General features: G+C 42.8%; 1 protein-coding gene and 2 pseudogenes across 2 annotated transcripts; 2 read left to right on the top strand and 1 right to left on the bottom strand.

Moving 5' to 3' along the window:
• Window positions 1–60,300: 60,300 nt before the first annotated feature.
• On the bottom strand, window positions 60,301–456,913 carry CAMK1D (calcium/calmodulin dependent protein kinase ID). Of its 2 annotated transcripts, none has more exons than XM_054593597.1 (11): window positions 456,486–456,913; window positions 302,426–302,557; window positions 212,991–213,065; window positions 119,445–119,583; window positions 113,226–113,352; window positions 95,798–95,873; window positions 77,018–77,130; window positions 75,545–75,623; window positions 69,099–69,186; window positions 68,041–68,162; window positions 60,301–65,806 (listed from the first exon to the last, which is right to left on the bottom strand). In XM_054593597.1, exons 1-11 carry the CDS (start codon window positions 456,575–456,577, stop codon window positions 65,782–65,784), a joined length of 1,068 nt encoding a protein of 355 aa, XP_054449572.1. In that variant the 5' UTR covers window positions 456,578–456,913; the 3' UTR covers window positions 60,301–65,781. The 2 variants fall into 2 exon arrangements, with proteins under 2 accessions (XP_054449572.1, XP_054449565.1); XM_054593590.1 differs by having other exon boundaries at window positions 68,045–68,162.
• Window positions 456,914–480,881: 23,968 nt separating this feature from the next.
• Window positions 480,882–481,986, top strand: LOC129086862 (putative protein FAM10A4; annotated as a pseudogene).
• A 23,609-nt stretch (window positions 481,987–505,595) lies between these two features.
• On the top strand, window positions 505,596–506,089 carry LOC129084790 (60S ribosomal protein L23a-like; annotated as a pseudogene).
• The last annotated feature ends 12,972 nt before the right edge of the window (window positions 506,090–519,061 follow it).

The following is a 519,061-nucleotide window of genomic DNA, read 5'->3' as shown; positions in this document are numbered from 1 at the left end:
CCCACCTCAGAGACTGCTACAAATACTGAACACTGAATAAGAGTACTGAAATTATTCAGTGTTCTTAGCGTGGTGCCTGACAATCCACAAGCACTCAATAGATATTACTTGTGATAATTTGTATCATAAATGCTCCCCAGAAAGGTCCAATGCATGTCGGAAATAAAAATATTTGGTGGAATTCTGTAACTTTATCAATCTTTGAACTTTAGCCTCTTCTCCAATTGCCTCTTTCTCATTTTCTTTATTCCTGAGCCACCTCCTTTTCTTTCATAATCAGGAAACATTTGTCCCTCCAAATTTACTGAGAAAATATAGTCCATCAGAAATGTGTTCCCTCAACTTCCTAGCATGTCACTCACAATTCTGCCCTTTCTCCCACCTCAAAGGGAGGCTGTCTCTACCGCCCACATCCAGGGTCAGTCCCTCTCTCTGTTATCTTCAGTTCACATTGCTTCTCTCCAAACCTGGCTCCATCAATATCCCCTTCTGCTATCGTAAATCTTTTCCTTGTTGGGGACTCCTGCCATTTTCTCTCAGCTATGCTCAGATCTGCCCATCCCTGGACCAACCAACCAACAACACAACAAACATAATTTGGAAAGTTATGTGGTGGTGACAGAGACGGCTCCTGGTTCCCCTCCCCCTCCCCTTTCCCCTCCCCGAGACACACCAGAAGGAACAGCCACACAGGGAGCAATCTTCTCTGAGACACATTCAGAAACTAGGTGAGTGCCTCTTGTTTGTGTGGGGAACAAGAAAATACCCACATCGAAATGAAGAGGAAAGACTGAGATGCACTCTGGTCATAAGCCCCACCCCTGCAAAGTGCCAACAATCAGGAGAGAACCCTCGAAGCCCAGTTTCTCCCTGAGAAGGAAAGGGTTTGGACCCTACACCTAGCACCCCAATTTTTAAAACTTTCACCCAAAGAATGGGCCCCCAAACCCCTAGCCCTGAAAACCAATGGGGTTTCATCCATGAGACTACACGACTAGAGCAAACCACCCAGAAGCAGTGCACAATACTTCAGCTATCACTCCAGGATCAGTGTGCAAAGGGAGTGGGCAAAACACACCCATTTCCGTCTTTTCCTGAACGAGGGCTATTTGACAAACTTTAAAAGCTGCTGCCTGAGAGCCAGGCCAGGCTTCAAACTTGGCACACTTCTAGGGCTTGCCAAAGTCTTTCCCCAAACCCCGGAAACCAGTGGATACATCCTCTGCCCTATCCCTCTAGAATGCTCCAAGCCACCTGTATCTCCCTGGAGGGAACTTGTATACACATCTGTGACTCAGATAGGTCTCCAGATCACATGACTCTGGTACCCAATGGGGCTTCCGTTCAGGAGTCCTGCAGGCCCACACCAAACAAAGAAATCCTCCTTGGCTATTCCTCCAGGATGCAGTATACAGGGGTCAGACAGAAATGCCCATCTCCCAGTCTTTCCCCCAAAGAGGTCTATTTGCACGGTCTAAGAGCGGCTGCCTTCTAATTCAGCATGCACCTGGAGGCTGGCTGCATCCTTCCCAAAGGCGGGGAAAACCGACGTAACCCTCCTCGGCCCTCCCCCTCTAGCCCACTCTGAGTCTCACCAGTTTCTCCCGGAAAGGAGACCATACACGTGTCTGGTGCCCTAGCTTTCGTGGCTGCCACCTGAAGGACAGGCCTCCCAACTGCCTGACTCCGTAGTTAATGAGGCTTGCGCTCACGAGTCCCACGGGACTGCAGCAAACTAAGAAACAGTTCTTAACAGGCTCAGGAGCACCATTTGCAACTTTTTACTGAGGCCCAGTGCAGAGGAAGCAGGCGAAAATTCTCACCTGCCAGTTCTTCCCTAGAGACACCTAACTACTACTGGGTTGGCCAAAAAGTCCGTTTAGTTTTTTCCATAAAATAAAAGATACATTTTTCAGTTTCACCAATAACTTTATTTGGATATTTTGAGTATGTCGGCTCTCTTCTGTGCGGTATAATGTTGATTGTTCTCAATTAATGTCTCAATTTGATTGCTATCCACTTCAACTGGTCTACCAGACTGTGGAGCATTGTCCAGTGAGAAATCTCCAGCACAAAACTTTGCAAACCAATTTTTACACGTTTGATCAGTCATAGCACCTTCTCCATATACTACACAAAGCTTTTCTTAGTGTTGTGTTTTTAACTTTCTTGAAATAATAAAGTATAGTATGTCAAAAATGTTCTTTATTTTCTTCCATCTTCAATATTAAAATGGATATGCAAGCCCTGGCTGGTGTAGCTTTGTGGATTGAATGCTGGCCTACACACTGAAAGGTCACTGGTTCAGTTCTCAGTCAGGACACATGCCTGAGTTGCAGGCCAAATCCCTGGTTGAGTGTGTGCGAGAGGCAACCGATTGATTGTTTCTCTCACAACATCGATACTTCTTTCTCCTTCCCTTCCCTTCCCTCTAAAAGTAAAAAATAAAATGGCTACACAAAAATTCACCAATTTTGATAAGTTTTTAAAAAAATGCACATTGATATGACAGCTGTCACAATACAATCTAACAAAACTGTTTTGAATGAAGTTAAAAACAACTAAGCACTACTGGAGCCATCTTATAGAAAAAAAACAAGCAAACTTTTTAGCCAGCCCAGCAACATTTGTATATATATATGTACCCTACATACTTTCCCAGCTGGTGCCTGAAAGTGCAGCTTCCAACAGGCCTGCCTGTAGCTGCTGACCAAGATCCTCCCCTTTGGGACACTGACAGGTCTTGGCACACTCAACTATTGGGAGCCGTTGGGAACAATCGCAAAAGTCAAAGACACAACCAGGAGCATAAGCCATGATGATAGATGATGACATTTATCTTCTATACAACACCACTCTGTCAGATTGGAAGAAGTAGCTATTTTATTTAATGCATGGAAACCAGCATGGAGAGTCAAGGAAAATGAAGAAACAAAAATATGTTCTACACAAAGAACAAGATGAAACTACAGAAACAGATCTTAATGAAACAGATATGAGTTACCTGAGAGTTCAAAATAATGAACATAAAAATGGAGAGCATGTGTGAACAAAGTGAGAATTTCAATAGAGATAGAAAATATAAAAAAGTACCAAACAGATTACAGGGCTGAAGAATAAAGTAACTGAACTAAAACAAAATTCAATACAGCGGTTCAACATAAGACTAGCTCAACCACAGGAAAAAATACCAGTGAATTCAATAAGGTAGTAGAATTCATCCAACCAAAGAAAAAGACAAAAGATTGGAGACAGCTTAAGGGACATGTGGGACACCATCAAAGTGACCAAAATACTCATTTAAAGGAGTTCAGAAGGGGAAGAGAGAGAAAGCTAATTCAAAGATAATGCCTGAAATCTCTCTAACCTGGGGGAAGGTTAGATTCCCAAAAAAGCGATGATTGTAAAGAGACTCACAGTGAGACAAATTACAATAAAATTGTCAAAATTAAAGACAAGAAGAGAATCTTAAAAGCAGCAAGAGAAAGACAACTTGTTACATACAGGGAACTCCCATAGTATTATCAGCAGATTATTAGATTTTTTTTTAAATAGAAACTTTGCAGGCTAGAAGAGACTGGGATGATATATTTGGTGTGCTGAAAGAACAAAACTAGCAATCAAAAATACTCTACCCAGCAAAGATGTCCTTCAGTATTGAAGGAAAACATGATATTAAAATATAGAAAATCATAAAGATGTCACACACACACACACATAAAACCCAGAATAAATAAATTCAGTAAAGTTGCAGGATACAAAATCAACATACAAAAGTCAGTACACTTAAGTTGTCCTTCAGCACTAAATAAGAAAGAAAGAATTTCCCAGACAAGCAAAAATAAATGTATTTCAGCACCACTACACCAACCTTACAAGAAATGTTAAAGAGACTTCTTTAAGTTGTAAAAAAAAGAGAGTTGCCAATAAATAAAAGGAAAACATATCAAAGTAGAAATCTCACTGATGTAAATATATAGATAAAATTAGAATAATCTAATGTTGTAATGATGGTGGGTTAATCAGTTTTAAAGGTAGTATGAAGGTTAAAAGACCAAAGTAGTGAAAATAACTAACAATAATAATTTGTTAATGGATACAATAGATAAAAAGATCTACATTGTGACATCAAAAATATAAAATGCAGGGCGGGGAAAGTAAAAATGTAGAGCTTTAGAGTATATACAAACTTAACTTGTTAACAGCTTAAAATACACTGTTAGAGCTCTAAGGTATTTTATGTAAACCTCATGGTAATCACAAAGCAAAATCCTATAGTGGATACAAAAAAGACAAAAAGAAATAAATCTAAGCATACCACTACAGAAAAAAATCATCAAACCAAAAAAGAGAGCAAGACAAAAAGAAAGAAACAGAGGAATTACAAAACAGCCAAAAAACAATGAACAAAATGGCAATCAGTCCATCCCTATCAACACTGACTTTAATTATAAATGGACTAAATTCTCCAATCAAAAGACAGAGAGTGGCTGAATGGATTAAAAAACAAGATTCATTTATATTCTGCCGATAAGAAACTCACTTCAGCTTCAAGGATACACACAGAATAGAACTGGAAGGATAGAAAAGATGTTCTATTATGTGGAAACCAAGAGAGAGCATGGCAGCAATATTTGTATCAGACACAATAGATTTTAAGACAAAAATTGTACTAGGAGTCAAAGCATGTAATTATATAATGAGAAAGGGCTCAATCTAACAATAGGATATAACATTTGTAAATATATATGTACCCTACATAGGAAGGCGTAATTCTATAAAACAAATAATAATAGACCTAAAGGGAGAAATAGCAATACAATAATAGTAGCAGACTTTAATATCCCACTTTCATCAATGAATATATCTTCAGAGAGGATATCAGTAAGGAAACTTTGGACTTAAATAATACATGAGACCAGACAGACTTAAAATGCATTTATGAAACATTCCATCCACAGCAGGAGAATATACATTCTTCTCAAATGCAAATGGAACATTCTCCAGGAAGCATCATGTGCTAGGCCACAAAACAAGTCTTAATACATTTAAGAAGACAAATTACATCAAGAATCTTTCTGACCACAATGTTATGAAACTAGAAATCAATTACAAGAAGAAAATTGGAAAATTCACAACTGTGTAGAGATCAACATGTTATTTAACAACCAATGGGTCAAACAAGATTAAGACAAAGTAAAAAAAAATATCTTGAGACAAATGAAAATGGAAACATACCAAAACTAAGGGGATACAGCAAAAGCAGTTCTAAGAGGGAAGTTCATAGTGATTAAATACCTACATTAAGAAACAAGAAAGATTTCAAGCAACCTAACTTTACATTTTAAGGAACTAGGAAAAGAAGAACAAAGTCAAAATTCAGCATAAAAAAAAAGGAAGAAAAGATTAAAACTTAGAGAGTAAGAATACACTAGAAAATATCAGTGAAACTAAGAACTAGTTTTTTTAAAAGATAAACAAAATAGATCTTTAGCTAGATGGGGGGGGTGGGGAATGAATCAGAAATGAAAGAGGAGACATTACAACTGATTCCACAGAAATACAAACGATCATAAGAATCTACTATGAGCAATCATATGCCAGCAAATTGGACAACCTAGAAGAAATAAGTTCCTAGATAAACAAACTGTAAAGACTGATGTATGAAGAAATAGAGAATCTGAAGAGACCAATTATACAAGGAGACTGAATCAAAAAACCTCCCAACACCCAAAATTTCAGGACTAGATGGCTTCTCTGGTAAATGTCTACCAAACATTTAATTAAGAATCAATCCTTTTCATTCTCAAAATCTTTCAGAAAATAAAAGAGGGAATGCTTTAAACTCATTTTATGAGGCCAGCATTATTCTGATAAAACCAGAAAACCATAAGAAAAGTATAAGCCACAATCCTTGATAAAAAACATGCAAAAATTCTCAACAAAATATTAAAACTGATTATATTAAAACCAAATATTATATTTAAAAAACTTAATTCAACAACATATTAAGAGGATTATACACCATGATCAAGATGGATTTATTCTGAAGATGCAAAGATGGTTCAACATCCACAAATCAATCAACATGATACACTACATTAACAAAATGAAGGGCACAAATCATATAATTATCTCAATAGATGCAGAAAAGCATTTAATAAAATTCAAAATCCACTCATGATAAAAACTCCAAACAAAGTGGACATAGAGGGAAGTACTTCAACATAATAAAGGCCACTAGTGACAAGCCCCAGCTAATGTCATACTTAATGATACAAAACCAAAAGCCTTTCCTTTAAGATGAGGAAAGAGACAAAGATACCCACTCTCACCGCTTTTATTCAGCAGAGTACTTGAAGTCCTAGACAGAGCAATTAGGCCATAAGAAGAAACCAGAGATATGCAGATTGGTAAGAAAGATGTAAAACTTTATTTGGTGATGACATAATATTATATCCAGAAAACACTGAAGACTCTCCTCAATAATGTTAGAACAAACAAATTCAGAAAAGTTGCAGGATACAAAATCAATACACAAAAATCAGTTGTTTGTACTAATAATAATGAATTATCAGAGATAGAAATTAAGAAAAAAATCCTACTTACAATTGTACTAAATGCATAAAATACCTAGGAATATTTTCCTAGATGAAAGCTATATGCTGAAAACTTTAAGACATTGATGAAAACAATAAAATACATAGATAAATGGAAGGATATTTTGTGTTCATGGATTGGAAGAATATTGTTTAAATGTCCATACTACACAAAACAATCTATAGATTTAATGCAAGCCCCATCAAAATTCCAATAGCATTTTTCACAGAAATAGAACAATCCTAAAATTGTGTGGAACTACAAAAGACCCTAAATATCCAAAATAATTTTGAGCAAGAAGAACAAATTTGGAGGCATCGTGTGCCCTGATTTCAAACTATGTTACAAAGCAGTAATCAAAACAGTATGATATACTGACATAAAAGTAGACACACAGATCAGTGGAACAGAATAAAAAGCTGAGAGATAAACCCACATGTTTAAGGTCAAATAACTTATGAGAAAGGAGCCAAGAATATACAATGGAGAAAGTATAGTCTCTTCAATAAACAGTGGGAAAACTGGACAGCCACATGCGGAAGGAAGGAAGGAAGGAAGGAAGGAAGGAAGGAAGGAAGGAAGGAAGGAAGGAAGGAAGGAAGGAAGGAAGGAAGGAAGGAAGGAAGGAAGGAAGGAAGGAAGGAAGGGGGGAAGGAGGGAAGGAGGGAAGGAGGGAAGGAGGGAAGGAAGGAATAGAATTTAACCACTATCTTATACCATATTGAAAATGGGTTAAAGACTTGAATGTAAGATCTGAAATCACCAAACCCCTAGAAAAAATATATAAGGGGAAGCTCCTTAACACTGGTCTTGGCAATTACTTTTTGAATTTGACACTAACAACAGAAATAAACAAGTGGTACTAAGTCAAATATAAGCTTCTGTACAACCATGGAAACCATCAACAAAATGAAAAGGCTACTTATGGAATGGGAGAAAAATATTTGCAAACCATATATCTGATTAGGGGTCATTATCCAAAATACATAGAGAACTAATATAACTCAATAACAAAACAAAAACAAAAAAAAAAACCCCAAGCAATTCAATTACAAATGGGGAGAGTATCTGAATAGACATTTTTCAAAGAAAACATACAGATGGCCAACAGGTATATGAAAAGATGCTCAATATCACTAATTGTCATGAAATACAAATTGAATGGCTATTCTCAAAAAGAAGGAATAAAAAGTGATTATAAGAATATGAAGAAGTGGGAAATTATGCACTGTTGGTAGGAATATAGATTGGTGCAATCACAATGGAAAATAGTATGGAGGTTCCTCAAAATGTTAAAAATCAAAATACCATATGATCCAGCAATTCCACTTCTGAGTATTATTCAAAGGAAATGAAACTACTATCTCAAAAAGATAAATGCACACCCATGTTCATTGCCCATTATTTACAATAGCCAAGACATGGGAACAACCTAAGTGTCCATCCACAGATGAATGGATAAAGATGAACAGAGCCCTGGCCAGTGTGGCTCAGTTGGAGCATCATCCCATACAAAGTTGCTGGTTTGATTCCCAGTCAGGGCACATGCTTAGGTTGTGGATTTGCTTCCCCATTTGGGGTGTGGGAGGCAACAGGTAGATATTTCTCTCTCACATTAATGTTTCTCTCTCTCTCCCCCTTCCCTTCTCTCTTGAATGAGAATAAAATAAACCTTAAAAAAAGATGAATGGATATATACATATGTATATGTGTATGTATTTGTATCTACAGATATATAAATAAATATAAAAATGAAATGTCATTCAGCAATAAAAATAAAGTAACTCCTGCCACTTGTATTAACTCTGAGGCCATTATGCTAAGTGAGATAATGCAGATATAGAAAGACAGAAACTGTATATTATTTATATGTGGCATCTAAAAAAGTCAAACTTGCAGAGTCTAGAATGGTGGTTATCAGGGACTGGAGAGTGGAGAAACGGGGAAATGTTGATCGAAGCTCACAAACTTCCAGTTATAAGATGAATGAGTTCTGGGGATCTGATGTACAGTATGGTGATGATAGTAAATAACATATTATGTATGTGAAAGTTGTTATGAGAGTAAATCTTAAATGTTCTTACCACAAAAAAGTAATGGTATTTATGTGAGCTGATGGAAATGTTAGCCACACTATGGTGATAATCACTTTGCAATATATAAGTGTATGAAATCAACACATCGTACATCTTAAACTTACACAATGTTATATGTCAATTATATCTCAATAAAGCTGGAAAAAATAAAAAATAAATTATGGAGTGTCACCATCCTTCAAAGTGGAGGTGGCCTTCCTCTGCAGGTCAGAGATGAATGTGGAAGATACTGCCACTGAAATGTAATCCTGACTTCACTGTGGGATGAAGGCCTGACGTACAAAAATCAATGTAGCTGTGGTCACCTTCCAGAGACCAAGTGGGTCTTTAAATAACAGAAAATATGACCAAGGAGGCCATTCAAATGATTGATCAAAATTGACAGACCTCCTACCATACATTAATATACATTTATATATACACACACAAATTTATATACATTATATTTATATACATAATTATAAATTTATTGATATAAATTTATTATTTATATGTATAAATTATATTTATAAATAATATACATTTATTTGTAAATACACACACACACACACACACACACACACACACACACACACACACGAGGTCTGTCCAGAAAATGTCCGGACATTGTTATTATAATGAGAACAGTTTACGCAACATCGATGTAACCTGGCAGCCAAGGAGAGTGGACTGGAATGAGCGTGCATGAACAATGATGACTTCACTATACTAGTAGTCAGTGGTGGAGGTAGATGCCCTCGAGTGAGCATGTGTACTGTGGGGTTGTTGCATGTAAAATAACTGAGCCAACAGAGCAAAGAATCTGCATCACATTTTGCAGTGAGCTTGAACATTCCTCTGTGGAAACTATTTGGATGATTCAGAAGGCCACAGCTATGGGCAACTGGTGATTGGCAGCTTCATCACCACAGTGTGCCTGCTTATGCATCCTGTCTCATGCATAGTTTTTTGGTGAAACATCAAATCATCTATGTGACTCAGCGCTCCTACAGCCCAAATTTTGTATCTTGAGACTTCTGGATTTTCCCAAAACTAAAATCACCTTTGAAAGAGAAAGATTTCAGACTGTGGAATCTATGAGATTCAGGAAAATACAACAGGGCAGCTGATGGTGCCTGGGAGAACTGTGTGAGGTCCCAAGGTGCCTACTTTGAAGGGGACTAATGCATCATTGTCCTATGTACAATGTTTCTTGTATCTTCTTTGGTAATGTCTCTGCTTTTCATATTACTTAGCTGGATACCTTCTGGACAGAACACACACACACACACACACACACACACACACACACACACACAAATGGCCTGGCTTGAGCCTCTGTTGGTGGGAAAGTCATAGCCTCTCAACCTGAGACAGTTCATAGAGATCAAGAACCCTTGAAGAAAGACTTTGTGGTAACATTACATAATACTATTCAACTTCCTTGTTGTCTACCAAGAACCTGAAGGTGTTCACCACTTTAAATATGCACCAGAGAAAGGGAAATTCTAAAATCTTTCTGGGGCTGGGTAATGATGCTGGGCTGTCCCTGAGCCAACAGTCAGAGGGGATGCTAATGGGGTGCGACAGTAAATGATGTTTCGACCAAGACGGCGTCACAGTAAGCCTCATGGTCTGTGAGCCCGTCTGCATTACTTCCCCGGCTCCTGAACATGTGGTTGGAATAGACATTCTTGGCATTTGCAGATGCCCACATCGGACCCCTGAACCATGGCATTAAGGCTCTCATGGCAGAAAGGTCAAGAGAAAACCCTGAAGTCTCCTCTTTAGTAATGTTGAAGTATATAAATAGTAAACAAAATAGAATCCATGAGAACAGTATCTCACCAAATAAGGGATATTAATGAGAGACAGAAATTACAAAAAGGAACCAAATGAGAATTCTGGAGTTGAAAAGTACAATAATTGAAATGGAAAAAAAAAATTCACTAGAGGAGGGCAACACCGGATTTGAATAGGCAGAATATATAATCAGTGAACTTATAGATAGGTCAATTGAGGTTAGCCAGTCTGAGAAACAGAAATAATAAAGAATGAACAAAAATGAGCAGAGCATAAGAGGCTGGCAGGACTCCTCACACTAACTACCATATGTTAATGGGGGTCCTAGAAGGAGAAGAGAAAAAGGGGCAGAAAGTAGATGAATGGTTCCCAAGTGCTGAGGGTGAACAGGAGCCTGGGGTGATAAAAATGTTCTGGAATTAGATAGTGGTGATGTTTGCACATCTGTGAACATACTGAAGACCATTTAATTCTGTGCCTTACAATGGTTTAATAGAGTTTTTGTTAGGCAAATTTCATATAAACAGAAAGAAATCATCATCTGTTTCTCCTGGTTTTCCTCCCTCATTACTTCTCCTGATCCTAAGCCACAGTGGATGTAATTCACTTGGCACCAAACGTCCTAGCTTATACCACTCCCCTGTCTTTTGCTTTTGTTTCTCTTTGTCCCTCTACCTCAGAAAATCTTATTCAAGTTTTAAAATCTGCTCAAAGTCTCTGATGATTCCCATTCCCCACAGCAACTCTTGTAATTCTTTAAAATTTTATAGTCTGGAAACTAGGTAGCTATTGGAAAGCCTTGGGTTATCCAGGCTAATCTCAACAGAAAGTTTTGTGAAGAAGCATTTTTTAAAGTTTGGTAAAAATAAAATATTATAAAATTTACTATCTTAGTGATTTTTTAAGTGTATATTTTAATAGTGTAATGTATGTTCACATTGTGCAACAACTAAGTATCAGTTATACCCTGATTTGTGAAGCCTTCCCTAATTGGAATCAATTACCCCTTCTTCCGTGATCCTACAGTATTTTGGGCACCCTCCCATTCTAGTGCTGACCACATTTCTTTCTGGTTAGTTCTTGCGTCTGTCCCCATCCCTAATTTGTGAGCTCTCTGAGGGAAGGGTTTGAGGCTAATCCATCTCTATCTCTCTAGCCAGCACGATGTGATACTAACTACATGCTTGCTGAGGAAGGAATGAAGGGGTAAAGAAGGCAGTAGTATCTCGAAGGACTTGGAGACATACAAGGGGAGAGGCAAAGAATCACACACATTTCCTCCTTTTTCCTCTACATCCTGACCGAACATCTTGCCTCATCCTTCGCCAAGATCAGGGGCCAGGGGTATCACTCGGTGGGTTCCAGGGTCCTGTCAGCTCCTGGCCTCAGGGGAAATCCTACCTCCAGAACAGTGCCTTCCATGGCTAATGCCTAAGCAGCTGAATTGCCCTTATCCAAAGCTACCTGCTTTGTTTATAAAGATTCAAGTTCTTTTCAGCTTCCAACTTTCCTGGACTATAGGACCATAACATTGAAAAATACCATCTGCTTGCCATCTTTACAATGAACAAAGAAAATACGTGACAAAATCAGTTTTTTGGTTATCTGGACACTATTTCTCACGGGAGGCCATTGAAAAGCCCTTTGCTTTCCCCCTCCCCCCGCCCCCCGCAGCCAGCCCTGGTGTCAGTAGGACTTGCTGGCTTGGCAGTAGAGGCTGTGAACATAGTGAAGGGGTAAAACTCTAATAAGTTTGTCAGCTGCTTTCTTCAACTTTTGCTAAAGGCTCAGGGAAGAGGCTCAAAAAGGAACTGAGTGAAACTTTTTGATTATCTGTGTTTTTGCAATTAATCCTGTTCCCCATTAAAGAATCACAGGAGATGAGTCCCCGCTTGCCAGATGGCTGGCATGGGCTGGATGGCCTGGCATTTCGTTTCTTCCTGCCCAATAAAATGAGAAAATTCAAACCAGACACTGAAACGTCCTTTTCTTTTATTAAAAACAGTTCTTAATTGTGTAGCTGGGTTCTCTGAAAGTGAACTTCACTATGTCTGCACCTTTGAATGGTAGAAACAGGGACAAAACTGCCATTCTAAATATGCTAGACAGTTATATAACGTGGCTCTAACATAGTGGGTGTTACCCTGGCTGCTGATGAGAAAGAAGTGGGGGCTGTAAATAAGGTGCCCCCTCCCACCTGGATGGGGCTTCTGTGTCAGCATTAAACACAAAACGAAACCCCTTCCATGATGCTAACCAGCAGCCACATCTAGGAAATTTCTGATCTGAGGGTAAAACAGGTCATTTAACGTTAGAATAAACATTTGTTCTGGGAGAAACTACTTTGGGAAACCCCCTCGATAAAAAGATATAAATCAAGGTATTAGCAGTAGCTCTGAACATCGGTAAACTGATCCAAACGCAAACACTAGGCTGATATACTAGCTCTCTATTACTGTGACAAATGACCACAAACTTAGTAATAGCCGGGTGATTACTAATAACTAAGTAAAACTGTGAGATAATAGACACATCTTTATCACTGTCTCTGCCATTTCCATGCCTGGGTACTTTTAGGAAGGACAGACAACGAGCAACCCTGGAGGTAGCTGAAAATCACAGAAGCGCTGATACGTTACCTATTGTCTCCTTGTCCAACACTCAACAAAGTCTACGACAGTCAATTAAAAGCATGTAGAAATCCAGGGTGCAAGGGACTCTAAGGATTCTGCAGGCCAACTGTGACCCATGCTCAGATCCCTCCTTTAGCTCTTAGTTGCTGCAGCAGAATGCCACAGGCTGGGTGGCTTCAACAAGAAACATTCACTTTTCACAGATCTGGAATCTGGGAAGTCCAAGAACACGGAGTCAGCAAATCTGGTGTCTGTGAGAGCCCTCTCCTTGTTACAGATGGCTGTTTGCTCACTGTGTCCTCCCGGGCAGGAGAACAGAGAGAGGAAGCAACTCTCCGTGTCTCTGCTAAGGGCACTACCCTCACAACCTAATCACCTCCTAAAGCCCTCACTGTCAAAACCATCACAGTGGGGACTGGAGTTTCAACCTCTGAATTCTGGGGGATGCAAACATTCAGTCTATAGCGCTCTCTCTCAGATGGTTCAAGGGTCCACGGGAAACTTTCAACCATGGAGAGAACGGTTCCTCAGTGGAAGGCCGTCATTGTGAGAGGCCAACACTTGGGGCTGTTTTACTCTTGCTCCTTGGACCCGTTTTCTCTGTGATGTAGAGATCATTTAGCTGCTCTGTATTGGTTTCCTATCAGTAAATTTAAAGTCAATCAATCCAATTATCAATCATTTTTATATCTATATTTGCTTTCCAACGTAGCCCCTGAAAACAAACAGAATTGATTTTCCTATCTTCCTAAAAATCAAATGGGCTGATTTTTTTTTTTTAAACAGTTGCTCAAGTGCCTGGATCTTTTGCAAAGAGCAGCTTTACCTCCACCCCACTTGTTATTTGCAGGCAATGTCTAAAACTCATTTTCTTTGTTAAGTTAGATTTTGCTTTGGATTCCTCAAGGCTGTCTGTTTACTTGGAGTTAATAACTCAGACCCAAGTGTTTAGTTTGGAAGAGCGAGGCTGTTGCAGATCTCTGGGTTACCCAGTCCAAGCCAAGTGGAAACTTTTCTAAGCATCTGCTGGAGGCAGGGGCCAGCCTAGCCCTTCCACTGCTCACCGCCCAGGTAGCCTCTGTCGATGCCCCAGAGGGCAAGCCTTGCAGATCCACCCAGTCTGCCTGCTTGCCAAGGACCACACACCCTGGGGACTTCAGGGATGAAAGAAATACAACAATTTGAGAGACATTTTTAAACATTTCCATGATTTTTTCTTGTTTTGGTTATGAGCATCAGTGACGTTGAGTAGAATATTTGTCCTGCCACCAGTACAGAATTTTTGTCTCACTATCATTTACTCCAGCAGATGGCATGAGGCCTTCCCCCTGCATCTGCACACCTTAATAGTGGCACATGCGTGGCATGTAGCAGGTCACTTTGCAGGCAGAAGGCACTGAGGGTGGGGAAGCTACCACTGGCTTTCAGCTCAGGAAGAGAAGGAAAGAATGGGGAGACTGTCCCGCAGTCTAACTCCCATCCTATAGAAACTATTTCTGCTTTAACAATATATGCCAGTCATGGTTACACGTTTTCAATCCATGCCTTCTGTCACTTGTTCATTTTACTTTTGCACTGGGATTCTCAAGGAGTAGATTCTCATCCTTTAGTTTTTGGAGAATGGTGATGGTAAGGATGAGCATTACTCTGTAACCCACAAAGCAGAATGCACAAAAAGTTAACTAGATAGCATTTCACAAAGAACTTCTTCCATATCTGAGGATATAAGAATGTTTACCATTTTGCCCTGGTTGGTGTGGCTCAATGGGTTGAGTGCTGGCCTGCCGACCAGAGGGTTGTTGGTTCGATTCCCAGTAGGGCCCACGCCTGGGCTGTGGGCTGGGTCTCTGGTTGGAGGAGTGCAAGAGGCAACTGCACATCCATGGCTCTCTACCTCTCTTTCTCTCTCCCTCACCCTCTCTCTAAACATAAATAAAATCTTAAAATAAAAGAATGTGTACCATTTTGGTATCAGACACAATGTGCCAACAAGCCAACAGGTTGGACACATCAAGCACTTCCCATTTTCTGGTCCTCAAACATCTGCAAGATTTTGGCTGGGGAGGATCACCAACACCTCTTTCCTGGCAACTCAGGCTGTAACGTTTTAAGCCCTCCCTTTTCCCTTCCAAAACACTGCAATAATTTGATAGAGACAGATGTTTCCAGAACTTTATCACACTAACTGTTTAGTGAGGAAGAGACAACTTTTTTCATCAGACTTAAAAACAGGTATAAACAGTATTTCAAAAGAAAAATTCTAATATCTCCCTGTATATGTCATGATTTCTCTCAACTGATAAACTCTGACCTCCTTGCTCTAGAATAATGGAAATTTTGCTAGGTTTTCCCTTGGCTTTTATGTGTCCCTATTGGCTAATTCACGGGCATGAATTAATACTCTTCGGAACAGTATGAGAACCATAGTTCAGATTAGCCAAAGTCTGCTCCATTTCAACCCCTCTCTATAATTTTTCTGCTAATTCACTGTCTACTTTCTTAACTGGACCCACTGTGTCCCTTTCTATCTCTCAATAGGGCTGGCAGATAGCCCTTGCTGAGAACAGAGACCCCTGTGGTATTTTCAACTTTCTCCTTCCGAGCAGAGCTAGTGCTTAGCTTCTCATTCTAGTCTCAGAGAAGTTTGGTACGTGCTTTATTCCCAGAACTCTCCAGTGTGTTGGGATGGAACATAAAAATAGCCTTCTCCCCTGCAGAGGACAATATCCTGATTAGAAACCTTAAAATACTTTCTCAATTTCTTTTTCCATGGAAGAGGCTGGATTTTCAACCAGGCAGTTGGCAAAGAGCCACACGATTTTTCAGTTTGCTGGCCCTGACATCGCATGAGAACAACTCAGAAAAGCTTACAAAAATCTTTCGCTTCAGGAGCTTAGCGGGGAGCTGGAGTGGATCCATCCATCTCTGGGCCGTGATCCTGCTTACAACCCCGGGGCATATACCACGGTGCACAGTGAAGGAAGCAGAGGGCGTCCGTGCCTGAGGCTCTTGGAAATCCGCCGTGTTGTTTGCCTTTATGTTCCCTGTTAATTATTCCCTGTACAGTCTTTAAAAACCAGTTCCTTAGACCTTATTCGTCTTGCATAACTGAAAAGTTATATTCATTGAACAGCAAATCTCCCTTTTCCCCTCACCTCTGCCCCTGACAACTACCATTCTACTCTCTGCTTCTGTGACTTTGACTGTGTGTTAAGAGGGTAGATCTCCTGTTAAATGTTTTCATCACAACAAAACAAAACAATATTCATTCCTTGTCTTGAGCTGAGAGCTTGGTGATCTGGAATAGGGCTACTCCAGCCCAGATTTGGAGCGCCAATGATCTCTCGGGCAGGGGCAGCTCCTTCACCTCATCAACAAAATATTTATTGCTTGCCTACCATGTACGTGCCAGGTACTATGCTATTTCTGGCTGGCCAAGACAGGCAGGTTCCAACCAAGCATTCTAATTCTCTCTCCAACAGAGGAAACAAAACCCCATAAACTAATAAGTATAAGGAGATGATTTGAGTGAAATCAAGCGTGTTGAGTGAGGTAATGCTGCAGTGGGGATAGAAATCAAAAGACCTATTTCAGACAGGATGGTTAGAAAGAGCGACCTTTAACATGGGACCTGAAACACGAGGAGTTAGAAGTGGTCTGTAAATATATATGAGCCCTTAGGAAAGGGAAGTATTTTTTGGAATGTGGCTGTTGGCTGTCAGTGTCTACTGGGGACAACCACTGATCTAGTGTCCCCTTCCTTCCCCCACCCTCCTGCTCCCGGTAGGCATCTAGGCAGACTGAACTATACCTTCCAGAGAGACAGGAGGAATGGCACCCCCTGCAATTGCAAGGAGCAGCACTCACAGGACACTTTATACTGCTATGGACATCTTCTTATGTCTTCAGCCTTGATCTTGCCCCTGAGCCCCAGACTGTCATATCCAGTAGCAGACATGACATCTCCGTATGGTTGCCTAAGACACATCTCAAAGTTATCAGGTCTAAAACAGAACTCCCGGTTTTCTGCCCAAGATTCCCTTACCTCAGCAAATGGCACCAACACCTACCCAGTTACACAAGCCAAAAACAAAAACATCCAGAGTCATTCTTGATTCTTTTCTTTTTCATCCACTCCTGCGATACAGCAGCGAGACCAGCTGACTCTATCACCAAAGCACGTCCAGAGCCCACTCCCTTTTCTCCTCTGCAAGGCCGCCCCTGCAGTCCAAGCTCCCAGTGCCCGTAGGCTGCCACAGCCTCTTACAAGCTCCTTGGCTTCTATAATCGTCTCCCCTACAACTAATTTTTAACAGCATAACCAGAGTGATTGTTGCAACGTAAAACCAGATCTTCTTAATCCCTTTGTAAACTTCCAAGGACTTTCCCTTCCTTGCATAATCCCCCAAAAGCCACTGATTCATGCACCCCCAACCTAAGCCTATCTCAGACCATTCTCCTTGCTCCTGTCTCTCAACTGTACTCACTATTCTCCGGTCATACTGGGCTTTTTATCCCTTGACTGTCGAAAGTCCTTCCAGCCTCAGGCCCTTTGTACATATTAATCCTTCTGCCTAGAGCCTTCATCTCTTAGATATTTGCAGTCTCCTCTGTTAAAACTTGGTTCAGTTACCCACTCAAGAGGTCTCTCCCTGAGCATACTGCCTCATGTATTCTCTGGGTAACTACATTACTTTGTTTAATCTCATTCATAGCATATATTTCTATCTGCGATTATCTTTTTTTTTTCTCTTTTGGTCTGTGGTATCCTCCACCCCCATTACAAAATGAGCTCCATGGTGACCTGTCTGTTTTGTTTACTGCTACACTGTCCATCCTTCCTACTTAGGATGGTGCTTGACACATGTAGGTATTCATTATGTATTTATTTGGTGAATGCATAAATCAACAAAATCTAGTATAAAATACATTTATGACAGTCTTAAAATATATATTAAGAAAACATTCTTATCCCCACTTTATAGATGAGGAACTCAAGGCTGAGAGACCTAGAAAGATTAAGTAACTTGATCGAAATCACATAGTTACTTAGTAAGGAAGCTGGGATTCAGACCTAGTGGTCTGGCTCCAGTTGTATATATTTCTTTTAACAGCAAGAATGCTTTATTTTTCTTTAAAAATTTTAATCATCTTTATTTAGTCATAAATTACATATGATAATATGTACCCATTTTAAATATATAGTTCAGTAAGTTTTGACCAATATATATATAAGGTCTCTCTGGAAAAAGTCCAGCTATTGTTAATATAATGAGAACAGTTTGCATGACATCAATGTAACCTGGCAGCCAAGGAAAGTGGACCGGAATGAGCATGGAACAATGATGACTTCACTGTGCTAGTCAGGGAGACAGTAGATGCTGTTTAGCGAGCATGTGTACTATGTGGCTGTCGCATTCAAAATGACTGAGTAGAGCAACTAATCTGTATCAAATTTTGCATTAAGCTTGAACATTCCTCCACAGAAACTATTCAGATAATTCAGAAAGCAGCAACTATGGGCAACTATTGATTGGCAGCTTCATCATGACAACTTGCCTGCTCATGCATCACGTCTTGTGCAGAGTGTGTTGATGAAACATCAAATCACCCAGGTGACTCAGCCCCACCACAGCCCACATTTGGTGCCCTGTGACATCTGGCTTTTCCCAAAACTTAAATCACATGTGAAAGGGAAGAGATTTCAGACTGTTGATGAGATTCAGCAAAATATGACGGGGCAGCTGATGGTGACTGGGAGAACTGTGTGAGGTCCCAAGGTGCCTACTTTGAAGAAGACTGAGGCATCATTGTCCTGTGTGCAATGTTTCTTGTATCTTCTACAATAAATGCTCCCTTTTCATAGTGCATGGCTGGATACTTTCTGGACAGAACCTGTATACTCATGGAACAATATAAAACAAGATATGGAATTAATCCTATCACCCCCTCCAAGTTTCCCTGTGCCCCTTTTTAGTCAATTCCCATTGTCCTGGCATCAGGCAAACACTGATCTTCTTTCCATTGGTGTCTGTATTTTTTTTTTTTTTTGATGTCTGACCTACTCTTCGCTGCTGAGGTATATGACCTCTCCAAACTTCAGGCTTCTATCTATAGTATATAGATGATGATGATGTAGTATCTTCCTCATAGGAGTGTGCATTAGAATAGCTGATACATACAGGGTCTGACACAAATAACACCCTTTTTTATTACAAAAATCTTTTATTACAAAATCATAAGCATGTAATTCTATAATATAACAATATCACACTCAAGCACACCATATGACACTTTAGGTGAAATGTTCAAATTAAAACTATATATTATTATACCCATATAATTACCCTACCAACCACACTAAAGCAGGCGTTACTTCTGCCGGACCCTGTATAAAGTGCTTAAAATCATGTTAGTTATTGCATTTGTCTGCTTGGGCTGACATCAGATAACACAGAATGGGTGACTAATACAACAGAAATTTATTCTCACAGTTCAGGAAACTGCAAGTCCCCTATCAAGGTGCCAAAGGATTCATTTTCTGGTGTAGACGGTTGCCTTCTCACTTTGTCCTCGCGTGGCCTTTCCTCTGAGCATGTATGGAGAGAGAGAGCACTCTTGGGTCCTTTCCTCTTCATGTAAGAACACCAATCCCACTGGAACAAGTTCCAGCAGGACCCCAGTTGGAGGGGTCCTTATGTGCTCATTGGACCCTCAGCGCTTCCCAAAGGCCCTGTGTGGAAGGATGATTGCGTTGAGAGTCAGAGATTCAATCCATGAATTTGGGGAAGCACAATTCATAACATTCCCTCCTTTAGGACCCCCAAATTCACGTCCTTCTCACAGGCAAAACACATTCATTCCACCCTAACAGCCCCCAAAGTCTTAAGTCATTCAGCATCAATCCAAGTCCAAAGTCTCATCTAAATATCTAAATCAGGTGAGGAAATTTGAGATGAAGTTTCATCCTGAGGCAAAATTCCTCTCTAGCTATGAGCCTGTAAAACCAGGCAGGTTATGTCCTTCCCAAATACAATGGTGGGACAGGCCTAAGATAGACATTTCCATTCCAAAAGGGAGAAACTGTAAAGAAGGCAGGGATGACAGGTCCCAAGCAGGTCCGGGATCTAGCAAGACAAGTTCCATTAGACCTCATGGCTCAAGAATGATCCTCTATTACTGGGTGCTCTGCTTTCCAGGCCTATTGGGGTGCAGCATCACCCCTAGGCCACCCTGTGGCCCCAGGCGTCAGCCCCTCGTCCCCAGCTCCGTGTGGCGGCCTTGCCCCTGCGGGGCTGGCCAGGGGCAGCCTGGCGTGCCAGAACCGAGGAGGGGGCCTGCCCTCTGACGCCTGTCAGACTGCGGAGGAAACAGCCTTGCACGCTGGGCCTGTGGGGGGAATGGCAGCCCCAACAGTCTCTGGATCACTTTTGGGGTCATTTCTTCTCTTTTCTTGAGAGATAAAAGATGTTCAAAGCTGAAGAGCTCTCTTGTCCTATTCTGTTCCCTTTGGTCCAAATTGGCAGTGTCTCTGCTGGTATAGCCCCACCTCTGTTCCTGGGTTCTGCTTGTCTTCAGCTGAGATGGCTGACCAAATCCATGGTTCACATCCATGATCACTTTATCAAATGGCTTTCCACCCATATTCTTGGTGCTCTCATCATAGCATGCGGCCTCTCTCTCTCTCTCTGAATAGGCTGGGAATTTTCCACATCTTGAAGTCCTGAGTCCTTATTGCTGAACAGTTCTTTCAATTTATCTTTCTTCTCTCATATTTTCTGATAAGGAATAAGAAAAGACTAAGGCACTTCTTCAACACTTTGCTTAAGAATCTCCTCACCTATTTTGGTTATACCTCAGTCAATCTGACAATAAGAAAACCACCATGAGTTAAATATCCAATTTCATTACTCTCAAGTTCTACCATCCACAAAACACTAGAACACAATTCAGTCAAATTCTTTGCCACCTTATCACAGGAATCACCTTTCCTCCAGTTTTTAATGCCATGTTCTTAACTTCCGTCTGAGGCCTCACCAGAATCACCTTTGATGTTCATTTTTCTATCAATGTCTCTTCAAAGTCATCCAGTTTCTACCAGTTACCCAGTTCCAAAGCTACTTTCACATTTTTAGGTATTTGTTATAGCAACACCCAACTTCTCAGTACAAAAATCCATATTGGTCTGCTTGGGTTATCAAGACAAATTATCACAGACTGGGTGCTTAACAGTAGAAATTCATTTTCTCATAGTTCTGGACATTACAAGTCCAAGATCAAGGTGCACAAAGATCTCATCTCCAAATACCGTCGCAATGGGGATTAGAGCTTCAACATATGAGTTTGGGGGGAGGAGGAAGTTCAGTCCATGGCAGCTATTATTATCATAAAGTTATACAACTACAGAATTTCAGAGCCAAGAACTGCCCCTCAGAGTTTTTGTATTCTATTACTCTAGTCTTCCTCCCTTTTTACTAAAGCCATTGGAGTATTACCAAGGATAATGGGAAGATGTATGATCTTTTCTTGCAGAAGCGGTGACTTTCCTACTATCTTTGCATGGTGTCTGTCTCACCTCAGTCCCAGAGCGGAGGCAGACTAGAGTAGTAGAAGGGGCGAAACTATGGGGTCAGACACACCCTGGAACAAGAGCTATGAAATGGAGATAACAGTACCTGCCCATAGCTCTGTATCAACAGCCCATGAGGTCATGTAGGTAATGACTCTCCTACATGTCTGCTTTTTAAAAAAAATTTTTTTATTTATTGATGAGAGAGAGAAACATCATTTTGTTGTTCCACTTATTTATGCATTCACTGGTGGTTTCTTGTATGTTCACTGACTGGGGATCAAACCCACAACCTTGGTGCATCAGGACAACACTCCAACCAACTGAGCTAGCTGGCCAGGGCTTTCATGCCTGCTTTTTAGTAGGTGCCCAGCCCATGGTTTTAATGTATTCAATAATACATTTTAAAAATCATTCAACACAATCAAGTGGGATTTTTTCCAGAGATGCAAGGATACTACAACATCTGCAAATTCATTAATGTAATATACCACATTAACAAATGAAGGATAAAAATCATATGATCATCTCAAAAGATACAGAAAAAGCATGTGACAAAATGTAACATTTATTCACAATAAAAACTCCCAACAATGTGGGTATAGAGGGAATGTACCTTAATATAATAAAGGCCATTTTTGACAAGCCCAGAACTAACATTACTCTCAATGATGAAAAGCTGAAAGCTTTCCCTTTAAGATCAGAAAAGAGACAAGGCTGCCTGTGCTCATCACCAGGATGGAAGTCTAGGCATCGAGCAGGAAAATATAAAAGGCATCCAAACAGGAAATGATGAAGTAAAACAATGTGCTGTTTAGAAATTACATGTTCTTATATATAGAAAACCCTGAAGGCTCTACGAACACTGTTAGAACTCTTAATGAATTCAATAAAGTTGTTCAAGATATAAGATCAACATTAAAAATCAGTTTTATTTCTATACATGAACACAGGCTATCTGAAAAAGAAATTAAAAAAAAACCCATTCCTAATGGCATTACAAATTGTAACATATTTAGGAATAAATTTAACCAAGGAGGTGAAAGACCTGTATACTGACACTGTAAGACATTGAAATCATAAGAAATTGAAGAAAATGCAAATAAATGGTAAGATATCTCATGTTTATGTAATGGAAGAATCAGTATTGTTAAAATAGGCACACTACCCAAAGTGATCTATGGTTTCAGTACGATCTCTATCAAAATTTCAGTGGCATTTTTCATGGTAATAAAAATAACCATGAAATTTGTATGCAACTACAAAAAACCCTAAATCAGAAAAGCAATCTTAAGAAAGAAGAACATGATTTCTTAGCACCAACTTTACAGGTCAGAAGGTACTTAAAGTGCTGAAATAAAAGAACCTACAACCTAGAATAATTTACCCAGCAAGAGTATCATTCAGGACTAAAGGAGACAGTTTCCTAGACAAGTAAACACTAAAGGAGTTTATCATCATTAAACCAGTTTTACAAGAAATGTTAAAGGGTCTTCTTTAAGCAGAAAGGTAAGGCCATAACCAGAAATAAGAAAAGAGAAAGGAAAACTATCTCACAGGTAAAGCCAACTATTTAATAAACACAGCAAGTCAAACATTTAAAAAAACCACAGTAAGGTCAAAAGAAAAAAGTATCAATCTCAACTCAAACTACAATAAGTAGTTAGAGATACACAATACAAGAATATCTAAAACATGACAACAATAACATAAAGCCTGCAGCAGGGAGAAAAAATGTAGTCTATATAGAATATATTTGACCTTAAAAATTTCACTTAAAATAGACTGCTATGGGTATACAATAATATACATAAATTTCATGGTAATAAAAAACTAAAAACCTACAAAATATATACAAAGAATAAAGAGGAAATAACCCAAACAAAACACTAAGGAAAACCAGCAAACTGCAAAGGAAGAGATCAAGAGAAAAAGAAACAGGAGAACTATAAAAACAGCCAAAAAACAATTAAGAAAATGACAATAAGTACATTCTTATCAATAATTACTTTAAATACAAATCATTAAATGCTTCAATAAAAATACACAAGGTGGCTGAATGGATTATAAAACATGACCCATCTATATGATGCTTACCAGAGATTCACTTCAAATTGAAAGACACATACAGACTGAAAGTAAAGTAATAAAAAAAGATATTCCATGTAAATAGAAATGAAAAGAAAGCTGGGGTAGCAATACTATATCAGACAAATAGACTTTAAAACAAAAAAAGAAAAAGAAAAAAAGACAAAGAAGGACACAACTATAAAGGGGTCAATCTAAGAAGAGGACATAAAAGTTGTAAATATCTATGTACCCAATACAGGAGCCCCTTAATATATAAAGAAATTATTAATTGACATAAAGGAATAAATCCACAATAATACAATAATAATAGGGGATTTTAATATTCCACTTGCATCAATGCATAAATCATCCAGGCAGAAAATTAGCAAGGAAAATAATAGCCTTAAAGGTCATATTGGACCAGATTGACATAGGACATTTTTAGAACATTGCATCCCAAAACTGCGGAGTCTACATTTTTTTCCAAGTGCACATGGAACATTCTCCCCGATAGATCACATATTAGGCCACAAAACAAGCTTCAATAAATGCAATACTATGGAAATCACATAAAGCATCTTTTCTGATCACGATGGCATGAAACTAGAAATCAACTACAGGAAGAAAACTGAGAGAAACACAACTATGTGAACACTAAACAACATGATGTCAACCAAGCAATGGATCAAGGAGGAAATCGAAGAGGAAATTAAAACTGTTTTGAAACAAATACAAATGAAAACACAACTTTTCAAAATTTATGGATGCAGCAAAATAGTTGTAAGAGGGAAGTTCTTAGCTATACTGGACTACCTTAGTAAACAAAAATCCCAAATAAATATTCTAACACTACATCTAGAGAAACTAGAAAAAGAAAAACAAAACTCAAAGTAAACATAAGGAAGGAAACAGTTCAGATAACAGCAGAAAAAACAAAATAGAAATTTTAAAAACATAGAAAAGACCAGTGGAACCAAGAGCTGGTTCTTCAAAAAAACAAATGTGCCAAACCTTTAGCCAAACTCATCAAGAAAAAAGAGGGTCCAAATAAATAAAATAAAATGAAAGAGAAGTTACAACTGACAACACAGAAATATAAGGTAGTTTAGTGTTCATTAAATACTATAAACAATTATATGCCAACAAATTTAACAATCTAGAAGAAATGGATACATTTCTAGACATATATAGTATTCCAAGACTGAACCAGGAAGAAATACAAAATCTAAATAGACAAATTACTAGCAATGAAATTGAAGCAGTAATAAAAAAAAAACAAGTCCTAACACCTGGCTGTTGTGGCTCAAGGGATTGAGTGCAGGCCTGCGAACCAAAACGTCACTTTCATTCCCTGTCAGGGCGTGCCTGTGTTGCTGGCCAGGTCCCCAGTTGGGGATGTGTGAGAGACAACCTATGAATGTATCTATTGCACATTGATGTTTCTCTCCTTCCCTTCCCTTCTCTCTAAAAATAAGTAAAATCTAAAAAATAAAAAAAAAATCAATAAAAAGTTAAAAAGAAACCCTCCCCAACAAATAAAAGCATAGAACCAGACAGTTTCACAGGTGAATCCTACCAAACACTTAATAAAGTATTAACATCTATCCTTCTTACACTATTTCAAAAAATTGATGAGGAAGGAATGTTTCCAAGCTCATTCTATGAAACCAGTATTATCCTGATATCAAAAGCAGACACATTACAAAAAAAGAAAATTTTGCATCTTGATGAACATAGATGCAAAAATTCTCAACAAAATATTAGCAAACTCAATTTAACAATATATTAAAAGGATTATACACCATGATAAGTGGGATTCATCCCAGGGATGCAAGGATGATTCAACATCTGTAAACCAATCAACATGATACAGCACATTAACAAAATAAAGGATAAAACCATTTGGCATTTCAATTGATGCACAAAAAGCATTTGATAAAATTCAACATTCTTTTACGATAAAAATTCTCAACAAAATTGTATGAAAGGAACATATCTCAACCTAACAAAGGCCTCATGTGACAAATCAATGGCTAATAACATACTCAAAGGGGAAAAGTTGAAATCTTTCTTTCTAAGATCAGGAACAAGACAAGGATGCCCACTATCACTTCTGTTTGACACGAAACCTGAAGTCATAGACACAGTAATTGGAAAAAATAAATAAATAAAAGGCATCCAAATTGAAAAGGAATAGTAAAACTCTCCTATTTGCAGATAAAATGATACTACATGTAGAAAATCCTAAGGACCCTACCAAAAACTATTAGAATTAAAAAGTGAATTCAGTAAAATTTCATGATACAGAATTGATATACAGAAACCTGTTACATTTCTATATACCAATTACAGTCAGAAGGAGAACTTTAAAAAGCAATCTCATTTTCAATTGCACTAAAAAACATTAAAAGTATCTAGGAATAATTTAATCAAAGATATAAAAGACCTGTATTCTGAAAACTATAGGACACTGAAAAAAGAAATTGAACAAGATACAAATAAATGGAAGGATATATCTTGTTCATATATTGGAAGGATGAATATTGTTAAAATGTCTTTATTACCTAAAGCAATACATAGATTCAATGCAATCTCAATTAAAATACTAATGCTATTCTTCTCAGAATTAGAACTAATTCTAAAATGTATATGGACCACAAAAATTCTGAAGAGTGAAAGAAATTTTGGGAAGAACAGAGTGGGAGGTATTATACTGCCTGATATCAACCTATATTATAAGCTATAATAATCAAAACAGTATAGTATAAAAACAGATATATAGAACATTGGAATAGAATGGAAAAAAATTCTCACTTATGTGGTCTATTAATCTACAACAAATGAGGCAAGGATATACAATGGGGTAAAGACAGTGTCTTCAATAAGTGTATTGGCAAAATTGGGCAGATACATGCAAAAAATGTAATTGGACAACTTTCTTACATCATATACAAAAATAAACCAAAACTGGATTATTGACTTAAATGTAAGACCCAAAACCATAAAACTCCTAAAAGAAAACATAGGTACTGAATTATTTGACATCATTCTTAGCAATACAGTATACTTTTGGATATGTATCCACAGGCAAGGGAAACAAAAGAAAAAAATAAACACATGAACTACGTCAAACTAAAAAGTTTTTACATAGCAAAGGAAAACATCAGGAAATTAAAAAGACAACCTACCGAATGAAAGAAGATATTTGCCAATGATACATCCTATAAGGGGTTAATATCCAGAATATATAAGGAACTCATATGACTTAACACTAAAAAGAAAAAAATAACAATGTAATTAAAAAATGGGCAGAGAACCTGAATAGACATTTCTTCAAAGAGGACATACAGATGGCCAACAGACATACGAAAAGATGCTCAACATCACTAATCATCAGAGAAATGCAAATTAAAACCATCTGTTTTAATAGCTATCATCAATAAATCAACAAATAACAAGTGCTGGTGGGGATGTGGAGAAAAGAGAACTCTCATGAACTGTTGGAAGGATTGTAAATTAGTGTAGCCACTATGGAAAACAGTATGGAGTTTCCTAAAAAAAATTAAAATAGAGCTGCCATATGTTCTAGTAATTCCAGTTCTGGGTATTTATCCAAAGAAAACAAAATCAAGAATTTGAAAAGATATATGCACCTCTATGGTCACTGCAGCATTACTAGTAATAGCCAAAATAGGAAAGCAACCTAGATGCCCACCTCTATCTATCTACACACACACACACACGGAATATTATTCAGCAATAAAAAGGGATGAAACCTTGCCATTTGTGACAAAATAAAGGGACCTAGAGGGTATTATGCTAAGTAAAATAAATTAAAGAAAGACAGATATCACAAATACCATGATTTCACTTACATGTGGAATCAAAGAAGAAACTTAACAAATGAATACACAAAACAAAATGGAAACAGACACACAGATATAGAGAACAAGCTAATGGTTGCCAAAAGGGAGGGGGATGGGAGAATAGAAATAAAGTTGTTTTTTTAAGAAAAAAATGTTAATGTATGAAAAAATAAAGGTAATTGAAATTTAAAAATAAAATAACTTGAGTTGAATGAATGGTGCTGTATAGGCACCAGCAGACAAAGCAAGCATAGAGAAATAAAACTTTAGGGCTATTGATTTGGGGGGGTTTCACCTCTGGAGGAAGCACAGAGCCAAAAGTTAGTGCTCAGAGGCTTCCTGTGCCTCAGCCAGTTTTCACTTCCTAGTGCTCAAGCAGTATCTTGGCCCTGGAAGTTTAGAAAGAAAAAAGGAAAAACAAAGCTGGTAGCATCACACTTCCTGATCTCAAACTATAGTGTAGAGCTATAGTAATCAAAATGGTTTGGTATTGGCATAAAGACACATAGAGATCAACAGAACAGAGATCTGAGACATAAACCTACACATACACAGTCAATTAATTTACAACAAAGGAGCCAAATATTGTATATACAATGGTCAAAGGATAGTCTCTTTGATAAGTGGTTTTGAGAAAACTGAACAGCCAAATGCAAAAAAATGAAACTGGACCACTATCTTACACCATACTTAAAAACCAACTCAAAATAAAATCAAAGATTTCAACATAAAACCTGAAATCACAAAACTCCTAGAAAAAAAAATAGGGAGAATGCTCTTGACATCAGTCTTGGCAATGATTTTTTTTTTTTTTTTTTTTTGGTTTGACACCAAAAGCAAAGGCAACAAAAGCAAATGTAAACCAGAGGGATTACATCAAACTAAAATGCTGAAATACAGCAAAGGGGACCATCAACAAAATAAAAAAGCAATCTACTGAATGGGAAAAATATTTGCAAATTATATATTTGATAATGGTTTAATATCCAAACTATATAAAGAACTCAAAGAACTCAATAGATTACACCATGGAAAACAGTATGGAGGCTCCTCAAAAAAAACATAAAAATAGAACTACCATATGATTCAGCAATTCCACTTCTGGGTATTTATCCAAAGGAAACTAAATCGCTATCTCGAAAAGATACCTGTGCCCTCATGTTCACTGCAGCACTAATTACAATAGCCAAGACATGGAAATTACCTTAGTGTCCACTGATTGACAGATAACCAAAGTGTGCCCCCCCCAAACCAGAATATTATTCAACCATAAAAAGTAGGAAATCCTGCCATTTTGTAACAATATGAGTGGACCTTGAGGGCATTATACTAAGTAAATCAAGAGAAAGAGAAATACAGTTAAGCACCACATAACGTTTCAGTCAATAATGGACCTCATATAAAATGGCAGTCCCATAAGATTATAATGGAGCTGAAAAATTCTGATGGTCTAGAGATGTCAAAGCCAAATTTAGCATGGTAGTGCAATGCATTACAATTATCTACAGTGGTATGCTGTACAGATTTGTAGCCCAGGAGCAGTAGGCTATGCCATATAGCCCAGGACTGTAGTAGGGTATACTATCTAGGTTTGTGTAAGAGCACTCTATGATGTTTGCACAATGACAAAACTGTCTAATAACACATTTCTCAGAAGATATCCCTCTCATTAACTGATGCATAACTGTACTGTAAGATCTCACTTATATGTGGATTCTAAAAACAATCCTGAACTTACAGATACCCAGGACAGATTGGTGGTAACCAGAGGCAGGTGATGGATGGGCAAAAATGGGTGAAGGTGGATAAAGGTACAAACTTTCAATTGTAAGATAAATAAATCCTGGGAATGAACTGCAACGTGACTGCAGTTAACAATATTGTATTGGTATACATATTTGCAAGCAGCTAAGAGAGTAGATCTTAAAAGTTCTCACCACAATATAAAAAATTTGTACCTATGTGTAGTTTGAATGTTAACTTACTGTGGTAATCATTCACGATATATAATATATCAAATAATTATGTTATACACCTAAAACTAACACAATGTTATATGTCAATTGTATCTCAATTTTAAAAAGGTTTAGAAAGCCCTTTTTTACCACTAAACTAGAAGCTAGATTTTAATTATTGAATCAAAAAAGTAAGTGCTTTATGAATAGGCAACCTCAGGGTATTCAGAGAACAAAATGGTGCACTTCCCAAAGAAAAATACTTCTCCAGATATCAGAGAGCTCCTGGGAGACATTTAGTCCTTTATAATGTAGAACTAAATTAAATGTTGAATATCTTAATTTACAGAGGTTGGCCAATTAGTTCTTTCCTGAAAAGGGTATTGTGAGATGGAGAAGTTGAAGGCTAGAGTAAGTGCAGCATATCATTAAAAAGATATTCAGCACCATTGAAGAGTTGCGCTTTGATTGGCATGCAACTGTCGTGTGCACACAGAACCACGCCCAATGGCCCGTGACCCACATGGAGAAGCCTCACCATGTGAGGCGCTGGGCCCACTTACTCTGCACCAGTCTCTAGGTTAAGTGCTTTTTCTATGTTATCTCACTGAATCCATTCAACCATCTTGGAGCAAGGATTTTACACATACAATAAGGAATCCTGTCTTACAGATGAACAAAATAGGGCCAGAAAGGCTAACTTCTTCCCCCTCACACAGCCACTAAGTGATGGAGGTAAGGTTGTGAGTGTGGAGCTATCTGACTCCCTGGGATCCCCTTTGCCACCAAGCTAACTGCAGAGGAGGAACATTACGGAGAGCTTGTATTTCGGGAGCCCTCACCAGATAAGGTAGGCAAGGCTCACTCTGCGTGGGTGGGGATGCGCACTTGTTGTAGAGATGAAACACTGGGAACTGGGCAGGAACTGGAAAATGCCATTGAGGGCCTCCCCTGGGAGGATTTCCCTTCTAACTACTTTCCTCTTGGACGGTGAGGAAAGTCACATTTAGCATATAACTACGGTTCCCCACGGGGAAATTCCATTCAATTACCCACACCCTTTAATAAAGGGCACCAGGGAGCAGGTGGAAACTCAAAGAAATTAAGGAAGTGAAAAGAAACACAATTTCATGTGTGAGAAACAGATATTTGCCTTATTAACAGAAACAAACTAAATATACAGGGGTGGGTAAATGTAGGTTAATAATAATAAATAATGCAACTAATAAATGACAAAACAAGAATAAATTCAGTGTTTCACCTACTCACAACTGTAAATTTGCTTTTGCCCACACTTGTATATAGCAGAAAAGATGTCTCAGTCAGGACATCTTGTTTACAAACTCTAGAAAACTCAACTCAAACTATGGTAAACAAAAACTGAGAACTTTAATTTTAAAGTAATATGTTCACATGATCCCAAAAAGTAGCAAAGCATGTACACTGAAAAGTCCTACCTGAGTCTCCTAGCCATTCTTGTTTCCTCTGCAGAACCAAACAAAATGATCGATTTCTTGAACACACACACAAACACACACACATGCATGCACGCACACGCACAAGCTATAAAGTCAGGAGAACTAGATACTAGTTTCAGTTTCCACCAGAACATGTCCTGGAATCACGGACAAGTCACTTCATTGTGAGCCTTAGTTTCCTGATTTTGAAATGAATGGGTTGGATCTTCTCCAGTTTGAGGAGTGTTTGATCTGACATAAATTTTCACGTGAGAGGTAGGATTAAATTCCCCAAATCTACAGGCATTAGTATGAGAATGAGAAAGGGTGGTGTACTTTTATAAAATATTCCAAAACACCTACCATATAACTATAGGCCTGCAGAATTAGTCCTTCCATCGCAGGCTAGGAAAGCGGTGCATGCATGACTAGCCTAAAAGCCTTGTATTTGGTCTCCAACGTTTGCTCCCAGCCCATCGTATGTTGGATCCAGATCAGACTTGTGAGAGCTACTTGTGAGCCTGTTTTCTCAGCGGAGTGATTTCATGTTGGTAGTTTAAAATTCATCATAGTAGGAATAATTATGCCGCAGAAGTCAGCAAATGACACAAATGAGGGCTTATCTTTTTCCCCACAGAGAGCTGGTTTACCAGAACACAATGTCTCCCAATACATTCTTTATTGTCATGGTTAAAGCTATGAGTCAACTTGACTGGGACACATGTGACCAGAAAGCTGGTTAAACATTATATCCTGTTGTGTCTGTGAGGGTGCTTCTGGAAGAGACCAGCAGTTGAATTGGTAGACTCAGTGATGCAGGTGGCCCTTCCCAGGACAGGGGGGCATCACCCAACCCACTGAGGGCCTGAAGAGATCACAAAGGTGGAAGGAGGCCGAATGCTGAGCCAGGACATGGATATTCTCCTGCCCCTGAGCACTCCTGGTTCTCAGGCCTTCCAGCTTGAGTTGGCATCCACACAATTAGCTCTCTGGCCTTTAAACGACACCACCGGCTTTCTTGGGTCTCCAGCCTGCAGATGGCAGACTGTGGAACTTCCCTGACTCCATAATTGAATGGGCCAACACCTTATAATAAATCTCTTTACCGAGATCTATAGGTATAGCTATAGCTCTCTATCTAGCTAGTTATCTAGCTATCTAGCTCTAGCTCTACATCCATCCATCCATCCATCCACCTTATTGGTTCTGTTTCTCTGGAGAACCCTGGGTAACACATTCATAAAAACTACAATGTTCATACTTAGTCATCCTCATGTCCTGGAGAAATCAATACTGCTAAGTTTTTTGGTTTGTTTGGTTTTTTTTTTTTTGGCTATAAATGTTTTTGTTTTTATTTTTTCATGTCAATGCCTACTCTATTTTATTTTTATATTTTATTTATTTATTTTTATTGTTCAAATACATTAGTCTCCATTTTCCTGCCACTACTTTCACCTGCCCCACCCACCCCCACATCCCCCCCCTCAGTCTTTCCCCATTTGGCTTTGTCCGTGGGTCCTTTACACATGTTCCTTGATTGGACTCTTCCCCTTCTTTTCCCCATTACCACCCCCCTTCCCTTACTCCACTTTCAGTTTCTTTTTTCTTTCAATGTTGCTGGTTATACTTTCCTTGCTTGTCTGTTTTGTTAATTACGTTCCACTAATAGGTGAGATCATATGGTATTTGTCTTTCACCCCCTGGCTTATTTCACTTCTCATAATGCTCTCCAGTTCCATCCATGCTGTCGCAAAGGGTAGTAGCCCTTTCTTTCTTTCTGCTGCGCAGTATTCCATTTTGTAAATGTACCATAGTTTTTTGACCCACTCATTTACTGATGGGCACTTAGGTTGCTTCCAGCACTTGGCTATTGTAAATTGTGCTGCTATAAACATTGGGGTACACAGGTTCTTTTGAATTGGTGTTTTGGGATTCTTAGGGTATAATCCCAGCAGTGGAATCGCTGGGTCAAAAGGCAGTTCCATTTTTAGCTTTTTGAGGAAATTCCAAACTGTTTTCCAGGTGCCCGCACCAGTCTGCATTCCCACCAACAGTGTAATCGGGTTCCCTTTTCTCCACAACCTCGCAAGCACCCATTGTTTGTTGATTTGTTTATGATGGCCATTCTGACCGATGTGATGTGGTATCTCATTGTGGTTTTAATTTGCATCTCTCTGATGGTTAGTGATGCGGAGCATCCTTTCATATGTCCTCCTTGGGGAAGTGTCTGTTCAGGCCCTTTGTCCATTTTTTAATTGGATTGTTTGTCTTCCTGGAGTGGAGTCGTGTGAGTTCTTTATATATTTTGGAGCTCAAACCCCTATCCAGGGTATCACTGGCAAATATATCTTCCCGTATGGTTGGTTCCCTTTTCATTTTGCTGATGTTTTCGTTAGCCATGCAGAAGCTTCTTACTTTGATGAAGTCCCATTTGTTTATTCTTTCCTTCATGTCCCTTGTTCTAGGGGACATATCTGAAAATATTCACATATCCCCTAGGGATATGTGAGAGTTTCCTGCCTATGTTTTCTAGAACTTTTATGGTGTCGCAACTTATATTTAAGTCTTTTATCCATCTTGAGTTTATTTTTTGTGTATGGTGTAAGATAGTGGTCAAATTTCAATTTTTTGCATGTAGCTGTCCAGCTCTCCCAGCACCATTTGTTGAAGAGGCTATTATTACTCCATTTTATGCTTCTGCCTCCTTTGTCAAATATTAATTGACCATAGAGGCAATACTGTTAAGTTTTAAAAAGCAAGAATTTGCCTATTTGTAAGTGTCTTCCTACTAAACATAGTTTATTTAAATAAAATCCAGAAGAAAAAAGCAAAGGGGGAAAAAAAAAAGAAAAGAATACCAAATGTTTAGGACTGTGGCCTAAATCTGAGTCAATCCCGATTTCTCTAAAATTCTGGCCACAAATTGCTTTCTCTGGGGATCACTTCTCTATAAACTAAACAAGATTCAGACCCAAATTTCTGCCTCAGATTTGCCAGAGCTTCACCAGCCTCAAGTTCCACTGGATCAGCTTTGTGTCTCCCTCTAACTGCAAAATTTGGACTGAGAATGATAGCTTTCTTCCACCACAAGCTTATCTCATGCTTTGTTCCTTTGGGTGAAGATTTCCATCTAGGCCTGCCAGCTGCTCTGAGCGCTGGCCAAGTTCAGCAGACATCAAGGTCTTAGGGTTCTTCTGTGTGTCCTTGGCTCCAAGCTGGCCATGAAATAGCTCTACTCGGGCACTCAGCCATTCCCGTCATGCACCTGGGCTTGCTGACTCAGCTGTCTTCCTTGCTCTAAGCCTTGTGCCCCCCTTGCACCTGGCTGCCCTGGTTGGAGCCAGGACATCCTGTGTGCCAGCCCTTGAGATGACCTTGCAGATCATTTCGGGCCCTGCTTCCCTTAGACTGCTCAAGTGGGGAAGCCTTGGTTCCCAATTCAGTTACTAGAGCTAGTGGCAATTTGGGGGCAGGGGGTAAGAATCAGTGTCAGGAAATGCTGATGGAAACTTTTCAGTTAAAGGCTGAATCAGGGAGGGGGGAAAAAAAAGCTATGCCAGGTACCCTCATGCTAACAAGAGCCAGCCCTAGTTTGGCATCACAGGTTGGGATCAGCACTCCCCTGCATGGGCAGCTAGGCTGCCTGGGTCCATGCGCCCACAGGGCAGGTGCCCAAACTGAAGTCCAAATGCAAAAAAGAAGTGCTAGTCTCCCCTTCTTGCTGGCACCCCAATCTTTGCCACGTGGCCTCTGAGGAAGGAAGGCCTCCCTTTTCACCCCTACAGACAGGCCACTACCATAACGGTATTCCTCCCAAGTTAATCACAATGTCCATTCTTTCTCTTTTCATTTCTCTTTTGATGGCGACAAGCTACAGATGAAAGGCTGGAGTGGTCTTTTGCATCCAAGGCCCAACTGTTGGAAGCTTTCCTTGGCACTCTCTGTCCAAGGTGTGGCACACAATTAGAGCCTCTAATTTAGACCTTAGCTGAACTTCTGAGAGAAGCCCTACCTCAGCATTCCTTATACACAGTGACCTCAGGCCAGCAATGAGCTAAATTACAGAGTATGGATGACGCCTCCTCACCTTTTCTCTCCTGGTGTCTAATGTCCTTCCACTGTGCTGTCACCATGTCAGTGCATGCCCAGGTCTTTTCTGCCTCAGTGTCCTATTGTCCTGTTCTTTGACATAGGTCCATCTTAGAATGTCCACATCCCATTCCCCAGTGCTCTGGGACCTGGTGGGTTTAGCTCTCTTAGGGAGCTCTTTTCATTTTAACAGAGATCTATGCACCAGTTTAACAGAAAGAATAGTTCTGAAGGTAAGGATTTTCAATATAGTAGCAGGTTAAGAGGTAGATATATTTGCAGAGAAGTTGGACTTTAAATGCCTTCTCAATGAGGCCACATAGGCAGTAACTACATGTTGGGACAAACCCATTCATCATTTACTAAGAACACCAGTCAACTGAGAATGAAGAGAAAGCTCCTTCCATCCCCTTGCAGTTCCTTACTCCTGCGAAGTCTCGCTGCAAAGGGCGAAGGCCAGATGCTTTACTCCTGCTGGGGGGTTTCTCAGTGATGACAAGTACCTGATGTACAAGGCACCCAGAGCCCACCAAAAAAAAAAAAAAAATGAACAGATTAGATTCTTGAGGTAAAGAAACATTTGGAATTAGAATGATAGTTGCCCTGGCCTTCCCCGAAATCACTGTGACAACTTATTACAATGTTTGGGGTGATGAGTGGAGGGGGAACACAGAGAAGACCATGCAATGTGGCTGGGGATCAGGTGGGGTGATCATATAAATTATTGTCTGAGCTGGAGGACACCTCTGAGAGTGAAAAGGTCACTCACTCGACATATGCTAGGGCAAGAGTTAACTGGGACTTTCCAGGACCAACACACACACAGGTCATGCTACAGCCTATGCATTGCAACTATAATGCAGTAGGGACCCACCTGTGACAGGGCGCATCCCCCTCCCCACCCTGCTTCAGCAACTCCAGGGCCCTCTTCAGCAACTGGAGGGGGCCTGGTGACTGAGAAGAGCGCATGAAGTTCAAAATCACATGCTTGGGTGTTGTCGTAATGTCAAGGCCATGCATGTAAATTTGAGGGTTCTTATTATGCAAAGGAGAGCCAAAGTCTCTTCTTTTTAAAAAATTATATTTTATTGATTATGCTATTACAGTTGTTTCCATTTTCCCCCCTTTGCTCCTCTCCACCCAGCACCCCCCACTCCCTCAGGCCATCTCCACACCTTTGTTCGTGGCCATGGGCCATGCATCTAAGTTCTTTGGCTACTCCATTTCCTATACTCTATTTTACATCCCCATGGCTATTCTGTAACTACCTATTTGTACTTAATCCCCTCACCTCTTCACCCAATCCCCCACACCCCCTCCCATCTGGCATCCCTAATTTGGTGAAGGAGATAGACATGCAAGTCCAGGAAGCACAAACAGTTACTAACAAGTTGGCCCTAAAGAGGCCCACTCCAAGACATGTCATAATTAAAATGCTAAATGTTAAAGATAGAGAATCTTAAAAACAGGAGAAAAGCAGTTATTTATCTACAGGGGAGTTCCCATAAGAATGTCCGCTGATTTCTCAAAAGAAACTTTGCAGGCAGAAGGGACTGGCAAGAAATATTCAAAGTCATGAAAAGCGGGGACCTAGAGCCAAGATTGCTCAACCCAGCAAAGATGTCATTTAGAACCGAAGGGCATATAAAGAGATTCTCAGATAAGAAAAAACGGAAGAAGTTCACCGCCACTAAACCATTATTATATGAAATGTTAAAGGGACTAATTTAAGAAAAAGATCATCAAAACTATGACAAATAAAATGACAATACATACATATCTATCAACAATTGAATCTAAGAAACAAACTAAGGAAACAAGAAGAACAGAGACAGAATCACGGATAAGAAAAATCTCTTCTTAGTGGGGATTATAACGGGAAGAAGAGCCATGAGAGGTGCTGGGCCCAGGCTCTTAGGAGTGAAGCGACTGTAAAGAGGCAGATATGTCGTTTTCAGAATGGTAGAAGGATAAATAAGAACAGAGTCACAGAAGCCAAAAATTGAGATGATTTTTAGTGGACACACTAGTCAAATAAGATATAGAGTTGGCATGGAAAGAACAAATGGGAAATGTCAAAATGTCAAGGCAAAAAAGCTACATACTGGGAGAACAGGTGTTCAGTGGAGGCAGTTGGGAGAACAGGTGTTCGACGGAGGTTCCCCTCTTCTAAACATGCCTGTTATTCCCCAAAGATGCCTTCACACATGACTAATTGCTTTATGAAGTAATTCCCTTAAAGATTTTTTCTACCACTCTATACTTTTTATAACGTGGCTTTATTCTATTCAGGAATATATCTATAATTTGAATACCTCTAAGTCATTTAGAGAGATCTTCAATGGAAATAAAAATTACATATTTTCTCCTCATAAAACTCCCAGAATTGGAAAATTCTATGAAAATCCATCAATTGGCACCCATTTTTCTAAGAATTCTCAGGGAAAATTATGCTCTGTGAATTGCTCTCACCTTCTTGGGAGTCCCAGGGCAGCTCAGTGATGCTCTTGGCAGATGGTGTCAGCTCTGTGGCTCATATCAACCCAGAGCCCCCTCCTTTGTCACTCAAGGAGTGGTGTGGGGCAGGATCGGGCCTCTGCTTCCTTTACTTACTCTCCACCGTGCGGCCCTCCTCTGCGTGTCCCTGCATGGACCTCAGCCCCGTCCATCATGGTAGGCGGTGCGTCAGCATAATCACACTTGGCATTGTGCTATGTGCATGAACCCACTTTGGTAGATGGGAAGTCTGGGTCTTGAGGGTGCTCTTGACAGAGGCTCAGCCACAGCCCTTGTAAGATAGAGGCAGGCTCAGGGGGGCCCAGACAGGAACAGAGAAAGACTGGAGCAGCGATCAGGGCGGGAGGAGAGAAGGGTTAAAGAGGGACCCCAAGGAAGAAATGGTTTCCCAGGACCCGTCCAAGAGGACACTGTGCATAGGGAAAGTGGCCTGAAAGGGATGCTGATGGGGTGCCTGGCAAAGTCCTCTGATGTCCTCGTGTGCCCCCACGACCAGCTCATCCTCTCCCTGATAGAGATTCAGCAACCGGCTCTGATTCCAGAAGACTTCAAAACACAACTTTCTGCCCTTCTGCCTGTTCATTTTGTGGGATGAGGGACACCTGAAGCAGCCAGACAGGCACACAGGAGAGATGATTTAGAAATGGGAACCACTCCAGGGTGCTCCCAAGTTCTTCAGTAAACCAGCAGCCAATTCCTCATCTGTCCACTTCTCCCTTCCCGGTGGCAACAATATTAGGGTATTAGATGTGGTTCTGGGGATGAGAGAGCCTGTTCGGAAGAGAGCAGGGGGGACACTGTGACAGATGTGGCAACTGAAATAGGAATCAGACCAACTGGTGTGCTTTTTATTCCTAGGAGGCTGCATTATCTCACAGGATTCTGGTTTCTGTCTTCTACCCCAGATGGTCTTTTAGGGCACACAAGCATTTCTGTGAGGCTTCTAGGGCAAGGCAATTTACATCTGAGCAGCCAGAGTTGAGATACAGGGATGGGTCACTATGGTGGGTCACAATTAACTTATTGTCCCTACCTACCAGCTTATGTAGTTGAATTTGCAAAATGTAGAGTGTGTTCTCTTTATGATCTACACCAGTGGGTCTCAGTGTTGGTGGTACCTTCAAGCTTCCTGGGTGATTGTAATGTTGGTAGAGAACCAACCAATGGTCTATGCCTTCTCTTGTAAGTAGGCTGTCCCCACCATTTTGTCTCTCTTCTCTTCCCCCAAGGAGCTTCATATTCCTAAGCCAAATTCAAATATTAGGAATATGAAAACAAAAGTCCTGATTGCTCATTACGCAACCAAATGACTAAGGTTATAAAACACAATGGGTGGAACCTGCCTCGAGAAGATTCTTAGGCTTTCATTGGTTTGTACTTTGTAGAACCTCAGGGAGTCTTAAAGAAGTTGAGTAAGCTACTTCTGAAAGCCTGAAAGCCCAAAAGCATAGTAGAACCTGAGGACAGAAGAGCAGGTACAGAAAGAGGAGAAGAAAACCTACAGGGGAAGCGGGATCAGAGACAGAGGCTCCAGGAGGATGTCACTTCCTTGATGATCTCTGAACACTGTCACCAGGTGGTCTGGCAGAGAACCTGTGGGAAAGACTGTTACTTGACTCCCAACAGACTCTTCTCTCTTTCTTCCTTTGATTACTAGAACTCCTCAAGTTTTAGCTCCTCCGCTAAAGACTACAATTCCCAGCCTTCCTTGCAACTGGGTGGATACATGTCTAAGTTCTGTCCAATAGGATGAGTGCAAGTGATGTACGCAGTTCTGGTTGGGCACTTACAAGGGAGCTGCTTGTCCATCACTTTGTCTCTTCTCTTCTCATTGGCTTGGGGTAGCGGGGTTGATCTCTTCCTGACCATGCAGATAGAGAGAATGTTAGTGAGATGATGGAGCAACAGGATTGGTGCCCTTATAAAAAGAGTCCCTAGAGAGCTCTCTTGTCCCTTCTGCCATGTGATGATACAGCAACAAGACCACTGTCTATGAAGTGGGCCCTCACCAGACACTGGAACTGTTAATGCCTTGATCTTGGATTTCCAGCCTCCAGAACAATGAGAAATAAATGTCTGTTGTCTATAAGCCATCTAGCCTATAGTTTGTTATGGCATCTTGAACAGAGTAAGATGTATGTCTTGATAATATGATAACCTTTTGCTTCCTTTTTCCCCTTTTCCATTAGCATTCAGTGAAACCTCAGAAAATGTAGAAAGGATTTGGAGACTTGCCATCTTCCAGGTCACTGTGCTGGGTTGCAGGAAGTTTCCAGAATCCAAGACAATAAAATACACTGACTAGACAGAGTGGATCCAGGACATTTAAATGTATCAGAAGCAGGAGAGTAGAACACAGGACCCCATGCACAACCCAAGTAGAATTTTCCGTCTCCTCATGGTCTCTTTGAGCCTCAGAAAAATGACATGAATATCTATACTCCATCTTAAAAATTACAGCTCAGGCTGAAGAGAAATGAAGTCATTCCAAGGAAGGTTAAAGAATGTCAAACAAAATTCATGCACACATCACAGTAAGTAGAAAGTCAGTACCAATCTGCCCATGTTAACCACAAACAAGGTATTTATGTTAATGGCATAGCAACTGGGATAACAAAGTTTCAGAGAAGAGATTAAAAAAGGTAAATTTGTAGCATAAGATGTTTGTATTAGAGTATCTAGAATGTATAAAGAAATCTGAAAAACCAGTAACAAAAAGACAGTAAACAAAATAGGTAAAAGAACAAGAACTTTAAGAGGAAAATATTCAAATGGGCCAAATAACATAAAGGCAGGTGCTTGCCCCACAAGTAATCAGAAAAATGCAACTCAAAACCATAATGATATATAAATATAAAACCATTATTTTGGTAAAAGTTTAAAAGTCTCACAATAGCAAGAGATGGCAAGGATATTAAGTAATGGAAATTCTCAATGTTACTGGGGTTCTATGTGGATTGGTACAAACACTGGAACATTATTTGACATTATTAACTAAATCTGAATATGTGTATACCCTATGACCTAACAATTTCTCTCCTAGGGGGTATCCTATCTTTTAGAAATGTGACTGCGTAGCTACCAGTACACATGTAAGAAAATCGCATAGGTAAAAACTGGACACAAACCAAATACCCATTTCTTGTAGAGTGGATAAATTATTACATATTTAGTGGCAGATGTTTAACAGCAGGGTGGGTGGAGCCCTGATTTGTAGCATTTGCCAATTTCCACTATGTAAACTCTCCCACTATGGCCAGTTTCTGGTTCCCAACATATCAACCAGCTTGCAAAATTCCGGAACATTTAACAATCAGCTTTTCTGAGCCTGTACAAGCTGGTCCCAGCACATCGCATCACTGATCTGATTGATGCACGGGAATACTACACAGCAATAAAAATGAATGAACCATAGCTACACATACCAACACGGACACATCTCCCAAATATAATGTTGACCAAAATAAACAAATCCCAAAAGAATACATAGGGTATGATTCCATTTATATAAAGTTCGAAACTGGCCAAGTCAAGTCAGAATGTTTACGGATGCATACTTAGGTGGTGAAAGTGTAACCAGCCGGGGACAAATCACCACAAAAGTGAGGATATGGGCAACTCTACTGGGAGGGAGAATGTAGGTGGGAAAGAAGACGTGATGAACTTCTGGGGTGCTGGCCATGTCTGTTTCCTGACCTTAGTGGAGTTATGTGGGTATTCTCTTTGCCATTATTTGCTGAGTTATACATATAGGCTGTGCGCATCTTTGTGTGCGTAGGTTATCACCAGTGCTGGGCGGGGCCCGGCCGGCCCTGGCTCGTGGCAGCCTGCGAGGGCCGGCTGTGCTGTCTCTTCCCAGCTCCACGGTCAGTGACGGGCTGGCAGCTTGAGATCAGCCCAGGTGGGAATGTTTACACCACAGTGATTGCCCAACACCACGAATCAGGACTTTTTCTTTTTCTGGAGAGCTGGTTTAACAACACACCATTGGTTGACTATAATAATACATTTTCAAAAATAGGATCTCCAAATTGGCTTATTTAGGCAGATGTTTTTTGCAAGGCTGAATACACTCAACAATTTCAAAGCAAACTGCATTCATAAAAAGAAAAACTGACATGACGAGGTCCCTGCAATAAAAGATGGCTTGAGAGTTAGGTGAAGAAAATGGGCTGGGAGAACTATAAAATGTTCGGGGCTCTTAATTATTTGGTGTATAATAAAAATTATTACACTGATGGTAAAATGAAGGGCCCTAGGCAAGGACTCATTATCTTTCCTTACAGAAAATGTTCCTGGTGACTATTTTGCAAGATGGTAAATGATATAGTTCATTTAACTTCACTGTCTCAGTAAATTTATACCAAAAGTGGCCCAAATTTTTATACTATACCAATTCTCTGGCAATATTCCCAGCTTTCCTTAGTAATTAACAGTCATAACTTATAAAGCACTAAAAAAATAGAAAGAAAAAAGAACAACAGTGCTATCTGTACCTGCACATTCACATGAGTTTATATTCTTAGAATTTTATAACTCTGATATAGGGTTAGGTGATATCACTTTCATTTTAGCTTTCCTGATAGTGAATGATTAAAAAATCATATTTTACATTTAAATAAGCCCAGACCTATTATGATGTGGAATAAGAAAAATTTCAGTAGTTTTTAAGGTAAATCATAAGTCTGCAGGGAGAGGTTGGATTTGTGAGTGACTTCTTTAGACAATGATCTCAGATTCCATTGTAGGGTGAGGGTACATAAGCCATATTTCAATGGAAGGTTTCCACTCTTGGCAAAGGAACCCAATGGGGAAAATTTAATTACAAAGTGCTATCATTTCAGCCTTGGCCAGTGTGGCTCAGTTGATTGAAGTGTCTTCCTGTAAACTGAAAGGCCGGGGTTTCGGTTCCCAGTCAGGGCACATGCCTAGGTTGCAGGTTTGGTCTTTGGTTGGGTGCCTATGAGAAGTTAACCAATGAATGTTTCTCTCTTGCATCGATGTTTCTCTCCCTCTCTCCCACCTTTCCCCTTTCTCTAGAAATCAATAAGTATGTCCTTGAGTGAGGATAAAAATAAAGTATTATCATTCAGTTAAAATATGAATTTGAAAATAATGGATTTGGTTAGATGTTAACATTCTCGTCTATAAACTTATAATGTAGCAATTAGCTTGACTGAAAAATATTGCTTTTATTTGGGGGAGGGAGGTGTGTGAAGGGGGAGAGGTCCCTTACTTCCTGACTGCTTTCGACTCATTTGTTTTCACTTAAGATCTATGTACTGGGACACCAAAGATTTTTGTCATTGTCCCACTGGTCCTCGAGAAAAGTGGTTTAGCTTGAGTTGAGTGGAATGGTGGTGGCTGGAGGTGTCGGGATGGCAGGGACTTCCCACATGGGGAAGCTCTGTGGTTACAGATAACTGGGACACCGGAATAGGTTCAGAGTCCACAGGTGGGATCTACATTACAGATGAGTCAGTCCCTCAGGCGGTGGGTGTCTCTCTTCCAAGCGCTCACCCACCACTTCCCTGTCCCATTCCACCAGCCTGGCAATCCCACACCATCCCTCTCGCTGCTACTGTGTAGCTGTATGCTTCCCAGCTGCAAGCTGGGTTTGACATTACTGGACACGATTTGATTCTGATTCATTGTAATGTAAGGTAAAACAAACAAGAGCACTCACTCATCGCTGCATTTATTACCTGTGTCACCAATGGCAGTCCCACCCTGGGATATCATGGGGGTACTGCTGTCACAACATGTTTTCCAGGAGCCAGAGGAGAAAGGACCGAGTTCCACCCCCAAGCGATGTCAGAACTAAAACTAAGCCATCCTAAGAGGAACCACCGCCTGTAATGAACAAACCTCTTTTTCTAGAAATCTCCTTTTTATGTGTCCATGAAAGTACTTCTAAATATAAGACTAGAATTGGTTAGTGGCATGCAACTGTAGGTTGGCCGACAATCTATTAAATTATTTCCAACACAATTATGGTACACCAAAGTGTGAGGATATGTTGAAATCAAACCACAGGCATCGTTGCTCCAGACTTCTGATATTCCAAGCAATAAAACAGAATTATTTCAGAACTATTTTTCAATTAAAGGTGGTTTGTGGGGTAAAAATGTCCGAATTATTGGTGGAGCTCATCAAAAACCAGAATATGCATTTCAATCCAATGCTGCATCCCAAAATTCTCAATCAGATTCTTGAAGTATGACATAGGTAATTTCGTTTTAAAAACTTGATTCTGATGTGCACTCCCTCCCTGCTGGAGAGAGGTATGTTAAAAATGCTGATTCACAAGACCTGGGACAACAGAATAATGGAGCCTTGTTTGCCATCCTTCTAGTAACTCCATTCAGCAAAGCCTCATGCAAGACCCTATAAAAGTACAAAGAATCCTGCCTTCAAGAAGCTTATGCTCTGGTGTAACAATTGAGGACTCAAACATGAGACATGTGAATAGAAAATTCACAACATAGAGCAGAATAGGGCAACTGCTATAGAGCTACTCCTTTAGGGGCATAATTAGACATGCATTCCCAGGGCCAGAGAATTTTTTTTTTTTTTAATCCTCACCTGAGGACATGTTTATTGATTTTGTAGAGAGAGGGAGGGAGGGAGAGAGAAACATCGATTCATGGCCTCACGTGCACGTTCTGACCAGGGATTGAACCCGCAACTTTTAGTGTGCGGGAGGGCGCTCCAACCGACTGAGCCGCCAGCCAGGGCCGGGAGAGCTTTCAGGTATCATGTTGGTGAGGTTACCAGGGCACAGAGCATCAAGAGTGTTGTAGGTGAGTCAGTCAGGCGTCAGAGGTGAGTGTCTTCATCCACAGGGTTCTACTTTCATAGCCAGCGGGGTGCACAGGGCGGGAGGAAGGCTGCCCCCTCAGAGGACGGCTCTGGCCCTCCAGCCCTGTTCCCAAGTGGCACACGGAAAACCTTCATCTCTCCTACAGGCAGAAGCCCTAGCTGGATGATAGCGGACTGGGAAAGGAGCTGCTTGCTGTCTTGCTAGAACCGCTGAACAACTATATGGTTCATTTAGAGGCCTTTTGGGAGTTGTCCACTATTTCTGACCTCACAGCCCTCCTAACTAATTTAGATTCTCCCTTCATTAGGCACTATGTGCTCACATTTTGGATGAGCAAGAAACACATTTCCTCTTTGGATGGAATAGATGCGTGTTTGCTTAAAATACTTTCCCTGGGAAAACTACCCACAGCCCAGTCTACTGTAATACTGATGAGTCCTTGTGAGTGGGGAGGGGAGTGACCAGCCTTCTGGCCCCGTGGGTAGGCGTGTGATAAACACAAAAGCAAACCTAGTACTCAAGTTCCTTGGCCAGCTTAAGCCACGAAAATCATCCTTCCCTCTTTCTTGGAGTGCTAAGGGGAGACTCTCTCTCTTCCATTGGGATCATAAACTATTAGGACTACGTGAGGCTGGAGCCACCAGGGGCCTCTTTCTTTCTTTAAAATGTCCTGGATGGAGAGAGAAGAGCTGAGAAATATGGAGTGAGAACCCTGAATACATCTAAATAGAGCCCCAATACATGGGCTTTTCAGTTACGTAAACCCATTACATTAAATGTAAATTAAAGCCCAGAAAACATCTGGAACTGTCTCTGATTAAACTGACTTTTTTTTGTTGTTGCTGAATTAGTTCAAATTTGGATTTTGTCATCTGTAACAGAGTTCTGATTAATATACCTATTACAGTCACTAGATTTATCAAATAAAAATACAGATGCCCAGCTGAACTTGAATAATGTCTTAGTATAATTATATCCCAAATATGGCACAGTGCATACTTATACTAACAAAATTCACTGTTTTCTGAAATTCAGATTTAACTGGGCCTTCTGTATTTTATCTGTCAACCCTTCTGGGACATACAATGTGTCAAAAGTGCTTTTAAATCCTTGCTCCAATGGGAAGAGATGAGTGACCTGATGATTTGGTGGACGCTCACAGTGGAACAGTCGAGAACTCAAACATGAGACACATGAACAGAAAATTCATAACACAAAGCAGAATAGGGCAAGTCCTATAGATCTTAAAGATCCTAGAGATGTTAAAGAATATGGAGAACAGATGAGGAATGTTTCTACCAAAGCATCCTAATAAGAATCTTTCTTCTCTAAGTCATCCCTGCTTTGTACAAATCAGAAGAAAGTGGTAAGGAGCTCAAAGGCCAGGCTATTTCATCCTCATCAGATCTAGAAATACTTCGGCTGGGCCCTGAGTCCCACCTTCCTCCCACAGAAGGGTCGTCTGAGGAGGCTTGAAGGCTTCCCACGCACAGGTCACAGCCCAGACCCATTGCATCGCAACCAGCAAAGACTCACTCGGGTGAGATCGAAGTACAGTGACAGCTGAGAGCCGTTGAGTTAGAAGGCCCTGAAGATGATTGAGCCAAACTGCGGGAGTTCAAATAAGAAGTGAGGAAGGTAATCCCCAAGCACTCAACCACCCTCTGAGCGGCTACCAGGAGAGTTGTCACCCCCGGATGGGAGTTAGCCCTCCTCAGGCGACTGCTGGGGCACCGTGGTGCTGGGTCTTCATTTCAGGCTTGCCCGTGCATGGCCATGTGGCAGGCGGGTGTCTGGGCCTCAGGGAGGGGGACACGGAGGCCTATTCTTGCTCATAGTCCAGAATAAACAAAGCATCTGGCAGAGAGAATGAGTGATTCATGCCTGCAATCGCCTGAGCCAAGATAAATCCCATTAGTGGGCTGAGGGGGTGAGGAGGGGTCAGGGAGGCAGAGAGGGGGAAGGTGCACCAGATGAGTTGCTGTGATAACCAAAAGTGGCCTTTATTGCCTACTCACTCTGCACTCTGTGCAGACAGCCCACCCCTTAGGTCTAGAGCAGCCAGACTACACCCCTGCTGGTTTCAGGTCCCATCATGGCTTTCTACTCCCGGATCTCATTCCCAGAGCAGCAGATCTTCCTCAGAGCCTCAAAATCACCAACAAGGCAACCTGGGACTCCTCACCCCCACCCCCACCCAGTCCGCCTCACTGATGCTTCCTGCCAACACATCTCTGACCCAGGACGGCCCTCTACCTGAGGGACAAAACCGTGTCTGTTGACTAGTTTTAGGCTCACAGCGAAACTGAGAGGAAGGTATAGAGATTTCCTGTATACCATGCTGTCCCCACACACGCACAGCCTCTCCCACCATCAACACCCACCCCGCGCAGCGTGGGTCACCTCTCACAACTCAGGAACCTCCATTGACACATCATCACCCAAAGTCCATAGTTTACATGAGCATTCACCCTTGGTGGTGTACATTCTGTGGGTCTTCCCAAATGCATAGTAACATGTACCTACTCATACAGAGTAGTTTCACTGCTGTCAAAATCCAGTGCCACACTCTTTATTCCTCCCTCCCTGCTAACCCCTAGCAACCACTGTCTAAGCATGTGTGTTCTTGATTATGTCCTCAAAGCTCCTGGTGCTTTCCTAGGCATCCTGAATGCATCAGATACACACCGTCAGCCAACCGAGAGAAAACATCTGGAACTGTCTCTGATTAAACTGACTTGGAACACCGCCCCTTCCAGCTGTTATGAATATCACTAGTTAAAACTGAAGGCTAGGTAATCATTTCATAATATCCGCAAGTCAAACCTTTACGCTGTAAACCTGAAACTCATACGGTGCTCTCAGTCATATCTTGATAAAACTGGAAAAAAAACCCCCCGAAGACGGGGTGTACATCTGTCCTAGTGGCGGGATGACACCGAGCAGACACTAAGGTGGGGTCCAGGGCAGGCTGGCGGACTCATTCCCCCAGGGGCGCCAGGTGGGCTCTGGCCATTTCCCACGCCTGCCGTTAATTGCTAGGCTGGGATGCTCAGCGCTGAACCAACACCTTTTCAAGTTTAAAAGCTGCTCTGCTTGGACCCAAGAGGAAAGACAAGCAAAGGGGATAAGGCGGTCCAGGGAGGGTTTTGAACTCTCTTCCAGCTGGGCTTCAAGTTAAGTGTGGCAAAGCCCTACCTGCTGGACACCCTGCCTCTCACAGCCCTCACCGACCTTAATGAAGACACAGAGGGGCAGGTGCCATCATGCTGCGGGCTCCAGGACAAGGCTGTCCCTACCAGCCCTCTGTAATACGGGAAGCACAGCCAGGGCCCCGGCTGTCCCTGAGAAGGCCCCAAGTCTAGCAGACTAAGGAATGGCAGGAGGGAGGGCAGGGCTTGGACAAAGAGAAAGTCAACCACCGCAGCTGAGCCGGCTGTGCCCAAACGTGCTGCTGGGGAGACGTGTCCCCGCAATGAGCGGCATTAAGGGATCACGTGTATTTATCCAGGCGGAGAGGCCAACCAGCTGAGAGCCACTGCAGCTGTTCCATTTACTGACCCATTCATTTCGTGATTCATTAATTCACCCAACAAATAGCTGTATAGTGCTGACCAGTGTACGGGAATAAGAGGGGCAAACCGTCATGGACTTGCCCCTCTTATCGTTCATACTCACCCTCTACTATTTCCACTTGTAACAAAAATGCCAGGAGTGGGTGAGGGGAAGGGAGAGGGTGCTGTGGCTCATCCTAAGTGGGGAAATCAATCCTGTAGCCTCCTAACATGATTCACAAGCAAGTCTGCTCAAAGAGAGGAGCTGTGGGTGGATATTTTTAAGAACAACACAAACGAATTCACAACCACTTTAGGAAACTTTTCAAAAACCATTTCCTCTGGGAAGACCAGGATTGAAGACCTTTAGTTTGCGGGTGAGGGATAGGGAGCCTGGTTAGGCTGTAACCGAGTCTAACAACTTTTCTCTCCTGTCTTTTTGAGGACAACATCAGTTGCCAGACGTCGCAGTGTGTGGCTAGGCGTCACCTTGGAGTGACAGAAGGTAGCCTCCCTCAGAAAGGGCAGCGTCAGGGCAGAGCCACAGTGGTCCTGACAGAAAGAAATGGCTGTCCCTGTGGCCGCAGGGTCTTACCTTCTGGGTGCAGGGCACGGAGCCATCCCAACCAGCACTCCAAAGCTGCTTATTCCTGCGGGAGCTTTAACACTAGTGGCCAGGGTCACGGAGAGTCACCAAGAGCTCCAGTGGAAGGGTTTGTGCTAACAGCCTAGCAGACGGGCACGACGCTACGTCATCTGCCTTGAGCCCGCATCTTCACCACTCCGCAGCTGCGTCTTCCGTAAAAAGCGTCTTGGCTGCCTTGGGAGGTGCCCCCGCCCCGGGCAGCAGGGCCCTGCAGCACTGCTCCTCCTGAGCTTGCCTGCTTCTGCCCACTGCTCGGAGGGGATGGGAGTTCAATGGGAAATTTAACCCCAAGGTACCATCCAATTTGCTTGGAAGCAATAGCGAGGAGTTGTTAGTTGGTTGGGCGGCCAAACTGCTAAGAGTTACTACCCGTAGCTTCTGAGCTCTGTATGGAACTTACCGATGCCGGCCTCTACTGGACTCCCCTCCTGTTGGCTCCTGCCAGTAAATTGAAATAAGCTCAAGAATGACTGGGCTCCCCTGATGAAGATGTACCGTAAATGCTAGGGCCTTATTATTCAGCATATGATCTTGGACCAGCAGCACCTGTGTCTCTGGGGAGCTTGTTAGACCCGCAGAATCTAAAATCCCATCCCAGACCTATTGAATCATAACCTGCAGTTTAACAAGATGCCCAGGTGTTTCACATGACTGTTTAAGTGTGAGAAGCACTGCACCAGCTGACATCTTTGCATCTCAATTATGTCTCATATGGCTCCCATTCTGTGCAAGCATTCTATCTGAACTCCCCCCTTTTCACTCTTCATTTTACTTTTTGCTTCACAAGGTCACAATTGTTAATTGGCACACACAGAACTAGAAAAGGACTTACTATGCCTGCTTTACTCTAAGTCCTTGGGTTAGTATAAGCCAGTCACAATGTAATAGGTTTGGGTTTTCGAGACAATCTTTAGAGGTCTGGATATTTATTCCTAACTGCTTTCCTTGTCTTCTAGTTCATGGTCAAGGACTGCAGACTGATTGCAAGGGTTTCCTAGTCCCTAAGCGTTCTAAGCTTTGCCTGTAGAGTGATGAAGTATGTCTTCTACATGCATTTACTATAGCACTCAATAGACGGAGATGCAGTAATAAAGCAAAAAGTTATAAAATATAAATTCATTTTTACAGCTTTATCGAGGGGTAATTGATATATAAAGAACTGTATATTTTTTTAAATAAGGATTTTTTTTATTGTTTATGCCGTTACAGTTGTTTCTGCTTTTTCTCCCCTTCCCTACCTCCACCCAGGCCCACCCTGACCCCTCCCTAAGTCAATCCCCAGATTGTTGTTCATGTCCACAGGTCATGCATAAATAGAGCTGCACATTTTTAATGTGTACAATATGATGAGTTTGAACATATGCAAACACATGTGATACTATCACCAGAATCACGTGGTACATACATCAACACTTCCCAAATTTCCTTGTGTCCCTTTGGTTTTTTGTTTTGTTTTTTTATGTTTTTTAAGAACACAACATGAAATCTACCCTCTTAACAAATTTTGAAGTTTGATTTTATTGTTAAGCATAAGATTTTATTGTTAATACTGTATAGGCACTATGTTCTACAGCAGATCTCTAGAAATTATTCATCAAGCATAACTGAAACTTTATATTCATTGAATAACAACTCCCTATTTCTCCCCCACACATGCCCCGATAACCACCATCATATTATCTGCATCTCTGAGTTTTGATATTAGATACCTCATGTAAGTGGAATCATGTAGTATTTGACTGGCTTATTTTGCTTAGCATAGTGTCCTCTTGGTTCATCCATGTTGTCAGAAATGTCAAAATTTCCTTCTTTTTTTTTTAAAGCTGAATAATATTTTATTGAATGTATATATTGCATTTTCTCTACAAATTAATTTTTAAAAGCTTTTTGTGCTGTGTCATTTCTTAATCAGTTCTCCTTGGTAGTATGCTGGTTTTCATGAAAAGGGGCCGCATTCTTCACGAGTTTGAGGACCATGGCTCTCGTGGTGCTCTACGTTCTTGGCGCTTGGAGAGCTCCAAGCTCTCTTGAGTTTCTTACCCAAAAAAGGACATTTGACATATTTCCATTCAGCTGTGAGCTTTCAAAAGAGTTAAGTGTTTATTAAGAGTTAAAATAAACATTGACCTATTGTTTTACAGAGAAATAGGGTCCTTGGGGACCTGTTTGTACCTGGATGATAGTGACATGTCTGTGTAACATGGCTGAGAGGGGCACAGGGATCCGTGGCTGGAAGGGCGGAAGAAACAAAAGAAAACGGGTTGTAACGTCGCTACCTTCAGTTTTGTAGGAAGTTTCCAGAATGCATTTGGTCAAGTCCCAATTGCAAGCACCCCCACAATAGATTGTTTCCATTTAGATCTACATATTTTTTGCATTGCAACTTTTTCAGTTACAACAGTGCTTAGAAACCAAGCATTTAGATAAACTAGACTTGGAACCAGACATTCACATTGCTATACTACAAAAATATCCTACAAAATCACATTAGCGTTACAAAGATGAAAGCTTTGTTTTGCTTTGATCTTGTCCTTTAAATTTTCTTCCTTTGTGTATGTGTTATGCGCGCATAGGTAAGTATAGCACGACATGCCTATCATTTCCAAATATTTAAATATTCATATAGAAAGGGTGCTTGCATGCTTAAAAACGTTTTATTATAGGGTGCACAGTGAAAACTGTTTAGAGATTACTGAACTAGATTAATGATCTCTTGCTGTCTTTTGTCAACAAATGGATCAGAAAAGCTCTTTTATTGCCATTATTTAAAGCCAGCAACATGCTACCACATTCTCTAGGCCTGAGTCATCCTTGTTAACATTCACATTTGAGCTTGTTAATTTAACACCAGACTTGGAAAGAAACAACAGGAAATGTGGGTTTCAGAACCACTTAACAACTCTACCTCATGCTCTTCCTTCCCTCTTTTCTGGGATTCACGTCTGGAGAAGCCTGAAAATCACAGGTTCACTGGAGACTCTCCTCCTCGTTTCTCAGGAAGCAAACAGGGTAAACTTGACATGGCGACACCCTTCTCCAGGCAAAGAGCAAAACCCTAAGAGAGGCACTGGGTCCCAGCACAATGGTAATATGGGATTCAGTTGTGTCTGAACGCCAATGAACTCCCTCAGATATCTTGTCAAACCTATCGTATAAATGAGGACGCTGAAGGTCAAAGAGCAAAATGATTCATGCAAGATTAAACCGCTCGTTGTGGCACACCTGTGACCACGACCTCCTTGGACTCCATTTGGGCTCCCGGACTCTCTGGTGTCCCCTTTGGGCTGAGGGGAGGGAGGGACATGGAGAATTGTTGGCCTACGATGAGACAAGGACAGAAACTGTCTGGTGCTCAGTGATCCCAGACAGTGTTTTAACAGAAATGCTCAAATGCACGGTGGCTGAGTGCATCTCTGCAGGGTCCATCATGAGGGGATCGTGCAGTGCCCCGGTCTGGGACAGGTTGCTTAGTACAGCCCCGCTCTGGAGAGGAGGAAGCTTGCAGCTGCTTTAGCCCTGGCTGATGGGCCCCAGCTCCAGCTCTCCCAATCACCCGGCAGCTCCGGCACACAGGGAAGGGCTGAGGACACCAGAAATGCTTGGAGGGGACGAACAGAGCCTCAGCCAGGGCGGCAAAGTGTGTCTCTCACAGCTATGTCCTCACTGCCTAGAAGAGCTCCCGGCACATGGGAGGCCCTTAGGACATTTTTGTTGAATGAAAAGACCTCACCTGGGAAGGTGGAAGAGGACAAAGTTTTCAACCCTGATCATACTGAGCTTGAGAGTGGCCACAGAGCTGAGAGCTGGAAGTCCAACCAACAGAGCAGGTCAGGTGCGACCGGGGAGACATCCCAGGCAGCCTCCTCTCTGATCTCACCCACTCATGGGCTGTGTTATATTTACTGCTGGCCCACGAGACCTCAGTGCAAACTTGTAACTACGTCCACTTTTCTTCCAAACTCTGAACTAAGTCCACTTATTACCTTCCACTTAGCCGGGTGACAGTTGCCCCTTCCTGATTTGCTCGGCTGTGCGAGGGGGAGACTGCACTGGGCTCGGGGGGAGGGGTCTGCCGTCCAGTCCTGCTCCTGTCCCACTCGGGCCCTCAAACAAGTCACTTCTTTTCTCTGAGACTCAGTTTACGAACGAGGAGTAAATGATGTGTGCCGTTCCCACTTACCTCACGAGCTGCTGGGGCGACTAAAGGACAATTCACGGCAATGCACTTCAGACAACCCTTCTGTACATGCGTGTTGGCAAATAGAGGCCACGTCTACTCAATCCCGTGGCAGGTGTTGCCTGTGAGTTTATTCCTGTTCATCTGCAGGTAGAGAGGATCCCTTGTGACTTGCGCAGGAGCAAAGCTTTTTTAGCCAGTCTGTGTGTACGCGCTTAATCTTAGTTATAGGATCAGGCACTGTGGGGCCTGATTTCATTCCCCATCTTCACCTGCAGTATCCGAACGCCAGTGATTAAAAAAAAAACAAAACATGTTGACACTGTTTGGTAAACAGGGTGCGCCTGTGGATTTCAGGCATTTGGCCAAAGCTTATTTTTTTATGAGGAGTTAAAATGCTCCTCCTCATGACACGGAAGTGCTGTGTCTTGAAGCTTGAGGTTTCTTCAGTGCAGTTTGCTCATGCTTTGGAATCCTGTGCTATATTCCTACAGCAAATAAAAGATTTTAAAGATGTTAACTAGAGTTTTGAGAACAGCATGGTTTGTTCCAGCGGCAGCTGTTCTGTCCCCTTGCTTGCCTCTCTCTCACCACCTGTACTTTGACCACAAATCACAGCCCAGTTTCCGCCGTGCTGTGCAGTCAGCAAGGGCGCTGCGTGGTCCTGAGCGCACTGACAGAGGGTGGTGTGGTAGCAGCCTCTTAGAGGGCCCGCAATGACGCCTGCTTCCAGGTATTCACAACCTGGGAAAATCCTCACTTTAGCAAATAGAATATAGCAGAAGCAGTGCAGTGTCATTTGCAAGGTGAGGTTATAAAAAGACTGGACCTTCCATCCTGGCTTCTCTCTCTCACTGTGAGCTGCCCTAAGAAGGGACCCACGTATATGGCTAGGGATGAAGCCCTTTATCCAACCGGCCCCCAGCCCTGGTGGACAACAGTGGGACTCAACCTCATGAGCAAGCCGGAACCAGAGGCACCCAGCAAAGCCATGCCCTGGATCCTGACCCACAGAAACTGTGAGATGGTCAATGTTTGTGGTTTGAAGTCTTAATTTCAAGTATTTTGCTACACAGCCAACAGATAACTAATATAAGGGAAAGAGACTTGCAAAAGTGGAAATGGTAGAGTTAGAGAAAATAAATGAGAGAAGGGGAAAAGGGATTGAAGGAAGAGAGGAAGACTGGGAATGCCTCAGCAGGACAGAACGCCCCCAACTCTCACCATAGCGCAGTGGTAGGAGCTTGGGCTCTGGCACCAGAGCGCCTGGATTTGAATCCTGCCTCTGTCACGGTATCGGTCTCCTTGGGTGCTGTAACAAAGCACCACACTCAGCGCTTCAACAGCAGAAACTCACTGTGTCCCAGTTCTAGAGCCAAGAAGTGTGAGATCAAGGCGCTGGCAGGCTTGGGTCCTTCTGAGGGCTGGAGGTCAAGCATCTGTTCCATGACTCTCCCCTAGCTTCTGGGGATTTTCTGGTGACCTTTGGCATCCTTGCCCTGTAGGTATCTGTCTTCATCATCATATGGCTCTGTGTCTGTCTGTGTTCAACTCTTTCTTCTTTTTTTTCTTTCTTTTTTTAAAAAAATAAAACAAAAAACCACCCCAGTCATATTGGATTAGGGTCTACCCTAAAAAGCCTATTTCCAAAAAAGTCACATTTTGAGGTACTTTAATATGCAAATTTGGAGGTGGGACATAATTCAAACCATAACAGCCAGTTCAGTGCTATGGCTGGAAGAACTCATTTAATGTCTTCAGTGCCTCATTTTCTTTATAAAATTGAAATATAACAGTATCTATGTAATAGCATTGTTAAAAGAACCGAAGGAGTTAATATGCAAAGAGAGTTGAAAACAGCGGCAGGCACCTAATGCTGTAGGTGTAATATGAGTAAATCAATCTCCTATAATGCGTCTGCCCACGGCGGTTCTAACACACGCTGGTAGACACAAGGCGGGCTGGGGGCTGACTGGTCTGCAGTGAGCCTGTCAGTGGCCAGGGCTGTGGGTCCTCCCTGCCCTGCAAAACAGCTCTCTTCTTCTCCACCCACATGTAGACTTTAGGGGATTTTGCTGGTTAGGGTCAATGAGCTCCTAAAAGCACAGTGGGAGAGTTTATGGAGGTTTCAAGGGATAGGAGATCAGTCCGATAAGAAGAGGCACCACAGACTCTCTTAGAGGAAGGCAGCAGGTGATCAGCTGTTGTCCAGGTTTGTCCCGTTAGAAGCCATGGAGTTTCTCAGGTCCAGGAGGTGTGATGGCTAGGCTGCTGTGGTTCTGCACTTGAGAATCACCGAGGGCATCTTTCACCAGAGATGCTGGTTTAGTTGGCCTGGGAGTTAGCATTTTTGAACCGTTCTCACAGTGCTATGAACGTGAAGGCTAGAAGGAGAACCAGCGAGGCATCTCTTTGAGACCCTTGCTACCAAGTGTGGTCCACAGCACTAGTACCATCTGTCACATCAGGATCTGCATTTATCAAGATCCCGGAGAGGAGATGAGAAGCTCTGGGGTGTAGCAGTTTGCGCAGTGGCAGCCTGGGCGTCTCCGGCCAGGAGCACAGCAAGGTGGGGGTCCTCCTGCAGGGCAGTCTGGGAAACTAAAGCAGAGGCGATGCGGAGTCCTTCCCTGGCTGGCCCTTGAGACACCCATTCACCATAGGGATTACTGACCAGATACATGAAAATTAAAAGAACTTACTCCTGAGTGAGTAAGGGTTCTCTTCACCCCCAGGGGGTCTACGTGGCCAGCACCTTGGACTATGTGAGTGTAAAAGCCAGCTGCTTCCATGTTTGTGCTGGGGAGCGGCTGGCCCTCATGGTAGGGGCCGGTCTGTGCGCTCTTCAGTGCGATGGCAGCCGGGTGGGCTCCTGACTCAGCATCGCAAGTGAGCCTTTCTTTGTGAGTTGATAGGAACAGCCTGGACCAGTAAGACCCATGGAAAGAGATCTTGACATGCTCAAGAAAGTGTAATTTCAAGCTAAAGAAATATTATAGGGAGGGGAAGAGATGGGCAAAGAAATAGGCACGAAGAAAAGGGTTAATAAGTTGACCAAGAACTGCATTTTCCTGGCTGACTGTGTCTTTCGGGAAAGAGTCCGAGCTTCCTGATAGAAACATATTAGGGAGATGAGCTCATGCTGAATACAGTTCCTCTCAGGGGAGGCTGGATGAAAACAAGAGATCTGAGATGCTTTCTTGAAAATAAATCAGCTCTGAAGCCGGCTTGGAGGGGACTAGCAAATGACGGGAAGCCTGCAGGTCAGGGGTGAAACTCCGTGTGTATGAACAGAACCTGCCAGAGATGATATTAATTAGAACAAGAGAATGAACTAACTGCAAAAACAAACAAACAAACAAAAAACCCAGAAGTGATGTATTTATTGTCTGCAGCTCAGATTCTAGATCAAATCCAGCTTTTGTGACTTCTCTCCTGAGAACTAGACCAAAGGAACAGAAAACACAGGCTGGTTACACAGAAAGGCCTACGCTTTCTGTGGTTCCTCATTGAGTCTGTGGTCCCCTATTGAGTCTGTGGACTCAATAGTTTGGCCCGAGGTATTGAGGAAGAGAACTTTCTCGTAGAGATGTAGAATGAACCTTAGTAAGGCTGATGTTCCAAAACACCAATTCATTTGATCGTATTGTGCCACTCATCAAAATAATTGTCAGTTGCCCCTGGCTACCTACTAAATAAATGAAGTCCAGATTTTGTAGTTTAGAATTCAGTGACTTATGCCAAATCTAAGAGGCAATATGACAGAATGGCTGTTGGGGTCAGCCCTAGTTGAGTTTGAAAGTCTGCTGATCTCAAGTAAATCACTGAACCTTTCTGGACCCGTTTGGGAAATAAGGGCACCTTCCTTGTTGGGCTAATGGTTAAACAAGCTATTGGATGAAATGCACTTAGCACAGTATGTAAAACACAGTACATGGTCCATACTTGGCATTATTATTATTAGTTATTGTTGCTAATAATAAAGCTCCTCCAGCCTGCCTTTCTCTCTCTGCCTGCGGTTCGTCCACACCCGACTCTCCTGCCCAAGGAAGTGTGTCTGACCCTATCTGTGTACGCGTGCCCAGCCTCCCTGCTTTCTCACATGGTTCCCACTAATTCTTCCTGTCCAAATTCTTCTCATCCTTCCAAGGTGACCTACAGACTCCCTCTTTCATGCAGCCTTTCAGGGTAGAGTGCAGGGCAGATCTACCTGGTTTTCTCAGCATGAATGAAAATTGTTGATATGGTAGGTGCTCACAAATTGTAGAATGAATAAATAAATGAAAGAAAGCAAGCTAATGACAAGGTCCACCAGAAAGGCATTGATGGGAACTGGTAGGGGAACAGATCAGGGAGGGTTAGTGGATTCTGTGTGCCCTGAGGTGTAATTTCACTGCCGCCAATGGACCTGAAACAAAGGCAAATTCTCTTTGGGTTTCTTGTGTGTGACAAGAAAGCCAGCATTTTTCTATCAAATGAGGTCTGTAAAGTGCTTTTACACATATCAACCCGTAGAGTTAGCCTCTTACAGGCTAATGCCCTTCTCCTCTCACATCCTTGAACAAAACAGGCCCAACAAACTCCCTGTGGAGCCTGGGTGTTGACCCTGACCTCTCACTTAGCAGCTTTCTCCAGCCTTGAAAACCCGATAGAAGTTCCAGTTGTCCCACAAGTCACAGTCTAAAGCTGCAAGGTCCACTGGGCACACACAAGCCAGGAGGTCCCCCATGGCACCTTTGTATAAGCCGGGTGGATAAATAAACACCCTTTCCCCTGCACCCGGGTGTGTGGCTCTGCCTGGAGGGTATGGGCTGGAGAGCAGTTCCTACTGCCAGCCCCCCGGTGGGAAGCCCTGGTGTGGTGTGTCCGCTTGCACGCGCGGGCGCCACACACACACACACACACACACACACACACACACACACACAGGCTCTGATGCACAGACATGTGCGCTCGCTTTCTCTCTCTCTCGTAAAGAGATAATGTAATAGGGGTGCTCTTTTGGAGATTATATGTTCTAGGAGCTCAACACAGGTTTTGCAACCCAATATATTAAAAAAAATGGAGGCCCAGCATAGCTTTTCTTCCTGGTCTTTCTCAAACGCAAGAGCACTGGTATAGATAGCCAAGTACGTACATACCCCTGAGAACACAACTAGTCCAGCTAAACGGCCTGGCCTGCATGTGAATCATAGACATTCTGATTTCAGAACCTTACTCTATGAAACAGAGTTGCTCTCACCTTCCCTCAGGGCATGGGGGGCCAGGTGGATTTGAGTGCACACGGTTGGTACCCATTTCAGCCAAGCTCCTGCCTGCTGTGATCACGCCTTGCCCTTTTCTGGGTGGACAATCCTGTAACTATGCACAGCTTTCCTTTCCTTCTTATACTGTCAGCCTCTAAATGCATTATAGTCAATGACAAATATGCACAAGAATGTGCAAGGCCAATTTTTACCTGAAGATATGGAAAATTTGGGTGAATTTTAGTGCCACAGAGAGGTTTGAGCAACAGGGAAGCTGAGAGAGGTGCTGGCCTGGTCAACGTGGCTGGAGCCAGGCAAAAAATAAGTTTGACCTGACACATTTCAACCTCAAGGACCGAATAAATACCTGCTTTCTATTAGAATCAGTTATATTATAGGATGGAAATGTGCATTTCCTGTGGCCAAATTTTCAGTCATGGTTGGTGAGCCCTCACTTTAATAAATCCTAAGTTACCAAAGACCTTTTGTTCCATAAAATCCTCATTAATAATGTCACGTTTGTACCCACTGAATCACCTCTTTGTGTTGGCATACCCTCACAATTAGGGTCTGGGCTAAGAGAAAGCGTACTCAACTAAAGGACTAGATGTCAGATGGTGTATACTATACAGGCAGACCTTGGAGGCATCACAGGTTCAGTTCCAGCTCCTGCAACAAAGCACGTATCACAATAAAGTGGATCACATGAATTTTTGGTTTTCCAGTGCATATAAAAGTTATGTTTACATTATACTGTACCCTATTACACATGCAATAGTATTATCTAAAAAACAATGTACCTGCTTTAAGCTAAAAATATTTCATTGCTAAAAAATGCTACCTATCAGCGAGTCATAATCTTTTTGTTGGTGGAGGGTCTTGGAAAAATGCAGTATTTGTGAAGTGCAATAAAATGAGGTGTGCCTGTATTTCTTTGGGGCTCACATATTTCTGTGAAGGCCCACACTGTGGTCACCTGATATGGCTGTGTGGAACAGAGTTCATTCTCCATTTCTGTAACACGTCAATTCGTTTTTTCCCCTACACAATCACTATTTTGATTGAAGGAATTGTCTGGTCATCAGACCCAATCTCCTCAATATATATGACCTCTGAACTCTAAGTCCCCCACAACCCGCTGCCCCAAAAAGAAAAAGACAGCAGCCAACCTTCTGTGCAGAAAATAATGTTTCTTTGGACATTGAGAACTCCAGGGCTGTGTCAAAAACATGGACAATTGTGTGAGTCCTCTTGACACACCCCCGCCCCCCTCAGAGAGGGCTTCCTCAACATTAGCCTTGTCTTTTCCTCCAAACAAATGGTGACTACCCAGTTAGTGTGGTTTGAGTTTCTGGGCTCACCCAGCCACCTTCTGCAGCAGCAAGGCAAAGGGGGTGCTTTCCCATCTGCCAGGGTGTTCAACCTGGGCTCCCTCCACATACCCCAAGGCCGAGCTCTGCCCACTGTCTTCCCCCCAGCCTTTCCTGCTCATTGGACCACTGATTTGAAATATTTGGGGGACCTCATATGTTGCAGGGGGCTCAATTCACACCCCTTCCTTCAAATCAAAACTCAGAAAGAAGAGGGAAGAGAGAGCTGCTGGAGCACCCACCTCCTGCTCCTTGGGGAGGAAACAAACCACATACATCTAAAGGTGATTAATTGTCTTTATTGGAGGAAAACAAGAATCATCAGTCTCACTGTCATTATGATAGAAACCTTGATATGTGTACATGATTGTCAAGGCAGAGAATCATTTGCTACATAGCCCATTCACATTTTTTGCAGAGCCGCAAACCTATGAGGGCTCAACTTCTTGCAGAGTTTATTACATGCATGGACTAAATGCACAGTTTCCCTTCTTTTGGACAAGCATGTTTTCATAGAAAAGTGGAACCAATTGCAAGCCTGGTAATAATAGACATGGGGACATTCCTGGGTTGGACATCAGAAGCTTTTGGGAAACATGCTTAGTGCTGGGACAGCTGCAAGAAGGGCAATGACATTGTGTGTAGTGAGCAAAGCCAATTGAGAAATTGTCCCAAATTTGATTCTGGACTGAATGTATCTTTTATGCCTTCCAACATGAATGCGGGACTAAGATAAATGCTCTCTTTGAAGACCAAGCACTTCTGTTGCCATTTGGACGGCATCTCACACCACTCTGAAGGCCAAGTGCGCCAGGAAGAACACAAACAGTACTCTCCCCCTCTGCCCCCCGCCCCCTTCCAAGCCTGGCTGCCCCTGCTCCCGAGTGCGGGCCTCCCCGAGGGCCGAGGAGCCTCCGCCTGTCCAGTAATTTATCCTCTGAGAAGTAATTTATCTAGCATTAAGGGCTTTCGAGTCCCTGGTGACATCTTATCGCTATGACTAAAGCCTCAAACACTCCTCTTGTTTTCTTTTTTCCTGTCAATAAGAAAATAAAATCACCTCTAAGTGAAATAATTCGGTAAATAATCAGAAGACATAATCATTGTAGATGTTCCCTGGAGACCAAAAGGTTAAAAATGAATATGGCGAATGCAGAAGCGTTTTAGTACAAAGGGTGAATGCAACAGTTTGTCCCTTTGGTGTAGAAAGATACAGAGAAGCCATTCCACGCTTCACTTTGTCCACAAAACCATACCTGGCAGCCACATGCTGTGGGTTTGGCCGCCAAATGCGCAGCCTTTGGGTTTGTCGATGCGGAGCCCCAAAGCCCAAGTGGGGTGGCTCCCGCCGCATGTGCAGGGAACGCTGGGGGTGGGGCCGCTCTGCCCTCCCATGGCGGGCCAGGCCTCGACCAGCATGCAGGGCCCTCCTCACGGCGGGGCTGGGAGGCTGTGCCCAGGCCTGGTGGCAGATCGCGAGGCATGGGGACCACAATGAAGGTTTGGGCTAAAGGGGGCGTGGGCCTCCATCTTCTTTCTCCTCCCTGTCTGCTGTCCACAGTAGCTAGCTCACCTACAGGCTAGTTTTCTTCAGTCTTCAGGTAATGTCTCTCTCCTTTTAGGAAGCTTTTGCCCGATTCACCTTTCCTATCTTAACATTTTTCAATTCTGAAAACCAAAGGACTGGAGGAACACTTTTTTTTGCAAACGTCAGGTACACTTGAAGTCCCCAACTAGAACCGGACGCCCACCCCAAAGAATGGTGGATTCGTACAGTTACACACATTTTGGAGTCAAACTAAACAGTGTTTTGGTCTGGAATGTGTTAAGGAAAAGGCAAACTGCCGAGTGTGAGTAGACAGAACAGGGAAGTGGCCTTGTTTCAGAAGAACATGCAAAGGCTTCGCGTGCACTGGTTGAGTCAGAGAACCTTCATTTCACTGGCCAGACGCTACCGTGCGACCCTGGGAAAGAGCGCATGTCATTTCCGTTCGTGGAAGGGGAAGGAGCTGCCCTTGGCCAGCCCTTGCTCCCCTTTCTCAAATTCAAAGGCAACCGCAGCACGCTGTGGAGATTGCACAAAGCAGGGCACGTCGCTTGCAGGAGCACAGAGGTGACGACCCAGAGCTCCTGTCCTCAGCCCCGCAGTGATGGTGGTTCAGTGTGGCTTCTCCCGAGTGAAAGCAATAGCGGCCAAGGCTCTGGGCGGGCCACAGGGCCACAGAGGCCAAAGCCTTAACAGTACTGAGTTATCTCCACTGGGATACAGTCTTTTCTTTCTGCTTCAAACGGCTCCTGAACTGTCGAACCCCAGCGAGTTACCCAGATTAAGCTCTTATTCCTTGAGGGAGGGCCAATCGCCTTTCAGGGGGGTTCCTTAGGCTCCCTTCATCTCTGGTGTCCTTGGCTTTTGTTCTAAAGGGGAGTCCCCTTGTCCCACCCACAATCCATCCAAGCCATGCTGGACACCAAGGCAGACAAGTGAGTAGGATGAGATTAGTGCAGGTAAACTGAGTTTTAGGGTCACGTTCCTAATCCCTTTCATCAGATGGCTCATGCTTCCTCAGTGCCAGCACCTGGCCTGCTTAGCCAGAGGGGTCTTCTGCTCCACGCCGACTGCCAAGTTCCTGGGACACTATGCTAAGAGCTAGCTGGAGAGGGGACCCTCGAAGGCCAAGCTCCGCGCCGGTGGAGCTGCTCCACTCCTGTGGTGAGATTTTAGAAGGGGCTGGAATCACTGCCATAGTCAAGAACACAGGGCCATGCATGCTTTCTGGGGCATGCTTTCTGCATAGTTTTCTTTGAAAAGGGAACATGAAGGGGACATATCCTCTCTATTCCCCTGTTGTGCTGGGGGCAGTAGGAGGTGGCCAAACTGTCCGGAGCAGCTCTGGCTAGCTGTTGGTTCCTCTGGGCATCTTTTTTTGAGGGTGTCCATGGTCATGGGCACTTTCCACGGGCAGATCCTGCCCCTCTCAGCTCCAGCTGCTTCCACCCGACCCCAGCCCAACGCTCCGGACCCCAGGGTGCTCACTGAGGGACAGCAGTGAGCAGTCTGGACTCCGGGGGCCTGGTTAAGTGATAAGCTGCTGGTCTGTCGGGGACCTGCGTGTGGGCACACGCTCACTGTTTCAAATTTGAGCTTCGCCTATGGCCTCTATGGTGAGATGAAGGTCAGGGAAGTGAGGGAGGCACAAATAGGGAGCTGCAGAGACCATTCGAGGGCACTGTTTCAAATGTAATACTCGAGAAAAAATCCACTTGTTCTCAGAAGGTGAAGAGACCAAATGGGGGGCTTGGTGAGAGGGAAGGCTGTGGTGGGACCAGTGGTCCTCCCTTAGCCTCAGCCATACACTGGCTGGAGGGTGAGTGTAAACTGGGAGCACATATGAGATGCTCGGCTACTGTTGGTGGAATCAGACATCGTCGAGGGTCCTGGGACTCTGTCACCCACTGGGCAGGTCTTAACAAAAGGCACATTCTGGGTTCTCTTCCCATGTGCTAATGAAGCATAAGTAATAGCAAACACAGTTGAAAGAGAACCTCTAGCCTTTATGCCTTATGCCACTCATGTTCTCTCAAAAGTTTAAAAGTTCTTCCATACGGTAATTATTTTCTCCTCTTCATAAAACAAGAGGAAGTAATCTAACTCTGGTGGCACCGAGATGGTATGGATTTGCCTGATGTTGAGTTCAACCTTTGGGACGAAGCCCGTCACCATCCCCGGACACTGTGTGACTGTGTCCTGATGTGTTACAGGCCGAGCATGGCCAGGGGCCGACCCGAGCCACAAGGGGCACACTGGCTGCAGGACCTGCCTTTCGGCTGTTCCGCACTTTTAAGGTAAGACACACTTTCAAACTAACTGAATATAACATGCACGCCATGTATCAGCTCTGGAAAATAACGTAATCACCAATAATGGAATTTGGTTTCAAATGTTGCTTTCCCAATGCAACTGCCTGCATATCACGCACAGTACCATGAATGGATGACTATGCAGCCCGTGTTATAGGTATGAAATTCAGGCAAATTTTCACCCCCATGACATCTAATTACTTGTTTTCTGATATTGTAGAAGCTTCAGGTTCCATCACACTCATTAATAAGCAATATCCTACTAAGCCTCCTGGAGAGATGCCTCCAGTTCCTCAGATTTTCTTTACAAAATTCATGCTATTGCATGAGGGTTGGGGGTGGGTTTGATACAGATCCAACTCAGCCGACACTTGTTTTGCAACTGGGTCTGTTGTCATTTTATAGGTTTCAAGGCTTTTTACAGATTTTGAAGAGCGATAGCCTGATTCTACTCTGGTTGCATGTGTGGCAGATGCCAAGTGGGATTCCCTCCCAGGGGCCGAGTGCCTCTGACGTTATGTGGGAACAGGGTAGACCGGCTGCCTGTCTTTCCAGCTGCTCTTCGCAAACCTGCACTGCCCCCCTAACAGAGGCAAATGGAGCTCTGAACCTCCTGACACTGGGTGTGTGTGCGTTAGGGAGGCTATCCCTCAACATCTGGCCTGGACATAGGCAAAGACGTGCAAGTGATGAAGACGGATTGACCAACAGGACCTGCCAAGTTTGGCCGACTGCAGGAGCAGGGCGTGAGGACAACAGTGGACCTACAGGGGCCCACAATGGGCTCGGGCTGACTGCGCGGAACGCAGGCTCAGGGCGCCGCACGGCGCTGACGGAGGGCTTTTGCAGAGTCGGCACCTGGAGCCACCTGCCTGCCTCTGAGACAGCGCCCTTGAGTCCTCCTTGAAAAGCAGTCTGCCCTGGATTTCACACTGCACCGCTCTGTCTTGCACACCTACCCACCGCTCGGGTGAATGCCGTGGCCCGGTTTGCCCGGGCCATTGCCCATTTTAGCACTGAAAGTGCTACGCCCCAGAAATCCTTCAGTCCCTGGCTAACTGGGCCTTTGGCGACAACGATCACAGGTCTTTGGCTTTCAGATGGCCCTGGTCAGAGGGACAGCTTCACGTGCCCGCTGAGCCTGGCTGAGACAGTCTCTGGCCATCACTTCAGCCAGTGTCCCGCTGGCTTGGCAGGTCACCTCTCCTCACCACCCCAGATAAATGGATTCTCTTCCAAGGCCATTTCCCTCTCCTCTTCCAGATAATATTCATACAAGAACAGAGTAAAAATATGCAGAAACAACTTATGTGAGTTGGAGGTCATTTTAAGCGTAAGATTAGAAATGCATTTTTAAAAAAACAGAGAGAAAGAGAGATTAATTTGAAAACTGCATAGCTGAGAGCAGAGCTTTCATGGGTTACCCCTCATGAGAAATAAGCAGCGTGGAAAGTTCCCGTTAAACAGAACGGCGTCTCGTTCCTTTTGTGAGAAAGTCCTTACACGTCTGCCGGACGGGCACCTCCTTCACAGCAAGTCTAGCTTCTAAAGTCTCGGGGGAGCAGGCTTCTTCATTTCTGAATGCTGATGGCAAGAGGCCCCTGGGTTTCTCGGGCTGGCGGGGGTTTGTCAGAGGAGCTGCCAGGAAGGGTTCCCTCCCAAAGCGCCCAGAGGGAAGACAGGCCTGCAGAACCGCGGAGGTGTCTTCTCAGAGTGCGGCCCCTCCAAGGATGGCGACAGAGAGAGAAGGGATAGAAGTAAAGTGCACTCTTCACCTTGGAGACAGATTCTCAAACCTCTTATTAGAAATTCGGAAAATATTCCATACCTTGAAACTTGACTTGGAGGAAACAAAATTTCTTAAGGGTTAACATAAAACTCTGCTACTGACAAGCAAAAGATATAGGTCATGTAACCAAGAAGTACAGATTGCAAGGACATGTATCTTAAAAGGAAAAAATAAACCCTAATGCACAATATTTACCAATACTTAAATAATCCAGTTGAAACCTTTTTTTTTGTCATTAATGAAAAAATACAACATAGATGGTTACCTATACTGAGAAAAGCAGAAATGACAGAAGCCGGGAGAGGACACAGAAGTTCGTTCCATTAGAGCTTTGCAAGATTCATATGTACAGCACCAGATCCTATTAAATCAGCTCCCTTGAGCCAGTACAGTTTATGAGAAATGAACACTTCAGAATTGCAGTATAAAATATGGCCATAAAAAAACTTCTGTCTTCCAGTCCTGTGCAGGAAGGTGCACCATGCAAGGTGGGATCACTCTGGAGTGGCTGGTGGCGCGGGTGGCCCCTCGGGGCTCCCGTCCCTGGCTCTGCCCGAGGCCCCGCCCCTGGGCCCCGCCTCCAGAGCCAGTCACTTGCTTCCAGAGTGCACTGTCGTCACAGTGGTGGGCCTCGGCCTCCGCTCCGCTCCCACTCCTGAGACCCCTGACGAAGAGGAAATGAAACTACAGAGCGTGGAGGGTGCCAGACCTGCAGGGACAGGGGACACAAGGATTCACAACTTCAGAAGGAGGCACTCCCCCTTCCTGCCATGGGGCCTGTGCGGGGGCCAAGCTTCTTCTACAGGCCGGACTCTAAATTTTACCTACCATAGGAAAACATTTACAGTATGTCCAGAATGCTTTCTCCTTAGACTCGACTCTTCCCTCCTTTTTTCCTTATAACTGCTTTGACTATGACATGGTTTAGCCACCATAATATGATTAGTTCCATTTACTGAGCACTTACTATGTACCAGGCATTGGCTAGCTGTTGAATACCCACTGCCATTATGAGAACTGTTTATTTTTTTTTTACAACTGCTTCATGGAGTAGTTATTTTGAGAATGAATAAAGAATGGAATATACCCCTTTATGACCCCTGCTTGGTGTGTGGGCTGTACTCTTGGCTAAGAAGCATTTGTGACCAGGGCACACTGAAATGGGGCTGTTTGCTGATTCCTGTGTGAATGCAGCAGCCCCCTGTCCTGAAAAAGTTCCTCACAGACTGCAGCACAACGCTTCCCAAGCAGCTGTGCTGGCAGCAGAAGGTTTAGATGTGAGCCAGCGAGGCTCCAGTAATGTGTTCCCCCACGAACTTTGCAGGCTTGGGAGAGCCGTAAAGTAAGTGATTATGATGGCTTCACTGCCACAGCCACTGTCTGGATCCTCAAAGAAAGGATCGACTGCAGGTTCCCTTTCGGCGGAGGGGGGACAGGAGCTACGTTGAACTGTGGATGTGGGTCTACAGTAGTGTGCACCTGGGTCAGGGACACTTGGGGAGGCTTCTTGGAAAAATGGAAGGGCTGAACATTCTGGAATGAGATGGAAGGATTATTTAGTGATGAATGAAACCTTTTTCCTAGGGAAATGGGAAAAAAATGTGATGCCCAGAATAAACCAAGCTGATGGGAGCTCAACGGCTTGGGAGATGAGGGCTGATGGGGCAGGTCCCGGCAGCCGCTCTACGGTGGAGAGGAGCCGTGGGAGTGGCCTGACAGGGGGGCAAGGCGAACAGACAGAGCAGGGGTGGGGGTGGGGGGGAGAGAGAGATAAGGAGAGTGTAGTGCGCCCTCTGTGACGTAACATTCCGTGCAAAGGTGACGGACAATCAAATGTTATCACTATCACTCTGACTGTAAAGCCAATGCATTTGATATAAATCAGCTCCAATTATTATCATCCTCATCAAAAAACATGTATGAAAAGTCCACAAGATCAGGCCATCATGAGTCTCTGCCATCCTTTGCTCAACCCCTAAGAGTGACTCACAATGACAAGGGCATCAGAGGGCAAGGAGATAGAGCAGAAAGTGTCTGGGCTTTTGTCCAGACAGACATGAACCTGAAGCAGATCTCTCATCTATAAATGGAAATAACAGTGCCTACGTTTGTGTGAATATATAATAATTAATTTTTGGAATGTAAATCAGTGTAGCAACTATAAAAAACAGTATGGGGGTTCTTCAAAAAAATAAAAACAGAGTACATATGACCCAGCAATCCCTCTTCTGGGTATCTACCTGAAAAAATTGCACACACTTATTCATATATGTACTCTCATGTCCATTGCAGCACTATCCACAGTAGCCAGGACATGGAAACAACCTAAGTGTCCTTCAGTGGATGACTGGATAAAGAAGATGTGGTACATATACACAATGGAATACTACTCAGCCACGAAAAGGAAAAAAAATCGGCATTTGTGACAATATGGATAGATCTTGAAAGTGTCATGCTAAGTGAAATAAATCAGATGGAAAAGGACACGGACCTTATGACTTCACTCATATGTGGGCTATAAAACAGAAAGCAACAGACACACACACACAGAGCAAATTTATAGACATAGATGACAGGCTGGTGGTTACCAGGAGGACGGGGAGGTGAGGGACGGATGAAGAGGGTGAAGGAGGTCAAATACACGGTCAAAGAAGGAGACTAGGTTTCAGGTGATAAGCACACAATAAAGCATAAAGGTGTCATACTATAAAGATGTGCACCTGAAACTTGTATAATGTATTGACCAATGCTGCCCCAATAAGTCTGATAAAAACGAAAAATTTTTAAAAATTAAATCATATTCTAACGTTTTTAGGGGTATCAAATGGGATAAATTATTGAAAATGCCCGACATACAGCAGGTACTCAGCAAATGACAGTGCTCTCCTCTCTATCCCAGATTTGTCTCAAATGTCAGTGGCAAACTCTGTTCTTGCTACATACGCACAATCTTTTTGGCTGGCCAGGCTGAGGCTGCTCGAAACACTTGCATTTGAACTGTCCAGGCTGCTGCCGAGGTGCAGTTTTCTCATATGTCTCACAACGGCTGTGGCGTTAAACGCTTGCTGAAGTTCAACAAAGGAAAAAAGCAGACAAAACAATTCCAGTTAGTGAAAAAGATGCAGACTCTCATATCACTTTTCCTGTTACCCTAACTATCTTGAACTTCTGAAAGTGTTCTCGTGATGCTCTAGAAAGGAAATATATATTATCCCTTCTTCCAAAAATACACTGGTGTGTTTGCCCCTCCCCAAATCAAAACGTATTTTGGAGGTTAAAAAATAGTTTCCTTCTTCTATAATACACATAGAGAATAAAGGTAAACCAATTCTCTATAACCTAAGAGAAGTGGCTGTTAGAATAAAAGGCATATTATAAGAATAGAGTACCTTAAAATAATGACATTTTAAGATAATTTTAATTTTCCTATCATTGGTGATTTTGCCCTAAATAATAGCATTTCCTCTGAGTAAAGGAGGTTGGTGGGATTAATTTAGTAGTTTCTGTATGATCTCTCACTGTTGGCACCTAACTGCCCAGGCTGAGTAGAAAGCAGGTTTAGGGAGCCAGTTGGTGATCACAAGCCCTCAATGGTTTACATCCATCCCATTTTTACCAGAAAGTACAGAGGACTTCAACTCAGATTTCCTGTTTGTTTCCCCTTCGTGTCACTTTACTACAAGCCGACTAGTCAAAGTTCCAGTCAAGGGGGAAACAGGGGCTACACGAAGACCCACCAAATGAGTCAGCGCCGGCACTGATGCTATTTTTGACTCACAGAGGGGCACTATTAAATCACAGACTTCATCCCTCTCACATCGCAATACTCCAAGTCTTCGTCTTTATTGGTTAAAATTAGTAAAATTATTTGGATGAGGTCCTAGGGATTTTCTTCAAACACAGGTGGCAGTAACCCCTTAAATAAAAGGTGCTCAAACTGCGCAGCATGTGTTCCCATGAGGGGTTGAACTCACAGGGAATTTGATCAACAAGGAACTTACTCTCCACTTGCTCTTGGCGAAGTTCTTCCGGATCTGGGCGCTAACGGACTCGTGGATATTTTTGTTGAGGGCTGTGTCACCTGCGATCCTGAAACACAGGCAAAGATGCTTCTTCAAAAGGGTTTCTTGGGGCTTTGACATCGGCCCTGCCTCCCCGGGGAGAAGCCTCATCCTGACCCCTTCCTGAGGCTCACAGAGAGGCTGGCCTGCCGCTGCCCGCCCTCCCAGGCACGGCTCTCGTCTGGCCCCACGCGACGTCCACCGCCGCACTCAAGGTCCTGGCCAGTTTCCACACGCTGCAGCCGCTGCAGGGTGGGTCAGCACCTCTGCCTGGCTCTCGCTTTGTCCTTTTTTGACCCCCATTCCTGCAACATCCACAATGACAACACAACCTTCTCCTTTCCCCTCCCTTCCCCTCCCTTCCACCCCAGCTTTCTACCTGCACCATCTCAAATGTATTCCCTGCGTGGTCTGACCACCAGAACCTTCCCAGGGCCTTCCTCCCGCCTGAGGCCCCTCTCTCTGCCTTCTCTGGGCCCTCTCCCCCACGGGCCAGCCTACATCCAGGCCCCGCAGCTCCCCTCTGGTTCCGCCCACGCTGAACTAAGCCCTGCAGCCCTCCGCTCACCCGCAGCCCACACCTCAGCCCCCCAGCACCTCCTCTGTGCGCAGTGAGGGGCTCCCCAGCCCTCGCCCAGCCACCTGGCACATCTCCTCCTGAACTTCCCAGACAAGCTCTCATAAATGCCAGGACCACATCCATTTTACATTCAACAGGGTCCTAGGTATTACTAGGCATTAGTTCTAGCTTGTTCCCTAGCCTTCTATTAGCGAAGAAGAAGGTAGGTTTGCTCCTTACCTCCTGTCCTTAGAGTTCCTCCTCGTCCTGTGACTTAACTTCCTCCTTCTGACCCCCTGCCCCATCTCACACCTCCCTCTCCCCGTCCTCTCTCAGCTCACAGCCTCTCTGGTCTCAGTAATTACCTGGAGGTCTCTCACAGCCCACTCTTCTCCCACACACCTTCCCTCCTCATTCAACCACTGGTCTTTCCCCTGGATTCAGAGGAAGCTTGATTTTATGCTCAATCTTCTGGGCTTAGAGCCTTCCATCTTCCCTTTCCTTTTCAGCAAACTATGAAATTCTAGGCTGATACCTGAAGAAATAATTTATTGCATCTTGGACAAGTTAAAGGGCAGACAGATACAAGGGACACTGACCATCCTTTCTGGCTGGAAGTGATGTGAGAAAACCTGTTGTCTCCCAGACCTAGAGGGTCCTGGACACAAAACAGCCCAGATGCCAGACTATTGAGTCCACATGTTTTGGGAAATGAAAGGAAGATGCTTAGGGTTTATTTAGACGAGAAATAATCCCTGGATAAAAAAATATATTCCTATCTAACCAGCCTTTCACTTTAGAACTGAAAACGTAGTTGAGGGACTAAACATTAAGTTTGTGTCAGGCTGGGCCTAAGTTTTGATCAGTCTGATGTTCCCACTAAAAGCGGCTCCTCCATATAAACTCCTGTCTTGTTCCCAGCAGGGCTGAAGATACCTAGCCAAGAGGATGCTCAGAACCTAACTGTCATGAACCAGATTTCCACTCCAAACAACTGTCAACCCCCCACACCCCCCAGGCACACACAGTGAATAGAAAGAGGATATCTGAGTGGGCAATCCGTCCAAAATCAGAGTAATGAGGAGGCTAGGGGGCTGTAGACATCTTTACTAGGCTTTTTCTCCTAGAGAGTTTGTGCGAGCATTTCTTCCTACACTCTTTATAAACACTCCATCCTCAAAAAAGGAGGCCATTCCAACCCGTCGGTGGCCAGCTCTTTCTTGGAAACAGCCACACAGAAGTGGTAGGAAGCATGGAACTCGTGGGGCTGAGCACGGCCGCAGGGCAGGGCCGCGCTCCAAACCAAGCAGACCGGTGAGCAGGCAGGGAGACTCCCTTCTCTGTGGGCGAGCATGGGCCCAGATGGAAGGAACACGAGCACTTCCAATTATTTCAGGAATGTTCCGTGCTCACTTCCCACAGTGCTGGGGTACGCTGTGCTAAGAACGAACGCAACAGGGCAGACGACGGTGGTCCACAGGCTGCTGCTGGGCAGTCGTCCTGGGGGTGCAGCCACCCTGCGCCTGACGGCACAGGATCTCCCTCCCACGGGCACCACAGTGGAATGGCAGCTGCTGCTCGCAGTGAGCCAGGAAGGTTACTATGACAACCTGTGATGCTCTTGATGCTCGGTGCTACTAACTTCAGCATTATTCATCAACAGAAGGGGACACGGAGTCTTAGTATTGGAAGGAGCCTTAGTTGTCATCTCAATTGTCCTAGGAATGCACAATGCCTCTGATACAGGAGAATCTCCTTATAAATCCCTATACACTACACACACACACACACACACACACACACACACACACACACACACACCATGGACAGTCACATTTTACTCAGATCTCCTGCTCTCCCTGGATTTTCAGTTTACCTCTATTCCAACACTGCAGATGGCACTTATTATAAATATTATATGTATTATAAATCACACTTTGTCCTCCTTCACACACACAGCATCAAACTCATCTCTCCTTGCCTTTTGGCATTTTTGTGTTTTATATGCAGGCTGCCCTACTTCTGCGGTTCTGATTTTGCATTTTTCTAGCCACTTGTTTAAGACAGGCTTGGCGATGCCGGCGTGTGTTTCAGTCAGGGGTTTCCCAGACTCCTGGGTTGTGTCCTAATTCCAGCTTGGCTGGCTGGAGACAGGAGACAGAAGGGGCTCCGTGAATGCTGAGAAGAGGGCTGCAGGTGCCACCCTGGCCTGGCTGAAACACCAGGTCCTGAAGGTGGGCACAATGCCATTGCCACGGGGCACTGTGACACCTCGAGCACCGATGACCAGGATCATCACTTTAGTTTGCTTGCCACTGAAACTGGAGACTGAGGTTTACAATAATCTGAACAGGACAAGTGAACCCCATCAAGGTGCTTCCTTGTGACCGGGAACGGGCTCCCACAGGCCACTCACCATATCCTGCTCTCTGGCCACCGGCCAGCCACCTGCTGGTTCCTTTCCATGCACCACCAAGAGAAAGGCAGAACCGCCAGTGAGGGGCTCAGGAAACACCTGGTAGGATGGGCTGACAGCCCTCCCCAAGGAGCCTTCCCCTGTCTGGAGTGGTCTACCTTGAGGCTCAGGGGAGGCGTCTGTGACTTCCAGAGACCTCGCCTGGACCTCGGTGGCCTTGGTTAAGCTGGACGAGCAAGGATAGAATAAGAGAAGCTGCCCTCTGGAGAGAGCTGATGCGCTGAGACCGCGGATCCCAGGATGGCGATGTGGGCAGAGCTCCACGTCACTGGGACGGTCACGCTCCTCTGTGCTGGCTCTCAGCTGAATCCGCGGTCTCTTTCTCCCGAGGAATTTCACATAAAAGAAACAGGTATGTCATGCAGGCAGGCAAGTGGGGCGTGTCAATGCTGCTTGAGTCAAATGTATTCTTTTTTAAAAAATCATTTTCCAATGTTTGATTTCTTGGGAATTTTGAATTGAATGGTAACAATTATAAAACACAGGGGGGAAAAGGCATCTTCTGAAGAAGGCATCTGTTTGTTCAGCTCACGTGCTAACACGTCTTAATGTGAGCCAGGCTGGTGACTCAGGCCTTCATCTCCTGCTTGACCTTTTCCCCTGAGCTCCAGGTTCACTCAGCAAAGCACACACCACCGATCTCCATCTAGACAACCCCGTACCTTCCTCATTCTCCTTCACACAAGCCTGCTTGCTCTCCTAGTACAATCCTCTGCCCAGCCCCCTAAACTGGAAACTCGGTAAGAACCTCAGACCCCTCTCTTTGCCTCACCCCACTCACAAGTGCTCTGTCGAGGACCTAGAGTTTCCCACCATGGGAGTGTCTCTTGTGGTCTTCTCAATCCCTGCCCACCCCTGTGCCACTGGGTGGGCCACCCGCACCCTTCTCTGGGCCGGCCTTCTCTCGACCCCCCATCTGCACCTTCCTGCCACCCTCCACGGGCCATCTCCACAAGTCATCCTCTATCGGGCAGCCAGGCTGAGCTTTCTGAACACAAATCTGACCACCCTGCTTAAGGTCTTCCAGGGGCCCCCACTGTCCAAAGGGGAAAGTGCAAATTCCTTAGCACAATACTAAAATAATGGCCACTCATAGAGATCGGAGATGTATTAGGCACTAGGTACTCTTCTTGTTTTTTATATGTATTATCTCATTTAATCCCTAGAAAAGCCCTGTAGGATATGCGCTGCTGTTATTTATGATCTCAGTTCTCCAGGGGAGGCCCAAAGTGTTAAGAAGCTTGCCCACCGCTCAGTAACAGTGGTGAAACCAAGACCGGAACTCCAGGAGGCTCCACGAGGGCTCACGCCAGAACCCCGGTTCTGCTTCCTTTCTAGTCTCACCTCCTGCTCCGCTCCTCTGTCCCCCTCGCTGGCACGAGGGAAGGGTGTGCAGTGGAAGCCCCGAGCGCAGCCCAGGTCGCTCGCCTGCCCTGGACCCCCTCCCTATCCTGACGACCTGGTGAAAGAGTTCACTCAGCGCCCCGCTCAGCAGGTCTGTGAAGTTCTTGACTTCCGAGCCCACCCTGTCCCTCCACCGAGCTCCTCAGGAAAAACGATCTCTCACTTCTTTGGGTTTTCAAAAATGGCTGGTGAAGGAGAAACTGGGCTTTAACTGGCTTCCTTCCTGCCTTCCACGAAGTGAGGCCATAATTGTGAAGAAGTACTGGAAGCAAATCACTGCCCTTCTCTTGAGGTCATTTTCCTCTTTTATAAGATAATCCCCAAAGTCTCATACATATAAGATCAATGAGTATTGGGGATGTAATATATGACAGGATGACTGTGGTTAACAGCACTGTATGGTATATCCTAAAACTTCTCGTTACAGGGAAAAAGCAATTTTTTGTAACTATATAAGGTGATGGGTGTTAACTCAAGTTATTGTGGTGATCATTTCATAATAAATATGTATGTCAAGTCATTCTGCTGTATACCTTAAACTTACACAGTGTTGTATGTCAAATATATCTCAATAAAACTAGGGGTGAAAGTCTTACAGATTTAAAGTCCTATTGTTTATAAAGTAAGAGAATTTTACTCTCTTTATGGTCACATAGTTTAACCTATTGTCCAAAGTGACTTACTAAAAAAAAAAAACAAAAAAACCCCAAGATGACACATAATCCAAATTGCCTCCTTATTCAGAAACTTATTTATTTTCCCCTCTAGCCCACTCCTTCCTCCCCCTTTATGCCTCCTATCTGCATGGTGGTGAAGAGCTTTCATTCTGGAATCACACGATTCTGGCTGGAAACAGTTCTGGCTTTGCTATTGGCTGGTTGTATTGTCTTGGTGAAGTTTCTTTATCTTTCTAAATCCATTTCCTTACCACTGACATAGAGGTAAAGGCTACCTCACAGAGTTGCTAGAAATGAACAAAATAAGATGCTATTTTAATGCAATTAGCACAGTGCCTAGAACATAATAGGTGCCCCCACATGACAGCCGTTATTATAAATTAAAATACTGTAAAGCTGGGTCATGGCGCTACCCTAAGCAGGTCCCCTTTTGGGGGCTAACCAGCACATGATACCCTGCAGGAAACGCTACGGGAGAGGGTGGAATAAACAAGAGGAGTGTTTTCTAGAGTGTTTCCCAGGGGTATTAATTTTCATTATACTGTGTATTTTACTACTGCAGGCCTTTGTTTCAAAATGGATGCTCATGGTGCTTTAGTAATAATAGCTTACTGAAGTATTTACTATATGCCAGACACTGTGCCAAACCTTTACATGTATTATCTCCATTATTTCTTATGTCAGCCCTGTAAAGTAGGTATCAGTACTCTCAACTTAAAGATGGGAAAGTGGGGCTCAGAGAAATAGAAACACAAAGTCACAGCTAGTTGATAATGAAGGTGGGTTCAAATCTAGTAAGTGTCGCTAGATTTCCCTCAAGGGCACTGCTGAAAACGTATATAGAGTGCCATGAACTACCAACTAGCCCCTCTGGAGTTGAAGAAACACTAACATGAAAAGCATCTGAAAAGGAAAAAAATATATATAACACTTCATTTAGCTACTGAGTAATGAACTCAAGGAATAAAACTCCCATCTTAATGCCTCATTGGGCAATTACCTTCGATAAAAAATGATCCCCCCCCAAAAAAGTCATGTAAAGTGAAAAAGCTATAGCTGTATTTTGCACACTTAACTTGTCATTAGTGCATTTAGAAGAGTGAGCCTGAGGAACAAAAGATTTCAAGTGTTGGCACGGCGACAGGATTAAGGCCGCTGGCCAGAATGAAATGCGATCATTACTGTGGCTCTCGCAGCTACTGACAGTCAACAGGAGGTTTCCCCTGGGACGGCAATAGATACACGATCTCTTGTGGGTGCTCTTTCTTACCATGGGTGCCGAGCTGCCTGCTCACACGTGTATCTTTTATTTGGATCCTTCTCCATCAGATTCCGAATGAAGTCTTTCGCTGTTCAGAGAGAGCACAAGGGAAGGAATCAGTCTGCGGCTTGAGATGAGAACAGCCCTCCATGGATGTGATGGTACCTTGGACACAGGTACCAACATTTGGGGAAAAGGGACGCCAAGGTTTAGAACTGCTAATGGGGACCTGCCGATGAAGAGGCAGCCAAGCCAGGCCTGAGACTCTGCCTGCCCAACTCAAAATTCCTTTCCTCTGGCAGCTAGTGACACTGCTGGTTCAGAGATGAAACATCTTCGTCACCATGAGCCCTTCACTCTGCTCACCGCTGCCACGGGGAGCTGTTTTGCTGATGTCCTCTCTGTGTTTTAGATATCACAGAGTCAACAAAACCCCCGGAGCATCTGCTAAGCCGGCCAGGTCTTAGGCTGGTGACGCAGTGCCATGCACCCGTGTGGGAAACTAAGAGTGTCTGGAGGCCCAGGGTGGGGTATAACCCCACAGCAGGACACTGAGAACATGTGAGACTGGGTCACAGAATCAGAAGATGATTCCGTGGGCCAGGCTGGAAATCTGCAGCCTTGCAGGGTCTGGCCGCTCGCTGCCCACTGGCCTGGGCTTCAGGAGGAAAGCTGTGCCCTTCCCAGGTCAGAAGTAAAATGTTACCCACACGGGTCTTTCCGCGAGCCTTGGAGAACTGTACTCCAGGTTTCGGAAAGTTGAGGAAAGACGCAGGATGTTTCCAGTCAGGAGGAAATAACACAAATAATAAAATGCAATATTGGAATAGTTCATCAGTGAGTATAACGATCTGTTTCATTTATTATTTTTTTGACTCTTATACCACCCTCTTTGATAGGAAGGAGGATTACTACTGTCCTCTTCATATCAGCTTAAGAAAGTTCATCAGTTTACATGGGCTTTGGTTTTGATCTTCATCCCTGATGAAGAAATACTGAACTTCCCTGGGAACATTTTGGTGTGGCATGGTCGCTGAGAGGTGGGTTCTGGGGTGTGGCTTGGGTTCAAGAGCCAGCTCTGTCACTTACTACCTATGTGACTTGGGACAGCTTATTTCATCTCCTGGGCCTCAGTTTTCTCCACTGCCAGACGGAGATAAAAGTAATACCATCTGACAGGTGGCCCTGAGGACTGAGGGAGGCAGCACGTGTATGCCACTTGCAGTGCTCAGTAATACATAATAAGCACTGCTGGGGCGCCCAGATCAGGGCAAGGCTAGAGTTTGGTGGTGGAGTGAGTCCCTGTCCTATGGCTTGATTTGGGCCCCTTGTCCCAAGTCTGTCCTTCACTTTGTAGGTCAAGCCCAAGTGAAGACCATCCTGCATCCCCCTTCTCCCATCCCCCATCCTGGGCCTCCAAAGGGTCAGGTGGTCTGAATGTAACTTCCCTGGGCCGTGGACCAGGAGCCAGACAAGACTTACCAGAGTCCGAAATGTCATCCCAGTAGGGGGAGTCAAACTCATACTCCGCCTTGAGGATCTGTTCAAAGAGCTTGGAGTCATTTTCATCATAAAAAGGAGGGTAGCCACAGAGTCTGGAAGAAAACATGAAGTAAGGGTCTGAAATGCTATGTCTCCAGTATAATGGTTAGACCGCCTGCCTGGAAGGAAGGGCCGCTTTCACTCCAGCTGAGCAACCCTGCACAGATGATCTCGGCAAAGCAGTTGCACGATCTGCCAGCCCAGGTGGCACAGAAATTAATTTGGGATTTAATAAATGGCAAAAAGTCCATCTTAACTCTCTGCACATTAATCAACACAGAATCCCTTACACCCTAAAAAATCTACCAGACAGCCTTCTGTGTATAAATGTTATTGATCTTATTGTCTATAATATTGTCCCTTTATAGACAATGTATTAATGGAAAAAAATAAACAAAATTTAAGTGTACTATACATTTTAGGGCCCCTTCCAGGTTCATTTTGTTTAATAAATCATCATAGGAAGAAAAGGAAATTTTATCAGCATGAGTACCAAGTTGCTACAAGTCACCCTAAACTGCATATTCTCACCCTATCATGCCCAATCCAGGTATTTGAAAGGTTAGAGTTTTGCCAGATATTTGAAAGGTTATTAACATGCAATAAGCATAAGCATAAGTTGGCATAAATTAGAGTACTATCACCCTTTTCCACTGAACGCTTTCAAAGTTGATTTTTAAATTGGGATATTGGGACGTTGGTGCAGACAACATCTAGTTCTGGGGATACCAACAGTCATCTGACAAACATAATAGGATGAGAAACTTTTACAAAATATCCCAAATACAATTAGTTCCATAAAATCATGTTTTTTTATTCCAGTTCTGCTATCACCTCTGATGCAAACTTCACCATTAGTGATGTGAAAACTGACATGTTTTCAGGACCCAAATTTTCTCATCTGAATGTAGAGCTGACAGACTAAAAAATTCCCAATATCCTTTCTGATTTTAAGATGCAGTGGGTCTAAGACTCCCTGTCCCAATTTGTTTGGCTGGTACTCTAGGGAAGAGCTGGTATGTGCCTGAGGTCAACGTGGGGCATAGACGGGCCCCCACTGTGATAGGACCGATGGGAAGGGGTAGGATCGAGGTTGGAGCTATAAGTAATGGACAGAGCAGAAAGCAGGGCTAGATTCTGGAAGGCCAGGAGCAAAGTTAGAGAGCACAGAACTTGACCTTAGGAAGCCAGGGGGTGGCAGCCACCGTGGGAGTTCTGTCCCAACACGGGCCCTGAATCTTCCCACAGAGCCAAACTTTGTTGAAAACACAGCTATGGTCTAGAAGACCAGCTTAACGAGAACAAATTAACAGCAATCAACAGACTGTAGGCCTGCAAGGGATGAGGCTGCTGGCAAGTGAGAAATTTAATAAAGGTTTAAGACAGCCTTGGCACAGCCATTCTTCAGCCACTCCTGCCACACAATGTAGTGTCACCGGCCAGGCTGTGTAGGGGACTGGCTGATGATATTTTTAAAGGCTATCAGACCTTCTCGGGCCGATATGGTTCTAATACGTCTATCCCCACAAGGTTGAGTTAGGGTCCAAGTGCCTGAAAAATTTCATTTTTAAAGATTTACTGCTTTTGGTGAAATGAGTTAAGAGCCAGTGCTTCTGAAACCACTAAGCACATATTTCACTGCCCAGGAAACCCTGGAGCCTGGAGATGGATATGTAAATGTTTCCCATAATGAGGATTTGGACTAAAGAAATGTGCATATTAGGAAAAGCAGACAGAGCAAAATGTTAGTGTGTCTTGGAAAATAACTGAATTTTAGATATTCAAGGTTTCTGTTTATTAACAATGGAGTATGTTTTACTTTACAGTTTGGCTTTCTTTTCAAGGAAAAAGAATCTTTAAGAAAATTCCAAGAAAGATGTTTTCTTCTTGTGCCAATTTTCTTAATGTATATCTCAATTTCTTCTGGTTTTAGCTCTTTCCTTGGGAAGGGGGGGGTAACAGAACACTGTGTCTGTGTGCCTGTGCTGAGGACGGAAGAGAAGGAAATAGCTCTAGCTCAGAGACTAAGTAAATTAAATTTTAAGAGGAGGATTTCAAAATAAGGACTGTAAAGGAAGGGCAAATAGAAGTTGTAAAAATCTTCCTCAGATCTAGACATTCCAAAGAGCTCCCCGGCCAGGCTGTTTTATTCGCAGGCCTGTGTGGCAGGCCCAAGCAGGAGAAGCAGCGGCTTCACACTGCCTCCGCGCACAGGACGCGGACCTCCGGGGCCCTGCACCTGCCTATTTGCATGTGTAATCTTCGTGTGATTACGTGACATATCAAACCACTTAAATGATCTCCAAACTACCTCACCATGGGTACTCAAAGCAAATAAAGCCATTTCCAATGGTTCTAGCGTAAAAGTTTATGGTTCAGAATAACATCTAAACTTGTCGACCCCATGGCCAATAGTCATGCCCAATACGGGACACACACCTTCACAGGGCTCCTCCATCGACTCCGTCCTAAGGTTCTTATCGTGCTTATGGCTCTGGTACCAGAGACAGATACGGGACGGCCAGGAAGGAGCCTGTATCAGAATGGTGGTAGGCAATGAGATAGCATCTCATCCTTATAAAAATGGATATTATTTAAAAAAACAACAAAATATAAGTGTTGGTGAGGATATGGAAAAAAGGGAACTTTTATACACTGTTGGTGGGCATGAAAAATGGTATAACCACTATGGAAAACGCTATGGAGGTTCCTCAAAAAATTAAAAATAGGATATATGACCCAGCAATCCCATTTCTGGATATATATCCCAAGAAAATGAAGTCAGTACCTTGAAGACACACACTCACACTCATTGTCTTTCTCTCTGTCTCTCCCTCATGTTCATTGCAGCATTATTCACATCCAAGAAATAGAAATAATTTAAGTGACCGGTGATTGATAAATCAATCAAGAAATTGTGAAATACATATATATCACAATTTGATACATATATAGTAATATTACCCATCCTTATAAAAGGAGATCCTGCCATTTGCAACAACATGGAAGAACCTGGACGACATTACACTAAGTGAAATATGCCAGACACAATAAGAAAAAACTGCACGACCTTGTTTATATGTAGAACCTAAAACAGTCAAATACATAGAATCAGAGAGCTAAACAGTGGTTACCAGGGGTCAAAGGGCACTAAGTTGCAGTTCTATAGGTAAATAAGTCTGGAGCTCTAATGGGCAGCATGGTGACTATAGTTACTAATACTGTACTTTACCCTGGAAATTTGCTAAGAGAGATTTCAGAATGCAAAATAAATAGTACAGAATACAGAAAAAATAGTAACAATGGAAGAAGAAAATATATTAATGAGCTTGACTGTTAGTAATCACTCCACTAGTATATGTACATCAAGTCATCATAAACACCTTAAATACATACAGCTTTTATTAAGTAAAAAAAGTAGTAAAAACAGGACCAGCCATGTTTAATATCAGGGCATGACTTTTTTTATTTTTAGTTCTCACCCGAGGATATGTTTATTGACTTTCTCTTAGAGAAAGGCGGAGGAGAGAGAGAGAGAAACATTGATGTGAAAGAGAAACAGAGATCAGTTGCCTCCCCTAGGTGCCCTGAGTGGGGATCAAACCCACAATCTAGGTATATGTGCCCGCACAGGGATCAAACCTACAAACTTTTATTGCATGGGATGATGCACTAACTAACTGAGCCACCTGGCCAGAGCAGGGAGTATAACTTTTTAAAAAAGTTTTATTTTGGTAAGAAAACTTAACATGAGATTTACCTTCTTAACAAGTTTTGACTGCAGACACAATGTTGTATAGTGCATCTCTAGATAATCATTCATCTGAAACTTTACACCCATTGATCACTCCTCATTTTCTCTCCACCCAGCCCCTGGCAACCACCGTTCAACTCTTTGATTCTATGAATTTGACAATTTTAGATGCCTCATTTAAGTATAATCATGCAGTATTTGTTTTTCTGTAACTGACTTACTTCACTTAGTATAATATCATCAAACTGTATCCATGTTGTCACATAGTTCAGGATACCCATCTTTTAAAAAACCGAGTAACATTCCATTTTGTGTGTATTCCATATTTTCTTTCTTCATTCATCTGTTGATAGACATTTAAGTTGCTTCCATATCTTGGGTATTATGAATAACACTGTAATAAACATGGGAGTGCTAATATCTCTTTGAGATCCTGATTTCAGTGCTTTTGGAAATATACCCAGAAATGGGTTTGATAGATTATATGGTAGTTCTAGTTTTCATTTTCGGAGAGACATCCATGCTGTTTTCCATAGTGGCTGCACCACTATGGGAAATTTTTCATTCCCATCAACAGTGTGTAATGGTTCCGATTTCTCCACATCTTCGCCAACCCTCCTTGTCTTTTGTTCTTTTTATTTCTCCAAAGAAGGCACACAGATGGCCAACAGGTAAATGAAAAAAAGCTCAATATCATGAATCATCAGGGAAATGCAAATCAAAACCACCAGAAGATACCACCTCACACCTGTCAGAATGGCAATTATCAGGCAGTGACTTTCAAAAAGTATTTCCACTTGGATCTATAGTGCTTCATGATCGTCATTTTAAATCAACCAACATATCCAAATATACTTAGTGTCCTATGTATGCCTTATGCATAGCACTCATTTGTTCATCAAATATTTACTTTGCATCTACTATGTCAGGTATTGGGTTTGATATATGAGTATAATGAAAATATGATGATAAATAAAAACAAGTTCCTGCCTTAAGAGCTCAGCCTAGTGGGAGAGAGACACAAACAGATAATGATAGAGGTAGTTACAATAATGGGTGTATGCAAAGGTTGTTATGAGTAGAGAGGGCATGGATATTGAACCAGAATAGTTTTATGAGAGCTGGAAGTAGCAGATGTCTCTGCTTTGTCTCAGATGAGCAGGAGCTTTATAGGAGAACAGAGGGCGCCACAGGTGGGAGTGATTAACCAGGAATAGAGGCATGGAGGCATAAAAGAGCACAGTTTATTTAAGAACAATTATCTAAGAGCAATTCGCTGCTGCTATAGTGTAAAATGTAAGTCAGCGAGTAGAAGAGACAAGGCTGGTGAAACGGACAGTGGTGAGACCAAGGACGCTGTGCTCCCCTTGCGAAGGTAGGCAGACGGTTTATCCTTCGGGTAACAGGAAACCCCCAAAAGGTGCAGGAGGGGGAGGTACATGCATGAGCAAAGGGCTTTGCAGCTGAGGGGAGGGTAGATTTGAGGCAGGAAGACAAGTTAGCAGCTGTGCCAGGCAGAAGAGGAACAGGTGGCTTCAGGTGGTGGCGGCTGGATCCAGGGAACAGAAAAATTCCAAAAGCTCAGGGAGAGAGCTCCAGAGGGTCCGGAGTCTTCCCACGCAGGAAGTGAAGGCCAGGGTAACGCCAGGTCCCCAGAGAGGAGGACTGGAGCTGCCATCGTCCGTGGTGGGGAACACAGGAGGAAGGGTGGGTCCAGGGCTCGCCCCAACATGTCACCAAGCACCTGGAAGTTCCAACTTCTCCTTTCACTGGCTCCACTCAGGGAAGCAGCTCTGGGCAGCTGGGTCAGGGGAGCTGTGAGACAGTCTGATATCAGCAGTAATCAGCTCTAGTATCCACACTGGATCTTGCCTAGGCTTGGGCAGGAGGCTAAGCCAGGCTGGGAAGAGTGGGAGCTGATGGTGCAGACACAGAGAGAGAAGCAGAGATGCCAGGAGGGAACGACTCGCTCAGGGGTGAGGCTGTGACAGGGGTCAGTGGCCGGGGCTATAACAGTGTCAGGGGTTTCTGTTCAGTCTACACAAGGCCGTGGAACAAATCCCTTTTCTTTAAAGTAATCGGAAAGAATTTGTTCCTTGCAACTAAAAGTGCCCACATCCCGCAGAGGCTAAGATGAACAATTCCATTTGTGCTGTGGTGAGCTAGACCAGGTGCGTGTGAAGGCAGCCAGCAGGCAGTGGGGGCAACAGTCTGAAGCCAGGGACTTGCTCTGGCCTGGGGATGCCAAGTTAAAGCCGTCAGCATTTGCATGAAAGCTGGGAGAGTGGATAAGATCACAGCAAGAATTTATAGATACTGGAGTTGCAGACTGATCCTCCACAGGCATAATCTGGCCCACAGATGTTTTTTGTGTGGCCAGCAGTGACTGAAAATAAATGTGACTTTGAATGCCCACAGTCAGTGTTGATCCAGCCAGTTCACCAGTCTCCACTACTCCCTATTACTCACGCCCAGCTGGACACGTTCACAGCATCTACCACCTGGAAAGTTGGTGACATTGAGTCATGGGCCACAAACGGTAGTGTGGAAAAGGCAACTTTTATGGTGAGGAGGGGCTGTAGCATTGTGTTAGGTGCTGCTGACTACAAGAACTGCAAAGGGAGTGAGCTCTGCTGACCTGGATGCCCAGGTGGGGGCGGGCTGTGTGCGTGCATGTGTGTGCGTGTATGTGCGTGTGTGTGTGATTTCCTCCTTGGCACCTGCTGCAGGAATTCAGGGGGCAGTGAGAAGCCCGAGTGGGTAATCAGGAGAGGCTCCTGGGAGGAGGTAGGACCTGTGCTATGATTCTAGCCTGGTGCCCATCAATCACCTGGGAAAAAACCTGAAGATGCCCTGCATCCTCCCCAAACTGAGTGAATCCGAATCTCTAAGGGCAGGGCCCAAGTATCTTTACTTTTGTTGTTAAAAACAACAACAACAACTTATATAGGAATTAATGCTCATAGTTAAGAAGTTCAAATACAGAAGAGCAGAAAAGTATAGGGAAATTTTCCTTCCTGACCCACATTCCCAGTCCTGCTATTAATTTCCTGTGAATGGTTTTCAGAAATTTTCTTGGCCTCTAAAGCATGGATGTATGTGTATGGGGTACGAGCATTCAAATTACCTGGAAGTTTAGCCTCGACTGGATGGCTGTATAGGAACAGCAAGTTCATTTTTTTGTATTCGTTTCGTTTCTTTCTGTTCCAGAAAGTCCCCAGCATGAACAAAAGTTATCCCTCTTCATGGGCCATATGCTTGATTTTTCTTAAGTTTCCACTGAGTATCAGCTGCCTGCCCTTTCCTGCCTTCTGACCCAGGGGACAGCACAGGACTGCCGCAGCCTCCCCCAGCTCTCCTGGGCTACACCTGCGTTCCCTGAGCACACCCCCTGGGTCCCCACTGAAGAGAGAGGACAAAAAGAAAAAAAAAGGTCTGCCAGGCAGTCCTCTGGCTGTGCCCACACGCTGACCAGGCATCGGCCATGGCGCAGGCTGGGATACAGTGCTGAATGAGACCATCGGAGCCCTACTCTCGTGGTGCTGACATTCTGCTTGGAGAGAGGGGCAACACTCAACATGAAACTTCAAAATAAAGAAGAAGTATAAAAATAGACAGGAAAGATAACGTGGAGCCGGTCATGGGAAGCCACTGCATTTCATCCTCACCAGAGAGCATCGCTGTCCACACACTGTTCCCTGTGCCTGGAGTGCTCCCAAAGCTCCGTGTGTGTGGTCCCTGTTCCGTGATGGCTTTCCTGACCCCCACCCTGGCCAGGGCAGGCACTTCCCCTCTGTGCTCCCCGCTGCCCAGGTGCCACCATTATGGCACCCACGTTGGCTGATATCTCCAACCCTCATCTCCTCTGTTAGGCTCTGAGCTCCCTGAGGGGGGCGGCAGTGTCTCATTCATTCCTGCAGTCCTGGGACTCAGCCCGGGGCATGCTCAGCAAAAATCTGCTGGGTGAATGAGTCCATAAATGCTTCTGTGTTTTAGGACGACCACCGGACCTGTTGGACCCCTCCCTGAACATTTCCCATTTGTTACATTGCACCTCAATCCCATCTCTTTCTTGGGTCCTCTTAAAAAATGTGAAAAAATTTTCACATTTTTGATGCAGCTCAGTTGATTGAGCATGGTCCTGCAAAGCAAAATGTTGCTGGTTTGATTTCCGGTCATGGCACATGCCTGGTTTGTGAGTTTGTCTATGGTTGGGGTGCATCTAAGAGGCAACTGGTTGATGTTTCTCTCTCACATAGACATTTCTCTCCCTCTCTTTCCCTCTCTCTAATAAAATAAATAAATATAATCTTTTTTAAAAATGTAAAAAAGGATTATTTCATGGTTATTACATTTATTTTCCCACCTTGATTCTGAGTTCCTGGAGAAAAGATTATGTCACAAACTGTATTTCTTCTGTATTTTTCATTAGCACTCAACAGTTTTCCATAAATGTTTGTTGATGGACTATTACTTGCTAAACGTGAAATAGTTACATGAAACAGTTATTCATGCGTGTGTGCATGCACACCGAACAGCACATACTAAAGTTGACTTAAGAAGTAAGGCACTTACTCTGAAAAGAGGTATTCAACTAAACTTTCCCAGGGGTTACAGTTTTTGCAGTGAGGTCTCCTAATTGCCATCAGCATCGCCTATAAGTGGCATCCTTCAAATCACACTGGAACAAGCACAGGTCTTCACCATGTATTCTCTGTGCTCACATCTGTCCGGGGCCCTGACGGCTCCCTCCGTGGGCCCACCTCCCTGATTCCCTCCCGCCAGCAGACGCCCGTGTGATGACACAGCTCACAAGGCTCCCCCACCCTCACTTGAACCTTCAAACCAGAAGCTGAAAAGGACGTCTGAAGAAGGACTTTGCAAAGTAGGGGAATGAGCACAGAATTTTATTCCAGGGTCCAGAAGTCATCATCTGGCCTAATCCCTCATGTAGGAAACTGGGAAATGAGTCCCAGAGAGATAAAGAGATGGTCTCAGGACCAAAGCTAATGCAGGTTTGGGCATCTATTGGCCCAGGACTCTCACTTAGAGAAACAAAAGCCACTCATCCAATTCTACAGGTTTTTACTGAGTGCCCATGTTACACCAAATGCTAGTCCTACAGCAATGAAGAAGACAGCCCCTGTCCTTGCTCCTCAGAGTCCAGCCAAACTTGAATAGGACAAGTGGAACCTTGACTTTTCTACAGAAACTATGCTGTGCGTGTCCTATAAAAGTTATTGACAATAGCCACCATCTGTTGAGCATTTATTGTGTTCCAGGCACTGAGCTACACAACTTATACATATTGTCTCACTGAATGCATGTTTATGAGGTAAATATTTCAATCTCCCATTTCCAGATGAGGAGATGCATGAGAGTTGAACAACTTGCTCATATTTAAGGGGTGGAACAAAATTTTAACTTTCCTCATCCAACTCCAGGGCCAAGTCATATTATTAACCTTTAAGCACCTCAGCCAGGTATGTCAATACAAAGATGGGGAAATACCACACATGATCTTTTCCTAAACCTGCCTCTGCAGTCAGGATATCTTTATATTTGATAAATTTGGACATGGTGCCAGAAACAAGGATACAAGAGCTTCCAAAGAAATCAAGAACAGCTCAGGGTCCTTGGAATCAGAAAATCAATACCTAATGTCTACGCTGCCTGCCTTTCAGAAAGACAGATGGGAGGAGAATGGCGAGCACCATCATAGCCCTGTCCATGGGAGAGAGCAGTGGAGAAAAATGGAGCTGAACCTATACCGAACCACAATCCAACATGAGTGCATCCGGTAGCCTTCGTTCAGCACGCAGCTCCACTGTAGAGCTGCGGGGGGATGTAAAGGACAGAAGATCTCAATCTTGTGGGCCTCTGTGGGAACAGGCAGAAATCCCGGCATGCCTCAGTGACCCAGTGTAACTGGGTAATCAAGCAATTTATGTAAGTGAAGTTTATTTTATTTCTTTTAAATTTTATGTACTTATTTTTAGATAGAGGGGAAGGGAGAGAGAAAGAGAGGGAGAGAAACATCAGTGTGTAGTTTCTCCTCACACATCCCCCACTGAGAACCAGGCCCACAACCCAGGCATGTGCCCTGACTGGGAATTGAACCAGTGACCCTTTGGTTCTCAGGCCCGTGCTCAATCCACTGAGCCACAGCAGCCAGGGCTGTAAGTGCATTTTCTAAATACCTGTGATGCCTTTCTTAAGTGCCAAAACTTATTTTAACTATTTATACGAAAAGGAGTTAAGTGCCATGGTTCACACTGACAATTGAATGATCATCAAAAATGGCCATCCAGAATTTGCCGTTTTAATCTAATTGGGTGGAAGGGCTCTGAAGGAGGAGAGAGAGTGATTTTTCAAGGAAAGGTCTGTTCTCTGAGGGCTGACACTGACTTTGCTTTCAGAGAGGTTTCATGGCACGGTCTCCTCAGCCTGGGCTGTGGAGAAACAAAGTCCTCGATGCAGCAACCACTGGTTAAGTGACCTTGGGGAAATGATATATCCAATCTCAGTCGGTTTCTTTTGTGAAATAAGGAAAAGAATGCCCACTTTACAAGAAGATATTATAATACAGATAACATGCCACCTAATAATGCATATTATATATAAAACAAGTGCAGAGACAGATGGGTAGAGAGATGGATAGAGGGTATAACACATGAAAGTGCCTGGCAGTTAGCAAACATTAAATGCCTGCTCCCTCACCCTTGACCATGCCGCCGACTGCATCTCATCCCCTTCAGGGACCTTCAGCTGCAATATTCTCACGGGGGATACTGCTTCCCATCAGGAAGAACGATATGATGGGGAGACAGGAGGAGATGAGCCTCGAGGACATGGCCTAATCTCCTACAGGCTAAATGGGAGAATGAAGCTGCATTATTGTCAGGTTCTGCGCAAAGTCTCAGGCTTATCTATTAATGACCATACATTCTGACCTAAAACTCTAACCTGCTATAGAAGGGAGAGAGAGTGGTGCTGCCTCTGGCCATTATTTTGGGCACTGTGTTACGGATATGAGGACAGAATGTACTGGAGACCTGCATTTGAGCTTTGATCTCTGTGTGTCAACATATCCAAGCACTGAGCCTAGAAGCCCTCAATTCTAGCAATAGCTCACGATTCCCTGAGAACATTTACTCAAAGGTATATTTGTGAAGAAAGAGTAATTTTTATGCAATTAGACCAGGGTACCATGAAAAGGACAGAAATAACAAAACTCTCTATATATTGCAAACTAGGTAAACCACATAAAGGCCAGACCAGGCCCAAAGAGACTCTGAAAAACATTCACAAAATCAATCAGATCTGGGCATTCCTCCTTTGGAAACTGGAGTCCGATCGATACGCAACAACTCTGGGCAGCACCGTCTGTCCTTCTTGACACTTTGGTAGGTAGTCAAGCATTTGTTTAATGAATGTCTGGGGCCTGTGCTAAGGAATCTGAGTTTTATTCCTCTTACTCTGGATAATACAACAGACTTTGAAAAATAATAAAATAAAGCAAAGCCTTTTAAGCTGAGAAGTCTCTTGTGCTTAGCTGCAAGGCTCACTCATTGAGTAAAGCAGGTTTCAGCACATTCCTCGGGCTTATGGACCAGAATGGCCAGTGAGACCCGAGTTATTACAAAAGTGTCATCCAATCACGTCAGCAACCACACCATTGACTAGGTGTGCTCCAGAGCTTTCTCCTCACATACTGGGAAGCCATCAGGGAATGGTTCCCACATGAAAACCACACACAGGCAGATGTCAGCTAAGTGCTGTTGACGAAAATGCAATGGATAAGTGTCCCATGTCAGCCCCTAAGATTTGGACAATATCCTCAAAGCAGAGAATGAGTAAGCAGATCGAGAAAAGATCAAGGGGAGAAAGGAAAGAAATACTGAAGGAGAAAAAGGAAACACATTCCTTAGAAAGTCTATACACAACTGCAGTGGAAGCCTGGGGGCCAGGAAGGGAGTGGAGGAAGAACAAACAGTTCCCCAAGTGTGAGAAGTTAGCAGCATACCCTGCTTGGACTAAAACAGTTAAAACCAGATTCCGCACACAGTACAGGGTTAGACTAGATAATACATTGTCCAAACCTGCTGTGTGTGATCCATGGTCCCACTTCCAAGTGAATCACTTTTTGATTCTTGCATTAGCCAAACAGACAGCACCTCTGGGCAGCCTGGGGGATGAGCACAGAGGTGCCAGGCCTCCTGCTGTGGGTGAAACGTGTCTGGAGGAAGTTCAGACAGACCTCTCTCAGCTCTGCTCATGCTACCAGTGGCACGGAGGGCACAGCGGGGAAGGGAGGGGGCGAGGGGGGGTGGAGGAGTGAGGAGAGCTTCCAACCACCAGGAATGTTGCGTTAGGAAAAACACAGCAAACTTTCAGCAGCTAAAATTAGTTCTCACGAGTGATGTATTTCATGCTGAAGCCCCGAGGGGCGCCGATATCCAGTCTGGAGGTGATTAACATGAGCGCTAACTGATGATTCCGAACTGGGCAGACTTCCAATTTGACTTTTGCTTCTAGATGTTGCTTTCTTGGTTGTTGGGCTCTTTCTCTCTCCCTCCCTTCCCTGCAGCTTCCTTCCGTTCATCTCTCTCTGTCTTGATCTGGTTGGTAAGCAATTCAGAGTCTGTGCAGACTAACATGTGCATTTGGGAAATGCCTTGGTACCTCCATCCTGTTGGCCTTGGTCTTCAATTGTACTTTTCACTGATGCCCGGGTCCGGTCACAGCCCCACAGGGTACCCCTGAGGATGATCAGAAGACAAGGCCCTCGAGCACGGCCAGGGAATCAGAAGCCAGAGAGTGCTCTCCGGCGCCGTCCAGCCCGGGCCCGGACTCGTGGCTCACCATGCTATTGGGCCCTGAGCCACGCGCTTCTGGTCCACCCTCAGTAAGTTCTCCCACCACCCTCATGAGTGTTTCCTGACTTGCTGGTGTGAAGTGGAACTTTTTCCCTTCCCACCTCCTTATCTGTTCCTCTTAGCCACAATCCTAGGTCAGACTAAGTGGTCTGAATGCACAGTTTTGCCCCGTACCGCCTGGTGAGCTGGCCATTCCCTTGTCTGTGCACTTTTTGGGTCTTCTCACTCTCCATGCCCTCCCTCCCTCCCACCTCTGGGCTGTTGTGGTGCATTTCAGAGGACAAATAGTTAAAAATAATAAGGCCTCTTTTGATTCTTGCGTTGGCTCAGCAGGTCACTAGTGAATTAACAATCTGATAATTCAGAGAATTATATTTTTCCCATCACCAAGTTTTAGGTAGCAAGTGTTCACAGCTAGATCAATTCTTCCAAGTTATATTTTTAAAATCATGTTTAGGATGAATTGGTATATCTTTCCTCGAACACAGCAAGAACATCCTATCCTTAGACAATTGAGTGTTGAATGATAAACCATCCATCTCCCTGCACAATGGCTCTGCAAGACAGTCCTTCAAGACTCAGTTCCCTGTTGCCCGTCCTGTGCAGCCTTCCTCTAAGCGGGACAGTTTGTGGCTCTGCCCTGGGAACTCTCCCAGCTCCTGCCTCCCATCTTAGCGACAACCAGCAAAGACTGGATTGTAATTTATCTGTTTACTGACTGTCGCCTCTGGCAGACAGAGGCGACTCCAAGGCTGGGAAGGTAATGAATCCATCTCTGCAGCTCCATCACATTGCCTGACACATATTAGGCTCAATAAATGTTAGTTAAGGGAGTGTCGATCCCCTGCCTTCCCTTTTCCAGGCTAAATACCCTGCAGCATTTAGCTGCTACTTAAAGGAGAGTTTCCAGGAGAGGTTGCTGAGATGTACAGAGGAGAGTAGAGGGGGTGAAAAGTTGCTCCATCTGGCCTGAAGCCACCCCACTCAGAGGATAAAAGTGATGCAGATGAGATATTTCCCTGCCGCTTCTCCCTCCGGGTGCCCTTTCCACCCACGGGTCTCTGCTAAGACAGAGTCACAGAAACTGGTGGAGTCCACCTTCTCTGAAGTGACTGGCAGGAAGTTGCTCCTACTATCATCTAAAACTCAGACTTTTTTTAATCTCAATTGCACGCTTGTAAAATTCCCTCCGTCACCACTGTGCATACCTCTGCACCCTCTTTTTGAAACCAAAGGTGTTTTATGTTTGACTGTTTTCCAAGGGGTTAGAGGGGAACCCGCTGTGAACAGACACCTAATAAAGTCTTTCTCTCGAAGCAGGGGAGAGAGGATCACAGGCCCACGAACGAAGCTGAAATCTGGTCAAGCAACCCTTGTGTCTGAGACTAAAGCTAAGAAAAGGCATTAGCCACCAACAGGGTCCACTCAGTACAGAGGATGGAGGGAAGATGAGGCACCTTTCTGAACGCCTTTGGAAAGCAGCCACACTAAAATGCAGTCAGTGAGATAAAATCTGTAAACCCAGAATGATAACAATCCATCAATCAATGCCTGCTGAAATAAAAACGATGAAGTGAGAATAAGAAAGGAGCAGGGTGCTGGCCAGTCTCTAAGGCAGGAGAAAGGAGAGGGAGGTGTAAGAGCTGATCAGCATGTGGCCACTCTGACCAGCCAAGAGGAACAGCTGGGCCGCTTAACAGCAGTACCTTTCGGTGAGAGGGTGACGAGGAGACCACTACAGGCTTCACGAAAACAGCTAAGGCCACCCGACTCCCCTGCTCTGGTTCCTTGTGCTTAAAGGAGGCTTCTGGTTTTAATTTGCTTTCTCACGGAGCATTTTCTATCAGGCAGAGAACATGCTAGGGCGATGACATGCATCTCCAATTACCTTGCAGGACACAAATCTTATTTCGATTTAGTGAATTGACACTCCAGTTGTTTTTTTCAAACCTCTGTTGAGTCTGGCTAGTATGAATCAATTCACTGGGAGTGACTGAGCAAGATGAATAAACATGTAATTTAGTTTCTAAACTTCTAAAGCCAAAGTCCAGACCACAGGCCCATGGTTGTTTGAATGAGGCAATGTGCCCCACTTCGCAAAGCTATGAATATAACAAGGTGATTACTGCCTGCTGGCAATACCAGTTAATTATTCGTATTAGTGTTAACACTCCTCATATCGATAGTGGTAACGACTATTATAACATCTGAGGTTTGCTTACTTCCCTGGGCTCAGTAATTACACCACATTCTCTCCTACTGAAGCTGGGTTCATGTTCTTCTCCCGGGACATATGTCTCTATAAAAGAGGCAGCTGTCAGTGTGGGAGAGCAACGGTGACTACCTTGATGAAGATCACCCTTTGACTTAGAAAATGGGCATAGCACGAAGTTCAGGCATTCTTAGTTTCACTCTTAGCAAAAGTAATTATTCTGTGTATACTGGCCAGTCAGTCAACATTTATGTGGCCTAGTTTTAAAAAGTGAACAATATAGCCCTGACGGGTATAGCTCAGTTGGTTGGGCACTGTCCCACAGGGCAAAGGATCCTAGGATCGAGTCCCAGTCAGGGCACATGCCTAGGTTGCGGGTTCAGTCCCAGGTCAGGGTGTGTATGAGAGGCAATCAATAAATGTTTCTCTCTTCCATCGATGTTTCTCTCCTGCATCAATGTTTCTCTCCCTCTCTTTCTCCCTCCCTTCCCCTCTCTTAAATAAATATTTACAAAAAATTGAACATAAGAGGTCAGTCAAAAAATAAGGGGATTATCATAATATTTTGCCTGAAGTTTCTTCTAGGCAAAAAGGTCAGCGGTCACAGCATGGGTAAGTGCCTTCGGTGTCATGGCATGGACACTCTGACCATCCCGCCTGCCCTAACCTTCTAATACCTGCCCTCCTTAAGGCCTTCCTCAGTTTTCGCATCAGTAAAAGTTCACCGCCCTTCTCCATAGCATGTTGTATTCCTGAGCATAACTTAGGCAAGTGATTGTTAAATTATCTCTTGAAGTTGTGAGAAGAAATGCCGCCAACATGCAATCCCAAAATCCAGTTGGGCCAATGAAATGCCAATTGCATTTTGGGTGGAGAAATTTATTTCCTTGGAACTTGCTGTCTTGGTCAACCCCCCCCCCCCCATTAGGCTGGACACTGACGTGTTCATCGGGGTGTCTAGAAGACTCCATGTTCAGTCCTTCCCAGTAGCTTCAGCTCTGCAGGCAAAGATGTTTTTGTAAGTCCTGACCCCCAAAGGGAGATCCTGGCAGGATAAGGACCCATCAAGTGTGCTTTAAAAAATGAGTATCCCTGACAGGAAAAAAATATTCCTTCTTCCAAATGATGGATAACATAGAAATGGAGATCATCAAAGAACCAATTTATCAAGTAGCTGCACCGGCAAAAGGAAGAATGTTTTCATGGCATGCAGAGAGGAGAAAATGGGGTGCCGCGACCGGTCACAGCACCTTTGCTGCAATCTAATACCTCAGTGGGACAGGTCTGTCAAATGAAAATGCACTCCAAGTAACCTGCAGAGGCTAACCTCCTTCCATGGCAGGTGATACGAAGAATGAGGAGGCCTGCATGGGTCCTGCTGGGATGCCTGGCTCCCCCTGGGGGCTGAGTGCTGGTCCCGGCCTCCTCGGCAGCCTTGCCCATCATCATCCGATGAAGGATGGGAATGGGGGACCAGGCACAGTGGGTCTGCGGGGAGTAGCAGGAGTCTGAGACTGACATCCACAAGTTCTAACTTCTAACACCTGTTCAACCCCGAGCCAGGTTTGTGCCAGGAACACCAACCCAGGCCATCAGCCTTTAACAGGGTACTGACATCAGTCCTTGAACATGCCTCAGGCACCCTGTTCCAGTGCCTGCATCTCTTCCCTGGTCAGAGAGCTCTCTTCCCTCCCCTTCTAGACATACCAAGAATGGTGCCTCTTCCTTCCTGAATGACTGTCCTCAGTGGTGCTTCATCCCAGGAACTTTGGCACCGGTACACAAGTCTCCCTGCATGTCACTACAATTCTTGTCCCCTGCCCCATGTACCTTGTTAGTACTCTGATGAGAGACATCATGTCTTTGTCATCTTGATATCTTTAGCACTTAGCACAGTGCCTGGAATAGGGAAGATATTCAAGAAATGCTAGTTGCTGACACTGATAATGATAAATGCAAGGCTAGTGGTCCTCCAAGCATAGCCACATTATGTAGCAAACTATGTCTAGCATATGGCCCATCATTCAAGGATCTGAACATCTTGGAAGGTATGACTGAGATGTCCAAAGTCCCTTCTCTGCACAAGACTCTCGAAGTTCCAGAAGGACCCAAGGAAAAGAGAAGGCCAGGCTGCCATTTTGAAGGCTGACACAGTCATGAAATCAACTGAGACTAAGTCCCGGAGCGAAGCTAGTAATGACCAGGTAACTAGCAAGTTTATACTTAAAATAGAAATTTAAAAATACATTCTGTTTCTTTGCTTAATACTAAAATCAAATCCAGTCAAATATTGCATTTTACACCGTAATTATAAGGATTTGGATGTAGTACTGTTCAAATCATACCCACATCCATATGCCAGTATCTTTACCTTAGACCTCTGACCTCTGTGTGTGCATACACCAGTCCATGGATATCCCAAAGGGGTCTCAAGTTTAACATGCTCAAAATGAAATTCTTGATCTTATCTACCTCCCCAAACCTGTTCTTCCACTACCCCCTATTCTTTTATCTTAGCCATCTACAAAAGCTGCCCAGTTTAATGAATGCCATAAAAAGATCATTTTCTCCCCAGGTAATGAGACATAAGGGGGAAGTATGTATGTGTGTGTGTGTGTGGGGGGGGTGTTCCCAGCATTCCCTGTGGATGCCACATATAGTCAGACCTTTCTCCAATCACAGTACCCTACTGATCACAGTCTCGCTGTGTGGGTTCTGTCTGCTAGGGACGTTCTCTTTCTTGGGGACAATGAGGAGGAAAAATTGATTTCCTATCAACTACAGAAACCAGTTAACATAAATCCACCCTAAAAGTATGTTTGATAATAAGTGTTGGAGAAGAAAATTGTAACTTAAAAATAACTTTACAGTGGACTTAAGCAAGATAAAGTATAACAATAAAAACCAAAATTGATCATCCTGAAAAAATAACCGCAACAAGCCTATTGACCTAGGACTGCATTTCCTGGATAGTGGAGATTAGTCATCTGAGCAGAAATGAGAAACCCAAAGGTTAAATTTTGGTTTTCATCACAATTTTTTTCCTCATTGTGGCACATGAAAAGATGCTCAGCATCATTAACCATAACAGAAATGCAAACAAACCCACAGTGAGATAACACTTCACACCTCTGAGGATGGCTATTATCAGAAAATGGAAAATAACAAGTGCTGACAAGGATGTGGAGAAATTAGAACCCTTGTGCATTGCTGTTGGGAATGTAAAATGGTGCAGCTGCTGTGGGAAACAGCATGGAGGTTCCTCAAAAAGTTAACCAGAGAATCACCATCTGACCCAGCAGCCCCACCTCTGGGTACCCAGCCAAAGGCACTGACAGCAGGACTCACACAGGCATTCGTGTTCACAGCGACATCATTCGCAAGAGCCAAAAGTAGAAACCAAGTGTCCAGTGATGGATAAATGGATAAATAAGATGTGGTATATATACAAAATGGAATATTATTCGGCCTCAAAAAATAAACTAAAACTGACACAGGCTACAACATGAATAAGCCTTAAGGACATTGTGCTAAGTGAAATAAGCTAGTCACGGAAGGAGAAATACTGTGTGATTCCTCTTACGTGAGGAACCTACAGTAGTCAAATACATAAAGAAAGTAGAATGGTGGCCGCTGGGGGTGGGAGGAAGGGATATGGCGACGGAGTGTTCAATGGGGGTCCGAGTTCCCCTTTGGGAAGATGAAAAAGTTCTGGAGGTAGATGGTGGTGATGGTTGCCCAACAATGTGAATGTGCTTAATACTACTGAGCTATGTTCTTTAAAGTGGTTAAAATAGTAAATATTGTGTTATGTCTATTTTGCCACAATATTAAAAAAAGGGACAAAAGAAGCCAAGGTGGCAAGCAATACTTACAAGATATAGGCAATCACCCCGATGGACCAGCAGTCAACAGCTTTGCTGTAAGGTTTCTGGGCGAGGACCTCGGGAGCTGTGGAATGACAAAGGACAGACACAAGCCTGACAATTTAAACGTCCGATACATAAGGCATTTTTTAGGTTTGCTTTTTTTCTTTCTCAGTCTGCTACTTGGGCTGACCTATCTGTGACTCCAAAAATTGAGTAGAGATACAGGGTCCATCAGAAGTAAGGCCTGCTTGAGTGTGGTTGGTAAGGGTCTGTGAGTGTTTCGCACGAGATAGACAGTAATTTGAACACTTAACCTAAAATGTCATAAAATGTGCTTGGGTGTGATATTGTTATATTACAGAATTACATGCTTATGACTGTGTAATAAAAGATTTTGTAATAAAAAAGAGGCGTTATTTGTGCTGGACCCTGTATACGATCTGTTTTATTTGTTGGTTTTTCTAACAAGAAAAAAATGAGGGCACGTGCACGAATGCGCATGGGTGTAACTAGAGATTATCAATCAAACTCAATAAACCAATACATCATTCGACAGATACTTAATAGGTGACTATTTTACATCAGTGTTGTGCTAAGCACTATAGTTCAGACCAAACTGAGTCGGAGAATGGTACCTTCTGTTTGGGGCCTGGGGTGTGGCTTCCCCTCAAATCAATTCCATTCAAGGAGGCATCTCTGCCCCCCTGTAGGGCCTTTCTAGGTGCTGTGGGGACACCAATGGGAAGCCCCTCCCTCTGCCTCTATGCGGCTTACAATCCAGTCGAGGTCAGACCTAAAATCCGGTCTTTGGGAATTCTGCATTAGGCCTGCTCTTAGTCCATTCTCTAAGGTTCTGGATGGGTTATCTGCCAGTATGGGCATTTCATTTTCTCACTGGTGAAACAGGAAAGATGCTATTCCACCTCACTTCCTTGGTTCTAACCTACTATTCATCAGGAGTCATCCATCCCAGGAACTGGGCTTATTTTGTACTATTCCCACACTTTCTATTCCTGTTCCTGGGGCAACAGTCCAGCATTGCACACCCACCTGGTGTCTGGCACCCAGCAGTGCCTACCGTACATATCTGTGCAAAGAGTAAATAGATACAAGAAAAGACAGCAAATGTTCTTCACAAACAAAATCTCCTTTTTACCCAAATACATCTGCTTGAGGTGTCTCTAGCATAGACTTTCCCAAAAATTAAGAGGGTAGAGAAACCAAAAATAACTGTCGCTTACAAGGCACTCATAGGCTGAACTGTGTGTTGTCTGGGTTTGGATGCGTTGCCTCACTTATCCCCGCTGAAGTTGAGGGGAAGAGCTAAATTATCTTTACCATCATTGTCCCCAAGTTATAGGTGAGGGCACAGAAAGGACTGAGAGGTCAATGGCTTGCCCACAGCATCCAGCAGGAAAACACACCACCTTCCTCTCAGAGAAACTCAACCCAAATGAAGTGCCTGCCATGGTCGGTGTCTTATCCTAGTGACTCATGAACATTTTCTACTGTAATCCTGTCTGCAACTCTCACAATTACACTTATCTGCACCAGACAGAGTGAAAAGAGAGCCTCAGACAAGTTTATTTTCCGACATTACACAGCAGCTACGGGCCAGTCAGCCTCACCCTTGCCCTGGCTCTTTCTGCCAGAATGTGCTGATTGTTAAGGTCAGAGTTTCTTCTACAGTCTGTAGGAAAACTCCCTGTGCAGAAAAACTAACAGCAAAATCCTCTTTCATTCTGGGGAAGATAAATCTTCCTGAGCAAGAACAGGGAAGTACACAAGCTATTGTGGAGTCTTTCTAGCTATGATGGCGAAAAACACAATCCGCAGGTAATCCCAAATCTAATTTTAGATTTTAGCCCCAATTCCTCCACACTTCTGATGAGACTTTTTCTTTTTTAACAGGAGCAAAATAAATAAATGTGTGCATTCTTTCCTTGCAATGTTCATCCCGAACACAGTAGCACAAGGAGAGATGGAACTACAAAGCAAGGGAACTTGCAAGCTGGGGAAGTGGCCCTTAGATAATTGGGAGCTGGCGGCATCGATACTTCCTTTTTCCCATAACTGTTAAGAGCATATTTCCCAGATGTTTCTATTATGGCAACTGACAAGAGGGAGCTGTTTACCACAGTAAATGTCTCGTTGATTTAGGAGGTGCGCTCTCCCTGAGCGGATGTCCTAGTCTGAGTGGCCGCACGGGCCCAGGTGGTGGGAGGTGACTGCATTTCTCTGTGGCCTGATAAAAAATTCAGAAGAGTCAGAGAAGGCTCACAGAGCGACATATGACCCGCCTTCATCTCCTGGCAGAACTGACGGCAGATGTCATGAACCCACAGCCAAGCTGGAGGGCAGAGGCCTGGCCCCATGTCACAGTGTCTGCCAGGCTCTGTAGGAAGAGGGAGCGCAGCCTGGCCCAGACACTCCACAGAACCAGATGTCAAAGACCCCAGAGGCACAAGAACTCTGCACAGGATTTAAAGCTCATGTCATGCACCAGGTGCCACAGGAGACAGACACATGGAAAGGAGCATGGGGAAGGAAGATGTCAGCACCCCCGCGAGCTGACTCCACAGCTATGAGCCAAGATTGGGTCCATCCCCTGAGCCACAATGTGCAGAGGGGAAAGGAGACACAGCCTCTGCAAACCAGGACTCCCTCAGCGGAGGAGCGAACACTCTGCTCTCTGAGGGCTCCATCTTCCCAGTTCCCCAGCTCTGGGGATATTCTTTAAAATAATATCCTCCCCCCCCCCCCCCCCCGTTGTCCTCCTCTGTTAGAAAAAGGAAAGTACTAGCCACCATTCTGGCCGTCATCTTTTGTTCAGAAACCAAAAGAACTGAGGACATGGCTTCCTTCGAGAAGTCCACACACCCAAGGGGCACACGTCAGGTATCTCACCTTCACTTTGGCACGTTCACCATTTAGAGAATCGTACAGGCACTGCACAGACCTGAACATCAAGTAGCTGAATTTTATGCAACTTGGAGCTTGAACATCCCTTGAGATGTTAAGATACTTGACGCCACACTAGGTGACACATACATAATTTTTATAATATGAAATTTTGTTTAAATGGTAAGGTTTATAATGTGAAGTATGTGGATTTAAAAGAAAAAAAGAAGGTTTGTGGGTCTTTCTCAGATGCTTCTATTATGGCAACTGACAAAAGGAGCCAGTGACAAAACAAGGCCAGGTCAGTACAGGGATACGAGGGGAAATCTTCTAAATGATGAACAAATATCAGAGTCTCATATTGGGGATGGAAGTCTATGTGCATGTGCCAAATATTTCTTGCTATTTTTCTGCTGTGTCTTATCTGAGTTATTTCAGCAATAAAATATCAACATTTTTAAACCAATTTGAGGCAGGTGCTCCATTTGCCTTCTGGTGAGGTCCTAATTGCACTGGAAATGCAGAGGGTGAAGCAGGAAGTATAACAGAATGACAAGAAAGACAAAGTCAATTGATTTGGAAATAATCTTCTCACCAGCTTAAAATGTTTTACAAATTGCATAATGGCACACACACTAATGGTCTTAACTCTAATTTCAGATGTGATTCCTGGAACCAAATATTCTTTGGGACATTGTTTGAATAAGCCTACCTACATAGCTTTAAATAGCTACTTTTCATCTCATAGAAATCCTTGGGAAAAAAAAACCAATTCTCAGGCAACATTCAAAACTCTTCTGACAATCTGATTTGGTGACCACATCATAATGAACCCCTGCAATCGGCTGGGCCATTTCCTTTTCTGCTTTGTGTTCTGTAGTTGGTTCCGTTGTTTCCCCCAAACGCTTAATTCACCAGGTTACGGGCCCACTCTCTATCATTTTCTTGATCCCCTTCCGTAGCATGTCGTACAGGGAGAGCCCACTTCTCATTCTGACATTTTTAGAAACCACTTTCCACTTTGAAAACCAGCCAAACTCCCTTGTACTATGTTATACATCTTATACCATTGGCAGGAATTCTGCTGTAATTCTCAAAAGTCCTAGCATCCAATTTACAAACTTTCAGAAGACGAATAAGCTCCCAGGCCGAGGAGGCCCAGAGCACAGTCCACCTGGAGCCTTGTAAAGTGACAAGCCACGCCCCAGTTCCATCTCTGCCCCACATGGCCTGCAGGTGCTGAGGAGCTTCTTAATCAAGGAGAAATCATTTTCTCTTCTAATTGTACCCAACAGAATTCCTGTGTAGTGGGAGGCTGGCAATGACTCTCGCCACCATCACACTTTCTAATAGAAGGGGACTTAGAGTTGAAATAACTTAATTGGAGCTACTGACAGAGTAGTCATTAAAAAGCACTGGGGCTGGTTTGTGATGCCATCAGCCCCAGGCAGAGCAGGAAAGGACTTAGTCTCCTGGTAAATCCATGATAGAAAGAAGAGACTCCAGCAGAGAGGGCACAAACACTCTCCTCGAGTGCATTTCAAGGCACAGTCCCCAGGGGCTCTCAGTGGTCGTCAGGGGCAACAGACCCACTCACCTGGAGGTGTTGACAAGGACACGTGCAAAATAGGTAGCAGGTCCAACCTTCTGCCTGTCCCTTAGCTTTGGCCCAAGTCAGCGTTTTAGAGGTGGAGAAGGGAGGGTTGGGGTGCAGGCAGCTCTACCTGGGTGACATGTGTCGGGCACGCATACACCTGGGTTCCTACGTCCCAGCAAAACCTTATGGCTCACTAGCCTTACTGTGCGCTCCTACTACACTTCATGCATTCACTCACTGCTGTGAGTCTCGTCAAAATCAGGCTTTAGCACATTCTGGATGTTCAACAAATGGCTCTTCAACTGAACCCCTCCTGTTCTACACACATATATCTCTATTTGTATATGAAAACATTGTCTAAAGGCCATATTAGTGATTTACAAATAAACATAGCTGCCTCAAACATTTTTGGTGAGTCGGTATAGGAAGAAAAAGAATAAAATAAGACAGAGAGGGCGACAAATGAATTTTGGAATTCAAATGCCCATTGGGAAGTACCTGTATTAGGTACAAGATTAATCACTAAATACCTGTCCCGAAGCGAATGATTTCTGATATGAAGTGTGGGGGTTAAAGAGGCAGGATTAGCCCTAGTTCTGTGTGTGCAGATGTTTGTTATTCATGCTACTCTCCTTTTAAAACATGTTCAAAGAGATTTCAAAATTTCTAGTTTTAAGGTTAAAGGGTAGAAAAGACATTCTGTTAAATGGTCTCTCAGAGCTCCTTCCTGGTCAAATCTTGGGGGCCACTAATTCAGTTTTCTTGGCTATTCCTGATAGAAGCAGCATCCCATTGGCTTGTTTCATTTACACCAGTAAATATAAGTTAATCTCCACGGAAACCACGCAGCCTCAGAAGAGCATCCTGTGAGCCACTGAAGACACCCATGGACAGATGTGGTCCTTCTTAGCCCCAGGCTTAACTCACACTCTTTACTGAAACAGCAGGTTTAAAATGTAAAATAATTGAGTTTCCTGCTGTAAGGCTCACTACCAACCCATGGTGGAAAATTCCACTTGGTAGGAAATGTCTTCTATAAACCAAGTTGTATTATATTGATTTAGAGCAAGGATTCCTGGCAAAGGGAAGGACTCCAGAGATTTCAAAGGGAAAAAAATTTCAGAAACCTTTCATCTTGTTTTTTAAAACAACTAAATTGCCCATTTTCCTTACTGGAAGAGAGAGAGGAAAAGGCTTAACCAAGTGGAGCTGGAAACAAGAAGGGCGGCTGTCTTGTGGGCTGAGGCGGGGGCCACGGTAATCAATCCCCGGGCCCTTAGAGAGCAGAAAAAGAAATTCCCCGTGTCTTGCACTATCAAGGTGTGCTGAAGAGCAGTTTCTGCTGAGAGAGACGAGGAAATTGAGATCTCGCCCTGTTACCAAGCTCAACAAGCTCATGTTCAAGGCAATTTGCTCTCCTCTACAGCTGTTTGAGTACTACTCCTCTCAATACTTCAAAGATAACCACGTCCAGTGGACAAAGGACAGGGACACAATTAGGAGGGGACAGCCCAAGGTCGGGGGAGCAGCCTTCTGTGGCAGAAAATGAAACCGCTAGTCCAGAACAATGGCAGCGAGGCGGTGTTTTTCCCTGCACGCAAATCATTTCATGGGCTGGGCCCCCTTTCAGGCACTGGGAGGATGGGGTGAAGAAGTCAGACCTGACCCCTGCCCCTCCACACTGGGCGCTGAGAGCAGACACAAGCCACAGAAGCGATACAGCCTCAGTGCCTTCCAAGGACAATGACTGGGCCAGGGCAGCCCAGATCATGGCAAGGTGGGAGAGGTATTATTGATTTTTAAGTTTAATTCACTCTACATAAAACGCTGAAAATACTAAATTTGTCTACATAAAATTCTGAAGGTATCTAAGAAAAGAATATATTACCTCCAAGACTCAAATCATGGAGATGCTGCAAATAGAAGCAATGGGAAAGATACAGGTCGGGGGAACACATCGCTGTAGCTGGCGGTGCTCTGAGAATATTCCTCAGGGTGAATTCTCAGAATGACATAGCGGGTATAAAGATGAAGCAGTAAGAGAAAAAGGATCATTTTAGAATTAAATGAGAGGTAAAGATGTGAAATGGTTGTCTGGATTTAGGTTAACTTAAAACAACTTTCATCGTTTGGATTTAAGAAGGTTTAAATAGTCAGGCATATTGACTATTTAGTGAAGGAAACCTAAAATCTGTCACTTCCTATGTGTGTGAATTTGGTCAAGTCATTTAATCTCTCTAAACCTACATTTTGCTCTTCCGTAAAATGGGCACATTAATAGAGGCCAACTTTTAGCACTGTTATGCGGCTTACAGGAAGCAATAAGCACCTATCAAATTACAGATATAATCAGTGGTAGCTATTATGTAAGGAAGAAAAGTTGGTAAAACTACAAGAGCAAAAGCAGAACTCAGGTTTTATCATTTTCTGGAAATAAGGATGAACAGATCCTTGATATCATTTGGTATTTTCTATTGATTTTAGCTTAACATAATGGAAGTGATTCATCAATGAAGGTTTTCACCCTTCTGATTAAAACCTTCGGAAGTGAGGACTGAGCTGGGCCCACGTGTGGTGGAAGGGCGCAGCATGAGAACCTGGCCGTAGAGTGGGAAGGAGCCGTAAAACCCCCTAGACGAACCTCCCATCCAGCTGGTCCCTTTCTTCATTTAGGTATTAATCCTCTTGCTCACTTAATCTCCCACCTACTTACATGGTCTCCACCCTATCCAGGCACCAACCTAGACACCGCAATCCAGGAGTTTCCTGTTCATCATTGCTGATAGAAAATGCCACAGAACAAGGGCAATGGGTCCTCATATTAGAGATTCCTGTCATGGCAGAGGAACTCTGGCTTACCACGGCACCTTGATGGATCTGCATTTATTGAAAGAAGAGAGAGGCTGTCTTCCTGCCACGTTCTCTCTCCGGGGCCCTCCAGCTCCCTCCATCCCCCATCCCACCCTCTCTTACCTTCCGGCCAGGTGTCATCAAGATTACCCTATCTACCACCTGTGTTCCCACCCATCCTTTAAGTAGCTATAACAGTGTAATGCCCAGCTCTAACCAGTCTTGTGTTCATTGGCTCCAGTTAAAATTCTTTTTAAAAGGGAGGTTTGAAAAAACTGTTCCAGAAGACTACTTATAAAAATGGGCATAGTCTCATTTTCCCCCTAAGTCTTTGGAGTGTGTAAAACTCCTGCCATCTCTCCTCCCTGCTGAGATAGAACTGACCAGACATTAAGACTGACAGGCATTCTTCCTGTCTTTGAATAAGGTTCTGTCTTCAAAGATGGGTTTAAAATGTCCAACCTGTCACGGAGCCTATGATGTCAGCAGGAAGAGGTCGGCACACAGGCAACCTGCTGGCCCATGGCCTAGTCTAAGGTCCATCTGTTTCTCCTGCTGACCAGCCTCACCTCCCTGAAGAGTGCAAGGAGAAAGGCGTTTGACTCGAACTTCATGCGTGTCACAGTGGGAGGGAAAGATCCTAAGAGATGAAAGTCAGTCACAGGCAGAGGTAGTAAAGACTTCTTTTAATATCACGGCTTTTCCCAAGTGGCTCATGAAAGGAGATCACAAAACTTGGGGGTTGTGGGGGGTCTGGATTCAATTTCTACTCTGGCAGACAGGCTGGGCACGTGAGGTGGCCTTTTCAGGAAGGAGCCTGACATAGGAGCAGGTGGCCTCATGGGAGCCCCGAACTTCTGTGAGAGTGCTTTAAAAACAGTGAGCCTGTACACACACAGGGGGCACTATCATCTCTGTCGCCGCACATCCAGCACTGACTCAGAGGACAGAATCATAGCCTGGCTCTGTGCCAGTGTACCTTGGAGAGCTCGTTATCTTTCTGCGCCTCAGTGTCCTGTCTCGAAAGGCACCTGCACTTTGTCCTGGACTTGGGCCTTTCTGGAAAAGAACTTGCACAACCTAAGAGCTATGTGTGACTCCTCATTGTAAGGAATGCCACTAGGGATTTGTGTCGAGAGTTAGACACCTGGATCCTAGACAGTCTTCCTGTCCCAGAGGAACTTCCACAGGTGGTGAGAAAGAACACAGCTCTATCCAGTTGTGGTCTGTTCGGAGAGGATAAATAAAATTCTTAAGATCAAGGAAAATAAAATTTAGGCACACATTTTAGAGGAGAATTGGGCCTCGGTAAAAACTGAGTAATAACAAGGAGGCAATATTGAATGTCTTAGTCAGATCTGCTTCCTGTCAATAGTAGGATTTTTAGCAGCGGGGTTATCGAAGGAAAAAGCAGAGCAATGAAGGGCTTTGCCGTGAGCATCTTAGGAAGGCAGTGCTTCAGCCAGCTTTAGGGCACTGTAATCGGCAAACAAAAACACTGCGGAAATACGGGATCATTCCTTGCCTATGGTTTGTCTTCGACCCAAAGTTAAAAGGAGGAGAAGTTTCTTGGGACAGCTCCATTCTCTTTTGTAACCTTTTCTTAGAGTTGTAATGTTCTAAAAATGCATTGCAAAAGAGAAGCTCACTTTGATTTTCCTAGTAGCCTCTTGAATTTTACCACAGGCATGAAAAGTCCCCACTAAAGCACCATCCTGGTTTATAATTACTGTTCTGATCTGAGCTGGATTACTATTCCAATGCTACCGAAGCCAAAATGTGGCTGGAGGGTGGGACCGTGAGGCTAAGGAACGGGAAGGCAGTGGAAAAAGGGAGGGCGCCTGGTGTTTTAAAATGTAGGGGAGACCTGGAATTCAGCGGGATGAGGAAAAAGAATGTTCTGAGTAAGGCAGTTCAGAGCGCTGTGACAACGAGCAACCCTGAGAGCATCCATGAGAGGTTTTCCCCGAGCTTTAGCCTCCACCTTTGCCGCTGTGACCACAACGGGAGGGCGCTTGGCACTCGGGCCCGTCCTGTCTTCTGAAATCTGGTAAGAAACTACACTGCGAAACTAAGAAGAAAGGTAGAGTCATTCCAGTGTTTTGGTGTTTAATCATTAAAAGAGGAAAAAAAAAAAGAGTAAGTTCCAAAGAATACCACCTTCCCGCCTCTTCATCCTAACAAAAGGTACTGGTTTAGAAACTGTAACACTCCATCCCAGCATCAAAGATTTCCAGAGGCACATTAAGAAATTCCAGAAGGATGATAAATGCTTTAAAAGTGCTAGGAGTGAGGTAGTGCGGCTGGACATGTGGAGTGGGGACTCCTCCAAGGCAGGCTGGCCGCACTCTGCCCACGCTGTGACAGTGGGCTCTTGCCTCCCACCCCTCCGCCCCCCCGTGCTCATTGTGCTGAGGGTAATAAAAGGAGAGGGCTCTACCTGTCTTCCTGCTTAGGAGCCCTGTCCTCTAGAACGAATGGGGTCTGGGGACAGCAGCTGGTGCAATGAAATGCTCGTGGCTGGCTGTCACTGAGTAGCTGCTGAGAGAGAAGGAAAGAAAATTCTTATCTGAGTCCTGAGCCCATTTGTCTGTGCCCTGTACGCCAATTCATCACTTACATAAAATCCTGTTTCAATGCCAACGGTCTGAGAGAATGGGAACAATGATGCAATGCTTAGAGCCAGGTACTAAAAACTGATATTTAAGTGAATAAATAAAAATCAAGCTCTGTGAAGGAAAACAGCCACACAGAGGAGTGAGGATTAAAGGATTGGAAATAAAGGAATCATGAAAAATGACAAAAGAAACTGCCTTGACTTGTTATTGAAGAGGACTTTTCAAAATGGGGGACATTGATCAATTTAATCCAATGGTTCTTGTCTGTTCTGAGTAAAGATGGGAAAAATGACAGGCAATATCCTTGACACAGGGATATTTATATACTTAAAGGATACTAAGTCATATAGCTATAGAAATACCTAAAGACAGAAGCAGGAAAAAGTCATGGAGGTCAATTAGTCTAGCCCACTTACTTTACATATGAGAAACCGAAAACACAGGAGTTTACGTGCAGGGCCCAGGCCTCCCTCCTGTTAACTGGCGGCAGAAGTACTTGCATTCAGGTCCCACTGCTACGACTGCCACCAATCGCAGGCGGGGTGGCTTTGAGAACAGAGGTCCTCAACCCAACACCATGCTGCCTGGAACCACTGGTTTCCAAGTTTTCACCATAACTGCAGGTCCAATGGCAAGCTCTAAAAATGCAATGTCCCCATGAATTAAGAGCATTCTCCTAATTGCAAAAAAATTTTTTAAATAAATAAATAAATAAATAAATAAATAAATAAATGCTGAGAACATTGACCAACTGTTCTTCATTTCTGTTAATCTGTTTAGACTTTGTAGGCAGGTTCAGCCCGAGTTAGCCCAAAGACTCCTGTGATGTCTGTGCAGGCTAGAAGGGCTCTTTCCTCACAATTTTAGGAACAACCATTAGCCGCTCTCTGCAGGACTGTGGCACAGTTCTGCTTAAGAACACGATGGACCAGACAGAAATCTCCTTCCTATTTCTGAGTAGCATCCAATGAGGAAAGGGTGTGGTTGCTGGTGTGCACTCCAAATGAAATGTGGCAAAGGGGTGGGTCCTCACTCAATAAGCCTCAATGGAAAAAGAGTCTCACGTAACTCAAACATACCACAGAGCAGTGAAGGCCTCTAGCAGCCCAGCCTTCTTGCCCTTTCCTAAGTGTAGTTCTGCGTTCCTGCACCCCCTTGCTAGTGAGAGCGCGCATGCGTGCCTTCCCGGGGCAAGGCACTCTGTCACTTTATCTACAGGCAGAGGCTTTAAATTCTTTTAAGGAGAGTTTGGTTTTCTTTCTGAAATCAGGAGAACTAGACCCACAGGATCTGAGAAATCACACCAGTGTGCAAAGAGCATATCAAGAAATAAAAAAACAGGCTTTCCTCTACCAAGCAGGAGTAGGTTTGTCATCTTTAGTTTCATCAGTTAGCGATTCAGGAGATGATCCTGTTTGGATGTCTTCATTAATGGTAGCAGAGCAGGTCACATAAGTAATTCTCCTAACCTCAGCTCTGACCCTCTCTCTTACTAGTGACGCCAAGGGGATGTTCTACCCAACTCAATTAAATGGATTTAAATCCAGGTCAATACCATATTGAGTCACCATGTTACCCTGCCGAGCTGACTTCCACCACATGGCCCCATCATTTCTCCTAAATGATCTCCAAGTATTTATGCATGCCCTCTCTCCAAGCCTAATGAGTCTGTTCATTTCTCCCAGATCATACAAGAAGCAGTTCATGACTCTGGGCTATTGTTCTCCTGCTTGCCTGCATCTGTAACTCTCCTCATCTTCCCCTGATTTCTACCCTTCCTTCAAAGCCTGCCTGCTCCATGGTTTTTCCATGGTTGTTTCAGCTCTTGTTGTGCTATCTCACCTGTATTTGTAATGTTGCTTCTGAAATATGCCAGGGACTTGATACTGGAAACATGCTTATGTGGATCTGTGTTGCCCGCCTGCCGTACTCCGCTGGAGGAGGCCTCCGCACAGCCTGAGGCAGGAACGCACCACACATGGATGGAGAGATGCTCGCATCTCCTGCTATCTATCAGTGATGTGACAATCTGCAAGGGCCATGACTCCTCATAAAGGGCGTGTGAGATCTGGGCAGCTGCTATGAGTACAGGGTGAAGTTCAAGTGCTTGGATTCCTTTGCCTTCTATGGCACCATGTGCATTGGGATACTTGGGATAAATAGACCTTTTCAATATTTCTTCATTATTAGGGAGCTCATTTAAATGGAGGCAATAATCTTGACATTGGCAGAATTAATTATTCAGCCAAATAGTTTTTTAGGTAGTAACAACAATAAAACAACAGTGTTCACAAACTGAAACCAACACTTCTACCCAGAAGGAGCTCGACTAAAGCTAGAAGCAGCCACTCTGGCCTGGGCCAGTGGGACAGTGCGCCCGCTGAGTCCCAGCGGGAGCGCAGCACTCTCCCCTGCTCTCTCACAGATGCAAAGGGGGCTGGGCTCTGCCCTGTTCACATGGAAAACTGCCCAGCAGCAATGAGGCCATGGCTTCTTTGTCCAAGATTCCAGTGTCCCCCACCTTGCAGCCATTGCTGGGGGCAGGTGGAGTTGGCTGTGTCTGTCCTCAGGGTTGACGGCATGCTGGGGTCTTCTAACAAGGACCTGTTTCACCTTCTTTCTGGCATGGTCCTGACAGCCAGGCTCTCAACGACTTAATTATAATTAAGTCATAATTCAAGGTCCCCAAAACCAATGGTCAGTACTCACTCAGTCTTTATCTTGACTTAGTAGCAACAACTGACACATAGTATTGTACTTTCTCCAACTCGAAGCACTTCCCAGATACCACACTGCCCTGGTTCTCTTCTTGCTTCGCCTACGGCTGACTCCCTGGACCTCTGAGTCCCCATGACTCAGCCCTGAGGTCTTTCCTCTCCTCCACCTACACCCACCCAGATAGTGATTTTATCCAGGTTCATGGCTTTAAAATGCATCCAGAGACTATCAGCTCCCAAATCATTATCATGGATTCCATATTTTTTAATCTGCCTACTCACTAAAATTTATGCGTAGCTCCCAAATCCATAATCATGATGCTTTTGAGGCTATTTGTGGCCATGAGCAGAGTGGCCAAAACTTTGAGTCGCTCACGGTGCACATTCTCAGGTGAGGTCAAACATGGCAACGCTCTGCTCTCTCCTTTTTGGCTCTCACACTGTAAACAAGTATTGCCTTCATGGGCTAGTGAGCACCCCGTTTTTCACGCTGTTGTGTGTTTTGTTGATTTCACTGTTTAAAAAAGCCCCCAAGTATAGTGCTGAAGTGCTGTCTAGTGTTCCAAAGCACAAGAAGGCCAGGATGTGCCTTATGGAGAAAGTACATGTTTGACAAGTTTCGTTTGGCCATGAGTCTTAGTGCCGTTGGCCATGAGTTCAATGTTAATGAATTCACAATATTATTAAATAAGGTGTCATTGAATAGTAACACACATAAAACAAGGTTACTTATGGATCATTTCTGAAAACGCTGTGCTCAGAGGCCAGCAGGGACCTAACCCTGCTTTGCCTCTAGGGGCTCAGTGGTTGGTGTTCACAGTGACTTTACAGAACACAACTATCACGAGTAACAAGAATAAAGTACATAGTTTCAGAATGGATTTCTTTCCAGAACTCCAGAATCATATTCCAGCTGCCTCTCTGACCTTGCAAACCTCAACAAATCAAAACCCAACCCCCTGATAATATTTCTGCAACTCGTTCCTCCCACAGGTATCTCAATTAAAGGCAACTGCGCCATTCCAAGTGCCTGCACCAAAAATCCTTGGAATTACCCTGGATTTCTCTTTCAATTTTTCAGAAAATCTTGATGACACTACCTGAAAATCACGTCTGGAATCTGACAGCTTCTTACCACTCCCACTCTGACAGCCAGTCCTTTAGAGGGGTCCCGGTTACCTCGGAACCCTCTAATGGCTTCCTGCCCTGCTGAGTAAAAACCACAATTTTGACAATGCCCTGCGAGTCCTGGTCTGCACATGCCCTGCTCATTACTTCTCCGACTTTATCTGCTCTATTCCTGTCTCTGCACAGCCCTGCTCTCCTGCCTCAGGGCCTCTGCACCATCCTTGGAATGCTCTTCCTCCAAACAACAGCGTGGCCAGCACCTCCACTGCCATCAAGTCTTGACCGCGTCACCACCTTCTTAGTGAGAGCTGCCATCATCACCATATTAAAAACTACAACCACCTACACGCAACCGCACTTGCTAATCTCTTGCCTGCTTTATTTTTTTTCCAGACCACTGATCACCACCTAAGGTACTAATTAACATACATAGCTCTTTGTGTATCATCGGTCTCCCTCCCACTCAAATGTAAGTACCATGAGGGTGGAGACTTTTATCTGTTTGTTTTCTTTCTACTGATGTGTCCCCCTGTGCCTAGAGCAGAAGGTAGGCACTAAATGAATAATTCTTGAACGGAGGAATAATGTAGCACTTACTATATATACATTATTCAATGTACCTGTTTGCCCGCTTTCTCTCACAGTAATACTGTGAATATTTTGAAGTCAGAGACTCTGCCTTATTCATATTTGTATTCCCACCATGAAACCCCTGTGCACAGTACCTAATAGGAATTCAATAAGTGCAGGTTGAACGAATAGAAGGGGAGAAGAGAAAGAAAAAACTGCTAATTTTCTGAACATTGGGGCTTTTAGTCAATTAACAAGCAGATGTGTGAAAAATGGATAAGATATAGCCCCTGCTCTCGAAAAACCCACAGAGAAGTCAAGGAGAGACACAAATAAAGATGGACCCTGAGACGATGTAATCAGAGCTGTGATGAGAACAGTGTCAGGAAAAGGGCTAGGATGATCAAGGAGAGGATGGGTGTTGGGAAAGCATTCAGAAAGGGGTAACGTGCAAGCAGGGCTTTGACAGCTGAGTAGGAGTTTTCCATGTAGACTGTAAGGTAGGAAAGCCAGCCCACTGCCCAAGGTATGTCGACATAGACACAAAATCCCCAACATGGCCCCTTCCTTGTTCTAAAAGGTCTTCCTGGAGTCTCAGTGCTCACACGTGAAGAAACAGAATTGCTATATTCCAACGATCCTCCTCTTCCCCTTCCCCACTCACAGTAAACTTGGTATCTGATAAGAGAATTACCGGATGGCCCCCCTTGCCTGCATTTAGGGTAGTAAGAACAAGGTGCCACATCTGAATATTGTTCCCAGTTCCCAGACTCATCAGCGCCTGACATCTAAACAGAACCAGACCAAACGATGGCAACTACTTAGAAACCCAGGGAAACTGCCAGTCCGTGGGCTCTGCCAAGAAGCAAAAAAGCAAAAATCAATTTAGAAAGTGCTAGAGCTTTCCAACATCAGAGCCAAATATGAGAACAGTGTGATGCATATGTAAATATGGGCGTTCTTTGTCAGAATATTAAATCACAGCTCCAGAGGCAACTTCCCAAAAGGGGAAGTTGGGCAGCCACCGCACCTTCCTCAGCCTCTCAACCTGGCGTGGCCTGGGAACCGGAGTGCTGAAGAAGCAGCCCCACCTTGGCAGGACCCTGGACACCGTGGCCTCATACACCTGCCCATTTTCTAATGTCTGTGGTTGGAACAGGCTTTCTTCCTCCCCACCTTTTAAGAGAAGTGAGAATAAGATTGTCTCTTCGTTTGCATTTGCTGCTTGCCTGATGGCTTGGACTGAGCTGGAGAAATTCCACACACACCACACACGCTCACATTTCTGCCACTGCTCCCCACCCCACCCAGGCATGCACACGCATTTACACATGCGATGCAGCCACAATTTTAAGTGTCCCTGACAGGGCCTAGGCTGACCCTAAGCCTAGGTCTAGGTCTAAGCCTAAGCCTAAGCCTAAGCCTATTTTTACTGTCCTAGAACAGAGATAGCTCGCCATGCCATCATTCCTATTACGGCCTCTCCTGGCCTCTTAAACGGGATCAGAACCACCTCTTCTTCTCTGTCTAGTGCATACATACAACCCAGGGAACAACCCTCACCTGAGACAGTCAAGAGCTAAGCCGCATGGAGCATACCTTCTCATCCACTGGTACATTATTTCCATCTTTATCTCTTCTTTCTAAACCTCCTTGTCTCATGTTATTCCCTCAGCCTGCTCTTTTCTCCTCTCCTTTGAGTTCCTTTAAAAATGCGGCAGCTGTGACATAACAACCATTGTTATGCAAATGCCATAAGGCTGTGCTGTGGAGTTTCCCACAATGCTCTGGGGCCCCAGGCCCATTTAGGGTGAGACCTGCTTTCCCCTGCCTTCCTGGGAAGGTGGCGTGGTTCTACCTGAGGACAAACAGGAATGATGTTGGCCACATAACATGCCCTCCTCTCTTCCAGGGCAGGCTTCCTGTTCTCATTAAGACCATCATGGTTTGCATGATGAAAATTCAGCCTTAATCTCCATTTTTTTAAAAGTCTTTTCCAACCTCAGTTTTGACCCTGTTCTTAGACATTCCTAGCCTGTACCCTCTCCCTGGGCTTCCCCCGCCCCGCCCCGCCCTGCAGCCTTTTCCAACAGCTGATGCTTTTACTCGTCCCCTACATTTCCTTGGCTGGCTGCCTAAATCTCCTCCCTGTCCCCTTAACCCAGTCCCAATCCCTCTGCGCCCTTGTTACTCTATCACACACCCCCGTTTTATTTTCTTCTCCTTGCAGCACTTACCATGATCTTAGACAACCCTGTCTATTTATTTGTTTTTTTGTTGAATGTCTGTTACTCCCAACTAAAATGTAAGCTGCACGAGGGCACTCTACCTGTCTTCCTCCCTGCCGTCACCCAGTGCCTAGAACAGCACCTGGTAGATACATCGCAGGCCCTTTCATATACATTTGCTGAATGAATGAATATATTCATGTAAATGAAAGTCTCAAAAACTTCAATTCCAACAGCCTTTCTCCAGGTCCCAGAAGACAGAAGGTGAATCTCAGGACCCATGTGTTGAGATCTGTCAGTAGCCGTCTTGACATTCCCTATGTTTAGTACAAAAAAATCTCGGCTTCTGATTTTAAGGAATACTTTCATTCTTGGCTTCTCCAGTACAGATCAAGGCTGGTTAATTCAAGAAAGTGACGTTTTTAAGGTTTGAACCAGAGTCCTCCTGTCAGCATTTCCTTTCCATCTGCTTCTATCTCAACATTTTAAATGTTTTATTTGTGTCTGCACCTTATTGTCATCTCAGTGTCTCACTGTAAATCATATGAAAACATATATACGCGCAACGCTTCTGGCATCAGAATCTGGGAAGTCATCCAAATCAACTCCTGGCCCCCAGTCAGACCCACACCCGAATGAAACAGGATTTCTGCCCAACTCTTAAAAGGTTCCGAGGGGAGTCACTGCCTGTAGCTCCTTCCAGTGTCTCTCACTGTTTTTATTCTTCTTTTAAGGGACATGAAGGCCGCTGTGATCATGTGCCAGCCTCACCGGCTTAAGAAGACTAATGAAGGTGACATGCAGGGACACACACACTGTCCTTACCAACGTAGCCGGGGGTCCCACAGGCCGTGGACATCACATCTCCTTTGCCCTCCATTTTTGACAGTCCAAAGTCACTGATCATTATTTTGGACTCCTCGTCTTGACTGTAGTACAACAGATTTTCAGGCTAGAAAGAAAATTTAAAAAATTTACAAACTGCATTTAGAGCTGGTTAACTGTGGCAGACTCAGCAAACCACAAAATCTACTTACTACTCAAGAACATACTTGACCTTTAAACATAGTAAACACGGTAAGAAAAGCAGCCTTTAATAATGCACTGCAGAGCACTCTGCACAGCGGAGGGCACTTACTGGTTTCCAATAAACGTTAGTCCTTGTCCCCTTATGAGTATTTTCCCTACTTAAAAAAAAAAAATTAATCCTATTTGGAGGCAATCCAGTGTACACAATAATAGAAACGGAGCCACTTTAAAATGGAGTCAGAGCGGCCGTCCCAGAGGAGATGCCTTTTGCATCTTATGCCTCAACCCTTGTAATGTTACAAACAGGGCTGGGCCTAGAATACCATTGTTTCCAAAGAACTGTTTGCAAAGAGAGCAATGAAGCAGTTATTACGACTACTGGGCTGAAAATTAAAAACATTATTTGGAATTAACATCACTATATACTTTCACCTGTACCATTAGAAACGCCTTCCTTCTATTGATATAATTGTTCTCCTTCCCTTTCTCACAAATACCCCTAGCCTTTGTCCCCTAATCGGAACAGTATTTGGGCTCCTGCCTGAATTAATGATACCCACATATTCTTGTCCATCTCAAATAAACACTTGTCTCGCATTTGGAAAGGCCTTTTTATTTTTAGATTAGCACTAGAAAGATGATGCCTCTCAGACTTGTCCATTCATTTTCTGGGTTCAGGGAAAGGGGAGAGACCCAGAAGTAAAGTTACTTTGGCAGGTGCTATTTTGTTTTTATCAGAACCTTGTTAGCAACTTTTCTCTAACCCAAGGGTCTCTCCCCAGCCCTCAGTAACGCCTGGTTCTGCAGTTCTGGCAGATGAGTCAGCTGACACCTGCTAGTTCTGCTCCCTGGGAAGCAGAGGAATGTCATCAGGGAATGAATGGGACCTGGAAGATCCAGCACGTTTTAGCCACGTGTCCTTAAATATCCCGAGCTTCCACTGGCTGTGCTATAAAACATGGGCTGTGATGGTCCCTCGTTCGCTTCCCTGAACAGGACAGGGCAGAGCTTGGCTGCACCGCACCTCTCACCCAGCGGAGGTCTGAGCACAGTCCTGTCCCCAGAAGGGCTCCCTCTCTGCACATCTCCTGCCTGGGAGGGAAAAGGGGCCTCGCCCAGGAATCCAGGGGGAGGCTGGGAAGCCTCATTTGCATAGTGTTTATGTAAAATCAGGGAATCTCAAGGTTCCTGGCAAAGAATGGGGGCAGGACTTAGGGAGCAGAGGGAGCTGTCACCGCCTCAGAGCTCTCCCCGCACTCCCAGGCTGAGAACCTGACACGGGGCACTCATGCTTTTCCTTTTTTTTTTTTTTTTGGTCTATTTTTGAAGAGTTGCTTAATGAATGAGGTTGTCACTTATAATGGAGATAATGGAAGGACTGACACCTCTGCTGTCTTCCAGTTACAACCCCCACCAGGAAAATTCTGAAGACGTACAGAGTGAAAAGTAATCATGTCCCTCATTTATATTAAACCTTAAGGGAAATGCGACAAGGAGAATCAGAACTGGGGAACTCATTTGCCCATCCATTTCATGTCTGGCTCTGGTCCCCATCCCAGAAGTCAGTGGTTTGTGGTGAATCTTTGGTTCCTCAGTATTAAATTTCAGGAACCATTCTTATGCGGAGTGACTTCTCAGCCTGGCTGTGCAGCAGAATCAGCTGTGAGGGCACTACGTGGCTGAAGATTCTGTTCTTCAGTGGATTTGAGGGTGGGCCCAGGCCTCTGGATTTCAGAACTCCATTCTGAGGTGCAACCACTGCTGTGGAGAAACTTTGACAACTGACCAAGACTCTTTTTTTGGCCAATCCTCGGTCAGGTTCCTCTGAGCTCTCTTCTTGATTAGACCTTGATGCTGGCCTCCGTGTCCCTCCTGTCCTTGCCGGGCCTGCACAGCCTGGTCTTTGCAAGAATCCTGCTATGTCAGTTTAGAGAGAATCCCTCACTCTAGATAACTGGTCAAGATCTTCAGCCCCCATCTTCAATGTTAAAAAAAAAAATCCAGATCTTGTTAAAGATGGTTAGGAAGACTTATTCATGGGGAATACTGCAATGGGGTTTGCAGGAGGGGAAAGTGACTTGCCTCCACTCTGAATAAGGACAGTTGGAGATTTATGGCCGAGGAACAGGGTGGGCGGTCAGTGGACAAAGAATGACTAAGAGGGAACATCAAGGATAAGGGGGATTCTGGCTATGCTGACTGGACAGGAGCTTTGCTGAAGGCAGGCCAGCGTGGTTAGATATGGAGGGCAGGGCCCAAGGAATCTGACTGGATATCAAGGGTGGGGAGTTTTGATAAATCACTAGGATTCTTGCTAAGACTGAATTATGTGGGCAGAGCCAATGGACTCAGGATGAGCCCAAGGCTGGGGCCTAGTCAAAGAGAAGGCTCAAGGGTCTCCACCTCAAATGTGCTCAAAAAATCTCCTTTGTCTGTCAATGTCTAAGTGTTTGTCCTGTCTTTAGCAAGAATTCCCCTACCCTTGATGTCCCCTCTTAGCAACTTTCCATCTGTGATCGCTCACTCTGGGCTATAAACATCCTCCCCCTCCCTTGCTGAATTAGGAGTTTAGTTGGATTTTCTTCCCTTTTGTGACATTGTAATACCCTCTTGCAAATCATCTTTTTTTTTTTTAAATCCTCCCCCAAGGGTATGTTTATTCGTGTGAAAGAGAGAGAGAAACATTAATGTGAGAGAGAAACATCAATCCATTGCTTCCTGTATGTGCTCTGACCCGGGCGGGATTGAACCTGAAACCTAGGTTATGTGCCCTGGCCGGTAAATCGAACCTGCAACGTTTTGGTGTACAGGACGATGCTCCAACCAGCTGAGCCAGCTGGCCAGCACTCTTGCAGCAGTCTTGAATAAAGTCTTCCTTACCATTTAATAAAAGTCAGAATAATTTTTTACTTTATCCTTTACCCCAAATAATAACACAAAAAGAAACGGCATGTAACAGTCACTGTGAAATTAATTCTGTGGATGAAGCATGAGATCAGAAGAAAATCAGTGTCTGCTTGCAATGAGTTTTAAAAGAAATGAAATGGGCAAATCGATCGTTGAAATAAGAATACTGCTTAGAAAGTGGGGGGGGGGGGATGATCTGATCAAAAAGTGCATGTGGTTTGTGTTTCCTCTGAATGTTTCGGGGTTACCCTTTGATGAACAGTAAGGATCCATCATGGGTACAGAGAGTTTTCTTGAAGTGTCTGATTTACAATCTTTCTTGTCCCAGCACTTCTGTGCTGTCAAGCCAGTGATGAAGAGATTGCCAAAGGGCCCCAAATCCCTTCTTAAACATTCCTCCTATAGAAGATTCATTTGGGTCCATAAAGAGCTCTTTTGAAGGACAATTATCCTTAAGGAGGATTCAAGGGACTGGTCATTCACAGTTAAGATCAATACCTTTAATTGACTCAAGACTAGTAAAGATAGCAGGGCTCTTTGGTGGGGAAGGGGGGGTACAGGAAAGAGGGTGGGAGAGAGGACAGGCCAGAGATAATCTGGATGGAGCCCCAGCGGGCAGGAGGAGGGCTGTGGGAGAGGGGAGGGGGCAGGGGGAGATCTTGCAATTCTACCTGGGGTGCTAGGAGACTCAGGACTTTATGCCATTTTTGTAAGACAATTGGTAGCCAATCTCTGAGTTGGAAGGCCAATCCCTGAGTAGCAAGGCCAATCCTGACCCTTTAATATTCACATGACAATGTTTTAAAAAATCTGAATCAACACTTCCTGTAAAGTTTATGTTATATGTTATCGATCACCTCCTAATCTAATATACTAATTCTCAATTGGAATGATTGCGCAGCTCCCCCCCCCCACCCCCCCTGCCACCAGGGGACAGTTGGCAATGCCTGGAGGCATTTTTGGCTGTCACAACTCCAGGAGTGGTACTAGAATCTGCTAGACAGAGGCCAAGGGTGCTGCTTAACACCCTACAATGCACAGGATAGCCCCACCACAAGGAGCGGTCCAAGCCCACGTGTCACTAGTGCGGGGCTGAGAAGCCCTGCACGAATCTGAGGAGACAGCGGTGGACAATTCCGGGCTCAGTCCCTTGCTTTGGAAAAAAAACAACTGATTGTAGCCTCCCGGGTCAAGAAGACACAATACCTTTCTGGAGGAAGAAGGATGCATATATTAGTTTGGGGGTGGGGCAGCACCCCAGGATCATCCTTCAGTTTTAAAATAACCTGATCATCTTCTCCATTGCTTTGGCCTGGATAACATAATTTTTAAAAATTTTCTCAGATGTTTATGAAAATTTAACATCAACTTCCTTCACATAGACCAAACTCCTTTGTGCCTTTGAAAAGAAATCACAAAAAGGCCCTAAAATTGCAATGTTTTTTCCACAATTATAAGCCTGGTGGGTGATCTCAAAGCTCCACAGGCTGGAAGCTGCAAGTATTTCTCCAAAAGTGTTACGTGGGAGTGAAAGATAATATCTCCCATGCAGCCAATCTGCCTTTCTATATGGGAAGTAAACATTGCCCTTCTGGGAAATGCCATATCTGCTTAGAAATTATTTCTAATAAGCACAGGCAACCAGCCTACCACACCGCATCTCTGTAGTTGCCACACTAACTTGTTCAGAGGCGGATGCCTGCTGTGTTCTGGAAGCACAGGATGGGTATTTAGTGAGGGAGTAAGAGGGCAGAAAAGGCACTGCTGACTGGCACAGAAGTGCCAGCTGGGTCGTCTTCTCTACTAAGCCCTTACCTCACCCTCTGAAGGGTCTCCAGGTCATACGATTAGCTAATTGTGCTTACTGCCCATGTCACCTGCAAGAAGCCTCCAAGGGGTGAAGGGTAAGGACTTAATCAACATTCCCAAATACCCTCATCCGGTGGTTTTTTCAAGAGTGGTTCTCAAGCCAACATCAGCATCATCTGTAATCCCCCTTATAAATGCAAGTTCTCAGGCCACACTGCAGACCTACAGAATCAGAGCTTCTGGGGGTGGGAGCAACAATCTGCATTTTTCCAAGCCCACCAGATGATTCTGATGTAGACTTACGCTTGGGAGCCACTACCCTAGTCAATGGAAAATGGTAACATGGAGAGAAGAAAACTTTACAGTGAGTCCTTATGAAAGGAAAAGCCATACCATCTTATACCTTAACTCCCAGTACCAGACAACAGGAGATGGTGAAGTTCCATTTTCACTCATCTTTAGGATTTATTCTTTAAATTGGTTTAGATTTCCCACAGTTACATATATGGCTTCAACACAATATGATCTGCGTGTTTATGATATGAATGGTGGGTATGCATACTGGGGTGGAATTTCTGCTTTGACTGGTGCAGTGAACTCTGGGGCCACATTCCAGTGTTGGGCCAACAATGTCAATTATACTGTTCTTCAAACTGATATGTTCGATATCTACCCTTCAGTATCAACATAGACCCAGAGAGAAATATATTTCAAAGGTGTCTAAACATGGCCCAGCTCCTCCAGTGCTATTGAGTGAAAACTCACAAGGAAAAGGTAAGTGAGGAGCCACAGGACATTGTAGGAGTCTGTAATTGTAGTTCACTTAAGCTCTTTCCTGATAACCTTCCATTGCCCCTCTCTTTTGTCTCCTGCCCACTACCTACTCTCCCCTCCTTTTTTTTTTTTTTTTTTCTTTTCATACAGCCTGATGTGCTGACACAGAGCTGGAATAAGGAGAAGAATGAAGAACTGGAGTGGAAAAAGGGTTTTTGTGGCCTTGAACAAAACTTCCTTTTAGATAGGCTTGAATCAATACATAACCTACCTTTTGGTGGCCCTTTGGCTGCATAATGACTATAAATCTTCCAAACAGTCACCAGCCTCCTTGATCTTCATCTTCTTTTAAGCTACTTCTGAGCCCCAAAGGCCCAGACAACTAACAGCACACAAACGCCCATCATTCATTCCACCCATATTTACATCAAGGCAACCCTATTCCACCTTTGGAGCCACTCTTCTTGGACAGGTGCATTATGGGTTGGAGAGCAGCTGGAGGATGTTGCTAAGTGACAGCCTCACCTTGAGGTCCCTGTGGACGATGCCCATTCTATGGAGATAGTAGACAGCATCCAAGACCTGGCGGATCAGAGTGCTAGCATCTTTCTCGGTGTAAAATCCCTTCTCCACTATCCGATCAAACAGCTCTCCACCAGACACACTGTTAAACAAAGAGAAAAGAACAAATTAGAAGTTTGAGAGAACTGTCGAATTATTTAGGAAAAACTACCAATAAGTGCTTTTAATATGATAAAAGAACAAAATTTTATTTCAAAAATTAATCCATTTTCAGAATTAGATTTTGCCTCACATATTCCCCAGAAGCTCTTCCAGGGAAGTGCTTCTATGTCATGGTGGTTCAAATGTCAGCAATAAAAATAAGGGATGAAAAATAAGCCCAGACCCAGAGATTAGCCAGGCTTGACAGCTGTCTCTGCCTCCTTGCTGCTGTGACAATGTAAAGTCAGCATCATCAGATACAGGGACATGATGCTGCCTAAGATGTCTCCTTTGCACAAGAGAGTATCCTTAAAGGACCCAGGATGATTCTCCATAGTTACATATATGGCTTCAATTGGTTTAGATTTCCCATAGTTACATATATGGCTTCAACACAATATAATCTGCGTGTTTATGATATGAATGGTGGGTATGCATACTGGGGTGGAATTTCTGCTTTGGCAAAATTTGGGAGGTGCTCTGGGCAAAGGATTAGGAGGTGCTATGGGCAAAGGACTGAGTAGCCAACAGGGTGTCTGGGGTTTTGACTAAAATATGCTGCTAATATGCTGAGTGCATGAACATTCATTGAGTCTTTAAACTTCAGTTTTTTTAATCTGTAAAATGAGTAGATTAATCTAGGCAACCATTTCCAACACAGGTTAGGGGGATGTTCTTGGAGGCATCAGAAACTGAAAGCTACATGGAATTTCTTTTTAAAAAAGGGGGATTTCTGGTCAAGATGGAGGCATTGGTATACATGCTTCACCTCCTTGCACAACCACAGAAGAATCACATCTAACCTCAACACAAAAAACACCCAGAACTGCCAGAAAATCGAACTGTATGGAGTCTGACAACCAAGGATTTAAAGGAGTCCTATTCATCCAGATGGGGAGGAGGGAGCAGAGATGGAGAGCCAGAGTGAAGAGGATGCAGAGAGGCACAGAGAGGAGGTGGTGGTGGTGGAACAGGTCGTTCCACATTCACGTGGGGTGGCTAAAAATCAGGAGGGTTACCTTGGGAGCAGGCCATCCTGGCCCCAGGCCAGACTGCACCACCTAGGGTTCCAACATCAGGAAAAAAAGCCTCACAACTCCTGGCTGTGAAAATAGGAGGGGTTGGAGCGGTGGGAGAAACTACCAGTCTTGCAGGAGAGCCTGTTTAAAGGGCCCACGTGGCCCTAGAATATACACAAACCCATCCACTCTGGGAATCATCACCAGGGAAGAAGCTAGAACGCTGCCCATTGCATAGAGAAGTGAGTGAAGTGACTGGAAATGGGGCGAGTGCTGGACAAACCCCCAGAAGCCAGGCAGCAGCACTGTCCTCTCTCTGACCCCTCCCCCCACACAGCCCCACAAAGTGGTGAAGTGGGTTGCCCCACCCTAGCAAATACCTACGGCTCCGCCCCTTACAACTTAACTGGTGCACTAAGACAGGGAGTCAAAGCAGCTCTACCTAATACACAGAAACAAACACAGGGAGGCTGCTAACTTGGGGCAACAAAGAAATATGGCCCAAATAAAAGAACCGAACAAAACGCCAGAAGAACTAAGTGAAACGGAGATAGCCAACCTATCAGATGCAGAGTTCAAAACACTGGTGATATGTATGCTCAGAGAAATCACTGAGTACAGCAAAAGCATAAGGGTAGAAATGAAGGCTATACTAAGTGAAGTAAAGAAAAATCTACAGGGAACCAACAGTGAAGGGAAGGAAGCCAGGATTCAGTTTGGAACATAAGGAAGAAATAAACATTCGACCAAAATAAAATGAAAAAACAAGAATTCAAAAAACAAGGAGAGTATCATAAGACTCTGGGGCATTTTCCAAAATGCCAACATCCGAATCATAGGGATGCCAGAAGGAGAAGAGCAAGAAATTGAAAACTTATTTGAAAAAAATAAAGAAAGAAAACTTCCTTTATTTAGTGAAGAAAATAGACATACATACAAGTCCAAGAAGCACAAAGAGTCCCAAACAAGTTGGGCCCAAAGAGCAATGCACCAAGACACATCATAGTTAAAGTGTCAAAGGTTAAAGATAGATAGATAGATAAAGATAAAGAAAGATAGAGAGAATCTCAAAAACAGCAAGAGAAAAGCAGAGAGTTACCTAAAAGGAGTTTTCATAAGAACTGATTTCTCAAAAGAAGTTTGCAGGCAAGAAGAGGCTGAAAAGAGGTATTCAAAGTCATGAAAGGCAAGGACCTACAACCAAGACTATCCAGCAAAGCTATCATTTAGAATGGAAGGGCAGATAAAGTGCTTCCCAGACAAGGTAAAGCTAAAGGAAGTCATCACCAAACCATTATTATATGTAATGTTAAACGGACTTATTTAAGAAAAAGAAAATCAAAACTATAAACATTAAAATGACAACAAACTCACAGTTATCAACAACTGAATCTAAAAAACAAAAACAAAAAGAAACTAAGCAAACAACTAGAACAAGAACAGAATCATAGATATGGAGATCATTTGGAGGGTTATCAGCTGGGAGGGGACAGGAGGAGAATGGGAGGAAAAGTACAGGGGTTAAAAAGCATAATCAGTAGGCACACAATAGATGGGGGGGAGGTTAAGAATAGTATACGAAATAGAGAAACCAAAGAACTTATATGTACGACCCATGAACATGAACTAAGGAGGGGAGATTGCTGGAGGGAAGGGGAGTACCGGGCAGAGGAGGGCAAAGGGGGAAACGTTGGGACAACTGTAATAGCATAATCAATAAAATACACTTTAAAGAAAAAGAAGCAAAGAAACCGACACTCTATTACATTGCTTTGCTCTGGGGTCTGGTAATAAAATTTTAATTTGCTTTGAATTTCCACTTGCATTAAATATTTTTTAAAATAATTATCCAAAAGGGGCCTGGAGAAAGAAAGGTCTTTTTGGAAAAGGTCAAAAAGCCTGGTGAACAATCTCCATAGGCCCTTTCATTTTGCTATTTGATACTTCTCTGAGTTTAACAAAGTAACAGAACTGTACAATTCTGAATAGATATAAGTGAACAAACAATGTAGCCCTCTGAGTCTTAGAATATACTTCTCTAAAAAAACAGTGTTTTTTTCCAAATAATTAAGCCATTGTGGAAATTAGCTTCAAGGGATATATTAACAATATTTTTTTCTATTAAAAAAGAAACAAGTTTTCTAAAAACAAAATGAAAAATAGATTTAGTAAAATATTAAACACATAAAACAGTTTCATAGACTTTTACAGCTTTAATGGAGTAAAAGACATGCCCTGGCAGTAACACCCACACGTTCATAAACCCACAAGGCTATGATTCATTTTCTGCAAGTCATGGCAATTAGTGGCAATAACTAAACCACTGATAATTTCTTTTCATAAAGCCAATAAAGAAAACACAGTTGCATCTATAAAAGACCTGTGTATTATCTATGTGTCATTCCAAGCAATATTGCACTTGGATAATGTCTTGTTTCCAAAGCAAACTGAGCAATCTAGATAAGAAAGGAAAGATGCTTGGGAGAAATAAAAAGCAATTCAAAGAGTGAAAAGCAATCAAACCAACTAGGCAGTGACTACATTTTGACGATCACGTTTTGATGACCCCTCCTTAGGCAAACCGAAATCCCAAAGCATTCCCTCTCGGCCGCTGACACCCAGGTCTCACCAGTCTGCATTTTTAAGAAGCTTCTTCCAATGAGTTTCAATGTCTGAAACTCTGCAGAGCTAGGGGAAGTAGGACAGAAGATGTACTGCTGCCAGGGGCAGGGTGCCCAGATACATTCACTTGACAATCATCTATTTGACCATTCACTCAACATTCATAGGGTGCCCATTATTTGCCAGCTACTGTGCATGGTTGGTGTCAATCAAAGCAGCATTAGCTATGAAGGAGGAAACTGTTTTGATCGAGTCCCTCCTCATCCTCTACCGTCAGCCCACCTTCCAGTAATGGCCTGGCTTGCTAGTGTTCCAGTGCTTTCTCAGCACTGGTCTACCTGCTACTCACACCCTCCTCTCTGAAGGCTGCTGGAGGGCCTCCGGGGAGATTGCCCACCCTCTCCCTACCCCCACCTTCCACCCCTAGTACTGCACGACCCACACTGCCGGATCCTCTCCCTCCCTCAAAACTGATCTTTCCTGCTTCTCATTCTCTCAAAGTCCCCTCTTCTGCTCTGTGAAATATAAGGTGTTAATAGATTCTATTGAAAAATAACATTTGCACTGCAGTAGGTCAGCAATGCAGTTAAGGATTAAAGGTTCAGAGTTGAAGTGTAAGATACTGCTGTAGTATGTCATGTCACAGAGTCCCAAGTCTCTCCACATTTGGTATTTCCCATATTAAACTGTCAGTTGCACCGGTCTTTATTTTTCTGAACACGGCTCAGAAAGAATTGGTTTCCTTAGAAACCAAGGCATAGGGGAAATGTTTAAAAACTTGCCAATTAAAAAAATGTGACAATACTAATAAAAATACCTCATTTCGCAAATCACTATATGCTTTTCAGAAATCTCCTTAACCATACAATTCAAAGACCTGAAGTTTAAACACTCCCATATTCATGTGTTAAAGCCCTAACTCTTAAAATGCTGGTAGTTGGAGGTGGTAGATCTTCGGGAAGCGATTAGGGTTAGAAATCAGGAGGGTGGGGCCCCCATGATGGGATTACTGAGTGACCTCATAAGAGGAGGAAAGACCAGTGCTCGCTCTCTCTGCTATGTGAGGGACACAATGAGAAGGTGGCTATTTGCAAGCCAGGAAGAGCCTTGAACAGGAGCCAAATCTGCCAGGACTTCAATCTTGGACTTCCCAGACTTTAGAACTGTGAGAAGTACATTTGCATTGTTTAAGGCACCCAATCTCTGGTATTTTGTTATGGCAGCCTCAGCTAATTAGACAGCCACTCATTTCAAAGCCACTTGTGAACAACCAGAATCCCAGAATCACTAATGAGGACATAAATTTAGAGTTGTGGCCAGGGGCATGCCTTATTTTCAGGCTTGGAGACCACGGTAGGGTTGGTTGGTTGGCTGCTGCTCTGAGAGATGATAGGTTGCTCTCTAGTCAATATCCTCCTATTGCAAGCTTCCTATTTGGATAGAGTTCTCCAATTAAAAGAGCCACCTATCAATTCAATGCAATTCCCATCAAGATTCCATTGATGTATTTCACAGAGCTAGAACAAATACTTCAAAAATTTATAAGAACCACAAAAGGCCCCACATAACAACAGTGATCCTGAGAAAGAAGAACACAGTTGGGGAATCATGTTACCTAATACAAACTATACTACAAGGCAATAGTAATCAAAACAGCATGATACTGGCATAAAAAGATACATAGACCAATGGAACAGAATAGAGAGACCATAAATAAACCCATACCGTTGTAGTCAATCGATATTTGACAGAGAAAGCAAGCACATACAATGGGCTAAAGATAGTTTATTCAATAAATGGTGTTGGGAAAATTGAACAGATATGCACAGAATAGTAAAACTAGACCACCTTCTTATACCACACATAAGAATAAATTCGAAATGGATTAAAAACTTAAATGCTAGACCTGAAACCATAAAAATCCTCTAAGAAAACATAGGCAGCAAAATCTTGGATGTTGTTTGTAGCAACTTTTTATTGGATATATCTCCCCAGGTGAGGGAAACAAAAGAAAAAAAAAACAAATGGAACTGCATCAAACTAAAAAGTTTTTGCACAGCAAAGGAGGCCATCAACAAAGTAAAAAGATAACCCACAGAATGGGAGAACATATTTGCCAAAGCATCTGATAAGGGGTTAATATCCAAAATTTATAAAATACTTACAAAACTCAACACCAAAACACCCCCCAAAACAAACAAACAAAAAAACTCAATTAAAAAATGGGCAAAGGACCTCAATACACACTTCTCCAAAGAGGACATAAAGATGGCCAATAGACATGCGAAGGATGCTCAAAGTCACTAATTATCAGAGAAATGCAAATTAAAACCACAATGAGATACCATCTCACACCTGTCAGAATGGCCATCATCAATAAATCAACAAACAAGTGCTGGTGAGGATGTGGGGAAAGGGGGACTCTTTTGCACTACTGGTGGGAATACAGACGGGAGCAGCCACTGTGGAAAGCAGTATTGAGGTACCTCAAGAAATTAAAAATATATCTGCCTTTTGACCCAGTGATCCCACTTCTGGTAATATATCCAAAGGAACCCAAAACACTAATGTGAAAGAACATAAGCATCCCCATATTCACTGCAGCATTATTTACAATTACCAAGAAATGGAAGCAGCCCAAGTGCCCATCAGTAGATGAGTGGATAAAACAACTGTGGGACATTTACACAATGGAATACTACTCAGCCATAAAAAGGAAAAAGTTTTGCCCTTTGGGACATTATGGTGGACCTAGAGAACATTACGCCAAGTGAAATAAGCCAGTCAGAGAAAGGCAAATATCATATGATTTTACTCATATGTGGACGATAATGAACAGACTGAACTAACAAGCAAAACAGAAACAGACTCAAAGATGGAGAGCAGGTGAGAGCTAGTGAGGTGGTGGTGGGAGATTAGGGGGTAGAAGGATTGAGCAAAAAGGAAAAAGGATTTATGGACATGAACAGCAGTGTGGTGATATAAGGGGACTAAATATTAATGGAAAAAATACAATAAAGATTAAGCTTTTTAAAAATGCAAAGCACCAGAATACAGTTAGATGGATCAGAGGTCTGGTGATTGGGAAAAAGAAGTAGAACCATAATAACAGATCAATAAATGAAATGAATGAATATAGGTACTGGGAAAGGGGCTCAGCTGTGGGGGATGCAGACGTAGAAAGATAAACTAGCTACCAAAGATAAATGGAGAAGCCAGAGAGATCATTCAAAAATTCTACACTCTTCTGAAATTCAAATTTTGACATTGATTTAGAACAACCTGCCATTGCATGGAACTTGCGTTTTCTCAGTCTCTGATTGTCCTTTCCTATTACAATGTATGGCTGTCACATTGTATGTAAAGTTGAAATATGCAATTTTGAAACAGTTTGATGTAATAATCTCAGTACATTTCCATTTTATTTGAAAAATTTTAAGTTACTCAACTCATTTCAAATTAAAGAATAATTATCAAGAAACGATTTCAAAGTTTCTGGATCTAGTAAAACGTAAGCTCTGATTCCACTGCAGTATACACTGCAATGCATTTAGCTCTGTCAGCGTACCACGCACACTTTGCGAGCACGGGGCAAGCCGTTCTGTCTTTACATGCGCTTGCACTTCCTCATTCGATTTGGTAGGCATCATCTTCTTACTTTAAAATTTACCACCTGGCATAACTTAAAATGTTTTAGGTCTTATAAAAATATCATCCACACATTCACTAAACAGTAGGCCTTGTGCTAATGATGAAAACTGGGCTCCAAAAATCTATTCCTCTAGAAGTTAGATATATTAAAACAAAATGAAGAAGGCTGAAGGAAACCAGCATGTCACCCAAAAATATGCCTCTCTGACATAAAAATTATTCTGAGCTGAAGGCAATTAAGAAGCATAAAGAGCTCCCCCTTTCCTGTCTAAAGGCAAAAAGTAAATTCCCTTTTTATTGAAGACGGTCTTTTACCAACCCAGAGGAACTGGCAAACAAACTTGATAACTCACCCTCATCTTCCTAGTTGTTTCTTCGCCATTTACTACCCCTACTCTAAATCCCTTTGTTTTGTCAAGTCTTCAGAAATGTATTATTAGTGTAAAAGATATAAAAGTTTCCTGCTCAAGTCACTCCCTCAGGTCTCCATTCTCTTGTGAGGGCTCCCAAGTACATGTGAAAATTCAATATAATGTGTATACATTTTTCTGGTTAATCTGTCTCTGTCAGTTTAATTTTCAGACCCAGCCAGGGACCCTAACTAAGAGGGTCAAGGAAAATGTTTTCCTCCCCTACAAGGCCAAATAGTACAGCACTGGGCTGTTAATTTTACACAGAATAATCTGAGAGTTATTAGCAGGGATGCTGGGATAATAAAAAAATGCAGCGTTACAGCAAATATGCCTTGAAATTCACAAAGGCTGTCACACAACTAGGCAGCAAAAGAGTAAGAGAACTGGCAACATGAATACAAGAGCAATGTGGTCTGAATGTGCCCCAGAGCTAAGCTGGTTATAAATGTGTTTGCTAAGAACCATCTCCCCTATTTACATTTATTTATTTCTAAGCAGAAGGTACTCTTGAAATATGCATGTTGTGATTAAGGGAGGTTACAAACAAAGCATTTTTCAAATGTGACACTCCAAAACCCAGATGATATGTGCATTTTTTTTCACTCAGCGTAGAGAGAATCTATCTTCTCAGTCTTTCCCTCAAGCAAGTCCGACTTGGCAGCCCCAGGGGTCTCCCTCCGCCCACACGGGGCAGCGGCCTGCCTGTCTCCCAGCCCCGCTTAGTCCGCACTACTCCATTTGGCTCTAGCACCTGCACACCCTGCTTCTGGGGGGATCCCCCATCTACTCTGGGAAGATTAAAGCTTTATTTCATGCAACCTCTGGCGTCAATATTTTCCGCCTTTAATAAATCCTATTTTTAATAATAAAAATATATTCTTAGAATTCAGTTTCACAATTTCTTCCAGGGCTCAATCTGTTCAGAAATTTGCAAAACACAAACACATGCCTCTCCCTTTGATGGAACAGATCAATTTAACTCCTTGTGTTACATGACGCTTTGCTCCCAGCTATTTTGCCTTCTGGACATCTGTGGTGTTAGGGACTGAACTGTGCCCCTCCCCAGTTTCCTATGTTGAAATCCTACCCCCCCAGCACACCTCACAATGTGACTGTATTTGGAGATAGAGACTTTAAAGGGATAATTAAGGTTCAGTGTGGTCATATGGCTCCAATATGACTAACGTCTTTAGGAGAGAGACACACACACACCAGGGATGTGCACACACAGAGGAAAGACCACGTGAGACACAGTGAGAAGGAAACCAAACCTTCTGAAACCTCCCAGCTGCCAGAATGGTGAGAAAATAAATGTTGTTTAAGCCCTCCAGTGTGCATATTTTGTCATGGAAGCCCTAGCGAAGGGCTAGGCAGGGCAACAGAGAATACCTCTCATGTTCAAGCCGCGTATCTTTGAATGTACATTCTCTTCTCATATATTTTTTGAGGTTTATCGGAGGAAAACTTTTTTTCTACTTTATTTGCACAGTATGCTTTTTTAATTTATCAAATCACTGGCTTAACCTTCTCGCAAGCCAGACAATCTATTGTCCCTGTTTCCAGGAGGCCCAGAGGTGGGCGGGAGGAGGGTTTACTAAGACACACAGAGAGGTTAAACACAGGGGATGGCTCCCATATTGAGAGTGAGGCAGTGAAGGTGACTGGGGAGGCCACAGGACAACTAGCAGTGGTCCAGGGAACAGGGTAGGAGAAGGTGAGTATGAACTGTCTTAAAGGTAAAGCAGTATTTAGTCCAGTGGAAAAAAGCCCAGTGGCAAGAAAGGTTTAGTAATCTGAATCATCATGAAAGGAGTTTTTGGTGAACTGACTCTCCTCAGAGAAATGTAGTCAGTGAATGAGATCAGTGAGCACGTTCTTCCTATAAGCCCACTGCTTGGCCTGCAGTATTAGTCTGTATTTGGGGGGTACAAAAGAAGCTCAGGGTGACAATCAACATCACCAGCAACTAATGACTTGCCAAACTGGGACCCCAGACGGATGGCCGCAGGGCACTGAAGAGGGGAGAAATAAGTGGTCAGAGGAGGCTTCCTGAAGGAGATGTCTTAACTTCCTTTGTGTCTCTGGAGTCTAGCACAGTCCTCGCTGGATTACAGGTGTCAGCTGAGCCCTGAAGGAAGTCAGATGTGAGATAGGAGTTATGAGGAAGAACACAACAGGCAGGAAAAAGAGGTGAAAGCAGGAATGGACAAGGTAGGCAAAGAAGCTTGACTTATCTGGAAAATGCAACTGGTGAAGTCAGATCCTGAAGGATTGTGAACACCAAGCAGTGGGGTCTGAATGGGCTGCATCAGATCATAGTAAACTCTAACCTGCTTGGTATCTGAGGCAACCCATTTCTGAAAGAGAAGCTACTGAGAGTGCTGCCATTGGTGCATGTGGATGTGAGGCGCGGGACACCTAGGAACAAGGTCATTTCCATGGTGTAAATGCTGTCTTCCAGTGAAGGTCTGTAGTAGCCATCCTAGAGGCCCAGTGCTTTTATATTCTCGGTCCTGCAGACTTCTTGACGCCCTTAGGTGTGCTCAGAAAAGCAAATTATTCCAAGGAAACCATGTGGGCGAGCTCTGCAGTGTGCAGATTCCCACCGCACAGGCAACAACTCTCCTTGCCTTTGGTGTGGCCTCAGTGATTCCTCAGAACCACCTTCTTCTCTCCCTTCAGTTGCTCCCCTTCAGTTGCCAGCCAGCTGCCCCTCCAGAGTGGCCAGGAAAACGGTGCTTAGTGCCAAAGTGATGGATAAGAAAGAACTAAAGGCTTTCATATTGTTTGGGAAATTTGCTTGCTGAGACTCTGATAAGGAAATTTTACTTTTGCTTTACTCATGAGAAAAGGGCTGAAGAGTTTGTCAAGAAATGATTAACATGATCAATATTTCAAGAGAAAATAGATAATTCCTTCCAACTCAGAGCACCTGGTCACAGACCAAAACATTTTAAAAAAGATAATTACAAATCATTTTTAGTTTTTTGTTGTCCAAGAGGGCAAAACATATCTCATTCATAGAGAATCCATGATATTTATGACTTATATTCCAGAGGGGGAGGAAGAGAGAAAAATAAACAGATAGATAAATGTGGAACTCTTGAGGAGTTCTAAGTGCTGTGCAGAGAACTTGAGCGTGAGATAGGTACCTGGTGCAGCCACTTTGAATGGGCTCCAGGAGGGCCCCTTTAGATGACAGGAAAGAGCCAAGTAACGACTGGAGGGAAGAGCTTCTGGTCAAAGGGGTGAGCTTGTCCTGAGACCCTGAGGACAAAGGGTAGAATGGCTGACAGAAGGGAAGGTCCAGATCAAGCAGGGCCATGTGCTATGGACTGTTTGTGTCTTCCCCAAATTCATATGATGAAATGGTATTTTGAGGTCGGGGCGTGGTAGGTAATTAGGTCACGACAGTGGACTCCCATAAATGAGAAGTGGACCCTTAAGAGAAGAGGCCAGACAGCTAGCTTGCCCTCTTTCTGCCGTGGGAGGACACAGTGAGAAGTTGGCAGTCTGCACCCTGCACCCTGCACCCTGGAAGAGAGCGCTCACCAGAACCCAACTATGCTTGCGCCCTGGTGTGGGGCTTCCAGGCTCCAGAACTGTGAAAGATCAATTTCTGTTGTTTATGAGCAGCCTGATTTATGGTATTAATACTTTCTGTCATATAAGCTAAGATTCAAACAGGATAGGTTTATCCGACATTTGATAAGAAGTCATTGGAGGGTTTTCAGCCAGAGGACAGGTGAACATTCTTTAAAAAGAGGGCTCTTGCTGCATGTGGAGGAGGGGCTGTAGAGGCAAGAGTGGAGGCAGGCAGACTGCTGAGGAGATCCTGCAGCGGGCCAGGGGACAGGACGGTGGCTCAGCCTGGGAGCACTGGATTCGGAGAGAGGTGGACAGCCATGGGGTGTGTTTTGGAGATTCAGTAGACAAGATGAAGCTGATACAGGACACACAGGAGGGAGAGGAATCAAGATTGTCTCCTAGATTTTTGATTTGAGAAAAAAAAGTATATGGTGGTGCCATTATTTTAAAGGGGTTCCTACAGAAAGAATAGGTTTGGGGGAATCAAAACTAGGCCAGCAGTGAGCACCAGAACTCCTTGCAATGATGAAAATGTTCTTTATCTGCATTGTCTGATATGGCAGGCACTAGTCACAGGGTGTTATTGTGCATCTGAAATGTGGCTAGTGCTTTCACTGAAGAACTGCTTTTAAATTTTATTTCATTGTGATTAATGTAAGTAGCTACACGGCACTACCATATTGGATAGCACGTATCTAGAGTCTTGGGTAGAGTATGTGGATTCTGAGATGCCTATTAGATGGAGGCATCGAGCAGGCAGCCATATATATGTAAGCTGGAAGTTCAGGGGAAAAGATCAGGGCTAGAGTTCAAAATGAGCAAGTCATCAGCATGTACCTGGTCTTTAAGACCAAGAGGTTAGACATGATCAACCAGTGAGGGAGTGTAGCTGGATACAAGGAAAGCATCTGAGTGCTTGGGATGCCAACATATTCAGACAAGGAAGGGCCAGCACAGGACCAGACATGGAGGCAGGAAGCGAAGGAGGAGAGCATGGTGTCATAGAAATCAGAGAGGAGGCCTTGGTGAACCCTGACAAATGCTGCTGAGGGACCAAATAAGATGAGGACAGAGAAATGCCCATCGCATTTGCCAAGATGAAGGCCAGGGCTGGAGGAAGAGGTCTGAGAGTCATTGGCATATGAGATGGCATCTACCGTGGGACGGAGATGACTAAGTACATATAGGAGAGAAGGGTGCCCAGGTTTGAGGTCTCTGAGCCTATTTTCCTCATCTATGAAAGGGAAAATTATACCCATTTTAAGAATTACATGAGACAATGAAAGGAAAATCCCTAGGCAGCCTCTTGGCATGCTTTAGTGTTTTATAAATGTCACTTCCCCTCTTCCTTTTCTTTGGGGGAACTCAGAGGCAGAAGTAAACCACTGATTGACAAGGGACTGGCGTAAAGGTGCTGCCAGGAACAGAGAGTTGGAAGGAGAGGAAGGTGACACATTTGACCTAAGGCTTCTGGTTCTTCAGAGAGATTAACCCCTGGCTCTTCTCTCTGCTTGCCAGGGACAGGCTGGGGATTTGTGAAACTATCCATTGCCTAGGATGGGAACTTGTGAAAATTTCAGCCATATTACATAATTGCACAATTTAGTACTTTGACTTCTGTAATGAATAGTTATCTTTCCATACATAATCTTATAAAATGAGGACTTGCAAGGTTGGGGTCAGAACGCTCTCAACTTGGTACGGCACGTTTCCTGAGTTGTTCCAGGTTCATGAAGTACTAATTGACATGCCTTCGCTGCAAATAGTGACCTTCTGATAGAGCACAGATGGCATGAGCTGCATAATAACAAATGTTCTTGAATGTATTAAGTATAATTTTTGGAAATATTCTGTAATAAAGTGCTTGACTATTATTACATGTCAGCCTTACCACAATTAGATCCAATTAGGAAGATTTACTTGGCAACACATTTTTCTATTAAAATTTTCCTAATATTAAAATAATTTTGCATTCTTTGAGTAGGTAACAACTGAAAGAGATAGGAGATGGCTCTGGAATAGGTCTAGGAACAAAGCTTGGTCACAGATAGGCCACAAAATTGGTAACTCCTATAGGAAACTGCCAGTTGGCTGTAAGCACATCTTTGTCTTGGATCAGCGACTATGTTCAAAACTAATGAGGACAATTATGCAATTTCACATATGCTCAGAGATTCAGTATCTGAAGACAACTTGATAGGGCTCCAATTTTATGAATTCCTTTTTGTTTGTCCGTTAGATGTACTTACATGGAAGTTCATTACATGTGTTTACATTTGTTCTAGTGTTTTTCAGTCAAGGGGATCTCTACTGAAAATCGTATAGCAGATGTGTGTGGGCGCACGTGTATCCCCGCAATAGAAGGTCATACCTAAAATAAAAATTGCCTGTTTGTTGTCAGCCTTGCAAAATGCTCAATGTGTCTGTTGATTAAGTCTGCAGAGTTCCTGGGTTTACCTTCAATCAATAGCATTGACAAAGATGCGTAACTGCAGATGAGCAGGGCAGGGTTCCCGAGCTCTGGGTCACCTCTGAACCTGTTGAACCCTCCCATCTAATTCCTAATCATCAACTAGATCCCAGCTTGAATGTCACTACTTCAGAGAAGCCCTTCCTGACCCTCAAAACCAGATTATCCTTCCCCCACTACATTCTCTCTTAGCACCTGTATTTCTGCACAGCCCTCACTACTTATAATTATTGGTGTATTTGTCTTTGTAATGCTTTGTCCTCATAACTCTTCTCCTGCCTATTCCAGGCTAGGAACTGCAGAAGGCAGAGGTAATGTTAGTCTCTTTGCTGAGACTGGTTTGCACCGGGTTTAGCATGGTACCTGGCACAGATGAAAAGCTAATTAAATGTGTTTTGATTAAAGAAAGATGTTGCACAAAATATACATAGTGAGTGGGGTCTAGGTCTAGCTGGGTATGGCATCCTTAAGCTATCATGCAAATTCTCAAAGCATGTGCCATGGAGTGCACAACAGAAGTGTTCTGAAGCCTGCCCTGTTCAGCAGAATGGCAGCTGAGCCAACTCTCTCTCTGTTGTCACCTTACTCCATCCATCACTGCCTCCATCCATCCACCCATCCATCCATTGTCTATTCTCCAAGTCACTTAAACTTGGTATTGGTTTGCATGCAATACCTGTCTCATTAATCATACTTCTCCTTGGTCTCCAAACCTGCTTTATTGCTTGGAATAGTCACTGTATATTCTGCAGAAGGTTCTAGGGTGCATGTGAATGGCTGTCCCACCTGGCTGGCCAGGCTTTGCCCAGGGACCCTGAGCAGACAATAGCTGTGGCTTCCCTTCAATATAAGGTCATACGTAAAAGCATCTAAGTAAGAAATCCTCTGCGTATTTATATAATCATCCATTTTTAAAATCATATCAAAAAACACTCAGGATGATCTTCTAAAGGGTGAGTTAGTGAGTGATATAGAGCAGTGTGTTGAGACAGACTGATCCTCAGGGTGTGAGCGAACATATGGTTCAGTTGGTGCCACATGGCCTAACTGGGGCAGATCAAAACAGACCGAAGCAGCCTGCAGACCAAAGTAGTTAGGCCATGGTAGTTTGTTGTCATTTGTGTATTTTTCTAAATAAGGGTTTTAAAGCATTTCCTTGTAATTGCATAAATATTCATTATGCAGTGAAATGTCTTCTTCAATTAATATGTTCTTTTATAATAAAAATAATAAAACAGACCAGGCGCCAGACATTCCAGGTAAGTAGCCATAGTGCCTGCTCTTTATCACTCAGCTCAAATTGCTGAAAGGGTGAGGATATAACAAAACCTCCACTCATGCCTATGGCCAGGCAGCCTCTAGGACACATTCCTATTGTGACAGTCCCCATATTGGGCAAAAGTAATTCTTGCTGATGGATTTCCAGTTTTGTCCTTTCTAGCACTCACACAATCACCTTCCACATTCAACACAGAGTCAAATAAGACACAGCATGACATTGAATGTGATCACCGCAACATATTTAAATACAACATTTAATAATCTACATATATAAAAGTAAGGTAGAACAGGAATAGGAAATGGAGAAGAGTAGAAGATGCACGCTGGGAAAAACAAGAGGGAGAGTGTTTTCAGAGCTGTCTGTCTACCCAGAGACCTCCTCAGACATTCTCCTGAACAGGAGTAGGAAGGAACAGCGTGGAAAATTCACATTTATAAGCAATTCACCCACTGTTCCAACTTCCTCCTCAATTTCTAGCAAGCTTTTCTAAGATTCCTGAGCTTCCAGGGGATAGATCTCAGATTCAGTAATTTGTGTTTTTAACCTTATAGGTAACAATAGGCATCCAGCCAAATACTAAATATTTCATTGATGACAAAACACTGCAAGGACAATCAAAAGTCTAAAGTGCCACATAAGTGTTGAAGGGACACACTTTCAACAAAGTTGCTATCCTTGATTCATAGTTTTCTGACAGAGAGTTCTTTCTCAGGTTATCCTTTCTTGTTAAAGAAACAAAAACACAAACAAAATCCATATACGAGGTCTGTCTGGAAGAAGTCCAGGCATTGTTAATATAACGAGAACAGTTTGCACGACATCAATGTAAACTGGCAGCCAACGAGAGTGTATTGGAATGCACATGTGTGAACAACAACAACTTCACTGTACTTGTCAGTGGGGGCAGTAGATGCCACTGAGTGAGCATGTGCACCCAGTGGCCATTACATTCAACATGACTGAGCGAGGAGAGCAATGAATATGCATCAAATTTTGTGTTAAGCTTGAACATTCCTCCGTGGAAGCTATTCAGATGATTCAGAAGGCCGCAGCCATGGGCACCTGGGGACTGGCAGCTTCATCATGACAACACACCCACTCATGGGTCATGGCTCATGTAGACTTTTGGGGCAAAACATCAAATTGCCCATGTGACTCAGCCCTCCTACAGCCCAGATTTGGTGCTCTGAGACTTCTGGCTTTTCCTAAAACTAAAATCATCTTTGAAAAAGGGAGAGATTTCAGACCATTGATGAAATTCAGGAAAATACAACGCGGCATCTGATGGTGATTAGAACTAGGTGGGGTCCCAAGACGCCTATTTTGAAGGGGACTGAGGTATTGTTGTGCTATGTACAGTGTTTCTTGTATCTTCTTAAATAAGTGTCTTCATTTTTCATATTACATGGCTGGACACCTTCTAAACAGACCTTATAAAACAACACTTAAAAACTCACAGAAATCACCCTAGGAAGAGACATTTTCTTCAGTGCCACCAGAATTATTTACTTTTCTTTTTTTCTTCAGCACATTGTTTTTAAGTGTTCTTGCTGGCTGTGTGTGTGTGTGTGTGTGTGTGTGTGTGTGTGTGTGTGTGTACACGTGCGTACATGCGCATATGCACATACTTATGTTTATTTAAAAATAACACTGAGCTTTGGTCAGTCTGGGTCTTACAAAACAGAGCAGGCCTTGTTCAATGAGCCAGGCCATTGAGTGCAAAGAACAAAGCTTTGTGGGCACAGAATTGAGAGCCCCAAGCCTAGAACATGACTTTTGTTTTTAATGTTCACCTTTCTTTGTTGCCACTGTCTTTTAAAATGTGTTTTCCTTCCTGCTTCACGCACACTAGGATAGCTATGAGTTGAAAACAAACAGAACAAAACCAAAAAGCCCGGAAATAACAAGCGTCGATGCGAATGTGGAGCAATGGGACCCCTCTTGTGTCGCTGTGGGAATGTAAACTGGTGCAGCTGCTGTGGGGAAGGCAGTTCAGTGGTTCCTCAAAAATTAAGCACAGAGTTACAATATGGCCCAACGATTTCATTCCTAGGTGAACGGAAAACATACAGTCATATAAAAACTGGCATATAAATGTTCACAGCAAAATTATTTATAATACTCCAACAGCAGAAACAACCCTAATGGCCCTCAGTTGATGAATGGATAAACATCTGGCCTACACACATATTTCATGCACGGAATAGTATTCAACCATATAAAGGAACACAGCACTGGTACAAGCTACAACATTGCAAACATACCGAAAACATGATGCTAAAGGAAAGAAACCAGACACAAAAGGCCACATGTTGTATGATCCCATTTACACAGAATGTCCAGAATAGGCAAATCTATAGAGACAAACAGCAGATTAGTGGTTGCCCAAGGCTGGGGGGAAGATGGAATGGAGAGTGACTGTTAATGGGTGCGGTTTACTTCTGGGGCGATGAATATGTTCTGGAATTAAACAGTGGTGATGGTTGCATAACCCTGTGAATCTACAAAAAATCACTGAACTGCATATATACTTAAAAGGATTTACGCTATGTGAATTAAATCTCAGATTTTAAAATTCCCTTTTCTTTTTCTAGACCCTTTATCTTATCAAAAAGAATGACAAATGTGCAAAAGGCATTTACATCAACCCTAAAAATAGCCTAGATTTTTGCCTTGACCATGTAACAAATGGAATTTCCCCCTTCATCTTGGTTTTTCTTAGCTGAAGAGATCTATTGATAGAACATTTCCATCTTCTCCATATCTGTTCTTTCTCTCCTTCTGGATGACACACGAAGATGGTCTCTCATTGGAGCTGCTGTCTCCATTTTTAGACAGCCTTCCTCTGTTACTGTCTTGCACAGACCTAGGCCTACTTAAATAGACCCCCATCTCTAATACAGGTGCTTCTCTTGAGGAAGAAAGTAGGAGAATGATAAAGTACAGGGCCTTTATCCGATGCGATATTCTTAGATGAGCTCTGGGAATAAACCACTTAACAAAGGGAGTTGGAGTCACTTTCTCTGGAAACAGCTTTTAGTTACAGCTCCCAAAGTCTTAGATTATGTGACCTCAAATAACTGTTAAGTGGTATCTCACTCACTCATATGAATGTGAGTCTTTTCTTACTCTTATCAATAGATCCCTTCAGCTAAGAGCTTAATTACAGTAAAATGTCACTAAAGTGATTGGCTTTAAAATATACCAGGAGTCATTTTAAAAAGGGAGGATGCTATTAGGGTGATAAACATGGTCTAAAACTTAATTAGAGGGATGTTTGCATAACTTCATAAATTTACTAAAGAACACTGTGTACTTAAAATGAGTGAATTTTATGGTATATAGATTATATTTCAATAAAGTTGTCAAAAAACACAAAGGGGAGAGGGAGGCGGGGGTAGAGAGAAAGCAAGGAGAGCCTCAGGCTGACAGGAGGGGAGCTGGGGGATGGGCAGGCGGGCAGGCGTGGTGAGTGCTGCCGCGCCGCAGTAGGTGCAGGGCTGCAGGGCGTGGTGGCTGAGGAAGGCTCTTAGCTGAGCCCCGCTAAGGCTTTTCCCTTAGCATAAGCCTTGTATGTCCAGGGTCATGACAGCCCCCACCAGTGAGGGGCCAGACAATGAGAGGATGGGAATGTCCACCTTCCCCACGTTTGTGTTGAGGGCAGGAGAAATCCTGGGCCACCCCAGCCCCTGAGTCCCTGGGTTTGGCTGAGGCTTTTGTTCAAGTGCCTTACAGCTCGCCTCCTCCCTCAACCCAGCCTGCTTCCTTCACTCCTGCAGATTCTGATCCCCATAGCTCTTCCCCGAAAACCACCTGCGCCCAGACTGTGTCTTCAGAGGCTGTTTCCAGGGCACCAGTCCTGAGACAGAGGTTCCCTATATATTCTCTCTCTGTTTATAAATGTTTACAATTTTTCATAATAAGAAGTTAAGAAAAACCCCAAAACAACAAAAAATCCCCACCAAAACTAAAAGCTCCCCAAACTGAAGTACCACATATTCTAGGAAAACTCTATCTGATGTTTCACAGGCTGCAGTTAATACTAAATTTGTTGTTTAACGAATTCTAAGGCAGCAACCTGTCTCATTCACAGCGCTTACCTCGCTCTGTAAGGACTTTGAAATGCATTTACGTGCCTTGTTCAGATGAACTTGTTGAACTCAACAGGTCTCTTCTCACCCTGTTTGCAGTAGTTTCAAGACTGTGTGGTCCCTGCCAAGCATGAAGAAAGGAAGACAAGGAAATCTGAGAGTAATGAGACCCTCAGAAAGGCAATGAATTGCCAGGAAAGTCTGTATCTATGCTTGAATTTAAAGTTCATTTCTTTCCTACATTTAATATAATTGCACCCTCCACTAGAAAGCCTGCAGGCAGGAAGATAACAAGATTCCAGTGCTTAAATTATTTAAAGCCACTGATACTGTATCATTTTAATGGGCCATCCATGTTGTGTGTGTGTGTGTGTGTGTGTATGATGAAAGGAAGATCTGAAAATCCCCTCTTTAGGGATTCCAGGAGCCACCAATTATCTGAAATTGCTTTGCTTTAAAATATCCCAAATCTTATTAGGAACCTCTGGTTACCTTAGCATTATTAACTCCCACTGGCCCATTACATAAAGGCTGGAACTACACTAAATGTCCTCAACCAAAGAGATGTACATTATTGATTTTTTTATGGTAGGTCCAACCCAGTACCCAGCACTATGGAGTGTGTTGTACTATGCAAAAAATAAATCTAAAGATGGCACTACTTTTCCAGATTCTTCTACTATCTCCAGAACTGCCTTGGTTTACCTATTGTGCCTTGTTCGGTGTTTTAGCTTCTCAGTTGTACTCCCACCTATCTTTATCAATCTGTCCTAGGAACCTTTCTGGTTCCACCTCCTGCTTCTGATCCTGTCTCCCCCTCCCCCACACCCTTGACATGGTACCTCCACAAGTGGATCATTCACTTAAACAGAAAGTCCTCTCCTACTCGTGAATTTTCCCCATAGGCTGGCCTCTGCGCACGCCTTCCCACAGCCCCCACCGGGGAGCATGTGTCCGGAACTGCGGCCCAAATGGAGAACAGGGGAGAGCGCTGCAGAGTTGTTAGGCACCGGCAGAAAAAGGCACAGTGTGAAGTCAGGAAAATTAAACCCCAAATGATGAGAGGAAATAGCAAAAGCACTACTCTGTTACCATGCTATTACATATTTTTACACATCAGGAAAAACATTTGGCATAAATAATATCACATTTCAATTCATAACTGTTACCACTCTTCTCAAAAGCATTTGTGTGATCAAAATGGCAATTAGGAGCTCTCTACAGTCTTCCCCTCGAAAAACACAGAATTTGACACACATCTACGATGAGAGTGCCTTTGTGGAAATCCAGGAGTCCGAAGACGTTCCAGCACACCGGTGGAGCAAAATAAAATCCGAGATCGGATCCACGGTAAAAGGTAAAAGGAACAGTTTCACTTTACCTGTGTCAACCTGCCCCATGGTGACACAGCTGAGGGCCGAGAGAGACCTTCTCAGCCTGTGATTTCCCCTGTGGGGGAGAGTTAGAGCATGTGACTGAGCGTTCAGCTCCCCACCAAAGAGACCCACTTCCAATTCTACCCAGAAACCCGTGATGTGCCGCAGGACTGGGGAACAAGGCAGGGCTGGGAGAATGCTAGCCAGGGCTCTTTGAGGGCATCAAAGGACACAGATCCTACTAACTGCTTCACTGACTCCATCATAAAGCTCACCCATGAGTTGCTAGCAACATGTTGCCTGCAGATCCCCCCAACTCGCCCACAGGCTCCACCAACCCTCCATGTGTCTTACCCACACACCCCCACCCTGCAGCCGGAAGCCGGTGCATAGCCTCAGTGGTGGTGAGAGCGTCTCTGCAGACAGCTAGTGGGCATGTGCAGAAAGCTGGCCCAACTCTGTGAGACCGGGACATAGCATACAAACTTGAGATTCAGCACTGCCCTACGGAAAGCAAGCTGAGGGGAGAGTGTTGGCACCTGACATGACTTTGCACAATCAAGGGAGGCATACAATCTTAAGAATTCCCTTTTCAGCCTCGGCCAGTGTGGCTCAGTGGCTTAAGCACCAGTCTGTGAACCGAAAGGTTGCTGGTTCAAATCCCAGCAAGGGCACAGGCCTGGGTTATGGGAGAGGCAACTGATGGATGTATTTCTTGCACATTGATGTTTCTCTCCCTTTTTGCCCTCCCCCTTTCCCTCTCTCTAATAGTAAATAAATAAAATCTTTTAAAAAAAGTTCTTCCTCCAAAGAGGGAACAAGAAGTTTAGAGCAGGCAAATCCATAGAAAAGGTCTGAGAAAGCCTCAAATCCCTAACATGTCTCATGGAAGATATTTCTTGCCTGAAGCCAGTCAGTATATTTAACTATTTCCAATATATTATATTATACATAGTATGCAATACCATACAAATATACATTTACAATATAAAGTGCTGACAGTAGAAGCATTACTAGGGAGAGTTACAGTAGGGAGAAGCGGGTAAGGTAACAGTCAGAAGAGGCAAGACCAAGGAAGGTTTGGGCTGGGACCCCAGGAACATCAGGAAGGGCTCTGTAAAGATAAAAGAACAGCAGTTTCAAAGCTCAGATGAAATAAATAAGGTAGAGGTTTGGGGAACAGCAAAGAGCCTGAATGGCCAGGCTATGAAGCTCTGGGGTGCTGGCAGATAAAGCCAGAACAGCGGAGAAGCCCGGCCAGGCAGGAAGGCCTTGACCGGAGGCCTTATTCTTCTGGTGGCAGAGACACAGCGTTCTGAGCAGAGAAATTCCATGTTTGTGGTTACATTTTAGGGTGAACATCCGGTGCAGAGACCAGACTAGGGGAAACAATAATGGAGGCATGGAAACCATGCAAAGGCTACCACAACAGGCTGGCAGAAAGAGTAACGTTGCCCAAAGGAGCAAGAGCGGAGGAAAGGAGGAAAAGAATCTGAGAGAGCCCTGGGAAAGAGGGCTGTTAGAGCTCGGTGGCTGGCTGGATGTTGGGGCAAGGGGAGGAAACTGGGTGGAGAGAATGTTCTAGAGAATGATGTGTCTATCTAGCCCCCTTTCCACCACCAAGAAGTCACTGCCACCTCATGTAATTAGAAACAAGGGATATAAAAGAGTCACAAAGATGAATTCGAAGTGGCTAATAAACATTTAAAATGTTCATGAGAGAAATGCAAATTTAAGCTCTGTGTGTGTGTGTGTGTGTGCGCGCACGCGCATGCGTGTGCGTGTCTGTGTGACTTAGGCTGGGCCAATGCAAGTTTTCCCTGCCAGTTCATCTACTGAAGTTGGCCAAGGCATGATCGTTGTTCTCTTGGGCCAGTAAGCTAGAATGACTCAGACTTGGAGTGGAGTGGCCTTTGGCTATGGCCCTACTCAGGAGCAGAGCTCCTCCATGGCAGTGGAAAATGAACAAATGTACAGAAAAAAATATGAGAGAAGAGTTCCCTGAGTGATCAGAACAGAGAATGAATGAATACAAGAGAAAGTCACAGTTCCTGGAGCTCAGTTCTGCTGAGTTGCTTTTACTTGCAACCATAGGAGTCTTGACTAAATATAAATGTCATGCCTGCTTCTTGCATGCATAGCCAGGGAGACAATCATGCCATTAATCAAGAGGAGCAATAGAAGAAGAAAAAAATGTTTGGGAGGGAAGAGAAAGAGCTTGAAATTAGAGTGTGTGACTATATCTAAGTTATTATATAAGCATATAGAATCATCTTTTTGTTATTGATTTTTCATATGTTCTTTGTTGAGTTTTTTATTGAAATATATCTCAAAATGGTAAAATACAAATCCTTATATAGGAACTACCAGAAAACTTTTAATGATATGAGTTGCTTTGTGTTTCTAAAAATGAATTGCTTGAAAAACAATCAAGAAATTGTCAGTATAACTTTTATAAGAATTTGGATGTTAAATGAGTAAATAAAACTATCTAGTTAAACACAGTATTTATCTACTCAACAGTTAGAGACCCAGGTCTCTTGGGTCAAAGCCACTTGCAGCACAAGCTCGTCTTGCAACTATTCCAGGGGGATGCACAGAGGAAGACAGTGGCCTGAGAAAGGGCACAGGGGCAGGGCTGGGGCTACAACAGAGGTGAGGGGAGGTAGGAGAGGAGAAGAGTGATAAACTCATGGGCTGCTTGAAGCAATGGAAGCTCCACACAAGTCCTGGCATTTGGCACCAGGACTGAAATCTCTGGAAGAAAAAAGGGCACAGTTCAGGACTCATTGCACATCTGGCTGTCCTCCACATTAGCTCCCTCAGGCAGCAAAGCCTTCCAGCCAGTGCCAAATCTAAACAAAAGGAACCCACAGCATTCACTGGCTCAGCACTTACTTAAAATTCCTCAACATGCCTACAGTGGAATTTCAATCAAAATCAGCTTATCCTTCTTTTTCCCTGGCAGTCTGAGCATGCAGCCAGCCACCTCTCCGCCCTGCAGCCATTGACAATGGGGCAGGGGGCAGGGTACAGGGGTGCATTTTATTTTTTAATGGACTTTATTTTTTAGAGGTTTTAGACTCATTCCCAAATGGAGTGAAAGGTTGAGAGACTTCCCATATACCCACTACCCCGACACGCATACAGCTTCCTTCATTATTAACATCTCCTACCAGAGTTGAGCATTTGTTACAACAATGAACCTACATTGGCACATCATCACCCAAGGTCCATGGTTTACATTAGGGTTCTCTCTTGGTGTTGTATATTCTATGGGTTTGGACAAGTGTATAATGGCATATATCTAGTATTATAGTATCATAAAGAGGGGTTCCACCTCCCTGAAAATCCTATGTGCTACTCATTCTACACATCCCTCCCTTCCTATAACTGCTGGTAACCCCTGATCCTTTTACTGCTCCAGAATTTTGCCTTTTCCAGAATGTCTTACCATTAGAACCATACAGTATGTAGCCCTTTCAGATTGGCTTCTTTCACTTAAAATATGCATTTCAGTTTCCTCCATGTCTTTTCATGGTGAGTACAGCCTTTTTGCTTTTTTGTTTAAAAACAAAATAAAACAAAATACTGACTGACTGTGCCACTCCACAATTCTGTTGGGATTAGAAATTGCCAGATTACCAGCCCCACATCTCAGCTGCTGCTCCCAGCTCCAAGGTACAACAGGGTATTCTACCTGGGGTTTAGTGACCTGGACCAAAGGGTGGATTGAGAGTGCTGGTACCACAGGTGTTTGAGAGTGGCCAGCTCTGCAATGTGTTTTTTCCATACTACCAAGCAATTCTTAGATACCAGCTGGATGTCCTAAAGTTTAACTCAGTTCTGACACTATCTACCTGGAGACAGCATCAGATCCCACAGGTTTAGGGCTCAGTTCCAAGAGACTGCCTGCTCGTTTCAGATGCCAACTGCAAGACCAGGTTGTCACCTGTGCTTTTGAGCAAGTGGCTCTAAATCAGAGGTTCCCAACCCCCCTCTTTGGTTCAATCTATTTGTTAGTCTGGTTCACAGAACTCAGGAAACATTTTACTTACTGAAATCACTGGTTTATTATGAAAGGATATAACTCAGGATCATCCAGATGGAAGAGCTGTGTAGGGCAGGGTATGGGGAAAAGGCACAGAGCTCCCAGGCCCTCTCCACGTGCACACCCTCCCAGCACCTCCACGTGTTCACACACCCAGAAGCTCTCCAAACCTTTTCCTTTAAAGTTTTTATGGAGGCTTCATTACTTAGGCTTGATTAATTCATTGCCCATTGGTGACTGAACTCAATCTCCAGACCTGCCCCCTTCCACCAGTGAGGTTGAGGGGTTAGGACCGATAGTTCCAACCCTCTAATATCCTGGTTGATTCCCCTAGGAGCCAGACCCATTCTTAGGCTACCTAGGAACTTTCCAAAAACCATTAACATAACAAAAACACTTTTGTGGCTGCTCTCACCATTTTGAAAATTCCCACGGTTTTAGGATCACTGTGACAGCACCTAGATGAAGACCAAATATATGAGGTCTGTCCAGAAGTCCAGCCATTGTTAATATAATGAGAATGTTTTCTGTGATATCAATGTAACCTGGCAGCCAAGGAGAGTGGACTGGAATGCACATGTGTGAACAATGACGACTTCACTGTACTAGTCAGTGGGGGTTGTAGACATGGTAGAGTGAGCATGTGTAACGTGTGGCCATTGCATTCAAAATGACTGAGCGAGTACAGCAATGAATCTGCATCAAATTCTGAGTTAATCTTGAACATTCCTCCACAGAAGCTATTTGGATGATTCAGAAGGCCACAGCTATGGGCAACTGGTGACTGGCAGCTCCATCATGAAAACATGCCCTCTCACGCATGATATCTCATGTATTTTTATTTATTTTTTTTTTTTTTGTGAAACATCAAATCACCCAGGTGACTCAGCCCCCTATAGCCCAGATTTGGTGCCCTGTGATTTCTGGCTTTTCCCAAAACTAGAGTCACCTTTGAAAGGGAAGAAATTTCAGACTGTTGATGAGATTCAAGAAAATATGATGGGGCAGCTGATGGTGACTGGGAGAACTGTGTGAGGTCCCAAGGTGCCTACTTTGAAGGGGACTGAGGCGTCATTGCCCTATGTACAATGTTTCTTATATCTTGAATCTTCTTCAGCAAATGTCTCTATTTTTCATATTGCATATCTGGATACTTTCTGGACAGCCTCATATATTTCATATTTTCTATTACAAATTACAATATCACAAGTTCCTTCTAGGGAGACATGCTTCTGCCAGTTTATCATGTTGATGGTACATTGCAGGGTTGTGATAAACATTCTATGTGCTAGAGGTTGAATCCTTACTCCTCTACTTCTGGCTTCCTGAATTTAAATAAGATACTTTCCTCTCTAAAGTCTCACATCTGTAAAATGGGAATAATAATTGCATTTATCTCACAGGATCATTAGGAAGGTTAAGTAAGATGTTATGAAAAATAATTAGAGAGCAAGCACTCTATAAATCCTAGCGATTATTATTGTCATTATTATTATTATTTTTACAGTTATCCTAAGGCACCTAAAGCTAGGCAAATGCTTAGGATCATATCTCCATTTCACAGAAGATATTGAGTAAACTCTTACAGATTTCACATGTGTTTACTGAGTACATGTTCTGTGACACATACTCTGCTAGGTGGAAGGAGGGACCTGTCCAAATGCCCAAATCTATCAAAAGGAACTACTTCTTATGCCCAAACCTGTTCCAAATATCAGGTTTGAAAATATGTGGGCAACTCAGAAGGACAAAGTATATTTAATATTTGTAAGAAAAGTAAAGCTAAGAAACAAAATTAAGCTAAGGTGGAGAGAGGGAAGTGGCGAGCATGCAGAGTCATGAAGCTCTCTGCACTTTGGAAGCAGGTCACTATGTGGCTTGAAGATTTTCTATAGCCAAGTCCAAGAGGTTTGTTTCTACACTTGAACATGACTCAAATGCTCATGGGATGCACAACAGATAGAGATGTTATGACTGGAATCCACTGCAGGAGTGTAATCACAGAGTCTCAGAGAGGCTGATGATTTTATCTGCTCACCTTTAAACCTCTATCATGTCAAAATCTTTAAAGTAATTTAAAAATTGAGCATACATGCAGCAAGTGTATTTATAATAGATATGTATGCTTTTGAAAATCATCATAAAATTAGTGCCAAATGGCTCAAAGAAATACTAACACATGTGATCATCACAAGCAAACATACAAACTGTACTGGGGTTTATGGCAAACATAATGAAATGTACTGAGTGAAGAGGCACTGGTTGGCATTTTAATTTTGATGGTCCTAAAACACTCCCTGTGTTAGAATTCTTCTGTGGCTGTAGAAGGTGAGGAATGGTTAATTCTAAATGTTCCGAGGATTGAGGAAATGGGCCCGTTCCCTGACGATTGCCGAGACTGACGGGAATTTTGTCAGTTAATGAAGCCAACCATTTGCCAGGAACTGCTAGAAATCCCCTTCCTTGCTTTTCTTCCCATCTGCATGGTCGCCAAAGCCAGAAACCTAATGACCATCTATGACTCTTCACCCATCATTAATCCATGTTTCAAATTCTGCCCACCTTTGCTTTCACTTATTTTTAATCTCTCCTCTCATCTCTATCTCCACTCCTGCTGAGGGAGATGGCTTCTTCATCTCTCTCAACTGCTAGGACAGCTTTCTAGTTGCACCCCTTCCCAGTAGATTCTCCTCAAACTGGCCCTCCACACTACTATGGAGAAAGCCGAAGAACAGAGGCAAATGAACCTCACGTGGCAAACAGCTGTTGCTACATTACAACAGAAAGATACTAAACTGCCACTGTGCTCCAAACTGGAGGCATGGGATGAAGAGTCAGCGCAGGGAGTGAAATCATAATGATATTTTAAGAGTAATTACTATATGCCAGGCATGACGCTTAACATATTATATGCATTATCTTATTTAACCCTCATGACTATCCAGTCTTTGGGGTATATACTATTGTTATCTCTATTCAGCAGATGTGGACTATGAGAAGTGTTAGTACCTGTCAGATAGTAAATGCTGGAGCCAAGATCCGAAATGAAGTCCATTTTGGCACCAGTGTAAATACCTGTCAATCCTAAGACATAGATGATCCTGCCAAATACTAGCAGCCCATTTCTCATTGTTGTTGTCAACTGTTTACTCCAGATCACTTCCCCCTTGTTCATTAATGGTTTGAGCTCCTTGCTCACTGTCATATTTACCATACATGGAGATGACCCTGCCCATGACTGATGACTCAGGTCTTTAAAATGCAGGTTTTCTCAGATCCTCCAGTGACTTAGGTCTTCCACCCTAGCTCATCATCCATTTGCACTCCTGGTCACACCTAAGACCTCGTCATTACCAATATTGCAGCCCCTCCATAATCTTAACATCAGGTGTCCACCTTCTGATCTCCACCTTCAATCTTTTCCAGCTCACTCCTTCTCATATTCAGACTCCAATAATCCTTCAACTCCATTTAAACCTTCAATCCATCTTTTCTAGTGATCATTTTTTCACTGTCTCTGGACAACTCCATGTTCTCTCTTGCTCCCTTAACTAACTTAAATTCCACAGCCAACCATTGGAGTCATCCCTTCCATATGCCCTTGCTCCTTACCCTGTCATATTTACTTGGCAAAGCCATCATCCTGACTACAGCCTACTATCTACCTACTCTGTGCTTGCACCTGTGCAGTTTAACACGGTGGTGAAAAAGACACTCAGTTCTGCTGACTGGTCCATTTTAAATTTCTGACCATGCTGACCCCTTTATGTGTTGTCTTGTAATTGTATTCTATTTTTCTAGTTCATTCACTTTCTGACTCCTTCTGATAGAAAACCATTTCATAACCTCTCCCTCTCCTCCAATCTCCATTTTCCAGGACTCTCAGCAGATGGTTTTCTCCTTCCCTGAGAAAATGGAAACAATCAGAAGAGAATTTTCACAGACTCTCATCACTTAGAGCATCCGCAGCATGTCACTTGCCTTCTTCCCCCTTCATAGACCACTATGCCTGAGGGGTGTCTAATCCGCGGCCTGCGGGATGCATGTGGCCCAGAATGGCTATGAATGCAGCCCAACACAAAATTATAAAGCTACTTAAAACCTTTTTTTTTGGTCATTAGGTTTCGTTAGTGTTTGTATATTTAATGTGTGGTCCAAGACAACTCTTCTTCCTCCAGTGTGGCCCAGAAACACCGAAAGGTTGGACACTCCTAAATCCTTCTTCTCACACACCAGATCTCACCGCTCTCTGTTACTCAAGGACCCCATCTGAACAGTTCTCCCTACTTGCCCCCATAGTACCAACTTTTCCTTCCCTCTGCTGGGTCATTTGCATTGGAACACACATATACTGTGCTTTTTCTCATTAAAACAAACAAAACAAAAGCCTTCCTTGATCTCACTTCCCCTGCCAGTTGCTGCCTATTTCTCCATTCTCCTCAGTAGCAAAACATCCCAAATGCATCTCTATACTCAAATTTAAGTCCCTCCTCCACAATTCTCTCTAAAACCTTTGCCTACCATTGGGCTTTTGCCCAAGCACTTCACCAAAAATGCTTTCATCAAGATCACCAACGGCGCAAGTCTCCATTCTTGAATGCAGTGGTCAAGTCTTGGTCCTCAATTTACTTTACCCACCAGCTACACTGGACACCGAAGGCCATGTCTTGATTCCTGAAACACGTAACTCCCCTTCCAAGGTAATGTTCTTGATTTTCTGCCCACCTCACCAGTCACTCTGTCTTGGTCTCCTTTTCTGACTCTTCCCCTTGTTCCAGCCCATTAAAGTGAGGATCCCCAGGGCTCAAAGGTTCCCCTCTCTGTCTACCTGAACTACCTCAGTGAGCTCATGCTGGGTGGATGAAAATTCAAATGGAAATTCCAATGACTACCCAACTTCTATCTGTGGCTGAGACCTCTAGCCGAAACACATCAGATAGCCTACTCAAATTCTCCACTTAGATATGTCGCAGACGTTTCAGATTCATCACAACAAAAAATAAACCCCTGGTCTTCCCTCCCAAATCTTCCTAACTCCAGTCTTCCCCATCTCAGAGGATGGCAATCCCATCCTTTCAGTTGCTCAGGACAAAAATCTTGGCATCTCTCTTGCTTGACCCTTCTCTTTCTCTTACTCGTCCATATCCAGCCTGCCAGGGAATACTGCCAACCCTTAAAATATATCCAGAATCCTGTTACATCTCCGTAGCAATCATCCTGGTCATAAACACATCCTAACTGGCTCCCTGGGTCACTGATCTCTGTGCACCTACCACTGCCCCCTATAGTCTAACTCACCATAACAAAACAGCCAGAGTAGTTCTTTGAAAACATACTAGCAAATCTCCCTGTGGACCTGCATTCTCCTTAGAATAAACCCAAAGTTCTATAAATCCACACAGGAGCACAAAGCCCAATAGGGTTAGCCCTCCTGTTGCACCTCAACCCTCAGGTCCATCTGCTCTCCCCCCACCTCACTCCGCACCGGCCGCACTAGCCTCCTCGCTGTTCCTTGGCCACATCGGGCACACTCCAGCCTCAGGTCTTTCCATTTACTGTTCCCTCTGCCTTCAGTGCTCTTCCCCTAAATATCCACTATGCTCACTCTCTCAGCCCCTTTAAGTCTTTGCTCAGATGTCACCTACTCAATAAAGTTTATACCTGACTGTCCTCCTCTTGGAACCCTGGTCACTTTGCACCACTTAATTATTTCTAAAGTTCTCATCACCTTCTAAAGTACTACAGAATATATTTCTTTACTTATTATATTTATTGGTACTGTCCATTTCCCCTCCTCTATAGAGGCAGAAATTTTATTGTCTGTGTTGTAACCTGTAATCATTCCTGGCACTCAGTATATGTTTACTCAATATACAAGTTCTGCTGAATGAAAACCATTCACAGAACTACCCTGCCCCACATTCCAAAGTTCCATTATTCTAGGAATTCCATTATACCCAACCACAATGACATGAAGGCAAAAAGGATGGAGTCAGCCAGAATACTGATGACCTCAGTGAGAGAGTAAGGATCATTTCACCTTTCATGTTTTTTATGTGTCAGAGTATCTATTAATTTCTTCCCTTATTACAGAATTCATAGTAGTTATAATCGGTCATTTTGGAAAGAGATACTGCAAATGACCATCTCCAATACTGCTATACTTTTTGGTAGGCAGAGTAAACAGAGGCAGAAATACGTGCGCGCGCGCACACACACACATATGTACGTGCAGACACAAATACACACCAAATGCCAAACAACCTCTCAGGAATCACTGACTTTGGTGGCCGAGGCACGCAGCTGTGCAGATGAAAAAGCCGGGGAAAGAAGAGTGGAGAGAGAAAACAGTCTGCCTCCTGCCATGCAGCCATCAAGAGCACAAAGATAGCATCTCCTTATAATGGTTTTAGAAGTAAAGTCTCTGGCTCTGCCCTATTACCGTGCCAATAATGCACTACTGGAGTGCTTTTTTCAATAGACAGTAATTCATAGCCTGAAGTCCCTAAAAGTGGATAGTGTCAATGTTAGGCCACTGAACACTGCTCTGGTGCCAATTCACAGCACAGCCTGCCTCAGCCTTGCAGTGGCTACTACCCTCAGACAAGAGCTCTGCTAATGCCCTGAAATCATAACACAATTCAAATGCTGTGCAGGAGTAACCAGTCCTGCCCAAGGAAGTGTACAAACAGCCAGCTGGGATCACAGAGCTGACAATTCTGTCCCTTCAAGATGGTAGCACAAAGTGGATCGCTAGAAAAACATGCAGTATTTCTGTAAGTCTGCAATTTCATTTAAAAATTGTGAATCTGCCACAGTTATTAAGACAGGCAATACCATGACTGCATCAGCATTGCAAAGGCACGTTGCAAGTCTGCAAATGCCACTCAATGCTATGGAGGCAGCATCTCTGTTCACACGTATGCAGACGTTTGAGCACATTTTCCAAGTGAAATGGCTGTGATCTACTTGGAAATATACGACATTTGAAAATGTCTGCGGCGTTTAGATGCATCCTATGATAACGTGATGCACCATAATCTGACCTTGTACGTAATCGAACAAAAAAAATAAGCTTTGTTGCCTTAATGTTGGGAGTTGTATTTAAGGCCATGATGTATTTTGGGGGCCACCCCATGGTATGGGAAAACGTGCCCCAAAGATATTCTCTTTTCAGTGTGTGTAATTTATGCCTTTGAGTTTTCATTTCTCATAACAATAATGCTTGTTTTATAAAATATAATGGGCCAGTACACATGGTATAAAACCACACTGTAAGTGTCAAAACAGATCACTTAGGCATTTACATTCTCTATCAGTACAAATGATACCTGAAGCAAGATATTAAGAGATACTGTATATACGCACAGACTTAGGAAACTGTATTGTCCTCAGTGATTATTTAATTTCAGGTCACAAATACATTCTGGCTTGATATTTTAGAGTCATAACCTTTCTAACATTTCTGGGCTTTAAGAATTGGTTTTAAAAGTCCACAGACAGCTTTAAGTTGTAGCCTATTGTAGTCGCAATGGGCCTTAATTTTGCTTCCCTTACTTGGTTAATGAGCTTTTACAAAACAATTAAGCCCCAGATGTTGGCTCTTTGGTTCTCCTTCCCACAAGCACCATGCACACTACAGAGCACCTGGGCAGAGTGGCCTGAGGACTGTGCGGACAGCGGGTCTGGATGCGGCCATGAGTGCGGCTGCCAGAGCCTGGGACTGAAGACCCCCACGCCTCACCCTGGCCCTGGGCACGCAGAGTGCAGCCCAGGGGAGCCTGGTTTCCATAAACTTTTACCCAGATGCACAAATAAGTGCAAAGTATTAAAACAGGGACAGAGCTACTCTGGTGGACTCAAAACCTGTCCCAAGTTCAAAAACCAAACCACAGTTGTCACAGGTAAAGCTTAGGAACTGGGAGGCGTGAGAATAAACTCAACTTCTATCATTTAGGCAAACCACTTCTCTTGCCAAGTCTCAGCTTCCTCAACCGTCACAGAATAGGGGGCAAGAACTTAATGAATAATATAGTGTTCTGTACAGCTTTACTCTATATATTAGAGGTCTAAAGGTAATTACTAATAATAACAGTAACATGTTCTGATTGTGGCTTCTTTAAAATCGTTTTCTAGGACATGGCCCTCAATTCTGCCACAGAACTGGATCTAATTAAAGTTGACAATATGCAAGTCTGTTTCCTATTTGACTTCAGTATTCCCTTTATAACACTAAATGTCGTCAATTCTATTTTATAGGCTAAGTAAGAATCCCGATGAACCATTTATTAGCTAGAAAAAGCATATGGCATGTGCTCAGGGATGAAATAATGAAGAGTTCTGCTGCGAGACTTAAATGTATGTTCACAATGTGTGGGGAGAGCAGAAAATTACTTATTTTATTCAGAAAAATTTAAGTGCTGCCTGTAAATTCATTATGTAAACAACGGAGTTAAAAGAAAACCATATGATTAAATGTTCTTTTTGGGGGGGAAGACATAAATTTTAAATACATGCAACATTCAATACCAAAATTTTATTCTGCTATGGTCCTTGACTATGGAACAAAATTGTGAATCCTCCAGAGCAAATATTATTTTGAGTATATGCCTGATACTCAAAGTTCTCAGAAGTACATTAAAACCGTTTTGGCCTTGGACATGTGTGAATTATGAATAGTCCCTAAAAAGAGAAAATAGCCTATCCAGTCACACATCTCACTATGCAGCATGTCTAGTCTGCTAGGAAAACATGACCCTTTTCGGAATCCTTTCCACTCCTTTCCCCACGGGAACAGGTGTAGACGCATCTTCTGACATTAATCTTATCTGCCAGATTCCAAGATGAGAGAAGACAAATGTTGAGAAAATAAATTGTATCAACTGACATTGCCAGTGGGTACTTGTGACTTTTTCAGGGAGCTGTTAAAGGCTGACTGATGACCAACTATTCTGGCTAAATATTATTTGAAAAAAACTTAAAAATTATATTTGGATGAACACATCTGAGGTTACATTTTTTACTTTCTCTTTAAAATGCCTGCTTTTCGATTTTCTTTGGGAAGGAAATACCCTATTTTTGAATTTAGATGTAAAGGAGCTTTGAAATACATTCACACAAGGAGCATACAAACACTTGACAGTGAAGAGGGTTTTCATAGTTATGACCATAAAGTGCTTTCACAGACACCGTCTTACTCAGGCTGACAGCAGCCTGGTGAGGAGCCAGGCAGGGGTCTGCCAGCTGATCTCACAGACAGAAGGTGACAGACCGGAGGGGCTCCCCAACCGCCCCCGAAACACATGGCTAAAGAGAAACATGGCAGGGACACTCTGCTGCTGCAAACTACTAGACAAATGTGCTTAGTTATTATCTGAGACATTTATATTTTTGAAAAAGTTGTGGTAAAAGGAAATGTGCCTTCAATACTTCCACACTTACATCAAACATTTAGGTGGCAGAAGCTGGAGCACTGAAGGTGCACAGTATGTCACCTGGTGAGACCCAAGTGAAAGCCAGAGCAGGAAAGTGGGGCAGGATCAGGGTCTCTTCAAGGGCAGAGAAGCATCTCCTTAATATAAATCCCAGGCAGCAGGCTGCCTGGCATCAAGCTCTTTACAATATTAACTCTTCTCCAAATAGCCTTTCAGCACAAGGACTATTCAAGGCGTCTAACCATAGGATGTATGCGACTGCCTTCTTTAGGTGGATTGACAAAGTTTGTTTTTTTCCAGCAATCACATTCCATTCTTACGCCAGAAGATGCTGAGTGATATAGGCGTACCGTCGGTGTCCTACACCTCAATGCAGATGTGGACTTGGAGGAAGCCCCACCGGCTCCTGGAAGTGAAGTGACTCCCACCCTGTGTGACTCTACAACACTCTTGGGGACGCTGAGAGCCCCAGAACAAACACACTGAACAACACAGTCCCTTCTCTGTAGACACTTATGTCATTTCCCCTACGCTTTTAAGATAAAAGGCAACCAAAGATCAAAAGATATCAACCCAGAAATGTTTTAAAACCCTGCTCATAGACATTGAAACTACTGTTGAGAGGTGAGAAGTATTCTTGCAACTTTTCTATAGGTTTGAAAATTTCCAAAATAAAATAATAGGAAAGTTAACTTAATCTGGGTGGAGGTCACGGGGCATTGGCATTACTTTGAAAAAGTCACTGAGTTGTATACTTAAGATGTATGCATTTTTGTATTTTACTGTATGTATATGATACTTTAAAAATAAGTTCAAGGGAGGGAACAAAACAAAAACTACTGCAAAGACATAAACATGGTGATTTTTGGAGTATTTTAATAAAAAACATTTACATTTAGTTTGCTTACTAACCATGCTACCTCTGGAGGCCTTGTTTTCATTAATGGCTAATCAGGGATAACCTTGAAGAAGCAGCAAAGGATGCATGTTCACTGGTGCCACACCGCAACTACAGCCTGCTTTTATGCAATTGTACTTGTGTGCTATTTTTAACAGTTTGTTTCCTTAGGTAGACAACGTCCCCTCTTTGTCTAAAATAAGATGAGAAGCTCTGAAAATGATGCCAGGAAATGTGGACTTGAATGAATTCTGGGTCTGTCATTGACCAGCTGCGTGAGATTAGGAAAGATGCTTCACCTCTCTGAGCTGTCAGTACCTCCTCACCTTTTCCTTTTTGAGCTAAAATTCTATAATTTTCCTCTTCAGACTGTTCAAACATGTAATAAATCTCTGTTTCCCTAAGCCATAGGCTGTCTTTTTCCAAATAATCACAAATTCTCAATGAGTTAAGAGCGACTCAATGAGACTGCTTCGTAAGATACGTGGGCTTGCACATGTGCAAACCCACAGCGCGTGCCACGGAAGCTGTAGTCTCCTCATGTACACACTTACTCTTGTCTCCATGCCTGTGCTTAGGTGGTTTTTCTCCCACCAGAGTCTCCAGACACCCTTCTTTCTACCTTTTCTCAAGCCATACTCTACTCAAGTTCCCGGCCGCATGGCTTCCCACCTGCCTCAAAAGCCCCTATTTTATTGCCAGTAGAGAAATGCTAATTAAGACTTCCAATGTTTTGTCACTTATTAAGTAATATTTGTTAACTGTTTATTCTGCTTTCTAATTTTTCATTCTTGTTTCAAGTTGTCCCTGACAGGCTGCATTCATTTCAATAATGACATTTCTTTCACTTCTGACAGAATTCTGGAAACTCAGTAAGAACAAGGATTTTTATCTTACAGCTTCATCTATTTTAAATGTTAAGGCTCTGAGAGTTCTCCTGGTTCCTTTGTAAGCAGTCGGGGAGGAAGCCAACATTTGTCAAATAGAATGGCTACTATCTTAGTCAGTTCCGGCTGCTATAACAAGATACGATAGGCTGGGTGGCTTAAACAACATACATTTCTTTCTCACAGTTCTAGAAGTCCCAGATCACAGTGCTGGCAGATCTGGTGTCTAGTTAGAACCTGCTTCCTGGTTTTCAGACAACCCATCTTCTTGCTGTGTCCTCAGAGGATGGAGAGTAGAGATAGGAATCAAGGGCTCATGTGTCTCTTTCTCTAAGGACAACAATCCCATGATGGAGCTCCACCTTCATGGCTAATTCACTTGCAAAGGGTCCACCCCCTAACGTCATCACATCAGGGGTTAGGATTTCAACATGAGTTTTGGGAGGACACAAACTCTCAATCCACAATGTGCCAAGCACTCACTACATATTCCTCACGACACCTCGGAATATGAGGAGTGATTTTCTCCACTTTCCAGATGAGGATACTGAAGGGCATCTTTTTACCACTTCCAGGGATGACTTTACAATTTGTGCCAATGTCAAACCTCCGTGGGATTATTTTTAAGGGCAACCCAGGTGTAAACTGTTCCTGCGGACCCTCCAGTTACCATGTCCCCTTATTAGACTTCCTTATTCCCTACTCCAGCCCGGACTCAGCCCTTTATTGAACTGACCAAAAGAATCCAGCCACAGAAAAGCACGAATGAACGATGTAGACTCAGCTGAGGTTTTTAAGGAAACACAGAGGAGGGCGTTCACTTCTCAGTCTGCACAGACAACCGCTGAGAAGGAAATCCTCCCTAGACAGCTCTGCCATGCTCCAAAGTCCCCCCTCACCTGCCCCACCAGCTAAAGGTTTAAGCTTTCCCCCACCTCCTACCGCGTTCAGCCTGCCTGGCTGCAGGTTTCTCTCTTTGGCATCGCTCCCATTTCTTACCCTGTTGTACAGAGCAATTTGCTCACCCTGCAACGGCTTCTCCACTCACGTTTCCTGTTCCACCTTGGAGATCAATAAGTCAGAAGTCCCTCCAGTGAGGGGGTGAAGGAACTCCTACAAAAACTTCTGTTATGAGCTTCAGGTCTACACTGGTAATTCTGACATAGTCTAGCACTGTATCCATGCCTAGTGCTCTTCTGCAGAAAGGAGGCCTCTGGCCCACCCAGTCTTACCATCTCCAACCAGCCATTTCCTATCAGCCCTTCACAATGTTTACCACTTTCTGGAAGTACCATGGTCACTGATGTGTTTACCTGTTGTCATGGGTTTTTCTCTACTAGACAATGAGCTCTGTGTCTTATCTGTTTTGCTCAGTGCTGTATTTCTGATGCCTAGAAAAGGTCTGCCACCTAGTAGATGCTCAGTAAATATTTTTGGAGGAATGAATGAACAAATATATGAATGAATAGTGGACAGAGAATTCTGAAGCTCTGACCCATTCAGCACCATGGATCCCAGATTTTGACCTGCTACCAGTAGTTCAAAATTGAGTGCTAAATGATCTCCCTAATACATCTCTTCTGAAGAAATTCCTTTCCTCCCTGTATGGCATTCTAGAAGGTGTTTTCACAGCCCAGATGTAGAGGCAGCCAAAAGAGGAGAAACTGCTCACTCTCATCAAGGACGAAAAAATGTATTGTGAGAAAACACATCATTATCAATCTCAAATTATTGAGTGAATTAAATGTGCCAGAGACTGGGGTAGGCAATGGGACTACTTGAGATGCAACATGGCCTCATTCTCTCGTTCATAGGCCCATGCTTTCAGAGACACTGGTCCCCTGGCCTTGAAGATCCCTGTTATGCCTGGCAATTTCCTCCTCCTTCCTCCAGGCTGTAGTCCACCTGCGCCTCCTCTGTCAGTACTAGTCCCTCCATTATTGACGCTTCCCAAGCATACTGGGGAGGGACCAATGTCTGCTATTCACATGGAGTCATTTAACTGGTTAAGTCTGTGTAAACACATCTACACCTCACCCCAAAAGAGTGAGCCGTATGAATCAGGACCTACGTTATATCATGTCACACAGTCTCACCAAAGGTTTCTGTCAAATGAATGAATACATTCCAGATGATAGGTGTGCTGTTCTTGACTTCGGAGAACTACTCACACACATGGCTCAGTGTATGTCCTCAGGCTGCAATCAATTCTAAAGCCGAAAAGACTGAAGAATGCTAGCACACACATAGGCTCCCCAGCATAGCCTGCCAGAACAACCTCCTTTCTGTGGATTTGAAAAGCCTTAGATATGAATCCTTATTGACTTTTCAGAGCCATTCAAGAGAAAAAAAAATGTTTTCTCCACTGTAGCAGTTTCATTCTCAAATAGACTTGAAAGACTCCTATTTCCATCTCAAACCTCTGTTAAGAAAATTAGGCTTTGTGTTAGCCACTGACTCGGGACAATGGGTCTGTGTTTACTTTAGGTGAGATTCAAGAGTTTGTCAGCAGTCATCTTATTTAAGATGTCACCTTTGGGTCTCATTGCCCTTAAGCAACGGTTGGGTTGAAAGATTAGTGGGAATGCCTTGAAGTGACTTGTTGGAGGAGGCTGGTCTCAGACTTGCCACATTTCTTATCACTCATCACATCACTCCATGTTCAACAACAGGGATCTGTTCTGTATTATTAATGGGAAGATGTCTTGAGATAAATCTCAATGATCTCCTTCTAGATACAAATGAAGACACAAAACCAGTAGGAGCGGTCTGCAGATGGTGTTCCAATGCCCTTTTTTCCTCTCTCATTGATATTCCCAAAGTCACTCTCTGCTAGGAATTCTGGAAATGGGCTAAGTTGGGTATCTTTACACCCTAATTGAAGTCATAAGTCTCCAGTCACATAAAACCATGTGTGACTCAGATGGCAAGTGTCTGATGTGGCATTGCTTGTTGTTCAATTGCAAGGGCATTGCTCCCTAGAAGTGACAACCACTAGAAGCATGTCTGGAAGGTCTTGCTACTCAAAAGTAGTCCTTGCATCATCATCATCAGCATCACCCAGAAGCTTATGGAAATGGAAATTCATGCCCCTTTTCCCAACCAGAGCTACTGAATCAGAATCTCTAAAGGTAAGGCCCAGGAATCTTTCTTTATATAGTTCTCCAATGATTCTTATGTGTACTAAAATTTGAGATCTGCTCTACAGCTCTTGCCTTGTAGATTTCTATGCCACACGTCTCAGTGAATGAGAATCTAAAGGCAATTACTCTCTGGCTCCTAGAACTGCTAATTAAGAGTTATATACAGTTTTTGTCTCAGAATAACTGCAAAAGGGACTTGCTAGATAGATAAACTGTTCACTGAAGGAGAAATAGTAGGACTGACAGAAGAGGCAGAGGTTCAATGTTTCCTGTGTTTCATGCATTGGAAAACAATTTCGTTAAAATGTTGTTAAAATACCCAAAGCCGTCCATAGATTCAATGCAATTCCCATAAAAATCTCAAAGGCAGTTTTTTACAGACAATCCCAAAATAACACAAAGCCACGCTAGATCACAATTAGCAAAAGCAATCTTAAGAAAGAACAAAGCTGATCACATTTCCTGATTTCAAGAGTTATTACAAAGGTGCAGTAATTAACAACAGTATGATATTGGCATAAGGGCAGACATACAGACCAATAAAACAGAATCAAGAGCCTAGGATAAACCCACACATATATGTCAACTGATCTTCCACAAGGGTGCCAAGAACACACAATGGGAAAAGGATAGCCTCCCCAACAGATGATGTTCGGAAAACTGGTCCCTGTGGGCATGGTCATCAGTTCAAAATGAAAGACAAATGGCCTGAATCTGTAAAACTCCCAGAAGAAAACATAGAGGGAAGCTCCTTGACATTGGTCTTGGCGATGACTTCCTGGATATGCTCAGACAAAAGCAAAAATAAACAAGTGGGACTGCATCAAACTAGAAATCTGCATGGCAAAGGAAGCCATCAACAGAATGAAAAGGCAACTTAGAGACAGGAGAAAGTATTTGCAGCCGTATGTCTGATAAGGGGTTAATATTCGAAATATATGAGGAACTCCTGTAACTTAAAAAAAATAGGTTAAAATGGGCAAAAGACTTGAATAGACACTTCTTCAAAGAAGACACATAAATAATAGCCAGGGTATGTAAAAAGATGCTCAATGGACTAATCACCAGAGAAATGCAAGTCAAAACCAAAATAATGTATCATCTCACACCAATCAGATGGCTATTATCAAAAAAGCTAGAACTCATTCAGCTGAAGATCTGTCTTTAGTTAGCAATACCATACCATGCACTAAGAAATTTGTTAAGAGGGTGGATCCCATGTTAAGTGTTCTTACCACAATGAACAAAACAACCCCATAACCCCTTTCCTCCGGTTCCTTTTGATTAAAGAATCTATCACCTTGGGTTCCGGAGTACTTTGCAGATGTGAAAGTGCCCAGCAGTAAGACTATGGGCAACAAGATGGCAAGGTTGGCAGAGAACACACCACTTTGCATTCTGTCCTGGGTGTGCGTGCCTAACGCTGTCATAGGGAGGGTTGGGCCCGTTATGAGACTCCTAGGTCATCGTATTCAGTAAAGAAAAGCGAGAAAGCAGAAAAAAAAAAAACAAGGTATGAGGCATTTTCACTTTGAATGGAAAAAAAAATGGGAAAGAAAAGCCAATCATGCTTGTATTGAACTGAAAAGTCATCATGCATGTAGTAAAACCATCTTGAGGATCTTGTATAATAATCCTTAACAGCTCCAAACCTATAAATTTAACTTGAAACTATGAAGACGTGCTTATATTGTGACTCTACAGCATTATTCAAACTTTACTTAAGTAATTTTTTTCAGAGAAAGTCCATTTATCCAAGTGGAGATTTAAAAACCCAAGAGAGCCATCTGGTGGTTTGTATGCCTGCTAATTAAAATCCTCCTGGTCACAAAATTGCTGCCCTGTGGGCACTGTCATTGGAACAACTGGCGTAAGACAAACCAGAGTTGACAAAACACATGCTTATGCTATATAAAATCCAAATAGTGTAATTTGGACACAACCAAACAAAAATTAGGGGGGGAACACTAAGAGTAAGTCTAATATTTTCTCTACCTGCTCTAAAAAAGATGCAAAAGTGTCTATGAATAATAAAAATTGTGTTTTGAACTCTATTTCAAAATGGCATTTTTCATATAGAATAAGAAAATGATTAATTCAATAACTATAAAACTAGAAGCCAAACCAAAAATTGAGTCAATGGCTTGCTGAAAGGATGCATAAGATTCAAGTAGCTTTCTATCTTCCTCTTTGTAATAGAAGCAGCAGAGTCAGGTGGGAAAATACTGTTCCTGCTCAGAAAAATTAGGCATTCAAATTCTGAGCATTATTGGTGAAAATAATTTAATATGCCCTGTCTTTCAGGTCTATTATTCCACAGGGAAACTGTTAGTGATTTCCGTGCAGTGTTTATTTCTTCAAATATTGAAAATATTTCTCTGTAACATTTTCATGTTAAAAATGTATATGTATTTCTCACTAGGAAGATCACTTCAAAATCTCAGATAATTGCCTTGTGTAAGAGGTGTTTCTTCTGTAACATTCCACTTCATAAACTTTTCTTCTAATGCTTCCATTACTCCAATTTGCCCAACCTCAAATAAGTTATTGGGAGTTATTATTATTATTTCTTTTTGCATGAGAAAAAGACCAGTTCCTTTCATGAAAACTTAATTATATTGATTTCACTGGCAAGCCTGAGCAGCTGAGTTCCTCATCATTGCCTATATAGTCATTATTTTTTAAAAGATTTTTACTTTTTTATTTTTAGAGAGAGGGGAAGAGAGGTAGAGAAACACCAATCAGTTGTCTCTCAAATGTCCCCAGCCAGGGACCCGGCCTGCAACTCAGGCATGTGCCCTGACTGGGAATCAAACTGGCAACCTTTTGGTTTACAGGCTGGCACTCAATCCACTGAGACATATCATCCAGGGCTATATATTCATTATTAAAGTATAAACTGGCTGTAAAAATGTATCAGAAAGCAGCCGTAAGTGTTGAAAATCAAAATGTAACTTTAAAAATTACTTACAAAACCAATCCAAAGACTGCTTAAGAAAAAAAAAGTATCTCCTAGACTACAGTTTAAATCAAATATATTAGAAAGCTATGAAATGTGCCTTGTCACTGGAGTATTTTAAAATTAATGTCATTAAAAAATTGCTTAACACTTTTGCTTATTCATTATTGTGATTGTCTTGGAAAAATTGAACACTTTCTGAGGTTCATAACTACAAGTATGTAAATTATATATTTGTTAGTGTAAAATACTCTAATTACATTACGTATATGTTCCACCTTCAATTGAATTACTTTGTTTAAGGCAGTTTTAACTCCAATTGTTATTGGCATGTATGTTTATTACTTATGGGTAAATTTATATCTCATTTCAATTTTTATTTTTAATTTATATTCATCTTTTTGTTGTATTAAATATGAAATTTAGAATTCAGTGCTTAAAACTCTAATGATTCCCTCACGTTTAAATCAGAAATTAAACTTTAATGCAATAAAGTCATTTTTGCTAAACACATTTTGAAAACATAAGCTTGTTTCAACATGATTGATATGTTAGGGAATAAAATAGCACAAAATTTCCCATTTGTTTATATGCAATTTTGCCTCTGAAAAGCACTAAGTCAATTCTAAATCAGGTCAACTTTGCCTCTCAGAGGACATTTAACAATGTCCAGAGACATTTCTGTCAATACTCGGTGGGGGCAGGGGGTGGAGTTGCTACTGGCATCTAGTGGGTACGGGGTAAGGGTGCTGAGGAGCATCCTACATGGGCAAGACAGACCTCCTCTACAACACAAATTTACCCAGTACGAAATGTCAGTAGTGGCAAGGGGGAGAAACATTTCAGTAGGTGGACGGAGAGCACTGCGCTGGTAGGATGACACACGTACACACACATACCCTCCAAGCATCGACAAGCTACCCAGAGTACCCTGTGTTAGGAGCCCTTCCAGTCCACATCTGCTGTCACAACTTCCCATCTGATTTCACATAATCTACCTTCGGGCACCCACTTCCACAAGCAAAGTGCAGGTGGTTTTCAAGGTAATTGTTTCTTTCTTAATCATTTGTGTTTAAGATGCATAAATGTTTAACATGAATAAAATGTGCTGTTACTAGGTTCCTATCTTTTCTTTTTAAACATGTCACTGATGAACTTTTTGAGTGTTGCATGGCTAACAACATTTCTCCTGTAAGTTCTGCATATTGTACAATTTTAACTGCATGGTGAGTCTTAGAAATGTATGTGATATATTACAGCTTTGAACTAAATTCATGCTTTAGTTCTGTTTTAAATATACTTATTCTCCTCTTCTCTCTGATTAAATTCCTTACTTTTAAAATGCTTTCTATATATGCTCTAAAAATTGTATTGTTACTTTAATTTTCAGAATTTACAAGATCCCAAAAATTACAGAGAACATTATAATAAGCATCTTAGTATTAACCATTGATTTGACAAATTTTTACCTTTTTCTTTATATTTCCTTCTAATGAAGGAAATGGAACATGCCAGAAGAAACCCAAGTCCCCTTGAGCTCTTCAGTTCTTTTCTTCCTCTTCCTCCTCCTCCCTCTCTCCCTCTTCTTTCCCTTCTTCTTCTTATTCTCCTTTTCCTTCTCTTTTTCTTTCTCTTCTCCTTCCCCTTCTTTGTAAAGAAGATCCTTTAACATTTCATGTAATATTGGTTAGGTGGCGATAAACGCCTTTAGCTTTTTCTTGTCTGGGAAGTTCTTTATCTGTCCCTCAATCCTAAACAAAGGCTTTTCTCGGTAAACTTGGTTGTAGGTCCTTTCTTTTCATCTCTTTGAATATTTTTTGCCAATCTCTTCTGGCATGAAATGTTTCTGTTAACATATCAGCTGACAGTTTTATGGGGACTCCCTTGTAGGTCACTAACTGCTTTTCTCCTGCTACTTTTAAGATTCTCTGTCTTTAACCTTTGGTACTTTAATTATGCTGTGTCATGGTGCAGGCCCCTCTGTGCTCCCTGGACTTACATGTCTAATTCCTTCACAAGGTTAGGGAAATTTTCCATCACTATTTTTTTAAATAGGTTTTCGATTCCTTACTCTCTCTCCTCTCCTTCTGGCACCTCCATGATGTGAATGTTGGTACACTTGAAGTTGTCTCAGACTCTCCTTACAGAGTCTTAATCTTTTTGGATCATTTTTTCTTTTTGCTGTTCTAATTGTATGTGTTTTGCTTCGTTATATTTCAAATCTCTGTTTTGATTCTCAGTTCTACTCTACTGTTGATGCCTGTAAATTATTCTTCATTTCAATTAGTGTGTCCTTCATTTCTGACTGGTTCTTTTTTTATGGTTTCCATATCCTTGTTTATGCTGTTGAATTCTAAGTTTATCTGCTCTTCCCCTAAGTTCATTGAGCATCCTTATAACCAGTGTTTTGAACTCTGCATTTAGTGGATGCTTGTCTCTATTTTTATTTAGTTCTTTTCCTGGAGTTTTGTTTTCTTCTTTCATTTGGGACATATTTATTTGTCTCCTCATTTTGGCAGCTCCCTTGTGTTGGTTTCTATGTATTAGGTAGAGCTGCTACATCTTCCAGGCTTGGTAGAGTGGCCTAATGTAGTAGGTGTCCTGTAGTGTCCAGAGGCATAGCCTCCCTAGTCACCTGAGCTGGGCACTCCAAGTGTGCCTCTCTGTGTGTGCTGTGTACATCCAACTGTTGTAATTGAACCTTGATTGCTGTTGGCATGTTATTGGGAGGGATTTACCACCAGGCCAATTGGCTGCTAAGACTGCCTGCAACTGCTGTGCAGGGGCCCACCCCACAGAATAGGATTTACTTCAGCAGGGCTGATGCTTGCTGAGTCTGCCTCCTAAGTGTGACACTTGTGGAGGTGGTTGGGTGGTACTTCGATGTGGCCTAAAGCTGTCTACTTGGTGCACTGGCTCTGGGGCCTCCAAGGTGGTACAGGCCAATGTCAGCCACCACCTGTGTTCTGCCCAGGGCCACCGGCATGAGCTACAAAGCAATCTGCAGATGGCTGCTACTTGTGCTGGGCTTGGAGGTGCCCAGGAGAGGCCAAGCTGTGAACCAAGACTGGCTGCTACTAATGCCAGGCCTGAGGCCCCTTAGCAAGAGGTACGGGCATGCTGAGGCCAGATGCTGCTTGCTTGAGAGATTATAGGGAAGTCTGAAATGTGAGCCAATGCAGTTCATTTGTATGGAAAAGCCACCAGAAATAGCTTGGGTGGGCCCACAAGTTCGTGGGGCAGGGTCTCAGGAAATCACCAGGGCAGTAGGAACAGTGATAGCCAGGTTGATAGAAAATCAGATTTGGTACCCACCTGCAGGGGGAGGGCTCAGAAAAGGAACAATGGACTCTGCCAACACACTGTCTGGAAGAAAGCTGCCCCTCCAGCTCTTGCTCTGATGGCAGACAATACAGTTCCTCCCTGTATGTCCCTGGTTCCTTTCAGCTGCTGCCCCAGCACAGGTGCTCAGAGGGAGTGAGTTGGAGTAAGTCTGTGCTCAGGCCCTTTAAGAGGAACTTCCTGGGACTTCAGGAGCCTTCAGTCTCACTCAGTCACAATCCTCGCTGGTTTACACGGCCAGAAGTTATGGACACTGGAACCCTGGGCTTGGGGCCTCATTCGGGACTGGGACCCCTTGCTCCTCAGTGGGGACCTCTGCAGCCAAAATAGCCCTCCTGATTTTTATCTGCCACACGTGGGTTAGGGACCAACCTGTTCTGTGTCTCCACCTCTTCTACCAGTCTCAGTGTGGCTGCTTCATACCCTTAGTTGCAGTACTTCCGTTCAGCTGGATTCCAGGTGGTTCAGAATGATGATTGTTTTGTAGTTCGGCTGTATTTTCGATGTGGTTGCAGGATGATGCGAGTCCTGTATTTGCCTATGCTGACTTCCTGATTGGCAGCCTGGTAGCCCACAAGTGCTTTCTTATACTGCAACTTGCATTTTTTGTTCAAGATTTTGAAATCTGTCCACATTGATCATATCTAGAACTGATTTATTTTAATTTTGTATAGTGTCCCATTGTCTGAATAGATCACAGTTTTTAACCCATTTTCTCTATCTGTTGACCGTTCGTTTTCAGTTCTGTGAACTGCCTGTTCATATACTTTGCCTATTATTTATATTGGATCACCTGTCTTTCCTTTCTAGGATTTCTTCATACAATTTGTGGAATGATTAGTTGTTGACAACATTACACTAAAAATACTTTCTCCTATTCTATGGTTTATCTTTTAAGTCTATTTATGCTGTCTTATAGTATACAGAAGTTTTTCATTTTGATGCAAAATATATCAATCTTTTCTTTTTGTGTTTTGTTTCAGAAGTTCTTTTCTACACTGAGGTTACAAAGACATTCTATTCAATACATTTTCTTTGTGAGGCTGACGTTTTGCTTTTCATGTTTAGATTTAGAAACTTGTAAGTGCGTTGTTTAAGTTTTGCACATGACTGCATGTTTTGGGGGATATACTATGTATGAAGGGGACATGCCAAGGAGTGAGGGTGGGGGTTGATCAGCAAAGGAAGCCTGGAAAAGAGGTTTAGAAAGGCCCTTTAAGGTCTCCAGGGTCAGCCTTGCCTCCCAACACTGTCAGGGGAGGCAGTTCCTGGCCCACTGACCATGACCTGTGGTGGAATCATACCTGTAGTGGAGGTGAAGCTGTCAGACTATGTATCACAGTTTGATGGCAGCAATCATTAAAATAATTCCCCTCTGCCTCTTGCTCTGATTCTCTCTACATCCAAGTAATCTGAATACCTAAAGTGGTGATTTTCAACCTTGTTCATCTCATGGCACATGTAAACTAATTATTAAAATTCTGTGGCACACCAAAAAAATATATTTGTTGTCAATCTGACCAAAAAAAATCAGTATAATTTTGATTGATTCACAATGAGCAGCTATTGTTGGGTTGGCAGTTGTCATTTTTTATATTTGACAATTTAAGAGAAAAGAGGTCAGTGCCCCTGACTAAATAGTCAGGAAATGCATGTTCTAAAAATTCTTGCAGCTCACCAGTGTGCTGTGGCAGAGTGGTTGAAAATCAGTAGCCTAAAAGGAAAGAATATGCCGGGTAGCAAATATAAGTCCATTGGATAATTACATATTTCACGATAAATTAATATAATTGGCATTCTCCATCCACTGATTAATGGAATTCTGTTCCAGCTAAAAGATCAACTCTAAGTGCATTGAGAAATCAGCTGAGGTCTCAACTCTGGATGGACTGTGGGGCATTGATTCATCCATCCAGGTCAACGCCATTCCTTGGGGACTGCTTATGTGTGTGCTGACCTTCCCCAGGTCTTCCCCAATCTGAGTGAAATCCGTGGCTGAGTGAATTCCAAGGATGGGGGTGGCCCAACCAACTGTCCTCTCTTCCTTTCTCTCTACTCCGGTTTCCACAAAAGTTGATCAAAGTCTATATTCCTTCCCTGGTTGCTATTTTTAAACAAGCACCAGGTACAAACATATCTGCTGTGCTAATACAGAAACCCGGCCCTTAAATGGCATTGCTGTAAAAAAGTTATTAGCCATGGGCACCCCTGGAATTCTTAAGAACGAAGTTAACCTAATGCTACACTTCAACCAACCTCTGGTTAAAAGGCAATTCATGGAAACCCCCAAAGCCTAAACAAGAACCACAAGAAGCCTGTGGTGTCTCCCGCAAGTCTCCCGCAAATCTCTATGGAAGAGATTCAAAAAGATCTCTTCCATAGGGACGTGTATTTTTTCACATGATTATGTTCCTTTCACAGAGAGTGGTCTTTGAAGTTCCTCAAAGTGTCAAGTTGACAAGTCGCATGCTGCTTGTAAGCACTGTGTCCTTCTCTGCTCTAGTCTTCTCCACAGTAAAGGTGTGTGCGTGCACTGGGGGGTAGGGAGGAAACGTTAGATTCAAATTCTCTTGGTCAAATAGTCCCACAGCTGAACTTCCCCCTCCTTTGCCTCATGGGCCTCTGTTCATGGCATTTCTTTGTCATGGCTGGGTTTGAATTATATTTTTGTGTGTGCCTCTATCCTAACCCCTATCCTCCATTTGACTCTAAGTGCTCTAGAAACAAAAACCTGCATCTTAACATCCATGAATCTGCCACAATGACGGCTACACTGTGATCCTTCAAGAAACATCAATTTGTATCATCTCTGGAGAGCTTCAGGTGTGTAAAAGCAGTGTGTTTCTTAGAATGTGACTCAGCTCTGGCTCCCAAACTTCTTGGTGACAGGCTTAAAAGACACATACATCTACTGTATCTCCTGCTCCAGGCAATAGCAGATACTTAACAGGTACTGACAAAATTCATAAAACAACAACCAAACCTGACCTTGCCCCTTGAAAGAAACAATAAACAAATCTAACAGGAATAGCCAGTGTGTGGCTGAGTGTAGGGGAAGCATGATCAGATCATATGGCACACGGAATATTTGAAATCAGGTCTGTCCAAGAAAAATGTGTTACCTTCACAGGAAGTATACATTCAAACAGAAGAATTCTGGTGGGACTTTATTTGGGACCAACTTATTTCTGATGGTATGTGGGAAACTAATGTTTGATATTTTCCTTGTCAACATTCTCTTAATTCTGGACAAGCTCTATTGTTCTGCAGGAACAGGTGGGTAAGTGCAGGTGGAATCAATATTCAGATCTGCTAGAAAGAAGAAGACACCAAAATGGGACGAAGACTGTGGGTTGAAGCCAGAATGTCCTTCTCTGCCTTGTATTAACAGAGTTTGCTGTGACATTCACATCCCCTCATCAAAGCAAAGAGTAATGCACATGGCATTGCTTTTTATTAAAGGATTAGCCAACAGTAGTGGTAGCATTAAGCAGCAAGAGCTCTGGGGGAAATTTTTAAACTCTCCACACTCTGACAAAGAAAAAAAAAATAGAATACAACCTTTCTGAAACTCCAAAAAGCAGGAATGAAGAGAATGCGTCAGAACTATTGCGAGCATGTGTTCTCATGTATATGTATCTACAAGTGATCCTGCTGGGTTCTTTGCTCTCTCTCATAGGAACTGCCTTTCTTCCCTTTTCTTTTCCTGTCTTTCCTGTAAAGAAAGGTTTGCGTTTTCTCACTGTATATTTTTCTCCCTCAGCCCTGCAGGTGGCGCTTCTGTTCCAGTGCCCTCTAACTGCCCAGCTATGAATAGATCTTTTGATTCCTCAGAAGCAAGTTCTTGCCATGGTACCTTAGGTGACTAAAACATACAGTTTTGCTTTTAGCCAGAAACCAACTGTTCCTGGAATCACAAGACTACTAGACTTTACTAAGTTGAAATTAATACAAACGGGCAGAAAATAAAAAAGAACAAGCTTTCACTCTTGGGAGTTCTATCCAACAGGTTTATGTGGGAGACGGATTTTGATTTCATGAGGAATCAGGTAAGCAATATACACAAAAGCATTGTCTACCAAACAAAAACCCATGTTACAGTCTGAACAAATTGACAAACACTCCAACTATAATCGCTCACATGTCAAACACATGGACTGGTATAATATTTGCATGCTGGGTGTGCTCCTGGATGTCTTGGTGGGTCTCTTTGTTGTACTTGAGGTAGTGCTGTGTGAGTGTTACTTGCTCTTTGTGAAACGGTGTTGTTAGCTCCAAGGTCTCCCTCTGCCTGGTCCTGACTCCCACAGCAATGCATTTTCACTGGGTAGCTGCAGGTGGGTTGGTCCAAGCATGGGTGGTCGCATACTATTCTAGCCTCCACCTCACAACTGGCAGGACCTGAGCCCAAAAAACTTGAGTCCTTTGTTCCCCCAGTCATTGTCCAGAGAACTATGTTAATGTACAAGAGCTATGACATTGTATCAGAAGTAGTTGTGTGTTTCTTTGTCTTTCCCACTAACCTGTGAGCTCTATATTTTTTGCCTGGATATCTTCCATAGCCAGTGTAGTGCTTAGTACATAATAGGTGCTCAAGAAACATGTATGGAATGAATGAGGAGATACAGCCCAGGTATAGAAAGTTGTCAATAGATTGTGCAAAATATTCTGATGGATGTGGCATAACACTGCTATTTATAGTATAAACCGATGTCATTCCATCTGGACCCAACTATTGTGCCTGGGCATAGTTGGCAGAAATACACCTTGGATTCTAAGTGTGAAAACTAAAAAGAAAATGAGTGTCTTTAAATTGGTTAATTACAAATGATAACATTTCTTTGCAAAATGATATGACAGATATTGTTCTAAGCACTTATATAGTATTTCCTTTAATCCTCACAACAACCTGTGACATGAGTACTATTAGGATCACATTTTAAAGAAGGGAAACAGAAGTACAGGGAAGTGAAGTGATCTGTTCAAAGTCATGCAGTAAGTTGCAGAGTCAGGGTGCAAACCCATGCAGTCTGACTCAGAGCTGCTGCTCTGAATCATCGCTGTCCTGCCTCCCTGTGCCACGTGGGTGTCTTCTATTCTCTTAATGGAAAGCCTTAAGCAGCACCCACACTAATACCAGTTACTCTGTGCTGGGAGGTAGGGGTTGGAGGAGGAAGGGCTTTGCGAATGTGGCCTTATCAGTAGCTGATCCATGATGCTCCTACACATACACCATCACCCACCATGGGAAGTTTCCAGCCCTTCAGTTCAGAACTTCTGTTGCTCTTGGAATTTCCAAGTGCGTCTTGGAGGTCCTATTCTCTAATTAGGACAAAATTATGATGACAAGTCTTACTGGGGAAAACAAACTCAAAAATGTTCAATGGATCCAATGCAGTAGAAATTTATTTATTGTGCACACAAGCTCATGTGTTCACAATTACGGGCCTCCTTCCAGGAGTCATTCCTGGACTCAAGAAGCTTCCTTCCAGTTGTTCCATCTCCTTCGGCAAGAAGGGTGCACATCTCCATCGATCCAGTGGAAGAAGAAAGAACACAAAGGATTTTGCACAAAAAATTTTCATGGGCAGGGCTTGGAAGTGGCACATGTCACTTCCACTCACATTTGACTGGCCAAAGCATAGTCATGTGGTTGAATCTAGCTACAGGATTAACTGCAAAACACAATTTAGCACTGTGCCCGGAAGAAAAGGGAATCGGATTGGTAAAGAGCTAGCCAGCCTCTGCCACAAAGCTAATCTTAGAATTAATAGAAGATGCAGTCAATACAAGAATTTCAAACTCTATTTCAGCGCACCATGCAATTTTTAAATTATTTTTAAGGGAGAGAACCACGGCATTAGAACTTTTAGGTTCTTCATTTTATGTAAGTAGATCAACACTGGTTTTCACCATCCCTCTCTAGACAGGATAAGTGCGGTCCATGAGGGGCTTATACACAATAAAACAAAGCAAGGACTCAGAGCTTCTTAATTTCTGACATGTTTTCTTCCATGTAAGAAGACCACTGCTGATCTCCTTCAATTGCTTATCAGTTGTGGCTGGGCTGGCACGAGGATGCTGTCCCCAGCAATCACTCACTTCTGTTTTTACATTATCATTTTAGTGAACATAACCCATATTTCGTACGATCCTTTAATGGAACCATGACCACAAATGACAGACAACACAGAGGCAAAACTGCTGACAGTGTCACAAGTCACAATGAGGTGAACCTACTCTGGTGGAAATAGAGATGGAGGACGGGCACTTACCCACTGGGCTCCTCCCTTATTCCCCTCTCCGCCCCAGGCTCCTGGCATTTTATACATTTTATACATTTATAGCATACAATATATAGCATATATTAAAATGCATTTTATACATTTATATAGATGTATAAAATGATAATGTATGTATACATACATATGTATAATATACATAATATAATATATAATATACATATATACATACATGTATATACATATATACACACATACATACATGTGTATGTACATATAATATATATATATTTTTTATCTTCAGCACTTTTCGTGATGGTTGGTATAGCCATTTAACAAATAGTTATGGAAGGAAAGAGGGGACTAAGGAATGAGTGAACAAATGGAGGAAGAGGGAGAGGAAAGGGGACATTTTTGTTATATAATCTGAAATAACTTAAAAGCCATGTTGGATTTTCACAAGAAGCTACTTAAATCAGATGAGGAGATATCCTCTTGCCCTTGAGCCACTGACAAAATGACAGTAAACCTAAATCCTACAGACGGACAGTAGTAGGTTCCCTACGCTGGGTTTATTGGCATAAATCCTTGATTAAGAACCAAGAGGTCTGGGGATTGGAATTTGTCTTTTTGCTAAATAACTAAAGAATTGTAGGCCTTAATAATATATATTTTAAAATGAGAATGCTACTTGCTGCTCTATTTCACAGAGAGGGGGTGGGGTGGGGAGTCAGGGCAAGGGAGAGGCTGCAAACAGGCTACAGGGTAACCAAGGGTAACTCAACTATCTAGGAAAATAGAAGGAATCTACAAATGCAAAGTATGGCTGCCAATTCAAAATCTAGAGGGCTCGGACTCTGACATTTGCATTTTCAATTTTCAAAATGCATCACCTTGGTGCTCCAAGTTTTATTAAATCAAATAATAAAGGCGTCTGCTTTTGCATTTGGGATGAGAGTTGATGGTTTCACAGATCGGGGAAACAAAAGCAACAAAAATTAGTAAGACTGTTTGGCAGCCTCACAAATGATCATGTGATCACATAAACAGATTGAAAAATATTGAAAATCCCAGTCACCATGTGAGTAGCCTTTTTTTTTTTCATTAGGTAACAAGAAGAAATCATCAGCGTGTCCAAATGATTCATTAATAAGCAGATTCAGAAAAGAGCAGAACGCCAGCGAGCTCTTACCTGGCACCCGAGTCAGTGTCAGGTGCTTCCCTTACTTCTTCTTAACAGGCTATCATTGCTTTGCTTCCAGTTTTTGAAGTGCCCTAAGTGGTCTCTATGTAACTATGGTAAGCTTAAAAACAAACAAATTCCAAAATAAATGTAAATATGGTCACCAGAACCTTGAACAAAAAAATCAGGGTATCTAATCCACTTTCTTTAATTCTTTTCCTATTGGCTTCTTATCAAAAGTAATTGTTCCTTCCAAGTGTCCTGTTAAATATGCCTAAAGTCTGTCTGTAATAGGGTGCAGAGCAGGGGTTCTCAGAAAATAGCAGAGTATATTCCCCACAAACCTTTGGTTGGGGGAAGTGTATGCTATAAGATGCACTTTCAGATACTTTGCATAACAATGGCAAATTAATAGCTGTGCCTCTCTTGAACAGAGAGGACTGCCATCCAGGGCAAATGCTTATGTGACACGTGACTTTGAGAGCATATAGCGACTCATGACATAGCCAGTGGAGGCAGGTGCCACCCTGATTCCCCTGTATCACGGGGAACTTTTGTCCTGACTACAGATGACAGCCAAAATAAGGTAAAAGATACGGGGGAACAGGCAAAAGTAGTGCATCATAGGAGGGTCCATATATGAGGTTACATAGGAAGTTATGGGCCAAGCTACATAAGTCTGAGCTACATACTTCGGATTCTCTGAAGGACATTCAGAGAAGCCACTCTCCTGGGTTGTGTGCCTCCCTGGACTCCACCACGATCCAGTGTAACAAGGCACATGTTTTCCTGAACCATTGCATGGAGGCTGAGAACAATGTACCCCAGATCCTGAAGGAGAGAGCTGCTGCAAGAGGACGGTGACTCTGAAACCCACAAGAGCACATCCCAGAGAGGATGGAGATCCATTTGCGCAGCACGCTTAGAACACATAAGGAAATGGGGAACTTCTGGGCATAGTTTTGGCTTCTAGCCTAGTGGGGAGCAAGGGAAGTGCTGGGTCTTGTGGGAGAGCAGGGCTCTGAGCAGGACTGCTCTCAGCACGCACCCCACCCCCCGCCCTGCCGAAGTTGGAATCCTGTAAATAAAAACCTGTTTCCTTTAACACTAATTGTTGGGTCATATGTTAAGGTGCCACGTGGCTGAGCTCCGGTTTGCTCGGTTACATGCGAGCTACTCAAAAATTAAATTACATATAACAAAGTGACAATACTCTACAGAAATATTTTGTAACTGATTGAATCATAAATTCTTCTAATGTCTTCCCAAGGCACTAAGCAAATAGATATTTTCACAGATGCTGCTACAGGGAAGAAAGAAATCACCCAGTCCTGCAGCTACAGAAGAAAATGCTTCTGGCTGTCCTGAGTTAGCAGACTCTTCGCTTTGGGCTACAGCCTCCATTCTGTAGATATGTGTATCCCCTTAAGACTTGAGAATACATTCAATTCTTTATATTCTTCATACTTTCCTTTCCCTCCCCAGACTCCGAATTACATGACAAAGTTGTCTTTTCTATCTGCTTGTTTCCATACTGCACAGTGGACAGCAGGTGCGTCCCTGTTCCCATCTCCTTTTACCAAGAAAAACACAAAAGCCCCCCAGCCAAAGTCTTTGCACTCTCCCATTTTCTTAGCTGCAATGCATTCCATTTTTACAAACCCTCCCTGTCTTTTTTTTTTTTTTTTTAACTTCCATTAATATAATTGTGGAGGCTCCAGCTTCATCTGGGCTTTCCCTGGAGCCTCCACCATCAGGTTCTCACCCCGCCCCAGACAGGGTGACTCACCCAAGAGGAAGGCCTAACACTGAGGAAGGCCTGTGTGTGGCTGCTACAGTCCCCTCCCTCTCTCCTTCTCACTTCAAGCCCCCAGAGAGGGCAGCTGTCTTGGCAATGCTACCCCCTGGGATGCTGCTAAGAGTGGCACCTCCTCCTTAGCTCTGTCCCACAGCTCACAGGTTCGCACCCAGGGGCAGGCAGCTGCCAGCAGCCCTCTCAATAGCTCTCCTTAACCTTCGGGCTGGGCTTGAGTCCTCTAAGGCTCTTTCTGGCTTTCAAATTTCATAATGGCATGGAGATCTGGATTTGGATCCTGGTTCCGTTCAGATGTCCATCACGCCCAAAGAACACCGAGTTAGGAGGTGTTGACAAGAAATTCATCCCAGTCCCCAGAGCAACTCAGCATCTACAGCCTCCATTTCTACCTGATCTTATCCTGCCCCTCTCTATGCCTGGTATCAAAAGACTGGCAGTACTTGCTGACTTCAGTGTCCAAGTATTCACTTTCACATTGTGAGGCATATGCTCTTCAGTTATTTCTTGTGATTCTTACGATGCTTGAGCAAGGCAAGGCAGGCACTAACCCATGAGCGGCAGTGGAATCCTCCACTGAGAAGCTGAGTCACTTGTTCCAGGAGTCACGGCTACTAAAAAAGTAAAGATCTGATGTTCACTCCTAAAGTTCTGCATAATTTTCATACTGTCTAGGGTTTCTGATGATCCCTTCAAAATTGCAAGTTTCAAAATTAATCATTCCCTAGGTTTTCTAATTAGCTCACCATGCTCATAAATGGAAATAAAGGAAACAGCACAGATTAGCAAGAGAAGCCTGGAAGGCCTCAGTTTGTACAGTCACTGGTTGGTCTGGGTGAGGCCACAGGGAGAGGCCCAGGGACCCATCCGGCTCTGGCCTTCGAAGATTTTTTTTTTTTTACAGCAATACTTTGAACTAGTGCGGCACAAGTTGCTACTCACCATCTGCCTGTGGATGTTGTTTGCTTCAAGACTTGAGAGGAGAAAATAATTCACTCGAAGAATTTCATAGAACCCTAGAGCCATGAACCAATGCAATCACATAAGCCTTTTCCACAATCAGCATCTCAACTGCACATCAAGGCCTGACTCACTTTAATTTTACAAGGCAGGGTTTTGAAAGAAGGTGCATCTATGTGTGGTGGTATGTGGAGTGTAGTTGTCTGTGTTATCTATTTCCCCAAATCCAATATTTGGGAGGTTAATACTGCCTAAGAATGTCCCATAGGAATGAAGAGGGACAGGACAAAATTCACTTTGAACTGTGGAGGGTGGATTCCAGCTCAGCTTTTTACTGTGCGACCCCTGAGGACTTCAGGACTCTAACATACAATTGAGGTCATTTAAAATAAGCTTTAGTCCATCAGACAAGCCATGCATATTTAATACCTAATGATAGCTTAGATTAGTAAAATCATACATAAACTCACTAAATAACAAAGATGAAAAGAAGTAAACAGCCCACCTGTCTGCAGAGCTGTTATAACAACACTCACTGTCTTGGAGGCTAACATCTATAAAGTGATTTGAGGAAACTGGTGCTATTAAAGAGTATAGAGACACGCAAATTCACTCAAATTATGGAAACAAACAAAGGAAAAGATCACCAACTCTTCTGCTAAGGTCATCTAAGGAGTTTAGAGACATAAGTACCAAAAGTATATTAGAGAGTTTAACAAAAAACCAAACTACATTTATGCCACTTTGATCATGGTTTTATTATTCTAAGTTGAGATCTAAGTGGGATCAGAAATAGGGCAGAAAAGAAGGAAAGTAAATATATAGAGCATATTTGTCATCCTTCCTATATTCTTCTCATTTCCAGATGGAGTTAAATTGCTTCATCCTACTTCCTACCTCCCCGCCATCTCCACCCCCAAAGTCCGTATCATCAGCAATAGAACTTGTAAACACACTCCACACCCCTAGAACTTTAAGAATCTCCAGGCTCACACTGGGCATGTGCTGTCAGCTTGGGATCTCAGCCAGGTATGGGAGACAACCGAATGCAGGGGGCACACACAAGGACCCTAAGGACCTTAGCTAGAATGATCGCACTATTTGTGCTACACTGGTATTTACTCTGTGGTGGAATCACATTCTGAATTTTAGAGAGAAAAGAATAAAAGATACAATACTAGGTATAATAGGTGCCCTAGTCATTGCCATGACAATGTCACCTTGATGATTCCTCATCAAAGAGTCATGTAGGATTTTATGTGGAGTGAGCAGGGAGGGGAGAGGAAAACTGAGTATCTCTTGTGTGCTGAACTTTGTGCTAAGCAGATATAAATCCTTAGGCATCCTCACAACAAAATGGCTTGAAGGGAGTCTTTTTGTGGCTGATTTTACAGCTAAGGAAGGAGGCTCAACTGGGTTCTAGAGCTGGGTTTTGAAGGCAGGTCAGCAGGAGCCTTGCTCTTTGCGCTATGCCTGCTTCCTCACAGCATCTACCTGTGCTCACCATTCCCAAGAGACAGAGGTTAGAGGCAAGAAACTGTAAGGTTGAGTAAACTGTGTTGTGGACACTGGTCAAGTCCGTCCTCATCCTCTATTTTCTGACTATGCCCTATTCTCCTTTCACCGAGTCACATGTGCCAACAGACGCTTCCCGTCTTCTTCGGCAGGCTCTGGCCACCTTCCCTGACACGTGCGCTTCCTCTGACCCCCTATAAACACTTTAAGTTACGGGGATATGAGATGTTAAATTGGATATTTAAGGAAGAACTCAAAATCAAAATTATACAGATAAAGTTAAACCCTAGCCAAAAAAAAACTGAAAACAAAAAACCTCTCTCAACATAATTAAAACAAACAGATTGTTATAATCCAGTTTTCTGATACACTAGTGTAAATTACAGTGCAACCTTAATTAGCCAGACCTCCACTAACTGGTACTCTGAATAACTAGGATTATTTTTTTCTGAACTTGATTTTTAAGAGAAAGAAGCAACCGATACTCAAAGCTCATCAAGTGCTGACTAAAAAAAAAACACTCCAGGCTGTGCTCTGGAGTCAGGGCATGTCCCCGAGCCGTCTCTAACTCCTATCTTTCTCCAGCTGGAAAACTCTTATTTGCCTGTCCAGTTTTATTTCAAAGATTTGGTAACACATAATGTTTTCCCAAACTGCACAGTTAGTCCTTCTTCCTTTCAAATCTCAGATAACTTTATAAATATCTCTCCCTAATCTAGCACTTGCCATACTGAGTTGCCACTGCATAACTATCTATCTAGACCAAGGCCATCGTCTTTGTGTTTCCAGGGCACAGCACATAGTAGATGCTAAAAAATTGCTCATGTTATAGAATAATATATAAAATGCTTGTATTAAAGAATAAATAAGTGAATGAGTGAAAAATAGATCTTTCAACCATCTTTACCCACAGCTACATTGCCACATGGCGGATCTTCATTTCAGAATGATTATGCTATAATTTTCTAAATTGAGAATGATTAAATGACTTGCATATAACTAAGTGCTAAATAAGGATGCTGAAGTATTACTATGTGTCTCAAAAAGATGTTCAACTACTGGTGAAATAATAAAATTTGGAGTTTTTGGTTAACATTCCTTTTCGTTAATCCAACTGTGCAATTGATAAAAGCATTCCTGTTCTGTGGGCATGCCAATTAAGGGAGATACTGCTATTCTTAGAGTAGCACAGACCATACATTATATTTTGATGAGAAAGACAGAAAGTATGTCTCAACCCTGGGCAAGAGAGCGAACAACTGAATTCTTGCCTAATTCTTGTAGGTCTCTGTTACATGTTACACACAATGACCTTTGTTTGTTTACTCTGAATAAAGGTGGCTGGCCAAATGGAAATGGATAATCATACTCACAACCAAAGGCCAGACTGGTCTTTCTAAGCAAGCATATATTTTACACACTCATGTTTATGTAAGTAAAATGAAAGTTGCATCAAACAGTATTTTCTTACCCTTACAAGCTATTATATATTATTTTCTATTCAATTCTCTCTTTTTAAAGCCAGTTATAATCCACCAAATTGATGCAATTGCTGATGGGTCAAGACCTGAGTACAAAAAAACCCCAAAAAATCTATAATCCAAAACCATCAATTATAAGATGTGTAAGTCAGCTGCCCTGAATTTATCCTTGATCCCTATTGATCAGAAATAATGGTCAATAGAGACAGCATATTCAGGGCCTCTATATTTTGATTCTGCCCAGCAAATTTTTACCAGATCTTTTTTTAAAATTATACTTTATTTTTATTACAGTTGTCCTTATTACTCCCCCTTTGCTGCCTCTACCCAGCACCCCCCACTTCCTCAAGCAATCCTCTTACCATTGTTTGTGTCCATGGGTCATGCATATAAATTCTTTGGCTGCTCCTTTTCCTACACTGTACTTTACATCCCCATGGCCATTCTATTATTACCTATTTGTACTTCTTAATCCCCTCACCTCTTCACCTCCACACCCTCCTCCCATCTGGCAACTATCAAAAACACTCTCCCTATCCATGATTCTGTTTCTGTTCTTCTTGTTTGCTTAGTTTGTTTTTTAGATTCAATTGTTGATAGATACATATTTATTGCCATTTTATTGTTCATAGTTTTGACCTTCTTCTTTTTCCTAAATAAGTCCCTTTAACATTTCATTTGATAATGGTTTGATGATGATAAACTCCTTTAGTTTTTTGTTGCCTGGGAAGCTCTTTATCTTCCCTTTGGTTTGAAACGAAGCTTTGCTGGGTAGAGTAATCTTGGCTGTAGGTCCCTGCTTTTCATGACTTTGAATATTTCTTGCCTATCTTTTCTAGCCTCCAAAGTTTCTTTTGAGAAATCAGCTGGCAGTCTTACAGAACTTTCCTGTAGGTAACTAACTTCTCTTCTCTTGCTGCATTAAAGATTCTCTCTTTACCTTTAACTTTTGGCATTTTAATTATGATGTGTCTTAAAGAGGGCCTCTTTGCATCCATCTTGTTTGGGACTCTCTGTGCTTCCTGGACTTGCATGTATATCTCCTTCACCAAATTATGGAAGTTTTCTTTCACTATTTTTTCAAATAGATTTACAATTTCTTGCTCTTTCCCTTCTCTTCTGGCACTCGTATGATGGCATGTTGGTACATTTGAAGTTGTCCCAGAGGCTCCTTAGCCTATTCTTGGTTTTTTTTTTGGTTCTTTTCTCTTCTTCCTGTTCTGATTCCTTGGCTGGGGGGCGGGGGTTGGGGGTTTTTTTGGTGGGTTTTTTTTTTTTTTTTTTTTTGCTTCCTTATGTTCCAAATCATTGATTTGATTCTCAGCTTCATACACTCTACTGCTGTTTCCCTGTAAATTGTTCTTTGTTTCAATCTGTGTATCCTTTGTTTCTGACTGGATCTTTTTTATGCTGCCGAGGTCCTCATTAAGTTCATTGAGCATCCTTATAACCAGTGTTTAGAACTCTGCATCTGATAGATTGTTTATCTTCATTTTGTTTAGTTGTTTTTCTCGAATTTTGATCTGTTTTTTCATTTGGGCCATATTTCTTTATCTCCTAATTTTGGCAGCTTCCCTGTGTTTGTTTCTGTGTATTAGGTAGAGCCACTTTGATGCTGTGTCTCAGTAGTGTGGCCTAATGTAGTAGTTGGCCTGTAGGGTAGAGTGGCACAGCTTCCTCTATTACCCAGGCTGGGTACCCAAGGTGAACCTTTTGTATGGGCTGAGTATAGATGAGCCTTGGTTGCTGTTGGCAGATCAATGGGAGGGACTTATCCAGGCCAGTCAGCTGCAAGGACTGGCTGTGACCACTGACCACCAACCTCCACCTTCTGTGGAGGATCAACTGTGTAGGGGCAGGGTGACGGTGCTCCCATGTGGTCTATAATGGTCCAATTGGTGTGCTGGTCCTGGGGTTTCCTAGGTGGTACAGGCCAAGGTCAGTCACCACCTATGTTTTGCCCAGGGGCACCTTGCCTGAATTATAAAGCAATTTGAGATGGCTGCTACTTGTGCTGGGCTTGGAAGTTCCCAGGTGAAGCCACGATGTGAATCTAGGCTGGTTACTGCTAGTGCTGGGCCGGGGGCTCAATGAGGCCAGCTGTTGCCTGTTTAAGAGGGTTTAGGAAGTTGTGAAGCATGAGGCGAGACTAGCCTTTCATACAGAAAAGGAGCGTGGGTGGGCCTGTAAGTTGGGTGGAGCAGAGTCTCTATGGATCTCCAAGGCAGGGTAAGAAGTGTTAGCCAAGATGATGTTGTCTCAGATACGGCACCAGCTTGCCAGCTTTGTTGGGGGAGGGTTTAGAAAAGGGACACTGGCCTCTGGTCGCCTTGATGCCAGACACTCTAGTTCTTCCCTTTATGCCACTGGTGCTTTTCAAACTGCTACCCCAGTGCTAGAGCTCAGAGGGAGTGAGTCTGAGTAAGTGAGTCCATGTTTGGGTTCTTTAAGAGGAACTGCTTGGGGCTCCAACAGTTTCTTCCACTGACTCGATTCCCTCTGGTTTTTGCAGCCAGAAGTTGTAGGGACTTGTCTTCCTGGCACTGTACCCTGGGCTGGGTGGCCTGGTGTGGGGCTGGGACTCCTCACTCCCAAGATATCCCTCCCAAATTTTTGTCTACCACACGTGGGTGAGGGAACAAGTCTGTTCTGCGTCTGTGCCCCTCCTACCCATCTGGATGGATGTGGTTTCTTTAATTCCCTAGTTGTCAGACTTTCATTCAACTCAATTTCTGATGGTTCTGAGTGATGGCTGTCCTATATTTTAGTTGTAATTTTGATGTGGTTGTGCAAACAGGAGAGCCATGTCTGCCTATGCCGCCATCTTGACCGGATATCTGACCAGATCTTATTTCATACTTTTGAACAAATACTACTACCAACACCACAAGGAGATAATTTACTAGAACAAGAAGGAAATGTGATATTTAACTGATAAATATGCACTAAAGACTTTCCATGGGAGACGTGCAACATGAATGCCATCGAACATTTAAAGGAATTACACAGAACTGATGCTCTCCATGCCCTACCCTACCTCCCCCCACAGTGGGAATACAGAACCCACTGCACTCCCAGCTGTTATATTACAAAGTGTCATCATCCATAATATGCACTTCCCCTGAGTTTCAATACTTGCTGACTCATTCTTAGAGAAATCTCTCTTGAGTGTTATCACCCTAGACACAGAAAATAACAGACTATTAAAAATGCGACATTTTCTTGGGGGACTGGTAATGATAGACAAGGTCACAACCAAAACACCAATGGCTGGTTATAGGGTCTGAGGAGAGCACCATATCCACATTTTCCTTTGTCTCTGGTAAAGCTCACTCAATGTTTCGTACAAAATTAAGGTAGTAATATAATTGTTATGATGAACTGATATTTATATTCCAGCAGTGGTGGATAACTGCAGACAGTAATCAGCTACCTTTATATGAAATACCGATAACAGCAAGGGGTTGTACATAAATAATGCTCTTTTTTTTAACCTTGCCTAATAATGCTAATTCTTAAAATTAGAATTAACAGGCTGAAAAGGAGGAAAAAAGAGGGTGAAGATAGCACAGCTGTGGACCTACCCACAGAAGACTTACCTAATACCACTGATGGGAGGGGCATTTGAATCACTTATCCATCTGCGTGCGCGCGCGCGCGCACACACACACACACATACACATTTCTAAAAAGCTAGGAAATAATTCAAAGAACAGTATCGGTCTATTTTTGGCTGGCCAGGAAGAGTGAATCAAACCCTGGATGATTCATCTAGGAATTTATACCTTTGAATAAATATGAGTGTTTACTTTGTGACAGCATTTCACTTCTTTATTTTATCAAACTATCTTAAAAAGTATCTGGGCAACATCTAAAAGGCTGCTGTTTGACAAGGCCGTTAAATATCGATCATTTCTCAGGTGGCACTTGGGAAGTGCCTTTCCTCCCAGGGTTATCAGTTGACTGAGGTCAGCAGGAGACAAGACAACCATGGGATTGGACCCCCGCGGCCGTGGTTCTGATGGCTTCCACGCAGGCTGCCCGGAGCCCTTTGAGCCATATGCCATGCGCAGCCTGTTAAAGGGCCGCTGTGGTCACCACTTCTCTCACCTGCTTTATTGTGTTACCACATCTGTGTTACAATTCCGGAGAAATGAAGGCACTGGTATTGACTAAAATTGCTTATAATGCAGCTATTTGACAAATGACAGATTTACCAAATAAATAAATAAAATAAAACTAACCTTCAGGAAAATTACAGGTTTATTTGACAACTACTTATCTTCTTAAGGGTGACCAGCTATTGCTGGGAGGGTACCCAAAAAATCAGATGAACTCTTTGGAAACAACTCTGACCTACTTTGTAACCTTCGGGAAGCCACCTACTTACTGACCTTCAGTTTCTCAGTCAGTGAAGTAGGGATTATATGACTATAACATCCCCATTAGCCCTAGTTTCTGAAAGCATGACCTAAAAGGAACAATGATGCCTCTCTGGTAGGGATCTAAAATAATGCAGTTCAACGACCTTCAGTCACTATGATGCGCACTATGTGAAATCCTCAGGAAGCACCAAAGTGGGACGTTTGTCACTCTCATGCATCCCCAGTGCTGTTCATGTTCTCACCCACCCTCCCGCACCCCCACGGACGGCCTGGCCACCAGGCCCAGCCATGCTGTTCCTGAGCTGTGTGCTGTAAGCAAGTTATGTGCCTTTGTACTTCATTGGCTGTAATCCTGAGATCGCAGTAATAGAAACCGCTTTGTAATGGTGATTTAGAGATGAGATGACATCTGTTATGCTTAGCACAGGTCCAGCCCACAACAGTACATGGTAAAAGTGAGCTATCAGTATATTTGTTCAATTTGCATATATTGAGTGTTTTCTCAGCACAAGGCTCAGAGGGATCCTGCCTCCAAGTAGCTCCAATGAGTATCAAAAACAGACTCCCAAACCCTAGACTGTATTTGCCTAAAACCTAAATGGAAAGGACAAAGCTTCTATACCTTGGACGTGTGACACTAACAGGAGTTTAGTTTGAATGTAGGGACTATTTGACAGAAATATTGCCCACAACCTCATCTCCTTGGTGTTAATATCAGCTCTGACATCATTTTCCTCCCTGGCATGAAGAGTAGCATCCCACACCATTGTCAGCTGTGTGTCAGGGCCAGCTAGCTGCCTGTGAACGATGCATGCTCCCCTTTCGTGGATAGAGCGCTGCTGCTCAGAGGTGGCTGCCCAGCCCGTGCACACATTTCTAGCCCTCCACACCCCTATCTAAGAGGGAGCCGCACAAATAAGCTGTAGCCAGGAATGTAGGGGAAGTGATTACACTGTTTCTAGGGTCCTCATCAAAACCTCCTGCCTGCCTGCCTCTCCACTTGTTTTCTTTCCCTTTTGCTGCCTGGACATCTACATCTACGTGTGGAACACAGCAAAGTCTCTGGCTGCTTGGGAGCCTGAGTGATGGCTGGAGGAGAATCCCTAGTCCCCAGCCAGGCTCCCGCCTGGATATCCCATGAATGAGAAATAAGCTTCTATCACATGAAACCCCTAAGGTAAGGGATTTATCTGCTCCAGCAGGCAAGAGCTCCCGATTTCCTTTCTAGGAGCAGGTGAGTATTGTACCATGTGTTCGGAGAAAAATTAAACTGCCTTGATTTATACCAGGCTCCTATATTGAATCTTGGCAAAAGACCTGAAGTTCATGGGAAGACGGAGATTCAGGAAACACGCTGCAGTGAAAAGAACAGGATGGTATGTCACAGAGATGTCACTTAAGAAGCCAGGCTAGCTTAAACAAAACTGAACTGAGAGATGAGGTAATTCAGCCAGCCAGAGAGAACCGGCATGACCCTCTGCTCTCCTCATCTCTGGCCCAGCTCGTACTGGAGGAAGTCTGAATTCTGCTCAGGGTGTACTCAAAAACACAGAAATGATGACAATAGATTGCAATTAATTTATTAATTAAAATCTTCGCAATCTTTATGAAGGTTTTTTTGTTTGGGATTCCTTCTCATTTTTTTCAAATTGCTTTAGATTTTAATTCCAGTGAATAAACCAGTGGAAGGGGAAATTCACTGGGCAATGAAAAATAAGCTATAGGCAACTAAAAGTGGAAATGACAACTATTAAAAAGCAATATATTTTCTTTTCTTTTTTAATTTTCTTGTTTTAATCCTTAACTGAGGATATGTTTATTGATTTTAGAGAGAAGAGGTGGGGAGGGGGAGGGGGAGAGGGAAAGAGAAAGAGAGAGAGAGAGAGAGAGACTCAGAGACAGAGAATGAATATCATTGATGTGAGAGAAACATCAGTTGGTTGTCTCTTGCACATGCTCTGACCAGGGATGGAACCTGCAACCTCAGTATGTGCCCTGACTGAGGACTGAATCTGCAACCTTTCCTTGTACAAGATGACGCTCAAACCAGTTGAGCCACCTGGCCAGGGCAAAAAGCAATATATTTTCAATCGCACCCAAGAGGAAGAAGAAAATGATAATAAACCCAATATAATTTTCAGTAAAACACAGGCTACCTCAGGGTCAATGAAAGGTAAAGTTCAAAGCAGGCTATAAGAATAATATGAAGATTTACCCAGAATTGAGAGGAAATGATAGGATCAGATTTGAGTTAAATGGTCCTAAAATCTCTCAAAATGACTCTACCTTTTATATGTTCAAGATCTACTACTAGAACCAAAGCTAGAATGTGGGATTTTTCAGGGGCCATAAAGTTTTTTTCTACTTTAACTCCAGGGTTGCTGCTCTGTTGCTCAATGTAAAGCAAGGCGCGTTAAGAATAGGAATTTGGGCTCAACTTCAGCAGAGTTTGCTGAGAATGCAACAGTGGTTTCAAAAACTGAGAAAAGGGACAGACCCCTGACACAGGCGCACTTCCTCCACTTCCTCTGACATTACTGAGCCACTGGCTCTGGTTCGGATTTGGGTAGGGGAATACCTAATTTTTGTGCTTTATTCATTGGTAGAAAAATATGTTTAGTAAAAAACCTGACAAACAAGTACAGCCAATTCTTATATTGGTCTATGCCATATTTGCAAATTCACCTCCTTGCTAACCCGACTCACACGAGGTTGACTGAGGTGACAAGGTGATGCTCTGCCTTCTGGTTTCAGTTCTCATGATATAAACAAGTGCCCCGTTTGCTGTCTATTTTGTGCCTATTGTTGGTGACTTAGCTGTTTAAAAAGGCCCACAACCCTAGTGCTGAAGTACTGTCTAGTGCTCCTAAGCACAGGAAAGCTAAAATGTGCCTAATGGAGAAAACGCATGTGTTAGATAAGCTTCCTTCAGGCATAAGTTATAGTGCTGTTGGCTGTGATTTCAATGTTAGTAAGTCAATAATATATATTAAATGAGGTGTCTTTAAACAGAAACACACATAAACCAAGCTGCTGTATTGATGTGATGATGGAAAAGTTGCAACCAAAGGCTTGCAGCCAGCTAACCCTGTCTCCCCAGGAGCAGCAGCTCAGTATCTGCGTTCCTGGGGACTTTCCACATCTAAGAATTCCAGTGGATAAATCCCAGGAGCATCTGTTATGTATTAGACATAAAACTAAACTTTTTCACAAATACATTTCTGCATATTAGGCATACTTAAAACTGTAGCAAGCCCGACAACAGAGTAGTATTTCACTACCTTGAGAAAACCGGTGTCACTATTTCAGTAAATAGCAGCCAGGCCAAGGCCACACAAGCTTTCCCATCAAATGGACCATTCTTGCTAAGTAAACTGAATGGACTTCATGAGAATTAGTAGTTGGGAAACTACCAGAGCCTTTTCCTGTGGAATGCTAGCCAAGCCTATTGACCTTTCACACCACTGGAGGACCGAAAACGAACACAGCCCACTGCCTCTACACTGAAGCCCCAGCGACGCCTGGCCAAAAGCCAGAGTGGGCCAGAGACTCAGTAATGGCAGTGGAAATGCAGGAAGTGCGCCTGTGTCAAGGGTCTTTCCCTTGACCTTGATTTTTAAAACTGCCATTGCAGTCTCAACAAACTTAACAACACTGCTGAAGTTGAACCCAGATTTCTATTCTTACTCTTCACTGTTCCACATTTAGCAACGGAGCAGCAAGGCAGGAGGTTAAAAGTAGAGAAACATTTTCAGTCCCTAGAGAATCCCACATTCTAGTTCTGGTTCTAATTCTGGTTCTTGGATATAGGAAAGGTAAAAAACCTTTTGAGACATTTTAGGACTATTTAACCCAGATCTGATTCCATCATTTCCTCTCAATTCTGGGTGAATCTGCACATTATTCCTGTTTTAGGTTGTACTTTATGTTGCACCTAAGGTAATCTGTGTTTTACTGTAAATTATATTGAATTCACTATCATCTTTTTCTTTGAGTTCAACGAAAAGTAACATTAGTATGATAGCAAAGAGTCTGGTTATCTGAGAACTCTTACCCACTTTGAAAGGACCCAGGCAGATAAATATCCTAGAATTATAAACCCAGTATGCCAAGATGGAGCTGTTTCTAACTCTGAACGGAAAACTGACACAGCTTCGCAAGCCACTTTCTTCGAAAGTTCTATTTTCCTATGAAAGCAAGAATTTTAAACTTATTACTAGAACTATTTGTTCTACTGAGAAAATTCTTATGTTTCCAAATATAATGAAGAACATCAAGAATTACAAGTAGACTTTAGTCAGTAAATGACAGCTTTTAGTGAATGACATTTTCATCTATTAAGACAATTATTGTTGAACATGAGTATGAATATGTAACTCGGGTAGATAGATAGTTCTTCAGGCATTCAGCCTCCTGGGATAATTTTAGAGCAATATTCAAGCTTTTCACCCTAGGACAATTAATGAAAAAAGAATGTGGGAAACAGTCAAGCTCCATATGTTGCTTTTATAAGTCAAAAGTATGGCAAGATATCCAGAGAGATGAACTATTCCTTTATTGTTACATGGATTATATCACAGAACCATTACATTTTAGAATGGGGCAGGACCTCGGAGCCTCAATGGGAGGAGGGGGGAGGAGGTAATCAAAGCGTCCTAACTAAGACAAAGGGAATAGACTGAAGCAGCCATCCAAGGGTCTGTAGCCTTTGGCATGTTAAGGAACTTCCCAGTAGCTACAGCAGTGAATCCTTTTATCTGATGTGAAATATCCCCTTTTACCTAAAGTAATTAACCATGTAATCTTCACAATGAACTCGTCACAGGACCGTGAAGAAGAGGAGAGGGAGCGGGGGAATGGACAGGGCTGAAGCGAAAGGAACCGGGCCTGTGAGTGGCAGGCTCTGCGGACAGGGGCTGGGGTATCAAGCCAATAGCTCCCCAAAGGTGCCCACGTCCTCATCTCTACAACCTGTGAGTCTGTTAGTTCAAGGCAAAAGAGACTTTGGAGTAAGCCTTAGGGCCGTCAGCCAGAAAACCTGCCTAAAGTAAAAACCCAAGAGGGCACAGAACTAAAAGATGGAAACAGATTGGGTCTGGAATTCAACCACGAAAGAAGCCAGTTTTACCCTGTTGACTTTTTAGTTTTGAAGGAATACTTTTTGCTTAAGCTAGTGTGAGCTGTACCACTAGTACTTGTACCTGAGTGAGTCCTGAAGAATATACAGTCATGACAAAACTTCTCTCCCTTTTTCAAATAGAAAACATTAGCCCTCTGACATTTTGAGGAAGGCAAATAAATGTGAGGGATAGGGGCAGGGAGAGTAAAGGCTGAAGTATACTAGCTATGTCTTTAGTTCAGTCAGCCCGAGTTTAAAAAATCTTAAATAGTTTAAAAATCAAATATCTCATGGCTATTATATACAAATATAGATAACTATATAAAAAAAAGAAAATAAATCACCTATTATCCCACTATCATAAGATAACCTGTGTTGATGCTTTAATTTATATACTTTCAAAATTTGGGGTGTAGATCTATCTTTTAAATAAACTTTTTATTTTAAAAGAATTTTATTTTTCCAGAGAAACTGCAATAATTACAGCAAATTGCCATATATTCCCACACCCAAGTCCCTCCATTATTCATTAACATCTTTCATTAACATGGTATATTTGTCATAATTAATAAAATGATGTCATTAAATTAGAAAGTAAAGCCCATGCTTCATTGATATTTCTTTCTTTTTCTAGCCTAGTGTGCTTTTTCTGCTCCAGGATTGTGTTCAGGTTAGTGTATGACATTTTGGGTGGTCCTGGCTCCTCAGGCTCCTCTTGGCTCGGTCAGCTTCTCAAACATGCCCTGTTTATGATAACCGTGACAGTTTTAAGGACAGATCAGGTATTTTGTAGAAGGTCCCTCAACTGGGATTTGTCTGATCCTTTCCCCTTGAGTAGACTGTGATTAGAGGTTTTGGGGAAGAAGACCACAGAGGTAAAGTTGTTTATTATTAGGATTAGGATTATCATTATCATCACTAGCAGCAGCAGCAGCACCACCACCCTATAATATGAGAGACAGATGTTATCAGCATGGCTTGTCACTTGTGATGTTGACATTGATCATCTGGCTGAGGCAGTATCTGTCAGCTTTCCCCCAATATAAAGCTACTCCGTTTCCTCTCCATACTACTCTTTAGAAAAAAGTGAACATGCGCAGTCCTGAGGAATGGAGTATATGTGTCCCCTTCTGGAGGATGGGGTATCTACATTAATTATTTGGACTTCTTCTATGCTGAGATTTGCATATTTTTGTTTATTCATTCATTCATTCATTCACTCATTCATTCATATCAGTATGATCCCATAGGCATTTACTTCATACTTCGAGTTATAATTCAGTATGACTATGATAGGATAGTAAGAAGCTAGGAAAATTCCTGGGCAAGTGGAATGGGGAAACTGAGACAAGAAAATTAAACAAGGATAAACAGTTTGAGCAAGTTACAGCCAGCTGGTGAATCTCAAGAACTATTTTCCCCTGACCAAGGACACTTGAGAACAAAGGGTTTATACCTCTCCTCTCTAACCAGGGAATAGGCAGCTTAAATCACCCTGATCTGAGAATCTCCTCTGATACTTCTCTTTGCATCTGCAGGATACCACAGGTGTCTGGGGAAAGGGGGGGATGCTAATGCAAACGGAGAGAGAGCTAATGCTAAGGGAGCAGGATGGGGAGGAGGCTGCACCCAACTTTCAGCTCCCCATCCCCTTACTCCCAAAAGAAAGGGCACACCCATGCTCCCCCTAGCAATTTCCCCCTCCCGAATTCCCAGTTTTCCCCTATATAAACTTGCTTCTGAAAGCTCAAGGGGAAGGTGGATGTTAGGGTTTTTACCACCACCTCCTCTGATTGCAGGCCTCTAATATTAATAAAAGCGCAATTATAATCCAATCCCTGTCTCTGCTTTATGGCTGAACGGTAAAAGGCAGCAGGAGCCTCGGAGTCGGTTGCCCTCTGGTTTTATGACTTTATTTAGTTGTTCAAATTGTTTCAGGTTTGGCCATAGGGAGCTCTTTCAGTCCACTCTTGTGTTCTTTTGACATACCCCCAGCATTGTGATCTTGTTCTTTAAGGACTTTCTGGCACTAAAAGATACTACAGGTTCACCTTGTACATTTCTTGCTGCAGTCTTCTAATCAGCCATGTTTTCAAGGAGCCCTGGTCCCTTTAGTTGAAGAAAGGTATTAGAAACAGGGATCTGGGCACTAGGTATGCTCATTACTGCAGGGGTGTTGTTGCTTTTGGGCTCTCAGCCAACAGAGCAAAGAAATGCACAGTGTCTTTCATGTATCTACATTACAGCATCACACAGCATCATAGCTTCACTGCTCTAAGAGATACCAGGTTTCACCTATTCAACCACACCCCTGGCAACCACTTATCTGTTTATCACCGCCACAGTTTTGCCTCTTCCAGAATGCCATATAATAGAAATCCAATGCGTAGCCCTTTCAGACTGCCTTCTTTCAGTTAGCAATATATATTTCAGACTCCCCAATGTTTTGATAGCTTGCACTCATTCCATTTTGTAGCTGAATATTATTCCATTGTATGGATGTGCCGCACAGTCTGTTTACCCATTTGCTCATTGCAGGCCATCCTGTTGCTTGAGTGTTTGGCAATTATAAATTAAGCTGCTACAAACATTCATGTGTAAGTTTCCATGTGGACATAACGTCTTCAATTCCATTTGGTAAAGACTTAGGAACGTGATTGCTAGAGCATACCATAAGCTTTATAAGACACCGCCGCAGTGCCTTCCAAAATGTACCATATTACCTTCCCATCAGCAATGAATGAGAATTACTATTGCTCCTCATCCTTGTTAGCAATCGTTAAGTTTTTTAGATTTCAGCCATTTTAATAGGTGTGTACCTCAGTGGTGTTCCAAGGGAGATCTATTTTGTAAATTGTTAAAACAATACATCCTTGTGGCTTCAAAATGCAAAGCTTACAGAAGGGAATAAAATGGAAAATGCCAATTTTCCTTCATCCTCCACCCCACTCCCTATAATTAACCAAATATGTTTCTTATGTGTCTGTCTAAAATTTACTGTGTCCATTCTGAAAGTGATTATGACACCTAAAACACACAGAATATGTCCTCTTTCTGTTACAAAGGGCATACGTATGTGTGTGTGAATAATAAATATATATTTAAATAAATATTACCTATGAATAATAAGCTTGGACAATTTTCTATATTAGCACATATCAATTTATCTGTGTAGTTGTTGCACTGTAGTAATGCACTATAACTTATGTAACCAGTCTCTCCTATTAATAGTTTGTTTTCACTTTTGTTTACAATTTTTCCATCACAAATAGTGATTCCATAAACCCATTTGTTGGATATATGTCTAGACTTTGGAAGTGCTGGGTCAAAGAGTATGTGCCTTTAAAATTCTGAGCAATATAGCCAAATTGTCCTCCAGAAAGACTGTACAAACGTTCAGTCCCTCTAATAGTTCACAAGATTAGGCTATAACTGTTGACTTGCTTATAGAAGGCGGCCTCCTCCTCTTCATTTTAGTCACAGAATAGATTACTACATATATTGCATATTAAAAGACAGAGAAATTGAGCCTGATGCCAGGTATCTAACCTCTCTTGTCTACAGCCTTTGCATCTCGTTATGTAAACGCTCGTTCATACAGTCACGAGACTGCCTTCCTATTTGTTCATCTTCTCTGCTTTCAATGCTCTATTTCACGTGTCAGCCCAGTTCCTGGAAGCCCGACCTCACTTGGCCCTTCCTCTGTTTCCAGCATCGCTTTCAAGACAGTCATCAAGAATTTGGGGGAAAGAAGGCAAACTTTCCAGACCCCTCTTTGTTGTTTCAGAGCTCAGTGGTTCAGCCACAGATGCCTGCCACTCGCATTATGAAACAACGGTGTTGGCCTGTTGTCCGTAGAAGACAAGACTTGAGTTGACTTCCATAGTCACTGAAATAGCAGAAGAGTCGATGCACAAACAGTGCACAAAACAGGGGCTGGTACAGTAAGTACTTAATTCATGGTGGCTCTTCTACAATTTCGCCAGTTCTCCCTAAGTCTCATCAAGTCTACAGTCATGTGACACATGTGGTCATTGCAAAGCGAGAGTGCGGCTGTCAGGGTCATATGGAGACCAAAGAGAACTGACCAGTCTCAGGGCACACGGCCGGCACTCAGACTGCAGGATGATGCCACTGTCGAGACCAGATCATGAAACAATTCAAGTGCCGTGACCTCTGCGCGTTAGAGAGTTCCCTGTGTGTTAAAGTCTTGGTTACTTTGTATAAACCCTGCAATGAGATTGTGAACCCCAGGTCAGAATGAACCATAAAAATGAAATGACCAAATATAAATCTCATTTTCTTCTCTACTTGACGATAAACTGAACACAAAGATTCGTGAAGTTGTAAAAAAAAAATAGGTTCAGTTCAAACCAATTTCTAATACCTACACTCTTGTGAGGAAACCACTTTAAATATACGTTTAACTGAATTTTTTGTTCACATGTATTTTAAATCCTGGATGAGGGGCAAGAGAGAAACAAGACCACTTCATGAAGCAGGCTGTTAAACTGCCAAAAGGAGAAATAGGTTATGAAAGAGTATATTTTGTTTAGTTAATGAGATGCTCAACCAATTAATAGAGATTAAACTTCATTAGAAAGGGGAAGAGGAGTAGGAGGAAGAATAACTTCAGTGAGTTATTAAGCCTGGTTGCTAAGGGAAACCTAAGTAAGTGAAATAATACAGCTACCCCAGAGCGTGGTCACCATCTCTCTTCGTTCAGTTTAACCCATGTTGTAGGAAGCAGGAAGGCGATAGCGTGGAGAGCCTCCCTCTTTCAGTGCATCCCTGAGGCTGCTGAGAAGGGAACTTCATGCTTCCCTTCTCAGAAGCATAAACAGCCTCCTAAAAAAGTCCGAGGGACTCACTGCAGAGACATTTGAGGACCAGTTAAAGCTATAAGCGTTCCGGAAATTAAAAGGAATTCTGGGCCATTGGAGGACATATACCGCCTCACTGACTTGTGGATCTAAAGAATTCAGGCTGAGTTTTCTACCCAAACATGGCAGGGAAAAACCGTCAGTATTAAAATGAAAGTGTAATGTTAAGGCAGCACACTCTGTTGAACTGCTTGTAATTCTTTAAATCTTCCTCTTCATTATTCATCTTCGTTAGGAAGCTCAACAGAGGTTAGAAATTAGTGATTGGTTTCTACTTATTTTTATTTAAGGCAACAGTTTTGTTGAAGCTGAAAGCAGACCTGTGTTGCCACCGTGACAGAGTCATTCACGCCAAGTGGAGGTTTGCCAGTCGGCTCGCACAGGGTGACCATAGGCCACCCTCCCCTGGTGGCAGGAGAGATGTCGGGTCTGAGAGGACCGAAACAGCCCCCGAGGGGCTGCTCTGGAAAATGAGAGGACACATGTCACAGTGGTATTTCCTTCACAACGAAATTAGATCATGAAAATATAGTTTGTGAGCAGAGCCTGAATTTAAACGATATTTCATGCACCTTAATTCCCTGCTGTTTCTCATCATGCCCATTTCTGGCAAGCAAGGGCTATTGGTTTCTAACTAATTTTAACAGTTAGATCAGAGACCTGCATATCTAGGTCATTAATCAATTGTATTTATGGCCACGCTCGAAGTCTGTCAGTCTCACAGATGGAAACAAATTGTCCCCGGGCTTACAAACCGAGATGTTTCTGAGATGTTGTAAGGAGAGAACATGGGGATAATTGGTAGAGAAGCACAGTTTGTTATGGCCAAGCTTTCCGGCCACTGCAGCCCTTAGCAGTTGTTAACATCAATGTTCCCCTCTTTTTTATTTGTCCCAGAATTCAGAGAAGTGGTCTTTATTTCAGTCAAGGGCTCTCTTGCTTGCACTGTGGCAAATGTTGTTTCGTGCTCTAGCCTGCTGCCTGCACGTTTGGTTTGGACACCTCTGTGCTGTATACACACACAGCGGCCTTTGGTTTAGTTTTATGACTTGATCATTAGAAAGTATAACTTTGTTAGGATTTAGCCACCATTCATACTTCTCCATCAACCATTTCGCATTACAACAAAATAAGCAGCAGCTCATAAATCCACAAAGACTCCACAATCATACATTGAAGTCTTAATGGAAATTAAAGAGCATCTTTAATCTACTCCAAATGTAAAACCCCAAAGGGAGAGAACAGACATAAAAACTCCTGGCCCACAATGTTGGCGGCACAACACAGGAGGCACTGTGTCAAACAGCTTCTTGTCAAAACACACTGTGCGATTTTTTTTTCCCTGAGCATAGGATCAATAAATCAAAGAGAACAGCTGATCTTGAATCAACATGAATTGCTCAGTGAGACAAAGACCCAAATCATTAAGGGCACAGTACGAAGGCTGATATTAAAAATGAATCTGTGCTGAAAATGCACCACATTAGGCCTTTTCCCATTTAGAATCTGATGTTACCTATCAGGGTAACTAACCTCCCTTTCTCAGTCACATCTTTACAGAGGAAGAGTTAGGCCCTGATTGTGGTTGCCAAATGAAATTTTTTGTCAACACGGATAACTGATGCTCCCTGCTCTGAGAATTTGCTTGGTGGTAGAAAAAGAATTACTATTGGAGATAAGTAGTGAAAGATCCAGTCTGCTGAAGTAACCAAAGGTTCTTAAAGATCTGGTAAGTGATTTTCACAAGTTTGAAAGCACTTGGGAATAAGTACAAATTGAACCTCTCAAAAATTTTTAGAAATAATGGTAAAAAGGAAATTCAGGTAGTGAAAAGGGATATATACCAAAAGATAAGTTTTCTTCCTACTCTAAGCCCTCAATCTTTCCTCCAAGAATCAACCCCTAGCAGTTTTCTAAATATTCCTCCAGATGCTTCCTGCATAGAAAAGTATATAAGCATCTATGTAACTTGTTTAGAAACAGAACTAACAATACACATGACACAATGTTAAGCATGGTACTTATTCCCCTATCAGCCCATACAAAGTAGCCTTATTCAGGGGATGGTGTTTCCATTTTCCATGTATCCATATGACATAATTGATAGAACTTTCAATGTGTAAACAGTGTTAACTTCTAAATAGGCTAACCTAGGCATCTAGAACCCTAGAAACACACTACCCCTCTGGAACTACTGCTGTGCCAACTCGCAGCTGCCACCTCCTGGGTGTCACTGTTGACACTGTTACCCTAACCCACAAAACCGTATTTCTTTCTCCACGCGGGGACTGCATCGGCTCCCTGGGCCGTCCACAGTCACAGGTGGAACAGAATAAGATGTACTTCAAGGGCAGAAGCAGGCAAGACAGAATCCCACCTAGCCCTCATAATCTCCTGCAAAACTTTCCAGAAGAGTCTAAAAGCCCTGTCATTGGCCACTCCTCTGTCTTCAAGGTGAGAGCCTATCCATCGCTGTGCACTCTTCAGTCCTTTATCTTTCCGGACTTTGGGTCTGCCACTCAGAAATGTCATTCTCTCTCTCTGTCAAGCCCAGGATGACTGAGAACAGGGAGCTGGTGGAGATGGTGAGTGGTGGCTGAGGGGGCCTGGGGTGACCTCCCTGAATAGAAATATGCATAATTCAGTGGCTGGAGAACTATTCCTGGAAACAGATGATCAACAACTCAGGCTTTTTCTGAGGGGCCTGGGTCAACGTGCCATCAGTTAGCAAATGGCACTTCTTGGGAAGGCAGATATTTAAGTGAAGTTAATACTTTAGGTATTACCAATGTCAGGTGACTGTTCCAAACGTGAGAGGGACCATCATTCAGCATGGAGCCTGTGTAAAAGATGTTACAACTCAGATGTGCCTGAGGTTTTTAAATAGTTCTGACACGTACCTATACTAAAGGTCACAGTTCTGGGACAGTGGAGTTAGTAATGACTATTTTTATATAACTCTGGACGACAAGGCTAAACTCTTTAGGAGCGCTTGAAAAACATTATTCAGTAATAGACCTGGCTAGAATCTCAGAAGGCAGCTATGCTGCTACCATTTCTATTTGGAGTATTATAGATTAACCACCTTAGCTAAATGTTTGCTCATTTTACATAGGAAAGGGTAACTTATTTAGGGTCAACTGTATTTATGGAATTTGGAGATCTTAATGCCAAAAAGAGAAAATAAATAATTAAAGAGCGCAAAGATTGGAAATAATTTATCCCAGCTTCCAACAGCTTTGAATATATTATCTTAGGTTTTTCTCCTCATTATAAGGATCACGAACAGGCATATGTAATATATTTTTACACAAAAAGCTGACAGATCACATTGTCTTTACACACTGTGGCTATAGAAACTTGTTCAGTACATACCATGATGTGATTTTTAAAATAAGCAGTCATTTAAACATTATTTTTAGAAAAATCCCACTTACATGGTTTTTAGCATTTAGACACATGAATCAATAATCTCCTACTACACTCAGGAAAGGAAAGTCTTTTAAAAATTCAGCTACTGCCCTGGCTGGTGCAGCTCAGGGGATTGAGCCCCGACCTGAGAACCAAAATGTTACCAGTTTGATTCCTGGTCAGGGAACATGCATGGGCTGCAGGCCAGGTCCCCAGCTGGGGACGTGTGAGAGACAACTGATTATTGTATCTCGTGCACATTGATGATTCTCTTTCTCTCTTTCTCCTTTCCTTCCCATCTCTCTAAAAATAAATAAAAATATTTCAAAAGCAAGAAAAAAAATAACAATAAAAAATCAGCTACTTCCTTTGAGGACCTTTTCCAAGGGCTTGTTACCTAAAATAGCTAGAGTCCTTTCATACAAAGAACTTAACATAAAATTAGGAGGAAGTATCCTGGCTGGGACCGCTTTTGAGAAACTCACTTCTTTTGCCCATGTCTGATCTAACAGTTTCTCTTCCTACCCCCATCCCATCTGGTCCTCCAGAGATGTGGTCAGATGTCACTGATCCATTGAAAGCCCCAGCCAATTCAAGGAACTCCGCTCTTCCAGGGATAATGATTGCTTCTTAAAACCCCAAGAGATTAGAAAACAGTTCCTGTGATAACCAAGTCCCGGCACAGGAGCCTCAGTGACTTGTCATGAGCTGTACAAACTGGCTGATAGGATCTGATATGTATTTATCAGTGACTTCTAGGCACATCACATTCCCAGACAAAAATTCTTCTCCCTTAATGCGTTTTACTTATGGCTTAATTTGTTTGTTTTAAAGGCATCAGATGCCACACCTGTATTCAGTGTAACCTCATTCCTTTTAGAGAGCACCCGTGCATCCATTATGAGTGAAAATGCCATGTTCAGCTGTCCTGAAACATTTACATTTTCATTTGCTTAGTCACAAAGGGTCTGAATCAATGGTTGTTGAATGATGAAAAAAAAAAAAAAGGTATGGTGTTGAATACAAATGTTTACTAATAGGTTAGTTTATTAGGGTGTTCTATAAAAAACAAACCTAGAGTCCTAGATTGATTAGCTTATTAATCATTATGACCCAGTTATGTTCCAGGCATTGGGGTAGACCTTGAGGATGCAACAATCCTGTTCTCTAATAGCTTACAGTCAGAAGAGACAGCCGTGGGAGCAAGTAAGATCAAATAGAACATGGATTTAGACAGGAAGGAATGGTTTAATGTCTAGAAAGGAGACAGGTTAAAAAGAGTATCATAGATAATATTACTGTATAAGTTAGTAGCTAACAAGCCCATTTTTAAGAGTAAAAGGAGCAACTTTTATTTATGAACTGACAAAGAGGTTTATCACACTGGTAGGCCTATAAAATATTTTGTTTAATAACTATTTCTAAAATAAAATTGTTTCCAAAAAATTAAAATAACATATCAATATGTTAAAAAATTTTAACTTCTATCTGTTGATTGTCTAAATATCAGAAAATACTATCAGCAGAATAATTACTCTTTGGCACATATTCAGAGTTTAGTCAATTTTATGCATGTCCTTGTCTAAATCCTTATCTAAAAAACTTATTTTTTCCAATGTTGTTTATTATCATTTTTTCCATAAAATTGCTTACAATCTTCTTCAATGTTGCATTTTATGATCATTAATTTTGAAATTGCCAACAACTTCAATTGATTCTTCATTGACCATAACATTTTTAACTTAGAAAATAATCTATTTACATGCTGCAATACCTAATAAATTCAGAGAAAATACTGTTAAACAGACAAATTCTAACTGTAAAGGTTTAATTAAAAAAAATATATATATAAATATATATTTCACTTCTAGTCAAGATGGAGGCACAGGTAGACACTCTTCACCTCCTCACACAACCACAGAGAGAATTACAACTAAACCTCCAAACAAATAACACCCAGAGCTGTCAGAAAATAGAACTGTATGGAAGTCTGACAGCCAAGGATTTAAAGAAGCCACACTCATCCAGATGGGCAGGAGGGATGGAGAGGCAGAGAGGTAAGGAGACATGGTGTGGAGCAGTAAGGCGGTCACACACTCATGTGTGGTGGATAAAAATTGGGAGGGATACCTTGGGAGCAAGCGATCGCAGCCTCATGCCAGACCACACAACCCAGGGTTCCAGCGCCAGGCAGATAAGTCCTCATAACTTCTGGGTATAAAAACCAGTGTGGGTTGGGGTAGCAGAAGAAACTGCCAGATTTCAGGAGACTCCCCTTAAAGGGCCTGCATGGTCTTAGTACATTTGCAAACCCACCCACTCTGGGATTCAGCACCAGGTCAACAGCTGGAAGGGTGCCAGTTGCATACAGGGAGTAGGTGAAGTGATCAGAAATGGGGCGAGTGCTGGACATGAACGAAGGGGGGGATTGCTGGAAGGAAGGGGGGTATAGTGTGGAGAAGGAACAAAGGAGGAAAAATTGAGACAACTGTAATAGCATCATCAAAAAAAATTTAAAAAACATTTGATTAATGAATACATGAAAAGAGTGTGTGTGTGCACACGTGTGTGTGTGTGTGTGTGTGTGTGTGTGTGTGTGTGTATATGTATATATATTTCAGCCTAAACATTTTCTTACAGGTACCACCATTTTGCCACCTTTCATTGACACATACTGCCTTTCTTTGATAAATACTTATAAAAGACAAACATTGTCAAATACTGTGTCTATTAATGATTTTTTAATGTTTCTCTAAATTTGGATGTTGCAATATAATCAGCTTTCCCAATCTCATTCCATTGCAGCACAGATATAAAATTATCCAATTAAAAATAGCTCCACCCTGGCACTTCCCACAGATTGAGTTATCCCAAAGCACAGTTACAGAATCTCAAAACTCACTATTACACCTTATTTGAGTTCTTATCACTTAGTTTGTTCAGTTTCTTTCTTCTTTCTGCAGGGTGTGTTTCATGTTTTGTTTCCAATAATTGCAATTTTCTAAAAACTTCAAAAGCTGCTGTTTTTTGCACTTAACCAGTTGAATGCTTTCATGAAAGTTCCCAACTGCTTTTTTAACCAATGCAACAAAAATATGGGGGATCTGTTTACAAAGAAGTTCGATGCCATTTTAATATACTTATGTTTATTTGCAAAGTACCACCATTAAATTCTCATATAGTTCTAATATCCAACTGATGAAGCAGGCAGCATAGAAAGAACAGTCAATATCTGAAATAAGCAGAATACATGAGAATGGAAGAAGGAGGTAACAAAACCATGTGAGAGGAGAGCTGAGCAGGGCTGGCAACCGGGCTGAGACTGGAGACCATGTAATGTTCAGCAGGTCCCAGCCAGCTGACCGCATGCTATCCTCCAGCAGGACCCAGCAGCCCCACGTAGGGGGAAAGGATACACTGAGGTCAAGTTTTGCATCTGCAGGGTAGATGCAGCAGGCAAAGCAGGAAGGATGCTGGCAGGGGAATGATGGCATGGATACAAGGGGGCGTTAGGCTGGACAGGAAAGCCCACGGAGGAAGGCATTGGGGGTTCTCAATAACACCAAAGAACAGGCAAGAAATAAAAGAACTGAGGGATTGTTGCGAGCTAGGCTGGAGACAGACATGGAGCTGTGGTGATTCAGATCACAGAGCTCTGGGGAACACCATCTAGAGAGTAGCCGAGGGGCTGGAGCGGGCTGAGGAACATCGAAGTCTATTATGTGGGCTGTCAACAGGGACACTGAAGGCGCCCCACGGATCATCCTGGTCGTGGGAGTTAGAGGACGGGGTAGAAATCTATGAGCCAGACACCAAAGTCTTCAGTGAACAGAGAAGATAGGGAACTGGCAGAAATAAGGAAGACTGGGAGCTGGGGGAGGGGAGAATAAGCTTGAGACCCTGAGCTACAAAGCAAGGATTTTTACTTTGAGATGTAAAATTAATCATCCAGATGTGGCATCAGGGGATCTGTCAGAATTCTAAATGTCTTCTTCAAAATGGGAACCAGAGAGCTTCTCTATAATCTCAGTCATTACCATCCCCCTGTGTGAACCATCACATTTAATACATTCATCAGGGCTGCCAAGCCATTATCATTACCAAAATACCATCATTATTTAGAAAGCCCCTTGGATTCAAAGAGATAAGACATAGTTTGACAAACACCTTCTCAGAAAATGGAGAGACTTAGCTAGCAATCACAGAAAACTCACCCACTGGATTCCTAATGTCTGCCCTGGTTTCACAGAGACTGACACAAAAAATGGGGCGAGCAAAAGACATAGGAACATGGAGTTTTAGACCTGAGACCTCAGGCTTGTCTATAACAACTAAATCAGCAGCAACAATAAAAATGCATTACAGACAGACCCAGAGAGGACAGCCGTGAAGCTGGCAGAGAACTCACCAGAGGCCAAAGGAGCCTGGGATCCGCACCCCTGACTCCCGTCCAATGGTCTGCCCACTTCACAGCATTCCTACGGGAATCTCTCAGACAAGCCCTATGAGACTCCACCGCATCACCTTCCAAATGGGAACAGGAGGAACTTTGTACCTAATAGTCTCAACGTTCCCTACAAAATTCTCTGAAAAACCATTTGGATTTCTGATTCCAATGAAGAGACAGTGACTCCCTCAAGAGGACAGAAGTTGAGGTTGGATTAGATTATGTCCAAAATCACCTTGGGCTACATCCCGTGACTCAATGGCTCCTGCCCTCTAGAAACTTAGATCTGAGTTGCTAGGCCAGCATATAATCACTGGAAAGTAAACGCACCCGGACATGAGTACCCTTTAGGGGTTCTGGAGCTCCTCCCTCAGCTCTCTTCCCTGCGACCCCCATTCTGCTCCCGAACCCAGGCCGCGCTACACACAGCCGGCCCACTCCCCTGGCAGCCCTCATGCTGCCCACTTGCCTGCTCACTCTCTCTCCCTGGCCTCCCAGGCCCCGATCTCCTTCCACCACAAGGGCTCCTGCTTCTCTGCTGCCAGGATCCCCTTTATCTAAAAGCCACATGCTGGGCCCAGTGCAAAATAGAAACATTCCTTATTCAAAATGCTGGGGAAAATGTTCTCCCCTTCTTCCGCTGTCTCTCAGTGAGCCCGTTGTGGTGATGTTTATCTGTTACTTAATGCTGCGCCCCCTCAGCCCTGGGGTTGCGTGCCTGTGGGGTGAATGCAGACCCCCCCCGGCACGCTGGTGCATGCATCTGACCCAAACATCCCCACCCTTGTGCCCAGGCCCCCACCAGGTGGGATCAGGCGAGTGGGAGGTGGCAGGAGGGGGACCCTGACTTGAACCGGGGCTCCAATCCCTTTGGGCCTCACTTACAAAACACGAATTCAAATATTAAACTGTTAAGAATTTTAAGATGGCAAGTGTAAAGCATTAAACCCCAAGCACGGGTCCCTTCTGCGCTCAGGGCTCTGTGTGCCCACGCAGGTCACACACCCATGAAGTCAGGCCTGGCCGTGTTGCTTATTGTCTCACTCCTTTCAGGTCTCTGCTCAAATGTCTCCTTATCAGAGAGGTCTGCCCTGACCATTCGGTATAAAGTAGCAATCCGCCCACTCACCTTCCAGCTTTCTGTTTCCTCCTCACTTCCTTTAAATTTTTCTCAATAGACTTTATCACTACCTGATATATACTTACTTGTTTATTAAATGTATTGTTTGTCTCTCCTCTGCTATAATGTAAGCTCCACAGGGGAAGGGGATTCATTATATTCATTGCTGCATTCCCACTAGTGGCTAATGCCAAACACATGGTAGGGGCTCCATCAGCATTTGCTGGGCCAATAAATGAATGGTTATTACACTGCCTTATGACCAATACAAACAAGAATGTCACAGAATTTCAGAAAAGAGTGAATTCTCCGTGGGCTGGGGCCCCTGAGATCACAGAGGGTGTGCAGCTCACATTTTCAAGAAAAGCAATTACAATCCACAATAACTGCTTTCTTCAAGATTTATGCAGAGAACTCTGGGTCACACAGAAGGCCCTGGTGGAGGAGATGTCCGTTGGTTGAGGGTGAGTAGGACTGGACCAGGTGGATGTGCTAGGTGTGGGGTGGGCTGGGGCTGTGCTCCCGGCTGACAGGCTGGTACAAAGAGAGGCAATAAGGGGCCTGGGTGGGATGCGAGGGGTTTAATCTGGTGCTTTAAAAGAAAAGAGAGGGTCTAGATGCCTGACAAGAATAGAAAGAGCATTAAAGAAACTTTGAAGACAGAAGAGAAAACCAGAGGCAGGAACATCCACTTCCTATTTGCAGAGCATGAGAAATTGGTTTGTTTGAAGCAGAGATCCTGTTTCTTTTAATAAGTCATCAAATAGAATTGCAATTCAGGAGCGTCTCAAACCAGAATGGCTAATCTAATACATTCAGAAATACATGACAGCAGAAGCACGCTTTTTACAAGCCCTACGTTTTCTTCTACTAGGGAACTAGAAGCAACACAGTCAATGCTTTCTTCGAGGTTTGGTACATGTTTGGGGTATGTCTTCTTGGTGAATTGATGCTTTTATTAATGTATATCTTCTCTCTTTTTTAAAAATAAAATAGAGAAATATCTTCTCCATTTTTTTTTTACACTCCTCAGCTTGCTGACTTTAGGGTATTACATATATCCTTAAATCAAATATTTGTACAACACATAAGTTAATAAATGGAATATCTCTGAAAGTGACATTTCATATTCTAAGTATGACCCTATTCTTTATATGTATTTTTATGGTTTTTCAAATTTAAGTATTAGAGACTAGATGCTACTTATCAAAATTTTTACAATTGTTCATATAATGTATGGGATTTTTAAATTGTGCATACTTTAAAGAACTTATTTAAAATTTAAAAGATGTTATTTTTATTCAAATTGGATAAAACAGGTACAATGATATTTAGAAAAGTATTATGAAAATCTTTTAGTAAAAAATAATTGTATTAAAAACATAGTTATAAAAAGTCTAAACTGTTACAAAAGACAAAGAAGGACATTATATATTAATAAAAGGGTGAATTCACCTAGAAGATACATGCCCCAAACATGTACCAAACACCAGAGCTTCAAAGTATATAAAGCAAACATTGACAAAATTGAAGGGAGAAATAGACAGCTTTATAAAAATAGAGGATACTTTAGGACCCAATTTTCCATAATACATGTAACAACCACACAAGATTGGTAAGGAGATAGCAGACTTCAACTCCACAGACAAATTAGACCCAATAGATATACACAGAATATCATCCAACAACAGCAGAACACAGATTTTTCTTCAGTTCACATGGAACATTCTCCAGCATATATTAGGTAGCAAAGCTTAATAAATTTTAAAAGACTGAACTATACAAAGTATCTTTTCCAATCCTAATGGAAAAAAAACAGAAATCGACAACAGATGAAAAACTGGAAAATTCACAAATATATAGAAATTAAACAACATAGTCATAAACCACCAATGGGTCAAATAAAAAATCACAAGGTAAATAAGAAAATATCTTGAGGGGAATGAAAACACAACATACCAAAATGTTCGGGATGTAGTAAAAAAAAAAAGAGCTAAGGAAAAATATACCGTTGTAAAAGCTTACCGTAAAAGAGAAGAAAGTTCTCAAAAATATGATTGTATATCAGCAATTTTATATGGTAGTAATGGAACCTAGTAATAATATTGGTTCATAATTATATTGGACCTTGGCTTTTCTTTTTTCTCTACCTTCTTAACTGTCTCAGCCCTTTATATATATCTCAGTAGGCTTTGCAGTGCCAGGAGTGGCAAAAAAGCATATTAAATAAATAAAAATTAGCCTGGAGGATGACAAAAAAGTAGCAGCTACAACCAGAAGCTTTGAGCTTGCCTCTGCTAGCACCTCCAGCCATATCTCCCGCCAAGATGTCACAGAGCCCCCCAGCCAGATTTGTCCCCTAGGACAAAACCATATATATACAGCCCCCAAAGATGGATCCCAAAAGACCAGGTCCTTCACAAATGGAATCTCTCACAGATTAAATGTCCCCAAGATTAAAACCCTCACAGACTAGACACCCTAGAAACTGAAACCCTCACCAACTGAACCCCCCCAGACTGAATCTTCACATGCTAGACCCCCACTTATTGGAACCCTCATAGACTGAACTCCTCACAGTCTGAGCCCCTCACATCCCGCCCAGCACACCTATCTAGCTAAGTCCTGATCGCCCTCCACCCAAGGGCATGTCCTCCCGGGCACTCCCGCTGACCCCCAGCCCCCTGCACAAACCGGGAGGGACACCATGGTTGTGGGTTACGACTGTTCCTCCACAGAGCCCCGCTGGAGAGCGCTCACTACACCTCCTGTGTGTCCCTCAAAGGCTTCCACCCACCCAACACGGAACAAAAGTCACGGGCCCTCTAGCCTCTCATTAGCGTCTATTGTGAACAAAGATAAGATTTTGGTAATTTATATGCAAATCTATTAAGGTGTCATAGTCATAAACACTTTTTTCCTCGTTATACCTGGCTACTTACAAAAGACTTTCTATTGGGAGTACTAATTTGTTCTAATTAAAACTTTCTGGAAACACATTGTATAAATTATGAATAAAATATCTACATGAAGCAACCCCCCCACACAGGGAAATGTTCAAACAACTTCATGCAAAAGCCAGTGAAGTAAATAAACACTATTTTCTCTTGGAAGCTGTGTATATTTTCATATCTTGGACTACTAGGGAGTCAAATTAATATTCTTTAAAGAAAGTATGTTTAAAATACTTTCAAGTTCAAGTTCAACAGGTAACTAGTTGTACATATCTTAATGCTATCATGGAATGAAAGGAATATCAAAAATATTATTCCATGTGGAAAATGCACAAGATAACAAATCACAATACTGGTAAAACATACTCATCTGTATTCATCTGCTCCTTCATTAATTGAAAAAATTATTTAAGAAAAAGACATAATCATTTCTGTGATTAACTGAGATTGTTTTAGTGATTTACTGTAATATGATGTAGGGTCTTTTTCCCCTCACAAACCACTAAAAACTACAGGGCATTTTCTAGTTTCTTTTAAAATACTGATAGGATCATAAGTGACAGTATTCCAGGTAAACTAAACTATTCACATTAATATTCCTTACAAAAATTTTTCCTAGAAAATGCCTTGAGTGTATTATATCACACTGGTTAAGCACGTCCACTGCATCACTTGTTGGCTTGGACAAATGATCCAACCTTTCTGCTCAGAGCCTTTACATAAAATTGAAATAATAGCAGCTCCTAAGTTTGTTGTAAGAATTAAATGAGTGAATTAATGCTAACCAGTATTCTTTATTAACTAAATAAATATCTATTAAGTGTCTATTGTAATATGCAAACACTGTTCTATCAGAAAACAAAGGCAGAGGTAAATTTTATGATGGTAACAGGCATTACAGACAAAATCAAAGTTGAGGAAGGGGACAGGGAGTGAATGTGCGTGGTAGAAGGTTTTGGTAGTGTTGCTATCTCATACAGGGGAAATAAAGACTATCTCAGTGAAAAGGTGACATTTGGCACAAATTCCAATATTTCTTCTATTCTATGGAAGAATTAAGAAAGCTAAGGGAGCCCTGACTGGTATGGCTCAGTGGATTGAGTGCCAACCTGAGAACCAAAGGGTTGCCGGTTCAATTCCCAATCAGAGCATATGCCTGGGCTGTGGGCCAAGTCCCCAGTAGTGGTTGCGTGAGAGGCAACCACACATTGATGTTTCTTTCCCTCTGTTTCTCCCTCCCTTCCCTTCTGTCTAAAAGACAATTTTTTTTTTAAAAGAGAGAGCTAAGGGAAAGTGTTCCAGGCAGAGAGGTAGCAGCAGGAACGAAGGCCCATTGGGTGCAAATTGTGTGTGCCTGAGGAACAGCAAGAAGGCCAGTCTGGCTGCAGCTGAATGAGATAATGAGCGAGGAGTGGGGATGAGGTCAGGGAGCCTTGTGGTAAAGCGCCCCGGAGATCGCTGTCAGGACCTGGTCTTTTACTCTGAGAGGGAAAGCCAACGAGAGTTTTCAACAGGGGCATGACAAGGTCTGGCTAACATACTGAGAAAGAACAGTGCTGCAGGGAAATGTTAGGGAAGAACGGTAAGTTTTACATATGATGATACCTTGCACCAGACTGGTAGCTGCGCGGATGATGAGAAAATGATCAGATTCTCAGCACTGTCTAGTATCGAGTTGATGACCCTCAGAATCTGCCAATGGATGGGATTGTAGGGCATAAAAAACACAGATGAGTTAGGGATGACTGTGAGGCTTTGACAGAGCAACTGGAAGAATGGAATTGTTATTGGCTAAGATGAGACAGCAGGAGAAGCAGATTTTGTGGAAAATTCAGAAGTTTATTTTGGATCTGGTAAGTGAATGATGCTTATTACACAGCCAAGTGAAGCTATTGAGCAGACAGACATAAAGCTTGGATTCGAGGGAGTGGTCCAGGCTGATGATACAAATTTAGGAGTTACCACATATAGACATTGAAGTCTTACTGAAAGTATAATACAGTTCAATAGGGCACATAATCTTTAAAAAAATTAATCCTGATGTGTCCTTTGACTTGTATCATCCTGAAGTGTATTTTACATCCTAAATTGCTAGAGATGCAAAAGGGGAGGTATTAAGTCTTTGTCATCTCCAAATATGCAAGCTGATAAGCCACAAGCAAAGTCAGATGAGAAAAACATATTGGCTCTTCATTTGCAACTTATCTCACTGGCATACTGGCCTTACACTACCTAAAGAAGAATATTGCCCAAAGTAGCATTCTGAAAAAAATGTATTTGTTCAAAAACTCGAATAAAATTGAAACACAGAACCCTATAAGCAATCAAAACTCTCTTGCTGCAGCAGCAGCACAGTAAAAAAACAAACAAAAACACACAAAAAAAACCCCCAAACAAACAAAACCCTACCGTATGGAGAACTGAAACAATTAGCTAAGATAAAATTAGGGTGCTGAGCATCCCTATTATGTTTGAGCATCAGTACCCAAGGTGATGTTTCCTAGGTAACAAAAACTCTCCCAGGCACAAATATTGTAAAATACAGTCTTCCCAAATGTTGTGTTCAAAATTTCCCCCAAGTATTTAGACATCAAGCATTTTCTAAGCTCTTCCAAAAAAAACCCAACCCACTTTCCACTGAACAGACAGAAAAGATATGTGTTTCTCAGGAACAAATACTAACAGTATTTAGACTTGTCTACAAAAATAAAAACAGAACAACAAAAATAACATTAAGCCCACAAAATCTTCCAACCAAACCAATATTTTCCCAGTATTACATTTGGATACATCAAGGACTTTCTGTCATTGTTCTTTTTTTCCCCTTTTTTGCCATTGCTTTTAAAGTATCTCACTGAGTTAGATAACCAATAAAGAAGAGGAAGGAGTAAGAGTGAGGCCAGTTTGAATTTTCAGAATATCTGATATGAAACATTTAAAAGAAATATATGACATTAAAATACATCTAATATAGAGAACTAAATTATCCATGTTTTACCAAGTAAAATTCATTTAGGAACCAACCAAAATTAATGTAAATTGCAGATAACATGACTATTTATATAGAAAATGCTAAGGAATCCACAAAACAACTACTACAACTAATAAATGAATTTAGCAAGGTACAGGGTTTTTTAATACATAAAAATCAACTGCATTTTTATATAATAGCAACAAGCCTAGAAAATGAAATAAAAATGCCATTTATAATAAGATAAAAACTATTTCAGAATAAATTCAATAAAGATATGAATGACTACACACTGAAAAATATAAAGCATCAAGAGAAATGAAAGATTGAAATAAGTGGAACTGTAAGCCTGTTAATGGACTGGAAGGCTCAACTTTTTGTCAACTTTTTCCCAAATTGATTCTCAAATTGAGTCAATGTAATCTCAAGCAAAATTCTCCCCAAAAGCATTTCTGAAAAAAAAAGATAAAATGATTCTAAAATGTATATGAAAATGCAAAAAATCTAGAATGCCCAAAGAAATTTTAAGAAAAAAAAATGACAAAGTTTGAGGACTTACACAAGCTGATTTCAAGACTTAGGAGAAAGATGCAGTGTGGTACTGACAAAAGGACAGGCATACAGAGTAATGGAATAAAATAATGAGTTCAGAAATTAATTTAGCCATATTTGATTTTTGACAAAGGTGCCAAGACAATTAATTGGGGAAAGAAAAGTTTTTCCCAATAAATGATACTGAAGTTGAATATTCCTATGGTGAAAACAAATTAAAAAAAATATCGTCCTTATCTCACACCATACATAAAAATTCATTTAAAAGTGATCACGAAATAGACCTAAATGGAAATGCAGGGAGCATAAAACTTTTGGAAGGAAAAAAAAAAGCAACCTTGGGGTAGGCAAAAACTTCTCATATAGGACACAATAAACACAAACCAGAAGAGAAGCCAAACTGGTAAGTTGGAATCTACCATTAAGGCATTTCCTATTCAAAAGGTACTATTAAGAATTAGGTGATGGTTTCTTAGATATGATACCAAAAGCATAAGCAACAAAAAACTAAAAATAAACTGTACTACATCAACATTAAAGACTTTGGTGGTATAAATGTTACCATCAAAAAAGTGATAAATAATAAAATATTCCCCAAAAGTGAAAGGACAACCCATAGAATAAGAAAAAAATATTTGCCAATTATAGGTCTAATAAGAAACATGTATACAGAATATATAAAGAATATACAGCTCAAAAATAAGTCAAATATCCCAATTTTAAGATAGATATGGTCTTTGAAAAGATAGTTCTCCAATAAACACATGACAAGATGCACAATATCATTAGTTATCAAGAAAATGCAAATCAAACCACAATGAGTTAACACTTCACATCCAAGAATGGCTATCGCCAAAAAGATAAAACAAAGAGACACTGGAATCCACATGCTTTGCTCTTGGGATTGTAAAATGGCACAGTCACTTTGAAACAGTTTGGAAGGTCCTGAAAATGTTAAACATGCAGTTACCATTTGACCTAGAAATTCATCGCAGGTATACACCCAAGGGAAATGGAGACATATGCCCACACAAAAATTTGTACACGAATATGCCTAGCATCGTTATTCATAATAGCCAAAAAGGAGAAATGCCCTAAATGCCCATCATCTGATAGATGGGTAAATAAAAGATAATATATCCATATAATGAAATATTACTTGGCAACAAAAAGGAATGAAATACTGACATATGCTCCAACATGGATAAACCTGGAAAACATTATGCTAAGTAAAAGAAGCCCATCACAAAAAACATATATATTGTATGATTCCATTTATACGAAATGTCTATAATAGACAACGGTATAGAGATGGAAAGCATGTGGCTGCCAGGGGCTGGGGGAGGGAAGGATTCAGAGCCACTGCTAATGGGTACAGGGTTTATTTAGGGGGACAAAAATGTTCTCAAATTAGATTGTGTAATGATTTTACGACCCTGTGAGTAATGAAAACCACTTCACTGCACATTTTAAATGGGTAAATTCTATGGTGTGTAAATTATATCTCAATAGAGCTGTTTAAAAGGGTTCCATAAAGAAAACAAACAAAAAAAAGCTACAGAGTAGGAGCAAATATTCATATTACATATATCTGACAAAGAATAAAATCTATAAAGAACACTTCCAAGCCAAAATATGATGGTAAACAATCTAATAAAAATAAGTACAAGATTTGATTGGACACTTTACCAATATATTAATGGCCCAAAACGACATAAAAAGATAACTGCCATCACGAATCATCAGGAAAATGCAAATGAAAACCACTATGAGATACCATTGCTTTCCCATTAAAAAGGCTAAAACTGAAAAAAACTGGAAGCATCAAGTGTTAGCAAGAAGTAGAGAACAGGAACTTCCATGCGCGGCAGGCAAAAATTTAAAATGTTAAAAACACTTCAGAAAACTGGCAGTTTCCTAAAAAGTTCAAAATAACACCTCCTATATGGCCCACTCATTCTACTTCTAGGTTTTCACCCAAACATACACCCACACCAAGGTTTGTACATGAATGTTCATAGCAAACTTTACTCATAATGGCCCCCAAATGGAAAATAATCCAACTGCCTATCAACAGGTACGTGGATAAAATGAGAACTGTCCAGAGCAAGGGAATACTGCTCAGCAATAAGATGGAATGAACTACTGATCTACACTGCTACATGGATGAATGTCAATAATTATGAGTGAAATAGGCCAGACACAAAAGTATACATGCTATATACTCCCATTTATATAATATTTTTTAAAAATGCAAAGGAGCCTTGGCTAGTATGCCTCAGTTGGTTGGAGTGTTATCCTGTGGACCAAAATGTCACGGGTTCAGTTCCCGGTCAAGGCATGTACCCAAGTTGTAGGTTCGATCCCCAGTTGGGGCATGTACAAGAAGGCAACCAATTAATGTTTCTCTCACATTGATGTCAGCCTGTCAGTCTGTCTCTCTCTCTAAAAACGATGGAAAAAAAAATCCTCAGGTGAGGATTAAAAAAATGAAAAAAAGACAAAACAATCTCTGCTGAATGAAAGTGGGCCACTGGCTGGCTGGGATCAGAGGCAAGGGAGGGAGAACTTCAAGGGGCCACAAGGTATCTTTTGGAGTGATGGAAATTTTCTGTTCTTGATTGTGGTCGTGGCTTTCTGGGCATGACTCTCTCATATTCATTATTGAATTGTTCGATTTACATGGGCGTAGTTAATTTTATGCAGATTAACCTCAAGAAAGCTGATTTTTAAAAAGAGAACCAATGAAAAAAGAATTCATACAAGTTAACTGTGTATTAGCATATCCAGTGTTTCTGTAAATAGTGCCTCTAAAATGTTTAACAGTGTACTTAGTTTTTTTCTTATGTTCTTCAAACATTGCCTCTAGATGTGGGTTTTGTGATTAATTTGCCTGACAAACTTCATGCAGTGCCCCCTAAGCGTTCATCCCAACCCCATTCCTCTGCGCATTAACACGAATTCTGAATGAGTGTGGTCTATATTAAGTTAAATTGTAAAAGAGTGGAAAGCACGACAGAAAAGCTCAGTGAGGGGTGGGGACAGCCGTGCTGACAGTACAACATCTAAACGTTGTTCTAACGTCCATTCTGTTCCAAGCTCTTTTGTGCTCTATGCCAACTGCTTTTGACATAAATTTCTGCTGGTGAGTATACACATGGTCCCCAACCTCCAATAGTTCGACTTACAACTTTGTCTGCAGAGACGTACTGATGAAACGATATCAACGTCCAGAAAGTAACCAGCCAGTATTGAGGCCCTACTCTTTATGGAAGACCATTTCCCACACATTTCTCTCAGTCAATACTCACTATAGCCTGCTAATGTAAATATTATGGTGATCCCCATTTTTTTCCAATTAAGGAAACTGATGCTCAGAGAGGTCCAGTTATTTGCCCAAATTCATGTAGCTGGTAAGAGGCAGGGCTGAGAATTATATATTGGGGGTGCTTTTTAACTGATTTAAGTGACAGTTCCAACACAGAACTAAAGCAAGTGAATACAGGTAGCTTTAAATTTAAGTATTAACACTGTTTCTCATCATCAATAAAAAAGTGTACATTTAAATACACTACTGACATTTTGTGGGGCTTTTTCTTGTCACCAGAATTTCATATTCTTCCTATTGGACAGTCAATATTTGGTGGGATATTGATTCACCTGCTTCTTTTAAGAGCAGACTCTGTACAAAACGAAGTCACATGTGCTTCTAGGGAGCGTCCCCAGCCTCTGGAGAGCTATCACCTCAAGGAAGAACTAGAAATGTGACAAACTGTAAATCAAGCAGGATGGCCAGGAGCCAGGGAAGGCTGAACTCAGGCCACTGGGAGGCGGCGTGGAGCCTGCAGTCAGAACTGCTCCAACAGCTGGGCTCCCGGCCGGCAACAACACACATACCTGAAACCCTGCGGGTCACCGTCTCGATTGCCATTCGCCATCAACTGCGGGTCACCACCTAGAGTGCCATTCGCCATAAGCTTCCAGCCTGGACATTTTTTGAATGTTTATACAGAAATGTCATAATCTACTACAAAGATTTTAAAGGCAGAATCTTTTGAATAAAATGCCTTGATGAGCACTAATTTGCATCCTGACATGATCCCCAGTTAAGGTGGTGTTTAAACAGTCATAAGGGGAAAAAAGACATAGATTTAAAAAACTAAATTGTTAGACTAATTCTCAATTCTTCTGAATAGCTTTGGCAATTGAAAGTCTGAAAATCATAAATATAATAATATAAGTATATATTCTGACCTTCAACAAAAGTTCTCTTCAGTCACTCAGATCAATAATAAGGTATTTCAGAATTTATTTTATACAGTTACACTTTCTATCACTTACTTCTAATGAATCTAGTCCTGGACTGCTCCTAGGAATTACCTCACTTAAGAGTGAAGCATTTGTGTGTGTGAGGGGGCAGGCTAATTTCATCTCACATTTAAAAAATACATGTTCAAGTACAGTCCCTAACTGAACATTTAGCTTTCGTATTTCTTCCCTCTTCTGATTCTCCAGTGTGACTAGAATGCAGAAATGATCTACTGGGGTTGATAACGTCAACCCCAGTTTTACTTTTCTTATTCTGGCATGAGCTCCAGTTCAGTCATATGTGTGCTTAGCAGGCAGCCAAAGAGTAGAGGGAAGGGACAGAGCACACAGCTACCATCTGCTGCTACCTCCCCCAGCCGCCCTAGAAATGAAGACAAGGGTAGGAGTTCCTCCTGGAGACAAGAGCAGAGTGTACTTTACAGTGGCCCACAGAAGCGTTTTCAGGAAGCAACATTTGGACCTTGCACGCTAAAAAGCAAAACAGTCATCCTGAAGGTAGGTGTACCCTGCAATGGTAGCATTGAATCCCACCGTGGAAGCCTCAGATTTTCCGTTTACCCCCGCAGCTACAGACTAGACCAGGTGAGGTCTGCAGCCTCCGGTGTTCAGCAAACAGTCTCTAGTCGGGTGTGCTCATCTCCAATGTCCCACAGTCCTCACTGCTCCCTACTCTCTTACCTGGCCCACTACACTATTTAACTTTAGGCATTTAAGTTTGCAAATGGTCCACTCTCATCAATTTGAAAAAGGTACTTACAGCTGCATGACCAAGTATAAGTGATTTGGGCTTTCATAAATATCTTCCAGGGCAACGATGTTTTCATGTTTAATCCTGAAAGAAAAAAAAAATGAAAACACACAAAAATAAGTATGAAACATGAAAACTTTTAAAAACAGATGTCATTACAGCAAAAAGTTTTAAGTATTAAAAAAGAAACAACAGGCTCAAAATAGAGTCACTTGTGCTAAGCCCCACATCAGCAAACCAAGACTTAATACCTAACCCAAGTGCAGTTACAATCCCCAGAAAGGTAACCTTAACTGGTCAGTCTGGAATTTTCTGGTTGACACAAGAGGTAATCTGCTACACAGCCTGTTCTGTCCTCCTTAAATAGATGGCCTAACCCAGAAACACTCCATTCTCTTCCCTGCTGCCTCTAAAACCCTTCCATTCTTTGTAGCTCCTCCGAGCTCCTTCCTACTTGCTAGATGGGATGGTGCCTGATTCATGAATTGTTCCATAAAGCCAATTAGATCTTTAAATTTTTTCAGTTGAATTTCTGTTACTTAACATACTCCAAACTCCTTAATGTGACATTTAAGACTCTTTACAATCTTGTCCCCAACCTTGTTTCCAGAACAATTTCCCATTATTCTTCCTCTACTCTGTTCCCCTTAATTCCTTCCTGAGTCTGGCTGTATACCCGCCAATGAAGCAACACTAGATTAACTACTCTTGCTTCATGTATATCCCAGCTTCTTTGCATTTGTTCATATGAATCCCAGAAACGGGCCAAACCTGTCAAAATCCCATTAATTTGCTGGGAGAATGTAATTCTCCCTCTTCTGTAGTATCCCACTGGCAGCACAGGCTGGCCTAAACAGTTCATTGCCTGCAAATCCACCCGCATACCAGGTGAAATGTAACAGGGGGCAGTTTCCTTGTCAAGTTCATGACTCCAGTGTAGGCAAAGGAAAACCAGACTGACCTCCCCTTGGGACTATAATCACCGCCACCACCAATGTCAATTTGGTATCCAGCAAACTAAGTAGATGCTGCTCAGTGTGTCTGCCAAAGAGCAGCACTAGCCTCTCCTGGGAGCCTGTTAGAAATGTAAATGCTCAGACCTTCCCCTTGTCAGAATCAGAATCTGTAAGGGCAGGCCCAGAAAGGTTTCAATAACATCCTCAGATGATCTGTATGCACCAAGCCGAGCTAGAGAAATTCTGTACTAGGCCAGTGCTTCTCAACTGAAGTGTGCGTAGGAATCACCTGGAGTCCTGGTTGCACACCCTGATTGAGCAGGACTGGGATGGAGGGACGGGGCCCGTGAGTCTGCATTTCTAACAAACTCCTGGAGATGCTGACGTTGCGGGTCTGCAGACCACACTCTCCCAGCAAAGTTCTAACGGAATCAAGAGAGAAGGGAGCAGCCCAATGGCTAGCCCCTGGAACGCTCCATTAAAAGTAGTTTCTGCTCAGAATGTAAGGCCTGATATTTATTTAAAGCATTTGCAAGGAGAATCATTTTATTACTCTGTGAGCTAATTAGTTCTTACCACAAGCTGTTCGCTGAAATGAATGCTGAACTACCTATAAGCCAGGATTTAACAGATTCTTGTGAACCCCTATAAGCAGGGATGATATCTTACTCATTTTGTTTTTCTCTTGTACCTGCATTGATCTATTAAATGAATGTTTCCTGAATGAATGGAATTTAAAGTTTGTTGCTCTTAAAGAGCAAAATCATTATTTCATGTGGGAAAACAGGCAATATTCTTAAGTGTAAGATGTCTGCCCCTCAAAAGTAAGTTTACAAGGTAGAACAAACCAGAATATTATCTTGCTGTTGAGTAAATGAAAGAAAGAAACAAAATAGTTAACTGAGAGCGGTAAAAGCTTTGATTCCTCCAGCTTTTATTAGTCAATGCAGTTATTTATAGGAGCTGAGATGATAGATTATACTAAATTCACTTTTCCTGAGTCCAATGTCTACACCTAATTATTTGTTAGCAGTGGTTATTGTGATACCGGAACAAAATAACAGCAACAATATGTTACATGAACTGAGTGACCTATGCCACCAAGGAAACCAAGACAGACTAATTTGGAACTGCCCAGATCCTACATGTCCGTGGAATTCTCACCGCTGACTATAACTGAAAGAATATCACCACAAAAAGTATAAGCATATGGATTTCCCCTTTCATTAATGTTTTAAAATTTGCCATTGGAATCAATTACGTGGGCACAAATATTTTCTTCCAGTCAGTTGAGCTAATTTGGGGGTTAGACTTATGGGAAATTGAAAGGAATGTGGTTTACGTGCAGGGTTGTCAGATAAAAATGCAGGGCACCCAGTAACGTTTAATTCTGGATAAACAATGAATACTTTTCTAGCATCAGTATGTCCTAAATGTTGCACTGTTGTTTATCTGAAATTCAAATATGACTGGGCGCCCTGCATTTTCATGTGCTGATTCTGGCCTTCCTACCTAACGTGAATCACAGCCGATGTGTCTCTACAGTGGGCCAGAGATTTGTCCCCATAGTGACAGCTGCCCTTGGAACTTAAGCCAAGAAGGCAGTTTGAGCCTTGGACTACAGCTATTAACACAGATTCAAATATATACAAAGGATCAACGAGGTACAAAGCACTTGCCCAGCCAAAGCAGAAGACTCCAATAAATTAAGAATATAATCCCTTCTTTGGATGCAGGGAATGGAGAAATTCATCTATTTACCCTGCCACGTCTTACACGAGTGCTTAGAATGGCTGAGATGACTAACTATTCCTATTCTACTAATTATTCTCACTATTCCTCTTATTCTACTAACTATTCCTTTTAACTAATGAATCAGGCAATGAAGCAATTGCCATTTACTGACTTTCTACCACGTGTCTGAGAGAATACAAGAAAAAAATAAGGTTTCACCCTCAAAAAGGCTCATCACTTAGACACAGAGATTCATGAAGCAATTAGGAAAGAATTAAATGCTAAACGGTGGAATTGGTGCTAAATTCAGAGAAAAGCAAGGCTGTGTCTGGATCAGATTATAGTGAAGGCCTCCAGAAAACAATGGCAGTTGAGCTGGGCTGAGTAAGGTTTGAATAAGCACACTTCAGAAATTTTAAAGAAATCCTAAAATGGCCTCTTAAATGTCTCTTAAGTGTTTTAACTAATTTGTTTATATTAGAACATGATAAAAGAAAACATTATGGCCTCCCACAACTGTTTTCAGATACTTTATTCCACCGTCAGGTTCCCTAAGATATACAAACACTGAACCTTAAATTTAATCATTATTTTAGTACGTAGGTTATCTTCACAAAAGGCCATTTGAATATCCACGAACACATCTTTGGACGCCCACCATGTACCAGGCACAGAACTAGGCATCACAAGACAGACATCTCAGCTTTGTGAAGTGCACACAGGTGGGCACCCTGCTGCAGCTAGAACACCGGCCTCCTTATAATTGGCAGTGACTCCTGGGACCAACACAGAACAAGCTTATGCCGTCTCCTCATACATCCTGAAAATATTTGACAGACACACTATTTCTGCTTAATCTTCTCATCACTGAACAATCCTCCTCCTATACGGTTTACATGCCTCTCATGTTATTGTGACTCTTGTTTGTCTAGACCACAGAACTAAAAGTAATGATCCCAGTGTAAAATATAGCACCAAGAATAGGGTATTAATAGAGTAGAACTATTAACCAGCATGAGGTAGATTTTATAGTTTTGCAAGTAAAGCCTAACATTAGATTTTTTTTTTTTTACAACTGTTGGCATATAAAGAATATAAGCTCCAGACATGGGTTTTTTTTTTTTACTATTTTGTTCACTACTGTCTCCCCGATGCCAAGAAAAGTACATGGTTGGTAGTATTTTCGATACATATTTGTTGAATGAATAAATGAATGAATGGAGTAAATAAATGAAAAAATAGGAAGCTTAGGGTCAATTAAGTGACCAAATCATTTTTACCTGAGTTTCTACCAAACAAGATCACCTTTCTTACACAAACTTGATCTTTTGAGCTTAAAGTCTTCACTTTTAGCTTCATTAAATTCAATCGTTTATTTTTAGCTCCATTATATTCAATCTTTTTAGGTTCCATGCAATGGTTCATATGATCAGGAATATTCTGAATATTCTCATCTATTATATTCATTATCCCTCCTAATCTAGGGCCACCTGCATAGTTGGCTGGTACACATCCATCCCATATGCCTTTATCCAGATCCTTAAAGCTTCAGGCGGGAGGATTATATGCCAGAGCACCACAGTTTTCTACCGAGAGGACCCGCTAAAGTAACTGAGACATTAATCAGCTGGATTCAACTGCCATCAAGTTGCTAACACAGCAATACTATCACCTAGCCCATGTTCTATCACCCTATCTATAAGAAGACAATTACATCCTTTGTTAAAAGGGCATTCCTCAGTTTTACATACCACATAATACTACTTAAAAGGGACATGGATGTGCGGAAAGCTGTGTTCTTAGTAAACCCATGGTGGTTCCTAGCAACCATTACAGTTTTTACTAAATGATCACAAATCATCTGCTTGATTAACTGTTCCAGAATTTTACTGCGCACTGAAGTCAAATTTCCCAGCCAATACATCTCATATTCTTAATAGTTTTTATGTCTGGAAAATTTACCAACATCTTTTATATGAGGAGGGACCCAAAAAACCCCCAGAATTTATTTATTAAAAATTCTGTATTCTTACATGTTTAAACTTCTGTCACCTTTAAAGTACTCTCCATTTGATGCAATACACCTATTGGGACTTTTTTCCACTGCTCAAAACAGCTGTTGAACTCGTCAGTTTTGATGCCTTTTAGTGCTTCTGCCATTTTTTGTTTCACCTCTTCCATACCAGCAAAGCATTTCCCTTTGAGGACATTTTTCATCAGGGAAGCAAACAAACAAAAATGTCACTTGGGGCAAGACTGAGTGAATAGGGAGGGTGGGGCATGGGGATAAGTTATGCTGGGGGTTTTTTGTCAAAAACTGCTGAATACTCAGTGAGGTGCGGACAGGTACACTTGTAAGTCACCCGTCATGAAATGGGCAAATGTGTTGAAAGAGTCTTAAAAAAAAAAATTCACTGAAGCTGGATGCAGGTTCTCAAGACAATGCCAGCTGGTGCACTGATACAGATGGGTTCCTAGAACACTCACCTGGAGGGTGAAGCCTGTGCTACAAGGGGCCCACCCTCAAGAAGATAATTCCTGTTTTGGGGGTCCCCCCACCTTGTATTATGTTTTCAAACATTTCCACTGTGACTCTTCTGTGATAAGTCAATTTTCTCAGTGCCCTGGGATGTAACAGATCTGCATCTAGTCATGAACTAATTTTATAGCTTTCTTTAGGCCCTACTTACATCGCTGTTTTATATATACCATTATTGAGTGTTAACTATGCGTCAAGACTGTACTAAGTATTTTTAATGATTTCATGTAAGACAACAATCCTACAAAGTATATATCATTCTCCCCACTTCCCACAGAGGACAACTGAGACTCCAAGAGGTTAAGTATTCCAAGATCATGTGACTAGTGATTGGAACTGTTGAGATTCTAACTACCAAGCCCATCATCAAGCACTTATGCTGTGACTTCTTATTAACTAAGTTATAAAAAGAATATAGAAGAGCTTATAAATTCAGAGTTATTTGTATAAAATTATAACACCTATAGTCAAGGTATTAAATTTCATAACTAACAATACAATATCCACTTCCGGGGTGCAGAGGATTTGTAGAACTATCCTGAAATTTGGTGGAAGCTCTGAGGTTACTTGGCTATAAACATCCTGACAGATGAAATCCCAGTGAGTCAAAGTGGACCAGGGGAAGAGACATTCGGAAGCAGAAGGAATAGATAGGAGTCCAAAAATTATCATTAGAAAGAGCCTTCATCAGCCCAGATCTGCCAGTGTCATCAAAGAACAGACAGAAAAAAGAGGTGGGGATGTCAGCCACAAGCAAATGGAAATCCAAGGTTCTATTAACTCTGCAGAGCTTGATAGCTAAGTCCCCGTAGATCAGTGTTCAAGTCTTTCCAAAACATGGTCAAGAGGACTTTCATACATGAGGCATGTTCACTCCCCTAGAAGCAATGTGCAAAAATTCAAAGGAATAATGTCACTAAAAGCAACTTGAGGTAATGAACTTCACATAATTTTCGTGTCTTATCATCTGCCAGGCACAAAGTAAACATTAGTGGATCCAGCTATGTCCAGAGGGTAAATGGTTTATATAGCAATCTATACGAAAGTCTTTATAACATCCTGAAATATATAGAAGTGGATGGAGGAAAGTAGGCCCCGGCAGAGAAAAAGAGAAAAACATCGAATCAAAAAATAGCACACGGGCATCAATGTAGACTCCTGCCTGCATGGTAACTGACAAGCAGAAAACCCCAGAAAGAGCCAGAAAAATATTTTAAAGTCAATTCATGAAGAAAAAAAATCAGTGCCAAATGCACAAGAAAACCCCATTCCAAATCCCCCAAGCTGGAGGGAACATCAGGACCCAAAGGAGAGGCATTCTATTGAATGCACAGGCTTCTAAGAAATGATGGCTACGTTATTTCACCCTCCAGTCTAAGTCTCCATGGTTCAAGGACTCAAAAAATGTGAACTCCATGCAAAATGAGAGAAGTTAGAAAAACACGAAAGAGAAGAGGGAAGAAAGGAAAGTTCAGCATTTTTTACTTTTTGTCATTCAGTCATGGTTCACTGACCGGAAGGGGGGAAATTGTGGCAGCAATTTTGAGAATTATCAGGAGAAGGAAAAGGCAACAAAACACCTCTCCTTCATGTTGGCATTCTTTGGATATGGTCTCTTATCTCCTCAGGTTAGAGAAGCCACTGGAGGATAAGAGATGGAAGGAAATATAATCAGAAGGGACAGACAGGAGACAAAGTGATCATCAGCGACAGCAAAACAAGGATGGTGGAGGAACAGATCTCCCCACGGGGGCGCAAGACGGAAGTTACGTCAACCAGCCATGACCAGCTTCCCGTCTTCCTCTCAGGCCCCTCCAGGTTAACTGTCCAGTCAGGGAAAGGCCTCCCTCAGGGGAAAAACCGACCACTCTCAGGCAAACACCCTAAAGGACTAGGTCTTTCACCACCCACCACCCTTTTTTCCTAAATGGCCCAGAAAATTTTAATTTTATCCACAAAAAAAAAAGGTGCTATGGTTTTCTGATATGGCAAATTGCCTTAAAAATATTTGGATACTATTCTGCAAACACTCCTCCTGTTTGTTTAAGTCAATATTATGTTTTTGGTTTTTATGAAATTTTTTTTAAAAATTCATTTTCTCCTTTCTTGAGTCAGGTTTTTTTTTCTTCCAGTATAAGCAGTACAGAAAATAATGCAATCACAAAGGAAAAGTGATAGCTGAAATATTTTCCAGATGGTATTAAAAATAATATCTTTATTTTTTATAAATTAACACGTACACTCACAGATGTTATTTCATTCTCACAACAACTCTATAAAGTAGGCATTATTATTCTTATTGTATAGATGATCACTCCCAGTTTATATTCACTTAATTGCTCTCCCTACCTCCCTCTGGGGTTGCTCTCTTGCTAACCATTCTCCCCATGTCTCCTGAGCCTTCATTTCATAATACTGAACTGATCAAAGTTCTTAGTTTGAAATCCTCCAACTGCTCCCTGTAGTCCAGAATAAAGTCCAAATGACTTGGCATGACATACTAGATCCCTTGTCGCTAAGTCCTCACCTGTCCATCCCATCTCATCTTCTACCACTGCCCCACACCAAAACTTTACTTGGGCCTGGGCAGCTCTTGCACACCTGTGCACACCTGCTCTGGCCATACAGATGAGCTCATCTTTCTATATCTTCTTATTAAACTACTCATTCTCCAGGCTCACTCTGTATCACCTCCACTGAGAACCCTTAACTATTCCTTACCTCTCATGGGGCTGAACCCCTCTCTTCTGGGCCTCACCTCTTTTATCAGCCTATTGCACATACTGCATTGCGTCCCAAGTATTGTGGGTATGCATATGTGTGTGTGTATTTCAATGATTTCACATGCAGATTTAAGTATGTAAGGTTACATATCAAGCTGATAACTGGCTACCTCCGGAAGTGCTAGAGTGGGATATTTTCTAGATATTCTGAAGCAGCACTCTTCATCTGAACCACAGAAGAGAGAAAAATTATCTGAGTGACTATTTTTCTCATTTTTTTCCCCAAGGATACACCATTCTAGCTGTGTAGGAAAGTTAATTCAGCGTATTCAATGAATTCCTTCCGGCATTAGGGCTTGATTTTCTCATTGAAACCAATTAGAGAAAGGTTGCTAGATTGTTGCATTGCCAAACCTTAACAAAAAGGCACTTTCTAAAAAGTTCTTGCTCAAAATTAGCACCTGGATCATCAAAAGATATCCATAATGCTGGACACAGAAATACATACAGTCACCATTTAACCACTCAAGCAATCAGGAGATTAGGCTGGGTCTCAGCTCTAACATTTAATTGGAAGATGTTGGGCAAGTCATTAAATACTTTCTGACTGCAATTCCTCATTTATTAAACAAACATTAAAATATGTGGTCTCATTTTTTATATACAAATACATATATACACACATTTGTAGAGGTAAGTATAATATGTACACATGTATGTGTCATATTACATATAAAGAGAAATCTTGTCTATTAAGAATACAGGGCACCCCAGGAATGACCAGAATTCAAAATCCAAAGCTTCAAATCATATCTCTTTGCTGCCAGCAGATGGAGCCGTGATCAACTAAGGAGCAGAACATGGAATTCAAATCAACTACGTCTTAAGTATGCAAGCCAGTTTTGTTGAGGTTTTTTTTTTTTTAAGCATTGAGTACTTCATGTGATATTCTTTCATTATGAAATAAGTTTTGCTTTGAATCCTTAAAAAACAAACAAGCAACAGGCAAAATGCTCACGTGCAGCCAACCATATTTTCTCAAAAGCATCTCAGGCATCTTTGTACAATTCAGGGCATACAGGGTGGAAGCCTGGCCAGCATTTGTGAGTAGGGAGACCAGGCTAGAGCCTGTAGTGACCACATGAGAGGGCACCCACTAGTCTGGCCCTGTCTCTATGGGACTGTCTGCTGGTCACATCACTTTCTAGGGTCTGTTACCTCATCTAGAAATTAATTAGTCAAACGGGATACTCTCTGAGGTCCTCTCCAGCTCTGTCAATAAATGAATATAAAATTGTAATGAGGCAAAGGGTAACCAGGTATATATGAGCCCACAAATCTTGATTCTAAGCCAGTGTTCAGTGTTTTCTAGCACAGGGCTTGCTACACAGGAATCTGGATCACCCCTCAGACTTCAACAAGCTCTCTTTCTACGTGGGTAACTGTGTCAGACACGGAACAGGCTTTCTGGAGATAGGAAGCCCCATTTATACAGATAGATATTCTTTCCCTTTTCCACTAGCCCTGGACCAACAATAAATGACCAAGTGATTTGCTTGTGTCCAGAACAGCTGCAGAAGACCCAGCTGGGCACTGGTTGTCTTTAGTCCAAAGTCCAAAAGAGAAATAACTTATGGCCAAGTAAGCATGAAAAATGTGGAAGAATGAATAAATAAATGAACAATTAATCCTCACCCTCCTAAAGACTTACAGACCAAAGACACTCAAAAGCTGGATACCTCGATCAAAAAAGATTAGAAGATTTGACTGTATATTTTTTTCCTACTCCTGTTACCACCTATAATAAGTTACCAGGGGGTCTCAAACTCGGCTATGTAGTAGAATTACCAGAGTTTTAAAATATCCTGGTACCTAGGCCTGCCCTTGAAGGTTATGATATAATTGGCTTGGGATATAGCATAAGCATTGGGAATTAAAAAAAAAAAAAGAAAGAAAGAAAGAAAGAAACAACTAATGAAATTGAAGCGGTAATCAAAACACTCCTGGCACACAAAAGCCCTGGACCAGACCGCTTCACAGGCGAATTTTACCAAACATTTAAAGAAGAGCTACTCCTATCCTTCTCAAACTATTCCAAAATTATACAAAAAGAGGAAAGACTTCCACACTCTGTTAATGAGGCCAGTATTATCCTAATTCCAAAACTAGGTGAAGACACAAAAAAGAAAGAAAACTACAGGTCACTATCCCTGATGAACATAGATGCTAAAATCCTCACAAAGTATTGCCAATCTGGATTCAGCAGTATATTAAAAGGATCATACACCATGATAAGTGGGATTTATCCCAGAGATGCAAGGATGGTACAATATTAACAAGTCAATAAACATAATATACCACATAAACAAAATGAAAGACAAAAACCACACGATCATATCAATAGATGTGGAAGAAGCATTTGATAAAGTCCAGCACCCATTTATGATAAAAACACTCAGCAAAGTGGGAATAGAGGGAGCATAGCTCAACATAATAAAAGCTGTATATGAAAAACCTACAGCCAACATCATACTCAATGGACAAAAACTAAAAGCTTTCCCTTTCAGATCAAGAACAAGGCAGGGATGTCTGCTTTCACCACTTTTATTCAACGTAGTATTCTAAGTTCTAGCCACAGCGATCAGACAAGGAAAAGAAATACAAGGCATCCAAATTGGAAAGAAGGAAGTAGAACTGTCATTATTTGCAGATGCCATGATAGTGTACAAAGAAGACCCTATAGATGCCACCAAAAAGCTACTTGACCTAATAAATGAATTTGGCAAAAGAGTGGGATACAAAATCAAAGGCATTTTTTTACACCAACAACGAAATATCAGAAAAAGAAGCTAGGGGGGAAAAATCCCATTTACTGTGGTAACAAGAAAAATACAATACTTAGGAATAACTTAACTAAGGAGGTAAAAGATCTGTACTCAGAAAACTACAGAACACTGAAGAAAAAAATTAAGAAAGATTAAAAATAAGTGGAAGCATACACCCTGTTGATGGATGGGGAGAATAAACATCATTAAAATGTCCATGCTACCAAAGCAATCTATAAATTCAACACAATCCCTATTAAAATACCAATGTCGTATTTTATAGATCTAGAACAAATATTTCAAAAAATTATACAGAACCAATAATGACCCTGAATAGCCTCAGCAATCCTGAGAAAAAAGAACAAAGTAGAAGGGATCATAACACCTGATATCAAATTCTATTCCAAGGCCACCATAATCAAAACAGTCTGGTACTGGCACAACATCAGACACATAGATCGATGAAACAGAATAGGGAGCCCAGAAATAAACCCAAGTCTTTATGGTCAATTAATATTCAACAAAGGGGACAGGAGCATAAAATAGAGTAAAAATAGCCTCTTCAATAAATGGTGTTGGGAGATCTGGACAGTTACATGCAAAAAAATGAAACTAGACCACTAACTTATACCATACACAAGTATCAACTCAAAATGGATAAAAGACTTAAACATAAGTCATGACACCATAGAAGTCCTAGAGGAAAACATAGGCAGTGAAATTTTGGGTATCTTATGCAGTAATATTTTCGCTAATGTATCTTCTAGGGTAAGGGAAATAAAGGGAAAAAATAAACAAGTGGGACTACATCAAACTAAAAAACTTCTTCATGGCTAAAGAAAACATCATTAAAATGAAAAGGGATCCAACCATATGGGAAAATATATTTGCCAATGATACCTCGGACAAGGGTTTGATCTCCAAAATATATAAAGAAGCCATATCTCTCCACACCAGGAAGAACAATCCAATTAAAAAATGGGCAAAGGACCTCAACAGACACCTCCAAGGAGGACATACGAAGGCCTACAGACATATGAAAGGATGTTCAGCATCACTAGACATCGAAGAGATGCACATTAAAACCACAAATGAGATACCACTTCACACCAGTCAGAATGGCCATCATAAACAAATCAACAAACAACAGTGCTGGCAAAGATGTGGAGAAAAGGGAACCCTAGTACACTGTTGGTGTAAATGCAGACTGGTGCAGCCACTGTGGAAAACATATGGGATTTCTTCAAAAAACTAAACATGGAATTGTCTTTTGACCCGGTGATTCCATTGCTGGGATTATACCCTAAGAATCCTGAAATACCAATTGAAAAGAACCCTATGTTCTTAGCAGTGCTATTTACAATAGCCAAGTGTTGGAAACAGTCTAAGTGCCCATCAGTAAACGAGTGGATCAAAAAAATGGTACATTAACAGAATGGAACACTACGTAGCAGAAAGAAAGAAGGAACTCCTACCTTTTGTGACAGCATGGATGGAACTGGAGAGTATTATGCTAAGTGAAAGGCAGTGAAAGACAAATACCATTTGATCTTACCTATAAGAGGAACCTAATGAACAGAATAAACAAATGAGCAAAATAGAACCAGAGGCATGGAAACAAGGAACAGACTGACAGGGACCAGAGGGGGATAAGGGTGGAAAGAAGGGGAAGGGACTACTCAAGGAACAAGCATGAATGACCCTGGACATGGGCAACAGGGTGGGGACTGGCTGTGGGAGCGGGGGGAGTGATGGGCGGAGGAGAGCAAAGGGAGAAAAACTGGGACAACTGTAACAGAAAAACAATAAAATATTTAATTAAAAAAAAACTCCCAAGTGATTCAAATGCAAAATTTAAAAATTCCTGTTAAGTTATCGAGTTAATAAAAACCTTAGAATCTGAGAAAGGATTCACCTTTAAATCCTTGGGAGTCAATAATTCCATAGTTTCAGTTCCATTGTAAATTTAACTTGGCTGAATATATTTACTTCAGAATGGGTCTGATTTAAACGTAAGGTTCAGGTTGTCCTGAGCCTGAAGGTTCAAAGCTAGTTGATCAACACATTAGTCTTCTCAGGAAAAGAGTATGAAAAATTAACAAATTTCAATGGGTTAATTGTAGCTTCTAATATTCCTTAGTAAGGCTTTGAAACACTAACACATTTAAGAAAATGTTGTCATTTCCTTGTCCCAATTTCTTGGTAGCTTTTTGTCAAAGGATAATATATATTCCTTGGGATGTTTTCACATGAGAACAGATGCCTAGTCTTGGAGAACATCAAGACACTCACTCGCTTGCCTCTGACTAGAGTTGAGGTCTTGTAACTTTGACTTATTAGCTCCACTGATTTGAAAATACAGCATACAAAGCCACCTTAGAAGGGGAATCTCAGAAAGTTTGTTCCAAGTTCACTGCAAATCACTGTGAATTGAGAAGCCATGCCTGTGTGAAATACTGCTGATGACAGAGAGCCAGGTGCCAACCACCTGGCCTGCATCCCGCAGCTTCATCATACACACTCTGATCCCCAGACTGAAGACACTGGGCTTGAATCCAGGAAGCATCTTAAAGGCTTCTATCTCTGAATACTTGTATTTAGGTGAACACAAAGGAAAGGGGACCAAAACAATGCACTGGAGGGAATCTCAGGGAGAGGTATCATTTCCTTTTCCTTCCTACTATGAAAGCTTCCTCCGTGCTGATACCCACAGTGAGCGCCCTGTGCTGCACAGCTCAAACCTAGGATCGTGCCAAGTCAATAGGTGCCTTGGAAGGCAGGCTCAGCTGCCCGCTCTGGCACAGGCAGAGCTTTCACACTGACACAGAGACCGAGAGCACAGGTAGGAAAGAAGAGGTACAGGCCTGCGCCCACGCTCCTTCCAGAGAAGGAAGCACCTGGGGCCAGGTGAGGATGATGCTGGGTGCCTCACTAAATCTCCTGGAACATTGGGCCACTTATTTATAAAGCGGGAAGCGAAAGAAAAGGTGGAGTGAAAAAAAGAGTAAAAAGAAAAACAAAGAAGAAGGGAAGTCTGCTTTGAAGCACTGATACCAGTTTGTTTTCAGCCTTCAGAGTGTTGAACCTGTGCTATAAAACATCCCTTGCTGTTCTAGGGATAGCACATCAGAGATAATGGTGCCGAATTCGAGCATTCTTTAGTTTTTGCACTCAGTAATTAATGCTGTTTCACAGTCTGTTGAGGTCAGACACAGGCTTCAGGAAACCAAACACATTCAAATAGAAGGAAATAGCTTTCAAGTGTCTACACGCTGGGAAATCATTAGAGTGTTTGTGGTTGGCCTTGTGCCATATATATGTTATATTGAATATAATTACAGGGTGGGGCAAAAGTAGGTTTACAGTTGTTCATATGGAAAATACAATAATTAATAAATAATATAAGAATAAACTCTGTGTTTCACATACTCACAACTGTAAACCTACTTCTCCTCCATGTGTATGTGTTTACACACACACACACACACACACACACACACACACACAGAACCTCTGTGTGTGGTAATAAAGGAAACTGTATTCTTTCCTGAGAGAGCACAAAGGGGAGTTTCTTCATAACTGAGATTAAAATCATGATTAGAAAGAATAGCATGTTTTGCTTTGCTGATGATTTTTAAAAGGTGTGTGATATGCACATCACCCCTGCAAATGGCAGTTTTATGCAGACGGGTGTTAAACGCTGAGGCAGGTCTCAGTTTATAGCTTTATCACGCCCTAGTAACAAATACAGTATGATTATGATAACCCAAGGGATGTCAGCTCTTAGGAAATTTCCCAGGATGCGCTCCAAATTCTCGGAAATGATACTACTAATAGATTGTGTCTAATAAACTAGTTGCTATTCATGCGGTTTTCTATTCTAGGGTTTAAAAGGAAATTAGGAGAGCCACTGTGTCGTGAGGGATGAGGGATGAGGGATGAGAAGGTATAAGAAATTCAGCCACATGGATGTTCTCTGACAGTCACACGAGGACAGCCAGGGCAGGGAGGGTGGCAGTGGCTTTGTTCCTACGCTCAAGCAAAACAGCCAGTGTGCTCAGGTGGTGGCCATGGTCCGCAAGCCGGTTCAGCGAAGGCCTGGCCAGGCTGGGGTCACACACAGGCTGCCGGGTGCCTGTTGGTCAACTCTGCAAGGCCCGGAAGGCTTTTTCCTCCAGGCATCAGAGCACATTGGCTGGACTTCACCGAGGTCATTTTTGACCAGAACTTTTCAATCTGGCTTTCCTCAGTTCCTCCAAGTTCTCAATAAATATTTTAGAACTTGCACAAAACAACTGAACGGCTGCAATGGATACCAAATGTGAACTCACCCTGCAGACCACCACCATGTCCACCGGCGTTCCCACTTGACAGGGTTTGTAATGAAGTTATAAAATTGAACTTAAAAATTCATCCTGATAGTGTAGGAAATTCACTACATGTTCTACCTGTTTATGTACTGAGGTTCTATTAAGAGTTTATTTTTAAAAAGGCTCTGCCACTTAAAAAAGGAGAGAACACAAAAGAAAAAAGGGGGAGGGAAAAAGGAAACCAGTGCAAAACATAATGCAGAACTGAACAAAAAGGTTTGTTCCCTACTCCACTCAGAGTAAACTACTATTATTAAAATATTTTCAGATACAAAGGGAAGATCTGCCCTCAGAAAGTTATTCCCAAAGATGCTAAGCCCTTCTTCCTGAATCGATGGTCTCTTTAGAGTTATTTTTTAACTCATGTTACAGTCAGGAAGAAGCCAACAATGCTACAACACAGAGAGGCAGGGGAGAGGAGATATATGTTTATACACATACATACACATCCACACATGCATACACATACCTTTACATAAATATATACATGCATGAATACATATATATCAGGTAGGGCAAAAGGTTTATGGTTGTTCACATGGAAAATAATAGATTAATAATAATAAAAGAATAAACTGAGTTTTGCCCTGTACATACACACATACATGAATACACATATTCACATACACATGTGTGCACACATATACCACTACATACATGCATGCATATCATTTGGGGGCCACTCTCCTTAAGCCCAGTCTACTGTCACACAGTTGCTGGTCCCCCGTGTTGGGGCTGCTGTTTCACAAGAGGCTGGGGCAGCCAGCGCTGTATATATACTCTACAGGCAGAGAACTTGGCAGACTGATTTATCTCAGGGAAAGGATGCCAAGAACATTTGAGAGGTAAAGAAACAGAGAGAATAAGGGCCTGGGTGGAGGAAGGAGCAAAGTGGGGTGTCAAAGCATGCACAAAACTGAGTCAGGATTATTTCCCGGACTGATGGCGCAAAATCAGAAGGCAACTGAAGCCCCTATGTGCATGTGTGCTGGTAAATTCAGGAGCCTTATGGGAAAGAAAACTCTCATGCGGGAATGAAAACTGCTAGTTCTAGGATCTTGCAGTAAGGGTATGGCATTAGATGAACCATCTGGTGGCTTTTCCTCTTTCATCTTTTTTCTCTTTTTTTCTTGGGAGGCGAGGAATGAGCCTGATGGTGGACTCAGCACCTTAATAACTAATGTGATTTGATGAGAAGTAAACACAGAGAAGTTCTGCTAAATAAGACAGCCTATTGGACGTCACAATGGAACACTGCGTAAGAATGCTACCAATTGCACTGTAGACGAAGCAGGTGAGGGGAGAAGGCGAGGGAAAAGCATGGCCTCTTACGTCACTGTTGCGCTTTCTTGAAGTTCGCTGCACACAAGAGCCCAAGAAGCATCATGGCATGTTATTTGACAAGAGCTTGTGTAAAACTCACAGACCTAGACGTCATAAAACATCAAGAGAGTACCTATGAGTTTCAGACATGAGGCCAAGCGGTGGGATACGAAGATAAATAAAACACAGTCCCTGAAACCAAGTGGCTCCCTGGCCAGTGTGGGAAGACAGCTCTGTACGTAAACCTCATGATACAGCACAACCAACCTCCTGCCAGGGGAGCAGGACCGGGCTCTGGGAGCACAGCCTGCTCCAAGTCTTGCTCTGCCCAGGTACTTGGGTGTTGGCAAGTTGCCAGGAATAGAAAGAAAGGAAAAGAGTAAACCAGAGAAAGGGAAGAGCATTTACAAAAGCAGTAGAATGGGATGTGCTGTTGTGGGACACAGAATATTCAAGTGGATGGGGCTCATGGGAGACAAATTAATGAGGGTAAATGGAAAATATTATGACACTCATACTTGGCTTTGTTGCCAAGTTCAATGCTAAAGGAATTTGTGGATTTTATGTTAATGGAATTAAGAAACAGTATGCAAATGTAAAAATCCAGCTCTAAAAAAAGTAAATGCAATGTTTTGTTTTGCAGGGATATTTAAATTAAGTGATGTAAAGTACTTCCTCACACTGTGCTTGAGGTCCTAATTCTCTCTCTCCTACTAATGGTGTAACTTTAAACATTTATTCTCCCTTTAATTTTGCAAGTGTAAGGTTCATACGCACTTTTACGTCAGCATTTTTCAACCTTTTTCATCTCATGGCACGCATAAACTAATTACTAAAATTCTGCAGCACACCAAAAAATATACATTGTTTTGCCAATCTGACAACGAAATACGTATAATTTTGATTCATTCACACTGGAAAGCTATTGTCGTGTTGGCTGTTGTCATGTTTTTTTATTTGACAATCTAAGGAAAAAGAGGTTAGTGCCCCCAACTAAATAGTCAGGTATTGCAAGTTTTAAAAATTCTTGCAGCACACGGGTTGAAAATTGCTGTCTTACACCATGAACAAGTAGAAAAAGTCAATTTGACCATAGTATAAATGTCTAGATTTCCTTGGGGATTAAGGCTAATGCAGGAGCCCTTAATAGTGATGGAAAGATATCAAATTAATAACTCTTTTCACCAATAGTTTATTTCCTCCAAAGGAAAAGAAAATTGGGAGAAAGGAAACAATATTCCCCATTTTGTAGGCTTTCCTCCATCTCCAGAATTGGAATTTCATTGACTGAATATTTCCTGTTGCCTTCAGAAAATCCACTGTACATATTAGGACAGTTGCATTTTCATCAACCACAAGTGCTTTGAGTAGAGAAAGTACCTGCTACTTGGCGGAATTTCTGGCAATGCAGAAACCCAGAAACCCACCCAAGTTTTCATGGGCTGCGAGCACACAGCCTCTGGCCATTTGTCAGCATTTTCCTTTCAGAGGCATACCTATCTGCTCTTTCTTTTCTCCTTAACTATCATTCAAACTCGGTACCAAATACTAACACACAAAAAAGTTATGGCAGCGGACTTCATGGCTGCCTGTCTGTGTTAGTGTGTGTTCACACTTGGCAAAGCACAGATCTTAAGAGATACTGGCTATACAAAGTGTCTCCCAATAAACCCTAGCTCCCCATCTCCAGATATATTGGGAAAGCCTCTTTAAAGTGGAGATTAAATAATGGGAATAACACTAAAGTGCACCTAGTGGAGAGGCAGTGAAAGCCAACTGATCGTCAAGATCCTCCATGTCATATTTAAAGCACACACATTGCTGGCTTTTCCCCAATTCTAGTAAACCACCCTTACTAGGCCAGTGGAACCTGGGAACCATGTGCATCTTTTAAACTTTCTGGCAATTCTGGTGATTAGACAAATTTGGGAACCAATGTTCTAGCTGGCCCTCCATTTGCAGACAGGAAAATTCAGTGACTACCCACGAACTCTCAGCTGGTTATAGTAACAGTGTGTTGTGGAATACAATTTATTCATAGTCTATGAAGAAGCAAGTTTCAATAGGTGAAGTTATAAATCTGTAAAAATTAATTTACAGAAACTTTATTTAAAATAGATCTAGGAGGCTGGAAGAGAGAACTCCTGCAATCTGTCACTGAGTGCAAATTCCTGACCCCAACAGGAAGAGACCCCAATCTGCATCTCCAACAGGAAGTGACACTACTACCTACCTCAGCTGGACAGAGAGTACCAGGCACCATGTACCTGGTAACAGATCAGCCAATGGGAGACTGTCAAGGCTCAGCCAATGAGAAGCCTCTATACTTCAAACCGTGAGTTTCCTCCAATGGAATCTGCGTTTACAACAGCCCCTCCTGAGTCCACAAAAGAGCTTTCCTCTCCTTTGTTTCTCCGGACTTGTGCGTGGGTCGCCATTATATGACGATACCCTTAATTGCAAGTATTTGTTCTTCCAGAATAAGCCCACTTTGCTGAAGAAATATCTGTTAAATGTTAACAAATAAGAATAACAGACTTAAGTATGTTCCACATCCTAACCAAGTTTAAATTCTCAGACTCCACTCTAGGTGGTGACACGCGGAGGATTTCTGGGGTCAAAGTGGGGGGCGTACACAATGGCTGGGAACATGGCCTTGACCCTGCGTCCTTGACCCTGCAGACACCTCCCCTACCACAAGTAGGGCGCAGAGATAGAATGACGGAATACAGTGAACGGGGGCTCTTGGACCCAGGTTCAGATGCAACCGCCTATGGAAGACAGAACCTGTCACACTGAAAGTCTCCTTTGCTTTCCATATATATATTCGCATGTGTAAATATGTACGTCTACTTTTACAGAGATAGCTTTCTACTAAGCATTGGCACACAGAAATTTTTAAGGAAAGAGTTAATATGCTTCTAAAGTAAAGGAATTCAACATGACAAAGGATTATTTCTAAAGTTTTAAAGTAACAGAATAATTTCCCACATTTCAGTTGGATTTTGATATGTCTTTTCTTGATCAGTCCCACATTATTGTGATAACTATCATCTACTTAAAGCTTTTTATGTCCAGCCACTGGGCTAATCACATTTAATTTCAATACCTTATTTGAATAACTGAACAATGTTAAAGAGAGGGGCCTACTATCCTTACTTTACAAGAAAGAAAACTGAGAGTCAAGGGGCTTAGGTAAGTGACCCAAAATGATTACATGGCACTTCTTGGATTCAAACCCACAACTGTATCATTCGTAAGCTCACTTCTTTTTACTAATTGCCTTGGAAATGAAAGCATGGGTGTGTTTCTCCTATTTCTTTAAGAGTAATAAATTTTTCCAGAGAAAGAGAAATTTTTCTACTTATGTAACATTGTAACATTAGTTACATAAGATTTTTTTCAATTTTCTACTTCATCTGTAATTGTGGCCAGGGATGGTTCTTAAGAGCTGTAAAAGTCAGACAGGGAGAAGCTATGAACTATTAAAATGAAACAATATTAAAAATTCTCACTAATATTTCAGGAAATTACTATCCTAACAGCCTTGAAAAAAATCTTATAAAATCAATTGCAAGAATACTTAACACTACAGAAATCATCTCCGAAACTAAGACTCAAGTCTTTGTCCAGCTTCTGGATAAAAATAACTGGCAGAATAAGCAAAAGAGTAGGTCATTCTTCTCACAGAAATTTACTTTCTGTTAGTGGAAGGTACTGAACAGAAGTTACTTCCAATGCTTCGATTACCCTTAAAAAATTAGGCATGTGTGAGAAATTACAGAAATTTTTAAAACAGTATAAATATAGTTTAAATAAAGTCAATAGTCTTATGATTAAAAAAAGGACAAGTTGACTTTAACATGTCCTTATATTTACGACATAGGTAGCATTTTTTAGTTGAGGTGTGCTCATCAATTATTTTTTAGACACTCTGATGGTGTGGTGGGTACAAAGTTTCCCTCATCAGCCAGGAAAACTCCTTCCTTCCTTCCTTCCTTAGTTCACTTGGTCCACATCACTCACACACAGTTTGTGCCTTGGGGAAAGCTAACTCTGTCCCTGGCAGTGAGACCAGGGCATCAGGCTCAGGCCATTGTAAGCAATTGTCCGGGATGGTGCTGGCAGCCATCTTGAAGAAGGAGCTAACCATAGAATGAAGCTGTGGAGAGCAAAATAAAAATCAAGGTATTGATTTCAGTATTATTTTGTGAATCAAGTATAAACCTACCTATCTTTGGAGGATAAGGCATATCAACCAATTTTCCTTCTTGACTATTTAAGTCAATTTGATCTTTGTTTTCTATTGCTTACAATCAAATGCATCCTAATCAATAAAGATGGTCCAACAGGTGGAGAAGTTCATATATTTCTAGGTTGTTTCATAAGTATAAACAAAAATAGAGGTACATTTCCTATCTAGAGTTAGAAATAAATTTGAAAATGATAGTGCTAGCTCAGTAATGAATGTCATAATTATTAATCCTAAAAATAGTAGGTGATAGATGATTGTTCCTATCAAAAAGAAGGTGTGGGAAGATGTTAACTGCTCCTCATGCACTTCATGAAAATGTTCAACCACTTAAAATGTGAAAAGATCAAGGAAGACAGACGAGAGTGCAAGCTTCAAAATGATTCTGAGAGATCCGAGACACATGGTAAAGGTCAGGTGCTAAGAAAACGACAGCTTTGCAGAAGAAAAGGAATAGACCTCAACCATTTGTGAAGATTATCTAAATTTCAAACAATCCCACTTGGATTTATGCATATTGGAAATCTAATCCTGACATATGAAATTTCTGTGCAAGCCATTTGACACAAATTTCCAGTTTTCTTCAGAGATAAAGATCCACTGAGTGCAGCCTTCAAGGAATGTTAACATATAATTAATATTAACTTGTAAGGACTTATGAAAAAATAATGTAGGAAGTCATTTCTCTGTGGAGTCACACAAGATATGAATCAGAGCTTGCACTGCCAGTAACAAAAATGTGCAGTTAAACCAAAGGCGTACAGCCCCTTCAGAATCAGAGGGAAGCCTCCGAAGCCTCCACAGCTGAGGTCACTGAAATTCCAGGGGAAGCTCCAAAGCCCAGATGGTGGAAGAGAACCAGGAGCTGTGAGGAGAAGGTAAAGGAAACCAAGCCCTGAGGTGGGATCCACCTCCAAGGAGGGGAGTAAGGCAAGCCAACTTCTGAGGGGAGACATCATGAAGGTTTCCAGTAACGGGGCAAAGCTTTGGGTAAGGAATTATTAAACTTGATGGTGTACTAAGATGTTGAGTTACCTAATTTGTCACAAGCATGAAAGAAATTGAATTTTGGTGTCAAGGTTTAGTCTCCTGGCACAATCCTCAGCTTTGGCTTGTGTTTATTTTTTGACTCACACTGATGGGAAAGGAGATATGTATTTTTGTTGGGAAATCCAAAGAGGTAACTTTGCCCTGTTTGTTTCACTCAGGCAGCTTTAGGGGAAGGGATCATGGGCAAGAGGCCAGAGGGCACGGCTACACCCCAGAGAAGACAAGGTCACACAGGCCGCCTAAGAAGAACTTGTAGTCTGGCAGGAGAACAAATAAGTTATCTATAGTGTTCACAGTCATTTGGGGGTGGGGGGGAGAGAAAAGTTATGGAACTCACTCTCCCAAGACTATTTTTGACTCTTCTTTTTTTTTTTTTTTTTTTTTTTTTAAATATCTTACCTCAACTATACTAGGAAATACTCTGAAGAGTTTTCAAAGAATATTCCCCTAGAGTCACTGGAAATGACCACAGAACATTCTTCTGTGTTGTCAAGATCCAATCATAACTAGAAACCCTAACATACATGAAATACAGTGGGGGGTTAAATTAAATTGAAGGCATAAAAAACATGAAAAAAAAAAGAAACCAGTGTTAGGGTAAATTTATTTTATTGTGTATTATTTTATTATTGGTAGAATTATTTTTTAATTTAGCTTCTGGCCATATTTAAATTTAATAAACATGCCTTCTGTGTCTTCATTGAGGCTATTTTTCCTTTTCATTATTGGAAAGAATATGTTCTGAGCATGCCCTGGGGGAAATCCCTAGAAATAACCTTTTAGGTGTATACTGATCTAATGATCAACAGCCTCTGGTCATAGCCACTCAGCCAATCAGCTACCATTTAAGTGTGGTATTATGGAGTTCATACTTGTCCATCTCACCTACAAGGATACTCATTCAATCATTCAACAACCATTTATTGAACACTTACTGCGTGCCAGGCCCTGCAAGTGCTCAACTAAATGACTGTCAGCCCTGGCCTCAAGGGAATCCATCAATGGGCCAGTAAATAATTATAACACACTGTGATAGCTACAGCATTTCAGAACACATGAAGTTTCCTCAGTGTCAAGGTTTTGCTTAAAATTCCCTCCAAATTTTGCTGGCTCAAAGTGATTCCTGCTTCCTTTCCTTAAGGTGTTCACACCCATCTCTTCCACATTTTAGAATCTGTCCAGGATCAACTGACATGTTACAGTCACAGGTTTAAATGTTACTATTATTTAACTATTCATTTTTTTAAAGGTCTAAAGTGTTTACTGGACCTGTCCAGGGATGTAAAGTACAGCATAGGGAATACGGTCAATAATGTTGTGTTAAGTATGTGTGGTGCCAGGTGGGTCCTTGAAACACTGAGAGGACCACTTTGTAAAGTGTATATGGCTGTCAAACCACTATGCTGTACAACTGAAACAAATACAGAATAATATTGAATGTGAACTGTAATTGAAAAATTTTTTAAAAACTTTCAAAGGTACATCTTGAAGGGGGAAAAACTATTTTAAACCAAAGGCTATCTATGATGACTGATAAAATTTTCCTTAATATCAATTTGACAAAATTTATCTAGAATATGCAGTTTAGAGCAGATTCCGATTCTTGTTCGCGTCACCACACACTGAAAAAATGATCTATTTGTAGAGTGTGCTAGAGTGAAGATTGACAGACCACCTTGAGCAACCTCAGTTGCAACATGTCACACAGTGCAGCTCATAGAAAGCTGTGGTCAGGAACGTTCTCTGAGAATGTGTAAAAAACATGCTTAGTGTTCTTTTCACCAGTTACAGAGAGATGCAAATAGTCTGATTACATTTCACACACAAAAAGGCATTTGTAATCTAATTTCTCAAATCCTCATGGTTTCCACAGAGAAAATAAAAGTACCATTTGTTTCTGAAATTTTATAGCTGATTTGTCCAATAGGCTTGCAAATAATAAGGTCCCCAAACGAAGCTCCATGCCATTGGTACAACACACATCTATTGAGAGCCTCCTGTGGGCAAGGCTCTGTGCCAGCACATAAGAAACAGAGCGTGCAGCTCCACTTCTACAGAGAGGGGAGTAGGGAGGCTCACTAACCTGCCGAGTGCCATGGAGCTAGGGTTTCCCTGATTCTGAAATCCTTTTACTTTCCACCACCCTGCTGGCAAAACCTGTAACGTAGACAAAGCCTTGCCTAATTAAATGGGGTGAGGCAAGCTGACAGCAAACAAAATCCCAAATTGGAACATTTTCAGGAGCAAAGCAAAGGAAGAGTTTTCTAGGAGTAGAAATTGCTGGGTCTAGGAACACAGATTCTTCTCGGTGAGAGGAAGGAGCTGTTCTGTGGAATAATAAGGACATCTGTCGTTTTCTATCATCGAAAAGGGGAGTTTTGCAGAACATATATTACAGGTTTTTTTCCTCTCATTAAAGCCACGGAGTGTGAGGTACCTGTGCTATCAGAAATCATCAGTTATTCTGCACAAAAGTACACAGAAGTCTCCAACTGAACACCAGGGATGGGGATAGAATCTCTAAATAAAGAAAATCCATTCACAAGTCATCTTATTGTTAAATAATTAATAATCCTTTTCTGGAGAGCACTGTAATACAAAGTACCTCAGGGCTTAAATGATCTGGTAATGAATGCAACCGTATGCAAATCAATATAACTAAACAAACAATAAACAAATGGACAATGAAACACAATGTTCAGAGATTTGATGATCAAAAATGAGGCCCAGGCAGAGAGGGCTGCATAGCCAAGTGCTTGGAGTTCACCCATTCCTTGGGCAGACATTTTTTGAGCTCTGAGGATATAACTATGACAAGACTGCTCAGGTTGTCTGAGGAGACTCCAAGAATTAGGCTATTCTGTCATTGTGTGTTATGTGTTAACACGGGGGTTAGGGGATCACGTCGGAGGGGAGACTGACCAGGTTTAGCGACTCAGAGAAGATTTCCAGAAGGAAGTGAATGAGGCAGACAAAGGACAAATAGAACTTACACAAGTGAAGTAGAGTGAGGGTGGGGTCCAGGGGGCAGGAGCCTTCCAGGCAGAGAAGAGCCTTTGCAAAACGCCCCAGGTGGCAGAGAGTGGGCAGTGGGAACAGCATGGGGTTTGGCACTGCGATTATAAAGGGCTGGGGCTGGGGACTGGGGAGGCTGAGTGGATGTGGAGGGATAAAAGCAAGGGTAAGGGCTAGATTAAGGAGTGCAAGCAGGCCAGAAGTTTGAGCTCCACCCGGATGGGATGGCAGAGTCATTACAGGTAAGTCTGAGGAGGGTCATATGATGAAAGCTTTGGATCTGCAACTGAGAAAAGCTGAATTGACTGGGAGCTTCACCTTCATCGATCCCCACCCCTTTGCAGTGGACTTCCAGTCAATCAGTGAGGGAGGCACTGTTCTGTGTGTGTGGCTGGGGCGGGGGTCAGGAGGAGAAAAGAGATGGGGAGCCGATGGAGAGATGGAGAGAGAAGAGGAAGGGGGTGGCTCCTGCCAACCCAGCAGCTCTCTCCCCTTCTCTGAGACCCTTCTCACCACAAGGACCTATGGAAGCTCCCCCACCTCCCCCACCAGTCTGCTGCCTCTGGTCACTGGGGCAACAGGCCAGGAGGCGGGGTGGAAGTGAGGAGGTGGGGGAACATCCTGAGGCTACCAGGTTGGGGGCCTGGGGTGGACTTCCTGCACTCTCTAATATTGGAAGCCAGCACGTGCCTTCACAATGTTTTCTCCCTTATTTGCATGTCAAACTAGAGAAAGAACATGTTTCCTTCCCTCTTCTACCATATGTTTGGTATTACATCTGAGTGATACGCCTTAATATAGCACCACAGCTCAGAAGGGGGAAAGGAGTGAGGATGCTTTACTGCTAATTCCTAACCACATTCTCTAACAGACCGTCTCTTCCAAGAATAAAAAAGATTGCTAACACTTGCACAATTGTATGCAGCTGACTTGCCTTCCCCCTCTCCCCAAGTGAGGCACCTGCACATCTGCAAGCCCAGTTGCACCAGCACTGGGACCTTCCCTGGACCTTCCTTCCACGGTCCTGGCGTTTCCACTACCTACCTCCACACCCAGGCTGGCCAGTGCGGACACTAAGAAGGAAACTAATGTCCTATGTCCAGGCGTTTTCATTAAAAAGAGAGATGAAATGCCATCGCTACTGGGCAAGAAGGGAAATACAACAATGAGGAGATTTATTTCCTCCATTTAGAGTTAAAAACCAACACATGGCATTGTAAAAGGGAGGCTATTTTAAACAGAGGTATAGACTGTTGTTGAATTTTAGGGATGTAAATCTCCAAATCCTCTTCAAAAATAAAATAAGGTTTTGATATTTAGCTGCTTTTCCGATGCCTATTGGGTTGGTGCCCGTATGCACTGCCTAAGAAAATTTGAGCACAGCGGAAACTCTCCCAGTATCCTGAGAACATGTGTTCTGCTCTGACCAGTGCTGAATGCGGTGACTGACCGAAGGCAAGATGCCAGGATGAAGATTTTGAACCAACATCACTGTGGAACAATAGAAAGAGCCTTGGCGTTCGAGGAAGAGGAGTCCCAATTCTTAGTCCAACATCTGTTGGCTGCTTAACTTTAAAGAACACACTTAGCCTTCTCGGTTGGGTTTCTCACGGGTAAAAACAGTGTCAATAAGATGCCCTTATAAGGTCATGGTAAGAATTGAATCAAGTGCAAATTTGATTACATGTCAAATATATGTTATAAATGTTACCTACAGCATATGTAAAATACGTAGTATAATGCCTTGGCTAAATAAAATACATCTGTTAGCAAGAGAAGCTCTAAAAACTCCAAGGTATTTTCCCAAGATAAAAAGAGCTCTGGGGACGGACGATGGTGGCAGCTGCACAACAATGTGATATACTTAATGCCACTGAATTGCACACTTACAAATGGGTGAGATGGAAAATTTTTATGTTATGTGTATTTTACAATTTAAAAAAAGTGCTCCAAGCAATATTTGGAAAGTGTTTAAAATGTCTGGATGGAGAAGCTCAGAGTAATCAAAAAGGAGATTTCTTCCAATTGGTTTCCTTTTGAGGCTAGCAGATTACTGAAATATGCATTTTCAATAGTGATTTGTTGCTAATAAAATGTTCCATGCAACATCCTTTAAATATAAAATGAAACGTGGGGTTTAATCAGGAATCACATACTTTAGAAGAAAAGAATTAATCATTTTAAGATAAAAGCCTTCGTTCTACAGCCTGTTTTAACTTAGGTTTAAAATTTGTAAATAAAATCAGTTAGCCGCACTGAAATATGTAGGCCCCATTTCTACTGATGATGGATGGACAGCTGCAGGACCACATACCAACAGATGTGAAACATAGACAGGCCTCTTTCATGCTGGGTAGCCCGGGGCGGGGGCGCGGGGTGTCGGGGGAGGCCTGCAGCAGAGGACTTTTCCCTTCCCCCACCCACAGACTGGCGTTCCTGAGGGCAGGACACCCTCCCCAGACTCCTGCAGATACTATGGCCTCAGAGAGCACTCAACAAACAACTGGTGAGTGAATGCAACATAACATTTACTCTACTCCAAATGGTGAAGTCTGTACAGTATTGTATTAACTCAGATGTTTCACTGGTTATATTTACTAAAACAAACAACTTGGAGGGGTTATGAGTTTCCTGAGAAAAGTGGAAAGTGAACACTTCAGCTGGGCTGAAGTCACAGCAGACCCCAGTCCTCGCTGCTGCTGCCCACCACAGCCACGTGTGAGCAATCAGGAGCTGGGACGCCAGGGCTCTCAGTATGTAATCCACAGAGAGGCCTCCCCAGCTCCCCAAACCTAATTTCTCCACCACTCACCCTCATGCCATCCTACCCTATCTTATAGCCTTCATAGCACATATCTACTTCTGAATTATCTGGGTTATTGTCTGCTTCCCTCACCCTTCTCCCTCCAATGCAAACTCCATCAAAATGGGGACATTGCCTGTCTTGGTTACTATTGTATCCTCTCTCCTAGCACAGCATGTTGCATAATGCTGAATGAAGGAATGAATATTTGAACAAAACAAAGCCTAATCTCTTGCTTATGCTATCACCCAAGCAAGCCCCACTGTGCATGGCCAGGATCTTGGCCACCATTGTGAACTTGAAATGGCTGGCTCGTGCTATGGTGAAAGGTCCCCAGAGAACCCTGAGATACTGAGGCAGAGAAAGGGACAGGGAATGGACTAACAGGAGCAGCAACAGCACCAGACGCCAGCTGTAAGGACAGGAAACAGCAGTGTGAGCAAGTCAAGACTCTCGGTGACTCTCACTGGGGAAGGTTGATCAGGTGGCTCCGAGGGCTGGCAGAAGGTCTCCTGTACAGAATCTACAGGAGAAAAGGGATGTGCTGCACAGCTGGACAGGGGACCAGAGTTTCTTGGTCTGCATGACACTGAGCCAAGTGTTACACCTCAATAATCTCCTGAAAAATCTCCTATCCCCCGTCCTGTCTGTGTAGAAGCAACGCCTGAAGGGAAATTGGTGGGACAATGGGCGGGTCACTGGGGGCTGTCTATGGCTGAAAAGAGCTGCTGAAAGGGTACCTGAGGGCATCTGTTTGACAAAGCAGATGGAGTCTGAGGTTACATTTTATTTTTTCTTTTCCAAATGAATCATTGCCCTTTCTGTGCTGTGTAGCCGGAGGAGAATAAGGTGCAGGTGAGAAAGGGAGATACTCATGCACAAGGACCTGTTACAGAATTACTCCAGCAACCTGGGAAGCAGGGGTTGAAAGTCATTCTTCAAGAAACAAACCTTTGGGTGGCTCAGTGGATAGCAGAGCCACCTGACACCCTCGCCAGTGTGCTTCTGCCTCTCCCAGTTCCCACAACACTACTGAGACGCCAGGAAGGAACCCTCTGTCCAAAGTCAGGTTTTGCCAAACCTGAGAAATATTCTTTCTTGGCACACTTCAAATTACCCAGATTGTGAGCTCAGAGAGAGATCTCAGTGTAAAAGATCAGAGCATCCCCGATGAAAGCCTGTGCCTTACATTTTCAGAGGAATAACACTTTGATTTTCACATAGTCCTTGGGACCAAGTTTCTACAATCACCCTCAGTGGTCTACTTAGGTATGTAATGATGCTTATTGTTCATGATCTCATTACGTCAATCGTTCTATATCACTACACTTGAAGTTGACCTCCACCAGTTTAACTATCTGTGGAGACAGAAGTCACTAGCTAGAAAACCTCAGTTATTTGAAAATCAACTGTTGCCTTACCCCTCATGTTGCGTCTCATGGGAAAAAAAAATAGCAAACCCCTCAAATCCATTAACCTTCTCCCATAAGACCACTAATGCACTCTTTTAGCTATTTTCTTGTTCCTCTTTGGCACCTCTCCAATTTCCCTCACATTATCCTGAAGTGTGGCAGCCAAAACCGAGTATGCCACTCTAGGTATGGAACCAATCACACAAAGGAAACAATTCCTGGCTTATGCTCAGCTCCTAACACATTTGTTACTGCCTTTTTACCTATTGAAACAGGGTATCACTGACTCTCTGTGAGTCAGCCTCTTGGAGCCTCACTAGGGGAGACCCACACAAATTGGGAGACTCCCCACCCTTTAGGCCAAGCATGAGAGAGCCCAATGAGCTATCAGAAGGTCTGGGTTCCAGCCTTCAAACCTCTCATAGTTTCATTTCCTTCATCTCTAAAATGAGAAGAACTATACCTGACTGACTTATTGCAAATGGCTGTGAGGTTCGAATATACAGTGAAGCACTAAGCAGATTATACTAGTCCTCAATAGCATTCCCGTACAATTAGTATGAAATCCAGGTTCTTTAGGATGGTCTGCAAGGCCTCTACCAGCCTTTCTGGCCACTCCAGCCACATGGATTTTACTGTTCTTATCCAACAATCCAAGGTTATTCCCTCCTTAGAGCTTTCACATCCCTGCTTCCCCTGCCTGGAAGTCTCATCCCCAGATTCTGCATGGCTGGCTCCTCACACTTCCTCTTTCTGCGCAAAAAAAACATGACATTCTCTGATCCTCTAAAATAGTCACATGTAAAATGGGGAAGAAACTGAGGGCAGGAGGAAGGTGAATCTTAGCTACAAATTCTGCAAACTGCAGAGAAGCCTGAAATTGAGTGCAGTGTGGCTTTCCCCAAATAGAGAGATCTCCGTCCATCAACAGGAAGGTCGGGGCATCACCAGAACAGGGAAGGATCAGTTTAGCTAGATTGGCAACAACCAGTCTTGGCATAGTGCTTTAGAGCTTTTATTCATTTACTCATTCATTGCACAAATATTTACTGAGCATCTCCTGCATGCTGGGACATGGATAGAGACCAAAACAGTTTCTAATCTCATGGCGTTTGTACCCTCCTGGATGAACTTTCAGAGAGTGGCCAGTGCACGTCCTCAAGATTCTGCCCTGTCATATTGTTTCATTGATATTTTCTTTATAGCCCACCTCTGAATTGTTCCTGGTTCTGAATGATGGCCCCTGAACAATGATGAACGGTGTCTCCACCTCCATACATTGAAACCTTCTTAACTAAGACTTTCTACCCTCCTTAAAGAACCTTCTCCCAGATCCTTTACCAAATTTAAGGACAAATATTATATGCACACACAAATCACTGTGAAAAGAGTGGCACATAGCTTCAGGGGGTCTGTGCTGGTCTCTGGAGACTTAAATCACTATACACGTTCAGGCTAAAGTCTTGAGTACACAATCAAAACAGTTCCCCTTCCTTGTTTTGTTTGTTTGTTTATGTTGTAAGACAATGAATCATCAAGTACTGACAGGGCTACCTCAGGATTATAAGGTCTCTTCTCCTAAGGAATTTTCACTTTGATGAGGGTCTTGGGGGAGGCCTTGTTTCAACCCCAGTGGTGCATCTGCTCGGTTCCCCTGCCCCATCCTGATCCTGAGGTGTAACCTCTGGAGACTCTACCATCTCTCATCCTAATAACAGCCTTTATAGAGTGTTGTGTTGTGCAAGAAATTAGTCTAACAGGATCTCAAAGAAGGAAGATACAGAGGGAGGCTCGGGTCATCAGTGAAAGCTGACGGGTAAGATGAAGAACGTTACTCTCACTAGGCAAAGGAGGGTAAGAAGAGAAGGGTCCTGCACATGGTCGTGATGTATGTACATGGTGGGGTCGGGGTGCGGGGGTTTCCTGAGGAAAAGAGAGAGAGAAGGTCCAGAAACAGAAATGAGTTCGCCAGCGAGGAGAGGATGCTGGGAAGAAGAGGTAAGAGGTACCTTATGGTCAGGTAAGAGGCGATCAGGTCATAAAGGGCTTCAAATATCAAAATGAGGAATTTGGGGTTAATTGTTAGAATCTTATAACTTAAGGGCTGGAAAGAACTTCAAAGGTCATCTAATCCAAACTATACCCAAAAGCAAGATCAAAGCCATTTGGGGCATGTGAATGCCCTTCTTCCCCGAGTCCTTCCGAGCACACTGTCTAAGGAGCAGGCCCTCGGTATGCCGATGCAGCCCTGTCTCTGCCCGCCCCCTCCTACCGCCTGTGCCACTAACTCAGAACCGTCTCCACAGGTGCCCCCTCTCTCTGCACCTGCAGCCCACTTTAGGTCATGTACCAGCCAACCCTGCTTCAAGCACAGAAATGGAGCATCCTAACAAAATGAGGAACGCTAATCTTTTTTAAAGGTTTGCATCTTGTAAGAGTTAGTGTTTGGCACTTTTCTGCAAGATACGGTGGAGACTGAAATAAAACCAGAGGGAAAGACTATGTCTCCATCTGTAATGACTATAATCAAACTCTTCCCACACAATGAGCTCTTCACTTAGCTTCCCAGAAGACCTCTAACTCTGCTCTGTGTGATGTTCTGAAACTTCTACATGGGCACAACGGACAAGAGTTCTGGAACAAAGGACAAACTTCAGCTCTGTTTCTTTATTGGTTTTACTTTGTATTTATATATAGATTTTTTTTATCATCTGGGGCTTTAACACCTTGGAACAAGATGTCTCGACATCAAGTGAAATGCAAAGTTTACTGCATAAAGTTTTGATATTTGAAATCAAAACAAAATAAATCTCCTGATAAATTGGATGGAAGAGCAATATTTGTTTTATGCTTTCTAAAAAGCTAACAAACAAGAACTCAGCATCTAATAAAAAACCTCCTGTTTCTTTAAAGTGCAGACCTTTATAGCTCGGTTGTTTTATCTTGGCTCCATAACAATTTGTAGAACAAACTGAATGTAAGGTGTTGTGAGGCCAGGAGAGTGTGATGCTTGACGTGTTACCCTTTCCAAGGTTACCCGCATTTCAGAACAACAGCCTAACACCATGGTCTCAAATGGGGAAAATGCATCAGAATCAAGTAGAAAGCTTTTACAAACAAATTCCAAGACTCGATCCCAGGCTTAATGAGTCAGAATCTCTGCAAGGGAACCCACTGATTTTCCTCAGTGACACCTGGGGCTGAGAAGTATTGCTGAAGACAAAGAAATTATTTTCTAACTGTGAATTTTAGCCTTTAATACACTCTATGGAGAAAATGAAAATGTAAGACATGAAAACAGTCTAATATTCCTGGAAACCAGCATAGGTTTTTGTATGTGAAGCTCTCTTTTCAGAAAAGAAAAGCTCCATCAATTTGCTCCAAAAGAAAAGAAAGAGCCCAGACTCTCAGAAAGAACAAGGGAGACCAGGACCATATGGGGCCTTTCCAGAAGGGTCTAGATGGTCCCACACTAGCTAAACAGTGTTTCACTTATTCCAGCAAAAGCTGGCCAGGGCTCGTGCCTCAGCCTAGCTCTGTAATGACAGGTGGTGAGAAGACTCCTCAGGGTATCTTGAATAATCTTCTGCACATGCCCTCAATCAAACATGGAAGAGAAACGTGGGGCTGTGGGACCCCACGCTCTGGAATCAGTGTTGAAGGTACAGACTAGAAGCTGAAAAGGACAGCAATCAAGGTTACTTCTCTGGAGATAAGGCAGGGAAAGGTAAATTGGGGAGCAATTCTGAGGGGCTCTGGAGGCTGGGACAAGAGATCTAAACATCTGGCAATTAACAAGCACGTAGCTACCAAGGATTTTTGACTATACAGAGGTTAACATCAAGCAGGAAAGCACAGTAATGAAGGGCATTGAGTCGGCAGCCTAACTGCCTAGAATAGACTGCGGTACATCCAGACACTGGAATATTATTCATCACTAACAAGAAGTGAGCTATAAGCCACAAAAAGATATAGAGGGACCTTAACTACATACTGCTAAGTGAAAGAAGCCAATCCGAAAAGGCTACCTACTGCATGATCCCAAATATAAGGCATTCTGGAAAAGGCGTAAGTATGGAGACAGTAAAACAAGGTGGGTGGTTACCCAGGGGAGAGGAGTAAGGGAGGACAAGGGGAGAAGAGGTGGAGCACGGGGCTTTAGGGCAGTGAAGCTATTCTGGATGATACTATAGTGGTAGACACATGTCATTACACATTTGTTAAAATCCATAAGATGTACAACACAAAGAGAAAAATCTCATGTAAACTGTGAACTTTAGCTGATAATAATGTATACATATAGGTTCATCAACTGTAACAAGTCTATCCCATTATTGCTATATTTTAATGATGGGAAAACAGAGGGGACGGAAATATGAGAACTGTCTATACTTCCCACTCAATTTTCCTGAAAACCTACACCTGCTAAAATAAAGTGTATCAATAAAAATGATAATAAGTCATGACTACATATGCGCTATTATGACTAAAATTAAAAATACTGACAATCCCAAATATTGAGGAGCAACTAGAATTCCTTACATTACTAGAGGGAATGAAAAATGGTATAACCACTTCGGAAAACAGATATACCACCTACCAAATGACCCAGCAATGCCCCTCCTAGATAATGTACCCAACAGAAATGAAAACCTATGTCTGCACAAAAACTTGAATATAAATGTTTATAACAGCTTAAACTAATAGCCCCACATTGAAAAGAACGTACATGTTTAGCAGGAGGTGAGGGCATCAACAGCTGCGGTCCCTCTGTATGGTGGAATACTACCCAGCAGTGAAAGGATAACAAATACAATGGCATGAATGGAGCTCAAAAGCATGTTGATTGAAAGATACCAACAAAAAAAGTAAGTGCAGTACGATTCCATTTACATGAAGTTCTGGAACAGGCCAACATAATTTATAGTAAAAAAAAAATCAGATCAGGGGCTGCCTGAGACGGAGGGTAGAGGGAATTAACTGGGAAGGGATACTGGGAATTTTTTGAGGCTATAGAATATTCTATATCTTAATCAGTCTGGTGATTATCTGGATGTACATGTTAGTCAAAAACTCACAGAACCATATACTTTGAATGAATGCATTTTACTGTATATAAATTAAACTCCAATGAGGTAATTAAAATTAAAAAGATAAATAAGATAATTATTAAATTTAAAAAAATAAAAATACAAGAAAGTAAATGTGATCCTAATATACCTTATGATTTTTCTGTGAAGATTGTTTACATAGTCATATAATGTATGCACTGACCCTTGACTTAATCAATTAGATATATGTGGTATGTGTGTGAATGTGAGAGAGAGAGAGAGAGAGAGAACATACGTGTGTGTCTGTGGGGTTAGATAAAAAGCTAAATCCTCTTGTTAGTATGTTGTCAATAGATAATGTTATGCAACAGATGAATCAAGGAATGGTAGAAACATGTTTAGAAATTTGGTGGTAATACCAGAAGACACAGTTTAAGGATTTCAAAGGGTATCTCTTTGAGGAGAGAATCAAGGAGTCAGGATGGGGGAAATGACTGCTATTCCTCAGTTTAGTCTTACTAATTGATTATTAAAACTATGTACGAGTATCTTGCTTTGATAAAAGCAAAACTACATTAAAAATAATATTAAAACCCTAAAGTATGCATGTGTTGTTCTGTTAAGCGCAAACTATCAATTTTGATGTAACATGAATATGACATAGCTTTCATTCAAAATAACAATAAAAACTAACAACATATATGTATGAACTTATGAGTATAAAGAAAACAAAGAATGATAAACAAAAAAATGTTAATATTAGCTACCTCAGAGGGAAGGAATTAAAAATTATAGAGATAGTATAATTTAGAGACAGTAAATTATAGAGATTTTTTTCATATATATTTCATATACACTTGACATAATAAGGAATGTGTATTAATTTTCCTATTTAAAAATAAACACAACAGCAAAAATTGAATACATGGAATTAAACTGGATGACCTCCAGGGCTCCTACAGGTAGAATATCGTATGAATGCGTGACCCCTGCCCAACCTCTAACTAGACATCCAGGCTTCCACGATTTACTATAATTTGACATTTATCCCAGACATGCCCACATGTAATCTTGGCAAATCTTCTAAAACCTCAAGTGAAAACATATATGGATTCTACTATAATTTGACTGACCGCATACAAGCATTTAGAAAGCAAGCCCTTCACACATTTCTGTGAGGTAAGAACCAGAGAGTCGAGCCAGAGCATGCACAAGCACACAGGGCCACGGGCAGTGACGGGAGGGGGGTTCTGGCAGCCAGGGAAACTAGTCATGTGTAGCAGGCGTGGTCCTGGATACTTTACCTGGTAATTTTCACAATCACCATAAAGGGAGTATGATGAAGAAATTAAGCCTTACAGGAGCTCAAGATAAATGGGAAGTAACCAACTTTGTCACTCTCTCCTCTCAGCAGAGTTCATTCACTAACATTCACTGGGTTAGCCTCACCTGATCAAGAAGAGATTCAGTTTTCTCAATGAGATAGGCTCCCCTGTAAGGAAGGAGGCACCTTGTGACCCCTCCCTTCTTGAGTTCCTCATCTCTGAAACAAGGGACGCTCCAGACTGGTGAGGCACCCTGACAGCGCTTGCTGCCCGCACAGCCCTCGCTGCTGTGGGCTGGGCTCTTTCCTGCTCTTTCACACACACCGTGCCCCTACTCCTTCCTCTCTACTTGACCTATTTGAGGAAGAAAAATGGCCTTGTTCCTTAGCTTTCCAAAACTGAAGTTTTCTGACGAACTTAAGTTTGACTAACCTTACAAATGCCTCCCTGACCACTCCAGCCATACTTCTCTCTCCTTTCTGTCTCTTCCCAGAGATCCATGAACAGGCTGGTTAAGTAGAAGTGCACAGGTGCCAAACTGTTGCAATTCAAAATCCACTCTCCACCTCCTCTGGCAGGATGAATAGGTAGATGTACTCTACCCTGTTTCTCCTGCTAAGTACAATCGAAAACCCTGGACAGCAGATATAAAGCAAACATAAGAAGATGCTGCCAGGTGGAGGGAAGAAGGCAGACTGGTTAGGCATCTCGGGATCTGAGGAATAGCACAGTGGTGAGCTCCCTGGGTTTTTTATGCCTCATATAGCCTAGATTTGGAACTGGAAAAGGTAATAACCTGGAAAAGCCAATGGACGCAGACAGAAAAAAAAAAAAGGCCTCAACAAAAGCCTGTTTTCTCTTTAGCCAAAGAACCAGGAAAAGGCTAAGCTAGCAAGACAAAACTTTGAGACAATAACCATTTGACTCCAGCCAAACAGCGCAGAAAGAAATTGTGACCCATCATCATCCACACCAGAAATGGCCAAGTAGGGAGCCTGGACTTCCACCCTTGCAGGGCTGTATACCAGGGTGTTCAGATACCAAGTGGTATCAAAGAAAGCCCTGTTGAAAGTTGAGACTTTTGCCCTGCTAGCTTGTATTAAGGCCCCCAACACATACACGTGCATGCACGCAGTTCCTACAGTGTTGGTGCAGATCTACCTAATACATAGGAACAAACATAAAGAGGCAGCCAAAATGGTAAAACAAGAGAATGGTAAAGACAGAGGTGCCAAGTGAAGGAACAAGAGAATCCTCCAAAAGAACTAAATGAAAGGGAGGCAAGCAATTTAACAGATACAGAGTTTAGGGTAAGGATTGTAAGAATACTCAACAGCATAAAAAAAAGACATAGAAACAATTAAAAAAGGATCAGTCAGAAATAGAGAATGCAATATCTGAAATAAATAATACACTGGAAGGAATAAACGGTAGGTTAGATGAAGCAGACGACCAAACCAGCAATTTGGAAGAGAAGCAGAGCAGTAAAACACCCAAGCAGAGCAGTAAAGAGAAAAAAGAATGAAAAAGAATAGGAGAGCTTAAGAAACCTTTGGGACAACATGAAGTATAACAACATACACATCATGGGAAAACCAGAAGGAGAAGAGAGTGAGCAAGGGATCAAGAACTTATTTGAACATATAATGACTGAAAACTTCCCTAACATGGTGAAAGAAAAAGACACACAACTTCAGGAAGTACAGAAAGTCCCAAATAAGATGGACCCAAAGAGGCCTACACCAAGATGCATCATAATTAAAATGGCAAAGCTTAAAGACAAGGAGAAAATCCTAAAAGCCACAAGGGAAAAGCAGATAGTTACCTACAAAGGATCTCCAATTAGACTGTCATCTGATTTCTCAACAGAAATTTTTCAGCCCAGAAGAGATTGGCATGAAATGTTCAAGGTGATGAAAAGCAAGGACCTACAACTAAGTATACTTTACCCAGCAAGGCTATCATTTAAAAATGAAAGAGAAATAAAGAGATTCCCAGGCAAGAAAAAGCTAAAGGAGTTTGTTAATACAAAGCCAGTACTGCAACAATGTTAAAGGGTTTGCTTTAAGAAGAAAAACAAAAACAGAAGAAAATATTTTTTAAAAATGGCAATAAATACATATCAATAATCACCTAAAATGGAAATGGCTTAAATGCTACAACAAAAAGACATGAGTAGCTGAACAGATAAGAAAACAAGACTCATAAATATGCTGTCTCCAAGAGACCCACCTAAGACAGAATGAAACACACAGATTAAAAATAAAAGGATAGAAAGAGATATTTCATGCACGTGGAAAAGAAAAGAAAGCTGGAGTAGGTATACTTATACATAACAAAATAGAGTTTAAAATCAAGGCTATTGTAAGAGGCCCAGAAGGATACCACATAATGATAAAGGGAACAATCCAACAAGAGGATATAACCCTAGTAGATATTTATGCACCCAGCACAGGAGCACCTAAACATGTAGAGCAAATCTTGATGGATATGAAAGAAGAGATTGACAGAAATACAGCCATAGTAGGGGACTTTTACACCCCATTGACTTCAATGGAGAAATCTTCCCAGACAGAAAATCAACAAGGAGACAGCAGCCTTAAATGACACACTAGATCAAATGGATTTAATTGATATCTTCAGAGCATTTCACCCCAAAGCAAAGAATATACATACTTTTCCAGTGCCCATGGAAGATTTTCTAGAATAGACCGCATGTTAGGACACAAAACAAGTCTCAATAAATTTAAGGAGATTGAAATCATATCAAGCATTTCCTCTGACCATAACGCTATGAAACTAGAAATCAATCACAAGAAGAACACTGAAAAATACACAAAGGCATGAAAGTTAAATAACATGTTATTACACAAAGAGATAAAGGAAGAAATCAAACGATAGCTTGAAACAAATGAAATGTGGACACAACAATCTAAACTCTGTGGGTCACTGAGAAAGCAATCCTAAGACGGAAATTCAAAGCATTTATAGGTCTATCTCAAAAAAAATAAATAAATAAATAAACAAGAAAAATCTCAAATAAACAATCTAACTTCACACTTAAAGGAACTTGAAAAAGAACAACAAACAAAGCCCAAAGTGTGTAGAAGGAAGAAAATAATAAGGATCAGAGAAGAAATACACAAAATAGTGTCTAAAAAAATGATACAAAAGATCAATGAATCCAAGAGCTGCTGCTTTGAAAAGATAAATAAGATTGACAAACCTTTAACCAGACTCATGAAGAAAAAAAGAGGACCCATATAAATAAAATCAGAAATGGAAGAGGAGAAATAGCAATTGTACAGAGCCCAGAAATAAACCCTCACCTATTTAGTCAATTAATACTTGACAGAGGAAGCAAGCACATATAATTGGCTAAAGATAGTTTATTCAATAAATGGTGTTGGGATAAGTGGACAGATATGTGCAGAAAAATGAAACTAGACTACCTTCTTATACCACACACAAGAATAAATTCAAAATGGATTAAAGACTTAAATATTGGACTTGAATCCATACAATCCTAGAAGAAAACATAGGCAGCAAAATGCCGGACATTGCTAGTAGCAACATTTTATCTGATACATCTGCCCAGGCAAAGGAAACAAAAGAAAAAAAATAAACAAATGGGAATTCATCAAACTAAAAAGTTTTTACACAGCTAAGGAAACCATCAACATATTTAAAGGACAACCCTCAGAATGAGAGAACATATTTGTCAATATATCCAATAAGGGGTTAATATCCATAATTAATAAAGAAATCACAAAAATCAACCAAAAAAAAAACCCAAAACAATGATCCAATTAAAAAATGGGCAAAGACCTGAAGAGAAAATTTTCCAAAGAGGACATACAGATGGCCAACAGATATATGAAAAGATGCTCAACGTCACTAATCATCAGAGAAATGCATATTAAAACCACAAGGAAATACCATCTCACACCTGTCAGAGTGGCTGTCATCAATAAATCAACAAACAACAAGTGCTGGTGAGGCTGTGGAGAAAAGCGAACCCTTTTGCACTGTTGGTGGGAATGCAGATCAGTGCAGCCACTGTGGAAAGCAGTATAGAGTTACCCCCAAAAATAAAAAATGGACCTGTCTTTTGATCCAGCAGTCCAACTTCTGGGAATACATCTGAAGGGACCCAAAACATTAATTTGAGAGAACATAAGAAACTCTATGTTCATTGCAGCATTATTTACAATCACCAAGATATGGAAGCAGCCCAAGTGGCCATTAGTAGATGAGTGAATAAAAACAACTACGGGACATTTACACAATGGACTACTACTTGGCCATAAAAATAAGAAAGTTTTACCCTTTGGGACAGTACGGATAGACCTGGAGAACATGCTAAGTGAAATAAGCCAATCAGAGAAAGACAAATACCATATGATTTCACTCAAATGTAGAAACAAATGAACAAACTGAACTAACAAGCAAAATAGAGACAGACTCATAGAGAGCAGGCTGACAGATATGGGAGGGGGAAGGGTAGGAGGGGGAAGGGATTGAGCAAAAAGGAAAAAGAACTCATGGATGTGGACATGTGTGGTGATTGTGGTGGGGGTGGGGTAAAAGGGGACTAAATGATAATGGAAAAAATACAACAAAAATAAATAATAAATAAATAAAAGTAACAGGATCCCAAACTCAGAGGGTACTAATTATTTTACAGTTTAGGAATGTGAGTTTCAATAGCAAAATAAGACAGGTTTCATAGAGAAAATGTATAGAGACCAATGGAACTCTAAACAGATTGTCATGACTTGCAGTGGGGGAGGGGGATGTAAGGGGGTTAAATGGTAATGGAAAAATACAATAAAAAATTAAAAGTAAAAAGAATGACTTAGTACAATATCCATCATAGTACCAATGAGAGAAGTTTACAAAGCAAGGGATTCAAACATAAAAAGAAATTTCCTAACACCGGCACACCCCAGAAAAACTGCAGGTTTGGTTCCAGGCCACCACAGTGAAGTGAGCACTGCAATAATGCATGTTGCTATATCTTTTTCTGGTGGAGGGTCTTGCCTTCAATTTATTTAAAAAAAAAAAATCTGTGAAGCACAATAAAACAAAGTGCAATAAAATAAGGTATGCCTGTAGTTAAAGTGTTCTAAAACAGAGGGTGCTGCCATGTGAGGCTGAGTGACCTCTCAGTCGCTGGCCCTCCTGTCCATGATGCGACAGATAATACTCCTCCCCTGGGGGGCGTTACCCAGTTGGTGGTCTAGGACCTTCTCACCTGATGTTTTTATGAACCCATGATTCTACAGCATTGTAAGTAGGGGCACATACCTAAACCAAATATAGAAATAACAAAGAAATAAGTAAAATTTATGCCTTCAGCTTCAGTTTAGTTCAGCTAAGATGCCTTTAAGTCTCACCCTTTAATGTTTTTTCACTTTATTTAACTTTATTTTTTTTTTAATAATCAAAACATAGCCAATCAATTTGAAACAAATAAAAGTTAACAAAGCTAAGCGGTCAATCCCAACAAGAAAAAATTCCCTCTGACCCTCAACCACCTTGGAGCGAAAGTGTTAGAATGGATTCCAAAGTTTCAAAATGGAAAAAAGGTTGCCACTTGACACCCTTTAGATGATGAAAATGCAAACAGCATTCTAAACAGTACTGCTTTGTGTCACTTATGGCTTTTCATTGTCTTGTGTCATGGTGATGACAGTGACATGGCTACCAAGCGGGTTGTCATGAGCACTAGCAGGCTGCGTTAGGGAGCCACCTACTGCACTTAGACAGCAACGTGGAGGGTAGACATTCTGGATACAGATTCCCAAACTCTTGTTTGTGGGAAAAGCTTCTTTAAGTTTCCTGAAGCCTTGATATTGCCAAAAGAATGGCTTGATGATGCTGTATATTGAGTCCTTAGAGACGGCTGCAGTTATCCATAAACTGGTGGCAAAGGCGGATGGTCAGCTGTTAGTGTTACCTATGAAGGACAACCACCAAGGACAGAGAGAGCCGTTTCTCACAGCATCTATTCAGGTCTTGAGACAGAGATGGGGACACTCCTTCTATCTAGTAATCATGTCCTCTAAAGATACCATCTCCAAAAATGAATTGCTGTCACTTACCTGCCTATGTGCCAAGACTAAACTATGTAATTTGAGGGGTTTTAAAAATGCAACAATAATAACAAAAAAATTCTATAATAATTTTCTACTGTCAACAAAACCACGGACATTTTAGGTATCTTGGGAATTACACATAGCATAGCCTTTCACAGTGGAGGGGGTGACTCTATTGCTCAAAGGACTAGACTGAGCTGCACCGGTACAGGAATAGGCTACTACTTCATGCCCTTAGCAGAAGAACCACCTTTCTCTCTTTTCAAATGCCTTCTCCTTCGTCGCGAGAGCAATTAGGGAAAAATCCAGCTGTCTCTTGTCCTTGATCTAGTGAACTTCCAGATACAACCAGGGCGCTATTAAACCCACAGTATTAAAACCCAACCTGGGACAGCAAACATACGAACTTGCCAGGGGACGTCAAACTTTCCCCATGCCCTAGAAGTTATTTTTGTTCTTCAGTGCGGCTTCTCCATAGTCCTTGAAGGCGACTCATCCTCTTTTTTCCAGCTTAGAGTTTTGAGGTAGAAGCTCTCTGAGAGCAGATCACAGGGCCATTCACAGAAACCTATTGTCTTCTCTTAAAGTACTGGAGAGCTGAGGTGGGGAGTCCAAAAGAGATAACTCTTTATTTTAGCTCCTGCCTCCAAGTTCCCTTTTTATTAGCACTTTAACGGTCTAGTCTCAGACAAGAAGTATCCAAAGAAGTGGAGAAATAAATCACTATCAAAATAACCTCGGACAAAAAGAAACTCAAATGACATTCTCTTGAAGTATCCGTGAAGGTCCATTAGTTGGGCAGGTGGCTGGACATGTGCTCTCAGGGCCCAGGCTGAGCCTGTTTACCTGGAAGCAGATACCTGGGGCCAGAATAATCAAAGATTAGACTCCAGAAACCAAGAAACCAGGTGAAGGCAGAGGAGCTCCAGAAGCAGGAACGGCAAAAATTCAAAGTTGGCTAGAGGTCCTTAAAGGCGCCTAGGATAGCTTCTGTTACATCCCTTCCAGGGATAGGCAGAAAGCCTGCGGTTAATTTAGATGGAATTTTCCAGGCTCTCTGCATTTATTTGGGTTCAAGGACCCAGGGTCTGAATCTCAGATCTAGAACTCACCAGTTAGGAACAAGCATATGGCAGTGGTTAGGACACTGGTAACCAAATGCCTACATTCAAGTCCTGGTTCTGATACTCACTTCTTGTGTCTCTGGATGAATTACTAAATATCTCCATGCCTCAGATTCCCCATCAGTAATATGGAGACCTCCTAGGTTGTCATTTTGATTACTATGTAAAATACTTACAAGAGTGACTTGTATACATTAAGCACTATATATATACATTTACTGTTATTATCATTTCCGTTAAGGGTTCTCAGGTCTTGAATCCTATTAACCAAACTCAAAGAAAACTGATGTGTTAGCCATAAAGTCAATGCATAGCAATCAGATGGGAAAAGTCAGGTCTGTTGAGCAGTATGTGTTCATTCAAGTAAGAGAAATCTAATTGAGAAACCAGATTTGAGATCAAAAGCTTGCTTTTTGAACCCAAAGTCAGATCATCTATCTCGGCGGTCAAGTGAAGAAAGACTGAGCCACTTCCACGTCCAAGGTTTTCCCTGCCCAGTGGACGTGAATCCCTGTGTTGGCCAGTCAGAACATGCTCTACCCTGAAATGTGTTCAAGGCAGATGCATCAATTCTTTATGCTCACATTCTTCCTTTTTTGATAGTCCATCATCATGCTTAGTATCAGGAAAGACTGGCTTCAGCTCACTCACAATAAAATAGCAGGTTTTCTGATAAGCAGATGACAAAAGAGGAGTCTGCTGAGAACGGGGAGGAGAAAGCTTCTAGAATCAGGGGTGTGTCCAGAGAGAAGGGGTCACAGGCAAATGTCATCATCAAGATTTGCTGAGGGCAGCTGCAATGTTTCTATCAATACTATGGAAAGTTTATAAACTTGAAACTTGAAGCCATATGCCCATCTCTGCTTTGTCACCTCGCCACTCTGCTATGACTGTTGAGGTCTGGCTTGTAAGCATCTCTTCCCAATCTGAATTTAGTGACCTTAAGCTGGTGACAGTGTCGATGGAAATAGGTAAATGCCACAAGAGAGCCAGATGTCAAATATTCACCAGCACACCAACGAGCTGCTTCCCCACCACCTAACTGAAACGGCCCTTTTGGAAGCACAAATGGCTTCACTCTTGCTAAATCCAATGGATACCGTCTGGGCTTTATTTTCCTTCACCTCTCTAGAGTGTTGATACTTGGTCATGTGTGAACCTTCTTCTCATTCTAGCTTCTAGGCCTTCCTGATGACTCTTCTGTTTCTAGCACATTTTCTCAGGCTCTACAAGCTTCCCTTCCCCCTAGCCCCCCCCCCCCACCCAAGCCATGAAACATTGGTGTTCTCCATGGTTCTCTCTTTGATCATTGCAACATGTCCTTTAAGACACAGCTGGGTCACTGAGTCACTGCTTCGTCCTGGAAGACACCCCTCAGCCGCCTGATCTGGGTTATGCCCATTTCAAGAACACTCCTGTCCTCCTCTCAGACACAGATGAATGTCCATCTACATGTGTGGCCCTCAGCTAGAGAGCAAGGACCTGGAAGGCAAGGACTCGGAATTACAGCAACAATAATAAAAACAATGGCAAACAGTTGTTACTAGCACTTGCTCTAACAGGCACTGTCTCAAGTGCTTTGTATAGTTTATTCCATTTATAATTTACACCAACCCTGTAACTTCTCCCGTGAGACTCCTAAAACGTGCGGGGTTGAAATAACTCTCCCAAGGATACACAAACCAGTATGGACCTGGAAAGGCAAGTGTTTTGAAGCCAACGCACTTAACCATGGCCCCATGATGCCTTTTTTAGTTGGTGTGCTCCGAGGATTTGATGCAACATATGTGAGGAAAACCGAGGAGTGAGGAAAGCCGGGGGAGCTTATAAAAGTAGATATTCTTCAATTCCAATATAAGTTTTTGATTTTTACATTTGTTGAATAAATAAAATAGCTCCCAACTCCACTTGACTCTTAAAAATCTCTCTGATTTGGCCCCGACCAGGGTGGCTCAGATAGTTGGAGCATTGTCCCATAGCCTGAAAGTTTGCAGGTTCGATTTCTAGTCAGGGCACATATCTAGGTTGCAGAGTCAATCCACGGTTGGGGCACATATGGGTGGAAACCAACTGATGTTTCTCTCTCTCTCTCCCCCCCCTTCCACTCTCTCTAAAAACAATGAAAAAAATGTGCTTGGGTGAAAATTTAGAAAAAAAATCTGATTCATGGCGGTGGTTCTTTGCATGTGCCACTTTTCAGGCCCATGGGGTTGAAGTTTGTATTATAAGACATACTCTGTGGCTACCTCCTGTTACTGCCTTAGTGTAAGTATTGATGCAGTACAGAAGAAAAACTTGACCATCTTAAATCTCTCCACACAAACAGCAAAACCCTCTAAAACATGACAATCTGTTATGAATTCCATTGGTCTCTATATATTTTCTCTAGGGCATCTGTTTTATTTTGTTATTGAAACTCATATTCCTAAAGTATAAAATAATTAGTACCCTCTGGGTTTGGGATCCTGTTAGTTTTATTTATTTATTATTTTTATTGTATTTTTTCCATTACCATTTAGTCCCCTTATACCCCTACCCTCACTGCAATCACCACACTGTTGTCTGTGTCCATGAGTCCTTTTTTCCTTTTTGCTCAATCCTTCTACTCACTAACCTTCCCCCTCCAATAGCTGTCAGCTGGCTCTCTCTGAGTCTGTCATTATTTTGCTTGTTAGTTCAGTTTGTTCATTGGTTCCCACATATAAGTGAAATCTTATGGTATATGTCTTTCTCTGGCTGGCTTAGATTTCACTTAACATAGTGTTCTCCAGGTCCATCCATGCTGTCACAAAGTATAAAATTTTATTCTTTTTACAGCTGAATAGTAGTGCATTGTGTAAATGTCCTATAGTTGTTTCTATCCACTCATCTACTGATGGACACGTGGCTGCTTCCCTATCTTGGTGATTGTAAATAACGTTGCAATGAACATAGGGGTGCTTATGTTCTTTCAAGTTAGTGTTTTAGGTTCCTTCAGATATATTCCCAGAAGTGGGATCACTGGGTCAAAAGGCAGATCCATTTTTAATTTTTTGAGGTACCTCAATACTGCTTTCCACAGTGGCTGTATTTCCACCACCAGTGCAAAAGGGTCCCCCTTTCTCTACATCCTCACCAGCATTCATTGTTTCTGATTTATTTATGATAGCATTTCTGACAGGTGTGAGGTGGTATCTCATTGTGGTTTTAATTTGCATTTCTCTGATGATTAGTGATGTTGAGTATCTTTTCATATGTCTATTGGATATGGGCATAGCTCATAGGAAACCTGTTAGTTTTAAAAGCAAAGTATCTTGTGTTTGAGTAGGAAGATGCCATGACCCACTGGAGCAATCTGCAAAGTTGCTTTGGATCTTCAGGGTAATTAAGGGTGTCAGGCATTTGCTTGAGAACTTATGCCCTTCTATGTCTGTGGTGGAGGCTCCATGTGTTCAGGGATGATGAGGGAATGTGAATATGCAGGGGAGATATTCCTGGAAAATTAACACATAACTAAATGGCCTAGGAGATTTTCTGAATTCCTCTCACTAAAAAAGCCATATCACTTTTCCAGAGTAATTTAGTCTTTTCGGTGATGCTGCAGGATAATTTATTACAAGATTCTAACAGTCAGCCCTGGATTACCCTCACTAATGAGGGAATAAGTTATGCCGGACATATATGTGTACTTGGCTTGGTGGGGGGTAGAGAGGGAGAGGTGAGGGAAAGGGGAGAAGCGAGGAAGAGGGAAAGGAGAGATACAGGAAACATCTATTTTGCTAGTCTGAAGACCACACCAACCTTGCAATAAAAGCACAGGTGTAATGATCCTAAAATGATCCCCAAGGTGTAATTCAGTGGGAATTTGACTGTACTCTCTTTTTAAAGAAGACAATGACTGCATACACATTTGCTCATTCAATACCACTGTGTTACGCTGAAGTCAAGTCCTTCACTGCACATTCACTGAGATTCAAGGCTTGTCTATTCTCCTGTCCAGTTAGGAAGACCCAGTTCCTGAGCTGTTCTAGTTCCTGCATGATGCAGATGAGGACTGCTGAGTCTCAGATGTCATGTTTGTGACATGACCAAGGATGAGTCTTGTATGAATGGCAGATCTAAGAATCAGATTCTCTGACTCCAAGTTCACTCTTCCGTCACCATTGCCACCTGAGCGTTCATCACTACATGCCAAGTGCTCCCTACGTCCTCCAGGGTTTTCAGGAGTCAATAATACATAAGGTGCCTTTCTTCTCCTGCTGAGTTTAGAAATAAAAAAGTGAGTCAGAGAGATGCACACTGAGGATAGTGGTGAAAATGTGAGCTGCATTCCAGATAAGTCAACTGGAGAACTTGGCTTTGGACCTGACCCCAGCAGCCAGCAGCCCAGCCCACCGACCCCTGGCCCCTAAGGAAAGCTGCAGGTCTCCTGCTGAAGGATCAGAAAGTACTTGCTGGCAGGCAGCTGCCCGTGAGGAGGCTAGAGGCCCGATCGGGGCTAAGCGCAGGCCCTTCTCTCAGGCTTTCCATCGAGGGGCAACTCCTTCTCTCACAGGGGAGAGGGGTGGTTCTATTTCAAATACTTTTTCTCATGTCATCCTCACAAAGATTCTGTGCAATAGGACTTTCAGGTCCCCATTTTACTACTGATAGGGAAGTGAGGTGTAGACAGGTGGGGGCCATGGTCCAGGGCAGCCAGGCAAGAACAGAAGCGGCACCAGCGCCATCCCTGCGCGACTTTCAAGCCTGTGCTGCCTGCACTGCCCCAGAGGCAAAAGGGAGGCCTCAGCAACTGAATGATTTGGCCAAACACTGGTGCATTGGGGAGGAGAAGGAAAAGACTACACATGGCATTTCTGATCAGTCACACAGATCTTTCCCTTAGAGTAAATGGCATCATTTCTCTAACCTTCTATCATCCAAGGAAAAAAATAAATCTGGATGGTATCTTTACAGATTTCACCTGCAAAATGGTTCTGCTGACATTAGAAACCATTTCAAGAAGTTAGCTATGACCTGCAGGTATATCCTACACCACAGAAGTCAGAGATCAGAGTTATATGGGCCACAAAATAGTGGAGAGGTCTCACCACATTACAGACCCTTCAAACTCCTCATTTTTTAAAATTATTCTATTTATTTATTTATAGAGAGAGGGGAAGGGAGGGAAGGAGAGGGAAAGAAACATCAATGTGTGTTTGCTTCTTGCATGCCCCCACCTGGGGACCTGGTCCGCAACCCAGGCATGCGCCCTGACTGGGAATCAAACCGGCGACCCTTTCTTTCACAGGCCAGCGCTCAATCCGCTGAGTCACACCAGCAAGGGTTAAATTCCTCATTTTAAACTCACCCTGTCCTCCCCCTAAGATCACCAGTTCACAAGATTTCACATGGCTGGCCCCACAGTTTTATTAGGTTAGCAGAAGAGCTAGTGATTTACTACAACTGTTTGGAAAAAGATTTGATGGTGGAAACATGGAAGGGGAAACAAATAAAAATGCACAGAAAACACCAGCTAATACAAACAGGTAACATTTACTGAGCACAGACCTTGAGTGAAGCACTGTTGCTGGCCTTTTATGGGTATTGATTCATATATTCTCATACTAACCTTCAAGATAAGCACTAGCATTAGCCTCTTTGCACCAATGGAGCAACTGAGGCACAGAGATGTGAACTAACCTTATGGCTTAGTTGGAGGAGTTGAAGCTTGAATGTGTACCCCAGCAGGCCTCAGACCCACTCCCTCACCACCGTGTACCATCCCCCAACCACAAAATATGGGCACCACGCCAGCCTTTTAAAGAGGAAGACAACCTCTTCCTTTAACACTTCCTCCCACTCTTCTTCTAGGAAAGAAGAGGCAAAACGTAAATTCACTTCCTGTAGTCTAAAGTGAATAGCAAGATTCTACATTATTGCTGAGTTTCAGATATTCCTTCTCCCCTCTGTCAGTGGTCTGCTAGAAAATCAACAACTGGCCCAGCATGAGAAGGTACTCAGCATCTCTAGATCAAAAGCACAATGGGGTATCACCTCACACATGTTAGAAGGGTTATTATCAAAATGATAAGAGATAACAAATGCTGATAAGGAAGTGAAGAAAAGGGAACTCTCAGACACTGTTGGTGGGAATGAAAACTCATGCAAGCCACTATGGAAAACACCATGAAGGTTGCTCAAAAAATTAAAATTAAAACTACTATATGGCCCAGAAATTACACTTCTAGGTACTTATCCAAAGGAATTGAAATGAGGATTTTGAAGCGGAATCTGCACACACATTTTTCACAATAACCAAGACATGGAAACAGTCTAAGTGTCAATGGACGAGTGGATAAAGAAGGCGATGGCCCCGACTGGTGTGGCTCAGTGGGTTGGGTGTCGTCCGCAAATCAAAAGGCAGCCAGTTCAACTTCTGGTCAGGGCACATGCCTGGGTTGTGGGCCAGGTCCCCGGTTGAGGGGTTGCAGAAGATAACCGATTGATGTTTCCCTCTCACACATCACTGTTTCTCTCCTCTCTCTCAAATAAATAAATAGAATCTTTACCCCCCAAAAAATGTGGTGTATAAATACTATGGAATGCTACTCAGTCATAAAAACAAAGGAAATCCTGTCATTTGCAAAAACACGGGTAAACCATTCAGAACATTATGCTACGTGAAATAAGTCAGTCCGAGAAAGACAAATATTGTGTGATAGCACTTACATGTGGAATCTAAAAAAGCTGAACTCATAGAGACAGAGACTACAACTGTGATTGCCAGCGGCCTGTGGATTAAAAGGGAAGACGTTAGTCAAAGGATACAAAACTCCACTTAGGAGATGGACTTTTATCTAAGGTACAGCAGGGTGACCACAGCTAACAGTCTTGTATCGTATACCTGAAAGTTGCCAAGAGAGTAGATCGATAACGTTCTCACCACCACAACGAACTGTAAACTATACGTATGTACGAAATAACCTTATCGTTATAATCATTTTGCAATACATACGCGTATCAAATCATTACGCTGCATGCTTTCTACTCAGACAACATCATATGTCAGTTACTATCTCAATAAAGCCGGAAAAAACCCTCAGGAGGCCACCAGCTAAAGTCCCTGCCTTTCATCGGAGCCTTGTCCCATGAGGACAGTCCATGATTCCCACAGCTCTTCAGGAGACCTTGCAGCCCAAGGCCTGATCTATTGAGTTGTCTGCCCTCGGACTCCCAGTGCAAGCTCAGCCAGGCGTGCGGAGGGCCAAGGGCAGGGTAGGACAGCAACAGCATCCGGGTCTCTCTGGGACCTCAATTTTCTGCCCCTGGCTCTGATTCTGAGGGGCTGTCAATTCTGTGCGGGGACATGGAGTAGAGAGAAAGCAGTGGATGGGGCGGAGGACCTTGGTCTGACATCTAGTGGCCCCCACCCCTCAAGGACCGTGGTCAGTCACCACCTCTCTGCTCGGCTGTGAATGAGGATAAAGCACCTGCTTTGGCTGAAAGGAAAGAGCTATTCTGGTTGCTTTGCACTCCACGCTGGGTGGCTGAGATACAGGCAGAGGGAGAACATTTCCGTTTGGCCTTTTCTCCGACCTCAGTCTGCCCCAGCAATCAGGACGCCGATGACATGTGTAACGCCCAGTTCTGCCCCGTGGCCCACCGCCCCCCCCCACACACACTGGCCCAGGGCCCCACAGACTGTCGGAGCACAGCTGCTGGCACCCGCCCGGCCAGGCCTGGGCCCTGGGGAAAGGCCGGGCTGTTTACTTTTGGTTTCCCCATAACTCCTGTTTCTAAGAGCTCCCTGCCAAGGGGAAAGGGAGGGCGGCGGCCACAAATGGCCACATCCAAGGACAGCCCAGGGTGGGGATGGAACTTCGGGCCACACAGGCTGTGTGCTGAGGGCCGGCCATGGCACACCTGCCGTGCCTACCCTCTCTCGTGCCCCGCCTTCACCAGCTTACCCCTGAGAGCTCCCCTCTTTTGAATCAGCCCCCTGAAAACAGTGAGTGAGAATTCTAGTGTAAAAGTTCTGCTGGGACACAGAGCAAGGGATGGAGAAGAGCCAATGAGGGTCAAGCGGGCCCCTGAGCAGCCTGAAATTACCAGGTGCTAGGAAGGGGAGGACGGCCGGGGGCAAAGCCGCACTGACAAGTGGACAGGGCGAGTAGACACTGATGCAGACACTGCCTCCTGATGCCCACGGCCACCTCTGGCCAAGGGGCGTGTGTCTGGCTTCCTCTCTCTCACACAAATACACATATGTACACACAGCTTCTTCCCCCCCGCCCCCCTGCATTAGGAGCCATGTGGCTCCCAGGGAGGGACCCTGACCTAGGAGTCGGGAGATCTGGGTTCTAGTTCCAGCTCTACCACCTCCTACTCTTATGTCCTTGATCTGTCCAGGCCTCAGTTTTAAATAAAAATGTTGCACCGGACCAGTATTTCCCAAAGTGTGGTTCTATGGTTCAACGTTCAGGAAAAAAGACTGAATGATCAACTAAGTCTGAAAACGTCTGGCATTACCAGCACAGGCACACCCCTTGCCCGTGCCTGGAAAGCCACGTGGAAACTTGGAGTCATACCCTTCCCTTTGCGCCCCTAGACACATGGTAGATGAACACTATATATTCCAACAGTTAATTGAAACGGAAACATTGAAAGTAATCCCTGGAAGTGCAGAGTTATCACTTGCAAGTTACAGGTGATAAATTATTACCAGGAATGAGCCAACTGGAGGTAAGAAAGAATGACCCTCAAATTCCCAAGACTCCTTGAGTAGGATCAAATAAACAGTTCTGGAAGTTCCCCAGAGAAGCAAGCACACTGATTATGTCTCAGGCAAGGCAGAAATTCAGTTTCCTGTGTGCCAACACTGCTTATAAGCCAAAGATTTACTATGCTATTTATTTGATCTCATTACTTATGAATGCCTGTCAACTTCAAAGATGCTGGCATTTGTACAACCTCCTGTACCCAATTTCCACCAACCTCAGGATTTTACCTGAACTGTTTGCATAACACCTTTCTCATCATATTGCCTATGTCGCCACATTTGCTTACCCTGAAAAGCAATTCTATATACACACCTGGCTTGGCTGGGTGCTGAGAATTCAAAGATACATGGGAAATCATGCCAGGCCTTAGGAGGCAAACCTTCAACCTGAGAAGACAGATAGGTAAATAAGTATTTATGATGGAAAGCGATCAAGTGGGATATGATAAAGGCACTTACAAATGAGTGGGGGAGTCCAGGGAAGGACCGACGGGCTCCGCCTACAGACCTGGGGCCAGCTGCACCCAGTCGCCACGTGTGGCTGGTTGTGAAGCAGGAATGAATGTTTCGGGTGGGTGGGAGCATTCTAGGCACAGGAAGGCACTGCAAAGTCCCAGAGCTCTCCAAGTGCCTTGTGTTTTGGGGAGAATGGTAAGAGGGAGTAAGTCATAGGGAGAATATGTGTTCAAGGGCTGGAGGGGGTGAAAAATGAGCCTGAAATGTTTTCGGCCATTCTCACTGCCGTGGTGTGTGAAGTTAAGGAGTTTGGTCTTTATCCTGGACACAGAGGAGGAGCAAGCAGAGACGTGTTGAAGGGAGTGGTGCGATCAGGTCTGTCTGAGAACAGAATCGAGTGGAAGAGGCATGAGAATGAGTTCAGACAGGTGCTAACCCATCCACCCACCAGTAGTACTCTTAGAAAAAGTTCCATGTGGGTAAAAATGTGAAAGATAAATTGGAGGAGGGAAGGCAAGAAGGCCAGTTAGGGGAGCTACTTCAATCAATCAAGCAAGAGATGACAGGCATGGAGAGTTAAACATCAGACTAAAGACACATTTCAGGAGCAAAGGTGGTCTAGGGCCCAGGTACAGGGGCGCGCCAGTGGGGTGGGAAGAAGAGGAGTGACTTTTTCACCAGAAAGTGTCAAATGAGACCCCTAGGTTTCTGGCTTCCACAGCTGCCAACAGGCGTCCCCAATAAACTGAGATGACCTGGCAGGAAAAGCCTGTCTGGGTGGGAGACAAGGAATTGGGACATGTTGAACTTAAAGTAACTGCAAGAATTTATTGGGAAACAGCAAGCAAGCAGCAATGAGGGTGTGCTTTTTCCAGGAGAGAGCAGGGCTGGCGTGGCCGTGCTGGTCCATGCACCGATGTCCTCAACTCCCACCCTCCCACAGACGGGCAGAATGTGCACATTCGCTGCCTCCACACAAGTCTGCAGGCCCAGACCCCATCGCAGAGCCTGAGACAGACGATGCAGGCGCCCCACAAACACATACTTACTAAGTATTTGAAAAAATGCATTCAAGAGAGGCACTACTGGTGGTCCAGGAATTCATAGCATAAAAGGGACCTACCTACCAGGAGAGGGGGAGCTGCCACACTCATCTCCTAACTCAAGAGTCCCCACGGCCCTGCAGTCTGTTCAGAAGTTCATCTTCCTTTGGGCAACATAAAGAGTTTCTATTATCCAGCAATCTTTCTTTCATTGGAGTTGTTTTCACGACTTTTCTGGGTTGGAAAAGTAACGGGTTTAAGAGGTTCCCGTTATTGGTGAACTGCCTGTAAAAGTGAAGTACGCAAGAGATTCTGGATGAAAGTGACAAATGACCTTGTAATGATTTACCATAAATTATTTTACTGTAATCAGCCTTTGCTTTGGATAAGGAACTGATCTTATTTAAAACAAAAAACAATTGCTGCAAGGCAAACAGAAACATCAGGGGAAGTTTGGTCAACCAGGAGATAGGCATTCTCCTAGTTCGGAACATTCTGAAGTCTACTTCCTACGAGTGGTCTCAGAATGGGGCCCTTGCCATGGGACCCCACGCCCTGGGCAGGCCTCACGGGTAGGAGGGCTTCATCCTGTTCTCTCAGAGAGCTGAGCTCCCAGTCCACAGGGACCTGAAGGACACCAGTGAGCGGAAGGGAGTTAACGAGGTCAGGGGATTCTGTGGGTAAGAAGAAAGCCCTTTTAATGACCTGAATTTGTGTGTACAACCTGCATCTCTGCGGGCCAAATTGAGACTCCCATGTAAGAAGACATGTCACTTCACATGCCTGCCAGGTCAGGGACCCTCAGGAAACTGAAAGCATGTGTCACTCCCATGTCTATTCAGATAAGAAATGGTCAGAACTGGAGGGAACAAAATTTGTCATAAGAGGAAAACTTGCTCACGCTATTTACAGATACAAAATGTTAGTGGGTAGAAGTTCATGCCACAAAAAAACTGATAAAGGATTTAAAGATCTCTCAGCAAACAGCTTATATGGGTAAGTAAATTAGAAGGAAAATTATTATCAGACATTTTGGTTGATGAAAGGGAGAGAAAACCACATTTTACCAGTTCAATGTTTGTTAAACAAAGGAGCTTGGAATTTCCTTGGAATCAAAACACAGGTTCCTTGACCCCTCTATATTTTGTTTTAAAAAAATGTGAGTGGATTGCAGATAGGGGGAACTCTTTCTAATTTTTGCCTTAAGTTACATAAAGCATTTGAGTTAAAATGTAAGGGCCATCATTTCTGAAATCCCCTTGAGCTGAAGTCTCAAGGGAATATTTAATCAGAACTAGGGGCACCTACCCAACTTCCCATTTAAGCAGAAGGAAACTGAAGTCAAACCTACTTTAGGAAGTGTATCTCCTCCCTCTTTTTTTCTAGACTGAGTATTTTTATAGCCTTCATTGTTATATATTTTCTTACAAATTAAGGCCACTTGTTTATAACAGCCTTTTTTTTTTCTTAACTTAATGTGTGTGTTCACATATCCTCCAGTTGATAATAAGGGATTGATACAACTTTGCATTGGTCCCATCTCTAGATGTTCACATTGAGGAAGCCCCAAGCCCTCCCCCAAAGCCCATCTAGAACAATATTAATACTTAAGGGCAGGGGCACTATATGCGGATATCAAGAGCTCATATGTGCTCATATAAACACTGGCATCTCTTAATTGGAGACAAAGCCAAAATGGCAGGCTAGCTCCCCAACTCTTCTGATCCTGCCTCTGTCTTTATAATGTAATGGGCTTGTCATGAAACAGACCCAGTAGGGAGGGAACACTGAAGTGTTACCAAGCAAAACGAGTAGGGCTTTTCTTCTTGTTTTTTATATGCCTTGGTCAAGATGAGTTCATCTTTGAGGCAATGCATAACCTGATGCCAGTTGGGTACAGTGAAGTCATGCAATCTTCTAGGATCCAGCAAGTCAAATGCTTATGTCTTCTCTACATCCACACACTATTTGCTGCAGGCTCCAGAAGACCACAGTTACTAAACAAGAACCTAGAGGCAGCAGCACCTTGCCTGACTTGACTGAGTCTCCCCCATCAACTCTCAAAATAGGGTAGATCCTTCCTATTTCTAACATTCTAACCCAAAATCTGACCCATAATTTTACAACTCAAGAAAACAGAATGACTGGTCCACATAACCTAAAAAAGATACTAATGCCCTAGCTGGATGGCTCACTTGGTTAGATGTCTTCCTGTACACCAAAAGGTTGTGGGTTCGATCCCCAGTTGGGGTGTGTACAAGAGACAACCAATGATGTTTCTGTCTCACCACACTGATGTTTCTATATCTCTTTCCCCCCCTTTCCCTCTCACTAAAATCAATAAAAATATATTCTCAGGTGAGGATTAAAAAAAAGATACTAAGTCACCATTTGTGCTCAATACTGATAATAAACACTATCAGCCTTAGGACCATGTGAACCCAGACAATCCCAGACACACCTATCACCTGCCCTAATTTATGGGGAGATTGCATCCCCTTTCTCACTGCTATGAATGTCTGTGCATCCTTTTGAATTACTAAGTGACCCTGGTGTACATTTTTGCTGATTCCAAAGTAGTTGTCCTCTCTGCCCTCTCCTTACTCAATTTCCACCCCAAATACAAAGATGACATCACATCACACATATTGAGATAGTTTGGTCCTTGTAGACCTAATAAAAATAGACTTGCTATATCCAGGCACCACATATATAGCAGATAACATGTCATTTACAAGCCACTCATTAAATGATTAATCTGCCTTGGTTTAATTTGGCTTCCAACCAGGCTGGGGCAGGCTCCGGGCTGCAGAGGTTCAACAGACAACCTAAAACAAAGACAGTTTTAGAAATTCATCCATACAGAATCTTTCCTCTCCTTTTAGCCCTCCCATCTTACCTTCATCCCTACAGCCCAGGAGGTATTATATAGATCATGTACATTCGCGGTTGCACTATGACAACAAGCATTTATCAGCATTTATGGCAAATTCAAAAAGAGCACCCAGGGATTTAATTCTTCAGCAGGGTGTCCTAACTCTCAGGAAGTAGACTATCCCAAAACATATTCCGTTTCTTTTGAAAACACATAGGCTTCCTGAGATATGTAAAAGGGCCTCCTGGCCCAGAGTAGGTACTAAGGAAATATCAGTTATAACTATTATGGATCTCTAGGTCCTTTGTTCTCTTTTGTCCCCTGTTTCAACATAGCACAAATTGGTGTATCTTGGGAGCACTTTACGGGCAAAATACCTGCATCATTCATGTTTTATCACACTGAAGAGCAGCTGTAGGAAATGAAACTATCTCAGGCTGAAGTAGCAGCCCACACATAATCAGGTGCTTTGAGCAGATGCTCTCCCATGATGGCTACCACTGATGCACATGAATAATAGAAAAGCAAGAGAATATCCTTAAGTATTTTCATTTTCACAGCAGGGACCTAGTTCAGCGACTGCTTTCATGGGGCGACACTAAGAATTAAGACACGAACGAGGTCTTCCTGAAGCTAATGAGTGATTATCCTTCACCAAAGAAAGTGACTAGAGTGCTTGCATAGAAAGGTGTTCTGTAACTTACAAATTCATGTGTTTTATAGCATTGTCTATTTAATGTAAACTCTTCAATGACTGGACTGCGAGTGTGGTTTCTCCTCTATTGCACCCACCACAGTAACATAGGCACTTGGTGATAGCAAATTTTGGTGCCAGCAAACTTTGGTGCCATTGTATGATAATGATGCCAACACTGACATTATGTCCAGGTAACTGTCCCAGGTGTGCTGATAGTAGAACACACCTCCCAGAGATCTGGTTAGAGTACCGATAAAGCTACCCATCTTGCATCAGCAATTAACAAATTTCCTCCTTCTTTGGATAAAGAGTGAACAACTGATGGTAGATGGTGAACAGAGCCCTACAGGCAGCCCAGAAGAACTGGCAAGGTGGTACAGAAGAATTCACCACGGGTATGAATGAGGCAATGAAGTTGAAATGGCTACAATTTACAGGAAAGAGGTGGCTCTCTCCACACACCACCAAATAGAGAAACTCTCAGCCACAGATCTGCTTCTCTGTGAGAAGAAAAGCACCTGTCTCTACTTGGGGTTTAGGTCATAAGTCTCCCCCTTCTGTGGCAGCTTCAGAGCCACGCCCTCATTTACTGAAGAATCTGCCAGCAAGGGAAATCCTGTGCCTTCCAGATGGAAACCGCAACAGTGGGAGGAGACTTTTAACCCAGAAGGCCAACGACCGACCATGAGTTAGCAGAGCTGTGAACTGGAGGGACCCCTGGAGAACGCCCTGGCCTCAATTCCTGGAAGTTCAAAGCGAAGTTTCCGGAGCCGGAACATTGTCGCAGCTGAGTTCAGTTCTCAAGGGGTTGACAAATGTTCCATCAACCATGAAGGGCATTACAGATTTGGCTCAGCACCCTGCATTCAGGAAATTAAGAGCAGTTGCCACGGAACCCAAGTGTGATCTGCACATGTGGTTTGTTTCCTTTTTTTTTTTTTTCCCAAATAGACATCATTTTCCCCCTACTTGAACCTAGCAAGGGGAGAAGTGCTAAGCTTCCCTGCAAGGCTGAGAAGTCCCTGTGAGGGCAGAAGCTGTGTATTTATAATTCAATATCCCCACTGATAGGGACATTGTAGGGGCCCAATGTCTGTTGAAAACATCCAACCCAAACTCCACAAATAACTTCATAGCCTCACCTAAGCATTTTCCTAGGTTTACTAGAGCACTCACAGGAAAGAAAATACTCTGCTTTCCTCTACCAACGAGGAAGTCAACAGAGACAGGTAAAAAAGCCACAAGAAAAGTGCAAAAAAAAAATAATAAAATAAAAGGAAAACAAAATGCCAGGTTTGAAAACAGGTGGGTGGGACAGGTGGCCCATGGGGCGTGGAGGATGGGATCCCCCTGAACCGGGTCTTAGAGTCTGCACACAGCCCCCTGCTGTAAACTCCGGATGCCGCGACAGGGTCAGCATCAGAATCTTTGAAGGTAAGGACCCATACATCTTCGTTTTCAAACACACTCCCCTCTTGCTTTCTAAGTTTGAGCAACGCTCATCTCCAGGCTACGGAGGGAAGCTCTACCTAGGACTAGCTCAAACCAGGAGCTTTGGAAATAAATTCAACCCTTCCCCCCCAATTTTCCCACATTCTCCTCACTCCCTGTTTCCCTTTCCTTAGTCTTGCTAAGTCACCTATCTGTTTAGGATGGCTGGCTCCTCCTCCCCACCCTTCACAGGGTGTCTCTCTCCTGCTTGCGTGTAAGGATGGAGCCCGATACAGACTACATTTCCCAGACTCCCCCCGGTTCTCCTCAGGAGGTGCCGAGCCTTGGAAGAACCGGGCAGGTAAAGTGAGACTATACCCCATCATGGAGGTATTAGAGGTATTAGATTTATCCAAGAGAGGCCACACAATTTGCAGAGTCCAAAACAAAATAAAAATGTCCTTGTTCAATAAGCAGGGAGATTTGGAGGCGGGGCCTTTGGAGGGAGAGAGGGGTGAATAGGTTTAGATAAGGTCAGGTGGGTAGGGCCCTGGTGATGAGATCAATGCCTTTACAGCTGAGGAAGAGGCAAGAGCTCTCTCTCCATCCTGCGAGGACAAGGTGAGAAAGTTGTATCTGCAAGCCAAGAAGAGAATTAGACACTGGATGATGCTGAATCTGCAGGCACCTTGACTTTGGACTTCCTAGCCTCCAGAACCATGGGGAATGAATGTCTATGGTATTTTGCTACAGAAGCCCCAGCTGACTAAGAAACCCTGTATTGCTCATGGTGTGTTTAAACAGGAGTCTCTGCTTTCTGCCGCTGAATCCTGACAAGTATACAGAAAGTCCTCCCTTAACATTGTCAGTAAGTAGGCTCTTGGAAACTGCAACTTTCAGCAAAACAAAGTATAATGAAATCAACTTTACCATAGGCTGATGTAAACAAAAGTTAAATTCCAATGGCACATTTCTGGTCACAAAAACAGCACCACACTTCTAAATAATTAAAACACTTCTAATATTAAACATTGAAATAAGTAGTAAACTACACATACATTTAAGAAAGATGAACAAAAACAAGTAAGATAATGATTTCCGAACACGCTTATTCCAGTTCAGGATGGCAGGTGGCTACGGCCTGTTCTACCCGCCCTGGCAGCTCGGGGAGCAGGGCAGGACCCCACGTTGGACAGGTCGCCCTTCCAGCGCAGGGCCACTCACACACCCCGCCCTCACTCACACCGGGACACTGAAGACATGGCAGTTCACCTCACGTGCACATCTTTGGGATATGGGAGGAAACTAGAGTCCCCAGAGAAAACCCACACAGACGTGGGGAGAATGTGCCAAGTCCACACTGAAAGTGGTCCTGCACAGAAGTCAATTTTTTTTCTCATAAACATTATAACGAAACAACATTGAACAAAACACCGTTATTCAAGGGCCTGCTCTTCCCTGTTCTCCTCCCCCAGCCCTTGTTTTTGGGCCCCTGGGCCCAGGTGCAATGTGGCTGCTCCGCCCGTCAATTATGCCCCGGGACCTCTTGAACACACAGCAGGCCGGAGAGAACAGGAACCACAGGTTCAAACTCCTGGGGGGAAAAAGGTTTTTTACCAGAAAAGTATGTGGATAAACTGCTTCTAACCTAAACTACCCTTTAACTTCCTGGTCACGGGAAACAGTTCTACATCTGAGACTTTGGGGAATGCCTGAGTTCAGCAACTCCCTGAAAACGAGAAGTGCAAAAAATGCAGAGTCCGTCATCACTGACCCCGCCGGTGGGTGGTTCCACATCCCCTCTAGCTCCTGCCTCTGTGGACTCTCAGGAGTGTTGGCAGCCTCAATTGCCAGGCAGTGGTAAAGCAAAAAAAAAAAAATTTGACTGGGATTAGCATGTCCCAAAATGTCACTTCAAAATTAGTCGCCTATAAAAATAAGGGTCACACCTACAGATTAAAGCGTGGTTGAGCAAAACAAACTTGTCTGGTTATTTTAAAAAATCATTACATCTTGAAATGTTTGGGGTAGAGTTGCTAGGTGGTGGCTGTTGTTTGGGGTTTTTTTCCCATCTCCCAAATCACATTAATGACACTTTGACATGGCCAAGTGTTCCTCCCTATAATACGAACGCCACCAGGCTCACAACATGAGTTCACCTCTCCTAGAGCACAAAGCTTCACTCCTAAGGTTTCATTAGAGAAGAAGAGATCACAAATTCCCATCTAGCACAACTGCCTGACCAAAGCAATTTCCAGCTAAGTGGCCCAAACTTGGGAAGACAGATAAATCCTAGAGAATCTAGATTTGGGGGAGAAGGGGATAAAGACTAAAGACCAATAAGTTTTATTTTAAAGAAATATTCAGAGTTAGAAGACAAGGAAAAGTTTTGGCAAACTGAGGACAATGGTAGAAGACAGAAGGCAGATCTCAATGCCTGTTGCATTTCCACTTCATTCATTCATTCATTCATTCATTCATTCATTCAATAAATGTTTATTAACTGCCTGCTATGCACCTAGTACTACACTTGCCATGTAGATGCAGAAATAGACACCGGCCAGGCCTGGTATTTAACAAGCTTCAATCCAAAGGGAGACAGATAATAGACAAATAATCACATAATCATATAGTATAGAAAAACTACACAGTAATCTAAAATGGGTTGCTAATCTGCAGCCAGAGGTCCACTACTTGTTTTTGCAAATAAAGTTTTATTGGAACGTAGCCCACCCACTCATTTACCCTTGTCTACAGCTACCCTTGCATTACAACAGCAGACTTGAGTAGTCACCTGTATGGCCTGCAAAGTCTAAAGCATTTACTAATGGGCACTTCACAGAAGATGTTTACTGATCTCTGGCCTAAGATAATACAATGAGAGCCCTAAGTTATACTGGAGTTGTTGTAGAAGGCTTCCTGGAGGAAGTGACGTTTAAGAGGCAACTGAAAGATGAGGGGAAATGAGCCAGGCAGAAAGAAGAGTGAGAGGTCTCCAGCAGGAGGGACTGTGTGGGTGAACGCCAGAGGTGGGAAAGAGCTGGGCATGTCCCAGGTGTGGAAGGGGTGGAGCAAACATGATGGACAGACAGTAGCAGCTCCAGGACCTCCCTCTATACAGTAGCAGTAGCCGCCGGAGTGATAGCAGCAGCCAGCAAGCACTGGGTGACGACGATGGGCCAGGCTATGTTCTAAATAAGCGTTCCATACATTAGCGCTTTATTCCTTAAAGGGCCTTATGGGTTCAGCATGTTTAGAAATGAGGGGCTTGCCACTACATTTGCATAGCGCTCCACTTAATGTTGAGAAAATGTCAACTGGTCACATCAAAGATCTGGAGGTGGGGCTGGGCTGATACTTGGGGGAGCCCCAAACCCTTATCCTCTCACCCCATCAAGGTGCCACTGGCAGAGGGAATTGACATCCAAGACAGTTCCTAAAACAAGATCATTTTACTGACATTCGAAAGAAAGATACACCTTGGCTGGTAAATTAGAAACCTTATTTGTGATTTCAGACCTTAAATCTATACTGGGAAATACCAGAGAATAAGAAAATCCTGATTGTCAAAATAAAATGATAGAGTCCAGACAAGAAAAGAATAGATGACACCTAACACCATCCTCCTTGCCAAATTCTAGAGAGATTATTAAATGGAAGTTTTACGAACACTCAGAAAACACCGACACGATGACTCGGAGCAACGCCCAACTCCTGTCCGATCTTGGCAGGTTGCCCAGGTGGACAGGGCAGAAAAATGCCCTGATAGAGTATATGTTAATTTTGGCCAGGATATCAACCAAGAGTTTTCCTATATTCTTTTGATAAGGGAGAGACAACAGGAAATTTTTAAATGCCACTATGCAAATGCTTAAGTGTCTGTGCAATCTCATAACCAGAGAGAACGTTCATTGAAGTTGGCAGGGCTGGTCTTTGAGCCCCTTCCTCGGGGTCTGAAGCCCCCCCAAATGAGAACCAGCCACGGCTCTTCATTCAGAGCTTGCCAGGGCAAGAGAGTCAGCCACCACCACTTGCATTTGGCAGAGACTCAAAGACAAGCAGAGGGGTAGAAAAGCTCTGGAGTAAAAAAAAAAAAAAAAAAAAGGGGGGGGAGGGGCTTCAGAGATGCTCCGGTTGGAGGCTGTTGGCACAGGGAAAACTGTAGGCGGCGGGGGCGGCTTCGTAGAAGCTAGCATCCCCTGTAGTTGGTTGGGGGAGCATATTGAGCTTTATCATGCTGCTCCTAAATTGGAAACAAAGACAAAAATTAGCCAAGTGTCAGTAATTGATTGATTCCTGACCATTTAGGGCCAACTGCCACAGGGGTTAGTGTTTGGCTCCCTGGACTAGTTGCTGAAATTAGGGGTCAGAATTCTAGTGTAATATATGATCAGGCCACTGTCTGTTTGTACAATCAGTCTCCTACCCGGCACCATTCTGTGTCCCACATGGCAGAACAGATGTTCAGGTCAACTTCCGTGAAAGTGGCATGAAGAACTTTTAGAAAGTAGACAGAGAAAAATAAGCAATTAATTAGCCCCAAATTGAGAGGTGATGAAATTAAAAATCAATTAAGTATCCTCCCCAAAGAAAATTAGGGGCATAAAGATGAATGAAATTTAAATGTACTATAATAGGTAGTTAAACCAATTGTCAGCAGTATCAGTTTATATGGGCTAATCAATGTATTAGTAAGGTGGATGGCTGATTCATCTACTGCTAGCTCTGGGACTTTGGGCAAGTCATTTGCTCTCTAACAGCTGTAATCGCTCACTTGTGAAATAAACAGGTTAAACTGAAATCTCTCAGGTCCTTTATGGTTATAAAATGTTACAGTTCCATGATTCTGGTTTTTTATTCTCCAAGTGGCAGCTTTATATTTGTCCAGTTAGATATACTAATTCACTAGTAGTTGAATTTGAAAAACAAAACAAGCACATCCATGTTTTGTGGCAGTGCATTCATTTAATAATAATTAGTAACAGTAACTATGAATAAAGTACACTCCTAGGAGAAAAGCAACCTAGAGCTAAAAGACTATAGTTGCGAAGCAACAATACATACACAATTAAGCAAGAAACAAAGTATTCAGTGACCTAAAATGATACAGAAAGTGCTACAGAAAATGACAAATACTTTGAATATTCTGAATGGCTCTAAAGGTTTTAAAAAGAAATGACCAGCTAGTGATGGTATTTTTAGCATATGATAATTTGCAAAGAATTTTCATTTGCTTTAGGTTTCCTGTGCTCCCATGCCCTTTTCCCTGGCTTTGCAGTGTAGCCTATCAGAGGTATACCTTAACAGGTATCTACTGCAAAGGGCGTTTAAAAGGAGTTATTCCAGAATACTGGCTGCTCTACTCTTTACAGGATGTTCTGGCCAGAGAAAACCGAGCCTCAGAAATTACTAAATCACTTCAATGGTGGGCCCAAATGTTCCATGAGACCGTTTTTCTGTAAAGTCCCTGTTCCTAGGCAGTGGTAAATGCTGAAAATTGCCATTTCCTGCTTCCCTTCACCCCTGTCTGAAGCTACTCTCAAGGTTGGAGGGGCTGATTTTAAAAGATGCAGTCTCATAATACCAGAATGCCTACATTTTCACTGACAAGAGAGGGGCTAGGGGAGATTTTTCACTTGCCCCTTCCTGGCTGGTAAGCCTCATTTTTAATGTTTGCAGCTCTGTGGCTGCCAATGAACATGACTCCATTTGCTCCGATTTAAGAGAAACACGCAAATCCAAACCCAAAGTGCTTTTTGCCCAGGAAGTGCAGCCAGTGCCTGCAGTACACAAGTCAGCCTCTCTGAAGGATTGGACAGTTCTGGCTTTCATTTCACAGTCTGTCCCCCAGGGCAGGAGGTGGGGTGGGAGGCGGGGGCGGGGGGGGGGCAGGGACGGAAGGTGAGGGGGTAAGACAAATACAGACAGAGACCCTTTGAATTGACAAGTCTCTGTAGTTTAATGTAGAGCATAAAGTAACTTCTAGATAAACAGTTTAAAATGAAAAATTGGTTGTCTTTTTGAGGTATGCCCAGCTTCATGGAAACGCTTTCTTTCTCTATATTTCCACCCCAGGGTGAAAAAGAGTTGAGCAGGTGCAAGGGAAGTGGGTGGGGGGTGGACCTGCATGCAGGAAACAAAGTTGTGGGAGATCAATGGCCCCTGGTTTGTCAATTACCAAAAACAAGCACCCAAATACTGACTCAATATGTACTAACTCTGATGAGGGATTTGGAGGTTCCACCTAATATTTATTATAATTACCGCAAATCCCCAAACAATTAGCAGGCACTTCTTGACAGTAGGGTTTCTCTTTGCTTTTCTGCAAACTCTCATGGGTGAGTCTCCTATTTAAATACTGTGACTAAAAGCCCATGGGGATGATGCTAAGTACGCAGTCAGGGTGTCTAATCATTATTTTTAACATACGCAGAATCTTCGGGTGGCCACATCAGCTCTGGGATTTTCTCAACCCAGTGACTGTGGGACACACCAGGCAACTCTGTGCCTTGCAATTTGTCACCCACATATGAGATACAAAGGGACAAAGGGACAAAGGGCAGCTGCAGTCCCCAAATGCCCTGACAATTGCCATAAGTACTGAATCACCTACATTTTTTTCATCCCCCTTGAAATATTCACATACTTTATACTGAGTTGATAAAAACTAACTCGTTTCAGCATTACTCAGATTAGAGCTCCTTTTCTTAATATTCATGTTCTCCTGCAAAGTCCCACATGAATACGGCCTTTTCAGAAACAACTAAGAAAGTCACTTTTTAAAATAGCCTGAAAGCCAAATCCTCAATAACAATACAGGCGACCCTTGAACAACAGAGTTTTGAACTGTGTGGGTCTATTTACACAATGTTTTTCAATAAATACTGTAAACGTATTTTCTCTTACTTAAAATTTTCTTAACATTTTCCTTTTCCTAGCTTACTTAATAGTAAGAATATTGTATATAATACAAAATATGTGTTATTGGGCTGTTTATGTTATCAGTAAGGCTTCCCGTCAGCAGCAGGCTGTTAGCATTGATGTTTTGGAGGAGACAAAAGTTAAATGCGGATTTTCAGTGACACTGGGGGGCGGTGGCCAGTGCTCCGAGCCCCTGTGTTGTTGAAGGGTCAGCTGCGCCTCTCCCTTCCACAGCACCGCCACGCCTCACCTCTGCTGGGTTTATTGACCACAGGGTCATACAAAAAAATCTTCCTTAGGATCATACAGAGATCCTAAGGCAAACTCAAATATTCTCTCTTGAGCATCAAATAAGAAAAGGAGGGTGAAAATATTTTTCTAATATAACATGCAAAGATGAATTGCTGTATTACAAGAAGATAATGAATTCCACAGGCGCATACCCCGCGCATTCCACCTGCGCATCGCTCTGGGACCCTCGCCGCTCTTGTCCCTGCCCCTGTGTTTTTAAGTCCAGCCCAAGGATTCTCACACCTGGCTCCACATCAGAGACGCCTGATTTAAAAACAAAAACAAAAACAAAAACAAAAACAAAAACAAAAAACAAAAAAACCCTCATGTCTGGACCCCAGGCCAAGAGATTCCGATTTGATTGATCTGGAATAGGCCCTGGTGAAACTTTTTTGTTTTTGGTTGCTTCTTGTATGTGCCGTGGCCATAGATCCAACCTGCCACCGTGCCATATTGGGATGACACTCTAACCAACTGAGCTACCCAGCCAGGGCCAGCCCTGGCGGTTTTAATTTGCAGCCAGAGTCCAGAACCACAGGCTGTAATCAAAGCCAATATATCACTGCCATCGATCACCTAACCCTAGTTGTTGCAGACAACTAGAAAGCCAATATGCTGCTAGCTCCAAATCTTGCAGAATTTTGTATACAGGATATTATTAGAGGGGCTGTAAACTGTTGTTTGCTCCTGCTTATTTTGGAAGTCAGAGTGTATTTTAGGAAAGCAGTTGTGGGCTGGCCACTCTTCAGTTGCTGCTTATTAATTTTAGGTTATTTACCATAACAACCTCTCTCAACATTGAAGGGAAGTCTGTTTTCCTTTAAAAGGAGAGGACTAGACAATTTATAGGAAAAGGCAACTGAAGACAAGAATGAATGAAATGAAAATCACTAAAGACAAGATGCTCCAAGGGTGAGGGAACCAAGAAAACTTCTGGTCCAAATTTTCTGGTAAGAGATAAGATGAAGACCAGCCTCTGCTAGTAGGTAGCTAGCTAGCCAGCAGCCTGCCTGTGAGTCACGTTCCTTATCAGTAAAACCAGAGAACTGACTGAGAGGAGGAGTTCTCAAATGCCACTCTTGGTACAATATCAGGCAAGTTTTCACCTGCCAGGGATGGATGCAGGAAAAAATAAGCACTGTAAGAAAGGGAGGGTTGGGAGGTTGTGTTTTTATTCTTCAATTCAGACAACTATTCTTTATTCTGAGATGCCATCTTTCCTGTGCTTTTTTATGATGTTAAATTTATGGTCTGGATGAAATGACTTTCACAGTAGATTTGGCTGGTTCAGATGTGTGTACACAAAATAGCTGCACAATGAACATCACTGAAGTGAAACTCCTGTGCACATAGGCACCGAGTACATTTTTTAACTAGGAAGAACATAGATAATGCCCCTTGGCAGCCAGCGATTGATTAGTCCTTCAAAGAAGAGAGATGCCTGTGCTTTATCCACAGTATACAGGGTGGGGCTAAAGCAGGTTTACAGTTGTGAGTACACAAGACACAGAGTTTATTCTTGTAGTATTATTTATTAATTATTGTACTTTCCATATGAACAACTCTAAACCTACTTTTGCCCCACCCCATATTTCAATGGTTATGGTGAATTAATGAGTCAACCTCAGGCAGTTGTGAAGGTGAGTGAAGGAGAAAAAACACTTCTTCTACCGTGTGGGTACATCCTTCCTGTGTTCTGACACTGACAAATCTATTGAAGATTGTGAGGAAAAGGGCAGAGGAAAAGACAAGATCTTGTCTGAAAAGTGGTTATTTTGTGGTGCCCATCACCTGGGGCACGGGACGGGGCCCTCCAGAGACAGGAAAGTGGGAGTGCAGGTGTGAACAAGGGAAGGCAGGAGAGGAAACTGGGCCGTCCTTTCTTGGCCTAGATGTTAAAGAGTCTGCAGGCCCAGTATTTTCCTTGCAGAAGGCAGGTGAGAGACGGTGGAAGCACCCTGTGTACTAGGATTCCCAGATGGACCCACTGAACAAACCCCTGGGCTATCAATAGCAAAATATATCACTTGACGGACACAGACATCTTGATTTTCCTTTGTACTATCTCAACATTTGGTATTCTCAGAAGCCTTAAGTAACCAAAGGCCATCATCGTGGTCCTCAGAGGAGACACTGAGCACAGGGTTACTTGGTACAATGTACTCAGCACAGGGATACTTGGGGCTGCGGGGGAGGCTGGGGTCAGGCCCCCTCTGTTTAGAGGGGCTTTCTCTGGAGCTAGCTTTGGAGAGCAGGTGTTGACTTCAACAAAAGGGTCAGACTACCTAACCATCTGAGGTGAACTTTTACTGTGTCCCTTCTTTTGCAGACTTCATTTGCTACCTTACACAAACATCTCAAATTTTCAGATATATAGCTGGTCTTACTTTCATCATCTCAGGCTCTTTTCTCTACCACTTAGAGTCCCTGAAGGTGGCACCCCTCAGAGGAACTCCAGTCCCCCCCATCCCTGTCCTGCATCTACCCTCCCATGGAACATAAGGACCTAGAGGGTGACCTTCTCAAATGGAGGCCAGTCTATCCTCGAGGAGGCCTCTCCCGTGAGCACAGGTGTGAGGGAGTTAAGCGGCGGGTGGTAAGTGAGCGCTCTATGGCGGGAGGGCAGTGGGGGGGCCTGGCCCCTTGCTGCAGCCCCTGCAAGCACCGCCCACACAACTGGGGTGGGGCCAGGCCCCAGGAGGAGATGTTGTGCCAGAGTGTTCGGGCCATGCAACGGCCACATGTTCACATGTGTAGTTAACTCCATCGGATTCCAAAGTACCTGAGCATTTCACAAAGGATTTAACGTGGTTACACACAAAAGCAAATCTTTTTGCCAGAAGTCAACCATCAGGATGCTCTGCACCCCTCTGGGGGCTGAGTCCCTCCCCACAAGGCACCCTGTTGGGGTAACAGTGAGTTGAGAACTTAAACTTTAAGCAAGACAAGTTCCATACACCTCTGCTGTGGTAACAGAAACATTCCTCTTCAGAGGGATAAAGGTATGCATTTTTGATTCCCTGATTTTCATTGAAGTGGGAACGCACATTTGAGAACCCATATGGCAGACAACTGTTAGTGGAATGCTGAGTCACAACGATACTCCCTTTTCTGGGTACAGCTCTTGAAACACCAAGATGGGTCCCCAAGGGCCACAGTTATGCAATGGGAGCCTGGCTTATCTGCTTAATCCAGGAATAACTCTTGACCCAAGACAGGTGAATGCTGTCCTAGGATTCTGAATTCTGAGAAAGGAGGGAGAGAGGGTAGGAGGGGGTGGGGGGAGAGAGAGCAGGAGAGAGATGAGAAAAGTGAGGCTTGAGAATGAGAGACAGAGAAAGAGAGACATATAAGGAGGGTAAGAAGATGCTGAGTTACATAATGGTTGCACCCTAGAAAGAAGACCATGGATTCCTAAGATGACATTCCAGGAACAGACAAGATTGCCTCTCCAGGAAAACCTAGGTTGTTCATTTTTTCATTTGATTAGCTAAGATAATCCAGTATTCTCCTAATAAACATCTTTTGCTTAAACTAACTGGATTTTCTTTATCTAATATGAAAATTCTATAGGTCTGTGTTGGGCTGCTAGTCCTAAAAACTGGAATAGAAACAATTTTTAAAATATTTAAAATATTTCCACAAATGTTGCAAAAGACTTCATAGAGGTTTGGGAGGAGGAGGCCATTGTGTTGTTCTTCCACAGGGGGCCTTCTGTGAGTGCTGGAGCCTGTGAATACTCATGAATGCTCAGTTCTGAACTGCCACACCCATGAGACCACTTGGCAGAGCAATGAACCTGGCAGAGCCCCTCATTTCAAAAGGCTGAAAGAAGCTGAGGATGTTGGCAGTCCAACTGCCACAAATGACCCTCAGTTAAAACTCACTCCAGCTGTGGCTCAGAGCGCTCCACCACTGAGGAGGAAATGCCCTTTGGAGAAGGACAGAGGCTGTGTCCTGAGGCTTCCAGCAGGCGTCGGGATGACCCAGATGGCAGGTCACTGAAGACCAGCGCAGCGGTCCAGGCGGACCTTCAGGTTTCTCGCAAGCTCTGCACTTGGTCACCGCATGTGAGGAACAACTGCAGAAATGGTTTATCATGAAAACTGTGCCTGAGTGCTGACAGCCACTTTGCCACCGAAATGTTCTGATTACTCTAAATATGATTAACACAGTCACATTCATGAACTCCTTGAAAAGATAAAACTCAAAGTGGAAATGCCACCTAGATGAGAAAGCCCAAACCATGGGGTGTATTAGAAACACAGAAGTACTCTAATTCATTCCATTGTGGCATCACATATAATCTAAGGGTTCAGATAAAATAGGAGAACAACACCTTCTTTGCTGTCTATTTAAAACATACCTAATTGGAAATGAGATAAGCTATTTTAACAATGGCCATTTTCAAACTATATGCTTGCCCAGAACAATTTATCTTATACTACATGTGAAGGAAACATCAGATTGTATTTGAAGACATCAGATTAAAGAGCCATTGAAAAATCAGCTCATCCATTCAAGATAGAGCTATACCTGTCCCAGTGCGGACCAAGTGTTCTAAGCTCTCCAGACAACGTACTCCTTTCCTTCATTCCAATATTAGATCATCTTTGCCTGACAAGATGTTTTTATCCTACTTAAATTTTACCTACGACTCCTGAAGGAGTTCAGAACATGACACCCCAAAATATGCTGTTCTAGCATATTGTTTTCAATTAAAGATATTAAATGTTCCAAGTTAAAATTTAAAAGAAAAAACAGCAAAGACAAGAAAGACACTCCGACCTTCTCTCTTTTTCTTAAAAGCAGAAGATGAAAGTCTCATGTGAAAGCTGTCCTCCCAATACTAGAAGGAAAGTAAAGTTCTTATCATCAAGACAAGGTGAGATGGAGAGAATTCTACACAAACAGATCTGTTGCTTTTCTGTTCAAACTAACAGAAAAGCAAGTAGATTTCTCCATTTCTTTGGGTCTTCATTCCTTATGAAGCCTTCCATGTCACCTAACACCTGTAAATCTGCATGCTTGTCTCCTGTTGATCCACCTTATGTTAATTTAATTCTCAGGCTCAGCCCCAAAGAATCCTAAGAGGGTAAATGTAAGAGTTAGCCTCCCTACACTACTGTGTTCTCAGGCCCCAAGTCCCGGTCCTCACCCAGCCAATGACAGGTGGTGCACTGTGGCTGTTTCATTTCTCTAGGACTCATTATCTTCAGCATAAAATAAATGAGATTGATCATTATGTCTCTGTGTTATAATTCTACATCTTCAAGGACTTGAAAAAGCACAGTGCCCCCACTGAATGCTGGCCCTCAAATACAATAATAAATATATATTAACAAATGCCAGTGGTCAAATTTCTCCAGGTAAAATAATACCAGTTGCTTCTGGCTCTCCTCCCAGAACCTGATTTCCAACCTGTGATCATTTGGTGGCTCCTCATGGAACCTTCCTCAGCTACTCTTGCATTTTCCTCAGGCTGGTACCTGAACAACAAGACATAGTACTCCATGATTCGCTTTCTGGTGGGTCTTGAATGATACAGTCATTTAGTTATGACTTACATTTGAGATTTCAAGTACAAAGTGACACTTGAACTGGTTAACAAGCCGTTTCAACCATAAGCCTTCTGCCTACAAAGCACAGCCCCCGCGGTCATCTGAAATGGTGTTCTCAGAGGAGTTAATCTATAGCTAATGTGACACTTTCAGAGTCACTGGCTTTGTACACCAACTACTGGGACCTGGGAGACAAGCCTCCAGTGCCAGCAGGGTCCAGTCTTTCACTGAAGAGAGAGAGAGAGATAGTTTCAATGTATATTTTAGTTTGACTGCATTCGTACAGCCTAGATTTCTAATTCAGATATGTCTATTAGTCAAATTACTTACAGATTATGCTGACAAGCAAATTGTAGCCTCAAGAATGATCTAGACAGGAAAGGTCTGGCTCACACAGCCAGGTTTGGATGACTAAACCTTCGAGATACCCCTCGCTGGAGAATTCTGGCTCTGCCCAAAGACCCAATGAGGTTTCACAGGGCAATCTTTGCTTCCTCAGAAGAGATGGGAATCACTGGATTTTCTGCTCAAAGAAAAAAATGCCCAAGGAGACACAGAGAAAGAGCTCAAAGAAGACGCCTCTGGAATAATTCCACCAGGACAAGGGCAACAAGGAGGGTTTTAGGCCCCTCTGAAACTCAGTCATTCCCTGAACTTCTGGCTTATAATGGTGGGGACTATGGGCATGGATCAGGAGAACAGGAACCTGGCTGCTGCCTCAGGGGGTGTAAACAATGACAAAAGGTGGGGCAGCCCAGGGTCCTCTGTGATGATGATAGCAATTTAGAGAATGAAAGGGGATTATGGCTGGACTGCTCATAGGCGGCTTTCTGTTTGAGTAACATTGAGATGGCCTTGAAAGATGCATAAGTTTTTTGACAAGTAGAGAGAGAAAGGGGGAAGAGGATTATAAAACTACCAAAATGAGGAGATGGCAATGGGGAAGCATAGTGCAGAACAGGAACGCATGGAATAGAAAGACACCAGGGACCTTACGCAGGGCCTTACAGCCACAGACCCAAGAGGCAGACCCAGGAGAGGGGTGCTTCAGCTTCTCTAATCTTGCTTCAGCCCCAATGCTGTGCCCTGCTCATCCCGTGTTCTTCCAGCCCTCTGGCTGTTCCTCCATCACGCAAGAACTCCTCACTCTACCACACCCAACTGGCCAAGTTCTGCTTGTTCTTCAGGGCTTGGTTCACAAAACAGTTCCTCAGTGAAAGTCCCTTTCCTTGGGTGGGTACCCCCTTCCTGGGCTCTCAGAGCATCCAGTACTTAGCAAAGGACTGTGGTTTTCCGTTCATGCTTCTGGGTCTCACCCTTGACTATAAATGCAAGGCTCACATCCCATTCATCTCTGTATCCCTCAGATGCACGCAGCACGTATGTATGACAGAAATATAACTGTCAATAGAGTGTAGTGGTTTGGATTCTGGTCTTTAGAGTTGGACTCAACTGGTGTTAACACAGAGATTTACACTGGTTTAAATCTTCGCCACTTACTACCTGGGTGGCCTTGTGGAAGTTGTCTAATCTCCATGATGTTTAGGTTCCTTATCTATTAAATGCAGGTGATCACAGTACTTTCCTCAGAGTTGCTGTGAGTGTACAGGATAATGCACATACAGAGACTGGCCATAGGAGTTGTTCAATCAGTATTAACTAACACTGTTATTAGCATCCAATAAAGATTTGTTAAATTAATGGGGAGATGGATGAACAGATGGACAGATGGAGATTCCATCTTTCTTACCATCAAAAGGAATCTATATTTTGAAAAGGCTATAATGTTTGGCAACTCAAAGTTAATTGATGATCTTTGAGGAAACAGCATCAGTACCATGGTTGGGCAGAAGCTGTGTTGTACAGGGCCTGGTCAGTGAATCGATGAGGAAGTATAGCAGTAGATGTGGAAACATTATTTAAAGCAGTTTAGTAATGAAAGAAGGCAAGAGGGAGAAAAGAAGGGAAGAAAAAAGAAGGAAGGAGAAAACAAGGGCACTGAAACCATCAAAATCTACAGGGTGAATACCATTGGTCTAGAAGTCAAAACTTCAGAGGATGAATCCTCCCACTATATTCTGCCAATAATATTAAGTGTTTGCTTCATTTGACCCATCTTAAAAACCAGGTTATTATTAATTATGACCTACCTCAGAATTCTGCCAGAATTTTTGTCCTAATGAGTGTCATGCACCTAGACACTGCTAACCACAATGTACCATCACGATGTTCAGTCTCTTCACCTGTGTCTGTGTAAAATCAGCCTTGCATAGCGGTAAAGCTTCCCATTTCCATCACGCCCCCTCTCTCCCCCGCCTTGCCTGACCTCCCCACCACAGCACACTGCTCACCCGCAGGCATCACTGACTGAAACAAGTACCATTCCTTATTTCAGCGCTACACGCTTGTGGCCTGATTGCTTTCCGGCCTAGCCTCATTCCTCTCAGGCCTCTGGGATCATATTAATTAATTCTATCATTAGATATCCTGTTGGAAGGAAAGAAAGATATCCAAATGTATGGCACGGTATCCTGCCACGTCCCGCACTTCTCTATTTCTGCTAATGGTCCCTGAACGCTCCAATCACCCAGGCTTGAACTCTCGCTTCCCTCATTCCTTACCTCCCAGTACTTGAAGAGTCTCATTGAGTTTTCTCCCTCGGTGTCTTAGGTAAGGTCCACAGGCTTGCTTAGGGCCCCTCCTCTCTGGCCAGGAATTTCACAGTGAGGTGGTCTTTCAGTCTCGCCTCTGACATGGCTCTGATCCGCCTTCACGCTTCACCCACCCCGGCAGTCGTCCTTAATCTTCCCGACATTCCTTTGCAACCCTTCTCTGGACAACGTTCTTCAGCGGTCACACCCACCGCCTCACAGATGAAGTACAAGCCCTTTAGCCTGTGGTCTGACCCATCTTCCCTCTTCCTTCACACTTGCATCTTCTCAAACACTCCAGCCAAAGCCAAACTTAGCCCCCACTTTCCATCTCTCTCTGTTTATAATTATTCCAGCTGTTCCATCCATTGATATATTTCCCCTTTCCCCTGCCTCCATCCCAGAAAAGCTTATATCCGTCAAAGTCACTCCAATGCTACCTTCTTTTGACTCACCAGGTAGCAATGTTTGGTGCCTCTTTTGAAGCCCTCTGCCAAGCACCTGCACTGTCCTGAAAATGCACAGGCCACTTTTATGCACACTTACTGGGTGTTCTAGGAAGGTTCCCTGTCCCAATGATCAGCTCCTTAAGGTGCAGACAGGGTTTTGTTCATTTTGAAAGTGTGCATGCAGTAATCACTCCGGTGCAAGAAATAAATGAATCTATTAATTCCACTCAAAATACTGCCAGTTTCTTTCCAGAAGCAGTTTAGTCATTGAAATTTTAGAGCCATAAATAAATATTGTCTTTTCTTATTTAAAATCCTGGAGAAGCTGCATATGAGAGGCAAACCTTAACAAAAATTATTTTAAACAATAGGGGTATGTTTGTGGTATGCCATTCACACATTTCCCGCTGGAGTCTACATTATGAAAGAGAGAATTGTGTGTCCCAGCCAAGAGGAACTGACAACAAAACTGGAAATTCTGGGTCAGTTCCAATAGAGATTTAACACATTATATTGAAACTATTTTTTTTTTAAGTTTTTAGGTTTTTAGTGCCAATTTCTATCTTTGAAATGAGTACAAACTGGCCACTGTCAGAACATTTTTGTTGGGATTCATGTACTTATGTTTTTAAGTTACTTGAAGAGTCTAATCACTCAAGAAATAAAGTATTCTGATTTTTTTACAAGGAAAAGGAATACCTATCATATTCCTCAATCTTTCCTCTTGTGAAACTGGTATAATTCAATTCAACAAAAATATATGAAGCACCTGCTATTGAGGCAGGAGATAGTCAGGAAGCAGGAAACTCCAGAGGTGCCCCAGGGCTAGGATAAGGAACATGGATAAAGGACAGAGACCCTGTTCTAAGGCTGGTAGTTTCTGCATCCAGAAAAGCATTGAAGCTTAGTGGATCAGGAATGCACCTGTGCAGAAGATGCTACCTGACCGCTGCTTCATTATAATAGCATTATAATAAATTAGCACTGTGGGACCCCTTTCCCAAGTCAATCAAGGAACTCATAGGAGACCTACCCTAAGGAATAAAAGTCCTCTAGCCCCTGAGTTCGGGGCTGCTGTGAGGCGGCTGCTGCTGCTGCTGCTGCTGCTGCTGCTGCTGCTGCTGCTGCTGCTGTTAGGCTCTACTCTGCTCTTCTCTGCTCCTCTCTGCTCCTCTCTGCTCAGAGTTAGCCTGCTCCCATGTTCTGTGTGGCTTAATAAATCTGCTTTTTCTCACTTTCTGCTATAAATTCTGTGTGTTCAGTTCAATTTTTTTGCCTGCAATCACCAAGAACCTGGTTACCTGTGCCCACCTGTGACACTATGTAGCAGGGACTTTGCCAGGCACTAGAAAAACACTCAGAACTCAGAAATGATCCCTCTCTTTAAGACAGACAAGGAAATGGGCAACTACTCTATTGTGACAAGTGTTAAAAGGGAGAAAGATACCAGATGCTACTGGAGCAGACAGAAAGGGCAGTTGAATCATCTTGCTTTCCAAAGGAAAGTTTCCTAGATCAGTACTTCTCAAGGGCAAGTGTGCACATGAATCACCTGGAGGTCTGGCTGCACCTCCTGATTCAGAGGGTCCAGGGTGGGGCCCAGGAGTCTGCATTTCTAACAAGCTCCATGGAGATGCTGATGCTCCTGTCTGAGGACCACACTGACAGCAAAGGACCCCAACTGAGAAGAGACCAGTGCAGAGGAGGTGCTCTCCAGACACAGGAGAGTGTGTGAACACAGCCAGAGGGACACCACAGTGCAACCGCTCCTTTCCTCGGGCATCCTAAAGTGGGAGAGCGAGAAGGACTGAAGGCTAGGAAAACAGCAATCTTGAAAGTGTGAGGCATCCCTATCAAGTAGATTTAAGAGCTCTCCAATTCACAGTAATTAGAAAAAGATAAATCTAAATTATTTAGAAGTCTGAGCTACAAAATATTTTTAAAAGGAGTTGAGTTATTTCAAATACGTATAGACTCTTGAACCTACAGCTACTCAGAACACTGCCACATCTATTTAGATGTAAAGGGAATTACTACTGACATTTAGCACACTGGTTTCAAGAACTTTAAAATATTCATTTTCCTAGGCAGATTTCCGAATACCCTCATTAGTGGTTTTGTATTCTATCCTGCACAATTTTATAGGGTATTAAAGATAAATTCCAACTGGATCTGTATCCTGAGTATACTGAGTTCAAAATACAGTGGTACCTCGGTACTCGTTAATTCATTCTGGAATTCATGACAAGTGCCATGAAGTCCCGAGCAAGCCAAAGTGATGCAGCATTTTCTCTTGTGAGGTGGCGTCCTGACTCATTACAAGTTTTAGCAAGTGTAACTAGCTATGAGTAAGCATGGAGTGCTGAAATATATTTTCTTGTCAAAATTTGACAAGTACAGAGTTTGACGAGTTCTGAAAGCAATGAGTACCAAAGTATGCCTGTAGCAAGATTTTATATAATAAATGTAGATGATGCCATTCAAAAAAGATACAATGAACAAAATCTAAGTGATATATTGATATTATGGGTTACTTCATTTAAAAAATTATGCTTTATGCAAGTAAATGAATGCAGCTCATTACTGCAAAAGGAAATTAAATGTCCACACTAATTGAATTCTTGTGTACAGAGAATACAGGAGTATGAAATACTACGTGCTCGGAAAAGTCTCATTGCCATCTGTTCATCTGACTCAGCGACAATACTGTGAATGTTTCAGACATAATTCTTGCATAAGTAGTTTCTTCAGAACAGTTTCATTCAGAAGTTTGCACTATGTTGCTTGACACTGGCCATTATAAAGAAAGAAAAACACTCATTCAAAATTATTTTTTAAAGAGAGATATATTTTTGGAAAAGTTACATTGACTGAATAATAATAATAATAATAGACAACAATATCTTCATAAGGATTGTCCCCAAACTGCCTAAATGAGCCATAGCACCCATGTCTGCATCATTAAATACTGTGTCACCTAATTAAATGACTATGTTTTATAAAAATAAAACCAACATGCCAAATTTCTCTAGGAAATTATATCAATGAGCAACTTTTTTTTTTCTGTGACAGCAAGTAACTTATCCATGATACTATTGGTGGATCAAATTTAGCTTACTGACCTGTTCCTACAATCTTCTATAAGGTTTTAAGAAATAAGCATTCCAAGAAAATAAAAAGAAAACACTGGTCACTCTGGGACCAAGAACAAGTCAATCAAAGTTTCAACCATTCTACTGACACCTTTAAAGAAAACCTGAGTAAGCCCTGTTGGTGTGGCTCAGTGCATTGAGTGCTGGCCTGTGAACCAAAGGGTCACAGGTTCGATTCCCAGTCTAGAGCACATGCCTGAGTTGCGGGCCAGGTCCCAAGTAGGGGGCACATGAGATGCAGCCACACATTGATGTGTCTCTCCCTCTCCTTCTCCCTCACATCCCTTCTCTAAAAATAAATAGCCTTAAAAAAAAAACAGAAAGATGCACCCACATATGAATTTGTCTCCCAAGTTTATATGAGATACAACTAACATTGGACCCAAGACCTGAGATATTACACTCCATCTGTGCTCTGCCATCCTTAGGGGCCCCTCTCCCAGTGGCTGCATCAAGTTGCTTTGTCCTGGAGGGAGTCATACTAGGATTAAACAAACAACAAATAAACAAGCAAGCACAACAACATACCAGGCTTCAAAGCTAAGAGGGATTTGTGGAAATAAAATTCAATCAAACCAACTTAACTTGACCCAGGGAAGCATTCAATTTTTTAAAAATGGCCACATTACCCCTTTGTTCCCCAGCAAGGTGACTCACTAGAAAGAATATCTAATACTTGAGTGAAAACTTCTTTGCATTAGTTGACTTTTATACAGAAAAAGTTACATAGTACATTTATAAAAATTTGCCATTAAGGACAATTCTGTGGCTTCTTGAACAGGTGGATTTATTCTGCAAATGGAACCTCTCTCAGCAATCACCTCAGCCTCCTCTGCTCGGCGGCTTCCCTACCCTGGCCACCCTCAGGACGACCCGATGTCCCTCAAACCCACTCCGAGGTTCCTGAGGGTAAGTGAGAAGGCAGCCCTCCCTTTGTTTCTAGAAAATCCCAAGATTTTAAGAAATAAGCATTCCAAGAAAATGGTGCAGAGAAGGCAGAGGATCAAATAAAGCCAAGGAGGGATAGGAGCAGTGCTTGGGTGTCCAGCATGCCTCCCTGGTCATTAGCCAGATATGGAGAATGAAAAATGTCTTCCTGACTTCCAACCTTTCCCCTGGGTAGCACTTTCCATATTTTCCAAATTAGTCCTTGCTTTGTAGCTGGCTTCTTCCTCCTGCACCTCTGAGAAGTGGTATCTCCATTCTATTGAGGAGAAACTAGCACAAGGCCCTGACTGGTGTGGGTCAGTGGATTGAGTACCAGACTGCAAACCAAAGGGTCACCGGTTCGATTCCTGATCAGGGCACATGCTTGGGTTGGCAGGTCAGGACCCCAGTAGGTAGCACGCAAGAGGCAAAAGCACACTGATGTTTCCCTCTTCCTCCCTTTCCCTTCTCTCTAAAAAAAATTAAATCTTTAAAAAAAAAAAGAAAGAAAGAAAGAAACTAGCACAAGGACCAGTGTCATCAAACATTCCCAATGTTTTATTTATCTTTAATATAAGCTCTGAGTGAGGCCAGCCTCTGAACTCCTTTCTGGTGAATTCCAGAAAACCAGAGACTCGATAGCAATCGCAACCTGCAGCAACGCTGCATCCCCAGGATGGAGGGGGAGGAAAGAACAGCATAACTAATTGAAATCACCAGGGGAATTTTGGAAACCAGATTCAATATCCCATCCTGGAATCTGGCCAAGCTACCCGGGCAGCGTCTTTTTTTCCCTGCCGCACATACTGAAGGGTCTTGTAAACGTGACGAAGAGTCGTTTTCTTGCCTTCTCCTGGGGAATGCTGTACAAGAGAGGCAATGTGGTTATACACAAAAGAGTCTGAAATAAGGAGGCCAAGAACTATTGCCAGAGTTAGCTCCATGACGTTGGGCTTGTCGTTTAACCTCTGTGCATGTTTCTTCACCTGAAAGTCAAGAGAGCAGGACCAAGATCTCTAAGCCCCTTCTGTTCTAATGCCCTGTGACTCTAATGTCAGGGAATGCAGACAGTAAGACAAGAAGAGAAGAAGTTGTCAGTTTTTTCAGCAAGAAAAACAGTAAAGCTGGCAGATTCCTGACAACTTGCAGCGACACTGGGTATTATGACGGCGGTTCTCTGTCCCCTGGGTGAGCGCTGGCCGCCTCACTGCTGCTGGCTCTGCACACTCTGCCAGAGGGCTTCCCTGGGCCCCAACCGGCCACCCTACAAGGAGGCAGCACTTGTGCGACCGACTTCCGGGAAGCAGCTTCTCCCTATTCCCACTGCCTGACAAGATGTCCCCGGTACACCTAATTAAAGAAAAACAGCAAACATTTGGAGAATGCATGTTATGTGCCAGACACTGTTCAAGTGCCTTCCACGCATTAATTCTTTAATCTCTACAACAACCACATGATGCAGGAACTAATACCATCCCCATCTTCCTGATCATGGAAGCACAGAGTTGAAATCCTCTGTCGAAGGTCACACAGCTTCTAGGTGATGCAGTCAGATGAAAACTCAGCTCTTCACCAATATCGTACACTGCCTCTTTAATGGCACTATGAAACAGACCACTAGAGATTGCTTTCTTTCACGTTAACGAGCACTCCAACAAGCAGTTGCCTACATCAAGACGATGTGGCCCTGTCTTAAAGGGACAACATGGAGACACCAGAGGGAACAAAGCATAATGGGAAAGACAGATCTGGGTCTGACTTCCTGCTCTACCTGTTACTACAGATGGGGCCCTTGACATTTTCTTACATAAGTCACAGTTCCTCATCTGTACAATGTGGATACTAATATCTACTTCATGCCTTTATTGTGACAATTACATAAAACAATGTTTGGAGAAGTCCTAGCTAGTTTCTGAATTATGACAAAGTGAGAATATCTGTATTTAAAAATCTCAAAGAATAGGTGAAAATTGCTGTAGATTTCTGGTGACTAAGTTGGGACGAAAGGCTGAATTCTGATTTTAGAGTTATTCTATTAATTTACTTAATTGACAGCTATGTCAATTATTCCATTTATATCTACTGACATATATTAAAATGCACCGACATCTATTCCTCAGTCCTCATTGGGAGTCCTATGCTTTTGGATTCCTATCAGTTGTTCTAAGAGTGTCCAAAGTTCCAACAGACTCCAAGAAAGGAAGGCTGGGTACCCTAAAAGATGAGACCAGCTCTGCAAGTGAGAAGCTCTCTGCTGTCTCCCCAGAGCCATCACTCACCCCAACACCACACTCTGTGGGTGCTTCAGTTTCTCCTCCCATAAAATGGAGACGAGTTTCTGTTCTTACCTCTCCCACAGAGACAGTACGATGAGCGTGGAGGCGATGCCTAACATTGACATAGACCCTAACACTTGAACACCTGAAAGGCTTTCACATGCCTTATTATCTTATTAAGGTAACCAGCAGATTTTTGACTTTACTAGTCAAATTTAGTAAGTTAAGCAAAAAGAATTCTTCAGTGGAAAGATATAAGAAAACTCAAATGTATTTAAAATGTATGTATCTATATATGTGTATATGTACAGATATGTATATCTGTATATTACATACATTGTGTATAATACATGCACATATATATGTGTATATTTAGCATGTCAACCCTGTAGCCTTCAACAAGAACAAAAATACCACATCTATCACACTACTGTATTTGTTTAGAAATATCTTTCATCTGTTTGCATTCCCCAGTGATATCTATCATGTCTAAATCATATAGTCAACACTATTTATTAAATATTTATGAAATAAAAATGCAAATGGCTAAAAATGGATCCCATTTATCAAACTTCATGCAACTATTATTTTAGAGCTGATTCCTTTAATTGTATATTTCCTGAAAACTTCAGGCCCATCACATAAGATTCTGACCACATAAGATTCTTGGGGGGAAATGTCGGTTATACAGCTTTAAAATGGTAACTATTTATTTTTTTATTATTCAAATACATTTGTCTTCATTTTCCCGCCACCACCTTCCCCTACCCCCCTCCCTCTCCAATCGTTCCCCACTTTGGCTTTGTCCATGGGTCCTTTGTACATGTTCCTTGACCCTTCCCCCTCCTTTCCCTGCCACCCCCTCCTCCTTCTCTCTTGATTCTGTTGGTTTCCTTTTTCTTTCAGTGTTGCTGCTTATATTTTACTTGCTTGTCCATTCTGTTGATTAGGTTCCACTTATAGGTGAGATCATATGGCATTTGTCTTTCGCCCTCTGGCTAATTTCACTTAACATAATGCTCTCGAGCTCCATCCATGCTGTCGCAAAGGGTAGGAGCTCCTTTTTTCTTTCTGCTGCGTAGTATTCCATTGTGTAATGTACCATAGTTTTTTGATCCACTCATTTACTGATGGGCACTTAGGTTGCTTCCAGCACTTGGCTATTGTAAATTGTGCTGCTATAAATATTGGGGTGCAGAGGTTCTTTTGAATTGGTGTTTTGGGATTCTTAGTGTATAATCCCAGCAGTGGAATCGCTGGGTCAAAAGGCAGTTCCATTTTTAGCTTTTTGAGGAAATTCCACACTGCTTTCCACAGTGGCTGCACCAGTCTGCATTCCCACCAACAGTGCACTAGGGTTCCCTTTTCTCCACAGCCTTTCCAGCACCTGTTGTTCGTTGATCTGCTTATGATGGCCATTCTGACCAGTGTGCAGTGGCATCTCATTGTGGTTTTAATTTGCATTTCTCTGATGGCTAGTGATGCTGAGCATCCTTTCATATGTCTTTGGGCCCTCTTATTTCTCCTTTGGAGAAGTGTCTGTTCAGGACCTTTGCCCATTTTTTAATTGGATTGTTTGTCTTCTTGGAGTGGATTTGTGTGAGTTCTTTATATATTTTGGAGATCAAACCCCTATTTGATGTATCATTGGCAAATATATTTTCCCATATAGTTGGGAACTGTTTATATCACCCAAATGATAACCCTAAATTTCAAGTTTGTAAAATAAAATTTATTCATCAAATTACATATAGCTTAATCTAGATAATGAGTCATAAATAAAACTTCACTGAAATCATTTGTCTACTCATATAAATAACACCAAAACTGTGTAGAAAGGAGAACTGATACAACCTAAAGTTTTACAGAAAACTTTGGGTGCGTATTTATTTTTTTCTGTATTTGCAAACTTAATCAGTCTCAGGACACCTTATACTTAATCTTTTGTGTGTGGTCCTCCAATCTAAACTATTCTGACTTTTTAGGAATACTAGGCTACAAGATATATATAAACTCCTGTTATAATCATTTAGGAGAAATTTATAAAAATCATTAGCTAAGTAAGTTTATAGACTGGGGAAATGTTTGGCAAGATATATTATTAGAGGAATTTAAACCACCAACTAATCCACACATGGGCTGAATTCCCCAAACACATAGGCAGATAAGATGACAGAGACATAGCACATGGAAATAAGCATGCAAATAACTGACGGTCTTTCTAGAAGTGTGATACGACATACTGTTTCTTCAGCTACTCTAAATATCTACAGAGACGTGTGTGTGTGCGTGTGTGTGTGTGTGTGTGTGTGTGTGTGTGTGTGTGTGTGTGTGTGTGTGTGTAGCAGAAAAGGTGGTAGGAGCAGCCAGACTAGATTTAAGCCCGCTCTGTTGCCATAGGAGAATCATTTTCCCCTGACACATGCCTCCTCTTCTAGAACATCCCGTACTGGCTGATGGGCCCGCCATCCTCTGGGTCACCGCAGCCAGAGAGAACTGGGAGTCGGTGTGGATTTCTCCTTTATCCCAATGCCCCTTTGCGTAGTCAGTGCCCAAGCCCAGCGCTTCTAATCTCCTTACCCTCACTTGATCGCCTCCCCCACCCCCTGACTCCATTCTCCCCATCATGCCTTTAGTTCAGTCCACACTGGATTCAGGAAATTCAATCTCAGGAAGCAGACCTTGCAGCTGAGTCAGGAGGGACAGAGGCAAACATGGTGCCATAGGGTCTCATCCAGGCAGGGACAACCAAGTGGGGAGTCCTGAAGGAGGGGGCATCTCGAAATGAGGCTTAGCCCGCTGAAGCAGGAAGGAGAGGGTGAGAGAGGCGAGGCCTGAATCACCTGTTCCTTTCAGGGGAATGAAACGAACATGGGTGGGGGGTGGGGGCGGGGAGTGGGGAGTGGGCAGGTGAGCACTAGACAGCAATTCCTCCCCTGCGTACTCAGATGGAGGAGAACATGCAATTTATAAAATTTCCACAGAGCTTGTTTACAAGGGAGTCTGAATTCCATCAAGCAGGTAACTTTCTGCAATTAAAGTTGAGAGGGTCAACATCAGACACGGATTTAAACTCTCATTTCTATCATGTTGTTCAGTCCTATCATATCAAGGACTGAAGACAGGGAGACAAACCAAAGTGTTCCACACAACACAGGAAGCTCCAGAGGCTCGTGGTTACCAGACAGATAAGCCCACATGCCTGCTCAGGCTAATTTGAACATCCCCACTTTGTAGGAAGAGATATCACCAATTCTATTTTCCTCCCATTCCTGGGGTTCTGTAAGCAATGCCCAAGCTTTTGATAAAATGAATAAAATTGCATTGATTCTGGGTCTCAGATCAAATCAAAAATATTCCTGGATTATCCACTATGGACAGAGCACCAAGTGAAGGCCTCCTGGAAGCACCAAATGTATCCTCTGTGGCTGTAAAGTTGTGCCGGCATCAGACCAATTTAACTTCTTGCATCCACACACACTGTCAGGATGAAATAAACAGTCCCACCAAAACAGCGGGCTGAACAAAGTTGAGTTTACAGTCTGTCTGGCAGAGAGAGGCTCCTTACTTGGGGAGTCAGGTCCACAGGGCTCCCAGACATAGAGAGGCCAAGGCACAAAGCTAAAGAGGGGGCAGCGCATCGAATCAGGCAAGATTCGAGGTCAGGTCACTGGAAGGGCCACAGAGAAGGGTGTCAGCCCTTCTCTGTAATTTGAGGCTTTCATTTTAGAGCCTGGTTTGCACAGGCCTAGAAGAGGTTGTGGGCAGCATTCCAAGGGGCCTGGGGTCCTTCAGGAGATCCACCCATATGTGCATGCCCCAAGCGTGGCAAGATTGCAACTTTAATCATAGACACAATATGATAACAATAACCACCATCAAATAACTTGCATCTCTCAACCCTGTTTTATTTGAATTACATGGTTGTTTTTCAAACTGAAGGGAACTTTCAGCAAGGGTTCTGGGATTGTAAAATATGTACCTGCCTCCCTAGTTGTTACCTTATGGCATTTAACCATTGTTCTTTTAAAAAAAAATATTGATTGATTTTAGAGAGAGAGAGGAAAGGAGAGGGAGAGAGTAAGAGAGAGAAAAACATTGATTTGTTGCTCCAACTATTCCTGCATTCATTGGTTGATTCTTCCATGTACCCTGACCAAGGATTGAACCTGCAACCTTGGAGCATCATGATGCTCCAATCGAGTTACCCAGCCACAGCTAACCATTATTTTCACACTTCCTGTCTCTGTCCTTAATTCCAAAACTAGCTTTCCAGACAAAAGGTCTCTAAGTCGGAATGCCATCTTCTAGGCAGATCAGACAGATCCTTAAAAAACTGTATTGGTGCCTATGAAACTCAGGCATCAGTTTTACCAGCTCAGCCATTTTCAGTCATTGAAAAAGTGGTTTTGTTCACCCTAAATTGATGAATTTCTATTGAAGCGTATGTTTCTCTAACACACACAATAGACTGGCACTTGGCAGTGATTTCAACAAGAGAGCGGGGCCAGTCTGCTGTCAGAACAAAGCTGAGAGAGCAGAAGCAAGCCAGATTTAAACGAGTTAATCTACAGAGAAGTCTTTTTCTAAAGGCTGTTACTTAATAACAAAACCAGCCATCCTCTCCTTCAGGTTCTAAAGCTGCCTCCCCTCTAGCCCATCTGCCCTGAGAAAAGCATGTCTGTCTAGTCTAAGGGAACCAGAGAACCAAGCTACAGCTGCAAGGGAACACCCAGGCCTAAGAAGTGCTGCTCTTACCTGGTTAAGGTGTTCAATTCACTCTCCCTCCAGAAGGCCCAGCCGCACCGCACCTCCTGCTGACCCTGGCCACCGGGAAACCTGCGCCTTGGCATCAACCCTGATCCCCGTCTGATACACGCTCAGCACCGGCCAAGCTGACCTGACCAACCCCAACTCCTGCCTCAAAGAGCCAGGTTCTAGCTCTTGAACCCAGCCAGGTATCTGCTCCATTCTGATGGGAAGGTGGGCTCAGGCCAATCCCCTCTCTGATCATGAAATCCAGCTCGATTAAATGGAACCTCTACCACCTCTACCTAAAGGAAACATGTCTGGTGTGTTTGTGTGTGCGCACGCCTTTCCACACTCCTGGACGCATGAAGAGCGGCTCTATCCCTGGGGGTGAGACAAGGAGGCAAGGACCCCGGAGCGGCTGTTCTCAACGCTGATTTGGCCACATGTTAGAATCACTGCCAGGGGGAGGGGTTGCTTTGTACAATTTCCAGTGCCCACCACAACCTCCAACTCTACCTCAATGGGCCTTGGGTGGGGCCTGGGCATGGGGATGTTCCGATGGTTTTGAGATGCAACTAGGGCTGAGAACCACTAATGTGGAGAGGAAAAGGCAGAGACCACGTGCTGAGGCTCCCCTACGTACCCAGATGGAGGAGGACATGCAATTTATGAGCAGTTCCTACCCAGGCCCCTTTCCTGGGCAAGATAGTCTCTGAGGCTCCACGGTAACCAGCAGACCAGCTTGTTGAATTCTGGTACCATGTTTCATGCAGACAGTGCCTCTTTAACCAGTCGGAGCCTCAGTTTCCCCAAGCATTAGGAAAAGGGCTACTCTAAATTTGCTTCTGTTACTTCTCTCAGCCCCCAATTTTCCAGCTTTCTGAATCTCTTTCTCTCTTCATCTCTTATTTAAATGCAGACTGTTTATATCTTTGCCTTTCTAGTCCTCAAAAAAAATGCTATGTGTTGCCTTGAAATTAGATTTGGATAGTGTCTGCCATCTAAGTAAATAATGGCACAGAAACTATGAGCTCTATAATTTAACCAGGATATATGACACTGATAATGTGACAGTCCCTAATGCATAAAATACCCCATTCCTGGGACCAGAGCTAACCATTCTGCTGGGGGACACTTGTGCTCCATCATACATGTGCTGCCCCTTGAATGCCCCAGTCAGACCAGCAGCTTCTGCTACACAGCACCTGCCCTCCACAACGCTTGCCACTTTCAGTTCCCTCTGAGCTTGGTGGAATACCTACTCATCAAGAAGAAGATTCATTTTGGAACTATTTTCAGAACAAGTATAAAGACATCCTTAAGGATATATTAGCCACATTACTTTAATCCAATAAAATACATAAATCTCTCACCCTGCAATAAATTCAGCACATAAAATAGCAAGCAGTCTCTCAGATGGGCCTACTTGGATGAAAAATAGCATGGAAATAGACAAATGATCAGGGTACAAGGCAGAATTTGGAGAAAAGAAAGAAAACAAGTCTCTGGGACTTCATCTACAATGGTTTGTTATGGAAAGTACCAAATAATTTTTTATGTTGTTTCAGAAAACTTAAACATCTAGCAAGCCTACCCAACCTCCATAATCAACCGGTCATCTCCCCGTGGCCATCTTAAAAGCCCTCAAACTCAGCACATCTACATAAGAACTCATTACCGACCCTCCTGTGCTTGTATGTTTTAATGCAGTTAAAAAAGGTCATTACCTACCCAGTTACCCAATCTGAGACCTGGCAGTTATTCTAGAATCCTATCTCCCCTCAACCATCTCCCCACTCCTTCCAAAACCCTAAGCCCTAGAGATGCTATTTTGTGCACACTCATATTCGTCTCTTCTATCCCAACCCATGGCTCCTATTTAAACGTGCTGCTTCCCAGACTCCTCCAGTGGCCTCCTAACTCGAGGCGGGGAGTCTTGTCCCCTCCGATCCGTCCTTCTACGTTCTGCCACAGTAATCTATATGAAACAATCCTGATAACACTACCCATCTCATTGAAACCTTTCCCTGGTTCCCTACTGTCCGCAGAATGACAGCCAAGGTCTAAAGCAGGGTATACAACCCCCTACGATCTGATCCTCCGACCTCAGGTCTCCCATGCCTCACCTTGAACCCTCTGACCTAGTCTGATGAGCTACCTGGAATTCCCAGCGCACCAGACCGCCTCCCATCTCCCAACTTGGGCAACTCCTTCTGGTGGAACGTCCCTCTGCCTTTCTGCCCTCAGCAAAATATTCTCATTTTCTGGGCCCACCTCTTCCACAATACCTTTCCTCAATCCCCACCCCAAAGAAAAAGCTGGGCAGCCCTGCCCTGGACCCCCTAATCAAACTTCGCTCACAGTATCTACATTATCACACGTGTTTAGTAACAACCACGAGCTCCTGGAGGACAAGAATTGTGTCTTACCTTTTAACCTCTGTGCCTGCTGATGCACAGGAATTTAAGTAATATTGGTTAAATGAATAAATGTGCCGATGACAGCATTCTAACAGTGGTTCCCAAACCATTTTCTTTACAACTCAGATCCTTTGCTTCTCACTGCATAAAATGTGGAACGGCCTCTTCCTCCACTTCTAAGTCATTTGTAAAGGACCCTCCAAAAAAAAATCATTTATGGAGATGTATCATCTTCTTATCTCCTGAGAAATCGTTTCTTTGTTCTGTAGTCCTAAAAGAAGGGGTCGTGTTTCTAGATCTTTCAAAAGCTGATGGTGTGAAACTATCAAAATGAGTTATTCTGAGTCCTTGGCCCTCGCTGTTTAAACCCCTCTCCCTGGCAGTGATGGTTATTTGAGTGAGACACGAGGTGGAGACACTAATTAAAGCAGAATGACTGCGGCGTAAACGAACATAATGCATGAAGTCTATCTCCACGTCTCCTGCCCCTGTAGATGAAAAATAATGCTGGCTTCCCTGGATTTGTGGCTTCTAAGTCAATGAAGGAGTCATATAAAAATAAGGGCAGCATCCTCGATTCAGTAGCAGGCAGCCCCTGTGCCCAAAGTAGGGACTCTGGAAGGCTCTGGGCCCTCGTCTAGGATTCCATCTAAAAACGTCAAATATCTGCAATGTGGCAGCCACTGAATACCTAGTAAATACCCTCTTCTCCAAGTGCTGATTTTATACTAGAAAATTTAAATTAATGTTTCATTAAGATAGCATTTTCCTGCTTGATGCTAATGTAATTTGTTTTCCCCAGTTCTCTTCCATGGAATCATTTCAGGCAACCCTCGGATAATCTGAAACTATTTGCATCCCAAAGAGACAATCCAGGAAACCTAGAAACCATCTAAACAACCAAACAAATAAGTGAAAACCCTTACACTAAGGAGCTATTCAGAGCCATCTGTTCCGGAACACACTCCACAGAGGACAGGGAACAGGATGGACTCTCCCGACCACCTTGGTGGCGCTGGGTTTGTACTGATGGCAGCAGAGCATCGTGCATGGGGCCCTCTGGGTCCCTGAGGCAGAAGTGGGGGCTGGGTTACTCAGGAAGAATGAATGGGCGTGACATTTTGTTTTTAAGACCCTACAAGGCTTGTTCCCATCCTGTTTTGCTTATCTGGACAGGATTCTTGTTCTACGTTGGTTCCAAATCCCAAAAATTTCAAGGATATTTCTAACATCTTTTATTAATAGACGTTCTTAAAAATTTCACAGCACAATACTCAGACACAACTCCAAACAAGGAAAAGCAGGTACCATCTACGGATTTGTTCCCCCAAACCCTGGGAGACCCAGGGGAGGGCTTGACCACAATGGATACCACAGTAATGACAGGTCATTGTCTGGCTGGGTCCAGCCACCTTGGAATGGCCCCGCGTGTGCCATTATCCTAAGGGCAAGATTTGGATTCATTTCTATTACACATGGGGAGTAAAAATAAAACTCAATCAAGAGGTAAAGCACTTAAATAGTGAACTCTTTGGGACTTGCTGGGTGCCAGGTGTGTGGCAGAAAGTGGAAGACCCCTCGGAGTGTGGAAATAACACTGGTGGGGTTGGCATTCCAGGCTCTGCAAGGCACTGAACAAGTGACTCTGTTCTCTGAGCTTCATTTCCTTATTATAAAATAGAGCAGCAATAACAGCAATACTAGTAGCAGTGGTCATGGGAGCTACCCTTTACTGAGCACTTACTGCACAGCAGGTGCTGTTGAAAGCGCTTTACAAACACTGGTGCAGCGTCATTTCCCTTCATCCTGAGGCCATATGTAGAGAGATGATTAACTTCACTTCACAGAGGAAGCTCAGAGCTCAGTACCCAGCTCAAGGCCACCAGCTAGAGTGACTGTCAGGGTCTTAGTTCAAAACCAAGTCTACTTGACTGCTGTGATGTTAGAGGGAAAAAATAACTACCTCAAGCCACTGCTACAAATGTTAAAAGACATAGATGAGTGGTTGAAAATTGCCCTGAACGTACTTCACGAGCATCATCATTAACAGAGCTCACCCGCGCCCAGCTGGCCAGTGTTTGGACTGCCCTCTTTGAGCTCTGGGAGGCCAGCACCCGCAGCCTTCTCCCTCCCTTGGATCAGGGACCACCGATGACCCCAAGGCTGTCGGGGAAGAAGGCGGTGCCTCCCAGCACTTACTTTCTGAGAACGGCTATCTCATTCTCTATGCTGCTTTCTTTGCCCTTCAGCGCCTTCTTAGGAATGCACTTCACTGCAAAGAGCTTTCCAGTTGCCTTCTCTTCGGCTAAGACCACTTCAGAAAATGCCCCGCTGTGGAGAAAGAGGGAGAAAAAAAGTGGTTTAGGTTCAGGAGTTTGGGGTTCCACAACGGCTCCTCTAATCCCACTACCAAAGCTTGAGCAATAATAGCAACACGAATACCGCCAGCATTACTGTTACGTTGTTATCCAGCATCACTCCTGACCAAACTTCTTTATGTGAACAAGTATACACGTGTAAATGCGCCCTCATGCAAAGGCGCATGTGGATGTCCACATGGGTTTGGCTGCCTCCCTGTGCCACCTGCCACCCCGAGGACAGTACTGCTGCAGTCACTTGGGAGCAACCAGAGAAGCTCCCAGCAGGGTTCCTACAGGAAAAGATTGTGTTCACCTGAAGTTGTCTGCACCCCCACCCCTGAGGAGACCAGAAGTCACACTAAAATTACTAGAGTCCTCACGGTACTTTTCATCCCAAGAAAATTTAAGAGCACTTCACAAACATTTCATTAATTCTTGCAGATATGTAAGGATGTAACCAAAATGTGAATTAGCGCAATACATGACATTGACACCGGGTTAATTAACTGGTAGGAGGGGCATGCGAGTCTTCAATAACTAGCTTGCTTCTTTATAAACAAAACAAACAAACAAACAAAGGCTCAAATGATGCCCTGACTGGGAGACACTCTCCCGCCTGGAAATAGAAACTTAACTCTGCAAGGGCAGAGCAGCGAGCTGACAACGGAGCCAGGACTCGAGGCCAGACAGCCCACTTCTCCGGAGAGGCCCCTGTGGTGAGTGAGCCCCAGAGCCAGCACCTCAGTGGCCGTCATGCCCCTCACCCGCCCACCCCCCCACCCCCACCCCCACCCCCACCCCCCACCGCCATGTCCTGTATTTGCCAGCAGGCAGGACCTGGGAGCCACACTCAGGTTGGGGGCAAAACATCCCCAGTGACTCTGACACAAAAACATGCTCCTCTGTTGTCCACTCCAGATCTCAGCACCCTGGATCCGTGCACACGGGCCTAGGAAAGCCACGAGCCCGCTGAGTGATCCTCTGTGCCTAGACTTACTGTTATTTCCTCAGAGAGACACTAAACATGGCTTCTACGCAGTTACAATGAGAGACAACCCCTTCTGCATCCAAAGAAACCACTGGAAAGACCGATGTCATCTCAACACCAGTGCCTCAGGGGCTTTTCTTCTTCAGGCGACATCACAGAGATGCCAAAGCAAGGAGAATGCACTTTTCTCTCCCTCTCCTTGCCCCTTTGAAAGGATACGCATCTGTCACAGACCAAAGGAAGCGAAATAGATATTTTTAAAATCCTTTCCAGTGAGAGGAATCCACTCCACTGAGTTCAGTTAACTGCGTGTTTGTAAGAACACTCCTACTGGAACATTAACTCCCATGAGAGAAGTCTGTCTGTCTTCAAGGTCTGTATCTAATTATATAAACCTGAGAAGCAGGAGATGGGCGTTCCACAAGAGAACCAAATGGAAAATGTCAAAACTAAGGTGTTCTGCCCAAATTCACAAATTACCGGCCAAGCAGGATTCTCCCCTCACAGTACCACATGCTTCCCATGGAACCAGCCAGAAGAACAATTATGAAATATAAATACATGAAAACCCACAACAGATTTATCACAGAGTGATATATGGAATAGGACATTCTCAGTAACACTTGGTTACTGCCAACAGCTTTTGCCCAAAAAGACCAATTCACACAATGTCAGCGAGTCCCCTAACCCAGGCCCGGTCCTCCCCCTGGCTTCTGTCTCAGGGACAGACCAGATGGATTCATCTCAAAGTTAGTGAAGGTTCTTAGATGGAATAAACTGGGGGCGACTACACACATGCTCCCTTCGTGCTATTCTCCAGGAGGTGGAACAAAAAGTATGCTGGAGAGAAGAAAGATCAGTGAGGAGAAACCAGGATTCTAACACCGTGGGTGAGGAAACCCAGGCACTTATCTTCAGTATCCCTATTTGCCACTCAGGTCCCTGATGCTGACACCATCACAGTGGTTTCTCTCCTGAGTCGGTTGGATTTACTACGTCCATGTTCCAGAAGGTGGAGAAGCCCTTTAGCAGTGGCAACCAAGCTGCCAGAGCTCAGATGGAGAACTGCTGGCAGACCCCACTCTGCATCCACCCACGCTCCTGCCTCTTCAGGATCTATATGAATAGCGACAGACTCCAGCCAATGCAGAGGAGGTCCCGTGCTTAGCTGTAGCTATCAGAAGCCCATAAGGGAAAAGTGATTCCTTGTTCTGCGGATCATTCTTTCCGAGTGGAAAGTCAGGTTTCTGTGTATCTGCCCTTTGACCATGACATAACAGGGAGGGGACTAGAGGTCACCATCAGATCCAGTGCCAGTGGCTGCCACAGGAAGCTGAGATCAAGGTAAGACAGTTCCTGGACCAAGTCTCTGACTTCAGGAGGGATGACTATCTGTGACCCTGTGGTGAGGGCAAGACAATGAGGCATATAGATCCATAAAGGGCTTCACGAACTACGCATCTGGGGGCTTGACAATGAGGCGCCTGGGGAAGGGCCCAGGGCGGGCCCCCGAGGGCCCAGAGTGTCCCTTGTGACTCCAGGAGTCTCCATTAACAGTTACTGAGGAGAGTCACCAAACCAAGGTTATACAGTCCCATCATCTCAGACTGAAAGTCAGCCTGCAATTCTACTTTTGAGTATAACCCAACAAAACTGAAAGCAGGGAGTCAAACAGATATGTCTATACCCATGTTCCTATTGTCATTATTCACCGTAGCCAAAAGGTGGAGACAACCCAAATACCCACTAATGGAGGAAAGGACAAATACATGTGTAGACACACCATGGAATACTCAGCCATGAATGGAATTCGGACATAGGTTACAACATCAATGAACCTTGAAGACCTTACACTAAGTGAAACAGGCTGGAATCAAATGGACAAGTAGCGTATAATGTCATGTATATGAGGTACTTAGGGTAATCAAGTTCATAGAAAGTAGAATGGTGGTTACCAGCGGCTGGGGAGGGGGAGTCTGTGTTTGATGGGTACAGAGTCTCTGCTTGGGAAGATAAAAAAGTTTTGGAGATGGATGGTGGCGTTGGTTACACAGCAATGTGAATGTGCTCAATGCCACTGAACTGCATATTTTAAAATGGCCAAAATGGTACAATTGATGTTACGTATACATATATTACCATGATAAAAAATAAAAATAAATAAAAAAGTCTGCCTGGTTCTACTAAATGGCATCATCACCTGAGGATAGACACATTGCAAAAATCCAGTAAACCTTTTTATTCATTAGCTCCCTAAAGGAGAAAGAAAATCTAGGAATAATTGAGGGAACCAGATATTATGTACTACTTGATAGCGACACAGGGCTTTGGCATATGTCAACTAATTCGATTCAACAACCTCAAGAAGTGTAGAGGAAGTAACTATCCCCTCCATTTCACAGATGAAGACTGAGGCTCAGTCACAGGTAATAATGGGCAGAAAAGAATATTTAGGTTTTATAACCCCTCCAAGTTGCTTTTCAGTACACTGAGCTGGACCGACGCACATTGCTGGCTGGGAGCCTGCCTCACAAGCCTGGAAGGTGCCAGAAATGGAGGGTCGGACTGTGTTTGGGGGAGCTGCCACCCTCCCTGAGTGGGCAAATCCACCTGCTTCCTTATTTAGCCAAACAATGATCATTTACCTTCTTCGAGTTTTCCAAAGAAAAAGCTCTCTGGTCTTCTTAAAGGGTATAAAATTAGCATAAATTGTTATTGTTCTTGCAATAAACAGAAATCACTTGAAGACACTTCCCTGTTCCAGGAAAGCTAATTAAAAACATCAGAAGCAGAAACTCATGAATGAAGAGTGTGGGCACTTTCAATGTAATTACACAACAAAATGATGTGTGTCCCCCTGTCTCCGTGGGAGGTAGGCTGGGAGGGGGCTGGTGGCAGGAAGGAGGACATGCAAGAAAAATTGTTTGAGAGCCCATAAAACCTTCAGACAACCAAAAAAAAAAAACCCACAAATTTCCTAGGAACATAAACTGGGACAGAGAATTACAAAGTTTTAAAATACAAAGAGGTCAAAGCAAGTCGCTCTCTATCATCTGTGAAATACAAGCAGTGTGTATTTAAAATGGAATGTTAGAGCCATCCAGCCAGGCTGAACTGCACTTGTATCTTGAAATGGCAGCCTGTGGGTGGCCAGCTCCCACCTGGAACCCAGGCCCCCTGCTCTCTGCAGTCTGACTTCTCCCCTCTCCACTGCTTGACTATAATCAAAAAACCTGGGCTCCTTCAGGGTGGGGTCTCCCAACTGCTCAATCCAGTGGCTTTTTCTTGTGCTCATCCTATTGGTCTTTGTGAGACATGTGAGGGTCTTGGCCTCCTTCCTAAAACTCTCTCTTCTTCTGGGTTCTGTGACATAGTTCTCTCCTTCCACCATTGTCTCTCCATCTTCACCTGCTCCTCTTCCTCCCATCAAACGCCAGTGATCCCCAACGTGGCACCCTCAGCCCTCCATTCATCCTATTCTATACTCTCCCCCTGGAAAAATCTGTTGTTTCCAGTTTCCGCCTATCTCCTCAAGGTCCCTTGACCTTTATTGAAATTTTATTGAAAACCTCTCTCATGTGCAAATCTCATCTTTCCAACTGCCGACTGGGTCTTTCTAGATCAATCTCCTGACGAGGCTCTCCAAGAGCACCATAACAAAGTAAAAAACAAACAAACAAAAACAGTGGCATCATCTCAAAACTTCTCTTTCCTCCCTTCTCTCTCATTGCTACTGACCCAGAATCGTAGCCTAGAACCCCCTCTCACTCCTCTCTCTCATTTTCATCATCAAGTACATTCAGGTCTTCTGGCACCAAGACTCTCGAATGGCTGTCTGTTCCATCCGTATCCCACTGTTCTGGTTTCAGCTCCAGGTATTTCACTCGGGACCACTCCAGGACTCTCTTCTGGCTCCTCTGCCCCCAGCAAGCTCACCTCCCACCTGCTACCTCCAACCTGGGACTGCAAAGATCTATGTTACTACCCTACTTAAAACTTTGAGGTTTCACATCTACAGGGGATAAAGTTTTAACTCCTTTGCCAGTTACCCATGGCAATCAAAGTTCTTCCCAAACGGACCCCACACTTGGGAGCTCATCTACCCCTGGCGCCATCTTCCCCAACACAACCCCCACCCCCTCCATATGCGCAGGCCCTCCACCCAACCACCTCGGTCAACGGGCAGCTCCTAAACACTCCCGGGCCCTTTTGTACCACTGGCCTTCATTCAAGTCCTGCCTACCTCCCCTTTCCTGGAACACTATTCCCATTTCTTTCTACTTGGCAAAATTTCATTTATATTTTAAAGGGCCCAGCTGGTATATTTGCTTCTCTTTGAAGGCTTTCTCATCTGCTTCCCAACCAGACAGCATGAGGCCCTTATTTTCTTCAGGTAGGTGAAAGCCAACACACACTCAGCTTACACCTGCCTGAACCCACGGACGTGTTCCATTGTGGTGCTCTCTGAGCCTGCCTGCATGGCAGTGGGAGCCCTAAGTCACTCCTTCCTGTATCCCCATGCCTAACAATACTGGCACCACCTGCCACTCGAGGCAGATTTGACGATCACCCTCGTTGGGGGCTCTCTTCTGATCCCCCCCCCCCACCAGCTTTCCACATTCCCCCTGTGCTGCAGGTCCGCAAAAGAAATGATATACAGTGATCCCCTCTTATTCGTGGTTTTGTTTTCCATAGTTTCAGCTACCCGCTGTCAACTAGTCTTGACTGGTAAAACTATTAAATGTGTGAATTTATGATATGATTCTTCTCCTCATAAACCTTTACCCTTGTTAAATAAGTAAAATTTGTTGGGAAAGAGGGGAGGTCAGATTTTTATGGAGACATTAGAAAATACATAATCATGAGAAACACAAAATTCTAGTGTTTTGCAAGTTGCATTTTTCAGGTTGTGACATACTTGATTTTTAAAGAAAAATATTATTCTATTTAAAATAAAAACACCCACCAAGTTTCCATCTAAATTAAATCTCTATGACAAATTACTGAAAAGGTCAAACAAAAAGCTATTCATGAAATGCTAAACACATATTTTTGGCTCCTAAAGATAAGCTGTACAAATAACAAAAGTTGAATCCTTTCCCTTTTTCTTCCACATTTCAAAGAAAATCAAATCATCACCTGGAGGCAGCTTACTCTGAGGCAACTTCCTCCAGGTACCTGAGAGGAAATAAACAATTTTTTTTTTAAAGAAACTATTTTTGTTAAAGATTTTATTTATTTTTTAGAGGGGGGAAAGAGGGAGAAAAAGAAGGACGGAAACATCAATGTGCTGGAGAACCATCCATTGGCTGCCTCTCGCATGCCCCCAACTGGGCACCTGGCCCACAACCCAGGCATGTGCCCTGACCAGGAATCAAACCAGTGACCTTTCAGTTTGCAGAACAACATCCAGCCCACTGAGCCACACCAGTCAGGGCAAAATAAACAATCTTTTGAGAGCTGCATTTTCAAGACTCAAGGAAAATGGTCACATTTTCTATATTGACTAAAGAATTCTAGACAGCTATTTTTTACTTTAACTTCATAAATGATGGCTGCAAAAAAAAAAAAAAAGGCTGTTTTGTTTTGTTCTATCCAGTTGGTTTTAAGAATGGAATCCTGGCATAGCAATGGTAGCCTGTCTGTACCATAAAGCCCACCCTGGAGGCATGAACCCAGTCCTACAGGAGTGAGACGATCCAGCTCTAAGAGACCAATGGGAGGCAAAGAAAAGAAGTGGGCCTGTGCTTTGGGAATTTCTTACATCCCCACGTTCCTTGAGCAAGCAGCACAAAAGCCATGTGCCCTGAGGATGCTTTGGCTAAAAACAGACATTTAAGGGTTTTGGAACTAAAGATAGACATTTACCTTCTAGTTGTTAAAAAAATCCTAGAGCTCTTCTAAGCACCTTACCTCCAGAGCTGCTGCTATATATTGAGATCAAAACTCAGAGCTAAGACAAGCCCAGAGATGTGCTGGCTAACCACCTGCTCACTACCAATTATTATCATAAAAAAGCAAAAACAAGAATCTATGGATTTTGTTTTCCCAGTTTCTAATGACCTTTAACCTGAAGTTAAGAAAACTATCAGATAGCATCTGAAATTAGTAGTACATGGGCTGGAGCCTCTAAGTGCACATAATTTAAAAATAAATTATTTTCTCATGCAAGAGAAATTTAATCACAAATGGACAAACATTTAGACTTTAACGACCTGTTGTGATGAGCTCATTTCAGGTGTTCCACAATGTCTATCCAACTGCACTGGGAAAAGATGCCCCTGATTTTCAACAAGAATCAGGAATTCCAGAGCTGTCTTTTTGATTCACGGCAGTGCACTAAACTGATCACTCAGTAAAATTATATCCATCCAAAATTAGACCAAGAAATCAGATGGTGCTGAAATGATCTGCCCTACTGGCTTGGAGTCAGCTATTACTGGATCATTGCCTTTTTGAGCTTTTTTGTCATTTTACATATAAATCAGATTGATTGTGTTATTAACTTTAATAATGACATTGCCTCTAGCAGACTGCCATTACTGTGCTGGGCAACTGGGCCAACAGACGTTGCCCCCAGTTCTTAGACCATAAATTAAAATGTTCTTTTCCACTAAGCACATTGTTTTCTCCAGTGTCATTCCAGGGCAATATTAAGTCCTGGTTTGGGGGGTAGGGGGAGAAACAAAACCTAAAGATTAAAAAATGAAGTTGGTGATATTTGGTTTTAGACAATAAAGACATGAACAGGCGCCTTTTAGACCTACTGTTCCAGAGAGGAATCAATTCTTAAAATACGAGAGCCTGTCTGTTAACCCAAGCAATAGTCTTACTGACCCCAGAGAATGCAAACAGATAACAACAAGCATGGATGGTCTCAATGTCTGAGCAACTCTCCAGGCAGAAATTAGGCAATTCTGAAGTGACATCAGCTTTTTTTCGTGAACTCTTCAGTTTAACATCTTCAATAATTCACACATCACTAATGACACTCTGTAGTGCTAATTTAGCCCCTGACCAAAAGAAAACCACACGCAATCTGAAAAACAATGCTCTGCCAAGCAAATGAAGCAAAAAAGTTTTGCTTTCATGTGTTTCAAGAACAAATATATGTGCATGGAAATTGGTATCCTACCTAAATATAACATATATTCATTATAGCATGTCTTCTAAGACCTTCTACTTGACAATCATAGAGTAAGCAATATGTTCACTAAAAGTATTAATTTCTTAAAAAATAACCTGTAACTCAGGCTTTTATTAATTTGGACCCGTGTTTCACTAACCAGTTCAAATTAAAGACACATCCTTAACTTAAGTAACACATTGAAATAGGGAGAGTCCTAATAAAAATAGCTATTTTTTTCACTGAAAAAATTCCATCTTTCTCTTCAACTGGTAAATTCCACAATGACTAGCAACCTTGTATAAAAGAGTCAAAAATCATGATGCAATATTTTTAAATATTCACATGATCAGCCTGATTTTTTGCCCAGATAAATTCTCATTCCATATACATCCCTGTATCTAAAACCACAGGAGCAGGTTTGGATATGACAATGCTTGTCACAGGGAGAGGCTTCACAACACTAGCACAGTCACGGCCTGTGACATCTTTGCTTTCTTAAGATTTTTCTGTGGTGCTAAATCTTTACTGTTAATTGTTTCACTGATCCAAACACAGAAGGCAAGTAAGTCCCAAATGAGTGCATACTGCCATCTTCTAAAGAACATGCTTCATTAAATAGCACAACTTTTTCCCCTTCACTTCTCTAACAGGGTCCCATATTTTATCTCTGCTCTTCTCCAGTCACTTGTGAAAGGCTGATCTGAAACCCAAGTGAATCAGTCATTTTTTTCTTTGCACACCAAAGGGAGCATTGATAAAATCGTGGCTTGGGGAGGTGGTGGCAGGATAAAAGATTCAGTTCTTCTGGGATTACAGACTCCTTGTAGCCACAACTGAAAGGCTAATAACACTAAAAGGCACATTAAGTGTCAGTGTGGGTTGTGTATGTATTTGGGCAAGGGTAGAGTTGACTTGGATGACGGGGGTAATGACTTGGATGAAACTGGAACTCCCAGCGCACTCTCCAGCTTTCTTCACCAGTCGTGCATACCTCCCCGTGGTACTTCTCATTGTGGTCTTCACAGATCTTCTGTTTGACAAGGATTCTCCCCACATGGATGGCTCTTCAGAATGACCCTGCCCTTTCTCACTCCCACCCCTTATAGCAGGGATCCAGACCTATCAGACCCCCGTGTCCCTTTCTCCTGTGACGGCTACAAAGGTACGATGTCCGCCTAATGCCAAATACACAGTCTTTGGAGGGGCGGGAGGACATCTTTGCCACATGGTGAATAAACCCATCATCAGGAAGCTGGGGGGATATTTATGATTAATCCCAGCTGCCTACCCTTCATGTAGCCATGCTCACTTGCTGGGAGCCTCTGAAAGTCCCTTATTTTAAGCACTCTTTTAAGCTTATTCTAACTCTTGTTCAGGGCAGGTATATCAACAGGTAACTTGAAAGAAATGCTTGTGAGCTCTATGCCAACATCAGTGTACTCTAATTAGCCTTTCAAGCTCTCTCATCAAAAAAAAGAAAATGCGCAAAACCCTAGAGTCATTAATGTTATAATAATTACTACATTAAAGAGACATTTGGCTGTATCTACATAAGGAAAATAGAAGGCCTATCATAATCAGGTTTAAAAGAATCAATGAAAATTTGAAATAGCAAAACATTGAAAATATCCTAAATATCCATCAATAGGGAGCTGGTTAAGTAAATTAAAATCTAAAATTGCAACGAAGAACTACACAGCCATTTAAAATAATAAAGCAGATTAATGTGTGCTAATATGGAATTATCCCCAAGATATATTGTTAAGTGAAAAAATAAATGTGCAGAGCAAAGTGCCTATTATCTTCCCACTTGCAACACACACACACAGAACATTGTTGCCTGGAGGGAGGTTGGTTGGGAGATTTAATTTTTACCCATTTTACAATGTGCATGAGCTGTTCTTCCATTAAAAGTTATTTAATGATGTGGAGAAATTTTGGGGAAAAGAAAGAGAATAATCAATAAACATCTATGCAAAATCACTCTCTGGCTACTTTAAGCCTTGTACTAGATGTTCTAGCTGGATTAATACCCATTCCCACCATACAGCCAAGTTCGCCCCACGTGCCTTCTGGATGCCCGTCTAAACAGGACTGGTGTGCTGGGGTGACCAAGCCCTCTCAACTTGGCTCACAATTAGCCTGGACACCTATCCCACTGAAGAAATTCAATCGTTTTTGAGGAAAAGCTTTTCTTCATAGAGATCTTTCATAAATACCACCAATCATAGAGATCATTCATAAACAACACCAAACTTTCAAGTTCCCAATCAAGAATGGGAACTTGAAATGAAAGGATAAATATGTGTCAACAGACAAAAATGACAGGGAAGTAACAAGAAAGGCAATCAGACAAAAACAGAACCCATTCCAGAGCCAGGCCCTGTCTGACTCTATACACATGAAGGGAGTGTGCAAGGATGGTGTTGGTTTATTGTGTACAACACAATGCTGAGGACATACTGTGTGTGTGCGTGCATGTGTGTGTATGTGTGTATAAAACACATCGTTATTATTGACAACACTACAGAATACTATGGCAGACAGAATAATGGTCCCCTAAAGATGTCCATGTCTTAGCCCCTGGAATCTGGGAATGTTAATTTACAAGGCCTCTTCCTTATTGCCTTTATATCGCACAGCTGTGACTAGGTTAAGGGTTTTCGTATGGGGAAAGCACAGTGTCCTGGATTATTCAGATGGGCCCAAAGTAACCACGAGGGGCCTTACAAGAGGGAGGCAGGAAGGCCAGAGTCAGAGGAGGAGATGGAGGCCAGAAGCAGCCAGAGTGATGCCACTGCCAGAAGCTAAGGGAAGCAGGCAGCCTCTAGAAGCTTGTGAAGGCAAAGAACGGGTTCTTCCCTGGAGCCTCCTGAAAGCACACAGCCCTGCCAACCTCTTGACGTTAGCCCTGTAAGACCCACTTCTGAGCCTCTGACTGGGGCTATAAGATAATAAATCTGTGCTGTCTTCATCCACCAAGTGTGTGGTAACTTGTTATGGCAGGAACAGGCAACTAATACAGATTCAAATCTGTATTATTAGTATTTATCCCTATCTTACAGATGAGGAAACTGACCTCATCAAGGTCCCAGAACTTGTCCAAATCTCCAAGCCAGCACCCGGAGGTGCTGGGATCCAAACCCAGGGGTGAGGGAATCCGGGAACACTGCCCCTGGAAAGGCTGCCTGGGATCGCCCCGTGGCCGCTGTACACATCAGGTGGCAGCTGTCAGGGCAACAGGCAGTGAGAAGGGATGCGTTGAACAAATGAGGGACATGAACAAAACTGATTACTATGTGGGATTCTTGATCCAGTCACATATGTGGGAGGTAATTATTTGTGTTCTACATCATTTTGAACAAAAACTGGTAAGTGTGCTCCCTGACAAAGTGATACAGCTTTGCCATGCAAGAAACTCATTTATGGCAAATGGTTTTCCTGTAAATGATATAAAAGATAATTTCTATCTTTCTACCTTGAAAATTCCCTTCTTTCTTTTTACATGAGTGATTGCTTTGTAACTGGCTGAGTCTCCGGCACTATAAGAGTGGAACGCCCTGCACATCTATTCACTGCTGAGCTGCATTCTGGACAGTTCCACACACAAAGTTGTAGACAGAAGTTGGTTAAGATGCAATTATTCTGTGCTTCCTTGTATGTATTGAGAACCATAACCAGGAAGACAGTTTATTGGCAAAGAATGAAACTTCCCTAACCTAAATAATCATCACCATTACCATCTAAACTGCTTAGGAAAGCCTTACTAGAAGCTTATTTTTTAAATATTTCCCAACCATTTTCTAATTCTACCCATAACCCTACATAATAACATTATTCCCATTTAACAACTGAGAAAACTGAAGTTCAAAGAGATTAAAAATTTTGCTAAGATAATATATCGTAACCCTAGCTTGATGCCAAAGTCATGCCTTCCCATTTTTAAATGCTGCCACCGGTCTGGGTGTAGTTAATTCCATAATTCAGAAAAAGTAAGGAGAGCAGGTGGAATGCATAGGTTTTTCTCAGTGAAGTTCTCCCCCCAGATAATATAGAAACCCTCACCCATACTGTGTCAATAGCAATCTGGGCTATGATGTGTAGATTTATGGAAACCTTCTTATCCAGAAAGCCCGCAGATGAAGCCCCAATAGCTTGATCTTGCTTCTGAGTTTCAGAGAGGGTCTGTGCACTTCAGTCCCAAGGGCTGAAGGCAGGAGGTTCTCTTCCCTCCTACTTCTAGAACCCACACCTCCGTTAAGGAGAGTGGAGAATTTTTAATTTCCTCTGTTTGTGTTCCTAAGATATTCCTATTAAGCAGCCCAATTAGGCCCCCTCCTTTTTGCCTTTATATCTTAATTTTCTACATAATAATTTTCATTCTTTTCAAAAGTATAAAAACTCAGTAGACTCAAGATTGACCCTCCTGTTGCCCCACCTGCTAATTGCTTCTCTCTCTCAACAGCCCACACGTCTCATTTTTCATTTCCTGATTAATAGAGGTGACATAATCTTCCAGCACAAGTGACAGCTTCTCCCGTTTCCTACAACATAATCACATTAACATTGTCTCAGCTGAAAGAAAAGGAAAGTTCACGCGTCCCTGGGCATTAGTGCCTTGGTATAAGGTATACAGCTTTATTCACCATCCAAATCACGCACACATAAACTACCAATCAGTTTGCTGTGAGGTACTGATTATAACATTATTCCTGGCCAAAAATAACAGTAAGTCAGCCTAGTGGTTACCCACAAACACAAAAGCTCGTTTCCTGAGATACCACTACATGCAAAACGAAGGCCAGGAGCAACGGGCTATTGTTCACTGAGCTTCTCTCAATTAATTACTTGGCCATGAAAGTTATGACCCATCGCAGAGAAGAGGGAAATGAATGTAGGGGCTACTCCACCTCTGCCAGCCCTCACCAGTCTCAAGTGACAGGAGTGGTGCCCTGATGCTCTGATCCCCACAGAGGCCACCAGGCACTGGCTCTTGGCTTCTCTATCAGGGCAAGAAAAGGCACCATCGGCCCTGTAGCACATCTCTTTCTCCCCGTGCGAGGCAGGCTGCATCCTCTAGAAACTCCATGGTTCTCGCTCCTTGGACACTGCAGTGTTCAAGGACAGGCTGCTAAGACGTGTGAAAAGTGAAGTACAGGCAACCCCGCCCCCCCGCCCACCCCGCACAGAGGGATTCCGCAGGGCAGGGTGCAGAAGTTCCTAAGGATCATCTCCCCAAATGATCCCAGTAAAGTGCTTGTGCCATTTCTTTGGGTTAAGGGACAGACTTACTGACATCTCCTGTAAAACCCAAGTGTATTTCCCCGGGGAACATGTCACGTGGTGACTTGCACACCTGCTCAGCAGGGAATCCTTAACGACAATGGAAACAATCATATTTTGATCCTCAGTTAGCTCTGGCCCTGTGAGGATGAATTTCACTTTCAAGGAAACCTGAACTACCAGCTGTCGCTGACCCCTGTCCATGGTATACTTGCTTCGCACTGCTTCCTGGAGGTGGCGAGGGACAGTGGCCAATATCCCCTGCCTTGCTGCTGTCTCGGTGAGCTGGCAGTAGGGAAAGAACTCAGGCCGCTTAGGCGGCAAAGGTGCAGCGAGCATTCTCACATGCCAGGCCCTGAGGATAGAGGTGAAGGGAAGGAGCTTTCTGCCCCTAGAAGCTCCAACACCAGTGATGCGGGAGGAAGACTGCAAACAAGTACATGTGTCAGGGGTTGGTAAGAGCAAGAAAATGAGGGAAAGGCAAAGGAACAAATGTCATGTACATTTGTACATGGGTGGCCAGGGCAGGCCTCTTTGCTGAGAATTGAATGGAACAAGAAAGCAAGCCTTGAGCGTGTCTGGAACACTTTTCCAGGTGGAAAAAACCATAAGGGAAAGGCCCTGGGCTGGGGAGGGCCCTGGCTTGGTAAGAGGAGGACAGATGGCCAGGGTGCCTGGGGCCATGTGAGGGAAGGAAAAGACACAGTCCAGGAAATCCAGGCAGAGCATTAATGCCCCTCGGCCGTGGCAAGGGTTTGGCAGGTTTGGAGTGGGAGGCGGCAGTTTCTGAGAGATGTGAGCATACACTAGTTGTAGAATACATCTTTCTTCTGTGTGTGTGTGTGTGTGTGTGTGTGTGTGTGAGAGAGAGAGAGAGAGAGAGAAATAAATAAATAAATAATTTAAGAATCAAGTCCCTCATTGGCTTCACAAAAGCCATCATTCTAGCTAAAGTAACTAATCACTTTCATGCCCCCTGAAGAGTAGACCGATGCTGTTTTAGTCAAAGTTCTGACAAAGCAGTAACAGGCCCTTTTATTCTCCCCTAAATGATTGATCCCATGAAGGTGCTGAGACTCAGCCTCTTTTTGCCTCAGTGTTGCCACCTGCAAGATGGAAATGATGCTCCAGCTTCTGCTTCAGGTAAGAGGTGCAGAGGCGCACTCCAGGCCTGCTCTCAGACCCCACCAAGAGGGCAGACTCGAATTCGAGCATCAGCCAGCTCCAATTCCCACACTCTGTCACCAGCAGGTCTCCTGCACAGCACTGGCTGTGCGCAATTCCGCCTCTTATCACTGATCTGCCGGACACCTCACAATTGGTCTGTACCACCACAGTCCCGGCCTGGAACTGGCACTTCATCCTCATAATGACAAAAGTCATTTCATATAGCAGCCCAAAGTTATGGAAATATATCTAAACACACACACACACACACACACACACAAAACTAAAATGATTTAACTTTTTTTTCATTTTCCACATACTTTGATGCTCCTGAAAAGTATGCTTAAAAATAGCAACTAGATCCACAAACTGTTTTCACCATTAAGTCAGATCTACCTCACAAGCAGCAGCAAAATGAGCTCCTTTTCTCTCATCATTGCTGCCTTCCTTTCTCTCCCAGGAACAAATCTCATAAATGACAGTGCTGAAGAACTAAACAGATCAGCTGTCAGTCTTCCGGATGCTTCAGTGCTGGCATCTTTCCTGAGGATAAACATCAGGGACAATTACACTGACCTTGCTTCTTTGCTTGACTTTTAAACAAAAACCCTGGTCAGGTCTCTCTCCCAAGTGGGAACAGCCATCAGCTGGCCATGTCTTCTTTAGTCTGCAAGCTTCATATTATTTGAACAAAAAGATCAGAGTGTAAATTTTAAAAAGGAAAAGATGAGAATATATGTCACATCACTGTTTGTTGGCAGAGCATCTGATCTGATACAGCATCCAGGCAAATGATATTTAGTGACTAAGTTCCAATGCCTTAGCCATGCTGTAATAACATGTAAAGAAAACCTGGATGCTTAAATTTCCAGGTTAAAAAAGTACAATAAAAATGTTGAAAATATTTAGGAGAAAGTAATTAGAAGGCATGCCTAAATTAACCTTCTTAAGCAGACAAAAACCTAAGATCATACTGGAAAAGAGAAAATACTCAAATCTTATGAATAAAAACATAGGGAATAGTAAAAGATACTGTAAGCAAAGTAAACAAGAAAAAAAGATAGGCTGGGTTGGGGTGGAGAACTGACTGCAACACATAAGACAAAGGGCTACTGCTATCCTATGACAGCAAGGACTTCGCCCTACGGGCTGCCTGAGGCCCACCTCCAGGGTGCTCTGCTCACAGAAACCACGCCCAGTGGAGACACTCCGGTCCTGCAAACCCAAGTGGGCAAGGATTCAAACACACAGTTCACAGGATGCCCAATGAGCATATGAACTGATACTCCACCTTACTGGCCATCCAGAAAACGCAACATAAAACTGCGACAGGAAAGCGCTCTTTTCATCAGGTTGGGAAAATGTCAATTTACGTGGGAAACTGGCTGCCTATAAATTGCCACAGTATTTTTGAAAGTAAATCTGGCTATTCCTGTTAAATTTCATTTTAGGACCGTGATGTGTATAAAGACGCTTACTGTGGCACTATAAAGAAAATGGGCGATAACGAAAACAACATGAATTTCAGTAATGATGGAACAGTACAGCCGTACTATGGACGATTACATAGCTATTGAAAAGAATGGGTTAGAGATATATGTATTTATCTAGAAAGATGTAATATTCCAGCTTATCTAGAGGGATATAAATATCCCAAACAAGAAAAGTAAGCTATGATAGAGTCATTCAGTGGAATACTCTGTAGTAAATTAAATGATGAGTCTACATGTATTAATAGAGATAAATCTTGAAAATATAAGAATGGGTGATAAAAAGCAGATTACTAAAAGATACCTACAGGATTGATTCCATTGGTGTCACTCTATAAAACACACATATACACACACCAATAACACTAAGCCCTACGTTGCTGGGCCATGTAGTGTATACATATGCAGTAAAACTATAAAGACACACGAAAAGAAAGCATAACACTTCAGGCACAGGTTGACTCCAGAAAGGGAAAGGAAATGGGATGTGTATCCATAACTGTATCCTGTACCCGTAAGTTTTTTTGAGAAATCTGAAACAATGTGGCAAATAATAAATCAACATTTGGTCAGTTGGGTGGTGTGCACATGACAGTCTGTTCATGTATTTTTCTGTACTTTTTGATAAAGTTGAAACATTTAATAATTTTTTTAAATTTAACAAAAGACAGAGTTGAGGGCATACAAGGAAAGAGGCCCCATGTCCCCATTTCACTAGGACAGTCCTAGTTCATGCACACCATCCAGCATCATTATTAACAAGCCCAACTTCCATTCCCAACAGCATCTGGAGCTCTTTGATTATCCTCTATGAACCTGTGTCGTCATCAGTACAACGGTGACAGTGACAGCACCTTGCTCATGGATTGTTGTGAGGATTAAATGAAAAGATGGAAATTATAGATTCACTCCTTAATGTGATCAGTAAACATTAATTATTTTGATGAGGTGATAGACCCTAAAACAAAACATTGCAAGAACTCAGAGGAAATAGAATAAAACTTTCCTGGACAAAACAGAGTGCTGAATCTATGCACAGCAGAGGTATTTGAGCAACCTTTGGGGAATGGGAATTTTCTAGAGTAAACTTGGACAAAGGGAAGGGAGGGCCTTATCTAGGTTCAGACTAAATGACCAACCGTGTTAGAATATAACCACAGAGGCTTGGCAGCCCTCAGAATGACCTCTGGATGTTGGCCCAAAAGTTTGAACTTTCACTCCTGGCCTTATTATTTCTTTGAACTGATTTCACAGAAGACTTCTTGGCCATTCTCATGAGGAGGGCACATCACTTAACCAGGGTACAGTCAGCCACTATGATGAAAGAAGAGAATAAAGTCCTTGCTTTTGAGTGTTTAGAGAAACTGGATCCACAAATACCAAGGCCCAGAAGAAACTGAACAAATACAACAAACAAGTCATTGTAGAATTAAGAGCTACACGGGGTAGTTTGGACAAGAAGTTGGAGAATGGAGAAAACAACTAGGGTGTCATCAGACTCAGAAGAGACAAGGCCTGACCCATGTGACCCAGAACAGGAAGAATCCTCATAGGAAAAATGAGTAGGGAACTTAAATCAGCTCTAACTAAGATTCTTCCTGGTTTTAGTGTCTTGACGTGCCTTAACATCTTTCACAGTAACAGAAGCAGGACATTATGGGGGCAGCAATGTGTCCGGTGGCTAGCTATCCACTGAACCCAGCTAAGCCTTGCAGTTACATGTGGCCATGTGACTGAGTTCTGACCAATGGAGAATAAGCAGATGATGTGGGCCCCTTCCAAGCTGGCTCAGAAATACCTGCCATATGACTCCATTCTTGTTCACCAAGTGCCCACTCAATGCAGAGAACTCCAAGGTCCTAGAGGTGTCTCAGTCCCTGTGTGGAAGACCTACTGCCAACCAAAGACATCTGTACTAAACTCCGATGAGAGAAAAATGAAAGCTATTGTGTTAAACCACTAAAATTTGGAAGTTTATTTATTACTCCAGCTAATATTGATATACCAAACTGCAAAGTTACAATTCCCACTTCCCTTTCACCTAGAAGTGGCCAGTGAGATTTAAGCTAAAGTCATCACGTGACATTTAAAAAAGAGCTCTTTAAAGAGTGTTGATTTGGCATAAAGCATATTCTTTTGACTCTTGCCCTTCTTTTTCTTCTAGAATAAGGACATGATGGCTGGATCTCCAGCAGTCAGCTTGTGATCCTGAGGATAGAAGTTCTTGCTAATGATGATAGAGTAAAAAAAAAAATACAAAGAACCTAGATTCCTTGTGTCTTTATAGAGCCACCATGGTAGCTCTGGATTCCCTGTTTTTTACATTATTCTACATGTGGTAATAAACCCACAATGTGTTTATACCAAGTTAGTAGGAACTCTGTTACCACCTGCCAATTCACTCCTTTACTAATAAAGTGGCCATAGAGCTACCCAATGAGTATGGAGGGTCTGTGTCTTATTTAAGAGCAGTAGTAGGAAAAGTAGGCCACGGCAAAAATACAGAGCCACTAAAATCATGGCAGTGAAGACTAAAGAAGCATGGAAAACTTTATCTAAACAAAAAAGTAGATTAAAAAAGTAGATAAAAGTAGAAAAGTAGATAAAAGTTTACTAAAGTAGAGTACAAAAAAGTGCTCTGTGATTGTACAGTAAATATAATTGGAAGTTTAAGGCATGAAAATCTGGCTTAAAGACAGAAAAGGACAAATTCATGACTGGTCCATCTATGAAGGGGCATTACATCACATTACACAACAATGACCAGAAGATGAGATATGGAGCAGTGTATGAGATGCTTCTTCCACTCATGTAATCTCACAACCTGGCAATGCAAGAAGGAGATGGTTCAGGGCAGAGAAACACCAACCACCGCCTATAAACAGTGATGCATTCCAAGGTCAGTCTTGAAAATAAAACAAAAAGAATTAACCATGACAGTTTTATTTCCTCCTTTCCAATTTGGATGGCTTTTATTTCTTCTTCTTGTCTGAGTGCTATGACTAGGACTTCCAGTACTATATTGAAAAAGAGAGGTAGAAGTTGACATCTCTGTCTTGTTCCCGATCTTAAAGGGAACACTTTCGTGTCACACTTGTATTCCCGGAATAAATCCCATTTATTGGTGGGAATGCAGACTGGTATAGCCACTGTGGAAAACAATATGGAATTTCCTCAAAAAACTAAAAATGGAGCTGCTATTGGACCCAGTGATTTTTCTTCTGGGAATACAACCTAAGAATCCTGAAACACCAATTCAAAAGAATTTATGTACCCTTATGTTCATAGGAGCACTATTTACAATAGCCAAGTGCTGGAAGCAGCCCAAGTGCCCATCGGTAAATGAGTGGATCAAAAAAATGTGGTACATTTACACAGTGAAATACTATGGCCATAAAAAAAGAAGGAAATCTTACCTTTTGCGACAACATGGATGGACCTGGAGAGTATTTATGCTAAGTGAAATAAGCCAGTCAGAGAAAGACAAATACCATATGATTTCACTCATACATGGAGTCTAATGAACAAATAAACTGATGAACAAAATAGAAACAGAAGCATGGAAACATTAAACACACTGACAGCTGTCAGAGAGGAGAGAGGAGGAGGGAACTGACTGAAATACGGTAAAGGGGTTAGTCAAAGAACAGATACGTAAAATCCATGGACACAGAGAACAGTGCAGTGATGGTCATAGAGAAGGGGGCAGGGTCTAGGATGAGGGGCAAAGCGGGGGGAAATGGGGACATCTGCAATAGAGGCAACAATAAAAAACTGTTTTAAAGAATTAAATGGGACTCTTTTGGCCATGTGATCAATATATGTCTGTTGAATGAATGAATAAAGACAACATGTATTTTTTAAAAGTATAAACAACAAAGAAGTAAAAGGGCAAGGTGTTCTATCAAATTTTTAAAAAGGAAATCTAATTATAAATGAAAAAATTAAGATTTGTTTTCTATTCTAGGAATAATTTAATTTTTTAATAACCTGCCCAGGGAGGACATTACCAAGTGAAAATCATCTGCTAGCTTGGTCAAAGCTCCCCACTGTACAGTGTTTGGAATATCCTTTATTGGAAAGAGCTGGATTAGGGACCCATTAGAAATGAACTATGAGTTCCCTGAGCCCTAGATTATAAATCCTTGTAATTAGAGACAGGCAACCTTCCTTGCCTTTATTATCAATTCCCTGGCCTCAGTTACTATACCCAAACTCATCATTTAGCAATTATTTGTCACATCAACCACCCTAGGAAGAAAGCCAGCAAAAATCTCTTTTCAGTTTATGACTGACCCAGACAGACCATTACGAGAATACTACTTCTTAGGAGCCAAAGAAAAAAGAAAGCAATGTCAGATGACAGCAATTTTAAGTCCTGTTTCTCAATTATAACTATTCCGCATTCTATAATTTATCATTTGAACATGGAAGATGAGTCTTGAAAGAATGCCCCACTCTATTTTGTGCAAAATGTGTTTAGTTTTTTTTCTTGTTGTTTTTTCAATTCTGACAATTCCCTGTGGTCTCCCCTGCTCTGTGGCAATTCACAATGGTAGACATTGTAGTCATTATATTTATCATTAGTAACTTGGTTCCAGATCATTGGACTTTGCCCGCAGACATTATGTTTAAGCAAATGTGATGCATACAGATGAGGAAGGGCCAGGGCACAAGAACCTTCCGATGTTGGTAATTTTCATGCATCCCTGGCGACTGTTATCTCACTTCAGCACAAGGCAGAAAGGAAAATGAATGCACCCTGGGCGTGTTGCTGGAGGGAGACTCCTTTTGTCTGTCTGGGTCCCTAACTAATATACACCCTGTACTTCTGAAGAAAATCCAGTATCAGCAGTTCATCAGATTGTGATGGTCTTGCCACTAATGTCCAAAGCAGGAATGCTGATGTTAATATAAACTTCATGTAGCTTCCACCCTCTGTTTTAGTTGCCACAGGGGAAGCCTCACATTTAGATTCCTTTAAGCTAGTGCTCTAATTATTTTATCCTGGACAATCTCAGACTTCTGACCCCCTTAGTCTCCAGACTAATGATGGAACTGCAAGACAGAAAGGCAGAAGGGTCCACCAAGTAATACATAAGAATGGTTCTTGGAAGAAAGTACATGAGAACTCCCTCAAGAACCCCTAATGAACTCGCCCAGGTTCTGTAAAAATCACAATAGGATTTTTTTTGGTGCTTCTCCCTTTGTTAAACCTAAACTGTAAGCATGCAAATTAGTGAGTAGTATTTTCCCACCAGAATGTCTACCATGCTGAATGAGGCCCCCAATCAATTTTGAATCATAAACTGTCAGACCTGGACAAGCCATAGAGATCATCAAGTTCGATCTCCTCATTTCCCAGAAACTGAGGCTAAAAAAGGCAGATTGACTTGCCTAAGGTCCAGACACGTACAAGAGTGGAATGACAATTCAGTCCGGCGCCTTCTCCAAGCAAGATATTCATATTAACCTGGGCCCATGAGGGGAACAGCGTAACCTTGTTCCTCGTGCTGATGCCTACAGCCTCTCAATTTATTATACAGCAGTGCTCGGGAGCATGCGGCCTCTGGAGCCAGCCAGACCTTGATCTAAGTCCCTAACCTGTGCAAGCTTGCGGCAATAACTTAACGACCCCAAGCCTCAGTTACCCCATACACAGAAGAGGAATATGTTTCCCTTCCTTTGAATTGCAAGAAACATTCCTTTTTTATACTTTAAGACACACTATCTTGATACATCATGAGCACTTGGCTAAATATCTTTTTCTTGCATACATAAGAGAAAATTCACATTTAATTTGTTTGCATTTCCAATGCCTTAGCTCCATGACACACATGACAGTGGATCTTCCTTCATCTCTAACAGAGAGCTTATCTATTCTCTTCCACATTTAATCATATTTCTCCTGAAGGCTCAAGAGTACCTAGCTCTAGAGAAAAAATTCTTTAAAATACATACAGTGATACCTTGGTACTCATTTTTAATTCATTCCAGAACTCGTGACGAGTGCCAAGTGCCAAGTTCTGAACAAGCTCTGAGTGCTCAATTCTCATCAAAATGCAACGAGAACAGGGTTCAAAGAGCTCTGAAGCCGACAAGTACCGAGGTACGACTATACTGGCTTATGGGCACTCTTCATGACTTTTCACAACATTCTGATTTGTTCATTTTAAAGCTGTACTTCCTTAAAGGGTGGCCTTTCTTGCTCAATGAGCAAACAGTGAGAAAATTTTGTAAGCGACTGCATATCCACTACATAAAAGAATACCCAGCTCTGTGTGGTTCACCAATAAAGGCCTTGGAAAACAGACTAACAGATCCATTAATACATACTCATGAACACTGGTCCTCTATAGCAATTTATATCATCTAAATCAAACAAACTATGGCAAATATAAATTATGCAATCTGGGAATAAAGGCTCACAGATAGGGTGATCCTCTGTCCCAGTTTGTCCAGGACAGGTCCAGTATAGTTACTGCTAATACCCCCCTTTCAGTCAGAAGAAGCGTCCCAATTGAAACAACACATTACATGGTAATTACTTACATGATTGGTATCTAGCAAATACTCATACGTAGAAAGTACTCAGTATAGAGGTGAGAAAGAATCTTAACCTATGCCACCTTGGTTGGGCAAGTGACCTATCATCTCCAAGCATTTGTTTCCTCATATGAAAAATATGGGGACTATAATATCTATTTTGCAAGGTTACATAAAACATCAGCGATGTGTCCTACAGAGAGTCTGTGACATTGATGTCCTACAAATGCAGCTATGATGATAACGAACATGAGAATTTCATCCCTTTAGTTCTCTGGAACTGTTTCATTATCTGTAACAACTGACAATTCATATATCATTTTACCTTTTGCATGATGTTTTCTGATTCATCATGATGTGTGATTTATAAAATCAAGGGTGAACTTAAGACTTTGTGAGTCTCTTCTAGCTCTAAACTCCTTTGATTCTATTATTCCAAGATTCACTGGCTAGAAAAGTACTATACCTTCAGGAAGGGACAGCAATAGCCACACCTCGTGTCTGTACTAGAGAACCCTATTGCCTCCTCTCTGCCAAGTCACCTGACTTTCCTCAGATGTCCTACATGAACAATGAATGTTCTTGTTACCTTAGAATATAAATGTGCTTAAGAAAAAAATGCTTCACTTTGAAGGTGATTTGTACATTTATCTATTCTCGTGTAACTGGCGCATGCTAGTACGTAATAGTGTTGGTTATTATTATCATTTTCATTATTATGTAATAGTAGTTATATGTTACATACCTCCACTGGCTAGGTATGTTACCTTAGGCAAATTTCTTAATATCTCCAATGCTATGCCATCGTCTGTAAACTGTGAGCGATACTACCTACCTAATGGGGTTGCTGCAAGGATTACATGGGCATGGTGCTTAGGACAGTGCCTGGCACTTAAAGTGTACAGTAATTATCACTTTATGGTCACTATTAATAGCATTACTATTATCTCCAAGATACACTGCTGAGTAAAAAAAAAATCAAGTGTCAAACAAATAGTGTGCTGTTTGTTGTTTTTTTTTTTTTAAATGGTGATACAAGACTTGCAGGAATGGCCGAGGAGTAAGTCCACAAAAGCATCTCTCTCCCACTGATTACAAGTAAATCTCTGCACAGAAACCAAAATCCAACTTTCTGAGGACTCCGAAAAGCAAACGATATCAGATAGACTGAAAGGAACGTTGAAACATGAAGAAATATACATTGGTGACTTTCCTGGATTAAATCTTCCTCTTTTAACTCTTGGCTTTAATCCAAAGATGGGTCAAATCAAGGAACTGTACAGTGAGAGAAGATAAAAAGCTTAAGGAAAAATCTCCTCCTCCTGCCCAGACGACTAAGAAATGAAGTCCCTGAAAACTGAAGAGTGTGGTGGGACATCTGGGGTATTTTTTCTTCTTTTGTCCTCTCTGCCCTGATGTAAAGCCAGCCTTGATCATGGCCCTGCACTGCTGCTGGTCAACATGAGCATCGAGCCGCCCCCACCACCCCCGCAAAAAGCCATCTCACTGGCCAAAGGAACTGGGAGGGGGAAATCCCATGTCTGAAGACTGCACAAGGGAGACCCCCCAAAAAAACTCAGAATTATCTGCTGGAGGGCGGGCCCCTTATAGTGCAGGCTTCCCTCACCAGGTGTGTGTTCTAGGACCCCATCTGTATCAGTGCACCAGTCGGTGTTGTTATGACAGGCTCCATTCGGCTTCAGTTAATTTTTTTTTTAGGACTCTTTCAACATGTTGCCCATTTCATGAGGGGTGATTTACAAACACAGCTGCCCACACTGGGCTGAGTGTTCAACAGGTTTTGACCAAAAACGGCATGACCCCCATGCCCCACCCTCCCTATTCACCTGATATTGCACTCAGTGACTTTCTTCTTTTTGTTTCCTCAATGAAAGAATTCCTCAAAGAGAATCGTTGTGGAAGAGGTAAAACAAAAAATGACAGAAGCACTAAAAGACATCAGAATCAACGTGTTCAAAAACTGTTTCACGCAGTGGAAATGTCTCAATAGGTGCACTGCACCAAATGGAGAGTGCTTTGAGGGTGACTGAAGCTTAAACATGTAAGAATAAATACACAACTTTTTATAAATAAATTTCAATTTGGGGGGTTCCCCCTCATAAAAATATGCAGGTTATTTTTGTTCTCTTTTCTGTCACTGCTTTGCCCTGAGGGCATTGCAATAGTTTGACTCCCTTCTTAAAAAAAAGGAATCATTCTCCTGCAGATTTTAATAGGACCTAGAGTCTCATGGCCTAACATTCAAAATATCCAGGAAAGAATCCAAAATTATTCGATGTATATTCCAAAACAAAGAAAAAACACAATCGATAGATGTCAACCCTAAGATGATTCAGATGTTGAAATTATCAGACAAGATCTTTAAAGCAGTTATAACCAGTCTTCATGGGTAAATGTGAACACTGATGAAATTAATGGAAAGAGAGATGTTCTCAGAGAAAAGTAAAAATTATTGAAAAGAACTAAAAGGAAATTTTAGATTTGAAAGATACAATAATTAAATTTTTACAAAAATTCACAAATACATGAAAGACCAGGATATAGATGACAAAGAAGAGTCAATAAACATGAAGGAGGAGTGATCAAAATTATTGAATCTGAAAAAATACAGGAAAAAAGGTTGAGGAAAAAAATGAACCAGAACTAGGAACGTATGGGACAATTTTAAAGGTCTAATATTCATGTTGCTACAGTTCTGAAATGAAGAAGAGATTAGTTCACAAAAAAAGGTCTGAAAAAAAAATGGCTGAAGACTTATCAAATAGGGTTTAAGATATTAACTTACAGATTCAAGAAGGCCACCAAATCCCAAATAAAATAAATTCAAAGACTACCCAGATGACAAACAAATTGCTAAAAACCAAAAATAAGGCAAAAAATTTGGGAGCAGCCAGAGAAAATCAACACATTGCTTGCAGAGGAAAGAGCAATTAGAATGAATACGAATTTCTCAACAGAAATGATAGAGGCTGGAAAATGGTAGGAAAAAAAAATCTTTAAAGAATTTTATTTATTTATTATCGATTATGCTATTACAGTTGTCCCATTTTTTCTATCGCCTTTATTCCCCTCCACCGTACCCCGACTGATCCCCCAGCATTTGCCCCCACCCCTCTTAGTTCATGTCCATGGGTTGTACATATAAGTTCCTTGGCTCCCCCATTTCCTATACTATTTTAACCTCCCCTTGTCCATTGTGTACCTACTATTAATGCCATTTATTCCCTGTACCTTTTCTCCCATTCTTCCCCCTCCTCCTCCCCTCTGTTCATAGTTTTTGATCTTCTTTTTCTTAGGTAAGTCTCTTTAACATTTCATATAACAAGGCCTTGGTGATGATGAACTCCTTTAACTTGGCCTTATCTGGGAAGCACTTTATCTGCCCTTCCATTCTAAGTGACAGCTTTGCTGGATAGAATAATCTTGGATGTAGGTCCTTGTCTTTCATGACTTTGAAAACTTCTTGCCAGCCCCTTCTTTCTTGCAAGATTTCTTTTGAGAAATCAGCTGAGAGTCTTATGGGAACTCTTTTGTAGGTAACTCTCTTCTTTTCTGTTGCTGCTTTTAAGAGTCTCTCCTTATCTTTAATCTTGGGTAACTCAATAATGATGTGCCTTGGTGTGTGCTTCCTTGGGTCCAACTTCTTTGGGACTCCCTGAGCTTCCTGGATCTCCTGGAAGTCTATTTCCTTTGCCAGATTGGGGAAGTTATCCTTCATTATTTTTTCAAATAAGTTTTCAATTTCTTACTCTCCCTCTTCTCCTTCCGGCATCCCTATGATTTGGATGTTGAATCATTTAAAGTTGTCCAAGAGGTTCCCAAGCCTCTCCTCATCTTTTTGAATTCTTGTTTCTTCATTCTGTTCTAGTTGAATGTTTGTCTATTCCTTCTGCTCCAAATCATTGATTTGAGTCCTGGTTTCCTTCCCTTTACTATTGGTTCCCTGTGCATTTTTCTTTATTTCACTTTGCGTAGCCTTCATTTTTTTCCTCCATTTTGTGACCATACACACACATTTCTGTGAGCATCTTGATTACCAGTGTTTTGAACTGTGCATCTGATAGGTTGTCTATCTGTTCATTGCTTGGTTCTATTTTTGGAGCTTTGATCTGTTCTTTCATTTGGGCCACATTTCTTTGTCTCAGCACGCCTGTTATGTTGGAAGGGGCAGAGCCACAGGTATTTGCCAGGGCAGGGCAACCCAGGTGGCTGAGTTGTGATGCTGTATGTGGGGGAGGAATCAGAGAGGGAACAATGCTGCTTGCTCAGGCTCTCCACCAGCTTTCAGTCACTGCCCCCCGCTACCTCCCCAAAAATTGGACCCTTCTAGTGCCAGGGTGGGTGGGTTTGTGTGTGTTCCAGAACCCTGTGGGTCTCTCCAACAGACTCTCCTTTGAGGCTGGGAGTTTCTCCTGCCACCACAACCCCCACAGGTTTCTACCGCCAGAGGTTTTGAGGCTTGCTTTTCCTGCACTGGAACCCTTGACTGTGTAGTCTGTCTCACTCCCCAGCTGTTTATCTGGTTTATCCGCACACAAATGTGGAGGACCGCCCAGCCCTCCACAGCTACCTTGCTGTACATCCTCTCCACCTCGGCTGCCCATCTTCATCCCTCCCACCATTCTGGGTGAATGTTAGTTCCTTCTTTAACTCCGTGGTTGTTGGACTTCCATACAGTTCCATTTTCTGGCAGTTCTGATTATTTTTTGTTTTTTAAATTGGTTGTTGTCCTTCTTTTGATTGGGCAAGGACGCAAAGTGTATCTACCTATGCCTCCATCTTGGCCGGAAGTCCAGGTCTCATTCAAAATCTTTAAAGAATTTTAAATTCCACATCCAGTGAAAGTTATATACAGTAAAATACGATTTAGGAATAAAAGAAAAAATAAAGACATTCTCAGTGAAGGATAAAGAGAGACAATTCATCACCAGAAGATGTGATCTAATTTGGAAATTAAAGAACAAGGGGAAAGCTAAAGAAATGCTAAATATTTGTGTAAATATGATAGATTACTTGTCTCTGCTTAAGTTCTTTATAGTTAGAATGACTACTGAAAGCAAAAATTAAATGGGATTTTTAATGTATGTAGATGTACTATAGATAACTATAATATAAAGAGAAGACAGTAAAGGAATCTCTTTGGTTGTAAACCTTTTATTTTGTAATCAAGTGCTAAAATACTATAAAAATATGAACAAACACTCCACCAAAGATATATAGATAGCACATAAACATATGAAAAGATGCTTAATACCATTTGTTACTAGGGAAATGCAAATTAAAACTACAGTCAGCCCTGGCTGGTGTGGCTCAGTGGGTTGAGCACTGGCCTGCAAACCAAAGTGTTGCCTGTTTGATTTCAGGTGCCTGGGTTGAACATTGGGTCTCTAGTTGGAGGCATGCGAGAGACAACCAATGGATATTTATTTCCTTCTCTTTCTCTCTCTTCCCCTCTCTTTAAAAAATAAATAAAATCTTAAAACAAAAACTGCAGTGAGACATATCTGTATGTCATATCGGTATAGCTAAAAAAAATTTTAACCTGACAATAGCACAAGTTAACAAGAACATAAAGCAATTAAAACCATCATACACTGCTGATGGGAATGTAAAATGGTACTGACACTTCGGAAAACATTTTAGCAATTACTGATAAAATTAAACATATACTTACCATAGCACCCAGCAATCCCACTTTCAGGCATTTACCCAAGATAAATGAAAATACATGTTTATATGAAACACCTATATGCAAATACTTATAATGTTGTTTTTATAATTGCCCAAACTGGAAACCACCCAAAAGCTCTTCAACTGGTGACTGGCTCAATCTGTTGGACACACCATATAATGGCACAATCCTCAGGAATAAAGAGGAACGAATCACTGACACATGCAGCAACGTGGATGTATCTCAAATGCACAGTGCTGAGAGACCTAACTAGCCTCAAAAGGCTACATACTGCATGATTCCATTTACACTACCTTCTGAGAAGAAAAACTATATAGTGAACTATGGAGAAAGAGTGCCAAGGATTAGGGCTGGAGGGAGGGTCTGACTCCAAGGAAGTGGTGATGGAAATGTCTGTATCTTGATTGCAGTGCTGGTTACGTGACTCTAGGTGTGTGTCAAAACTCGTACAAGAAAGTGCACCAAAAGAGTGATTTTTACTAGGTATAAACTTAAAAGCATTTTTTTAAAGGGGGATAAATGGTACTAGCTTGGTACCAAGCACTGTATTTAGGCACTTCTTACTATAGTGGGAAAAGTGAATAATATAGTTTCTCCTCTCAATTTGAAGGGAAGATCTTTGTTAAATCCATGCCAGGGAGCCAACTGAACTAAATTACTACATTATTACCTTATCATTAATAAATAGACTTTTCAAGCAAAGCAGACCTATGAGATGAAATCCTACCTGCCCCACATACTTCTTATATGACTTAAAACAAGTAACTTCAGTTTTCTTATCTATGAAAAGGAAATAACACTCCTACCTCACTGTATCATGTAAGAATTAAGTTAAATAAAGAGAGCCCATAGTGCAGCATCTAGCATATGGTAGATTAGAATGGACATTAGTATTTTTATCGCGATAAATTTTATTTATTAATGCAAACACTCGAGATATGGTCCAAAGTAGACCTAAATTGTTACAAAATTTGCATAATAATGAATATTGTGCTAAATATAAGCAGTACGTGTGAGTGTAGGGTTACCCTTGTGCTAATAATCCACAACGTGTTATATCGCCCCTTGTCTTGTAATGACTACAGCCTGATGAAATAACTAATTATGATTAGTATTAGCATTAATGGAACCTTAATATTTCCCTACTGCTCTCCAACTGAAAAGCACTTTTGAATCCATTATGTCATTATCTCATCATAACAACCCAGGGAAACTGTTCTCTCCAGGACGCACAGTAACAAATGCCTGTGTGGAGAAGGAATAATTTATCGTGCCATTAGCATCAGGCACAGCCCACCACTGCAGTCAGGCAGACTGAGGGATGAACACATGTTTTATTTAAACACAAAAGACAAATGTGGAGATACAGCCACATCCATCACTTGAGCTTTCACTACTTTGAGGTTTCACTTTAACTAGAGGCTAAATGCGTCATCAGTTCAGCAAACATTTGTTAAGCACTTTTTATGGAGAAGTCAGGGGTCCTGCCCTCAGGAAGCTCACAAACTTCCTCTGTGGCTCTGCCACACATCCTATGACTTGATTAACTAAGCACCGAAAACCAGAATGCCCACACGTCAAGGTTATTGCCTTGCTCCGCAGACACCCTCATGGCTTCTTATCTACGTCCCGTCCCAAGAACTCAAAAGCCTGACGGGATGACTTCCCAATAACCGCTGAGTCCAGCTAATCTACCCGCTGTCCTCACACCTCCTGTGAAGAGCATTCACATTAAAAAGACTTTCAAGAGGCAGAAAAATAAACGGCCAGCAATGAAGCCAGCAAAACCCCCAACTAGGCAGCTGCAACCAGAGGCACTTGCTTGGCGAGCTGACAATCAGTTACCATCAGAATTTCCCATCTGGGGGCATAAACTGGGCCATAAATCCAAACCTCTGACACTCATAACGGGATGCCACGCAATCCTGACTGTATTCTCTCAGATCTGTGCTGTTGATCTGTCCAGGAAAGGAAAACAGCCAAAGCAAAGTTAAACAAAGAGTGTCCACGTTGGTCCTCCTATTACGGGAACTGTCAACATGAGCCCCATGCGGTCTGCTTGTTTTTCCCCTGGAGCTCTCTGAATACACCTAAGTCACCTGCACCAGGACACTTTTTTCCCTCAGAAGCAAGCAAAAGCCCATATGAGCTTTATTGAGTTTTTATGAGCACAATCCTTCTCCTGGGTTTAACAAAACACATGGGTGGTCTGTCCGCTGCGTCCACACCCATTTCCAGGCTCAAAGATATCCAGCTACAAAGGGCAACTGGAAATGAGAAAACAATATACCTGGCAACCAAAGAGTCTAAATCCTGGAAGCCAAAATGAAGCTCTAACTGCTAAAATAAGAACACGCTGAAACTCCCTAGGGACAAGGACAAAAAAGTGTGCTTTTGCTAAAGCAGGTGGTGGAAACTTCAAGGTGCCTGAAACCAGAGGCAGCTTAAGGCAGTATATCCCAACTGAAACACATCAGCTTCTTCATCTGCATGCCTCTTTTGGAAATGGCTTGAAAAATATTTTGGTGAGTAGACACATTTTTGATACTCAGTTGCACACTCAAGCCACACAGTAAGGCTTTGGATAGAGTTACAATGAACTGGACTTTTTATTATACCTAACTATACCAGGGAATAAGGACATCTCCCTTGGTATAGCACTTCATTATATGTTCCAGGGTGCTTTCCCATACAGGTAGGAGTTCATTAGCTCCTGCCCAACAGCCCCGTGAGGAAAATAGGGTAGGTATCATTGTCGCCGTTTCACAGAGGAGGAAACTGAGAACAAAACACACACCTTGAGTGAATGAACTCACAGAGCTCATTAACAGCACAGTGCTGGGGATCGCCACACTTACAGGTTGGATGTGTTCTCCCCTCTGCTTGGAGATGCTGCTGGCTTGGTGAGAAGTTACAGACAGTGTTATTATGCTTGTGGGGGAAACATGTCTTTGTGCTCATGAATTCAGGAATGTAGATCCTTCTGTGTAGCCCTAAGGTACTCTGCACTATTACACATTTGAATCACCCAAGGAGTTAATTTTAAAAAAGATACCAATGTTTGGGCACCACCCAGAGATTCTCATCCAAGTGAATTGGAATAAGGCCCAGGTATATGTGATTTTTAAAAGTTCCCCCAGGAGATTCTAATTGGCAGCCACAGATGAAAGCAGCCAGCCTCTAGGCCCCATCATGTGTTAATACCTGAGCTAGCTAAAGCACTGGAGTGAAAATCCATAAAGGCTGAGGAAGGGAGATGTCCCACCCCAAACCCTAGATTCACTGCCAAGGGCACATACAGTCAATCCCCCCTTATCCACAGGAGATATGTCCCAAGACCTCCAGTGGATGCCTAACACCATACACAGTACCGAATCCTACGTATACTATATTTTTTCTTATACATATCATAACTTTTCACTCTAAAAATGCAGTTTACACTTCTCTTTGGCTTATCTGAATTGCCAGCATCACTCCACTTGCATTTTGGGGCCACGGGTAAGTAAAATAAGAGTGACTTGAGCACGAATACTAAAATACCACAACAGTCAAACTGATAACTGAGGCCACCGAGGGACTGGTGGGTGAGGCACATCTAAAGCATGGAGGGGCTGAACAAAGGGACGATTCTCCTACGCAAAGTCTGTCCAGGAGATATGGATCCATGTAATACGAAAAGTAAGGACATTTATACAAGAAGATACATAGATACAATGTCCTATGTACACTGTACATAGGACAATGATGCCTCAGTCCCCTTCGAAGCAGGCACCTTGGGACCTCACACAGTTCTCCCAACCACTATCCGCTGCCCCGTTATATTTTCCTGAATCTCATCAATGATCTGAAATCTCTTCCCTTTCAAAGGTGATTTTAGTTCGGGGAACAACCAGAGGTTGCAGGACACCAAATCTGGATTGTAGGGGGGCTGAGTCACTTGAGGGGTGATTTGATGTTTGCAAAACAAAAACTGCATGAGAAATGAAGCGTGAGTGGGCGTATTGTCATGGTGAAGCTGCCAATCACCAGCTGCCCACAGCTGTGGCCTTCTGAATCTTCGGAATAGTTTCCACAGGGGAATGTTCGCCTTTAATGCAAAATTTGACGCAGGTTCGTTGCACTGCTCTCTCAGTCAATTTGAATGCAACAGCCACACAGTACACTTGCTCACTCAACAGCATCTACTGTGCCCACCGACTAGTACAGTGAAGTAGTCACTGTTCACACGTGCACATTCCAGTCGACTCTCGTTGGCTGTCAGGTTACATCAATGTCGCTCAAACCATTCTCGTTACATTAACAATGGCTGGACTTTTTTTGTATACATCAGGATGGAGCAGGATGATGCAAGATTTCATCATGCTACTCAGAACAGCACACAATATAAAATGTATTCATTGTTTATTTCTGGAACTTTCCACTTAGTATTTTCAGACAGTGGATCACTACAGATAACTGAAATGGCAGAAACTGAAACCGGAGATAAGGGGGGACTCTGTACCAATGATGAAAAACTTGAGCATACTTGTGAAGACACAGACCACCAACTGCACATTAAAATCATGCGCACTGTAAGTGTGCACAAAGACAAGTGTTGAGGGGCTGAAACATGAAGGCCAAACCATCCTGCTTCAGAATCCAGGTCTTTTGCAAAGCCTCACTGCCAAATCCTTTCCCTCCTTTGGTCTCCATTTCTTATCAGAGAGCAGGGAGCGCCTCTGAGGAATGAGAAATCAGTTGTGTACACACTGCTGAATTAAGGCTTCTTGAGCTTGCCAGGACTTAAGGACTACCGTCTGCCTTCATTTGTATTCATTTCCATGGTATTCCCTGCAGAATGGATGCATAGGAATCCAGAAAATGCCAAACTTGTGCATTTCTATCCCCACTGCAGCCCGCAGAAAGCACTCCTCTGATTCATTCCGGGGTGGCCAGAAAGTAATCACACGTCATGGGTGACCCGGGGGGGGAGGACTGAATCAGAGGGGGGCGCCGGAGGCCACACTGGAAGCTGGTGTAAAAGCTGGCCCACACTGCTCTTGGCAAGTGGTCCAACTCTGCTGCACCCCTGCAAAGGGACCTCACTGAAAACGCACTCAATTCCCAGATACACCTGTCAATGACGGAGCACTTTGATGGCGGATTACAGGAAACAATTAAATGAGATCTTGAGACAAATTTGGAGATGGCTTCAAAAAGCGCTCTCAGCTTCCCAAACCATCTTGAACGGGGCAGCGGGGCTCTATAAGACACACCTATGTGGAAGGCTAGAGTTTGGGTTCATATTCAGGTTTTGTTTATCTACAACATGACTTCTGTCTGAGAGTCTAAGGGCATTTCCTCCTTACAATAATGGAAGCAGATAGGTAACAACACAGAATGTTATTTTCAGCAATCGTAGCCAGGGAGCCTAGAGAGAATGCGCAGTGTACCCCAGGTCTTTGGGGAATTCACCTGGTGATCTGGGGTGACTTCTGAACCACAATGGCTAATGAAGCCCCTGAGTGAATGGAGGGGGAACTACAATGTGAGTAAGTGCAGTGGCGGAGATTTGCTAGAGCCTGTTGTTAGACAAGGATCACTTAGAAGTCACCTTCTGAAACCTCAAAGTTCTGGAAGAAAAGAGTGCCTTTGCCCCATCCATGTCAAGACGTGCAAATTCACATCTAAAAGGAAGCTGACAATCTTTGTCACTCATGTAATGATAAAATGACACTGGTTTGGTCAAATACTGGTCTCTGACCTGTTTTCCTTCAAGAGCGGGACTCTGGGTAAGGAAATGCCTGTGTTGCACGCAGGCTCAGCGGAGCAATCAGCACCCTCACCAAAGGCAGGCGCTGCATCTGGCTGCTGAATGGAAATACCAGCAACTACCCAAGAGCAGGCCCTCTCCCGCCTCTGAATTTTGGCATATGCTGCTTCCTCTTCTGAGATGCCTTTCTGCATTTCAGAAAATTTGATAAGATGTGAATGGTCACAGCCTCTGTGCCCACACTCCCTCTCGAAGATGATTAAGTACCAGAATTTCCAAGCCAGTTATCCAGGTTGGGAAGGGGGGCAATTTTCCAGAAATGTTAATTTTGTTCGTGAACTCATTTTCCTTTAATAGTCTTAGAGACTCTAAAGACAAAGGATGTTACTTTTTTTTTTTTATTACTTTGGCTTAAATGCAGAAACTAAGTTAAGTGGGTTCCTCCCAGTTTTATTTCAACTAAATATGGACCTCAAGAGAAGAAGTTTAGTTAGGGAAATAAATGTGCTTGCTTTTTAAAAAATTATGCTAAAATACATATAACATAAAACTTACCATCTTGGCCACTTCCAAGCGTGCAGTTCAGTGGAACGAAGCACACTCACAGTGTTGTGCTACCTCCAGCACCGCCCACCTCCAGAACTCTTTTCATCTTCCCAAGAATTGCCTCTGCCCCCATGAAACACTGACTCTCCATCCCCCTCCCCGCAGTCAATGGACATTTGGGTTGTTTCCACCTTATGACTATTGTAAGTAATGATATATGTACTTATGGAAAGGTACCAGAACCAGGAAAATAAACAAAGCAGAATTGGAAATGAGGATTTTTTTTTTCCTTTATCAATTTTTTAGAGGGGCAGGGAAGTGGAGGGGCAGGAGGAGACAGAGAGATCTATTTGTTGTTGCACTTAGTTATGCATTCATTGGTTGGTTCTTGTATGTTCCCCGGCCTGGAGTCAAACTCGCAACGTTGGTGTACAGGTATCCAAACTTTTGGCACCTTTGCATAACACTGGAAGAAGAAAAGCTGTCCTGGGCCACACCTTAAATACACAAACACTAATGAAAACTGATGAGCCAAAAAAAAGTTTTAAGTAAACTTAACGATTTTGTGTTGGGCCACATTCATAGCTGTCCTGGGCTGCATGCAGCCCATGGGCCAGGGGTTGGACCCCCTTGGATTGGGAGGACACTCTCACCAACTGCGCTGCCCACCCAGGGCCAGAAATGAGGGTTTCTCACTGAGGACAGGCAGCATGCTGGGAACTGGGTTTCAGACATTACCATCCTAGAGCTTGTGAACTTTTTTTTTTAAAGATTGTATTTACTTATATTTAGAGAGAGGGGAAGGGAGAGAGAAAAACAGGGAGGGAAACATCAACGTGTGGTTGCCTCTCGCACACTCCCCACCAGGGACCCGACCCGCAACCCAGGATGTTCCCTGACTGGGAATCAAACCAGTGAACCTTTGGTTCGCAGGTTGGCACTCAATCCACTGAGCCACAACCACCAGGGCTGTGAACATTATAAATAAACGGAAACCTCATTTAAAATGGAGTCAGGAGCTAGAAGAGAGAACTGTCACTCAACCCACACCTCTGACCACCAAAAGGAAGAGACATACCTGCTTGTCCAATAGGAAGTGACACTACTACCTCAGCAGGAAGGAGAAAAGATTCCTCCTTCCCCAGTAACAACTCAAACCATGGGAGACCAACATGACTCAGCCAATGAGAAGCCCCTATACTTTCAACTATCAGTTTCCTCCAATGGAAGCTGTGTTTTACAAGAGCCTGTCCTGAGTCAACAAAAGAGCCTTCCTCTCCTTTGTTTCTCTGGGGCTGTGCATGGTTAGTCGTTAGACCACATGCCCTAAACTCCATTTCTCTGCTGCTCCTGAATAAACTCATTTTGTTAAAGTTCAACAAACTGTTTCTCAAAGCCGGGGTGATTATTAAAATTGCTTTACTGAATCAGGCTGGGAAAAGGACCCAGGACTCTGCCCTTTACATGCTCTATAGGAGATTCTGACATCTGAGAACAGTTTGGCCTCCACATGATGGCTGAGGCTTGGAGCACAGATGATGCGAACGAGGAAGACTATAGAGAGAGAAACGAGGGGCATCACCAGAACACAATCTTGAGAAGCAAAATGAGTTGCCCCTGGAGAAGACAGAAAAGCTAAATTAATGTGGAGATGCAGCAGGGAATCAAGAGATAAATGAAATCATCAGGAACAGCAACAAGGGCCCAGCTCAGGGTAAACAACATGAGTTATAATGGACCTGCTGGGCAGTTTTCTAGAAACTGCAATCTCAGGTGCCACCAGCCCACACACAGCACCTCTGCGCAATTCTGAAAAAGCTTCCTTTCCTGAGGGTGCCAAACGACAGACCGGAAGCAGCTGTTGGGCTTAATCTCCCATACTACGCACTCCCCACCGTTCCGGGAAAAGAAACAATAGGATTTCCTAATTTTAGTGGGAAATCACTCTATCGTAAGAAATCAGGAGTTGAGATCCCTCGTAGGCACAATGAGCTTCATCTCAGTGAGTGGAAGTCTTCCTCCATCTGATTAACAGAAATTGAAAACAGAAAGGGCACCTCAGAATTGCGGGGGGGCCCTTTTCTAAAGACAGAATCCTCCAAAGCAGGCAGACACCATCTGAGCCGACACAGGACGCTCTGTTTCCGCTGGTCCAGGGTTTCCAATATTATCTTAGCCTTTCGGTTTTTCTCTACTGCATTTCTCAACTTGAGAGAGAAACTATACACCCCACCCATCCACACGAGGAATCACTGGGAAACAGGGCTGCACGGAACGTGCAGCGAGTGCCTTACTGCAGACATGATGGCATATTCAAACGGGAGCTAGAAAGCTTTCAAAATCGGACAGAAATTCATCGGCTATCCTTAAAAGTTTATTTTTAAACTTTTTTTTTTTTTTTTTACAAATAATGCAAGCAGTATATTTAGTATTACATTATTGGGACAGGTTGATAGGGTAGCCTTTTTTCCCCTTGTGTCTTTGAAGGATTGTTTGCTTATTTTTTATTCTTTTGGCAAGCACACTTAACATGAGATCTATCCTCTTAACATATTTTAAAGTGCGCGATACCATATGGTTAACCAGGGGGACTAAGTTGCACAGCAGATCTCCAGAACTTATTTATCTTACATAACTAAAACTTTATATCCATTAAAAACAACTCCCCACTTCCCCCCACCCCCAGCTTCTGGCAACCACCATTCTATTCTCTACATCTATGAGTTAGACTATGTTAGATACTTTGTGTTAAATGGAATCATGCAAGTATTTTTTTTTCCTCTGTAACTGGCATATTTCACTTAACATAATGTTCTTGTGGTTCATACATGTTATTGCAAATGGCATAATTTCCCTCTTTTCTAAGGTTTCATTTATATAATGTTCCATTATATAAATACGCCGCATGCTCTTTATTCATTCTTCTGTCGATGGACATTTGGATTGTTTCCATGTCATGGTTATTGTAAATGCTGCTGCAATGAATGTGAGAGTGCAGATATTTCTTCAAGATCCTCATTTCAATTCTTTTGCTATCCTTAATTTTTTTTTAATGAGGCACTCCGAACTATAACAAACAACCCAATAAATCATTTTCTCTATTAATTAGTGCAGTTACTTTGAAAAATATTCTCAGCTCTGCAGTTATATGGGGGAATATTAAAAGACTGTTTTCTTGTTCCCTTTCATTAATTCCACAAACATTTATTGAGCATTATACAAGAAACTAAGACTACAATGTGACCCAAAGTAGATGGGGTCCCAACCTAGTGCTCGGTGGTACCAAGCACTGGGTGAGCATGAGAGGGAGGGCTCAGCTCCTCCACTGACTCTTTACAATGTGCAGAAAACCTTACACTTCCCACACACTCCCTCTTACATTATCTCTCCTGGCCCTCACAGCAACCCCAGGCATAATAGCGAGCTAGACAGGTATAACACATCCATTATACAGATTAGAAGATAAAGGCTTGAGAAGTTAAGTGACTTGCCAATCTCACCCATTTAGCATGTGGTAGAGCCTGGAATCAACCTAGGTTCTCCTTTCTTCCCATCCATGACTCTTGTACAAAAGAACAAATTCTGGGGTGCCCTTCTTTGGTGGGGAAACCGTAGATTTTCATATATATGTAACATGGCAGGGGAAGGAAGAGAGGAGGAGGAAGAGGGCAGCTGTCTGAAATCACTTGTTCTATCGCATCAGCCCTTCTCCACTCCAGTTTGTTAGTATCTGGTACACGCCAGAACATGCAGTCCTGGCCTTAATGAAAACCAAACAGCATTAAACCCACAATACAAAGAAGAGATCCAACTTGCCATGAGAAGGGTAATTAAATTCTCGTAATACATACACTAGTGCTGGCTCATTTGCTTTCACTATTTTTATTTTTTGTTGTGCAACCATGCTGAATAAGCAACAAAGGACAGATCCTGCTTATGAAGAATACAACTTAAGCTCCTTCTGTGAGCCAGGAAAGTGGCTAGATGGACAACTTGCCCAGGAAAAGTTCTCTGTAGAAAGTGCAGGCCAGTCTTCCTGACGCTGCAACATTTGGAAGCCTTTGATCCACCTTGGAGAGCTTTTAACGCCATGGTTTTACTGTATTTCAAATTATAGAACCTACATAATAATCTTTGTATTCCTTTCCCACACTGGGTTTCGCAGAAGAATGTTCATTTCTTTAGCACCCATGAGACAAAGGCGGTCCAGAAGTTCTGTGCTTACAAGTTCAGTTCTTTTATTGGGGGCGGGGGGGACTTATTTATTTATTTTTAGACAGAGAGGGAGAAAGAGAGAGAGAGACATTGATTTGTTGTTCCACTTATTTATGCAGTCCTTGGTTGATTTCTGTATGTACCTTGACTGGGGCTTGAACCTACAACCTTGCCATAGTGGGGTGATACTCTAAGCAAATGAGCTATCTGGCCAGGGTACAAGTTCAGTTCTAAAGGACTTAGGAGTTCATCCGCTCTCCTGTCTAAAGTGATGCCATGCCAGTGGGCAACCTCACCAAGCAAGTTTCACTTTAACTCCACGATCATCACACACCTCTTTTCACTTAAGACTTCTTACACTCTCACTGCTTATGTACAGATCAGGATATGATGAGGGTAATAATAGCCATAAAACACCTCAAAAATAAACAGCAATCTAGGGGGAAAAAAACCTAAGAAACAAGGTGACAATGGTCCATGACTGCTCTGACATCCCTTGGAACAAGAGAAGACTTGGGTCCACCCCTCAGGAAAGGTAAGAGGGCATGTGCGACAGGGCGGGGTCAGGTAACTGAGGGTTGTGCACTGCCTGGGCAAGCAGCTACCTCCTGCGGGCAGCGGGGAATTAAGACAAAGGGACAAAGTGCCCATCAGGGTCTTGACAGGACATGTTCCCAAAGAATCACAAATCCAGCCTTTCTGACTGAGTAATATGCTCAGGTCTCTCCCAGAGAGACACACTTCAGCTACTGCGGGAAAGCAGGGGCACATGTCAGGTATTCTGCCATGTCAAAGCCAGCAGATGTCCTCACACAGGAACTCCAGGTCTCCTTGAAAAATACTCACTGTCCTAAGGCCAGTATTGCTGCTTAGGAATCTGACTTTTAAATATTGTGACTTGAGCCCTGGCCGACGTGGCTCTTGTTGGTTGGAGTGTCATCCCATAGCTGAAAAGTTGTGGGTTCGATTCCTGTTTGGGGCACATGCCTGGATTGTGGGTTTGATCCCCACTCTGGACATGTATGATGATCCCTGGTCCGGAGGCATACAATTCCTCGTCTGAGCACATATAGGAGGCAACCAATTGGTGCTTCTCCCTGGCATCGATGTTTCTCTATTCCCCTTCTTCTTTCCCTCCCTCTCCCTGAAAGCAATTAAAAAAATATCCTCCAGCGAGGATAAAAAAAAATTAAACATTGTGAATTGAACATCATTACAAAGCAGGATGCCAAAAGAAATCATTCTAATATGATCTTCCATCACAGCCCCATCCCTGAAAGACTGGCCCAACAACAGAGAAAAGGAGGAAAGACTGATTTGTTAGGAAACACAAAATACACATATCAGGGTGACACACATGTCACCACTGTCAGGTAATTTTCCATCAAATGCATTTACTAATATAGGGTGGAACCAGCCCAGCTAAGTTGGGCCTTAATTGAATTTTCTGTCTTGAGATAAGATCTCTACTCCCAAACGTTCCCCCTTCTCCCCATCAGCCCACTCTTTCTCTCTTTCTTTTGCTCTTGCTAATGCCCCCCTTTTCTCTCCTTCCCTCCCTTCTGCCTAGCCGCCTTTCCTTGTTAAAAGTAGCCCAGACTGCCAGACAGCTGTGACGCAGGCCTGAGGAAGGACCTGGTACTCGGCTATAACCTGGCTCCCAGGAGTTATTCTTGGTTCACACATCTCATTGAATGTATTAAAATACATTATGTGCAGCTACCTGGCTGAATGGGTCGGGAAGGCAGCAAGCACTCCTCCCTCAGTCCCAGCAGCACACACGTGCACATACATGTATACACACATGGGACTGATACGTGCCCGCATGTATACATGTACCCACCCCATACACACATCTGCACTCATATACACATGCATATATACACACACAGAAATATACACATACAAGCCCTGGCCAGGTAGTTCTGTTGGTTAGAGCGTCATCCTGATAAACCAAGGGTGAGGGTTCAATTCCTGGTAAGGGCCCATACAAGAATCAACCGATCAATGCGTAGATAAGTGGAACAACAGATCTGTGTGTGTGTGTGTGTGTGTGTCTTTCCCCCTTTAAAATCAATTTTAAAAATTTAATAAAAAGAAATATACACAAATGCACACACATATGCATGTACAGCACATATACCTACATACACCCATGGACATACACACATGTGCACACATGCGTGTACATATTCACATACATACATATATATACACAAACACACATGTACATACATAAATATACAGAGACATACCTACACATGCACATACATACTTGCATGTGCACACAAACACATACGAACACAGTGAATGGGTCACAGCATAGCCCTGATGCAGCTGTGCCAAGAGGGAGAGTGCAGACATGCCAACATTATGAAGGCACATTGAATCAGCAAAGCCAATTCCCTCTTGCAGTAAAGACAGGCTCCAAGGGGAAAAGGATGAAAATGGCAAATGAATAGCCCTCACGGGGCCTCAGGCACACTGAGATCTCCAGGCGGCTGCCAGGCATGGAACCCTCTGCATCCTCCTTCACGCTGCCCTCCAAATCACCCCTCTCCATTCCTTCTGCCAGCAGCGGGGACAGGCTGGACGGCCTCATGGAACATGAGCCGCCGCCACCTGGGAGCAAGGCCAAGTCTACTGCCTAAGAGTGAGCATCCTGGTGTCAACCCGCTCAGATCAAAGCCTGCTCTGCCACTGGGTCCTTGGGCAGAACTTGTTTCCATTTCTTCCTCTGTAAAATGCAAGCAATGACGGGACCTACCCTGTAGGGTATGAAGAAGACAAAACGCCATTCCCCGTGTGTGCTGAGGACAGGGCCCACCCAACAAAGGCTGGGTTCTGTTACCCAGATCCTGCCTCACCTTCACTCAGCCAGTGAACACGGCACTACGCTGCCTGCACCCAAATTCTCTCACTGGTAAAGTGAACCAGGGCGGTGATCACAAGGCTCCCTCCAGCTTTCACAGTGCGTGAAAATGCACTGTGATTCTCCCCTCTGATTCTCCATCTGCTGCCACGCACCCCACCTTTCCCCTTTTGGAGTCTCCTTACTTCGGACCCGCCTTTCTCCCGCCAGCCTCTCCCACCACTGTCAGAGCAGCCTTCCTACAGCCCCGTGCCCACCATGGCATTACTCTGCCCCAAAGTCTACCCTGCACCTCCTTACCTGATCGTCCAAACTCCCCACAAAGCCACTACCCCACACAGGCTGGTCTTCCCCCCACCCTGCTGACTCCACACGCCCCCGCCCCCTAAGCCTTGATCTACTCCTGATGCTGCCCCCGCACCCACCAGGAGTCTTGGACTGCATCCCCTGCGGATAGGGGGGAACTACTGTACTCCACTGCGAAGTCGCTCACAAAGAATCCACACCTTGATCTCTTCTAAAGGAAAGACTGACTAGATGACAAACTGACAGCATGTCCACGGCCACGTTTGACAGATAATTATCTTTATATGGAGGTCCTGAAGGTAAAGTAACTTGCCCAAAGTCACAAGGCAAAGGGTAGTTACCAGTCCTCAAACCCTTCTTTTTTCTGCTGTGCACTAAATATACTGTCAATCACTAGAAAGGCAGGTCACTAGTACTAGCAGTGACAGCAAGGACTCCTTCCATCCCACAGGGATAAGGCTCCCGCCTCTGGTGGCCTGTCCCCACCGCAGTGGATTTACACTGGGAGCTGCTGGGCTTCCGGACGGCCATCTCTGTCCTCAGTGAGGTTGAAATGCAGGTTAGCCCAGCCTCGGGCAGGTGTACACAGTGAACGACTCTGCTCCAGGAAAGAAAGGAGGAAGTTACCCAACCCAGCTTTCCTCCCCCATCTTGACCCTCCTAGCAGCCAGCACCACACCCTCCGAGGGCCATCCTGGCTCCACCGTGGTTTCGCTAAATGACCCGTGGAGGGTTCTTCTTCCTGTAATTCCTTCTCCTCAGGTAGACCATGGACAGCGTCAGTCTGTCCCAGAGTGTCTGGAGAGGGTTCTGGAATTGTACCCGAGGCCCTCAGCGGTTGTGTAATGGGGCTGCTAACATCACCAGCATCTCCTGAGTGACCCCCAAACCCAACAGCTGATGGGCAGACAGCCGGCCCACGATTCTGTGTTCTCTCCTGTGTCTGCTCCAAGGTGCACCCCCAACCCCAATTTCAAAGCCATGTGTTGTAGAGAGTGGGAAATGGCCCTTCTTTATGCTGTTTCAGCCAAATCCTGTCAGAAGCCCCATGTGTGTCACCCCCTAGGCACAGAGCCGCCTGGGGAGAGAGTCAGACTTGGGTGGGCTGGGTGGGGATCAACGCTAATGCCTCGGAGTCAACTACGAAACTGTTTGTTCCTGCGTTCAGCTCCAACATGTCTTTCTCTCTTTTTTCATCTTATTTTTTTCAAAAGCACCTGGAAGTTAAGAATATCATGAAATATGCATGCAGATATGGATTGTGGGCAGCAAAGATAAAGAAGAACAGTTCTTATCAGAATGAGAAAAGAGATGTAGGCTTCTGGCAGTGAAACGAGACCCAAAATCACCCACTTGCAACTTAGCCAAGGTTATTGGTCACCCTAAATGACCTCAATCAGTTCAGCTCTAAATACTGAGATTGATAAAAAGACAGAATGTTAAATAGCTGCCCAAGAAACTTTTATTTATCTGATTCCCTTTCCATCTTTCTCGCAGTTAGGCTACTAAATCAAGAAATAGCATAAATGGTAATAAAGCACAATGTTTGATATGAATGCAAAAATGAAGGCACTAATCTAGAAGCCAAGAAAATAGATTTCAGGAATGAGCCAAGGCAAGCCATTCAGAAACAATGCCTTCATTTACCCACTGTAAACTGTGCGGGATAACCCAGCAATTCCACTTCTGGGTAGCTATCCAAAGAAAATGAAAATATTAACAGTAGATATTTGAACCCGCTGTTCACTGCAGCATTATTTACAATAGCCAAGATATGGAAGCAACCTAAGTGTTCATTGATACATGAATGGATAAAGAACACATGGTACATATATACAATGGAATATTGCTCAAACATAAAAAAGAATGGAATATTCCTATCTGTGACAGCATGGATGGATGTAGAGGGTATTATTCTAAATGAAATAACTCAGAGAATGACAAATATCATGGTTTCACTTATATGTGAAATCTAAAAGAAAACAAAAGAACAAACAAAACAAAACAGAAACAGACTCATAGACATAGAGAACGAAGTGCTGGTGGGAAATGTTGCTGGTGGGAAATGGAGTAGAGGGATAAGTGGAAAAGGTAAAGGGATTAAGAAGTACAAATTCCCAATTATGTCAATAATATTGTATTGGGTTGGCCAAAAATGCTGTTTAGGTTTTTTCCATAAAATAAAAAACACATTTTTCATTTTCACCAATAATTTTTCATTGATTTGAATTTTGAGTATATCAGCTATCTCCCACATGGTATAACATTGATTTTTCTCAGTTAATGTCTCAATTTGATCACTATCCACTTCAACTGGTCTACCTGACCATGGAGCATCATCCAGTGACAAATCTCCAGCATGAAACTTCACAAAACACTTTAGACACATTTGACCAGCCATAGCACCTTCTCCATACACTGCACAAATCTTTTTTTGCATTTAAGTTATGTTTTTACCTTTCTTGAAATAATAAAGCATAATATGCCAAAAATGTTGCTTATTTTCTTCTATCTTCAATGTTAAAATGGCTACACAAAAATTCACCAATTTTGATGAGTTTTTTTAAATGCACACTGATATGACAGCTGTCACAATACAATCTAACAAACTAGTTTCAAATGAAGTTAAAGATGACTAAGTGCTACTAGAGCCATCTTATGGAGAAAAACAAATGAACTCTTTGGCCAACCCAATAATAACCTTGTATGGTGTCAGATGGTTACTAGACTTATAATGGTGATCACTTTCTTAGGTACATGAATGTTCAATAACTATTTTATATATTACCTGAACTAATATAATATTGTATATCAACTATATTTTAACTAAAAAAGATAAGATAAAATAATAAAATTGTACATTACTATCTGCTACCTAAATTCTATTGTGAAAACTGACAGAAATCCTTAATTTAGATAACATCCCACGGAAGGAGGAGGTTCTATCACACAAAGCAAGGCAATATGATTCTTGTTTCTCTTTACTACTTTTTAATCATTGAACTGCAGAGAACTTGCCTGCACCCCAACAAACTTTAATGTAAAAAAGTGTGGTGGTCAATGGCAACAATGACTTTGGTGTTTCTTGGAGCCCAAGATCAGTCTGGGGTTTTAGGACAAGCTGGTTTCCCATCCCCTCTCAATACCAGAGCTCATCTTCCCCACCACTCCCCACTACCCATCTCCAATCTGGAAGCCAGAATCTATTGTTTCCTCTCTACTCATCTAGCAGGTGTCTCCCAACCTCTCTCGGAAGACATCCAGTAATGAGAATTAGCTCAACACTACCCAGGTTTTATACACATTGGAAATTGGGCACATGGAGGATATGGAGTTTAGCCTGGTCTCAGCCAAAGAGTTCCTAAATATCTGTCCGTTACCAAAACCCACCTACCCTGGCCTAAGGTCTTCTCTTCCTGCGTAACGCAGAAGTTGTATTCTCTGTTGTTCTGTTGGCACCAAGCGTTCATTCTAACATCTTGGCCACAGGGCAAATCGGTTCCTTCAGTCTGGCTTAGATTATAGTTTTGGGACACAGGTCCAGGGCTCCTGGTCATCACAGATATCACCACCGCTGGGACTTCTATCAATCCCCGCATTCTTCCCCTATCCCACCTTCCCTTTTCGCCTACCCTTCCCCACCCCCCTCAAATAAACATATCCCTGCACCATCCTTCATCTCTGGTTCCAGACTACACCCTTGAAGTCTAATCACCTAACTTGTACTTTTCTTGCCACTTCCTAGGCTTAGGTTTAGTCAGTGTTCATAAACCAGACTTTTGTGGAATTACTGTGTACTTTTCAACCCGTCATTTGGGGGACAGATATGAAAGTTTAAATACAATTTATTAGAGTTTGAGTAACTGCATTTCATAATTTTAAACAAATGATGTGTACTTCAGGTCTGGTCATATGTATGGGGCATTCCAAATCTTAAAGCTAATAGAATTTAAGTCCATAACAACCATGAAAAGAAACTCCACTTGTCTTTAAATGTTATTAATGGGCTGTTTATAGTATAGTATTTACTATACTATTTTACATCTTTATATTATACTATAACATAAATACATCTATAGTATTTATAGCTAAAGATTGTCATGGCAGCACAGACTGCTGGCTGTTCACTGCTAGCTATTTGCTCTTTCTTCTCCAGGGACAAAGCCCCTGATTTTGAGTGGACCTACACACCTCAGAATGGGGACTATTTCCCAACCTCCCTTACAGTTAGGCATGACTGTCTCTGCTCTAGTCAGTTCACATGTGCCCTTTGCCCCTTTTTCTCTCCCTGGGATACAGATGCCCTCATTTTGCACCATTAAGTCAAGGCCACGGGAGGCAGAGAAACAAGCAAAAAGGGGCCTAGGTCCCTGCCACCCCTGAAGAGCCACGCCGGCCCTGCAGCAGCTCCAAGACTATACAATCTGCCCCTGTCCTGTTTCACTAAATACCTGTAGTTTTTAGGACTTACAGTCGATCTTCATCCTAACTAGCACAGTCACTAAAGAGTCTGAAGTTTGCAAACTGCACATGAACTTCATAAAGACATTAATATGCAAGGTAATTTACTAAGACACTTGTTCACATCCTTTGGAGAACAAAGAAACACATAAGAAAACATACACAGGTAAAAAAAAAATATTTAAAGAAAAAGGCTTTTCCTACAGTAGGTGAATATATATTTACAGGTTTTTTACTCTTTTACACCATTAAGCCCTTGACAGACAACAATAAATCATCTTGTACATTCTTTCTGTATTCAACTAGTATAACATATTGGAGTGTTTTCATCCTTTCAAAGTTGCTTAAATATATATATTTCTTAACTCTCCCAAGTATATAAAACTTAAATGAATAATAAACAAATGAACCATTTTGGTATTCTTGATTTCTTATGAGAACTAAACATTTTACTTCCTTAACTAGAACAAAAGTCCTTGATTTTAAAAATTAAGATAACTTTTAAAAACTGGAAACAGAAATACCTTGGATAATTGGAGAAGGCATATCATTGTTTAAATTAATTGGAAATATTTCCTGATGCTATTTAATTTTTAGCTCATTCCAAGCAGTCACTAAAACTAATGTCATTGTTATGCCCTGCATTATGATAAGATCATGTGTACATATGGCAGTTAGAAGAAACAAATATTTGCATCTGGGAACTTTTCAGGCAATTTCATCTACTTAAACATGTAAATCATAGCCACCCAATGAATGTGTTTTCTTCCCTCCACCCAACCTCAAGCAAATTTTAGTGGCTCAGGTGGGTGTTCAGCGTGCTTGCCAAGTGTTCCAGGAAAATCAAGACTTTTATCCAATATTCCAAAGATTTATCTTGTTACTTTTTACAGGAACGTATCTAAGGGAGTCTCAATGGGCCAGGTGGGCAGGCTTTGAGCCCAGGATGACTGTTGGGGGAGAGGCAGCCAGCTCCCGGCATCAGGGAGGCCCCTCTCTCCATGTGGCCCTTGCATAACCAGTTATGGTTGTAAAAGACGGTAGCTACGTTTTTGTGACTCCATCTTCCCAGTGGGGACACCCATCATGACAGCGACCTAGGCTGTCTACTACAAATCTCCCACCTTCAAGGCCAGTCCCCAAGCAGGGGACATGGCCCCAGGGCCTGCAGGCATGAAATCCACAATCAATGTTGTCCAAAAATATCCTTCTCAAAGAGAACATGTTTTAAAAAGAGAAAGCCTCCAGTGAGAAACGTACTAAACAGAAGATGATTGAGACCATCACTGCAGGGCTCTCAATGGCTTTTAGCAATTAACAATGAGTGGGGGTCCTCTCTGTGCCCGGCTCTGTGTGAACTGTCGTGTATTATCTCAGTGGGTCCTCCCACAGTGCTCTGCGGCTGAGGACGCGAGCATGCCTTGCTCAGTTCTCATGGCTGGTGAGTGGCAGGGAGGGGACTCAGGGTCAGAACTGCCTCACTCAGAAGTCAGAGCCCGTCTGCTACACAGGCTCTGGTGGAATTTTCTTTTAGACAAAGGAACGTTCCCTCCCAGACACAGAAAAAAATATACATCTCCTTATCTTTGCATCACTTTAAAGATTAAATTTAAAGCAACTTTTTCCCATGAGGCTGTGTGAATTTTATAATAAAACATAAGTTAATAAAAGAAATAAAAGTGTTCCTGACAGAAGCCATAGCACCTGATTTAACCTCTGCCCTTAGTTTGGTGACTGTTTTGTCCAACCTGATAAGCTTAAGTAACCACCATCTGTTTCACACTAGAACAGCAAAGCCCAGACATTCCCAGACATATTTGATCAAAGCTTGAGATCCTGTCTTCAGGCAGCTGGCACACTGTCTTAGTCCGTTTATACTGCCATAACAGAATACCACAGACTAGGCGGCTTATAAACAACAGATAGTTGTTTTCACAGTTCTAGGGGCTGGAAGTCCAGAATCAAGGCACCAGCAGATTCAGTGTCTGATGACAGCCTGTTTCCTCGTTCATAATTGTGTCTTCTCACTATGTCCTCACATGGCAGAAGGGGGTTCGGGAGCTCTCTGGGATCTTTCTATAAGGGCACTAATCTCATTATGAGAGCTGCACCCTCATGATGTAATCACCTCCTAAAGGCCCCACCTCCTAACACCACTGCATTGTGGGTTAAGTGACAACATTTGAATGGGGCGGGGGGGCTGGGCACAAACATTCTGTGGATAGTACACACACCCAAACTCATACCCTCCCATGACCCCACAGGTACAACCATGGGGTAGGATGATTCTGTGACAGGCATGGAAATGGACCATGGAAATCTGAATGTGCCCAACCCAGTAAGTTATCAAACCCCCAGTGTCTGCACAGCATTATTCTCCTTTTCAATATGCAGTGAATGAAGCAGGTGTGCCTGCCCAACTGTCTTACACTAAGAAAGTAAGAGCTGAGGGACGGTAGGACTGACATCCTGATATTTTTCTTCAACACCTAGCCCGTTTCCTTCTTCGGTCTTAAAATTTCTCCCCCAACTTGTCCCCCCACCAACCACTTCCCTATCTTCCAATAAAGCTGGGGCAGACCCCAAAATTCCCTTGCCACACCACAGGAATTCAATAGCCCCTGGTGGTAGAAAAATCTAGCAAGTTAGAATGTCCCAGCACCCTGCAGCAGCTGGCTTTGACGACAGTTCCAAGGGCAGTACTGCTGTTTCGCAATGCTTATCACACTATAATTAATTTCAGAACAATGTCTCTTGGGTCCTTAGGACAACACTCGAGTGGCTTCCCAGGCCCAATTACGGCTGAGCAGCAGAGGCGAGGGCCGTGGCACAGGGGGAGTGCAGCTCTCACACGGGGGCTGTGAAAGACTGCACCCGGAACAACTTGGAGACCCTCCAGCATGGCGCTGGCTTACTCCTTCTCATGCCCTGGCCAGGCGTAACCGACACCCTTAGTGCCTGGCCTTGCAACTGTGGCTGTCCCGTTCGCAGCTATCCCACACTATCTAGAGCGGGGAACATCATGTCCAGCAGCACGTCCCCTCGTGCTGAAGGCTGGAATGCAGCTTCCAAGGTGTCTGAGCTCCTGGCAGCACATGGCTCTCTGTAGAGCTGGCCTTAGCCTGTGAACAGCTGTCCGTGCAGATGGTCAAGCCCAGGCAAATAAATGTACGTGTGAGCTTGAGATAATGGCTCGGAAATGGGAGTGGTGGAGACTGAATGGAAGGGTGTAAAGAGCATGAGCAGTCAGACACCACAGTAATACCATGAAAGGGAAGCCTAAGAAACCTTTCTATTCATTTATGTCATGTGGACAGTCTATACTAAAAAAATCTACTCTAGCACGTACAGGATATAGTGTCATTGCTTACACTGTCTGATAAGTTGAGTCAACCCTTCGTTTGGGGCTCAGTGGAAGACTCTAAAGATAAAGTCATTTTTCTCATAGTATATTCACCAGGGCATATGGAAGAATCACCAGATGTATTTAACTGCCATCACGTAAGTTCTGGGGGCAGCTATCTCTGTGATTTCAGGGAGCTTGGGAGGCCTCCATCCTCAAGGGGAAAAAAAATCTGCATCCTTTAAATAGTTAACATGGGAAACTTGACCTCAGACTTGCAACTCCTGCATATAACTAAGTCGTTATCAGTCCCTCTAGCTTAGAGTGAGTGGTGTCTCTGAGAATTAGAGCAGATGTTGTCTGTGAAGGGAGGGGAGCTTGGGAAAGACATTTCCTGAGGCCCAGGAGAGAGTGTTTCAAGGCTGTGCTCATCAATACAGGTCACCCTTTTAAGATTCTGAAATGCCCAGGTTGTTAGAACAAGAATCAAAGGGCCATGAACCCACACACTTTGCTTATCATTGAATACGCTTATATTAAAAGATGTTTTTATGCTTCCCATTTCAGATAATATTGACTTTTGATGAATACTGCCAAGGGTGTGTGTAGGACACAGTGTTCTATTGTCAGAACAGAGAGAAAATTGCAGTCTCATTGACTCTTCAGAACCCTTTTGAGCCTGATACCATCTTTCTGAGGACAGGCGTCCCTTATAGGACCCATCATAAATGATTCCCATTGCCTGGCGCCTTCTTCTGGGATATGTGCCATCACAGTGTGAGCTGAGGCTGGCTGCAGGCACTGAATGAATAGAAAAGGACTAGGGGATTCACTCAGAGTTGATCCAATAAAATCAAACCCAAATAAACAAAAAAGGTACAAAGCAACCAAAGCTCCCTCTGCCACAGGGCAACTCCCAGGTCTACGCCAGTTGTTAGAGAACAGCCTGTGAAATAAGTCCTCGAATTATCAACTTCATGAGGTGATCAATCGCGTTGCTCAATGTTATACTGTAGAGGCTGATAGGAGAGGGGTAGTTCATTTGAGGTAACGCATGTGTTCCTGAAAGGGTTAGTGTAAATTAAAATTGTCCACATTAAAAGAAACTTGTTAATTAAAAGAACCTTGTAAAGAATCCTATTTTAATGTGAGAAATTATCTCCTAACTTCTCCTTTCACCTAGGTTTAAATTTCTAAGCATTGAATTTTCTAAAAGCAGGGCCTTCACGGCTCTAAGTAGATGACCCACCGCCTGTTACACAAAGACTAGGCAATGAGAGACCCCACGTTCTATGCTCTGCCCACTCCCCGCCTTCTAGTGAAATGCTGTTTAGATAGAGAAAGGGGCATTTTGGGTGAGCCACAAAGTGCAATTTTACTCGCAGATGATTTTATATTATTAATCAGGGTTCTCCAGAAAAACACAATCAACAAAACAAATAAAGAGATTATGAGGAACTGGTGCACAGGTGCACATGATTATGAAAGCTGACAAGTCCCAAAATCTGCAGAGTGAATCAGCAAGCTGGAGACCCAGGAGCAAGTTCCGGTCTGAAGGCCTGCAGTCTCCAGACCCAGGAAGAGCCCATGTTCCAAACTGAATCAAAGGGGGGAAAAAAGAAAAAAAAAAACAAAAAAAACACAATGTCCCAGTTAAAAAACCATCAGGAAACATGAATTCCCTCTTATTTGGGAGGTGGGTAAATCTTTTGTTCTATCCAGGCCTTCAACTGATTGGATGAGGCCCACCCTCTTTTGGGAGAGCAATCTGCTTTAGTTAGTCTACTGATTTAAATGTTAATTTCATCTAAAAACACCCTCACAGAAGCACCCAGAATAATGTTTGACCAAATGTCTGGGCACTCAATGTTCCAGTCAAGTTGACATAAAAAACACCCGTTACAATGATGATGGCCTTTTTCTGCAAGTGAGAATATAGGAGCAGGTGTCTAGGACCTAATAAAGCTGAGGAGCCCAGAGTTAACTTGACCAACACAGAGAGACCAGACTGCAGCGCTGCAGCCCAGCTAGGGGACCCCTAGATGGGGAAGTGCCTTAGCATCAGGCCCCCTCAGCCACCTGGTTGCCAGAGCCGCAGATGGACAGCAGAAGAACCTGCCTGGGGTTCAACTCTGTTCTCCTGTGAATAGTGACAGCACAAGAGGCAGTCACACACCTCTTTCATCATCAGGCATTAAACCCTAGCTAATCTGCAGGGGGAAATAATAATATTACATCTTGGCGTTTTGAGCAATTTTCTCCTGAAAGTTTCAGCCTTCCCTTATCTGTGACTTTATTTGGACATCTGACTCCCTGAGAAAGTATTCGCTCTCTTTTCACAGATAAAGAAACTGAATTATAGAGAGTTTGGGGGGATGTGGCTGAGGATCCACAATCTGGCCATCACAATTCAAGAACCCTCCCCTCCCAGGATTCATGCAGCGCTCACGGCCCCACCTGCCTTGTCTCCCTCTGGCTCACACGGATCCCTCTGACCCGGCCTCCCCTGGCAGCCACCAGGCGAGGTGGCTGGTGGCAGCCATGTTTGAGTGGGGAAGCCTCCGCACCAAACCTGGTGGGTTCGCTACTGCATGTCTCTCTTTATTTCCTCCACAGCATGCAGAAGCATGAGCACACAAGGCTACAAAAACAGTGCAATAGCCTCAAGAATTCTTCAGTCTTCCGGGAGCCACCCCGGCCCAGGCAGCCTCAGGCCCCATCCATCTTGCCAGTCCAGGGACATCTGGAGGCCACCACGATCCTCGTCCCCAGTGTTCCGCCCTTCTGTCACCTCCTCCTGGCTCACTCACTCACTGCAATAATCTGCTTTAGCTGTATTTGCGAAAAATACACTTCACTTCTCTGTTACACTTACTAACACATTCTATTTCAGGCCTGTTTGCATTCTTACTTAGAAATACCTATCTGGGCAGCAGTGAAACATGTAGAATGTTATAGCATTTCCTTCAGGAAGGCTCCTCTCTGCTCTGCTGTGCTCAGCATACAAATCTGAAAAGCAAACCTTTCCCTGCTGGGCGGTGCTTGTGTATGAAACCCTTCCACACTGGATCGTAACTGGTGATCGAAAAGAAAAAGGCTGGGGTGGGAGGGGAATGAAAACGCCACCAGGAAACAGATTTACTTGGCACACGATGGAAGTCCATGCTGCCTTCTCACACCTGCCCTCCACGGCACACGCCCGGCCTCCGCCCCCAGTCACTATCACCACAGGAGGGGCTGCAGAATGGCCTCTGCAGTAAAGCTGCACGGCACATGTCATAAACCTGGGGGGCATCTAAAGAAAGCCACAGACCTGGTTTAGCTCCACAAGCCATGCCTCAGAAGCAGTTTTCCAAGTCTGAGGCCAGGAAGTCATTGTTTCCACTGAACAGGTCCCCTCCTATGAGCTCATTTTCCCCGGAGCTAAGGTCCCCGCTGGCTTGCCCTGGCTGTCTTGGAAGTGCTTCCTGACTTTCCTGGCGCTTCCAAGAACTCCGGCTCTCCTCTGTAATTACGTGGAGGATACTGACAGCTCTCCTCTGATCGTTGCCTTCCTGGAGTTGAAATCCGTGCCTTCTATCTTCCTATTTTATCCCACAATCACCGTGATTAGCCTTCTTTTCTACCAATGCGTACTGAATACATCCTCCTCTACCTGGAGGGAAACAGCGACTAGGGTTGTTGGCTGCAGAGAAGGTCGCCTCCACTAGGGCAGAGAAGAAGGGACCACAGTGCTGGGGCCAGAACAGGATGTCAAGGGGTGCCAGGGTAAGTCAGAGCTCAGAACCCGGCTGGTGCAGTAGTTACGTCTTTCCCATTGCAAAGCTCATGGGTGGCAGAACGCCAACTCTACCTGCCCTGCCTTTTTCAGGTGTCAGGACCTTGGCTAGTGCACCAGCCTGAACTTGGATCCCTGGTACGATACAAGCTTATTAAAAATATTTCTAATTTCTTTAAAACAAAACCGTGAGACTAAATGATCACCCCTCAACAAAGACAGACTGGAGTCTCCCAAAGTCTAGAATTCAGGGGCTTGGCACACAACACACGCTCAGGAAGTGGCCGAGCAGAGGCAGTTAATGGCAGAAAGAAGGAAGTTAATCCAGCCAGAACTTTTCATGAGGAACTATGAGGGCAAAAAAAGGAGCAGGAATCTCAGAGTTTTCCTCTAACTGTATTATCTCTTCTGCACACTTAGCTAGCACTGTGACTGGTCCAGGGAAATATCATTAACATCCCCAAACTAGGCGCTCCTAACATCTGAAAATGTCCTGAACCCCAGCAATAGCAGATCTTGTTTATCTAGGCTTTACGCAACCCTTCATAACACAAAGCATTAGTTTAAACAAAGAGCTCCCCCACCCCCAACATCACAGGATCCCATTGGTGAGTTCAGATAACCAAAATGAGCCTTATAGCCTTGCAGTATGTCTTCAGGTGCAGTCATTGAATTCAATTACATCCACATAACAAAAGATCGCACAGCCCCAGGCTGTTTATCAGGCATACCCAGTAGGCTGCTGCACAGATGCAAATGTGTGTGTAATAGACACACATGGAAAATAACTAACATCAAGGTTTCCCAAACTGCATCCCTTTCCCTTTTCTCTAGTTCTCTAAATAGCTTGTCTTGAACACTGTAGCTGCAAAAAAAGAGGAATTCATTGCTTGAAAAGAAAAAAAAAAATCTATGATTCAAACTTTCATTCCTTGAGCATAAGAATAGTGCAAGTGGCTAGTGAGACTTCTGTAGGCAGAATCAGGTTATTTCTCCAATGAGTTACCTGGTGGGATAAGGTGGCATGCACGTGGGCTGACCTCGAGGCCCCCACAAGAGGCCCTACCCTTCCACCTTGCTCTGAATGTAACTTAGAAAAAAAGACTCTTCCTCTCACCTTGCTGCTGTATGCATTCTGTCAGGGGGTGGGGGCAGAGATGCAAGGAGAAGGAAAGAGTAGGCTACAGCCCTTCCCTTCCCTCTTCAGAGAGATGCTAAGAGGATTAAAGAGGTAATTGTTGCTTCTGGAGCTCTTCAGCTATAAGATGCTCTATAAATACCAATAACCACCCCCTCACGGGAAACCACATTTCATTACAGTGGAGGTAAGTGCTGCAGCAGCCTGCAAGAAAGGCATGATCTCAAAGGGAGCTTCTGCCATCCTGAGCGGACCCAGAACAACTACCAAGTAAGGTGGCCCACATAGCGTCCTGCCCTGACTAGAGACAGGAGGCCCTGGACTGCTAGCATCTAATATGCCTACCAACCTCCACGTGTCCATCCAAAGTGCCCATGTAGGCACCAAATGTCTACGTGAGGCAGTTCGGTGCATGGGCTCTGGAGTGAGGCTGCCTGGTGGCAACCCCAGCTCTGCACACTCACTTAAGCTGTCTGACCTTGGGAAGTCACCTCTCCTCAGTGCACCTCCATGTCCTCACTCGTAATACAGGGGTGACAGCAGAACTCACCTCACAAGGTCTCTCTGAGGATTCAACGGGTTCATCTGTGTCCAGTGGTGAGACCGCTGTCTGACACACAGAAGAGGACCAGACATTTGCAGGTTCTAAGTTGCTACGGAACTTACTTATCAAATATATGGCTCTACAGTATTTTATTTATTCCTTATGTATTTTAACTTTTGTTATTTTAGCATTAAAACTGAGATGAAGGAGGAAAGATATGCCAATTAGATGTGACTGAGCACTTACCATGTGGGGAAAACAGAGAAACCGAAGACGAGGCCCCTGCATTTGGAGCCCCAGCAAAGAGAGTGTTGACACATTCTTCTCTTTATCTGCCAGGCAGCAGCAGAAAAAAGGGAGCGGGGAGAAGAGTGTTTATCACAGTGTTCAGAACCGCTGGCACATAGTGATAATAAAGGAAGCTGACTTTTAGTCAGTGTTATTGTTTTAAACTCTATATAGGCATTACCTTCTCTTAGCACCTGCCCCCGACCCTTCCCTGTGCCTCAATGCACCTGTGCCTGCCAGGATTTCACCTAAAAGAGAAAACCGCTCAGCTGGATCTTCTACTACGAAGGCCCTCCATCCTGGGCAGTGAGCAGCCTTCCCTCCCTTGTGTGTTCCCAAGGTCCTTCCCATTAAGCAAGCAGTGCAGCTGCTGTCAACCAGGGCCAGCAGGGAACCCCTGACCTGCGGTTTAGCTGAGTAGCTAAGAATGATGGTTCCCAAGGTGTGGTCACTGCATCAGCAGCAGCAGCAGCAGCAGCACCTGGGACTTGTTAGACGTGCAGGTTCTCAGGCCCATCCATGACCTACTGATTCGGAAACTCTGGGGGTGGGGCCCGGCGGTCTGTGTTTTAACAAACCTTTCGGGGGATTCTGATGCCCGCTCAAGTTTGAGAACCACCAGCTCCAAGAAAGCTACTTAAATTTTTCTGAGTCACAGTTTCCTCATTCATCAAACGAGGTTAATGTCACTCAACTCATAAGGCTATAACATAAGAATTAAATGTGATAATATAGTCAGGTACTTGGTACAGGGCCCCAAACACGGTGGCCACTCAATACACTGTACCTATTGTACCAATGTCAGTGGAACAGGCACAAAACAGCAGAAATAAACAGTAAGCTTGGAATCCATGACAGCCCTGCTTTTCAAAAAAGCAGTTTAAAGCGTAGTCCAAGGGGAGAAGCTAAGGGGAACTGACAGATAAGGCTGTACTCTGCCCAAGGTCCCCAGGATCCCAGGGTCTGCTGTGACCCATGGAGATTCTCACAAACACTGGCTCCCTAACTATCTTAGGGGCTGGGAATCCAGAAAATAAAAGTGTTCCCCATTTTATTGGTAAAATAAGGGTAATAGGAGTTTTAAGGAGATGCCAGCAGACAGAGAACTAGAGGTGTATGAGTTCAAATACTGGTATTTAAAATGTATAATGGAAGTCTCCAGAACATGTTCTGAATTGTTAACGGGTGTTTTCAGTAAGGAACGGCGCTAAGAAGCATCGCGCCCAGACTGACAGTGTCTGGGATTCTGGAGCTAAGGAGCGAGCACACTGGAGGAACCTCATCCTGGATTACATACCAGCATTACCTGAAACGGCTCGGCCAGAGGTCATGAGGGCCTCCCAGCCGTCAAATGCAGCGGACACCTGCCAATCATCTTGTCCCCTCTGGCATCTCATAGTAGACAGCCCCACCTCCCTGAACTTCCTTCCTCCGACTTGCAACACCTGTCCTCGCTCTCCTGCCATCACCCTGACCTCCTCCGGGTTTCCTGTGGGCTCCTCTCCCCCGACCGTCTCCTCCAGCCTGTCTACTGAAATCCCATTCTTCCCGCTCTGGAGCCTGTGCCAAGCACAGTGGAATGGGACAAAGGTCCAGGTCAGGTGCCATCTCTTTAATCTTAGCCCTGTTGCTTACTCTGTCAGCTATAAAGGATCCAGGAACAAAGAGGACAGTCTTCTGTCTTTAGCTTTTTCCTCTTGTGTGTTTTTTTTTTTTTCTCTCTGGATATCTCATCCCCCTGGACACTGGGATGCGTTCAGCCTTAGCTACCTCCAGCCTTAGGTCAACCGTGAGCCCTAAACCTTCATATCCAACCACCTACTTACCTCCACCTGGATCTCAGGATCAAGATATCTGAAATTGAACCCATTATCCTCCCCATAACATGTTATTCTTACTATACACTTCACTCCAATCTCATAACAATGGAACTTGGGCAGAAAAATAAAGAGCTGAGTTTGCGCGGAATGAGGACTGGCAAGCCTACGGATAAGGGTTTACAGAGCCAAACAATGCAGGTGCTTGTAAGAGTAAAGGAGTAACCCGAAATTCAAATTCAAAGTAGAGTACAAAAATTCAAGTGGAAATACCTACAATATTTAATATAAAGGTGGTCTCCTAGTTTCATTTGTCACCATTGCAACAAACCAAGAAAATATTACCCTTCACTGAAAAGTCCCAAAATAAAAAATCCTGACACAATATGAGAAGTTTCTGTAAAGAAATATAACCACCTTCTTTGAATAAGCACCTAAATTCACACTAATTATACAGTATCTTTATTTCATTTTCCAGTTCCACTATGCAGTCGCGTTGTAATTATCCCTGCCCTGTACGTCTTTGGCAGGCCCATGGAGCTCCTTCCCCTACTTTGCAGAGGCCCAAAATAGATGCATGCTTTGCGATCTCTCAACGCCCTCCCCGTTTGCCAGTCACGCTAACGGTACCTCCCATTTACTGCCCAAGCTACAAATCTGGGATTCACTCTAGACTCCTCTCTCTTCTTCATTCCCTGTCACGAAGTCCAATCCCATTAACTCCCATAATGTATTCCTTCTGAACTGTGCTCAAATGACCGCTGTTCTCCTTGCCACTCCCTCAAGCCCTCCTCCTACCCCCACTGGCGCTTCCATAGCTCAGAGAACCTCCTGCTTAGAATGTATGCTTTCACTATGCTTCCTATTTCATAAAAGCGGGGAGGAGCACCTATTCTAAAAACAAATTCCTTCTGAAACTCGCCTCTAATATATTAAGTATGATTCATTTGACATGGTTGGAATAAAAAGGAGGGAAGGAGGCAACTTCCATGCCCATGAACACAAACATATTATATTTCCCAAATTGGATCTAGGAGAGGTTAAACCCTCATAGAATGCCCAAAAGAACTAAAAGCAAGGACTTGAGAACTTCAGGTCAAGATGGGAGCACAGGTATACACAGCTCACCTTCTTGCACAACCACATCAAAATTACAACTAAAATATAGAATAACCATCACTCAGAACCATCAGAAATCAAGTTGAATGGAAGTGTGACAACTATGGAATTAAAGAAACCACATCAGTCCAGCCTGGCAGAAGGGGCAGAGAAGTGAAATAGGCTGGTCCCACATCCATGTGTGGTGGAGGGTTATCTTGGGAGTGAGGAGTCCCAGCCCCAGACCAGGCCCCCCAGCCTAAGGTTCCAGTGCCAGGAAGGTAAGTCCCCATAACTCCTGGCTGCAAAAACCAGCAGAGATTGAGTTGGTGGAAGAAATTTCTGGAGTCCCAAGCAGTTAGTTTCTCTTAAACAACCCACACATGAACTTACTCAGACTCATTCCCTCTGAGTTCCAGCACCAGAGTAGCAATTTGAAAGGTACCAGTGGCACACAGGGAGAAACTGAAGTGTCTGGTATCAAGGTGAGAGCCGGGGACAGCTTTTTTCCAAACAAAAAAGCAGGCAGAAGCCACTGTCCCTTCTCTGAACTCTCCACCAACACAGCCACAGAGCTGGCAGGCTGGTGCCCTATCTGAGATTCCATCAACCTGACTAACACTGTTCACCCCACCCTGGAAATCCCCAGAAACCCCTTCATACCCACTGAACTTATGACCCAACCAAGCTGCTTTTCCATATGAATGGCTGGTCTTGGCTCATGCTTCACAATTTCCTAAATCCTCTCAAACAAGCAACAGCCAGCCTCAATGAACCACCAGCTCCAATACCTCCTGCAAATGGGCCCCAGGCCCAGCACTAGCAGCAACCATCCTAGATTCATAGCTTGTCTTTGCCTGGGAATCTGCAAGCCCAGCACAAGTAGCAGCCATCTAAGATTGCTTTATAGCTCAGGCAGGGTAGTCCCAGGAAAAACACAGGTAGGGGCTGAGTTTGGTCTTCATCACCTGGGAAACCCCAGTGCCTGTGCACTCAGTGGACAGCTACAGACAACACTGGAGCACCACCATCCTGCCTCTGCACAGCTGATCCTCCATGGAGTGTAAAGCTTGGTGGTAAGTGGTCACAGCCAATCCTTGCGGCTGACTGACCTGGATAAATCCCTCCCATTGACCTGCCAAAAGCAATCAAGGCTCAGCTACAAGAGATGGGTGTACTCAGCCCACACAAAGGGTGCACTTCACAAATACCCAGTTTGGGTGATAGGGGAGGCTGTGCCACTGAACTCTACAGGACACCTACTATATTAGGACACCCTACCAAGATACAGCATCATAGCATCTCTACCTAATACACAAAAACAAGGACAGGGAGGTTGACAAAACCAGGAGACAAAGAAATATGGCCCAAATGAAAGAACAGATCAAACTCCAGAAAAAGAACTAAACAAAACAGAGATAAGCAATCTATCAGATGCAGAGTTCAAAACACAGGTTATAAGGATGCTCAAGGAACTTAGTGAGGACCTCAACAGTATAAAAAAGATCCAATCAGAAATGAAGGATTCACTAATTGAAATAAAGAACAATTTACAGGGAAACAACAGTAGAGTGGATTAAGCTGAGAATTGAGCCAATGGTTTGGTACATAAGGAAGCAAAAAACAACCAATCAGAGCATGAAGAAGAAAAAAGAACCCCAAAAAAGGAGGATGGTGTAAGCAGATTCTCGGACAACTTCAAGCGGCCCAGCATTCACATCATATGGGTGCCAGAAGGAGAAGAGAAAGAGCAAGAAACTGGAAATCTATTTGAGAACATAATGAAAGAAAACTTCCCTAATTTAGTGAAGGAAATAGAAACAAAAACCCAGGAAGCACAGAGAGTCCCAAACAAGATGGATGCAAAGAGGCCCACTCTAAGACACATCATAATTAAAATGCCAAAGGTTAAAGATAAAGAGAGAATCTTTAAATCAGTAAGAGAAAAGAAGTTAGTTACTTACAGGGGAGTTCCCATAAGACTGTCAGCTGATTTCTCAAAAGAAACTTTGCAGGCTAGAAGAGATTGGCAAGAAATATTCAAAGTCATGAAAAGCAGGGACTACAGCCAAGATTGCTCTGCCCAGCAAAGCTGTCATTTAGAATCGAAGGGCAGATAAAGAGCTTCCCAGACAAGACAAAACTAAAGGAGTTCAATCATCACCAAGCCATCATTATATGAAATGTTTAGGGACTTATTTAAGAAAAAGATCAAAACTATGAACAATAAAATGGCAAAAAATACACATCTATCAACAACTGAATCTAAAAAACAAACTAAGCAAGTAGGACAGAGACAGATCATGGATATGGAGAGCATTTTGATGGTTGCTAGATGGGAGGAGTGTGTGGAGGAATGGGTGAAAAGGTGAGTGGATTACAAAGTACAAATACATAATTACAGAATAGTCTTGGAGATGTAAAGTACAGTATAGGAAATGGAGTAGCCAAAGAACTTAATCCCCTGACCCATGGACATGAACAAAGGTGTGGGGGTTGCCTGAGGGAGGGGAGTGGGGGGTGCTGGGTGGAGGCGACAAAGGGGGAATAATCAGGAAAACTGTAATAGCATAATCAATAAAATAAAATTTAAAAATAGCAAGGACTTAAACAGGTAGATATTTCATATATGTTCATAGAAGCATTCACAAGAGCCCAATGATGGAAGCAACCCAAGTGGCCACTGAGAGATGAACTGATAAACAAAATGGGGTCTAACTATACAGTGGAAAATTATTCAGCCTTGAACAGGTATGAAATTCTGGTACATGCTACAACATAGATATACCTTGAGGACATTATGATAAGTGAAATAAACCAGACACAACAAGAAAAATACTGTATGATACCACTTCTATGAGGTACCCACAGTAATCAGATTTATAGTGACAGAAAGAAGAATGATGGATGATGGTTGCGAAGGGGAAATGAGGAGTTTGTGTTTAATGGGGGAACACAGTTTCAGTTTTGTAAGATGAAGAGTTCTAGGGACGGAAGACAGTGATGGCTGCACAACAATGTGGTGTATTTAAGGCCACAGAACTGTATGCTTAAAAATGGTTAAAATGGTAACACATTGTGTACATTTTACTACAATTTAAAAAGGGCAAAAAATCCTCATGGAAGAGGCACCAGTTAGGGGCACTGTCCCAGACGAGCTGCTTCACTCTCCTCTCTCTCTTCCAGGGAGTCCCCAAGAGGTTCTGCTAGTGAAACTGCCAGCATCCCATCAACCCAGAAGTGGAAGGAAGAGCCATAGGGACTTAAGACAAGTATCTTTAAAAAAACAACCAATTCCTTTTCTTAACAGCAAAATACTTCAAATCACATAAACATATTTCTTATTTAATTCAAACATTAAATTCCACAAGCATATAGGACACATTTTGTTAAAAACTAATGTTGGTTTAATAATAGGATGGAATTGCCTTTTCAGTGTACTCTGGAAAGAGATTCTACGACACGATTCCACCACACTGCCCCATAAAAACTACAGGGACCTCCTAAGCATTCTTTCTGGATCAGACACACACGCACTGGGGTGCTGTTTAACATAAAGGTGTCTCTACCTGTCTAGAGGTAAAGAATTCCTTGTAAAAATTTCAGAACTTTTTCCCCACTATTTAACACCTGTCCATAGTTCCTCCAGCCTGCAGGATAATGTACAGCTTTGCAGTGTGAGGAGCCACCGGCTGGGCCATGAAGAGAGCAGACTCTGGGCCATCTGGTCACCCTGAGGGGACTCCCTGGCTTCAATTCTGGCTCCACCCCCTGCTGTCTGAATGACCTCTTGCAAATCACAGTCTCTCTGGCCTCAGTTTGTGCATCTGTAAAATGGAGACCTCAACAGTTCCTTCCCCTTAGCATCGCTATGAGAATTACATGAATTAACATCTATAAAATGCTCTGACAGTGTCTGGTACATATTAAGGACCAAGGAAGGTCAGCTGCTGTTACCATTTTGGTATACAATGGTCTTCATCACATGGCCACAGGCTACTTTTTCCAAGTGTAACTTCTGCCCTTGGTTTCTGCACAGATATCTTACTAGCTGATCTTTATTGACAGGCCATACTGTTTATACCTCCAGCTTCTGCATGTGCTGCTCCTTCTGCATATCTGCCCTCTGACCTCTGCCCCATGTTGGCCTAGAAAACTCTTTAAGGGGCTGTCACTTCACCACTGATGGCTTTCCTGACTCCTGCACAGACTTACGCCCACTTCCCTTGTGTTTCCATAGGCCTTTGCCCACCATTAGAGTGATCTCTACCACCTTGGACATACAGCTGCTCACCTAGCTCCCCAGGGAAGGAAAGGTGGGCTCCTGGAAGGCAGAAGCCATGCTGCTCATCCCTGCACACTTGGCCTCAAGCAGAGGGCCTGCCACATACAAAATATCCAATAAAGCTAAATGAATAAATGAATGAATGGATGCGGAACATAAAACAAGTAAGACTGAGCCCTGCCTGGTGTGGCTCAGAGGACTGACTGCCAGCCTACAAACCTAAAAGGTCACCAGTTCAATTCCCCATCAGGGCACAAGCCTGGGTTGTGGGCCAGGTCTCCATATGGGGATGAGTGAGAGGCAACCAATTGATGTTTCTCTTGTACATTGATGTTTCTCTCCCTCTCTTTTTCTCTCCCTTCCTCTCTCTTTAAAAATAAATAAATAAAAATCTTAAAAAAAAAAAAAAGAAAGAAAGAAAGAAAGAAAAAGAGAGAGAAAGGGTGATACTGAGACCAGGAATGAAGAGAGAGGAAAATGAGACAGGCTGGAATGAAGTTGCATGAGATCTCCATCTAGAAAGAAGGGATGTGCTCAAGGGAGAGGAACAAAAGCAAGATCTATAATCACAAGAAGGAAAGAATCAAAGGCCACCCTGGACTGAGCAATCAGTGACATGGGGCACAGACCATCTGAGGCACATAGTTCTTGCCTGGGCCTTAACCATTAAAGCATGTGATAATCTAGACACGAATAAACAGAGACAAGTGATGGGGAACCGCGTGGCTGGCATGTCATCTGTATCTCAAAATGTCCTCACACTTTGGTAAAGTGAGAATGGACAACATAGAAGGATAAGAAGAGTAGAGACAATCTCAGATTAAATGGGGACTTGGGGGTCAAGCTCAGAAACAACTGGTTCAGCATGTCTCTCATTACTGCACTAGCAGTAAAGGAAAAAAATCTGAAACCCACACAACAGGTGGAAAGATGGGTGAAGAACCCAGGAGGGAGGTTGCAGGAGTGAAGGGAGTTGCTCAAATCCTGCCTCCCTTGATTCTCTGGGACTTACATGAGCTGAAGGGCCTCAGCCAGCACCTTCGTAGCCAGGACAACTCTTGACCTTTAACACTCAGTTCTGGGTTGCTGAGTTCTAGTCAAAGACCCAAAACCCATTTCACATGGTCACTTGATAGGCCAAGCCAGTCCCATACTGGCCACTAAGAAATGGGTTTGCCCTCTTGAATGAGATGCTCTCTCCAGTTAGAAGTCAACATCAAGAACATGTGATCTCAGGCCCAAAAGTAAACACAGAAAAGAATCATAAAGGAAGCCAGCCCCATTTGTACCCGAACATGCTGATGCAGACTAGGGCTAACACCCGCTTTCCGAGAGGAGCAAGCCTGCTTCCCGCTGCCTGCAGTGGGCGTGTGCGTGGGCAGAGCCAGTGAGCAGGGAAGGGCCAGTTAGCCTCCAGCTTCTGCTCGACAGTGGCAAACAAGGAAGTAGAACTACAAATAAGTATGCAGAAAAAACACACATGGGGAGGAAGGAGGAATATGAGGGGACACTAATGGTCCAAGACACACACGGGCTTTGTTTAACATCAAGGTGGCAGCACACTGGGCCATGAGGCACACTTCAAGTAGGACTGGGTTTATTGGGATTCAAAAGGTCTATACAGTATCGGGGGGATGATTTAACAATATGAGAAAATGCCAAAGGTATATCATTTAATGAGAAATGGAAGAAACAATATACAATATGGAAGTAGCTGTTTTAACTATATTATGCCCAGAAAAAAAGCCTGAAAATGCATTAAAAAATTAACAGTGGTTATTTCTGAATGGCAAGAGCAGAGCCAATTTTTGTAATCTTCATTCAGTCATTATATATCATACATTGGGGGGTGAGGTGGAAGCACACTTTCCTTAATTTACAAAAGCAAGCCTATACGTACTACATAGAAAGTCAAAGTTTTTAAAAGCATTAGAGAAAATCATGATGAAATCTGGGAGGCAAGTGCAGCCCTCAAGGCTTGCTGTGTTTATATAATAATGAACACTTTGAAACAATCTGAGAAACCTAATTATCTGGTTGCTTACTAATATGTGAAGATTTGGAATCATGGAGACAAATCTTTGGATCAAAGAAAAATTCAAAGCAATCAAGCAGAAAATTCACCATCCTTTTTTCTGATATCCATCCATTTACTTAATGTCAGACTCTGCCCTAAAGAAAACGTTCGATACTTAACAATAACCTAGTAAACCAAAAGAGTGACGAGAGAGAAAAATTTCTGCCAGGAATAACCAGCTTATTTGAGAAACAATTATACACAAAGGCTTACAAGAATAATTTGCCCCGGCTGGGAGAGTTGGGGTGTCCTCCCAAAAGGTCGCGGGTTCCACCCCGGTCAGGGCCTACGGCTTCGATCCCCAGTTGGGGCATGAAAGGGAGACAACAGATTGACAGTTCTCTCTCACATTGATGTTTCTCTCTCTCTCTTTTCCTCCTCTCTCTCTCCCCCTCACTCTAAAATCAGAGCTCTAAAAGTAATAAACATCCTTAGGTAAGGATTTTTTAACAAGAACGAAAGAATAATTTAACATCTGAGTTTTCAAATCCCTTGAAAGAGTCATATTTCTTTGTATAAAATATACTATTATTTTCTCCAGAAGCTCCAAATTTAAAAGCCAGATTCTTAAACCCTTATTAAACAATATTATACTATAAGCACTTGTGCCAAAGCATTTAATAATATTAACTTTACCTGGGGAAAACGTTACCAGCATTCCCACATAGGAAGTTGTTTTTCTGTGGCTATGTGTTTAAGGACTAATAATTCTTGTGAAAGGTGTCATTTCTTTTCCAAATCGATGGCAGAGAGTAGCAAATCAAATAAGAGATAATATGTAAATGCTGCCTTTCCTGGCTTTGCCCAGCCGAAAGCAGTGAAGGCTTACAAGAATAATTTGCCCTGCCTGGGACAGTTGGGGTGCCCTCCTGTACACCAAAAGGTCGTGGGTTCCATCCCGGTCAGGGCGTATGGCTTCAGTCCCCAGCTGGCTGCCCGCACACAGGGAAGGCCTGGCTCAGAGGGAAGAGCTAGCTCCTTGAGTTACTGGTACAGGCTGAAGTCCAGACATTTCTAGGTCTTCTTATGGGGAAGGTGGGTGGAACCTCGATCTGCTCACCTGGAATGCTGATTTAATCCAGGTGTGTAACAATGCTGGCCGGCTCTTCCATCTCTAAATAGAAACAGACCAAGTTCCCACTGCAGAGGAAACCCCCTAGGCTCAGTGGGGCACGGGCCTCCAGGAACCCCAGGAGCAGGATGAGACTCTTGCCCACAGGACATTACTACCCTCCTCTCCTCCCCCATTTCCTCTGGATCGGGGGAGCTGCAGGTTTTCATGCCCTAGGAATCACTCGCAATGGAGAAGGTGACTCAGTTTCCCTGGGCTTTAATGACCCGCCTTTCTGGGTGATGCTCTGTGCACCTCCATGAGGGCGGATGAGATATGGGACTGGAAAGAGGCTGCCAAGTAGTGAGTAAAAAGTGACACTCCCAGACCCCCAGTACCTATTTGTTTGCCTGAATTCAGTAAGAAAAACAACCACATGAAAGAAAACGATAACAAAGACAGGCAGCTAAGTCTTCTCAAACCTGGAAATTCTGGTTCAGAAGGGGGAGGGTATGGCCTGGGATTTGGGTGTAGACCAGATTTAGGGCCTCTGCAAGCCTAAACGACTCACTGCACAGGTTCCCAACCCATGGGCTGGAGGCTGGGGGGTTGGGGGTGGTTCTCAAGCAGGGAGGGCACCCAACAGGGGGCGAGCCCCTCCCTGGAAAATGCAGGACAATGCTTTTCCTTGCCCCTTGGGCTGCAATACAGTTCTTTAGTGTTCTCAGCCCCTCATGCCTCCAGGGCAAAGCCTCCGCTCCCCCACAGGAACTCCTCCCCGCTCCTTACAAGTGACCTCACACTCCACTCTCCTCTGCAGCTGGAACCAGCATCATCCTAATGGATGTGCAGAAAGTTCTGGATCCACCTTTGCTGTGGGAAGCCACAACCTGGCTTTTATTCTCCCCAATCACACGTCACCATTTTAAAATCACTTTAAAAAATATTTAAATAATATCAGCAGATTATACAAATGACATGTGTGGACTACATCAATGACAACATCCTGGTTGTGATATTTTGCTATAGTTTTCTAAAATGTTACCATTGGGGGAAACTGGTCAAAAGGTGCACAGGATCTCTCTATATTATTTCTTACAACTTTATGTAAATCTACAATTATCTCAATAAAAATTTCAATTAAAAAAAAGAACATGTTTCACAAGTTTCACATGAATAAAGACCAAACAAGAGGTCACCCTTCTTACAAAAAGAGCCTGGCTTCTCTAGATGCTTCTGGAGTTCATTTACTCAACAAATACGTATGTCATTCCTCAGTCACTACGCCAGGCATTAGAAGGTCTGTGTCAGCTGATATTCTCAGAAAATGAATAGTGAGTGATGACAGAAAAGTTGAGGTAGCCCTCATGTAACTCAATTTCATTTTTTTAACAGGGGTGAAAATGTTTAGCCTCATTAAACACGAACTATTTAGGTTAGGACACTGCTCAGTCTTGTAACAATTCATCAGTTTGCAGAGTTCTACCAATCAAGAAAAAACAAGGGTAGATTCCCAACCACCAACTCTTTCTGTTATTACATGCTTAGATGCGGGAGCATCCTTCCATTTCTACTGCTCTCCACCTACTTAGGAACAAGTTGCTCAGGAAGTGGAGAGACAGCTCATACCTGGTTTGCTTCAAAATGAGTTATCACAACCTGTGTGCCTTTCAGCCAGAAAGTTCTAGAGATCTTAATCAAATGTGCTCCTGGCCACAACAATCCTCACTTAACACGTTGCTTTGTTTGGTGGCCATCACTTGTCTAGACCAGGTGTAGCTCTCAAATAGTGCAAACAGCCCTTTGAAGACCCGGTCCCAGGCACAGAGTCTTCTCAAGGGACAGAGGTTTACAGGACTGACAGTCTTCCTGGTCACATTTACTGCTGATTGTACTTATCAAAGTATTTTTAATCTATTATCTCATTTGCTCCTTACAATACTTTTATATGAAGAAACTCAAGCTAACTCTCTCAAATATTTATCAATTCTCGGTGACCCAGGATTGGTGATTCAAGATGTTTAGCCTTTTTCTGGCCACCTCCTGTCTTTCAGGACATTTTACCACATTTCCACTAGCGGGTAGGCAACCGTTTCAGAGAGAGACAGAGAGAGAATGGCTCTTCCGTCAGAGAGGTGAAGTTGCAGCCCAACACCATGACTCAGCGGGCGACCTTCCATTTAACCTCCCTGAACCTCTGTCTTTTCCTCTGTAACATGAGGGCAACACACCCTCATCACAGGGCTCAAGGGATGATTAAATGCGACAACCTAGATAGAATTGGTGGTGGCTGCTCAGAATGTTCACAGTGGTTTTTAAAATAATATTGCTTCAATAGAAACAAGAAATAACCACCAAAGTGAAATTTCAGAATTATCAGAGAATTTTAATGATGTGCAAAAACGCATGAATTCACGGGTAACTAAGGATTATCCATAATCAGTGGCTGCTAAAGAAATGTCCAGGTGAGCAGGAGAATCATTGTCATTTATCTGAGTTGGTAAAGAAAAGTTGTCCCGTTATCCTTCAATTATAAATCTACCATTAGAAGCTCTCCATGTCACTAAAATCCACAGAGCTCTAGGACTTTATAGGTCTATTCTGATCAGATTGCCACATTATTAAGGTGCATGCAAATGCAGAATTTAGGGATGATCATTCCCTGCCCAATATGCAGAATGGCAAGGGAATGAGTGTGCTATTTAATCTAACCTTCTACTTAAGAGAATTAATTGCCTGGTGGACCATGTATAACTGGCCAAATATCAAAGAATATGAAATGCGACAAAATTTATTTTAGATGAATATATGGTGACCATGCCAAAGATTTCATTTTTTTTTTTATGGCGGAGTCACATTCCATTATATATATGCACCACTTCTTTATCAGCTCATCTGTTGATGGACACTGAGGTTGCTTCCATATTTTGGCTATTGTAAATAATGCAGCAATGAACATACTGTAAATAATGCTGCAATGAAGTATGTAGGCTCACTTCAAAAGCATCTCTTGTTAAACTGCTACCCCCAAACAGCAAAAGGCATTAGAGAACCAGTCCACCTTTGCTGCATTTTTCCAATATCCTTTCTCACCTTTGTATCTCTGTTGCTCTTATTTCCTGCCTGGAAATTAAGTTTAGAAAAAAAATGCAGCTTAGCCAACAGTGGTCATACATGACCACACACAGTTCCCAGATTCCTTGCACTACCCTCGAGCATAGTTGCTTAATGCACATCAAACACTTTTGCAAGATTGCCTCGCTCTGTTCATGCTGGAGAATGGGACAGTCAAGCCATCTCAGACTAGCTCTGGTGACTCCCAGGCAGGCCCAGTGAGGTGGTCACACATTCCTGTAAGGATATCACAGGTGGCAGAGTGGAAGAGCTCATGTAGTCACAGCCTTCTCTTTCCTTCGTCTACTGAGAAGCAAAAAGCTCATCCTCCTGAGTGCACCTGGGATTCCAAGAGTTCAAAGTTCTGAAACAGCCATTCCCCAAAGATAGTCCAAGACTCTTACACAGTAGAGAACAGGGCAATAATACAATGGCAAGGGTCCATCATTGCCTTTCTGTGCACTTCCTAGGATGACAGTAGATTCTGGTGAGGCATTTCCTTACTATTCTGTAGAGTGTGGCTTATCATGATTAAAAAATAAGGATTTGCATTATTCTGCACTTTTTTAACCCTTAAAATAAATCTAACTTCTGGTGTTTTCTCAACTAAAACACAAACCTAGGGTTGAGTGTGAATATGCTGGCTCCAGATAGATTTGTATTTTGGACATTAGTTGCCAGGGAAATTCCAGACTCCCTAGTCTGGTGCTAGTCTGGGCTGTCATTCCTTCTTATCTGATCAAGACTTAAGATGTTGTAGGTGATTGCTGGCGGGGTGGAGTTGGGGGGAGGCCGGGGAGGAGGGGGCAGATAAGGGAACTAAATGGTAATGAAAAAAACACAATAAAGATTAAATTTTTAAAAAAAGATGTTGTAGGCTTGGAGATGCAAGGAACACTTTGACAATCACATCTTCCTATGGCTCTGATCTTTGTTTCTCAAGTCTCACCAAAATTTAATTGAATCCAAAGAAACAGAAAAGAACTTCTCTTTAAAAACTCATTAAATCATAAAAACTAAAAAAAAAAAAAAAAATTCATCTTTCAACTCATTCAGAAACTATGAAAGAGAAATCTGCCAGTGAAGGACCAGACTAAGGGGGGAAAAAAAACATAGGAGAAATGTGTTTCAAATATTCACCTACTGTGGAAATATCTCTACAGTATCTTCAGACAATGATTGTCATAAAGATATATGGAATGTGAGGGCTATGTGGTGTGTGTATATATGTGTGCTTTTCAATTTTCTGTAGCTAATATGTCATCTTAAATGGACGATTTACTTGTAATCCCTCCTTGAATGGAAAAAAAATAGATTTATCATTGTAATTCTTGTCCATTTAATAACTATGATTCTGATCACAAATCATACAGATAATATTATCCCCAATATAGCTCACTGTTGTAAAAACAATCTATGATAATCAAATCAACTTCTTGTTTATTCAACTAAATTTTAGCCTCCCGCCGACACAGTAGTAGGTTGGGGTACAATAACCTGTCAAAATGTGTTTTTATCTTTATTTGAAACTTAACAATAAATATAAATAATAATATTATAGTAAAATGAAATCCTGACTGACGTAGCAAAAAATTAAATGTGGCAATTTACTTCTCTTTATAATCCTATGTGCAACAGGACTGCTCACAAACGTACCACTAATACACAGGAATGTAAATCAGCAATTAACTTCCCCTGCTGACTTCAGCACAGACTCTCCTCACCTTCTGTGGCTGGCCCCAGTGGCACGAGCTTCTCTCCCTCGCTCATCTCCTGTTTGTTGTCAGTTTGCCCCTTGAGGAAGCTCCGAGAAAGCCTGGACCTTCAGGCTCCCACCGACAGCATGTCAGAGGGGCAGAATGGCTCAATAAGCACTTGCCGATTGAATGACTGAACACACTGACTTAGGCTCTGAGAAAAGAAGGGGTGTGGATGGACTGACCCTTCACAGTACATTCGACCAGCTTTACTTTCTACCACCCACGTTGGTCTACTTCCGTGTCAACGGGCATGCCCACACAGACACACTTTCCTTGGTTGATTTTTTTCCTGCATGATTCAAAAAGTCAACACAATATTAAAAAATGCATGCAGAGGAGTCATTCCTGTACCTACACGAAATCACTCCCTCGCCCTCTGCCCGCTACAGATATGCATTTTTTTCAGTCTCTCGTTTACCCTTCAAGTGTTTCTTTATGCAAATATAAGCAAATTCTCCTACATATTTTCATATCCCCACCTTTCTTACACAAAGGGTAACACTCTATACACGATTCTCCACCTTGCTTCTTTCCCTTGACAATGGATGTCATTCCTTATTAGAACACAGATCCTCATCATTCTGTGCTAACGATGCCACAGCATTTCACTGGACACACCATCCTTCAACAGCTCCCTCACTGACAGACGGACACTTGGTGGCTCCAATGTTCTGGTGCTACACACGAAGGTTCGGTGATAATCTTGAACAAATGTCACTGTATTACATGTGCAGCTACATGTGCAGGAAGGATCCCCCGGAGCAGGACTGCTGCACCTGCCATGTTGCTTCACTCTGCCGGATTCTGCTCCTGTGAGGTTGTTAAAAATTATTATTAGGTGCTCTAAAGAGGCGATGATACCTTAAATGTACGTGTCTGGTGTAGGTCACTAGAATTCTTTTCATTCTTGTCAAGAAAAGAGCTAACCTAATTCTTCACTTTCAACAAAGCACAGACTCTTTTAAAATCTAAATCAGCACAACATCCCCAACGGTGTCAGAGGTCAGCTTCCCTAATCTACTTCTATCCATCAATGCTTGAGGCTGACAGATCTTCCTGCTAGTAACCCGTCGCAGGAAAACAGGCCCTTGAAAAAAGCCCTGACGGCCAGTTTATATGGGTGGAGTTACATTTTTAGAAGAGTATTCAGGGATTCTAAACCAGTAGCAAATATTTTTTTATCACAATATTCAAAATGGCATGAAAAGAAATATAAATGAATATTTTAAAACCTTATTCATTCCAATTAAGAGGACCCCTCCCACAAAACTAGTTTATATTCTCAGAGCTTTTACTAATTCATGACTGTATTTCACAGTGGGAATGTGAAATTACAGAATGCTGTCTATTTTCAGAATTAATAAGAAGGTTCTTTTCTTACCCCTTTTGGAAAAGGCATGAAGAAAAAACATTCGCATGAGAAATTTAGCTTTCAGAAAATCGACCTTCTGGCTTAGAATATGTATTACAGCCAAGGAGCACGAAAGCAATAATCTGCCTTTGTACCAGCACAGATTTGCCAAATATAAGTCATACTAAACTAAATTCATTTCTTTGTTTAATATAGTTTTACATAACACCTTTAATTTACTTTAAAAACCATTTCACATGGGCAGTGTGGTATTCTCCATGTGATAGTGAATGCAAACTTCATCTCTAGGAACAGTTAGTTACCCTAACCAATAACGCACTCCATCCACCAAAGACATGCACGAGAAATGTTTCTAGTTGCTTCATTCATAATAGCCCCAAACAGAAAACAATCAAAAGTCCATCGCATACACAATAAGTATCTAAATTTCATGTAATAAAATACTACAAAGCAATGTGAAAAAATGAACAACTTCTACATGCAACAACATGAAAGAACCTCACAAAATGTAGGATTCCATTTAATGGAATTCAAACCAAGCAAAACTAATCTATGCTAATTAATAAGGCCAGAATAATGATTACCTTTGGCAAGGGGTGTTTTGACCAGGTAAGAGTAGTAGGGAACCTTCTAGAGCACAGGTCCCCAACCCCTGGGCTGAAGACCAATACCAGCCACGACCTGTTAGAAACTGGGCTGTTGGCAAAGCACCACCTCCTGTCCTCCCACCCCTACCTGGGTCTTCCATGAAACCAGTCCCTCATGCCAAAAAGGTTGGGGACCACTGTTCTAGGGCACTGGAAAGGTTGTACATCTTGATCTAGGTAGTAATTCCATGAGTTAAAACATGTTGAGACTTGTGAATTTTACTCTAAGTTATATCTCAACATCCTGAGCTGGTCAGCTAGCAACCTAACCAAGAAGTCCTTATGCCAGAAGTAGGAATTAAAAGCACTTTTATCTATATTTGAGTAATACCAGATACTCTGCTAACTATCAGAATGATTGCTGGAAATGTACTTTTTCCCTTTGTAAAATTAGGGATTTGTTAATTAGCTCTCAGGTGAAGAGTGTGGTAAATTAGCCATCGGTGTGAAGAATGTGGTAAAATATTTCAGATACTCCCTATCCTTGCACAGATGAGTCTAAAAACCCATCCAGCAAGGCCTGTACCTTAGGCTGGAATCTGAAAAATATCCAGCCATCAGTTTGCAGGAGTTCTGGCTGCCTGATGGCTATCCTAAGGGTGACGGAATTCTGCTTTTGGGAAACTGGCAAGTTTGCCTCAAGGAAAGTATTCATCGCAATGGTGGTCAGAGCACTGAAGAGGCACAAAACTGGGCCTTCAGATGACAGAACAGAACATGTGGCCTGGATTTTGCCTGATTACTGATCCACATTTGTTCAATAAATATCAGCTGATGAATTTGGTCTGAAACTTGCCCTCATTTTAACCTGGGAGTGAGGCTGTGGGAGAATAGCCAACTCCCACTCACCTACAACCTTTTGGTGGCTACCATTACTGACCAAAAAAACCTAAGAGTGTTCATGACCCCTCTGGCTTAGTTTGGGTTTGAACAGGTTTGTAGACTGTCATAGCATGGAAATATGGAGACATAGCTATCATACAGTGACAAGTTCCCTTATGATGTCCTTTGGGCTGAAATGAAAAATGGGGCTAGAGGTGAGAAAAGTTGAATAGATAGGTGAATGCGCCAAAGAAATAAGCCAACCAAGGGGGAACAAGTCTTAGAGACTTGTATAGAGATAGATAGAATATAATCATCACATTTGTAGGCAACCCAAAATTAAAGCAGATGAAAGACTCAGATTTCCAAGAGATCTTAACAGGCTGGTTTAGTGAATAGGATCTAACAAGAGTAAATGTACAATCAGTGCACAAAAATTAACAGTTCAGGACAAAAGAGTCAAGGCCCAATGATAAAAAGTGTTACAGTGGTTGCATTTAAAACTTTAGGGGATTTAAATAACAATTTCAGTTCAATGTGAGTCACCACAATGAAGTGAAGTGTTGTGGTTACTAAAAATGTAATGTATATATTGTACTTCAATTCAAAGTTTACTTTAAAAAGATGTGATATAAATAGATACATGTAAACCCATGTTCATATTGGCATTATTCACAGTAGCCAAATGTGGAAGCCACCAAAATGCTCACTGACAGGTGAATGGATTAAAAAAAATGTGGTATATCCATACAATAGATTATTATTTAGTATTAAAAAGGAAGAAGTTCTGACACATGCTACAATATGGATGTTTGAAGACATGATGCTAAGTGAAATAAGCCAGACACAGAAAGACTAATACTGTATGACTCCACTTACAGGGAGTAACTAGAGTAAAATTCACAGACAGAAAATAGAGTGGTGGTTACCAGGGGCTAGGTACCATGGGCAGTTAATGGGTACAAGTTTCATCTGGGGAAAATGAAAATGTTCTGCAAAATGGATGTTAGCACAATGTGAATGTACTTAATGCCATTGAACAGTATACCTACAAGTGTCTAAAATAAAAAATTTGGGTATGTATACTTTACAGTTATTTTAACTGTCAAAAAATGTAATGCAATCTTCTGCTCTATTAATTTGAACAAAAATCACTGTTCTGGTCCATGCTCTACTTTTAGAACACACCTGAAAACAAAGTATCATTTCTATATTTTCTAAGGGATCAGCAAACACTGCCTACCCAACCCACCTGCTCTACCAGCCCCAGGTTCCTCCTTCCCTGTCTCACCAACTTCTTAATGGGACCTGGATGGCTCATTCCAACCCTCTCCTCCTTCAATGAGGGGATGATTGGTCACCTGGGAAAAAAAGGAGGCTCCCAAAACAAGTACTGCCTCAGGTCCCCAGCATCTCCGCCCTGGTTCCAAGGACCCAGGGCAGAAGGTTTCTCAGCCTGAAGGATCTGACTTCCAGGATACTCAGGGCACGAACACTCCTTCCGAGAAGCCAGAATTCCTCGAGGTAATAAATCTTCCAGGAACTCTTGGCCCTCCATCCCACTTTTTTCTGCCCCCCTCACCACACACGTGCCCATCCTCGGGTCTTTGCCGCCCTTCAAAGGCGAACAAATGATTGCTGTATTCATTCACTCAACCAATATTCATAGTTTGGGGAAAACTTTGAAGACAAATTTTTCACGGGTTTATTTATAAGGACTGCATATCATATAAATGACAATATTTACAGAGTACTACTGCTATCAGCACGTATCTTATTTCCCTTACCCCTCTAAATAAATGAGTCTATGCAGCTAAGACAGAGGAGGGGAGACCACAAGACACCCACGACACTGGGAATGCCGTGTCCCAAGGGACAGGTAACAAAGGGGTAAGAGTCATTCTACACTCCTGATCCCCTCTTCTCTGTGGCCACACCTCCATGTGTCCCCTACCCATCTCCTCCTCCCTTCCGGGGGCAGGAGGAGAGACTTACCTGGCTGACCAGAAGGGGTGAAAACTCAGCCTCTTCTCCCACCCTTCTCTTGGGAGTCTTCAGGAAGCCCACCTACTGCTCCTTTCCCCTATGCCGCCCATGAGGAGAGGAGGCCCACAGTGAGCCAGCACCATCTCACTCAGAGGTTCAGAGTTCAGAAGGCCTTTACTGCGAAATACCGCAGTCCTCTGATTCAGCTTTAATCAGGAATAAAGTTAATATATTGGTCTCCACCTGTCTGACCCCTCAGCCCTAGCTCCCAGCTGGTTCAGAAATCAGGTGGGAAAGGGCCTCGTTCTTCACACACATAACAAGGTGGCAGGGTGAGAAGGTCAAGGAGCTAGGAAGAGGCTTCGTAGGGCACCTGCTTCATGTAGAAAATGTGCCTTTGGGGCTGGGAGCACTAGGCAGTCCCTGCATGACCTTTTCATTCTTTTGTTGCGGAACAATGGAAGTTTTCTTAGACAGGTAACCTGAGACCCAGCATTTAGTATCCTTGAATAAAAAAACCAGTCTCAAATAACAAAAAATAAATAAAAAATAAAAATCAAAGGGACTGTCAAAGTCCTTGCTTTTAACTCTGCATATCATTATGAAATTTGTGGAGCATATAAAATGTGAGCCCATAAAATGTGAGCCCAAAACCTGTGGGGCCTCCAACTCATTCACTGGCTGTTTCTCTGGCACGTGCATGGTTTATCTCACCAGTGCTGGTGCCAGAGCTCACCGACCCACAAGGCGAGCCCGCTGGGAGGCACCTCCAACCTGTCTGGATTGGTTCCATGAACCAAATCAGCAATTTCCAAATTACCATTTCCCCTTGCTATAGAGCCATAGTTTATATCTATAATCTTTGAATTCTCTTTCTCCAAGAACAAGAGATACATGAACAAAACCAGAGCAGCACTTCCTACAGGTTGTAAACATAAAATTTTCATGCTTCCATGAGCCTCAGAGATCACTTAGTTATAACTGCCTCCTCATTCTTCATATGAAGTGACCATGGTAACATAAAGTAAGTTCAGTGTATGACCTGACCATCTCTGGGAAACTTGAATATGAACAGCATATTAGAGGAAATTAAAAATTTTTATTGTGTTAGTTATGATAATGTTATTATGGTTATACCGGGAAACTTCTTTCTTTCCTTCCTTCTTTCTTTCCATTCTTAGAGAGATGAGGGAGTAGATACCTAGTATTATTAGGGGGGAAATGTCAATATTTTTTAAAAATAAGATATAATTGACTTACGCCGTTCTGTCAGTTTAAGGTGTGCAATGTGTTGATTTAATATACTTATATAATTACTACCATGGCATTAGCTAATACCTCCATCATACCAGATAATTACCATTTTTTTTTTGTAATGGGAACATATAAGATCAACTCTTAGAAAACTTCAAGTATTTAATACAGTATTGTTAACTATAATTGTCATGCTTTGTATTACATGCCCTGAACTTACTCATCTTATCATTGGAAGTTTGTACCCTTTGACCAACATCTCTCCAATTCCCCCAGCCCTCAGGAACCACCATTCTACTCTATGTTTCTACGAGTTTGCGATTTTTAGATTCTACATAAAAGTGATATCATACGGTATTTGTCTTTCTCTATGTAATTTACCTTGCTTAGCATAATGCCCTCAAGCTTCACTCATGTTATCACAAACGGGCAGGATTTCCTTCTTTCCCATGGTTGAATAGAATTCCATTGTGTATACAGACCACATCTTCTTTATCCATTCATCTTCACAGACACTTAGGTTGTTTCCATATCTTGGCTATTGTGAATAATACTAATTTACTTTAAAATACTTTAGCATTAGTTTACAAATGGAGTGAGGTGAATAAATGAATGAATGGATGGATGGATGGATGGATGGATGGATGGATGGATGGATGGCAGGCCTGGCCAAGGTATACAGCAATGAGAGCACCATTTGTGCCCTGTCTACTCTGCTTTGGAGGGACTCTGCATGCTCCAAGAGAGTGTGACAAACCGGGTTTTGATGAAAGAATAAGTTGATAGACAGGCCTCCTTCTCTAACCAAACGACCAAGGAATGGCCAAATATTTATTCAGCAATGGCCTGAGTAGATTTGTTCCAAGTTTCTAAGATTTCCTAAGACCACATCAGTGTACTAAGAAACTAGAATCTTTTATTACATCATAAAATGACCTAACAGAATCATGCAATAATAGCCATGAACTGCTTACCCTGTTCTTGGGATTATTCTAGTGTTTTACAAGAATGATCTCAATTAATCACCAACACATCCAGTGAGATTATTGTCTCCATCACATAGATGAAGTAACCAGGGCACCGAAAGTTTAAAAAACTTGCCAAGACCACAGAGCCCTGCGGGACAGAGTCAGCATTTTGGAGGACTCTGCCACTCGTTCTCCTTATGGTCACACCCGTTTCCACATAGTCACACCTAATGTGTTTTGCTGGGAGAAATGTTCCAGGGGTAATTGCCTCTCGTTGCTCTCCTTAAAAGCAGCGCAAAAAAAAAAAGTAAAAGCAATGAAAAAGTACAAGTTCCCAGCGATAAAAATAGTCATGGGGGTATAAAATAGTCATGGGGAGCACACAGAATCTAGTCAATAATATTGTAATAACTATGTATGGTGTCAGATGGGTCCTGGACTTAGGGTGATCACTTTGTAAGGCACGTAAATATCTAATCACTATGTCATACACTTGAAACTAATAATATTGTACACCAACTGTAATTGAAAAATAATTTTTTTTAAAGATTAAGAGAAAAATAACATCTGCCCCATAGGCCGAAACAAGATGTCTAAGGTCAGAAAAATCTTTCATTTTGTTTTCCTCATGGAAAATTCAAATCATTCAAGTGCTGCTTAATGCTCTTCTCCAAATAAACCTGGCGAAGAGTCCAGGCAGTTCCGCAAACTCTCCTCTAGCGTCTGCCCATTCAGCTTCTTGTACTGATGGGATGGAAAGCTGCCAGCCTTTCCCTCTAAGGGCTCTTAAGGGAAGTCAACTTTCTGCAGCGGAAGTCTTCACACACACACACAAGAAATAAAGGAAGACGTAACCAACCATCCAATACTTTTGTCAGTACTGACAATGACTGCATGAATCTTTACAATTAAATTACTTCTTTAAAGTCGTAACTTCAATGCTAAAATAAGATCTAAGACCAAAAATATCAGATCCAAACAACTGATCCTGAAAAAGGTGAGGAGGTATCGTAGCATAAATTGGGGAAACTGCCCACTGGAATGGTCTCTAATCCTGTTCCAGGATCCCTTCCTTCCACTGAGCCCAATTATTCCCAATAGGAATAAGTTAAGGGGGTCTCATGTAATCTTAAGAGATGTCACAGAATTCTCAAAGGAAGTCAAAGCCACAGCAACATACAGCATATATAGTATCTGAAGGCATGGAGGGAAGGGGAGAATAAAAATTAGGTCGACAACTAGAACAACCGGTTCTAACTCCAAAGGGTTTGGTGATCACTGGCTTCAAGAGGCCTAGATGACAACGAGAGAGATTATATGTCATGGCTTTTTCTACTTGAAAAAGCTGAGCTTTCTCAAATATTAGAAGGCTGAATGGTGAAAGTAATAATTAAAGCAAAGAGGCCGTATGTCCCATTCTGTCTGCAACAGAAATTAACAACGGTATCTATAAGGAACAGGAGTCTCTCACACAGAATATCTTCCTTTTACTAGCTGGGAACTTCTTGTTCCTCCTAAAACTTTACTATTGTTAAAATTAGCATTTGACATTCACCAAATGCCAACAACATGTCTATATCTGCTATTATGACTGTATTATTCGTTCACCTCTGAACTGCCTTTCAAAACATTGTTAACTTTGTCCCAGAAAACAACAACCAGGCACAAAAATAAGACAGGCAATTAAAACTTACGCTAAAAACAAAGATAAATTAGTGATATAATTTTCTGCAGTTGTTAAGGCACGGTTTATGACTTTTACATTAAAAAGAGTAAAGACTTTGTTTCCTTTTTATGACTATAGGCAGTGCAAATGCGCTGATTATAATGGCTACAGGCAAGTCCTGAAAAGATCAGGAGACAGACTCCTGTCTAAAAATGTGTGTTGACGTTACTAGATGATGATACTTTGAATACGCAAAGGAAGTTCTGCTCTGACGGTCAGGCGTGTCTTCCCTTTTCTTCCCAAATTTTGGTGCTAGATATCTCATAGTCAGTAATGGCAAAGCTAACATGGAAGCCAGGCAAGTAACAAGAGCCTAACACCCATCCTTCCCGCCAAAGCAGCCAAAACAAAAACGGCAGAACCAAAGCTAAGTCTAACTAAACTTTAGCCTGCAGTATTTCAACAGCTTTAAGGTGGTTTTATTCAAAAGTCTGACATTAACTCAGTTAGCATGTTCTCCTCTTCAAAATCTTAAAGACCAGAGAAATGGAGGCTTCCATTCTCATGAATGGCCATTCTCATGCCTGACTGCATGAGCACACCACGCCGCCGGAGCCTCCAGGAAGGCAGTTACAATATTACATTGTAACGACTAATTTCTATGCTTGTTTGTCTCCCCCTCTGCCATGGAAGGGTCCTCCAAATGCAAACAACATCATGTATCCATTTGTACATTTGACCAAAGTGTCTGACGGACCACGGGCATCCATCATCTCTGTTCCATAAATGCTCAACAAATGTCATAAACAGACAACCTCTGAGAACACTTCCTGCTCATAAACATCCTTCCTACTCAAGCTAAAATTTCACTATTAAAGGTTAATTTCTTTGGATCTGTCTTCCAGAGCTCTTAACAAAACAGACCTCTCTGAGAGGGGTGCCACCGTTTTCTCAACTGCTATGAGCTAATATGTAAAGAGGGTAAAATAAAATGGCCCAAAACCTAAGGGAAATGTTAAAAAGGAAAGGAAACAAGGTAAGACGGGAAGGATGCAAGGAACACCTGCTCCCTTGGAGTCTTGCCTGCCCTCGGCCACCAGTGCCCGTGTCCAGGGGGAGCCCTTTCTCCCGTGCCTGTCCTTCCACAGGACACGGAGGAAGCGGGTTTCCACTTTCCCCAAAATGCTCTACAGTGGCTGGAAGCCACTCCACATACAACCTTTCACCGTCTAAAAGAGCTCTATTATTAGACGTCAGACTTATGTGAATTTCAAAGGTAAATGTTCAAGGTTTGGGGCGAAACCGAAAACACTGAATGGGAGTGGAAGGGCTTTGCAGATCTATCTGAAATAAAATGTTAATAAAATAACATTCCAGTTTTTTGTATCATGTTTAAGAGAAATCAAAGTTTTAAGAAAAGCAAAGTACTAGTAAAGACTACTTTAATAACTCTTTGAGCCTATGGTTTAAATTTTATTGAGTTTTGGTGCATTCTAATTCATTAGGAGAACTGAAGAATTATTACTGCTGCATTTTTATATCATCAAAAGATTCTCTTTCATAACTTCAAAAATAAATTGCAAATTTCCTTTTTTTTTCACTTTTTTTGTGCAAGAAAATTCATTTTATACAATTCCCAATCCAGTCTATGTTCTGGAGATTTTACTGAAACTGAGTCTTGTCAAGGGCATCTTGGGTTTTTGGGGAGGATTTAGTTCCCATCTTTGAGTAGAATACACAAAGAAAAGTTAAGTTCAGACTGAGAGAGAGAAAAAGGAGCTTAGCTTTTGTCACCACAAATTAAACAGAAAAAAAAAAAAGTATCCAGAGGACTAAAATATAACAAGAATGGCAGAAAAATAAAAATGAGTAACAGATCTACTGTTTCATAATTACTACATAATTTAAAAGTGCCTTTTATAAAGAGCTGGGGAGAATAAACTCCAGGCCAGGGAGCCTGGTCTCCAGCTTCCACCAGATTTAAAGAGAAGTTTCTGCTAGACAGGAAGACAAAACAGGCCATCAAGTTCTTTCTCATTTTGTGGAAAGAAACAAAAACCTCTTCAGCCCATCTGGTATCAAAGACACAGAAGAAGCAATCAAAGAAGTCCTCACCCCCTCAGGACTCAAGGAGCCTCAGGTTCAAGTGCAAACTGTTCAGTAGCGCAGGTGTTCGTGCAACAGATGTTCACCATAGGGATGCTAATGGAAGGGGAGGGATGAAGATTTAGAGAAAAAGCCACAGTTGTCATTACAACCAAGCCCTCAAATGCAGGCAAACAAAATGCACAATATTTCAAGTTTATCAGTTTAGTCTCTGCAGCTCACTAAATGGTGATAAAACTACTGTAAATCTAAAGGGATGGACATTCACAGAATAATTTTGAAAACATGTGGCTCTCACCAGAGGTCTGGCCTCTGATCAATAAATGCCCCCCGAGATGAATGCTTTCAATAAATGTTAAACCACAACAACCAACCATTCCTGTCTGAGACGCACGCAGTCTTTTTACCCACAGAAAGCACTTGCTATATAATAACTGAATTGTAGGGGGAAAAAAATTTCCACCTGTGGTAGACAGAACAATAGTCCCCAGACAGCCGGGTACTGGGACTTGGCACAATAGCTCGTGGAAGTCACAGACAAGAGTGGCTGACATCTGTCCTAACCAGACCACAGTCTCTCACGTATGAGCAAGGCATGGCTCCATTTTAATAACTGGGAGAAAGATATGGGAAAGAGCATCTTGGGTTTCTTGCACCAGAAGGCTGAGTTCTTGGGAAAATTCCATGGAAAATCCAAATCCAAACATCCTTCTAAAAAATGAAAGTAATACAGTGCTGTTTAAGATTGTGGTTCACATTCAATGTTCAAAGGCAAATTTCTTTTCTGAATAAAGTCAAAACTGTATGGTAGAATGGGGCAGGCAGGAAGGAAAGGGGTGGGCTTCCTCCGTGCCACAGGGAACAAGTCTATTGCATCTCTTCCGTGATGCCTCAAGCTTCAGAAGCTATGGTGAGACTTTTCAATCTCAGGGTTAACAGTCCCTAGCACAACACCCAAAATGTAGACCCACTAACCCTCTGAAAGAGGCCAGGTGTAGCAGGCAAATTTTATTACACTGTTTAATGCTAAGCTAGTGAAACAAATAGAAAATGGGTCCCTGTAAATAGGAAGGTGACCACTCGAAAAAAGACATGCCCAGGGACCTCTACCGATGGAATAATCTGTGCTTAGAAACTGGGTTTTCTTAGAAGTTAAACATAGCATTTAAGAAAGGAACTGAATTAATGTCCTGAGGCTTTGGCTCTTCATCCTTCCAATTCAGAGGACAACAGCCACGTACATAATTCCATGAGGGCAGAGGACAAACAAGGTCATTTACCTAATGTGAAGGAGAGGGCCAGAGGTGGACAAAAGACCCCAAGAGCTGTTTAGTATTAGAATTCTTTTCCAAGGCAGAGCTGTGATCACTGGTCAAGATGAGGAGCAGGAAGAGAGATGCTCTGGGTGAAGAGCCAATGCCTTCAGCCCCAGAATCGCTTTATGAAAAGCTTGGCACAGAGCAGGGTTTCCGGGAAAGTTATCACAGCAGACCTGACTCCGATCCTTCCAAGGCCTGTGCACAAAGCGGGCCCTTGCTGGCAACTGACGATGTGGCTTTTGGGACAGTTCCCACCACCTAACTGAAAAAGAGTGGCTCAGTGTTTACACAATCAATGTAGTTTCTGCTAAATAGAAAAAAAAGTCAAGCTAAGAGAGAATTCCGCCTCTCTGCCTGACTGCTGTGTGGAGACGTGAGCCTTCCCCTGCCCTCAGACTGGAGCGCTACGTCACTGGCTCTCCTGAGCCGCCATCTTGCTGACTTCAGACCATGGGACTTCTCAGCCTCCATAATGACATGAGCCAGTTCCATATAATAAAATCTCTATCGATCTATCTACTTATTCGCTATTGGTTCTGGTTCTTTGGAGAACCCTGACTATGGGTTTGAGAATATCACAAGGAATTTTTTAACTTTTCCATAATGGATAGAGATTTGATCACTTAGGTCTACAAATCTTTGGAATCTTCAAGCAATTGTCTGTTAGATGCTATTATCCCAGTAAGGAAGGCTCACAACTCATGAGAAGGACAGCCTAGAATATGTAAGTCGGGACCCCAGCCTGCCTCACAGTTTCGACTGGACCCAGCCTTGCCCTGGCCCCTGACCATTGCACCAGCAGCCACCTGCGGGGCGCCCTTGACTCGGGCCCAGGGCCAGGCCCTTCACACACATCATCGCAAAACCCCAAATCCTGAAGGCACTCCCACTTTGCAGATGAGATTCAGAAAGGTAGGACAATTTGTCAGAAGTCAAGAAATGTGTCTGATTCCAGATCCCATACACTCTAGAGTCTAGACCATTACTCAGAAAACTACAGTTTGAGAAATACTCTAGCAGACCATGTGTGTGTATGTGGGTGTGTATCTCTGTCTGGAAGAAAAAAAATTTAGGACTAGTTATGCCAGGTAAAAAAGCAATAGAAGTATAAGAGCTTTTCTCTATTGGCACGTACAAAAATACTCAGTATTATCCTAGGCCTTTGGAAATACTAAGGATATCATGAGAAGAATGGTCCAAGCACAGGTCCCCAAAGACTTAAGGAAAAGCCACTAAAATTCATGGTGCCAGTTGCCCTATAGTGGACAACCGTAAGTGTCTCGTTTGTTCTGTTTGACCTGAAGTAAAAAAACAAAAAACAAAAAACAAAACAAACAAACAAAAAAAAACTATACAATGCATAGGAAGGCTTCCACAATGGGCAAACAGTTCTGCTTTCTTCCTAAATTTTGGTTCATGCCAGGCAGAGGGTGCCTACATGATCAGCCCCAATAAAAACCCTGGCTGCTGAGTGTCTTAACAAGCTTCTCTGGTAGACACCATTTCATATATGTTATCACAAGTTGTTGCTGGGGGAATTAAGTGACTCCACCAGGACAGGACTCTTGGAAGCTTATGTCTGGTCTCCCCTGGGCTTTGCCCCATGCACCTTTTCCTTTTGCTGGTTTTGCACTGTATCCTCTCACTTTAATAAATCTTGGCCATGAGTGTGACTATATGCAAGCCCTATGACCACACGATGATCTTCCCAGCAGATCATCAAACCTGCAGGTGCTCTTGGGGATTTTCCATACATACAGAGTATATTTTCACACTTATTTTGTGACTGACCAACTAAGCTGTGATAGCACAGATCCTCATGAGCCAACCCTTCACCTTGTAAACAAGAATGGCACATTTCTCATCCCATTGGACTAAGTCAGTGGTGACACTTCAAACTCAGAGGGATCATTTACACTTCAGAAGAGACATTTGTAAAACCAACTAAGCTTGGACAAGAGGCAGCATGGGAGCCTGAAATCCTTGTCTAAAAGGACAGGTAGTCCCTTCCCCATCTACGCTGAAATGCTAAACAAAGCCATTCATGAGGTAAGGCTTGACCAACTTGTAGCATCCCAAAGACACAGAGCTGAGAGACATCAAGGAGCAGAGCTGCAAGTGCATAAGGGGTTCTGTGCATTAGTCTGGGCTCTCCAGAGACAAAGAATCAATAGGAGCTACATAGAAAAATATATGAGAGGAGATTTATCATAGGAATTGGCTCACATACAAAAGGAGACGAGAAGTCCCACAATCCGCCATCTGCAAACTGGGGAATCAGGAAAGTCACAGTGTGATTCAGTTGGAGTACAAAGGCCTGAGAACCTGGCGAGTTGACGATATAAGTCCAAGAATCTGAAAGCCCAAGAACCAGGATCTCCCGATGTCAGGCAGCAGGAAAAGGTGGATGTCTCAGCTCAAGGAGAGACAGTGAATTCAACTTCCTTATTCTTTTTGTCCTATCCAGGCCCTCAGCAGATTGCCAGATGCCCACCACACTGGGGAGGGCCATCTGCTCTACTCAGTCTACTGAGTCAAATCCAATTTCTTCCAGAAATACTCTCACAGATGCACCCAGAAATAACATTTTACCAGTGATCTGGACATCTTGTGGCCCAACCACATTGACACATAAAATTAACCACAACAACATGTTACTGTAAAAATCCTCTGAATCCATGGCCTTGTGATCCCTTCTTTTCTGGGATTTGTTTTTTCCTTCTTTTCATTGAGCAAATATATACCAAGTGCCAGCTTTCTGAATGACCACATGCGAGATATTCAGCGAAGACAACAACAGTATGGTCCCCGTCCTATTCAAATCAAGTGAATCCTAAACAAGCATCCCATATGTTGGAACTATCAGGTTTGGCCTTCCTGGGACCTATTCCATCCTTCTTTTGTTGGCTAAATCACTAAGAAAACTTGGGGGAGAGGACCATAAGAAAGTCTAGGTTATTTTGTCTGAAAAAGCAAATATTAAAAAAAAAAAAATCAAACCCTTCAATCTAAAAAAGGAAGGAAAAAATACCATGCACCTCAAGCAGGAAATGAGGGTAGAATAAAAAATTAGTCACCAGTAATTAAGTCCTGGTCTCCACAAGGGCCCTGGATAGTGACGAGAATGATCCGCAAACCTCCAGGAAAATGTGAGACACAAAAGTAGCTGAGGTGAAGAAAATGGTTCAGCTGGAGACCAGGAATCTCTGTGTCCCCCTAGTTTCTAAGAGAAGAGTAATTAAAAAGGGTAATTCTAAGGCTGGTTAAATGAAATCTGACCTAGTATGTGGTCTGTCAGTTTTTCCACAGCAATACAGTGTAGCCCATGTCCCACCTGCCCCCAGGCCCAGAATATATCCGGGCAGGGCCTTGGTTCTTTTCAGGCACCTAAGGAGACAGTTCAGATAGTGTGACAGCACTACAGTGCACTTGCAGTTATATTAACTCTGTAGACCTTGTACAAGACTCTCCCCAAGGGTCTTCCCTTGCTGCACAGAAGCTCCCATCACTAACATGTGTCCATTTTGGGGGCAGCTGGCTGAGATCTGGACTTCAAGGGGTGCCAAGCTGGGCCCAACAAGAGCAGCACATCAGAGACAAGGATACCATGAGGCTGGACAATGAGGAGCCTCAGGGAGTGAGCAACCCTGACATCTCCAGCAGCAGAGGTGGTACTGGCACCCTGACACTATTCACCCATTAATTCTCTCACTCATTCTCTCACTCATTCATTCATTCATTTTCATTTTAGATGAAAAGTAAAAGGCTTCAAACCTGGCCACAGTCCCCCATTGGACTTGCTGGAGACGCACACACGCAGAGCAGATGACGGAGCCTGGAATTACCCAGAGAACTGCCTGCAATGAAGGAGGGTAGATGGAAGAGAACTTCAGAGTCCCAGGCTCATGGGACTGTGAAAATTCGCTGGGGCTGTCTCCCTACAAACACGGGCAAGTTCCAGTCCGTCTCTGGGAGCCAAACAGCCCCTGCTCACTCTCTGTCAACATCACGGAAAGTGAAAAATTGCTCCCAGTCTCTGGAAGAAGCATTTCCCATTATTCCCAAAGGCCTGCCGAATCTAGACACCATTATCCCTCAGGTTTACCTCTAATTCTCCTCCCTGATGACTAACACCAGACCCCAAGAGTCACCACGGCTAGCTCTGCTCAAGAAGATGCAGCTGAGGCTTCTCGATTGCCTCTTCCCAACTGTGACCTGACTCCCAAGACCCCGATATGTGGCTGAAAGGAAAACCATGGTTATGGTCAGAAAAAACACAGTCAGGAACAGAAAGAGGTGGGAGAGAATGGCTTCAAATCCTCAGTGGAAAGGAGGATGTTGTAAACCTAAAATGTAATATAGAGGGGAAGGGTAATAGTTATCACTCCTAGCTTTCCTAGGCAATCCCTTCAGGGAAGAAGAAAAGTCAGACATGGTCACACAGGCAAGGCGAGAGGCCTATGAAGCATGCACGTTCCTCCACATCCGCCTCTGGAGTCAGGCACATGCATTCCACCCTCCTCCTAACTCAGGCTGGCACTGAAGGGTCACACTGGTTTTTCTTGAGGATGGGTGAATCCTTTAAGTAAAGTATTCCTTGGGGAAGTGGGGATCATTTATCACCTCTTGGTATGTGACTATGTGTATGCAATTAACCAATTCCCTTAGGGTCCCGCACCCAACTCCATCTCTCGGTCCCCATTTCTATCTCCTCTCATCTCAGTGACTGGATGGTAATAGTCCCTGATTCTTCCAGACATAACCACATGCCCTGGCTCCCTGTAGCCACTGACCTGCTTCACCTTCAGGAAGGATGAGCTACCAATGGGTCTTGGCTTCCCCTTGTGCCCTCAGTAACCAGGGAAAGATAGCACCAGGCTCCAAGCACACACATAGAGGTGAGGTGTGTGTTAATGATTAACCTTCCCACAAAACTGCCTATCACATTTTTGTTTATTGTTTTAATTTGCTTTCCTTTCTCAGCTATGATAACAAGGCAGCAAGGTGGAGGAAGCATAAATTTTGAAAAATAAGAAAATGAGACAAATCTCCTGATTTGTTATTCAAAACCCAATGAAACATTTAAAAAACCTGAACTACATTTAGGCAGAAAAGCTCCAAAAACTAAAATGCTCCAAAGAGAAGCAACAGAGCAATCCAACGCTCAAGATGCATGGATTCTGGCTCCAGCTCTGCCCCTAAGGAAGTGCGTGGTCCTCGCAGTCTGCGCAGCTCTTGGGCCTCAGGTGCTTCATTTGCCAAATCAACAACACATTGACTCATTCTCAAATGACAGACAGCATGTGGCTACAACAGGACAAGCAGAAAGTCATGTAATTGATTCAAAAAACTTGGGATAAAGGCGGATTTCATTAGTGTAAGCTCTAGATACTCCCAAGCACACTGATCACTTTTCATTCAGCACTGACATGGGCCTATGAACAGGGGAGCAGGCCCCCCCGACACTCTGTCCTCTCAGAGAGCCAACAGATCCCCTCAGGTACATCTTTATCACATAGCTTTGCTGGGCAATCCCTCTCTTCATGGTAAGAGCAAAAGTCAACACCAACTTAATCCCATCCAAATGTCCGCAAATGCCCAAAGAGCCGGGTCTGAAGTGATAAGGGCTTTCAAGATGATCCTGGCTGTTGACTTCTGTCCAGGAAAGAACAGCAAAAGAGAGCAGGGGGGTGTGTGCATGTCTTCCTCATTATGTGTGGCAATTAATACGAGGAAAGGAAGTCAGAGGGCTGAAAAAACAAGTGAGAGGAGAATGCAAGCAGGAGAGAATGTGGGAGATAAAAGGAGTAGGTGGCTGAGAGCCACCTAAGTGCCCGACAGCCACCTAAGTGCCCCCCACAACGGGGGAGGTGAACTGTTGTTCTAAGAGCTGCATGCCTTGGGCCCCTGTGGCCCACTGGATACTAAACCAGTAAGTGAAAGGAAATGAAGGCGCAGAGTCATGCATGCACATCCTGGGACATACCAGAAGTGAAACCTCAGGGGCAACCCAGCTGCAAGTGCTGTTTCCTCTGCTCTTTTCTCCTAGATGCACCTGTGGCCTCCACCACAGCCTCCTCAGACCCAAACTTGCTGCTGGCTGTTTGCCAGCCCCTATGCTAAGCGCCAGGCACAGCAAGGAGGTCACGTAGAGCCACGGGTGACACGGGAGAGACAATGTGGCTGGGAAAGGCCATTCTGACATGCAGTCTTCAGGAAAGGATGCTCTGAGTTGGCATTTAAACTGCAGGCTGAAATATGAGAAGCCAGTTAGGCAAAGGGTGAAGGACGGCGGGGTGGGGGGGGGGGGGGGGGTAGAAAAGAGGAAAAAGCAGATAGGAAGGCCTGAGATGAGACAGGGCTTGGGAGGTGGAAAAGCTCAGTGGATGCCCGTGTGGCTGAAGGGGCGGTGAGGAGGCGGCACTGCAGGATGAGAGAGAGTGCAGGGAAGCAGACAGTGGCCATGTTTGGCCTCTCCGCCAAGGTAAGGAAACTGGGTTATGTTCCACATGTGATCGGATCAGGCCAGGATACCTTGATCAGACCACTGTTTCCCATGACTGCATTGTCTCCCCTAAGGGGCTAAATTGAGGAGGGACAAATGAAAGGAGGAAACACTAGAAAGCCACTGTACCCACCCAGGAGAGGGAGACGGGGTCTCGGGCTAGGGTAGCGGCAGCAGACAGCGAGAGAAGTGCACACCTTTGAGAAATGAGATGCAGAGTTTTGAAAGTGGGATAAGAAACTTTGCTGAGAAAGAATTGGAGGTAGGAGTCTTTAACAAGCATTTACTTGCCATCACCTAAATCTCTCAGTCTAATTCACAGATTGAGAGCCTGGGTGAGTGGGCTCAAGGAGCCAGCAAGGATGCAAAGCAGGCCAGACCCAATCCAGCACTTTTCTGTCAAGAAACAGTAAATTTGGTAAAGCCAGAAAAGCATGCCTGGCCCTGTGGCAGTTCTGGGAGTAAAATGCATGAAACCGAGTGAAGGGAAACATCAGGTCTTCCTCCAAGATGGCCAGGGGAAGGACAGGCCAGGGACTGTTTACTCCCTGCCCTCCCAGATCCATCTTCCACCCTCCGGTGTCTGCTCTCTGCCGCAGAAGCCAGCCCCTGCTGATGGCGTCCCCCAGCTCCCTGGCCCTCTGGACGCAGGCTGGCCAAGGAGGTGGGGGAGGGGTGCCATCAAATGAACAGTGGGCAAGAGGAGACAGACCTGTCCCTCCATGCTTCACTTCAGGGTTCCAGCAGTGGCCATATCCCACAACCACCATTCGCTCTGGCACCCCTTCTCCAGGGAGCATGGGGCTCCTCCATTGTCCCCTTGCCTAGGAGAGGCATTAGTCTTCGGGCTTCCAGATCGCTATTGTTGATTTCATTCGCTCTACCCACACTTCCGGTCAGGAGACCTTTCATTAATGCCTCTTCATTAGAACTGTCTGCAGTGAGCTCTTTCCTGCTGGGACCCCAACTGAAACACAATAGGTGCCTCGACACACCCAGTTGTCTTGAAAACCCTTGAGAGTGAAAACGCAGCAGCCCACCCGCAGGAGGATGCGCCTTCCTGGTGTTACAGGGTTGACTCCACATCTGGCCCGACTATTCCAAAGCTCAAAGAAGTCTCATTGAAGAGGAATCATTGCCATGCTCAAAATAATGGCTAAGGAGGAAATTGTAAAATAATGCCAGGATCGACTGAAGTTAGCTAAAGAGGCGAGGTGGCATATACCTGGCACAGTTTATTCTCCAGTACAATCAGTGAGCCTGAATTATTTAATAGCAGGATGAGAATTTTCAGTCTCTATTCCCAGTTCTTCCAACAACACATTCAAAAATGTTCCTAGTGCAGAATTTTAAAGTCTTCCTGTCATCATATATGAATTAAAATGACTGCTACATTTTCCCATTTTGGAGTAATTCTACTTTTATCTTACTCATTTATTCATTTATTTAATATATATAGGTTGATGCTTGCTGATGTTAGCAGGCACTGGGCAGTGGCCAAAATACAGTCCTGCCCTCAAGAGATGAGAACCTAGTTTTGAGAAGTGAGATAAGCACATGCAATTAAATCCAAGGCGGCGGTGCTCAGAGCTCAGTGCAGGGGCTGGGGAGCATCAGGAGGGGCGAACTGTCTAGTGAGGAGGAGAGAGCAGTGAAGGTTTGCCAGATGAAATGAAATCCAAGGAGAGGCCGAGGGGACATGTAGGGGCCAGTCCAGGAGACAAGACAGTGGGTCGGATGCAAGGCAGAGGGACCCACATGTGTAAAGTCTGGATGTGGCAGAGGAAACACAATGCAGCCCTGAGAAGCAGAACGTGACAGGGACGGTAGGGGCGAGGAGCTGGGGTGTGGGTGCCACCCCGTGAAAGGTCTTATAAGTGGAGAAATCATACAGTTGGTTATCCAGACCTGGAAGTGTTCAGAGTGACACTTTGCACTGGGAAAAAAGACATAAACTGGGACAATCCCAGACATGCCACATATGGTCATTTCACTTATCTGACATGTGGGCCAGGTTACACATCACAGGCAATGAGAGGTTTGAGCAGGCAGTCATGCGCTCAGAGCTGTGCTTCGGGACAATCACTGTGGCCCCTTCCTGAACAATAAAGTTAGAGAGGAGGCTATTACAGACGTTCAGGAAAGACATGGCACAGGCTCACGTTAGGGGGCGGGGACAGGGGTGGTGGGCAGAGGCAGGTCACTGTTCACAGATAACTTCAAGAGATTGAAATTGAAATGTTGGATGTGAGAGAGTGATTAGAAATTCGGGGTGGCAGAGAGATTAGAGGTCGAGGAAGGAGCCCAAGTCTTGGGCTTACCTGGGTGTCTTAGATGGGCAGGGAAAAGAGGCCGTGGGGCCCCCGGGAGATGGAGGACTCGGGTGGGGGCAGGGATGGCGAGGGAGCATTCATTTGCTGGGCTTGATTATTAGGGACATCCAGGGGGCCTCTGAATACAGGAGCTTGGGAAGGAGGCCTGGGCCGGAAATGGGGACTCGGGACTTAGCCTCACACATGTGCTAATGAAAGTGCCCTTGGAACAGGTGGCTGTGACCTTGAAGAGAGAAGTCTCCATGGAGGGATGAGGTATAGAAGCTGCAGGGAGTGGGGGAGTGAGGGGACAAAGAGGCAAATCAGGCAAGACATTTGGCCTTGGCAGGTGTACTCTGACGGGGGCTGAGGGAACACTGAACAGGGCACAGTGAGACTTCGAGCAGGAAGGTCCAGGATGCACCTGAGGAGATGCATATGTCATAAGCCCCAGCATGAGCAAAGGGCCCTCCCTAAGTTCAAATCCACACCATTCAGGGCCTTTTTCTTGATTTTGGTTCCACAGAAACCAAACCCTAAAATAACCAAATTAGCCAGGATAAAAACATTCCTGGCTATCTGAACAAACTCGAAGGGAAATGTTTCTTATATCCAAATCTGAGACAGCCCAGCTATCATTTCGAGCCGGCTTCAATCTGACTGGATAGCACAAGACTGAATTTCCAAGACTGACCCTTCCAGACAAACAGAGGCACATTGTCCTGCGTATTTCTCTGCATTTCACTCAGTCGCCAGAGATAGCAGAATTTATTTGTCACAGAATAGGACTGAAGGGGCCTCTCTTATTGACACAGTGAAGTCGTCACTCTGTTAACACTAGACGACATCCATGGACAGTTCAAAGGAAAGCTCTCAGGTACCTATAGGTACAGGGAAGGAGGATAAATATCTCCCTCCTTCCTCCATTACTCTGCACCTAAGTCATCCTTGCTTTCTGCATATAACCACGGGCTCCACAGACAGAAGCAACCCCCTCAAAGAAGCAAGTAATATTGTAAACATTTTTGCAAAAATCACTACCCATATATTTCCTAAAGAGAGCTCAGACTGGTAAAATACATCAGAATCCTGCATTTGATTTCTATTCATCTGTAAGGTTTTTTGTTCGGGCGCGGGGTGGAAGCGCCCAGCTTCTCTCCCCTGTTGGCCGGGCGCGCCAATGGCATGCTGGAGCCTGAACGACAGCAATTATTCCCACCCAGGGAATTGCGTCCCCTCATCATACCTGTTATGATGTGGTAACGCTTGTAGACGCGGGGCCCCTCCAGGCAGAACTGGGGAGTTATTTTTGATCATTGTGTAATTATGCCATTACCAGAACATGCTGAAAATCAAGAAAAACCAGAGAAAGAAATGATTCCATTTTCTCCCCCTGTTATACACAACTAAAACATCCTGACTAAAGATTCATAATCAACAGATTTATTTGCCCCTTGGTATCTGTTAGTGGGTGAACCAAGGGGAAAAATCTTTATATGGTAAAACTACCAAATATTCATGAAAAATCATTCCTGAATGCCTGGCGTCAAGGTTGTAAAATAAAACCACCAGGATATAACTGGGAACCATCAAAAAAAGTCCAGGCAAAGTAGCCCAGAGTAAACAATGGAGAGAGAAATGAGGCACAAATGAAACTGAAACTGAAGGCAATGGTTTGGTTCCACTGATTATACTGGATTATACTGCTAGCCAGGAACACCGGGTTTTAAGCTCCCCGTGATCCTGATGGAAAGTACAGTGGACACTGCTCTGCCCACAAAGCTTTGACCTTCAGAATCAGTAGTATAAGCTTGGTGCTTTATTAGTTGGATTTTACTACCCTACCTAAGCTCACAAAGCAAAGCCCAGGATGATTCAAGGTTGAAAGTTCTTCCTACGCTTGGATGTGAAAGTGGGAAGGAGATGAGGTCCAAACACCTACAGTCTATACCTGCCTGGACTTATTAGAATTCCTTACCCAGGAAGGCAGGTAGCCTGGCTGCGGGGTTCATGGGAAACTGTGATGCTGTTCAGGGCCTCCTGCCTCCTAAGAGGTACAAGGCTGGAGATTCTATAATAAAGTCTACAGGACCCTAAGTGGACAGTTCAAACCAGTAAGAGGGATTTCTATAGGCCTGAGGGAAAGCAATGTTGTGTTGTGTTTGTTTTTTTTTCCAGATGAAGGCAAGGGGCAAATTCATATAGCAGACACTGCAGTGACATTTAAGGAGTCTGTCTGCACCTCCTTCTTGTCCAATGTCCAGAGCAACTGGACTCCTCAGTTGTCCCAGATACCAAGAGTAAAGGTGTCAGCCCTGTAGGAATGGAAGAAAATACATGGGATACTTTATTTTACAGGAAGGAAGCAGAGTCGCTCTCAGACAGGTTAGTAACTTGGCGCTGGCTGTCAACAGTCCTGCCGTTACGCACTCGGTTTTCTCCTGCTTCCCGTAGGCACTTTCTAGCCTACATGAAAGCGCTTTGCAAGAGAGAGTCTGTTACAAAGAACCACAAACTCCTAGCAGTCTGGGATGTTGTATTTTTCTAGACAACTCAAGAAAGGAATCTATTTGACTAAAATATCCACCAAAAAGTCCCAAACAAAGGATTTATTAAATAAGCCTGAGTTATCTCAAAATCATACTGATCCAGAAAACTCATGGCCAATAAAGCCTTGTCACAGAGTAGGAGTTATGAAAATAAATATTATAATTTATAAAATGATAAAAAGAATTATTCATTTGAAGTGGGCTATCCATGTAAAATATTTAAAATATATCATGCTTCCACTACCTCTATCACAAAAGTGTTATATTTTTAAAAGCTGTATAAATGTAATTTTTCACTACAGCTGGAAAAAGAATTATATCCAATTTTTCATTGCTTACTAAAAAATGTTTAAAACTCAATTAAGTTATTGACGTCACTATGAAAATAGTATCTATCCAAAGTCATGCTCCCAATGAAACCTCTCTGGTGGCAACTGCTTATTTACCAAGGAAAACCTTCCTTTTAAAACTCCAATACATAAAATGAAATCCTAAATGGCTGAAAAGGCAGTTTTTTCAATATTACTATTTTCTGCAACCTAGAAAGAATAGGAACTCTTTTTGCTTTTAGGTGTATGTGTGTGTTTTGCCTTCTGAGCTGAGGCTGAATCACTCTCCGGCCTCATGCAGAACCCACTGAGGCCCAGTGGGGAGCCTGCTACTTGCAGAGAGTGCTTTATGCCGTAGGAAAACCAGGGGTCTGATTCATTTCTAATGCGTGCCCTGCATGGTGTTAATAAAAGCTGTGGAAAAGTCAGGAAACAGGACTTGGCTCTGGTTATCTAGGAGATTTTCCCATTTTTCATAGCAATTTGGAAAATGTTCCTGCCCAAAGTCAGCGGGTGTCAGGATAACCCTGCTCTATTCTTGGACCCTCCAGCAAGTGGCCTCAAGCTAGCAACCTCACCTCACCATGCATAGTTTTCTCAACTTTGTCTCCAACTTACTTTTTTAAAAACATTAAGTAAAGCCCTTAAAACAATGTATTTCATTTAACTTAGTTCCCCTTCTCGTGGTCTATCATGGCACCCATGTGCGCTGTGGCATTACCCACAACAGCCAAGACATGGAAACAACCTAAGTGTCCGTCAACATACAAAAGGATAAATAAAAGGTGGTGTGTGGGTGTGTGGGTGTGTGTGCATTTTGTATGTATATGTTGTATACACACACTATATATAGAATAAATATAAACACATACACACATGTACATACACACAATGTAATATTATTCAGCTACAAGGAAAACCTGTCATTTGCAGAAACATGGATGGACCCTGAGGGTATTATGCTAAGTGAAATAATTCAGATAGAAAAAGACAAATAGCGCATGGTATCACTTATAGGTGGAATCTAAAAAAAGGCAAACTCATAAAGAGAAAGAAAAGGAGTTGCCAGGGTTAGGGGTTGGGGAAATGAAGAGAGGTTGTTGGAAGGGTACAAACTTTCAGGTATGAGATAAGTAAGTTCTGAAGATCTAATGTAAAACTTGGTAAGTATAGTTGAAAACACTGTATTGTATAACTGAAATTTACTGAAAGAGTAAAACTTAAAAGTTCTCACCAAAAAAAAGGGAAGACAAGTATGTGAGTTGATGGATGTGTTAATTAACTAGCCAGAAGGAATCTTTCTAGAGCATGCTGTATATGTATACCCATCATCACAATGGGTGTGTATACTTTATCTTAAAACTTTATCAATTATACCTCATAAAGCTGAAAAACTATCAAAACCAGGAGGATAAAGAAAAGAATCAGGATTGTGAATAGAGATTTATACACAAGAATGTTCCTTGCATATGTTATTTATAATAGTTTTTTTTTTTAAAAGGGAAATAAGCCCAATGTCAGACAACAGGAGGGTAAGTAAATTAAGGTACATCCAGTCACTGAGACACTCAGATGCCATTCAAAAGCATCTTCGCAAACAATTATCTAATTCATGGTAAATTACTCTAGGTATAATGTTGAAAAAAAACTCAGATGTAAAATTACAAATAGTAAGTATGACACCAACTTAGAGAAATGCAATTTCGCCAATGAGGACAGTAATTATGATGAGTCAGAAACAAAACAAGTCCATCATCTCTAATCTGTCAGCAGCCGCCAACCGTCCCTCCTCCCCGTGGCACTCCAACACTGCAATCAGAGGTTCCTCCCGATGACACGTCATCTGCCCCATCTGACCTACTGGACTGGCAGCTCCCTCTGGACAAGGCCTGGGCTAAACATTACTTTGGTTACCTAGCAATTTATTCTACTCTGACACCCTGGGGAAGGCTATTCATTCTTGCTCAGCGGGCTATCTGTCAGTGAGCATGGAGTGCCCAGTTGACAGCAAGAGGCTTTCTTTGAAAGAAATACACCCTGTGTCCATTTGATTCCAATGTTAGAGTGGGGCCACTACACCAGAGACCTCTGAGTGCCGCCCCCCGCCCCGTAACACACACACCAGGAGTGGCCCCCTGTGGGCCTGCCCAGACCTCATTTCTAAAGGAGCCAGGAGGCCTGCAGCTCACCATGGCTTGCCCGAGTCCCCAGGCCGCCATCCCTGGCCACCTTCCCCAGCCCGCAGCCAGGCCACTGCCTCCTCCCCTCTGCTCACCGCCTTGGGCCGCCTCCTGTGGAACCACTCTGCAAGCCCCCTGGCTGAACACCATCCCAAACAACCCGTTGCCACCTCCTGCTCTGCAAGGGGTCTCGCCTCTGTTTTCTTTCTCTGGAAACTGTTTTCTCTGGCACAGTGGCACCCCCAAATTCCTGGCTCTCTTCAAAGACATGACATTGAAACTCTGTTCAAACACCTCCCACAGTCCATAAAGTGATGGTGCTATTTCCAATCTCAATCTCTCAATCCCCCCCCCACACTCACACACACTGAATGGAAGAAAACTCAGAAGGTCATGGTCTATCACCCTGTGTTTAGGCACTAATAATAGTTATTATTTTTCGAAAATATTATATACCAGGCACTGGGCTAAATGCTTTCCATGACTGCCTGATGAGAAAGGTATTTCCGTCTCCGTTTCACAGATTAAGAAACAGAGGCTTCAAGAGTTTAAACCACTGGTCCAAAGTTTCAGGACTAAACTAGAACTCAGACCCAAGCAGCCTGACCCCAGAAACACAATGTTACACCAACTGAAAGACCATGGGCCTCAGCAGCTTTGGAAGTTTTTTAGGGAGTCTGCCAACAGGCCCCTCGGACACACCCACGATGAGAGTCCTCTCTGGCAGGGCACCCGGGAAAGCTGGGAGCGTGGAGGGGCGCTGGAGCTGGGGGCGCTGAACAAATAAGGAAAGAGAGGGAAGGAACAGGACAGCAAGGGCAGCAGAGTCCACAGGCAGGCAGGATTTCACTCCTCCTGGGAAAACGGTGACACTGAGTATGGCAAGTGGTTTCTGGTTGTCTCCACTGCCAAGGGCTAGTCAGAGCCTCCCCTCCGGTGCCCAGCGAAACGCCTGCCTTACAGCAACTCCACTCCGCAAAGGAAGCCATTTCACCCCAGCATCTCCCCGAACACGCCGTCTGTGGGGTTACTCAGCGCCGACACTCCGTGTGCTGGCTCGGGATTAGCACGCCCCATCGGGCAGTTTAGAAATAAAGGCTTCCAGCCAGAGGCTGTCAGCAATATAAACGGGGCCTTGGGACCTGTTGAGTCACTCTGCCCCCTCCCTTCCTCCCTATGCTACACTCTTTTTCCTTCTCTAAGTTTTATGTGCAACCAGCAATCAAGACAGGAAAAACAAGAAAGTCTTACACACACCGACAAAATGCTGATTTGTGTATTCTATTAATAACACAAAATCTCAGCAAATGCAAATGGAATTACATGCATAATTCCATAAAAAGTTAAATCCAAACTAAACGTTTCCATTTTAAGTGACATTTGCAGAGACCTCTCCGTTACCATACTTAACGCTGATTTTTTTTTTAAGGGAGTGTCCTATATTTCCTAAGGAAAAAACTATGTAGACCTCCCCCCAAAAAAACAACAGAGAACAGTTTCTTAAAAAGTTGTAAATACTGTCTTTAATTCTGCTACACTACACAAGTTTTAGCCACAACCGTGTATTTATAAATACTTCTGCCCCACAGTCAAATGCCTATCTTTTTAAAGACGACAAAATAACTGTGACTTCAATATGTTACAAATAAAGAAGTCATTTATTTTTTAGCACTGAGTCTACAATAATGAAGCAAAATGTGTAGAAGACCCTGAAAAGTAGTCATGGACATACAACACTTGGAAGAAATCATTTTTTTTTAAATATAAACACAAAATAAATGTATCACCAACATACACTCCAAGATATGAAAAGAAATGGCTAGGTGACTTACTAAGTAACTGTATTTTTGAAAAGAAAACCATACACATTTCAAATGATAATAGATTAGAAAAGCTTGGGGAAGTTAATAAGCTGTGAAAGGTGGTCCTGACCGTAATAACGGGACACATGAAAATAACAGAGATCTATGAACATGGGAAGAAAATAGCAATCAAAGACGGAGACAAGACAGATTTACAAGGGAAAAATCAAAGAGGGTTAACTAGATTTTTTTTCAGTGGAATTTCAAAATGAACACTAAGTGAACTTTTTGAATACATAAGAGAAACAAACTCTCCATAACTTAATTCCTGAATGTGAACTGAATTTGACCATCAGACAAAATCTGAAAACCCTCAACTAAGACTACATCTACACAGGCAAAGCCAAGGGGAGAATTAAGGTCATCAATTGCCCAGCAATATGAAGCAAAAAGCTGGGACACTGTGACTAAGAAAGAGGATTTTTTTTTTCAAGGAAACTATCCAAATTTGAATCAATGAGGAATCATTACAAAATTTTCTTCAACACTTGGCCTAGAATATTCCAAAACAATGGTGAAAACTCATCAGGACACTTCCAGAAAGCGGCCTAGACATATTTGAATACCCAGGCTTGGGAAAACTGTAAAAAGTTTGAAAAATGCAAGATGCTTGTTCAAAACTTAATATTGCCCACCAAATAAGAGATACTGTGGCTGATCTCTCTCCTCAGCTCTTTCTGAAGCCACAGAGGGAAACACTGATTTCAAAGTTGCAACACGTCATAACCAATGTACATTATTCAACACAGGCCGCTGCCTTGCTTGAACGGTGAGGTGGCTACAAGAGAGAAGATTTGTGCAAAACAGAAAAAGTTCACCACAATTATCATCAGAAAATAAAACAGCCAGGGCTTAGCCAAGTGAACAAACACGTGCCTCTTACTTCACCACTTTCACTCCCCCCACCACCTATTTAAAAAGAAAAAAATTTTAAAATTAAGAAAGTAAACCACACATTGGTCAGATAACACTTGTCAGACTTCTGAGTTTCAGAGAGCCGTAGAATTCTCCCAGAAACCAAGAACTGGGCTAGAGTTGTCAACTCTTAATTTTTCAAGGAAAGTGTGTCAGTACATCCAAACTATTGATGCCACTATTTCATGAAAGATAGGATTTTATTACCGGAAAATAGGAAAGACAAAATTTCAAGGGGAAAAGAAAAGATAATCCTTTCCTTTTAATCCATTTGGATCTCTGAAAACCCTAGCACATTATTTTCCTCATTTTCCTGCACACGAATGAAAACTTCCTCATGAACCAGCACCAGGAAAAAGAGGCCCAGAGGGTACAGAGCAGTGCTTCTCAAAGTGGGGGCCTCAGGCTAGCGGCATCCCTGTCGCCAGGGAACTTATCAAAAGGGCAAATTCTCAGGCCCCACACAAGTCCAGGGCTAAAGCCTAGAATCCATGGTTTAGCAAGCTCTCCAGGTGATTCTGGTGCAGGAGGAAGTTGGAAGGCCACTGGGATAAATCACACAGATTTCAGAACTGGGAAACAAGTGCAGAGAGCCTGACTCAATTCTGCAGGCCCAGGTTCCCCATCTGCAAACTCTGCGAAAATAACATATTTTTTCCAATCAAACCATGGCACAATTTTGCTGCAAAATATATGGTCCGAAAATGGAACAGAGTATTTGCAATCAAAACTACCCCATATCCAGGAATTTAGGATCCATAAATACCAGCCAATGACCAGCTTACTTCTCCTTCCAGCAGCACACAGTTCTACACCCCTCCGCACTGGGACTCACTCACCACCACCACCACCTCGTGTGAAACACTGTACCACATATGCTGAGACTACTGTCAAATTCGTGATTTTGTTTTTATTTTGATCAACTCAGCCACCCTGGGAAGTAGATGCCATAACAGATACTCTCACCCCATTTGGCAGGTGTGGAGTCAGTCTGAGGCTTGGTGAGGACCAGTTAGTGACCTTGATCATGTATGTCCTCTTAACAGAAGGTTTTTGTTTTTAAAGTAGCGATCTGAATTCTGTCCCTTGGAATATAGCACAGTAAGATTCCTTCCCACGGTGCAATCCCCAAATTTACAATTTCCCAAGCAGGCTGACAATCTGCTGTGATGATACGCAGCGCAGCACGCAGGGAACCCTGCAGGAGTCTCAGCACTTCCCTGGAAGGCCTCCTGGGCGGCCTCAGCCTCGCCCCGCCCCGCACAGCCGGGCTCCACTCAGAGCCTCCAACCAGGTAATCTGCTGTCTGTCCCCTGGGGGCCTTCCCTTAGGATCCCTGGGGACCATCGTGAGTTTCCTGGGATTTCCTGAGTTCCCCGGCACCTCAGCAAGGCCAGCCTTCACCTTGACCAAGAAGGTGGGCCCTTTCTCCCAACCCCTGAATAAATCTCCCTGCCTACCAAGAGAGGCAGGCATTACTCATGGAGCCTCAACACAGCGTGGCCCCTCAGAGGAAAGCGAGGGGCCTGCCTTCTTGTATCCGAAGCTGCACTCAGGGGAATGGCTGGGCCCCGCCTCTGCAGATGCCCAGAACCCACCCGTGTGCCTCAGCCCAAGTCACGCAAGGCCCATCGTGACTCAAGCCAAAAAGGACAGTAAGAAGATGTTCGTGAACTCTTTCCAGGGACAGGAGGAACCCCAGAGGCCCAAACACAGATGAGTAAGTGATTCATCTAAGGGAAAGACCAGAAAAACAAAGTGGCTGGAAAATTCAGTGCTGAACACCTCCATTTACCCCCTCCCCCTGTTTCTGTTACACTCAACCTAGGCCTCTGCTACAACTTACAACTGGTTTCATTTTTAATAAACACCAGTTCCACTTTTCCTTTTTCAGTGGCTATGAAGAGGAACAGCGAACACGCAGGAGCTGGCCAGGGGAGGGGCCAGGGCAGAAGGGGGAGCAGACGACGGCCTGCTTCCCACCCAGAGCCATCGGTGCCACAAGCTCACCCCACAGATGGAGTCCCAGGAAATACCAGAAAGTGAGGGTCATGAAAGAAAAGCCCCTTTTGCTGAAAATGGGTGGGAAAGGGACCCAGCTGGATCACTGGAGCCCTGGCTTTCAGCCTCCTCCTCTGGTTCTCTCTCCAAACAAGGTGCCAGCGCACTCGGAGACTCTCAAACCTCAAACAAGACTGATCAAAAGACATCCACAGATGTTCTAGGATTTGTTTTGGAGTCATGATTTTGATTCCTGCCTTTTTAACTATTATCAACAATGGGCCTAAGAGGCCAGGTAGAATATCACTATAAATTAAAAGGCACATACCACATATTTCTACTCAAAAACCCTCAGTGTATAAGGACGGGGCGAGTGAAGGGTGAGTGTGGCAGCAGCTCCTGAGAGCGTTGGCAGGGCACCTCTGCAGCGATCCCCTCACCTCACACAGTGCAGCACCTGTGAAAACCTTGGCTGCACGAACCTGCACGGCGATCAGGTGGCTGTTTCTACAAGACGGCACAAGATGGAAATGTCAGCACAAATTCACATCTTGGAAGCAAAGCCCAAAGTTTGAAAGTAAAGTTAAAATTATTTTTTAATTAAAGTCAGAAAGTTTGAGCTCATGTTCTTGTCATTCTTCCCACATGTGCCTGCCCCCAAAATAAAAAAAAAAAAAATCTACCAAGGTTTAAATATATCCATGAGATAAGAAAACAAGGCACAGAGAACTGGCCGAGATCATCTCATCCCAGAGATGGTTACTCAGCACTCAGACTGCCCCAAGTACCTAATCTATGAGACAATGTTGAGGGCAATGGTATCAGGAGAGCCCAGGTAGGGGACTAAAAACTTAGTAAATGAATAAATACACTGGATTTCCGAAACATATTTCAATGTGAGATGGGGCCTATGAGGAAGGGAAGGGCATAGGTTCACCATGAGCATTCTAGAAATATCACATAGTGGCCACTATACCAATCATTTCGTTCTGGCATCTTTGGCAATTAGGACAAACCCAAGGAAAGCAAAAGCTCCCGGAGATGAGTTAAAAGTAATCAATAAATGAGGACAGAGGAAAGACTACCAAGATAAGTCCAAGTTTCAATAAAAGCTAGACCCCAGGCTGACCCGAAGGTCTAGAATTGCTTTGCTGCTGGCCACCTATTAAATGTGTGTCATTCTGGCTAAGGGAAAGCTAATATCTGTTGCCAAGTACAATATATATTTGTCCCACTGCCTTTTCATACTAGGTGTGCTGGATGTGCCCTCTTCAATGTGTGGAACCAATAACCAAAGAATTTATCATTTCACTTTCCCTTGGGAGCAGCCCTCCAGAGAAGTACTTTCTTTATCTATGCGTCTTCAGCCCTGTGAGACACATTTATTATAAGAAAACATATGCCAGTCTGCTCTGAGCAAACAGTAAGAGTAAAACAGGACAGGCCTGGCTGGGTGGCTGAGTTGACTGGAGAGTCGTCCTATACACCAAAGAGGTACGGGTTCAGTTCCTGGTCGGGACACACTCCTACGTTGTGGGTTCAGTCCCCAATTGGGGCACATGTGGGAGGCAATTGATTGATGTTTCTCTCTTTCTCTTTCTCTCTCTCTCTCTCTCTCTCTCCCCGTCCTCTCTAAAATCAATAAACAGACATGGCTTGCCTCTTCGCACAACTACATCAAAACTACAACTAAAGTATAGAACAATCATCACTTAGAACCATCAGAAATCAAGTCGAATGGAAGGCTGACCACTACAAAATTAAAGAAACCACGTCCATCCAGACTGGTAGGAGGGGTGCAGATGTGGAACAGGCTGGTCCTTCACCCACATGGCATAGATAAAAATCCAGGAGGGGTATCTCAAGTGGGAGATGTCCCATCCCTATACCAGGCACCCCAGCCCAGGGTTCCAGTGCCAGGACTATAAGTCTCCACAATATCTGGATGCAAACACCAAAAGGGATTGAATTGGTGGAAGAAACTTCTGGAGTACCAAGCAGATCCTCTTAAAGAACCCACACACAGACTCACCTACTCAGATTCACTCCCTCTGAGCTCCAGCACCAGGGTAGCAGCTTGAAAGGCACCAGTGGCGCAGAGGGAGAAACTGAGGTGTCTGGTATCAAGGCAAGTAGAGGCGACTGTCCCTTTTCTGAACCCTCCTCTCACAGAGCAGGCAGGCTGATGCCATATCTAAGAATCCATCAGTCTGGCTGACACTGTTTGACCTGCCTTGGAGTACCCAGAGACTCTGCCCCAGCCAACTTACAGGCCCACCCAAGCTGCTTTTCCATATGAATGGCTTGTCTTGGCTCACACTGCACAACTTCCTAAATCCTCTCAAACAGGCCACAACTGGCCTCAGCAAGCCCCAGGCCCAACACTAGCAGCAGCCAGATTACTTTCACAGCTTGGCTTTGCCTGGGAATCTCCAAGCCCAGCACAAGTAGCAGCCACTTCAGATTGCTTCATAGCTCAGGCAGGGTGGCCCTAGGCAAAACACATTCGTGGGGCTGACCTTAGCCTGCACCACCCGGGAAATCCAAGGGCCAGCACACCCAGTAGACAGCCCATGTCGGAGTACCACCCCCCTGCCCCTTCACAGCTGATCCTCCACGGAGGGTAGAAGTTGGTGGTAAGTAGTCACAGCTAATCCTTGCAGCAGACTGGCCTGGTAACTCCCTCCCATTGATCTGCCAATAGCAACCAAGGCTCAACTACAAGAGGAGGGTGTACTCAACTCACATGAAGGGTGCACCTCGAATACCAAGCTTGGATGATAGGGGAGGCTGTGCCACTGGGCCCTACTACCAAGAAATGGAGTCAAAGCAGCTCTACCTAATACATAGAAAACAAACACAGAGAGGCTAACAAAACCAGGAGACAAAGAAACACGGCCTAAATGAAAGAATAGATCAAAACGCCAGAAAAATGCTAAAGAAAATGGAGATGAGCAACCTATCAGATGCAGAGTTCAAAACATTAGTAATAAGGATGCTCAAGGAACTTAGTGAGGATCTCAACAGCATAAAAAAGATCCAGTCAGAAACAGGATACTCTAATTGAAATAAAGAACAATTTACAGGGAAACAACAGTAGAGTGGAAGAAGTCAAAAATCAAGTCAATGATTTGGAATGTAAGGAAGCAAAAAACGACCCATCAGAACAACAAGAAAAAATAACCAAAAAAAGGAGGGTAGTATTAGCAACTGCTGGGACAAATTCAAGAGGTCCAACATCTGCATCATAGGGATACCAGGGGGTGAAGAGAAAGAGCAAGAAATTGGAAATCTATGTGAAAAAATAATGAAAGAAAACTTCCTAATTTGGTGAAAGAAATAGAAACAAAGGTCCAGGAAGCACAGAGTCCCAAACAAGATGGATGCAAAGACACCCACTCCAAGACACATAATCAAAATGCCAAAGTTTATAATGAACAAAATAAACCACAGGCATGGAAACATGGAGCAGACTGAAAGTGACCGGAGGGGATGGGGAAAGAAGACAATGGTGGAAAGAAGGGGAAGGGAATAGACAAAGAACATGTATGAATGACCCTTGGACATGGATAACAGAGTGGGAATTGACTATGGGAGCTGGGAGTGGGGGTGGGATGGGTGGAGGGGGGTAAAGGGGAAATATTGAAACAACTGTAATAGAATAAACATGATTTATAAATTTTTTTTAAAAATGCCAAAGTTTAAAGATAAAGAGAGAACCTTAAAAGGAGCAAGAGAAAAGAAGTTACCTACAAGGGAGTTCCCATCAGACCATCAGCTGATTTCTCAAAAGAAACTTTACAGGCTAGAAAAGATTGGCAAGAAATATTCAAAATCATGAAAAGCAGGGACTTACAGCCAAGAATGCTCTACCCATCGAAGGTATCATTTAGAATCAAAGAGAAGATAAAGAGCTTCCCAGATAAGAAAAAAACTAAAGGAGTTCATCATCACCAAACCATTATTACAAAGGAACTTATATAAGAAAAAGAAGATCAAAACTATGAATAATAAAATGGCAATAAATATGTACTTATCAACAACTGAATCTAAAAAACTAAGCAAACAAGAACAGACACAGAATCATGGATACAGACAGTGTTTTAATGGTTGTCAGATGGGAGCGTGGTGTGGGGGAGTGGGTGAAAAGATGAGGGGATTAAGAAGTACAAATAGGTAGTAACAGAACAGCCATGGGGATATAAAATACAGTGTAGGAAATGGAGTAGCCCAAGAACTTATTCCCATGGCCCATGGACATGGACAATGGTGTGGGGACGGCCTGAGGGAGTGGGGGTGCTGGGTGGAGGGGGGCAAAGGGGGAAAAATTAAGACAGCTGTAATAGCGTAATCAATAAAATATAACTGAAAAAAATAAAATCAATAAAAATATCCTCAGGTGAGGATTAAAAAAGAAATGGCATGTTTCCTACAAGTCCAATGCCCAGGTTAAAAATAAAAAATAATAAAAAGTAAATCAGGACAATATTAAGCTTCAGAGAAAGTGGCGTTTCCCTTAAACACCTTTGGAGCAGGGTGGTCTGATGCACTGCTCCAGGTCCTTGGTGTTGGGGGAGCAGTGGTAGTCCCCACTAGGGATGGACCTCGTCCCCCAAGTGTGTCTGGAAACAAATGGGACTTTGTGGTTGGTCACGATGGGGTAGGCAATATCACTGCTTAGCGGACGGCATCGGGACCTTGAGAGTCCAGAGATACCTGGGCAGTGCTGAGCAAGGGAGAACTGTCTTAGCCACAGTGCCAACAGGTTCCCACTGAGACACAAGTTTTTTTTCTCAGCTAGTTAGCCCACAGTCTCAGTGTCATTGTCTTTATTCACGCATTCAATTATGCTTTCAATAAGCCCTGAGCGTCCCCCTGTGCCAGGTACTCTCGTGAGCACTGATACAAACAAGCCATACGCTATCACTTGCCCTTTTACCGCAGATCTTCAAACATTTGTAGCGAAATGCAATGTAAACGCTTTGAAATTCATAAACAAGTCAAGTATTACTAAACAGGAGTCTTGTTGGTCCTGGTAAAAATCACTTGCAATAAACACTTAACTACATGTGCAAATATTAAAGCTAAGTGGTTAAACAATATGCCCACATTCCTGTTGATACCATACATTTGCTGAGCAAACTCAACTCCTTTTGCATAGATAATGGCTCAAACTCTGGCTTAACTCCTGTTGGTTGTCACTCCACATGTATTCCACATGTATGGGGGTCCCAACAGGTGGGGTTTAACTGGGGGGTTTGGCATCTGGTACTTACAGAGTAAGAAAATTACAGGTGTTAATTCTGATCTGACACAGAGTGACTAATTTTTTTAAGATAGCTGCTTAGGACTGTGGGCAGGTGAGTCAATACACAGACATGCTAAGCAAACAGCGGAGGTGTTGCCAGTTCATTGCCTGCCTTTCTGCCAAACATAAAAAGTGTGTATTACATCTCTAGCATGATGTTTTCTACAAAGAACATCAGTGATTGGCCCCAAAGTTTTCTTGGCACCATATCTGCATTGGCACCTTCAAAAAGTCCCTACGTTTCTCACCGTGGGTCAGTGACTTAAACTTTTAAAGTCTGCAAAATGAACGGACTAAACTGGAAACAGCTGTGCCTACCCCCAAGGGGAGCACCAAGCCCCCTTCCAGTATTTCAAAAGGCCCAGCAGAGTCTCCGGCCATAACACCCTGAACGCGCCCAACCTCGTCAAAAGGCCCAGCAGAACCCACACATTCATGATATGATGCACAGCTGCTAAAATGTATTTGCTCTGAACCAGAATTATGTCAGCTCGATGTGCACTGGCCATGGTGAGACACGGCAGAGGAGAAGCCCTTGCTGGCAGCTGGGTCTGTCCTTTGTTATAAAAATATAAAGCAAATGAATTAGGGCTTCAAGAGTACAGCTTCCTTGTGGTTAAAAGTTGATCTTTAAGATCCCTTCTTCTGTACAATTCTGATTCTAACCTTCACAGGAAATTATTCATACTAAGAGTAACCCATTCTTAGTGTAGCCCTAATACCTAATGAACAATAACAAATAGCTTTCTCTCTTAGCTCCTCTACACTTGTGTCTATCTTTTCAACTAATTAAGAGCATATTTATTTATAAGGGGTGCCATATTTCCAAAAATAATTAGATGCAACTATATATTCTTTGACGATATTAAGGGAAGGTTTGGATTTGCTCAATTAGCAGTTTACTCCTCAAGTTCTTGCTCTTCTAAAAGCTCAGGTAACTAGATACTCATTTTGCTTCTTTGATCCTTTTCTTTCAAGAAACAACATAAAGGTTTCAACTGCCCCAGTGCTGTCAGCTGAGGGGCCTGCCTGCAGTTCCCTGGCCTCTGCGTTCTCACCAATAAAGTCAGGGCCACGAGGTCAGCCCGCTGTGAAGCCTGTGAAAGAGAAGCAGTTCAGATGATGAAGGGTGAAAAAACGTTAGAAGTTCAATGCATCATTTAATGCAATTTATTACAATTGAGATTATTAATGGACTATGATTTTAAAGTATGTGGATTTTTATAAATCAAATATTTATTACTGCACTATTAAGAAGGTTTTCTATAGGAATTCTGTAGTGCATCCTTTCCTGCATGAAAAAAATATATATATCTCTTAGAAAACCAATCCTGAATCCCAGCTTTACATTTGGTTGTGATCTTAGAGTCATTACATAAGATCTGTTCATGTAATTATTTGGAGATGCAATTTTTTTGAGTGCTCGCTATGCCAGAAATGAAGCTAAGAAACACCATCAATTATCTCGTATCCCCTACCAGCCTCTCCACACTGTGACAAGGATCCTTCTCCCCAGCAGAAAGTGGGCTCCTTCCCCAAGGTATGTGGGCTGGCTGTCCTTGTACCCATACCACCCAGCACAGACCCTGACACAAAGCAGGGGCTCAGTAATGTCTACTGATTAAGTAAATATGAATATAAACAACATACATGGGAAGGAAAGAAAACCATTGGCTTTACAATTTATTGAGGGGAGAACCAGACTTGGAATCTGATTTGAGCTTATAAAACATTCTATAAAGGGAGAGGTGAGGAAAGGCAAGGTATTCTCGGACCAGAGATTTGTACCAGGAGGAGGAGAGAATTAAATAAAAACATACTTCCTTTCTGAATGCCTACGTCATACTCTTGGCAAAGGTTGTGAGTCCCCGTCCACTAAAACGCAAAGCCCTCTCTCAAGTGGGGATTCCAGGAGGATCGAGTCACATCTTAAAATACACTCTGTGCCTCAGAATATAAATGTCTCAACCCAAAAAATAGTGAAATTTTATGTGCAATTTAGTAGGGAACAGTGGTTGTAGGACTAGTGGCTATTTTAAAAAATACAGCTGGCCCTTGAACAACATGGGGATTAGGGGTGTTGAACCCCTGTGAACATGAAAATCCACTTGTAAATTTGACTCCCCAAAAACTTAACTATTACTGACTAGGAGCCTTACAGATAACATAAATAGTTGATTAACATATATTTTGTATGTCCTATGTCATATAGACTATATTTTTATAATAAAGTAGGCTAGAATAAAGAAAATGTTCAAAGAAAATCATAAATAAAAAAGATATGTTCACAGTATTTATTGAAATAAGTGGACCCATGGGATAGCTCAGTTGGTTGGGTATCATCCCAGAAAGAGAAAAGTCACTAATTTGATTCCTAGTCAGGGCACATGCCTAGGTTGTAGGCCTGGCCCCTGGCTGGGGGCGTGTGAGAGGCAACCAATTCATGTTTCTCTCACATATCGATATTTCTCCTTCCCTTCCCTTCCCTCTGAAAATAAATAAATAAAATCTTTAAAAAAATAAATAGAGGACTTCAAGCCAAGATGGAGGAGTAGGTAGAGACACTTTGCCTCCTTGCACAACCAAAAAGACAGCAACAAATTTAAAAACAAAATATAACCAGAACTGCCAGAAAATTTAACTGTATGGAAGTCTGACAACCAAGGAGCTAAAGAAGAAATATTCATCCAGACCAGTAGGAGGGGTGGAGACGGGCAGCCAGGGCAGAGAGGACGCGCAACAAGGCAGTAGCTAGAGGACCAGGCAGGCGAGGCAGCAGCTGGCAGACCATGCAGTCCCACATTTTTGTGTGGATAAACCAGAAGGAACCAGCTGGGGAGCAAGACAGACCACAAAATCCAGAGTTCCAGTGCAGGAAAAACAAAGCCTCAAAACCTCTGGAGGTAAAAATCTGTGAGGGTTGTGGTGGCAGGAGAAACTCCCAGCCTCACAGGAGAGTCTGTTGGAGAGGCCCATGGGGTCCTAGAATGTACACAAACCCACCCACCTGGGAATCAGCACCAGAAGGGCCCAATTTGCTGGAGGGTAGCAAGGAAAGTGACTGAAAGCCAACCAAGAGCCAAGCAAGCAGCATTGTCCCCTCTCGGACCCCTCTCCAACACACAGCATCATAACGCAGCGACCTGGGTTGCCCTGCCCTGGTGAATACCTAAGGCTCTGCCCCTACAACGTAGCAGGTGCAGTGAGACAAAGAAATATGGCCCAGATGAAAGAACAGATAAAAGCTCCAAAAATAGAACTAAGCAATGAACACATAGCCGACCTATCAAAGGCACAGTTCAAAATACTGGTAATCTGGATGCTCACTGAATTGGCTGAGTATGGTTGCAAAATGGAGAAAAAAGAGAAGACTATGCAAAATGAAATAAAGAAAAATATACCGGGAACCAACAGTGAATGGAAGGAAACCCAGACTCAAATCAATGATTGGGAGCAGAAGGAAGGGAAAAACATTCAACCAGAACAGAATGAAAAAACAAGAATTCAAAAAATGAGGAGAGGATTAGGGACCTCTGGAATGTCCCAACATCCAAATCATAGGGGCGCCAGAAGAAGAAGAGAAGAACAAGAAACTGAAAACTTATTTGAAAGAATAATGAAGGAAAACTTCCCCAATCTAGCCAAGGAAATAGACTTCTAGGAGATCCTGGAAGCTCAGAGAGTCCCAAAGAATCGGACCCAAGGAAGCACACACCAAGGCCCATCATAATTAAATTACCCAAGATTAAAGATAAGGAGAGAATCTTAAAAGGAGCAAGAGAAAAGTAGAGTTACCTACAAAGGAGTTCTCATAAGACTACTAGCTGATTTCTCAAAAGAAACCCTGCAGGCAAGAAGGGGCTGGCGAGAAGTATTCAAAGTCATGAAAGACAAGGACCTACATCCAAGATTACTCAATCTAGCAAACTATCATTTAGAATGGAAGGGCAGACAAAGTGCTTCCCAGATAAGGTCAAGATAAAGGAGTTCATCATCTCCAAGCCCTTATTATATGAAATGTTAAAGGTACATATCTAAGAAAAAGAAGATGATCAAAAACTATGAACAGTAAAATGACAAGAAACACAACTATCAACAACTGGGCCTAAAAAACAAAAACAAACTAAGCAAACAACTAGAACAGGAACAGAATCACAGAAATGGAGATCAGAGGAGAGGGGGAAGAATGGGGGGAAAGGTACAGGGAATAAGCAGCGTAAACAGTAGGCACAAAATAGGCAGGAGGAGTTTAAGAATAGTATAGGAAATGGAGAAGCCAAAGAACTTATATGTACGACCCATGAACATGAACTAGGGGGTACGGGGGATGCTGCGGGGAGAGGTGGTGCAGGATGGAGGGGAATAAAGGGGAGAAAAAATGGGGCAACTGTAATAGCATAATCAATAAAATATATATTTAAAAAAGAAAAAACTAATAAATTCAGAGGAAAAAGAGGAGGAGGTAGGAATTCCAACAGTTAAAGAAGAGTCTATTCAAGAAGAGCAGCTGGGCCCCCAGTATACCAGCCTGGACATTTGTAGAATTTCAAGAAGATGGGCCTTGGTGGGGTGCACAGGAAGGCATCACATGAACCGCAGCCATTTGCAACACCCTTGGAAGTTCCTGGCCATGTTCCCCCACCTCAGAGCCACAGCAGAGGCAGTGATCACTAGAGAGTCCAAAAACCACGTCTTTATAGTCTTAATCACTTCAGATGTGCAGTTCTCTTCACCAACTGTTCCCCAGCGCACTTGCAATCACCTACAAATGTGGCTTAGTTCAGCATAGTCTTTCTTACCCCTGGACAGCGTGTGCTACCCAGGGTTATGTAAAGAAACGGACTCATTGGCCTCACACCCTAAGTGCATTCACATATTTTTAGATGATTAGTGTGGTTGTTCTCAAAAATGCTTGCTGTTTTGTAGATGTTACTTATGAGGTATATTCAGTATAGGAAGAAGTGATGATGAAATCCATTATTATATTAAGAATCATGTCGTGGGCAGAGAAGTAAGTGGAAGCTACACAAACCTCCTCCCAAGACAAACCTGGAATTACAACTAAACTGTAGAGAAGTCATCCAGAATAACCAACTGAACACTAGCTGGAGAGAAGCTTTATAACCACAGACGGACAGAAGAAACCACTTCCCCAAAACAAGACTGGTACGCGGTGCGTAGGAGGCACAAGAGAGGTGGCTAGGCTCCCACGGGCAGCAGTTAGAATTCTGAAGGGATATTTTGGCGGCCAGGGGGGTTCCCCTGAGAAGTGTCAGGTCTAACCCCCAAGCTGGGCTCCCCAGCCTACATCACCAGAGCCGGAAAGGAAACCAGATAACATCCAGCTGTGAAAAGCAACAGGGTTTCTGTCTGCCAGGGAGAGATAGGGCTGGAGATGCAGAGAACCTATTAAAGGGCCAACACACAAAATGTCATTTGCAGCCATTTACCCAGGGCTCCAGCAGAGGCAGGGCAGAGTGGAATAGAGACGTGTGAAGAGAGTCTGGGTTTGGTGGCTCTGGGGAGAGAATTGAAGGAACAGCTACCAAGTTCCCTGTGCTGAGTCATCCCCCATACTGCAAAAGCCATCTTTTTCAGGCAGAGCGTTCCTTTCCAAGTGGCATCAGCCTGAGGGGAAGCAATAGCCTCACCCAAAGGAATTACTCTGCCCCCCTCTGAGATCCTTGATTAGATGGCTGATTAGTTTAACAACAAAGGTGGAAAACACAAAAAAGTGGCCAAAATGAGAAGACAAAGAAACGGGCTCCAAATGAAATAACAAGGGAATTCTCCAGAAGAGGAGCTAGATGAAATGGAGGCAAGCACTTTATCACATAGAGAGTTTAGAGTAATGATTATAAAGATACTCAAAAACATGAAAAAAACACATAGATACCATAAAAAAGGACCAGTCAGAAATAAAGAATGCAATATCTGAAATAAATAATACACTGGAAGGAATAAACAGCAGGTTAGATGAAGCAGAGGACTGAATCAGCGTTTTGGAAGAAAGGTAGACAAAAACATCCAGCCAGAGCAGAAAAAAGACTTTTAAAAAATAGGGAGAGCTTAAGAAACATTTTGGACAAAATAAAGCATAACAACATCCACATAATGGAAATACCGGAAGGAAAAGAGAGTAAGCAAGGGACTGACAACCTATTTGAAGAAATAATGACTGAAAACTTCCTTAATCTGGTGAAGAAAAAAAATACACAAGTCCAAGAAGCTTAGAGAGTCCCAAACAAGTTGGACCCAACGAGACCTACACCCAGACACATTATAATTAAACTTACAAGGCTTAAAGACAAAGAGAAAATTCTAAAAGCTGCAAGAGAAAAGCAGGTAGTTACCTGCAAGGAAGCACCAATTCAACTGGTATCTGATTACTTAATGGAAACATTTCAGGCTAGCAAGGAGAGGCATGAAACAGTCAAGGTATGAAAAGCAAGGACCTACAACCAAAGCTACTTTACCCAGCAAGGCTATCACTTAAAATCGAAGGAGAAATTAACAACTTTCCAGACAAGAAAAAGCAAAAGGAGTTAGTTGACACCAAACCAGTACTTCAACAAAAGTTAAAGGTCTTGCTTTAAAAAGAAGAAAAAAAGAGAAAGAAATTTTTAAAAAACAGAGGATAACAGTCTAACGATAAAATGGCACTAAATACATATCTATCAATAATCACCTTAAATGTAAATGGCTTAAATGCTCCAACCAAAAGACAGAAGGTAGCTGCATGGATAAGAAAACAAGACTCATATATATGCTGCCTCTGAGAGACCCACCTTAGATCAAAAGACACACACAAACTAAAGGTAAAAGGGATTTAAAAAAAGGATATTTCATGCAAATAGAAAGAAAACTGCACTAGCAGTACTTATATCCAACAAAATATACTTTAAAACCAAGGGTATAGTAAGAGACAAAGAAAGACACTACATTATGATAAAGGGAACAATCCAACAAGTGGATATAATCCTAGTAAACATTTACACATCCAACACAGGAGCACCTAAACATGTAAAGGAAATCTTGATGGACATTAAGAGAAAGATTGACAGAAATACAGTCATAGTTGGAGATTTTAACACCCCATTTGCTTCAAAGGACAGATCTTCCAGGCAGAAAATCAATATGGAGACAGTGGCTTTAAACAACACCCTAGATCAAATGGATTTAATTGATATCTCCAGAGCATTTCACCCTAAAGCAACAGAATATACATACTTTTCAAATGTACATGGAATGTTTTCTAGGATAGACCACATATTAGGACAACACAGTCTTAATAAATTCAAGAAGACTGAAATCGTATCAAGCATCTTCTCTGACCACAATGCTGTGAAACTAGAAATCAATCACAAGAGGAACACTGAAAAGCACAAAGACATGAAAGCTAAATATTATGTTTTTAAACAATGAATGGGTCAACAAGATCAAGGAAGAAATCAAAAGATGCCTTGAAACCAATGAAAATGAGGACACAACAATCCAAAATCTGTGGGACACTGGGAAAGCAATCCTGAGAGGGAAATACATAGCATTACAGGGCTAGGAAGGAAGGAAGGAAGGGAGGGAGGGAGGGAGGGAGGGAGGGAGGGAGGGGAAGGGGAAGGGGAAGGGAAAGGGAGGAAGGGAGGGAGGAAGGGAGGAAGGGAGGAAGGGAGGGAGGGAGGGAGGGAAAGGGGAAGGGAGGGAGGGAGGGAGGGAAAGGAGAAGGGGAAGGGGAAGGGGAAGGGAGGGAGGAAGGGAGGAAGGGAGGGAGGGAGGGAGGGAGGGAGGGAGGGAGGGAAGGAGAAAATAAAGGGAGGGAGGGAGAAAATAAAGGAAGAAAGAGCTCAAATAAACAATCTAGCCACACACATAAAGAAGCTTGAAAAAGAACAATAAACAAGGTCCAAAGTGAGTAGAAGGAGGGAAATAATAATGACATGAGCAAAAATAAATGAAATAGAGTCTAAAAAATATATAAAATATCAGTGAATCCAAGAGCTTGTTCTTGAAAAGACCAAGAAGTTTGACAAACCTTTAACCAAACTCATCAAGAAAAAAAGAGAAAAGACTCAAATAAATACAATTAGAAATGAAAGACAAGAAATAACAACTGACAACAAAGGAATACAAAGGATTCTAAGAAAATATTATGAACAAGTATATACCAACAAACTGGATAACCTGGACAAAATGGATAAATTCCTAGAAACATACAATCTTCCAAAAATAAATCAGAGAATCTGAATAGATAGATTACACCTAATGAAACTGAAGCAGTAATCAAAAAAATTCCCAACAGTCAAAAGCCCTGGACTAGATGGCTTCACAGGTAAATTTTACCAATCATTCTGAAAAAAACTAACACCTCTCCTTCTCAAATAATTTCATGAAATTCAAAGGAGGAAAGGCTCCCAAACTCATTTTATGAGGCCAGCATTATCATAATTCCAAAACCAGATAAGGACGCCACAGAGAAAATTATGGTCTAATATCCCTGATGAACAGAGATGTTAAAACCCTCAACAAAATATTAGCAAAACCAAACACAGCAATGCATCAAACAGATCATACACTATGATCAAGTGGTATTTATTCTGGGAATGCAAGTTTGGTAAAACATTCATCAATCAATAAATGTGATATATACACCACATAAACAAGGTGAAGGATAAAAACCACAGGATCATATAAATAGACGCAGAAAAAGCATTTGATAAAATCCAGCACCCATTTATGATAAAAGCTCTCAGCAAAGTGGAAATAGAGGGAACGTACCTAAACATAATAAAGGCCATATATGACAAACCCACTGTCAGCATCATATGCAATGGGCAAAAATTCCAAGTGTTCCCTTTAAGATCAGGAACAAGACAGGGAGGTCCACTTTCACCTCTCTTATTCAACATAGTACTGGAAGTCCTAGTCACAGCAATCAGACAAGAAGAAGAAGTAAAAGGCATCCAAATTGGAAAGAAGTAAAACTGTCTTTATTTGCAGATGGCATGATACTGTACATGGACAACCCCCAAGATTCTTCCAGGAAACTACTAGAACTGATAAATGAATTCAGCAAAGTAGTGGAATACAGAATTAATATCCAGAAATCAGTTGCATTTGTATATGCCAATAATGAACTAGCAGAAAGGGAAATTAAGAAAACAATCCCATTCACAATTGCTTTAGAAAGTATAAAATACCTAGGAAGAAACCTAACCAAAGATATAAAAGACTTGTACTTGGAAAATTAGAAGACACTGAAGAAAGAAATTGAAGAAGTACAAATAAGTGGAAGCACATACCATGTTCATGAACAGGAAGAATTAACATCATTAAAATGTCCATACTACCCAAAGCAATCTATAGATTCAATGCAATTTCTATCAAGATTCCAGTGACGTATTTCACAGAACTAGAACAAATATTTCAAAAATGTATATGGAACGACAAAAGGTCCTACATAGCAACAGTGGTCCTGAGAAAGAAGATCAAGTTGGGGTGGGTGGGGCAGGGGAAAGTGGGGGTGAGAAAATGTAGACAAATATATTTGAACAATACAAAAAGAATAAAGAAAGACCAAGTTGGAGGAATCACACTACCTAATATCAAACTATACTGCAAGGCCATAGTAATCAAAACATCATGGTACTTGCATAAAAACAGACACACAGATCAATGGAACATAATAGGAACCCCAGGAATAAACCCACACCTTTATAGCCAATTATTTGACAGAGGAAGCAAGCACAGACAATGGGTTAAAGATAGATTATTCAATAAACGATGTTGGGAAAATGGACAGATATGTGCAGTACAATGAAACTAGATCACCTTCTTATACCACACATGAGAATAAATTCAAAATGGATCAAAGACTTAAATGTTAGACCCAAAACCATAAAAATCCTATAAGAAAACATAGGAAGCAAAATCTCGGACATTGCTCATAGTACTTTTTTATCGGATATATCTCCCCAGGCAAGGGAAACATAAGAAAACAAGTGGGACTACGTCAAACTAAAAAGTTTTTGCACAGCAAAGGAAATCATCAACAAAATAAAAAGACAACCCACATATTCGCTGATACATCTGATAAGGGCTTAATATCCAAAGTTTATTAAGTATTTATAAAATACAACACACACAAAAAAAAAAAACAATTAAAAAATCAGCAAAGGACCTGGACACTTCTCCCAAGAGAACACACAGATTGCCAATAGACAAATGAAAAGATGCTCAAAATCGCTAATCATAAGAGAAATGCAAATGAAAGACACAATTAGATATCATCTCACACCAGTCAGAATGGCTATCATCAATAAATCAACAAAAAACATGTGCTGGTGAGGATACAGGGAAAGGGGGACACTAGAACTGTTGGTTGGAATGTAGACTGGTGTAGCCACTGTGGAAAGCAGTACAGAGATAGTTCAAAAAATTAAAAATGGATCTAATTTTTGCCCCAGCAATCCCACTTCTGAAAATATATCCAAAGAACCCCAAAACACCAATTCTAAAGAACAAAAGCACCCCTATGTTCATTGCAGCATTATTTGCAATCACCAAAATGTAGAAGCAGCCCAAGTATCCATCAGTAGATGAGTGGATAAAACAACTATGGGACATTTACACAATGGAATACTACTCAGCTGTAAAAAGAAGAAAGTTTTACCCTTTAGGACAATATGGTGGACCTGGAGAACATTATGCTAAGTGAAATAAGCCAGTCAGAGAAAGACAAATACTATGATTTCACTCATATGTGGACTATAATGAACAGACTGAACTAACAAGCAAAACAGAGAGAGATTCATAGATGGAGAGCAGGTGACAGCTAGTGAGGTGAGGGGGTGGAGATTAGGGGGTGAAAGGATTGAGCAAAAAGGAAAAAGGACTCATGGACAGGGACACCAACAGCGTGGTGATTGCTTGGGGGAGGGAGGTATAAGGGAACTAAATGGTAATGGAAAAAAAATACAAGAAAATTAAAGTAAAAAAGAATCATGTTGCCATATTGGGAAGTTGCATTAATCAAGTTCAAGTCACACATGTAATGGAAAAGAGGTATCAAAAGTGGTTATTTAAGTTTGAAGTCCAGTCTTTTTCTGTCTCTAGGTCCTTTTGTTATTGACATCTAACAAAATGGGGCTTACTTGCAAAGGAAGCTACGCAAGCTACACATTTAAAAAAAAATAAGAGGAGGAGGAGGAGAACAAGAAGAGGAGTCTATTCAAGTCTTTTTAATGAAAGATGGTATGTATCAGGTCTCTGTGATACTTAGATTCTATTGGTTATATTGCAAAGAATGATGTAAGAGCTTTATTTAAATATGTCAATAAGTTGGAAGTCACATACTTTGTAGCACTTAAATTATAACAAAAAATCTGAGTTATCAACTCAAAGTGTGTGCGGGGTAGATGGCTTTAAGAAATTATTTTAGGGATCAGGTGGGCAAAGGGCAGAGTGCAAGCCCCTCAAAGGGAAGCCCACCCCCCAGTTCCAGCATTGTCAGGGTCTTAACATTTCACAAAAGAAACTAGAAATCTGGATTTTCTATGTATAATTTACCTTTCTTTGATATGTTCGTTCAGAAATTTTTTAAACAGCATGCAAGCCAAATAAAACACATGTACCAGCCAACATTTTTTCTGCCTTGACTCGGAGCAATACTTACCATCCTCTGTCAACTTTTCCACCCACTGTTAAGGAGAAACCTCACAGAGCACCTCCTGGTGCGTCGGCACTCTCCAGGGCCCTCGTGACACGGGGATGAGAGAATCACAACACCTGCTCTCAAGGAGGACAGCCAGGGGGTCGCCAACCAGCAGACAACCTTTTGCAATATCATCTGTTAAATGCAGTGCCAGAGTTAGATCCTGGGTGTAGCGGCCACAGGTCCTTGGCATGGGTGCATCAGGAATAAATGGTTCTATTGTACATGTGAAGCCTGGAGACTAAAGAGAAGGCAGGTCCAGAAGCATCCTGAATAACCAAGACACGTTGTGATTTCCATGTTGGTGGCTTGGCATGGCTACCCTGGGAAGGCTCCTTGGGAGGCGGGCCAATGAGGCAGACAGGAGCAAAGATCATGGCAGGATGTTCAGAAGCAAAGGGCACCCACAGGGAGACAAAAGGGAGCTCTGCTCCTCATTTTCAGTTATTGTGTTAAATGCAGGCACGTGATGGAAATAAACCGTTGAGACAAGATCCAAAAATAATCTTAACGGGGCATAAAAGCTCCTATAAAATTTTTTTTAATCACTTCTGGAAGGCGGCTGAAAGGTGTACGGCAAAGCTCATCTTGGAAGCAATCATCTTAATCTGTTCCTTTGAAAGATTAATTAAAACTAAGATTACTGACGGCAGCCAATGAGGTGGGGGTGGGGGGCCAGCTGACGGGGCATGGTTGAGATGAGACAGAAATTGTTTTAAGATCACAAAAACACAGCTGTGGGCCAAACGCCGAGGTGTTGTGTACAACCTGCTTCTTCCTAGGGCCATAATTCCATTCCTGGGGGATGACAGGAGTTAAAAGCCTGAACCTCAGGAACGGCCGGCAGCAGGCAGTGGGCAGGGCAGCAGGGCACCTGCGTGGCCTTGAACCCCTGAGCCCCACCAGCAACAGCTGCAGAAGGACAAGGACGGGCTTAGCCCAGAGGAACCAGCAAAGGCAGCAAGGAGTTGTTCTGAATTCCAACAAGATTTTAAGAATTTGTGTAAGATGATTTCAAGGATCTGCTCAGCTCAGGCCTAGAGCAGAGGTACAGATAATAAGAAATGAAAAAAAGAGAGAGAAAACACCGTTGGCACGGCCCCTCCTCCACAGGAGGCCTCTAAGAGAGCAGGTTTTCTCTGATGGGGGGCTGTGGGTTTTCAACAAAGAGCAAAAAAGAGATTGAGGAGACCCATGTGGCAATTCTGGTTGAGGGACCCAGAATTTGAACCTGTCACTGGACATAAGCCTTAAATTGAAAAATGCTCCATAGCACTCACCAGAAAAATAACAATTTTGCCAGCAGTTCCCAAAGCTCTTAATTCCACAAGAGGAATGGAGGAAGGCAATAGGGTGGCAGCAGTGTGAGGCGAGGGCCCCCCTCCCAGGCCACACTTCCCCTCCCCAACGCAAGTCCACCAGGGGAATCCAGCTTAAGGACCCCTGGCTGGACATGGACTGTCAAATACTTGAAAACCTAGTTTTCTTCAGTAAGTTTTCCCCTAACAAAACACCACGTTCTTCACTGTATCAGAAGCCCTGAACTCCAGCCCTACCCTGAGGGCCCTTGGGGGCCACCTGCTCTATGGCACCCCTCTCCCCCGGTGCACTCTGAGGGGGCTGGCCAAGTTCAGTTAGCAAACAACCTCTGTGGTCCCTCTCACTCCAATATTCCCTCCTTCTCCTGGTGCACGAATTTCAATCCAATTTTGTATAAAACCCCCATGACGAATCTCATTCTAGATATTTGCACCATAAGCATTACATATCCAGTGGGCACTATAGCCATTTTATTTTAAGAAGGAAAGAGAGCCCTGGCTGGTGTGACTTAGTTGGTTGGAGCAGATTCCATAAATCAAAAAGTCACAGGTTCAATTCCTGGTCAGGACACATGCCTAGATTATAGGTTCGGTCCCCAGTTGAGGCATGTACAGGAAACAACAAATCAAAGTTTCTCTCACATCGATGTTTCTCTCTCTCACTCTCCTCCTTTCTCTCTCTGTGGAATCAGAAACAAAGGGGAGGGGAAAGAGAATCAGAAATCAAAATTCAGGGAAACACACTAAAATTTGAATCTCGGATGTATTATTAGCACCAAAGGTAGGGTTAGGTTTAATGGTTAAAAGTACAAACCCCACAGCAGACCTCCGTTTTCTCATTTTTAAAGTGGAATAATAATAACAGCCTGGCTTTCAGATAGTCACGAAGAGCAAATGACCCACTTAGAACAAAATCTGACCCAAAACATTCTATGTTTAAGTAAAAGTATATAACTGTTCCATTTACCATCAAAGGGAGCTACAAATCCATTACACCTCAGCCAAATCGGAGGGGCACCATGCTGCAAGCGGAAGCTCCCTTGGGGCAATGACAATACGCGGCCCGGGTTCTCCCAGCTCCCAGGTGAACTACCCTAGGCCCCAACAAGGCCTCACACCCGTCCTGAAGCTCTCACCCCGTCCCCTCTCCTGTGCTCGCCCTGCCATGCCAGTTCAGGCCCCCTCCCTGGGACCACGGTGCCAGCCTCCCAACTCTTGCTACAGGCTGCCCTACCATGATCCTCCTACCCCAGAGACTGAGGCCAGTTTCTAATATTATATTCTAATGGTCTCATCACCTCGATGGTCTAATAGATTGTATCACCAGCTAAAATTATAAGTATTTTAACCCAGAACCTAAACTCATCATGATCTGACCCCCTACCTACCTTTCTAACCTTACCGGTTCTTCAGGTGTCCTCCATGCCCAGCGAACTGATCCACCTCTCACCGTTTGTGTCAACCCTGCCATCTCCCCCGCGCGCTTCGGCCCAGCTTGTTTGGCTCAGCTCGTTCGTCCCTCATGTGTTCCATCCCCACAGCTGGACGGCCCTCCCCGCCCCCGACCATGCTTCAAAGCTTGGCTCATATTCTAACACTTCCACCACGCCTCCCCCAGATGGAATTAATATCTCCCTTTCTAAACTCACGGAGCATTTCTCTCTGCTTAGGGAAAGCAGAAAAGTGTCTTGTCAGAGCCTGATTTGAATCCCAACTCTGCCACTTACTAGCTGAAAGTCCAGGGGTGGGGAAATTAAAGTCTCTGAAACCATCTCACTGAGGTTATGAGGATAATGGGGATAATATATGGAAAAATGATTAGCTTAGTTTCTCTTCACCTTCCCTCTCTTGTAGAATTTATTGCTTCTCAAATTTCAATATAGGCATTTGAGCTTATAAGCTTCCTTCCTACTAATAGTGCAAGGTTTTGAGGGTAGGATTTTTGTTTTTCTCTAAGGACCTAGCACAAGGCCCTTATATTTAATAAGAGCTAAAAGAAAATGTATTAAATGTATGAATAGATAAATGGAATATCTTATAGCCTTTATATTATTTTTAATCATTCCCCATTTTAACCTATATTATTGTTAATGACAGCCACTAGCCCATAAATTTAGTATAGATACAAAATGGCTCTGGGGAAAGTATTCTATGTTGAGTCTTGAATGATTTGATCCTATCCATTCAAATGTATTTACTTTCTACTTATTTGTTTCATGCATCCGACTACCAGAAAGCACTGTGACTGACACAATGTGGCCTATTGAAAGACAGGTTCCTATTCCCACAATCACCACTGGCAGGGTAAGAACATTTGAGCAGGCCTCGTAAATTTAACCAACTGGGTGTTTTGTTTTTCTTTTAAAAAATACTTGAAAATCATCATCCTGAAAAAGAATATTTTATTCATGCCAGTTTAACTAATGACAGGAAAATATTCAGTACTCAAAATGGAATGAAAGAAAAAAACGGTCAGCATGAATTTCCAAAGGCATCTGGAAAATTGGCAAAAGAATGAAGAATGTGCAAAGCAACCGGTGATCCCAGCTGGGGTAAAATTTCCTTCATGTGCAAACCCTGAATAGAAGATAAGCTTCTAAGATTGACTGCTTGATGTTTTCTTTATGCGCAATATCAACCCTAAGACTGCTTTAGGAATTCCCAGGGACAATCCTCTGGAAAGTTCACTTACGTAGTAATCCCAATTTAATCAGGGGAAAGTACACCTACGACTTGTCCCCAGGGCTCCAAATAGGCTTGAAGTTAAAGTAGTTGATTTTGTATGGAGAGTAACAAGAATCCAGGCAGAAGTCTGACTTGAAACAGAAGTTAAATATTCCCCCTATACTCCTTATGGTCAAAAGACTGAAATGCCACCTCTCAAAGTTAAAGTCACCTTGTGGCTCAGGGTGGGCATGCCATGGCTAGCCCTAAAAATGACCTACAAAAAGTAGCCTTCTCACTGGGCTTCTACAGATGTGCTACAAGAGGGTATGCTGATTTCACACCCTCCCTTGACCTCAACCAACCTGGAATGTGTCAAAAACATCAGAAGATCGCCCTGGCCAGGTGTCTCAGTTCGTGGGAGTTTTGTCCCATACACGAAAAGGGTTGTGGGTTCCATACCCCGTCAGGGTGTAGATGGGAGGCAACCCATCTATGTTTCTCTTTCTCTCTCTCTCTCTTTCCCCACCCCCCACCAAAACAATAAACATATCCTTGGGTACGGTTTAAAAAAAAAATTAGAAGACCACAGATAGCAATCCAAAGCCACAAATTTTGTGACCACTTTGTTGTCAGCCTCTCCCTAAAGAAGAAAAGAGCTTCAGACAGATAACACAAGGGCACCAAGATCAAGAAGACAGTTTTGTTTTTTTTTTTTAAGTAAAACTCTCAAACTTGCCCTGGCTGGTGTGGCTCAGTGGATTGAGTGCCAGCCTGAGAACCAAAGGGTCGCCAGTTCCATTTCCAGGACACATGCCTGGGTCGCAGGCCAGATCCCCAGCAGGGGGCAAACGAGAGGCAACCAATATTGATGTTTCTCTCCCTGTCTTTCTCCCTCCCTTCCTCTCTCTCTAAAAATAAATAAAATCTTTTTTTAAAAAAAAAAACAACTTCCAAACTCAAGGCCATTAACACTCACTGGAAGTAACTGGACGATAGCCAGCCAGGAAAGGGCACGTTACTAAAACTGGCCCTCCAGCCCCTGAGAGGCTCAGCAGAATTCTTCTTACTGTGAGGAGAAGAGGAAAGACGGTCTGGTTATTGTACCAATGGCACAATAATTAGGTCATGTTCCTACTTCAGCCTGGATAAGGCCACTCGGCTGCTCCAGGCCAGCATCTGGGAGATGCTCTGCAAAGGCTAGTCTGGATCTCTGATCAGCGCCCCTCCATGAGGCCTGAGAAAGGCACCCTCTGGCCATACGCCCCCAAGGGGAGCAGGGTGCTATACCATAAAGTGAGTGTCCCAAGGGCCATGGGAAGAACATAGCCTAGGTCGAAGTTCCCACCCAGGGCTTGCACAGCATGAAAGATACACATGTATGACACACACACGTGAGAGCCAATACCCCAGCTCACTTCACCACCACACACTGTTCACCACCACAGCTGAAACAGTGAATAGTCAGCCCCTTCTCTAACCAGGTGGTCTTGCCTCCTCTTCCAGGTTCTGCAGAATGAAACCCCACGGACTGGAAGCACCTTCCATGAAGTATGGTCATGTCTCCAGCAGCTCCCTGGGATGAAAGTCATTCAGATTTAATAAAAATTTTCCTCACTGCCGAAGTTGCAAGCCTTGCCTTGATCCAAGGCTCATAAAGTATTTTCCTCCAATCAGAGTTTTTGAGCAGAGCACTAACATGACTCGGGCGCAGGGTCACACCCATTCATGCCATAGCCCATGACGTCTCAGGGAGGGATGTATTTCTTTTCACAGCAGACAGACGTCCACATTGGCAGTGTTTTTCTAAAATGTTGTTGGAACCTCCAGCCCTAGGCGATCAAAGAGCTGCTTGTGAGCCCTCAAGAAGCCCCTCACAAGAGTGCATTTTTCACAATTTATTAATTCAAGAGGCGCACTAGATGAGGTGCATTTAAACCTCTGCAATTAGCAGGTCAGAACTCCTCCTGTGCCTCTGAGCAGCACACGACAGGGACACAAACACTGAGGTAGGACAAAAACATTTCCTGGAAAAAGAAGGCACACCAGATTATTTTCAGGCTTTCTTCTCTCCTGTGTTTAACCAGCTACACTTGGCACCATTTATGTGCCTACAGAGGATCTAGAAGCTAGAGATTGGGAGGCGTGGGGGGAGCTGAACATGAGAAAACTTATAAGGTTCCAGAGTGACTCGGGTAAAATTCTACAATGACAAGGACTTCAGAGATTCCTCCTCCCAAAGCAGAGGGAAAAACAACCCAGTGCCCCCAGAGTCTCCCAAAATATTGGAGAAGGAGCCACTGGCACAGACATCACTGAACACTGAAGCGTGGACATCTCCTGGGAACACCAGCTCCAGGAACTGCCGCAAGCCACACAGGAAACACCAGCCGCATACGAGATGTTAAGTGGCAGATGCCTCCAGACAGGAGGGAAGCTCAGAAAGAAATTGCTGAGGTTTCCTCTCTCCCATGAGAGGCTCCATTTCCTCACTCACTCATGAAAACAAAAGAAGGAAAGCCAGGTGTAAAAGAAAGATGGTTTTCTTTTTTAAAATGAATAAAGTATTCCAGAACTTGCATTCCAATAACAGAGCTAGCATTTATTGAACGAGTATTATGACATGGTAAGATACATACATATAACATTTAGTAAGAGCTTACAATGCCTATATATTATCCCCATTTCAAGCTCTCAATAACAATTAGCTATTATATTATGTATGTAATGTGTTTGTATGTGTCATTATTCTGAGAATAGTAATAATTAGAATATGAAATATGGGAAGGTAAGGTTACCTTCTTAGCTCCTTATTATTTTATTAAAGTATTAAACCAGTCTATTATGTAAGTTGTACATAAAATTTATTTTTCTGATTATGAATCCATAATTAGCATGGAAACTCTAAGAAATAAAGCAAGACAAGAAGGAGAATATTAAAGTTATCTATCATTTTACTGCCCGGAGGTGACTACTAGCACCGTAACTGACAAGCATGCTTCGGGCCTGCTCCCTGTGCCTATGATTACGAATGTTCTTCCACAAAACCGGGATTGCGCTATTTGATAGCTTATGTTTCATATTAGACAGTATATTAAATGTACCCATATCCTTAAATAATATTCCTCATCATGACTTACAGTCTGCAGAGTGTCACATTCTGTTGCGGTGCCATAGTTTATTTTATCAATTTTGTTTTATTAAATGAGTTGCTTCCAACTGTCAATTAGTACAGAAAATACTACTGCATAGATAAATATATTTTTATAAAATCTTTATTGAGCTGTAATTTACCAATTTAAAATGTACAATTAAATATTTTTAGTATATTCACTGAATTGTACAATCATCATCACAATCAGTTTTAGAACATTTTCATCAGAAAATACCCCCCCAGAAAATACCTCATAACTCTTTACAGGTCATTCTGTGGGCTATTTCCCCTCAAGCCCTTCCACCTTTAGTCCTCAGCAACCACTGATCTGCTTTCTGTCTCTATAAATGTCTATTCTAGGTATCTGACATAAACAGAATTATACAATATGTAGTTTTGTGTAACTGGCTTTTTTTTTTTTCATTTAGACTACTAACTTCAAGGTTCAACTATATTGTAGCACATAGCAGTATTTCATTCCTCTTTATGGCCAAATGTACCATTGTGTGGATATACTACATTTTGTTTACCCATTCATCAGTTGATGAACATTTAGGTTAATTTAGTAAATTTAATTACTAATTAATGTAAATGTGAAGTAATATCTCATGGTGATTTTGATTTGCATTACTCTGTTGGCTAATGATATTGAGCACCTTTTCATGTGCTTACATTTGTATATCTTCTTTGGAGAAATGTCTATTCAGATCCCTTGCTCATTTTTAATTGGGTTATCTTTTAATTACTGAGTTGTAAGCATTTTATTTTAGATACAAGTCCCTTATCAGATTTGCAAAAAAAAAAAAATGTTCCCATCCTGTGAGTTATCGTTTTGCTGTTTTAATGATATCCTTTGAAACAAAAGATTTTAGAAATACAATTGATCTTTGTATACTGATGTGGTATCCTATAGCCTTGATGAACTCATATATTAGTTCTGACAGATTTTTAATGGGTTCCTTGGGAATTTTTTCTCTACAAAATCAAGTTCTACAAGTGGAAGATTGTTAGGCTTTTTTCCTTTACAATCTGCACGCCTTTTATTCCTTTTTCTTGCCTAGCTGCCCTGGCTAGAGCCTCCAGGTTGAGTATGTTGAATAGAAGTGACAGGAGGGGACATTTCTGTCTTGTTCCTGATCTCAGGGGGAAGTATTTATTCTTTCACCATTATCATGTTAGCTCTGGGAGTAGAATTCTTAAATGTTTTTGTTGTGGAAGGGTTAAAAAGGTTGTATCAGTGTTATACCTATTCATCAGAAACCTAAATATGTCTATTTCCCAATGTGCAACTCCCTCAATATTCGTATCTCTAACAGAATGTCAGCATCCCTTGTATTCACAATAGGTAGGAAAGGGACAGTGACAGGTTAAAGAAAAATCTTTTAATTACTGAGTTGTAAGCATTTTATTTTAGATACAAGTCCCTTATCAGATTTGCAAAAAAAAAAAAATGTTCCCATCCTGTGAGTTATCGTTTTGCTCCAGTAATTCTGAAGTTCTAGAAGACTTGAAATGGACAGATTTAAGGAAATCAATGCCTAGATCTAGAAAAATAAACACATGCTCCTATGAAGCCTGAACAATGTACATTAAGTTACAGTCAATTTGACATTTCCTTGAGTTCTTCTGAACTCTGGAAATTCTGAAGTTCTAGAAGACTTGAAATGGACAGATTTAAGGAAATCAATGCCTAGATCTAGAAAAATAAACACATGCTCCTATGAAGCCTGAACAATGTACATTAAGTTACAGTCAATTTGACATTTCCTTGAGTTCACTGAATTCACCCTCTCAATGCACTGCTAAAAGGAAGACTTTATTCTGAGCATGTTCTGAAATTCTGTGTTGATTTTCCTGCTTCATTGTTCCCTAAGTTCTCATTCCATTGCTCATCCAAATTAACTCTACAGCTCTTTACAATGCCAAAAAAAAAAAAGGCAAGATCTATTCTAATTGTATTGAAACTTGTAAATCCTAGAACAAAGAGGGATTTGAGTTAGTTAATTTGGTTATTTAGTCATACTAGGTACTTCAGATCAAAACCTACACCCTGAAACCTGGATTATCCAGTTTGACCCCCTCATAAATTATATTAGAGCAATATCTTGGATAGCTGGGATGCTCACAAGGAGGGCTAGGAGGAACCATCTGGATTTCAGAAGACCTGCTCTCAGATCCTGATCTTCCTATTCCTAGTTGTGCATCCTTGAGCAAGTGACTTATCCTGCAGGGATGCCTGGAACATAGTAAATGCTGTTATTACCAGTAGTAGTATTTCCTAACTAAACTGTTCTGGAAATAGATTAGTCTGGTCCATTATAATTTCTGGTTTTCAAATTTTCATGCCTGAAACATCTTCTAAACAATCCAAGTATTTGTGTGTGTGTGTCTCTGTATTATAGTAGACAGACAGATGCAGCTTCCATTTCATTTCTAAGTACTTCATGGGCAAGATCCTATGTAAGTTACCAAAAGGTGAGTCAGGCTCATCCACAAGTAGTTTATAATCTGGCATAAATGAGCATTATACACACCATAAGGATTTTGCATGCATTACAGTTACACAGTATTATAGAGATAGAAGGTGCAGGACATTGAGCAGACTGTACCACAAGTGACTTGATACACAATCTAAAACATGGTTTTCATTAATAAATTTCAAACATGAGCTTATACAATTGTTGTTTACCTGCTTTCCTTAAAAGGGTGGCATAGGAAAAAAGCCAGTAAACTGAAATTTTATTTTGACCTCATATCCCCATGCCCCCTGAAAGGCCAAGCCTACACCCTGAACACCAATTAGCAATGGCACTGCCAAGCTCCTCATTTCTCCCATTTGAGCATGCTCCTGGCAGAGGCTAATTAGCATATCTGGAACTGTCTGATTAACAAACTAATGAAGACTGACCAGCTCTGCCCAGGTGACTGAGGCTGCAGCTGCGCTGCGAGCGCACCACAGCCTTCAGGAAATGCCAACTGTGATTCTAATCCATTCTGAGTGGTTTGCTCTGTCTACTTAGGAAAGCTTGAGAATGAATCTCAAGACAATATATTTCCATAGCTGTGAGAACTGTATGCACCCGACAAAAGTTTCTGTCTCAAAAGGGTTAGCGCCGCATGGCAAACTGGAAAAAAATGAGGAAGTGAGCTCTGCCCACTCTGTAGTAGTCACTAAGAGAACTAAGCGTGTATCCTCAACTTGTGCTCATTCCATAGCCATGGCCTGGACACTCCCATGGCCCAGGTGCGGGGCTTAGCTGAGTCACAGACTGTCCAGAAGACAACATAAAATGTAATTAAACCAGTATCAAATGCCCATCATGTATAACTCGAGCGCGCGCGCACACACACACACACACACATACACACACACCCCCACCCACCCCCACCCACCCCCAGGCTGTCTCATAATTAGCAATGTCAGCCACAGAAAACCATTAATCAACAACTAAAAATCATCAAGCAACAAGAGGGAAAAAAAATCCCGCATAATATGGCAGGGAGGGGTGCCTTCTACACAGGGTTTCCTGGAATGAAAGCAGACCCTTCAGGCAAGAGAGCCAGGCTCCTGCCACTGAGGAGCTAAGGCCATGTGGTAACAAAGCACCGAAAGCAACCGCCACTACACAATCAGCCCGTCACCCAGGTCGCTGCTCATGACAGTAAGAGCTGATGCTGACTGAGCACTTACTCAGAGGCAGGCGCTATGCCAAGGACTTAACACTTTAGTTCATTTCATTCCCACAACAGCCCGAGACAGGAGCTCCCGACTACTACACTCCTCGGCCACGCCGAGATTTTGATAAAGAATCAGGAGTAGGACAAGAAGAAGGAAGACAAGTCATTTTTACTCATTTCAGAGAAGACTGGCATCTGGAATCCCAACGCACTAATGGAAAGTGCCCTGCACACAAAAGCCCTGGGAGTTTGCACTGAATCTGCCACCTTTGGCTGCGTGGCCTCTGTTTTCTCCACCTGATCAAAGAACAAGATGTTCACAAGCTCCTTCTCCAGAGTCAACATTCTGAAGCTTGAAAATCTAACATGTCCCTACATCTGCTCAAGGTCACATGTGGCCTGCATGACACAAGTCCTGTGCTGGGCCTGTGTTACCAGAGGAACATGACACATTTCACCATAAAACGCTGTGTTTTTCTAGTTCTTCCTCCCTCCCATTCAAGATCTCTCTTGGAAGGATCCAGATTTTCATCACATTTGCCCAAGCCAAGCTGTGAGCACATCAGGAAAGGGGTCACTTTAATTCTGCAGCTTTATAAGTACCTGGTCCATTGTTAGTGCTCAACATATGTACAAAACTGACCTTCTTTTACAATTGTTTTGAAGGCACAGCTGGTTCCATTCATTTCCAGCTCCTTTTTATTTCTCTAAGTCTAAAGGAAAAAGGAAGGCTTTCAACTAAATCAAAATGGAAGAAATTTATAAAATGCATTAGCTACTTCACACAGGTATGTCCTTTTGTTTCCATCTGAACCTCAAACCATTCATTTTAACCCAGAAATGGATAAATGACCACCTAGCCATTATATCATTACTAAATATATGAGCCTTAAATTAGTTGGTAAGTGCTCTTTAATAATATGTTGATTTGAGTGCACTGTGATAAAAATCAATCATCCATTTTATAAGGGCAGCAATCACATGAAAAGCCGAAAGCCATTTTGCTATCTGCTTCATAAAAGAAAGGATTCGGGGGCCTGGTTTCTGTTGTCAAACTGAAGAGTTATTACAGAAAATAGACTATAAGTGTGACTGAAACCTTGCAATATTCTCAACCTTTATCTCATATTTGGAAGCTGAAAACAGTATCACGATATGGGCTCTGCTAGAGACAGGCCTGAGGTACAAAGAATTTTACCGGATACAAAACCAGAGCTGCCTCATCCTCATGCTTTTCCCGTCCCATCCCCACTTATTATCCAGGCCAAATACCTATTCCTTCTCACTTATACCCCTCTCCCATCATTCCTTGCAACCAGAGCCCTAAGACACAGTCGGTACTTAGTCTTGGAAGGACGACATCAGAGGAAAAAAACACATGAGCCTCCTTTTTTCCAGCTCTGGTCAACATGTAGCCAATAGCTCCTTGAGGAGAGAAGTGGTTGTGACTTTCTTTTCTTTGACTGTGACTTTCACTTTTGTATCCACGGGACCTATGACACAGCACCACTGTGTGTGTGTGTGTGTGTGTGTGTGTGTGTGTACACAGAACTGTAGTCTTCCTTCTTTCCAATCTGACACACCAATTATTATTTCTGGCTACCTTTTGATTTATCAGTCACCAGGATACTTGGAAATGCCTACCCCTTCATATGCCTACCCCTTCATATACAAGGACAGCATCCCTAAATAACAACCTTTTTCTAAAGTTCTCCTAAAGCATTACACTGATTCATCCACTTTATGACACATTTTTTAAAAGATATCTAGATGGGAATTAGAAGTATCACATTTGGCCATGAATCAGAGTGGCAAAAACAGGCCCAAAATGAAGAGATTTCAGCTAACATTTATTGAGCACTTAATATCAAACCATGCATTATGCAAACTAATAATAATAATAACTTACCTGATTCACCTCACCAAAACCTCATAGCAATCCTATACTATGTGTACCATTATTATCCTCATTTTATGACTTATAAATAGAGGCCCAGCATTATGCAGACATATGGCTGGTGAGTAGGAAAACTGTAACTCAGGCCTGGGGACAGCTGCACCCCCACCCACAACCAACCCCTGCTTATGAGATCCATTGTAATGCTGAGAAAGCCTGCAGGCCACAGCATTCTAGGATCACCTCAAGCTTTTGCAAAACAGTATGTCAGAGATTTCCTTTCTATATACTCCAAAGTGTATGCCCATACCTTGGCTGCATTACGGCCAGGATATCACAATATGAGACTTTTCCAAATATGCAGTAAACCTTAGTAGTCAACGAACTTTTTTTCTTACATATTTTTTATTGTTGTTCTATTACAGTTGCCCCAATTTCTCCTCCCCCCATTGCTCTGGCCCACTCTGCCCACCCCCCACTCCCACAGTCAATCCCCACCCTGTTGTCTATGTCCATGTATCATTTATACCTGTTCCTTGACTAGACCCTTCCCCTTTTCTCCCCTCTTTTTCCCCTCCCCTCTAGTCATTGTCAGACTGTTTCTTGTTTCTATGCCTCTGGCTCTATTTTGCATGTTTGTTTTGTTCATTAGGTTCCTCTTACAGGTCAGATCTTATGGTCTTTGTCTTTAATCCTGAAACACCAATTCAAAAGAACCTATGCACCCCTATGTTCATAGCAGCATTATTTACAATAGCCAAGTGCTGGAAACAGCCTCAGTACCCATTAGTAAATGACTGGATCAAAAAAAAAAAACAACTGTGGTACATTTACATAGTGCAATACTATGCAGCAGAGAGAAAGAAGCTCCTACCTCTGCAAGAATATGGATGAAACTGGAGAGTATTATGCTAAGCCAACCAACTTTTTTAACCACTAACCCTAAGAAAACATTAATCAATCAGTAACATGCCTTTGATATTAGACTCAAAGGAGTAGAGCCCTGGCTGGTGTGGCTCAGTAGACTGCATGCCAGCCTACGAACCCAAAGGTCACTGGTTGGAGTCCCCGTCAGGCCACGTGCCTGGGTGTCAGGCCAGGTCCCCAGCTGGGGGGCATGTGAGAAGCAACGAATCAATGCCTCTCTCACACATCGATGTTTCTTTCTCCCTTCCTTTCCCTCTAAAAATCAATAAATAAAATCTTTAAAAAAAAAGAAAAGGAGTGGAAAGGAAAATTTTATAATTAAAAGTGACAGGTACCTATATAACTTGCAGAATCCAGTGAAGTGAAAATTGATGGTGGGAGTTTCTTATTCAAAAAATATTAAGAATTTCAAGACAGAGGAAGAAACGTGTTATATGAAACAAGGGGGCCTTTGACCATGGGGCTCTGTGCAAGGGCAAAGGCTGCATGCCCAGGAAGCCGGCCACAGGCAGGACTGGTGTCCAGGACCCCCAAGGTCACTCTGGACTCTAGGAAAGAGGCTTAACGAACAGGCTGTGAAATGGCTTGTGGGCTCAGCTGCAGGTGTTGGAGGCTTTCTCCAGATTAAACCACATGCAAAACCGAAATCTCTAAGTGGAATGTTAAACAGCTTGGCTCCTGATATCTCTGAATGTGAGCTCAATACAAGATACAGTTTTAACTGCTTCTTACGCTAAGAAGTTGCCTGTGACAGCAGGAAAAGGTCATCTGGTGTAGGTATCATTAAAGAAACAGATTTCAAAACATATCCTAAAGAGAAACAACGAGCAGTGTTGCATATCATGCCGGCGTAGTTTTCTCAAAAGAGCAGGTGTTCAAAATTTTTAATATTCCTATTGGCTATCTCCTGGTGTTTTCTAATTAATGAAGATATAAAGAAACCATTTGAGGTGCATAATACATAATGAGGCCTTTATTGCACACATAATAATGATTTTTTTTATAACAAGCCCTGAGAAAAAGTAAATCTGATTTAATAAACTTTTGAAAAGCACAATACCTTGTAACAAGAAAAAGAATCATTTTAGTGTGAACAGAGTAAAAATAAAAAATTTTTTTAATTAAAAAAAAATTTGAGTAAAGAGGACTAAGATGGAAATAAGAAACTATTTGCCCCCTCGTCGCTTGGCTGCCACAGAAACCTGCTCAGCCCCAGTTTGTACAGGAGGAACAGTGACGGAAAGCATTCTCCTGCACACATTTTAGCCATTTGAGAAAATAAACCAGACTTTGTCTGAATTTCTAGGTATGTTCCTGAATGTCCCAAGACCTTTTGCTAACGGATACCTAAGCTATAAATGATATATATTTTTTTAACTTCCAGAAAACACTTCATTATGTTTCCCAGAACATTAGAGTGAGCACTCTAGTTTCTTGTTGCTTTTTGTTTGTTTTTGCGTATTTGATTCGAAGCCTCGAGTTTCTCTTGATGTTTTAAAAATTTGCTTCATTTTGCCAGTAGAGAAATAGCAACTCAACAACAAAATGTGTCCCTGACCTGCAAAATAGTTATTAGGCCCAATCCTCCCTCAGCACTGGGGTTTCTGACGAGGTGAGCCAGGTCACAGGCTCCAAGCACCAGCATCCTTCCCCTGGGATAGAGTATGGTACAACTTCAGGTTTAAGGGCAACACCTCTGAGCCACCGAGGAGAAGGGTGGCAGGATGAAGTTCTGGAGACTCAATAACAATGGTCACAGCACACAAACACACAGGTCTCCCTGCCAGCACCCCCAGGACCAGGCCAGTGGTGCGGATTCCCAGGGCACATCCTGGAAGAGCCTGTTCCACCTCAGACAGCACAGCTGTGAGCCGCACACAGCCTTCCAGAAGCTTCTTCAGACAAACCTAGGTTCGAATTGCTATCCTGTGACTTACGTGACCTTGGGCCAGTCAGTGCTCCACAACTGCCAAGCAGTACTTAATTCACAGGTTACTGATGGATTCAATGACCCACCCACCAAGCGGTCAAATGTCTAGTGACGAGCAGATATCCAAATACTGGTAGCCATTATTATTCTTTTTCAAACCACCTCCACACCTTCCCGCTAACGCCAGCCCTGGCAACCTCCTCGGAAATTCCAGAACATTCAGAAAGTAGGTGCTGGCAAAGGGGAAGCTGCACATTTTTTCCCTCAGAAGTGTAGAGCAGGGAAAACTTTCACCTCAGAGTCAATGGATCTAGGACACCAAGACAAAGAATTTGTGAAATTCTGAGGGAAAGAACATCAGGAAATGCTACTGGACATGCCAAGGAATTTCTCATCCCATCTTCAGTTGTGCAGATAACACATATCCTGAAGAAAAATAATGTAGGTGATAACTGTAGCCAAGGGACCTCCTTGGGTTTTAAATATATGGGCCTGCAGAAAAAAAGTTAATAAAACCACTAAAGACTTGACTGGCAAGAGAAAAAGCTGGAAAAAAGCCAACTAGACACTGCTTCTGTGAGTAATCGCAAGACTGCGGCAATCCACGTTTGAGAGGGGAAATGATAGAAAATAGTAATATCTCACAGGACACAGCCCACCTTGGCTACCCAATTTACAGAAGGGCATGATAATTCAATATCGTTTCTATTTAGCTTTGGGCCATCCCGCTGAGGACGACCCTTTTTTGGAGCCTGACATCAAGTTTGCTTTCTCTGAGCACAGTCCCGGGGGGGGGGGGGGGGGGGGGGGACGTGAGAAAGAGCCTGCTGACAGGCTGAAGGGGGAGGCACGGAGAAGCCTCACAGCTTAAAAATCCACCCCAGCTAATCCACAGAGAGAGCAATCCACATGTGGAAAAGTGGTGACAACTTAGACAAAATCCAGACTAAGACAATACAGGCAGAACATTTTCTGAATTGCTTATCGATAGTGAAAACATTTAGAAGAGCAAGCTTCCTAAGGGCCCATGAGACAATTTCATTACTCAGGGTTTTTAAAACTGAGCCAGACAAACTCCTCCTCCTATTACTGAATATAGAAGGTACTGTGCGAGACAGAGGGGTAATCACCTCTGCAAGAATGCCCCCCACTCTTCAAGGAGCTTTCAGTGGTATCAGATCAACCGTCACAAAGGAAAAAGCTTGGAACAGCAGACCCTCAGTGGTGTGAGTCTAAGACTGGAAGAACAGAGGCAGAGAAGCCCGAAGTGGGCTGCAGATCCCTCTGGGGAGACCTGATGGGAGAGATCAGACTAAACAGAGCCCTGGAGATCTGCTGGGTAGGTGACAGCCGCAGGAGGCAGTACAGGGGCAGGACACAGAGGGCGGGGTGAGTCTAGCACAGCTGTGCGACACAGTGGGGGGACTCCGTCTCTCGTTTGCCACTGAAGCCCTAGCTGGTACAGCATCAGCCACACGTAAGAGTTTAACAACCATTCATTACATCAGCCATTTTCAACCAGTGTGCTGCAAGAATTTTTAAAACATGCCGTACCTAACTCTTCAGTCAGGAGCACTGACCTCTTTTCCCTTAGACTGACAAATAAAAAATGACAGCAGCCAACACAACAACAGCCGTCAGGTGTGAATGAATCAAAATTATACGTATTTTTTGGGGTCGGATTGGCAAACTTATTTTTTGGTGTGCCACAGAATTTTAGTAACTAGTTTATGTGGGGCCATGAGATGAAAAGGTTGAAAATCACTGCACTGCCCTGGCCAGTGTGGCTCGGCTGGTTGGAGCCTTGTCCCACAAACCAAAAGGTCACCAGTTCAATTCTTCATTAGGGCACATGTCTGGGTTGCAGGTTTGGTCCCGGGTTGGGACATGTGTGAGAGGCAATCGATCGATCAATGTCTTTCTCTCACATCAATGTTTCTCTCCCTACCTCTCTCCTTCTCTTCCACTCTCTCTAAAATCATGTCCTCGGGTGAGAATAAAAAATAAAAAATTTTTTTTTAAAAATCACTATGTTAAATGAGTACAGGCTTACCATCCATTGGGAAGGGGTTCACTAGAGAAGCTACACTGGAAAAAATATCTGTTACCAACTCTTATGATTCATCTCTATTACACCTGTTAAAAGTTATTCCCCTTCCTGAGAACCCTAGATACTTGGCACAGTGTCTCTATCACCATGTGGTAAATGGGTACCCATTCGATTTTGTCTAAGAGTTCAGAGGGCAATATTTCCCAACCTGGACAGAAAAGATTCTTCAAGGGGATCGTTAAGGGAGCTGACTTTGGCTCCAGGCAGGTAACCCAGGTTCAAATCCCAGTTCTCTGTGACCTCGGCCAAGTTACTTAACCTCTCTGGGCCTCAGTCTCCTCAACTCTAAAATAGTGATAACATTGTATCAATTTTATTGGGCTGCTGTGTGGATTTAATGTAAAAGTCCATGTAAAATACTATACTTGGCACATGGTCTAGAACCTGGTAAGTGCTCAATAAATGTTTGTTATTACTATTACTATTACTAAAACTATATTCTGTTGTCTCACAGACGTCATCATTCTCGCTGGCCCGCAGCAGGGGCTCATTAAATACCGAGGAACACTAGCTCTTTTTCACTATGACTTCGGGAACTTTCTTAGGCAACACCTCAGCTCACGGTCCCTGAGCCCCAATTCTGGCAAGAGGCCCTCTTCTCAGCTACCCCCTCATGTACCCCCATGGAGCACAGTCACACTGAACTGTAATTACACATTTATTTGTCTCTCTCCCCAGAAAGTTCCCTAGAGACAGGAATGAAATGTTTTTCTTTTTCTTTCCTTTTTTTAATCAGCAGTTCCTTAGTGCCTGGCCTAGAGAAGACTCTCGATCTCTATTATCCACTTAATTTTTTTAAAGAAAAAAACAACTGTGGATTTAGTTTCACAATTCTCAAAAGTCTTACCTGAAGCCTGCCTGAGGGGAATTAACAAAGGCACTTCGCCAAGTGGCTTTGACCAGACAAACCCATTCAAAATCCTAGCACCAGGACAAGTTCAAGTTTCTCTCATTCCTACCAGACAGATGGGACTTGTCAAAAGGAGCCTGATTTACTGGGTGTTCAATAAACCCAGGAGCTTTCCACAGGGCTAAGGTCTGTCTAGAATAATACCCACTCTATGAGCCATGCTGGGAGCCTGCACAGCACCCCACAAACTCCAACCTCCTGGAGAGCTGCTGAAGGTGACCCAGATCATAGGACCAGCAAAGATAGCTGAGGTTTCCAGAGGTCCCTGCAGATTCATGGCCCATTCCTACAATCCCAGGATAAGGTTACACCAAAGAGATAGACATTCAAAAATTTCTACAAGAGAGGACAGCCACCAGAAACAGCCTGGGACTGGGGAGAAGACTCAGAGGCTGCCACACCCATGATCCCATTTGGACCGGGCTTGGGAGCCGAACCAACCAAGGCAGGGTCTTCCACGGACAGCAGGCACGGCCCCTCCCTCGCCTGAACCTCTGAGCAACAGAGGAGCGACTGCAAGAATGATGCCCCAACTGGAAGAAAAATCACAATCTTCTTAATTGGGGCTTCCATAAGGACCATCAGGATCACAGCAAGTATGGGCATCAGTGGCCAGAGACAGAACGTACCAGGCTCTCAGTGTTTCTCACATAGTAAGATTTCAAAAGCTGTTTGTTGCATGAATGCACAAATATATGAACGTTATAGCTCTGGCTGCCCTTCCTGCCTCCAATCTCCTCTTGCATAACCAACACTACTACCATTCCTTAATTCTAATCCAACCCCTGTGATTTTCAAAAATTCTTTCCCATCTCTTTCTCTAAGCTCATTCTAATATAATATAAACTCTTTAACACTGACCTATAAATGGCTATCAGTGCTCAATTTCTTACACTTGAGAAAATGGTGTAAGCCAAAGGAATGACTCCCTCCCTGATATTATTCCTCAAGGCAACAGGTAGAAAGGTTCTCAATGAAGCTAAAACCACACAATGAGTTCTAATACCTATTTGCTTACAAAGTCAGTGCCCCTTTATTTAGCATCTATAATATGTAGCATGCATTACGTCTCTTACTGTTTCTGCAGCAAAACCTCACAACAAGCTGGAAACACAGGTATGGTCATCCCCAATTCATTATAAGAAAACAGAAACTCAGGAAGGTTATGTGATTTGCTGAAGGTCTCTCAGCTCAGGAGTGGTACAGTTAGGATTGGGACTTGATTACTGTAATCAATGCCAGTGCTCCTTCTTTTATTCCATTCATTTATTCAACACACACAATGAATCACGTAGGTGTTACAAATGAGCCAGGCGCCACTTGCGTGTGAGGCCTACTCCGCGGGCGCGTGGGAGAGCCTGGACGCAGGCCTTAGCCCCGGGACCTCCTAACTCAGGGCTGGGACCCTGCCGGGATCATGGGAGCCTGCACGCTGCCCTCAGATCTCTGAATGCAGTTCCCTCTCACCAACTTAAGGACACATGGCCTGGGAGTCACAGCACAGAGAAGGAGCAAAGGCAGCCCCTGTGCATGGCTCCAAATTTTCTGTGGAGCCAAACGCAACCTTGGGAGCTCATTTTACAGCATCCACAGAGTGTACAGCAATGTAGAGACAACGGCTGCAGCAGGACACCTCTTACAGGCCCAGTCTCTTTCGGGTAATCATCATTAACTTTGATTGTGAAGGAACAATGGAACCAATGCCTCAGACATTCACTTCTACCATCATTAGGGAAAACCAACAAGGAGCCAGGCCAAAGCACCAGAGTTCTGGATGCAGCCAAAAGTAACTGTGGCATCTCAGGCAGGCCACTTAATCTCAAAGTGCCTCAGTTTCATGGCCTACAAGATGAAGGAGCTGGTCTAGACGATCTCCATTTAAGTTAGAAAGACTTCACCTTCTAATCCCAAGAATGAGTTGAATGTAAACACAATGTTCTAAGGAGAAGCTGGCTTGAAGGTTTTGGGTGTGAGCAGTTTGGCAGAAGGCAGGGCTGGGCCTGTAACTCTTGTAGCCTGTTCAAGCTGCCATGGAAGAATACTACAGACTGGGTGGCTTTTAAAATATAGACATTTCTCACAGTTCTAGAGGCTGCAAAGTCCAAGATCAAGGTGCTGGCAGATTTGGTATCTGCTGAGGGCTCCCCTCCTGCTTCACGGACAGCCACCTTCTCACTGTGTCCTCACCGAGTAGGGAGGGTGAGGGAGCTCTGTGCGGTCTCCTTCATAAGGGCACTAATCTCATTCATGAAGGCTCCAACCTCATTACTTAATTATCTCCTATAGGCCCCACCTCCTAATATCATGACCTTGGGGGGTTAGGCGCCAACATATGAATTCTGGGGAGACAAACATTCAGTCCACGGAAAACAAAGTGACTGAGGAGCTAAGGTCCTCTGTCCTGCACCAATCTGGAAGAGTCAGCCACACTTGGAAATGAGTATGTTTTAACCCCTTCTCCCCACGTGCATAGTCGGCCCACTGGAAGTCAGTTGAGCAGGGTCTCCTGCTGGCAGCAGGTTCTGTCCCACTGCCAACTGTGACTGATTAGAGGTAGCAATAAGGGTAGAGACAGTGATCATGACCATAACCCCAACAACACCATCGCCACCAGCAAGCTAATGCAAAAACACTGACACCATGAAGAAAATCAGACACCCACAGCACTCAGCAAAGACCAATATCCAGAGCTGACATTCAATGCATGCACACGATTCGATCAGACCAGCTGGCAAATACTGAAATACCTTCTTACCGATGAGTAAATAACTACAGCCCCATCCTAATGCCATAGGTCCTCCCCACCAGCTGGCCTCTGGGGCCTGTCCTGAGATCTCCCTGTCCCCGAGAAGGTCTGTTACTCAGCACCCTTCCACTCAACTGATCATTACTTACTCTCTTCCTTCTACTCGTCTACGTTTTTCAACTACTGTAGTAGGATGACATGTTGCTTTTATAAATTTTTTTAACTTTTTCTTAAGGTATCAATCATTTAAACATTGAGAATGAAATCAATATACACCTAAACAGAGCCAGCAAAAATATGTTATGAAACACTGGGTTTTGTCTTGATACTTTCAAAGTTGACTACAACCCAACTTCTACGGAAACCCTGCCCCAAAGATGATGGATAGCCAGGATTCAAAGGGAGCATGATGCTAACATTTATGAGAAAGAAATATTTTTAAAGCTATAATCTTCATAACACTATAATATCTTCTATTTGAATAAAGCCTTATTACACATACTTATCTCATTCAGGACTTAAAACAGGTCCATAATATAAGCAGGCATAATTCAGGTGTAATTATCCCCATATAACAAACAAGGTAATCAAGATGTAGAGAAGATAAGACCAGGATTTCACAGTTCCTAGGTGGCAGAACAGGGACTAAACTGAGATCTCCTGACTCTTCTTGCTTCAGAGGAATGTCCATGTCACCTCATACCCTCTCACAAGAACCTAGTTCAAGAATTTTGCACTGGGTGGTTAAACCATGGGTAGCCTGAAATTGTTCCGGACAAGAGTATTTACACCATAGAAATTGGCAATTATTACAAATCAGAGCTGATTTACTGGCACACAACTGATTTCCAATAGTCTCCTTACTGTACCGTGACATATCCACAGAAGGGAGAGGCGTGGTTCTTTTAATCCATCAGTATTCTCTACTCCCATCAACTCCACCAACTAGGCTGGAGCAGCATGACATGGGAGAAAGAGCACTGAATTTTGAGTCAGAGACTCTTCAGTCTCCACCTGCCACTTAGCAACCTTTTCATCTGAGTCATTTAACTTCCCTGAACCTCCATTTCCTTATCTCTAAAGTGAGGGCAATGACTGCTGCCTACTCACAGGGCTGCTCTAAGACTCACGAGGAATCATGCACATACGATGAAAATATTTGCAAACTGCATAACACCACACAGCTGTGGAAAACAGTATGGCAGAACCTCAGAAATAAAGCCTAGAATTACCATCTGATCCGGAAATTCCACCTCTGGCTCTACACCCAAAGAATTGAAGACAGAGACTCAATAAGATATGCAGGGAACCTTGATTCACAAGAGCCAAGAGGTGGAAGCAGCTCCAGGTGTCCACGGACAGATGAATGGATAAACACTAGGTAGTCTATCCATAGAATGGAATATTATTCTGCCTTAAAAAGGAAGGAAATCCTGAAATGCGGTATTACGTGAAAAAACCTTGGGGACATTATGCTAAGTAAAATAAGTCAGACACAAAAGGATAAATATTGCATGATTCCACATATATGAGGTACCCAGAGTAGTCAAATTCAGAGCCAAAGAAAGCAGAATGGTGGTTGCCAGCAGATGGGGAGGGGCGATGGGGACGGAGTGTTTCCTGGGGGCCCGAGTTCCCCTTTGGGAAGATGGACAGGTTCTGGAGACGGACGGCGGGGATGGTTGCACGACACTGTGACTGTGCTTCACGCTGCTGGGCTATGCACTTAAAAACAGTTAGGGTGACAAAACCTGTGCATTCTCCCATAACTTAAACGCACACACACACAAATATGAGGTCTTGACATTAGATTCCAGTGTCAAAGGAGCCGAAAAAGTACCACAAAAAGGCAACAATGTTTTTTAATCATTACTAAGACCACAAACTCCACTTTTACTGACCCAGCTAACACAGGTGGGAAGAATCCAAGCAGTGTCATGTTTGTACATTACTGCCAGAAACGGGCTGTCCCCAACGCTTCCACAGGGCCTGCTCCAGCAGCTCACGGTAAGCTTGCTGTTAGAGGGCATATTTTTTTAGAGAAGTGAAATTTTTCACGGCAGTCAGGACCCTAGCCAGGCCCAGAGAAGCCCTGAGTCCCTGCTGTGGCTGAATTACAGTGTTGCCAGTCCTGGCCTGGTCCAGGAGCAGGGCCGGTGCCGGGGGAGGCGGGAGAGGGGGGAAGGACAGAGAGGCAGCGCCACCGCGCCCTGCCTTTCCGGGGCCCGGCAGCCAGGACCTGGTTTTGCGATGGCTGAGGTCAGCGGGCCTGGGGTTCTCTCCCCAAGGTGCCGCACTCGGCCCTCGGTGCCCCAGGCTGCAACCCATCTGAGCCTCCCCAGTTCTCCCAAAGTTCTAAGGCCAGAATCATCTGTCTTCCCTCCTGCCGATCATTCAAACACTAATTCTCTCTGGTTAAGTGTGAGAGGCAACTGTCCTTTCTTTAAAATCCCTTACATCATAAATGACTGGTCCCTCACCCTACCTGAAGATATGTGTATCTTCCAATGTTTTAAAGCAAATTTCAAACAGTCATTTTTATCATGGTTAAGGAAGTGCCCGCCTCTACTGGGTGGGGCAAAAGCAGGTTTACAGTTGTGCATATGGAAAATAATACATTAATTAATAAGCGGTAGTACAAGAATAAACTGTTTCCCATATGCACAACTGTAAACCTGCTTCCCCCTCACCCCCCGCTGTGTAGGAAGGTACCTGGGACCTGGGGCCAGGGGCACTGGCCCTGCCCGGGTATCTGGGCTCCATCGCTCCACCAGACCTCCCATTGTGCGTGGCTTATCTTCCCTCCACTCACGAGTTGTCCAAAGCTACAAAGGTTTTGGGGGTTTTTTGTTTTGTTGTTTGGGGTTGTTTCCCCACAACACTGTGGGCCATGGTGTGAGGGGACAGAGGTGTGTGGGAGGCAGGCAGGAGGGTCAGGGACTGTTGAGGTCAGACTGACTGTGATACATTTAGGTATCCGTTTACAGCAGCAACTCCAGTTTGGGGTAAACTATTTCAGGGATGTGCACCGTGGTCACGAAAGATAGAGAGGTCCTCTCAATAGGTAGTAACATCAACTGCTTTCAATTTGGGAGCCTCTTCTTGCCCTGCTCACCCCGTCGTATAGAGATCCTAATAAATTGTAGCCCAAAGGCCTTGTTTGTTCATCAAAAGGGTGAAAGCGGACAGATCAAGATGAGGGCTATCTCTCAGTTTAGACATCAGCTCCCCAAGCATCATATCTACATCCTAGGACCTGGGAAATTAATATTTTGAGATCTCCTCCCACACCCCATCCAACAGTGCTCTATAAGGATGTTTTCAAATAAACTTACATACGTTCATGTGCTGTATGCATATACTCGCTGCCATTTTTAAATACTCTAATATTAAAACAGATTCAGCACATCTGGATTTTAAACTATAAAATTCTACAACGTAAAGACACTGTAAGAAAGAAGTTACTTAAGTCCTTTTAACAAATCAAAACATTAATTCCAATACAAAACGAAGCAGAAACACTGAAGCAATTCTCAGGGAACTGCATGTTCAAGAAAACAGCCTGGTGAAGTTGAAGAAGGGACACAGCTGCACCAAGACCCCTGTGCCATGTGAGAAGACAAAGGAGTAAAGACTCTAGCACAGGCTGCTGTAGATAGGGATTGATTAAGATACACACACGCACGCACGCACGCACACAAGCCAGCTCAGGGTGCAGGAGAGGTGCAGAGAGACAAAACTGATGAGATAACTGGCGAAAAGAACAAGCCTGTGATATATGGCAAACTAGGTCACTCCACCACACAAGCTGGCTTGGAGGACGCTTCAGACCGAGTCCTTGGTTACTGCTAGCACTATATGAACTAATCCTCTCCTGTGGGAAGCAAATGTTGAATGGCTCAGTGGGCCTTTCGAATCTGTGCAAATGGCCTCTGAGGAACAGTGTTCCAGCACCGCAGGGACTAATGAGAAAGAACTAGCATTTACTGAGGACAGAGTCACGGGCCATGTACTGTACTAAATAGTTCCCGCACACCCTCATTTAATCCTAACTACAACCCTAAGATTAAGTGCTAGTCTTACCCTGTTTCACAGACAAGGACATGAAGCTGAGAATGGCAAAACAATCTGCCCAAAACCTTGCAGCTAGGAGGAAGTGGACCCAGGATTTGCATCCATGGCCTGGTGACCTCAGAGTCTACATTCTTGGCTGCTCAGATCTGTGTTGTGGAGAACAACCAGCAACCGCCCTTCCCTGGCGCACTGACGACTTGTGACAGTTTCTCACCTCAGTCTGGGAGGAGGTTAAATATGCACCATTCTGCACACTTGCCACAAGAGCTTGCAAAATCAATTTCCAACAGATACTGACATGTTCTTCCAATAGTACTGGCCCTGCGTATAGGTAGGTAGTCAACCTCAACCACAGCTGCTGAAGGCAGCTAAAGTTATTGTTTACTCAATCCTGACTACATCCCAGGCAACTCTATACTTCACCGGATCCTTATAAGAATCCCACAAGGCAAAAACTTCCCTCTCCATCTTAACTGGGAAAGATCAAGGAACCTCTCCAGGTGAATATAGCTATGAATGGTTACGTTAGAACTATCTTTCTATTGTTTTTATTTATTGTCTTCTGAAGCTTCCCCTACCTGACCTCAGCCAATATGCTGTCTTAAAGCCTTGTCCTCAAGACTGGATTATCTAAGACACAGAATCCCTCTGGTTTGGAGTCCTGATGAAATAATAGGAAAAACAACATAAGGCACACAGCCGATCACTGGAGATGAGGAACGAACTTAGTCGGCCAAGGAATGAACCTGGCCTATGGCATCCATTTGAAGGTTACCCTTGGTCTCATTGGAGCCTGAGTAATTCATACACTGCATAATAAACATTTTTAAAAATCAAGAGGGATCTAATAGGAAATAAGCCCAAGGAGAAAGTGACATCCTGCCCTATATAAAGTCAAAGGGGGCTGCCCTATCAAAATACCCATGGAGTATATCACAAAACTAGGACAAAGATTCCAAAAGTTTTTATGGAACCACAAAAGATGCCAAATAGCCACAGTCATCTTCAGAAACAAGAACAAAGTTGGAGGAATCACCATACCTTATATCAAACTATGCTAACTACAAGGCCATAGTAATCAAAACAGCATAGTAGCCCAGGCTGGTGTGACTCAGTTGATTGGAATGTCATCTTGTAAAAAGAAAGGTCATGAGTTCAATTCTCAATCAGGGCACATGCCTAGGTTGCAGGTTCAGTCCCGAGTCAGGGCATGTACATCGATGTTTGTCTCTCAAATCAATATTTCTGTCTCCCTCTCTCTCTTCTTCCCTTCCCCTTGCTCTTAAATCAATATGCATGTCCTCAGGTGAGGATTTCAAAAAAAAGAACAGCACAGTTCTGGCATAAAAACAGACCTATATATCAGTGAAGAGAACAGAGAGCCCAGAAATAAACTCACAACTTTTATGGCCAATAAATATTTGACAAAAGAGGCAAGAACATACAATGAAGTAAAGAGAGTCTACTCAATAAATAGCGTTGGAAAAATTGGATATATGCAAAAAAAAATAAAGAAACTAGACCACCTTCTTACACCATACACAAGAATAAACTCAAAATGGATTAAAGACTTAAATATTAGACTGGAAACCATACAAGTTCTAGAAGAAACCAAGGCAGTAAAATCTTAAACTCCTCTCAAAGGAATATGTTTTCTGATATATCTCCTCAGGCAAGAGAAACAAAAGAAAAAAATAAACAAATGAGGCTATATCAAACTAAAAAGTTTTTGTGCAGAAAAGGAAAGCATCAACAAAAAGACAAACCACTGAATTTAAGAACATATTTTCCAGTGATACATCTTATAAGAGGTTCCTATCCAAAATTTATAAAAAAAAAAAACAACTTGTAAAACTCAACACCAAAAAAAACCCCAAACAATACAATTAAAAATGGGCAAAGAACCTGAATATACTTCTCCAAAAAGAACATACAGATAACCAATAGACTATGAAAAGATGATCAACATCACTAATCACCAGAGAAATACAAATTAAAAACACAATGAGAGTCCTTCCAGAGGTGTCTTGGTTGGAGCATTGTCCCATACACCAAAAATACTGCAGGTTCGATCCCCAGTCAGGGCACATACCTAGGTCGCTGGCTGGATCTCCTGTTGGGGCGTGTACAGGAGACAACCAATCAATGTTTCTTTCACATCAATGTTTCTCTCTCTCTCTCTCTCTCTCTCTCTCTCACTTTCTCTCTCTCCATCTCTCTCCTCCCTCTCCCTCTCCCTCTCCTTTGCTCTCTCCGTAAAAGCAGTAAACATATCCTCAGGTGAGGATTAAAAAAAAAAGAAAGGAAAAAAACACAATGAGATATCACCTCACACCTCTCAAAATGGCCATCATCAATAATCAACAAACAAGTGCTGGTGAGGATGCGGAGAAAGTGGAAACCTAGTGCAATGTAGTAGGAAGGCAGACTTATGCAGCCACTGTGGAAAACAGTATGGAGATACCTCAAAAAATTAAAAATGGAACTACCTTATAACCCAGCAATTCTACTTTTGGGAATTTATCCAAAGAAACCTGAAACACTAATTCAAAAGAATATATTCACCCCTATGTTCATTGCAGCATAAATTATTGTACAATAGCTAAGATCTGGAAGCAGCCCAAGTGCCCATCAGTAGACGGGTGGATTAGGAAAAAAAAAAAAAAGCTGTAGTACATTTACACAATGGAATACTACTCAGCCATATAAAAGAAGGAAATATTACCTTTTGGGACAGCATGGATGGACCTGAGAACGCTATCCTAATTGAAATAAGCCAGTGAAAGAAAGCCAAGTACCATATAACTCCACTTATATGTGGAATCTAATGAACAAAATAACAAAAGTAGAAACAGACTCATAGATACAGAGAAGAGGCTGACAGCTGTCATAGGGGAGAGGGAGTGGGGCTGGATGAAAAGGTGAAGGGATTAAGCAAACACACACACACACACACGCCTCTACAACAACAGTGTAGTCATTACCAGAGAGAAATGGAGTTGCAGGAGAGGTAGGAGAGGATAAAGAAGACGTAAACAATGATGAAAAGAGACATGACTTGGGGTGCTGAACATACAATATACAGATGATATACTATAGAATTGCACCCCTTAAACCTATACAATTTTATTAACCCATGTAACCTCAAGGAATTCAATTTAAAGGGAAAAAAAAGTCAAAGGGGCATAACTAACATGAACTGACAAAGATCACAATGGCATCTCTCCCAGAGTTCACATGTCCCCCTGTTTAGCCACACATGCACTGGACTGGCCATCCTGCGTCAGAAAAGAACCTTGGGTCAGCTGACTATGGCACCAGGCTTCATGCTGTCCACCCATCAGCAATTCCTTTTTCAATTAATCCCCCGCTCCCTCAGGGGCCTGTGGGCTCCCTGACGATCCCTGTGAAGCCTGGTAAAGATCGGAGGCTTGAGGTCCCACAGTCTGCTGCCCTGGGTGCTGGCTGACCAGCAATGTGACAATCCCCCGCTGGACCAATGCCTAACCCTCCCAGAGGAGAGAGGAGGAGAGAGATTGGAGGGGATTTCAGGAGATTTATCTGGGAGAAAAGAAAGATTAAAGGGATTTACGGAGACCCAGCCAAAGACAAACTCAGCAAATTAACCCCTCAAGTCCTCCCCTGAGAAGACACAAATGTCCACTGGCCCAGCCTGATTATTGTCCATTCAGTTGACAAGTTTGAACCAGACATTCCTACTTGAGACACAGTCCTCATTAGCCCCTCTGAAGACAAGCTCTATCCCAAAATGCAATCTCCCAAATCCTACTCTACAAGTCAATAAGGACACTAGAGTTTGTTATTTCTTTTCAATCAAGAAAAGCTTTGGCTTGTCTTCTCCAAATACAGTATAATACATCCTATCAAAGAAAAGAGTAGCTAGAGTTCTCATGTTCATTATTTTTCACAGAACTTTGGGCTGTAAATTCCCCAATCAAGTGAGAAGTTACAGGTTCTAGGCCCACCGTCAAAGTGATCTAGATTGATAATCCCAAAGGCAAAAACCAGCATTTTCACAGAAAAATGAAGCAGCTCTTCCAGGTGCTAAAATGCCCAGCCTATCCTGACTTTCCCTCTGTGTCATAAGAGGAGATACTTCAAAAGCCCTTTCCAGACACAGTTCTTAGAAGGAAGGAAATTCACTTTAAAGTGTAGCAGTCCCTCACAAAGAGAGCCCAGAAGTCTAAAGAGCATGAGCTTACCCTCTAAATCAGGGGTGTCCAAACTTTTGGCATCTCTGGGTCACAATGGAAGAAGAACAGTTGTCTTGGGCCACACCTTAAATATATCGTGACACAAAATCACCAAAAAAATCTCATAATGTTTTAAGTGAATTTACGATTTTGTGTTGGGCCGCATTCATAGCCATCCTGGGACGCATGTGTGGGCCACAGGCTGGACACCCTGCTCTAAACTGTCCCCAACAGCTTCCCAGAGCAGGGAAAGGTGCTCAGAAACCCTTGGAAAAACTGACCCAAACTCTCAAACCACCAACGATACCATTCTTTCAACCCAAAATCCTTGGAGCATCTCATGCTCCACATCCAACCCACCAGCATTTCCCATCGGCTCTCCCTTCCAAAGGGATCCAGAATCCAACCACTTCCCATCACCTCCCTCGCCGTTCCCCAGTTCTAACCCACCACCATCCCTCCCCGGCATCGTTGCAACGGCCTACCAACCAGCCTCCCCACTGCTGCCCTGGAGGCCCCCAGTCCCTCCGCACAGCGCCCACAGCCACAAGGCACATACCTCGGTCACATCAAGTTTCTCCTCTGCTCAAAACCCTCCAATGTTCCCAGGTCTTTAGAGCAAAGACAATCTTTATTTCGGTCTCTAAGGCCTTAGTGAGCACCACCCCCCCACCCCTGCCTTACTCCTCTCACCTCAGCTCCCACTCTCCCCCTGCCCGCCCCCCCGCCCCGATCCCTCGGTTCCAGCCATGCCAGCCTCCTTGAACACCAGGCCTAGAAACACAGGCACACTCCCACCTCAGGCCCTCAGCCCTTGCAGTTCCCTCCAACTGGAATAGTCTATCATTAGCTATCTGCATGGCTCCTTCAGCTCTTTATTCAAATGCCACCTTCTCAGCGAGGCCATCCCTGGCCACCCTTCCTCAAGGTGCAATCACTCCCACTCTAAAAAAATCCCTTTTCTCTGATTTATTTTTCTCCCTAATGTGTATACTATATAACACACTCCACGTTTTAATTATTCATATTTTTTTTTTAATTTTCTGACTCCCTCACCAGAAAGTAAGCTCCAGGAGAGCAGGCATCTGTTTGTTTACTACTAAATACCCCTACTCAGTGCTGAGAAGATAGCAGGTGTTCGATAGATATTTCTAAATGTATAAGAGGCTGAATTGATATCATGCCTAAAGGAGGAGGAGGAAGATGAGGAGGGAGGGAGGAAGAGAAAGAGGGAGAAAGAAAAAAAAACAACTGAGAAACGCAAGCTTCTAACAAATATTGCAGCTGGGATACCCTTGGGTAGAAATCTAGGGAGTTTCCACCCCTGTTTTCCTCCTGACAATATGCTTAAAATACTTCTCCCAAACTCCAAAATTCAGAGCAACCCCAAAATAAATACTATTTCAAAAAATCAGGCAGTCAAATATATAAACACCTCAAGTAGCTTTGCATTCTCCCTCTCCCCCCTACATGGACCCCAAGAAAGAACAGCTGAGTCTATTTTCCACCTGGGTCTTCAGACAAATCAATTATCTGTATGCTCAACAGGTGCATTGAATGAACAGTTTCAGAATAAGGAGTGAAAATGTTATACTAGTGGAAAAAGACAGTCCTTGCTCACAGAAACTTCTATTTATACCCTTCCTAAAGCAGCACCCAGCAGGCCCTCATTTAAGGAAAAAAGAGAACACACTATGAAACTGACATTAAGTGGGATAAGACTTTCTGCCCTGAACTGTCTCACTTTGCTACTAGCTTGAGCATAAAACTAACCCTCAAAACAGGAATCAGCTACACCTGGCCATGCATGGCAAGCTCCTAAAGAACAGCAGCAAGTGCCTTCCCTGTACAGGTGAGCCTTAAAATCTCAGCGATGTCAGGGCACTTGAAAATCATCTCATCTTCCCTGCCCCCATGATTTTAGGGATGAGGAGGCTGGGCAAATGGCCTATCAACCTACAGGCCACACACCCCATTAGTGGCTGAGCCAGACCAGGAACCAACGCTCACATCCTCCGCGATGCCTGCTTCAGCCCCCACAGGCAGCGATTACTTTCATGTAAAATGTTTAGCCTATATGAAAAACATGTATTCAGACCCCACAGAGATGACGATCTACTTTCTAGGACATGCCAGTTCCTATACTCTAGGGAAAACAAGGTCTATTGGAAGACTCCCTCTGTGTCATGCCAAGTATGAAGGCCTTCTCTATTCCGATGCCATTCAAGGCGTGGAAATCACAGAAGCGTCTTCCATGAGCGTGGGGCACTTCCTGGACACCACAACAAAGCTTTCTTCCCGTCTGTATACTTCCCCAAACGGCATTTTGTTGTTGTTTTTTGTTTGTTTGTTTTAGAAGTTGTTAAAAGATATCCACGATAGAGGTGGCCTGAAGAGCCTCAGCAAATAGGCCAACAGAAATGTTTACCACTCCTAATTTGCTGTTACCCAGTATTTATCTGCTTTCACAGTGCACCAAGGATCTGACAACATGTCACTGATTAATAAATAGTAATTAAGTCTTACCACCTTATTAAGGGATAAGGTTAGGTTCCAGGATTCCCTCTCAAAGGAAGCCACACTGCAGCCCACAGGTTAAGTGAGAGGCTTGTCCTGAGGCCTGACTCAGATGTTCAGCTAACCCAGACTCAAACCACAGACACAGTGTTCCCCCCTTGTACTTCCTCAGCCTATTTTCCCACCCCCTTGGGCCAGCCTTCACTCCCCTTTATCACCACCACCCTCCAGCAAGTTCCTTCTGACAACCTGGACTAAACAGCTAGACCCTTAAGCTTCAATAATAAGTGTTCTGCTCTGTAAGGAAAAGTACCTGGATCAGGCAGCCAAATAGCAAATGACAAAGTTTGGCGTCAGGTCTTTACGATGCTTTATTTGAAAAGCATTTGAACATCGCAAGCTGACAGACCAGGTCCTGGCAGGGCTCTCCTGCCCTAGACTCTTTAAGGCGTAGAGCGAAGGTGTAACAGTGACTGGGCCTGCCGAGTGCCTTGGAAATACACCCCAGTTGTCATCGGTGATGCCTTTGATTCATGCCAGGTTTCATTACTCCATATGCACACTGATGGCACTGGAAATGACCTCTCTGTTTAGACTCAGGACGTGGCCCACAGTGAAACAGGCATCCTGAACTTCAGACCACTCCCAGAAAGTCCGAGGAGACAATGTTGATGGCCTAAAAGCTTTGAAATGTTACAGATTTAGATAACAGGTTACCCCACAACTATGTTTTCTTGACAATTTATATTAAGATTAGCTTTCCAAATACTAAAATTAAGTCACATTGTTATTAAACATTTTCCATTACATAATCTGCAAAGTGGCTCAATCCCATATGCATAATCATGACTTGTTCTCCCTAGATTCAAATATCAGCTCCACCACTTACTAACTAGCTCCAGTTTGGCAGGTCACTTTCTCTTGCCTAGTTTTCCCTTCTGCCAATGGGGATGACAGTAAATACGTACCTCATAAGGTTCTTATGAGAGTAAAATGAGTTAATACATGTAAGCACTTAGAATGATGCCCACTACTTTATTCATTTAATAAAGTCCCTCACCATTACTATTATCATTATGTCATTGAATAAAAACACTTTTTATCATGTGATCATTTGGTTCGTTCTAGAACTTCTGGCAGCACTACAGGACCTCAGTGGGAAGCTCCTTTTCACAGAATTCTTTTGAAGACAGAAGGCAAATCTTTGGGACCCCAACAGAGACCCATACCCAAGTTCACGGGAACGTGGCCGGAGTCCAGGGAGTTGTTTTGCAAGAGCCAAGAGCTTACAACCTCTCCGGCACCAGAAGACAAGTCCCATCCTCCCCAGCCGTGGAAACCACCGCAGTCACCCCCAGGCAGCTCCTTGATAGCAGAAGCCGCTCAATGAAGCCACAGCTCACTGAGCCTCAGCAGCCAGCCGCTGCAGAGGGGCCGCTCTGGGGCTCTCCCATGCAGGAGTCACTTAGGGGTCACTGCATCCGTCTGCCTGGAGGCTACAAGCAGAGGGACCCGTGTGAGGTGGTCAGGAGAGGACACACCATGCAAAGGGACGTATTCTCACATGGAGGAACTCCACTCTCTCCAGTCCCCTGAGCCACTGTCACATAATGGGTGTAGGGACCATAAGTAAGGGCACACTTTTAGTTTCTCTGTAACCTGAGCATCTCAGAATCACAACCCCAAACCCAAATAAACCTCAACGGTAATTTTTTTTAAGTTTTCTCCAAAATTGGCTCCTTAACTGACCGTGCAGAGAGGCAGCCTCAAACCCCTCATTATGAACAAGCTAAGTCTTCCCTGCTTTCACTGCAATACAGACAGACCGCGTAGACCCAGTGTAGACCCACAGGTGCCCTCCCTGAAGCAAAACAGCACAAAAGCTAGGAGACCCTATTCTCTACCTGAGCAAGTACGCTTCCCTAGGAATCAGAAGCATGGCTAAGAAGGCCACCTTCCCAGCTTTGCTCTGGGGCACCCACTGCAGATACGGGGGCGGGGGTGTAGCGAAAATGACCAAATAACTGCAGTGGACCCTGGGTGTGGGGCAGAAGACGATCTGGGTTTGGAAATGCAGTTCCAGAAAAGCAAACAAAAGCAGACAAGTAAATGAGGTAAAGGAAGGAAGGAAAGATGGAAGAGTAGACTGATGTATCTCCTACGAAACACCTCCTTTTTCCCTTTCCAGCCTAATCAACACCTCCATGAACCCCTGCAAAATGTCCAGTTCACGTAGCATGCGTGTGTTAATATACACTGACAGATACTAATCAGCAGCAGATATTGATCGCATGAGGAGAGAAAATAACTTGAACTTCAGATTCATTCAGCAGTGCCTGATTCTCTTTCACCATAAGCCTCCCCAAGTATTCTCCTGCGCTCAAAACAAAACAAACAAAAAAACAACTCCTGGGCAGAAAGGGAACAGCAGCCGATCAGAGCGGCACACGCTTGCTGCATTCATGCCATCGACTTCCGATTATTCCTTTCTTGAGACGCAGCCGCCAGCATCGAACTAAATACAGCCCTGGAGAGAAACAGCCTGCACAGCGACACTCATAGACCTTCCCTCGGAGACGTGCACGCCGGCTGAGCGGCTGAGCCTCTGCGAAACGGACACACGCTCAGGTGAGGCGCTGCCCACACGTGACACTGCACACTGCGAAATTCTCCCCTTCCACAATCGCGTGGCCATCTAAACTCTTGCCTACACCTAGTCCGTACAGATGCCAATTCTGTAAGAATACATGATGGAAAGACAGGAGTGGGAATGACTGAAGCCCGACTTCCTCATGACCACGTCTCTCAATGACACGGTGCGTCCCTACACTCGGTGAGTAAACGCGCACAGCCAGTAAACAGAAAATACACCATCTTAGTCCACAGTCGCGCGTGGGGAGAAAGAAGTCGAGAGGGCGGCGGTGTCAGGGAAAGTGTTAAGTCGCCTGCCGGCGGCGACTGTCCTCCCAAAGCCCAGCGCTCCCCCTCCCCGGAGCCGTGCCCACCCGCGCCCGGGAGCGCAGACCCACGCGTTGGGCGCGCGGGGTGCTCCGCACGGCCGAGAACCCACGATGAGAACGTGGCGACCAGCGGTTCCTGCAGCGGTGGCGGCGGCGTTGGTGACAGCGGAGCCGCCTAAGCACCCGCGGCCGCGGCCCCCTCCACCCTCTTCTCCCTGGTCCCCACTTACGTTCCGAGGGTCTCCTTGAACTCGAAAATTTTCTTGATGTCCTCCGCTTGCTTTTTCCAGGAGGAGCTGCTCTCGCAGTTCTCCCGGGCCATGGCAGACGAGGGGCGGCGTGCGCGGCGAGGCGGGGCGGCCGGGCTGCCGGGGTCGGGGCGGGCGCGCTGAGGAGGGGGCGCCGGCGGCGGTACGGGGGCGGCGGCGCGGGCGCAGCGGGGTCCCGGAGGGCCGGGGCCGGCGGCGCGGGGATGCTCGGCACGGCAGCCGGAGACTTGCTGCAGCGGCAGTGCTTCCTCTTCTGCAGTTTCCTCTTTCACTCTCGCCGCCGCCGCGGTCCCTCCCTGGCTCGTATTTCTGCTCGTCTCTGACACAGACTTCCTGCCGCCGCCGCCGCTCGCCCGGCTTCTTTGCCACGGGTTGCCAGCCTCACTTTCTGCTACTTTCTTGCCTCCCTTCTCCGCCTCCCAGCCGCCCGCCCGCTCCGTCCTCCTCCTCCTCCTCCTCCTCCTGCGGGCTCCCCGCCTCTCCGCGCGCCCAGGCCGCCACCCCCACCACGCCTCCCCGCCTCCCCGCCTGCCGCGCGCTGCCGCCTTCGGGGATGTCCTGAGCCCCGAGCGCGGAGGCACTACCCTCAGCCTCCTGGCCACGCTCCTGGCCGCCGCGTGCGCCTTGGAGCCTGAGAGAGGGCAGCTGTGGGGACCCGAGCAGGTGCCAGGCGCCGGCGCGCGTGCGGGAGGAGCCCAGCCCCTGGGGCGCTTTATTAATTCTGCAAAGTCAAGTCTCAGGGGCGCGAGGGCTTTCCTCCCCGGCGGCGGACGGGGGCGCCTCTGCGTCGTGCTCGGCGTCTGCGGGGCCGAGTGGGGGCGGAGGCACGGGGCCACCGGGATATTGGGCACCCCCTCTGCTTCCCGAGCCCTGGCCGGTGCGGTCTGGGGCCAGAGAAATCCCTCGCAGCGCTGGCCCAGGGGACGAGGGCCGGTTGTTATGGCGACCGAGGCGGCTGCCGGCGGCAGAGTGCGAGCGGAGGTGGGCGTTGACTCGGCTCCGCGGCGCCGGCCGCGGCGGGTGCTCCTAGAGCCAGTCAATCCCTCCCGGCTCGGCGACTGAAGCTAATTCGCATTGCACCAAAATCGGCGCTGGCGTCCTATTGTGGCCGGGGGAGGGGGCCTCTTGGCGACTAGAAAGCAGGGAAGTCTCGGGACCGGGACGGGCAGGACGTGCCGGGCGCTGCCTGATTTTCTCTTTGGGAGCAAAACTCCCAGGATTATTTGGCTTCTGGGCGGCGGGTGGGTTCGGCGTTGGCCCGGGGCTGGCTTCGTGCGCCTCTCGGGCTGTCCTGGCTCTTGTTCCTGCTTTTTCCCTCCTGGTTTCTCCTTTCGCTTCTCTGCGGCCTCTCAAGTCCAAAGACAGTGGAAAGTGAAGGTCTGCTGCACACCCTCCTTAACCCCACCCGGCTTGGTAGGGTACCCAGATGGCAAGACGTGTAGCTGGAAACATCCTTTCTTACGGGCTGGGGAATTAAACCCAGAGTTCCCCCGGCCTCCTTCTCGGAGGCGCACTTTGACTGCCCACCTTCTTCCCAGGTCCACCTGTCAGAGGCCATCCACGTGCACATCCCCCTGCCCCAACCTGCAAGGACTGCCCCTAGTTTCGGGAAATTAGTTTTCTTTTAACAAGACATCCCTCCCTTAGGGCCCCTAGGCTGGGTTGGGTAAACAGCCCTGACTCTTGATTGGAGACACCTGTCCCACTTTCCCAGCACTGTTCCAATTTCGCTGTAAAAGGGGGAAAAATTCTACTTCCTGAAAAAGAAACTTCATCCAGCACCTTCTGCCGGTTCTGACAACCTGACTGCAGGCTCCCTGCTCTCCAGGAAGCAGTCGGGGCCCACACCGGTCCGCAACCCCTTCCCTGACCCCGAGGAGGTCAGGAAATAACCTGGCTGTCCCATCCTGCCGCACCTCCAAGCTGGTTTGTCTTTCAGAGGCTGTTAGCTTAAGTCTCCTCAGGCTGAGGAAAGCAAATAGGGGATTTACCTGGCTGTTAGAAACACGGACTGAACTGGCCAACCCAACTTCCAAGATGGACCCTGAGGAACCTCTCTCAAAGTTAGGACACATCACCCAAATCCAAGGCCAACAGCACCTCCCTCAATAAGAAATAGATTTGAAGAACTGTAATATATTTTATTTGGGTTAATGGTTAGGTGTGAAGAGTAGGAACAAAGCATAACTGGCGTCCCAGTTGGCATCCTCCTGTGCCCCACCATAAACATCTTGTATTGTTTTCTCCTCCCTTCTCCCCACTTCTCTTACTTCTTAATCTGTTCTTTGCTCTTTATTTCCCTCCTTGCTGCTTTTGTTTTAAATATATTTTATTGATTACACTTTTACAGTTATCCCAATTATTTTCCCTTTGTCCACCTCTGCCCGGTCCCCCCTTCCCTCCAGCAATCCCCGCCCCACTCTTAATGTCCATGGGTTGTGCATCTAAGTTCTTTGGCTTTTTCCTCTCCTATACTATTCTTAACATTCCCCTATTTTGTTCCTAACAATTATGCTTCTTGATCCCTACACCATTTCCTCCTTTCTCTCCCCAGCTGATAACCCTCCAAATGATCCCCATACCTAGGAATCTAGTTCCTGTTCTGGTTGTTTGCTTAGTTTGCTTTTGTTTTTGTTACGATTTTTTAGATTCAGTTGTTGATAGTTGTGAGTTTGTTGTCATTTTAATGTTCATAGTTTTGATCTTCTTTTTCGTAGATAAGTCCCTTTAACGTTTCATATAATAAGGGCCTGGTGATGATGAATTCCTTTAGCTTTACCTCATCTGGGAAGCACTTTATCTGCCCTCCCATTCTAAATGATAGCTTTGCTGGATAGAGTAATCTTGGATGTAGGTCCTTGCGTTTCATCCCTTTGAATACTTCTTGCCAGCCCCTTCTTGTCTGCAAAGTTTCTTTTAAGAAATCAGCTGATGGTCTTATGGGAACTCCTTTGTGGGTAACTGTTTTTCTCTTGCTGCTTTTAAGAGTCTCTATCTTTCACCCTTGGTGATTTAATTATGACATGTCTTGGCATGGTTCTGTTTGGGTCAAACTTGATAGAAACTGTGCTTCTTGGACTTGCATTTCTATTCCTTTGCCAAATTATGGAAGTTTTCTTTCATTATTTTTTCAAATAGATTTCCAATTTCTTGCTTTTTCTCTTCTTCTGGCACCCCTGTGATGCAAATGTTGGTCCCCATGAAGTTGTCTGAGAGTCTGCTTACACCATCCTCCTTTTGGGGGATTCTTTTTTCTTCTTGTTCTGATGGGTGCTTTTTGCTTCCTTACATTCCAAATCATTGGTTCGATTCTCAGTTTAATCCACTCTACTGTGTTTCCCTGTAAATTGTTCTTTATTTCAATTAGCAAATTCTTTATTTCTGACTGACTCTCTTTTATGCTCTTGAGGTCCTCACTAAGTTCCTTGAACATATTCATGACCAGTGTTTTGAACTCTGCATCTGATAGATTGCTTATCCCCATTTTGTTTAGCTCTTTTCTGGAGTTTTGATCTTTTCTTTCATTTGGACCATGTTTCTTTGCCTCCGTGTTTTGGCAGCCTCCTTGTGTTTATTTCTATGTATTAGGTAGAGCTCCTTTAACTCTGTATCTTGGTAGTGTGTCCAAATGTAGTAGGTGTCCTATAGGGTGCAGTGGCTCAACCTCCCCTATCACCCGAGCTGAGTAATCGAGGCTCACCCTTTGTTTGGGCTGAGTACACCTTCCTCTTGTAGTTGAGCCTTGGTTGCTATTGGCAGATCAATGGGAGGGATTTACCCAGACCAGTCAACTGCAAGTTTTGGCTGTGACCACTGACCCCCAACTTCCGCTCTCTGTGGAGGGCGAGCTGTGCAGGGTCAGGGTGGCAGTGCTCCTCTGTGGTCTGTAACTGTCCACTGGGTGTGCTAACACTGGGATTTCCTGGATGGTGCAGGCCAAGGTCAGCACCTATCTGTGTTTTGCCTGGGGCCACCATTCCTGAGCTGTAAAGCAATCTGAGATGGCTGCTACTTGTGCTAGGTTTGGAGATTCCCAAGCAAAGCCAGGCTGTGAAACTAATCTGGCTGCTGCTAGTGCTCTTCCGAGAGCACTGAGGCCAGCTGTTGCTTGTCCGATAGGATTTAGGAAGTTGTGAAGCATGAGCCAAAACCAGCCATTCATATGGAAAAGCAGCTTGAGTAGGCCCACAATTTGGGCAGAGCAGAGTCTCTGGGGATCTCCAAGGCAGGTCAAATAGTGTTAGCCAGGTTGATGGAGTCTCAGATACAGCACCGGCCTGCTGGCTCTGAGGCTCTGTCGCAGGGAGCGCTCAGAAAAGGAACAGTGGCCTCTGCTCACCTTGATGCCAGACACCTCAGTTCCTCCCTCGGTGCCACTGGTGCCTTTCAAGCTGCTACCCCAGTGCCAGAGCTCAGAGGGAGTTGAGTCTGAGTAGGTAAATCCATGTTGGGTTTTTTAAGAGGACCTGCTTGGGGCCCCAGCAGTTTCTTCCACTGACTCAATCCCTCCTGGTTTTTGCCACCAGAAGTTGTGGGGATTTGTCTTCCTGGCACTGGAACCCTAGGCTGAGGGGCCTGGTGTGGAGCTGAGACTCCTTGCTCCCAAGATACCCCTGATTTTTATCCACCACACATAGGTGAAAGACGAGCCTGTTCCACATCTGTGCCCCTTCTACCAGTCTGTATGGATGTGGTTTCTTTAATTCCATAGTTGTCAGACTTCCATTCAATTCAATTTCTGTCATTTCTAAGTAATGGTGGTTCTATATTTTAGTTGGAATTTTGATGTGGTTTTGCAAAGAAGCAAGTCATGTCTGCCTATGCCACTATCTTCCCCCTGGCTTCTTACCTAAGGATCAGTGACTTTTAGGACTTGTAAATCAATGTTGTTTTTAACATGATGAACAGCTTATCCAGAATACCATTAATCTTTGAAAACTTTGGAAATTTTTAGCCCAGAAACATTGGTAAAAACTATTTTATTAGGTGACCTCATATAGATACACAGTACATGAAAAACTTATTTAAATCTCAACAAGAATTATTGCCTGGAAAATGTTCCCTTATTAAAAGTTTCCCATCAAATAGATTGTTTGACAACACTTTGATATTAGAGGCCTCTATTCACAAATGCTGCAAAATTTTTGGCATGTTAAGCCGTTTTCTTAGTTCTTAAAAATTGTAAGACAATTATTGAGCATATTTCCTACATACTGATGATTAACATAAGTCATTGATAGCGTACACTACAATAGCACCTAGGAAAAGCATGGATGAATGAGGAGTCACACAGAACTGCCACCTTTTGTAAAAAGCATGTTGTCAAGGAGGCAAAGCTGGGAAGAGCAATGCAACATGGCCGTTTCAGATCTCTAGTCAAAGAAGTAAAGGCTAAAAGAAGCTTTAGTCACAAACTTGGGTCATAAAGAACCTGAGCATAATCCAAGAAAAATTCCAGCTAGTCTGGAAAATGTCTTAAGGACCACTTGTTAATGTGAGCCTCTTACAAATAGCTCTTCACAGAAGAACTCATCTAGTTCACATGATGAAAAATCAAGGTGGGACTAGAACAAAGTCTTTACTAAATTCCTCTAATTAAAAAAAAAAACTGTGAAGAAATAGGAAAAACAAATGGCAGTGGAGAATCAGCACAAGAAAAAAAAATTTGCTAGAGAACAGGTACAATTCATGTTCAAATATATAATTTATAAAAAAATAACTTCTGTAAAACAATAACTTAAAGCATAGATGCATTTGCTCAGGAATTATAGGGCAAGACAACAGAAGAAATTAAAACATGAACTGGAGGAGCTCAGAAAACAAGCAGGAAAAAACAACCACAGATATAAAGACTGCACTGGAAACAGCACCAGGAAAATTGCTAAAAACCTCAACAATATTTAAGGACCACTCCTTATGAGATACAGAAGACAAAAATCAAGAAAATGAACATCGTTTCCATGGGTTGCGCATCCTCAGAGTCAAACAATCTTGTATCAAAAATATTTTGTTTAAAGTTACCTTGTTGCTGACATATACTATGTAGTCAAGCCTATGATGTTTGCATCTGTACTGGAACCTACAGAAGGTTTTTTTTCTGTCATTCCCTAAACAATACAGTATCACAACTACTTACATAGCACTTACATTGTGTTAAGTATTATAAGTAATCTAGAGATGATTTAAAGTATACAAAAGAATGCGCATAGGTTAGAGGCAAATACCGTACCGTTTTTGATAAGGGCCTTGAGCATCTGCAGGCTTTGGAATCTTGGGGTCCTGGAACTAATCCCCCGCATTTACCAAGGGACAACTGTAGTGAGAACAGAAAATGGAAATGAAGAACATACAATACAAAGATTTGCTATAAAATTATTTGAAACACAAAGAAAGTTCCATATATTCATTAATGCTATCCCTTCTGAAGAGACTGAAATAATGGAACAAAAAAATATCGAAAGATGTTAGTCAAGAAAGCTTTCCAGAAATGAAGAAAAACTTTAAACTACAAATCGAAGGGTAACATCACATATCAGAAAATATATGGATAATCATTGTCAAGACACGTCCTGGTAAAACTACTTATTTTCTAAGAAATAGTCCTTTGGCCCTGACCTGTGTGGCTCAGTTGGTTGGGCGTCATCCCACAAAGTGAAGGGGCGCCAGTTCGATTCCCAGTCAGGGCACAGGCCTGGGCTGCAGGTTTGGTCCCTGGAGAAGCGACGGAATGACAGGCAGTGAGAGGCAGCCAATTGATGTTTCTCTCTCACAGCGGTGTTTCTCTCCCTCTCTTTCTCACTTCCTTCCTCCTCTCTAAAATAAACAAAATTTTTTTAAAAAAAGAAAGAATCTTTTGGTTTTCTCAGAAGAAAAATCAAATTACTTTGTATCGGGACAAGAAATAGATCAGCCTGTTACAGACTTCTATTGCCACAGTCAATGAGAGAAGATAGCCTTATAAAATCCCTAAGGAAATCGAATTGTCATTAAAATTTTTAAAATAATAACTAACATTAGGCTCTGTTCTAAGTGCTTTACCATATTTATTAGTTCTCACATCAATTCTAAGAAGTAGGTAATATCATTATGCCCATTTCATAGAGGAGAAGACCAAGATTTGGAAAGCTTAAGTGACACGCTCCTGGTCACACAGCATGAGTGAGAAACCCAAACAGCCTGGCCCCAGGGCACTGCTCTTGACTGTTGCACTACAGACCTCTGTCAGAGTGTTACTCGGAGAGAGTCAGCAGATAATTGCTGAGAAGCTGTTACTAGAAGGAAGAGGAATAGATTTTGAGCTGGTGAATAAAGAAAAAGAAGAGAATCAAATAACTGCTAAATCCACAATTGTATCTTGGGGTGGGTTGAGGGGGTGTTCATTTTATTTTTTTTTTCCAAACCTCAAGTGAATGTACCCCATTGGATACCCCATTAGCCTTTATCTTTCTACCTTAGACCTGAAATATGCCTTGGGCCTTTCTTGACATTCTCCCAGGCCCGGATTTTGCTCCTTCTACAGCTGACATTAAAACACAATTTTGTCAGTTCATGTTAGAATTAAGAGTCTATTCTTAACTCAAGGAAGTGCATTTAGCAATGTACACAGGTGCATTCATAAAATTAAGGATACTAAAAACAAAAAAAAAGTAAATGTGCTGCCTTTTATATGGGGAACTAGGCCTAAATAAAAATGGGATCTCCTTTGATTTTTTTTTTTTACCGAGGACAGGATCTACAACAGACATTGAAATAGAATCTCACCAACTAAAATTTTAACTTAACAGTATGTTGCAAACAACTGAGGGAGGTACAGTTGATGATGTACATAAATACATTCACAAAAACTGAAGACACCGAGTCAGTAAACATGCTGTTTCACATAAGCAGAACCAAGCCGACGCAACCAACCACAATGGCCTCAAAAAATTGCCCATGAAGAGTTATTTTCTCCAAATCCCCTTATCTTTAAAAAATCTTTTCCTGTAAAAATAGGTAATTATCGAAAGATAGGAGCCTGATTGTAAGATGTTCTTTCTTCATTTTTAGCTAATTAAACCGCAAGCAGTTTTGAGAGATAACAGCTACCTAAATAATGCTGAAGCAAGGAGAGAAATCAGTTTTAAGAAATATCTTCCAATATTTGTAAACTTACTAGTTTTGGTGCATGTGGGGCCATTGGGACGATGAATTGTTAACACTAGTGGGCTGGCGGGCTGGCCTTAATTATGTTCGTCAGCCATCCTGGGTGCCGTAGCTTCTCTGTTGAGCTCATACTTTCACGTGGACATTCGGGATGGGAAAATGAATGAAGTGCAGTGCCTGCTCTCAAGATGCTCAAAGTCTCAGAGACAACGACAGGCATGTAAACAGATAACAAGAATAAAATGTGATGATGAAGGCTATAGGGGAGTCTTGCACAGAGGATGATGGGGAAGCACAAATTAGAGGAGGTTTGCGATTTCCTGGAGGTGTCAGAAGAGGCTTCACAGGAAAGAGGACTTTTGAACTGGGTCTGGAAGGACCTATAAGAATTTGCCAAGCAAAGAGGGAGGGTTCAGATTTCAAGCAGAAGGAAAAGCATGGGTGAAGGTACAACAATATTAAAGAAAGTTGTATCCATCAGAATAGTACAGTGAGAGTCCCCAGATCTCAGAGGCTTATAATAACACAGATTTATTTCTCACGTTCTCCTGCTGACAGAGCAGCTGTCATCTTGCTCTTTGCTGGTCACTTTGGGGAGGGTGCGCCAGCCAGGTCTTACACCTGCACACCTGCATTTAATTGTTCTGCCCTGGAAGTAACACACATCACTTCCGCTCACAGGTTATGGGCCAGAGCTAGTGACAGGCTGACCCAACCACAAGGGGGCCAGAAAATGCAATCATATGTGCCCAGAAGGGGGAAAGCCAAATCTATTTGGCAAAGAACACTAATGACCACCAACAGAGGTGCCACAGAAGGCGACGTGTTCGGAAGCGGTGTTGTGCGTGTGGGTTAGAGCACAGAGAGCAAAGAGGGGGATGCGCACAGGCTGGAGGGAGCTTGAGGCATCTGCTTTTGAAAGGGCTTGACTGTCCAAAAATAAAAATTTTAAGTGCTTCATCAAGTGTGAAAATCAGGGTTTAAAACTTTGCAACCCTCCCCTTCCACCCCCAGAATGTCTGAGATGGCTGTCCCCCACAGAAATTGTATGGGCTCCTGGTTGCTTTTCTAATGCTGGCGCAGCACAGCCTTAACCATGATAGAACACTGTACGCCTGTAAAGGAATTCGGACAAGGAGCTCCAGAGATTTGCAGTGTCGCTCCCGACATTTCTACTTCTGAGTTAGCAAAAGATTTCAATTTCTTGTCAGTAAAGAATCTTGAAGTTGGGGGCTGGGGGGTGAAATCCTAAGGATGTGCCAGAGATGGACTCATTAACCAGCCCTCTGAAAGGCACTCAGCTACCGGGGCACCCGGGAGGCGTCAGTCTCAGGCCGTCAGCGGGGCAGCTCCCTGAATATTAACTCCAGTCCCATGGATAGAGCTGTGGCCCTGGAATCCCGCTATTGGTGAGTGGGTGGGTTCACCATGCAAAAGTGACTTTGCAAACAGCCTGGCACAGGAAACAAGCCAACAAGTAATTAGGGTTGTCAGTGGGTCTGGTGAGAGCTGTTTGCCTGTTCAGGCTTTTGCCTTAGGGCTACAATGAAAGTGGGTGCAGTAGAGGGTTTTTGTAAAAACACAACCCTGGGGGAAAGGCGTCTCTCTGTGTTCCAGTATCAGTGCTGGAACCAGAGCAAGGTGCTGTTCAAAGTAAAAGAACCCAGATCTCATCCAATGTCTCACATACTCCCCAACTTCGGGCACTCTCCAGTCCTTTCTTCAAATGAGGATAACATATGGGGATGGATGAGATAACATGTGCAAAGCGCTGTGGGCTTCTCAGAAGAAAAGCGGTCAATAAACATAAGGTATTAATAGTATGCCTTTTTTTTTTTTAAATAGCTGTCACATCTGGCTCTTTTTTTGTTGTTTGTTTTGGTTTGGTTGGGTTTTTTGGCCTGGATTAGAAAATGAAGGATTTAAAAATAAAAAAAAAAAAATCTTACTCAAAACACACCCACCCACAACACTTCCTCTAGATTGTTGCATTTTATATTGGATGTAAATAATCTTGGACTGTCACAAGATTGTTTCTGGCAAGGGCTTCCTAGCTGAAGGAAACCTATCAATTAGCCAGAGCCTGCTAATGCATGACCTCCCACCCCACCCCAAGAATGGCTTGGCACTGTGCGCATTAACTCTTCCAAACCAACACTAAAAATCTGTAACCAGAAACACATAGTTTTTATATTTGTCATCAACCCACAAGTGGCGACCAATATTTTTATAAAAGCAAATGTCTTGTAGCTTAATTTTTTAAAAAGAATACGCTCCTTCAAGTTGACAACATGCCCTGTGAGCCACGGTGATTCTTCCGTTTTCCAAGTCCTTCTAAAAACGGGAAAGGCACAGGCAAAGTACCCACTCACAAGTTACCAGGCAAAACATTCAGTTAAGTGCTTCTCGGCATTCCTGGCCCAACTGCTCATTCCTGGGTCCACAGACTCAGACGTCTGTGGACTTTGCACCCCAGATGGACAAAATTCTGTAGGATAATTGGAACACTGACAACACCCCTGACAAAATGGAGGTGCTCCACCTAATGCGAACACTGGCCTTAAGCTGACCCATTAGGAAAGATGTTTACCAGCCTCAAGAAGAGCCTTTCTCCTAATTAAGTTGACACAGGAACTAAGCAAAGGGTGGACTGAGGAACTGGGGTCTGAGTGGCTCTGGAGCTCCTTGGCCTTCCCCAGTCACTCTACTCCCTGGAGAGTCCTGCTTCCGAATCTCAGACAGCTCCACAGTCCCCTCAAGGTTAACAACGCTATTTCCTGCTGAACCAGCCAGAAACCACACTGGAAGTGGGTTTATTTTTACCCCAGGCTTTGACATTTATTATTACTGAAAAACTAAGAGACAGATTTTGGCTGAATTCCCCTTGGAATATTCAAGATCTCCATGTAGGACTTGGCCCTCTGTCTGCCACATTTATCTTTTTTGGAGTGGCCTTCTCCTCCTCCCTGCTGATGTTCCTCATTAGCAGAGATATTTGTATCCAAAAGGAGAGGCTATGTCTCTTGGTGAGGCACCTAAGGGATCCTGTGATGACATCATAATGCAGCCCTTGTGACATCATAGCTTCCTTTATGGAAACAAGTCATTGATACCTCCGATGACATGGTATATTTAATTAGTCATTGGGGTTGGGGAAGCCACATTTATATCTCTTGCAAATTTCTTCAGCACACAGACTTAAGAGCAAAAACTTGCTTTACTATAGAGTCTTCTCTTTGGATTCAGGTATATGTCAATTCTGAAGGGTATCTTTTTCCTGGTCTGCAAGATGGAACTTCTATCACCTGCTGATTTGGTGCCTTCTAGAACCACAAGACAAAGCTGTGGGATGCATTTGTAACTCCCTCTTCTACGTTAATTCAAACTGTTCATGCAAGTCCTCTGTGCAGTTTGTGGAACTGGACATATATCTCCTTTCTCATCTTTCTTTCTAGTCAGACAAACTTGATTGGAGCCTCTCAGAGCAAATCCAAAATGGCTTTAGAAATTGGTGCCATGTACTTAACACCATGCTGCCTCTCGATCTCATCCCTCTACTGCTTCCAAATATAATGTCAAGCTCCTTCCTCTTCCCAGTTGATTTTTCCCAAGCTCCAAACTAATATTGACTGCTCTTCTCAACCCTGACAAACACTTCTTTCTGAGTGACTTTTGACAAATGAGGAAACTGAGGCATCGGAACTTGCCCAAGGGCACAAGTCTACACAGAGGAGAATGGAGCCCACAGTGCAGTTCTAGCTGAAAGCAAAACCTAATGGGCTGCACCGCCTCCGAGGAAATAATGACTAGAAAGGAGGGCTTCCAGTGAAAACCGAGGGTAGCCATCCGTGACCTTTACGCATTAAATTACAATTCTCATCCAAAAATCCTGACAGCAAAACCTGTTTCTCACATAAAAACATTTATTTATAAGTAAGTATTAAAGCCGAGTTTCAGAAACAAAATAGTTCGAGGCCTCTATAGATCCCTCTCAGGTTCTGAATTTGGCGCTGGGCCAGGGTCCTGCCTAGGGGATCCCACTCCGCCGGCAGGGGAGCGGGCAGTGAGAGCGAGGCACGGGGGGTGATGACGGCGGTGAGCCTTTCTGTTCAGCTGTCTGCCTTCTGCTGAGAAACTGCGGTTTCCGCAGCTGTCGCCCCGCGCCCTGACCCCTCACACACTTTCCCCCGCACCCACTCCTTAAGGACGCTTTTGCTTATGGCATTCCCATAGGGGGTTCAAATCACCAGGCAATTAAATCCCAAGAATCTGTGTGTGTGGCTCTGATGTCCAATCAAGGCAGCCTTCCCGATGCCCCGTTATAAATCAGAAATCCAGCACCGTCCCTGCAGTTTATTCTTCATTACCATACCAGCATCTTTCACACCCAGTAAACAATCGCTGTGTAAGAATTCTATCCTAAATCTTCCTACAGATCCCCGGCCGAAGGTCAGTGGGAGTTTTTTCCCCTGGTGCTTGGCTGACTCAGATCCCTCCTCTCCCCGTGGCTGCCTTGAGGAGGCCAAGGTTCCAGGTTTTCTGGTTTCAAAATAAATTGGCAGAAATCTGAAGCCATGCCAATACCGCCCTCCTGCCCGCAGGCAGCTGGGTCCCAGTGGGAGGTCTCTTAGCAACCAGGCTCAAATAAAATATTTGGGCGTCTGGATACATTCTGATTGGAATGAGCTCATGAACAAAAACTTCTCTTTTCCTCAACCCGGCTACTGAGGGTTATGCTGAGCCCCTCGGTTACCTCCCTGTCCTGGATGAATCTGTGACTCACGCGGAACGTTAACTGAGAGGCAGCCCAGACTGGCAGGCCAGAGATCCGGCTTCTATTCCTGGCGTGACATGTATCCTTGGACAAGACGCTGGAACTTCCTTGTCAAGCTAGCACCCACATAAAGCCCAAAGTTTTCATTTGACCCTCTGCAAGCAGCCTTTTTCACCAGAGATCAGAGTGTTCACAGACTCGCAGAGGGCAGGAGCTCCAGTTCAATTTAGAAGTGAACCAGGAGGAAGGAGGGTTTGGGGGCGCCCTCCTCCTCCACCCGCCATCTCCTCCTCACTCCCAGCCTTCCCCGCAAATGACAAATAGCAAATGGGAGGGAGAAGGAGGAAAGTGGGTGCTAGCCAAGAGAGTTTCACATCTTTTACTTTCCAACCCTGATCCCAGGTTTATGCAATCCCAGCACACTCAGGAAAGACAACGTACATCAACTTTGGCGTTGGATGCTCATTCAAAATGATGTCTTCAAGGACAGGGAGGCTTTACCTCAGCTTTTATATGTGTAAGATGGTGTTTTTAAATCCTAGTCTCCCGACCTCCTGAGAGATGGGCTGGGCAGGGCTCCCCTCCCTCAGCTGGCATGACCACCCCCTCTGACCCTGGGTGACCATCATTATTATTGATCACACCCCCCACTGGCCACTCCAGTGGCTTATTTCTATTTGCATAGATGTCTAAGCTCTTCATTGAGCCCCAAAAGGCAGACATCATGTCTCATAGCTCTTGTGCCTTTTAAGTAACTTAACCCACAGCCCTGGGGGCAACTAGTGCTCGCTCCTAAAGAAACACATTGAATTTAATGAGCACCCAAACCTCCTGGGCCAGAGGATGCTCAAATAGGGCAGCTTGCAGAGCTCTTGCCAATAGGAAGTCATCTTTTCTTTCCGTGGAAATGAGAAGGCAGAGGGCAGAGGGCAGAGGGCAGAGGGCAGTGGGCAGGGGGCAGTGGGCAGTGGGTAGTGGGAAGCGCCTGGGCCCTGGGACCAGCGCTGCTCCCTCGCCTCAGCCTCCCTCTACCTGGAGCGCAAGCTGGATAACCTGTCTCCATCTCCATTTCCATCCAGAAAATGGAAATGCAATAGTATTTATTTTGCTAGACTGTTCTAAGAAAATTAAATAGTAATTGTAAAGCATCCAATACAAAGGCAGTCAATAAAAGGTTGATCTTATTGTCATAGTGACATTTTCACCCAATAATTTGATCCTTACATAAAAGCATATTAGGGTTACTTAGTTGGTCTGATTACAAAATTATTTTAGTTATTTCTCTTAAAAGCTGCAGAAGAGTGTGGAATGAGGTCATCAAGCACCCCAACTTCTATGGCCTAAAATAAATCACATTATCATTTTTAAATCACCCCTTGGTTTGAACAAATAAGTATCTATGGCCACAGTGACTGATAGAACATTTATTAAAATAACTTTTGTCCAAGGAAACATGAAAGTTAATGATTAGAATTTAACAGTGACCCTGAATTCCATATTACACAACCTCTTTTCTTGAGCTTTTCTCTGGGAAACTCAGAGATTAGTTTTTGTTGATTTTGTTAATATTATAGAAAACGCCAGACTTCAAACACTGAAAGACCTACTTCTGCCCTAGCTGGTTAGCTCAGTTGGTTAGAGCGTTCTCCTGATACACCAGGATTGTGAGATCCCTTGTCAGGGCACATACAAGAATCAACCAATGAATACATACACGAGTGGAACAACAGATCAATGAATCTCTCTCTTTCTCTCCCTCCCTCCCTCCCTGACCCTCCTCCCTCCCCCAACTCTCAATTCAATTAAAAAAAAAAAAAAAGAGCCTTGACTGGGGCAGCTCAGATCGTTGGATGTCATCTCACAAAGCAAAAGGTCACTGGAATTCAATTCCCGGTCAGGGCACATACCTGGGCTGCCTGATCAGTCCCTGGTTGGGGTGTGTACAAGAGGCAGCTGATCAGTGTTTCAGTGTTTCTCTCTCTCTTTCTCCCTCCCTTCCCCTCTCTCTAAAAATAAATAAATAAAATTTTTAAAAGACCTATTCCTTCTGAAATAATCCTGAAAAGAGGACTGACAATAAACACACTTTGTCCTTTTCATTGTTTTCAGCAAAGAAGCCAGCATTATCTATAGCAGCCCTGAACTGGAACCAGCCCAAGTGTCCAACAGGCCTGGACCAGGTTTTCACAAAACAATGAAATATGATACTTTCACTCAAGGCAAAGATTCTAGTCAAAACAATACCAAGTAGAGAACTAAAATAAAATAACAATGATTGTATGGATCTAACAACCAGGTTTATAAATTAATAAAAGGGGATAGGATCTTCTAAATAGTAGAAGCTATTACAAAGATTCAAGCTTGACACTTTTCTAATATGTTACACTTGGATTAGGTCCTTGGTTATCTTTACAAAGTAACTTTTTCTCCTATTTAATGTTCATTGAGCATCTACTATGCACCAGGCACTGTTGGGGAAGCAATAGTGAAAAAAAAATTTTGCCATCCTCATGGAACTTAAATTCTAGTTGGGACAAAGATAATAGACATGTTATTGTACTACTTTACAGAAAAATTTCACATTTAAATTTTACAGTCACGCTGTCAAGTAGCTGGAATTGAATGAACACATCTGGTAGGTGAGGGAACAAACTTGGCTGGTTAAGTGACAGACCCAGGATTGTCACCTATGTCGCTGGGCACTCTCACCTCTGGTGACGGCAGACTGGGTAATTCAGATCAACCCTCCAAGCAAAGGCAACCTGCAAAGCTGGACGAAATATGTGTTTAATTTTCTTAAAAGCATCTAAGCAATAAAAAGGTAGTGAAGAAACACCTGCCAAATCTAGAAGAGGACAAACCCAGTAGAGGTTAGCCAGCCCACGAAGCTTTTTTCCGACAGCCGTTGTCAATCTGGGAAAAAGTCTTGTTTTGTTCTGATCACCTCACAAGGCCAAAGCCCAGAGCCTGCCAAAGTTGAGGGTTCAGACAAACCACTCTCCATTTTAAGCCCAGGGTCGCAGGCGGGGGATCCCTGTCCTGCAGGCTCACTGGCAGGTCCACGCCGCCCCTGAGTCCAGGGAGCCTTAAGCTTTACACTTGGATTAATAAGGCGGTTCCAAATGGGAAGTGCCCTGAATACATGGCAGACAGAAGTGAAAAGCCTCTCTAGAAGGATGTCCTATTATTAGTCATATATTCATACAGACAGACATGACATATACATGTGGCATGTACCACTTAACAATAGGGATACAACTTTGAGAAGTGTGTCATTAGGCAATTTTGTCATTGCATGAACATCATAGAGTGCACAGACACAAACCTAATGGTACAGCCTCCTATATGCCTAGGCCATATGATACAGCCTATTGCTCCTAGGCCTTAAGACTGTACAGGATGTTACCGTAAAAAAATAACAGATTAAATCAAGCACAGGAGAAAATGATGCAATCAAGAGACAGAGGAAACAGGAAAGGTATAAGGCTGCTGCTGCCATAACATGGCATATGGTTCTACAGCAAACTTTTTTTTTAATCCTCACCTGAGGATATGTTTTTATTCATTTTAGACAGAGGGGAAGAGAGAGAGAGAGAAGCATCAATGTGAGAGAGATACATCAATCAGTCTTCTCCGATATGTGCCCCACCTGGGGATTGAACCTGCAACCTTTTGTTGTGTGGGATAACACTCCAACCAGCTGAGCCACCCAGCCAGGGCAAACATTTTTATATGTAAGTAGAAAGAATGCACTCTAAAATAATGATAAAAAGTATAGTATAGTAAATACATAAACTAGTAACATAGTTGTTTAATATCATTACCAAGTATTATTTACTATACATCATTGTATGTGCTATACTTTTATACAACTGGCAGTAGGTTTGTTTACACCAGCAACACCACAAACATGTGAGTAATGCATTGCACTATGACATCACAATGGCTGCTACATTATCGGATGATAGGAATCTTTCAGCTCCATTATAATCACATGGTGCCACTGTCACAAAGGGGGACCCAAGAAAATGGAATTATCTTCTGGAGGGGGACCCCTTGTAGTACAGGCTTCCCCCACTAGGTGAATGTTCTAAGAACCTATCTGTATCAGTGCACCTGATACGGATGGTGGTGTTGTGAGAGGCTGCGTTTGGCTTCAGTGAATTTTTTTTGAAGAATTTTTTTTTTTTGCCCATTTCATGATGGGTGATTTACAAGCGCACCTGCCCACAATGCACTGTGTTCAGCAGTTTTTGACCAAAAACAGCATGACCCTCACGCCCCACCCTCCCTATTCACCTGATCTCACCCCCAAGCAACAATTTTTTGTTTCCCTGGATGAAAAAAGTCCTCAAAGGGAAATGTTTTGCTGACATGCAAGAGGTGAAACAAAAAGCAGCAGAAGCACTAAAAGGCAGCAAAATCGAGGATTTCAAACAGTGTTTTGAGCAGTGGAAAAATGTCTTGATATATGTATGGCATCAAATAGAGAGCACTTTGAAAGTGACTAAAGTTTAAAAATGTAAGAATAAGTACACAGTATTTTATAAATAAATTCTGAGGGTATTTTTTGGGTTTCCCTTCATATGCAATCCTTCATTGACTGAAACATTTTTATGCCGTGTACGAATGTATGTGAGTATTTAAATGACTAATGCTTACTAAGAGAATTGAAGCACCCAAGAAAATAGGACATTATGAATGAGAATAGCAGAAACAGCCAAGAGTGGAAACAGGCTCACAAAAACTTTAGAAATGGGAATTCTTAGATACAGACTATAAAACAACTGTACTTACTATATTCAGACACATAAATGTCACACTTGTAAAGTTTGACAGGGAACTGGAGACTACATAAAATGATATAATTTTTTTTAAGAGCCAAACAGAAATTCTCAAACTGGGAAATACAATCATTGAAGCTAAAGAACCCAGAGAATGGCTGGGTTAATAGCAGATTATCACAGCTACAGTGTGAATTAGTGAACTGGAAGATATGTCAGGGGGAAAAAATTATCTAGAGTTCAGCTTGAAAAGGGGAAAAAAAGAAAAATATTAAAAAGAGGATACATCTAAAAGATCTAACATACATTTAACTGGGCATCCAGAGTGGAAAGATATGTTTAAACAAAGGCTATTTGAAGAGATAATAGCCAAGGATTTTCTAGAGCTGATGACTGACATAAACTCACAGTTTTAAGAGCCCAACAAATTGCGAGAGACAAGAATTTTGGAAAAAATCCACGCCCTGGCTGGTGTGGCTCAGTGGATTGAGTGCCGGCCTGCAAACCAAAGGGTTGCCAGTTCGATTCCCAGTATAGGGCACATACCTGGTTGCAGGCCAGGTCCCCAGTAAGGGGCATGCAAGATGCAACCACACATTGATGTTTCTTTCCCTCTCTTTCTCCCTTCTTTCCCTTCTCTAAAAATAAGGCCTCTAGCCGCTACCTGGAGTTAATATAGAAAGTAACTTCTACCCATCACAGGGATCAATGAACAGCTCAGAAAGAATGTGGGGAGGACACCAGATGACACCGTATGTCTGTGAGGTCAGCAGCTTGATTTCCATTCCACCTGGGATGCTCAAAATAAATAAATAAAATATTAAAAAGAGAAAGAGAGAGAAAGAAAGAAAAAATCCACTATGTAGAGACGCTGTAAACAGTGAAAAACAAAGCGCAGTCTTCAGCCTGGTTCATCTGCAGCTGAGTGTGGTTTCCTTCCCACTTTCTCGAGCTGAGCATGGGGCTCACTGTTTTTCCACCTGCCCCACTCGCCCCAAGTGAGTGACAACCTACATCAAGTTTCAAGCGGCCCCCTTTTTATGTAAACAGAAACACCATTTGTTTCTAGAGCATCTCTAAATGCTACAAGTTAGTAGTGATCAGAAGAATGAAACATGCTATTTAAAGCAGCAGACCAGGAAGAGCAAATTTTTAAAACATAAAAGCAAACAAATCAGCCAGGGCCAGGTGAAAATAAGGTGAGGACAATTCAAATTACAACAAACAGTAAGTCGTACATTAATTTGTAAGTGAGTGATTTCTCACAGCGTGAGGTAATTCTACCAAGCACATATCGGGAATATTGTCTAGCAGGATGATTTCAGACAGACGGTTTAACTCACTAGGAAAAAGAAAAACTTCATCTTGTTTCTTTAATCTTCTCCCATTTTACATATCTGCTGCAGGTTCTAACAATATAAAAGATTGTTTAAAGTTAGAGTGAAGATGGACTTATACGAATTTGCAGTGTCTTGAGCCCTTTCAAGAAGTTCAACCCTGTGCTCAGCACTACACGCCAGCTCTAGGGAGCATGGAAAAGATGACCGTGGCCCTGAAATGGATACAGTGCTGTGGCGCATCCCCCCATTCTACACAAAAACAGCCTTCCTGGGGTCCCTGGCTTTGTCCCCCAACTGAAAGAAACCCTACTATCCTGCTCAGGGAAGGATACGCCATGGTTGAAAGGTCACTAGATCAGAAGTCGGGATTTGAGATTCTGGCCCAGATGGCCCAGGGTCAGCCCTGCTTCCTTTCATCGGTGCGCTCCCTCCCCCAGGCCCGGTGCCTCAGCAGCAAGATAAAGAGATTAAAACAGGAGAAACCAATAGGGGTGCAGAGCTGAGTGGTGGGGGGACATGTCCTGCTAAATCTCTGGGTGGTGCTGAGACATGCAGTTCAAAACAGCCCCAGGCAATCCTGGCAGGTCCAATCCTGGAAGCTGCCTTGCATGAGGGCATGGCTCCCTCTGTCCCAGCAGAAGGAGATGTTCTGCACTGTCCCCTCTGCCCTCCGTATTTCCCCCTCCCCTGCTTCTGTTTCTGCCTCTGTCAGAAGCTGAGAAGTGGATTTTAGACAACAGGCCCCTCTGGCTCTGGCCCCATTCTTGACACATTTAGTCACCACCACAAATGAGTTGCAAGCCAAGCTGCAGCCCCCAAAGCCACTCTGCAGTGAAGCAGATCCCATAACAAGCTAATTAGCAACCAAAATGCAGCTGCTCCAAGCAGCTTTATCACCAATCTGAGCTGACAGCAGAGGGACACCCACAGACTGTCACTGGCCATCCTTCATTCCCATCGGCCTCTCTCTCTTTCTCTCTTCCCCGTGGTCTTACTGCCATGTTCTGCCTCAAATTCAGGCTGTGGCCCCATCTGATGTCTCCTATTACACCAGGAGCTTTTTTTATTAGAGGGCTCACACTCTGCGCATAGAACGGTCCCCAGAAGTAGCCCCCTGCCTCTGGGGACCCTTTAGAGTCTCTCGGGAGCGTTCGTAGTGTGGACAGCCTCAGTTAGGACATGGTGGATCGCATGGCCTTGGGATGATTTGGAGGTTCCAGACCAGTGACGCACTGCCCCTTTAAGCAGTTATGTAAATCTTTCCTGTAATCATTGGCTGCAGCCCTACTGGGGAGCACAAAATAGCCACCTCCCCATCTAGCCTGTGCCTGGGAACAATAATATCCACCTTCACTGTCCTCAGGTGTTCACAAGGTGACGTTGCAGCTCCATCACTGTCCTTGGGCCACGTGCTTTGGTTGGCTTTGCCAACTGTGAGGATGAAGTTACACCAGTCCATTCATCTACATCCCTGGTAAGCTCCCAGACCTGGGACCAGCGGCAGACACTTAGAGAATATCTGGCTGTTGGCCACAGCCATGGAAAAGAGCAAAGCTTGCTGGCTTAGACCAGGCCAAACCTGCTCTAAATGTGCAAAGGACAAGGAGGGCAGATGTACCTGCCATACAGGTGTCCTTAGCATTTGGCAATTCTATAATAGGCTCAAATAACCAGAAATTAGAGTCTAGCAGCTCATGGGCTCAACTGAACCTATAGATAAGATTTATTTTGGTCAGAGGTCATTTTTGTTTTAAGTTGCCAGCATTTAAAATGTAGGTGATTTCATACAGACATCTGGATTCCTTGCTGCTCTTGAAAAATCAGGAGCTGGAGCAACACTTCTGATGAGCCATCATCACTTGGAGCTGAATAGTCCTACTTACTGAGACAGGGCATCCCAATCACCAGAGTCCTACCAGGTGTGGAGCCAGGGTTCTGTGGGACCTGAAGCTTATGTAACTTGGGGGTGGCTTATCTAAAAAACAAAATCAAAATTACAACTGTAAATTTGCTAGGACTCCTCAAAGGTCTTGAAGCATATGCGTCATGGGCTTCACAATGAGTCCACCTCAGACCGCCACCCCCGCCTCTGGCTTCCCCCCCTGCCTAGTGCCTGCGTCGGCGGCCTGCCCAGCCTGAGGAGCATCTGAGTCTGCAACCTCTTGTCCACACCTCGTGGCCAGCAGTTCCCAACACCATTCTTCCTCATCCCAACCCTGATTTCCAGGACAAACACACCAGGGCACTGCCCCTGTGAGGTGGGCCCCGCCCTGCCTAAAAGTCTAGTAACTAAAATGAAGGGTGACTTCTTTAGTTTTCAAAGGTAGTACAAAGAGGTCTTTGAGCTTTACAATCCCCTCTGTTTTGCTAGGTTAAAAGGAGAGGAGAGCCTAAGCCTCTACTTGGAGTTAATATAGAAAGTAACTTCTACCCATCACAGGGATCAATGAACAGATCAAAAAGAATGTGGGGAGGACACCAGTTGTCTGTAAGGTCACAGCCTGATTTCCATTCCATCTGGGATGCTCGTTGGCCCCCTGATTGTCCATTGGTCTCTAAATGGCCTTATTCTGGGAGGTGGGATAGAAGGGAGACATGCCAAAAAAAAATGTTTTTCAGATGGTGGTAAACTGTATTGTCACCGTTAGATTAGAAACGAGGTCATCATCAACACTGATTGAGCAGCTACTGCGTACCCTGCGCATACTGAGTACTTAGTATGCGTACTAAGTATAGGTACTAAGTACTTAGTATACTGCGTATACTAAGACTACCTCCTGCACACCCAGAACTGTGCCAGATGGCACACGGGGACTGCTCTGTGGGTACCTGCAGTCTCGTTTCAGAAACAAGCACCCTCGGAAGGCAGTTAGATAACAGGTAATGTCACAAAGCCTTGTAGGAACCCAGAGGCCAAACTGGGAGGATGCTTCTGGAGTAGAGGTAGCCACAGTGGCCCTGGATGGGCAGGGAGCCACACTGAGGAGGTCTTAGGGGGCAGCAGGTTTGGGGGGACCAGGTGGAGTGAGTGTGAAGGGCCAGAGGAGGAGCTGGGAGCAAAGAAATAAAAAGAAAAGTAGGCAGGGGTCCCCTTCAGGAAGGAACTTGATTGAATTCTAGCTAAAGGTCTTTGGATTGTCTGACTCAGTGATAAAGGACAATAAATATAATAAAAATGCATGTCAGCAGTGCTTTTCAGCTTACTGAAAATAAACATTGTAATTTAGTTCCATTTAATTACTTGTATTGAGTTGGCCAGAAAGTAAGTTTCTGTTTTTCTGTAAGATGGCTCTTGTAGCACTTAGTTATCTTTAACTTCGTTTGAAACAATTTTGTTAGATTGTATTTTGACAGCTATCATATCAGCATGCATTTTTTAAAAACTTATCAAAATTGGTGAATTTTTGTGTAGCCATTTTAATATTGAAGATGGAAGAAAATACACATTTTTGGTATATTATGCTTTATTATTTCAAGAAAAGTAAAAAAGCACCTGAAATGCAAAAATAAATTTGTTTAATGTATAGAGAAGGTGCTGTGATTGATTGAACATGTCAAAAGTGGTTTGGGAAATTCTGTGCTGGAGATTTCTCACTGGACCATGCTCCACATTCATGTAGACCAGTTGAAGTTGATAGCGATCAAATCAAGACATTAACTGAGAACAATCAACATTATATGTGGGAGATAGCTGATATACTCAAAATATCCAAATCGAGCATTGAAAATTATTTGCACTAGCTTGGTTACGCTAATCATTTTGATGTTTGAGTTCCACATAAGCAAAAAAAACCTTCTTAACCACATTCCTGCATGTGGTTCTTTATTTAAACATTACAAAGACATTCTGTTTTTAAAAACAAATTGAGACAGGTGATGAAAAGTGGATACTTTACAATAACATGGAACAGAAGAGACCATGGGGCAAGCAAAATGAACCACCGCAAACCACACCAAAGGCCAGTCTTCATCCAAAGAAGGTGATGTTGTATATATGGTGGGATTGGAAGGGAAGCCTCTATTATGTGCTCCTTCTGGAAAACTAAACAATTAATTCCAACAAGTACTCTTCCCAGATGGACCAAGTAAAAGCAGTACTCCAACAAAAAGCATCTGGAGTTGGTCAACAGAAAACACATAATCTTCCATCAGCATAATGCAAGACCTCATGTTTTTTAATGACCAGGCAAAAACTGTTACACTTTGATTGGGAAGTTCTGATTCATCTGCTGTATTCACCAGACATTGCACCTTCAAATTGCCATTTATTTTGGTCTTTACAAAATTCTCTTAATGGAAAAAATTTCAATTCCATAGAAGACTGCAAGAGGCACCTAGAATAGTTCTTTCCTCAAAAGATAAAAAGCTTTGGCAAGATGGAATTATGAAGGTGCCTGAAAAATGGCAGAAGGTAGTGGAACAAAATGGTGTATATGTTGTTTAATAAAGTTATTGCTGAAAATGAAAAATGTGTCTTTTATTTTTACTGTGAAACCAAACTAACTTTTTGGCCAATCCAATAGTCTGCATTACACAAGACAGGTTTAGTCTAGAAAATCTGGAAGATAATATAGGAATCTCACTGAGATGCAATATGGCTCCAGCCACAAAGGCATCTGGGAGATGTTGAGCTCTCTGTGGCTGTTTAACTCTCTGTAACCTCACATGTGGCTGACTACCCCTGAAACTGGAGTGCCGCCCTAAGATGAATGTCCTTCCCCCAGGAAGGAGGTTAATGAATGTACAGAGTATAATAACTGCCTGATGTTACCTTTTAACTTAGTGACAGATTGTTCTTTCAGAAGGTCCACACAATTACCTGCCCTCTGGTTTTGCTATTAACCTCTTGCTATTAGCCCCCTATTAACCTCTAGCTATTAGCTCCCCTGTCCCGGGAGGGGTGTGGCTTCTTCCTGCCCCACCACCACTGGGAGCAGCTGCCTTGCCTGTGTAGGTAAGTTTCTCTTATTAAAGCTTAGGAATTTGAAGAAGTCTATGCATCAGTTCTTCAGAATTGACCCTGAATTTAGATTTTTGGGACTTTTCCCCAACAGATAGCAAAATCTAAAAGCTGTAAGTCATCAACCAGCTATAATCACTATTAACATTTTGGCATGTTTTCTTCCTGTTTTATTTCTAAACAATTCTTTAAAATGGTAAAAGTGTATCTATTTACCAAACATCCCCCATGTCAAGGGATATTCTCTGAAAACACAATGTTTTCCCCACTTCAAGGGATATTCTTTGAAAACACAATGTTTCCCGCTTCTAGCACCAGGGTCTGGAGTTAAACCTCAGCCGGCCTTCTGCCTCGACCATGAACCCCTGCAAAGTGAGCAAGCTTCAGGCCTTCGTGAAAGGTGTCCACAGGATCCAAACATCCTGTACCTCAAGGAAATACACTTCCTGGGCGAGCGGATGGAGAACAGGAGCGAGGGGGTTAGGGTAAAACACCACCTGCTATTCATAAAACCGAATCAGCAAAAAATATCAAAGAAGAGAGAAACGGATATTAGGACAGTGGAGGAAAACATACCAGAGAAACCACCATGGGAGGAAAGCAATCTAGAAACTGACAATGAAGATGTGCTTAAACCAGACACTGATGCTCCCTCAAGAAATGGGAGATGAAAATGTAGAGCTAACCAAGGAGACGATAGATCAGGCAAATGATAAAACAGTGGCCGCTACGGATGCCCTGAAGGATGGTGAACTACAGAAAGCCATCAGCTTGCTCACAGATGCCATCGAGCCAAATCCTCACTGGGCCATGCTGTATGACAAGAGAGCCAGGGTCTTGGTCAAATTACAGAAGCCAAACACGGCCCTCCGAGACTGTGACAGAGCTACTGAAATAAGCCCTGATTCAGCTCAGCCTGACAAGCAGCGAGGACAAGCACACAGGCTTCGGGGCCAATGGGAAGAAGTGGCCCACGATCTTGCCCTTGCATGTAAGCTGGGTTGTGATAAAGATGCTAGTGCAACGCTGAAGGAAGTTCAACCAAGGGCCCAGAAAACTGCAGAATGTCAGAGAAAGTATGAGCGAAAATGTGAGCAGCAAGTGTTCGAAGAAAGAATGGAAAGGGTTAGGAAGGCTCAGGGAAAACCTGAGAGAACCTAGAAGGAGGGAGCAGCCAGAAGACAATCAGAAGCTGCATTTGCCTTGTTTCCAAGTGGTTTTCCTGGGGGAAATGCCTGGAATGGGAGGAGGCATGGCTGGCATGGCAGGAACACCTGGGCTCGATGGAACTCTCAGTGATCCAGAGGTTGCTGCCGCCATGCGGGACCCAGAGCCGTGGTTCCAGGACCCAGCCTTCCAGGGTGCGGCCCAGAGCCCTGCAAAAATGTCAAAATATCAGAGTGACCCAACGATTATGAATCTCATCAGTAAACTGTCAGCCAAATTTGTAGGTCAAGCATAATGCCCTTCTGACAAATAAACCCCTTGCTAAAGGTAAAGCAACTTGGATTACTCAATGGATGGTATTCATTCAAATAATGTTTTCTTACCAGGAATTACACACTTTAAACACTTTAAAACTTTAAAAATATTTAAAAACAAATTAAAAGTGTGTTAATCCTTACATTTTTCTTTACTTAAAAGAAAATGCAATGTTCACTAGCTGCATAATATTCCTTTTTCTTGATGTATCATAATGTTATTAATGACTGTTCTCGGTTGGACATTTAAGTTGCCTCCAATTTCCATTACTATAATGCTGCAGTGAACATCCTGGTCTATATAGATCGGTCTGTACCTCTATGGTTACTTTATGACATGAAATTATTAAAGCAAAGGATAAGAGTATTTTTAGGGCTCTTGATATATACTGACAAATTGTTTTTTAAAAAAGAATTTTACCAATTTACACATTCATCAGAGTACATGAAAGGGCTTGTTTTTCTGCAGATGTACCCTAGAGTTAACTATTATTTTTTTAAATCTTTACTAATTTGTTAAAGAAATGGAATCATATCTAAATAATCATTTTTGTCACTTGTGTGTGAAATTTTTTACATGTATTTTTTATTAATCTATATTCCTATGAATTATCTTTTGCTCATTTTTATTGGTGCCACACATTTATCATTATACATTTTACAAGCTCTTAATATATTTTATTACCATTTGTTATAATGTTTTAATTTTGCATATTTTGACCAAAAATATTTTATATAATTCAATCTATTGAGCTTTCCCTTTTTAATTTCCTCAACTGATTTTTTTTTAAATCACAGTTTTTTCCTACTCTGAGATCCCTTATATTCCCTTTTGAATTTTTTTTATGGTTACATTTTTACATTTCCCCCTAATTTATCTGGAATTCATTTTGACATGCATTTACCTTCGATGGTGAAAGTAAATATAATTCGAGACTTCTCCCAGGTAGTCTGTTTCCCCACCATCATTCATTAAATAATTCATTAAATAAATTAATCCCTTTAGCAATGGTTTGTAAAGTTCCCTTGTCATATGCTCATGTTGTATGTTCTGAGATCAGCTTCATGGCTGGCTTCTCTCTTCTATTTATCTGTGTTTTATATTATGCCTTAATTGCTGTAATTTTACAATACACATATGAGAACTTTTCATGTTTGCAGAAATCTTTTGTGCATGTGGTTTCATAAGTAGTTCTATTTGAAAAGAAAGAATCTATTTCTCTCATTTCTTTTTTCCCAGTTATTACTTGTGTAAAAGAGAGCTAGTGATGTAAAAGTCAACTGTTCTGAGCAAGGTGTCTGGACTAAACCTAAGAAAAGATCCCTTGATTTTGTGTCTTTTTTTTTCAAGAAAAAAATTAAAAATAAAAAGTGTGATCTGGTTATTATAGTGGAACACTCATTGAATTGGAAGAAATGAAAAGTACATGGTAGTGAAATCTTAACATAAGCTTGCTTTGATTTTTTTTTACTGGAAATATATGTTAACCTCAAGGAAATCTGAATGTGTAAACAAAGCTGAGCCGTGGAGGTAGAAAGTTATGATATATGGAGGTTTACTTTCTTAAACCAAAACCTTTCATGATGAGCAGTGAATCTGTAGAACTGGAAATGAATTCACTTATCCTGTTTTATTCTTAAGAAATAATGTGTGAATCACTGGCTTTATGTTGAACTTGGTCTAAGAGGGCTCAAATTCTTCTTTAATGTGAAACTGTAATGCCTACCACCTACGCAGCATCCTCAGTGTGGGATCAACTGTCAAGGCTCTAGGGACATTTGGTTCTTCATCTGCACATAAAACATTGCAAATCTCTTTGACATGTAGCCTTTACTGTCATCACAAGTCACATCACAGTTCAGACTAACCAGTCTACTTGATCAGAACATGGTGCCAGTGAGGCCCTGGTCATTCATTCTCCCGACACTCCCACTCAGCTGGCCTTGGCAGAGGAGTGCCCTGGTCCACAAGCAAACTCCGAGTGGTGAGTCAGCACAACCCGTCGCCATCGCTAGGAAACAATCCAGGCGATCGCCTCTTAGGCAGAGGTCAGTCAGTCGGCCTCAGCTGCTCGCTTTTGAGCTCCTACAGGACAATGTCCGTGCTTTATTTAATGCTGTACTATCAATGGTTGGCATCTGACAGTAAGTCAGTACGTGCTTCTTGAATGAATGAATGAATGAATTGCGACATTCAAAAGACAGCCCGTTATCAGGGGACTGAGCTAAATAGTACTCAGTGTCAGTTAAACTCAAGATCTTAGCAATTTGGACATTTTCACATGGCCTAAATATGTATGTGAGTCCTTTGATCTAGCTATGTATTTTGAAAAATCCAAAAAGAATTTCAAAAACTATGTGTGGTGAGCAGCATCACATCCTTGTCTTTTTGGAGTTAGAGAGGCAGCATTGCATATTTTTCTGTAGATGAGTAAGGAAGGCTGTGCATGAGAGCAGGTACACAGATGTGCCACTGCAGACAAACACTGGTCCAGGGAGACAGACGCGTCTGATTTTCTTTGGGTTGTGTTTTCAAGGAAATGGATGTTCCTGAGGAACATCTAAAAATGAGGAAATTGGCTACATCTAAACTTCTTTCCAGCTTAAATGTATGACTTCGGGACAGTTTGACTTTTCTAGAAATGGCCATGATTAAAAAAAAAAAAAAAAAAAAAAAAGGCAGTCCCAAGCGGGGAACCAGCCCCCTTCTATTGTGACAAGTTGGTTTTCCTTCATCTATAGCCATTTCCTCACTGCTTTACATGCATGATCATTACATACATGATATCACTATACCTTAGGCACTGGCCATTATTTAAGTACTGAGGGTACAAAAATGAAAGATTTCAGAGACCAGTCAACTTCATTAAATCAGAAGGTAGACTGTTCACAATCTAATTTCATCTTAGTCTCAGAATTTTTTAGAAAAGAATGACAACCTCAGCAACCAGAAGGCTGCTGAGAAAGGAACTGTATTTCCTAGTAGAGGGAAAGTATGGGGCTACTTTAATACACTGGGCATAGGCAGGTACCTACTATTTATTGTAGTCTGGAAAGAAATGCATCTAAGGCACCCAAACTCACCAAACCAGTTTACCTTTAACAGCCCTGGTCCTTGTTTATGTTATTCATTTGTCGGATCTTTAAAGAAATGGTTTTGCTAAATAAACACAGGAAAAGCTTCAGCTCAGTCACTGTGAATCCAAATTAGAAGTGCCTGAGCTTAATGAAACTGCATTACAGATTGAAATTCATCTTTTTATAATTTACCATAAAACCTGGGCACAGAGCCAGCCCTGGCTACCCACTTCTACAGCCGGTGTTTTGCTGGTTCTGTGAGGCTAATTTTTAACCTGATTGTTTCCCTTGATTCCCAGGCTCCTAGGGCTGCTCTTTTATCCCCCCATACCCGGAGCGGCTGTAAACTCACACAATGCAAATTAATTTCAATATCAGCTTCAGTAAAATAAGTAAATCCTGTAAGTCATGGATTTCGGAAACAAACAGGAATTTTTTACAGTTTCCTGTTGTTTTGGATTAGCCAACAGGCACCTCTTTTATCTCTGTAGAGGGCCACACAGCAGGAGAGGCAAGTGGTTAGGAAATCAAGCTTTGACGCTAGATAGAACTGGGTTTTATCTAGTTTTACCTATGGCTTAACTCTTCTGTGCTTTAGTTTCCTTACCTGTGAGGTTGGTAAGAATGTATATAAAGACCTGTGCCACTGCCCAAGACACAGAGAGACTCATGAAATATATAAAGGCTATTATAATCATCAGCAAAGAAGAAGTCCTTATAAGCAGCCATTAAGTGCTTCCCTTATATTAAGAAGGTACAGAAAAAAATAAAATTGCTTTTCCATTTCCCAGCTGTTAGAAGAGCTTGGAAAATGCTTTTATGCAAGGGACAAGTGATAGTTAAAATATTCGATAACCCAAACATCCATTCCATGAGCTAGACCTCCCACATGGAGGCCAGCACTTGAAACAGCACAGTTCTCTCCAGAGAAACATGTGTAGGAAGCCGCTGGAAACTAGGCCACTCCAGGTGGATTGTCCAAAAGCATAAAGCAATAGCTGGAAGCCTGCCAGACCCACTGACTTAGAGGAACGACACCCCAGACGCATGGAAAATGCGCATCTCAGCCACAGCGCCGCTCCCTGTGAGGGTGGAAATGATGCCGCTACCTTATAACACAGCTCAGCCCAGGGAGAGCCAGGTCCCGATCTCTCACCCCATTCCCGGGAGCCCACCCAGATCTGACCAAGAAACAACTAGTGAAAAGTTCGAGGATGTGCTGGCTTTTGGAACTCAAAACACACTTTCCTCAGAAAAGGTGTTACAAATAGTTGTGAGATTTTTTTTCTTCTGATCGAGTCCTTTAAAGGCTCCACAGTTAGCGCAGTGTGGCTAAAGGGGTAGCCCTGGGTCTGAACCCTGAGGCCAGTGGCTTGCTTTCTCAGTTGCAGTAGGTGGGCAGCAAAATAAAGCTTTCCTGTGCCTGTTTCCTCATATGTAAAGTGGAAATAATAACACTTCTATCTCATTGCATAGCTGCAAGAATTCGGTGAGTTCATTCATATAAAGCATTTAGATAGTGCCTGGCGCACGGTAGGTGTTCAATAAACATTAGTTGTCATTACCTTTATCCTGAATGCTATTAGGTCACACAGCAGGATCCCAGAATGACCATAGCAAGGAATTTTGGCCTCGGAATTGCACAGAAACCATGTCAAAGAGGAAGGATGTGGGGAACAGTCTCCCATGGTAGCTGTTCCACTGGGGACTTCGTATGTTCCAGGCACAGTGCTAAGTAAGAGTTTACTCATCTCTTCCTCTTCCCAGCAAAGCATTAAGGGAAGTAGTATTGTAATCACTACCATCTCTGGTTTGTTCATGAGGGAACTGGAACCCAGAAAGGCAAAGGAACTTATTTAACTAACACCACTGGTCTCATTCCCTTTTTCTACCAATATACCTCTTCAATTGCCTCCCTTCAGGTCCATGCTCAGAAAATATTAGTTGCCTTTTTAAAAAGACTGTTCTCAGTAACTTACATGTAAAGAAAAACATCAACAGCCTTCACACCACAGGAGAAAAAGACTGAAAAATTGAGCCCCAGTTATAATCCTTCTCCGTCCAAGAAAACTTTATTGTCCAGAGCATTAGGCAATGCTTCCTAAGGAGGGGCTTATAGTGCCTCTTTCTCACTAGAACATTCTCCGCACACTGCCACTTTATCTCATTGGTTCCTGGATCCATTTCTAGTACCAAAGCCATGGAAATGATGCCAAGAGCCCAGGTTGGGTAGCTGCTGTGGTGTCGGATGGGAGATTGGCGCAGACATTTCCACTGTTTCTGAACATTGAGTCTGCTTCTACTTATGAAGACAGTTCAGAAAGGAAGACACTTTCATTGCACAGGAGCTTCAGGGGAATAGTCGTCAGTTATTGCCATGCTAAGGACAAGGGAGAAACCGGATAGATGCTGAACCACTTCGGGTAGAGAGGAAGAAGGGGTACCTGTGGGTAGTGACCATGATTTTTTTCCATCAACCAGGGCTGGAAAATTCAGCCAAGAAAAGCTGGATAGAGTTGGGGTGGACAGATGGGCAAGACCATCTTGGTGTGAAGGGAAAGCCCCATCACCTGTGGGGGAAGCCGAAGGACCGGCCTCAGGCCTCCCCTGGAGGGTGTCATGTCAGCAAGAGTGTCACTGATCCAAGGAGAGAAAGAAGAGAAAGGCAGAGGAGCAGCAGAAATGTTGGGGACTAAAATGCACTAATAGCCAGTTGGAATCCAAAAAATGAAGCAAGTAAACATCCTAGGTTTTTGGCATCACACAGCACATCTGGTTTACTGAAGTTTAGCAAACATGCACTGAACACCTACCAAGGGCCCAACCCTTGGGGTGTTTGCAAGAGTTTATTGGCTGCAAACTTGTGATTCACGGAAACATCTTCATCCTGGAACAGAGGCGGAATCTTCTTAACTGGACAAAACAATTCACCTTCAAGTCAAGTTCCGCTTTGAGGCAGAGGTCCAGCCAAAGTTTCTTAGAAGTCAAATACTTTGCTGTGGAGGTGGAATTCTCTAAACTACAGATTCTGAGGGAGTGCGAACGTTGACGTATGGATATATTGTTTTGCTCCAAATGGGTATGTTGTTACTCTTCTCCCAGTTTAATTTGCCTTTCAATAGTTTCCAGTTGTGTGCATTGCCATGGTTGCAAAGAAAACATCTTTAAATCCTTGAGACTCAAATTCAAGTCAAGTCAAGAAACTTTCCTATTTAATATAAGAACATTTGTCAGGGAAGTGCCCTGGCACCCAATCAGAATTCCCCTCATAAACTCAAGAATTTTCTCAAGGCAAATTACCATGTGTTGGACAATGAATGGCTGCCTCTGCAGGCTTTGCTTATTTACTTACTTACTTACTTACTTACTTATTTAATAAGAAATTCTCATTTCTCAATGCACATCACAAAAACTATGCCAGTTTTGCAAGCAGAAGTGCACCAAAAGTCCTATGTATAATACTAACAAAAGTTTCTTTTTTTCTTTTTCAGTAAAAAGAGCAGACCATATATGTACCCCATTCATTTAGGATCATTTCTATCTGCAAAATACTCTACATTCTTAGTAATATAACTAATGGAGAAAAATGTTTTATTAAAGAAAATTTGCATTGAAATATTTGACATCTGAAGATTACTTTATCAGATCTCCTCACAGCACTACCAGCTGGCATTTGGGTGAGGAGGGGGCAAAAAAAAATGTAATCCTTGCCCATAAGGATCTAAAATCTGTACATGGGACCCAAACTACTCTAGCGACCACAGTAAAATAATGCAATCCTTAATTTTAAAAAAACTTCCTAGAATTAGTCCTCTTGATAATTAAAACTAATAAAATGAATAGTCTTATTAGTCATATTAAAACAGGAGGCTTACTGGGCTTAAATTTTGTTTAATTTGATCCATTGGACACTTTATTTGGTTGAATTGTTGAGTCAGTAATTTATTTATCTACCTATTCAACATTTATTGAATACTTATTGAGTATTTGTTGTTGGTTAGACACCACACTAAGTGTTGAAGATTTAGCAGCAAACAGGCAATTCCGTGGTTTATTCTGATGGGTGGGTTGTGCCAACCTTTTTTGTAATGCAGGTGAGGCAATGAGGTTGAGGTAGCAATGAGAGTGCATAGAACAATGTTAAGATAGTTCCTCCTCACCTTAAAGTCAACCATGGGTCTGCAAGATGACCGAGTGTCTGAGACAACACAGAAACCATTTCCCTTCTTGAGACCATCTTCTTTCTTACCAGCTTATCCCAGGTTTCTGTGATGGCAAATCTAACACTGAAAGGAGCTGATCCTATTTCTACCTCTAAAAGCTTCAGCTTTCCTCCTGGTGTCTTCACCCAGTGAAATCTCTCTCTGAAGACCAGACACTACTCCATGAAGCCTGAGGCAGACCAAGTTTAAGATCCAGTACTTTAGGCCTTTTGAAGAGGAAATTCAGATTGTTCCTTGAGGAAGTGAGAAATTTCCAGAAGGAACTGTCTGAGGAGATGTCAGGCTGCCCTGGTTCAGCTCAGTGCTTTTCACTTCCTGGTGCCAGAGCCATGGTCCTCTTAGTCACTAAATCTGTTAGCAAAGGAGTGTTGTAGAGCACATTGTACTTATGAGGACCCCTCCTCTAAAAGTCAAGTGATTACTCACTATTCTTCAAGGTCAGTGAAAGCTGGATCCAGCTTGGAGTGTGGAGACAAATTACAGTGCATCCCTGAGGCCCCCCTCCTTCTATTCTTCCATTGGAGCGCCCATCTGAAGCTCTCAGCTGCATATTATCAATTCCTTGCAGCTGATAGTATTGAGCACCTATTATGTGTAGGAAGTGTGCTAGGACGTTGATAGATTAGGCATGGGGGAGACTGATGAGAAACTAATCAGGCACAATTTTTATAGTTCAGTAATATAAGTATATAACGAGTTCTGTGGGAGTGCAAGGGAGTGAATGATTACCTGCTGAACAGGTCTTTAAAGGGATGGGGGAATTCTATAGGTGGGGGTTGGGGTTGCAACATTCCAGGCAGAGGGAATATCAAAAGTGAAAAACAAAGATGACAATGAGCATGATGTTGAGGGCAACAGCATCTGCTGTGTCTTAGTCTGTTCAGGCTGTTATGACAAAATACCATAGACTGGGTGGCTTAACAACAGAAATTTACGTCTTACAATCCTGGAGGCTAGAAGTCCAAGATCAAGGCACTGCCATATTTTGTGTCTGGTGAGGGCCACCTTCCTGATTCATATATGGCTGTCTTCTCCCTATGTCCTCACATGGTAGAAGCAGGGAGGGAGCTCTCTAAAGTCCTTCTATAAGGACACTAATCCCATTCATGAGAGCTCTACCTTCATGACATTATCACCTCCCAAAGTCCTCTCCCCCAATATAATCACCTTAAGGGTTATATTTTGGTGTATGAATCTGGTTGGGGGGGTGGAACAAATGTTCCGTCCGCAGCTTACTGCAACCATGTATGATGTGTGTTGGGGGATGTTGTGAGAAACAGGAGTAAAGAAGCTGATGACACATGGAAAGGCTCTGTATACGACATGCTGAAGAAGGATTACACATATTACAAATGGGGAAACTGAGGTTCATCATCATTACATTTGTCACCTAAGTTCACTCTCACAAGAACTGGATGTGGGAAAGAAATCTACCTTTCTCTTTCTTACTAGGGCAGGACTGAGGATACAGTAACTACCCTGAGGTAGAAAACATTGAAGTCTTTGGTGATCAACCGTATTGATGTCCCAGTCCCTACAGCCTGCCCCTTACACAGCAGAGAGCAGAACCACCTTTTGGAGGTTCTTGTTGACACATCACTCAGCTCCATCACCAGAATGGCCTGGAAACCCAGCTGCTCCTTGCCCTGGATCCCATGAAGCTAGACTAGTTCACAGGTTAAAGCCCATACACTGCATCTACAACTCTCTCAGTGGAGAGCTGGGAGCTTGCACAGTATGACTTTGCAGGCTGGGACCAAAGAGAACCTGCTCCTCTGTGCTGGCCCTCACTCCAGGAAAATTACTGAGGGCTTAACAGAATTACAGAAATTGCCCTCCAGTCCTTAGGATCCCAACCATATTATGACCAAGTTGTATTTGCTAAACCACATGGCCTTATAAGATCCCTGAGAACAGCTGGGCATAATGAGTTAATAAGGTCAAGGAAATAATCAGAACTCAAGTGGGGTTTCATACGTAGGTCCCTTCCATCAAAATTCTACTTAGTTTTTTTAATTATATTTTATTGATTATGCTATTACAGTTCTTCTGACTTTTCTCCCTTTGACCTCCTTCAACCGAGCAACCCCACTCCCTCAGTAAATACCCCCACCATTGTTCATGTCCATGGGTTATTTGTATAAATTCTTTGGCTACTACATTTCCTATGCTGTACTTTACATTCCCATAGCTATTCTGTAACTACCTTGTACTTCTTAATCCCCTCACCTCTTCACCCATCTGGCAACCATCAAAATTCTGTACTTATCCATCATTCTGCCTCTGTTCTTCTTGTTTGCTTAGTTTGTTTTTTAGATTCAATTGTTGATAGATATGTATTTATTGCCATTTGATTGTTCATAGTTTTTACCTTCTTTTCTTAAGTAAGTCCCTTTAACATTATATAATAATGGTTTGGTGATAATGAACTCCTTTAGTTTTGTCTTGTCTGGGAAGCTCTTTATCTGCCCTTCGATTCTAAACTATAGCTTTGCTGGGCAGAGCAATCTTGGCTGTAGTCCCTGCTTTTCATGACTTTGAGTATTTCTTGCCAATCTCTTCTAGCTTGCAAAGTTCCTTTTGAGAAATCAGCTGACAGTCTTATGGGAACTCCCTTGTAGGTAACTAATGTCTTTTCTCTTGCTGCTTTAAAGATTCTTTATCTTTAACCTGTGGCATTTTAATTATGATGTGTCTTGGAGTGGGCCTCTTTGCATTCATCTTGTGTGGAACTGTGCTTCCTGGACTTGCATGTTTATTTCCTTCACCAAATTAGAGAGGTTTTCTTCATTATTTTTTCAAGTAGATTCCCAATTTCTTGCTCTTTCTATTCTCCTTCTGGCACCCTTATGATATGAATGCTGGTTCATTTGAAGTTGTCCCAGAAACTGCTTATACTATCCTCCTTTTTTTGAATTCTTTTTTCTTGTTCTGACTGGTTGTTTTTTTGCTTCCTTACATTCCAAATCATTGACTTGATTCTCAGCTTCATCCAATTGTTCTTTTCTTCCCTGTAAATTGTCCTTTATTTCAATTAGAGTATCCCTTGTTTCTGACTGGATCTTTTTTATGCTGTTGAGATCCTCACTAAGTTCTTTGAGCATCTTTATTACCAGTGTTTTGAATTCTGCATCTCATAGATTGCTTATCTCCATTTCAATTAGCTGTTTTTTCTGGAGTTTTGATCTGTTCTTTCATTTAGGTTTCTTTGTCTTCTCACTTTGGCAGACTCTCTGTGTTTGTCTCTATGTATTAGGTAGAGCTGCTTTGACTCCATTTCTTGGTAGTAAGGTCCAGTGGCACAGCCTCCCCTATCACCCAAGCTGGGTTTTCAAAGTGTGCCCTTCATGTGGGCTGAATACACCCTCTTGTAGTTGAGCCTTGGTTGCTGTTGGCAGATCAATGGGAAGGATTAACCCAGGCCAGTCTGCTGCAAGGATTGGCTGTGACTACTTACCACCAACATCTGCCCTCTGTGGAGGATCAGCTGCGTGGAGGATCAGGGTGGTGGTGCTCTGAAGTGGTCTGTTGATGTCCACTGGGTGCGCTGGCCCTGAGGTTTCCTGGGTGGTGCAGGTCACGGTCAGCCCTCACCTGTGTTTTGCCCAGGGCATCCTCCTGAACTGTAAAGCCATCTGAGATGGTTGCTACTTGTGCTGAGATTGGAGATTTCCAAGAGAAGACAAGCTCTAAATCTAGGCTGGCTGCTGCTAGTGCTGGGCCGGGACTCACTGAAGCCAGCTGTAGCTTGTTTGAGAAGATTTAGGAAGTTGTGCAGCATGAGCCAAGACCAGCAATTCATATAGAAAAGCAGCCTGGGTGGGCCTGTAAGTTGGGTGGGAAGGAATATCTGGGGATCTCCAGGTCAAACAGTTCTAGCCAGATTGATGGAGTCTCAGATATGGCACCAGCTTGCCAGCATTGTGGCTCTGTAGGGAGAGAGTGTAGAAAAGGGACAATGGCTCTGCTTTCCCCAATTTCAGCTTCTTTCAGTATGTCACTGGTGCCTTTCAAGCTACTATCCTGATGCTAGAGCTCAGAGGGAGTGAGTCTGAGTAGGTAAGTCCGTGTGTGGGTTCTTTAAAAGGAACTGCTTGAGACTCTAGTAGTTTCTTCCACTGATTCAATGTCTGCTGGTTTTTACAGCCAGAAGTTGTGGGGACTTAACCTCCTGGCACTGGAACCTTGGGCTGGGGGTCCTGGTATAGGGCTGCAATTCTCCACTCCTGAGATATCCTTCCGAATTTGTATCCCCTACACATGGGTGTGGGACCACCCCATTCTGCATCTGTGCCCTTCCTACCAGTCTGGATGAATATGGTTTCTTTAATGCCATAGTTGTCAGACATGATTCAACTTGATTTCTGATGGTTCTGAGTGATGATTGTTCTATGTTTCAGTTGTAATTTTGAAGTGTTTTAGCAAAGAGGGGAGCCATGTCTGTCTACGCCGCCATCTTGACTGGAAGTTCTTAGAGTTATCACTACTCTTCTAAAGCATTTGTGCCCACCAAGCCACCTCTTGCTCTAAGTTGTTGAGAGCACAGTGTTCAAAGCTTATCTCCGTCACTGATTCTGTACTTTATATAAATTATTAGCTGTTTTTAGGCAACTAATTTTCCTTTTCTGAGTTCAAGGGGGATGCTAGGACCTATCTCCAATGTTTTTGTCAGGGCCACATGAGGTGATTTAGATACAAGGGCTTGTAAAATCTCAAACATAATATAAAATGTTAGTTATTATAATATTAATTATTATTACAGATGGCTCAAATCTCATTTAGATACCCAGTGTTTTCAGTTTTGTGTGAAGGGAAGGACTCATCCTCATGCTCCTGGTGAAATCCAGAAATATCATATAAAGCTTCTCTTGTTTCCAGTTAATGGTCCCAGGCTCATATTGGATGGCACTGTCACAGGTTTGGGATTTTTTTTTTTTTTGGCAGAACTTCTAAGTCCACAGTGTAATTCAGCATAAACAAAGGTCTGGCTCTGACCCAATATATTAATCAATAAATTAATTCTTCCCCCATCCATTAACCTTGGACTTGAAGCAGTGACTTAGCGTTGGAGGACTCAAGAACTCTTAAGCTATATGATGCCTTGAGGACTAACATAAAAAGCAAGCAGCCCTCGGTCTCCTGAAAAAGGAGGGGCCAAAATGACCAGTGACCTCACTGCTATCTGGCCACCTTAGTTGTGTCTCATCTTCCAGCAGGTTCTACACATCAAAATAATAAGAGAATAAAAGGGACAGTGAGAGAGAGCACAAATGAGAGACATTATGCTCTTGCTGTGAGTTATGTACTGGATTTAGCCCCTTCTTTTACAATACTTTCAAGCATTTTCCAGATATGCATGCTCCTTTTCCCCTTCCTTCCTCCCTTACCTTTCTCAGACTTTTTAATTACGGTATTAAAAAAACACACATCACAAAATTTACCATCATAACCATTTTACAGTTCAGTAGTGTTCGAAACACTCACATTGTTGAACAGAACATCTTGCAAAATTGAAACTCTGTACCTACTAAACCACTCCCAACTTCCCCTCCCCACTTTTACAGATGTTTAAATCTTGATTATTTCCTTCCAGCCATTTTGTTCTTCACAGTATCTCCCACCACTAGACCATTCCAGCCTTTTTTAGATATTATAGTTGGCCTCATTATAACTGCCTTATAATTCTAGAATCATCTCTGTTCCATTTTAAAAACACAACAACAAGCATTTCTTCCAATGGTGAAGCTTTCTCTTTGAGGGCAGACTGAGGGACAGCTGATGTCGGTGTTGGCAGTAAAACTGAGCCACTTCAGAGATGAGAGAACATTTGTTGGCACTCAGTGCAGCCAGGTCTTACGCACAGCCCTTAGATCGCTGGGATCTAACAAGCATTATCCAAAAAGTAAAAATTGACAGGGAGAGGTCCTACAGTCAGATTGTTTGAGAAACCTTGGATGACTCAACATTAAAAATGACTGTGCTTCACGGCAGCTCAGAGCTTTGCCCACGGCGGCAAGGTGAACAGCGTTTCACTGAGCTCCCCAGACTCTGCCTGTCATCTTGCTAGAGGTCTGCAAAGGCTCTCACCCACCCCTAGGGAAGAGCTAGGAGCCGCAGACCTCATGACTTGGGTATTGGTGGCTCTGGTCCTCTAGTGTAAGGTAAGATCGCCCTTTCTCCTGGAACAGCAGCCTATCCAGGAAGCTGTATTTGACAGAAAAATTCACAGAAACCAGTCCCTCTGTGAATAGGGAATATAAAAGTTAGACTTGTCCAGTTTTAGAGATTTGCCCTATTTTTTCCCTTATCAGAGAAATAGTGGCCTAAACAGAATACAGGGTATAAAGTAGGTGCGCATAAATGCCATTTGTCTCAGTCAGCTCTGGAGGCTATAGCAAAAGGCCATTGACTGGGAGGCCAAACAACAGACATTTATCTCTCACCGTTCTAGAGGCTGGAAGTCCAAGATCAAGGCGCGGGTCGCCTAGGTTCCTGGCCAGAGCTCTCTTCCTGGCTGGAGATGGCCTTTCCTCGGAGTGTGCACATGGAGCTCTCTCTCTTCTCCCTTCTTACAAGGCCACTCACTGCATCAGGAGGGCCCCACTTTCATGATCTAATCTAATGCTCCTTCTAACCCAAGCTTGCCCACCTTCACAACATAATCTAATTACCTCCGAAGACTCTCTCTCCAAATACCATCACATCGGGGCTTGAACATATGGATTTGGGGGAATGTGAACATTCGGTCTGTAGCGCTGCTGATGGCTTTATGGAAGATTTGGTCGGCTGTATGCTAACAAAGGAAGGAAACATGATGTTAAAATACAGAAGAAGTGGTACAGGAAAACTGCTCTAAAGCCCTTTACTAGTCCATGGCTTTGGATGTACCAAGAGATAAACTATGTCCCTTGTTAGAATATTGATATCTAACAGGTCTCTCTCTGTTTTATCTATTTTTTGCTTTGTTACACATTATGTACTTTCAAAAAGGATTTCAAGCACCCTAAAATAAAAGCTAAGATATGAGAAACTATGGAGAAAAAGGCAGTCATAATTATACCAGGAACCAAGGAACCAGGGCTGGACAAGTATTGTTATTGAACACTAAATTAAGTTTACTCTGAGCATCTTAGAACTAAAAAAAAATAAGTCTGTCTATTTAGATGACAGAGGTTTCCCTCACTAAAATTAAATTCCAAAAGGAATTATTATTAAATTTAAACAAGAACGAAAACATACATTTACTTTGTGTGGCTGGTTCATGTTTTGGCCTTTGATTAAAGCCAAGGGCACAGAACATCGATTTGTGGCCAAGCAAGGGTGCCCCTACAGGTCTGAATATATTCATGTCTGATGACCAAACTTAATACCAGGGTGCAAGTCAGAGGAGGCAAGCCCAGGACCTCTCCGGGTGTCCCCCTCACCCCAAAACCTGCATCACGGTCAGCTGAACCGCTGATGAAATGTAGACCTACCAAGACCTACTGAATCAGAATATTGGGCAAATGGAGCTAGAAACCTACACTTTGAAACTCCCTCAGGGATTCTGATGCCCACTAAACTTTAAGACACTAAACCAGGAAGGAATAGGTATATACAGCTTTATGCACATTTCCTTTCAATACACATTGTCTGCATTGCTAGATAGAAAGAGTTCCCTCTTCTTCTGTTATCTGATGCCAGCTATCAGAACTGGTAAAGTGTTGTGAAAATTAAGGGTTCTGAAATATACTCTCTTTCTCAAAAAAAACCACCATTCTCAGAGGTAGAATCCAAATTTTTCTCAACAAAGAACTATGTGCGTGCCTGAAACTTCTCATGAGCATTGGGTTATAGCACACTGCCATGCAGCATGAAGTACAGAAGAGATAACTTTGCCTTAAATTTCAAGAGTGTTAGTTGTTAACCACCATGATTGCAAAATGATTTCATGTGGTGCCTAACATGTGTAATACTGAGAAGCAATTTCTCAGGTGTGCCCATCAACTAAACAGTTAAGACCGGTGTGCTCTCTGAACACCTGCTTTAAAAAAAGATTCTACTGCCCTGACCAGCATGGCTCAGTTGGTTAGGCATTGTCCCCCAAACCAAAAGGTTGCTGGTTCAATTCCCTGTCAGGGCACATGCCTGGGCTGCAGGTCAGGCCCCCAGTTTGGGGGCGTGCAAAAGGCAACCAATTGATGTTTCTCACATCGATGTTTTTCTCCCTCTCTCCCCTCTCTCTAAAAATAAAGTCTTTAAAAACATTTAAAAGAATACATACTCTGACCTAGTAAGCCTGCTCATAAGGATTTATCTTAAGGAGATCATCAGACTGGTATCCAAAAATGTATGTAAAATATGTTCAGTAAAGCCTAATGTAAAGGATTCTTTAAAATCATAAATACAAATCAATAGAAACGGTATCTCCAGGCAAAATAATTATTATTATCCATTAAAAAGGATGATGTAAAAGATTAAATATGTGAAAATATAATTAAGATATATCAGTGAGTTAGAAGTTGATAACAATGTTTATTGTGACACCACACTCATAAGTTTGCCTATTTCTATATATATGTTCATGGGAGAAAAGACTGGAATGCATTTTGTTATATCTGGATGATGTAATTTCCAATTGATTTCTTTTTATTATCTACATTTGCAATATTCATGCATTTTATCATATATTATTTGCATAGCAAAAGTAATATAGTTTTTAAAAAATACTTCATCCATGCATAAGGAGTGAGGGGCAGGACTAGTCATCACTTATGCCTGACTGCGGTTGTCAGTTTTGTCTGTGTTGAGCAAAGGAGATGTAAGGGGGCATGTGCGGATGTACACACACAAAAGTTGGTAGAGAAAGAGTAACGATTGCTGGGGTACCCAGATTTTTTTACAGTGGGCTGGGTATGATTTCTGTGCATGTCTATCCTTCTGCCCATGTGCTCTCTATATTAGTAAAATTGATTCATCCATCTTCATTAATGTCTAAGAGAGGTAATGCTATCGGTGAACCTGTTAACATTTTACAGCCATCATATATTTGGGGGGAAATGTCTAGCACCACTTCTCATAAAACTGAAAATTCACCACAGACTATCAGCAAAATACACAGAACAATAATGGGCAGCAGCTCTGGCCGTGGTCCAAACAAATGGACCAGAAAGGGCCAGGTGAGAAACACAAGTTACCCTCTCCTTAGCTTGCTTCTCTTGGGGTATCTTCCCTCCCCGCTTTTAGAATGTTTTAATTAGCCCATCCTCTTTGTTTCTTAATATATTCCCCCGAATAGAAGCAGCATTAAAATTAAAAGAGCAAAAATAACAAATATGCCCCCTCCCACACCCACTTTTAGTCTCCTGCTATACGAGCTTCAGCTGGTTGTCTTTAACTTAGAACAACACTGGTAACATGAAGAAACGGTTACCACTGAGGCAGGTGCCGCCAATCTATCTGATGGACAGATGATAAACATCGTACTCAGCTAGTGTTGCTTGGAACACACCGGGGAACACCTTGATTCAGCTGACCAATACCTAACATAACAACTCTCTAGTCTACCCAACAACAATGCATTGTTTTCATTTTCCCTGTGACCAACTCTATGCCAGTTCTTATGGAGAACGCAGAAAGGTGAACTTTAACCTCTATCCATGGAACAAACCAGCCAGATAGAAAGCCAATCTGTGAAAAATGCAAGGTAGTGTTTATGTGGCCACTTCCTTGGTTGTAGATCTTACAAATGGCGGTTAGGGAAACAGCATCTGGTGTGGGCTGACGTAAGCATGGAGGGGCTCTGGGTCATGGAAGATGGACCGTTTAGCTTTGGAAAGAGAAAAGCACTTTAGGAAGGCAAACAGGCTGAGAAAAGCCATGCTAGTGAGCTAGACAGGTGGGACTGGACCAGTTAAGGAAGGATGTTAAAATCTTAGGAAAAAGCGTGGGCCTATGGCTGCAGCAAAAGGCAGTCTTCACTTGGCAGGTGGGTAGCAGTAGGTCTTGAGCAAGAGAGTTATTCAATGAAAGCAATGTTCTACCAGGTAGCAAAAATTTCTCAATAAGATTTTAAGTACAGCACTTCCTAGGAAACCAGTAAACATAGGAGAGTATGTTCTTCCTCTTTTGTACAAGACTACATTCCTTGTTTTACCTAACCTATTGTGGTTTTAAACCATCCAAAACAAAAACATTTTCTTACCCTTTTAATCAGCTTTCCTCCTCCTCTTTCTTTTTTAATCTACGTATATTTGCAATTGTTCCAGCTGGAGAAATACCTCCATTTTTCCCAGATTGGAAACAAAAAAAAATGCGAAAGATTAAAGATAAAGAATCTTAAAAGAAGCCAGAGAAATGGAGTTACCTGCAAAGGAGTTCCTTTAAGACTCTCAGCTGATTTCTCAAAAGAAACCTTGCAGACAAGAATGGGCTGGCAGAAAGTATTCAAAGTTATGAAAAGCAAGGACCTACATCCAAGATTACTCTATCTAGCAAAGCTATTATTTAAAATTGAAGGGCAGATAAAGCGCTTCCCAGACAAGGTAAAGTTAAAGGAGTTCATTACCACCAAGCCCTTATTATGTGAAATGTTAAAGAGACTTATGTAAGAAAAAGAAGATGATCAAAACTATGAACAGTAAAATTATGACAAACTCACAACTATCAACAACTGAACCTTAAAAAAAAAACAAAAAAAAAAAAACCAAAAAAACTGAACAAACAACTAGAACAGGAACAGAATCATGGAAATGGAGATTAGAAGGCAGGGGAGGGGGAAAATGGGGGAAAAGGTACAGGGAATAAGAAGCATAAATGGTAGGTACAAAATAGGGTGAGATTAAGAATAGTACAGGAGATGGAGAAGCCAAAGAACTTATATGTACAACCCATGGACATGAACTAAGCGGGGAGGGGGGGTGGGGGAGGAATGCTGAAGGGAGTGAGGGTGCCGGGCAGAGGGGGATAAAGAGGAGAAAAAAATGGGACAACTGTAATAGCATAATCAATAAAATATATGCAAAAAACTCAAAAAATAAAAATAAATAAAATCTAAAAAAAAAAGAAGAAAGAAAAACTGTCTGCTTTGCTATGCCCCTAACAGAATGCATGCTGTGCTCTTCAAGTCAGGTCATCCAAACCTTCTGGACCGTTCCTAACACTACTCGCCGAGTCCCACCTAGGGACTGGGTGACCAAGCTCGGGCCACCACAGGAACTGAGCAGTGGGCTCCAGGAGGGCCTAAAGAAATACACCTGAGCTCCTCCTGGAACCATCGAACGTCACACCTACATCCACATGGAAGCCAGTGTGATCGCATGGCTGCCCTCTTGAGGTGCCTCTGCCCTCAAAGGACCAATGAAGTTGCTTGGTTTAGAGTGAAATGACCTGAAAAATGTCTTATTCTGACCCCTAGGATATGGTTCTTGCCTCATCCTCAACTTCTCAAAACAACCTAAATATCACCCGAAGAAGTTCCACCCACTCTTTTGAGTGACCATTTTCCATACACCAAAATAGACTCTTTTTCTATTTGTAAAAGTAAGAGCAAAAAAGTCCCTCTATGTGTTTTCACTGTTCTATCCCCTCCGCCATCCCAGACCTTATTACATATTCTGCTCTGTTCTGCCTGCTTCCTCTTAGAGGTGCTTCTCAGCCTTGAGTGTGAATGCCGTGGACCTGCAGACCTAGTTGAAGACAAGGGCCGGTACCTTCCTCACCCCCACCCCCAACACTTTTGATTCAGCAGGTCCAGGGTAAAACCAAAACTTTGTACTGTGGATGAACTTCTAATGTCATCAAATTTCTCTGCTGTTTTCCATCCATGCTCACCTGTGCAGATGCTCTTTTCAGTTCAAAGATACCTTGTTCCTGAAAGAGAGATATGGGGACAAAAAGGACTTCAAAGATGGCCTTGTGGGTGGATTAGTTGGAGCTGACTGGCTGTATTAACCAAGAAAATCACCCAGATAAAACTGCTCAGAGGTGAAGAGAGTACAACATCAGCAGAATTTTCTAAGGTGAAAGAGTTAAAACTATGGTCCCCAGCACCTGTGCTTGAGTCCTTACCAATTTATTGAGTCCTTACTTATGATTGTAAGTGTACCAGCACTTACAATCATAAAACCTCCAAGTCTTATAGCTAGAAGATGCCTATTCTAATTCCCTAATTTTAAACGTGGGGGAATTTTAAATAATAATAATAAATATGAGGACATTTTCGAGGCTCAGAAAAGTTAAATAATTTGTCCAAGATCTCAGAGCTAACAAACAGCAAGAATTGGATTAGAACCCAGGTTTTGTGACTTTTGAAAGCCTCTCTGACTTGTTCAATGTGAAAATGAGAGCAAAGGAAGAGTTCTGCTACCAGTAACTTGCAATGAACTAACCTTCCTGCCAGTAAGTTATATACTCATTGTCAAAAGAAAGAAAAGCAGCTAATAAATAGCATGTCTACAGATTACCTATTTGTTGGGGTTAGCAAACAAATATGGTCCAGATTATAAAGGAAAAATAAGTACAAAGAGGAAAGAAATGGTGAATTTTAAGAGTAATACAGAAACTATTTTTTAAAAAGAACCAAATAGAAATCTCAGAGCAGAAAACTATGCCTGAAACACAAATTCATCACATGGAATTAATAGGAGAAAGTTCATGGAGAAGAAAGAACCAGTGAACCTAGAGAAAGGAACAGAAATGTTCTAAACTAAACAACAATGAGAAAAAAGATTGGGTAATGAGCAGAGATTCAATGATCCTGGGACTGAAACAAATAGTCTAACAGAAATCCTATTAAATGACCTGATAAGAGCATTACCAATTAAAAGAAAAGTACAAACCAATATCCCTCAAGAACAAAGACGCAATTATTGATAAGCTATTAGCAAACCAAGCATATCTATAAAGCAAATACAAATGTGATAATATATCATAACCTACTTGTGTTTATTCCAAGAATGCCAAGTTGGTTTAACATTTGAAAATTAATTAATTGTACCACATCAACAGATAAAATAAGAAAACTCACATGGCTATATCTGTGGTTGCAAAAAAGCATCTGACAAATTTTGACACCCATTCAGGATAAAAAAAAAAATACTTAAGGTCAAAATATTTACTGCTTTCTAAGATTAAGACAAAGGCATTCTAGGATTGAATATTTCAGCACTGTCCAGGAGTCCTTAGTCTGTGCAACAAAACACCTTGAAAAGGAAGAAGTGAAACCCATTATTGCTCATGACATAATTGTCTATGTATAAAATTCTAGGAATCTAGGGGGTGGGGAAGACAACACAAAACAAAATACTAAAAGAACTAATAAAAGAACTTAGCAGGATCACAGGATATAATGTTCATATACAAAAATCAATTGTATTTTGATATGCTAGTGATAAATAAAATTTTAAAACAATACAATTATAATAGTATCAAAATTATGAAATACTTAGAAATACATAAAAGATGTGCAAGATCTCTACAGTAAAAAGTTGAAAACACTGTTGAGAAGAAGTTTTAAATGACTTAATAAATGGAGGGATGTGTCATATTTGTGAATCAGAAGACTCAATTTATTAAGATGTCAATTCTCCCCAAAGCAATCCATAAATTTAGATTGATCCCAATCAAAATCCCTCCAGGCTTTTTTTCTTTGTAGAAATTAGCAAGCTGATTCAAACATATGAAGACAGAATACTCAAAAGGATCTTGAAAAAAGACATACTGGTTTAGAAGTGTTACACTACCTTACTTCAAGACTTGCCATAAAGCTACAAGACAGTGTGGTGTTGGTGCAAAGATCAAATAGATCAAAGAAGCAAAATAGGGAGCACAGGAATTGTGTGTATGTGTCTATGCATGCACACATGAAATGCAGTCAGTTGCTTTTCCACAAAGGCTTCCAGGTAATTCAATAGGGAAATTCATTTCAACAAATCCTGCTAGGACTCTTCGCTATCTATATGGAAAAAAATGTACCTTGACCCCTACCTCACAACACATGCAAAAATTTATTTGAGTTGGACCTTAGACCTAAAAGTAAAAGCTAAAACTATAAGGCTCCTAAAAGAAAACATAGGGGTATATGTTCATGACCTGGACATACGTAACAATTTTTTAGAAAGGACCCAAAAAGTATCACCCACGTAAAAAGATTGATGAATTGAAAATTATCAAATTTTAAAAGATTCTGTTCAAAGGATTCCATTACGAAAATTGAAAAGGCAAGCTATGGATTAGAGAAACATGCAATACATTTATCTAACAGAGATCTTATTCAACATATTTAAAGTACTTCTACAAATCAAAAATAAAAAGACAACCCAATATTTTAATGTTTTTAAGTGTATTTTATTTATTATGCTATTACAGTTGTCCCATTTTTTTCCTCCCCTTTATCCCCCTCCACCCAGTACTCTGCCTCGCATTAGCATTCCCCACCCAAGTTCATGTCTATTGGTCGTACATATGAGTTCTTTGGCTTCTCCATTTCCTATACTATTCTTAACCTCCTCCTGTCTATTTTGTGCCTACCAATTATGCTCTTTATTCTCTGTACCATTTCCCCCACTCTTCTCCACCCCGACTAAGAACACTCCATGTGATCTCCATTTCTGTAATTCTATTCCTGTTCTAGTTGTTTGTTTAGTTTGTTTTTGTTTTTGTTTTTGTTTTTTTAGGTTCAGTTGTTGATAGTTGTGAGTTTGTTGTTATTTTACTGTTCATAGTTTTGGTCTTCTTCTTTTTCTTAGATAAATCCCTTTAACATTCCATATAATAAGGACTTGGTGATGATGAACTCCTTCAACTTTACCTTGTCTGGGAAACACTTTATCTGCCCTTCAATTCTAAATGACAGCTTTGCTGGATAGAGAAATCTTGGATGTGGGTCCTTGCCTTTCATGACTTTCAACACTTCTTTCCAGCCCATTCTTTCCTGCAAGGTTTCTTTTGAGAAATCAGCTGAGAGTCTGGTGGGAACTCCTTTGTAGGTAACTCTCTTCTTTCCTCTTCCTGCTTTTAAGACACTCTCCTTATCTTTAATCTTGGGTAATTCAATTATGATGTGCCTCGGTGTGTTCCTCCTTGGTTCCAATTTCTTTGAGCCTCTCTGAGCTTACTGGACTTCCTAAAAGTCTATTTCCTTTGCCAGATTGGGGAAGTTCTCCATTATTTTTTCAAATAAGTTTTCAATTTCTTGCACCCCTATGATTTGTATGTTGGGACATTTAAAGTTGTCCCAGAGGTTCCTAATCTCCTTATTTTTTGGAATTCTTATTTCTTCATTCTGTTCTGGTTGGGTATTTATTTCTTTGTTCTGTTCTAAATTATTGATTTGAGTCCCAGTTTCCTTCCCTTCACTGTTGGTTCCCTGTATATTTTTCTTTATTTCACTTTGTGTAGCCTTCACTTTTTCCTCCATTTTGCAACCATACTCAACCATTTCTGTGAGCATCCTGATTACCAGTGTTTTGAACTGTGCATCTGATAGGTCAGCTATCTCTTCATCGCTTAGTTTTATTTTTGGAGCTTTGATCTGTTCTTTCACTTGGGCCATATTTCTTTGTCTCGGTGCACCTGCTACATTGTAGGGGCAGAGCCTTAGGTATTCACCAGGGCAGGGTAACCCAGGTCATTTCGTTGTGGTGCTGTATGTGGGTGAGGGGCCCAAGAGGGAACAAAGCTGCTTGCTCGGCTCTCACCTGGCTTTCAGTCACTTCCTCTGCTACCCACAAGCAAATTGGGCCCTTTTGATGCTGATTCCCGCACAGGTGCATTTGTGTACATTCTAGGACCCTATGGGTCTCTCCAATGAACTCTCCTGTGAGGCTGAGAGTTTCTCACTCCACCATGACCCTTATAGGTTTTTACAGACAGAGGTTTTGAGGCTTTCTTTTCCTGCACTGGAATCCTGGATTGCATGGTCTGTCTCACTCCCCAATTATTCCTCCCAGTTTATCCTCATGCAAATGTGGGACAGTCTGGTCCATCAGCCTCTACCTCACCCACCTGGTCCTCCAGCAGCTGCCTTGCTGCACATCCTCTCCAGCTGCTCATCTCCATTCATCCTACCAGTCTGGATGAATGTTTCTTCAACTCCTTGATTATCAGACTTCCATACAGTTCAGTTTTCTGGCAGTTCTGGTTAATTTTTCTTTTTATATTTTTTGTTGTCCTTTGTTTGGTTGTGTGAGGAGGCAAAGTGTATGTACCTATGCCTCCATCTTGGTCAGAAGTCCGGAGTCCCAATTTTTAAATGGACAAGGACTTTGATAAGCCCATGGGAATGGATCTAGGAAATCCTTTTCTCAAAGATGGAGCCCAAAGCAAAGAAGGAAGCTCCTGCCCTTCCCAAAGCTCAAGCCAAAGCAAAGACTTTGAAGGCAAAGACAGGAGTGCTGAAAGGCGTCCACAGCCACAAAAAAACAAAGAGAAGATCCACAGGTCACCCACATTCTCGCAGCCAAAGACGCCATGGCTCCAAAGCCAGCTTAAGTATCATTGGAAGAGCACACCCAGGAGAAACAAGCTTGACCACTATGCCATGATCCAGTTCCCTCTGACTACCAAGTCAGCCATGAAGAAAATAGACAACAGTACACTTGTGTTCACTGTGGATGCCAAGGCCAACAAGCACCAGCTCAAACAGACTATGAAGAAGCTCTATGACACTGACGTGGCCAAGGTCAGCAACACCCTGATCGGGCCTTATAGAGAGAGGGTGGCATATTTTCAGCTGGCTCCCAACTGTGATGCTTTGGATGTTGCCAAAAAATTGGAATCATCTGAAATAAATCCAGCTGGCTAATTTTAAATCTAGAATTTTTACATGGTAAAAAAGTAAAAATAAAAAATATTTGGACAAAGACTTTCACAGAAGACAATATAGACATTACCAATAAGTATGTAGAAAGGTGCCCCAAATCATTAGTCATTAGGGAAATGCAAATTAAAACTAGAGCAATGTGACACTTTGCACCCATTAACAATAAAAATTAGTGAGACTAACAATATCAGATGTTGGCAACAAGGTAAAACAACTGGAATTTTCTTATAGTGTTGTGGATGTTTAAAATGGTACAACCTCTTGGAATGGCAGGAGTTTTGTAATAAGGTTAATACACCTACTGCGTGACCTACCAATTCAACTCTTAGGAACTTACCCAACAGAGATGAAAACATAGGTCATTGGAGAGTTGAGAGGCAGAGATATTTTGTAGGTGTGATTGGGTTGGAATCCAAAGTGGAGTGGGTGGAGATGTGCATGGGAAGTAAAGAAGTAGAGAAATGGCAGTAGCTAGAGGGGGTGTGGAGTATGGATTTTTTTGTTTGTTATGAAACAGCCTTGAGCATGTTAGGCATATCTATGTCACATCAAAAATCAATATAAATTCCAAATAGTATTGTTTAACCAAATAGAAAAATTTTGGAAAAATAAACTAAAATATTTGTAAACTATCTGGGAGTTTAGAGGAAATAACTTTGTCCAAAAGTGGTATATTAAATTTAATTTAATATCCATGGCTACATGAACTCTTGAAAATATGTCAAAAATTTTTTAAAAATTAAAATGCAAATAGACCAGGAGAAATATTTGCACCAAAGCTAACAAAGGGTTAACATCTTCATTACTATGAGAAAAGTCCTTATAAACTGGTTTTTTAAAATGTCTCCAATGGCTAAATGGAAAAACAACATAAAACTAACATTCAAAATAATATAACCAATGGACAAATAAATGAAATAATGTTCAATCATTCTAACAAAAGAAGTTAAAATACTAAATTTTCATTTTCCTAGTAAATTAGCAAAAAAATTTTAAACTAACATATTACCCCTGGCTGAAAGGTAGTTTATTAATGATGGATAAAGAAGCAATATGTAATTACATATCATTTATATATTATAAATTGGCATAATTTTTTTCAAAGTCATTTTGGCACAAGGCATCAACCCTCATCCAAATGTTCTGACTATTGTTTAGAGTCAACAACATTTCATTGCAAATGGCCTATGCCTAAAGATATCCCTTGTAGGGTTAGTTATTGCACCAAAAGGAAAAAGAAGAAGCAACTTAAATGTCCAAGCAGAAAAAAAAAATGATTAGGCATCCTGGTTAAAAGCTGAGGCCCTGGAATTAGACCTGAGCAGAACTGCCACTCGTGGACTGCATTACCAATTGTCCTCTGAAGTGTCTCATCTAAAAATTAAAAAAAAAAAGTAAATAATATCACCTGCCATCCAAAAGATGTGGGAAATAAATGAGGGAAGCATGGAACAACTTAGCATATAATGAACACAGCACATGTTTGATATTATTATTCCTTCTGCTCGATGAAGTACCATTTAGCCTTGAGAAATATTTAGAGAATATTTTAGAGAAAATACATAGCTAAATAATACATGTGATATATTAAGTAGGAAAAATCTAATTATAAATACTATATTTGCACTATAATATAATAAACCATCTGTCTCTAATAAACTATATGTGACTGCAGGAGCCTGGAGGTATTACACGAGCTTGATAAAGTTGTATTAGTGTGATCAGATTACGGAGAAATTTTCTTTTGCATCTTCCTATAAACTTATAATATTATTTGAATACATAAAAATAAATTCACAAAGCAGAAAACCCCCACTGTTGGCCGACAAGTTCCAATCTTTGATTCAGGAGCCAGGAGAGGCGGGGGCAGTCGGCCTGGGATGCTAGATCCCTCCCTTGCATGTTGTCCTTGACTGTCAGCTGGGCCAGAAGGCCCGTTACCTCTTGGTGATGACTAAATGCTCCATCTTTTCAAGCTTTCTAACTGAATTCACAGGCACATTGACTGTGTCTCTATTGTCCCCACCTTTACAGATTCTGTCCCTAATCACATGGCACAAGCAGGTACACAAAGGAACCACAGGAAGATGGGTCACACTCTGAGATGTCTTTCTCAACACTCCCAGACAAAAAGCAGTATTTTCCAGGCCAAGTGTTGCCTGAGAGGCTCTTTCCTACTCAAAAACCCTGCAGTCTGTGCCTAATCCAGACGATTAGGTAGGGCTTTGCTGTTTAACTGCTTCATGCCCACTGTGAGCTGGTTATGTCTACACAACACCAAGTTTGTGGTAGTGCAGACAAATGCCTTGAAGCAGTGAGGGCTTGGGACCAAAATTGAGTCCCTAATTCAAGCCATAGTTTGAGAAAGAAATTGGTTGATTAATTTTTCAGTATATGTAACGAATGGTAGTTGTGACTAAAACCTGCTTATTACAAACTTGAATCATAGCAAACGAAAACAGTTGACCTCATTCATCTTGCAGCTTGAAGCATCATGCAGTCCCCAAATGTTTTATTTAGCATATACCGAGCATCCACTGTGTACCAGACGTGACACTAAGTACTACAAACAAATTCTCCTGGTTGAAAAGAACATGGAGATCATGTATTCTAACCATCGAATGGGTTCTTGGGTCTGGTTTACCATATTCCATCAAAAAGAACTCATGAAAGAGAAATCCCAGGTTCCCAAGGCAGTCAGTCCATCCCACTTCAGGTCAGCTCCCTTAGCAAGTTCTCCCTTGGGTTAATTCACAATTCCAACTCATCAGTTATGCTGCAGGAACAGTACTCAGCTACCACCTCTTGCTAGGAAAATGAATTACTCCTGTCCCTTGCATAAAAATGTCCTAGTTGTCTCTTACCCTATGACTCAACAAAAGATGCAGATGCTTTTAGAGATGCAGGTTAACAATTCACCAAACAGGTGTCCTGTGCTCTGGCACTCATCTAGAAATAGGGAGTTCCTAATTAGTTAAAATGGTGTCCAGGTGTTGGCTTTTAGACACATACCTGATGTTCAGTCTATGCAATTAGCAGCCCCATAGAAGCGAATTAATCTTTTAGGCTCTTGGATGGTGAGTCACAAATTCCATAAAAGGTCCTAGCACTGAAGACTAATGGGTTTCATCCTGAGTACAAACGTTTGATCCTCTGAGGCAAAGAGACTCTCAGAAGGCGCTCTGACCAAAAGTTTCTACTCCACCCTGGTTATGAGGAAATGCTTTGCCTAAGAAACAGAAGCAAGTATGGGTGGAGAGGCTTGGTGGCTGAAAGAAATGGCCCAAAAGAAAACCCATTTAAATTTTTAAACTTTAACATAACTGTGCTAGATTACAATGAAGCAGCGTGTTCAAAATTCTTATGGAAAGTGGCTTTGAATTTAGAGTTCTCTACCCACTTGAATTACTAATTGAATGTAAAGGGACAAAAAAAAAAATACTGTTGGACATACATGCAAGAACTCAGAAGGTTTATTGCTCATGTACTCACCATGAACTACTCAAGAAACTACTTTGGCAAAACATAAGAGGAATTTAAGAAAGGGAAAGAAATGGGATAAATGAAAGGTGGACTGCTAAATGACCCAGAATACATGTCATTAAGCTGGGCAATCTGGAAGTCCTCTATTAAGCAACAAAATTCTAGAATCAGAACATTGAATTTCCATTTCAGTAGGTCTATTCACATTTGAGAGGGCCCTTACTGGAAAAACTCAAAGCTCTATAAAAATATTTATCTCCATGGAGCCCAGTCTTTGATCCATCTTGTCTTCTTCCACAGTGACTAATTCACACAAGCCAACCATAGAGTTCCGCTGGGGTTGGTGTAAGCCATTCCCAGCCCCTGGCCTAGGAGTTTTCCAGGGATCTATCTCCGATCTTCTTGTAGGGGATTTCCTACAGCAGAAGGCAGAACGGCCAGACTCAAAGTATTTGAGTCTGTGGGAACTACTTTCCTGACCCAAAAGTCAGAACATAATTGACCATAAAGTTAGAATATACTGTCTGAACAAAATAAACAAAATATTTAAAACCAGACAGTTGTTGAAAATTCAGGATATATGCCTACTGTTTTTGTCCTGTGAAAAGCTAAAGCCCTTGCCTAGTGGACTCTCGGATAATAATCCTTTCACATGAACTGTTTCTCATTCTGCTTCTCTTTGAGAGAGTAGGAGAAAGTGTCTGATAACTCAGCCTCTCCTCTTTTGTCCCTAAAAAGTTAGCTCAGGCCCCCCACTGTGAATCTCACTTAGCAAAAGAGTTCTTCAGTTGGAAGGCAGTTGGGCAGCTTGTTGTTCTGAAGCCAGCTTGCCCTCCAAAGTAGAGCAGGGTGGCGGTTGGGCATCTTACCTTCACTTTTAAGCCCCTCATCAAAGTATTTCTTTCTATTCCCTAGAATATTCTACTTTCAAAGAGTTCTGAAAAATATGATTTTCCATTTCATTACATTTCCATGATATTTCAGTGTTTCTTACAGATTGACACCCCTAACAACCATAACTTTAGTCTACCCTGCAATGAAGTCTGATCATAAGCCCTTAGAAAATACTACAACCCCAGGAGTGTGTATTCAGAAGACAAATCTCTGGGCCTGCCTCTTATGTCCAGGGCTCCTGCAGGTGACCCAGACCCATTCGGTCTTGGCCAACAGAACGCCCCAGTGCTAGATAAGAAAGGGAGATAAGGACTTGTAGGCCTCTCTTCCCTCTGGAGGTTGTGTCATATTCTGTGAACTCTGCGCAAGAGGGAGAAGATAAGCACTGGGTAGGCTTCCTTCCCCAACAGAGATCGTTTCATACCTCGTAGACATGTGCCCCAAATTCGGAGAAGCAATAGGCACTCTGCAAATATTTACTTAGCTACTTGGCAACAGGGCAGTAGAAGTTCCATTCAACTTCAAAGACACACGCCCAGCACGCCATTCTCTTCACACATGTAAAAATGATCTTTCCAAGTGTAATAAGCCATATGTATGTTGGGCCCCTCTAACTTCCAAATCATTCAGTTCTCCAGGATTTGAACATTTAATGGAGAAAATAAATATTGAAGATCTACTTTCATGTGTGAAGTGAACGATGTTCCTCAGCCCTGGAAGTTCACTCTCATCCTTCCCGTCTCAGGAATGAGATCCGAAACTACCACATACCACATACTTATCTAGTTCTGCTCTGCTGATCTCCCACAGATAAATTAAGGAAACTAAGTGTTTGGCACTTAAACAAGTCCACAAGCCAAGACATGGTGGAGAAAGGACCCAGAACGTAACCTTCCCACACTACCCATCTGCAGCTCAAGGGAAAATGTAACAAATGCCTTCAGAGACCAGCCTGACTAAGCCACCTTCTCAGCTGTGTATGTAACTGCAGGCTTGGTGTCGTGTGGATAGCATGCTGCTAGAAAGGCTTGGTTGAAAGGCAGAGTCATATAAAAACACAGGAGGAAGACTTTAGTCACCAAAAACCCACATAGCAAGACAGACATTTGTCTTCGTATAAATAGCATTGTCGGATGTGCCATATGTCATGCTCCTAAGTTTGAGGGCCTAATACAAGATACACGTTACTAAGCCTTTTTACTAACTACACTTGCATGGTGCCATCTTGTGGTGAATCCCTGTAGCAATTTGAAAGAAACGGCCATTTTTTTTCCACTTTATAAACTTTGTGGTATAGTATTTAGCTATTTTTGACCAGATTAAGAACAGCTTGAGCTTCCATTTGTTAATTTAAAACAAAAGAAAACAAAGTTTATAATACATTTTCCATTGACCTAAGAGTTAAAAAAAAATTGATTGAGATTTCGCCACCTGGAAGTCAGCAATCAGAATCCAGGAAGAAAATTTGAGGAAGAAATTTGACTTTCATGGAAAAAAAAAAAAATTTTAATGACAGTTACTTATCTTTGAGAAAAAAATTCATTCAGCCTTTCAGGCTCTAGACTGTGTTGTACTATCTCATGTCTGAATGGTTTAAAAGGTAAGGAAACTTTTCCAGATATAGTCATTGATAGCTTGGTTTCAAACAACCTAAAAGGAACTTAAGGTCTGAACACATGGACTCATGGGTTTTTCTATTTATTCTTTTTATACTGAGACCCAGTGGGGTCTCCCTGAAACTTACCCAAAGGATGCAGGGTGTCCCATTCACTTATGAAAACTTCGCACAATTGTTTGTGTATCTGCAGTACCAGAACTGAAACTAAGGTTTCCTAATTTCTTATCCCATGATCTTTGCTCTAGATCTTAGTGCTCAACTTAAATAGTGAACCACACTGGTTAGGAGTGGGATGAAGTTCTGCATCCTATGTGGTTATGAAATCAGAGCTGCTAATCCACAGCGGGGCAGTCACGGGGAGACACCTGAGCAAGGTGCCCCACCCTGTCAAGTTGGGGACTGGAGAAGCTCCAGACCACTGTCAGAATTTTTTTATGTTGCCAACCTCGCCTACAGCAAACACAGCCCTCAATCCACCCACCTATAAACAACCCCAGACTGAAAAATCTTCCTAGGTCCTTCTCTTACTTCATGGTTATGCTCATACAACAGTGGCCAGTCCACAGAAGATGCTTAGTGATTGCCCTAAACCGGCTGACTGATGACATAGCTCATCACAGAGAACCACAGAAGAACTCAGTTTTGGACCACAATGACCATTAAATAAATACCTGGTTAGTTGCATTTAAAAAAATTTTTTTTCAATCAGAATTCTCTCTTGCCCAATAGTCTGAGTTCTTTTGATCAGACTAAGGTTAAACAAACATTTATTGAATGCTCACTGATAAGTTCAAGGCACACTCTTACACAATCTCCCTTGTGGCTAAATTTCTACAGCCATCCTGGCTGACTGAGTCCATCCTTTGGTAAACATGGATCATTGGTAGAATGTCATTCTACTGGAAGAAATAAGCAGTGATGGGAAAGAGGTATCACAATTAGCCTTCAGGAAATTGGTGGGGGGTGGGGGGTTGAGAGTGGCTGAAAATGATTTTGAGGGTCAGAAGGGAAACTACAGTTCTCGAGAAAACAGCTGCTGGGTGTGGCTCAAAATGTGGGACAGAGAAATCCACAGACAACGCCATTGATCAGGTGAGCAGTGGAAGGAGCATGTGATTGGAAGTTGGCCATCAGTTTCCAAGGAAGGGAGGACCATCAAAGAAAGCAACAGGCAGCCCAAAAGCAGAAGTAATTTTGGTGAGAATGTTAAAGTAAAAAGGAGAAAAGTGTGTTAACAGGTGATCAACTAGATGAATGAGTGAGAATTATTTTTTTAAAAAAAAGATTTTATTTCTTTTTAGAGAGAGAGGAAGAGAGGGAGAGGGGTATCAATGTATGGTTGTCCCTCATGGGCCCCCAACTTGGGACCTGGCCTGCAACCCAGGCACATGCCCTGACTGGGAATCAAACCATCAACCTTCCAGTTTGCAGGCCAGCACTCAATCCACTGAGCCATACCAGCTAGGGCGGGTGTGAGGATTTTATAGCTCCCTTCCTACCCTCCCTCCCCAATTTCACTGCCCATTGATATTTCATGGAGGGGCAGGATTATTGGTCTAAAATGAGAGACATTCATTTTTGTTGGTCTTAGCAGCCAACAGAAAATGTTAGAAGGAAAAGAAAATTAACCCAAGTCACTGAGGGTAGTGATGGTACAGTGATGTACATTTTCTTTTTGTCCCATTTTCAAAATACTCTGGGGACAAGTGTGTGATTCACCAACCTGAGAGGAAGGGCGAGGGAAGGTGGAAGGAGAAATGCCAAAGGCAGAATTAAGCAGTGGGACACAACTTGGAGAAGGGAAAACAGGCGTGGGAGAAGCAGTGGAAAGAGTTGCAAGGTCCCAGAGAGGAGCTGAAATCAGAACTTAGGAAGTCATACTGGGAGAGGAGGCCGGCAGCCGGGCAGAGAACGGGAGGAGTGAGCGGGCGTGGGGGGAGCCGGCAGGCACAGCGCCTGTGGTGGGAGGGTCTCGTCCCACCCTTGAGTGAATCCTGCTGCTCTGAGGAGCCCCACTCCAGCCGCTCTCTCCCCTCCCCCCCCCCCCCCCCCCACAAACACCCCGCCACTGCCCTCTTCATGAGGTCACGGATTAAGTCACAAACTCAGTTTCAGGTAGAGAAATACCTATTTACAGTCAGAACAGATGACACCCTTTAAGAGGAAAAATATAAGCATTCTGCTCCTTCCTCTTCCACCTCCATCCCCCCCAAAGACAATCTATTCTACTGGGGCCATCTGAGTAACAAATTCATAGGAAAAAGAAAGGGAAAACAGAAATAATGCAAAAGTTCTTCTAAGAGGAGAATTTCCCATGAGGCAACACTACTTGCTTCTCTGTTGCCCATGGCCCACTGGGCATGATACATTTCTTGCTAGTCTAGTGGCAGGGAAGCCCCTTGGGGTGGAGAGCTGGCTGCCACCAGTCTGTTGAAGCCAAGACCACTGTGTCTGAGCATTCTTTGCAAGGCTACTTCTCTGTGCCCCTCCACTTCCTCCACCCAAGCCTCCAACTCCACCCTGATGGAAACACACATCTCCGGATGCAGATGGGAATACAAAGACAGAGCACAGGCAATGCAAGTGGTCTGTCTATATTGATGCTTTTCATGCATATGTCCACAGAAGTGAAAGACTAATGTTTGGGAAAGATTAAGAACGGAGATGACAAGGTAAAGAGCCAATGAATTGAAGATAGAAATATCCAGTATGAAGAGTACAGAGAAAATGTGTTTTGGGTTTTTTGTTTTTTTTTTAAAGGGAATAGAACCACATGTGCTGTGGACTATCAGAAGATTTGGCATTTGTGTCTTTGGAGTCCCAAAGGAAGTGGAGAGATTGGTACAGAAAATATGTTTGAAAAAATAATGATCCCAAACTCCCCGAATTTGGTGAAAGGTATAAACTTCGATTCAAGAAACTCAGTGGACCCCAAACAAAATAAATTTAAAGAAAACCATGCATAGACACATGAAAGTCAAACTGTGAAAAGCCAAAAGAAAAAAATATCAAAAGCAGCTCGCGAAGAATGCCTTTTCTATTGGAATTACAGCAGAATTAAACCTCAGGAACCAGGGAGGTCATAAGACACTGGAACAGCAGCTTAAAAGTTCTCAAAGAAAAGAAATCTCAATCCAGAATTTGTATCCCATGAAAATATTCTTCAGGAATAAAGGCACAATAGAAACATTCTCAGATATTAGAAAACTAAGAAAATTCCTCACCAGCAGACCTGTTCTAAACGAACTGCTAAAGTTCTTTGAGCTAAAGTGACACTATGCCAGGGAAAGAAATTAGCCCTTCAAGAATTGAAGGAAGAGTTACAGGAATGGCTGGATCTGAGTCAGCGTAATTCAGGTTGGCTATTCCATATGCAGTCCATCCAAGTGCCCCCATTCTCCCAGGTACAGTTGGATGTGCATGTCTCTTTCTCTACCAGGATGCATTTCTCCAAGGACAGAGAATGTTTTATGATTATTTTCATATTTACCTACAGTACCTGCCATTGTGTATGACCCAGTGGATGGGTTCAAAAGTTCAGGAGGCGCAATGCCTGGACTCAGGTCCTGCAACTGCCACTAACTAATAGGGTGACCTTGAGCTAGTCATGTAACCTCTTTGTGCTTCATTGTTCTTATGCAAAATATGGGATGATGATGTATTTACCTCACATGTTGCCATGAAGATTATATTAGTTAATATAGAAAGAGTGGTTAGAACAGAGCTGGGCAAATACTAAGTACTATGGGTGTTAACCACTATTGGAAATGCTCAAATATTGCTAAATAATTTTCCCTACCACTAGCTGACATAGCATCTGCCTTTGATTTCATACCCAACAATTATCTAAGGAGTAAGCTAATCTCAAATTAAATCCTATGCTACCCGTGTTTTTGTAGGACCTATACTGAAACATTTTGAACATCAGAGTGGTCAAAAATGTTCTCTTGATAACTCAAATCTCAATTGTAAATGGTGTAAAACAGAACATAAGTTGACATGTAGGTTTTTGCAAATGAATATCAAGGTGGCACCTGCGAGTCTGACACCTAAAACTTAATCACAGCCCTTCTTTCAGCATAATTGAACGTTTTTTATCACAGGTTCTCACTGGAGAGCTCAATCTGATCCTTGTCAGGAATTCTTTCAAGATGGTTGTTTAAAGTACATTCGCAAAGACAGATATGTCAATTCACATATCTAGGAAATTTAAACTCCAATTCCTCTATCAAGTTATATCATTAGAAAATCATTTACTTAAGCCACCAAAAGTTATCCCTTTAAAAACTATATTTTGATGATTTGTCTTTGGCTTTTATAAGTTTGATATAAGAAATGGCCATATGAAGACTGTTTTTGCATTTTCTGCATGCAAAACAGCTAAAGTATAATGATATCCTCCATTTTACAAATTTCACAATATAAATCCCAAAAGACAGTGTCTCTCTCCTGATGAATTCCACGGGCACTTCTGTTTGATAATGAGTATTATAATTCAGTGGTTCTCGGACAAGGCCGCATGAGAACCCCCGGGGCAGCCTCCGCAGCTCTGGGCTCAGGCCTGACCCTGGTCCATTGGCAGAGCCCTGGGTCTCGGGCACCAGTGATTTTTAAAAGTTCTCCAGGGGATTCCAATATATAGCTAGGAGAACCGAAAACTCCTGCTATCATTGATCATTTTACCCATTAAAGACAATTTGACTTTCAAGTCCAAAGCTAGCCCTGGCCAGGTAACTCAGTTGGTTAGAGCATCGCCCTGAAACACCAAGGGTGTGGGTTTGAGCCCCATTCAGGGTGCACACGCAAGGGGCAACCGATGCGTGCATAAATAAGTAGAACAACAAATCGATGTTTTTCTCTATATATAATTAATGAATTTAAAAAAAATTAAAAACTAGATGCCTTATAATTCTTAGCCAACAAATTTTTTTTTAATCCTCTACCGAGGATATGAGAGAAGCATCAGTCAGTTGCCTCCTATACGCATCCCAACAGGGATCAAATCTGCAGTCTTTCGGTGCACGAGAAGATGACCCAACGAACTGAGCCACCTGGCCAGGGTTTAACCTAGATTTTTTTGTATTGTTTATTCTTTATCTTCTGTAGTTCATTCTTTTCTATTTTTCTTTTTAATTGTCATCAAACACTTCTTAAGAGTCACCTCAAATCATTTTGGGAAGCAGGTATAGAATAAGCCCTAATTTTTTAAAAAAAAGATCATCCATTCTTTCCATGGAATTCCTCTTAAAACCTTTTTTTTCAAACTCTACTGGTTCTTTGGATAACAGTTATTTCCGTAAATTCCTTCTCTGGGGTGTGAAGCCATGCTAACTTTCAGGTGTTCAAAAGCTGTTTGCTTTCAGCTTTAAATGATGGGCCTGAGGGTTAATGTTCCAGGATTTAGTAATAAGTTTTGTATTAGTTTTCCTTTGCTATGCAAAAAAATTGCCACAGATTAATGGCTCAAAACAACACACAGCTGTTATAGCTCACAATTTCGGAAGGTCAGAAGGGCAGGCTTACCTGGCTGCTCTGCTCAGGGCCTCCTGAGGTGAAGTGCAGGTGCTGGCTGGGCTGGGTTCTCAACTGACTAGAGGAGGGTCAGCTTCTGAGGCTGTAAAACCCGTGGCAGCTCTGTCCTCCAAGCCAGCAATGGAGACAGAGGTCCTGTGGGTTTGAGCTCTCACTTCAGGAAAGGCTGGTACCTTCTCTTAAAGGACTCGCCTGACCGGCACACCAGCCTCCCAGGGGCAGAGGTTTCTCTGCCTCGTGTGTAAGTGTGCGTTCGTGTGTTTCTAATATGCTTTGTAAGGGCACCTCAGCATTTAATGTATCAAACTATTGCCTGGGGAGGTGGGCAACCCACAGCTGTGTCTGATTCTGTTAACCAGGTGTGGAACAGCTCAGGGCTTATAATAAGATTATCTTCCCTAAATTCATGAATTCAGTTTGCCCACACCTTTATTTCATATATTAGTCTGCTTTGGCTGCCATAACTAAGTACCACAGACTGGGGTCTTAAACAGCAAAAATTAACTTTCTCCCAGTTGTGGTGGCTGGAAATGTGAGATCAAGGTGTTGTTGGCAGGTTTGGTCTCTCCTGAGCCCTCTCTCCTTGGTTGGCAGATGTTCTTCTTTCTGTGTTCTCACGTAGTCTTTCCTTTGTGTCCAAATTTCCTCTTCTTTTAAGATCGGATAGGTTGGATTAGAGCCCACCCTAAAGGCTTCATTTTATTTTTTTTTATTTTTAAAATATGTTTATTGATTTTAGAGAGAAGAAGGGAAAGACAGGAACATGATGAGAGAGAAAAGAAAAAAACCTGGCTGGCTGCCGCTCATATGTGCCTTGACTGGGGATCAAACTGGTAACCCAGATATGCGCCCTGACTCGGAAGCAAATCCACAGCCTTTTGGTGTACAGGATGATGCTCTAACAAATTGAGTCACATGCTGGGGATAACATCCTCATTTTAACTTAATCACCTCTTTAAAGGTCTTGTCTCCAAAATCAGTCCCATTCTGAGGTACTACAAGTTAGGGCTTCAACATGTAAATTTTGAGGGGACACAATTCAGCCTGTAACACTTCACTGCCCATTCGTAATCAACTGAGACATTCTTTAATTTATCTGCTTATTTTATGTTTTATTATCTGGAAGAACTTACTGATCATTTAAGGTTTCTGTTCCTGCCCTCACGAAGCTTGTAATTTTGGGTTGGCTAAAAAGCCCACTTAGTTTTTTCTGTAAAATAAAAAACACATTTTCATGTTCACCTATAACTTTACTGATTTGGGTATTTTGAGTATATTGGCTATCTCCCATGTGGTATAATGTTTGATTGTTCACAATTAATGTCTCAACTTGATCACTATCAACTTCAACTGACCTGCCCAACCATGGAGCATCGTCCAGTGAGAAATCTCCAGCAAGAAACTTTGCAAACCACTTCTGACATGTC

Source organism: Pteronotus mesoamericanus, unplaced genomic scaffold (genome assembly GCF_021234165.1).
Source record: "Pteronotus mesoamericanus isolate MK-2021 breed Mesoamerican mustached bat unplaced genomic scaffold, CSHL_Meso_final contig_130, whole genome shotgun sequence".
In the NCBI taxonomy this organism is placed as follows: Eukaryota; Metazoa; Chordata; class Mammalia; order Chiroptera; family Mormoopidae; genus Pteronotus; species Pteronotus mesoamericanus.
Note: the sequence above shows the minus strand (reverse complement) of the source record. Positions and strands in the feature narration are given on the sequence as shown.

Excerpts from the sequence above, each read along its gene's own strand:
- CAMK1D (XM_054593590.1), bottom strand. The coding sequence starts at position 456,577 with ATGGCCCGGGAGAACTGCGAGAGCAGCTCCTCCTGGAAAAAGCAAGCG. Across the intron at positions 77,131-95,797 it reads GGGGTGATTGCCTATATCTT|ACTCTGTGGCTACCCTCCTT; the intron begins GTAAGTATTGCT and ends GTTTTCTTCCAG. Across the intron at positions 65,807-68,044 it reads CCTGGCCAGCCAAAAAGATT|GTCTGGCACCCTCCACGCTC; the intron begins GTGCGTATGTAG and ends CTGTCCCTGCAG.